Below are 538,322 nucleotides of genomic sequence, written 5' to 3' on the forward strand. Positions count from 1 at the left end.
TCCTATCTCTCTGTCCTCTCCTGTCCTATTTCTTTTCTGAAAGGTCAAAATAATACCCAGCATCTTCATAAAACTTTTCCTGATGATTTCAAACAATTTGTGTTTGCAGTGGTATACATCTAATCTCCAGGCCCCCAAGCAAAATTTCACAAAGAAGACCTCCTCCAGGTTTTTCATCCAAAGAAAAAAGTGCTACCCTGCCATGCAGCCTGTAGCACTCATGTTTTGCAGGATCACTTCAAGCACTGCAGGGCTGCTGGAGCTGCACCTTTCTTTGGTTTCATTAACAAGAATGTTCACACTTCAACCTAAACATTTAAAATAACACCCACACAATGTGTTTAGGGTCTAGTTAATTATTAAGTCTCTGAGCTTGAATTATTCAAGCAAAATTGATTGGGTTCAACCTTCTTCTTTCTCTTTGTGCTTTTTTTTTTTAATAAAAATAATAAGTTCTCCCCTTTACTCTCTCTAAATAATGTGGAAAAGGTTATTAAGTAACCATCAGTACCCTGGACTGTGGGTGGTACCCAAGTGCTAACAGAATATGTAGAGAGAAAACTGGCAGCAGGACTCTTTTGTTACAAAAACATATCTGTATCTCATATACTTCCACTGTTAATTAGCATTTATTGAGACAACGTGTTATAGGTTCTCTTTTAAACTCTTCTTTAGAGTTATTTACAAGTTGGATAAGTAGGTATCTTAGAGTCAGCTCTATGGTGTAAAAGCAGAAGGAATTGCTTCTTTCTTTGCTACCCCACCTCATGGTCAACTGAAAGTGTTAAAATGTCTTGGCTTCACCATTAAAAACCATGTTGCTTAAGAATATGTGTTGACCTGAGAACATGTTCATAATATATTGCTAAGTGAAAACAGGAGGCTATAAAACTGGCTTCTATTATGCATCATTTTATTAAAATACATAGGAAAGAGACTTGAAAAATAAACACCAAAATATTATTATCTGTGTTAGGATTAAACTTTTCTTTTTGCTTTTCTATTACTTTTAAAATTAGCCAATACACACACACATAAAGATGTCATGGCTATAAATGATCCATCTTTTGTCTGAATCTATGTAAGTATCACGTGTCAAGAGCTTACTGGAAATAATGTTGTCTCCTTATATAAGCCATGCAAGTGTAGATTTCACAAGAGTCACAATATTTTGTGAATGACAGAAACTTGAATAATTAACCTTAGCCTTCATTTTCAGACTTCATTTCTAGACCTTCATTTCTAGCTCTTCCTCAGCTTCCATATTAGTAAGATGTGAAAAATTGTGGCAATTGTAGGCATTAACATAGAAAACATAACTGCCTCACGGGTGTAGGAAGGGAATATAAAATAACTATTTTGGAGAAAGATTATAAAGGAGATGGCAGTTTTGAGAGGAAATGACAGAAATGCAGTGACCCAGTTTAGTGATACATTTAAATGTGGGATCTTCCATGAGAATTTTGTAGAGCGCTCTCCTAAAGTCAAGATTCAAAAAAACCCCGGAAGGCCCTAAATGGCCTTACCTATCGAATGACTTGCCTTTGCTGCCCAGTTTCTGCGTTGTGCCATTGGGCTACGTGTGTGCGCGCGCGCATGCGAGCACGCACAGGGGATGGAGTTTTGGTGAGAGTGGCGAACTGTCTTGACTCCCCTTCATTGGTTGAATCCCCTGTAGGTGGTAACCTAGGCTGGGGATAAAGGCAGCAGCTGGACTAGTTCCGGAGGAGAATACGTAGGGAAACTTTTGGGAATAGATTTGGAGAGTTCTGTTCTTCTCGCACACACACTCAGGACTTGGAGGGTAGCGCGTACATGTCTGTCATTGTATTTGCCCCGGTAAATGACACAAGAAGTGGTGTAATTGGACACCCAGGAAATTACTTTGGAGTGGTTGAGAACTGAATTTGGGGGGCGGGTAGAGAGCAGGTAAGAGGCGGTGAGAAAAGCACATTTACAGATCTGTTGGAAGCCTAAAGCCGTTTGCTTCTGGGCCCCCTTAGCAAACGTGCCAGTCGGGTGGTGCCTTCGAGGACCAGGAGGAAACCCCGCTTTGCGATCCCTACGAGAAGCCTCGAGGAACCGGGAACAGCGGCGAGGAGGTGGCGCAGTTCCCAACCCGCGCCTGGGTCCTCCCGCCTCCATACCGTCCGCCACCACCGCCGCCGCGGCCTCCCTCAGTCCTCCCGTATCCCTGCATTCCACGTTGCGGCAGCCGCAGCCTCTCCGGCCGAAGCGTCCCCACCCTCCCCTCCGGGTGGTGCAGCCGCCGCGCCCCCGGCCCCCACCCGCGCGCCCCCCAAGGCCTGGCTTCGGCTCTGCGGGGCCGCATAACCGGACCTCGACGCGCCGGCTGGGTTCGGGCGGGGGCGGGGCGGGGGCGGGGAAGGGAGAGGGCGGGTGCGCGCGTGTCGGGGGGCGGGGGCCGCCATATTGGATCCTGACTCGTCGGTGAGCCTCCGCCTGCGTGCGGCGGGGCCTGGAGCAGCCTCGCGGAGCCCAGGGCGCGAGCGCGAGAGGACGGGGAAGGAGGGGGAGGGGTAGAGGGAAAGGAAGGGAGTGGTTGCGAGCCGGGCTGCGGCAGCCTCTGGTCTCCTCACCAGCGGCACCAACCCCTCCTCCTGCGCCTCGGCCGCTCCCCTCTTTGCGGGGGAAAGATGCCCTTAACCCAGGGGTGTGAAGAAGGGGGAGAACTAGCTGCCGGAGCTACCCGCGCCGTCGCCGCCGCAGTTGCTGCCGTCCGTGTCCTTTGAATCCAGAAAAGCACCCCCTCGCCAGGGCGTCGGGAGTGTGGGCGGGCGGGCGAGCGGGCGGGCGGCCGCGGTGCGGGTGTGGGGGAGACCGGGCTCTGCGCCCGGCGCGGCCCAGGCCGGCGGCCCAGCGACCACCGACATGGAGCGGGCTCAGGCGGCCGAGTAGCCGCCGCTCCCGGAGCCGGGGGCGAGTGCCGCCCGCAGCCAGTCAGGCCCCTGGGAGAAGAGGGGAGAAAAATGAAGAGTTTTCATCGGAATCCGTTGGAAATAGGACTAACTGCAAAGCCTTAAAAAGAAGGACCTCGGGAGGAGAAAGGGAAAGCCTCCTCCGGGGAAGGCTTGGCGTGCTCCGAGTCGAGGGGCTGCTTCAGGGACCTCGCCCCCTCCCTTTCCCTCCGGAGAAATTGCCGCTGATGCGTTATCCAAGTGGTGGTTGGGAGGATTTGCAGCAGAATTTTTGGTTTTCCCTCCCCCTTATATACATTCTGGTTTTTTCCTTCCTTTTCGATTTTCCTTCTGCTTGGGAAGTGAATTGCTGATGCAGATCGGACTTAATTCATTAATGATGCAACTGGATTCGTTTCAGGATTATGTTGCACGAGTTGAATTTTGAATGAAGGAGAAGAGTTGTTTTTTTGTTTTTTTTTTAAAGAAGTGTTGACTCTTTGGTTCTCAGTACTTTTTAATTATTTTATTTAAATATACGATTTAATTGTATTATTCTTTTAAAAATGTTTTAAATATATTTTATGGTAACTTTCCCTCAAAATATATGTATATGTGTGAAATAGAAGACGCTTCAGTTAAGTGAGGTTACTGGTGTGTTGGATGTTGAATTCAGCACCGGCATTGCATGACAGTTGTTTGAATAACAAGTGGTTTATTTTTAAAACCACACCTTTTAAAATTTAGGTTCAAATAATCATAGTCAAAATCGGTTTAGTAATTGAAAGAAAAACCAGCAGAAGTTGAAGCAAACATGTCTGGAGAAGTGCGTTTGAGGCAGTTGGAGCAGTTTATTTTGGATGGGCCCGCTCAGACCAATGGGCAGTGCTTCAGTGTTGAAACGTTACTGGATATCCTCATCTGCCTTTATGATGAATGCAATAATTCTCCATTGAGAAGAGAGAAGAACATTCTTGAATACCTAGAATGGGGTAAGTTTGTATGTAAAATAACTCTTTAGCTAGCCATTATGGTTTAATTGTTATAGAGAGTTATGATAAACTCTCTGTAATGAGTATATAAATATATATTGTGTGTACGCAACATATATTATGTATTTAAATACATTATACATAATGTATTTAAATATATATACAATAAAAGAGTAGACACCGATTATTCAAGGTTTTTTTTGTAGTTTTCAGTAAATATTTTCCCAAGAGTAAAAGCATGCTACTCAGTTGTTGCCTAGATTTTTTTTTTTTAAACATCTTTATTGGAGTATAATTGCTTTACAATGGTGTTAATTTCTGCTGTATAACAAAGTGAATCAGCTATATATATACATATATACCCATATCTCTTCCCTCTTGCGTCTCCCTCCCTCCCACCCTCCCTATCCCACCCCTCTAGTGTTGCCTAGATTTAATGTGGAACTTATGAGGAAGAACTTATGTTTTTTGGTCAGCAGTAAGAGATTTTGAATAATTCTGTGATGGGCAAAAATGGATTATTGCTCGCTTTGCCGAGAGCGTGGTGGTATAACAGGCATTCAATTGAAAGATATTTATTAGTGGAAACATTCCTTCCCAGGCTTTGGAAATCACTCTGGAAATGGGAGGAGATATTAAAATATCTTAGGTCAACAGGAACTTGAAGGTGGTCATCAGTGGGTTTTATCACATCTCTATATAGTACAAGCAAAGGAAATTACTAAACACGGACTTGCCAAAAATTGTCATGTTTGTAAGATGACATAAATAGTTTAAGAATTTTGTGATAGTATTTGGTAGAGAATGTTTGGGAGCAGCTCCTGCCTGCCTGAGAGTTAGATTTACTCTAAATTTAATTCAAACCTAAACTGGCTAAATTTTTGTCTTCATTCTCCTAAATATAGGTGTGATTTAGAAGAGCTAGGTAGTGGAGTAGATCAGTGATGAGAGCAAATGCTCCATGTGACCTTCAAGCTTGAAGGCTTGGCTTAAGTTCTGTTTCCGATGTTACATGTGAGCAAGTTCCAACATCCACCAGTTCACTGTGGGAAGAGTACACATCATCACATATCATACTGTGTATAGTACATGTCAGTGTACCTGTATTGGTACATTGACTTTTGAAGGATATTAGCTAAAGAAGTTATTTTGTACCTTTGGAATACCAATATTTGAGTTTGTTGGCAAGTTTTTATACTAAAATGTCTTTGTTTCCAAGTAAATCTTTATTTTTCTGAAGTAAGAGTCAATTGGTGATTATTTCGTGTTTTTCACTTGAAATTTATTAAAAATTCGTTTGTCAGGTAAATCACTTATTCAAGATTGCCTACACATAATAACTTTAATTATTCAATTTCTCAGTATCAGAAGTTTTCTAGCAACTTCATGTCATAAGGGTTAAAAAAAATATATATATATGAAATGTGAATAGAATAATTTTTAAAAACAGATTACTAGACTCATACTGGGAATGTAAGAATTCTAAATGATCTTTCAAGAGACTGCTCTCTTAAGAATGAGACGGTTTTGACTTTGGTACTGGATTTGTGAATATATGTCCTTTATTTTTATGTGTAGAGTAAAATATTTTATAAAGCATGTGTAGTTTTACACCTCATGTTTAATAAATTTAGAAAATTTTTAGTTTTTTTTTAAGATTTAAAGAAAAGATTTTGATACTTTTAGAGTTTCAGTTCTTGAATTATGGTTTCATAGCGATTCTCTAGTCTATGATTATGATTGTCATTTTAACATCTATTATTTCTCATCTGCAAAATGATGGGAGAACTCTTCGTATGTGCCAGTTGTAAATGTAATTTAAAAATATGATTAAAAACTATATCCTCAATTACCTTTTGGTGATTAAGAATTTACATTTATGTTATGAGATATTTTTCTGTATTATTGGAATAATTTATATATATTTTCCACTAAATATGTTTTCTTGGATCTTGCTTCTTATATCTGTATTAAAAAATACCTTGTTTGTATATATATAATTTAAGCCAAATAAGCCAAAAGTCAAATAAGTGTTTGGCCAAATACATTTTATTTTTATTAGCAGATTTTAAATAATTTCAAGCAAGGGACTTTTCACAATTTTAAAGTAAATTAGGTTTTAGTAGTATCCTTCATATTTTGTCTTTTAGAAGTCTGGTGTGATGTAACAAAAATATACATTCTCTTAAGTAAACTCCTGTTGTGTTTCTCAGTAATAAAGAAGGAGAGACTAGAATTTTTAGGCAGTCATTTTGTAGGCTTTGGGACTAGGCAGTGTCTGTTAAGTCTTAGGCGTTTTTAAGTTGGAGTGTGAGGTCTTGAAAGTGGGAGTTACCAACCATAGAAGTTTGGGTAAGGAGGAAGAAAAGAAGGAATTGAAAAAGCTGTCAAGAAGTGCATCATGAGTAGTAGTATTTACTATCTTTAAGTTATATGAGAATTTAGGTTATTTAAGAATGCCAGTCTCCTCATTTAATTATTGAAATAGATCAGCTATTCTCGTACGAATTGATTACTACATTTTGGGGAAATGTCTTATTGGATTCTCACTACCTAACATTATATAAAAAACAAGTTAGATTAAGGAAGTTTCCAGATAGTGAATTGACCTCAATTTAATATTTTAAATATTATTTTTTTGGTCTGTGATGGAAATTGGAAGGAATTATTTGTTGGGGTTAAATTTGGTAATTTAGATTTGCCTTAAATGATACAATTTTTAGTTTGAGTTTTAAAAGACCCAATATTTGCAACAGAAGAGCTGTAGTAGTTAAATACTAGTACAGGATGTATATTTGTTTGGCTGTCTATATGAATGGAAGTGTCATCTAGATATGCCTTATTTTTATGCTGATGATACTTTTAAAAATGGAGTCAGCAAGATTCTGACTTGCTTCATTTACATCAATTTCACTTTATTCCTAGTTATAGCCCATTTCACTTTTATATTGATACAGTTAATGTTTCGCTCATTACAGTGTCATGACAGTAAGAAAACTGACAATTCAAAGTTAGATTTTTTTTTTTTTTTTTTTGATAGCACTCCTTGCATTTGGTGCTAATGGCTTGAGGGAGGAAACAAGTAGAGCTCTAGAGAGGAAGAGGGGATTAAGTCACTGAGCAATAGAGCAAGGGGATAAAGAGTGCCTTAAGGCCATAGATCACTTTTAAATTTAATAAGATTATTATTTTTATTAAATTATTAAATATTATTATATTTTCCTGTTATATACAACAAGCTTTGAAAGATTATGTTTTGGCCTTGTTTTTTAAGTAGTTGAAATGGTTATGGTTTGTATGTTTTGTTTATACAATAATAGTTTTGATATCAGTAGTGTGACTCTAGAGTTAAGTTACAGTAGAGCTGTAGAAGTAAAAATAACTTTTACATTATAAGCTAATCTGCTAGTAATGACTAAATGAATATGTTATTCATTGAATTGGTTATCTTCTACTTTGAAATGGAAAATCAGAATTTTAGGGAGTTCTTAACCAAGTTACTTAAAAAATAGGCATAAGATAATATTACTCAATACAAAAAAAGAAATGCAGAACTATCTGTATGTGGCCAACTGTATTTTGATGCTTTCTGAATCTTGGACTTTATAACATTTCATTTAAATTATCCTTAAACAACAGTAATTTTGTAGTTTATTCAGTGTATACACACACACACAATAGTCTGAATGACTAATAAACTTGTTACTAGAGTACATCAGCAGGTACTGTGGTTTAAACTTTTCATTTTATTAGAGTAGTTTTAAAGCTTATTCATGCTTTTGATATGTGGGTCATTTAAGTGAGATGATTATGGCTTGATTAGAAGAATCTGAATCTTTTCTTTGTTCTTCACTTATGTTGTTCCTCGTTGTTAGCTTTTCCTGAGTAGAATTTATTAATCATACCAAATTACCAAAAAGTTCATTTAATACACATGATTACGTTTATTTTTATTTAAGTCCTCAATTAAGATCATCATAAATGTCACCAGAAATGTAGGTTGGGCATTTGTTTCCTTTATACTAGTCACCTAATAATCTAGTCTCTTCTAAGAGTGATAGTAAGTACAATTATTTGATCTAACACAATGCTGGTATATGATAGAAGCATGCAATAAGTGATGGCTATTATTTTTCCATTTCCATTCTGTTTCTCTCTTTTTTAAAGGATGTACTGCTCCATGAGTGTGAACAGGTTTGTCAGGAATAACACTAATAATTTTAGGAACTTATTTATTTCATATGGAAATGTAAGGCATACCTTAACATAGCACTGTAAAAACACGTAGCATAATGTGTTGGAAATTTTATGAAATGTTCCATAATTCCTGGGACTTGGTTAATATTAGATAGTAAGCCCAGGCTATTTTAGGGTAAAAGAACTGAACTTGTTACAAATTAATATTTTATTCTACTACTCTTCTATGGTAGTCAAAAAAAATTCTTCCAAACCCTTTTCTATTCATGTACACTTATTGCCAGTATATTGTATATATTGCTCATTGTTTTTCATCCTATTGGTTTTGTTAGGTTTTAGAATCAATTTACTAAGTCCAACCAGCATTTAAAAAATTAAATATACTAGAATAGAAAATATCAAGTACATCATGTGTTGAAAGAATAAATATTGTTATACAGAACTCTTGTGTTTTCTTACATTTCTTACCGAAGATTGGAAGCAGAAGAGTTTGAATTCTAGTGTAGATGACGCTAAAACATGTTCACTGTTTAACAGTGAAAAAATTATAGACCTAGTTCCCTTTTTCAAAAAGCACACATGATTAAATTAGGGACAGACTGAAGAATTTAAAGAAAAGGAGTTTAGGTAGGGACAGGATACTTGGAAGGAGGGAGGGAGAATGGGAGAGAGGAGAAGTGAGAAAATGAGCATGAATATACTGTTTTCCTGGGTTGCTACTTTAGTCTGATTTGTGAATAATTGAGTATTTTTAATTTAGAAGAACTTAATGGACAGGGGAATTCACTCGATTTTGTTTTTGATGGTTCATTTCCTTTTTTTTTTTTTTTTTGACATTTTTCCTTTTCTGACTTTGGGCTCCTGGATGTTGACTTCCATTAACTGTAAAAGTTGTGTAACTTGTCAAACATGAGGGATATGACCTATAGACATTGGTTGTAGTTTTTTGTTTATGCCTTCCCATTACTCCAGATGAATGTTAGAGTAGATGCAGGTGAGAAGGATCTGCTAGTTCCATAGATTTTCTCATCCCTTGTTACTCATGAAACTTCCAGTGGGGGTGACTTCAAGTTTTCAGTAGCTAAGGTGAAGAATTGCTCAACAGCTTTGCTGTATCTTGAGTCAAGAAGTTCTTTCCATAAAGATTTTTTCTTTTTTTTTGAAATGACCCACACTATAAGTATAGGTCATCCCAGACATGAATGACTGTCTTTTGTTGTCACTCCCTATAAAACTCCTTTCCAGATCCAGGGGATTTCCTTTTTTCCCCTTTGATGCTGATCAGAGTAACAGGTTTGCTCTTCCCAGCTAGTTGCTCTGTACTTCCTCTCTACAGTGTCCACTTTTTCCAATTAGTAGCTGTTAGCCTCTATTGGCTAACACCTCTCCCCCAATTCTAGTGCTTCTTTATCTGCTGCTATAGGAGAGTAGCACTTCGGCTTTCATTGGTTAACAGGAGGCTCAGAGACCTGGCTCTCCACTTTCCAATCTCACTATTTGCCCCTTAATTCTTCCTCATAGGAACGATGGTTCATTTTTGGGTTAGGGTTTCTTTAGCCCCCTCCCTAGTTTCAAAATGTGTTCTGGAAATACATGGGATATTAATAGGTGCTTTGGGGGGGGGGTTGTGTGGGTGAATAAATTTGGGAAACTTTTACACAGAATTAAACATTAAAAATATTGTGGGTTATCCTAGAATTTATAATGTTTTGAGGAAGACGGATGGCAACCAGTGTTCCATGGAACACCCTTTGGGAAATGCTCTTTCAGTAGGAGGTCATGGTGTCCCTTGTGTCTTCAGGGTTAGAAAGAGATAATTGTGAGGGAAAGTTTGGAACACTGTGTGGTTTGGAGAGAAAATCCAAATCTGAGTAAGTTAGGTTTTACTTAGTGGTTGTGGACTTTCAATTGTCTTCTGTGTGATAGTCACAGATAAACTTAATCATGGTGGAGTAGCACATGTGTGAGGCTGGTGAACATTTGCGTCCAGGAAAAGCACCCTATAAAGTAGAATGAAATTAGATATAATAATGAACCAGTGCTATTAGCCTCTAAAGTCCTTGAAATTACTGACAAGTCTCTGTTTATGACCTTTTCTTGCTCTAATTAAACTTGCTTTTCAAGTATAGGCATTCACAACAAATTCAGAAATTCTCACCTTATCTTTTGCAGCTTTAGTTACTATAATTGTAACATGTTGCAAAACTATTGTTTGTGAAATAATGTTATTCATTACTTTGTGATATTTCAGAGGAAAAGATCATGGACATGCAATTTTACAATTCATTGTAGTGTTAAGTATTGTTTTTTCTAAGGTTACAATGTTTTTTGCTAAGCTGTTGGTTTCAGATTTTTGGATTAGTGTGGGAACTTTACTATTATTTGTATTTGTGAAACTATGGGTTTCAAGTGCCAGCACCTATTTATGTAGAGCATAAAGAAACCAGAATATACAATACTTTTATTAAAGAGGAAACCATATATAATTGGTGCTGTTTCAATACTATGTGAGCAATTAGAACTCTGTGATTACCATAAACTTCTACTCTGAGTATTAAGGTGGCAGATAATCATACTAGAGGATAATTTGACTCGATTTTAAAGATAAATAGCTTATAGCATAAATTAATTAGTCTTTTTTCTCTCTCTTCTGACATACATTTATTGTTCTCTTTAATTCTTCCCCATCAACACTATTCCTCTCACCCCCAATCTAATTATGCTTGAAAATACTACTTATGTGGATGAAAACAATCTTTTAAAAATACCTGTGAATTAGTTCAGTCGTGCAATCATTTATTAAATTTTGGTTTTATTTCAGATTGCTTACACATCACTGTAGGCTTAATCTATGAAAAAAAGAAAACATGTTCTAGTCAGTTTGCTCTATTCATAGTGATAAAGCTTAATTAAATTTACTTAGAGTTTCCATGGTGAAGATCTACAAGTGGAATACCTCAACCTGAAATATTTCTGTTCTAAACCTATAATACTAGAAAAGAGTAGGGGCTTTGGGTTCAGACTGACTCCCTTGATCATTGGCTGCGTGATTTAAGCAAGTTACTTAACCTAAGTCTGTTTTAACATCAGTGAAATTGGCATAATAGTAATAGCTTATTTTTCCAAAAGGTTGAAAGTTGGTTTAGGATTTTCTTTTTCTGGTGATTTATAGTTGCATTTTGTTGGCTTTTTTCTCATTCTGGTTTTTTTTCGTTTGTTTGTTTCCCAAAAATGATAAGAAGGTTTATTCAGGGAGATACACACTCCATAGACAGAGTGTGGGCCATCTCAGAAGGCAAGAGGCTTCTCATTCTGTTTTTGAAGTTTCTTACTGGCCTTATGATAAAGGAAGATAAAGTGCTATTTTTTGGTAAAGTTTAATTGAAGTGTATAGTTGTACTAATACAGGGATGTAAATAACTTTATTTCACTGTTAACAAACATACTCATAGCTTACTGATAATATTTTATTGAATTATATTGGCATCGGAGATGTCTTTCCCTGTGTGACTATGCAAACAGCATCTTATTCCTTCTTTCAGGATATTTTGCATTGGAACATTTTGTTGTTATTAACTGAACTTTTTTTTTATTAATTTTTATTGGAGTATAGTTGCTTTACAATGTTGTGTAGTTCTGAACTGTTTTTCAGTAAATATTAAGCCCATGCCTATTCTTTTCATCACCAACAGCAAATATTGTGAAATGGCTAGTTATGATTTATTTTTATACTTATGTAGCTCCAACCTGCAAATCAGTGGTGGAATTCTAGACCTCAACTCAGAAGATTAAAATAATCATGAAAAATTATTGATATGTCATTCAGTTAGGAATTTTCGTGGACTAAAGATTATGTAGCACCCATAAATGCATGTTGTAGACTGACAGTAAATATGAAGAAAATCCGCAGTATACCCTAGTGTTTCCTAAACTATGTTTCAATAGATATAAATGAAGATTTTGAAAATTAAGAGTTCAGTGTATATGTAAGATTGGGAAATAGTAGTTATTGCATTCCTCTTTGTATATTACAAAGCACATTATCATAGTAACACTTTTTAAAAGTTCTGTGGTACATAAACCTCTTTAACTTTGTTTTACCTAGAATTTGCCTAAGTCATTTGACTTTGGAACCCTTTTTATGAGGATAGCTGGCAGAGTTTGGGAAGTGCTGGCATACGCTAGGAATCCATAGGCAGTGTCAGAGCTTTTAAATTATATTTCAGAAAGTGGTTACTGAATTCTTCTATCACACTGTATTTTGAATATTATCACAGTTCACATCCAACTCCAAAGGCAGAGGTTTGAATGACTTGCCTTTATCCTTTTCGTGTTTAATGTTTTTTTAGCACTTCTGTTTGCATCACCTAGAAGGCAGTTCGGCAGTATGTACTAGGTTAATGTGGAGTTCTGCATTGGGTAAGTATGTGTTTATAGACAAAGAACAATAAAACTTGATACATGCCTTTGAGTTTATATTTATGTGTGTAGTTCGTGGTTTGCAAAGATGCTCCTGCTAACCTAGTGACTTTTTTGTTTTCAGTAGCAGTTGATCATTTTTTTAATCCAGTTATTTCTCTAACCGTTGTGCTGGTATAGAATTTGGGAGACAGACTGTCATGGCTGTGAAATAGAACAATGCTAATTCATTTTATGAGAGGTTTTTTTTGTCAAAGCAATGTTGTCCTGCTGCAACCAGAATCCCATCCTTAAATACCTGGTTTACTGGAAGTGGCTAACGCCCCAAGTTGACTCAGATATTACTAAAAGTAGTCACGCACTTACTTAGAAGTGTTCTGTCCTGAGATTTAAAAAAATATTTGTTTGAAAAGATTAGGAAAAACCGGCAGTGGCTAGAGCCCCAGTTTGTGATTGTATTGCTAGCTAATTATGGCCTTGCCCCGACCAAAAATCATAACTAAGGAACATTTAAAAACAGACCAAAAGCTCAGGTATGTGGTGCAGCCGACATATTGATATGATATCGTAAAGCTTCTCCATCTTCTGTACTTATAAAGATTTTCCTAGAGTTTATGGTTAAAACCATAATAATTTTTCCAAGTCTAGTGTGATTTCCATTTCTGCCTTTTTCCTGCATGCCTTTGTAACGTGTCACCCCATTTCTGACTGATGCGTGCTAAGTTGACAGTTTTTTCCAGGCGTTCCTTGCTGTGTTACATTGCTGTAAATTGTGATTAAGTGTGATCATACTTGTTTCTTTTACCTGTGTTCCTGTGGTAACCCCAATTAATTACAGCAGCTCTTGAGTTATCCTGGTACTGTTCAACCTCTGTGTGCATCTGCTCAGTTGACTTGTCTATGTTAAATGTATCTAAATGGATTACATTCCTGGGTCTTATTGACCTTATTAATCATGCTTTTTGTTTCTCCTTTAAAAGCTAAGTAACTTATAATCTCAGTATTACATGTGCACCTAACCTGAAAATATTGGGAATCCTACATATTCAAGGGCCTTTGTTTAGTAGAACTTTTAAAAAACGGTTACAACTTGGATCATGTCAACATCTTGCTTATTATCCTACAGTGACTACTGATAGCTTTCAGGATGACATTGAAACTCCTTAGCATGGCATATGGATATGGTCCTTGTCTATTTTTCTAATCTTTTTATTATTTAAAAAAATAATTTAAAAAAATTTGAAACAATCTGAAATGTACAGAAAAATTGCAAGTGTAGTACAATATTTTCCCCTCTGAACCATTGGAGAGTAAATTGCCGACTTGATACCCTAATCCTCAAATATGTTTGTGTGTATTTTGTAACATTCTTTTGCATAACCACAATGCAACTATTAAAATTAAGAAATTAACACTGATACATTAGTATCATCTAATCCTTAGACCTCATTCAAATTTTGTTAGTTGTCCTGATAATACCTCTATAGCAAAAGGATTCAGTTTAGAATCACATGTTGCATTTGGATGTCATGCCTTCTAGTGTCAGTCAGTCTGGACTAGGGCTTCAGATTTTCCTCAGTTTTCATGACTGACACTTTTGAAGATTGCCAGCTGGTTATTTTGCAGCATGAATTATTTTGCAGCATTTGAAGTAAACCCTAAATTTGGGTTTGTTTCCTCATGATAATACATCTTTGGCAAGAATATCCCAGAAGTGATGCCATGCAGCTCTTTAATGTGGATATCCTTTTCATTCAGCTCAGCCTTCAACACCCTACTCTGATCCACGATGCCTTCTGTTCCCCCATTCCTACTTTGATCTATTCCTCCTAATGGCATATATATGGTATATGTGTATGTATATATGCATATATGTATATATATAAATATATAATTTTGTTTATATTTATTTCCCATTCTCATCTTAAAGGATTTTTTAAAGTTATTCAAAAATTATATATATATAGTACAGCAGAAACTAACACAGCATTGTAAATGAACTGTACTTCATTACAAAAATTTATATATAGTAAAGTTCATTCATTTTGGTATATATCCTATGAGTTTTGACAAATGTAGACCAGTACCATAGTCAAGATACAAAGCAGTTCCATTATCCCCCAAATTCTCTTGTGCTGCCCTTTTGTACCACACTCACCTTTTTCCTCCAGCTATAATGAAGTGTTGACTCTTCTACTAATCAGATCTTTTACTTGATTATTCTTTAACTGTTCCATGGATTTCTTTCTTCATTGATGTATCCTGCTTTATTTCAGAAGGGGTTTCTTATAAGTAGTGATTCATAGTCCCGTCCCTTAGCAGTTGATAATCTATAAATAAGTATTTTATGGGGTGAAGGTAAGGAGAAGAGGGTGCTACTGTTTAAAGGAATAAGATAAAATGCAAATAGTCTCCAATTTTTAAAGGTAAAATTTTCTTACATTAAGTCTGTGTATAACCTTATTTGCAACAATGTCCAGCATAGTCTGGTGATGATGAATTGAACACACAAATGAGTTTCATTCTCTTCTGCAGCCCCACTAAAACTATGGTAAAGGAATTTTTAAGAAGTCTTAAATCTTCAAGGATGAGAAAAACACGGGAGGATACTGTGAAATTTTGGAAGCTGAAAAAGCAGGTAGATGGGTGATAACTGCTGACTTAGCAGATCTGAGAAAGTCAAGTCTTAAGTCAGTAATAGTGTAAGCTAGGACCTATCCCCTTTACTTGGCAGAATGCTCAAAAGTCTTAGAAATTGGTATTGTCAGGAATCTGTGAAAGTTGAGGTACAGGTGGAGCTAAAATGTGGAGGACTGATTGAATTGTTGTATAAGCAGTAGGAACTCTAGAGCCCTTCCCCTCCTACATGCTAGCTGGCTCCTGTCTTCTCTCCCCAAACAAAGACTGAATGTCTATTTTCGGTAGGACAGAGGTTCTCTTGTGTTGAGTGATGTTAGGCATAGTTTAGGATGGGCATTTCATATTGAAAACAGGAGAGTAAATAAATGTTTATATACTTTTGCTTGGCTCACAGAGTGTTGGCAACTAGGCCTTTATCACGAAGATAGGAGATTAGAAAAGTCTTCTCTGGAGAATCTGACCAGCCCAAGAAGAAAGATACAGATACATCAGAGATTCCTCAGTAAAGGGCTCAGGTAATCACACTTCAGTGCAGTTCATTATCAGTGGGCTTCACCCAAAGGTTCAGAGCTTCAGAGCATCTTTCCATTTTCTCATTCCAAATATAAAACCAGGGATTGTCAGATATCTGAAGAAAGCCTGTAATAAATAAGATACAGCTTCAAACAAACAAAAAACAGAGGAAAAAAAGCACCTTACATGAAACAGACTCTGCAGAGAAAGCATGACTTCAGAAACAAAAAACTATCATTAATATTCTCACAGATAAGAACCATGAAGTAAGTCAGGATGTCATAAAAAGGAACAGTGAAAAAAATGAAAATGTAAGAATGAAAAAAATAAAAAATGTGATAGCTAAAATTAAAACCTCAGTACACGAACTGGAAGGTAAAACAAAGAATTTCTCAGAAAATACAGCAGAAACCACAAAGGGATAGAAGAGAGGAGATTAAAAAGAAGAACATTGGAGGACCAATTTAAGAGGTCTGATTAATAATCTGAATAATAGGAATTCCAATAGGGAGAACAGAGGGGAGGAACCCAATGAAATCATTCAAGAAAATGTTCTGTAATTGAAGGACACGCGTTTCTAGATAAAGAGTCCCCACCAAATACCAGCACAAGGGGTGGAAATAGATTCATACCAAGATTTACAACCAATTCATTGTGGAATTTGCAGATCTCTGGGGACAAAGAACAGACTCAAAAAGTTTCCAAAGAGAAAATACAAAGGATCAGGAATCAGAAAGGCTTTGGACTTCTCAGCAGCAACACTGGAAGCTAGAAGACAATGTTAGTATTTTGAAGGAAAATGATTTCCGAATTGGAATTCTATAACCATCCAAATTCTCAGTCAAGTGTGAAGGTGGGATAAGGACAGTTTAAGACCTGCAAGTCTTCAAAAAATTTTTACCTTCTGCAACCTCTGGACTCCCAATAGGGTAACCCACCATCCAGGTTTACCTGGGACTAGGGAATTTCTTAGTATATAGACTTGTGCTGAAACCAGGAGAGCCATAGGCAAACTGTGATGAGTTGGATGCTCTAGCCCCAACTAAACAAGAGAGTAAATTAAGATGAGATAATATAAGATATCTCCTAGTAGGAGATCCAGTACAGGGGGGAGAAGAAAGGATTTCCTAAGATGATGGTGAAGAGAGAATACAGAATGATTGGTTTGCACCAAACATAGAGGTCAATCAGCCCAGATAAGAGGCAGCGCAGAAATCTCCCCGAGAGACTTCTTTAAATCTGATGCGAATGAACATCTTGAGAGGAGATTTAGAAATTTGGGGAGAGTCTGGGTTTGCTTGGAAAGTGAAGCAAATGAGAAAGCAGTGATTATGAAAAATAAAAATTTGTGTAGGAAAGGAAAATAATAATTTACATGGTTACAGTAGTGGAACCAGTGAATATTGAGTTAACTAAAATTATGCTATAACTATATTGGGAGGATGGTATAGGAAGGAAAAGGTTTTTGGTGAGGGTGATGGTACTTAACTGGGGCCTGGTGTTTTTCTTGAACCTTAATTGGCAATTGAATCTGTGTTTGTGAATAATAAACATTAAAACTTAAAAAATAGTATTAGTTTTTGAAGAATTATGAAGTCCCTATTCCTTTAATCCTTCCTCATTGATCCATTTTCAAACTTTTTTCCAAGTCTTTAAATGAGGAGCTGAAAACTGGATACAGTAAATAGAAGATTTAAAATTTATCAGTTAAAATTTATCTTTGAGCAGATCAGTCTTTTTTTCTTCTTTAGTGATTGCTCTGTTCTTATAGATGGCAATTTATAAATAGTCTTTATTTATCATAGGAAAAGGTAGTTTGTTCTTGAAAAAGCTATGTAGGGTAAATTCTATGTAATTACATTAATGATAAACAGATCCTTCTAAAGTTACATAAGGCACACACATAATACTCAGTGTTTATGGAATTGAACACACAACAAAGAACTCTTAACAGAGCAATAAAGACAAACTAAATTACACAAATGTTATGAATGATGGATGAAATTAGCACTTCTATAAACTAGTAAGCGACCAGGTACTGTGAGAGCAGACATCAGAACACTTGTCAGATACACAGCTGCAGGGTAGCTCTGTTTAACAGTACTCAGCCGCTCTTGAGTCTTCTGAAATCCGTGTTGGACCTTGTAAATGCAAGGAAATGCCTCATATTAAATGAGATTCTTCTTGTAATTTTAATATCTCACAGAAAATTTTTTGAAGCCTAAATAATTGAGCTGTCCTTTTCATTTCTGTTTTAGGGCTGAGTTAAGAGAAGCTTGTTTCAGGGAGTTGCTGAGCAGTAGGACTAAGTGGAAAACTGGTCAGCTTTCTAACTACCCCTGGTCAGGTTTTCAGGGAATGATTTCATTATTTAATTTGAACATTAGGATACATATTGAAAAACACACGCTAAAACAAATTATTATTGAATTGCTGCAGTGGTCTGAATGTTGGTGTCCCTCCAAAATTTATATGTTAAAATCTGAACCCCCCAAAGATGATGGCATTAGGAGGTGAGGCCTTTGGCAGGTGCTTAGGCCATGAGGATGGAACCTTCATGAACGGGATTATTAGTGCCTTTATAAAAGAGGCCCCAGAGAGCTTGTGAGCCATTCCACCATGTGAGGACACAGAAAGCAACCATGCTGGCACCTTGGTGTTGAAGTTCTGACTTCCAGAATTGTAAGAAATAAATTTCTGTTGTTATAAGCCACCCAATCTGTGGTATTTTATTATAGCAGCCCAAATGACTAAACGATTTTGCAATACTTTGTTTCCTTGCATTAGAGATTATTCTCCTGATTTTTTTGCTGACTGCACTACTGTTGTTCAAGGTCATTTTTATTTTATTTTCCAGATTGTTGGTAACTTATTTTGTTGGTGATTGTATACTTAAAAAATTCTGTTAGTGTTGCATTTCATCTAAAAGGGAAAAAGAAAACATTAAAAATAGTAAAGCCATAAATTAAAATTTATATCTTAAATTGATGATCATTTTTTAGTTTCTAGATTTAATGCCTTTACTTAGAATCAAAAGAATTTAAAGTAGATATAACTAGAGTTCCTAGAGAGCAACTTCCATAGTTTAAAATAGCTACTTAGGGTTAGAATGAAATATTTATGATAATCTAGTATGTTTTGTTTTCAATTAGGTATGCTACTAAAAAATACAACTTTAACCATCCCATTTAAAAAAAAGAAAGAGGTAAAAGGAAGTGATGTAATATAGCTAGTATTTGAAAATGATAAAGGAATTTTCCCCCTAGCAGTAGTAATATTTCCTTTACAGCAGTATCTAATTTACATTTCAATTCTGAAATCTACAAAGATAATTTTTGTAAGATTATATAGTATTTTTAAAAGAAATTTATTTTATTTATTTATTTATTTTTGGCTGTGTTGGGTCTTCATTGCTGTGCGCGGGCTTTCTCTAGTTGCGGCGACCTGGGGCTACTCTTCGTTGCGGTGCGCAGGCTTCTCATTGCGGTGGTTTCTCTTGTTGTGGAGCACGGGCTGTAGGCGTGCGGGCTCAGTAGTTGTGGCACGTGGGCTCCGGAGTGCAGGCTCAGTAGTTGTGGCACATGGGCTTAGTTGCTCCGCGGCATGTGGGATCTTCCTGGACCAGGGCTCAAACCCGTGTTCCCTGCATTGGCTGGTGGATTCTCAAACACTGTGCCACCAGGGAAGCCCCAGGACTATATAGTTTTTGAAATAGAAATTATTTAGATTTTAAAAAGCCCCAATTGTTTAGTGTTTATTAACACTAAGAATTTTCAGGTAAAGTTGTTTTAACTAATTTTTTTTTCTAAAATTCTCTGCATGTGACTCAAATTGTATTGGAGTCTGAATTTCTTGTTTTGAAAATTTGGAATGCTTTATGGAGAAATACCAAGAAAATGTTTAGTTGTTTACTACTGTCCTTTCACAGAAGGACTTTCACTATATTTGTTTCACTTGATTTATATTTCTTTTACTTTAAAGGTTGTCCATTTGTAGAAGATACTAGCCTCCAGAATGTAAAGAGTTGTACATATTTGATTCTCTTCTATCATATTGGATATGGAGTTTTATAGATAACCAATGTGTTTAGCTCGGCTTAGTTTTGACTATTTTTCCTTTGAGTTTTTAGGCTAGAGCAGAAATGGCTATACAAATGCCCATTATCTAGTTTATTCACGTGTTTAGACAAATTATTTAAACAAGTACTATTTTCTTTAGGTTGTTACTACAAAAAAATAATACAAGATGAGTGAACACAATTATAGTGGTTGAATTTCTGGTGCTATTTGGTCATAATTTAACTTATGGTTATTTTGTGTTTGTGTATATGTGTTGGATGTGCTCTAAATACTCCTTGTTACCAGTGCCTTGGAAATATATATGAGTTTGGAATCATGGTACAACTCTGGGGAGGGAAGGACCCTTGAAAATTGCAGCTGCCTGAAATTCTTACTTACTACACATGAGTGTGTGTGTGTGTGTGTGTGTGTGTGTGTGTGTATTTGTGTATTTGTTTGTCCTGAGATGGATGGAAAACAGTAATCCCTCTGGTTTCCCCCATTTCCCTGTCTCCGTTCTTATTATTTAAGGTGCTTTTTTTTTTTTGTGGCAAAACATATACAACAAAATTTGCCATTTTAACAATTTTTAAGTATTTAATTCAGTGACATTAATTATGTTTACAGTGTTTTGCATCCACCACTACTGTCTATTTTTAAAACTTTTTCATCACCCCAAACAGAAATTCTGTACCCATAAAGCAATAACTTTCCATTCTCTTCTCCCCTCAGCTCCTGGTAACCTGCAGTCTATTCCTTCTCTGTGAATTTGCCTATTCTAGATATTTCATGAAAGTGTAATCATATAATTTTTACCCTTTTGTATCTGGCTTATTTTACTTAACATAATGTTTTTAAGGTTCATCCTTTTTGTAGCCTATAGCAGAGTTTCATTTATCTTTAAGACCGAATAATATACCATTGTATATATATATACCACATTGTTTATCCATCCATCTTTTGGCAAACATTTGGGTCATTTCCACGTTTTGGCTATTATGAATAATACTGCATCAAACTTTGGTGTACAGGTATCTGTTTGATTCTTTGGGGTATGTACCCATTAGTGGAATTTCTGGGTCATACAGTAATTCTGTGTTTAACTTTCTTGAGGAACTGCCAAACCATTTTCCAAAGCAGCTGTACCATTGTACGGTCCTACCAGCAATGTACTAAGGTTCCAGTTTCTCTGTATTTTTGTCAACACTTGGCATTTTACGTTTTTTCATTGTATCTATCCTATTACCTGTGAAATGGTAGCTCACTGTAGTTTTAATTTGCATTTCCCTAAAGATTAGCGACTTGAGTATCTTTTCATGTACTTATTGGCCATTTGCATATCTTCTTTGGGTAAATGTCTATTCAAGTGGTTTGTCCATTTTTTTAAATCGGGTTGTTTGTTTTTTTGTTGTTGAGTTGTAAGAGTTCTTTATGTATTCTGGATATTAATCTCTTATCAGATATATGATTTGCAAACATTTTCTCCCATTCTGTGGGTTGCCTTTTTACTCTGTTGATAATTGTCTTTTGATGGACAAATTTTTTTTGTTTTCAGAAAGTCCAGTTTGTTTATTTTTTCTTTTGTTTCCTGTGCCTGTGGTGCCATATCTAAGAAGCCATTGCCAAGTCCAGTATCATTTACATTTAGGATGGATAAACAACAAGGCTCTACTGTATAGCACAGGGAACTATATACAGTCTCCTGGGATAAACCATAATGGAAAAGAATATAAAAAAAAGAATGAAAAAAAAAGATTTTGCCGTATGTTACCTTCTAAGAGTTTTATGGTTCAGCTCTTATGTTTAAGTTGTTGATCCATTTGGAGTTAATTTTTGTATATGGTTTGAAATAGAGGTCTAACTTCATTTTTTTGCATGTGGAAATCCAATTATCCCAGCATAATTCGTTGAAGAGGTTATTCTTTCTACACTGAATGGACTTACCATCCTATTCAAAAATCAATTGACCATAAATATATGGGTTTATTTCTGGACTTTCAGTTGTATTCCATTGATCTTTATGTCTGTTCTTAGGCCAGTACCAAACAGCCTTGATTACTGTAGCTTTGTAGTAAGTTTTGAAATTGGGACATGTGAGTCCTCCAACTTTGTTCTTCTTTTTCAAGATTATTTTGACTAGTCTGGGCCCCTTGCATTTCCATATGAATTTGAGGATTGGCTTTTCCATTTCTATAAAAAATGGGAAAAAAATGTTGGAGTCTTGATACGGCCCCCCCTTTTTTAAAGTTTTTTTGATGTGGACCATTTTAAAATTTATTTATTTATTTATTTATGGCTGTGTTGGGGCTTCGTTTCTGTGCGAGGGCTTTCTCTAGTTGTGGCAAGTGGGGGCCACTCCTCATCGCGGTGCGCGGGCCTCTCACTATTGCGGCCTCTCTTGTTGCGGAGCACAGGCTTCAGACGCGCAGGCTCAATAATTGGGGCTCACGGGCCCAGTTGCTCCGCGGCATGTGGGATCTTCCCAGACCAGGGCTCGAACCCGTGTCCCCTGCATTGGCAGGCAGATTCTCAACCACTGCGCCACCAGGGAAGCCCACGGCCCCCCTTTTGTATTAACAAAATTCAGTTGACCTTATTTTCTAGTTTTCTTTGCAGTTAGGTGTGGACACGTGACTAGTTTTGGCCATTAGATGTAAGTGGAAGGTGATATGTTTTATCAGAAGCTTCATTAAAAGGTGAGCTTTCTCCACTTATTCTTATTCCCTTCTGCTACACAGAACACATATCATGTGATGTCTTCAGAGGTTGGACCTTAAGGATGGGGACATGAGGGCCATGCTCCAAGGATGGCATAGTGGTGAGCTGAAAACATCCTGGATCCTTTGACAACTTTATCAGACTGCCTTATCAGCCTTGGACTGTTTACCTTCAGACTTCTTTTGTTTGTTAAAGAAATACGTTTTTATTTTGTTTAAGCTGAGAATTTGAGTTTTTTGTTAGATAGAACTGAACTTAATCTTTTTTTTTAAATAAATTATGTATTTTTATTTATTTATTTTTGGCTGCTTTGGGTCATGATTACTGTGCGCGGGCTTTCTCTAGTTGTGGCGAGTGGGGGCTATTCTTCGTTGCGGTGCGCGGGCTTCTCATTGCAGTGGCCTCTCTTGTTGCGGAGCGTGGGCTCTAGGCGCACGGGCTTCGGTAGTTGTGGCACATGGGCTCAGTAGTTGTGGCTCATGGGCTCCAGGGCACAGGCTCAGTAGTTGTGGCACACGGGCTTAGTTACTTCACGGCATGTGGGATCTTCCTGGACCAGGGCTCAAACCTGTGTCCCCTGCACTGGCAGACAGATTCCCAACCACTGTGCCACCAGGGAAGCCCCTGAACTTAATCTTAATTGATATACTTTTCCAATTATTAATTTGGTTATCCCTTCTTTGTGTGCAGTGTGTGAAGAGAGTGAGGAATAGAATACATTGAATAGAATATATTGCTAGAATTGCTGGAACTGTACTTAATTAAAAAATTTTGTATCTATATATATACAGAATTTGTATATATGTTTTGTGAATTTCACTATAAAATTATTTTTTCTTAATATATAATATTATGTTCTTAAATGACCTCTACAATTTTTTAAAAAGTAGAAAAAAATTTTGCCACTATAACATGGTAGCTTTTCTCATTTTTATACCTTCCTATTGAGTATTTTTTTTTAATGTATACATTAGTTTTCTACATAGGAACACTTTTGGTATATTTATACTCTGCTTTTTTCACTAACATGGTAAGTGATAGTGCATATTAATGAACCTCTTTGTTCCTCAGTTTCTTCATCTCTAAAAATGGGGATATGGATGGACCTAGAGTCTGTCATACAGAGTGAAGTAAGTCAGAAAGAGAAAAACAAATACCATATGCTAACACATATATATGGAATCTAAAAAAAAAAAAATGGTTATGAAGAACCTAGGGGCAGGACAGGAATAAAGACACACGTAGAGAATGGATTTAAGGACATGGGGAGGGGGAAGGGTAAGCTGGGACGAAGTGAGAGAGTGGCATGGACTTATATATACTACCAAATGTAAAATAGATAGCTAGTGGGAAGAAGCTGCATAGCACAGGGAGATCAGCTCAGTGCTTTGTGACCACCTAAGGGGTGGGATAGGGAAGGTTGGAGGGAGACGCAAGAGGGAGGAGATATAGGGATATATGTATATGTATAGCTGATTCACTTTGTTATAAAGCAGAAACTAACCATTGTAAAGCAATTACACTCCAATAAAGATGTTAAAAAAAAATAAAAATGGGGATAGTTATTATACATACTTCACAGGGTTGTGAGGATTAAATAAAATACTGCGCATGAGGTGCTAAACCAGCGCCTGGCACATAGTAAGCCCTCAATAAGTATTAGTTATCTTTATTATTAATATTGTATTAACCTCTTTTTCTGTATTATTGTATATAGAATGTATTCTATATTATTTCTATATTATTGTGTTTTTATAATGACCATTTTCAAAGTCAACTAAATAGATATACCATTATTTATTGGACATTGAAATGTAGTTTCAATATTTGTCACTTCCAATTTTTTTGCTATTATAAATAATGCTGTTATAAACTGATCTATGTTTAAATGTGATTTTATTACAAGCTAGAGCCATTTTTTTTTTTATTCAAGCAAAGTCAAAAAAATTATAATCATCCTCATCAGTTCACTCAGTCCCATGTAATTAATTTTTTTTCATCTTGATCTTTTGTTAGCACTTTTATGAATTCATCAGTTTTCCATTAGAGTTCTGAAAATGCTTATTCATTCAGTTCAGCAGTATAGTCAATTACCAGAAACCTGTACTTGTCAGAGTCTTTTCCATGAATTCCTTGAAGATGAAACCCTTTTATAGGAACATTTTTGCAAAAGCATCAGAGTACACCCAAAACTGTCTGTAAATGACAAAAGACTTAAAAATGACCATGGTTAAAGATTTGATGAAAGTTCATAATAATGCAATTGACAAGGAAATTTAGTTATTTCTGAGATATACATTTTAAAGTAATAACTAGAATTATGACTTATAACATTATACCAGAACATATAAGATTTTTAGGAATATCATGTAATGTCTGAAACATTTATATTAACATATTTCCATACAAATAACCCAAAGAAAGTTTAGTATTAGTTTTTTTTTTTAAGTTTTGAATTTTATTTTCTTTATTTTTTTATACAGCAGGTTCTTATTAGTCATCAGTTTTATACACATCAGTGTATACATGTCAATCCTAATCTCCCAATTCAGCACACCACCATCCCCAGCCCGCCCCGGGCTTTCCCCCCTTGGTGTCCATACATTTGTTCTCTACATCTGTCAACTTCTGCCCTGCAAACCGGTTCATCTGTACCATTTTTCTAGGTTCCACATACATGTGTTAATATATGATATTTGTTTTTCTCTTTCTGACTTACTTCACTCTGTATGACAGTCTCTAGATCCATCCACGTCTCAACAAATGACTCAATTTCGTTCCTTTTTATGGCGGAGTAATATTCCATTGTATATATATACCACAACTTCTTTATCCATTCGTCTGTCAATGGACATTTAGGTTGCTTCCGTGATCTGGCTATTGTAAATAGTGCTGCAGTGAACATTGAGGTGCATGTGTCTTTTTGAATTATGGTTTTCTCTGGGTATATACCCAGTAGTGGGATTGCTGGATCATATGGTAATTCTATTTTTAGCTTTTTAAGGAACCTCCATACTGTTCTCCATAGTGGCTGTATCAATTTACATTCCCACCAACAGTGCAAGAGGGTTCCCTTTTCTCCACACCCTCTCCAGCATTTGTTGTTTGTAGATTTTCTGATGATGCCCATTCTAACTGGTGTGAGGTAATACCTCATTGTAGTTTTGATTTGCATTTCTCTAATAATTAGTGATGTTGAGCATCTTTTCATGTGCTTCTTGGCCATCTGTATGTCTTCTTTGGAGAAATGTCTGTTTAGGTCTTCAGCCCACTTTTGGATTGGGTTGTTTGTTTCTTTAATATTGAGCTGCATGAGCTGTTTATATATTTTGGAGATTAATCCTTTGTCCATTGATTCGTTTGCAAATATTTTCTCCCATTCTGATGGTTGTCTTTTCGTCTTGTTTATGGTTTCCTTTGCTGTGCAAAAGCTTTTAAGTTTCACTAGGTCCCATTTGTTTATTTTTGTTTTTATTTCCATTATTCTAGGAGGTGGATCAAGAAAGATCTTGCTGTGATTTATGTCAAAGAGTGTTCTTCCTGTGTTTTCCTCTAAGAGTTTTATAGTGTCCGGTCTTACATTTAGGTCTTGAATCCATTTTGAGTTTATTTTTGTGTATGGTGTTAGGGAGTGTTCTAATTTCATTCTTTTGCATGTAGCTGTCCAGTTTTCCCAGCACCACTTACTGAAGAGACTGTCTTTTCTCCATTATGTATCCTTGCCTCCTTTGTCATAGATTAGTTGACCATAGGTGCGTGGGTTTATCTCTGGGCTTTCTATCTTGTTCCATTGATCTATGTTTCTGTTTTAGTGCCAGTACCATTTGTCTTGATTACTGTAGCTTTGTAGTATAGTCTGAAATCAGGGAGTCTGATTGCTCCAGCTCTGTTTTTTTCCCTCAAGACTACTTTGACTATTCGGGGTCTCTTGTGTCTCCATATAAATTTTAAGATTTTTTGTTCTAGTTCCATAAAAAATGCCATTGGTAATTTGATAGGGATTGCATTGAATCTGTAGATTGATTTGGGTAGTATAGTCATTTTCACAATATTGATTCTTGCAATCCAAGAACATGGTATATCTCTCCATCTGTTGGTATCATCTTTAATTTCTTTCATCAGTGTCTTATAGTTTTCTGCATACAGGTCTTTTGTCTCCCTAGGTAGGTTTATTCGTAGGTATTTTATTCTTTCTGTTGCAATGGTAAATGGGAGTGTTACCTTAATTTCTCTTTCAGATTTTTCATCATTAGTGTATAGGAATGGAAGAGATTTCTATGCATTAATTTTGTATCCTGCAACTGTACCAAATTCATTGATTAGCTCTAGTAGTTTTCTGGTGGCATTTTTAGGATTCTCTATGTATGGTATCATGTCATCTGCAAACAGTGACAGTTTTACTTCTCCTTTTCCAATTTGTATTCCTTTTATTTCTTTTTCTTCTCTGATTGCCGTGGCTAGGATTTCCAAAACTATCTTGAAAAATAGTGGTGAGAGTGGACATCCTTGTCCTGTTCCTGATCTTAGAGGAAATGCTTTCAGTTTTTCACCATTGAGAGTGATGTTTGCTGTGGGTTTGTCGTATACGGCCTTTATTATATTGAGGTAGGTTCCCACTATGCCCACTTTCTGGAGAGTTTTTATCATAAATGGGTGTTGAATTTTGTGAAAAGCTTTTTCTGCATCTATTGAGATGATCATACGGTTTTTATTCTTCAGTTTGTTAATATGGTGTATCACATTAATTGATTTGCATATATTGAAGAATCCTTGCATCCCTGGGATAAATCCCACTTGATCATGGTGTATGATCCTTTTAATGTGTTGTTGGATTCTGTTTGCTAGTATTTTGCTGAGGGTTTTTACATCTATATTTATCAGTGATATTGGTCTGTAATTTTCTTCTTTTGTAGTATCCTTGTCTGATTATGGTATCAGGGTGATGGTGGCCTCATAGAATGAGTTTGGGAGTGTTCCTTCCTCTGCAATTTTTTGGAAGAGTTTGAGAAGGATGGGTGTTAGCTCTTCTCTAAATGTTTGATAGAATTCACCTGTGAAGCCATCTGGTCCTGGACTTTTGTTTGTTGGAACATTTTTAATCACAGTTTCAATTTCATTACTTTTGATTGCTCTGTTCATGTTTTCTATTTCTTTCTGGTTCAGTCTTGGAAGGTTATACCTTTCTAAGAATTTGTCCATTTCTTCCAGGTTGTCCATTTTATTGGCGTAGAGGTGCTTGTAGTAGTCTCTTAGGATGATTTGTATTTCTGCAGTGTCTGTTGTAACTTCTCCTTTTTCATTTCTAATTTTATTGATTTGAGTCCTCTCCCTCTTTTTCTTGATTAGTCTGGCTAATGGTTTATCAGTTTTGTTTATCTTCTCAAGGAAGCAGCTTTTATTTTTATTGATCTTTGCTATTGTTTTCTTTGTTTCTATTTCATTTATTTCTGCTCTGATCTTTATGATTTCTTTCATTCTGCTAACTTTAGGTTTTGTTTGTTTTTCTTTCCCTAGTTGCTTTAGGTGTAAGGTTAGATTGTTTATTTGAGAGTTTGCATGTTTCTTGAGGTAGGCTTGTATAGGTATAAACTTCCCTCTTAGAACTGCTTTGCTGCATCCCATAGGTTTTGGATTGTCGTGTTTTCATTGTCATTTGTCTGTAGGTATTTTTTTATTTCCTCTTTGATTTCTTCAGTGATCTCTTGGTTATTTAGTAACGTATTGTTTAGCCTCCATGTGTTTGTCCTTTTTACGTTTTTTTCCCTGTAATTCATTTCTAATCTTATAGCGTTGTGGTCAGAAAAGATAGTTGATACGATTTCAATTTTCTTGAATTTACTGAGGCTTGATTTGTGACCCAAGATGTGATCTATCCTGGAGAATGTTCCGTGCGCACTTGAGAAGAACGTGTAATCTGCTGTTTTTGGATGGAATGTCCTATAAATATCAATTAAATCTATCTGATCTATTGTGTCATTTAAAGCTTCTGTTTCCTTATTTATTTTCATTTTGGATGATCTGTCCATTGGTGTAAGTGAGGTGTTAAAGTCCCCCACTATTTTTGTGTTACTGTCAATTTCCTCTTTTATAGCTGTTAGCAGTTGCCTTATGTGTTGTGGTGCTCCTATGTTGGGTGCATATATATTTATAATTGTTATATCTTCCTCTTAGATTGATCCCTTGATCATTATGTAGTGTCCTTCCTTGTCTCTTGTAACAGTGTTTATTTTAAATTCTATTTCATCTGATATGAGTATTGCTACTCCAGCTTTCTTTTGATTTCCATTTGCATGGAATATCTTTTTCCATCCCCTCACTTTCAGTCTGAATGTGTCCCTAAGTCTGAAGTGGGTCTCTTGTAGACAGCATATATATGGGTCTTGTTTTTGTATCTATTCAGCAAGGGTGTGTCTTTTCATTGGAGCATTTAATCCATTCACGTTTAAGGTAATTATCGATATGTATGTTCCTATGACCATTTTCTTAATTGTTTTCGGTTTGTTTTTGCAGGTCCTTTTCTTCTCTTGTGTTTCCCACTTAGAGAAGTTCCTTTAGCATTTGTTGTAGAGCTGGTTTGGTGGTGCTGAATTCTCTTAGCTTTTGCTTGTCTGTAAAGCTTTTGATTTCTCCATCGAACCTGAATGAGATCCTTGCCAGGTAGAGTAATCTTGTTTGTAGGTTCTTCCCTTTCATCACTTTAAGTATATCATGCCACTCCCTTCTGGCTTGTAGAGTTTCTGCTGAGAAATCAGCTGTTAACCTTATGGGAGTTCCCTTGTAAGTTATTTGTCATTTTTCCCTTGTTGCTTTCAATAATTTTTCTTTGTCTTTAATTTTTTGCCAATTTGATTACTGTGTGTCTCAGCGTGTTTCTCCCTGGTTTTATCCTGTATGGGACTCGCTGCGCTTCCTGGACTTGGGTGGCTATTTCCTTTCCCATGTTATGGAAGTTTTCGACTATAATCTCTTGAAGTGTTTTCTCTGGTCCTTTCTCTCTCTCTTGTCCTTCTGGGACCCCCAGAATGCGAATGTTGTTGCGTTTCATGTTGTCCCAGAGGTCTCTTAGGCTGTCTTCATTTCGTTTCATTCTTTTTTCTCTATTCTGTTCTGCAGCAGTGAATTCCACCATTCTGTCTTCCAGGTCACTTATCCGTTCTTCTGCCTCAGTTATTCTGCTATTGATTCCTTCTAGTGTAGTTTTCATTTCAGTTATTGTATTGTTTATCTTTGTTTGTTCTTTAATTGTTCTAGGTCTTTGTTAAACATTGCTTGCATCTTCTCGATCTTTGCCTCCATTATTTTTCTGAGGTCCTGGATCATCTTCACTATCATTATTCTGAATTCTTTTTCTGGAACATTGCCTATCTCCACTTCATTTAGTTGTTTTTCTGGGGTTTTTTCTTGTTCCTTCATCTGGTACATAGCCCTCTGCCTTTTCATCTCGTCTATCTTTCTGTGAATGTGGTTTTTGTTCCACAGGCTGAAGGATTGTAGTTCTTCTTGCTTCTGCTGTCTGCCCTCTGGTGGATGAGGCTATCTAAGAGGCTTGTGTAAGTTTCCTGATGGGAGGGACTGGTGGTGGGTAGAGCTGGGTGTTGCTCTGGTGGGCAGAGCTCAGTAAAACTTTAATAGGCTTCTCTGCTGATGGGTGGGGCTGGGTTCCCTCCCTGTTGGTTGTTTGGCCTGAGGCAACCCAACACTGGAGCCTACCTGGGCTCTTTGGTGGGGCTAATGGCAGACTGTGGGAGGGCTTACGCCAAGGAGTACTTCCCAGAACTTCTGCCAGTGTCCTTGTCCCCACGGTGAGCCACAGCCACCCCTGCCTCTGCAGGAGACCCTCCAACACTAGCAGGTAAGTCTGGTTCAGTCTCCTCTGGGGTCACTGCTCCTTCCCCTGGGTCCCAATGCACACACTGCTTTGTGTGCTTTGCCCTCCAAGAGTGGAGTCTCTGTTTCCCCCAGTCCTGTCGAAGTCCTGCAGTCAAATCCCACTAGCCTTCAAAGTCTGATTCTCTAGGAATTCCTCCTCCCATTGCCAGACCCCCAGGTTGGGAAGCCTGACGTGGGGCTCAGAACCTTCACTCCAGTGGGTAGACTTCTGTGGTATAAGTGTTCGCCAGTCTGTGAGTCACCCACCCAGCAGTTATGGGATTTGATTTTACTGTGATTGCGCCCCTCCTACCATCTCACTGTGGCTTCTCCTTTGTCTTTGGATGTGGGGTATCTTTTTTGGTTAGTTCCAGTGTTTTCCTGTCGATGATTGTCCAGCAGCTAGTTGTGATTCTGGTGTTCTCACAGGAGTGAGTGAGAGCACATTCTTCTACTCCATAGGGCCATTTTTAAAATAAACATTTGACCCTGATTTTATAAGGAAATAGTGAAAAGAATATGAAGTAGATTTTTAAAAAAAAATTTCTTTGTCATAATAGCCTTGTATATCAGTCTCATGGCCATAGGGAATACAGCTGTCTTTCACAATAAATGACATTATTTTTTGATTGTGAAGCCAGTTCTGATAGCACATTTGTTGTAAGTTCTGTGAACTGGTAGATTGTTTGTTTGAATTCCTTTTCTGTGATAATTTTTAGAAATTGTAAACAATTAAGGATGAAAAGGTGATTATAAATATAGTGTAGTCACTATCTTGCAGCACATATAAGTATTTATTTGATAAATGAAAAAAATGGTGAATGAACAATGGAATAAATAGGCAATAAAATTAAAATTATTTTAATACAGTTAAATCTCAACATTGAGTCAAGTGTTTTGATGAAGAAAAACACTTCCAAAACCTCTACTTAAAAGCAATTCTATAGAAATTAGGAAAGAAAGAGAATATGACAAGGAGGGCAATTTAAATATCAAATGTTTTAATCCCCTTTCAGGTAAAGTTTTAACGAATTCAGAATTTTGATTAGTGGAAAGTAATAAGATTATGAGCAGATTATCTTAATACTTGTTGAATTTTCACTACATCTTCTAGGTAATAGAGAAAGAGTTATTTCATTTTATTTAATTTTATATTTTGGCCTCCCGCAGGGCATGCGGGATCTTACTAGTTCCCCGGCCAGGGATCGAACCCGTGCCCCCTGCTTGGAAGCGCTGAGTCTTAATCACTGGACTTCCAGGGAAGTCCTGAGAAAGAGTATTTTAATTCAGTGAACTTTATTGATGACTCATTTGTTAATAAAAATATTTTCAAAAATACTTGTTTTACTCCCATTCTGTCTAAAAATAATTGGAATAAGATCTTTTTCATAATAATTATATCTTTCATCTCTCAGGATAAAATATGGAAATGCTTGTGTCTCTAAATAGAGATATATATAATTAGTGAAATGTAGGTTTCACTTGAGATTTAAAAAATTACCTTAAACTTCATATTTCTTCTTTTAAACAGTGATACTTTAAAAATTATTATTCAATATAATAGATTGGTTGTAGACCGTAGGCCTGTTTATTATTTTCAAACTTTTTCTTTAAACTTGAATTTTGTGAGCATTTGTACTTTATTTCTTGAATTCATGATTCTGTAGCAGAAACAGGTAAGATTTCTGATGGTACAAGTTCTTCAGTGGTTGGGAAGAAAACCAAAATGATAGTACAGTAACAAGAAAAGATTGTTGATTACACATTAAAAATGGAGGGTTGATAGTGTGCTTTTGGCTATAAGTAACTGAAAATCTAATGCAAATTGGTTTAAATAATAAAGAAAGTTTTACTTGCTAACCTGTCAAGAGCAAAGGCAGGGTAAGATTTTGGTTTGGTGGCTTAACAGTGCTATCAAACATCCATGTTCTGCCAGCCTCACTGCTGCTGTAGTGTAGGCTTCTCTTAACACTTTTCCCTCAAGACTGTAGGATGGCACTGGAGCAACTTGATTCCTTGTTTAAGTGGGAGGAGAGAGATACAGACAGAGAGAACTGGCTTTCTGTAGCCGTCTCAAGAGGAACAAGCCTGCCTTTCATAGAAACACGCCAAAATCTCCCCTCCAGTTTAGTAGCCAGAATGAGGTTTCATGTCTATTCTTGAACTAGTCATTATGTTGGTGAGATTATTCAGGGTACATGGGCTATGTGAAGGAAGTGTAGATAACTTAATATTAGGATTCTATTTAGGAAGAGGGAATGGATTCTGGGTAAATCACAAACAGTCTCTACTACATTTGGCATTGTGGTTTTACAATCTATTTATAGCATTTTCATTAGGAATTATTAGTGCTACAGTAAAGTTTTATGGTGTCCTTTACCTTTTCCCTGACCACCTCTAAGTAATGCCTTCTCTAATGTGTGGGTTTGATTTAAGGATTCTGAGCCAGCGCTGCTGTATAGAAGGGAGAAAAGGATGCATTGTAGATATGTACAATTAAATTTTAATTTAAAAATTGCAGACGATCAAAAAAATATTGCAGATGGTCATTAAAATGATACTTTTCTCAGCCATGCCCTCCTTTGTTGGCTTATCCCTCTCTGAATGCCTATAAAATTTGTTTATGGTGCTTGTTTGGCAACCAATATGAATAATCTTAGATTATTAATTATCTTTTTATATATGTCACACCAAGGATCAGCTCTCATTGTATCTCTAACAAAAATAAAATCCAGTGTATCTTTATTGTTAGTGATATCTGTAGAAAGTGTGGTTAGGAGAAGGTCTGTTTAAAGTTAATTCATAAATATTTATTGTGCACAATAAACATTATGTATATAATGGAGTGTGGGAACAATAAAGATGAACAGCATGTGGTTCCTGCCCTGAAGGAATTAAACAATGTAAATATATTAAAGGAGGCATGGGAGAGATTACTTTTGATTAGGAGAGTAGGGAGTGGAAAAGGATCAATTATGGAGGTGACATTTGAGTTGATCCTTAAGAAGATAGCATTTTGTGAATTTGAGATAGGAGGAGGGCATTTTAGATGGAAGGGAACAGTGGAACTAGAGTGTGGAGGTGGGAAAGCTCAAAGGCATGTGCTTTGGAGCAGAGTGAGGGAATAATGGGAAATATATGATAGTTGGAATGGTGAGTTGGGGCCATTTGAGAAGGCTTACTACATAATTTGAATTTGACTCTAGACAGTAGGAAGCCATTAAATATGTATTAGTTTTTAAAGCCAGGAGTCTTGGAAATTGCTTTCTACCAAAGCATAAGTAGCCTTAGATTTGTAGTCTTTTGTTATGATAGAATGATTTTGGAGTTCACCCATTAATTCATTTTAACAAATATTTATTGCTTATCCAGTATGTGGTAGGTATAAGTTTATACAGATCCAGCAGTGACCAGGGCAGGCAGGGTCTCTGCTATCATGGAACATATATCATAATTTGTGGGGGGGGAATTCAGGAAATAAACATGTAAATAAATAGGATTACTTTAGATATTGTTAAGGGCTCTAAAGAAAATAAAAGAGTTAGCCATGACAGAGAGTGTTTTGGGTGGTAATTTAGATTGTTAGTCATGGGATGACCCATGTTTTTGCCCTGGGCAACCAGATGAATAACAATAGCTAATATTGTTATTTACTGTGTGCCAGGTACTGTCTAAGCAGTTTTCATGGATTATCTAATAATAATCATCATAACCTTATGAAGAATAGAAGGTAGAATTATTCTTATTTTATATATGAGTAGACTGAGGTACAGGTCTCAATAGCTAACAAGTGGTGGTGTCAAGATCCAAACCATTTAATCTGATTTTAGAGCACACACTCTTTATCACAACTACTCATTTCTACTACTGTAACTGAGATAGAATTATATGATGAGAGGACTGAATCAAGAATTCTGTTTTGGCCACATTTGGGATAGTAAGCAGTTGATATGTTAGTATGGAGATATATAGTTATTTGGGAGGTTAGAACTGGAGATATAAACTTCAGATTCATCAGCTTATAGGTGAAGCAGTAGGACTAGGTGAGAGTCCTTAACATGTGTAGATAAGAAAGAGGAAAAGACTAAGGGCTGACTCTTGAGGCATCCAAAATTTAGAGCTTGAACGGTAGAGGAACCAGAAATGGAGAGTGGCTGGTGAGGTAGAAGAAACCAGGAGAACGTGTTGTCAGGAAGCCAAAAGAAAAGTTTCAGAAGAAAGGAATATCACATGTGGTGAATGTGGCTAAGATGCAGGCAAAAGTCTAAGTCAAGTCAGATGAAAAGAAAATGGGAGCAAAGTGGAAGCCACGTATATATAGAGAGACAGTTTTTTACAGAGGTTTCACTGTGGTGGGGAGCAAAGAATTTTGGTGGTAGTTAGAGGGGGACATGGAATTAGGGAGTGTTTTTAAGCGTGGGGGAAAACTATGGTTGATAAAAGTGATCCAGTGAAGAGAAAGAAATTTATGGTATAGGAAAGAGGGAACATAAATATAGAGATTGGTCTTTGATTGAAGCAGGGCACTTTTTTGGTTTTTTTATAGTAGAGAGGCAGAGGACAAGGGTACAGATACAGGGTTGTGGGAAGATAAAGGAGTTCACTTCTGATTGCTCCTATTATTTCATTAATATTTAAGACAAAGTAATCAGCTGAGAGTGTTGGGAGGTAATGGGATTATTGGAAATTTAATGAGAGAGGAGATGTGTGTGTCAGGGTCCCCAAGACTACCCCCAAGTTACGTGCTTCACTAGCAGGACTCACAGAACTCAGCATGTAGTCATACTCATGGTTAGTATTTATTATTACGAAAAGCTACAAAGCAAAATCAGCAAAGGGAAAGAGCTCATGGGGCAAAGGCAGAGGAAACCAAACAGAAGCTTCCAAGAATCCTCTCCCATTGGTCACACAAGATGCGTTTAATCCCTTCAGCAGTGAATTGTGACATCACGTGTGAAGTGTTGTCTACCAGTGAAGCTCATTAAAAACTTAATGCCCAAGATTTTCCCTGGAGCCTGGTCACATAGGCTCCCTCTGCCTAGCACAGATCAAAATTCCAGACACCCAGAACAGCAAGCATTCAGCATAAGCCATATTGTTTACACAGTTTAGGTACACTGAGCCACTTAATCCTATCAGGATTGAGGGGACACTTCTCAAATCTGAGTTCCCAGACTCCAGGCAAGGGCCAACCTTGCAAGCAGGTCTTTCTAAGAATAGCAGCCTTAGGCCTGCAATGCCATCTTTTTTCTGCACAATATGAAATAGTGATTTTGGAGGGTAGGAGAGTGACCATCATAAGGAGAGGTATTGAAATTGTCAGGAATGTTATGTTCACATGACATGTGTGGTGATGAGTTTATCAGCTAGTAGGATTGTGATTTTTTTCCCCTGAAGCTACGTCCAGCTGCTCAGAAGCAGGCCATGTTGTAGTTTTAACTAAGGTGTGCCAAAATAATTTGACTTGTGCAAAAATGGCATTGCTCCTTTTTCGCATCAGTCTGAGACAGAGACAAAGGTGGAGTTTCTTGGATTTTATTCTCAATTGATTATTCCATAGTAAATCCTAAATAAATGATCCTCCCCCTAGTGACAGGAGCTTGTAGGACTCACAGAAGATAGAATTTGTAAGAAATAACCTGGCTATCTTCAGGAAAAGAAGAGCACCAGATCCTGAAAATCCTTCATTGTGACTTTTTATGGGGTCCCTTTACCTGGTTTGGTTTTGGGCCAGTTATTTCAGGGTTAGCTGGATGTAGTTTGGATCTGTTATTTCAAGGGCAGATAGATGGAACCAAAAGTGTAAATTTTGGTTTGTTTTTCATAGGTCTGTGTGGCTATTGAACAACTACTTAAGATGTAAAGTCCTCAAAAGAAATGGTTCTTAACTTAGGGTATACATCCAAATAAATTGTGTGGTTTTTTCAAAATATGTATGATTTTAACTCACTTCCAGAGATTATGATTCAGTTAACTCAGGATGCAGGAAATGGTTTGTGAATTTTTAAAATGTTTCCCTGTTGATTCTAATGTGCGCTTCTGATTAAGAATCACAGCTCCAGACTAGAGAATGTCAGCTTAATGTTTATAAAGTTTGGATCCTCCATTAATACTGTGGAGGCGGGCTTCCCTGGTGGCGCAGTGGTTGAGAATCTGCCTGCTAATGCAGGGGACACGGGTTCGAGCCCTGGTCTGGGAAGGTCCCACATGCCGCGGAGCAACTGGGCCCGTGAGCCACAATTACTGAGCCTGCGCGTCTGGAGCCTGTGCTCAGCAACGTGAGAGGCCCCCCGCTTGCCGCAACTAGAGAAAGCCCTCGCACAGAAACGAAGATCCAACACAGCCAAAAATAAAAGTAAATAAATAAATTAATTTAAAAAAAAATACTGTGGAGGCAGTTTGTTTTGCTCCCTGATTTATGCAAGAAACCAGAAGAATTTTGTCATGTTGGGCCATGTGTCTGGCTGGATAGACTGGAGAGCATTGATTGTTTGGACCATGTTTCTCCACCTGGAGGTGCATGCCAGGGAATTGAATCCTTTGGTCAGCCTGCCTAGAACTAAGTGGATTTCTAATAGTTGGGGGAACTTTGGATTCTAGCAAGAGAGAAACTCAACCAAATGTTGCCCTGAGGTCTAGGCTCAGGGACCAATTTAGTATTTCTTTAGGAATCATAGATTGAGAAAATAAGTACACTATCTTAAATGCTATTAAATTCAGGCATGCTCCTGAAAGTGATGGTGAGTGAAAGAATTGATAATTACTTGTTTGACCTTAGGTTTAAACTTACAGATTTAAGTGGGCTGGAAAACTAACCAGTATTTGTAACACTTTTTATGAGATATTGTATTCTAAATTTCAAATTAATTATTTGGAAATAAATATCTGGATTATGACTAGTTCATAACTTGTGAACTGCTTGAACTTCAGTTTTTCATTTTGAAAATAAAATGTAGAAAAGTAAATAAATCATTAATTTTTTAAGGAAATAATCCTTATAACATTTTTAGTTATAAAATATTAAGATATACTGTTAAATACCTATCAGACCACACCATTGTATCTGATATGGCAAGAGAAAGCATTAATTACTGTATATTAATTTCCTGTTAAGAAGAAAGAGTTTATGGACTGTTCATTAGTTACTTAAAATAAGCTAGTAAAGCACTTTGAAAGTAAATGTACTACAAACATTTTCATCAGACATAGATCTTCCTTTTTGGTTCTTAGATACATTTGCTATTATTTTTTAATGCAGAAAGACTGGCAAGTAAGACAACCAACACTGCAAGAGGGTTCCCTTTTCTCCGCACCCTCTCCAGCATTTGTTGTTTGTAGATTTTCTGATGATGCCCATTCTAATTGGTGTGAGGTGATACCTCATTGTAGTTTTGATTTGCATTTCTCTAATAATTAGTGATGTTGAGCATCTTTTCATGTGCTTCTTGGCCATCTGTATGTCTTCTTTGGAGAAATGTCTGTTTAGGTCTTCAGCCCACTTTTGGATTGGGTTGTTTGTTTCTTTAATATTGAGCTGCATGAGCTGTTTATATATTTTGGAGATTAATCCTTTGTCCATTGATTCATTTGCAAATATTTTCTCCCATTCTGAGGGTTGTCTTTTTGTCTTGTTTATGGTTTCCTTTGCTGTGCAAAAGCTTTTACGTTTCATTAGGTCCCATTTGTTAATTTTTGTTTTTATTTCCATTACTCTAGGAGGTGGATCAAGAAAGATCTTGCTGTGATTTATGTCAAAGAGTGTTCTTCCTATGTTTTCCTCTAAGAGTTTTATAGTGTCCGGTCTTACATTTAGGTCTCGAATCCATTTTGTGTTTATTTTTGTGTATGGTGTTAGGGAGTGTTCTAATTTCATTCTTTTGCATGTAGCTGTCCAGTTTTCCCAGCACCACTTATTGAAGAGACTGTCTTTTCTCCATTGTATATCCTTGCCTCCTTTGTCATAGATTAGTTGACCGTAGATGCGTAGGTTTATCTCTGGGCTTTCTATCTTGTTCCATTGATCTATGTTTCTGTTTTTGTGCCAGTACCATATTGTTTTGATTACTGTAGCTTTGTAGTATAGTCTGAAGTCAGGGAGTCTGATTCCTCCTGCTCTGCTTTTTTTCCCCTCAAGACTGCTTTGGCTATTCGGGGTCTTTTGCGTCTCCATACAAATTTTAAGATTTTTTGTTCTAGTTCTGTAAAAAATGCCATTGGTAATTTGATAGGGATTGCATTGAATCTGTAGATTGCTTTGGGTAGTATAGTCTCTTTCACAATATTGATTCTTGCAATCCAAGAACATGGTATATCTCTCCATCTGTTGGTAACATCTTTAATTTCTTTCATCAGTGTCTTATAGTTTTCTGCATACAGGTCTTTTGTCTCCCTAGGTACGTTTATTCCTAGGTATTTTATTCTTTTTGTTGCAATGGTAAATGGAAGTGTTACCTTAATTTCTCTTTCAGATTTTTCATCATTAGTGTATAGGAATGCAGGGGATTTCTGTGCATTAATTTTGTATCCTGCAACTTTACCAAATTCATTGATTAGCTCTAGTAGTTTTCTGGTGGCATTTTTAGGATTCTCTATGTATAGTATCATGTCATCTGCAAACAGTGACAGTTTTACTTCTTCTTTTCCAATTTGTATTCCTTTTATTTCTTTTTCTTCTCTGATTGCCGTGGCTAGGATTTCCAAAACTATGTTGAAAAATAGTGGTGAGAGTGGACATCCTTGTCTTGTTCCTGATCTTAGAGGAAATGCTTTCAGTTTTTCACCATTGAGAGTGATGTTTGCTGTGGGTTTGTCGTATATGGCCTTTATTATGTTGAGGTAGGTTCCCACTATGCCCACTTTCTGGAGAGTTTTTATCATAAATGGGTGTTGAATTTTGTGAAAAGCTTTTTCTGCATCTATTGAGATGATCATATGGTTTTTATTCTTCAGTTTGTTAATATGGTGTATCACATTGATTGATTTGCATATATTGAAGAATCCTTGCATCCCTGGGATAAATCCCACTTGATCATGGTGTATGATCCTTTTAATGTGTTGTTGGATTCTGTTTGCTAGTATTTTGTTGAGGATTTTTGCATCTACATTCATCAGTGATACTGGTCTGTAATTTTCTTTTTTTGTTGTATCTTTGTCTGGTTTTGGTACCAGGGTGATGGTGGCCTCATAGAATGAGTTTGGGAGTATTCCTTCCTTTGCAATTGTTTGGAAGAGTTTGAGAAGGATGGGTGTTAGCTCTTCTCTAAATGTTTGATAGAATTCACCTGTGAAGCCATCTGGTCCTGGACTTTTGTTGGAAGATTTTTAGTCACAGTTTCAACTTCATTACTTGTGATTGGTCTGTTCATATTTTCTATTTCTTCCTGGTTCAGTCTTGGAAGGGTATACCTTTCTAAGAATTTGTCCATTTCTTCCAGGTTGTCCATTTTATTGGCATAGAGTTGCTTGTAGTAGTCTCTTAGGGTGCTTTGTATTTCTGCGGTGTCTGTTGTAACTTCTCTTTTTCATTTCTAATTTTATTGATTTGAATCCTCTCCCTCTTTTTCTTGATGAGTCTGGCTAATGGTTTATCAATTTTGTTTATCTTCTCAAAGAACCAGCTTTTAGTTTTATTGATTTTTGCTGTTGTTTTCTTTGTTTCTATTTCATTTATTTCTGCTCTGATCTTTATGATATCTTTCCTTCTGCTCACCTTAGGTTTTGTTTGTTTTTCTTTCCCTAGTTGCTTTAGGTGTAAGGTTAGATTGTTTACTTGAGATTTTTCTTGTTTCTTTAGGTTGGCTTGTATAGCTATAAACTTCCCTCTTAGAACTGCTTTTGCTGCATCCCATAGGTTTTGGATTGTCGTGTTTTCATTGTCATTTGTCTCTAGGTATTTTTTGATTTCCTCTTTGATTTTTTCAGTGATCTCTTGGTTATTTAGTAGCGTATTGTTTATCCTCCATGTGTTTGTGTTTTTTACGTTTTTTTCCCTGTAATTCATTTCTGATCTCATAGCGTTGTGGTCAGAAAAGATGCTTGATATGATTTCAATTTTCTTAAATTTACTGAGGCTTGATTTGTGACCCAAGATGTGATCTATCCTGGAGAATGCTCTGTGCGCACTTGAGAAGAAAGTGTAATCTGCTGTTTTTGGATGGAATGTCCTATAAATATCAATTAAATCTATCTGGTCTATTGTGTCATTTAAAGCTTCTGTTTCCTTATTTATTTTCATTTTGGATAATCTGTCCGTTGGTGTAAGTGAGATGTTAAAGTCCCCCACTATTATTGTGTTACTGTCGATTTCCTCTTTTATAGCTGTTAGCAGTTGCCTTATGTGTTGTGGTGCTCCTATGTTGGGTGCATATATACTTATAATTGTTATATCTTCCTCTTGGATTGATCCCTTGATCATTATGTAGTGTCCTTCCTTGTCTCTTGTAACAGTGTTTATTTTAAATTCTATTTCATCTGATATGAGTATTGCTACTCCAGCTTTCTTTTGATTTCCATTTGCATGGAATATCTTTTTCCATCCCCTCACTTTCAGTCTGTATGTGTCCCTAGGTCTGAAGTGGGTCTCTTGTAGACAGCATATATATGGGTCTTGTTTTTGTATCCATTCAGCAAGCCTGTGTCTTTTCGTTGGAGCATTTAATCCATTCACGTTTAAGGTAATATCGATATGTATGTTCCTATGACCATTTTCTTAATTGTTTTCGGTTTGTTTTTGTAGGTCCTTTTCTTCTGTTGTGTTTCCCACTTAGAGAAGTTCCTTTAGCATTTGTTGTAGAGCTGGTTTGGTGGTGCTGAATTCTCTCAACTTTTGCTTGTCTGTAAAGCTTTTGATTTGTCCTTTGAATCTGAATGAGATCCTTGCCGGGCGGAGTAATCTTGGTTGTAGGTTCTTCCCTTTCATCACTTTAAGTATATCATGCCACTCCCTTCTGGCTTGTAGAGTTTCTGCTGAGAAATCAGCTGTTAGCGTTATGGGAGTTCCCTTATAAGTTATTTGTCGTTTTTCCCTTGCTGCTTTCAATAATTTTTCTTTGTCTTTAATTTTTTGCCAATTTGATTACTGTGTGTCTCGGCATGTTTCTCCTTGGGTTTATCCTGTATGGGACTCGCTGCACTTTCTGGACTTGGGTGACTATTTCCTTTCCCATGTTATGGCTGTTTTTGACTATAATCTCTTGAAGTATTTTCTCTGGTCCTTTCTCTCTCTTTTGTCCTTCTGGGACCCCTATAATGCGAATGTTGTTGCATTTCATGTTGTCCCAGAGGTCTCTTAGACTGTCTTCATTTCTTTTCATTCTTTTTTCTTTATTCTGTTCTGCAGCAGTGAATTCCACCATTCTGTCTTCCAGGTCACTTATCCGTTCTTCTGCCTCAGTTATTCTGCTATTGATTCCTTCTAGTGTAATTTTCATTTCAGTTGTTGTATTGTTCATGTCTGTTTGTTTGCTCTTTAATTGTTCTAGGTCTTTGTTAAACATTGCTTGCATCTTCTCGATCTTTGCCTCCATTCTTTTTCCGAGGTCCTGGATCATCTTCACTATCATTATTCTGAATTCTTTTTCTGGAAGGTTGCCAATCTCCACTGCATTTAGTTGTTTTTCTGGGGTTTTATCTTGTTCCTTCATCTGGTACATAGCCCTCTGCCTTTTCATCTTGTCTGTCTTTTTTAAAAATTATTTATTTTTTTATTTAGTTTTGGCTGTGGTAGGTCTTCGTTTCTGTGTGAGGGCTTTCTCTTGTTGTGGCGAGCAGGGGCCACTCTTCATCGCGGTGCGCGGGGCTCTCACTGTCGCGGGTCTCTTGTTGCGGAGCACAGGCTCCAGACGCGCAGGCTTATTAATTGTGGCTCACGGGCCTAGTTGCTCCATGGCATGTGGGATCTTCCCAGACCAGGGGTTGAACCCGTGTCCCCTGCATTGGCAGGCAGACTCCCAATCACTGCGCCATCAGGGAAACCCTTGTCTGTCTTTTCGTGAATGTTGTTTTTGTTCCACAGGCTGCAGGATTGTAGTTCTTGCTCTTTCTCTCCTTTTATAGTAGGGGATGTGTCCTGCCCAGGATTACTTGTGAGGTCCTGCCATGTCCAGAGCAGAAGTTCAGGTTTTCTGAGTCTCGGTAGTACTCTGTCCCACTCCTCTTCCTTGCCTCAGGCTTTGTCATCAAACTCTCAGTTGTAGGAGTTGGGAGCAGTTGTAAGGCTGTAGCTCTGGGTAGGGGGTGCTCAGAGACATACTGCTGCTCGGTGCTCAGGGCAGGACCTCCACGTCCCACTACGTCTGCTTCAGGGCAGGCATGGAGTATCTGCCACAGTAAACTCACCAGCTACAGGTGGGCAAGCCTGTGTGCTCTGGGCTGCTTTTAGGAGCCCTGGGATTGCTGCTTCTGAGGGCTTCATGTCTAGTGGGCCGTGGGATCCAAGACAGGACCCTGGCTTAGAATTGCCCTTGCTGGGATGAGGTTGGTGGCCCTTTGCTGGCTGACTGCCTCTGTCCCACAGCTTGGGAAACTCAGCCTGCTGACACCCTTAAGAGCTGTGTTCTGAGAAGCCTTGGAATTCCCCAGGCATGTCTGGGGTGTCAGAAGTAGGGACAGAAAAAAAAAGGCTGAGGGTCTAGGGCTCTGAACCTACTACCCCAGTGTGGTTTTGGGTAAAACCAGAGCAGCCAATCAGAAAAAAGAATTCTAATAATGAAAAGAACTTTTAAATGTGTATAATGGTTATTAACTTGAGAGAATGTGGGAGTAATTCTCCCCCTGTTGTCAACTCCAGAATGAGGGAAAGAATTTGATGGCTATCACCCTTTTAATGTGAAAGGAAAATTAAGAAATGTAATGTTAAAATTTTTGAAAGTACAAAAAAAAAAAAAAAAAAAAAAAAAATTCCACAAGGACTCAGAGGCAAAGAATATACAAATCAATTTTCACTGCAAAGTAAAGGAGCTGTTACAGTGGAGGATTACTGGACTGAATGTCAATACTATGACATAGTATGAGTGTGTTTCATGTTTGGTAATTGCAATCATTGTTGCTTTTGTTGTGGTCATCCATGTACAATGCTTGGTGTCAGTCGATTTATCTCTTGTAAAAATAAAATACAATGTGTGTGTGAAAAAAAAAAAAAAAAAAAGACAACTGAATAGAAAAATAAGCAGGCAATTCACATAAGGGAATGTACAAATTGTCAATAAACATAAGATGCTCAAAAACAAAAAAAAAACAAAAACAAAAACAAAAAAAAATTTTTGAAAGTACAGGGAACCATATTCTCTGTGATTTCAAGTATGTCAAAATAGAAACATGGAAAAAATAAACATGTTTGCTCAGAAACAAAAACAAACAAACAAAAAATTAAACGAAAAAATTTTTTCTTTTAATTGCAGCATTAGAGAGGTTTTAATAGGGCACCAGACTGACTTTCTTAGTTTGGTTTGGGCCTAGATTCTCATATGACTCAGCATTTTCTCTGCTCACACATGACATAGTATTTGGGAGTCTGGAGGACTGGAATTTGGGAGAATGTGGTGAGGGGGGAGGCAACAGGCCTGTCACTGTATCTGGACTATGGAACAGGCGCTAGACAGTTGCTGATGGAGTGTTGGCCTCCAGTAGCAGCAGTTGTGTCCCAGGGCACCTCAGAGGCAGTTTTGGCCCTGAGAAAGGGTTCTGACACCCTGAACTGCTGTACTGGGATCCCTGGCTGGCAAGCTTACCTTAGAGTGAGGAGGAGAGGGAGAGGGCTAAGAAAATGATTCCTATCAGTAGCCAAAATAACCCTCCTCACATACTGCAGATGATCCCTGTTAGAAAACAAAGCCTCCAGCATGGAGTCCTTTTTAAAGATACCATCATTCACTTACACCTGAGAGTCAATTAAAATCAGATTAAAACATTTTGTTAAAATACAAATTGTCAATTTCACTTAAAATTATCTATTAAAGCTCAGGATTATGATACTCTAGTATAGTAGTCTTCAAACTGAGGTAGCTGTACCACTGGTTCATGAAGGCACCCCAAGGGTATGTGGGTACATATAGTTTAATGGGAGTCAAATTCCAGATCCTCAACTTCCCTAAGTATTCTTTTCTAAAATCCATCTGTTTGAGAACACTATGAAGCCTGTTTTCTTTTTCCACTCCCATTTTATAATTGCTCATCTTCCGCTTTATAAGATAAAGGCATACTTCTTGTTTCAAATCTATGGTTCGTGCTTTAGCTTGTGAAAATCTCTTGGGTGCAAAACAAAAGGGACTATTTGAGAATGCATAGCTCCCAAGGGAGGGCAAAACAAAAAGCTCTATAAAAAGTATTGAGGCAGGTGTTTTATTTCACTAGCTTACAAACTAGTGACGAAGCTCTATCAGTCATCCATAATCTTTCTGAAAACTCTGAAGCAAAATGGGTGATATTGGGCTATGTAATAACACACTCATTTGAGTTAAAAATTAAAGTCAGACCTTTTCTAACAAAATAAGTCTTATTTTATAGATTGGTTTGATAGTGAGGCTTGGCTTTGCCAATTATATGGTGGACATTTCCCATAAATTTTCATAAATTCCAGGTTTTAATAGAATTCTATTTAAAGCATATATGCAGTATGAAATGTACTGGAAATTACATCATTTACAACTGTTAAACCTATAATTATTTGAGCTATAATTTAAAACTGTTGAAAGGAGCATGTTGTTTTTCAAAACCTTTGTAGAGATAGTATGTGAACAAAAATAATTTCATGACCACTGCTGGGGTGTTGTGGGAAAATCCTGGGTTTTAGAGTCATTCTGAGTACCCTAGCTTTGGATCTTGTCCTTGGCAATATGCCTTTAGAAGTTGACTTAAAAACTGCTTAAGAGTTTTATCCAATGTATCTATTCCTAATTTTCTAAAAGGTTTTAAGTTTTTTGTTATTTTAATAAAGATTGGTATTGCATTTTATTATTTTTTTGTGTTTGTTGAGATAATCATTTGATTTTTCATCTTTATTCCATTGATGTGGTGATAAACATTAAGTTTGAATATTGAATCAATCTGGCATTCCTTCATTAAACCCAACTTAGTTGTGATGTATAACATATATTTTTGGATTTGATTTACTAGTGCTTTGATTATCTTTTTTTGCATTGTGTACACAAGAGGGATTCTTTTCTTATGATGTCTGTGTAAAGTTTTGACATCAACATTATGCTGGCCTCACAAAACACATTGAAAAGTACTCCTTCATGTAATGCTGGTGCCATTACTACCTTAGATATTTGAAAGTTTGGAAGAATTCAATGACAAATCTATCTCATCCTGGAGTTTTCTTTCCAGAGAGATTTTAAAGTAGGGATTCAGTTTCTTTATTAGATGTAGGATTATTCAAGTTTCCTATTATTTCTTGTGTCATTTGACAAGTTGAAGTTTTTAGGAATTTGCCCACTTAATGTTAATTTTAAAATTTATTGGCATAAACTTGTTCGAAATGATGATTTTCTGGTTACTCTCTTAAGATCAGTAATTGTGTACATTTTTTTCATTGTAATATTGCTTATTTACGTCTTCTCTTTCCTTGGTCTCTTTTTAGAGATCTTGTGAAAAGATCTTGTCAGTCTTGTGAAAGAACCAATTTTTTCTAATGTTGATTTTCCCTATTTTCTATTAATCTGTACTCTCATCTGTATTATTTTCTTTCATTTACTTTTGTTATTTTCCCCATCTTTTAAAGTTCTTTGATTAGCCTATTAATCCTCAGCATTCTTCTTTTCTAATATAAATTTTAAGGCTTTAGATTTCTAAGTACCACTGTAGGTACATCCCACACATTTTGATATGTTGTCTTTTTATTATTCCATGTTAAATGCTTTCTAATTTCCTATTTCTGTTTTCTTCTTTGAACTATGAGTTGTTTAGAGGTGTGTTTTAATTTCCAAATGCTTTAAAAAAAAGTTATTATTTTTAAAAATTTCCAACTTATTTCCATCGTGGCCTAGTATTTGTTCCATGTATATAAATGTTCCACATGTTTTTCAAAATAATGTTTCTCCTGCAGTTGTTGTATGTGTCCAGTAGACCCAGCTTGTTATTTAGATTTTCAGATTTTTTTCTGCTTCACCTATAAATTATTGTGTATTAAAGTTATCTATCTTGATGGGGTATTTTCCAATTTTTCCATGTAACTCTCTCAGTTTTTGCTGATGATATACTTTGAGTAATACTAGATTAATTAAGTGTTGAAATGTAGAATTATTTTATTTTCATGATGATTTGTACCTTTTATGTAATGACAATCATTATCTTTAGTTAGGATTTTTGCCCTACAGTTCCTCTTTTTTTCCCTTATTATAAATAATGTGGCTTTATTTTGGTTATTTATGTGGTTTGTTTTTCCATCCTTTTATTTTCATTCTTTCTGTATTGTGTTTTGATGTTTTTTGGAAAAGCATCTGACTGGATTTTTCTCTCTCAGTGTGAAATCTTTGTATTTTGACTGTAACAGGCCACTTACATTTATTGTAAATATAGAATTATTTGGATTTATTTCTACCATTTTTTTCCTTTTTAAAAAAACTTTTAACATATTTATTTTTTCATATGTTCTCACTATCTTTTGGATTAATTCAGTTTATTTTCCTGAATCAATTTTCCCCTCTACTTGTTTGATTGACAAACATTCCATTTCTTTTCCTTTAGAGGTTACCCAATTGCAACTTAACACATGTAAGTTATCAAACTGTGAAGTTAATCACTGTCTTTTATGCTTCTCCCAAGGATGCTCTCCTGTGATTCCTAGTCTCTATTTCTTTTAATTGAGAGAGAGAGAGAATCTAATTGAGATAGCTTGGATCAGGTGTTTCCTTCTGGATCATAGCCATTGTAAGGAGTTGGGGAGGGGGAGGGTTTAGTAGAGATATGGCCACTAGGTTCTTCTCTTTTACCCCTTACCACCCCTCCTTTCCCTTCCCTGTACCATATATTACTGTCTCTTATCTGCCATTCAGGAGATATCTACTACAGAATTGCTGCAAATCCAAATATATCTAATTCTATATACTTTCTGTAAGACTTTTTTTTTCCTCACAAATTCACAGTTTGGGGAAGTGTGGGGAAATCTCTTCTTCCTCCTCCTCTTCCTCCTTCTCCCCCTTCTCTTTCCCCTCCTTATCCTTTCCCTTCTCTCCCTTCTCCCTACTTCCCCTTCCTTTTTTTTTTGGTATATGTGAATATTTGAAACCTATCAAAGTCAGTCCCCCCCCCCCCCCCCCCAGTTGATCATCTCTCCATGGTTGTGCTGTTTCAGAAGGCTTGGGTCATTTATGTCTTTTTCCTTGGTCTGTCCCTTCTTTTCCATTAGTGCTTATCTGCTTGAGAATGCCTAGGAAACTTTGAATGTGACATAGGTGTTCCTATACAAATAAATGACACCTGTGTGTCTCACACTCAAAGATTTTAGCAGGCAAAGACGTTCTTCTGAAGTCTCCACTGGCTATCATTCTTTGCATTTTAACTTGAGCTCCTTACCATTTTTATCAATCATCTTATAGCCACGTCTTGCCTTTTTGATGTTTTCATCTTATCTGTTTATAAAATACTTACCTTACCTTGCCAGTACCTTTGGGTTAATAAATAGTCTCCATAAAGAAACTGAGAATTAGGTTAAGAAACTTATCCAGTATTACATAGCTATTCAATTACAGTCAGGTTTGGAACTCAGGATCCAAACTGTGAAGACAGAGCTCTTAATTATTTGATATATTTGATTTAAGGCTTTTTAAATGTATGTTTTAAAATCAAGTTATTAAAAAAAAATTACCTACCATTTGCCCCATTTTGTATTATGAAGTTCTTTTTCTCTAACTACATTGCAAGAGCTCTTTGAATTTTAGGAATAGCAACCCTTTGACCTTCACAGTTTACAGGTATTTTCCTTGTTTGTAATATAATTTTCTTTTAAATTTATTCAGAGAATTAAAAAATCTGTAACTTTTAGATAAGCAACAAGGATATATTATATAGCACATGGAATTATAGCCATTATCTTGTAATAACTTACAATGGAGTATAATATGCAAAAATACTGAATCACTATGCTGTACACCTGAAACTAATATAATATTGTAAATCAACTATACTTCAATTAAAAATGTAACTTTAAAATTTTGTTAAATCTTTCTATCTTTTCCTTTAGAGTTTTTGCTTTTGGCATATGATTAGAAAAGTTCTTCCTCATCCCAAGAACATAAAAATGTCCTATTCTAATACATTTATGGTATACATAGGTTGTTTTTTAGATAATCTACCTATATTTAGACTGATACTTTTTTTAAAATAAATTTATTTTATTTATTTATTTTTGGCTTCGTTGGGTCTTCGTTGCTGCGCACGGGCTTTCTCTAGTTGCAACGAGTGGGGGCTCCTCTTCATTGCATTGCACGGGCTTCTCATTGCGGTGGCTTCTCTTGCTGCAGAGCACGGGCTCTAGGTGTGCTGGCTTCAGTAGTTGTAGCACGTGGGCTCAGTAGTTGCAGCTCACAGGCTCCAGAGCACAGGCTCAGCAGCTATGGCACATGGGCCCAGCTGCTCCAAGGCATGTGGGATCTTCCCGGACCAGGGCTCTAACCCACGTCCCCTGCATTGGCAGGAGGACTCCCAACCACTATGCCGCCAGGGAAGCCCCTAAACTGATACTTTTTAAATACATTTTTAATAGCTGGTAAAGCAAGACCCTTCATATTTCTTTTTAAATGTTTTAAAAATAGGTAAAAAATATAAACAAAGTGGCCAAACTATTTGTTTTTATTACTTTTGTCATATTTTAAACATATGGAATAATTTAAAAACACCATTTTATAATAGTGTTCTCACCAGCTGAGTGGAAATAAATTTATATAATGTCTATATTTATTTTCTCTTTTTTGGGATTTACTTCCCATAAAACTGTTATATAAAATTTCCTGTGAACCTATTATTTACTTATGCATTATTAATAGTGGTGATAACTGAAGATATTTGAAAGAAGTATGTGATGAGAGTAAATTGTTACTATGGGAAGACTAAGTAACTAGTCATTTCTAGCACAGTGGCTGGTACTGAACAGGAACTCAATAAAGAATTAAATGTAGAATTAAATGATTAATGAAGACATTTTGTTGGTGAATTTATGAGACTCAACCTTATAGAACTGATCAAATTAGGGATGCTAATATATTTGCTAGCCTTACTTATAGGAGGCAAAGTAGGTGAATTTAGAATGCTAGTTTAGTGATTTACAATAAAGAATATGTCTATCGAGCATTGGAGTTAGTTGTGTCAGCCCCACTGGTGCTTTTTTTTTCTTGCAGAAAATATTTTATTAGAAGTTTGCCTGAAGAATGGAGTTGGAATAAGGATAGTTACTCTAATGGATTTAAGTTCTGATAGCCCATGGCAGGAATGACATGTCAAGTGGATTAATATTTTGTTCATTTGTCAGCATCCCCATCTACTGTGCATGAAGGACTACTACTTAGGTTTCTCACTCACAGATATTCTCTCCTGATCAATATCATCCTCCTGGACACATTCTTTCTTTAGTTATATGATTGTTTTACCATCAGATTGTGCTCTTAGGAGCAATTATTTTAAAAAATATACATGTTATATTGGGTTGGCCAAAAAGTTTGTTCGAGTTTTTCCATAATCCCGAACTAACTTTTTGCCCAACCCAATACATGAACACAGGTTTATTTAAACCATTCAAACAATATATAAGTATAATTAGCATTTATTGAGCTTTTATATACATGAAATATCATGTTAAGTATTTTATTTTTTATTTAACTGTGAAACAACACAACAACAGCATGGAAGTACTGTATACCAATGTTCCCAGCAGCATTATTCACAATAACCCAAGTGTTCATTAACTGATGAATAGATAAAAGAATGTCACACACACACACACACACACACACACACACACGCAATGGAGTATGATTCAGCCCTAAAAAGGAATGAAGTTATGATACATGCTACAACATGGATGACCCTTGAAAACATTATGCTAAGTGAAATAAGCCACATATTGTATGGTTCCACTTACATGTGGTACCTAGAACAGGCAAATCAGAGAGAAATAAAGTAGATTATAGAGTTTACCAGGGACTGGGGCAAAAGGGGAATGGGGAACAATTGCTTAATAGTTGCAGAGTTTCTGTTTGGGGTGATGAAAAAGTTTTGGAAATAGAAAGCAGTTATGGTTGTACAACATTGTGAATATAATTAATGCCAGTGATGTACCCTCAAAAGTGGTTAAAATGACATATTTTACATTATATATATTTACCACAAAATAAAACTGAAAAAACAACCAACCTGTTGACTTAGGTTCTATTATTTCCATTTTGCAATGAGGTTCAGAAAAGATAGGTAACTAGTATGAGATCGTATAGCTAATAAGTGACACACCCTAACCTTGAACTCAGGTCTGTCTGACCTCAGAGTCCATATTTTTAACCAAATGTTTCTCTGCTTTCAGTAGTAAAGGTGAAAGTCCCTCCTTTTCTGTGCCCTATGTCTATTCTCTTTCACAGAAGTTCTCTGTATTAATTGTTTGGCCTATATCCTTTTAGACTCTTTTCCTGTGCATTCATTTAGGTATATGTGTGCAAATAACTGAACTTATTTCTGTTTCATTGTTTTGTTGGTCCAGGGTTCAGGAAGCTATGACACCGTTGGGCAAATCTGGCTCACCACCTGTTTTTATTTTAAAGAAATATTTTGTAAGGAAAGAAAGATTTTGTAAAGAAAGATGTTTTTAAATCTGTGCAATAAGTTCACCCTGTCTAGTTCCTAGTTGCTTCTAGTGTGTCATAGGAAGTAGAATTCATTGATGCTGGGAATGTGGAAAATGACATTCTCAGGCTATCGTATGGCTTAAAAGGCTGATTTTTTTTATCAGGTGATATTTTCTGTGATGACATGTAATTTGGTTTAATATGTCTACATACTTAATAGCTTTTAGAACATGATTTCTTTTTTTAAATTTATTTTTTTGTATTTATATTTTCTTTTTTCTTAGGTGGGAGAATTTTATTTTTTTGTGTGTGTTTTTTTTTTTTAACATCTTTATTGGAGTATAATTGCTTTACAATGGTGGGTTAGTTTCTGCTTTATAGCAAAGTGAATCAGCTATACATATATTTAAATATCCCCATATCTCCTCCCTCTTGTGTCTCCCTCCCACCCTCCCTATCCCACCCCTCTAGGTGGTCACAAAGCACTGAGCTGATCTCCCTGTGCTATGCGGCTGCTTTCTACTAGCTATCTGTTTTACATTTGGTAGTATATATAAGTCCATGCTACTCTCTCACTTCGTCCCAGCTTACCCTTCCCCCTCCCCATGTCCTCAAGTCCATTCTCTACGTCTGCGTCTTTATTCCTGTCCTGCCCCTAGGTTCTTCATAACCATTTTAAAAATTTTTTTAGATTCCATAAATATGTGTCAGCATATGGTATTTGTTTTTCTCTTTCTGACTTACTTCACTCTGTATGACAGACTCTAGGTCCATCCACCTCACTACAAATAACCCAATTTCGTTTCTTTTTATGGCTGAGTAATATTCCATTGTATGTATGTGCCACATCTTCTTTATCCATTCATCTGTCCGTGGACACTTATGTTGCTTCTGTGTCCTGGCTATTGTAAATAGAGCTGCAATGAACATTGTAGTACATGACTCTTTTTGAATTATGGTTTTCTCAGGGTATATGCCCAGTAGTGGGATTGCTGTGTCGTATGGTAGTTCTATTCTTTTTTTTTTAATTAATTTTTATTGGAGTATAGTTGCTTTACAATGTTGTGCTAGCTTCTACTGCACAGCAAAATGAATCAGCCATACATATACATATATCCCCTCCCTTTTGGGTTTCCCTCCCATTTAGGACACCACAGTGCATTAAGTAGAGTTCCCTGTGCTATACAGTAGGTTATCATTATTTATCTGTTTTATACATAGTACTGTATATATGTCAATCCCAATCTCCCAATTCCTCCCACCCCACCCCTTTCCCCCTTGGTATCCATACATTTGTAGAACATTATTTCTTAATCTAGGATTATGAAGTTATCTAGTAATCTTTCTGTATGATATATAAAATTTGAGGTATATGTGCTTTTTTGGGGGGAGGAGTTCATAGCCTTATACCGTATTCTTGAAGTAGTCTGTGATCTCTCTGTAAACTCCCCGTTTTTTTTGAGTTATTGATTCAGAGGTTTTTTTTTTTTTTTCAGTAAGGTTTGAGTAGTTAAAAACAGTATATAGAGAAGTAAATTGGTGATTTAAATTCATTATTTTATCATATATGCACATGTTACTATTTAAAATAACATTAAATTTCAATGACTATACCTTTAATTTCGTGACTTTTTTTGGTAGATTTTCATATCTGTTTGTTTTATCATTTATATTCTATCTCTTAGTCATCATTACCCACTTATTTTATGGTGTTTTTTAGATTGTACTATTCTCTTGAGTTCTTGGGGGTACTAATGTTCCTGTTTGTTTCGATTGCCTACTTTACACTATGGTGGACTATTTCCTCATGTGGTTTAAATTTTTAGATTGTGAGCTCACTTTTGACTTGGGTACATTTTTCTGGGTTGAGTTCTATTCTCTCTGAGTGCTTTGCTCTGTGGGGTTGGGACTAGATTTAATACTAATTTCTTGGTTGAGGATTCCTTTGCCACATGAGCAGTATAAATTCAGACTCCAAACTGTCACATGCTCTCCCATTACATTACCCCCCACTCCATCCTGGGCTGCTCACCTAAACCAAGAGTCAGAATTTTTGTTATTCCCTTATGTGGAGAAAGGGTCCTGGGTCTTGATCTTAATCAGGACTATTGATTCCATTCTTCTCCCCCTCTTAGGTCACCAGCAATACCCACATGTTTCCTGTGGATCTGTTAGCGACTGTGCCCAGGACCAATATTATGCTTTTTGCAGCATCTGCTCCTGTGTTTTGATTGGACTTCTTTCTTTATTTCTGGCTCTTGGGAATTTCCCCATGTCTCTCTCTCTCTGTTTTTTGAGTTTGAATGTATATTTAAAATTTCTCATGGGTGTGTCTTATTCAGCATTTCTGTGGGTTTGTTGCATGGTTTTATGTGTGTGGATCCCTGTTACCTTTGCCTATTAAGGTGCCAAAACCATAAACACATATGGACTATTTGGAAACTTCTTTCAGTAATCAATTATTTAAAAAATTGAAAAATACTCTGTCAAAGATACTATTTTATGGGCTTAAAAATGAATAACACAATGCTACACTTGTCCTCCTGTCATTGCTAAAAATCTCAGACACATACCACTTGTAGTTTTATTCTTTGTACAGGTGATTAGTATATAGTTGCAGTATATTTCATAATCTACTATATATTAATTTAAAAGTACACTGTATATTTTATTTGTAAAATATAGACATAAAACCTGATAAAATTGATAAAAGTTTAATGTGACTTCAGTAACTATTCTTTTGTCATGGCTCCCTCATATTTCTCTTCCTCCCTCCCTTCTGCATGGATTTTCTCCCTGCCTTAGTTTTGGTCCCTGATTCTCATGTTCCTCCACTGCAGATTAGTATCAGCATCCATAGTGGAAGGACATGCAGTAGAAAGGATAAGGGAGAGGACAGATGGAAGGATGGACGCCCACTGGAGAAACCTGAGAGGAAAGGGAGGAAGCAGAATCATGGGTGAAGGGAAGGTTAAAATCTCTTGCTCCAGTACTCACTGTTGTCTTCTAGGCCTCTTTATGCCTTCAGGCTCTGTCTTTGTTTTTATTCTTCATCTTCTCACTTTCCACTTTCTTTTTCTATTGGAACCACTAACTAGGTTCCTTTCTCAAGCCATGGCAGCTAATATTACCAGTGGTTTTAAACCAGCAGGCTGTTCCCATGAGGCCTCGACAGTAGCTGTTGGGAGGAGGCAGGCTGGAGGGGAGGACTGAAGGAGACTCCATGTTTAGATCTTGGGCTACATTCAGCAGGGAAAAGGGTATGCCTTGCAAGGTACACCTGGCATTTCATATTGAAACTTTGAATTCTTTTTACTTTAGAATCATTCATTCATTTACCCATTCATTTATCAGTGTACAGTGAACCAGGCAGTGTGTGAGTGGCTCAGATAGAAATATGCTTTCTTTCCAGGTTCAAAGAGATTTTTTTTAAACTTAGAATTATTTCATATTTGATTTCTGAAATTCCAGTATCTGTGTTAATTTCAAAACTTTTGGGAAGAAAGAGGCATGTTATATTGGAAAGGCTTTGGAGCCTGACAGATCAGAGCTTCAATCCTATTAGTGCCACTTATTAATAATCTTCAGAATTTATTTTACCTTTCTGAACCTATTTTCTTTTCTGTAAAATGGGAATAATACTACTTGTCATTCATCTCTGCTTCTCTTCATGCATGTGCTTTGTATCTTTCTGCAGAACTAGTTTTCTCCCCAGCTTTTAGCCTTGTGGTAGAACGCTTACCCCAATAACTACTGAGTTTTTATGTTAATTCTTATAACCACCTGCAGAGACTAAGTCTTTCTGAGTTCAGTTGTAAATTATTTGTTCCACAGCTTTGGTCAGTTTTCTACGCTGGATCACTTTACTCTGACCTGTGAAGTGTGGCCCCACAGTATATACTTAACTTTCCCCTGAGATTCTAGGGGAGATTTTCAGAGAAAGGAGAGCGAGGTGGCGTGGCACAGGCTTCAGAAAGTATGTGCCACAAGTGAAAGCACTGAACTGGACAGCACTAAAGAAAGTCAACGTATTGTTATCATTAGATGGTGTAGTGCTTTGTGAAAGGTCACTGAATATAGCATTTATTCAGTATAGACATAGCCATTGTTTAGCATTACAACAGACTGGATTGGGCCCTTATATTGCCTTGATTTTTGTCAAGGGCAGTAGTGTAGTGATTATTAATTCTTTGAATTATTGTAATGAATACAGAGTTTTGCAACTAGTCTTATATATCCAAAATTATTTAAATTACACTGAGTGCCTGAAATGGCCTTTTGGTAGATGGAATTCATGATTTTTTTCTTACATATCTTTGTATAAAGCATTTTTGGGGACTTCCCTGGTGGTGCAGTGGTTAAGAATCTGCCTGCCAATGCAGGGGACATGGGTTCGAGCCCTGGTCCGGGAAGATCCCACATGCCGCAGAGCAACTAAGCCCATGCACCACAACCACTGAGCCTGTGAGCCACAACTACTGAGCCTGCGTGCCACAACTACTGAAGCCCATGTGCCTAGAGCCTGTGCTCTGCAACAAAGAGAAGCCCCCCACTCGCTGCGACTAGAGAAAGCCTGGGCACATCAACAAAGACCCAACGCAGCCATAAATAAATAAATAAATAAAGCATTTTTGTTAGATAGTGCTAATGAACTTTTGGCAGTAAGTTGAGTGTATAATCAATTTTTTCAAATGCAATATAGAAATAAATGTTCCAGTAGTTGAAATTGTGAATCATCTCGTTCTATTTCATGATTTCATTTAATATCTGACCCTCAGCTCTAATAATGTGTTAGGGCATCTTTTCAACGTCTCAGACATTGTGAATGGAGTGCTCAGTAATAAATTGTATAGCTTTTAACTTTGTTTTGGTTCATTTTCTTTGTACTATTTGAGTATCGTAATATGACAAGATACCTATATACCCCTCTATAGATTTAATAGTTACTGTTGCTTATTTGGACCACAGATTATAATAATAGGTATAATATACCTTAAGTGTTAGCTGTGCAGCAACTTTTTTTTGGACTTCTGCTTTATCCTTGGGAGGAACTTGAAGTATGTATTAATAATACCTTTGTTTTGTGATCCTGAGATATAGTAGAAATCAAAGCTCCTTTTAAGTATTGGAGATTGATGTTATAATTTATTTGAATTATAGTTATTCTCCCATTTTCAGTTCTAATAAGGCCTTTATGTATCAACCCATTGCTGCATTGTCTCTATGGACCCCCACTTGGGCCCCAGTCTGGTCAAAGCCCCCTGCCTCCGTGGGGGTGCGGTGGGGGGAGATTCTTTTCCCGTGAGGATTTACACAGCCAACAACCAAACCAATGCTGAGACTGAAACAGCACAAGCTTTATTCAATGGCCAGAGAATGGAGAAGCAGGAACTTGGTTCGCAAATCAGTTTCTTTTAGGGGGAGCAGTCAAGGGAAGATTTTTAAACGTAGGGTTAATGAGGGGGAGGCACATGCATTGGTTTTATTGGAATAGGCAGGGTTCTTCTTGGAACTGGGATGCCACCTCCTTTTCTTCCTTCTATGGTCCAGTACTTCCTGTCATGGCTGTTGGTGGGTGTGTCATTTAGCATGCTAATGTATTACAGTGAACGTATAATGAGGCTCACGGTCTACTGGAGGTCAGGTCTCCCACCATCTTGGGTTTCACCAGTTCTAACCAGATCTGGTGGCCACTTGTTTTTCTCTTCTGGTGGTTTCCTGTAAGACAAAGATAACACTTCTCCCCAGCTTAGATTCTCTCAAGGAAGGGGGAGAGTTAGAGTCTGGGAGTAACAGCCATGGTAAGAAACCCATCTTGTCAAACTGTGTGTGTGTGTGTATGTGTGTGTGTATGTGTGTGTTAAGGTTTCTTCCTTAAAAGCTTTATTGAGATATAATTCACAGAGTAAACAATTCACTCATTTGAAGTATGCAATTCAGTGGTATTATCTTTCTGTTTTATCTTATTAATTTAAAAGAGTTGTGGTAAAGTACAGTTGACAATGTGGAGATTAAGGGCGCTGACCCCTGCACAGTGGAAAATCCACCTATAACTTTATAGTGGGCCATCTGCATCTGCGATTCTGCATCAGAGGTTCAGAACCAACTGCAGATAGTGTAGTACTGCAGTATGTATTTATTGAAAAAAATCCGCTTGTAAGTGGCCCCTTGCAGTTCAAACCCATGTTGTTCAAGGGCCAACTGTATGTAATACAAAATTGCCATTTTAACCGTACAATTTATTGGCATTAATTACATTCACAATGTTGTGCAGCCATCACCACTGTCTATTTCTAAAACTTTTTCATCACCCCAAAGAGAAATTCTATAACCATTATGCAATGACTCCCCATTTTCCACCCTCCCTCCAGCACCTGGTAACCTTTAATCTATTTTCTATCTCTATGAATTTGCCTGTTCTAGATATTTCATATAAGGTGAGTCAAACAAGAATTGCCTTTTTATGTCTGGCTTATTTCTTTTAGCATAATGTTTGCAAGATTCATCCATGTATCAGAATTTTATTTCTTTTTTAGGTTGAACTATTGTTGTATGTATATACCACATTTTGTTTATCCATTCATCTGTTGATGGACCTTTGGCTATTGTGAATAATGCTGTAATAAACATTGGTGTACAGGGATCTATTGGAATCCCTTTTTTCAGTTCCTTTGGATATATATCTAAAAATAGAACTGCTGGGTCGTAAGGTAAATCTATGTTTAGTTTTTTGAGGAACTGCCAAACTTTTCCAAAATAGCTTTTTACATTCATACATAAAAAGTATTTTACATTCCCACCAGTAATGTATGAGGGTTCCAGTTTCTCTAAATCCTTGTCAACACTTGTTATTTTCTGTTTTGTGAAATTTACTTATTAATTTATTATTATTATTGTTATTATTATTTATAGCTATCCTAGAGGGTGTGAAGTGATATCTCATTGTGGTTTTGGTTTGCATTTCCCTAATTATTGGTGTTTAGATGTTTAGTAACTTTTCATGTGCTTTTTGGCTATTTGTATATCTTTGGAGAAATATTTAAACAAACCTTTGCCCATTTTTTAATGGGGCTGTTTTTTAATTGTTGAGTTATAGGAGTTCTTTATATGTTCTAGTATTAATTCTTTTTCAAATATATGATTTGCAAATATTTTTCACCATTCTGTAGGTTTTTAAATTTCTCTCTTAATACTAACCTTTGATGTACAAAAGTTTTAAATTTTGATGAATCCAGTTTATTTATTTTTTTCTTTTATTGCCTGTGCTTTTTGTGTCATATCCAAGAAATTGTTGCCATATCCAATGCCATGAAGATTTTCCCCTATGTTTTCTTCTACAAGTATTTATAGTTTTAACTTTTAAGTTGAGATCTTTGATGCACTTTGAGTTAATTTTTGTATTTGGTATAAAATAAGGATCTATGTTCATTCTTATGTATATAGATATCTTGACTCCTTACCTGTACATACTTCGGCATCTGTTTTCTCAGAAATGAAAGCATTCTCTTAGATATCTCCACAGTACAATTATTAATTTAGCAAATTTAACCCTGATACAATATTATATAATACACATTTAATATTGAAATTTCACCAGTTATCCCAATAATATCCTTTATAGCAATGTTTATTTTTTATTTTTGGCTACGCGTTCCAATCCATTATTACACATTGCATTTAGTTTTTATTTTATTTTATTTATTTATTTTTTGGCCATGCTGTGTGGCTTGTGAGATCTTAGTTCTGCAACCAGGGGTCGAACCCGCACCCTTGGCAGTGAAAGGGCGGAGTCCTAACCACTGGATCGCCAGGGAATTCTGCACTTAGTTTTAATGTTTCTTTAGAATCTTTTAATCTGGAGCAGTTCTTTAGACATTTTTTTATCTTTCAGTGTCCTTGTTGTGTCTTGAAACTTGTCATACCACAGGCCTGTTATTTTATAGATTGTTCCTCAATTTAAGTTTGTCTGATTATTTCCTTGTGTTTAGAGTCAAGTTATCTGTGTTTGGCAGATGTGTAGTTGTAAGTGATATTAATTAATTAATTAATTTAACTTTTTTCCTCCTTATATTTTTGTTTTCTTCCTTCTACTTTGATTTTATTCTCTTGGTCTGACCTTAACATATTTGACATCTTAATTTTCAGCCTTCCTTCTTTCCCAGTATAAATATTGAGGGCTTCCCCCCCAGTTATATTCTAGAAGTTTTGATATGTAATATTTTTATTATTAAGTAGTTCTGAATATTTTCTAATTACCTTATTAATTTCTTCTTCAAAATTATTGTTGGATTTCAGAGCTTATGGGATTTCCTCTGGTCTTTCTGTTCTTGATTTCTAATTGCATTAATTGCATAGTACTCACAGAATTTTATTTTTGTGTTCCCAATGCTTTGAATTTTGTTGGAGGTAGTTTTATGTCTTGCATATTATAAAAATTTGTAGAGATTCAGTGTGTGTTTGAAAATTAATTCTTCAACTCTTAGGTGGAGTGTTACATGTATGCCACTCAATACACTAAAAAAATTGTTTGTTTTTTGGTCTGCTTGAGCTATGAGTTACTGAGAGAGACAGTAAAATCTCCCTTTAGGAAAGTGAGTTTGTTTCTTCTTCTATGTCTGTCAACTTGGCTTTACACATTTGGAGGTTATGTTGTTGGGTGTATACATGTTTAGACTTATTATGTCCTGGTTAATTTCAGCTGGGTTTTTTTTTTTTAATCATTATGTATGACTCCTTTTAATTTCTATTCCACTAATGCCTCCCCACCCAATACCTCTTTCATCTAATATCAATATGGCTATATTGATTTTTTGGGGGGTGAGAGCTGAGGGTTAATATTAGCCTGTATTTACTTTTTTTGAAATTTTATGTAAATTCAGGTAAGAATCTACTAAAACAGAAGAGAAAACTCCACAGAATTTTAGAAAGGATAAACAAATCTAAATAATGTATATTTGGAAAAATAGTTGTAAAATATGCAAACTTTCCAGCAATATTAGTAAAGAAAAATAATGAAAATAGACCTAAATATATAATGTTAGTAACTAAAAAGGGATCAAACCTATTCATATAGTAGAGTTTTATAAAGAAATGAATATTATGTCACCCTATTCAATAAATTTGAAAATTTCAATGCAATGTATAATTTCTTAGAAAAATATAATTAATACAGTTGTCACAGGTAGAAATAGAAAAATGAAAATGACAGTGTGAAAGAAGTGAAATATTAAAAATCCAACAAAATGACACGTGTAAGATGTTTCATTAGCAAGTTTTAGCAGACCTTATAGTCATAGTCTCCTTTATTGTCTTCTAAAACGTTTGTAGTTTTGTTTTTCACATTGAGATCTTTAAAAAACCTGGAATTATTTTATTTTAGAGAAAAGAAAAGGAGAGGAAGCTACTCAACATAGTTAATGAGGTTGGTTTATTATTGGTACCAAACCAAATGAAGATAGTACAGAAAAAATATAATTGTAAACCAGAATTGTTTATAAACACAAATGTAAGATTCCTAAGTAAAATCAAAGCAAAGCAATTTCATCTATATATTTAAAAATTACGTTATAACCAAGTAACGTTTATCTCAAGGTATACAAAGATGTATCAGCTTCTAAAATCTTTTTAAGTAAAATGTCATGTTAAGAGAATGAAAAAGAAAACCAAATCTTGTCCACAGAGGTTGTAACTAACAGTCCTACCAGTTATGTATGAGAATACCTGTTATTCATACTCCGGCAAACACTTGGTGGTTTCAGGTTTTTTATTTTTGGCATATTTGGTTGTTAAATAATAGAATATTACCAGTAAGTTTATTTGCATTTCTCTCATTTCTTGTAACGTGAGCATAATTTTCTGTGTATAAGTCTGTTTTAAACACACTGAAAATTTAAAATGGGAGAGTGACACTTATTGCATAATTTGTTTACTTGAGGACAGGGACTATTTTATTTATCTTTGTACTTCTAACATCTTATAAAATGCTTGGCATATAGTGGGTATTTAAAGATACTTTTTGAGTGAATTGAATAAATAATTAGTAATCTGTGAGCCTTCTGAAGAAATTTGTGACTTAACTCATTTTTGAATGTCTGAAAATAGAATAATTTTGCTATGTCAAAGAAATGGGATTTTTACTAGCAGGTTCCAGGAAGTAAAGAATGGACAGGATTATTCTTTTAGTTTATGTTAATACCACAGGCTCCCATAATGTGTGGATAGCTGATAAAATCCTTAATCCTAATTATGCATGATTTAACAGTATTCATTTGCTTGGTGCTTTCAGGGTGTATACTATTGCATGGAAAGATAATATCATTTATTTTTTGACATATTGTTATCCTTTGTACCTTACTAAAAGATTGTTTCAACAATCATTTGCTTACCTGAATTGTATTTCAGTTACTCTAATTTTAAAAAAGTTTCTTTTCCTGCTTTACGGTGGTGTTTTAGAGGATTGAAGTACCTAGATTTCTAACCTTTTAGATAAGTAGGATGTTACCCAGAGGAAGGTATACACAGAATTATTCTTTAAGAATAAACATAGTTGTCTGTGCTGAAATGCTGTTTGGATTTAGGGTCAGAATGAGACAAAGATGTAGAACATACCCTCTATTTGGATTAAGGTATTTGGAAATCTTGAGGGGGTCAGGGTAATAAAAAGTGAAGTAAAAGAAATAAAGAACTGTTAAGTGTAATGTTGTAGGCTGCTTTGTGATATTTTCCAGCTCTAGCTAACAACTAGACTAGCACTCTTCTCACACTGGCTGGCTCCACATCTTTATTTTTAATTTACACATTCTTTGTGTACTATTCTTAACCAAGTATTTCTGATATGCTTGTGTAGAAGCTGGGAAAGGGAGGGACACTAGTCTCAAGATGATTTCACTATTCCTTGCCATTCCCTTATAACCCACCTATACCTTTGTAAATAGTCTATTTGTAAATAAGCCTTCCTCAGATTGGGATAATTTATTTCCTGTTAGGACCCTGACTGATTCCCAGTTGCCACAGTCTCACCGTTTGTCCAGTCCAGTTTGTTCAAAACCAAGATGTCTTGGTCATTTTATCAAAATGTTCACTTCCTGGCTGCCATGGTTTTACATCTTCTCTCTCTTACAGTATGAGATCCTTTATACCTTTATTCAAATTTGATCTGTTTCTTTGATCATCTTTTCTGTTGTGTGAATTCCAAATAGAGATTCAATCTCTATTTCCTTTCCTTATAATCTAAAACACCAATGCAGAAATCTCTAATAGACTGGGTTTTGCAATGTGGAATACCCCTCTTTTCTTAAAGTATCAGTAGTTAGGGCTAAATACCTTTAGACCAAAGCAAGTGGTAAGGCCTGCTGTGTCTCTTTCCCTTTCTTTTTTTTTTTTTTTTTTTTTTTTTTTTTTTTTTTTTTTTTTTTTTTTTTTTTTTTTAGAAATTTCATGTAATGTCTGAAACATTTATATTAACATATTTCCATACATATTTCCATACTCTCTTTCCCTTTCTAATGCTCAAATGCATACCTCTGATCTTCCACACTCTCGTGCATGGTAGGAAGGAGAAGAGAGCTGTACCCATATACAGTGACCGTTTAATTGTATTAACTCCTTTTTGTGTGAGAATAAGGAGGGACATGAGGGGAGGAAAGGAGACAGGTCCAAATTTCTCTTAGAGGCAGCTGAACATGTAATTGGTTTTATAATTTTTTTAAAAATAATATGTTCCCTATAATTAATAGAATAATGTCTGAGTTCCTTGCATGGCATCCAAGGCCATTTACATTTTCCATTTTCTAGCCCTGATTTCTTTGTATTTCTTATAATTCTATAACAACAATGGATTATTTACCATTATCACCCAAGTTCACTTTCTTGCCTCTCTTCATTTGCTTATATTGCTCCCTCTGTTGGGAATATTTATAGTACATTGCAAACAGGCAAATTAGCAAAAGTCTACTTAGTCCTCAAGGTCCAGATCCAATGTTAGTTCCTCTGTGAAACATTAGTGTTCTTACAAGAGAATTAGGGTTCCATTTTCACTGATCCTGAAGCACTTTGTATTTATCTCTATTAGAAACTTTTATCACATTACTATGTTATATGTGTGTGTATACTGTATCTATTTCTGAAGACTGAGAAGTTCTTGAATGAAGGTACCATATTGTAATTATATTTGTTTTAAACTCCAGTAATTGCCACCATACTTTGTATAATGTCAACTCTTGCTAAAGGCATGTTAAAAATGATCAATAAATGAATGAGTGTGACAAATATTAATTTACTTGGTGGGGATTGCTGAATTTCTCTCTGGTGCCAAGAAATTTGCTTTTACTTCTTGGACCTTTGTGCTAAAATATGTGTCTAGCATTGAGTTAGAATACACGGAATGTATAAAATGAGAATAAATTGGTCTCATTTGTACATCACTAGTACTTTGCATTGTTTGGTGTTTAAAAATATGTTTCTCACCAAAAATATAATTCATATATAAGAAATAAACATCATATGAAAATTAAATCTATTTCTTCTCAATATAGTTTGATGAGACTATTAAATACTTTGGCTTAATCCTTAATCCTTATTTTCATTTTTATTGTTTAAGTAAGAAATATCATTATTTATATCTAATTTATATCACAGTTCATTAAGTAATTGATGTTGCCTTTTTGTTTCAGCTAAACCATTTACTTCTAAAGTGAAACAGATGCGATTACATAGAGAAGACTTTGAAATATTAAAGGTGATTGGTCGAGGGGCTTTTGGAGAGGTAAGAGATAAAGATTTTATAGAAGATCTGATAATTGTTTTGCAAGCTATTTTATACAGTCTGTGAGAGAATTTAACTGAAATATTATTTACTTGGTGTTGTAATTGATATCATTGATCAGAAATCATTAAACTTCTGAATGAAGTCTTTCTACATGGAATTTTTTTCCAAGATATTTCTATTTTTCATATGTCATTGAAGTTTGAGTATGTTTCTGTACACTCTTCTGTTCCATTGGTCTGTTTGTCTCTCACTGCCTTAAATTACTTTAGTTTAAAAAGTCTTGATATCTGGTAGTGTGTATACTCTAACTTCCTCCCTCTTCTCCTCTGTTCTTGGCCCTTTATATTTTCATATAATTTTAGAATAAGTGTTTCAGTTTTTACTTACTCTTAAAAATCCACATCCACACCCAGCACCCACACATCTGCTGGAATTTTGATTAGGATTGCACTGAAACTAGAGATTACTTTGTAGATAATTGACATCTTAACAATATTGAGTCAGCCAATCCATGAACATGGTATATTCCTCCATTTATTTAGGGCTTTATAAATTTAACCCACTAATTATTTGTAGTTTCCATTCAGTAGAGTGGATTTATACATCTTTCAGCAGATTTATTCCTAGGTATGTGATATTCTTTATGTTATTTTAATTAGAATTATTGGTTAAGTTTCATTTTCTAATTGTTTTTGCTAGTAGCTAGACACAATTGAATTCTGTTTATTGACCTCATACCCAGCAACCTCACTAATTTTACTTTTAAAATCATGAATTGTGTTGGATTTTAATAAAATGCTTTATCAGCATCTTTTGAGACACTCATGGCTTTTCTCCTTTACTCTGTTAATGTGTTGAGTTACACTGGTTTATTTCCAATGTGAAACTAACCTTGCATTTCTAAAATAAGCCAACTTTGTTGGGATGTATTATCCTTTTAATTTACCTTTGGACTCAGTTTGCTATTTGTGTGTGTTGTGTGTGTTTTGGATCTTTGAAAGAAATTGGCATGTAATTTTCCTACTTATCACATCCTGATCAGATTTTGGTATCTTGGTTATTCTGGCCTCATAAAAAGAGGAGGTATTTCCTTTTTTACTGTTCTTTAGAGGAGTTTGAGAAGATTGTTATTATTTCTTTCGTATATGCTTAGAAGATTTCACTGGTGAAGCCATTTGAGCCTGGAGGTTCCTAGAGAGAGAGTTTTAAATTATATATTTAATTTTTTAAATTGAAATTGAACTATTTGGATATTTTGTATAGATGTATCAGTTTTGCTAGGTTCATACATGTCATCTGATTTTTCATATTTATTACTATATTGGTCGTTTGCACTTCTCATTTTTTTCATTTGTTACGCTTAGCAGTTTATCAATTCTGTTATTTTTTCAATGAATTAACTTTTGCCTTTTGTATTTTTCTATGGTAGATTTGTTTTCTGTTTCATTAATTTCTGCTTTTATATTTTAATGTTCTTTTCTCCCTTTGGTTTCAACTTGCTATTCTTTTTCTAACTTTTTGAGTTAGATGCTTAGAGCATTGATTTCTAGATCTTTTCAAATGTGCTATACTTTTTCCTCTAAGCAGCTTTAGCTATAGCAAAATTTTGATATGTCATATTTTCATTATAGATTTCCTCAAAATACAATGTGATTTCCGATGTGATTTTAAATTTCTGTCATGGTTGTTCTTGATCTATGATTTTAGAAGTTTATCGCTCCATCTCTAATTATTTGGAAGGTTTTTAGTTATATTTCTGTTTTTGAGTTAGAATGTAATTCCAGAGCAGTCAGAGAATATACACTGTGTGATTTCAAGTCTTTGAAATTTGCTGTGCAGTGTTCTGTAAATATCATTTAGGTAAAAGACATTAATCTTATTTAAATCTTCCATATCCTTAACTGTTTTCTCTGCGTGGTATTTCATTTCCTGAGAGAGGATTTGCTTATTTCTTTCTTATTTTATTTTTTTCAGTTTTCACTGATAACAAATATCAAGTTATTATATCTCCCTAGTGATTAACTCTTTTATCATGATGTAATGATCCTTATTATCTCTAAGTAATGCTTTTTGAGTTAAACTTTACTTAATCTGATGTTAGTAGAATGATTCTAGCTCTTTTTATTAGTCTTCTGCATTAAATATCTTGCTCCACCCTTTTAGTTTCAGCTATTACTTTATATGTTTAGTGTTAAATAGAATATAGTTTTTATTTTTTGATCTAGTCTGATAATGTCTTATCTTTAATTGGAGTGTAGTCAGTTGACATTTAATGTAATTATATTACATATTACTATTTGTTTTCTGTTCGTCTTTCCATTCTGTATTATGTTTCTCTCAATTCTTGGATTAACTGAGTATTTTAAATTATTCTTTCCCCCTTCTATTCATTTCTGAGTTGTACCTTCTTTTATTGGTTTCCCTAGAGATTGCCACTTGTATTCTTGGTAAATTTGTATTTTGCCAGTTCCCATTTACCCAAATTTACCTTTCATTGTCATTAGCTCTACATATATTTGAAACCCCAAAAGATACGATTATAGTGTCCCTATTCATTTTAGATTTACCCATGTATTTACATTTTTTCTTACTCTTCACATTCACATACTTATTTATATTCATATACTTGTCTTTGATATAATTTTCCTTTTGACTTAAAAATTCCCTTTAGTATTTTGCCAAGTCTGCTGAGATAAATTATCTGCGTTTTTTGTCTGAAAATACATTTATTTTGAGGTCTTAACAAAATTGTCTTATATACACACATAGCTTAATGGATTTGTACATTTGCATGAACTTCTGTAACTATTATGCAGATCAAGATAGGCTCCCATTGCCCCCTCTATGTGGATAACCACCTTCTCATTAACCATCTATTCTGACTTCTATAATTATAGATTTATTGTGCCTGTTTTTGAATGCTATATTAGTGGAATTATATAATATATATTCTTTTGTTTCTACCTTCTTTTGCTCAGTATTCTGCTTGTGTGATTCATTTTTGTTTTTCATTGGTTCACAGTGTTGCTCTATATGAATATACCACAAGTATTTTATCCATACTAGTGTTGGTAGGTATTCAAGTTTGTAGTTTTTGGCCACTGTTAATAATGTTGTTATGAACATTCATGTACATGTCTTTTGGGAGATAGAAGCACTCATCTGTGTTTGATATAACCCTAGTGGAATTTCTGGGTTGCATGTTAAGCTTATTTAGTTTTAGTTGGTAGTGCCAAATAATATCCCAATTGGTTGTCAATTTGTACTCTGACCAACAGTGTATTAAGGTCCCAGTTGCTTCACAACCACACCAATACTTGGGTCATTTTTTAAACTTTGGACATTTTTTGGTGGATGAGTAGTGGTATGGGATTGTGATTTCATTTTGCATTTCCTAATAACTCTTAAAGTTGAGCCCATTTTCATATTACTTCATATAACTTGGATATCCTTTTTCATAAGTGCGCATTTTGGGATTGGGGGAGTGGGAGCAGGTGGGTAGGTTGTCTGACTTACTGGTATATTCTGGATACAAGTCCTTTGTTGGAAGTGTGTGTGTGTGTGTGTGTGTGTGTGTGTGTGTGTATTAAACAAAATGTCTTCCTGTCTGTGGCTTGGCTTTTCCCTCTCTGTATAGATCTTTTATTGAAGAGAAGATCTTAGTTTTGGTGAAATACATTTAATTAAGCTTTTCTTTATGATTAGTGCTTTTTTGTGTTCGTTAAAAAAGTTATTTTCTACCCTGAAGGTCATGAAGATATTTTCCTCTGAAAAATCTTTCATTTAGGTCTATGATCCGTCTGGTATTATTTTGTGTTTTGTGAGGTATAGATCAAGGTTCATTTTATTCTTTGTGGGTTTCTCAGCATTTATTTAAAGACTACTTTTTCTACATTTGATTGCAAAGGAACTTCCACTGTGAATCAGGTGACCCTATATGTGTTACTTTTATTAATTTTTAATAGTTTTTAATGTAGAATTCTTGTTCATGTTTCATTAAATTTATTTATCAGTCTTTGATGTTTGTGGATGAGCCTGTAAATGATATTTTTAGATTTCATTTTGTAACTATGTTGCTAGACTAGAAATACAATTAATTTTTGTGTATTGATCTTGTATTTAAGCATCTTGATATATTAACTTATTAATTCTAGTTTATAAATTAAAAAAATTTTCATGTACACAATCATACCATTTCCAAATAATGACAGCTTTTTTTCTTTCTTTTGTTATACTTGTTATTTCTTTTTCCTATATTATTACAACAGAGAATTTCTTCCTTAAAATATTAAATTCAGTTGTTGAAAATCAATTTTTTTCTGGTTTGTGATTTCAGGGGTAAGTATGAAGTTTGCAACAGCTTTTAAAAAAAAATTGTTACTCTTTTTTTAGGTTAAGGAAGTTACTCTTTTTTAGGTAAAGGAAGTTTTCCTTTTAGTCCTAGTCTGTTGAGAGCTTTTATCATGCATTAGAGTTTACTTTTATCAAAAGCTTTTTTATATCTATTTTGATGATATGATTTGATCTCTGTATTTAGTTAATGTGGAAATAATATTGATTAATTTTTACATATATAAATATTGGATTACTATATAAATCCAGTTGTTCCTTATGTATTCTTTTAGTATATTGTTGGTTTTGATTTGCTAATATTTTGTTTACCATTTTTTTTTGTTATGTGCATGAAAAAGATTGACCTTTATTTTACCTATCTTTTAATTTCCTTATATTTTTAAAATGTTATGCTTAGCTCATAAGACAATTTGGGAAGTATTCACGCTTTCTCAATTTTCTGAGTTTGAGAATATTATTTCCTTATATGTTTGGAAAAATTCTCTATTTTGTTATTTGTTTACATCTTTTGAGGTAAATTGTATATATGTTGAAATACACCAATTGTAATGTACAGTTCCATGAGTTTTGACAAATGGATTCACCCTTATCAAGATACAGAACATTTCCATCACCCTAAGAAGTTCCCTTTCCTGTTACTTCCCCATAACTTCCATCAAGTGGCAACCACTGTTCTAAATTTTAACTATGGATTAGTTTTGGCCGTTTGAAAATTTCATATAAATGGAAATCATACCATATGTACTCTTTTGTGTCTGGCTTCCTTTGCTCAGAATAATGTCTGTGAGATCCATTCTTGTGATCAAATGTAGTAATACTTTTTATTGCTGATTAGTAAGCTATATACCACTATCCTTCTATTGATGAACATTTGGATTGTTTCTCATTTTTGGCTGTTAGGATTAAAACTGATGTGAATATTCTTGTACAAGTTTTTATGGAAATATGTTTTCATTTTCCTTGGATAAATACCTAGGAGTGGAACTGCTATGTTAAGTGGTAGGTGCATATTTAAGTTTAAAAGAAACTGGCACATTTTTTCCAGTGGGGTTGTACCATTTTATATTCCCACCAGTTCCATGTTCTCACCAATATTTTTTTGTTAGTCTTTTAAATTTCAGTCATTCTAATGGGTGTGTAATAGTATCTCATGGTCTTAAATTGCATTGTTATGTGGATTTGTGGTATATATCAACATAATGATGGGTTTTTGTATGCTTATTCACCATTCTTATATCTTCCTTTGTGAAGTATACGTTCAGATATTTTGCTCATTAAAAAAAATGAGGTATTTGTGTCATCATTGAGTTGTAAGAATTCTTTATATTTTATATTTATAAATGTCTTTTGTCAGATGTATGTTTTGTCAATATTTTCTCAAAGGCTGCATAGCTTGCCTGTTAATTTTCTTAAAAATGTCTTCTGATGAGCAGAAGTTTTAAATTTTGATGGTTTAATTTTATCAATTTTTTCTCTTATGGTTATTATTTTCCGTGTTCTTTGTAAGAAATTCTTATTTATATCTAGGTCACAGATATTTACCTATGATTTTTTCCTAAAACCTTTATAGTTTTAGCTCTTATGTTTAGATTGGTGATTCATTTCAAATTAATTCATGTATGACGTGAGATAGGGATCGAGGTTCATTTTTTTCCATATGGATATCCAGTTGTTTCAGCACAATTTGTTGAAAAGGCTGTTTCTCCTCTATTGAATTACTTCAGTACCTTTGTCAAAAAAATCAGTTGACCATATAAATGTTGATCTACTTCTGCTCTTTCTATTCTATTTCACTGATATCTGTGTCTGTTCTCATCTCAGTACCACACAATCTTGATTCTGTAGCTTTATACTGTAGAGTTGAGAGTGTGTAATGAAGTCTGAGTGTAAGTCCTTCTTTGTTCTTTTGCAAAATTGTCTTAACTATTTGGAGACTTTTGCATTATTATATAAATTTTAGAATCACTGTGTCAGTTTCCATAAAAGCCTAGTGGTATTGAAATTGAGTTTGCATTCAGTTTATAGATCAATTTTGTGAGGACTGACATCTTAACAATCTTGAGTCTACTAGTTAGTCCATGAACAAGACATTTTTCTTTGTCTTTTAAGATCTATTTTAATTTTTCTCAAAAATTTTTTGTAATTTTAGTGTACAGGTCTTGTTCATAATTTGTTAAATTTATTGCTAAATTTTTAATGTTTCTTGATGCTATGGTAAATGATATTTAAAATTTTATATTTCAAATAGTATGCTGTTAGTATGTAGATACACCACTCTTTTTTTTTTAACATCTTTATTGGAGTATAACTGCTTTACAGTGGTTTGTTAGTTTCTGCTGTATAACAGAGTAAATCAGCTATACGTGTACATATATCCCCATATCCCCTCCCTCTTGCATCTCCCTCCCACCATCCCTATCCCACCCCTCTAGGTGGTCACAAAGCACTGAGCTGATCTCCCTGTGCTATGTACACCATTCATTTTTGAATCTGACTTTATTTTCTAAATTCATTTATTATTTTTTAAATAGTTTTTTGTTGTTTTGGTTGCTACTTTCTTAGTTGTTCTGTGTAAACAATCATATTGTCTGAGAATAAGACAATCATATTGTCCTTTTCACTTTCCAGACTTTATACGTTCTATTTCTTTATGTTGACTTATTATACTAATTTGGACCTCTAATACATTGTTGAATAGGTGTCATGAGGGTATATATCCTTACTTTATTCCTGAATTCAGGGAGAAAGGATTTAGTGTTTGACTAGTAAGTATGATGTTAATTGTAGGTGTTTTTGAGGGAACCCTTTATCTGATTGAAGAAGTTGTCTTCTTTTTTTTTTTTTAATTTTAAAAATCTACTCAAAATTTAATTCAAAGAAAAAATCAAAACCACAGTTTATACCAGGAATTTCAGAAAAGAGCAATACCTATTATGCTTCATACAAAAACATGCTACCAAAACTGCATATTTCATTGATTCATTACATTACAAAAAGAATGAAAATAAATTATTGAAGGCAGTTAATTCAAAATGAAAAAAGAAACCACAACATGGTTTGCTGAGAATTTAATAATCATATGGATTTGCTCTTTTATTCTGTAAATTTGGTGGACTACTTTGATTGACTTTTTAAATAGGCTTTGTGTTTTAGAGCAGTTTTATGTCCACAGCAAAACTGAGTGCAAAGTACACAGAGTTCTGTGTATCCATTGACCTTGCACATGTGCAGCCTCTCCCACTATCAACCTACCACACAAGGGTGATATATTTGTTACAACTGATGGATCTACATTGACACATCATCAGCTAAAGTCTGTAGTTTACATTAGGGTTCACTGTTGGTGTTGTATTACATATTGTGTGGGTTTGGACAAATGTACAGTTACCCCTATCCACCATTTTAGTATTATACATAATAGTTTCACTGCCTTAAAAATCCTCTGTGCTTTGCCAATCGATCCCTTCTTTCCCCTCACCTCTGGCCACCACTGATCTTTTTCCTGTCTCCATAGTTTTGCCTTTTCCTGAATGTCATAGAGTTGAAATCATACAGTAATGTACCCTTTTCAGATTGGCTTATTCCACGTGATAATGGGCATTTTGTTTCCTTCATGTCTTTTTATTGCTTTTACCACTGAATAATATTTCATTGTTTGAATGTACCACTGCTTATTTACCCATTCACCTACTGAAGGACATCTTTGTTTTCTTCCAAGTTTTGGCAATTATGAATAAAGCTGCTGTAAACATTCATGTGCAGGTTGATGTGATGTGTGGACATCAGTTTTCAATTCATTTGCATAAATACCAAGGAGCAGAATTGCTGGATCGTATGGTAAGAGCATGATTTAACTTTTGTAAGAAACCAACAAACTCTCTTCCAAAGTGGCTGTACCATTTTGCATTCCCACCGGCAGTGAATGAGAGTTCCTGTTGCTCCACATCCTCACCAGCATGTAGGAGTTGTCAGTATTTTGAATTTTGGCCATTCTATTAGGCGTGTAGTGATATCTCATGGTTGTTTTAACTTGCAGTTCCCTAGATGATGTTGAGCATCTTTTCATATGCTTATTTGCCATCTGTATATCCTCTTTGGTAAGGTGTATATTAGATCTTTAACTCATGTTTTAATGGAATGGTTTGTTTCCTTATTGTTGAATTTTAAGAGTTTTTTTTTCGTATATTTTAGATAACAGTCCTTTGTCAGATATGTCTTTATCAGATATGTCAATTATTTCTTTCATGAATTATGCCTTTGGTGTTATATAGATTGATTTTCAAATATTAAACTAATCCCTGGGATAAACTCCATTTGGTCATGACTTACTATCCTTTTGAGATATGGCTCTATTCAGTTCCTTAATATTTTAACTGTTTTCATATCTATATTCATAGGGAATGTTGACCTATAATTTTCTTTTTTTTATCATGTCTGTGTCAAATATTGACATCAGGGTTGTGCTGGACTTATAAAATGAATTGGGGAGTGTTTACTCTTTTTCAGAAAAAAACTTGTGTATATTTATTTTTATTTATTTATTTATTTCCTTAAATGCTTGAAAAATTTAGCAGTGATGCCATCTGGACTTGGGTTTTTCTTTGTGGGGCATTTAATCCTACTAATTTAACTTCTTGGTGGTTATAGAGCTATTAAGATTTTCTATTTCATCTTTTGTCAGCTTCAGTAAGTTTTGTGTTTCATGGAATTTGTGTATTTCATTTAAGTTTTCAAATGTATAAAGTTGTTCATAATATCTCTGTTATTTTTTTGATGTCTGTGGAATACAAGGTGATATTCTCTTTCATTGTGGATATTTATAATTTATGTTTTATTTCTCTTGATCAGTCACGTAGAGGTTTTTCAGTGTTGTTAATTATTGAACAAAGCTACTTTGGCTTTGTGAATTGTCTATATTTTTGTCTTCTTTTTACTTAAAATTTTTTTTTAAAAGTTAAGTAGTTTTTAAATCTTTGTTATTTCCTTCCTTCTATCAATACTTCCTCGGATTTAATTTATTCATGTTCTTCTAGCTTCTCAAGGTAGAAACTTAGATCTTTGAGACAACTGGGTAGCCAATTGGAAAAGTCCATTTGTGGATCCAATTAAAATTCATACCATATATTAGGAGAAAGTACAAATGTATCAAATGTTCAAGTATAAAAAATAAAATAGGGACTTCCCTGGTGGTCCAGTGAATAAGACTGCATGCTCCGAATGCAGGGGGCCTGGGTTCGATCCCTGGTCGGGGAACTAGATCCTGCATGCTGCAACTAAGATCCTGTGTGCCGCATCTAAGACCCAGTGCAGCCAAAATTAAAAAAAAAAAAAAAATAAAATAAATAAATAAATAAATGCAACACAAGTACCCATCAATGGATTGACTAAGTTATGGTCTATGTAATGCTGTGTAGCTGCAATAAAGAAAAAGTTCACTGTACTTCTGTGGAGAAATCTCCAGGATACATTGTAAAGTGAAAAAATCAGATGCAGGGGAATATATTGGGTTGGCCAAAAAGTTTGTTGGGGTTTTTCTGTAACATCCCCAATGAACTTTTTGGCCAACCTGATATATAGTACGCTATCTTTTGTTAAAAAGAGGTAGAAATATTATGATTCTTACTTGTATTTTCATAAAGTAACATTTTAAAGGGACAAGAGGGAATGGGGTACATGTAGAGTGTGAGTGACACTTCTAAGTGGAAACCTTTTTATTTTGTTTTGACTTCTGAAACATGTAAGTGTATCATCTATTTTAAAAATCATTAAAAAATTCTTCCAGGTTGGGATGTATTAATTTGCATGTTCTGTGAATCATTTAAGGAAGAAGCAATTCTAAGTTTAAACTTCCTCAGATAATAGAAAAAGAGGGACCACTGCCCAACTCATTTTATGAGGCTAGAATAATCTTGTTTCTAAAATCTAACTGTATGTTGAGTGAAGGAGGCAACATAAGGAAAAAATGCATATGATTTGATTTTATCACAAAAGTCAGGGTAATGGTTATCTCTAGTGGGAAGGTGGAAGTTGTGGTCAGGTGTGGCACATGGGGGGTTTTAGCGTTGCTCCAGTGTTCTATTTCTTGATCTCAGTTTTAGTTGTATTTTGTTCAGTTTATAATTGTGTTTAACTCTACCTTTGTTTTATTTTCTTTACCTATGTTCTAATCAATTACAAGTGTTATAAATTAATGAAAGCTGCTATAGTAATCGTGGAATACATGTTCATCTAACAAATTAGCTTTAAAATATATAAAGTAACAACTGATAGAATGTGCATAGGGGAATACAAGAACTTTCAACAGTTGAAGATAGAGCTTTTAACCCTCCTCAGAAATTGGCAAGTTAAGCAGATGAAAAAAATCGAGACTTAGAAGTGTTTATTTTTTGAAGGTGGAACTTTTTAATGGCATAATTATTCCATTCTGTGTTAAAACATTTGGTAGAGCAGTGATTTTAAAAATTGATAAAAACTGGTTTCTCCCAAACTAGTTTCACCAAGGAAATTAGAGGTCAGTTAAATCTGTACCTAGTGGGGACCACCTAGTTTTGTTTTAAGCTATTTCTATTGGGATTTATACCCTGCAACTAGCACAGCAGTTCTGGCCAGTGTTAGAATTGTTCATACTATGATCAGCCCAGGTTCACTGCAAATAAAGCTTCTGGTAAAAAAAAAAAAAAAAAAAAAAAATCATGCTACAGAAAAGAACAGAGAGGGTATGCAACACTGGAAATTCAACAGATTTAGGGACCACAGGAAAAAGTGGCTTTCTTCATTTAAAGGGCTGTCTACCATTTCTCCTCTTAACTTTTTCCAAACCTAAAAAATAACTACTTGGGAAGATGTGGTGAATATATGTGGGAATTTAAATCCTTGTTAGGAATTCAGTTTTTCCTTTAAACCCTTCACGTTCTCACTCAGTTTTGCTCCCTGGAGATGTTGGTTGGGGAAGGTTTGGAGGTTGGTTGTAGCAGGCTTTGGAGCAGCAGACACTATGTAGAACTAGTCTCTGTGAAAGTTCTTATTAGGAAATTTAAAGGGTGCTCTGCCTTGTCAGCAGTAAGGATCAGTCCACTGATGAGGCTGAGATGTAGCCAGGGTTTGGAGTTATTTTCTGTGTAAGAGAGCTCTTTTTAACCCAGAAAGGATCAATTCAAATCGTATACACAGGTTTGGCCTAGTCTAGTCTTGTCATAGCCACCGTCTAAACTCTTCAGTCCTATCTGAACTGAAAAAAATAAAAGGAATTTCCACCCTCATATCCAACTTAACCCAACCTACCATATTAAAAGCAAAAACAAAAACAGTTTGTGCAGGGCTGGCTGGATAAGCCGCAGTAGGCTTAACTTTTTTTCTGGTATTGATCAGTACATGAGATTCTGTCCACTATCTCTGATTTGATTCCACCGTAGTCCTTTTCTTAGAGAATTTGAAGAAGAAATTGTCACTCTGCTCAGTTTTCTAGAGTTGACAGCCAGCCATTAGGGGGTGGCATTCTCTACTCTCCAGTCCAGGATGCAGATGGTGTGGCCTCCCTTCATTTCATTTGTGACACGCAGGAAGTTGGCATACACAGGGAAGGTTCCCTCTCCTGGGCCATTCTTGTAAACATCAGCTGTGATCTTCAGGGACATTGTAGAAACTGCAGCTGTAGTGCTTGTTATCTTTGTAGGAAGGAGTATAGCCAGGCTCACAGTCTTGCTGCACTTGGGAGTGTCTCTTCACCTCCATCACCTGGTAGCTGAGAGCCATTGAAATGGTGCTCACATTGTGGGATGGAATAGGGCCTACAGCCTACATGGGTGTCATAGAGGCCACCAGAGACCTTTCTTGGTCCAGAAATTCCAGGCTTTACAGGGAAAGCCCCCATACAGCCATCCCCATACTTCGCAGTAGATGAGCAGGTTTTCAGCAGGCATCTCTGTGGGGGCATTCCTATTGGTGTCAATACAGATCTGATCAGAAATGGTTTTTATGGCCCCAAATGCCCAGGAAGAAACACAGGACTGTTGGTAATGTCTTTTTTAATGTTTAGACAGTTTAGCCACTATTCCTCGGTAGCAAAATGTTTTTGGCGTATCTATTTTCTTAGCAAACTGTACTCTCTGAGGCAGCTTGGATCTATCCAGGAAATGCTTAAAAAGCCCATTCAGTGCATATCCCCATTATGGAGGCTGAACAGTTCATCTGCAGGGGTTCAAAATAAGGTCTGCTTGGGATACTGGGCAGCACCATCAGGCAGAAAAGGATGGCTAGGGCCCACCACACTTTGGCATCTGGATCCTGGATTTAATGAAGTTGTGGAGACCCTAAGCCTGCAGTTGCCACGTCTAATCTCAGTATCTGGTGTCTGGAACCCGAGTCCACCATGTTGCCACTTGGACAAGATATAAAATATTTTAATGACATGATTGTCATGCTGAACCTAATAGCTATATATAGAATTCTCCATCTAGCAGAGAATTACACATTTTTTTCTAGCACATACAGATCCTTCTTAAAATTTACATGTTCTAGGCCACAAAAGGTGCTTCAGTAGCTTCCAAAAAATCATCATTATGCAGACCATAATCTCTGGCCTTAATAAAATACAATAAATATCAGTCAGATAGCTAAAAATGACCCAAATGTTTGCACACTTACAAGCATAGATCATAAGAGAAATTATAAAATTATTGGATATTAATGGAAATGCTGCACTTCAAAGTTTGTGAGATACTTAAAGTGAGATTTATAACTTATAATATATTTACCAGGAAGTAAGAAACTTTGGTAATTGCTATGGGCTGAAATGTGTTTCCTTCCCCACCCCTTAAAAAAAAATGGATATACTGAAGTCCTATCCTCCAGTACTTCAAACTGTGACCGTAATTTGGAAATAGTGTCTTTACAGAGTTAAGTTAAAATGAGGTCAGTAGGGTAGGCCCTAGTCTAATATAATTGGTGTCTTTATAAGAAGGGGAAATTTGGACATAGGCATGGACAGAGGGAAGGTGACATAGAGACATAGGGGAGAAGTTGTCCATCTCCAGCCAGAGAGAGAGGCCTGGAACAGATCATTCCTTCACGACTCTCAGAAGGAACCAATCCTGCTGATACCTTGATGTTGGACTTCTAGTCTACTGAACTGTGAGAACAAATAAATTTCTGTTGTTTGAGCCACCCAGTCGGTGATACTTCAGTACAGCAGCCCTAGCAAACTAATACAGTAACTAATGAGACAAATATTAATTCAGAAGTTGGAAAAAGAACTATAGAGTAAACAAAAAGGAAAGAAATAATAAGGCCAGAAATCTGTTAGAGAGTATATATTATCAAAACCCAAAATTAGTTCTTTAAAAAAGTTAATATATTTAAAAATTGTTGGGTACATGATTTGTGCAATTTCAGAAAAAGCATAAATTTAATATACATCTATTAAGAAATAATAAAAGATAATGTCTTTAATTTGATGAAGGATATGTGCCAAAAACCTAAAGCAGACATTAATGGAAAAACTTTACATGCATTCCATTTAAGATCAGGAATAAGACAAAGATGGTTAACAGTGTTTTTTATGTTACTGGAGTTCCTGGCCAGTGCATTAAGAAAATAAATAGAAATGAATTAATGGGATTGGAAGAGAAGAGATAAATCTGTAAGTGTTTATAGATCACCTATATAAAAATCTGTAGGGGAAATAGACAAACTATGTGTATTAATAAGATAATTTAGTATTTCTTAAATAAAAGATTGTTTTCTAAAAATCAGAATTCCTTTGTACTCAAAATAATTAGCTAGAAGAGATGATATAAGATACCATTCAGAATAATAAAAGAAAAATCAAGTTTCTAGAATTTAATCTGACAAGTAATACACAAGATCTACATGGAGAAAATTCTAAAACTCTTATTAAAATGTATGATAAAAAGACCTGAAAAACAAATATACCATGTTCAGATATGGACCAAAATATTTCTGAAGATGTCAATTCTCCTTAAATTAATCTGTAAGTTTTGTGGAATGCCAGTCAAAATTCAGCGGAATATTTTGAGAAATTTGACATACTAAATAATTTGCATAGAACTTCTGATTCTAACACACTTGTTTATATCATACCAAATCTTCTGCTGAAAACAACTAGAAAACCTTGATTAAAATATAAACTCATCTATTTGAAGGCATAAGAGCTATGAAATCATTAAGGACTCAAGGGGCTAAGAGTCACAGAAATAGGTTTTTTGAGAGGTGAACCCCCAACATTCAGCTTTACCTTTCTCTTAGAGGCAGTTGTCTAGAGGCAGAGAAGTTAAAGACAACTTTCAGAAATCTCACAGGTAAGGGAAACAAAAATTGGAGTTCAGTTCTCAATAAAGAGGAGGGCTCTGTTAAATATCTCAGGTAGTTAATTGGAACCCCTGAAAGGCTACACCATTTGGTGTAAGGACAAATGGAAACAGGCCAGCCCTCACAAAACTCAACTCAGTTCTAATCAAATCAGTCCCAGATTGGATTAAGGTAATCAGTGTAGTAGAAATGAAACCTACAGTGATTTAAATTAAAACTTGATAGTTTTCACAGCAAACTGAAGAGAAGATTGGTGAACTGGAAAACAGGTCAGTAGGAAATACCTAGGCTGAAGCATGGAGAGGAAAAAAAATGGAAGGAAAGTTTAAAAATAAGTTAGGATTCATATTAGGCATAGTAAAAAAAATTAACATGTATGTATTTATATTTCCAGAAGGAGATAAAAGAGAGAAAATGGGACAAAAACAACGTTTGAAGAGAATGATGGCCGAGAATTTTTCAGAGCTAACTAAAAACATAAATCCATACATAGATTCAAGAATTCTGTTGACTCCATGACAGGATAAATACATCTAGGCACATAATACATCCAGCCATGTAATTGTAAAACTTCTGAAAACCATAGATAAAGATACAATTTTAATAGTAGTTAGAGGAAAGGGACTTGTAACTTCCAATAAACAATGAGAAGACAATTCACCTTTTAACAGAAATGATGGAAGTTGAAGATAATAGAAAATGGCATCTTAAAAGTGCTGAAAGAAGGAAACTTGTCATCTATGATTCTATACCCAGCAAATATTTTTTAAAAATGAAGGCAAAAGAATGAAGTTGGATTTTACCTCACACCATATAAAAAATTAACTCAAAACAGATCATAGACTTAAATGTAAGAGCTAAACCTGTGATACTCCTAGAAGGAAACATAGATGTAAACTTTTTTGACCTTGGTTTGGGCAGTAGTTTCTTAAATATATCACAATCACCAAATTACAAGCACCAAAGAAAAAAGAGACAAATTAGGTTTCATCAAAATTAAAAACTTCTGTTCTTCCAAATAACACTGTCAAGAAATTGAGGAGACATTTCACAGAATGGGAGAAAATATTTGCAAGTTGTATATCTGATAAGGGTCTATTGTCCTGAAATATATAAAGAATATTTATAACTCAACAATAAGAACACAAATTGACAACTAAAAAATTGACAACTGATTTCAATAGAAATTTCTCCAAAGAAGATATATAAATAACCAATAAGCACATGAAAAGGTGCTCAACATCATTAGTCATTAGGGAAATACAAGTCAAAACGACAATGAGATACCACTTCTCACCCACTAAGATGAATATAATTAAAAGACAGTAATAAGTGTTTGCAAGAATGTAGAAAGATTGGAACTCTCGTGCATTGCTGGTGGGAATGTAAAATGGTACAACTGCTTTGACAAACACCATTTAGTTCAGCAATTCTATTCCTAGATACATGCCCAAGAGAATTGAAAACACATGTAAATGCAAAACCTTGTACATGAACTTTCATAGTAGCCTTAGTCATATTAGCGAAGGAAACAGTCCAAATGCCCATCAGGTGATGAATGGATAAACAATTGTGGTATGTCCTTATAATGAGATATTATTCAGCCACACAGGGAATCAAGTACCGATATATGCTACAACATGGATGAACCTTGAAAGCATGTTAAGTGAAATTAATCAGACATAAAAGGACATGTATGACTCAATTTATATGAAATACCCAGAATAGGCAAATCCAAAAAGACAAAGTAGATTAGTGGTTGTCAGGAGGTGGTGGGAGGGGGGAGTGAGGCATGCTTACTTCTGGGTGTGGGGGTTCTTTTTGGGGTGATAGATGTATTCTGGCATTAGATAGAGGTGATGACTGTACAACTTGGTGAACATATTGAAAACCAGTGATTTATACACTTTAAAGGGTGAATTTTTATGGTATTTGAGTTATGTCTCAATAAAATTCTTTTAAATGAAGGTAAAATGAAGACAAAGAAAAATTGAGAATCTGTTTTTAGACAAAGAAAAAACTGAGAATCTGTCATCAGGAGACTTAAACTAAAGAAAATCCTAAAGGAAATCTTAACAGGCAGAAAGAAAATACTCCCAGATGAAGCACAGAAATGTAGGAAGGAACACAGAGCTTTGGAAAGGATAAATGTCTTTTGATGACTATATAAAACAATAACAGTATTGTCTTGTAGGATATGTTAAGTATGTAGGCTTAGATTACATAACAACAATAGTACAATGAGTCGGAAATTGGGAAATTAATGTGTTCCAAATCTATTCATTGTCTGGAGGTGGTAAGAATACTAATTTAATACATTGATATTATAAGATGTAATCTTTAGGACAGCCATTTAAAGAAAAGTAGTATAGTGTATAATTAATAAGCTATAGAGGTAGAAAAATCAAGTGATGGAAAATAAAAAAGAATATTGAGCAGATAGGATAAATAAGAAAAGTTAATACACCTAAACATTTAAGCAATTATACAAAATATAAATGGAGTAAATAATCCAAGTAAAAGAAAAAGATTGTTCACTTAGATAAAGAAGTAAAACTCAGGAATATCTGTTTAGAAGAGATATGTCTTTAATATAAGAATATAGAAAAGGTACAAATTTTTAAAAGTTACAAATGAAAAACAAAGTGATGTGGCTACTCCAAAATCAGACAAAGTAGACTTTAAGTCAAGAAGTATTTCTCCATCTAACCACATATAAAGAAAGAAATGCCGTATGTTAACAGATTCATGTGTCAGGAAAATATACATATACCCATTGAACTGTTTTACTCACAACACTGAAAACAAATGTGTGGTTTTTCTTTTTCTCATACCAACCAGTTCTCCAACTCTGGGCACCATCTGGGCATCCGACAGTTCAGTTGAATTCTGATATTATCTGCCTGGGGTTAGCATGAGATCCGACAAGACTGCCCCTACTTCAGAAACCATTTGCAAGTCCCAGGCCACCCGTACTTCTGACCAACCAGCTATAAATTAAGGGCTCCTATAACTCCTTCCTCAAGTTCAGTAATTTGCTAGGAGGACTCATAGAACTCAGGAAATATACTTAATATATTTTTTATTAATATATAAGTTTCAGGTGTACAACATTCTAGCTTGACATCTGTATACGCTACAGAGTAATTACCCCCCAAAAGTCTCATTACCGTCTGTCACCATACAATTGACCCCTTCACCACTTTTGCCTACCCCACCAACCCCCTTTGCCTCTGGTAACCACTGATCTTTTCTGTGTATTGATGTTTGTTTTTCTTTTGTTCTGTTTGTTTTGTTTTTTTAGATTCCACGTATGAGTGAAATCATACAGTATTTGTCTTTTTCCTTCTGACTTATTTCACTTAGCATAGTACCCTCTAGAGTCATCCGTGTTGTTGCACATAGCAAGATTTTATTCTTTTCTTATGGCTGAGTAGTATTCCATTGTATATACATACCCCATCTTTATCTATTCATCCATTGATGTACACTTAAGTTGTCCATATCTTGGATATTGTAAATAATGTTGCAGTGAGCATTGGGGTGCATAGATCTTTTTGATTTAGTGTTTTTATATTCTTTGGCTAAATACCCAGAAGTGGAATAGCTGGATCACATGGTAGTTCTATCCTTAACTTTTCAAACAGTCTTCACACTGTTTTCCATAGTGGCTGCACCAGTTGGTTTTTCTTTTTCTCGTACCAACCAGTGGTATGACACAGTGTTGGGAAAACTGGACAGCCATGTGCAAAAGCATAAAATGAGACCACCAAATTTACAATCCCACCAACAGTGTGCGAGTGTTCTCTTTTCTCCACATTCTTTCCAACACTTTCTATTTTTTGTCTTTTTTTTTTTTTAAAGAGCACAACTAGAAGCAACCTTTATTTTTTTATTTTTATTTTTATTTTTTATTAATTAATTTATTTTTATTTTTGGCTGTTTTGGGTCTTTGTTTCTGTGCGAGGGCTTTCTCTAGTTGTGGCAAGCGGGGGCCACTCTTCATCGCGGTGCGTGGGCCTTTCACTATCGCGGCCTCTCCTGTTGCGGAGCACAGGCTCCAGACACGCAGGCTCAGTAATTGTGGCTCACGGGTCCAGTTGCTCCACGGCATGTGGGATCTTCCCAGACCAGGGCTCGAACCCGTGTCCCCTGCATTGGCAGGCAGATTCCCAACCACTGCGCCACCAGGGAAGCCCTTTTGTCTTTTTTATGATAGCCATTATGATAGGTGTGAAGTAATATCTCATTGCAGTTTTGACTTGCATTTCCTTAATAATTAGTGATGTTGAACATCTTTTCATGTGTCTGTTGGCCATCTGTATGTCTTCTTTGGAAAAATGTCTATTCAGCTTCTCTGCTCATTTTTAAAATGGGTTCTTTGGGTTTTTGTTGTTGTGATTGAGTTATATGAGTTCTTTATATATTTTAGATATTACCTCCTTATCAGACACAAAAGATTTGCAAATACACTCTCCCACTCAGTAGGTTGCCTTTTCGATTTGGTGATGGTTCCCTTTGCTGTGCAGAAACTTTTTAGTTTGATGTACTCCCATTTGGTTATTTTTGCTATTGTTTCCCTTGCCTTGGAGTCAGATCCACAAAAACGTTGCTAAGGCTGATTTCAGTGAGGTTACTGCCTATGTTTTCTTCTAGGAATTTTATGGTTTCAAGTCTTACATTCAATTCTTTAATCTATTTTGAGTTAGTTTTTGTGTATGATGTAAGATGGTGGTCTAATTTTATTCTTTTGCACACAGCTGTCCAGTTTTCCCAACACCATTTATTGAAGAGGTTGTCCTTTCTCCATTGTATATGTTCTTTGCTCCTTTGTTGTGAATTAATTACCCATATATGTGTGGGTTTATTTCTGGGTTTAGTTCTTTTCCACTGAGCTCTGTGTCTGTTTTTGTGTCAACACCATACGTTTTGATAACTATAGCTTTGTAGTATAGTTTGAAACCAGGAAGCATGATACCTCCAGCTTTTTTTTTTTTAACATCTTTATTGGAGTATAATTGCTTTACAATGGTGTGTTAGTTTCTGCTTTATAACAAAGTGAATCAGTTATACATATACATATATCCCCATATCTCTTCCCTCTTGCACCTCCCTCCCTCCCACCCTCCCTATCCCACCCCTCGAAGTGGTCACAGAGCACCGAGCTGATCTCCCTGTGCTATGCAGCTGCTTCCCACTAGCTATCTATTTTACATTTGGTAGTGTATATATGTCCGTGCCACTCTCTCACTTTGTCCCAGCTTACCCTTCCCCCTCCCCATATCCTCAAGTCCATTCTCTAGTAGGTCTGCGTCTTTATTCCCATCTTGCCCCTAGGTTCTTCATGACCATTTTTGTGTGTGTTTTTTAGATTCCATATATATGTGTTAGAATACGGTATTTGTTTTTCTCTTTCTGACTTACTTCACTCTGTATGACAGACCCTAGGTCCATCCACCTCACTACAAATAACTCAATTTCGTTTCTTTTTATGGCTGAGTAATATTCCATTGTATATATGTGCCACATCTTCTTTATCCATTCATCTGTTGATGGACACTTAGGTTGCTTCCATGTCCTGGCTATTGTAAATAGAACTGCAATGAGCATTGTGGTATATGACTCTTTTTGAATTATGGTTTTCTCAGGGTATATGCCAGCTTTGTTTTTTTCAAGATTGTTTTGGGTGTTCCAGATCTTTTGTTGTTCCATACAAATCTTAGAATTATTTGTTCTGGTTCTGTGAAATATGCCATTGTAATTTTGATAGGGATTGCATTGAATCTGTAGATTGCTTTGGGTAGTATGGACATTTTAACAATACTAATTCTTACAGTCCATGAGCACTGAATAGCTTTTTATTTATTAGTATCTTCTTCAGTTTCTTTCATCAGTGTCTTATAGTTTTTAGTGTACAGGTCTTTCACCTCCTTGGTTAAATTTATTCCTAGGTATTCTTTTGATGCAGTGGTAAATGGGATTGTTTTCTTAATTTCTCTTTCTTATAGTTCTCTTTTAGTGTATAGAAATGCCATGGATTTCTGTGTATTGATTTTGTATCCTGCAACTTAGCTTAATTCATTTATTAGTTTTTTGATGGAGTCTTTAGGGTTTTCTATATATAGGGTTTTCTATATATATATTTGCACTTCTGCAAATAGTGCCAGTTTCACTTCTTTCCAATTTTGAGTCCTTTTATTTCTTTTTCTTGTCTGATTGCTGTGGCTAGGATTTCCAATGCTGTGTTGAATAGAAATGGTGAGAGTGGGCATCCTTGTCTTGTTCCTGTTAGAGGAAAAGCTTTCAGCTTTTCACCGTTGAATTGTATGATGTGGGTTTGTCATATGTTGCCTTTATTATGTTGAGGTACATTCCCTCTGTGCATACTTGTTGAGAGTTTTTATCATAAATAAATGTTGAATAATATCAAATGCTTTTTCTGCATTTATTGAGATGATTATATGATTTTTATCCTTTATTTTGTCAATGTGGTGTGTCACATTGTTTGATTTTCAGATGTTGAACCATCCTTGCATCCCTGGGATAAATCCCACTTGTTCATGGTGTATGATCCTTCTAATGTATTGTTGAATTCAGTTTGCTAATATTTTATTGAGAATTTTACATCTGTGTTAATCATGGATATTGGCCTATAATTTTTTCTTTCCTTCCTCCCTCCCTCCCTCCCTTTCTTTCTTTCTCTCTCTCTCTCTCCCTCCCTTCCTCACTCCCTCCCAACCTCCCTCCCTCCTTCCATCCCTTCCTTCCTTCCTGTCCTTGTCTGGTTCTGTATCAGGGTAATGCTGGCTTCATTAAAAGTGTTTGGAAGCATTCCCTCCTCTTCAGTTTTTTGGAAGAGTTTTAGAAAAATAGGCATTAACTGTTCTTTGAACGTTTGGAATAATTCACCAGTCAATTGGTTTAGTTCTGGATTTTTGTTTATTGGGAGTTTTTTGATTACTGATTCAATTTTGTTACTAGTAATCGGTCTAGTCAGATTTTCTTTTTTTAAAATTTTCAGTCTTGGTAGATTATATATTTCTGGAAATTTATCTCTTTTTTCTAGGTTGTCCAGTTTGTTGGTGTATATGTGTTCCTAATGTTCTCTTATGATCCTTTGTATTTCTGTGGTATCAGTTTTAACTTACCTCTTTCATTTCTGATTTTATGTTTTTGAGCCCTCTTTTTTCCTTGGTTAGTCTAGCTAGAGGCTTATTGATTTTTTTTTTTTTTTTTTGTCTTTTCAAAGAACCAGCTCTTGGTTTCATTGAGCTCTTCTATTGTTTTTTTAATCTCAGTTTTATTTATTCGTTTTCTTATATTTAGTATTTCCTTCCTTCTACTAACTTTGGGCTTTGTTTGTTCTGTTTTTTTTTTCCCCTAGTTCCTTTAGGTGTAAAATTAGATTGTTTATTTGAGATTTTTTTTTTATCTCTTGAGACAGGCCTGTATTGCTATGAACTTCCCTCTTATGACTGCTTTTGCTTCATCCCATAGATTTTGGTACATTTTATTTGTGTTTTCATTTGTCCCTAGGTATTTTTTGATTTCTCCTTTGATTTCTTCAATGACCCATTGGCTGTTCAGTAGCATTTTGTTTAATCTCCATGTTTTTTTTTTCAATTTTCTTCTTGTAATTGATGTCTAGTTTCATACCATTGTGGTCAGAAAAGACACTTGATATGATTTCAGTTTTTTTTTTTGAATTTATTGAGACTTGTTTTGTGGCTTAACATGTGATCTATGCATGTGAGAGAGAATGTTACATGTACACTTGAGGAGAATGTGTATTCTGCTGCTTTTGGATGGTGTATTCTCTATATATCTATTAACTCTATCTGGTATAATGTATCATTTAAGACCAGTGTTTCCTCACTGAATTTTCTGTCTAGATGATATGTCCATTGCTGTAAGTGGGGTGTTAAAGTCCCCTACTATTATTGTATTGCTTTCACTTTTTCCCCCTTAGGTCCATTAATATTTGCTTTATATATTTTTCATGCTCCTATGTTGGGTGCATATATATCTATAAATGTTATGTCTTCTTGGTGGATTGAACCCTTTATCATTATGTAGTGCCCTTGTCTTTTATAAGTCTTTGTTTTAAAGTCTATTTTGTCTGATATGAATATAGCTACACCACCTCTTTCCATTTCCATTTGCATGGAATATAGTTTTCTATCCCTTCACATACAGTCTGTGTGTATTCTTACTTTTGAATTGAGTCTCTTGTAGGCAGCATGTAGATGGGTCTTCTTTTTATCCATTCAGCCACTGTGTATGATTTTTGATTTGTGAATTTAGTCCATTTGCATTTAAATTAATTATTGATTGGTATTTACTTATTGCCATTTTGTTAGTGGTTTTCTGGCTGTTTTTGTAGCTCCTCTCTGTTCTTTCTTGTTCTCTTTCTCTCTTGTTTGCTGGCTTTTTCTGGGGTTATATTTAGATTCCTTTCTCATTTTCTTTTCTATGTTTACTATAAGTTTGTGTGTGTGTGTGTGTGTGTGGTTACTATGAGGTTCACATACAGCATCTTAAGTATACAGTAATCTTTTTTAAGTTGATAGTAACTTTTTTGAAAGTTTTAAATGATTACTCCTCTGTCATCTTTTTTATTTTTGATAACACCTTTTCCATGTTTTAATATTATGCTTTCCTTAACTAATCACTGTATTTTTAATTTTACTATTTTGTCTTTTAACCTTCATACTTGCTTTGTAAGTGACTTATCCACTACCTTTACTATATATTTACCTTTTCCCTTTTGTATGTTTTCTTATTATTAATTAGTGTCTTTTCTTTTCAGCTTAAAGAAGTCACTTTAGCATTTCTTGTATGGCTGATGTAGTGGTGATGAACTCCACTCTTGCTGAGTTCTGAATGATAACCTTGATGGCTAGAGAATTCTTGATTGGAATTTTTTTTTTTCTTTTAGCACTTGAGTAAGTCATGCTACTCCCTGTGGCCTGTAAAATTTCTACTGAAAAATCTGCTTATAGCTTCATGGGGTTTCCCTTGTATGTAATAGGTTGTTTTTTTCTTTATGCTTTTAAGATTCTCTCTTTACCCTTAACTTTTATCATTTTAATTATAATGTGTGTCACTGTGGTTCTCTTTGGGTTCATCTTATTTGGAACTCTCTGGGCTTCCTCAACTTGTATGTCTGCTTCCTTCCCCAGATAGAGTTTTCAGCCATTATTTCTTTTCTTTTTTTTTAAAATTTATTTATTGTATTTATTTTTTGGCTGTGTTGGGTCTTCGTTGCTGTGTGCGGGCTTTCTCTAGTTGCATCGAGTGGGGGCTCCTCTTTGTTGCGGTGCTTGGGCTTCTCATTGAGGTGGCTTCTCTTGTTGTGGAGCACGGGCTCTAGGCACACGGGCTTCAGTAGTTGTGGCACGCAGGCTCAGTAGTTGTGGCTCGCGGGCTCTAGAGTGCAGGCTCAGTAGTTGTGGCGCGTGGGCTTAGTTGCTCCGCGGCATGTGGGATCTTCCCGGACCAGGGCTCGAACCTGTGTCCCCTGCATTAGCAGGCGGATTCTTAACCACTGCACCACCAGGGAAGCCCCAGCCATTATTTCTTAAAATAATTGTTCTGGCCCTTTCTTTCTCTCTTCTCCTTCTGGGACCCCTATAATGCAAATGTTATTCACCTTGATGTTGTTCCAGAGGTCCCTTCAATTTTTAAATTCAATCTTCAATTTTTAATTTTTTTTTTTTTTTTTTTTTTTTTTTTTTTCAATTTTTAATTTTTATCTTCAATTTTTAAATTCTTTTTTCATTTTGCTGCTCTGTCTGGGTCATTTCCATTGCTTTGTCTTCAATTTTTAAATTCTTTTTTCATTTTGCTGCTCTGTCTGGGTCATTTCCATTGCTTTGTCTCAGCTCACTGATTCATTCTTCTACTTCATCCAGTCTGATTTTGAGCCCCTCAAGTATTTTTTCAGTTTAGTTATAACTTCTTTTTGGTACTTTCTTATATTTTCTATCTCTTTGTTTTTGGTTTGTTTTGTTTTGGTTTTGGTTTTTTTTGGCTGCACGGTTTGTGGGATTTTAGTTCCCTGACCAGGGATTGAACCCGGGCCCTGGCAGTAAAAGTACCAAGTCCTAACCACTGGACTGCCGGGGAATTCCCTCTATCTCTTTGTTGATGTCCTCACTGTGTTCTTTCTTCTCCCAGGTTCAGTGAGCCATCTTTACAGCATTACTTCTAACTGTTGTGTAAATTGCTTATCTCTGTTTCATTAAGGCCTTTCTCTGGAGATTTGTCTTGTTCTTTAGTTTGGAACATATTTTTATGCCTCATTTGCCTATGTTTGTCTTCACGTATTGGGCAAAACAGCTACTCTTCCAATTTCGAAAGAGTGGTCTTGTGTAGGAGATGACCCATGAGGCCCAGAAGTGCCATTTCCCTTGGCTATCAGTGCTAGGCACTCAAGGGATGGCACTCGTGTGGGGTGCATGTCCCTGATGGCTGTGGCAGAGCTGTGGCTGCTCTGCAGGGAGGGCAGGGTGTGTTGCACTTGCCTGGCTCAGCTGCTGCATAGGGTGGGCTGGGTGCAGGGTGCTCGTCCAGCCCTGCTGTAGCGTGGCTGGTGTGTGTGGTAAGTGGGGGTTCAGGGTGCTCACCTGACCAGGTTGTGGCATGACGTAGGTAGAGCATCCCTCCTGGTGCTAACAGGCTAGAGGGAGGACACCAAAAATGGCATTCATCAGCTCTGTCATAAGCAAGTTAGAATGTTATTGCAAAGCTTGCCAGTGCTTCTGTCCCCACAGAATGTTCCAACTGGCTCATGTCTCGCTGGCAGTTACTTTAAGATTAGTAAGTGGGTCTCCCTTGCTTATGGTGTAGGTGCTTTCCAAACCATTCCTTTTGCACTGGATCTCAGGGTGAGTGGGTCTGTATGTGACCCCTTTAATAGTGGGTTCTCCCTTCCCTTTGATTCTGTGGTTCTCCTGGATTTAATTCCCATTTATGTGCTAAATCAGATGTTTTGCGGGGGGGGGGTCACCTTTCCTGTGCCAGACCCAAGGGTTGGGGTACCTCATGTAGTGCTCAATACCTTCACTCCTTGAGGAAGAGTTCTGTATTTTTGGAATCCCTGCTAACTGTGGGTAACTGCTCCTGGGCTGGTGTCCCAAGTAAAACCATGTCTCTGCCTCTCCTGCCCCTCTCCATGTGTCTCTTTTATCTTTTGTTGCCAAGGTGTTGTTCATCTAGTTCTCAGGTCCTTTTCAGAGGAAAACGTCTCCTTATGTAGCTGCATATTTGTTGTGTTAATGGGAGGAGGTGAGTTCAGGGTCTTCCTATGCCGCCATCTTTATCTTCTCCCAGAAGTTTACTTGATATTACTGGTTTATTGTAACAGATACAACTCAGGAACAGCCAAATGGAAGAGGTGTATAGAGTAAGGTATGGAAGGAGAGGTATGGAGCTTCCATGCCCTTTCTGAGTGTGCCACTGTTCCAGCACCTTGATGTGTTCAGCAACCTGGAAGCTCCAAGAAGCCCTTCAATTAGGGGTTTTTATGGAGATTTCATTACATAGGCATTATTGATGAAATTGTTGGCCATTAACAACTCAATCTCTAGCCTCTCTCCCCTTCTCTGCATGTTGAGGGTGGGGCTGAAAGTCACAAGATTCTAATAATGGAGTAGTCTTTCTGGCAACCATCCCCCCACGCTGAACTATCTAGGGCCACTACTCATCTCCTTAACATACAAAAGAATATTATAACTCCACAAATTCAAAGGGTTTTAGGAATTGTGTGCCAGGATCTAGGGACAAAGGCAAAATATTTATTTTTATTATACTACATCCATTATAACTTTGTATTGTCTAATTGACAGTTTTTATGTATATAGAGCAAAAATGGACAGAACTAAAAGGATAGACATATCAATTTCATAGTAGGAAATTTTAACACTGTTTTCATAGCTGATAGAAGTAGACAAAAATCAGTAAGGAATAAAAGATGTGAACAACAATTAACAGACAACTTAATTGACATAGTATACTATGCTCAACAGCTGATGAACACATGGAACATTTACCATTTATTAGTATGTCAAGATGCAGTAGATTTTTTTGTATATGGACCTTGTATCCTGTGACCATTTTAAATCCATTTATTAGTCTTAGGAGATATTTTTTACATGTATGGCTCCCTGTTAGATTATCTATGTGTGCTGTCTAGTCTTTATTTCCTGTTCCTACCTGCTTTACAGTTACCAACATGAAAATTCAATCTCCAGAGTTTGGCAGAAACCTTCATGGTGAAAGCCAGCTATGTTTGCTTGTTTTTTAGTATTCTTAGATGCACTTAGTTTTGATGCTATACCAGTTTCTAGTTCTGAAATATGTTTAAAATGTGATTTTAATAGTTTTTCATATTTACTATGTTTAGAAAGCTCATTCAAAGTATCTAATCTTATATACCACCAAAAATAGAAGTGTTTATTTTTCTATATGAATTTTAGACGCAACTTGTCTACTTTAAAAAAGTGTTATTTTCATTGGGATAATGTTAAATTTACAGATTAATTAAAGGAGAATTGATACCCAGTCTTCTTTGGGATTACAATATGATTTATAATTTTTGAGAAGAAAGATGGGCAGTTTTCCTAAACTTTTGGCTCATTTACTAGGTATTTTTTCTTCTGTTGCTGTTGTTGGGATAGTTTACTACCATTATATTCTGATTTTCTTTCTTGGAAAATATGAAAGCTATTATTTTATATATACTAGTTCTTTAATATTACTTCGGTTACCAGCTGCCTTACCAAAGTACCTTGTGGTTTCTGATAGTTTCCTTTTCATTTATTATTTTATTCCTTTTAAAGTATACAATTATATCTTCTGGCAAAAATGCAAACATTTGGAATATACACTGACAGTTTCTTTATGAGCTCTCTTTAGTCTTTGAGTTTATTAATTTTGAGCTTTAACTCCCTATGTCATTGCTCTTACCTGTGCCTTAATTTTCTTCTGTAACATAATTTGGGCTATGGTTTCTCCATTCTTGTCTCTATCTAATCCCATTTTATTCATCCTAGATTTCAGGAATTCTTTAAAATATCTGATTCGTTGATGTTATTCTTCTTATTTTCCAGTGTTGTAATTTTATTCCTTTGAACAATATATATTTTCTGTAATTTCATGAGATTGAGAGTGAGAGAGAAGTAAATGAGTGTCCCTCGTTTACCATCTCAAAACCGTCTTTAAATACTAACAAAAAGAAAACATCAACAAAAGTCAGTGTACCTGGCTCTTGTGCTTCAGTAATTGAATATTTCTTGACTGGTCTGCACAGCTGAGGTTCTTTATACTACTTAAGTGTTTCCGTCCGTTGAGAATCCCAATCTTCCCTGTTCTGCGTCTACATACCTTTCATGAATGTCTCTAGTCCCTGTACTCTAGAATCCTGGATGTTTTTGATACTGTTTATTTCTGGGCTGTAAGACGTTGCATCCATGTAAGGACATAAGGTTCCAGTTACTCTGTTCTCTTTGCCTCTGGGTTTTAACCAGTATGTTGGAGCCAGATCAGGTTCAGTGTTATCAGGATCTGCTGTTAAAAAAGATTAAGGAACTTGGAGCCAAGCTGGAGACTTCCCACTACCTTCCCTCAAATGTAAACCTTTGTTCCCCACTTTGGATCTCAAAATAGACAAAAATTATGTATATCCAGCTAGCTGAATTGAGGTTTCCAGTCAGCCTTAGAAACTCATTTGCTAGTGGAACAGAGTCATATTAAGATACGGGCTTCTAGGCTGATTGCTAGAGGACAAGTCTTGAGTCTTAATCCACTTGTTAATCGTGGACAGAAGTGAAGGAGAATTACTCCTTTGTTTTTCAACACTTGTCTCTTGAGTCTAATAGAGAGGGTAGAACCTTTCTTGCTTTAAAGATAGACTATTTTTATTCACTCCAAATTTGAACTCTAGGAATAAAAAAGCAGCAGGATAAGTTTTACAGAAATGGGAAGTAGAGCAGAGTGAATTTGCCCAGGCACTCACCTTTTATTGATACAGTTCCTGCAGATACTTTGAAATGACTCATGCATTATATTTAAGGCCAATATTAATGGATATTGTGTTTTCAGAGAAAGTGGAGGTCATCTCGGCCTAACAAAATATATTTTGTTACTACTGTTGCTTCTTTAAAATCATTACATATTTGCAAATGAGTGAAAGAATTGATGGCAGAATGCAATCAGTGAAAGAACTGAATGGGAAAATGAAATCAGTAGCTTAATGAGTTTATAAAAATGGGAGTGAAGATGTAAGATACTTTTATCTTTCTAATGGGGAAGGTGAGAACCTTGTACAACTTCTTCCTAGCACTTATACTTTTAACTTTTAAATTCCTTATTTCTGTGTTTAATGTTTGTCTTCACCAATAGACTCTTAGTGAAGGCAAGGACTAAATTTCTTTATTCATTATACTCAGTACTTAGCACAATACTTTTAAATATAATAATTTTCCTTATTGGAGATTAAAAACAGAAAAATGAAGTTCTTTTTTTCTTTCATGCTTCTTTATTTTGACTAATGAAAAAAATACTTATTAATTATATACTATAATCCAAACATGTTCCATACCCTTGATTAGGATCACAGTCTAATCTACAAGAGGGAAAGGTACCCAGCATTGAGATCTACTTCTGTAATTTTGGGGGCATTTCTTTCCAATTTTATTTCTATTCATAGGTAATAAAATTGGGATAGTTTTATAAACATTGATATCTAACCAGCTTTTCTAACCAAATATTTTAAGTCTTTTCCCCATATGTTGAAACATTTCTTTTAAACCTGATTTCTAATGGCTCCATTGAAGTCCATTATGTGGAAGCTCTGTAATTTAGTTAACAATAATGTTAAGCTGGAATGTATGCTCCAAGAATATAGGAATTTTTTCCCTGTCAGTTCACTGCAATTCCCCAGCACCTACAACAGTGTCTAGTACATAGTAGGTGCTTAATACATAAAAAATGAATGAAATATTTAGGTTGTTCTATTTTTTCTATATTAGAAATAATGCTCTCCAAAGCATTTTTGTACAAAAGGCTTTCACTGTATTTCAGATGCTTTTCTAAATAATTACTTCTAGAAGAAACTTCTAGAAGAGGACCTTGCTGGTTGAAATGATATGGACAAACATGATTTCAGAGTCATTTTCTCTATGAAATAATGTTATCTGTGGCTTTCTTTTTTTTTTTCACACTTCAGTTTTATAAATTTTCTATAATAATAGTCTAAAAGAATCAAAATAGTTATTTTTTTCTTTTAAGTGCATTTCTTTTATTCAGGGAGCAGTTAGTGATCTTGTGCCTGGAATATAGGGTTTTTGTTGTTGGTAGTGAAAGAAGAGGATTGAAAGTTTTCTTGGGCAGATGCAGTGAATGATTTGGTATGCTAGTCTAAGGAACGTTATTTCACAGGAATGGGAGTCCTATCAAATGTTAATAAGCAGAGTAGTGATAGAATCAGAATGATAAGAAAGATAATACTGATAGTGTAGAGGAAGGATTTGGTAGAGAAGAGACCAGAGAGAGGGAGATGCTGGATTTCTCACTCTCTAGCCTCCACGTCATTCAATTAATCATTGATTTTTTTTATCCTAAGTATTTCTTGAATTTCTTCCTGTCTTCCTTAGTTAGGTCCTCAGTATCTTTCACCTCAGCTACTGCTGTAACCTTCTCATTTCTTTCCCTGCCTCAGAACCATTCTCCACAGAGCTATTAAAGTTATGTAGCTACAACCAAATATGAAGAATGGTTCCCTATTATCTACATTTTAAGGTTCTAGTTGATTAGCGTGGCATACAAACTCTTCCATTATTTGGATCCTTCACTTTGATTTCTAGCTATTCCCTGCTGTGACGAAAACCTTTCCTAAGAAAGAAAACTGCTTATTATCCCTGATTGTCTTCAGCCCTCTCCCCCGCACAGATAGCACTTGCTTCTGTGCCTTGCTCATGCTGCCCCCATTTCCCAAAATATTCCCTCTCTCCAGTCAGACCCCCCTTGGTCCCCTTTTTCTGGGGCTCACTGTGTAAGACTCATATGTCAATAACCTCTTCCAAGAAATGTTAACATAGATATTCACGGATTACATACCTCCCTCCTTTCTCCTGCCTTTTGGCTTAGGAATCTCTCTTCTGTGCTTTTTATAGGACCTTGTTGTTACCTTTCCTTTCATGTTGTACTATAATTATCTGTTTAGTTATGTTTCCCACACTGGACTGTGAGATTTTTGAGAGCAAGGGCTCTTTTATTTCTTTGTATTCTCAGCAGTTAGCGTAATGTCTGACATATAGTAAGGTGGTCAAAAAGGAACCTATTGTCATTTTTCAGATGAAATAATGAGGGCTTGAACTAGGCCAGTGGGCAAGAAGGATGGGTGGGATAGACAGACTGTTAAAGAAGTCACTTTGGATGTCAGTGATAAGTTAAAGGTAGAAATCATGGATGACTGAGGTATGCAACCTGAGTAAATGAGTTTAACGTGCAGCTTTTTGACTTCTTAAATTTGAAATATTTGCTGAACATTCTAGAGAGATGACTAATAGGTAACTAGAAGTATGGGTCTACCTATTAGGAGATAAGGATTTAGGAGTCATCAGCGTAGAGATATTAATTAGGGCATATGGAATAGATAATACAGGTCAGGAAGGAGAGGAAATATAAAAAAAGTGGAGTAGAGATCCTTGGGGAAAATCATTTAATAGGTTACAGAAAAAAGAATAAGTAGGGAAGTATATTGATTGTCAGTGATGTCCAATAATGAAGAGAGGTTGAAACAGATGAGAGTTGAGAACAATGTATTTTATTTGGAATTTGGAAGGTCATTATTGATCTTTGAGAGAGTAATTTCAGTCCAGTAGAGGGAAATAGCAACTAGATTGAAATAGGTGATTGAAAGAGGCTGAGAAACAAATGATGAACAAGTGGAAAAAGCAAGCATATAGTACTCTTTACAAATGTGCTTTATGGAGAAATGATACCTTGTGGAAAAAGGGATGTGATACCACTTTCTTGAGGGGAAGGTAGGATGGCAATAAAGTTTTTGTTTTACGTTTTGTTTTTGGATGGGAGCTGGTCATGGAAAAGTTTATCAATTGGTGTTCAGGAGCCATAAGAAAGAAGGCTTGAAGTCCAGAAATAAATCTTTAATGGAACAAGGGAAAGAAGAAAAAGAAGGGGAGAGTCTGGCGTTAAGATCTCAGATGATACTGTTATCCTTGCAAGTGGTGGGGACACTTCTTCCTTGGGCTCAAAAGGAAAAGAAGTAGGGAGAAGTAGAAATATAGAAACATTTAAAGGTGGTATGAGGGAATGTGAAGGATCTATTTTCTGTGAAGTAGGCTACCAGGTCATTAATTGCAGGGTAAGGTTTGGATAGGTCAGGGATAGGATAGATGGTGGTGGCAGGGTGGCACAGGTTATTTTACAAGATTGGTAAAGGACAAGGGATTAATGGTGAGGCTGCAGATGGATTTAGGGCTCAGTTGAGATTGAACTATGGAAAAAAATAAAGCAATAATATAAATGCTTAAATAATATGTGTATTTGTTTATATATTTTTTTCCATAAAAGGGACTGAAGAAAAGGACAGGGCCCTGGAGAATTGCTTATAGTTACTCATTAGGATTAAGTGAGGCAGATAGTTAAGGACAGTGATATTTGCTCTATAGTCCTAATGCTTGGAAGAATTGAAGAATGAGTGCAGGGTCGGGAGTGGGCTGCTGCAGACAGCAGTCTGGCTGTCAGTGGACTGAGAATAAGTCCTGCCTGGTCATAGGCCAGTGTGATCCAGAGTCAATTCAGAGTATTTAATGCATGGCTGATAATATTTGAGATTTAGTATGAGAAGGTGCCTTCCTTCCTTTTCTTTTCTTTTCTCTTCTCCTTCCTTCCTTCCTTTCTCTCTCTCTTCCTTTCTTCCTTCCTTTCTTCCTTCCTTCCTTTCTTTCTTTCTTTCGTTCGTTCTTTCTTTCTTTCTTTCTTTTCTTTCTTTCTTTCCTTCTTTCTTCCTTCCTTCCTTCCTTCCTTTTTTTCTTTCTTTCCTCCCTCCCTCCCTTCCCTCCTCTCCTCCCTCCCTTCCCTCCTTCCCACCTCCCTCTCTCCCTTCCTTCCTTCCTTTCTCCCTCTCCTTGCTCTGTATGTATATCAATTAAAGTATGTAAAATAAAAGCAACAAATAGATTGTAGATAATTTACTCTATTTTAAGACACAGTGAATTTTGTACAGAAAAGTAGTATTGGCTGGATTATGAGCTCTTACTGCTTAGTTATTCATTCCTGGTTAAAATATCTCTGGTGGCCTTACATACCCTGTAGTAGTTATCAACTAATAGATTTCAAAAGGCAAAGACAGCCCTAAAGAGATAATTTTTTTTTCTCCAAAGTATTTTGTCTTCTATCAGGAATTTGTCATTAGGTATTATACAGACCCAGTGGATAGGTTCATCTCTGGCATGGATATCTGACAGAAACGGCATTTCTCTCAATTATGCTTTTTCGTTAAACAAAACAAAACAAAATGACTCTGAAAATGAAAGCATAATTTATGTACCTCCTATAAGAAATGCGTAAATTATGGGAAATAATAAAGGAGCAAGATATAATTGAAAATCAACAGCTCTACGAGTTAAGAACCTTCTCTCTACGACTCAATTGTTGTCAATTACTGCTTAACTTAACGCTGGGTTTTCCTTTTTGCTTTCAGGAAAACCTTTAACTTACGCCCTGGGTGTTGCCTGTCCACAGTTTCCTGGTGGCTCACCGCTTCTGCCTGCTCCAGCCTTGCTCCGGCAGCTTCAAGGCTTCTGGGCTTCAGAGCTTGTTGTGAAAGCTTGCTGCTTTGGCCTGCTACCCCTGCTTCAGGTGTCAAAAGCTTTTAATTAGCTTGCTTCCTCTAATTACCATAACTAGGCCCTAATGTGTCTGCATAACCTAGTCTTAGGGTCTGAAAGGAGAATTATTTTTAGCCACTCATTCTTCCTTAAAAACTCTGTACCCTGGCTCTCCTGGGAGTCAAGGGAGAGTGAAAGAAGTTTGAAGTTATATTGCATGATTCACCTTTGATAGCCTCTGTATATGGGCTAGTCTTCAGTACATAGGGGCACACTGGCATGGGCATACTATATTTTTATAGCCGGTGTCTGCTCTAATTGGTCAATGCCCATGCCGTACCAATTTCTAAATATTTTGACTATCACTACTATATATATAAGTTACAACTCCATAGAGAGGATACCTCTAGCTGGTTTAGTGAACACTTTGTAGTGTTTTTAGTTTGCTTGTTAAAGAGACTCAGTATTTTTTTATTAAATATTTTGAATACAGACTGATCACTAACAGAACAGTTTATAAAAAACAAATACAGTGATTTCCATACAGATGAACAATGATCACCATTAACATGGCAATAGGAATCAAGACTATAGGCATGATGAATGGGAAGATCTCTTCAAGAACCTGGAGAACTATTCAGTACTCATAGCAGTAAATAACTCTAGCTCTGTCATCAGGTAGTGAGGACTGTAGAACCTACTTCAGAGCGGTGTAGGAATTGATTTTGGCAGTATATGCATTGTGCTCAGCCCAGTGCCAGTCACAGTAAGCTTTCTATAAATGAGTGTTTTTGTTTATTATTATTAATGATAAGTGATGGTAGACATTACACAGCAGAGATAAAAAGGAGACAAAGACACGGAGCAATAAATAGTGAACAGTAACAATACACAAAAGATAATAAAAGCTAAGTTGTGAAGTTGAGACTTTAAAAGCCATACATAATTGTTAAGAGAGCAATGTGAGCTGGAATAATCTGGTACACACTTAAACCTTAAGATACAGAATTGTATCTCTTTTATCATAATGCCTTATTTTTGAGTTTCAGTATCAATTTAGTAGTGTACTTGAAGCTGAGCATATTGATGCCTTTCAACTTTCTATGTATATACACTCATATAGATTACAAATCACTCGTGATTTATTCAGTAAATATTTATTGCATACCTATTGATTCCCAAGCACTGGGCACATACTAGTGAACAAATGAGAAAAAGATAATACCCACCCACATAGAGCTCATGTTCTAGTGAGTGAGGCAAACAGTAAGCAAAATACATAAATAGAATATACAGTTTGTTAAGTAAAAAGAGCTAAGGGGAAAAGGAAGCAAAGACATGGGATAGAAAGTGTGAAAGGGCAGAATGACATTTTAGGGAGGGAGTGAGAGAGCAAACCATGTAGCTATAGGGGGGAAAGACCATTTGAGACCTACAGAACAATAAGTGCAGAAACACTAAGTTGAGATTGAACAAGGTGACCAGTATGTTTGGAGAGAGTGATCTAGGAGGAGAGAAATATGAGATCTGGGAGACCACGATATGTTGGACCATGCTACTTAGGAGTTATAGCAAGGACTTTGACTTTTACATGGAGAGAGATCAGAAACTGAAGTTTTGGAGCAGAGTGTCATGATCTGAGCTAGTTTAAACAGAATCACTGTGGCTGATGTTTTGAGAACAGATTTTGGGCCGTGAGAGCAGAAGTAGAGAGGCTAGGTAGGATAGTCCAGGCAAGACATCATGGTAGATGGGAATGGTATGGACTAGAGGAGGAGGTATGGCAAATTCTGGATATATTGAATGTAGACTAGATTTGTAGGACTGCATGCCAGCTGCTTCTTGGATATTGAAATTCTGTTTAATATAGTATGATCATTCCTAAGTTATATGATGTATCTATAAGTCATGATTCTTAAATCGTGTTTAAGAACTCATTCATTTACATTTGTCACCTACTGATTTTTCTGTAGCGTTTGCAGTTTTTCTAACATCATAGTGCTTTTAATATGCTGTCTTTAAAGACAGCTCTATATTTGGTGTTTTTAAAAACATGTCTTTGTTCTGTATTAAATTTATCATCTTCCCATCCATACTAAGTGTACTTTTCATTTTGATCAAATTATATAAGAAAGGACATTTTAACATACTAACCTCTTATATGTCAGTTAGCTGTGGTTCTTGAAAATCTAGAACCTGAAGTTAGATTTCTAGGAGAATCTTCTTCTCCTTCTTCTTCTTCTTCTTCTTCTTCTCCTTCTCCTCCCCCTCGTCCTCCCCCTCGTCCTCCCCCTCGTCCTCCCCCTTCTCCTCCCCCTCCTCCTCCCCCTCCTCCTCCTTCTTCTTTATGAAATGAACGTGAAAATGATCTGTAGTGTTAAAGGAGAAAAGCAAGATCAGTTTTATTTTATCACTTCATCAACTTCATATTCTTGTCTCATCATGTCATCAATTTGATAATTTAAGAATATTTTCTGAACTGACTTTTAAAAAAATTGAAGTATAGCTGATTTACAATGTTGTGTTGGTTTCTGGTGTACAGCAAAGTGATACAGACACATATTTTTCATATTCTTTTCCATTATGGTTTATTACAGGATATTGAATGCAGTTCCCTGTGCTATACAGTAGGACCTTGTTGTTTATTTTATATATAGTAGTTTGTATCTGCTAATCCCAAACTCCTAATTTATCCCTCCCTCACCCCGTTTCCCCTTTGGTGAACTGACATTTTTATTTCACCACATCCCACCTCATTCCAGAAGAGTTTTTAGGCAGCTCATGAAACTGTTGTAAGATAGCTTTGAGAATGTTTTTCACCCTGCAGCAGCATGGCATTCCTGATTATCACATAGATGTGTAGTATGGGTCTCATTTTGGCCATTATCAGCCACACTATAAATACCTCAGTAATTAGTGGTCATTTCATGATCAGGATGAGGTATGGTATTCCATACTATCCCACCCCATGCTTCAAATTTTATATGTTCTGTACAGAAAATGTAGAAAGGGGAATAGAAATCATATCCCCTAGAAATACCTGATTTTTAAAATGTTTTGATGCCTGTCTTTCTCAGAATAAATATGGCATAGAAATGTATAGCTATATACTTTATGTTTATATGTAAAAAAATTAATTTTAGTGTACAAATTTTAATAAACTTCTTTTAAACAATATATTGTGAACTTTCCCTATTAAATAGTATTCTTTAACATTTTCAAGAATATTAATAATTTTCTATTGTTTGTGATATATTCAGTCACTTTCACCTTTCAGAATATTTAAGTTATTTACAATATTTTACTGTTGGAAAGCACGCGTAAATATTGTGGCTTAGTTTTTATTTGTGTATATATGTGTTTATTTGAGGATATTTCTAACTATATTTCTATGTTGATGTATGTGTCATGGGTATAAATTTATGAAGTTGGAAGTTGAAGAGATCAAGCTTCTTATTTCCTAGTTACAGAAATTGAAGAAATTAGGATGTATAACGTCTACCACATATTAGTGATAGAGTAAACAACAGTTGAGAGATTGGGCTATAATGTGCTTAGTGCAATGCTTGACACATAATAATAGCTATTGCTTATTGAACACCTATTAAGTGCCAGACCCTGTTTTAATATTTTATACTTGTGTATAACCCGAGTCTGGCTGTAGAGTCCATGCTATCACCACTACCCTGAACAGCCACAATAAGTGCTAGCTCAGTGTTTGAGTGTTCAGTAAGTGCTAGCTTATTTCTGCTGCACAGCTCTATAATCCAGAGGTGGTTTTGGTTCCAATATTATTTGGATTTTAGAAAGGTAATTTAATACATACACTCTATTTTATATAACAGTCCTATTGGGGTTTTGAGCAGAACCTCATAAACAAATGCATTGGTGTTTCTGCAGTGAAGCATGTTTATCTTTACACTGAGATTAAAAAGAAAACAAAACTCCCCCAAAACTATGCTTAGCCTGATGTCAGTATATGTTGCCAAATGAGTTGTGAAAACCATTTGGCTTTTAGAATTGCAGGTAAGGGATTGTGGACCTTCATAAAACTCTTAGAAGAGTAACTGGCATTTAGGACACACTCAATATGTGTTGGTGAATACTGCTGCTACGATACTGGTTATCATCAGATACTTATATACTCAAATGCATAGAAAATTCGTGAATCACACAGTGCTGGGAGGAGTTCTTTTCACACCACATGACCTGAGAAGGACAAATCTAAGTGTTGGAGTCTTTCAGCCATTCTTCCCTAAATCAGAATAAGAGAGGGCTTAAGTGATGGCCGTCCTTATCTCTTCCCTGTCTTAAATGCAGGCATGTCTAGCTCTATGCTCCTGTCCTTCCGTCTGTTTGTGCTCCCAGTTGTGCAGCATATGATTTGAGTCTACAGAATAGTGAAACTTGCGTTTTCAGACTTTCAGAGATCCTAGTGAAAAAATGTTTCAAGTTTTTCCTCGCTCTTTATCATAGCACTCCCCACCCCCCCCACCCCCGCCTTTTTTTGTGGTGAGAACATTTAGATCTACTTTCTAGCAACTTCCAAGTATATAATACAATACTGTTAACTGTAGTCACCATACTGTACATTAGACCCCCAGAACTTACTCATCTCTCATCTTATAACTGGAAATTTGTACCCTTTGACCAACATCTCCCCGTTTCCCTCAACTCCCAGCCCCTTTCACCACCTTTCTAGAATTAGAATTCTAGAAATAGAATTTTCTGTTTCTGTGAGTTCACCTTTTTCAGATTTCCCATAGAAGTGAGATCATACAGTTTTTGTCTTTCTGTTTCTGGCTTATTTCACTTAGTATAATGTCCTCTAGGTTCACCCATGTTGTCACAAAAGCAAGATTTCCTTCTTTTTTATGGCTGAATAACATTCCGTTTTCTTTATCCATTCACCTGTCATTGGGTATTTAGGTTGTTTCTATATCTTGTACAGCCCCTTTTCTTTAAACATGAACCAACTGATCCGTCATTTCTGCAGATATGACCAGTTATGACTAAAGACTAAAGTGACTGCATATGAATTTGAGATATTTCTTCTTCCTTCCCACCATTTTAATTGATGAGAAACTGTAATCACAGTCATTAGTATAACCATTTATGACAATTACCAAGATGTATTCTAGTTTAGATAATATTATAGTATTATACACTGATTTTAATTATATAGTCATATTATTGTTATTGCACTCTGATCCAAAAATAAATTTATTAAGTGCCCCTGATATGTACATTTGCTATTAAGATTTAAAAAATTTTGGACTTGAGTTTAAACCTATTCTCTATGCTTAGAACTATCCTTTTGAACTGTTTGAAGATATGTTGTATATAGTTTGTTTTCTCCTTCTGCACATTAGAGTAGTATTTGTCTTCTCCCTACTCCACCCACCCCCAGTAACTGGAAACAGCCTTTGTCTCCTCTTATGTAGTTCAGTCTCTGCTCTATAGCATCCCAAGTGAGCTGCAAGGGCCCTTTGAGGTTATCTAGTCAAACTGAGGGAGAGAAGTAGAAACAGAAATGTAATCAGTTTGTTGAGAGTGAAAATAGGGGATTACTTATTTGTATTTGACAGTTTTTTGAGCCATAACTAAAATACAAAATACAGAAATATCTGTTCCTTTTTTTGTTGGAAAGGTATGTGTGAAGTCTACAATTTGTAGAGATGTTAGCCTTAATTGATCTTCAGGTTGTGTGTGTGTGCGCACGTTGGGGGTTGTGGTATAGTGTGTAAGAATATGTGGCATGTCAGTTTATGTCATACTGTTTGATCCCTATGGAACATGTTTGTTTTGGCAGCTGGTTTTCCCTGTAGCATCGTGTTGGAATTTGGCATGCAGTGCTTAAGCTCTAGTTATTTCATTTGGTACATTTTGGTCAATTTCTTAGTGATAGTAGATATTGAGTTTAAATTCCAGAGCAGAAAACTTGAAAACAAGAATATAATATACAATCACCAACCGACACCATGTTCAAAAACACAGTTGTTTGTTTGGCACATGTTCACTAATGTAACTTTTTCAACTGACAATATTATTTGATTTAGGATCTTAGAATTTGAATTGCATAGAAATCTGATAATTTTGGTATTTATTTTTTTTTACAGAGAGGAAAAAGGAAAATGGATGACTGAAAAAAGTATTATTTGTCACATTTTAAAAGTTGTATTTCCTTTCCTAGGTTGCTGTAGTGAAACTAAAAAATGCAGATAAAGTATTTGCCATGAAAATATTGAATAAATGGGAAATGCTGAAAAGAGCTGAGGTAAGATTCTAATTATTGGAATATTTAAATAATATTTTAGAAATATTTTTAGAGAAAAATAAAATTATAGAGAGCCAATAGGTCTTTAAGTATCATTTAGTAACCTTTTATCTACGATGGCATTATTTTTTAAGGCCTAAGAGACAAATTCAATAATTCACAATTATGATATAGTTATGATGAATGTTACATTTGTGATGCTATTTTAATATTATCTGAAAACCAAATGGAAACCCTTAGAATGTCAGGCTTAGACACTTATGTTAAAAGGATGTGTGGAAACCAGTTTCTTTTATAGGAAGAAATTTTGTAGTGATTGACATCCAATTTGATATAACTTGTTTATATTATTTATCTGCATTCTGCTATAAGCAAATTCAGCAGGAATTTTGAATATGGCCTGTAAGAATTCTGTTTATTGCTGACTGTGCAGTTAAATTTATGTTTTGTTTTATATTATTAAAAATGGGAGTAAAATCTGCTGTTGCAAGAGTTGTCAGCATTTTAATCTTGGTGCTAGATTTGAGGGAAAGACTGGAATGATGTTGAAAATATCTAATAGCCGATATGTATGTCAAACCTGACATTACACATAAATTTGGGGAGTGGTTCTGGAGGTCTCCTGCTGTTCTGGGTTATAGTGAGTTGCTCAGTGAGGTAGGGCATTCAGAGGCCTCAGGGAAGCAGAACTTACCGGTGTGGAAGTATTTTAATATTTTAACTTACAGAAGGATTATACTGCTGAGTAGGCTGAGTGTTAGCTCTAGAGGGTAGTAAGATTCATAAGAGGATAATGATAAATTAGCCCTTAGAAATCTTTCTGTATATACCAGTACTTGTAGCAACCTGAAAAACAGCAAAATAGGGAAAAGCAAAAATGGTTCCCATGATGTTGGATACATACTGTGGTAGTGAAAGTAAATATTTCAATATTTCTTTCTTTTAGAAAATTTGAAGAAATAACAAAACACAAAGAAGAAACTAATAATCACTTGTATTCCATCACTTAGAATTAATAACATTTTGGGCAAGTTTTGCTTTCAGTCTTTTTTTTCTACTTGCCTACTGAAAAAAACTGCACACATGAAATTACAGATATATTCTTTGTAAAACAAATAATAGCACATTACAGATAAAGCTAAAGTACTCTTTGACTATACCCCGCCCAAGTCCAGCCCCTCTTTACCTCCCAGAGGTAATTACAGAGGTAATAAAATCATGTTTAAAAGTGTATCTGGAAAGTTTTATGTCACTCTCTGACATATGTGCCAGTGCCCGTTATATTCAATAACTTCAATGTTTACTTTTGTATTTCCCTAAAACTGAATTGCCTTACTGTCACTGGTCATATTTTCCACAATATGTTTCCATAATAAACACTGAGATTGAGTTTAGTATGCAGTCTGTTTATTAGGGGGTGCTTTTGAAATTGACATTGACAGATGGGAAAGGAGGTGAAATATGTTTTGTCAGGGAGAAGTCAAGCTGCCCCTTCAGCCTCTGTTGATCCAACAGGGATCCGTGGAGCAGAAATGGTCCTTCAGAGTTGTCCTGCCTTGGGCCAAATGGTTGACCTTTATGCACTTGCCTCAGTTAGTTAGTCATTGGATACGGGCTGCCTCCAGAAGGACATGGCCTTGGACTAGTAGGCTTTCGGTGGCTGAGGCAAAGCCTGGAGGGGCTGACAGCATTGCCAGCAGTTGGAACAATAAGTCTTATTATTAACAATTAGTAAAGAATTATGTTCTAATTGTTTCGCAGAACTCATAATTGTAGTGGTTTAGTGTTCCAGGGTTAGAACTTTTAAAAAATTTAATTAAAGTTTGTACTTACTTTTTATGATGTTGGATATGTTGGGGAAGAATTTTTTTTTTTAACATCTTTATTGGAGTATAATTGCTTTACAATGGTGTATTAGTTTCTGCTTTATAACAAAGTGAATCAGTTATACATATACATATGTCCCCATATCTCTTCCCTCTTGCATCTCCCTCCCTCCCACCCTCCCTATCCCACCCCTCTATGTGGTCACAAAGCACCGATCTCCCTGTGCTATGCGGCTGCTTCCCACTAGCTATCTATTTTACGTTTGGTAGTGTATGTATGTTGGGGAAGAATTTTGAAAAGAAAGAGTAACTGGTTTAACTTTCATTACTCACTGGAGGAAGTGGCAAAATTGAAGATAAAACAGGAATAATTAAAAATTAAATATTATTTTGTTGAATTAAAAGTCATTAATATGTTCTGTTTCTGGGGCAAGATGGAATAGATGTGCTTCTTCCTATCTTTCCCATTAAGTACAGCTAAAGACCATGGACATTACATATAAAACAGATATACAAAGACTCTGAAAGGCAGAGAGAATGTGGAACAGCTAGGGGCCTTGGGACCCAAGGAATGTCACTCATTCCTTGAGGTCAGTATTATTCTGATGGAATAACCAGATAAGGACCATACAAAGAAAGTTAAAGATCAATATGCCTCATGAACATAGATGCAAATATCCTTAAGAAAATATTAGCAAATAGAGTTCAGCAATATATAAAACAAATCATACACCATGACCAAGTGGGGTTTATTTGAGGGATACAAGGCTGGTTCAGTATTTGAAAGGAACTTGCCTCAAACTATTTGAAACTTTCATTTTTCAGGAAGAAATTCTACATTGAAACTTTTAAAAAGGAATTCATTTTAAAGTAGGATGGAATTATACTTCTGTGCTTGAATTGTCAAATCCTTTTTTAAAAAAACATTAAAAAGAAACCCATTCTGATCATTGCTTATCTAATTTTGGAAAACTGGTCCTACCAGTGATGCTTAATGAATTACAAATGAGCAGCAAAATTTCTTACTTTTTAAATCTGTGTATTGTTGATACTTTAGAACACTATTCAGAGATTTACCTCCAACCTGTTTGTCATATTTATTTCTATTTAAGGTATGTAACAGATATATAATTAGTGGGACATGGATTATTTGAAGATACTAGGAAATTTGTCTCTTTCTATACCTGGCAGATAGATAATTAGTAAATCTTATAGTTACAAAGATTAATATCTCTAAAGGGTCATCATTTACAAACTTTGTTAGTATGTCAACAATCCCTTAAGTTAACTTCTCCTAATCTATTCTATGAATTTTACTTTCACTTCAAATTTATTCACCTCTTATTGATTTCACTCATATAGGAGATGTCTTACTCATTTCGTTGAAAGATGCAGTATAGTTTACAGAAATGCTCTCCATCTCAAGAGTCAAACCTTTCCAAGGCTCAGTTATCTTATTTATTAAATAAAGATAATTGTCTCTATACCATAAGTGGAGGAATAATATATCTTAGTTTAACTGTGATAGTACTGGTTTATGCCTATTGTCTTATTTTTGTTATTGCTGTTAGCCCTGTTTTATTATTTTTATACATGTATGTGCCAGTAGTAGTAGCAGCAGTAGTTAATAGTAGTAATGAATTGAGGTCATTAGATTGGAACTGCCTCTACTTCCTGATCTGCTAGTATAGTAAAAAAAGAAAATGTAAGCACTCTAGAAAATAACAAGTAAAAAAATGAAAGCTTTTTTTCCCCGTCCCTCAGATGTCCAGTCTTTCTGTTCAAAGTAAATCATTATTAAGAGTTTCTTATTTATCCTTAATAGAAAATTTTACTATACTGGAATCATATTAAAAGGCTGATTTTTTTCACAGTGCTTTTATCACTTAATAATATATATTGGATTTTTCCATTTCCATATTTATACATTTACCTAATTCTTTTTTTTAAAAAATAAAGTATTTATTTTTTATTTTATTTTTGGCTGCGTTGGGTTCTTGTTGCTGCGTGCGGACTTTTCTCTAGTTGTGGTGAGCAGGGGTTACTCTTCGTTGCAGTGCGCAGGCTTCTCATTGCAGTGGCTTCTCTTGTTGTGGAGCACGGGCTCTAGGCACGTGGGCTTCAGTAGTTGTGGCTCATGGGCATGGTTGCTCCCCGGCATGTGGGATCTTCCCGGACCAGGGCTCGAACCCGTGTCGCCTGCATTGGCAGGCGGATTCTTAACCACTGCGCCACCAGGGAAGCCCTACCTGATTCTTTTTAATAGTTTCATTATACTGAATGGATATATTGTTTAGTAGGATGATTTTTTTTTTAAACGTTGATGGGCATTTAGATTATTTCCACCTTTTTATTATTTTTATTTGGTTATTTCACCAAATCTAACTATGTGTGTTTAGCAAAGAGAAATTTCAAAACAAGAGAGAAAATAGTGCATCAGAACTAGTCACGCCACCTAAGAAGTATATGCAATGTAACATAGAAATAGAAAGGGCTGGGCTTCCCTGGTGGCGCAGTGGTTGAGAGTCTGCCTGCCAATGCAGGGCACACGGGTTCGGGCCCTGGTCTGGGAAGATCCCACACGCTGCGGGGAAACTGGGCCGGTGAGCCACAACTGCTGAGCCTGCGCGTCTGGAGTTTTGCTCCGCAGCAAGAGAGGCCGCGATAGTGAGAGGCCCGCGCACCGCGATGAAGAGTGGCCCCCGCTCGCCGCAACTAGAGAAAGCCCTCGCACAGAAACAAAGACCCAACACAGCCAAAAGTAAATATAAATAAATTAATTAATTAAAAAAAATAAAATAGAAAGGGCTGTGAAATACTGTTAATCAGAGATATTGCTGTTGGCTACCCTTAGGTACTCCAGGTTGTGTATGCTGAGGTTGAAGGGATTTTAAGGATAATTTTTACGCTAAGGGATTTTCACGTCCTGCTGACTCTAGAATTTATCCACTCCCCAGATTAAATTCCTCAGTAGTGGAACTCCTGGGTTGTGTGGGACGGGTATACCTTTAAACTTCGATAGCTATTGCCAAATTGTCTTCTAAAAAAAGTTGGATCAGTATATCTTTGCACTCATAGTATGTAAACATGTCTGTTTTCTCACACATTTGCCAATTATGGATGTTATCAAATGATTTATGTGACGTGTCTCATGTTTGATTTGGTCACCAAATATATATTAATGTGGAGATTTAAAAGTAAATTGATGCTTTGGTGTGTAAGAGCTGATATTTGAAGTTCTTGCATTTTGCAATTTAAAATTCCACTTGTTTATTTTTTAAAAATAAAAAAAAAACTTGACTTTTTTCCCCTCAAACATTAGCTTAGAGAGAATGATTCAATTATTATTTGAAAGTCTTTTTTTGTGGTAATACTTCATGGGTGAGATAAGTCTTTATTACTTATAAATTAGAAGCCAAAGTAGATATATCATGAATGGATTTTCTCATTTTAACATGTGATTTCCAAGTATTTGGGCAATTTGGATATTCTGTATAAGAATGTTGATCTGATGATCAAGGCTCAGTTATCTTATTTATTAAATAAAGATAATTGTCTCTATACCATAAGTGGAGGAATAATATATCTTAGTTTAACTGTGATAGTACTGGTTTATGTATATTTAGGGTGTGACTAGTCAGGGTGTGTCTCAGGGAGACTTTGGATCTAGGGAAGAGAATCATGTGACAGTTTTGCAGAATTATTATCATTTCTATATGGTCTGTATTAACTTCTGTTTCAGCATAGGTATTCCTTTTCTTCTTTCTTTTTAACCAATAACCCATTAAGGATAAAATTTAAACAGTATATAACTGAATATTAACAATGTAAAACTGCACAACACTCAAAACCATCACTGTGCAAGCAGAATGTTTGGCTGAATAGAAACTGAGTGACAGAATCTGAAGAAGCTGTATGGTCTCCAGTAACCTCTCCTTTGTGATGATTGCATTCTTAGAGACTCAAATATTCTTTTTTTTAAGGGAGGATTTAAAAAAAATCTTACTTAGTTTTTTCAAAAATGTAATTGAAATGGACATTATTAAATGTCTTTATATTGAATCCTTGGTATACATGAATCATGATTGGGTTAATATTGATCTAGAACAGGGTTTTTCAGCAGTGGCACTTACGACGTTTGAGGCCAGGTAATTCCATCTGGGGGCTGTCCTATTCATTGTAGGATGTGAAGCAGCATCCCTGGCCTCTTCCCACTAGATGCTGGTAGCATTACCCCTCACCCCTCCTCAGCTGTGACAACCAACTGAGGACAGTGTGATATACTGAAGCAAAAAAGGAGACTATGCTTCACATCTAAACTAAGTATCTGAGGCATTAATAGGAATAGTCTATAATACCTAAGTATGTATGGATAAAATCATATGATGTCTGAGATTTGCTTCAAAAAAATCCTCTGTGTATATACATATGTGTGAGTGTTTGCATGTATGTGCGTGGAGGAAGGGTGGTGGTAAGTGGGTGAGAGTGTAGATGAAGTAAGATTGAACAATAAAATAATTGTTGAAATTGGTTGATGGGTACATTGGGGGCAGGGGATTATTTTACTGCTTTCTCTTGTATATGTTTAAAATTTTATATTATAGTTTATATTTTATGTTTTTAAAAATTAATTTATTTTTTCACTACATAGTTTAGAATAGATTAGAATCTACTAAAGTTAATCTGTTCTGTTGACAGGTAGTCTTTGGAGCTTTATTTAGTTTGGAGTCATTATTTAGTTTGGAGTCATCAGTCAGTCACATTTCCAGATTCTAGCTGGAAGTGTCTTTACAATTTCAGATAGTTGTCCTGGTAAGATAAAGCCAGGAGAAAGGAGTCTCCTAGGCTTGACAGACTTCACCACCTCTCTAAAATGTTAGCAGCAAACCATAATTTCAGGTCAGTTAAAGTCTAAAACATAAGTTAGTTGTATGTCAAGTGATTCTATTTTCCCCCTAAAGTGAACGAAAGCATAATATTGTAGATTTTAATAGTTGAATTGACAGGTAAAACTGCCCATTCATTTGGTTTAAGCTTTATTTGTTTTTAAAATTTTCCTTGGTGATGCTGTTTAATAAATGGCTTTGGAAATTCTATTGCATCAAATAAAATTTATGGAAATATGTGGAAAAAAATTAAGGTACGTAATTAGGGTAAATCAAGTAATGCTAATTGTTTTGTATATCATGGCTGTTGAATTTATCTTGTGGGAAATAAATTATTAGGCACCTGCTATGTGTAGAATACTGTATGATGGTTTTTCAGTGTGTATGGAATGTGGTACAGCCATTAAGAAAAATTAGGTCTCTATGTACTGGTGTGGAAAGCTGTTCAGATATATTATTACTTGAAAAAAAACGACTTACGGAGCACTGTGATCTCATTTGTGTAAAGGAAGAAAAGATAGGGGAGATGGGATGCCATATGAATATAGTGTGTGTGTGTGTGTGTGTGTGTGTGTGTGTGTGTGTGTGTGTGTGTTTATATGCTTATGTGTATACAGAAATTTTCTGAGAAGAAATTCAGCTGAGTTATTGGTAGTAACCTCTGGACATAACAGGTGGACAGTGAAACTATCAGGGTGTGACTCAGGGAGACTTTTAATTTCTGCTGTACCTTTCAGTTCTTTTTGGCATAGCAGCTTTTTAATTAAAAATTTAAAGATATATTATAGAATTATAAAGTATCATATAAATTATTTTTTATTTTTAGCCACACATTTCTAAGGTTCTCCAGGATATATCTTTATAATAGTGGAAATATATCCTCAGAATAAATTAAAACTTTTATAAATCAGTAAGAAAAAGACAATTCATTAGAGAAAATGGGCAAAGGGAGTTTTTCAAAGAGAAAACTCAGATGTCCAATAAGCATATGTAAAATTATTTATTTACAGGGAACTCTACTCGATGCTCTGTGGTGACCTAAATGGGAAGGAAATCCAAAAAAGAGGGGATATATGTATACATATAGCTGATGCACTTTGCTGTACAGTAGAAACTAACACAACATTGTAAAGCAACTATACTCCAATAAAAATTAATTACAAAATATGAGTGCAACAAAAAAAGATTTATTTGCACCTGTAATTAGGAATATGTTAATTAAAAGAATGATGAGATATTATTTCACACCCATCATATTGACACACACTTAAAAGTTTAACAATGCCAAGTGTAGTTGAGGATGTGGGGAAAAGGGGAGATTTCATACACTGGGGTGAGGGTAGTAACTGGTATACCACTTAGGAAACAAAATTGGCTGAATCTGGTAAAGCTGAAAACGCTTAAAACTAGTATTTCTGTTTCCAGGTGTATACTGTAGGGAAACTCTTGCAAGTCCCCTACAACGAACGAGTTCCGTTCCCTAGAGTGCGTTCGTAAGTCCAACCTGTTTGTAAGTCCAACAAAGTTAGCCTAGGTGTCCAACTAACACAGTCGGCTATATAGTACTGTACTGTAATAGGTATATAATACTTTTCACACAAATATTACATAAAAAGCAAACACAAAAAATAAAACATTTTTAATCTTACAGTACAGTACCTTGAAAAGTACAGTAGTACAGTACGACAGCTGGCATACAGGGGCTGGCATCAACTGAACAGGCAAGAAGAGTTACTGACTGGAGGAGGGAGAGGAGGTGGGAGATGGTAGGGCTGAAGGATCATCAGCAATAGGAGACGGAGGGCAAGCTGCAATTTCACTCACGCCTGACGTTGATGGCACAGGTTCTGGTTCCTTGCTGGATTCAATTCTATCTACCCTCTTGAAAAAACGATCCAGTGACGTCTGAGTAGTACTGTACCAGCTACATCACCGCTGCTTTTACACTTGCTTCCAGACATCCTGGGCTTGAAATAAAAATACTGTACTACTGTACTCTATACAGTGCTGTACAGTAAAGTATACACAAAAGCACAACCACTTGTAGAGGATGCTGCATGTGGCAACATATGCCAGACAGGTGAACTAACTTACGTGATTGGACATGCCAACACACGTTCACATCTTTGAAAGTTCACAATTTGAAGGTTCGTATGTAGGGGACTTACTGTACATTTGTACAAATATATTCATTGCAGCATTGAAATAACGCAAAATTGGGTGATTTTCATGATTGGGGGGTTACATAAATAAATTCTGCTGTATTCATACAATGGAATACCACAGCAATTAAAAGGTAAACAGCCATTATTGAGTAAAAAGGGATCTCGTTGCAAAGGGATAGATGAAATTACACTATTCATGGAAGTTTTCAAAACACAAAACAATTCTATTGTTTTTGGACACATACATGTGTAATAAAGCATGTGATGGGAAGAATATATACTAACTTCAGATTATTCATTTTCTCAGAGGGAGAAAGGACAGGAATGCTCTAGGAATAAGAAGGCTACAACTTGTATCATATTTTCTTAATAACAAAAAGATCAGAAGTAAATGTGACAAAATGTTGACATTTATATTATCTAGATGGTAGATTGGACCATGGCTGTTAAATAATTCTGTGTATTTTTCTGGTTTTTTTGAACTACAACAGTATTTTTAAATATAAAATACTTTTAAGTGAACTGTTCCAGTTGTTCAATTTCTGAGGGTTCTTTGAAACTTGACTTATTGGAAAGTCATATAATATTAGATGTATTCCCTTTTCAGAACGGAAAGTGTAATAAATATTTTAAGCAATTGTTTGCATAATATATTTCCTAGTTTTACATGAAGTATTCTTCATCTAAAAAAATGTTTTTTTCCTTTTCAGACAGCGTGTTTTCGTGAAGAAAGGGATGTGTTAGTGAATGGAGACAATAAATGGATTACAACTTTGCATTATGCTTTCCAAGATGACAATAACTTAGTAAGAATCTTTTTATATGTCTCTATATCCTTATTAATTTTTTATTGGCAGAATTTAGCATTATTTTCTCTTAAGCATTATTTAAATGTAAATGTTATTTAGAAAACCACTGAATTTTGGAGTATAAGTTGTTTATTTTGATATGTGATTTCTTTCCCTGGGTAATTCAATACCGTTCCATTGGAATTTTTTGTGTTTTTTCATAAATACGTCAAAACTAAATCCAAACAGATTTACATTCTATAAAAGGTGGTCAGGATTTTTTTCCATGATTTTCTCAAGGTATCTTATTTGTAGTATTCTATTACTATTTAGAATTTTACATATTTTTTGAAGTTGTCATGTGTTACTTTAAGTAGAGCCATATTTAATATCTAGGCTGTGTCTTAATTTTATATGAGCATCATGAACCACTTGACAAAAGAAGTTAGGAAAGAGCTTGGAGGAAAATCAAACTGTTAGAAGCACTACCAATTGAAGATTGAAGAGATGAACAAGTAAATAGGAAAACAGGTGATATCTGTCACAGTAGTGTGTACAACTCCTTGGTCTGTTATTCCGAGCTCTTCATTTTCTGACCCCAGTTGTTATTTCAAGGTTTATTTTTTAGCGTACATGTGTTGAGTTCCTGCTTTGTGCCAGCTACTACTACTATGTACTGGGATGTAAACATTAAGAAGACATTTTTCATTAAGTTGATAGATATTTATTGGACATGTGCTGTGTGCTAGGCATTGTTCTTTAGATTCTAGAGACTCAGTAGTGAACAAGACAGACAAAGGATCTCTTTTCTTATTCTTACATTCTTGTGAGGGGAACCAGACAAGGAATTCACAGTCAAGTAAATAATATTTTCACATTGTTTCGTATAAGAAAAATATAACATTTATTCAAAGGTATGAAGTCAAGAAGGGCTCTTCTAAGGCAAATGTACATTGGCTAAAACAAGAAGGGAGAAGAGGCGGAGATGGCTTGGTGAGCATGGAGATTTGAAGCCACCTGTTATGTTCCGCTTGATGCAGGATAGAAAAAGAGGCTTGGGGATGAGGGAGGAGAGATGAGAGAGTCACATAATATAGCACCTTATACGTTATGGTAAGGAAATTAGACTTTTACAGTTATGAGTTTCAAAAACAAATATTTTTTTGATCATGGAACTCTACTGTGTGTGTTTTGTAAAATGACATTATATCTGAAAGTCTATACAATGAAGCATATAGAAACGCAACTGCCCTGACTGATCTCTTAGCTTCCTCCTTCCACTTTCCTTCATGCTTTCTCAGGGTTCTTTCACAGAGCAAGTTTGGAAGCTGCTATTTTAGGACTGTAGAAAGGTTTGTGGCAGGAAAGGACTGAGATGGTTTGAGGGATGAAAGGAAGGCTAGTGTGATTATGATAAGGAGGGGAGAGAGGTGTAAAATGAGGCTTCCAGAGTGTAGGCCATGCAGAAGAGTTCAAATTTTATTCTAATTTCCAGGAGGGTTTTAAGGATAGTGTGATAATCAGTTTTATATTTTATATAGAACATCCTAGCAGCAGTGTTAAAGATGGATTTCAGGGGGCAAAACTAGAGCGACTAATTAGGAGACAATATTCAGGTGACAGATAATGAGGGATTGAATAAAGGTGACAGTGGAAGGGGATGGTTTCAGGTACTATTTAAGAAGTAAAATAATTAGAACTTGTTGTGTTTGAGTGAGTGTCAGTGGAGGAGAGAGGAGTCAGAATGATTCCCAGCTTTCTGGTGTCTGACTTGTGGGATTCAGTGGTTGGTAGGTGATGAATTGAGTTGGGGAATATAGGAGGAAGAGAAAATTTAAAGTAGGTGGGAAGATGATTAGTTTAATTTGATATATGTTGGGTTTGAATTGTCATGTGATCCATTTAATGGGTTAGATATGTAAGTCTGGTGTTTCTGAGGGTGTCTTGGAGTTCTTATAGATCAGATTTTGGCAAATTGTGGCCTGCAGCTCAAATCTGGCTCGCCACCTATTTTCGTACAGCCAGCAAGCTAAGAATTGTTTTTATATTTTTAAGTAGTTGGAAAAAATCAAAAGAAGAGTATTTTATGACATGTGAATATTATATAAAGTTCAAATTTCAGTGTTCATAAAGTTTTATTGACACACAGCCATGCCCATTGATTTATGTATTATCTATGGCTGCTTTGTGGCAGAGTTGACTAGTTGTGATGGAGATTGGCACTGTGACAGAGGGTAACACGCTATATGTGTTACTCATTGCTTTGCGCTGAGTCAGACTACAAAGTGCAGTGACATTTATAACTTGATAGCCTTTCAATTTATAACTTGATAGCATTTCAAGTGCTATATCATGACGTTTTATTATTTTTAAAATTAACAGTGCATATGCCTCATGTCAAAGTAAGAAAAGTAGACTTTTCAGTATCATGCTTTTAAGGCACAGTAGAGCGTGGATTATTTTGTTAATGAATTAAGTTACGGCATAGTGTTTATTGCACAACTACACTTCACTTGTACTAATAGAATACAATAAATGTCTACATTGCCAAACTGAGCACTCATCACAAAATTCCTAACTCACAGGAAAGCAGCAGTCAGAAAAGTTAGAAAATTTAAAACAATATCTTATCACAGCAGAATTTTTTCACAAAATAAAAAATGAAAATGAGGCTGCAACTGTAGTAAGTTCCTGAGTGGCTCATTTACTAGCCAAGCAAGGAAAGCCATTTAACAATCTTGAGTTAATTAAATCATGTTTGATTTCAGCAGCCAAAGAAATGTGTCCACAGAAAATAAACTTGTCTAAGACTATTAGCCTTTTGGTGAGAACAGTTGCTTCAAGAATCCAGGACAGTGGGAGCAGCATCAATGGTGGATTTTAAAAACAGGGAAATAATCATTTCCTGTCACATTGAGAGGGTTTCTTTGACTCTTGAGTTGAAAGATGGTGCTGATTCTGCTCAGTCCTTGTTACTTGAGGAGTCAGTGTTTGAATTTGAAATAGCTGAGGAGTTAGCCTCTATGAATATCTTGTGTGGAATCATTACAGTCATATTATTTTCAAAGAAGTTGAGAAAACACTGATTTGGTACAACCTGAATTGGAATCTGCTAAAACATATTACAATTGAGAGTGGTAAAAATATGTATGAGCAGGAAAAGGCTTATTTCAACAGATTTACAAATCATATGAAAATATTAGTTGCTTAAAGCATGTAGATGTTGTCTTATTAATCAGCAGGTAGTTTGCAGCAAATATTTGAATCTATCATGTGTTGAACCAGTAGTATCAACGTTGCGCTTCATTCAGTTTTTTGGAAACAACTATTATCATTTCCATGGATTTTTATCAGAAATCAAAGTTAAACATTCTTGCTGTACCATACAGCCATTCACTGGTTTTGCAGTGGTAACGTTTTATTGCGATATTTTGAACAAAGGACCGATTGAAATATTTCTGAACAAAAAACCCCACCCTCAACCATTATTATGAAGTATTGAAAAGGCCTGGAAATTAGCTTTTCCTGTAGACTTGATATGTTTTAAAAATAAATTTAAAATAAAATTACAAGGCAAAACAACACTTATATGCAAAACTATGCTATGGTGAAGTCATTTTGACAACTGACATTGTTTGAATCACAAGTAATGTCAAGCTGCTGTATCTACTTCCCATGCTGTCAAAAGTAAAAAGGAGTGAGATCTCCATTTCCACATAGATTTGCAGCCGATAGATCTTTTGAGCTCAAACTACAGTTTTAGCAGCAATTTTTGGAACTTGATGCAAGTGCAAAGCAAATGTTTGTAGTTCAACATCCATTTAACTGGGCAGTTGAGAACTTCCACCTAAATTTCAGTTAGAAGTGGTTAATCCGCAGTAATGACATACTTATACACAAGAATCAGGAGAAAATTTTAATAGCATTCTATAAATGCATTTCAAGTAGAGGAATATGCTCAATCAAAATTACATACTCATGAACTGATATGAGTATTTGGCAGTACCTGTCTTTGTGAATAGAGTTTCACAGATGAAATATGTAGAATCTCAGTACAGAGGCAGATTTACATTTGCAGTAGGTTTTTGATGATAGGGAATACTAACTTTGAGCCCAGTTAAGCAAACTGTTCTATTCCCCTCTCCCCACAAAAGAATTACATTTTCTCATTCGTAGTACATGTTACAAAAATTGTATTCACTTATCATTATTATATTTTGCATTTTGCTAATGAAATGTGTGGAAATTTGTTCTCTCTCTTATTATATATGTACCTATATAATATCCTTGATTTTGCCTCTTGGCCTGCCAAGCCTAAAGTATTTACTCTCTGGTCCTTTACAGGAAAACTTGGCCAACGCCTTTTGTAGGTAACAGTGAATACAAGGAGTAAATGAGAATCACTGAGCAGTGCTTGTAAAATGAGAAAACAAGTTTGCCTAGAGAAGTTGGAGATAGGGCACCCCAAGAAGTAGAAAACTAGTGGAAATGGTCAGAGCAAGAAAGAGAATCAAAATACTGCACCGTGGAAACTGAAAGGAGAGTTGGTAGAGAAAACCATTAATAGTGTTAAATATAGTATAGTGGTAAATAAAAAGATATGACTGGAAATATTGTGCCTGCCCAAATTCTCTGTTTCAGCCTCAGTGGAGGGAATACCCTCCATTCTTGAGCATTCTCTGTATTCGTTTACTTTTTGTCTTTGTTTTTATTGTCCATGATATCTTTCATACTAGTGCCACTCCTTCCTCTTCCTTCCACTAGTCCTGTTGAAGTCTAGCTAATACTTTAGAATTGTACTCAAATTCTGCATCTTAACAGTATTTCCAGAATTCCCAATTTGAATTAATCTTTATTTCATTTTAGCTTTACATTTTTTAGTACTGCTGTTATATGATTAACCTATGTATGTATACATCTTTGATTTTTTTGGTATAACTTAAAAAATTTTTAAATAGATGACATGAACCCTGCTATCTTTAGCTAAAATATAATTAGAGGTTAATGTAACTTAATAGCCGTGAAGTTTATCTGATTTCAGGCCAGGTTCAGGTGTTCAAACAGGGTCATTACTTGTCTTTGTACCCCGTACATGCTTCCAGAGTATAAAAGTGTTTTTCAAACTTCAAATTGTGAGTCATAAAATCAATTTAGTAGGTTGCACCAGCATTTAAGAAATTAAATAGACTAGAAAATGACAGAGTTCAAATAGTAAGAGTAAATATTGTTTCATGACATTTCTTTTATAATGGTTACTGAATAATCATATAAACCATATTATTTTTGTGGGTTATAGTCAGAATTGTTTAAAAGTCATAACATAGAGCTTTGCACATCTTAGTTGCTCAGTTGTTAAATTGAATGGAATATTTGACTTGAATTTACCATACTTATATGAAATTTTAGGGATGAATGTATCAGTACAAATATAATCTGCATAGATTTGTCAGCAAAATTAAGAGTAAATCAAACACATGCCAATTATTTGCTTAGCAAAATTATAACAGTTTATCATGATGACTTTTCAGATGTTTTTGGATAAGGACTAAAATCCACTATGACAATGAATTCTATGGTAGATATATATAACACTGTATATTTATGGATTGCTTAAAAATCTACATTTTGCTATAAGTATAGAAATATATATAGATACAGAAATAAAATGTCCAAATGCCAAATTTTATATAGCAAAATTTTGCCTAATTTTCCATGAATAAATGCCTGACTTATCATTCGCTCTCCTCTGAGTTATTTAGTCTTATCTCTGCTCTTTGCATTTGAGATTAGGATTAATATTTCTTTTTCAAAGACATTTCTAAGAAATTGTGTGTATATATCAGCCATTAATTATATTAGAATTAAAATTCCACAATAACTGGAGGAGGACTGAAATACTCTAGTAGTCAGCTCTCCTGTAAACTGCCAGTTTTTCTTTAGTTTAGGGAAACCTTCATGGTATATTAGTCTCAAGAGTCAGAAGTCCTAAATTGTCTTGTTATCATCAAAGATTTTCTTTTGAATATTCATGAAATATAAGAAAATAAAATCATTTAAAAACGTTGACAAACCTTGTTTTAGATACCCAAAAAGAAATTTTATTATACATAGTTATTTTCCAAAATAACTTTTAACCCTAGTAGCCCTAAAGCAGTCAAATAAGTAACATGATTTACAGAGCTATACAATTCAAGGAAGCTGTGGTAAATAATTTGACTTTCATTTGTAATATGCTCAAATATCACTATAGCCAGTTTATGAAAAAATATATGGTCATAGCATATGTGCATTTTATTTGTTTAGGAAGAACTTGCATAATTTAATGAATGATATTAAGATGTGATTAGAACATTTTTTCCTTAAGAAAAACTCATTAAATACAAACCTACTTAGTCGCATCTATATGGACACATAAACTTCTTATCACTTAGATATCATTTAGAATATTACAAATCAATGAAAATTTCTTTTTTCCTCACATTTTCTTATTCACTGTTTCCTATTATTTTATGTTTGAGGAAGAAAAAAAAACAGATAGGAAAATATTTAAAGCAAAAATTTTGCTTTTTGAATTAGCATTTGTAAACTGATTAGAGGATGAAAGATATTTAAATATTAAATTGTAATTAGTCGTATGAACTTTAAATTCTTTACAGGAATCCAGTTTGTGCTGGAGATAGAAATTATTAGAAAGGTATTTTTGTAAGAGTGAAAAAAAAAGGGCTAGGAGGGATAAATAAAAGGTGGGGCTCTAAGGATTGACTATTAATCTCTTCATGTGACAGCAAGATGACTAAAGGAGTTTGGTATTCTCCGTAAGAAGACTTCTAAAAGCATATCTGTTCTGTGAAATGTTTTTTCTCTGGACACAACCTATTTATTGTATGTTTTCACATGCTTTAGCATTCTTTCCTTGGAATGTAGTTCCTTAAAAAGCACAAACTTTGAATTAGAGATTTTTTAGAAATTCAGAGTTGAAAATTTTCTGATGTGTATATCTACACCTAGAGATCTGTGTATTTTGGAGGGATACAAGATTTCTGAAGACTCAGCCTGTATCCTTAATTTCTTATTTGTTATTCTGGTGCTTAGCACATACTCTTTTATGTCATGGATATTGTCAGCTTTTTTACTGAACACTGATTTTCTTTAATTTGAGTAAGAAGGAAACTGATCAAAGATCAAGAACTCTGAGTTCTGGCTTTCCTACTCTTTAATGTAATGTTTGGGCAAATCATTTATCTTTATTGTCTCTTACTACATAGCCATAAAGCAGGAATAACAGTTATGATCCCTATCTCCAGTATAGGGACATTATACAAATATTCCTGCACCCTCATTCTATAACTCCTACTTCCTGGAGAAAATGAAAGCCATTGGTCACTCAAGCATGAACTTTCTTAACTTTCTGTGCTCTGACCTCAGCATTTCCTTTCATCCTTCCCCCGTATACAAATTTATCCATATTTGGGCCTGTTCTTATTTTTTTTCTCAATGTGGTTGAGGTATATCTTTATATTTAGGATTATTCCTATCAACCTTTCCCTTTGACTCCATCACCTTTGGCCTTTTGCAGAACTTTACTCCATTGGTCAACTTTGATTTGACTAGATCTTTTCCTCTCTACAATACAGAGATCTATATACATTAAAAAGTTAATAGTCCTTACCTTCATCTTTCATTTCACCCTCTTGAGGTAACTAATGTTAACTTTGCTGTATCCTTTCATTTTTTACGCTTTGTATAATTGTATGTTTGTGTGTGTATGTATATTTTCTTCCTTTTTATAAAAATGGGATTACAAAGTATATATTACTCTGCAGCTTGCTGTTGCTTAAAATATCTCATGGGCATGTATATTTAATTTTTCTTTTGGGCAACAGTATCATATTTCATAGAATGGATATGTTGAATGGATCCATTTAACAGTTTTCTTGTTGATCTCTATTCATATTTTCTTATTTGTTCCAGTTATCAACAGTGCTGTCCAGTAAACATACTTGCCCATATGCCTTACACATTGGAGCTTTTATTTTAATTGACTATATTCCTAAGAGTGGAAATGCTAGATCAAGGGGTATGCACCTTTTAAAATTCAGTAGATACTGTGAAATTACTTTCCCAAATAGTTGCAGTTTATCACCTTCCAAAAAAGCAGTGTTGTTTTAAGTCACTTTCTCCAAAACATAATGATCATTTTGCTAATCTAATTGGTGAAAGATATCTCTTTGTTGCTTTGGTTTTGACTAGGTATTGGGTTTGCCAACAAGTTCATTCAGTTTTAAGTAAAAATAAAAGACATTTTTCACTTTCACGAAGAACTTTACGGAACAATGTAGTCACTAACCGAACGAGTTTGTTGGCCAGCCCAATATTAATTGGCTAATTGTGTTTCCTCTCATGTGAGGAAATAGCCTGTTAATAGCCTCAACCTAGTTTTGTTGGATTGCTTGCCCTCTTCTTAACAACTGATAGGACCTCTTTATGTTAGGATTATTATCTCCTTGACATGTCTTATGAATATTGCCTCTCAGTCTATGGTTTTCTTAAACTGGTTTAAAGACGCTTTTGCCATATTGAGTAATATTTTAAAGGTAGTCTATAAGTAAGAACTTGTCCTGATGGATATTAAATTTTACTAATTAGTCAATGAGAACAATATGATATTGATATAGAAATAGACAACTGTAGCAGAATAGAGTGCCCAGGAGCAGATCCAAGTGTATTAGCGTCTTAAAATACAATGAGGGGGCATTTCAATTAAACTGGGGGAAAGAATGGAATATTTAACTACTTGTTTTAGATAATTGACTCTCTGTATATAAGAAAATAGCCTTCATACCTTGTATAAAAATAAATTTCAGACAAATGAATGAATGAACCTGATTAAAAGGTCGGGTTCTATTCCTTTAAGAGCCTGCAGCAATACCCTCTTCTTATCCCTGTCAAAGATTTATATTACACTGAAATTGCCCATTAATTTGTGTTTTCTTCTTCATTAGATTGTAAATACCATGAAGGCAAGAATTATGTCTAATTTATTGTAGTATCTCCATTGCATAAGTATATTGTTAGCAATAGTAGGTTCTTATATATAAATATCTGTGGAATTAGTAAATGAATTTATTTGTCCCTTTCTTGTTCTGGATTCTATTTTCCATTCCCAAGAAAATTATCTACAGAATAAAATATATTAAATATAAATAATAAAATATATTAAGACTTTGGTCTTAAACTTGTAGTAGTAATATAGTCGAGAGGCCAGGAGCCTGGGTTAGGATTGTTGGTAGTGGGTAGGGATAGAAGTAGATGGACTTCACAGAGATTTAGTAGGGGGTAGACTCAACAAGACCTTGATGATTTAGTTGAATGTTGTAGTGAACAAAGGAAAAAACATAAAAGAATGACTTAGAGACTTCATTGAGGTATGTTATAGAGGAAAAGGGGCTTTTTTCCTATGTGAGGTTATTACTTGTTTGCCTTTCTGGATGCATGTTTGTCTCCCTAACACTAAAATCCTATTGCAAGTATAGTTCATTTTCAACTCATTGCTTTTCTCTTGAGAATCTTCTTTTGTGTTTTCTGCTTCTTGCTTCTCCCAGTTGCTGAATTCTGTCTTAACTACAGCTACTTTACCTCTGAGGACAAGGTGGGGAAAGAATGTGAGTAGGCAAAGCCAGAGCATTGTTTAGCAGGCAGCAGGAAAGGAAAACTAGGAATATTTATGTATTCATAATTTTTTATTCTATCTCAAGGACGTTTGTTTACTGTAGAAGAGGTTCAGTGAGGCACACTGAAAGGTTGGAAGTGAAGGGGTCCATGGGTTTATTAAGGGAAACACATAGCAGTATGTGGATGAAAGTAGAAGATAGATGATGACTCAAGGAGCCTAAGTTTTAAATGGTGACCGTGGGTGGCAAAAATGTTGAGATGATTATTTTTTAGCAGTTTATTGATAGATGGTGTACTCAGACCTTAGGAGTCTGGTATGGCAAGAAAGTACGCTTTCAAGAGAGGAAAGCCTTTGATGTAGAAGCCTTTGATCTCTTTATCCTCTGTTTGGTACCAAAAAAATTCCTGATTGGGACCTAGTAAATGTTTATTGAAGAAATGAGTTATGTTATATGACTTTCTATATATAAATATTAGATTACAGTTTTAATAGTAGACTTGTTTTTTTGTTTGAAAACTTTCTGTGTTTGCTACTATACTCAAAGTACTTCTTTTTAAAGTAAGAGCTGTGGATTTCTTCTCTACATCCATTGCCAATTCTAGCAACATGTTTATGTTAACAAAATTTTATTACATTAAATTATTTTGTTCTAATCTTCTTGACAGAGACTGTTAAACATTAGGCCTAGTAAATATAGCAAGTAAACCATAGACAAGGATTTGAAATACATTGTTGCCCTAACTTTCAAGGATTTGAAACATGAAATAAGTTTCTTTTGTTTACAAAATTGCCCATGCTTGTAGTTCTAATGTATAGTAATAAGAGTGTGAATTTTCTCAAGACTCTTTAACTCTTTTTTTTAAAAATTATTTAATTATTTAATTATTTATTTATGGCTGTGTTGGGTCTTCGTTTCTGTGCGAGGGCTTTCTCTAGTTGCGGCAAGCGGGGGCCACTCTTCATCGCGGTGCACGGGCTTCTCATTATCGCGGCCTCTCTTGTTGCAGAGCACAGGCTCCAGATGCGCAGGCTCAGTAATCGTGGCTCACGGGCCTAGTTGCTCCGCGGCATGTGGGATCTTCCCAGACCAGGGCTCGAACCCTTGTCCCCTGCGTTGGCAGGCAGATTCTCAACCACTGCGCCACCAGAGATGCCCAAGACTCTTTAGCTCTTAATGTCAATAAGATATTACTTGGTAATATCCTTGAAATAATAACTCCATTCTATAATAAAATCACCTGAACTTTAAGACATTATAACTGACATTCTAAATATATTCTATTTACTGACCATCATGCTAAGTGCTATACTCTGAAGAAGGTATCATTATTGTAGTTATATAGATGAGAAAGTAAAGTACCAAAGAAATTAAGTAATTTTTCAAAAGCCACTTATAACCCATAGTCAGAATTTGAATACAGGTCTCTCTGACTACAAAGTCCATCTTTCCACTATATCTAGTCTTCACGCACTGTATGACATGACATGACATGACATAACATAATATACACATGTATATGTAATACATATTTATAAAGCAATCCAGAAAATAACAAAAAGCTATGACATAGTCTGTAATCTAACAACCCAGAGATAATCGCTGTCAATATTTTGGTGTATACTCCTTGTTTTTTCTTTTTTGGTATACACACACTGTAAAGGAACACTCTGTTGTTTTTATTTACACTACACACAGTACTCTCTGCACAGTACTTCACTTCTGACATTAGATGTGTGGGTTTTCCACACATAAAGCAATTCTCCCACACTAGCTGGGTGTCCTATAATTTAACTCAATTCTGATACTATCTAACTGGAGATAGCATCAGATCTCACAGGTTGAGGGTTCAGTCCTGCAAGATGGCCCCCCATACTCCCCAGTCCAAAGTCCATGTTGTTACTTGTGCTTCTGACCTACAGGCTATAGATCAGAGATTTCCACCACCCCCTCCTCTGATTCAGTTGCTTTTCTAGAGCAGCTCACAGAACTCAGGAACAGCCCAATGAAAGAGATGTGTAGGGCAGGTGTGAGGAAAGGGGCACGGAGCTTCATGCCCTCTCCAAGAATGTACCACTCTCCCAGCACCTCCACTTGTTTGCCAACCTGGGCACTATCTAAACCCCATGCTGGTTTTTTATGAAGGCTTCATTACTTAAGCATGATTGATTAAATAATTGGCCATTGATTTTTTTGTTTTAATTGAAGTGTAGTTGATTTACAATGTTGTGTTAGTTTCTGGTGTACAGCAAAGTGATTCAGTTATACATATATATATACATATTCTTTTCTATTATGATTTATTATAGAATATTGGGTATAGTTCTCTGTGCTGTACAGTAGGACCTTGTTGTTTATCTATTTTATGTATAGTATTTTGTATCTGCTAATCCCAAACTCATAAGTTATCCTTCTCCCACCCCCTTTCCCCTTTGGTAACTATAAGTTTGTTTTCTATGTCTGTGAGTCTGTTTCTGTTTTGAACATAAGTTCATTTGTGTTGCATTTTAGATTCTACATATAAGTGATATCTTGTGGTATTTGTCTTTCTTTTTCTGACTTACTTCACTTAGTATGATAATCTCTAGGTCCATCCATGTTGCTGCAAATGACATTATTTTATTCTTTTTTATGGCTTAGTGGTATTCCATTGTGTATATATACCACATCTTCTTTATCCATTCATCTGTCAGTGGACATTTAGGTTGCTTCCATGTCTTGGCTATTGTAAATAGTGCTGCAATGAACATTGGGGTACATGTATCTTTTTGAATTAGAGTTTTCTCCAGATATAAGCCCAGGAGTGGGATTGTTGGATCATATGGCCGTTGATGATTGATTCAACTTCCAGTCCCTTTCCCTGGAGGTCGGGGGTTGGGGGGTGAGGCTGTGAGACTGAAAGTTCCAATACCCTAATCTTGGTTGGTTCCCTGGCAACCAGCTGCCATCCTTAGGTTTCCTAGGGGTTTTCCAAAAGTCACCTCATGAACATAAACTTAGGTGTGGTTGAAAGGGACTTGTTATAAATAACAAAAGACACCTATATCTTGTCATTTAGGAAATTCCAATGGTTTTAAGGAACTCTCTGTTCTATTCCAAAAAATACATATTTATTATAAATCACAGTATCACACACACATACCCATAAGAGTCCCTATCTAAAATTAGTTGGCTTCTGTTTATGTATACTTAAGAAAAGTCCATTCTGATAGTTGCACAGTATCAGAAATGGGAAGAGAAACGTATGGTGAGAATTGCTGTATATTTTATATACCAGTGGCTTCCAAATGCTGATCCAAGTGCTGGTCATAATAAAGTTGTAATTGGTTCAAGATGAAATAAGGAAAATGTAGTGAGATGAAGATGAATTTATTCAACGTAAATGACTGTCTTATTCTGAGTTTTAAAAATTTATTTGGAAAATTTAAATGTTTATTCTTCTATGAAATGTTGGTAAAACTGTGGTCTGTTGTTGTAGTTGATGATGATGTTACTTTTCCATATTTTTACTTTGCAAAAAACAACAAGAAAGCAATGTTAATCCTATATTGTTTCCTGCCTCAGTTTTTAGAAGATTTATTAACTGCTTTATGAAATTTTCAAGACTTATAAGTGACTGCTGCTGATCATCTTACCCAGCTCCTTGTTAATTAACAACAAAAGTATTTGATCCAGTGCTATTTGACCTTGGTTTACATTAGATACATTGTTTTTTCACCCTTATTTATTGAGTACATTTTATTTTTCATTCTCAGTACCTGGTTATGGATTATTATGTTGGTGGGGATTTGCTTACTCTACTAAGCAAATTTGAAGATAGATTGCCTGAAGATATGGCTCGATTTTACTTGGCTGAGATGGTGATAGCAATTGATTCAGTTCATCAACTGCATTATGTACACAGGTGAGTAAGATGCAGTGAAGGAGAGGATTGTATAAATGTCAAAAGAGATGTTTCTGTAAGAAAGTGGTGATTTTGATGGCCATGGAATAATTTCTTCTTTGTAAACTGTTTGACAGGTATAATGATTTATTTAAAAAATTTCCTACAAATGTGTTATTTTGTATACCGTTTAAGATGGAATGAAGGAAATGCAGGCCATCTACAAAATGATTTTTGTGTAGGTTTGTACTTATGCCTGTTGACACATATTAAAAATCTCTGTGTATGTAAACATCTCATAATAATTTATGTGTAGTAAAAAATGTTAAAACTTATTGAATGGTTTAAAAGGCAGTCTCACATTTTAAAAAGAAAGAAAGTAGGAAATATTCACAAAGTTATTGGTGAATTAATCACTCAAATGAGCAAATCTTTGCGTTGTGCAAAATGTGAGAAAGCGTAAAGAGACGCTAAGGAGAAGCAGGGAAAGGGAAGGGATCCTGGCATGTTGGAAAGAAACAACCATTTTCTAAGACCATAGTTTGCATGCATCAGAGTCATATGGAGGGCTGTTAAAACTCCAGAGTTTCTGATTGAGTAGGTTGGATGGGTCTGGGGACTTGGCATCTCTAACACCTTCCCAGGTGATGCTGCTGCTCCTGCCCCTGCTGGTCTAGTGACCTCACTTGTGATAACTTAGGCTCCAAGACAGCAATGGCTGTTTCTTTTTGCGTTGTGGGTAATGAGAGTAATCTCTGTGAAGAGCAAGAATGTTGGAAGAAGAAAACTTTTCTGTTCCAGAGTTTGTTTTTTTTAAGATTTGGGTATCTTATGCTGATTGATTTAATTAGTAGTGAAGTTTTAGGACATTATTAAAAGAAGAATATTTTGGTTAAAATATTTTGTATTTTTCAGATCTCAGTTTGACTTTTCCTCTTCACATGCTTTTCTCTGTCGATATCTGATAGTCACAAATTTTCTTGAAAGCAAAAACATGAACATACTTTGAAAACTGTAAAGCACAATGCAGTTTTTAAGATGGTATTGTTGTCTCAAGAGTGAATTATTTGGATGAGAAACCAACGTGCTGTTTTGTTGCTTAAGCAGTAAGCCAAGATCCTAGCTGAGGACTGTCATTTAAAAAATCACTTCATTGAACATTTAAAGAATGCTAGTCTTAGACTCGTGAAGTTTAGAGAAACCTTACTCAGTTCACATCTAAATTCGCAACAAGGACTGATTATTTCTGAAAATAATTCATCTAGATTAGAGATAGTAAATATGAGGTATTTCTGTTACCCTCCCTTCTGCCAGGCTGTGACAAATATTCTTAACTGATCACAGGACTCCTTCCCACTGACTATATATGCAGTCTTATAATTCTTCTCAAGACAGCATTCTGGGTAACAACTATCTTTCCGATATTGAAATGTGGATTGTAATCCATTTCAGCCCTGAGTGCTGCTTGAGTACCTCTAATTTTACAAGGTACTTAATGTTAAATGAATCCTATTTATTCCATTGTTGGACAGCTCCAATGTTATAGAATTTTACTTTATGTTAAGCTGAATTTCTTTTTCTCTTAATCATTGGTCTACTTTTGCCTTCAGAGCCACATATAATAATCTAGTTTATCTTATAGTCATCATGCCTTCTGAAGTCATCTCTTCTTTAGGTTAAACATCTATACATTTATAGTGTCTCTTATCAAAACTGACATACACATTTTCTCTCCCACTGTCTCACACACGTGTACACACACACACATACACACACACACACACACACACACACACATGCTCTTAGCCTGTGACCACTCCCACACCTCTTCTCCCTCCCTTCTTGTCTTTCCTTTTGCCTGTCAGTGGACATGTTCTGATGCATCGATGCGCTTCTTAAAATGTGATTCCCATTTTCTGGATAGAATATTTTCAGCAAATGCTTTACTGAGGAAATATTTATTGAGTCCTCTTTTATAAATAGCATTGTGCTAAACTATGTGAAATTTTAAGTAAGTATAGCATACAGTCCTGACACTGAAGATGCTTCCAGTCTGTGTGGGGACACAAAACACAAGACATAAATAAAAATTTTGTTTAGAGTAGTGAAGATTTTTTTGAAGATAAAAACAAGCTTATTTTAAAGTGTATATGGAAAGGCAACAACTAAAGTAGCTAAAATGATTTTGAAAAAGGAGAATAAATTAGGAAGAATCACTCTACCTGATATTAAGACTTACTATATCACTATCTTAAGCTTAAGCAAGACTCTGGTAATGGTGGAGGAATAAACGCATAGATCACTAGACAAAATAGAGGACCCAGACAGAGACTAACACAAATAACTCCCAATTGATTTTGACAAAGTTGCAAAAGCAGTTCAGTGGAGGAAATATAGTCTTCAACAATCGGGCTAGAATAATAGGCAAAAAAACCAAACTTCCCCAAACCTCACACAAATACAAAAAAATAATTCAAAATGGATCATTGGTTTAAATGTATGGTGTAAAAGTATAAAAGTTTTAGAAGAAAACATTGGAGAACATCTTCTGGACTTTGGGTTTGGTAAGGAGTTTTTAGATATGACACCAAAAACATGGTCCCTGAAACAAAAACTAGTGAAGTGGACTTCATCAAAATTAAAAACGTGTTCTACATAAGATTCTGGTAAGAAGATAAAAAGGCAAGCTATAGAAGGGGAGAAAATATTTGCAAACCGCATATCTGACGAAGGCCTTATATGTAGAATATGTTAAAAATACCTCTCAAAACAAAATTTAAAAATCTTGAACAATCCAATTATAAAATGGGCAAAAGACATGAACGGACATTTCACCCAAGGGGAGACAGAGATGTCAACTAAGCACATGAAAAGATGTTCAACATCATTAGCCATTAGAAAAATGCAGATTAAAACTACAATGAGATATCAAAGAGAAGGTATTAGAATAGCTAAAATAAAAAGTAGTGATACTACTAAATGCTGATATGCAGAGAAAGTAGATCTCTCACACATTGTTGATAAGAATGTGTACAGCTACTCTGGAAAACAGTGTGAAAGTTAAAAAAAAAATTAAACATGTACTTACTATGTGACCCAGCAATTACATTTTAAGGTATTTCTCCCAGAAAAATTAAAACTTATATTCACAGAAGAACCTGTACATGAATGTTCATAGCAGCTTTATTTGTAATAGCAAAATGCTGGAAACAGCCTAGATGCCCTTCAGTGGGTGATGGTTGAACAAACTCTGGTATATCCATGTAATGGATTATTACTCAACAATAAAAAGGAATGAATTACTGATGCATGCAGCAACCTGGATGGACCTTAAGGGCATTATGCTTAGTGAAAAGAACTAAAACTCAAAATGTTACATATTGTATGATTCCATTTATGTAACATTCTTGAAATACCAAAACTACAGAGATAGAGGACAGATTAATGGTTTCCAGGGGAGAGGGACAGGGAAGAGTGTGGAGAGTGAGAGGGAATATAAAAAGGCAACATGAGGGAATTCCCTAGTGGTCCAGTGCTTAAGACACCACGCTTCCACTGCAGGGGACATGGGTTCGATCCCTGGTCAAGGAACTAAGAACCCACATGCTGTGCTGCGTGGCCAAAAAGGCAGCAAGAGGGAGTTCTTTTTTGTGGTGGTGGAACAGTTGTGTATCTTGATTGTGGTAGTAGTTACACAAATCTGTGAGTGGGAAAAAATTGCATGGAACTACATACACATACACGAAGGTTGAAACAAAGGATGGAAACTGACTAAGGTCTATAATCTAACATTAATGTACAGGTGTCAGTTTCCTCATTTTACTATTGTGCTACAGCTATAATATGTTATAGGGAGTAAGGGGGGAGCTGGGTAGAAGGGTACGTGGGGTTCATTGTACTGTTTTTGCAATTTGCTTTGAGTCTGCAATAATTTCAAAATAATAAGATTTTAAGGAAAAAAGGAATTTGATTACTTGCTCTTCTGAAGTCTGGAAACCAAACCCAAGAAATTCTTTATGTTACATATGCAATTCTTATAAACTTTGGTGAACTCCTCAAGATTGACAGATTTGCTTAGGCTCCTGGCCTGCCAGGAAGTGGTTTTTCTTACCGCCGGTAAGGCTGGTACCTGTAATTCAAGTATGTGGGTGCCATTAACATATAGATGATACGCAAGTCATGGGATAAGCTGAGTTCACTCTGTGAAACAGAGTCAGTATTGAAGAGGATCCAGGACTGAGCCCTGAAGAGCTCCAGTTTTTGGAGACTGGGTGGAGTAGGAATAGTCAAGGAAGCAAACTAAGAAGGAACAGCCAGAGGTTAGGAGGAAAATAATTAGAGTGTAGATAAGGTGGCTTATGGGAAATAAAAGTAAATCATCTTTCCCTTTATATTTAATTACATTAATGTCCTAGGTGACACATTTCAAGCAAACATTTAATAATCTCTTTTTCCTGTGGATATTTCTATCCCGGGTGTTGGAGGTGGCAGTGGGGGCAGCTGTAAGATATCCCTTGCTTTTATGTTAAGTAATATAATATGCTCTTTACTTTCAATTTATTGTCTTTTGAAAGAAGATGTTTAACAAAATACTTATGCTTCATAGTGTGCCCAACTTGGACAAATTTTTAATTTTGTAAATTCATTCATCATGAAAGTTTTGTTCAATCAGTACTGTTTTCCCAGTGTTCTAGCTACTTTCTTGGGTGAGACAACAGAAATGAAAGAAATACCCCCTCATTTTGAGAAGTTATGTGGATAAATTTAACTGTAATAATAGAGAGCAATTAAATGATGAGAAAACCAGGTTAAAAAAAGTAGTAAAGTTGTATACTAAACATTGTGGAGATGTAAAATAAAAGAATAAATAAGTTAGGCGAACAAGTGAATCAGGAAGACCTCTTGGAAAAAGCCATGTATGTCATAGGAAGAAGACATTTCAAGAGATTGAATTAGCTTAACTAAGAAAGGAGAACCAAAGTAAACACGATACACAGAGAATGACCATTAAGGTTCAGAAGTAATATATTATCATTATTTTAATGTTAAAGGTAGCACTTGAATACTTAGAAAAATACAACACAGGTTACTCTTGAACAATGTGGGAGTTAGGATGCCGACACTCATGCAGTTGAAAATCCACCTATAACTTTATAGTCTGCCCTCTGTATCCTTAGTTCCACCCTTATCCTTGGTTCCGCTATATTTGAGGTTCCTCCATCTGTAATATTTACTATTTTAAAAAGGTCATGTGTAAGTAGACCCACCCAGTTCAAACCAAATGTTGTTCAAGGGTCAACTGTATCAAAAAATATCAGCATTATAAAAGCATGTCCGTTTTTCCCTATGCTTTTAACAAAATGGTTTTTTCCCCCCTGCATTTATTGAAATGCTATTTTGGCAGTCATAAAATATCTTCTTTTCAGTCATCTCTCAATTCAGATTTTAGACTTTGCCATAGGTGCAGTTTAATTTTCACCTTAAAGTTTGAAATGCCAGCATTTCCATTTTTTATTTGCTGAATAAGCAGTTTGCATTTTCAGGGTATGTCCTCTCTTTTCAATCATTTATTTGCTTATATGCAAAATTTGTGAATAGAGGTTATTTCTAACAACTACACAGCATCATTGGGTGTATCTGACTCAGGTTGATTAAAGTGTGTGCCAAATACTGGGTTATGGTAAAGTAAGCCCTAATTATAGGTTGAAAAAAAACCCAACTTATTTCTAAATAAATATGCTAAAACTAAACTCAGCAGTAGACTTTGTGTTCAAGTTGTCAGCTACAACTTCAAAAATGCTAATAATGAAAGACACACAGTCCCACTAGAACAACAATCTGATTGATCTAATTACAAATATTGTGTTTGATTTTCTTGCGGTTTAGTTTCAGATGACAAAAATGGAAAGATTAGGACTCTTATGGTGTTTTTCAGTACCATGTAGATACTCTACATAGATAATCAAAATGTCACCTGCTGATACCCTGTGTCCTTCAGGGACTAAGCCCTTACCTTGATTTCTGTTTCTAGTGTAGTTTTCTATAACACCATTTTAAGAGTACTGCACATTTTGCCTCCAAACTAGAAGTACCTTGCTAGAAACTACTTTGATTGAGAAGGGAAGGTCTTTGATGGTTGGCAGATTGTTCTGTTACAAACATCAATGATATTATAAAGTATACAACACTTTAAGGTTGTATACTTCTAGAGAGAATTAGATATGTGTACATAATCTGCAGAGATAATTTCCTTTATTATGGAGCACTTATCATTTTGCAAAAGGAAAAAAATTCTTTTAAGTTCTTAGTGAAAATAGGTATCCATATAGACAGATCATGGTAGACTAAACTTTTAAAGCAGTTTAAAAAAATGGAGAATTCCCTCTCCATTTTAAACCCTTCAAAGGCAATTTAAAAAAATGATATAAAAATCACAAACTTTTGTTGGCTCTACTCATAATTGCACTAGATATTATCTTTGATAATTAACATTTGAAATCATTGTTGTATTGCTGCTTCATATGATTTTTTTTCCAAACTTTTTTCACCCTTAGGAAAGAATGATCTCCGTTTTTTTGTATAACTTGCCAGTGGTATTCAGGGGATCTTTGTAAAAATTGCTGTGAGATTAAATTTATAAATAATCTTCTTTAACAGCTTTATTGAGATATAAATCACATATCATACTAGTCAGTCTTTTAAAGTGTACAGTGGTTTTTACTATATTCACAGGTAAGTGCAACTATCTCCTCAGTCCATTTTTATATTTAAAAATTTCTTTAATTGAAGTGTAGTTGATTTACAATATTATATTAGTTTCATGTGTACAAAATAGTGATTCAAAGTTTTTATAGATTATACTCTATTTGTGGTTATTATAAAATATTGGCTGTAGTCCCTGTGCTGTACAATATATCCTTGTAGTTTATTTATTTTATACATAGTAGTTTGTATCTCTTAATCCCCTACCCCTATCTTACCCCCCACCTCCACTGGTAACTACTAGTGTGTTCTCTATATCTGTGAGTCTGTTTCTTTTTTGTTATATTCATTCATTTATTTTTTAGATTCCACATATAAGTGATAACATACAGTATCTGTCTTTCTCTGTCTGACTTATTTCACTAAGCACGATACACTCCAGGTCATCCATGTTGTTGCAAATGGCAAAATTTCACTCTTTTTAATGGCTGAATAGTATTCCATTGTGTGTGTGTGTGTGTGTGTGTGTGTGTATACCACATCTTTATCCATTCATCTGTTGATAGACAATTAGGTTGTGTCTGTATTTTGGCTATTGTAAATAATGCTGCTGTGAACATCGGGGTGCATGTATCTTTTCAAATTAGTGTTTTTGTTTTCTTCAGATACATACCCAGGCATGGACTTGCTGGATTATAGGATAGTTCTATTTTTAGCTTTTTGAGGAACATCCACACTGTTTTCCACAGTGGCTGTACCAGTTTACATTCCCGCCAACAGTGTATGAGGGTTCCCTTTTCTCCACATCCTTGCCAACATGTGTTATTTGTGGTCTTTTTGATGTTATCCATCCTGATAGGTGTGAGGTGATTATTTCATTGTGGTTTTAATTTGCATTTCTCTGCTGATTAATTATGTTGAGCATCTCTTTTGTGCCTGTTGGCCATCTGTATGTCTTCTTTGGAAAAATGTGTATTTGGGTCTTATGCCCCCTTTTAAATTGGGTTGTTTGTTTTCTTGATATTGAGTTGCATGAGCTGTTTATATATTTTGGATATTAACCCCTTATTGCTCATATCAGTTTTGGTGAAATATTTTCTCCCATTCAGTAGGTTGTCTTTCCATTCTGTCAAATTTCCTTTGCTGTGCAAATGCTTTTAAATCTAATTAGATCCCATTTGTTTATTTTTGCTTTTATTGCCTTTGCCTTTTGTGTTTCCATACAAATTTTAAGTTGTTCTAGTTCTGTGAAAAATGCCATGGGTATGTTGATAGTGATTGCATTGAATCTGTAGATTGGCTTGCATAGTATGGTCATTTTTACGATATTCTTCCACTCCATGAATACAGTATATCTTTCCATCTGTTTGTGTTGTCTTCAGTTTCTTTCGTCAGTATCTTATAGTTTTCTGAGTACAGGTCTTTTACTGCCTTAGTTAGGTTTATTCCCAGGTATTTTATTCTTCTGATGAGATTGTAAATGGGATTGTTTCCTTAATTTCTCTTTCTGACAGTTTGTTGTTAGTGTATGGAAATGCAACAGATTTCTGTAAATTAATTTTGTATCCTGCAACTTTACCAAATTCATTGATGAACTCTAGTAGTTTCTTGGTGGTGTTTTTAGGATTTTCTATGTACAGTATCATGTCATCTGCAAAAAGTGACAGTTTTACTTCTTCCCTTCCAATTCAAATCCTTTTTATTTCTTTTTCTTGTCTGATTGCTGTGGCTAGGACTTCTAATATTATATTGAGTAAAAATGGCAAGAGTGGGCATCCTTGTCATGTTCGTGATCTTACGGGAAATGCTTTCAGCTTTTCACCACTGAGTATGATGTTAGCTGTGGACCTATCATATATGGCCTTTATTATGTTGAGGCATATTCCCTCTGTGCCCTCTTTGTGGAGAGTTTTTATTATAAATCAGTGTTGAATTTTGTCAAAAGCTTTTTCTGCATCTATTGAGCTCATCATATGATTTTTGTTCTTCAATTTGTTAATGTGGTATATCACTTTGATTTGCAGATATTGGACCATCCTTGCATCCCTGCGATAAAACCCACTTGACCATGGTATATGATCCTTTTAATGTGTTGCTGGATATGATTAACTAATATTTTGTTGGGAATTTTTATGTCTATGTTCATCAGTGACATTGGCCTGTAGTTTTCTTTTTTTGTGATATTGTTGTCTGGTTTTAGTGTCAGGATGATGCTGGGCCTGTAGGATGTAGAGGAAGTCTTCCTTCCTCTTCAGTATTTTGGAATAATTTGAGAAGTGCAGGTGTTAACTCTTCTTTAAATATTTGGTAGAATTCACGTGTGAAGACATCTGGTCCTGGACTTTTGTTTGTTGGGAATAAAGAGTTCATTTTGTTTGTTGAGAGAAAGAGTTCATCCTTGAACTCTTTCTTGGGAAGGTTGCCTGTCTACACTTTGCTTAATTCGTCTGGCATTTTATCTTGTTTCTTCATTTGGAACATGTTCCTCTGTCACCTCAATTTGCCTAATTTGCTGTCTTTGTTTCTATGTATCTGGGAGGTTAGTTATATTTCCCAACCTTGGAGAAGTGGCCTTCTGTAGGAGATGTCCTATTTGACTCCCCTTTGGTCACCAGAGCTATATGCTGTAGGGGTGCCCCTATGTGGGCTGTGTGGATCCTTCTGTTGTGGTGGGCTGAATACTGTGGATGGTCTTGTAGGCATGGTTGGTGGGGTCAGGTCACAAGGCAGCTGGCTGTAGAACTCCAGGGGGCCCCAGGGCTAGTGCTGGCTCGTTGGGTGGGGTCTGGGTCTAGGCAATTCCAGAGCTGTTGCTCACCCACTGGTAGGTGGAGCCAGGTCCTGGGGTTAATGCTGGCCCACTGGTGGGCCGAGCTGGGTCCTGGGGTCTGGCAGCAGAGCTAGAGGTACCACAGCTGGTGTCGGACTGCTGTGGGTGGGGCTGGCTCCTGATGCAGCTGGCTGTGGGGTACAGGGTGTCCCAAAGCTTGTGTCAGCCTGCTAGTGAGTAGGACTGGATCCTGGGGCTAATAAGCTAGAGGGAGGATTCCAAAATGGTGCTTGCCAGCACTAGTGTCCACGTGGTAGAATGGAGCTCCCCAAATTGGCTGCTGCCAGTGTCTAGGTCCCCAGAGTGAAGTTTCAGTCACTTCCTGCCTCTCCAGGAGACTCTCCAAGATCAGCAGGTAGGTCTGACCCAGGCTCCTTTCAGATTACTGCTTCTGCCCTGGGTCCTGGAGAATGTGAGATTTTGTGTGTGCCCTTTAAGAATAGAATCTGTATTTCCCACAGCCCTCTGGTCTCCCAAAAGTAAGACCCACTGGCCTTCAAGGCTAAACATTCTGGGGGCTCCTCTTCCCAATACGGGACTCCTGGGCTCAGGAGCCCAATGAGGGGCTCAGACCCCTCGCTCCTTGGGGAGAACCTCTGCAATTGTAATTACCCTCCCGTTTGTGTGTCAGCCACCCTGAGATACGGGTCTTTGCTATACTATGACTCCGCCTCTCCTACCCGACTCATTGTGGTTCCTTCTTTATATCTTTAGTTGTAGTGATCTTTTCTGGTAGGTTCCAGTTTTGCATCAATAGTTGTTCTATAAATAGTTGTAATTTTGATTTGCCCATGAGAGGAGGTGAGCTCAGGGTCTTCCTACTCCACCATCTTGGGAACTCTGTCCACCTCAGCCCACTTTAAACCATTTTCGTCACTTCAAAAAGAAACCCCAGGGGCTTCCCTGGTGGCACAGTGGTTAAGAATCCACCTGCCAAAAAAAAAAAAAAAAAAAAAAAAAGAATCCACCTGCCAATGCAGGGGACATGGGTTTGAGCCCTGGTCCGGGAAGATCCCACATGCCGTGGAGCAACTAAGCCTGTGCACGACAACTACTGAGCCTGCGCTCTAGAGCCCATGAGCCACAGCTACTGAAGCCCGCATGCCTAGAGCCAGTGCTCTGCAACAACAGAAGCCACAGCAATGAGAAGCCTGCTCACTGCAACGAAGAGTAGCTCCTGCTCACCACAACTAGAGAAAGCCTGTGTGCAGCAATGAAGACCCAACACAGCCAAAAAATAAATAAATAAGTAAATAAATAAATAAATTCTTAAAAAAAAAAAAAAGAAACCCCATACCTTTAAGTTCTCACCTCCATGTTCCCCTATTTCCCCAGCCCTAAGCAACCATTAATCTACTTTCTATCTGCATAGATTTGCCTGTTCTGGACATTTAATATAAATGAAATCATATAACATGTCTTGTTTGACTGCCTTATTTCACTTAGCTTAGTATTTTTGAGGTTCAGTTGTGTTGTCTCAACCAGGTTGACTGTCTCTTAAAACTAAAACGCTAACATTTTCCAGAGATTTTTGATAGAACTCAGAGTGTACATGACATAACATCACAGTGCACACGATACAACCCCAAATTAATCTATCAGGAAATTATGATTCAGTCTCAAGAGAAAAAATAGTTGACTTATCCACCTGAAGAGTCATTAGGACTAAGAATTATCAGACAAAACCTTTAAAGAAGGACTTACTTTAAATATACTCCACAAAGTAAAGGAAAACACGTTTGAAATGAATGAATGATGGAAAATCTCTGCAATGAAATAGATAATATAAAAGAACCAATGGGACTTACAGAGCAGAAAAATACAGTATCTCTAATAAAAATTCACTGAGTGGTTTCAATATCAAAAGGAGGTTTATAGGAAAAAGTCAGTGAAATTGAATATAGATCAGTGGAAGTATCCTATGAAGAACAGAGATGAAAAGATTGAAAAAATAAAGGTGAATAAAAAGATCTATCATATATATAATTGGAGTCCCAGAAAGAGAGCAGGGAGGGAACAGAAGTTTAGGAACAGCCCTAAACTTCTCAACTTTGGAGAAATACATGAATTTATAGAATCAACAATTGCAGCACCAAAACAATATAAATTCAAAGAAAATCACACTTAGCACCTTATAATCAATTAATAGAAAGGATAATGAAGTAGCCTTGAAAGCATCTATAGAGCTAAAAGACATGAGTTTTCATATCTAAAGGGTCCACTATAGTCAACCCAATTATGGGATATAGACTCACTCAAGGCACATCACTTTCCTGAGGATGGTACGGATGAACTAATGTAAACAAATATATATATGCAAATGAACTAATATAAAGAATATGTGTAATGAATGATCACTTTGTAATTTGTTACATGCTTTGTTAAGGTATAGGATAGTGTACATTATCAAATTACTTATTTATTTTTATATTTGCCTCATTTTTCCACTAGAGGAAGGCAGAGACTGTGATGTTTTCATCTAATGTATTCAGTGGATATATATATATATTTTTTTTTTTTAGAAATTCACGTTCTTTTATTTATTTATTTATTTATTTATTTATTTATTTATGACTGTGCTGAGTCTTCGTTTCTGTGCGAGGGCTTTCTCTAGTTGCGGCAAGTGGGGACCACTCTTCATCGCGGTGCGCGGGCCTCTCACCATCGCGGCCTCTCTTGTTGCGGAGCACAGGCTCCAGACGCGCAGGCTCAGTAATTGTGGCTCACGGGCCCAGTTGCTCCGTGGCATGTGGGATCTTCCCAGACCAGGGCTCGAACCCGTGTCCCCTGCATTGGCAGGCAGATTCTCAACCACTGCGCCACCAGGGAAGCCCCAGTGGATATATTTTATTATGTATCTCTGGAGGTTTTCTTCCTCTAGACAGGGAACCTTGTGTTTTTTTCAAGGTCTTCTTACTGGGTTATGGGTTAATAGGTTGCTGCAACATAGCATTCCCATTGTCAAGTCATATTTTAGGAACAGTTACTGTTGCATCTATTATTTAGACTACACATAGGCTTAAAAAAGAGTTACATCATTTATTGTGTAGTGCCCACTGGGTTGTATTTCCTCATAGTGTAGTTATGTATCTAGTCATTTAATTTATTCCTTTCTTTCTCACCTCATTCCATAATGGATTTAGGTAGTTTAAAATGCATACAATAAAACACTGGCAAAATATAGGTACGAGTAAAGAATCATGAGATAGAACTTGCAATTAAAAGTAAAGAACCTAAACCAGGAAAAAATAACTAATGAGCAGAAGTTGTCATTATGTTTTCATATTTTTCATGCTTACCTTTAGTTGTTTTACTTGGTATAGCTTATTCATGTAAAAATGCTCACATTTTAGATCAGACAAGGATCCTAAGGTCTCAGGCACCCTAACTTTTTGTTGGATAGAATCTGTCTCTGAAGGCAAATTAGGTCGGTTTTGTGGAATGTAATGGAGTATGTGTGCTTTGCTGTGTTTGTTTTAAACATTAAGTACTGGCTTAAATAAATTCTTAGGATGGAAAGTATGTTTTCTGAAGTATTCTCTCCTTACCCTAGTCCAAAAATAAAAGGCAAAAAATAATTCACTTGTTATTCATGGATTTCCTCATAACTCGTACTTTTTCCTCATGGAATTTATTCAATATTCAAGATTTATGATTACAGTTTTTATTAACCTCATCTACTTAATGTTAGTACTGTTTTATATAATATGGTTAACTCTTGGGTAAAGTGTACTGATGCATTACAGGAAATGGATCCAACCTATTTTAATAGAAGTGGTTGAGGGAAATAACACAGAATTCAATTCTAAAGAGTTTTTTATCCCTTATCCCATAAGATTTTATGAAGGATAGGTATGTGCTCAGCCTCCACAAGGCCTTCAGGCAGATCGCGTCTCTTTAAGCTTGGATTTGTGGTATGATTTGTCTGTTATTCTCTTGGTATATGTAAAATCATTACACTTTTACAATGAGATAGAAAAACTTTGAAGCCTGACTCTAAGATAAAACTCCCTTCAGTCCCCCACAGTCCTGAGTCTCATTTGAAAACTAGAATTTTTTTTTTTTTATTTTATTTATTTATTTTTGGCTGTGTTGGGTCTTCGTTTCTGTGCGAGGGCTTTCTCTTGCTGCGGTGAGCGGGGGCTACTCTTCATTGCGGTGCGCGGGCCTCTCACTGTCGCGGCCCCTCTTGTTGCGGAGCACAGGCTCCAGACGCGCAGGCTCAGTAGTTGTGGCTCATGGGCCTAGTTGCTCCGCGGCATGTGGGATCCTCCCAGACCAGGGCTCGAACCCGTGTCCCGTGCATTGGCAGGCGGATTCTCAACCACTGCGCCACCAGGGAAGCCCTGAAAACTAGAATTTTTGATGCTGCTAATGGAGGAGGTATTTGTATAATATCTTGAAATTACTAAAGAATAGATAATTTTATAGTTAGAAATTGTCAAACTAGAGTTGTAGGTGAAGTTGGGATGTGCACCGTTACAGGGATCGTTTTATATAAAGATAGTCATCATATTACAGTGCATTTGGCATTTCAGTAACTGCAAGGAATTTGGGCCAACTTCACAGTTAAAAGGAACAGTCTCAAAAGACTACCCTTACTTCTGGCACCAATTACAGGTTCGGGGGCATCCCCAAAACCACTTTTAGTTTTAATAATTTGCGAGAAGGACTCAACAGGACTCACTGAAAGCTGTTCTACCTCCAGTTACAGTTTATTACATGGAAAGGGTACAGATTAAAATCACCTAAGAGAAGATGTGCACAAGGCAGATTTCAGGAGAAGTACGAAACCCAGAGCTTCTCTCCTGTTCTCCTTGTGAAATTAGGGCAGCTTTACTTTCCCGGCATCCATGAGACAGTACGAATGGAGTATTGCCAACCGAGGAAACTCACCTGAGCGTTTGGTTTCCAGAGTTTTGGGAGTTGCTCAGTCACATACTGCCTACAGGACTGATCTTCAGTCTCCAGCCCTTCCCTGAGGTTGGGATGATCCCTTTAGTTTCCAGTCCCTTTCGGAGATAAAACTGATACTACATGGCCCAAATAAATTATATCCATCATAGATTACATTGTCAATCTGTTTGGTGGCTCAAGGCCCCAAAGATACTCCTATTAGGCATGATATTCCAAGAACCTAGAGATCACCTCCCAGCAGCTGCAGCAAAGGCCAGACCTCTCATTGGGTAAGATTAGTTCTTCACTGTACAGGCCACTTCCTGGCCTTTAGCCAAGGCTCTCTTACAACAAAATGATAATTTTTTTTTGGTATTACATTTAGTGTAGCATTTATAGGATGGACACAGCAATAATATCATAGTGAATATGTCTGTCATTTGGAGGAGTCCAGTGTTGGGTAGGGATAAATTTAAAGAAACCACTAATTCATCTTATAAGGCCATTACATACATTCTCATATTTTTGTACTACTATTTTAATTGCTTGTTTTTCCCCTTTGATCTATTGTTATTTGTACCATATGATAAACTTGTGCAGAACTGTTTAGCATAGAGACTAAGCTGATGGTTAACGAAATCTAGTTCTTCCTCCGGCTGACCATTTTATTAGATCCTGAGGAGGCTTTAACTAAATCTCCCAGTACATTTAATTATTAATATCACTATTATCAAAAGGCCTGTTCACATAATGTGGTTGAATCTTATCAGCAAGGCCAGTGTTAACACCATATGGCAGTGTGGGGAGTCAGAAGATGCTGGCATGTTACCCGTGTCCCACCGACTCATCAGCCATCTAGTCCATCATCATTTCATATGACTACATTGTCTCCCAGAGTGATGCCACTCAGGTGCGCAGAATTCCATTTGATCATGCCAGGTTCCGAAGGCAGGCAGTTGTTTCAGCAACATACGGCTTCACCCATTCTGGTATTTGGTGTAACTGAGCTAAGAGACAATATCATATCTTTTTTGAATTTTTGAATTTTATTTTATTTATTTTTTTATACAGCAGGTTCATTAGTTATCCATTTTATACATATTAGTGTATATATGTCAATCCCAATCTCCCAAGACAATATCATATCTTGCTCTGAGCCTCTCACAGAGCATCAATATAATAATAGTGAATTTCCCTTATTGCATAACCCATTTATTCATTCTTTTATCCTTAGCTGTTACTTTTCCTTCTCTCTATTTGTCACTTAGTTTTGCCCAAACTTTTGGTCCTTTGGAAAGAATGTTAGGTTTGGCCACTGTGCTGGTCCAAATTGACAGCAGCAATACTAGTGTAGCAAGTGCCTCCATCTCAATGCATTGATGCAGTGTAGGGTTGCACAGATACAGAAATAGTGGGCTATCTCAACCACCAAGCAATCCAGCAGTATTCCTTGCCAGCCTTGGTTTTACTAGATGGAATGATGGCACGACTCACCCTATCAGGCCCTTAGGAGTACTGACATTAAGGTTTAAAGGCTAGAATTCCTTCTTAGGAATTATCCTTGCTTCTGGCACCTACAGTTGGAGCCCTGGTTCTGGGACTCTGCATCTGGTAGGGAGGTGAGGCGAGAAGGGAAGAACTATATAGTCATAACGGCATCCTCCCTCACTTCCTTTTTCCTTAGGGAAGTGAAGTATTACAAATTTACTTGTTATATGTTACTGGTGAAATAATTTTCTTTTAGTCATGATTTAGAGGTCCTTCTCATCACTAAGGGTGCTTTTCTTTTTTGCCTTGAAATTTACTTTGCATGTAAAATACAAGTATCCCAGGCTTTAGTAGCCATATTCCTGTGAATTTCTTTCATCTTGTTTATATTCTTTTCATTTTGAGCATCTCTTTAGTATGTGGCAATTAGTTGTTTTACTTGCTGATCCAGAAAAATCTGTGACTCATTAATGATTATGTGCTTTAATTACTTGTTTCAAGAGATGTGTTAACTTTTACAATATGGTATTGTATTTATCAAAAAAAGTCAAGTGAATAAGTATAAATTTTGAAACAAATAGATTCCAATGAAGACAGAAGTGCCTGCATAACATAACAGTATATAAATACATTTTAAAGTAATTTCATATTGTTATGGTAGTACCGTCTGAGAATTATTTGAAGAATCTTCAGAAGGATGCAAAATATGTCTGATCATTTTCTTGCAAGTTGGTGGCTGATTTCATTATGAAACAGAACATGCTGGGTTTTGGTTCAAATGGTCTCACTTCTGCTTCATGGTATCTAAAACCAATGCAGAGTTCTGATAGGTGTTAAATGAACTTTGTGGAACACCATGAAATGTTGAAGGAACCATTACGTTATCAATAAATATGACTGTATTGTGTATATATAATATAAAAATCACAGTATCAAGTCATATATTTATTGAAAAGAAAAATCTATTAAACTATTCATGATTATTCATTAGCATTTCTTATATAATTATATGATATTTTAAAATAGATAAGTTTTACCCATTAACTAACTATTTCCCCCCTATTTCTCATTATTTAATTTTAGCCGTAGAAATGCCTTGGTTAATCTCAGATATATATTTGATAACCCTAGCACCAAGTACAATCTGTGGTACATAGTATTCAATTGTTAGTTGATTAATTAATTAATAGAAACTGTAGAATAACATCAGTTAGGTAAGTGCTAAGCATAAATAAGCCTTGATTCAGAGTGCTAGTACATGAGGAGGTTTTAAGGAATATTCTACTTGTTATGGAATGAGGATATGTGTCCCCCCCGCCGCCCCCCCCCCCCCCCCCCCAGTTCATATGTTGAAGCTCTTAATCCCCAGTGTGCCTTTAGGAAGTAATTAGGTTAGATGATGTCATTATGATAGGGTCCTCATGATGGGATTCGTGCCCTTATAAAAGGAGACAGCAGAGAGGGCGCACAGGCGCCCTCTCCCTCTCCCTCTCTCCCCCTCCTTCTCTCCCTCTCCTTCTCTCTCTCTCTCTCTCTCTCTGAACACACCAAGGAAAGGCCATGTGAAGACACAACTAGAGGACAGACATCTGCAAGCCAGGAAAATAGTCCTAACTACAAGCCAAACCCTGCTGGACCTTGATCTTGGACATCCCAGCCTCTAGCACTGTGAGAAAATAAATTTCTGTTGTTTAAGCCACCCAGTTTATGGTATTTGTCATGGTAGCCCAAGCTGACTTAGACATTACCGTAGGAAAGAAAGGCAGTTTTTATAGAGCTTTAGCAAGATAGGTCTGGTGGAGGGAATATAGGGATAGACACCTTGTTTTATTGTGCTTTGCTTTATTACACATCAAAGATACTGAGCTCTTTACAAATTGAAGGTTATGGCAACCTTGCATTGTAAGATAATGGTTAGCATTTTTAAGTAATAAAGCATTTTTAAATTCAGATATGTACATTGTTTTTTTTAGATGTAATGCTATTGCACACTCACTAGACTTTTATATGCACTGGGAAACCAGAAAAATTCATGTGACTTCCTTTATTGTGATATCAGCTTTATTGAAGTGGTCCGGAACCTAACCTGCAGTATTTCTGAGGTGTGCCTGTAGTGTCAAAGGCGGTTCTCAGAAGAGAAGGCAATTATTCTTGCAGTTTAGGCCAACTGGGATTTATCCAGAGGAGCGGAGGCAAAGATCATGGGCAAAAGGGAATGTGAGAAACGACTGGGCTGAGAAGGACAAGGTCATAGGCGGTCCACTGATGAAAATCAGATACTATTGACTGGTACACAGTTTTAGAAGGTTTTTCTCTTTAGTGATATACTGTTTAAGTAAATATAAATATGTGTTAAAGAGATTATGTTAATGTATAACAAGACAATGAGGAGCAGAAGATAATAAGCCCATAAATTTTCTCAAGGTAATTTTTTGAGGCGGGCTTTAAAAAAAAGAAACTTTTTATTTTGAAATCATTTTAAATTCACAGGAAATTACAGACAGTACAAAAAGATCTCATGTACCCGTTACCCAGTTTCCCCCATTGTTACATCTTACCCCACTCGTAGTAGGACTTTTTCTTTCAGTGACAGTGGGTAGTAGTTTAGTCTACATTTCATCATCCCTGGACTTTCTGCTCTTTTCTTCTTTTTCCCATAGTCTCTTTCCCAGGTCTTCCTTTCCACATGCACTCTAGAGTTTGATCTGCTGGATTTGAATATTTATTTCTATAATTAGAAGTGATTTTAATTTTGTGGTAGACTTTCTTTGAGTTACACTGTAGGTGTGGGTTGTCAGTTTTACTTGTTTCCTCTTGTGGATTGTATCTAGATGGTTTTTTGAAGGATATGTAAAAGATCAGGATTTGGGCAGCCACTGTTGGGAAAGATAAGTTTGAGAAAAGTTTATTGACAGAACGTTATGAATAACTTTTTTTAATTGTAAGATGAGCTTCAAATTAATGTTCCTATTAAAAATTCAAATGTATGACTAACAGAAAGGCAGTTTGTGACTTAATTTTCCAGTGTGGGTTTTCTCTTCTTTATTACTGATATAATATGTATTTGACAAAATTAAGATATACTTTTTTTTTTTAAAGGAACCATTTTGAGATATGTCAGAGCACACGGTTCTTTTTTTTTTTTTAATTTTATTTATTTATGGCTGTATTGGGTCTTCGTTTCTGTGCAAGGGCTTTCTCTAGTTGCGGCAAGCGGGGGCCACTCTTCATCGCGGTGCGCGGGCCTCTCACTATTGTGGCCTCTCTTGTTGCGGAGCACAGGCTCCAGACGCGCAAGCTCAGTAATTGTGGCTCACGGGCCCAGCTGCTCCGCGGCACGTGGGATCTTCCCAGACCAGGGCTCGAACCCGTGTCCTCTGCATTGGCAGGCAGATTCTCAACCTCTGCGCCACCAGGGAAGCTCCTAAGATATACTTTTAATAAACATTTTAGTTGGAAAATTATAATACTATATGCTGATTTTCTTCTGTATGGGTATATAAAGAGGAGGAGTAGGAAGACCAGAAAATAAAAGCATTCTATTGTGAGAGCCTACTTCCCCAACCTGTATAAATGATGAAAAGGAACCAAATCGGAGACATTGACGTGAGGTTGATGGAAGGAGAGATACGTGTCCTAAATTAGTATTCTCAGTAACCAATCCCTATGCAGTATTCTGATTTGTGGTGTCTGGACTGGGGCCGAGGTACATATAGTTAAATAACCTCTACAGTTGATTTTGCTGTCCAGCCAGTGTTGAAAACTACTGCTTTGAAGGTTAACTAATGTTCTTTTATCCACATTTTACTATTATAGGAATAATAATTATAATAGTCATGCTCTGGTACTGATATATTCTACTGAAGTATTAAAGTAAAAATGACCTATAGAATATTGCCCTTTCAGTGTGGTCATTGTTTTGGGATGCTTTTTTAGTCTTAATGTTGTAAATAAAAATATGTATCATTATAAATATTAATTTTGACTTAGTTTTAAATAATGTTGTTCCTTTTAAGTCAAATGTTTTAAGTCAGATGTTCCTTTTAAGTCAAATAATGCTTTTCCTTGGGGACAAGGAAAACTGCAGATTACAGAAACTTTAATTCATGATAAGTGGTACAATTCATATTCAAATTAGGAAGAAACTTGAATAATACTTTTTTACAGTGATAATGTAGAGATTTTTATCTCTTCTAAACATTTCTGTCTCTTTCTTAGTTTTCATGGATTGTCAAGGTTGGAACTAATGTTTTGCCCGAATTTCCCTTTCACTTCCTTTATTGACAATACTTGGTATCTGGTTGGCTGGCTGCCGCCTTATTTGCAAGATGTCACTGACTCAGAGTGGTTCTGAACACCAGATGTTATTTTGCTTCTTATGTCAGAAAATGGAATTTGCCAGCCCATTGTTCCATTTATCCATTGCCATGCAACACATTGTATTTTCCAGAAACAGGGACTGAGACAGAATGGATGTATAATGCAAGATGTACTAAGGATTAACACCTTTGGGGGCGGAGCTGGAGGAAGCAGGGTTAGGCAGAGGGAGAAGTCAGTTTGCACTGCAGGCCAAAGCCTCAGCCAGCCGCACTAGGAGTTCTGGAAAGTCTATAGCCCATCAGAATTGTTACTCATTTAGTTAAATTGGCTGAGTCTTTATAGTTCCCTGTAAATTATTCAGTGGATATAGGTTGCCCAAGAAAGACAGGCCTTTTGGGGAAGAAGCTCTCTGTAACTTTAAAGCAGCTGAGAACTGAGTCTCAGGGAAGGACAGCATTAGGGGAATGGGAAGTATGCCTTCGGAAAAAGAGGAATCAGGAAAGAAGACTGAGAAGAATTGGTCTTAGTTGAGAAAATAGAGGAGAAAATGGTATAGTTGGGAGAATAATCAGCATTGTCAGATGTCACAGAGAAATCATTATAGGATTCAAACTGAAAAGATTCTACTGGATTTGGCAATTAAAAGGTTATTTGTCATCTTAGAATATTTTCTGCATATGAATGGGAATGGGAATGGGGAAGCCACAAAAATTTTTAAGAACTTCTTTTAAGCACTCAAATTTCTTTTAAAATTTGATGATACATTTCAGTGGTAATGTAAGAATAAAGACTTGCATTTTCTTGGGCAGATATAATAATGATAGATAACTTTATAACTATGACTTTACTTGAAAAGGTTTTGTTACTTACAGATTGTTAAACCTTTTCTTCTGTATGTAGCCTTCAAATTGCCAAAATCATGGTTCAATTATCAAATTATTTGTAGAGAGAATAGATAGGTGTTCACCTGCTTTTCTTTGATCCTGGCTCTTCTAGATGACAGAAAAGAACCTCTTGGGTTTGAGGGTACTGTCAGTTATGTAAGTGTAACCATCTTTCTATCATTTTACACTTGGGATCTCTTTCCATTCCTCTACTCCAGTGAGAACATTCTTATGAAGTAGTTAAGAGCATTTGTGACTCATATGATGGATATTGGTCAGCAGATGTATCCACACCTCCCCTGACATTTGTGGGGATTTGAACCTGCAGCTTCTGTTTCGCTTCGCCCACACTTCAAAAACCTAAAGTGCAAAAAGAACCAGGCCTATTCCTGTATATGTTAGGCCCAATTCAGATCATATTTTGTATACTTTCTCCCAGACATTTTTAGATTAGATTTAGATGAAAATGGCAGACAATCTTAAAGGAGAAAGGAAACCACAGAAGATCAAGCTGTAGTCTTTGGTTGAAAAAGGAGGAAGGGACATGTTTTCCTTTGTTTGAGGTGGTTAAGTGTGTGGACTTACATACGTTTTAGGCCTTCCTTGTGCCCGGTAATTTAGGTCATACTTAATGTCAGCTAGATAGAAAAGTCATTATTTCTTTCTTATGAATTCTTTAAGTTCTACCTCATATCTGCATTATACTTTGTCTCTCCCCCCCAAAAATAAAACAAACATAAATATTTTCAAACCTAACAGATGATTAAGGAATAGCTCATAGTTCATATACTCCTGAGGTTTTATTTATTTATTTATTTATTTATTTTTATTTTTATTTTTTTAGCGCTATCTTTTTTTTTTTTTTTAAGATTTATTTATTGATTAGTTGATTGATTGCTATGTTGGGTCTTCGTTTCTGTGCTAGGGCTTTCTCCAGTTGCGGCAAGCGGGGGCCACTCTTCATCGCGGTGCGCGGGCCTCTCACTATCGCGGCCTCTGTTGTTGCGGAGCACAGGCTCCAGACGCGCAGGCTCAGCAGTTGTGGCTCACGGGCCTAGTTGCTCCGCGGCATGTGGGATCTTCCCAGACCAGGGCTCGAACCCGTGTCCCCTTTATTAGCAGGCAGATTCTCAACCACTGCGCCACCAAGGAAGCCCCTGAGGTTTTATTAATTCAGAAGATTAGGAGAGTTTCCATCAAATCAAATAGAGACCATTTTAGAAACAGAGAGACTTCTTTTTCAGCCATGGAATAAACTTGGTATGTGGAATGACTCATTAGGCAACGTATTACATGAAATGTGTAATTGTATTCCCTGTTGGGCAAGCAGAGACCAATTTGTATTATCTTTATAACATTATCATATTTATCTATGATCTTGATACCCATTAATTATTTTCACTGAACAATATTGCTGACTGCAGATGATCATAGTGGCTTAGTCAAAACATTTTCATATTCTTGAATTAAATGACTCAGACATTATATACATGTATTTTGGGGTTTTTTAAATATTTTTTTTGAGGTGGACCATTTATAAATTTTAGACATATAATATATGCATTTTAGAATTTTTTTTGTTTTTTTTAATCAAGAAGAGTTGTTGAATTTAGTAAATACTTTTTTTTAATAAAATAAGAATAGGTAGATGCTTCCTTAACATGCTGTATGTGCGTGTATCTTTACCTCAAAAGTCAGCATCATGCTAAATAGATAACTTACTAAAGTCAAAACAAGACAAAGATGTTCATTGTCACCAATATTATTTTACATTGTAGTGGAAATACTAGCCAGTAAGGCAAAAGAAAAAAATTGAAAGTGTAAGAATAGTAACATTTATAGATGGTATTAATAGATGATATTATTTTATACCTGGAAAATCAAAGAGAATTAACCTAAAAACTACTACAAATGGCAAGAAAGTTCAAGAAGGATATCAAGAGCTTTTGTTGTCTAATTAATTGAGTAAATATTTATTGCATACTACACTGTGTCAGGCTCTTTTCCAGGTGCTGGGAATCTCGTAGAGAACAAAATTCCTATCTTTGTGGAATTTATAATGTAGAAAGGAACAATAATTATAAAGAGATATAGTAGAAGAAAAAAGACTCTAGGTATGGTATCTAAAAATATGGAATACTTAGGGATATATTTATTAAGAAATATATAGCATATTAACATAAATATACAGTGAGGAAGACAATCCGTACCAGATATTAAAATATCTGTATTTAATAATTAAAAGTATATTACCACGGTGTGTAAAGACAGACTAATGGAACCGAATTGAAAGTCTTATAGTAGATCCAAATACTTACAAGGGTTAACATCTGGTGAAGGTTGTGTCTTAAATAAGAGGTTCGATGAATGGTGTGTGGGAAAAATAAAATTGGATCATACCTTCCAAGGTGTACCAGGAAGAATTCCAAACGGATTAAACATTGAATCATATGCAGTCATGATCATAGCAAAGAGTATGGTTTCTGGAGCCAGACTGCCTGAGTTTAAATCCTGATTCCAATCACTATGTGACCTTGAGCATTAACTGTGTGGCTTAGCTTCCTCATCTCTAAAGGGGGAAAATAATTGTACCTACCTTGCAGTGTTGTTGTGAACATTAAATAAGTAAAGCACATAAAGTATTTAGAACGCTGCATGGAAATTAGAAAGTACTAAATAAGCATTAGGTGTTATTTTTTATCAAGATATAAGAAAAGATACAAAGAAATAGTGTTAGGAATTTAACTATATATTGTAGATTAAACAAATAATAATAGAATACAGTGAACAACTGTATTCCAATAAATTTGAAAATGTGTATGAAATGTATATTAGAAAACATAAATGACTATAACTTACTCAAGAAGAAATAGAAATTATCTCAATAAACTAAGAATGTTTAAAAAAACTGAGTCTGTAATGGAAAGTTCTCCCTCCACAAGACTGCAGTCTCATGTTTTTTAAAGGTACTTCTTGTCTTCACCCCTTTTATTTTTATAAATTGAAATACATATGATAAAGTCCACAAGTGTTAAATGTGCAGTGATGATTTTTGACAATGTATATACCTGTGTAACCACCATCCCAAATCAAGATGTAGAATGTTTCCATCACTCTAAAAGTTTCCTTGTGCACTTTTCCAGTTAGCATCTTCTATCCCTCCATCACCAGTTGTTTTGGTTTCTGTCACCATAGCTTAGTTTTACCTGTTCTGGAACTTCTTATAAATGGAATCATACGTCATATATTTTTTTTGTCTGATGTCTTTTGATCAACAAAGTTTTTGAGATTCATTGAGTTTGATGTAGTATCAACGGTATCAACAGATCTTTCCTTATTGCTGAGTAGTCTTCCACTGTGTAAATATGTGACAGTTTATCCACCCACCTGCTGATGGTCATTTGAGTTTTTTCCAGTTTTGAGCTGTTACGAATATAGCTGCTATGAACAGTTTTTTACCCACATGGCTTTATAGATGAGTTCTCTTTTATTTTTAAGAAAGGAATAATTGGGGACTTCCCTGGTGGTCCAGTGGTTAAGAATCCGTGCTTCCACTGCAGAGGGCATGGGTTTGATCCCTGGCCAGGGAACTAAGATCCCGCATGCCGCGTGGTGCAGCCAAAAAAAAAGAAAGGAATAATTGAATTCTGTATAAATTTCTTTTGAAATTTTGATAAGTCATTTATCTCACTTTATGAAGATAGTAAAACCTTAACAACGAAACTTGACAAGGGTAGTACAAGAAGAGAATGTTATATAGCACAATATCACTTATGAATATAAAAATAAAAGTTTTTTTTAAAACTTTTAATTAATTATTTTAGGCTGCATATGGTCTTAGTTGCGGCACATGGGATCTTCATTGCAGCATGCGGGATCTTTTGTTGTGGCGCGTGGGCTTCTCTCTAGTTGTGGCATGCGGGTTTTTCTCTCTCTAGTTGTGGTGCTCATGCTTCAGAGCGTGTGGGCTTTGTAGTTTGCGACACGCGGGCTCTCTAGTTGAGGTGCGTGGGTTCAGTAGTTGTGGTGCGTGGGCTTAGTTGCCCCGTGGCAACTTAGTTCTCCAACCAGGGATCGAACCCACATCCCCTGCATTGGAAGGCGGATTCTTTACCACTGGACCACCAGAGAAGTCCCTAAAAATAAACGTTTTTAAAAATCAAATTCAGCAGTATATATATTATATATTATGAGTGCTAAGACAAACATATTTTTCAATTTAATTTTTCTGAAATTTTTAAATAAATGGCTTCTAAAATTATAGTAGTCAATTTATTCTCTCTTTTAGTGGCACATGCCATAATGGTGCATCTTTACAATCAGTGGAGTTTTAGATTCAGTGATAGATGGCACATTAAAAAAAAAAGTATGGCCATGTAGGTTTTATTCCAGGATGCAAGGGAGTTTCAACATTATAAAATCTATTAGAGTAATACACTGTATTAATAGGTTAAAAGAGAAAAATAAACTCAATACCAAAAATGACAACGAAATTGAATATCCACTCCTGATACTTTTAGCAATTTGGGAGGAGAAGGTAATTCTCCTAATATTGAGTTTCTACTGGAAATCTAAACCAAAGATCACACTTAATGGTGAAATATGGGAAACATTCCCATGAAAATTGGAAGCAAAATGAGAATGTTTCTATGAAGAAAATCCTATTCACAATAGCAACAAAACTGTAAGGTATCCAAGACTGTCAATAGCAAAAGATGTGTAAGCTCTCTGTGGAAAAATATTGAATATTACTGAAGGACATAAAAGAAGACTCATAACTAATATATAAGGTATTTATATACATTAATTAAGATATGTGTCTATAATGTTAATTAACTTGATACATGGATGGGAAGAGTCATATTGCAAAGATATAATTTCTCTTCAGATTAATCTGTAAAGTCATTGTGATTCCCATCAAAATCTCAGTATGTTTTATGGAACATATTAAGCTAATTCTAGCATTTATCTGGAAGAGCCATGGCAATTTAAAAACATGGTCTACTGGTATAGAGAGGTCATTATAGAGCTCTCATAATTAAGACAGTAGTCTAGGTATAGGTATATAGATAGGGTGACCATACCTCTGTTTGCCTGTGACAGTTCCAGTTCATGCCTATTGTCCTGGGTTCCACGAAAGGCTCCCTTTCGTTCTAAAGATTTTTGATTAAAATTGCATGGGAAGTCCTGAAACAGATCCACTTGATTTATGACCGAGGTGCTATTAGAAATCAGTAGTGAAAGGATGTCATTCAATAAATGGTATTGGGACAGAAAGAAATATAGTGTGGTCTTTATCTTACACCACACACAAAAATTAATTCCAGGGAGATTAAAGACTTGAAATGAAAAGTAAAACTTTAAAACTTTTAAAAGAAAATATAGGACACTATCCTTATGAGCCCTGGAAGGAGAGGATAAGGGAGATTTCTTAGGACAAAAAATGCAAATTTTGAGAGTAGAATGATGGTTGACAGGAGCTGGGGGTATGGGAAATAGGGAGAAGTTGGTCAAAGGGTACAAATTTTAGGTTATAAGATGAAGAAGGTCTGAGGAGCTAATGTATAGCATGGTGATTATAGTTGATAATATTGTATTACTGAGAAAGTAGAATGGAAGTGTTGGCACCAAAAAAAAAAAAAAAAAAAAAGTAAACGTGAGATGAGATGATGGATATATTAACTCAGTGGTGGGGATCCTTTCACGATGTGATGTATATCAGATTAATCATCATGTTGTACTTTAAATATATTACAACTTTATTTGTCAATTACACCTCAGTAAAGCTGAAAAAAGTGAAAAAAGACAAAAAATACAAATTATAAATTATAAGACTACATTTAGCATTAAGCAATGTTTTTACGAGTAAGAAAGACACTATAAACAATGTGGAAAAACAAGCCCACATGCTGAGAGAAGAGATTTGTAACACATGTACTTAAATCTGAGGAAACGAAATTCCTGAAGATTAACCAAAAACAAACAGCACACACACAGTATAAAAAAATGTCACGGGATTTTAACTGGAATTTTACCGAAGAGGAATCTAAGATGACCATTGATCATGTAAAAAAGAGTCTTAACCTTAGTAGTAATCCTGCTAGTAAAGTTGAAGATGTACATGTCTTTTATCATAGCAATTCCACTTCTAGATAGCCTAGGGAAATGTTCCCATATGAGTACAAGGAGGTATTTGTAAAAATATTCATTTTGGAATTTTGTGTACTAGCAAAATAAAAATCTAAAACAATCTAAAATTGTTGGAAGCAATCTAAATTCCATAATCAGGAGCATTGATAGATAAATTGGATCTGTGAAAATATTCCATATAGCATTTAAATTAATGAACTAGAACAATATGTATCAACATGGATAAATTTTAGAAACATAACATTAGAATAAAACCAAGTTGCAAAAGACTACACACAGTTTGGTATCAATTATAAAGTTTAAAGACATTCAGAAAAATATATAGTCTTATGGTTGCATGTATAGGTACTAATAATATAAAATATGCATGATATAGTAAACACCAAATTCAGGATTGTGGTTGCTAACCTCTGGGGAGTGGAGGAAGGGGGTGATATCAGGAAGGGTAATGAGATACTTGGGGAGTGGCAGTATTATCTATAATGTCTTGTTAAATATTTTACATTTTATTAATTATTTGTTACAAGTGTATAAATACAATTTATTTCTCTTATTAAGTTTTAATATTTCCTGTTTTTTACATAGCCAAAAATATTATTGATGTTTATAAATCCTGTCTTTGTAATTCCTTTAGTCTCCTTTAAAATCTGAGAATTCTACCAGTAGCAGTTATGTGTAATGACTATACAGTTTAATATTTTTAAAAATAAAGAATAAAATACAGTTTTCCCCTCATCTAAAAATGGTCTAGGTAATTTCTAAGGTTCCTTCCAGCACTAAAGTGTACTTCTTTGATGTTTCTGAACAAGAGAAAAATCTTTTCTTAATATAGCATTTCTGAGAGTTGAGATTATAAATTCAAATATGGAGGACTATGAAGACAATTTCCTATGCAGGCTGTTGTTTTCAATCTATCTATCTGCCTGTCTGTATTAAGCAATCATCTATCATCTATAACAGGGGTCAGCAAACTTTTTCTATAAAGGGCCAGATAGGAAATATTTTAGGCTTTGAAGGCTATAGTCTGTCAGAACTATTCAACTCTGCCTTTTTAGTGGGTTAGCTGCCACAAAGGTTTGCAACACTTTTTATTATTCAGATGTAAAAATAAACACAAAAACTGGCATGATTTAGTTTGTTATTAGTTAGATTTGGATATCTTACAAGCCTTTGACTTAACATCTGTAAATAGCTTTATATAATATAGATCACTATTAAGTAGTGTTTCAGTTGTTTTCCGAATAAGCTTTGTGAAGCAATTCTTTTTGTGTTGTCATGACCTGCAGTAATTGAAAATTTATTTATTTACATTTATGTTCAGGCTCTAGGAAGTATATTTTTCCCTGTTCAGTTTCATGGGCTAGAAGGTAGTATGTTTTGTGGGTATCAGGTAATTACGGCTCTTCTCTGTATGCAGAAAGTAGGCCTACCATGGCCACATTGGAATCTGTGCAAATCTAAAGGAAGAATGGTAAGATTTAACCTGAATGAAAATTACCACAGTACTTTTTATCTCCAGAACACTGAAATTGCATGTGTTTAAAAAAGTTTTAATATGAATCAGAGCTAGGATTTGAACCCATGAAGAAATAGTCTAAAGAAATATATGTTCTTAGATTATTAATTTTAAAAGAAGTGGAGATTTTCAGACAAAATGGTTATCTTACCAAGTAACTGATTATGTTTATTTTTCCCAACTAAAAATTGAATGCATCTGTTTTTTTCAGGGACATCAAACCTGACAATATATTGATGGATATGAATGGACATATTCGGTTAGCAGATTTTGGTTCATGTCTGAAGCTGATGGAAGATGGAACGGTAAATAAAGATAAATCTTCAACTGTTTTACCCACAGACATCTCCCCTACTACTTGTCTTCTTTATCTGTTTTAGAAGCCATCTATTTATATTATCTATCAAACATCCTTCCATCCATTTGTCTTTCTATGCTCTACTTCCCTCCACTTAGGCATACTTTCTCATAAAAGGGCTTGTCTATAAAGTCATATACCATTTTCAACTGCTTATATTAATGATCTTAAGATTTATACACTATACCTTTTATGAGACTCATGTTTGTTCCTTTTTTAGCTGAACTGTTTATTATTGTACTTGAGATATTTACATAGTTCTGGAGGAGTGAAGAAAATAAATCCCGCATGGAAAAAGAAAATGTGACTTCTTCACTTTCATTTCTTTTCTCTTTCTTTACTAGTTGTCTGGTTTTCCTGAGAGACAGTGTTCAACAAGTGAATGCTTTTATCAGAAAGTCCTCTAGGCTGATTCAGTTTTATGTTACCATTTACTTTAGTTCTGCTAACCCTAGACCCCTCGGTTATATTCTCTCACTTACTTAAAAGTTTATATTCTCTCACTTACTAAAAAGTATTCCCTGTTTGTTATTGTTGTTGTTATTGTTGTAGTATTTACCTCAATTTCCTGGTTGTATAGCATACATCCAAATATATATCATTTTAATTGGCAGAAACTTTTTGGAGAGTAATTTAGTATAATACATTGCAAAAGCCATGAACATGTCACATTATACTGGACCAGAAATTTGACTTCTGAAAATTTATCCTAAGGAGATAACTTTTTTTAAAAGGATTATATGACTTCTGCCTCTGGCCATGATGGAGGGAGTAATTGATACCAAATTGTTCTTTCACTGTAAATAACTGTAAAACTGGATTTGAAACAACTGTTTTTAGGCTGTGGACAACAGGCAACACAAGACTGTTACCTCTGAGAGAAGTTAATTCACGAGTTATGCCTCACCATTTCCCAGGATTGGGACAGTTTGCTGACTCTGATGCAGAAAGCTAGAGTTAAAGCAGAGTTTAACCGTCTTACAGAGCTGAGGAGGAAGAGATCAGAGTTGGGTTAGCTGAGGCAGCTGGAATCTGCAGGGCTTACCATTGGAAAGGAGGGAGTTGTGCATAGAGAGGGCCTAAAATATCCATATGGGGCTATCTCATGATGGTTGGTCTGTACATATGTCATACAGTTGTCCCTTGGTATCTGTGGGGGATTGGTTCCAGGACTCCCCCCCCCGCCCCATGGATAGTAAAATCTGCAGATGCTCAAGTCCCTTATATAAAATGATGTAGTATTTTCATATAACCTATGCACATCCTCCTGTATACTTTGTATCATCTCTAGATTACTTACAATACCTAATACAATGTAAATGCTATATAAATAGTTGTAAATACAATGTAAATGCTATGTAAATAGTTGCCAGCGTGTGACAGATTCAAGTTTTGCTTTCTGGAATTTTCTGGAAGATTTTTTAAAAAATATTTTTGATCCATGATTGGTTGAATCTGCAAATGTGGAACCAGCAGATATGGAGGGACAACTGTATAAGAACATATGAGAATTACCAAAGAGTAGATGCTATCCATTTGAAAATTGAGCAGATTACTCGAAATCAAGCAGCGCTGGAGAAGACACAGTGCTAGGGGACATTGGAATATCGGCTAGTTAAGATGTTTGTAACATGTAAGACTTACTGTAAGCCTATCTAACAGCCTAAAACCAAGTCCTGATAAGATCAACGGAGTGTGAAAGTGGTCCTCCAAATAAAGGGGTTGAGATGAATCTTAGGTTTTCTATAAATTGCCTTTAAAGGGTATAACTGTAAGCCAACCCATGTTCAAGGAGATCAGTTAGTATTCTTTTATCTGCTTAAAGGAGAATTTAATATTCTTCAGAGGAAGGTAATAGAATTCATACTGTCCACAATGCTTTATTGACAGTGGCCAGCATTCAGTCAAAAATCACTAGACCAAACAAAAATAGAGGGTAGGGTAAGTGATTGTGATACAGAATTTAAAAATAAAAGTAGTCACTAAGAACCTGGCTAGCAGAGATGTTGGAGTTGCCAGACAGAGACTTAATGAAACTATCATATATATGTTTAAAGAATCAAAGGAAGATAATAGTCTTAAAGATTACACAGATAAGGAATCTCTGCAGAAAAATAAATCAAACAGATCTTTTAGAACTTGAAAATTATAGTAATAGAAATAAAAAATCCACAGGAAGAGGTTAACAGTAGATTAGAAATGAGAGAAAAAAGAGCCAGTGAATTTGAAGACAGATTAATAGAGATTAAACAGTCTGAAGAACAGAGAGAAGAAGATTGAAACAAAATCATTATAGGCTCAGATATCCATACAGTTAGAATCGTAGTAAAAGTGTGATAGTAACAGAAAACATTTGTAAGAATTGATGGCTCAAACTTTACCAAATGTGATGAAAAACACAGATATAAAATCCTAGCATATCTCAAGGTGATAAAAGGAACCACACCTGGCTACATCACAATTAAACTGCTGAAAATTAAAGATAAAGAAAAAAAATTGAAAGCAGCCAGAAGAAAAAACACTTTACACACTGTGGAAAAAGGGTAAAAATAACCACTGAACTCTCATCAGAAATCATGGAATGATATCTTTAAAGTGCTGAAAGAAAAAAAAGTCTGTAAATCAAGAATTCTATATCAAACAAAAATATTCTTCAAAAATGAAGGTGAATTAAAGACATTTTCAGGTAGATGAAAGAGGCCTAGATGCTAAAGAATGTCCTTCACACCAAAGGAAATTACACCATTTGGATACTTAGCTATATGATAAAGAATATCAGATATGATAAATAAGATTTACAGGATAAAGGAAAAAGATTATATTAATCTTTCTTTTTAAATTTACATAAAAGGTGTCTGACTATTAAAAGCGAAAATAATATTGTAATGTGAGGCTTGTGACATAGGTAGAAGTAATAGATGTGACAATAGTCATACAAACAATGTAAGACCGGTGTATGTAATTATTCTGCTCTAAGATAACGGCATGTGTTTGAAGTATATAGTGGGAAGTGGATAGTGCCAGGTATGACATGAGAGGGAGAGAAATAGCATGGTGGTCTAAGTTGAGAAAACACAGATGAAAGTCAGGTAGGCTGTGGTATCAGAAAGTTGTGGTCCACAATTCCGGAAAAGAGAGAGCTACACTGAGAAAGAATTCCAGGGGAAGAGGTAGTGTTTCCTCAGTCCTGCATGTTATAAGCCCCTTAAAGCTGGGGCTCCTGCTGTGGAGTCTGGTGTTGAGTCCTCCAAGTCCCTGTGCATTCCAGAATGCACTGAGTACTGTTTCTATCTATATGAGTTGCCCCTGATCAGATTTATTCCTAAAATTCTAGTGTGTCTTCCTAGTCATTCATTTTTTATTAATGATCTCAAATAATTTTCCTGGACATAATAGCATGTTGGTCCTCCATTTAGAAAATTATAATGAAGAAACCTTCTTTTTTCTTTATTTTTTATGTGATGTATACATATTTTAGGAAGACATCAGAAAAAACAGCATTCCTTTGTCCTGGTTCTTTCCCACCTCCAACTGTCTTTTTCTGCAGGCAGACACATAAAAATCTTTTAGCTCTTTCTTCCGTTGTTTCTTCTACTTATGTATTTTTTATTGTTTTATTCATGCTACTGCCTCTTGTTATTTAGTTTTAGATATTATCTATTAATTTCCTACCATGGAAGATGAGGATACAGGTCTTTTATACCCGTCTCAACCAACCCTTACACTTTCTCTTTATCTTCCCAGTGTTGTAATTATCACATAATCTTTCATTAAATCCTGTTCAGTTTTTTAATAATTATATAAATATTATTCATAGCTGTGCCATATTATTTATTTTAATTACCTTTCTTTTCTTGGACAGCTCTTTGTTCTCCCTGAAGTAAGTGACCCCTTTACTTTGCTTAGTTTTTCTGTATAATTCTCACTAGTTTATCCCCAGACTCTCTACCACGCATTAAGAAATTGAGCAATTCCTTTCCCTCTTAGATACAGTAAATAACTTAGTGGCTCCTTTGTCTGGAGGCGTGCATACTCTCATTCTAGTCTAGACTGTCCTATAGGCCTACTGGAGATAGGCCTATCTCCTATCTCCAGTTCTCTGATGAGAACTGTCATCCTAGACATACCTTTCCTTATCATCATGGAATTTATGTGTCGCTCTCTAGTATTGGATCCTCTGTTTCCTGGATCCATGTCTGTCTTTCTTCTCATTTGGTGGTAGCTGCCTGAGAAAGGTTCCAGGGGAAGTAAATATTTCATAATCTTGCATGTCTGAAAAATGCCTTCATTTCTTCTCTCATACTTGGTTGATAATTTATCTAGACTGGACATGGTATGATGGATTTGAACTTATTTTTCTCCTAGAATTTAGAAGACATTGCATTGTCTTCTAATGTACTGTTGTGACATCTGATGCCATCCTAATTTTCAGTACTTCTGTTATAACCTTCGTCCCTTATTTGGACGCTTTTAGGATGTTCTGTTTATTTCCGGTGTTCTGAAATGTTGTGATTATATAACTTTGTGTGGATCATTATTTATTATCTGGGCAGTTGCTTTAATTTTAACCTTTCCCAAAGTTTGTGACTTTCCAAATTAAGTTTCAACTTGCTTTTTGGGTCTCACGTCTGAGTTAAAATTATACCATCTTAATCACTATACCTTTGTAAGAAGTCAGTTTCTGTGAGGGGGTGTCCTGCTGTCATTCCTTTTCTGTCTCTAAAATTGTTTTGGCTATTCTTGGCCATTTGTTTTTCCATATGATTGTTAGGGTTATATTATTAGTTTATATACATACAGACAGACATATACAAACACCCTTTCACATATACAAGCTTGTAGACCTGCACTGAATTTAGAGATTAATTTTGGGAAAATTTTTGTCTATAACATGAAGTCTTCCCATCTGTGAATATGGTACCTCCATTGTTTTAGGTTTTCTCTTATGTCTGTTAATGAAGTTTTATAATAATGTTCAGGTAAAGGTAAATCCATTACCTTTGTTAGATTTGTTCCTAGGCACTTCATGGATTTTTTTTTTTTTTTTGGCTATTATAAATGGATAACTTTTAAAAATTTGCATTTTAATAGCTTGTTGCTCTTCTTTAGGACCACAGTTGATTTTTGCATATTCATCTTGAAACTAGCAAGCTCACTAAATTTTTTTATTAGTTCAAAATAATTTGTAGATTCTATGTGTATATGTATATTTTTCTATATAGACAATCTTATAATCTGCAGATAATGACACAGCCTTGTGTTTTGTCCTTTCCAGTCCTTACACTGTTATTTTGCTATATTTTTTCTCATCATGCAGTCAGTGACCTTAAACACAATATTAAATTGGTGTAGTAATTGGGAGCTTCTTTGCCTTTTTCCTGACTTTATTGGTGTTTTTTCTGTAGTTTCAAATTAAGTATGATGTTTGCTGTAAGCTGTTGGTATATATTCTTCATCAGATTAAGGAAATTTCTATTTCTGATTACCAAGAGTTTGTTATGGTTTTTAATACTGTGTAATCAAGTGATTTTTCTGCATCCATTGAGATAATACCAGGGTGTTTTTCCTTCAGTCTGTTAATATGATGAATGGCATAGATTGTCCAATGTTAAATCATCCATTCTTTGGATATAAACATAACTTTATCATCAAGTTGTATTGATATAGTTGAACAAACTGCTAGATTGACCATGTTAAAATTCTATATTGAATTGTTACCTAAGATTCATACCTGACATTGATCATATCTGAGATTGCAGTATAATTTTCCTTCTCAAATTTTTCTTACCTGTCTTGTTTTGTATTTAGGTTATTTTAGCCTTATAAAATAAACAGGGGAGCCATATCCCCTGCCCTTACCCATTTGGGGTCTAGAACAGTTATATAATACTGGGGTTATCTGTTTCTTATATAATTGGTAGAACTCACTTTTAAATCACCTTTGCTTTGGTGAGGTTTTGTTTTCTTCTGTTTTATTGTGTTTGTTTTCCAGGTAGATTTTATACTATTGATTCAAATTTTTTAATGGTTATAGGTCTCTTTGGTTTTCTATTTCTTCCTGAGTCAGTTTTGGTAAGTTATATTTTTTTCTATGAAAATTATCTATTTTCTCTGAGTTTTCAATTTTATTGGTATAAAGTTGTTCAGATTGCACTCTTTCTAGTTTTAAAATCTCTGTTACATGTGTAGTTTTGCCCTTTTTTCATTCCTAATGTTGTTTATTTGTGCTTTACTTTTCTTCATAAGTTTTGACATAGAGGATTTTACTAAATATTCTCCAGCTTTAGTTAGAACTCTTCTGTGGACCATTAATTATTTAGACATGTGCCTTTTAGTATTCATAGTGTTATGTTTACTTATTTGGTTGTTTATAGAAAGTTTTCTTTTACTGGAGAGTGGATCTATTTGTTATCAGTTTTTTAGCATTTGTCAAGATTGCTTTTAATTTTGTAACAGGCCAATTGTTATAACTGTTACATGTTTGTTTGAAAATAATACATTTTTTTCTAACTTTTGGGTACAGGTTTCTATATATGTCCGTAAGATTAAAGTTGTTAACTTTGTTGTTCAAAATTTTAATATTCTTACCAGTTTTATTTCTTTCTGATCTATTATTTATTATTTAAAAGTCCTTATGATGTTGAATTTATTGATTTTCCCTTGAACTTTTCAATGTTTTCACAACTCTTTTGTAGCTATGTTGTTAGTTACGTATTATTCAGAATTGCTCTTCCAGGGTATTTTCTAATTATGTTAATAAATCTTTAAAAATCATAATAATCATCTTGGCATTAGAATCTAATTTGACTGATATTAATACAGCTACCTTAACCTTCTTTTGTTTAACATATGCCTGGTATATCTTTTCCATCCTTTTATTTTTAACCTTTCTTTGTCTTTATGTTTAGGTGCATTAAGCAGATTATTGCTGATTTTTAAAAAATTTCTTCATTTTGGTTTTATTTGTCATCTAGTGTGATGACTCTGTCTTTTGATAGGTGAATTTAATCCATTTATGAATTTCATTATTAATATGTTTGTATTTATTTCTAGTATATTGTCTTGTACTATTTGCTCTAGGTTTTGCTTGTTTGTTTGCATGCATGCTTCTTCCCCACACCCCATTTCTTCTCTGCCTTCTATTGGCTGGGTCAAATGTATTTTTATTTCTTTTTTTCTTTACTTCTTCGGAAGTTATACATTCTATTTCAAATATTTTAATGTTTATCTTAAAAACTTTAGCATTTATCCTTTATGTAAAGTCTAGAGTCAGTTTCTCCACCATATTCCTAATCAAAGAAAAAAACTTAATTTGTCTTATACCATATATAAAAATTAACTCAAAATAGATCAAAAACCTAAATGTAAGAGCTAAAACTATAAAACTCTTGGAAGAAAACATAGTGGGCAGGGGGAGAAGTTTTATGACTTTTATTTGACAGTGATTTCTTGGATGTGACACCAAACAATAGGCAACAAAAGAAAAAATAGACAAATTGGACTACATCATCATTAAAAATTTCTGTGCATCAAAGGACACAGTTATCTTAGTGAGAAGGTAGCCTATGGAATGGGAGAAAATAGTTGTAAATCTATGTCTGATAAGAGGTTGCTATCCAGAATATATAAAGAACTCCTACAACTCAATAACAAACTAACAACCCAATTCAAAATAAGCAAAGGACTTGAAATGACATTTCTTCTAAGAAGATATACGAGTGGCCAGCAAGTACATGACAAGATGCTCAGCATCACTAGTCATCAGGGAAACACACATCTAAACCATAATGAGACACTACCTCACACCTATTAGGATAGCTACTATAAAAAAAAATAAGTTTTGGCAAAGATGTGGGAAAATTGGAATCCTTGTGTAGTGTTGATGGAGATGTAAAAAGCTGTAGCCACTGTGGAAAACAGAATGGCAATTCTTCAAAAAACTAAAAATAGAATTACCATATGATCCAGCAGTTCCGCTTCTGGGTACATGCTCCACAGAATTTAAAGCAGGGTCTCAAAGAGATATTTGTTCAACCATGTTCATTGCACGATTATTCACAAAAGTCAAGGGTTGTAAGCAACTCAGGTGTCCATCGTTGGATGAATGGATAACAAAAAATGTGGTATATACATACATTGGAATATTATTCAGCCTTAAAATTCTGATACATGCTACAGCATGGATAGACCTTCTTAAAAACATGCCAAGTGGTATAAGCCAGACACAAAAGAACAAATATTGTACGATTTCACTTACATGAAGTATCTAGAGTAGTCAAGTTCATGGAAAGTATAGTGGTGGTTGCCAGGGCCTGGGAGGAGGAGGGAATAGGGGAATTATTGTCTAATAGATTTTCAGTTTTGCAAGATGAAAAGAGTTTTAGAGATGGGGGTAATGGTTGCACAACAATGTAAATGTACTTAATGCCACTGAACTGTACACTTAGAAATGGTTATAATGGTAAATTTTATATTATGGGTGTTTTACCACAATTGAAAATAATAATTAAAAAGTAAATAAAAATTAGAAAACCAAGGAACCTAGAACATTGTAATCCTAATTGCTCCCTCAGTGACATGTTGTTTTCTAGTATTTTAGTTCCATCTTATTTTTCAACCTTCAAGTAGTTGTTCCTTCCTCATCCTCCGTCTCCTTTTTCTGTTGCTCCTGCTCCTCCTCCTCATCTTACTCTTTGTTGTCCTATTTCTCCTTCTCTCTGTCATTATTTTATCCAGTTAACAACCATTTAGATGTATGTTAAAGTTTACTAATATCTTTGTTCATAATTGCTTCTAGTGTCACATTCTTCCATCTGGGTTATATTTCTTGATTCTGAAGTATATCCTTTAGTACTTTTGTTCAACTGAAAGGGCTGCAAGTGGTAGTTCACTCAATCTTTGTACGAAAATATCTTTATTTAACCCTCATTCCCGTATTATAATTTAGGTAGGTAGGGAATATAATATTGACAGTTATTTTGTCTCATCACTTTGAAAATACAATTCCATTTTCTTCTGACTGCTGTGTTAGTATTAATAATTCAGCTGTCAGTCTAATTGTCATTCCTTGGTAGAAAAATCTCTCATTATCCTCTAATGTTTTTAAGATCTCTTGCCTTTGGTGCTCTGCATTTGTAACTACAGTGTGTATAGTAGTGGATCCGATTTCATTTATTTTTTCATATCTTTTATTTCAATGACTGCTTTTTTCCATTTCTAGGACCTCTCTTTAATTTTTTTCATCTTTGTCTTAGGTTTTTGATTTTTTAATATGCCTAATAATTTTAAGCATACTTATTTCATGAAGTGGAACTGATAATTGTTAGAGGTCTAATTGTTTGGATTTCTGACTTTTGCTTGTAATAGAATGTTTCCTCATTTTGTTATATTATTGGATTGTGAGCTCATCTTCAATGGCCTTTTATATGTAAGAATTATATGTGGCCAAGTTTGAGCATGTGTCCTCCAGGGTAGTTTTGAATTTGTTATGCCAGGCTTTCTAGGGGCACCTAACCTGGTGCCAGTATTTTTGCCAGTTTCTTGGCTTGAGAACTTCTGAACCACAGAAACCCTGTGACTTAGAATTCCAAATGGTGGGACTATGTGATCTAAAGTTATGAATTTCTAAAGGAGGAAATATTTTCACATATCAGTCACAGTCAAGATAGACAAAATGTCTTAATCTTTCTCTGCTGAGTGGCAGGTTTTTATAATTCACCTTTTCCTTACAATATACCTTTTAGGATAAAGGTTATATGGGGCAGCCTCTCACTTCAAACCTCCTATAAATTCAAGGTCTTTCCTTTTGTCCTTATGTATATGTTAAAAGCCAAGTACCTAGAAAATGAAAACCAATATTTCTCCAACTGCACTCCTGCTTTAATGTTTATCGCCCTGGTTCTCAATCATTTCTTGATTACTGGGCCCCTGAGACTGTCTCTTTATTTAAAGGCTCATTTATGTATTTATAAAAATGATTGTTATATTTTATCTAGTACTTTTAAGAGTTTATAGTAGAAGAGTTTTCAAGTTACTTAATCTCAGTGTTGCCAAGGAGGAAGTCTGTTCTAACGATTATTAAGAATGGTAATTTAGTCTAGAAGACTCAGAGTATTAACCATTATTTTATCTCGAGAATGTTCATTTCTTGATATGTTCTCTTAAAACATATAAAGAACCAATTTTCTTTTACTTTGGAATACGTTACAAAACATGTGCCCAGGATCTTTTTTAGCTTTGTTTTCTAATTTACATCCACCTTGCCATAATTGTATGCCCAGCTCTTTTTCTCTGTTGGGACTTTATTTTTTGAAGGATATATTTTTTTCCCTTTTATAATTTTTTTAAATAGATAAGTAGTTTGCGAGACATTGTTAACATTTATTTCCTTAGGTTTTCATTAAGGTGTTTTAAAATAATATCCAGTCTGCTCATAGTGTTAGCCAGACTTTTTTGTTTTTCCCCCTCATTAATTGTAAAATTTTCACAGTTCCATTTTTCATATGTAAGTGTTGGATGGATAATATCAATAATAAGAATGTTCTAAAATATATATTCAATTTGTGGTTAGTGGCTGTGGTGTTCAAATCATATTGTTACCCTAAATGTAGTCAATTAAGTAACAGCTATAATCAACATTCTATAGTGTTAAAAAATCTGGAGAACTTGTTGGTGTGGTGCTTATATAAATTTTAACTTATATGGGCAAGGAGGCTAAATTCAGATAATGACAAAGTTGTAGTTGTTATGAAATAATGCTACTGTGTTTTTAAGTAAATGTAAACATTTCTAATTTAAAATTATTATTTGTTTCTAATATATTATGGTAGATTACTAAAAATGTGAATTTCTTCAGGTACAGTCCTCAGTGGCTGTTGGAACTCCAGATTATATCTCTCCTGAAATCCTTCAAGCCATGGAAGATGGAAAAGGCAGATATGGACCTGAGTGTGACTGGTGGTCCTTGGGGGTCTGTATGTATGAAATGCTTTATGGAGAAACACCATTTTATGCAGAATCTCTGGTGGAAACATATGGAAAAATCATGAATCACAAAGTTAGTATATTTTACTAATTTTCAAATTAATGTGGTAAATAATACATATAATATTTAATAAAATTAAAATGTGATATTTAAAAAGAAAATTATTTTCCAAAACCAATAAACAATCTAATTTCTATGCTAATAAGGGACATGACAAACAAGAGTAATCAAGATCCATAAATTATGCATAAAATTTTTAGTTTTCACCTTCTCCTGTATTTCTTTAGAGGTGCTAATAAGTAGAAAATTAAATGTTCTCTTCAGTAGAATAACAAAGATCATAAGCAGATAATTTATATCATTACTACTATAGTATAAGTATAATCATGACTAGAATACATTTAAAATTCTCAATCTTAATAGTAATAACTAAAATGCAAATTAAAATAAGAATGGCATCCTTTTCCTCCCCCTGTCAAATTGGCAAAGATGAAAAGAAAAGTAGTACTTGTTACTGTAAATAATCCAGTGAGGTGGACATTGTTAGACATTGTTGATAGGAATGTGAATTGATATAATCTGTCTGTCAAGAAGTTTATAAGTATGCATCGACAGCCTTAAAAAAAAATGGTTAAAACATTTGGTTGAGTAACTTCAGTTCTAGGCATCTACCCTAAGGAAAATATTCGTAGAACAAGGATATATGTACAAGGATACCTATCCTAGTATTACTTATGATCACCAAACATTGGAAACAGTCCAGATGCAGAGCAGGAAAGAATGAATAAACTTTAATCCATTTAGTACCAAGTGAAATAGATTGTACAAGAAGAGGAAGAGTCTGATTATCAATCTCAGAACATTGTGAGCAATTGCAAAAACCTAGAATATGAATAGGAATATCCCATAAAGGGAGTGACAGTCTGTTCTTTTTAATTTGTTCTGGTGATACAATTATGATTAATTGCTACACATATATATAAATCAGTCTTACAGAGTCTATGCTTTTCTACCTGGCTGCAAAGATAATCTGCTAAATAGTTATGAAGAGTTGAAAGACAAGAAATAGCGACAAAGTTGTAAATAGCATGTAAAGCATTTCAGATAGAAATCATTGTACTATAACATGGTTGTTAAGAGCACAGATTCTGGAATCAGACAGTTTCAGTTCAAATCAGTTTATTACCATTTATTAGTTGTGTGACCTCAAGCAAATTGCTTGAACTGTTTCTTTGTTTCCTCTTCTATAAAATTAGAGTAATAGGAGTATCTACCTTATACAGTTGCTCTGAGGATTAAATGAGCTAAAGGAGTAATGCACTTCCAGTAGTGTAAAGTATGTATTACATTCTTTAAAAATGTTCCATACTATTAATCATTAATATGTGACTTATATGAACATTATCAATCATATACACTATTGAAATATTGAGTCACATTCTATTACATTTAATGAATTCATTTTGACAGCATTTAAGGTGTTTAAGCATTTAACTTATTCTTTCTATAGTGCATCTATGACTAAGTCACATATGAAATGAAAAGTTCTTTTAGGAAAATTATCCTTTTAAATTTATTCCTGCATCTCTTTTAGTATCAGTACTTTGTACCATATATTCTTATTATTTTAAAAAAATTTTTATTGGAGTATGCTTGCTTTACAATGTTGTGTTAGTTTCTGCTGTAGGACAATGTACCATATATATTTATTAGATATTTTTAAAAGAAAATATATTTTTAAGAAAGTAAATGCTAACATCAACCTACTTAGTAAATTGAATAGTGATTTATATTTTGTTTCTGTTATTCTCTGTTTAGGAGAGGTTTCAGTTTCCAGCTCAAGTGGCTGATGTCTCTGAAAATGCTAAGGATCTTATTCGAAGGCTCATTTGTAGCAGAGAACATCGACTTGGTCAAAATGGAATAGAAGACTTTAAGAAACACCCATTTTTCAGTGGAATTGATTGGGATAATATTCGAAACTGTGAAGCACCTTACATTCCAGAAGTTAGTAGCCCAACAGATACATCAAATTTTGATGTGGATGATGATTGTTTAAAGAATTCCGTGAGTATGACATTGTAAAGAAGTTCTGTCCTTCTGCTTTTCTTTTTCTTTTTTTTGTAAATATGGTTATAAAGTAATTTTATAGACCACCTTACCAATTATCAAACAGTTATCGTGGCTTCCAGTATTTACTCTCTAAATCAAGAAATTAGGAGAGTTTACTGAGGTGAACATAGTTATTCATGACTAGGAGCTAAATTAAAATTCAAAGATTTACTTCTTAGATTAGTTATGCCATTAGGTTTCTTAAGAAGAGGACAAATTAGATGCTTTAAAAAGTGGACTTCATGATGGCAGAGTGAAGACATTGGCAAATCTCTCCTTAAAAACCACCATGAAACTGGGCAAAATTGTCAAAAACAACCATTTCAGGGCTTAATAAATCAACCCAAGGTAAATAAATTGAGAAGCATTTATTCATGAAATACTGTTGAACTTTGGTTAAAAACAGCCCTCCCAGCTTTTCCCTCAGCTTAATGGGGACAGTAGAACTGCTAGCATGGAGCTGCTTGTAAAAACCAGCAGCTTTGCTGACAGAGGGAGCTGACTTGATTGTAGAGCTAAATACCTATGCCCAGTGGTGTTGCCACTAAAAATAGCAAACTTGGTAGGAAATGAATGGGGAGAGAACATCTATAGCCTTATTAGCCTAAAGTTATGGCTCTGTTTGCGGCAGGTGGCTGACCAGTGGATTAGCCAAATAGTCTTCCATTTTTACCAAAGCAGGCCAGCATAGTTTGTCAACCTCTGCTCTAAACCATTAGATTATATTAAATTAAAATTTAGGGAAATAACAATTTTTTTTGTTTTTTGTCTTTTTAGCCGTCTTAATTTTTAAAAAATTTTTATTGGAGTACAGTTGATTTACAAGGTTGTGTTAGTTTCTGCTATATAGCAAAGTGAATCAGTTATACAAATACATGTATCCACTCTTTTTTAGATTCTTTTCCCATATAGGTCATTACAGAGTATTGAGAAGTGTTCCCTCTGCTATACAGTAGGTCCTTAGCCTTCTTATTTTGAACTTTCATTTTTATTCAGTTATTTTATTTCTTATGGGTTTAATTCTGCACTAAGAATTTACTTTTCACTGTTCAGTAAGTACCATATTCAAGACAGATAAGAACTTCTCTTATACTTTCCTTACTGAACCTCACAAGAAAGAATTAAATGGAGTTTCCTCATCAGTTTTTTTATTACAAGAATTACATTTACTGTTAACAGGAATTGTGAGTCATTCCAAATTAAGTACACAGTAAAGTTGATTCTGACTATTTGCTGTAGTTATGTTCAGTAAAGTTGCTGCAAATACTGTATTAGTGAATCCTGAACCATTGCTCCTAGGGGAAATACACAGTCAGGTTCCTGTGAGCCTCTGGTCACAATGTTTTCATCAACCAATCAGTACAGTACATCAGCCAAACATTACCTTGTTTGATGTGTGTTTCTATTTAAAGACACATTATTTAACATATATTGTCAATTCATTGATGTCAAACTCATGGCCAACAGCCCTGTGACTCATGCTGGAATGAAGCGTGTCTAACACACACATTTTTTTTGTAAGGCACATTACAGCCTTCTTGTTGGGGCACAATAGATGGCATCTCAGCCCTACTCTTGGAGGCCATTTTAGATAGCAAAATCACCTGTAAAAAACACAAAAATGAGAAAAATGTGGCACAGGTAGACATTGAAAAAAACCATTTGTTTACAGTATGAGAGCTGAAACAAGAAGGCAGGTGTCTCCTTGTTCAACTCCAGCTGGGAACGTGTGTGTAGGGCAACTCAAATTTGTCTTTGCTCTGCAAGTGTCTGCAAATGACTACAAAAGTATTTGTGAATATTAATTTTGGGCTACAAATAAATTTTAGCGACTAGGCAAATTTGCAGATATGGAATACGTGAATAATGATTGTACTCTCAATATCTGTCAGACTTTAAATCTTTCTTTTCATTTTATTAGAATTCTACAATAGCAATATTTATGGTCTAAATTTTTTATCACTAAATGTCTGTACCAAACTTAGCAGTGTTTCTAAATTGATCAGTCACCTATTTACTATTGACAGGTAATATTTATAGCGCAGCCTGCAGTTTATAGTTATTCATTTCTTACCAGATGTTTTTTCCTCCTTTAGGAAACGATGCCCCCACCAACACATACTGCATTTTCTGGTCACCATCTGCCATTTGTTGGTTTTACATATACTAGTAGCTGGTAAGTTTGAAAGGTTAACATGATTTGGATGATTTAAATCAAATTAAAAATGAATTGAGGTTTTAAAAAGTATAATGCATAAGAGAGCCTTGTAAAAATTTTTTAAGAAAAAGGGTGAAGCTACTGCTGGAAAAAGTTAGACATTACAAAGTGAATAGAACATATAAGAATCTTAACTCATTTTGGAGGACAAATAGAGAGCTCAGAATCTAACTCTTAGCAATGGGGCAGGAATTAGAAGAGTCCCATGCTATTGAATAAATATTTTCTAGGTGTCAAGCATCAGAACTTTCAACCCATTGATCTTAGCATTCTTTTCACTGACCCTCATTCCACTCTTATCTTCTCCTTCCTCCTTACCTTTCCTTAAATATCATTGAGAATGACTATAGTCACTCCTTGGGTGCCCCCTCAATTCCTTGACCGTCTGTCATTCTGTAACACTGGTTTTGCTAGTTAACATTCATTATTACAGTTCCGTTTTCTGCCTATACCTGTGCAGTTCAAAGTGTCTAGAGAAAAATATCTGTCCATTCTTACTGCTCTCACTTTGAGTTCATGATTACCAACCTCAGGTGCCACTGACTGCTGCCCGGCAAATATACTGTGTTACCCTAGTGTATTCACTCTTCCACTCTCCTAGGTAACTATTTCATACTTTATACTTTTCCAATAAAACCCCTGTCATACTTAGTCTCACCTGATGATCTTGCTTCCTCTTTCACAGAGAGGTTGAAGCGATCAGCAGACAACTTCCCCAAGTTCCCATCACCACATTTACCACCTTCATACCGCTGGACCCATATAGTCTTCTTTTTATGGATGACGGTGTGATCTCCCTAGCTAAGCCGCATCCCTTCTGTCCCCTCTTACCTACTCTAGTGCATTGCTGTTACATCATAAATTTTTCCCTTTCTGTGTCATTTGCATAACAGATCATTTCCATCGGCTCACAAACATGCAGTTTTTTCTCCCATCTTAAAGCAAGATATAAAAACTGTTAATCTAACTTTCTTTACCTGCTACCAATCATTTTTCTGCTCTTCATTGTAGGAGAGTTACTTCAAATTCTTGTCTGTACTTTGTCCATTTTTCTCATACTCTTCTTTCTTGGCACCACTCCAGTCAGGTTTGTGCTCCCATCACTTCATGCAAACTGCTTTTATCCATGTCACCACTGACCTCCATGTTGCTAAATTTAGCAATCATTTCTCGGTCCTAGTTTGACTTATTTGCCTAGTCTCATCTCATTTGTCCTGGTTCCTTCCCATTAAAACACTTTCTTCTTTTAGCTTCCAGAGCACTTGCCTCGTTTCTCCTTACCTTTTTGGCCACCCCTTCTCATTCTCCACATTCCTGCTTATCTCCCTGTATCCTATTGCTTCATCTTTGGATCTTTTTTTGTTTATACTCTGGTGCTCTGGTATTATTTGCTGATGACTCCTAAATGTGTATTTTCAGCTGAGGCCTCTCTCCTCACTTCTACTTAAAATCTCTCTTAATCACCTATTTCAGATGTTGGTAACATCATTTCTTATATTTCTCTGAACCTATCTGAGTGATCCTGCTAAAAGATAAGTCAAGAGTATGTCACTCCCCTGTTCAGGACCAGTTCTCACTGCCCCCAGCTCCAGTGGCTTCATATCTTAACTCCAAAGTTCTTATAGGGCCCTACAAGACTGGCTCACTTTATCTTTCTGATTCTATTTCCTACTACTCTTCCCCTTGCTCACTTCACAGCCACACAGGTCTCCTTTCTGGCCCGTGAACATGCCAGACATACTCTTGTCTCAGGGCTTTTGCACTTCTTTTTAAAATTTATTTTATTGAAGTATAGTTGATAGGGCTTTCGTACTTGTATTTCATCTGCCGGGAATGCTCTTTCCTCTCATATTTCCTTGGCAGGTCCCCTTATTCCTTCTGGACTTATTCAGAGTTACTTTCTGAGTGATGACTTTCCTGACCACTTTATCTACATTTTTTATTTACTCCGCTTTAATACTTCATTTCCCCCTTTCCTGCTTTATGTTTTCTCCTTAGCATATAACACTGTCTAATGTATTGAATATTTTACTTGTTTGTTTATTTTTGTCTCTGCCACTGGAATATAAAACTTGCTCCATGGGCAAGTGTTGTGCATTTTGCTCACTGCTGAATGTCCAGCACTTCAAATGTTTTTAATGAAATTGTATTGAATTAAAGAAAGCATTTCACTTAAAAGTTTTTTTAATTGACGTATATAGTTTACATACAATATAAGTTACAGGTGTACAATATAGTGATTCACAATTTTTAAAGGTTATACTCCATTTATCGTTATTATAAGATATTGGCTATATTCTTTGTGTTGAACAGTATATCCTTGTAGCTTATGAAGGCATTTCACTTTTGAATTCCAAAGAGGACCCTGGTTGGTGCTTTTGACTACTGTTTCACTTAGGTGGTCACATTGTTTAAAGCTACCAATAACCCTTCAGTTATAATTTTTATAATTTGTGGTTATTAAAATAAATTCAAGACAATTTGGGCTATTTAAGTTTTCATTTTCAAAAATGCTTCTAAAAGGTTGTTTATGGTGATTTTGCAAAAAAATATGTTTTGTAATCACTCCAGATGGCTAGCTATAACTAGATGTTCAAATGATGTTTTAAATGAACAATTTCAAAAGGTTATCTTTTTCTCTTCAAACTTATTGTTTCAGTGTAAACCCACGTTTTTTTCCCCTTTTTTTCAGTGCTCTGTCTGATCGGAGCTGTTTAAGAGTTACAGCTGGTCCCGCTCCACTGGATCTCGATGTTAATGTTCAGAGGACTCTAGATAACAACTTAGCAACCGAAGCTTATGAAAGAAGAATTAAACGCCTTGAACAGGAAAAACTTGAACTTAGTAGAAAGCTTCAAGGTAAATATATTTTAAAGATAATATTTTCCCTTTTCGTATTGGACTCACAGTGTAGGTACTATTTATTATAAGTGGTTGTTTTATCTTGAAAAGAAATTTTTTATTAAATGGAAAAAAGCAAGTTGTAGACATTTATACAGAAAACAGTATAATGCCATTTATGTAAACTCATACAATTAACAGTAAACAGCAAAATAGCATTTGTTTCCCACAGGTATATATGTATGTATATAAAAATGTGGGAATAAATACCTCTGGGAGAGGAAAATAGAACTACTAAGAAAAATGGAACCCTTCTTATCCTACTGCACTTTATATGATTCCCTGCCATATTTTCTCAATTCTCACCTGTATTATTGCAATAGCTTCCTAACTGATTTCCCTGCCTTACCTCGTCCCACCCCCCACCCCTTCCCACTTTCCTGTTTTATTTTCTCCAAAAAATGTTATATACAATGTATTTTACTTATATACAATGGTTGCAATCATGTTTATACATTATATACAACATATACATTCCTTTAGTGAATGAAGGAATGTGTCTATAATCAGGAAACTTGTAACTCTTTTTTTTAAAATTAATTAATTAATTAATTATTTTGGCTGCGTTGGTTCTTCGTTGCTGCACGCAGGCTTTCTCTAGTTGCGGCAAGCGGGGGCTACTCTTCGTTGCGGTGTGTGGGCTTCTCATTGCAGTGGCTTCTCTTGTTGCGGAGCACGGGCTCTAGGTGTGTGGGCTTCAGTAGCTGTGGCACGTGGGCTCAGTAGTGGTGGCTTGTGGGCTCTAGAGCGCAGGCTCAGTAGTTGTGGCTCACAGGCTTAGTTGTTCCGTGGCATGTGAGATCATCCCGGACCAGGGCTCTAACCCATGTCCCCTGCATTGGCAGGTGGATTCTTAACCACTGGCCACCAGGGAAGCCCTGTATAATCCTTTCAATGTGTTCTTTAATTTGGTTTGCTAATATTTTGCTGAAAATTTTTACATCTATATTCATCAGGGATATTGGTTAATGCTGACCCTTGAACAACACAGGGGTTAGAGGCACAAGCCCCGTGAAGTCAAAAATCTGCATATAACTTTACAGTCATTCCTCTGAAACCATGGTTTTGCATCTGCTGACTCAACCACTGGGGATCATGTAGTATTGTAATACACATTTACTGAAAAAAATTCGTGTATAAATGGACCTGTGCAGTTCAAAACGTGTTGTTCAAGGGTCAACTTGAACAACAAGTTGTTTTCTTGTAGTCAAGTAGTTTTCTTGTGGTCTCCTTATCTGGTTTTGGTATCAAGGTAATGGTGGCCTCATAGAATGAGTTTAGAAGTGTTCCCTTCTCCTCAATATTTTGGAAAAGTTTGAGGAGGATTGGTGTTAATTATTCTTTAAATGATTGGTAGAATTTACCAGTGAAGCCATCTGGTCCTGGGGTTTTCTTTGTTGGGAGGTTTCTGATTATTGACTCAATCTCTTTACTCATTATTGGTCTGTTCAGATTTTCTAATTCCTCCTGATTCAATCTTGATAGGTTGTGTTCCTAGAAATGTGTTAGTTTCTTCTAGGTTATGTAATTTCTTGGCATACAGTTGTCCATAGTAGTCTCTTATGAGCATCTATATTTCTACAGCATCACTTGTAATGTCTCCCCTTTCATTTCTAATTTTATTTATTTGAGTCTTCTCTCTTTGTTTCTTAGTCTAGATGTTTTGTCACTTTTGTCTTTTCAAAAAAACAGCTTAGTTTTGTTGATCCTTTCTGTAGTTTTTCTTGTCTCTATTTCATTCATTTCTGCCCTGAACTTTGTTATTTCCTTCCTTCTGCTAACTTTGGGCTTAATTTGTTCTTCTTTTTTTAGTTCCTTGAAGTGTAAGTTTAGGTTATTGGAGATATTTTTAATTTCTTAATAGATGCATTTATTGCTGTAAACTTTCCTCTCAGAACTGCTTTTGCTGCATCCCACAAATTTGATATGTCATATTTCCATCTTAATTTGAGATAACTTTTTCTCTTTTGATTTCTTCTTTCACCCATTGGTTGTTCAGAAGTATGTTGTTTAACTTCCACATATTTGTAGATCTTCTCACTTTCCTCTCTTTACCGATTTCTACTTTCATACCATTGTGGCCAGAAAAGGTAGTTGGTATGATTTCAATATTATGTTTGTAAAGATATGTTTGTGTCCTGTCATATGATCTATCCTGGGGAATGTTCTGTGTGCACTTGAGCAGAATGTGTATTCTGCTGCTGCTGGAAGGAATGTTCTGTATATGTCTGCTAAATCTGTTTGTTCTAAAGATGGTTCAATTCCAATACTTCCTTATTGATTTTATGGCTGTACAGTTTATCCATTGCTGTTAGTGGCATATTGATGTCCCCTACTATTATTCTGTTGTTGTCTATTTCTCTCTTAGGGTTTCCTAGTATTTGCTTAATATATTTCGGTGCTCGGTTGTTTGGAGCATATATATTAACAATTGTTATATCTTCTTGATTTATTGACCCCTTTATCATTATATATAATGACCTTCTTTGTCTCTTGTTACTGTTTTTGGCTTGAGTATATTTTGTCTGATATAAGTATAGCCACGCCCACTTTGTTTTGTTTCTGCTTGGAATATCATCCTCCATCCCTTCACTTTGAGCTTACCTGTCTTTAGAGCTGAAATGAGTCTCCTGTAGGCAGCATATAGTTGGAACTTGATTTGTTTTTTTCATCCACTCTGTGCCTTTTGATTGGTGAATTCAATCCATTTACATTTAGGGTGGTTATTTGTATGTAAGGACTTACTATTGCCATTGGTCTTTTGCCTTCTGGTTATTTTGTATCTCCATTGTTTTTTTTTTTTTTTTCCTTCTTTTTGTTGTCTACCTTTGTAAGTTGATGATTTTCCATGGTGATTTGCTCATTGTCCCCTTGTTTATGTCTCATGTCTCTCCTTTAGATTTTTGCTTTGTCTTTACCATGAGGTTTACATAAAATATCTAATTGATAAAATAGTCCTTTTTCTGCCTATAGCAACTTATCTTCATTCACCTATAAAGGTTTCATCCTTTTATATCTCCTTTTAGATTTTTGATGTCACAGATGATCGCTTTTTATGCTGTGAATTTGCTACCAAATTGTAGTACAGTAATTTTTAATGCTCTTTTTCTTTAACATTTATGCTATAATTGTTTAACACACTATTGTAAAATACAGTTACAATTTTCTAACTCTGACTGTCTATTTATCACCTTAATCAGAGTTTTGTGTACTTTCAACTTTTTGTTTCAGCTTGAAGAGCTCCTTTCAGCATTTCTTGTAAGACAGGTCTAGTGGTGGTGAACTCCCTCAGCTTTTATTTATCTGGAAAAGCCTTTATTTCTCCTTCATATCTGAAGAATAACTTTGCCAGATAGAGTATTCTTGGCTGGCAACTTTTATCTTTCAATACTTTGAGTATGTTATTCCACACTCTCCTGGCCTATAGAGTTTCTGCTGAGAAATCTGCTTATCGCCTAATGGGGATTCCTTTGTAGGATACTTTCTTTTCTTCCCTGGTTGCCTTTAAAATTCTTTCTTTAGCATTGACTTTTTTTTTTAATTGGAGTATAGTTGCTTTACAATGTTGTGTTAGTTTCCGCTGTACTTGTGACAGTTTCATCATAATGTGTGCTGGAAAAGGTTTTTTTTGCATTGAGATAGCAAGGTGTTCTATTAGCTTCAAAGATGTGTATGTCCATTTTTTTCCCCAGGTTTGGGAAGTTCTCAGCTATTATTTCATTAAATAAACTCTCTGTCCCTTTCTCCCTCTCTTCTCCTTCTGGTATACCCATTATTCTTATTTTGGCTTTTTAAATGGAGTCTGATAGCTCTTGTAGGGTTTCTTCACTTAAAAAAAAAAAAAGAAAACTTAGTTCTCTCTCCTCTTCCACCTGAATCATTTCTAAATTCCTTTCCTCCATATGGCTTGTTCTTTCTTCCATCTGATCTGTTCTATTTCCAGTGCTTTCTAATGCACTATTCATATCACTTATTGAATTCTTCAGCTTCAGAATTTTTGTTTTGTTCTTTTTTTATAATTTCAATCTCTTTGGTAAAGTGCTCTTTCTGTTCATTAATTTTATTCCTGAGTTCATTGAGTTGCCTTTCTGAGTTTTCTTGTAGCTTGTTGAATTTCTTCATAACAACTGTCTTGAATTCTTTATCAATCTTTATCAGTTAGATTGCAGTATTCTGTGACTTTGAGTTGGTTGCCTAGAGAATTGTCATTTTTTTGGGATACTGTGTTACCATGATTTTTCATAGTGTTTCATGAACTGTGCCTCTGCCATCACATTTGAAGTAGCAAACACCTTTCTTATTTAGGTAAGGCTTTACTTTGACTCTAAGTTCAGCAGCTTGGCAATCAGAAGCCTTTCTTTTGTTTTCCAGAAGGTGGCGCTATAGCGCAAATTTTGGGTTTCTCTTAGCAGAGATGACCCTCCACTAAAGTTTGGAGTGTGTGCATGGTAAAAGCGGTTGACAGAGTCTAGGAGGTGTATGCTTAGTACCTGGGGCTTTTTAGTGGAGGAGTCCAGAAATCTGTGGACAGACAGCAGGAAATGCGCATTCCTTCATTTCTCTTTGTCTGCCTTCTTTCCTTCCTACCCTTGCCCCACCCACCCTCAGAAATCCAGGTATTGCTGAAAAGCAACAGGGTCCCTCCAGCTGCAGCCCTCACAGCCTTCACAGCCCAGCACTTTCACTCATCGCTTTCACTTTCTACCTCCTCTGCTAGAGAGGTCACTGTTGCCGGTACCTTGGATCTGCAGCCTCCTCTGAGGTCCAGTCTACCCACTTTTGGATACACATATGGATGTATCTCTGGTGTCCTGGTGTGCTGTGCAGAAGCAATTTTGTTCAGTTATGGATGTCCAATTAGTTGTAAATCGAAGGGAGAGGAAAAAGGAATGACCCATAGGGGCATGATACTGATGTCACTCAGTTTTGATTTTTAAATGGTGATACGCATACGGTAAAGTGTGCAAGTACTCTACTTTAAATTGTAAGCCCCGTAAATGTTTATATTAGTGTACTTTTATGTAACCTGCACCCCAATCAGTATATAGAACATTTCTAGCATAGGGTAAGGTTCCATCATGCTCCTTCCCAGTTTGTAGCTTACAACTCTGAAGTAAACACTATCCTAAATTTTTTCAGCATTAATTAATTTTACCTTTGAACTTCATATAAATGGTTTCATACAGTATGTTCTCATTTGTATCTTTTTTTAATAACATGGTTTTCCATGTATAAATATCAATAGTTCCTTTTTTTTAATTTTATTTTTTTTAATTTATTATTTATTTATTATTTTTATTTTTGGCTGTGTTGGGTCTTCGTTTCTGTGCGAGGGCTTTCTCCAGTTGCAGCAAGTGGGGGCCACTCTTCATCCCAGCATGCGGGCCTCTCACTATCGCAGCCTCTCTTGTTGCGGAGCACAGGCTCCAGATGCGCAGGCTCAGTAGTTGTGGTTCACGGGCCCAGTTGCTCCACGGCATGTGGGATCCTCCCAGACCAGGGCTCGAACCCGTGTCCCCTGCATTGGCAGGCAGATTCTCAACCACTGTGCCACCAGGGAAGCCCCCTAGTTCCTTTTTTTTTAAACTGCTGTTTAGTTTTACATTGTATACAAATACTAAAAAAATTTATCCAATGTCTGAATTTGTTCTGACTTTTATTTAAAAAGATACAACAGATTGGGTGGCTTATAAACAACAGAAATTTATTTCTCCCAGTTCTGGAGGCTGGAAGTCCAAGATCAAAGTGCCAACATGGTCAAGTGAGGATTCATAGCCAGCGCCTTCTTGCTGTGTCCTCACCTGGTGGAAAGGGCTAGGGATCCCTGTGGGTTTTCTTTTATAAGGCATTAATCCCATTCATGAGGGCTCCGCCCTTATAACTGTAACTTAAACACCTCCCAAGACCTCGCCTCCTAATAACATCATCTTTGGGGTCAGAATTTCAACATATGAATTTGGTGGGGGACACAGGTATTCAGACCGTATCATCTAAGCTGTTGTTGTTGAACATTTATTTCCAGATATAGACTACTGTAAACATAGCTTCTGTGAATATTGTTATATATTTCTCTTGATGGTCATATCTACTTATTTCTCTTGGATATCTACCTAGGAGTAGGATTTATGGGTCATGGGATAGCGTATTTTCAGCTTTAGAAAATATTGCCAAAGAGTTTTCAAAAGTGATTGCATCAATAGTTTCACTAATAATGTATGAGTTTCACTTGCTATATATTCCCATCAGAACTTGATATTGTCAGCTTTTTAAATTTTAGCCATTCTGGTATTTGTATAGTGGAGTTTTGCTATGATTTTAAATTTATATTTCTCTAATAAGTAATATTTACTGTTCATTTGGATATTCAGTCTTCTGTAGATTCTTGGCCTTTTTTCTCATTAGGTCTTCACATGTCTTTTAAATCATTTTTATTTTTCCACTTCACAAACAATATAAGACCCTTATAACAGCGCTTTAGGTTGTTGTTGTTTTATAGTTTACCTCTATCTGTGTTGTAAACCTTTCAATACACTTATTTTATTCTTGCTTTAAATATTTATTACTCATTAATTTTTAAAATATCTTTTTATTTACCCACATATTTACTCTTTTTGTGTTCTTTATTTCTTTCTAGTGATCCATGTATCCATCCAGAATCATTTTTCTTTAGTCTGCAAAACTTCCTTTAGTGTTTCTTGTGATTGTGTGTATTATAACTAAATCTCTCCGTTTTTGTTTGCCTGAGATGTCTTTATTTTGCCTTCATCTTTGAAGAATATTTGCTGGGTTAGAATTCTAGCTTGGCAGTTTTTTCTTTCAGTGCCCTATAGATATTATTTCATTGTTTTCTGACTTCCATCATCTTTGAGAAGCCAGCCAGCTATTAATCTTGGTCTCTTGAATGTATCTTTTCTTCCTCCCCTCTGGTTGCTTTTAAGTATTTCTCCTTAACTTCACTTTCAAACAGTTTGGCTATGATCTACCTGGGTGTAGTTTTCTTTGTATTAATGTAAAATCCTGTTGGGGATTTACTGAGCTTCTGAAATCTTGATTGATATCTTTCATCAATTTTGGAAAGTTCTAAGCATAATCTCTGTAGATATTTCTTTTGCCCCATTCACTATCTCTTCTTCTTCTGGGACTCCAATTACATATGTCTTAGACTGTGTCCCACATTCATTTTATGTTCAGTCCTGCTTCTTCCATTCTTAGGTTTTTTTGTGCTTAATTTGGATATTCTCTACTCACTTGCCTTCAGGTTCATTTGTCTTGTCGTCTGCTGCATCTGTTCTGATGTTAAGCCCATTCAATGAGTCTTAATTTCAAATATTGTCTCTTTTAGTTCAGGAATAATCATTTGATTCATTCTTATAGTTTTCAGTTCTGCATTGAAATTTCCCACTGTTTTGTCTTTTTTCCCCTATGTTTTCTTTAACATATTGATAATATTTATTTTAAAGTCTTGTCGGCTAATTATAACACCTGAACCATCTGCATGTGTCTCTATTTCTGTTTTTTCTTCTGATTATTGATCACACCTTCCTGCTTTTCTAAATGTCTCAATTTTTGTTGTATGACAAATATCATGAATAAAAATAACATAGAGAATGATGTTATTATGTTATTTTCACTTCAGAGAGGGTTTTCCCTTTTTTTTTGTCCAATCAGGAATTGAACTAGGACAAGGCTGGGTTGCAGTTTTAATTAGATTCAGCCTACTTCTGGTTTGAAGTGTCATGAAGGAAAACTAGCTGGAACCTGGTTTGGACTTACTCTATTAACTGTGAGAGATTTATTCTGACCTTCAGACTCTTACCCCATGCCACTTTCAAATTTGGCAAATGTTTAGATGGACCATGTGTTTGAAATAGGCTCTTTTCCTCAAGCAAGACTTTGTCTCTGAAATACTTCAATACTGTAGGAGATTTTGGTCTGACTTTTAGAAGCTCCTTAACTTCCCATGCAGTCTCCAGATACAGCAAATATACCATGAGGAAAATACCACCGCATATTTAGGGATCCTGAAGTTTCCCAATTGTTGCACCAGCCCACCCATTCTCCAGAATTTGTCATTTTTTTTCCAGCGTACTATCCCTCAATTCATGTGCTCACAGAATTGGATAAGATTCTGAGGTAAGAGGCAGCTGTCATGGTCTTTTCATCTCACAATGGCTCATCCCTCTCTGGTTTATTTTACTTAGTTCTCTTTGCTTTCCCAGATACATGGATGTTTGTAAAAATAAGTTTTTTTCAAATTATATAGTGTATTTTTACTTTTTGCAACAGGGGTGATAGAGCAATGACCTGTTACTTCTTACTTCATCCTATTCTGAATGAGAAGTTCCTATGTCCCATGTTTTTTTGATGTTTTAAATTCTTTAACCTGTTCTTAGAGAGTGTCATTACATACAGTTGGTGTCATTTGCCCAAAACAAACCCAGAAAATATTAGATCGTTGCCTTTTGGTACTAACACCTGTTTCATTTCATACAATGGCATAGGTGAACATTTAAGCTGATTCATCTATTTGTTAGCTACTTGTTGAGCGCCAGTTAGGCAGGAATTGTTCTGCACATGACTGGGGATATAATAATGAACAGAAAAAGAAAAAAATACCTGCCCTCTCAATGCTCACATTCCACTTTGAGGAAACAGATGATAAATCAAATACAAAGCAGGGTCATCAGCTGAGAATAAGGAAGGTAGAGAATGTATTAGTTTTGGGGGATATTTTTGGTTTTTTTTCCCTATTAGATTTTTGACAAGAAAAAGAGAAGATGTGAAATGGTAAGTTTAGAGAAGAGAGAAGAGTGAATGGACTAGGGAAATATTTTAGGATTGCCAGTGTTGATTGAAAAAAAAAATGCACAATGTGTGAGTTGTGAGTCAAGTTTTACTTGGGGTAAAATGAGAACTATAGCCCGGGAGACAGTATTTCAGATAGCTCTGAGAATCTCCTCCGAAGAGGTAGGGGGGAAGGTATTATATATGATTTTAGTGAAGGGGGGTACGTGCAGTGAAGCACACACTTTGGCAGAGGCTTGCTGCTAGTCACAAGGAGCAGATGTGATGGTTAATGATTTTAGTGCTTTTCTAGATGTGAGAAGATGCAAGAATTGGGCTCATAAAATTTTGTCCTGAAAATATCTGTCCTGAAAATTATCTGAAGACCTGCTCTGCCAGTTTTTCCCAGAGCACAGAGTGCCTCATTCTTGATCTCCACCCTGATCTCCTCTCAGGGGGTGTTGAAGGTCAGCGGCTGCTAGAGGCAGATGGCAAGTGCCAGTTTTTAGTTGGCATCAGGCATCGCCAAACTATTTAGACATGAATTTTGAATGGTTGGGCTTTCTTCTGTCACTTTCAGCTATTAAGGTGAAAGCACAGAGTAGAAGGAGAGTAGGATTTAGGTAAGACTGGGGCCTTCTAGCCTAAGTACAGTGGAAGAGAGAAGAGCAAAGAAATCCAAGGTGTGTATGCAAAGCAGTAGTAGTGATGGACCAAGGAATCTAACCTGGATGAATAAGGAAGAAAAGAGAAAAGGAAATAGTGTTAGGAACAGTGGATTGGCACTCTTGGTGGGGATGAAAAATTACTGAAGTGGTCCCTAGAGTAAGTTAAACTGTAAATATAAGAGATAGAGAGTATTTACTTGAAATCAAGATGTTGGAGGCTACATAGTTATTAATAATGACAGCCTGTACAGTAGCATTTCTCAGTAGGTGAACTGCAAGCATTTGGGACAGGGTAATTCTTTGATGTGAGAGACTGTTTCACATTCTGTAAGATACTGAGCTTACTTGGTCCCCAGACAGTAAAAGTCCATAGCAGTCTCCTAGGAGCCCACCCCAACCTCCGTTCCCCACCTCCCCACCCCCGCACACATACACATTTCTAAGTAAGGTCAGAGCCACAGGTCTAGGGCATGACCAGTAGATTTGGTGGTTGTGCTGGAGAGACGTCTACCAGCTAGGTTGTTTTAGGCGGCAAGTAATCGAATTCTTAAATAATACAGCTTTCTTACCTCACTTAAGAAATCAGAAGTTCACAGTTTCCGTGCTCTTATCAGGGTTAGCTTCTCTGTGATTTTCTTGGCTTTTCCCTCATGATTCCACATTACTATCAAAGTTCCAGACTTCATGACTTCACACATCCAAAGACCAAAAGAAAAAAGGAAGTTTCATTTCCTTTCATACATGTCTCACTTAATGGGACCTCTCAAGGTGACATCCATTCTAACTAGGTCACGTACCTAATTCTTAACCAGTCCTGGCAATGTAGAATGAGATCGGCATGACTGATGGAAGCCGTCTTCCTTTTGGCTGAGCCTACCTTGCCTAAGCACACTGTAGCCTGATACCTGAATTTGGTGCACAAGCAGGAAGAGATGGGTAGCTGCTGGGTAAACAGCCTCAACAGGGTCTGCATAGGAGGTTTGTGTGCCTGTGAAGCCAGCTGGATAGATCGTCTCTTTTGTTGTTAAAGTCACTAAGAATAATAATACAAAGAGTTGTAATGGAAGGAAGGGCAGTGGATAACTGTAATAAACAGGTAATGGGTTATACGGTAGGTCCTTGTTGGTTACCCATTTTAAATATAGCAGTGGGTACATATCCGTCCCAAACTGTATTACACGGGGAACTCTGCCTCATATTCTGTAGAAATCTAACTGGGAAAAGAATTTGAAAAAGAATACATACATGTATATGTATAACTGAATCACTTTGTTGTACACCTGAAACTAATACAACGTTGTTAATGAACTATACTCCAATATAAAATAAAAAGTTAAAAAAAAAAAAGCCAAGTAATGGGCATTTTAGCAGACGTGAGATTTATAGGGAGGACAGAGGTGACAAAGAGGAGCAAGGATACCTATCCCACCTCCATACCCTGCAGTGTGTGGGGTGTAGAAGGAAAAAAGCTACTAATGTCCAGTGGATATTTTTATTCTCCCCATTTTCTACTCCCAACTTAGATGTCTTTAAAAAAAAGGATATTCTTTTAAGAATAATAAATACAGAAAGTACCAGTTTTCAACATGTTTTGAACCCAAAGAAAAAGAAAATGTGTAAGAAATACTTTTTGGATGTAGAAGATCATGATTGAATGCACAATATGGTATATCTTACATCTTTAATTCAAATTAACAAATATTTATTGACCACCATGCATATGAATATCATGATACTGTTCTCTGTACAGATGATGAAGGTAAGTTAGAAAATCTCCATCCTCTGAAGGTCACAGTCCCTTGGAGTTTTAAATATATATATAAATAATATAAATATAAGTTATGTAAAGCAATATATAAATAATATTAGTAATCTAAAGCAGTCAGTAATGATTTGTACTAACAAAAAATTATGGTGAGGTAGAGATTTACTATTTGGGGTCCCTCTATAAGCTAGCAGAGTAACTGTTTTAGGACCATTTCTTTTTTTTCCACATCTTTTAATGGTATCTGGGAATGAGCTTCACTAGATTTAATGTTTCTTTAGTACCTTGCATCTTCTAATTAGAACCACAAGTTAAATGAATAATCCCTATTTTAACTAAGTTGATGAGCCAAGTCATCAATAGGTGGGCCTCAATGTTCATATATAAAATTTGGAAGGCCAGCACTTATACATATTCTATATTAACATCTCTAAACCTCTCTTCATACACCAGACTGTTTTTCATACATCATCTGACATACGTTTTTGGGTTATCACATGATGGCATTTTTTTTTTTAATTTTATTATTATTTATTTATTTATTTATTATTTTTGGCTGTGTTGGGTCTTCGTTTCTGTGCGAGGGCTTTCTCTAGTTGCGGCAAGCGGGGGCCACTCTTCATCGCGGTGCGCGGGCCTCTCACTATCGCGGCCTCTCTTGTTGCGGAGCACAGGCTCCAGACGCGCAGGCTCAGTAGTTGTGGCTCACGGGCCTAGTTGCTCCGCGGCATGTGGGATCTTCCCAGACCAGGGCTCGAACCCGTGTCCCCTGCATCGGCAGGCAGATTCTCAACCACTGCGCCACCAGGGAAGCCCACATGATGGCATTTTATGCTAGGATGGAATGGGGCTGAATAGTTGACTCACTGGCAGAATGTACCAACAGTATTTAAAACTGAAAACCTCACATATTAGAAGGTAGACTGTTTCCTACATATAATTTTAACAACATGCAGTGGAGTTTTGTGGTTTAATTTTAATGTGTTTACATGCTTTTTGTCAGTAGGTATATGCTTCGATCAGTACAATTAAATAAGGATTTCTCTAGAAAGAAATATATTGCTCTTAGTTTTTAAAATTTAAGAATATGAGCATATTTTTCATTCTTTCTTTTATTCTTTTTTTTTTTTAAAGAGTCAACACAGACTGTCCAGGCTCTGCAGTATTCAACTGCTGATGGTCCACTAACAGCAAGTAAAGATTTAGAAATAAAAAACTTAAAAGAAGAAATTGAAAAACTAAGGAAACAACTAAGAGGTAAATTTCTGTGATTCATTACTAATTCTGTTTAGTAGATATTTTAAAATGTTTTATTCACGCACGAAACATTTATTGAGTACCTGTTATGTGTTACATGATGTGAGCTATGTGCCAGTGAGGGAAAAGCAAATAAGAATGGTTCTGCTCTCAAGGAGCTCATGTTTTGGTCTTGGAAAAAGATAAACAAATAGTTTTTTGCAGTACATGTGAAAAGGCCAAAAGAAAAATAAACATAGGTACATAGAGAGTACACAGGAGGAGCACTTAACCCAGAATTAAGTGAAAAAAGGTGACTTTTTGGAGGACCTATTCATTTGGGATATTTGTCTGGCAAAGCATTTATATGAGTAGTTCATTTCTCAGTGTAGGTTAATTAAAATTAATTTTGACAATTGTTGATATGCCTATTATATCCATTCATTCATTTATGCCATTCATTCAACAAATATTTATTGAGTAGCTACTATGTACTAGGTGTTGTTTTATGCTCTTGGGATGCAGTACTAAACAAAATGATAAAAATCTTTGTCCTTGCTGGGGTGGAGGGCAAACAACAGACATTAAACAATAACTATGTAACTTTTTAAATGATACAGTATGTTAGAAGGTGATAAGTGCTTAAAAATAGAACAGAATATGGAGAATGGGTCAAAAGTGTAATGAGGTGTTTCGTAATTTTAAATAGGGTGATCCATGTGAGAAAAATATTGAAGGAGTTAAGGGGCCTAGCCATGCAGTTAAATGGGAAACACATGCTACAAGCAGACGGATCAGCCAGTGCAAAGGCCCTACTGTCAAAATGTGCCTCGTGAGTTCAAATAAAACATAGAAGGACAGCAAGGCTAGAGCAGAAGGAGCAAGCAGGTGGAATGGATGGACATGCGGGTAGAGAAATCAACAGGTGGAGAGGGCTCATTGCCTGCTCAGTGGAGTCCTACTGACTGTTAGGTCTTTGGTTTGTTCTGTGAGTGAAATGGGAGCCTTCTGCAGGGTTTAGAGGCATCACATGGTCTCAGTAAGTGTAAGGGGAGAGAGAGAGAGAAGGTACTATTTTAGCTAGAATAGTGAGACCTCTCTAGAAAAGTAGTTTTAGGCCAAAATAAGTGAAGAAAAGAAGGATCTGACCCAGTGTCTTTTACAAAAAGGATTATTTAAAATGCAATATTAAGACACCTGGAGATTTTAAATTTGAGCATAATTTATGCCGTTCTATTTTTTTAAGTGGCTGTCCTCCTAATAAACATCTCTTTGTCAAATTTCTGGAGCTTTATCTTTTTAAAACTAGGTTAGATTAGGAATATGATAAGTAGAATCATTTACTTTGCTTTGATATCAACACTAAAACATTATCAGTGGCACTGAATGCATTTGAGTTTTTTGGCACTGAAAAAGCAGTGAGACACAAGACACAACTAGGATGTTTAGTGATCCATATCACTTCAAAGAGGTGATATGGATTTGGAAAAACCTATTTACATAAGTCTATCTCACTTATATGTTCTAGGAGGGATTTTTGGTTTTTTGTTTTGTTTGTTTGTTTTTAAGATTCCTTGGGATTTTCTGTGCTGACCATCATGCATCTGCAAATAGGAACAATTTTCTTTTGCCCTTTCTGATCTGAATGTTTTGGGTTTTTTTCCCCTTATTTCACGGGCTAGAACTTGCAGCACTTTGTTGAAGAAGAGTGTTGAGAACAGACATCCTGGTTTTCTTTCCTATCTTAGGGGGAAAGTATTAAGTCTTTCACCTTTAATTGTAATATTAGCTGTAGGCCTTTTATAGATACTCTCATATCAATTTAGAAGCTCTCCTCTATTTCTGTGTTTCTAAGGGTTTTATCATGAATGGGTTTGAATTTTGTCAAATATTTTTTCTGCACTGATTGATATGAACATGTGTGTTTTTTTTTTTTTTTTCTTTAGTTAACCTGTTAATATGGTGGATTAAATTGGTTGATTTTGAAATATTGAATCATTGGAATATGAACATCCCTGGTCATGGTGTATAATTATTTTTATATATTAATTCTATTTCCACTGTTTTGTTCAGGAATTTTCAATCTGTATACATGAGAGATACTGGTCTTTGTTGTATTTTTCTTTTTTTTTTTTGTATTGCCTTTGTCTGGGTTTTTAGTTTGTTTTCTGTTTTTTTAATGAGATATGATTGACACGTAACATTATCTTAGTTTCAGGTGTACAACATAATGATTCAATATTTGTATATATTGTGAAATAGTCACCTTAGTAAGATTAGTTAACTTCCATCACCACATATAGTCATAAATTCTTTTTTCTCGTGATGAGGACTTGTAAGATCTATTCTCTTAGCAACTTTCAAATATACAATACAGTATTATTAACTGTAATAATAGCACCACGTTGTACATTACATCCCCAGTATTTATTTATTATATAACTGGAAGTTTGTACCTTTTGACCATCTTTCCTCCTTTAACCCACCCTGCACCCCTGTCTCTTGCAACCACCAATCTTTTCTATATCTGTGAGTTCAGTTTGTTGTTATTGTTGTTTTTGTTTTAGATTCCACATGTAAGTGAGATCTTACTGTATTTGTCTTTCTCTTTCTGATTTATTTCACTTAGCACAGTGCCCTCAAGGTCCAATCCATATTGTCACATATGGCAAGATTTATTTTTGTGGCTGAAAAGTACTCTATTGTATATATACAATTCCAGAAGTGGAATTGCTGGATCATATGGTAGTTCTATTTTTAATTTTTTGAGGACTCTCCATACTGTTTTCCATAGTAGCTGCACCAATTTACGTTCTCACTAATAGTACACAAGGGTTCCCTTTTTACCACATCTTTGCCAACACTTTTTATTTCTTACCTTCTGGATGAAAACCATATTAACAGGTACGAGATAATGTTTCATTGTGGTTTTGATTTACATTTCCTTGATAATTAGTGATGTTGAGCACCTTTTCATGTTGGCCGTTTATATGTCTTCTTTAGAAAAATGTCTATTCAGCTCCTCTGCCCATTTTTTGATAGGATTGTTTGTTTCTTTGCCATTGAGTTTATGAGTTCTTTGTATATTTTCTCTATCAACTTGTTGACCTTAAAAGTAAAAGTCAGTTATTTTACCAGAAAAAATGGGTTTATTTGAGAATTGCAGTTTGGGACAAGCAAGCCATGGCAAAAATCATAGGCAAGTTTAAAAAGTGAGGAACATTTTATAGAGAAAAATGAAGTTGGGAAAGGTTGTTTTGAATGAAAGCCCTTTGGAGAAAAGTGAGAGTTCAGGGTGAAGATGGTTTCTCATTGGCTTAGTTCCTGGGGTAGTTGATTTCTTATAGGAGATGTGATGTACTGTCTTTCCTGTTGGGGCCTGTAATTGATGATTCCGTTCTTGGTGTCTGTAATTGACAGTTCTTCCTGTAATTGATGAAGAGAGATACTGTGTGAGAGTTCCCCCTTCTGGCCTCCCAACTCCATTTTAGTGAGACTTCCCTTTATTAACTTTCACAAACACCTTGTCAAATATTTGATTTGCAAACACTTTCTCCCTTTCCATATGTTGCTTTCTAATTTTGTTTATGGTTTCCTCTGCTGTGCAGAAGCTTTTTAGTTTGATGTAATCCCATTTGTTGATTTTTGCTTTTGGCTGTGGTATCAGTGTAATGCTGGCCTCATAAAATGAGTTTGAGAGTATTCCCTTTTTTATTTTTTGAAAGAGTTTGAGAAGGAGTGATATAAATATCCTTATTCTTTTTTTAGTTGCTTGAAGTGTAAAGTTAGGTGTCTGAGGTTGTTTTTCTTTGTTTGTTTTGTTTTTTTACAGTAGGTGTTTATTGCCATGAACTTCCTTCTTAGAACTGCTTTTGCTGCATTCCAAAAGTTTGGGTATATTTTTTCCATTTTCATTTGTTTCAAGATTTTTTGAAATTTCTCTTTTAATTTCTTTTTGACCTGCTGGTTACTAATGTGATAATTTCCACATCTCTGTGAAATTTTCCAGTCTTTCCCTTTATTGGTTTCTAGTGTTATACCTTTGTGGTTGGAAAAGATCCTTGGTATGATTTCATTCTTTCTAAATTTGTTAAGACTTGTTTGGTAACCTAACTTGATGTATCCTGAAGAATGTTCCATGTGTGTTTGAGAAGAATGTATATTGTGCTGCTGTTGGATGGAATGTTTTGTATATATCTATTAGATCCATCTGGTCTAAAGTATAGGTTATGTCCAATGTTTCCTTATCAATTTTCTGTCTAGATAATGTATCCATTGTTGAAAGTAGAATATTGAAGTCCCTTACTATTATTGTGTTGTTGTCTATTTCTCCCTTCAGATATGTTGTATTTGCTGAATATATTTCGGCGCTACAGTGTTGGGGTCATAAAAATTTTTAACTGTTATGTCCTCTTGATGAATTGACCCCTTTATTATTATATAATAAACTTTTTTTGTCTCTTGTTATTATTTTTGACTTAACCTCTCTTTTGTCTGATAAAAGTGTAGCTACCCTTATTCTGTTTTGGATTCCATTTGTATGGAATATCTTTTTCCATCCCTTAATTTTAAGCCTATGTGTGTCCTTAAAGCTGAAGTGAGTCTCATAGGCAGCATGTAATTGGGTATTGTTTTTTTAATCCATTCAGCCACTTGAGGTCTTTATTGGAAAATTTAATCCATTTATATTTAAAATAATTATTGAGTAGGTATGGATTTACTAATGTCGTCTTATTAATTGTTTTCTGGCTGTTTTACAGTTCCTTTGTTCCTTTCTTCCTCTCTTACTGACTTCATTTGTGAATTGATGATTTTCCATAGTGGTGCTTTGATTTCCTTCTCTTTCGTGTATCTACTGAAGGTTTTTGCTTTGTGGTTACTGTGAGGCATACATAAAATATCTTATAACAGTCTATTTTATGTTGATGACAATTGTTTATTCTTCCTGTTTATTATATAATTGTTTCAATTATTTCCTCTTCAGATGTTTTAGAAGCACATCAGACAAGGTTATAGTGTTTCCTTAAACCATGAAGTATAATTTAGAAAGCTTAAGGGGGGAAAAAATCTATTCTATTTACCCATATTTTTACATGATGCTCTTTCTTCCTTCCTGATATTACTGAGTTCCTTGTTTTGTTGTTTGCTTTGTGTTTAGAGAACTTACTTTAGCCATTTTTAAAAGGTAGGTCTGCTACCAACAAATTCTCTTCATTTTTCTTCATCTGAGAATGTCCTGATTTTCCCTTTATTCCTAAAGAATATTTTTGCGGGGCATAGGGGCCTGGATTGATAGTTCTTTTGTTTTAGCATCTGAAAAATACTGTGCTGCTTCCTTTAAGTCTTCATGTTTTCTGAGGTGAAATTCACTGCTATTCTGAGTATTTTTTCCCTTACGCAAGAAGTTGTTTTTCTCTGGCTGCTTGCAAGTTTTTTCTTTAGTATTCTGATGTTTAATGGTATGTTTTGGCATGGATTTCTTTGGGTTTATTCTGTTTGGTGTTTGTTCATCTTCTTGAATCTGTAGGTCTATGTGTCTTGCCATATTTCGGAATTATTTTAGACCCTATTTTTCTAAGTACTTTTACAGACCTGCCTACTTTCTTTTCTCCTTCTGGGACTCTGATGATGCGAGTGTAAGATCTTTTGTAAATCATCACACAAGTCCCTGAGGCTCTGTTCATTTTTGTTTCCATTCTGTTTTTTCTTTCCTGTTATTCAGATTGGTTAATTTCTACTGTTAGACCTTCCAGTTCACAGATCCCTCTGATCCCTCCTTTGTGCTGCTGAATCTATCTACCAATATTTTTATTTTATTAATTTATAAAATTCCCATTTTCTTCTTCATTAATCTTCCATTTCTTTGCTGAGACTTTCTGTATCTTTGCTCAGGTCTTCTATTTATTCATTTGTTTCAGATATGTTTATAATTGCTCATTGAAGCATTTTTATTACACTGTGTTAATATCTTGTCAGATTATTCTGACATCTCTGTTATTTTGGTGTCAGCATCTATTGATTTTCTTTTCTCATTCAAGTTGAGATTTTTCTCGTTCTTGGTAGGATGAGTGATGTTTGATGAATGACTCTGGATCTTATTTAAACCTTCCATTTTAGCTGGCTTTTCCTGACACCATTCCAGCAGTGGGAAGGGGATTGCCATCTCCTTACTGCCAGGTTGAGGTAGAAATCCAGTTTCCCCACTTGACCTTCCTTGACACCCAAGGAAGGGCTCCTTGTTATTCTTGGAAGGGAATGGGAGTTCCAGCCCCCTGACTGGTTTCCACTGACACTGTGGTAGAGGTGGCCTTCTTACTGCTGGGCAATGGTGAAAGTTCTTACTCTTTTCTGATACCACCCCAGTGGGGAGAAGGGGGAGATCCTCATTAATGCTGGGTGGAGATGGAAGTCCTGGTTCCCCATGTGGTCTCCACTGACACTGTGTGTGGGAAGGGGCTTGTTACCAGCCAAGGGGGTTGAAAATCCTGGCCCCCCTTCTCTAATTACCCTCGTGGTGTGTTTGGGCACTTCATTAAAACCTCATGTGATTGGAAATCTAGTTCCTCACTTGTCTTTCGCTGACACAGGTGGTCATCGGGCCACAATGTTTTCTGTGGTGTTTAACTTGAGCAGAATGGTTATTTTCTAAAACTTTTCTGTCTTGCTAGTTTGCCCCCTTCTTGGTTCTTTGGCTAGAAAGAGTAGCCTTTTGTTCAGGCTTTTGTTTTCTGCTTCTGTTGGCATTTCTGGGTTGCTGGCTTCTTCAGCTCTAAGTCTGTGAAATAAGAACCAAAAAGAAAACCCAGGGAACTTAACACTGTGTAGTTTCAATGTTCCTGACACACTGTGTCAGGTTCCATTGTCCCTGGCCAGTCATCCTTTTTCTCTCCAATTTCAGACTTCTTAGTTTATTTTACATATAACGTCCAGCTTTTAAAATATATATCTGATCACATCACAGCTTCAACATACATACTTAAATGTTTTCAGAGGATCCCCGTTGCCTCTGGGATAAAATTAAAATTTCTCAATTCTGATTACAGGGTCCTTCATTATCTTGCATGTGTTTTCCTCTCTAGATTTGTCTTTTGTTATTACTCCCTCACCCACTGATCCCAGCCATGGTGAACTACTTTTAGTTTCACCTAATCACCTCCAGGTTTTTCACATATTTGGTTGTTGTTTTTTTATGTAGTCTTCTTTTTCTTCACCCCCATTTCATTCATTTTTTTCATCCATCCATCTGTCCATCCATCCATCCATCCATCTAAACATCTATTCGTTTCTTTCTTTCTTTCTGCTTGTTTGTTTGCTGGAAATACTCTTCACCTGGTAAATTTCTACTCCTCTATAAAACTTTTCACCACTGACACATTTTTAAAATTGCTTTACTTCCCTCGCCTTACCACTAGACTATAAGCTCCTTGAAAACAAGGACTTTGAGTATTTTATTCATTGAAATATCGAAGTGCCTATAATGATGCTTGGCACATAAAAACCCCTAAATCAATATTTGTTGATGAATGAGTGAATGAATGACTAAATGAAACCTCACTCTTGGAAATCTCTGACCACTTCCTAATGTATCTTCCTACGTTATGTCTTTACAGGCAATTCCCAACACGCTCACATCTCTTACATACAAATAAATGGTCCCTGGCATCACCCTAATTGGGGAGATTGATTACCATTAAATTACTGGTTGAAATGCCCTTCCTTTACTTTATTCCTACCTTCTCCCTAAAGTCAGTGCTTATAGGATTACTCTACTCATTATTTTTTATCCTTTCCCAGAGGTGGAATAGAATCAGTGAAAATAATGTTGTAAGAAAGGCTGTATCCCTCTTTTTAGTATTCTTCCTTCCCAAGCACTGTTTTCTTGATCATGTGTTAGTCCCAGTGATACTCTAGATTTTATTCCATCTCCTCAATATCATTCATTAATTCATTTTTAATCTTTTTTATTGTGGTAAAAAATACATAATATAAAAATGATCATTTTAACCATTTTAAAATGTACAGTTCAGTGACATTAAGCACATTCACAATGCTGTGCAATCCTCTCCACCATCCATCTCCACTTTACCCATTAAACAATAACTCCTATTCCTCCCCCCCACTAGCCACTGGCATCCACCATTCTACTTTCTGTTTCTTAGAATTTGACTACTCTAGGAACCTCATATAAATGGAATCATAAAATATTTGTCCTTTTGTGACTGACTTCTTTCGCTTAGTGTAGTGTATTCAAGGTTCATCCATGTTATAGCATGTGTCAGAATTTCCTACCTTAATACAATATTCCTCAGTATGTATATACCATATTTTGTTTATCCATTTATTTATAAATGGACTCTTGGGTTGCTTCCACCTTTTGTTTATTGTGAATAAAACTGCTATGAACATGACTGTACAAATACCTGTTCAAGTCCCTGCTTTCTCTTCTTTTGGGTATATAATAAGAAGTAATTCTTGGGGCCTCCCTGGTGGCGCAGTGGTTGAGAGTCCGCCTGCCAATGCAGGGGACGCGGGTTCGAGCCCTGGTCTGGGAAGATCCCACATGCCGCGGAGCAGCTAGGCCCGTGAGCCACAATTACTGAGCCCGCGCGTCTGGAGCCTGTGCTCCGGAACAAGAGAGGCCACGACAGTGACAGGCCCGCGCATCGCGATGAAGAGTGGCCCCCGCTTGCCACAACTGGAGAAAGCCCTCGCACAGAAACGAAGACCCAACACAGCCATAAATAAATAAATTAATTTAAAAAAAAATTAAAAAAAAAAAGTAGTAATTCTTATAAGAAGTAATAAGAAGGAATTCCTGAATTATATGTTAATTCTGTGTTTAATTTTTTAGGAATTGCCATACAGTGCCTCATGGGTTATGGTTTGCACCTCTGTGTACTGTCTGTGTCTCTCCAACTCTACACTGAAACCACCCTTTCTCTGTCTCCCTCTGTCCCCTTTCTCTCTCTTTCTGTCTCTGTCTCTTTCCCTCTCACACACACACAAACACACACACAATACTGTCCTACAGTATGTAAGTAAAGGAGAAAAATAGTGAATGGAGGGGAAGATAATAGGGGAATCTGTTTTCCTTCATCATGGTTAGAAGTAAAATCTCTTCACATCAGAAGAGTTATGGATTATTTGAGAAATAAGACCATAATGGAAAAGCTGTGACACTGCTCTTGTGTATCAGAGAGAGAGGTGCTTTGATTGTTCTGTCAACCACCTTCTGACTCCAGCCTCAGTCCCTCTGCAGTTTATCAGTGTTCCGCTGTGAGTGCCACTTTAGTCACGCCCTTCTCTTAATTCCTATATCATCCATATAACGTGCCACACAATTTGTATTTGATTTTCTGCTTTATGATTTAAAGAGTGTTACTCTTGTCTTCCTATCTCCTTCAAGACAGAGACCGTATTTTGTATTTCTCTTATATACCACACAGTGCAAAGAAAATTCCTGTGTATTGTGCCCTCATTAAATCCTTATTACTAACAGATTGAGTTTGAGGATTCTACTAGCAGCAGTGAGTTAAGAACCATTTTGTTGCTATGAGCTAACCTCACTTCCCTAGTACTGCTTTTCTATTTAATCACTAAAATAGTTTTTAATAACTTCATCTAAATGTTTTGGCTAGTCATGTTGTCATATATTTAATAGATATTTTTGATAGTCTTTGAGGATTTCTTTCAAAATTTTAATCGAATTTACTATTTGTTGTAGTGAATGTGAAAGCTCTTCTACCTGAGCCATTTTATAGTAGTTGGCCAAAGTTCAATACATTCTGAATTTTTCTTGATTTGGGGTTTTTATCTTTGGGGGGTACAAAATTCTGTGTATTCCAAATTACAAGTGCTATACTTTTCTCCATATTAGAGGGTTTTATAAGTAATTGGCTGGGTTTGTCTTCTCCAACTTCTTTATCCAGTACATTTCCTCATGTACTTCTCATAATTTACCTGTTGTTGTTGTCTAAATGAATATTTTGAGTTTTTGAGGCATTTTTAAAGTATCTGAAATATGAGTCATGAAAATCTGACACGTATTTTGTATTATCTACTTAACAATTCCATGGCAAAGCTGCCAACATGAAATGGCTGGGATAAAACTAAAATTTAACCTATATTGAAATAAAACAATAAAAACATCTTTAAAGACTGTTGAAGCTATCACATTTAATACATTTTGCTGTAAACTTTATATGATGCAGACATTTTATGAAATATTGACACTTTTTTTGTTTCTAACAGAGCAGTTTAGATAAATGGATGACTCAATAATCTGCAAAAAATTTTAACATGCTAGGGAAGAACTTTTCAAAGTAGAAGAAAGGAAGTGAGCATTCTCAGAAGGCATTACTAAATGTGCCATGTTACTACTCTAGATTGATATACCTTAACCATAAAATTTGATTAAAATGACCCCAGAAATGACAGAAGTCAGCTGTGTCACATACTAAATTTTGACTCCAAGTTATTAGAAATAACAAACTAAATTATACCTACTTTATAAATCATTGAAATCGTAAAAGTGCTGAAAAGTTAAAATAACAACAAGAAAAATTTAAACTTATTTTAAAGAAATTAGTATAAACAGAAATATTCCCACATGAAATGCTGAAATTTGAGAAAATGATAAAATGTAATTTTCTGAATATAAGACTGAATACCCTGTGATCCTTAAGATTAAACATCCATTGATATGTTTTATTGTTCTTCAAGGAAAACACTTAATACATACTATTAAGACAAAATGAAAACTAATCAAATGCAACTTTGCAGATATTTTCAAAATTGCTAAAAACTAATACCTAAGATAAATAAGCTTTTAATAAATCTATAAGTTTAGGGCACTGAATATTAGTAAATTATTTTATTTAAGGAATCTAGAACCAGTTAGTGTGTAATACATGGATACATTTAAGTTACTTCTTGACTACAGGACTTGTCTATACAAATGAAATGCTCTTTTCAATAGAACTAACGTATTATAAACACTTCTTCATTTATTGAAAGCATCACACTCAGCAGTGTGCAGTGCTCTGTGCATTTGTTCCCAGCCTTTAATTTGAGAATGAGCCACCTGAGGATCTTGTTAAAATATAGATTCTGATTCATTAGGTCTGGGGTGGGGCCTGAGATTCTGCATTTCTGACAAGCTCCCAGGATGCTAATGCTACTTCTCTGGGGATGACACTCAGAGTAACAAGGCTGTAAGGAATAGAAAATATCCAGAACAAAATTAACAATGAATGTGTTTAGATTTCTCTGTTTTCACTGGCTTCAATTCTTTAATTTGCTAATTTACTTTTGATGCCAGGGATATTTCATATCAATTTATTAAATTTTATTTAAGCATATGTTAAGATTAATTATTTTATTTTATAATAACTCTTCTGAACTTATAATGTTAAACATCGTTTAATTACATTACTTTTTAAGTTGGAGAGGTTGATGTAAGACTGGCGGGCTGTAGTTAGCTCTGATACTCATTTAGCAATGTGACCTTAGGCAAGTTACTCAACTCCCTGAGCCTATTTCAAATATTTGCTTTTAGAAATCAGAGTTTATTCTTCAAATCACTACTAGTGAAACCAGGCGGGGTGATCTGGAACCACAACGTTAGAAGTAAAACCATCATACAATAATTTGAGTAATATCAGCAGAAGAATGCTAACTAACAATAGAGGAAAACTTATCTATTTCGTTTGATTGGTCGTGTTCTTTTTTGTTAGTTTTAAGTTTTTAATTGGTTCTGAAGATACTGCTTTTTGGAATGATGGTCCTTTTTTTTCTAATAGATATGAAGGCATTTTTGCACATAAGTTCTGTGCAAAAACTTTGCACTTAAAATTTGTTCTTCATCCTGGCATTACCTATTCACCATCTTTACAGTGAACTGATAAGCACCTAATTTTCATGAGTCAGTGGCATGTGGTGTTGATAAGCTGAATACCAATTTCAAAATACTTTATTTTTTAAAATTTAGTTGCTTTAAACCTTGGTTTTCAGTATTTATTTTTATGCAAATAGTAAAAGAAACATTGTTTCCTGTTTTTAGAATCAAGTCACTTGGAACAGCAACTTGAAGAAGCTAATTCTGTGAGGCGAGAACTAGATGATGCTTTTAGACAAATCAAGGCTTATGAAAAACAAATCAAAACATTACAACAAGAAAGGGAAGAATTAAATAAGGTAAAAGTACATAGATAGATTGTTAAAGCCTTTTCTGAATTCTTAATCTTGTTTAATTTGTATATTGAAAGCATTCATAAGGAATTACAATAATATACGGTATACTTTGTCTGTAAAAAGATGGTTTAAAAATTTAAGAATTATTTTGGTGTATGACATTTGATGAATGGCTAGTTATGAAGAAACTTCTAAATTTTCGAGGCTTCAAAGTTCAGAATCTTTTGTTCTTTTGGAGTGTTAATAATCAAAGGACTTGATTGAAAGTAAATGTTATTGAAAAAGAAATATTATGAAGAAGTGAGAGAATAGTAAAAATCTGTTTATTGTCTATGGAAAAATGAAAAATACAGGCATATTTTCATCGTGACTTGCTAATGTGAACATTCTTTAAAGATTATGATAGAAAATTTCTTTAATTCTTTAATCATTTTTTTAGATGTCAGTTTATCTTTCAAAGCATGGATGAATAAGCTGAAGTTACTTTCATAAGAACTTTGTGAACATGTAAATATTACTATAAACATCAACAAAATTAATTAATAGCTAGGACACAGTAACACAGTCCAATAGGATATATAATATTCGAGCACTAGAGAAAAATACTTTACTTAAGTGATATGCTGTGTGTACTTTGCATTTCATTAACAAATTTTAGAATGTTGGAATTAATACTATCCAATGCAAAAAAGAAATGAGTGGTTTATGGCATAGTATAAATTGTATTCAATGGTGTTGTATATAATTCATTAATAAAACAGATGAAGTCCTTCTGGGGAAGACTTATAAGTCTTGCTGCCCATAAAGAAATGGAGGTAATTAAAAATAAAACAAATAACCTTTTGCCGATGAAGCTAATCAAAAAGATTAACAGAGAAAGCTATGAAGGTCAAAGTGAATTAGATTAGTATATTTTTACTTTTTTCTTGATGTGCTTTCAAGCAGTGTTTTGTATAGATTCATTTATATTCATGGTCAATTTAATAATATTTGGAATTTGTAACAGAGGTCCTATTTGTTTTAATAATATTATATTAATGGTTACTGTTATGTATTTAAAGGTAGGATTACTCAAACAAACTTGGTTAACATAATAAGGATGAGCATCTGATATCTAGATTTATAGTAACAGGTACTTGGCCAATTTTTAATAAGTTTTAATATTAAAAATCCTTTCAGTATATTTTGAGAAGAGGGTAGTGCTGAAATGAAACACATCATATTGATAAAGAATTTTAAATGATTTGCCTGATATCCTACAGGCAGCAGATATTCTTTTTAAGATTCTTTTCATTTGATGCATATAAAAAATAAATGTAACATTATATAAGTTTTGACGCAAATAATAAAATGAACCTAACATCCAACTTAAGAAATAGAGCATTACCTATTTTGTGACATAGCCCTGGGTAGTCATTTCCTATTCCTTTCTCATCACTTCCCCGACAATAGTAATCACTGTTCTGAATTTTATGTTAATCATTCCCTTACTTAAAAAATTTTTATCACATATTAGTGTATCTCTAAACAGTATACTAGTGTTAGCTTTTTTTGAGCTTTGTAAAATGGTATATGCAATCTTTTGCAATTTGCTTTTTTCACTCAAGATTGTTTCTAAGATTCGTCTATATAGCTGTTGCTCATTCATTTAGTTGCTATAAAATACACCATTATGTCAACACCCACAATTTGCTTATCTAATTTTTTGTTTGCTGACATTTAGGTTGCTTATAATTAATAGCTACTATAAATGATGCTGCTGTGATCATTCTTGAACATATATCCAGACACAAACACGAATAGAATAATTGGGTCATACGCAATAGAAATACTGTATTTTTTATGATGATGTCAAAGCATTTTCCACTGCTTGTACCAATTTATGCTCCTACCGGTAGTGTACAGGAGTTTTTATATTCAACAGTACTTCATATTACTAGATATATTATTTTTGGCCAACCTAATCTAAGTTGACATTTGAGGTCTAAAATGATGTTTTAGTATGGTCTTAATCTGCATTCTCTAATTACTAATGAGGCTGAGTATCCTCACACATGTCCATTTATCATTTATCTTTCTTCTTTTGTGAAATACTTCTTAATATACTTTATACATTTTTCTGTTGGGTTGTTTGTCTTTTCCTTATTGGTTTGTAAGAATTTTCTGGACATGCTAATCTTTTATCGATTATGTATGTTACAGATATCTCCCAGCTAGTGGCTTGTCTTTTCATTTTGTTTATGGGAGCTTTTGACTAACAAAAGTTTTTAGTCTTAATGTAGTCAAATTCATCAGTCTACATTTTTATGATTATTGCATTTGCTGGCTTATGTAAGAAATCTGAGGTAAAAAACAATTCTCCTAAATTTTTATCTTGAAGTTTTTAAGTTTGGTTTTCATATTTAAATTTTTAATGCATCAGAAAATTATTTTTGTGTATCATATGAAATAAGGATCCAATTTCACTTTTTCCCATATGGCTAGCCAGTTGTTCATTTACTAAATAGGCCCTCCTTCCCTTAGTGATGTGCAGTGTCACCTCTGTCAGATATTAAATTTCCACTTATGCATGGGTCTATATCTCAACTCTCTATTCCTTGAAAACTGTGATGGGATTTTGATTAAAATTGCATTAAATCCATAGAGCAATTTCAGGAGAATTGACATCATTATAACATTGAGTCTTTATATTCTTATCCATGTTTATTAATATCATTCTAAATGCACACAAGATTTCAAGAGCAAGGAAAGATTATTACGATTTACATTCAGAAAAGCAAAACAAAACAAAAACCACGTGGCTTTCCTGTATGCCCCTTCTTACCCTTTAGGGCAACACAATGAGAGCTGGTTGGATAAAACCATACACATATGGAGACTGTATGGTAGAGAAAGAGCCCTGAAATAGTGAATCAGGGTGTTTACAGAGAGGAGAGAGGCAGATGCTTCCTGCTTCCCCTCTATCTCTACCCACCTTTCTGCGGGTCTCCCTGGAAACCTAAAGAGAAGGATCTAAGACCCTTCGGAATATAAATAAGTCACTCCGGTGGAAAGATGTGTCCAAGTCTCCAGCTCTATAAAGAGATTATCTCCTTGGTACAGGCTCTTATCTCTCTCTCCAACCCTCCTTGAAATGTAAACACAAAAGTCCAGGAGTTAAATCTCTTTGGAGTTTTCTCACTACGTATCTAAATTAGTCATAAATTACTTTACAAGGCTTGCTTTTAACCCATGTTCCAAGTTTCAGTAAAATTTGCTTAGAAAGGCCTAACTGTACAAAAACATAAAATTATTTTCTCTGCAGTCCCACAGTCTTTTTATCCACAAACATGGTATATCTCTCTGTATCTTTAAAGTGTTTTAAAATGTTTCTCCATAAAATTCTATACAGGTCTTGTTTGCCTTTCCTTTAATTTATGATTGTAAGTTTTCATATTTTAAATGATACCTTTAAAATTATACTTTCTTACTGATTCTGTTTTAGCAACATTGCTAAACTCTTATTAATTGTAATAATATATTTGAGATTCTTTAAGGTTTTATGAAATGACAGGTTTTTTTCTTTGTCTTTTGATTTTTTTTTTTTTTTTTTTTACTTTTCTTTCTTTCCTTGTCTTACTGTATAAGCTAGGACCTCAAATACAACATTCAATAGAAGTGATGATAGCAGGCATCCTTATCTTATTCCTGATTTCTAAGAAAATAATAATGTTTTCTGTAAGTTTTAGGTAAATACTTTTTATCAGGTTAAGAAAATTATCTTCTATTCCTATTTTGCTAATCGTTTTTATTAAAAACGGGTATTGACTTTATTAAATGTGCTTTTTTTGCACAGTATTGCAAAAAATTTCTAGAAATTTGTTAATATCTATTGATGGAATTATGTGATTGTTCTCCTTTAATAAATTGGTTTGGGGCTTCTGTGGTGGCACAGTGGTTAAGAATCCGCCTGCCAATGCAGAGGACACGGGTTCGAGCCCTGGCCCGGGAAGATCCCACATGCCGCGGAGCAACTAAGCCCGTGTGCCACAACTGCTGAGCCTGTGCTCTAGAGCCCGTGAGCCACAACTACTGAAGCCTAGAGCCTAGAGCCCATGCTCCGCAACAAGAGAAGCCACCGCAATGAGAAGCCCACGCACCTCCAATGAAGAGTAGCCCCCGCTCGCCTCAACTAGAGAAAGCCCACGCCCAGCAACAAAGACCCAACTCAGCCAAAAATAAATAAAAATAAATTGGTTTGATGACTTACATTTATAAACTTTTTCTAACGTTAAACCGTTTTTACTTTTCTGAGTTAAAACTGAATTGCCCATGTATTGTCTCCTAAATATTAATATGATAATATAGGTAACAGTTACGTTGCATCTGTTCTAATAGTACTGCTTTAAGGGCTTTACATTTATTAGCTCATTTACTCTTTTAAAGAACCCTGTGATTTACGTATTAGTAAGTAGTAGCAGCAGCAGCGGCAGCAGCAGCGGTAGTAGTAGTGTTTTTATTTTATAAATGGTGAGATCCCACACAGAGAAGTTAGGTACATTTGCTCAAGATCATAGGGCTAGAAAGTGGGGGAACTGGAATTTCAACACAGGGAGTTGAGTTCCAGAGTTCATGTTTACCCACTTCAGATATCACTGACCTGATTTGCTAATGTCTTTGGGTTTTTTAAGGATTTTTTATTTGTTTTCTTCAATGAGATTGGCTTTTTCTTTTGTTTTCCTCTTTCTGGACTTTTTCTTTCTCTCTTTTTTTTTTTTTTTCCTTTGGTATCAAGATTATACTGGTCTTATAGAGTTAGCTGAGTAGCACTGCCTCTTTTTCTGTTCTCTAGAAAAGTTTGTATAAGAAGAATGTTTTGTTCCTCGAAACACATTGGAGGAATCATCTGTAAAACCATCTGAGTCTGGAGACTTTTTCCGACTGGGGGGATGGGGAATTTTTGTTAGCTATTGGTTTAGTTACTTTAATTGTTATAGGACTATTTAGGCATTCTATTTCTTCTTGAAACAGTTTTGCTAAATTTATTTTTATAGGAATTTGTTCATTAAGTTGAAAAATTTGTTGGCATAAAATTTTTCATTGCATCCTTTTACCTTTTTTGATTTCTCCTAGATTTGTAGTTATAACCTCTCCTTCTTTCTTCATATTATTTCTTTGTGCATTTATTCTTGTTCCCTTGTTTGACCTCACCAGATATTTAGTGAGATCAAAGAACAAGCTTTTGGCTTTGTTGATCTTCATTATTCTCATGTTTCCTTTTCATTAATTTATGTTCTTTATTATCATCATATCATATTGGGGGAAGCGGTTAATGCATTGTTCTCTCTAACTTTTTAGGTGGAATTTCACTGAATTTCAACTTTTCTTTAGTTTCAGTATAAGTATTTCAGGCTCTAAATTTCCCCCTGTGTATATACAATACCTTTTTACTGCATCCCCAAGTTTTAGTCTTTACTAAACATTTTTATTGTTTTGTGTATTTAAAATTTTTTTGGTTCTAAATATTTTAATACCCTTTATGATTTTTCTCCTTGATCTGTGAGTTATTATGGAATTTAGCCTTATTATCTTTTATTTCTATCTTAATGGTAATATTATTAAAGAACTTGATCTGTATGATATCTGTTCTTTGAAATCTTCTGAGAATTACTGCATGATCTAGACCTTTTCATTTTTAAATATTCAATATATGCTTAAGAAGAATGTGTTTCCCAATGTTGGATGCAAGCTTCTAAATATACATGAAGGTTATTAATTGAGCTTTTCAAATCTTCTTTATAGTCACTATTTTTTTAACTGCTTGGTTTATCTATTAATGATTGAGAAATTGGATTTTCTCATGATGATGTATTCACCAGTTTTTCTGTGAAGTTCTAGCGATTTTTTTTTTCTAATATATTTTGAGTCTATCTTATGGAATGCACAAAAATTTAGAGTGGAATTTCTTTCTAGTGAATAGAATTTTATCATTGCTATAATAATGCTTTTTCTATTTAAGTCTAGATTTTGTTTCATAATTTGGTATAACAAACTGCATTTAACTGGTGAACTTATTCCTTTTGTACTTATTTTGATTACTAATCTATATGGACATGTTTCTACCACTTTTTGTTTTCTGTTTGTCATGCATTTTCTATGCTTATCTTTATCTGCTTTCTCACTCTTTCTTTTTCTAAATGGAGTATAGTTGATTTACAATGTTGTATTACTTAGTGCTGTACAGCAAAGTGAATCAGTTATACGTATCCCCATATCTACTCTTTTTTAGATTCTTTTCCCATATAGGTCATTAGAGAGCATTGACCAGAGTTCCCTGTGCTATACAGTAGGTCCTTATTAGTTTTCTGTTTTATGTATAGTAGTGTGTGTATGTCAGTCCCAGTCTCCCACTTATCCCTCCCCACTTCCCCGCTGGTAACCATAAGATTGTTTTCTACATCTGTAACTCTGTTTCTGTTTTGTAACTAAGTGCATTTGTACCATTGTTTCAGATTCCACATATAAGCAATATCATATGACATGTCCTTCTCTGTCTGACTTACTTCGCTTAGTATGACAGTCTCTGGGTCCAACCATGTTGCTACAAATGGCATTATTTCATTCTTTTTATGGCTGAGTTTGCTCTTTTTTTTAATTGTGGCAAAATATATATAACATAAAATTTACTACCCTAATCATTTTTATGTTTATAATTGAGTAGTGTAAGGTACATCACATTGTTGTGAAACCAATCTCCAGAATTCTTTTCATCTTGAAAATTTTTTTCTTGATTTTTAATCGAGGTTTTTGTTTTCTTGTTCTCATTTTGCTCACTACTCATTCTAGCAGTTTCTAGTAGTATTGAATTTTTTGTATATTTAACAAAGTCTAAATTTAATATCTTTTTTTAAAATTCAATATTGGGTTGGCCAAAAAGTGCCTTCGGTTTTTAAGTAAAAATAAAAGAGTTATTTTTCATTTTCACCAAGAACTTAATTGAACAACGTATTGACCCTTTTATCCCACTACCTTCTGCCATTTTTCAGGCAACTTCATAATTCCATCTTCCCAAAACTTTTTATCTTTTTGAGCAAAGAACTGTTCCAGGTGCCTTTTACAGTCTTCCAGGGAACTGAAATTTTTTCCATTAAGAGAATTTTGTGAGGACTGAAATAAATGGAAATCTGAAGGTGCAATGTCTGGTGAATACGGCAGATGAATTAGACTTCCCAGCCAAGCTGTAACAGTTTTTGCCTGGTCATCAAAGAAGCATGTGGTCTTGTGTTACCCTGATGGAAGGTTATGCGGTTTCTGTTGACTAATTCCGGATGTTTTTCGTTGAGTGCTGCTTTCAATTGGTCTAATGGGAGCAGTACTTGTTGGAATTAATTGTTTGGTTTTCCGGAAGGAGCTCGTAATAGAGGACTCCCTTCCAATCCCACCATATACACAACATCACCTTCTTTGGATGAAGCCCATTCTTTGGTGTGGTTGGTGGTGGTTCGTGTCACTTGCCCCACGATCTCTTCTTTTCCACATTGTTGTACAGCATCCACTTTTCATCGCTCATCGCAATTTGCTTTAAAAACGGTATGTTTTCATTATGTTTAAGCAGAGAATCGCATGCAGAAATACGGTCAAGAAGGTTTTTTTTGCTTAACTTATGTGGAACCCAAACATCAAAGCAATTCACATAACCAAGCTGGTGCAAATGATTTTCAACGCTTGATTTGGATATTTTGAGTATGTCGGCTATCTCTCATGTGGTATAAGATTGATTGTTCTCAATTAATGTCTCAATTTGATCACTATCAACTTCAACTGTTCTACCTGACTGTGGAACATCGTCCAGCAAGAAATCTCCAGCATGAAACCTCGCAAACCACTTTTGACACGTTCAATCAATCACAGCACCTTCTCCATACACTGCACAAATCTTTCTTTTGTGTTTCAGTTGAGTTTTTACCTTTCTTGAAATAATAAAGCATAATATGCTGAAAATGTTGCTTTTTTCTTCCATCTTCAGTATTAAAATGGCTACACAAAAATTCACCAGTTTTGATAAGTTTTTTTTTTAACTGTATACTGTTACGACAGGCGTCACAAGAAAATCTAACAAAATTGTTTGGAATGAAGTTAAAGACAACTAAGCGCTACTAGAGCCATCTTACGGGAAAAACCGAATGAACCTTTTGGCCAACCTAGTATCTTAAACTGTTGCTCCCAAACACTTTGAGGACCTTTAACTCTATTGCTTCTTCCCAACTACTGTGCTTTTTTGGACCAATATGTTAGTTATGTCCTTTTTGTTTACTGTACAAATGAGACAATAATACAGTCTTATACACAAGTTTGCTTACATTCATATTTGTGTTTACCAATTTCTTAGCCCTCCACTTCTCTTTCATTAGACCTTCCTTCTAAAATCATTTTTCATTTTCCTGAAATAAATATTTAGAGGTTCCTTTAAGTTCAGATCTGGTTGTGGTAAGCTCTGTCAATTTGTGTTTGTATGAATCTCATTATTTTTTAGCCTCATACTTCAAAAGTAATTTTTCTGTGTGTACAATTTTAATTATTATCTCTTTAAAAATATGTCCTCCTGTTACTATTGTTACTTCTTAGATTTCTGCTCTAATTATCTTATTGTTTCCTTTTTGAGGATGGGGAATAGGTGATTTGTGTTTTTTCCCCTCTGACTTCTTTTTTTTTTTAATTTTTATTTAATGTTATATATTTTATTTTTTAGTTTCTGGGTTTGAGTTTCTTCATATTTTTCTTCATAAAGGTAGAGCTTTCTATATTGGTGGATTCATGTTTTTAATGTTAATACTTACGTTTTTTCATTTCTAAATGCTCTATACAATGTTTTGTAAACAGTTTTTCGTAGTCTTTTTGCCTCATCATTTTAAATAGTCTTTTGTCATTTTCCTATTTTTATGATTTCCTTTTATTCAAACATTACATGTATAGCAATCTTATCAGTATCTGATAGTTCTAATATCCAGATACCATTGGGGTTTATTTTTATTGTTTATAATGTTTGCTTGTGGTTGTTTGTCCTTTGGGTGTTTGGGAAATCTATGGTTGTGAGCTCGTATTTGTATGCTCTTAAAAAAAAAAAACAAAAAAACATAGATATCATTGAGACTCTTTTCCTCAAAGAAGGTTTGCATTTCCTTTTGCTGGGAGGCAGATGGTTCTACTGACCCAAGTCTACTTCAGCTCCTTCTAAGTTTCTCACTTTAATTAGCTTTTCTCTTTGCTGCTGGCCCAAGAGTTAGTCTCCACATCAAATATAACCCTTGTTTTTATCATTTGTAATCATTTGATATAATTTTTTAAAATCTCACAGATATCCATTAAATTTCACAAAATCTTTGTCTTTACCATTGTATCTTGTATTCCTATACCTTTATTTATTTATTTATTTATTTATTGAAAGTAAGGTACTGGAAGGTTAAATCAGTTGTTCCTTTGCAGTTAGCATGTTAGCATAAGGAATTGAGAATATGGACAGAGCACCGTGCTCCTAGTATCTGTTCAAAAGTAGTTCATTTCTTTTAATTTTGTTCTGAGGTGAATAATTTTGGCTCTTCTTGACTTCATGATAAATATTTTGATGGCCAAATTTGGTCCCTCGGTTGCAGAATTGGTAACTTATATTCTTTTTACAAAACTGTAGGAACTAGTCCAGGCTAGTGAGCGATTAAAAAACCAATCCAAAGAGCTGAAAGACGCACACTGTCAGAGGAAACTGGCCATGCAGGAATTCATGGAGATCAATGAGCGGCTAACAGAATTGCACACCCAAAAACAGAAACTTGCTCGCCATGTCCGAGATAAGGAAGAAGAGGTGGACCTGGTGATGCAAAAAGTTGAAAGCTTAAGGCAAGAACTGCGCAGAACAGAAAGAGCCAAAAAAGAGGTTAGTAGTCAGGCAAATTTGTAGTGCCCATGGGGTAGTGATTAAAGCTGCTTTTTCAGACTAGTGAAATAATATATATTTCATTCTTTAATTTTTGGAAAGTTTTTTCTTTTTAGTTTGGTAATATGATTTAATATGAATTTCAACATTTGAGTTATCTATCTATTGCAAGGTAAATTCCCCTGGGGAAACATTTTATTGGAGAAACAATTATAACCATGAAATCTGCTTTTTTCATTTTATTTTAAAGCTGGAAGTTCGTACAGAAGCTGTAGCTGCTGAAGCATCTAAAGACAGGAAATTGCGCGAACAGAGCGAGCACTATTCTAAGCAACTGGAAAATGAATTAGAGGGACTGAAGGTATCGTTTGATTTCATATTTATGAAGTTGAATTAATTTTCTCCTCTTTCTGCTTAACAGGACTATGTTATGTTCTCTTTTTGGTGTAGAGTAAAAACTAGCTATCCTTCAAACATAGTATTCTTAATTCTCATTCTTATCAATAGGAAGCTGGTGTAGACTTCTTAATCACGCTGTAAGGAAAGGGAAGGCTGTATTTAGTGGGGAGAAGAAATCTTTCAGGAAGGAGTTAAACTATTTATGAAGGGCTGCATACCTTGACAAGATAGATTGGTAATCTCATGGGAGGCATGGTTAGATGTCCAGATCCTCTGTCTTGTTAAGTGACTTAGGAGAGGCTCAGAGGTAGCTTTGCAGATACTTCGGTTAAGTGGGATGAGATGATAATTGGCCTGGGTTTAACCATCTCAGCAGAAGTGCTTAGCAAGGGAAATCTTTGTGCCAGCTCTAGAGTTGGACTATCTGGTTTTAAAGCCTAGCCTCATCAGTTACCAGCTGTGTAATGCTGGACAAAACATTTAATCTCTTTGGACCTTAATTTCTCATTTGTAAAACCCTATCTCATTGGTTTCATGTAAGGAGTACATGTACATGTATGTAAGCTGCCGTATCGTAAGTGGTCAGTAACTATTAGCTATAATAATAATATTATATATGTCAAAGTGAGAGAATTAGGATTAATTGATGTCGTATTTCTATAACACTAAATTATAATCTGAATATGATATCTGCCTTTTCTTGACTCTACCCTTTGCATATCCCGATTCCTCTGCATTGTCTGCCAGCCACCACCTCCACACGCTCCTTGTGTGCCTAGTCTAGTATCTTATTCATCCAGCAAATATAAGAATGAAGTCGAATGTCATCTCAGGAAGTCTAAATATTCCTTATTCTCTGCTGCTATATAATTTTGTTAATAACTTTACAATAGCTCTTATTGTAATTATTTATTCACAAAATGTCTCCCCACCTAAACTGTGACTTAGCTTATTGAGAACATAGACTGGTATATTATTTGTTTTGTTTTGATTAATCATGATTGCACAGTCTTGGTTAGCTTTCCAAAATAGAGATGTTTCTTCTATAAATAATCTATGCTTCTAGAGCAGGATTAGTGTATAGAAGTCATTACATTACCGTCTCAAATAACTTTCAGTCAGGGACTACTTTGTTTCCAGCACTATCTTAGGTGATTTTGGTAAACAAAAGAATCACAAAGTGCAAACTGGAGGAAATCTTAGAGATTATTTGCATTTGAGGAAAGCAAAACTCAGATGAGTTTAGGATTTTATAGTCTTAAATGATAGAGTACAATTTAAACCCAGGTTTTCTAATTCTCAGTACCATTCTGTCCACTAGTTTGATTTTTATTTTCTTCTGTAACAAACACTGCTCATTGAAAACTTGAGTCACATGTGTTTACCTACATATTAGACACTCATAATCTCTTGCATCATTTACAGATTTGGGAAATTTGGGATAATAATAAAACTACCCAATAAATTAGTTAATGCATTTAAAATGCTTAGCCCATGGCCTGGCACAAAGTAAAGGCTCAATAACTGTTAGCTATTAATTATTATTATCGTACTATCATTTCTTTAGGATATTTTCTAAAAGTGGAATTTCTTGATTTAAAGGTATACACATGTAAATTTTGAAACTTATTTTGGCCCCTTTAAAAGGTTGTAGGAATCTTTACTTCATTAAGAATACTCTTCAATAGAATTGAAGAGAAAAAAAGTTCTTGAATATAAGTTAGAAACTTTAATACCCCACTTCCGAAAATGTATAGAACATATAGACAGAAGATAAATAAGCATATAGATGTCTTGATCAACAATATAACCAACTAGAACTAACAGATACATATATAGAACCCTCCACCCAACAACAGCAGAATACATATTCTTCTCAAGTGCAATTGATACATTCTCCAGAATAGACCAGATGTTAGACCACAAAATAAATCTCAATAAATGTAAAAAGATTGAGATCACACAAAGTATCTACTCCAATCACAATGGAATGAAGCTAGAAATCAATAGCATAAGGAAAACTGGAATGCTAAAAAAAATGTGGAAATGAAATAAGACAGTCTTAACCGATCAGTGGGTCAATGAAGAAATCACAAGGCAAATTAGAAAATACCTATAGATTAATCAAATGAAAATACTACATGGGATGCAATGGAGGCAGTGCTCAGAGACAAATTTATAGCTGTCAATGCCTATATTAAAAGGGAAGAAAGATCTCAAATCAGTAACCTAACTTTATATCTTACAGAACTAGAAAAAAGGAGCAAAGGAAACAAAGCTAGCAGATGGAAGGAAATAATAAGGATTAGAGCAGTGTTCAATCAAATGAGAACAGAATAATAATAATAAAGGGAATGAAACCAAAGTTGATTCTTTGAGAGATCAACAAAATGGACAAACCTTTAGCTAGACTGACAGAGAGAGGGAGGAAGGGAAGAAACAAATAACTAACATCAGAAATGAAAGTGGATATTAATACCTATCATCAGAAAGCAAAAGGATTATAAAAGAATACTATAAACAACTCTATACCAACAAAATAAATAATCTAGATGAAATGGACAGATCAAGAAGCACACACATTACCTAAATGCAAGACAAAATAGAAAGTCTCAACAGACTTACAACAGGCAAAGAGATTGAATGGGTAATAAGAAACCTCCTGACAAAGAAAAGCCCAGGACCGGATGGCTTCACTAGTGAACTGAACCAAACTTTTAAGGAAGAATTAACACCAATTCCTCTTAAACTCTTCCACAGAACACAAGAATAGGGAACACTTCCTAACTCATTCCATAAGGCCAGCATTGCCGTAATACCAAAGCCATATGAATAATATCACAAGAAAAGGAAATTACAGACCAGTATTCCTAACGAATATAGACGTATGAATTCTTAACAAAACACCAGCAAACCAAATCCAAAGCCATATTAAAAGGATTATAAACCATGGCAAAGTGGGGTTTATCCCAGGAATGCAAGGGTGGTTGAATGTAAGAAAATAAATCAATGTAATACATCACATTAAAAGAACCAAAGGGAGGGGGGAACCACATGATCATCTTAATTGATACACGTAAGTCATTTCACAAAATTCAACATCCTTTCATGATAAAAACTCTCAGAAAACTAGGAATAGAAGGGAATATACTCAACATGATCAAAGGCATTTATGAAAAACCCATAGCTAACATCATACTCAATGGTGAATGACTGAAAATTTTTTCCCTGAGTTTAGGAATGAGACAAGGATGCCCATTTTCACCACTGCAATTAACATTATGCTGGCAGTTCTAGCCAAAGGAATTAGATAAGAAAAGGAAATAGAAGGCATCCAAACTGGAAAAGAAGAAGTAAAACTATCTCTATTTGCAGATCACAGGATCCTATATTTAAACACTCCAAAGAATGCTACCAGTTTCCAATCCAGTATATAAGAACTTCAGAAGTCACCACTTTGTTCTAACAACAAGTAAAAAGCTGAACAAATTGAAAAATCAACAACTCTTCTTAGATCTGTAAGGGAAGTAATATCACAGAACCAACTGCTGTCCTCCAGACTGGAGAGAGTGACAGGCAAATAGAGAGAATCACAACTTATGAGATCAGGAACCCTTGTAGGAAATCAGTACCAGTGTAGGGAGACCTGAACTGTTATTGAAAAATTGCTAGAGGCTCAGTGTGGACAAGTTTGAGAGATAAAAACTCCAGGGGAGCCTCGTCATTGGGGAGCCCTGAGAGTTTCATCAGTTTTACATCCTGGAGCTCTACCAGGTTTTCACAGTGAATATCAGAGAAAAATCCCCTTGTACTAACAATAGGAGTAACAATTTTGAATTCTTCAATTTTGATTCTTCAACCAGAATCTAACTTGCTGGGGTTTTATCAGACCTAACTGACTTGAGGGAAGGGAAATATTCAGCCCCAGCCCACTCTAGTCACCCTGTCAAAACAGGTAAGTGGGGGAGAAAAACTGACAAGGTTGTCTTAAGTTCACAGTCCAGAAGCACAGGCTCAGTAACATACTGATATCCAATCTTAGGACTATAGAACGCTTCCCCTCCCCCCACAGCTTGCGACCACATTACTAATAGCTTATTTACAGCAGTTCCTTTTACCCAGTACATCATGTTCACCTGTCAACCAAAAATTACAAGACATACTGAAAGGCAAAAAACACAGAATAGAGCAAACATCACAACCAGACTCAGGGATGTTGAAATTATCAGGCCAGGAATTGAAAACAACTGTGATTGATATGCTAAGGACTTTAATGAAAAAGTAGAAAGCATGGAAAAATAAATGGGCAATGTAAGCAGAGAGATGTAAATTCTAAGAAAGAACCAAAAAGAAATGCTAGACATGAAAAATATTGTAACAGAATGAAGAATGCCCTTTATGAGCTTATTAGTACACTGGATACAGCTGAAGAAAGAATCTCTGAGCTTGAGGATATCAAAATAGGACTGCCCAAACTGAAAAGCAAAGAGAAAAAAGTGAAAAAACAGAAAAGAATATCCAAGTATTGTGGAACATTTACAAAAGTTGTACCATACGTATAATGGGAACACTAAAAGGTGAACAGAGAAAGGAACAGAAGAACCGTTTGAAACAATAATGACTGAAAATTTCCCCCAAATTAATGTCAGACACTAAACCACAGATCCAGGAAGCTCAAAGAACACCAAACAGGATAAATACCCAAAAAATTACACCTAGACATGCCATTTTCAAACTATAGATAAAGATAAAAATCCTGAAAGCAGTCAGAGGTAAAAAAATACCTTACCTGTAGAAAACATAAGGTAAGAATTACATTTGACTTTTCCTCAGACCCATGCAAACAAGAAGAGAGTGGAGTGAAATATTTAAAGTGTTGAGAAAAAAAACCTACCCACCTAGAATTTTGTACTTTGAGAAATTATCTTTCAAAAGTGAAGGAGAAATAAAGACTTTCTGAGACAAAGATTTGAGGGAATTTGTTGCCAGTAAACCTGCCATGCAAGAAATGTTAAAAGAAGTTCTCCAGAGAGAAGGAAAATGATATAGGTCAGAAACTCAGATCTACATAAAGAAAGAAAGAGCATCAGAGAAGGAATACATGAAGGTAAAATAAATAAAAGCTTTTATTTTTCTTATTCTTAATCTAATAGATGAAATGTTCAAAATAATAGCAACAATGTATTCAATTATACTTATATATATGCTTATGTCTGATTACATGTATATATAAATATGCTTATGTATGCTTATGTATAACTGAAATGAATGACAGCAATTATACAAGGGATAGGAGGCAGGAATTAGGATTATTTCATTTTATGGTACTTGCACTATTCATGAAGTGGTAGAGTGTTATTTGAAACTGGACTTGGATTGGTTATAAATGGGTATTGCAAACTGTAGAATGGCCACTTAAAAAAGGAGTTCAACTGATATGCTCAGAATGGGGAGAAAATTGGATCATATAAAATGCTTAATTAAAACCACAAAAGACAGGGACTTCCCTGGCAGTTCTGTGGTGGAGACTCTGTGCTTCAAATGCAGGGGGCATGGGTTCAATCCCTGGTCAGGGACTGAGATCCCGCATGCCGCACGGCGTGGCCAAAAACAAGGGGAAAAAAACCCCGCAAAAGACAGAAAAGGTATGGAAGACAAAAATAGATACAAAGAAAGGAGCAATAAATAGAAAGCAGTAGCAAATATAATAGATATTAATCAAAAAACATCAACAATCATTTAGGATGTCAATGGTCTTAAGTATACCAATTACAAAACAGATTATGTCAGGTTGGATCAAAAAACAGTATCTAACTATATGTTGTCTAAAAAGCCCACTTTAGGTGTAGAGGCACATATAGTTGTTCCTCAGTATCCATGGGGCGTTGGTTCCATGCCCTCTCCGCACCCCATGGATACCAAAATCTGCACATGCTCAATTCCCTTATATAAAATGGTGTAGTACAGTCAGCCCTCCGTATCCATGGATGCAGAATTTGTGGATACAGACGCCAAGTGTCTAGATTAAGAGTACAGGCATACCTTGTTTTATTGTGCTTTGCTGTATTGTACTTTGCAGATATTACAAATTGAAGGTTTGTGGCAACCTGCATCAAGCAAGTCTGTCAGCACCATTTTTCCAATAGCGTTTGTTCACTTCATGATTTTATGTCACATTTTGGTAATTCTCACAGTATTTCAAATTTCTTCATTATTATATTTGTTGTGGTGATCTGTGATTATTGATCTTTGATGTTACTATTGCAAGAAGATTGCAACTCGCTAAAGGCTCAGATGATGGTTAGCATTTTTAGCAATAAAGTATTTTTAAAATTAAGGTGTGTACATTTTTTTAGACATAACGCTATTGCACAGTTAATAAACTGAGTATAGTGTGAATACAACCTTTATATGCACTGGGAAATCAAAAAATTCATGTGACGCACCTTATTGCAATATTTGCCTTTTTGCAGTAGTCTGGAACTGAACCCACAATATCCCCAAGGTATGCCTGTAAGTGGATGGAGAAAGATATCCCATGATAACACTAATCAAAAGAAAGTGGAAGTAGCTATATTCATTTCAGACAGGGTGGAATTTGGAGTAAGGAAAGTTTTTGGAAATAAAGAAGGGCATTGCTGTTCACCAAGAAGATGTAGCATACTTAATGTGTATGCGTGTAACAACATAGCATCAAAATGCATGAGGCAAAAACTGACAGAAGTGCAGAGAAAAAGAGATGAATTCGCTGTCATACTTGGGAACTTCAGCACCCCTTTATCAGAAATGGACAGATCCAGCAGGCAAAAAAATCAGTAAGGACATAGTTGAACTCAACATCCATCATCAATCAAATGGATGTAAGGACATCTATATACTGCTTCACCCAACAACAGCAGAATACACATTCTTCTCAAGCTTACATGGAACATCCACCAAGATAGACCACATTCTGGGCCATAAAACAAACCTTAAGAAATCCTTAACAAATTTAAAAGAACAGGAATCATACATTGTCTGCTCTCAGACCACAGTGGAATTAGACTAGATGTCAGTAACAAAAAGATAGCTGGAAATTCCAAAATACTTGGAATTAAGGCACCACCCTTATAAAAAACACATGAGCCAAAGAAAATGTCTCATGAGAAACTTAAAAATATTTTGAACTAAATGAAAATGAAAACACAAATTGTCAAAATTTGTCAGATACAGTGAAAGCAGTGCTTAGAGGGAAACTTGTGGCATTGAATGCATATATTAGAAAAGAAGAAAGATCTAAGATTAATCATTTTAGCTTCCACCTTAGAATACTAGAAAGAGAAGAGCAAATGAAATCTAAAGTAAACAGAAGAAAAATAATAAAAATTAGAGCAGAAATCCATCCAATTGAAAACAGGAAACCAGTAGAGAAAAATCATTGAAACCAAAGCTTATTCTTTAAAATGATCAATGAAATCGATAAGCCTCTATCCAGGCTAATGAAGAAAAAAAGGGGTCCCTTTATCTATTTTTGAAAGAAATCATATTCACAAGTTTTCTAGTATGAAACTGTTCTTACATTCTGGTAATCAGTTGCTCGTATAAATAACTGAATTTCAATACAGCAGTGGATTTCAAATGTTAACTTTTTATTAACAATTTTTACTGTTAAATGTATCAATATATTGAGATGAGTCTGGTTTTATTATTTGGTGTTTTGATCAGGTTTTGTTTCAGGCTTATCTTAATTTTATATAAAGTAGAGTAAAGCTTTCTTTTTTTCTCTGTGCTCATAGAAATAAACTCTTCCTTGAAATCTGAAAAAATTCTCTTGTAACACATCCTTTGTTACTACATAGTAGCTTCTCAGTGCTTTATTTTATTGTTGATTTGAGACAATTTGGTCACTTACATTTTTCCAGTAAAAATGTCTTTCAAACAGATTTTCAAACTTACAAGTTTGAATACCTTATATAAATTTAATAATTCCCTTGGAAACTTGAAAAGAAGGGGAATTACCTATCAATATAGTTTATATTATTTCATATATTTATAATTACCTTCACACTATAATTCTTTTAAAATTTTTCTTCTCTTTTCTGTGGTAAATATTTTTGCACAGAATATGCTTAATCTGTGTTTTGCCTGCTGTACTCTCTGCTATATCTTTAAACCTTTGATTGTAAAATAAAACACAAATACAAAGAAAAGAGAGACAGGATGCTACTAATATCAGAAATGAAAGACAGGACATCAGTATGCAACCCATGTACATGAAAAGGCTAATAAAGGAATACTATGAACAATTAATTCTTTGCCTACAAATTTGATAACCTAGATGAAATGGACCAATTCCTTCAAAGACACAGCTCCCATAACTAACCAAGGAGAAATAAATAATCTGAAACGGCTCTGTCTGTTAAAGAAATTGAATCAATAATTAATAATCTTCCAGAACAGAAAGCACCAGGCCCAGATGTATTCACTGGTGAATTCTACCAGACATTTAAGGAAGAAATCATGACAATTCTCTACAGTTGCTTTCAGAAGATAGAAATAGAGGAAATACTTCTTAACTCATTCTATGATGCAAGAATTATGCTAATACCAAAACCAGACAAAGACGTTACAAGAAAAGAATGCTACAGACCAATGTAGAAAGCCTCATAGACATAGGTGCAAAAGTCCTCAAAAAATATTAACAAATTGAATCCAACAATATATAAAAAGAATTATACACCACAACCAAATGGGATTTCATCCCATGTACACAAGGCTGGTTCAGCATTTGGAAGTCAATTAATGTAATGCATCATTGATGTGATAAAAAGCACATGATTGTATCAGTAGATACAGAAAAAGCATCTGACAAACTCTAATACTCATTCATGATAAAAACTCAGTAAACTAGGAATAGAGGGGAACTTCCTCAACTTGATAAAGAATACCTATCAAAAAACCTAAAGTAACATCATACTTAATGGCGAGAATCTTGAAGCTTTTTCATTCGGATCAAGAACAAAGCAAGGATTTTTCCTCTCACTACTGCTTTTCAACCTCATGCTGTATGTCTTAGCTAATGCAACAAGACAAGAAAACAAAAAAGAAGTATACAGATTGGGAAAGATGACATAAAATTGTCTTGGTTAGCAGATGATATGATTGTCTATGTAGAGAATCAAAAAAATTAACAAAAAAACTCCTGGAACTAGTAAGGCATTTATAGCAAGGTTGCAGGTACAAGATTAATACACAAAAGTCAGTCACTTTGGTTGGTATGGTCAGTCATACCAACCATGAATAAGTGGAATTTGAAATTTAAAACTCAGTACTATTAACATTAGCACCCACAAAAATGACATATTGAAGTATAAATATACCAAAATATGCATAAGATCTGTATGGGGGAAACTATAAAACTCTGATGAAAGAAATCAAAGAAGAACTAAGTATATGGAGAGACATTCCATGTTCATGGATAGGAAGACTCCGTACTAGGTATCTTATGTCAGTTCTTCCCATCTTCAACTACAGATTTAATGCAGTACAAGTCAGAATTGCAGCAACTTCTTTTATGGGTATCAACAAACTAAGCCTAAAGTTTATATGGAGAGGCAAAGACCCGAATAGCCAACACAACAGTGAAGGAAAAAAACATAGCTGGAATACTGACTTCAAGACTTATATAAAACTGCAACAATCAAGACAGTATGGTATTGGCAAGAGACTATACAGATAAATCATCTTTGACAAAGCAAAGACAATACAATGGAGCAAAGATGTACTTTTTAACAAATAGTGTTAGAAGAACTAGACATCAATGCAAAAAAAAAAGAAAATTGAATCTAGACACAGAACTTACACCCTTCACAAAAATTAACTCAAAATGGATCACAGACCTAGATGTAAAACACAAAACTATTAACACTCCTAGACGATAACGTAGGAGAAACCTAGATAATCTTTGGTATGGTGATGACTTTTTACTTTCAGCACCAAAGGCACAGTCCATGAAATAAAGAATTACTATGCTAGATCTCACTGAAATTGAAATTTTCTGGACTATGAAAGTCACGGCCAAGAATGAAAAGACGAGGCACAGACTGCAGGAAAATGCAGACATATCTGATACAAAACTGTTATCCAAATATTCAAAGAATTCTTAAAACTCAATAAGAAAACAAACAACCGCAGGGTTGCACGATCAACATATAGTAATTAGTTGTGTTCCTTATGTCAGCAATGAGCAATCCACAATGAAATTAAGAAAGCAATTATAGTTACAATAGCATCTAAAAGAATGCCTTGGAATAAAATTAACCAAGAATGTTGTGCACTGAAAATTATAAAACATTGCTGAAAGAAATTAAAGGTTACCTAAAATAAAGAAAAGATATCCCATGTTTATGAATAAGAAGACTTAGTATGGTTCAGATGTAGTTTTACCAAAAGTGATGTACAGGTTCAATTTGATCCCTATTATCAACAGCCCCTTTTGCAGAAATGGAAAATATGAGCCTCAAATTCATGTGGAATTGCCCCAAATAGCCAAAAAGCTTGAAAAAGAAGGCCAAAGTTAGAAGACCCACACTTCCCAATTTCAAAACTTATTACAAAATCACAGTAATAAAAAAATATGACACTGGCATAAGAATATAGACCACTGGGAGAGAATTAAGAGTCCAGAAATAAACTCATGTATCTATAGCCACAATTGATTTTTGACATAGGTACACATAAGTACTAAATCTGTTCAGTATGGAAAGAATAGTTCCTTCAACTCATGTGCCAGACAGCTGGATTTCTGCATGCAAACAAATGAATTTGGACCCCTACCTTACACCATATTAAAAAATTAACTCAAAATGGATCAACAACTTACATGTAAGAGCTACAACCATAAAACTCTTAGAAGAAAACATTGGGGTAAATCTTCATGACCTTGGGTTTGGAAGTAGATTCTTAAGTCACAGAAAGCATAAGCAACAAAACAAAAAATGGATAAATTAGACTTCATCTTAATAAAAACTTATTTGTATTGCATCAAAGGACATTTTTAAGAAAATGAAAAGATAACCTAAAGAATGGAAGAAATCATTTGTAAATCAAATATCTGATAAGGGTTTGATATCCAGAATTTATAACGAACTCCTACAACTTAACAGAAAAGATAAACTGCCCAATCAAAAAATGGGCAATCACTTGCATACACATTTCTCCAAAGAAGATATATCAGTAGCCAATAAGCACATGAAAAGATGTTCAGCATCATTAATTATTAGGGAAATGAAGTTAAAACCACAAGATACCACTTCATACCTTCTAAGATGGCTAAAATTAAAAACAAAAGCAAAATAAGTGCTCGCAGGAATATGAAAACAATTGGTGATTCCTCAATAAAAGTAAACGTAGAATTACCATATGACTGAGTAATTCAACTCCTAGTTATATACCCAAAAGAATTGTAAGCAGGGACTTCAAACAGACTCTTGTACACCAGTGTTCATTAAAACATTAGTAAAATGGCCAAAAAGGTATAAACCACCCAAGTGTTCATCAACAGATAAACAAAATGTGGCAAGTACATATCATGGAATATTATTCAACCATAAATGGGGTGAAGTTCTGATACATCCTGCAACATGGATGAATATTGAGAACATTATGCTAAGTGAAAGAAGCTAGACAAAAGGCGACAAATATTATATGATTCTACTTATATGAGATATCTAGAATAGGCAAATTCATTGAGATAGAAAGTGGAATAGAGATTACCAGGGGCAGGGTAGAGGGGGTAATGGGGTGTTTATTCCTTAATGGTTACAGAATTCTCTTTGAGAAGATGAAAAAGTTTTAGAAATTACAGTGTTGATGGTTGCACAACATTGTGAATGTAATACCACTGAATTGTACATTTAAAATGGTTAAAATGGCAATTTTTTGTTATATATGTTTTACCACTTTAAAACAATTAATGTAGTATACCAAAAACTACTGAATTGTTCACTTTAAATGGGTCAATAGTATGATATGTGAATTATATCTTGTAAAGCTGTTTTTTTGGTTAATATTTTATTTTTTAAACATTAATACAGCTATCATTTCTTGTCTGGATAAATATGTAATGTTCTGTCTGGTTTTCCTGGGCTTTTTTTCCCCCTAGTTGAAAAAAATTTGTTCTTCATATTGTAGTCAGAATAGTAGTTTTAAAGTCTTTTAGTTTTGTGCTTAAAATCCTTTCATGATACCACTTTGCTTTTCAGAAGAGGCTCAAACTTTGTAACATAGCTTTTACCTTATGAGGTCCTTGCTGTTCGAGATTTTAACTTACTATTTGGGTTTTCCTGCTCATACATCAGGTTTTCTCTAGTATCTAGACTTTTGTACATGTTGCCAGCAATATTCTACGCAGGTCTCAATTTAGATATAACTTGCTGTGGGTATCTTTCCTTCCATGGTGCTTCCTTCCACTGGGCCCTCTCCTCCCTGTTAGATATACCTCCCCTCTCCCCTATTGACTTTACTTGAGAAAGGCTGTTTTTTAAAAAAAAGTACTTTCCAATTGTTGCGATCATATACCACAGGAGTTTTTTTACCCCGTTGTATTAGTTTGCTAGGGCAGTTGTTACAAATACCCACAAACTGGGTGGCTTAAAAAACAGGAATTTATTGTCTCAATTATGGCAGTAGAAATCTGAAATCAAGGTGTTTGCAGAGTTGGCTTCTGATGGTTTGCTGGCAGTGTTTAGCGTTCCTTGGTTTGTAGATGTATCACCCTGATTTCTGCTTTAATCTTCATATGATGTTCTCAATGTGTGCGTGATTCTGTGTCTAAATTTCTTCTATTTATAAGGATACAGTCATATTGGATTAGGGCCTACACTGATGACCTCATTTTAAGTTGATTACCTCTGTGAAGACCCTATTTTTATTTTCATTTTTTTCAGGCTTTTTGAAGTACAAATGACAATTTAAAATTGTATGTATTTAAGATGTAAAACCTGATATTTGGATATATGTATACATCGTGAAATGTTTACCACAATCAAGCTAATTAACGTGTCTATCACCTCAGTTACCTCCTTCCTTCTACCTTCCCCATCTCCCTCCCTACCTCTCTCCCTTCCTTCCTTCCTTCCTTTTTTTTTTGGCTAAGAATACTTAAGATCCACTCTCTTAGCAAATTTCCAGTATGCAGTACAGTATTGTTAACTGCAGTTATCCTGCTTCACATTAGATCTCTAGAATTTATTTATCCTACATATCTGAAATTTGTGCCTTTTGACCAACATTTCCCCATTTCCCCTACCCCCTCAGCCCTTCGCAACCACTGTTCTACTCTCTGCTTCTAAGAGTTTGACTTTTTTAGATTCCACACATAAGTCAGATCATGCAGTATTTAAAGCCCTAGTTCTAAGTATGGTCACATTCTGAGGTACTGGTGTTTAGTACTTCAACGTATGAATTTTGGAGGGACACAAGTCAACCCTTAACCCTTATGTTTCACTTGAGAGTGTGATATAAGCTTTTTCTCTGTTTCATTATTATGTGATTGTCACAAACATAATTTTAATGATTATAGAAGAATATCCACTTAGCCAGTTTCCTACTGTTAAATACACTTGGCCCTTCATAGCCGCAGTTTCCATGTCTGTAGATACAGAGAGCCCATTGTTTGGGGTGGTGTGGGGGAGAAAATTCCAGAAGGCAAAATGCGAACTTGCCATGCCCTGGCAACTTATACATAGCATTTGTAGGTGATTTAAAGTATTTGAGAGTACGTTATATGCAAATACTACTCCATTTTATATATGGGACTTGAGCGACTGTAGATTTTGGTAATGGAGGGTGGACAGACCTGGAACCAATCCCCCCAAGCTGACTGTATTTATTTTTCACTTTTGCAGTATAATAATTACCATGGACCCTTTTATGCACTTCTTTTAGAACAGATACCTGGAAATGAAGTGGTCAGATCATTTTTAAGGCACTTGATACATGCCACAAATTTTTGCAAGTATGAGAGGCATTTCTTGCTTTCTTAGTAGATCATTTATTAATCATATTTTCTCTTTGTGAATTATCTCTTTAAGTCATTTGCCCATTTAATTTTGTAGTCTTAATGTTTTTCTTATCAATTCTTATAAAGTCTTTGCATAGTAAAATTTGTACTGTTTATCTTCTCTGCAACTGTTTTACCAATTTATCATTTGCCCTTTAATTTTGGTCTTGTTTCTTTTTCAAATTATAGATGATTTGTTTTTATTTTCCTCAATAGTTCTTCTATTGCTTCGAAGCTTGGCTTGTCCTTCTTTTTTCAGAGTTTGCTAAATATGTAATTCTGCTTTTTCCTGGATGTTTCTATTGGGTTTAAAGATATTTAGTTCTAATCCATCTGGAGTTTGTTTTGCTAAATGGTATGATGTGAGAATCATTCTTTTCTTTAATTGCTAGCTTGTGGTTTCAATTCCATTAATTAATCACTGCTTTCCTCAGTGATTGACAGTATCTCACATATCGAATTAAATTATTTTGGGGTGGAGATCTATTACACTGATACTTTATTAAAGATTTATCGTAGGGACTTCCCTGGTGGCGCAGTGGTTAAGAATCCACCTGCCAGCGCAGGGAACACGGGTTTGATCCCTGGTCCGGGAAGATCCCACATGCCGTGGAGCAACTAAGCCTGTGCACCACAACTACTGAGCCTGCGCTCTAGAGCTCGTGAGCCATAACTACCGAGCTCACGTGCCACAACTAGTGAAGCCCGTGTGCCTAGAGCCTGTGCTCCACAACAAGAGAAGCCACTGCAATGAGAAGCATGTGCACCACAACAAAGAGTAACCCCTGCTCGCTGCAACTAGAGAAAGCCCGCATGCAGCAACGAAGACCCAAGGCAGCCAAAATTAAATAAATAAAAATAAATAAATTTATAAAAGAAAAAAAGTCCACCTGCCACTGCAGGGGACACGGGTTTGATCCTTGGTCTGGGAAGATCACACATGCCACGGAGCAACTAAGCCCGTGTGCCACGACTACTGAGCCCACGCACCACAACTACTGAAGCCCACGTGCTGCAACTGCTGAGGCTGTGTGCTGCAACTGCTGAAGCCCACGCGCCTAGAGCCTGTGCTCTGCAACAAGAGAAGCCACCACAATGAGAAGCCTGAGCACCGCAATGAAGAGTAGACCCCACTCCCTGCAACTAGAGAAAGCCCGCGTGCAGCAACAAAGACCCGATGCAGACAAAAAATTTTTTTAAAAAATTGATAGTACATGTTAACATCTGAAAAGAACATTACCCTCTCTCCTTCTTTACTCTTTGTGCTTTTTCAGGATTTTCTTTGGTATTTTTACCAGTTTATTTTTGCGTGTGTGCTAGAACATTTGTCTCCATCTCTCACCCAGTATTACCTCCCACATTTAAAATTTTTAAATTAAATTTACAGGGAAGATAATTTAAGAAACATTGAATATATGTACATTCAATCTTCCCTTTCAAGTACTTGGTATTTTTCTATATTGTCTTCTTTAAATCTTTTATAGAGACTTGTAGTTTTTTCATATAATTCAAACAAATTATTCACTGTTGTTATTACTTGTGTGTGTATTAGTTGCTGGTGATTTTTGTTGGATCTATTAAAAACAAATGAAAATTTTTTATTATTAACAATGAAAATTTTTACTATGATTGCTTATTCTACTGTCTAGAAGTACTGTTTGATTTATATTTATCTAATATGCAGTTGTTTTACTCAGCTTTATCAATTCCAACACTTTTCAGTGGATTTATTTGCATTTTCTGAGTGAACAGTTTATTAAGTGGAAATGATCATGATTTTCACCTATTCATGTTTTGTAACTATGTCACATGTTACTTAGAATATCTAAAATCTAATATTAAATAAGAGAGATAATGGAAGACATCCTTTTTGTTGTTATTATTCCTGGATGTATCTGGTGTTTCACTAGAAAGTATTATTTTGTCTGATAGCTTGAAAGAGGTTATTTCTTAAGAGAATTACTGAACTCTTTTTTTTTTTTTGTGGGACTTGGGGTAGTATTTTGGAATTGGTATTAGATTTTATCAAATACTTTTGGGCAGGGGTACTTACAGAGATTATCACATGGAGTTAATTTAATTTTTGCACAGTTATTAATGTTTGCTAATATTAAATTACCTTCAATACCTGTAATAAAACTTATTGTTTTGCAGTAGATTGTTCTTTTTTACCTATGGTTTAATTTTGTTTCTCAGCGTTTTATTTGGCTTTTTTACGTTCTTCTCAATTAGTGACATGAGTCTATAACTTTTTTTGGTGGTATCTTTGTGAGGTTTTGATTTCAAGGTAATTTTTGCTTGAAACTTCTAGTACATCTACTGCTATCCCAACAGACAAACTATACTAAAGTGAATAGCAAACTAAAAGTGTGCTTTAGGTGATTAGAAAAATGAAGAGTAGTATGGTAAGTGGTTAGTGCTGCAGATGTTGATTTAGGCACCATTTTCATGGAGTTGCATAAGAGCAACAACATGACTTGACATGGCTCTTCCCAGTTTCCGCCGAGCTCTGCATGTCAGGCTGACTCAGAAACCACTGGAAAATCTGGGTCCTGCTTATGGTAGGCACTTCATAAGCAGTTTTGAGTAAATGGTTAACATTACAGTGACTATCCCAGAAACATTTCTCAGGCCCACGTTGATGCCTATTTTTTATTTTTTTTTAAATTATAGACCTCAACTGTGAAAAGCTAGCATAGTTTTCTTTGGACTTTAAATCAAGGACTGTTACCAGTTTTCCTGCCCTTAATACTGACTTCAAAAAAGGATACAGTGTCCTCCAGATCTTGATTCCTTGTTGTCACTAAACATAAGCTTATAGGTTCTTTGAGTTTTAAAAGTTTTATTGTGGATCACCTGGGAAAATAGCATGTAACAAAGTAATAGAAAAGTTACTCAGGAAATCTTATAGTCATAACCTCTGTATGCTTCTGTTTACCTGAGCTGCTACCTGGAAGAACCTTTGGACATTACATTTTCCTTTCTCACTGATACCAAGAGTATATTTCAACCTCATTTCTAAAAAGATGTCTTTCAACCAAATTTCCCCTCTTAAAGCCCTACCTAAATGTGAAGAGATGTATCATTTTTTTCTAGAATAGATACAAAGATGTTAGATTAGACCTTTGTCATTTCTCCCCGGACCACTGCAGAAGCCTTCTTTCTCCCTTTTCTTTTTGTGCATTCTAGCTCTAGCACTCCTCCCCCAAGTTAATCTTTTAAAGATACAAATGTATTTATAACCTTTTATTAGTTCCACATCAGAAATAGGATGCAGTTAGATTTTTCCTTCACTCCATACACCAACAATATTATATATAAATTAGATATTTAAATGTAAAACAAATAATTATATAAGTACCAGCAGAAAATACAGATAAATATTTAATCTTGGTGTGAAGAAGACTGTAAAATACAGCAATAAAGGAATACACACATAGAAAAATATTGGCAAAAAAAAAAAAAAAGAAAAATATTGGCAACATATGGCAGGCAAAAGGTTAATAGCCTGAATAAAGAAAGTATTATTTTTATGTAATAATATACAAAAATAATATTCAGTTATATGAACAGTTCTTTATATTGTAGAAAGAGTTATTAGTTAATATTTTATTATTCTTACAGATTAACTAATCTTTTATTATTACTTCTATAGCAAAAACAAATTAGTTACTCACCAGGAGTATGCAGCATAGAACATCAGCAAGAAATAACCAAACTAAAGACTGATTTGGAAAAGAAAAGTATCTTTTATGAAGAAGAATTGTCCAAGAGAGAAGGAATACATGCAAATGAAATTAAAAATCTGAAGAAAGAACTACATGATTCAGAAGGCCAGCAACTTGCTCTCAACAAAGAAATTATGATTTTGAAAGACAAATTGGAAAAAAACAGGAGAGAGAGGTAAGAATCAAGTTATTTACTCCTCTAATAATTATTTATTGAATACCTGTTCGGTGTCCAGGACTGGAGATATATGGCAGTAAACATATTCCAGTTCTCAAGAAGACCAAAGTCAAGATTGGTAAACAGAAAATTATATTACAGCATCATAGGAAAGCAAATGGGATAAGTATAGGAACACCCGTAGAAGAGGCACAAAAGATAACTTTAGTGTGTCTAGGTTTTTTGGACAAAATTATTTCTGAGTTAAGACCAAAGATATACGAAATATATAGCTGTGGAAGAGTGTCCAGGCAAAGGTTAGCAGAATTTGCCAAGATCTAGAGGAAAAGGGTAGCATGGCACATTCAGAAAATGAAAGCTGTTCATTATGGTGGAAGCATAAAAAGAAAGATGAGTGGTGAGAAATGAGACTAGAAAGGAAAACAGTTGTAAGACCACTGAAGGAAAATTACATGATTATATCAATATTTACATTTTTGAAAGACCACTTTTGCTACTGTTTAGAGAATGGATTGGAAGGAGCAGACTGCAGATAGTAATCTAGCCATGAGAGATGAGGTGGCTGGACCTTAGATACGATAGTGAAGATGGAGAGAAGTTTATGGATTCAGAAGGTCTACCGAGAAGACAGAACCTGGATGACATGATAACCAGATATGAGAAAGTAGAAGCAGGAGAAATTATCAGTGATACTCAAGTTTCTAGGCTTTAGGTAACTGAATGTATGTTATTGTCATTCTCAACTTATATTGGAAGGCTAAGTTTAATTCAGTTTGGTCTGTTCGTTCAGCAAAAATTTTTAGAACCTGCTATGTGAAAGCACTGCTGTAGGCCCTGGAGGCATAACAGTGAACAGATAAAAATTCTCTCTCCTTATGGAGCTTTCCTTTAATTATGGTGAAAGACTATAAGCAAAATGTAAATGAAAGAAGTAAAATACAGAATATATAGGTAATGATATAGGATAGGTAATATATAGGTAATGATAAATTCTAAGAACAAAAAATAAGGCAGTGGATGGGGGCTATGAAGCATTAAGGGGGAAAATTAAATTTTAAATATACATATATATATGAATGAAATAACCAGGGAAAATTATACTGAGAAGGTGATTTCTCAGTAAGGACTGAAGAAAGTGGGGGAGATATCTATACAGATGTATGAGAAGAACATTTTACATGAGGAACAAGAAGTCTGTTAAAAAAAATAATGGGGGCTTCCCTGGTGGTGCAGTGGTTGAGAATCTGCCTGCCAATGCAGGGGACATGGGTTCGGGCCCTGGTCTGGGAAGATCCCACATGCCGCTGAGCAGCTGGGCCCGTGAGCCACAATTACTGAGCCTGCGCGTCTGGAGCCTGTGCTCCGCAACAAGAGAGACCGCGATAGTGAGAGGCCCACGCATCGCGATGAAGAGTGGCCCCCGCTTGCCACAACTAGAGAAAGCCCTCGCACAGAAACAAAGACCCAACACAGCCATAAATAAATAAATAAATAAAATTAAAAAAAAAAACAAAAACACATCCTCCATAGACCAGAATGTTTTAAAAAATAAATAAATAAATAATGGGAAGACAAAACTATGGAGATAGTAAAACGATCAGTGGTTGCAAGGATTGGGAGGAGGATGGGATGAATAGGCAGGGTACAGAGGATTTCTAGGGCTTTGAAACTACTCTGTATGAAACTGTGATAGGGGATATATGTCATTATACAACCTAATGTAAATTGTGACGTTTTAGTGATAATGATGTGTCAAATGTAGGTTCATCAATAGTAACCAATGCACCACTCTGAGTATATGGGCAATCTCTGTATTTTCCTCTCAGTATTGCTATGAACCTAAAACCTTTCTAAAAAATAAAGTCTATTAAAATAATAATACTAAAAAAGAGGCCAATGTGGATGAAGCAGATTTAAGGGGAGAGAATAGTGAGAGGTACATATGAGAGGTAATGGGGGCCAGATCGTGTAAGGCTTTGTAAGTCATGTTCAGTGACTTACAATTTTTTACTCTCAGTAAAACCACGGCAGGGCAGCATTGCAGGATTTTGAGTGGAAAACGGACAAATACTGACTTGTGTTTTAACAGGATTATTCTGACTACTAGATTAAGAAAAGTCTGAACTAGATAAGAGAAAAAGCAGCGAAACCATTTAGAAGGCTGTTGCAATCATCCAGGCAAAAGATAATGGTGGATTGGGCCTAGGGTGGTGGCAGAATTGGCTGTGAAAAATGTTCGAATTCCAGTTTCTTTAAAAGGTAAAAATAATGATATTTGCTGATAGACTAGATATGGGGTAAGAAAGAAAGAGGAAAAATCAAGGATGATGCTACAGTTTTTGGCCTTAGCAATTATGAGAATATAGTTACCATTTAGAGAGGAAAACTACAGAAGTAGCATTTTGGGGATGGGAATATCAGGAGCTCATTTTAAACAAATTATGTTTGAGGTGCTTTTTAGGCATCCAGGTAGAAATGTCAAGTAGGTCATCATACAGACTAGTCTGGATTTCAGGGCTAGAGATAAAATCCTGGGAGTATTTATCATTCACATGATATTTAAAGGGGTGAGACTATATGAGATCACTTAGTGAATGAATACAGATGGAAAAGAAGTCCTAGGACTGCAACCTGGAGCACTCCAATCTTTAGAAGTTTGGAAATGAGGAAGGAACAGCAAAGTGGAGAGAGAAAGAGTGGTAAGAATGATAGGAAGATGACCAGGCAAATTTGGTGTGCAAATTTGGTGTCCAAATTTGGTGTTATGATGAATGCATATCAAATCTGTCTACATGTTAAATTAGATGAGGTCTAAATCAAATAAGATGAGGACCATGTAATTGATAGTTGAGTTTAACAATATGAATGTCATTGGTGACTTTGATGAGAACAATTTCAGTGGAACAGTAGTGGGCAGAAACCCCATAATGGATCCAAAGACTTGAAGGAGAGCAATTGTAAGAGCAAGCATATAATAAAAGCAACGAGATAATAACTGGAGGAGAAATTTATCTCAAAAATAACACCATGCTTGTAATCTGATAGAAAGTACCAGTAGATGATTCAGGACAGAGAGGAGAAAAGTGTACTTGAGCAGGCGCATAAGCAAAGAGCAACCTTAGCTACATTTTTCTCCTGTAGTAAGAGAAGAATAAGTAGAGTGTATGATCGCAGGGGAAGGTACGTGGGGTGTTGGGAACTTGTTTTTCTGTTGTTAGGGTCGGGCATGTTGAATTTGAGGTGCTTGGGAGACGACTTTGGGGAGATATCAAGTCAGCAATTTGAAGCCCAGAAAAGCTTCAGATGTAGATTCAGAGTTTGTCAGCATAATGGATGATAATTGAAATAGGTGGTATAATGGATGAGAGAGCTCAGGGAAAATGTGTAAAAAAAAAAAAAAGTTGAGCACCTGTGACAGAATACCTGGGAGCATTGGCATTTACGCAGAGGAAAGAGGGGGTGGGGGGCTCACAAAGACAGCTGAACAGTCTAAATGTAGGCTGAAAATCAAGAAAGTGGGTATCACTGAAGCCAAGGGAGGACAACATTTCAAGAGGGAGGGAATGGACAACACTGTCAAAGGTAGCCAGTAGATTGGATAAAATAACAGTTGGGACAATAATGAGTTTTGGGACAACAGTTTTTTTGAGGTGGTGGCAGCAGAAGTCAGATTTTGGCACAGGGAGGAAAATTTAGGCAGTGAGGAAGTGGATACGGCAAACTCTCAAGATTTCAGGGTGGTTGCCAGTGAACGGGAAGACAAGGAAAGTGGAGAATGAAGTGTGACGTAGAGTTTAGGGAAGAGTTTGTTTATTTTGTTTCAGTATGAGAGAGACTTAAGTTTTGTTTAATGCTAATAGGAAAAAACAAAAATGGTTGTATATAGAAATTTTACTCAATTTATTCATATACTTATTTTTCTGAAAGGATGCTTCTTTGTAATTTTTTGTATTTTTTTCATTGTTGTTTGGAGTTGCTTCTGAATCAAGAAAGATTCCTAAACATAACTAAATTTCACATTTTGATTATAGATAAGAAGGAAAGGGACACATTTGTTTGGACACAGGATGGTTATTTTCCTAGAAGTTATCATTTAAATTATAATTTAATTTATATTCAATAATTTAGTGAGAAAGGGATTTTTAAGATTATATTTTTAAAATCAGCCATTACTTATGTCGTTTATTGACTTGGAAGCAATCATAAAATTACCCAGAACTGCTTCACATTGAAATTCATTTGCTGCTAACTAACATCCTCCATCATACTGCTGTAGAGATAAGCCTCTTTATTTGCACTTCAACTCAGTATTCAAAAACTGATTCCCCTTTCTCCCTTAGGAGATTTTTGTTGTTGTTTCTTTTTTTTTTTTTTTTTGTCTTTTTGTCTTTTAAGGCACTGTTTTTTATTTTCTCAATGATATAAGGTGCTTTACAAGTATGAACAATAACCTGCTACACTTTAATGTTTTGTATCCTTTCCATTGATTTCTTTAAATCTGGAATGTTATTCCCTGTGTGGCATCTGTTTTCTAATGTAGAAAAAATAACTTATCAAGCACTAAATTCTACTCTAAGGATACTAAATTTATCAATTTATTCCACTTTTGAAATGATAGCCCAAAATCCACCTGATAGATGCTCATTTGGCACGTTCTTCTCAATTCTGGTCGCTAAACTACATCCTGAGTTAGGATGAAAATAATGCAGCTTTCAGGCTTTGAAATGACTACATTGATATTGCCAAAAGGGTCATGAGGTTGTCTGCGCAGGACAATGTTTTCCATCACTTACAGAGTTACATTTGGCATGTCAAGAAGAGAGGACATAATCCCACAGCTGCAGACATTTAAAATAAAAGAAGACAGCCACCAGGATTCGTGCAGAATATTTTAAATATTCCCGTTGAGCAAAATGATTTAACTGATTTTTCTTCAAGGCCAATGCTCCTATATGCATCCTCTGAAAAATTAAAGATCCTAGAACAGCGTCTTCCATGTGGGACATCTTGAAAGATAATATTTTGGTTTCAGTGAGTTACACAGCAGGTCTTGTTAATTTAGCGAGTCTGTTCACAGTGTGGTGGTTTCATTCTTTAGATTTGCAGAGTTTATAGAGAAAGAAAATTACAGCCTGCACACCCAAGACAAGGACAATTCCTCCAATGAAACCGGCTGCATCAAAGGTAGACTTCCGCGCAGGTAGTGAAGTCGGAGTTAAAGTGGTATCAGTTGTACCTGATGTAGTAGCTGTGGTGGAAGCTGTAGAAGAGGAAGGCAGAGTTGTGGTTTTAGCTGTAGAATTGGTTGGCAATGGTGTGGCAGTGGACGCAGGACAGAATTCTGTGCTGTTCACCACCTTGCAATCACGAACTGTTGAATTATCTGAACAGTAGCCTTTACCTTTGCATTTTATCCAAAAGCAGGTAGTGTTAGCAGCATTAGCATCAAAACAGGAAACCCCGTTGTTGCAGCTTTCACAGATTTCTGGTGCTGGAGTGGTGCCCGGCGGAGCGGCGGCGGCACCGGGGTTTGTCCTGGTGGTAGCCGGTAAAGCCGAGGGTGGAGTCACGTTCGGGGGCCAGCGTAGTGTTCTGAGCCGCGCCCGTCACAAAGAGCTCGGCCAGGCAGCCGGCGGCCAAAAGCAGCGGGCGGGGCAGCGCCAGTATCGCGGCCTCCGCGCTGGCCTTTTGAGCCCGTCCGTCCCTCTGTCCCCTGCGGCGCCGCCTCCCAGACTCCTCCCTTTGGAGGTTTTTGAAAAGTTCGTTAGAACTGTGTTTACCCCTAAGGGTGAATCAGTTCTGTCCGTTAGAACTATAGTTTTAAATAAGTTTTATAATATTGTATGTATGTTTGTATGTGTAGATAGGTAGGTACGTAGGGAAGAAGGGAAGAAGGAAGGCAGGAGTAACGGAAGGATGGACTGAGTGTGTTGAGAGAACTGTTGGAAACGTAAGTTGAATTTTCTATGCAATCTAGAGCTGAGTGTAAGCAATTGTATTGCGGTCCCTATACCCTCCTTTTTCCCTAGCTTCCTCATTTTCCCATGCTTTCTACCATATATACAACTGAATAAGGTGAGCATAATCAGGATGTCTTCCTCAGATTTTCAAATGAAGAACAAAATAGATATTATTAAGCAGACAGATCTATCTATTAATTAAAAGGAAATGATTGTGACTTCCTAATTTTAAGGGAAATGTTTGGGATTTGGAGCAATTGAGATATAAGTGGCTTTTCAGAATAAGGCATATGATACAATAGCCAATCTGGGATACCATTATTTTACCTTTAATTCAATTCCTTTCTTTCCTTTTATATTTTGCATTGTATTAGTCAAAGTGAAAGGGAAGAATTTGAAAATGAGTTCACACAACAGTATGAACGAGAAAAAGTGTTATTAATGGAAGAAAATAAAAAACTGACAAGTGAGCTTGATAAGGTGAGTGATTTAATCTCATTGATATTCATTGATACGTGCTAGATGTTCAGCACTATCATAGAAATTATAGATATAATTTTATATTTGGTGTACATTTTTAAATTTAATATTCCTCCTAAACACAAGGATTGCTTCTGTGTACAGGCAATTTTTCATTTTACCAATCTGTACAGGAGTCTTCTTGGAGAGAGGACTTGGCTTACCTCGTCTTATTCTTTGTCCCATTTATTTTTTGAGCCCCTGTTCTTTATTTCACTTTCCATCTCTCTTTTACTATTAATCACTTACTTTGTCATGGCTAAGTTAAGGCCCGTCTTTGGCAAGAACAGGAACAATTAAGCCAAACTAGAGAAATTTTGACAGTTCTGATGTCATATTCATGATAGAGAACTGATAATAGCTAGAAGTAATACCATTGGTAGTTAAGAAGCCAAAGAAACCAACTCTGCCTATAAACTCTACAGCTTGAATAAAGAGCTGAACCATAGGTTAAACCTAGATTAAAACAGCTAGATTTATGAACAAAATTGTAAATACTTAAAGGAATCTTTTTCCATTTAGTATCTCAGATTTCTTGAACTGACATCATTCTGCATTTCTTGTCCCAGTTGTTAACAGCTGTAAAAATCCTAATATTAATCAGCAGTTTTAATAGTTTTACTTACTTTTAAGTAATAAGGTTTGGATAATTGTGCTTTGTAATGAGTTCAAGGATTTTCCTGCAGTAAAAGTATTATGTTCAATTAATAGTCATTTCAGTAACACATTGAAAGACAATGGCTAAATAGTCATAAAAGAGAGACTTTTCATTCATTCTATCTCAATTTTCCATTGTGTTCTATATTTCTTTTTATTTCTGTCACTATTTTCCCAATGATTATTCAGTTTTCTAAGCATTTAAAAATGATTTTGCTTGTTTGGTTGCAAACTACTTGAGAAAGAACTCTGTTAGTTTATTTTGTAATTACAAAGCGGATGCACACAAACACTGTGGAAAGTGGCCAAATAGTAAGTAGTATAAATTAGTTTTTAAACTATGAATACTGTATGAACATTATTGTATAACTCTTAGTTATTTCCACTAAAATAAAACTAACAGTATTTAAACTTTATCCAAATAGGTCACATAATTGTTATTTAATGGGCTTAAACAATATGACTATGAAATTAAACATCATTTCTGTCTACCAGACAGAATTTTAAGATTCTGTTAAGAGTTACCTTGAGGTAAGAAATATAATTAAACTCTAGAAGGCCACTTCAGGTAGAGTTTATAAGCAAATTACCTAGTAAAAGATGGTATTATAGTTTAAGAAAAATTGAATTGTGATATAATCAAATCGAATGTAGATCAAATCTTGTATTCACACCTTGGTTTCATTTCTTTATTAACCATAAAGTTCTGGCAAGTTTACCAGAAATACATCTTTAGAAATAATTTTTAAATAATACTCTTTTGATTTTGATGAGATCTGAAGGATAAAAATAAAAGCCTATCTCCTAATTTTATAAAAAATAGAATATTACCTTGTCTTGCTAAATTGAAGATGTGGTAAAGGATGTGAACAGAACTTTGAGAGCAAATCATATGGTTGGCAAGTATTCAGTGAGAAATGATAACAAGGAAATGTTTATTTCTGGAGAAATAGGGGAGGGTCTGGGTCTTCTTCCGTTTGAACCTCTTCTCTATTTTTGCTCCTTGTATTCAGCTTTACTTCTCTGTCAGTCCACCTAACTGCACATCTTCACTGTTTCTTTCCATTTACTCATTTTTTGGTTTGGTTGAATTGGGTATTTTCCCCAAGAGGGATAACCAAAGAATACCTTTGCCATTGCTACAACAACTGTTCCATTGGGAACCTGCTTGAAGAGAACCGAATTCCTTCTCAACAGAACTTCAGATATAGAAACCAAAAAGCAATTAGTATGTTAATTTTGAAACTTATATAACTAATAGATTCTCATAGTCAGATTTTTTAACTTCAAAAATAAAAATTAAAAAGGAAGTAGAAAAAAGTTTGTTGATATTTTCAGAAGTCTGTATTCAAAGTTTCTATTAAAGGTAACTTATTGCAAGTAAAATTAGCCATATATGCCAAGGAGTAGAAGTAAATGGTTTCCAGTAAGAAAATATTATCATTTGTGTCTTGTTTTTAAATAATTATTTTACATAAAAGCAAAATGACACAAAATATGGAAAATATTCAACATAAAAGTTACCTATGATTTCATCAACACGAAACAACTATCTTACTTTTATATGTTCCTTTTCAGGTTTGGTTGTATATGTATTATTACATAATTTCAGTCATATATACATTTTATTTTCTAATCTGCTGTTTCATTTAAAACATGAGCATTTTTCCATATTCCTATGTAGTCTTATAATTATCATAAGCCAGATATGTCAATTTACAAATAGTAAAACCTTCTCATTCCCAAACATGCAAAATGAAGTAATACTTAGGTAGAATTTACTTTGTGCAGGCCCTCTCCTGAGTTACTTTATATAAACCATATAATTCTCACAATAACTCTGTGAGGTATACCCTATTGTTCCTACCATTTTACAGATGAGGAAATTGAGGCAAAGGGAGATTAAGCTACTCTCGTAATCTCAAAACTAGGGAGTGGCAGGATGGGATTGGAACACAGGTAGTCTGGCTCCAGAGCCCGGTGCTTTTATTCAGTAAGAATGAAAAGATTAACTTTTCCTGACAAATACTAAACACATCTATTTAAGACTCCTTTTAACCACTGTAACATGACAGTGCAAAAATCTGTATTTCCTCCCCTTCTTGCAAATCTCCAGCTGAAACCCCAATCACAGATTAATTGGAAGTCAAAAGCAGTGGTGATCAGAAAAGGATGTGTTGTAGGAATTAGTGAAGACACTGCATCTGCAAAAAACATTCTCCAAAATAGCTTGTAGACTTCTGGCTATGCTAACATGAAGAGATTGATGAATCCGCTCAAGAAAAAAAAAGTTTCAAAGTGGACACAGTTTTTGAAAACAGTCATTTCAGAGCTCCCAGAGTTAACCAAAGGAAGACAACTACAAAACATTACTGAGATAAATTAAGGAATATCTAAACAAATGGAGAGATATACTGCATATTGTTAGGACTGCAGTTCTCTCCTAATAGATCTATCTATGGATTTGGGGAAATCACTATCAAAATTTTGGTAGGCTTTTTTGTTAGAATTGGCAAGCCTATCCTTAAATTTATATGGGAATACAGACGATCTACAGTAGCAAAAATATTTGGCGGGGGTGGGGAGGCAAGGTGTACAAAAGTTGGAGGATTTACACTACAGAATTTTGAAACTTACTGTAAATCTTTAGTAATCAAAAGATGGTAACATTGGCATAATGGAAAAGAGTAGAGAGTCCAAAAATAAGACATCATATTTATGGTTGATTGATTTTCAGCAAAAGTGCCAAGGCAATTCAGTGGGAAAAAGACAATCTTTTCAACAAATGGTGCTGGAATCATTGGATATCTATGTGTAAAAAATTAACTTAGATCCTTACCTCATAGCATATACAATTAATTCAAAGTGGATCATAAACTGAAATATAAGAGGTAAGCATAGGAGAAAATCTTTGTGATTTGGGGTTAGTCAAAGATTTTGTAGATATGACACAGAGCACAACCCTTGATAGAAAAATAATTATAAATTGGACCTCGTCAAAATTTAAAGACAACATTAAGAAAATGAAAAGACATATATAGATGAAAAGATTTTCAAGTAATTTATCTGATAAAAGACTTACATTTGCAATGTCTAAAGAACTCTTAAAGCTCAGTAATAAGAAATAATACAAACAACCCAATGGAAAAAAACGGGGGAAAAATTGAAAAGACATTTCATGAAAGAAGATATATGAATAACAAATAAGCACGTGAAAAGATGTTCACTATCATTAGTCATTAGGAACAATGCAAGTTAAACCATGGTAACATACTGTTGTACAGGCTCAAGAGTTAATTAATCAATCAGTAACCATACCAGCTGTTGGCAAGGATATGGAGGAACTGAAACTCCTACACTGCTTGTAGAAGTGGAAGATGGTATAACTACTTCAGAAAACAGTTTTGAAATTTCTCATAAAGTTAAGCATACACTTACCCTATAACTTGGGAATTCAGAAGAATTAAAAACATAGTCCCTTTAGAAACTTGTATATGAATGTTCATAGCATCATTATTCATAATAGCAAATAACTGGAAATAATACAAATGTTCATCAAGTAGTGAACAGATAAATAAAGTGTACTAATATCCATGTAATAGAATACTACCCTGCTATAAAAAGGAGTTAGTTCCTGATATGTGCAACACTGTGGTTGAACCTCAATAATACGATAAGTGAAAAAAGCCTGATACAAAAAACTATATATTGTATGATTTCACTGATATTACGTTTCTAGAAAAGGCAAAACTATAGACACAGAAAATAGATCAGTGATGCCTAGAACTCATGGTGGAAGCCAGGATTGACTGCAAACCAGCTTGAGGGAAATTTCTCAGGTATTGGAAGTATTCCCAAACCAGATAGTGGTGATTATTGCACAAATGTTTAAATTTACTAAAAATCATCAAACCATAAGTGTTATAATGAGTGAATTTTATAGTATGTAAATTATACCTTAATAAACCTATAAAAAGAAAATAGCTGGTAAAATACATTTTTAGAGGTAAATAGCACACCCTGGAGTACAAAATGTAAATTCCTTGTTCTCAATAGGCAGATAGCGATGTGCATTGGTAGTGACAGGTTCTCTGACCCTTTTTCTTTCTCAGAAGACCATGAGGTTGAGGATAGGATTAAATGGGGAATGCATAAAGTCATTTGTCTTTCGGCAGAGGGGAAGAAATGAAACTTTGCATTGTGACTTTTGCAAAAACTGCCTATCTCCCATGGAAGTACAGGTTAAAAACACACACCAGAAAAACCCTGGGTCATTAGGAGAATTCCAGATGAACTTAGATTAGGGAGTTGGCAAAACTTGTACATTTCTTCTAGTTTGTCCAATTTATTGGCAGAGAAAATTACAGGCCAATATCTTTGATAAATATAGATGCAAAAATCCTCAACAAAATATTAGGAAACCGAATCCAACAACCATAAAAAGGATCATACACCATGAGCAAGCTGGATTCATCCCAGGGTTACATGGATGGTTCAACATATGCAAATCAGTCTGTGTGATAAACCACATCAACATAAGAAAAGACAAAAACTACATGATCATCTCAATAGATGCAGAAAAAGCATTTGATAAAACTCAACATCCATTCATGATAAAAACTCTTTCCAAAGTGGGTATAGCGGGAACATATCTCAGCATATAAAAGCTATTTATGGCAAACCCATAGCCAACATAATACTCAAAGGTGAAAAGCTGAAAGCCTTTCTGCTAAAATCTGGAACAAGACAAGGATGCCCACTCTTACCACTTCTGTTCAACATAGTATTAGAAATCCTAGCCACAGCAGTCAGACAAGAAAAAGAAAGAAAAGGTATCCAAATTGGAAGGGAAGAGGTAAAGTTGTCATTGTATGCAGATGACATGATACCATATATAAGAAACCCTAAAGACTCCACACAGAAACTACTAGAACTGGTAAACGAATTCAGCAAGGTAGCAGGATACAAGATTAACATACAGAAATCAGTTACATTTCTTTACACTAACAATGAAATCTCAGAAAGGGAAAGCGAAAAGACAATCCCTTTTAAAATCGCATCAATAAAAAATCAAACAAACACACTTAGGAATAAACCTGACCAAGGAGGTGAGAGACTTATATGCCAAGAACTATAAAACATTGATAAAGGAAATTGAAAATGATTCAAAGAAATGGAAAGATATCCCATGCTCTTAGATTGGAAGAATTAATATTGTTAAAATGGCCATACTACCCAAAATAGTCTACAGATTTAATGTGATCTCTGTCAAATTACCCATGTCATTTTTTACAGAACTAGAACAAATATTCCTAAAATTTATATGGAACCACAACAAAAAAACAAAAAACAGAATTGCCAAAGCAATCCTGAGGAAAAAGAACAAAGCTGGAGACATAATCCTCTCAGACTTCAGACAATACTACAAAGTACAGTAATCAAAACAGCTTGGTATTGGCTGACAAAAACAGACCTATGGATCAGTGGAACAGAATAGAGAGCCCAGAGATAAACCGACACACACCTATGGTCAATTAATCTTCGACAAGGGAGGCAAGAATATACAATGGAGAAAAGACAGTCTCTTCAGCAAGTAGTGTTGGGAGAGCTGGACAGCTGCATATCAAACAATGAAGTTAAAACACTCCCTCACACCATACACAAAAATAAACTCAGAATGGCTTGAAGACTTAAATATTAAGACATGATACCATAAATCTCCTAGAAGAGAACATAGGCAAAACATTCTCTGATGTAAATCATAGCTCTAGTTTCTTATGTCAGACCCAGGAAGAGCCACAGTTTCAGTAAGAGACCAAGGACAGAATCCAATGTCCCAGCTTGAAAGCAAGTCAGGCAGGAGGCGTTCCCTCTTACTAAGGTCAGCCTTTTTTTCTATTCAGGCGTTCAACTGATTGAATGGGAACCATCCACATTAGGAAGGTAATCTGCTTTATTTAGTCAATCAATTCAAATGTTAATCTCACCCAGAGACACCTTCAAAGACACAACCAGAATGTTTGACCAAATGTCTAGGCACCCTGTGACCCCATCAAGTTGACTCATAAATTTAACCATCACATGGCCCCTCATCTTCACAAACCTATAAATAATTCTTGTAGGAAAAATTCATCTCCTTCAAGCTGAGTAATCAAAAAGAAAACTAACACAATATCTCTACAAATATATCAGAAAGGAAGAAAGGAATAGTAATAACTAATAGCAGATTGAGACCATTTATCAGAAAAATGTAGCCATGAAATAAAAATTATATGCAAATATTTTATCATGAACTTTTAAAAACTAAATAAACAAGAATTTTTGCTTCTGTGACAGATTAGGTTACATCATACCTACCACCTCACCAAGAGGAGCTATAAAGCTGGACTTAAAAAAAATGTTTTTAATACTGTAGCAATACTGCCTGGAAGTATTCATCTGCAGGAAGGCACTGGAGGGATAAGAAGGCAGCCGAGACTTTACTGACCCAAATCCTTTAGAAAGGAGTAGTACAGAGAGATGAGCCCAGCATTCAGTGCCAGTTTTCCTCTTGAGGCATTTGCTGATATGAAAGCTGTAGCAGAGAATCCAGGAAGTTGAGCGCAATATTCCACAGTATCACAAGTTTAGAGAGAAAAACTGAATATCAATGCCCACAAGGTGCAGGATCCTTGGTAATCAATTCAAGCTTTCAACTGAACTCATCGAAAAGGCTACATTTTAGAAATAAGGGTGAACCAGAGAGAGATGAGCCTTCTCAGTGACTGAAACCCAGCCTCTAAGTAATTGAATCCCTGATCTAATTGCCTACCAGAAGTAAAAGTAAACAGTCTCTGGAGGAAGATATTATATAGAGCCTCAAATTATCTCTAAAATTTTCATACGCTATATGTGGCATGCAGTAAGAAATTACAGTGCATACCAAGAGACACAACCAAAGAAAACCAAGACATAAAAGTATAACAGCAAAAACAAAGTAAGAAACTAATAAATGAGAAGAAAACCAGGCAGTCAGTATAAACAGACCCACACAATTCTGAGTGTTGGAATTTTCTTAATTGAACTTTAAAATAACTGTATGATATATTCAAGAAAATAAACATGATGAAGAATTTCAGCAGACAACTGGAATCTATACAAAACAGTCAAAGAAATCTTTAGAAGTGAAAAATAAAATAAATGAAAAATCCAACAGAAAATTTTAACAGTAGATTGGAAAGAACCAAAGAAAGGAAGGGGTAAATAAAAAACTTTCCATACTAAAGTCTGGATATAGATCTAAAAGGACAGAAAAACAGGGACTTCCCTGGTGGTCCAGTGGTAGAGAATCTGCCTTACAATGCAGGGGATGCTGGTTCGATCCCTGGTCAGGGAACTAAGATCCCATGTGCCGTGGGGCAACTACGCCTGCATGCCACAACTACTGAGCTTGCATACCTCAACTAGAGCCCATGTGCCGCAAACTACAGAGCCCATGTGCTCTGGAACCCACGCACCACAACTACACAGCCCATGTGCCCTGGAGCCTGTGTGCCACAACTAGAGAAGACAAAACCCTCACGCCACAACTAGAGAGCCTGTGCACCACAACAGAGATCCCGCGTACCGCGACCAAGACCAGACACAACCAAAAATAAATTAAATAAATAAATAAATAATACATGTTAAAAGATATATTAAGAAAAAAGGACAGAAGTACATAAAAAGAGGCTGTGAGACATAGGGGACATGATGAAAAGATCTGACATACAAATGTTTGCTTTCCCAGAAGAAGAGGAGAAAGACTGTGGTAGAAGCAATATTTGCAGAGTTAATGGCCCATAATTTTCCAAAACCTATGAGAAATATTTAGCCACAAATTCAAGATGTGCCACAAACCCTAAAGGTGATAAATAGAAATTCAATCCCTTAGGCACATTATAGAAAAATTGCTAAAAACCAACAACAAAAGAAAATCCTAGAAGCAGCCAGAGAAGAAAGACACATTGTATTCAAAGGAGCAAAAGCTAAACTTAAAGCTGTCTTTCCAACAGAAAAAATGGAACCCAGAATAAAAAGGAATGACATCTTTTAAAGTGCTGAAGGAAAATAACTGCCAATCTAAAAAATTATATACAGCAAAAAGTGTCTTTCAAAAATGAAGGCAAAAATTCAGACTGTAGAGAACTCTGCAGGACAAACAACATACTTTCTTCAACAAATAAATTACAAGAAAAATTAAAGTGTAGGAGGGGAACTGCTATGTACTAGATGTTTGTGTCCCTCCAAAGTTCAGATGTTGACACCTAGTACTATTTGGAGGTATAGGCTTTGGGAGATGATTAGGTCATGAAGGTAGAGCCTTCATGAATAGGATTAGTGCTCTTATAAAAGAGACCCCACAGAGCTCCCTCCTCCCACGACCATCTAGAAACCAGGAAGTGGGCCCTTGCCAGACACTGAATCTGCTGGCGCCTTGATCTTGGACTTCCCAGCATCCAGAACTGTCAGAAATAAATGTTTCTTGTTTAAGCCACTCAGACTGTGATATTCCACTACAGCAGCCCAAATGGAGTAATCTGGAGCCTATAAGTAAAAAAGACTTAACAGATAGAGCAACCATTAAGTTAACGTTTATTTGTTGGTATGATTCAATTTAACAGACTGTTAAGTCTTTTGATGTTTTGAGACAACTGGAAATTTGAACAATTACTAGCTATGTGATAAAGTAAGGAAACTTGTTACATTTGTTTAAATATGATAATGATATTGTGGTTATATGTAAAAAGAGAGCCTTATTTTCTAGAGATATACACAGAAATATATATGGATAAAATTATATGATGTCTGGTATTTGCTGCAGAATAATACCGGAGGAAAGGGTAAGAAGACAGGAGTACAAATGAAATAAGATTGACATTGAGGTGATAATTGTTGAAGTTAGTGATGATGGGCTCATGGGAATTCACTTATACTCTTCTGTTCATTTTTGTATATGCTTGAAATTATAAGTTTTTTTAAAAAGAGGATGACATAGAGATATTTTCAGACAAAAAAATGAGAGATGTTGTTACCAACAGAACTGGGGAGTTCTTCAGGCAAATGGAGAATGTTCACAGATGGAACCAATTCAACATGGGGAGTATGGGAAAAGCAAAGGCAGAAGGAGAATTCAGAGTACTTGATGTTTCCAAATTCAGTGACCAGAGGGTGCATAATAATAGGAAGTCAGAAAGACAAGCATTTTTGAGTTATCAGATTTAACAAGAGGCATCTGAGCACCTTGAATTCCTGTTCCTAAAAGTCACACGTCTTTAAGTACCTTAAAACTGCCTTTCAGCTTACCACTTTGTATGAGAACTTAAGTACATGCAATCAGCAGTTAGAAGAAGAGGTAAAAGATCTAGCAGACAAGAAGGAGTCAGTTGCACACTGGGAAGCTCAAATCACAGAAATAATTCAGTGGTGAGTACTCTCTTAAATCTGTTTTTGTGGGTAGTTTTTGGCCATATAGTCAAGTTGGTATGAATTCCAGGAGGAATATTTATTACTGGTCTGTGCTTCTATGTTGTCTGTTATTTTCCTCTTTTCTCTAACTCCATCAAATATTCCATATCAGCTTTTACACAGTTTCATTAGAAGCTGATATTTCTTTCTAAGAAAAGAAAATGTTATTGTCTCCTAAGATAGTTGGTCCTTAAAGAACTGAAGAAACTCATTCACTAGCTATGGATGTTCCTTTCTAAGATCAAAATTGCTGTATTTGTGATGACTTTAAGAAACAGAAAGCCTGGAGAATATTTTACAAGCTGAAGATGTGCTTTCACCTTTTTTGTAATTATAACAGACTAATTTACACACGGCATTTTGAAAACATTAAATGGTTACAGTTTAGTTTTATCAACTGTTCTTTAAGCCCCTAGGATTTAATTTGGGATAACTGCCTTAGTAACTTTCATATTAATTAACTCAAATGATTGTTCTGGTATTTGTAAAAATTTGTATATTTTTATAATACTTGAAGAAAGTAGAATCCAACAGGGACTTTATTTTCTAATGCAAATAGCCTAACTTTTTATATTTACTTTTTTAACTTTCTGACTCTTTTTTAGCACGTTATTGAGGTTTTATTTATATAAACAACTACTGGTTTCTTCAGATATCTATAGACCAATAATTTGGTGAGAATGTTAGTTTATCATGCTCTTATTTTTGTTCTCTAAGCATTTTTTCCTACTTAGACCAGCTTAATACCCTCCTTCTTAAATGAAATCATAAGTGAATAAACACTGCCTTTTTAAGTAATCTTACCCAAATGACTCAAGTATTTTGATATTGACTTAACTATAGAGCTCTTATGTTAACTCAGCTTTAGCTTATGAATGTGACTGTTGAGTGCATATCTGAAGGAAAATGCCCAAATTGTGGAAATAGGGTTGTGTTCCAAATAGTACAGTTAATGGTTCATTAATATTTAATTGAGATCCTTGTCATAAACTCTACATTTCCAAAGCAAAATCATTTTAATCTTTAGCCGTGCTTATAATATCAAACATTATGAGTTTTCATTTGTAACTCCATTATTATGTAATCAAATTTGTAATAAGATGTTAGAGAAAATGACTTTAAAGAAGACAAAACTGATTTGGCCAAAGCCTGAGATCCTAGACCACTGATCTTTTCAAGTGATTGCATGATGGGTTCAGATGGAATGGGAAGTGGTTCTAGTAAAGAAGCTTTAAATATGGACTATCTGGAAAGGCTTAGTAGAAAGGATGAAGATGAAAATTTTTGTGTGATACTACAAAGCACTCTTTTTACACATTTCACATTCAAGTGAAATATGCAGAAGAAATCAGGAATACAATGAATTCACTTTGCATTAAAGCTATTATTTAGAAATGGACTAATATATTAGATAATGAATTATTAAATACCTAATAGGCTAAAAGTAAAAGATATACTCACTGTTCTCAGAGTTCTCACCTATTTGAAAGTTATATCTCTGAGATATTCTGTGCAAGCTTATAAAGGTCAGAAGTCTCAGGCTATTCCTGGTTTTTTAATCTGGTATATTAAAAAATGAAGTAATGCCAAAACAAGGTTTTGGAAGCTTGTGCTATGCAGTGTTTTAAATGTTTCCATTGGCCAAATTAACAGTTTTAAAATAAAACAAACACTGCTGTGTATAAGACTTCATTTGAATGCATTTCTAATGGCCCTGTTACTCTGCTCCCTCTGCCTTTTCCTATGAAATACCTCTTTCATGTGAAAGAAAACCTTTTAGGTCAAGGAGACCTTGTTGCTCACACTGTATTGGAACAGGGACCTTTCTTCTCACCATTGACTCATCAGAAGACTTCACTCTTTCTCTTTGACATGGTACTACAAAAAGAGGTTGAAGTAATAGGCTGGTCCATAAGATTCATTTTTTAGATGTATCTCCTCACATATAATGCATTCTTCTGGTATAATAGGAGATAGAAAACTCTGTAAAATAGAGTACTTTGCCTTCAAGTACTAGCTTATAGTGTAACATTTAAAAGTTTAAAAACTAATGTGATCAGAGCTGGATATAAGTAACAAGACTTAAATGTAAATTGTCTTATGTACTGTACAAATACTGATTTTTCTATATGAGTATAGAGGAGAATTACTTCAGACTGGGTGCTAGAGAAAGTTGGGGGTCATCAGTGGAACTAGAATGCATTTTCTGAAAACACTGAGTTCAATAAAGAGTGCTACTATTCCTATAAAAGAATAGTAGGAAATAAGACCAATAAAGTTATTGCAGCACAATTAACATGAATACTGGGTAAGAATCAGAACTTCATTTATTTATAAGAAGAAGGAGAAGGCTTTTGTGCAAAGGGTTATGGAATTGACTGAGGTGATGCATTAGGAAGGTAACTCTTCATAGTGGTGTTCAGCATGAAATAGAAGGAAATTTGGGGGAAGCTGAACAAATGGAGAAGACATTATGGAAGAAGGATCTATAGGACTTAATTAATTATAAATGAAGGGCAAGAGATGAGGAGGAATTAGTATTTCTGAAACTCTGTGTTGGAGAGATGAAGAAAATGGTGATATCATTGAAGTAAGAAAAGTCAGGAGAAGGAACCAGCTTTGGGGAGGATGATATAATCAGTTTTAGTTGTTCTTTTGTTTGTTGGTGAGTCTGAGATCATTCTGAGATATCTGAGTGGAGATTTCCAATATGCTTTAGAAAAGATGACTTAAAGGTTAGGATTAGAAATATAAATTTGGGAATTTAATCTCTAGTAAATAAGGCCATTGAAGTTGTTGGGTTTTATAATAGAAAGAAGGATAATGATGAGGGTGATAATAGTAGAAGACAGAGGAAACAGCTGTGTAAGACAATGAGGAAAATGTTTTAATAATCAGGAAAGGGTTTCAATAGTGAAACTTTTATTTTCCTTTGTTTAAATTCATTCACATTATTTGAAACACTCCTCATTCATTAATTTTCATTCCTGTGTAGTAATAGTTTACAGTGATTAAAAAATAGTATGTTGTAGGCATTAGGCTGAAAATTCACATGTTTTCTCATTTAGTTATCACAACAGTCCTATGAGGTAGGTATTATTATTATTCCCATCTTATAACTGAGATAACAGAGAGTTAGAGGGGGTAAATGACTTATCCAAAGACACACAACTGCTAAACAGTGAGCTAGGATTTGAACCTAGTTCTATATGACTGAAGAATCAAGTTCTTTTTTTTTTTTTTAATTAATTAATTAATTAATTTATTTATTTATTTATTTATTTATGGCTGTGTTGGGTCTTCGTTTCTGTGCGAGGGCTTTCTCTAGTTGCGGCAAGCGGGGGCCACTCTTCATCGCGGTGCGCAGGCCTCTCACTGTCGCGGCCTCTCTTGTTGCGGAGCACAGGCTCCAGACGCGCAGGCTCAGCAATTGTGGCTCACGGGCCTAGTCGCTCCATGGCATGTGGGATCTTCCCAGATCAGGGCTCGAACCCATGTCCCCTGCATTGGCAGGCAGATTCTCAACCACTGCGCCACCAGGGAAGCCCAAGAATCAAGTTCTTAATCACTCTACTGCATGTGTCCTGACTCCCAAACTTTTTTTTTAGTTTTCATTTTATGTTGGAGTATAGTTGATTAACAATGTTGTGTTAGTCTCAAGTGTACAGCAAAGTGATTCAGTTATACATATATATGTATCTATTCTTTTTCAAATTCTTTTCCCATTTAGGTTATTACAGAATATTTAGCAGAGTTCCCTGTGCTATACAGTAGGTCCTTGTTGGTTATCTATTTTAATTATAGCAGTGTCCCAAACTCCCAATCTATCCCTCCCCCGACCCTTCTCCCGTGGTAAGCATAAGTTCGCTAAGTCTGTGCTGACTCCTACACTTTTTAAGGACCATGTCTTATATGTCTTCATCAATCTTCCTAATATGCCTACATAATAATCAGTATTTAGTAAATATTTCTTGATTATTTTGACTTAGCCAAAGAAAAGATGAGAGACTTGCCTCTAAAACCGGTTTTTTTTTTTTTAAACGTCTTTATTGGAGTATAATTGCTTTACAATGGTGTGTTAGTTTCTGCTTTATAACAAAGTGAATCAGTTATACATTTACATATGTCCCCATATCTCTTCCCTCTTGCGTCTCCCTCCCTCCCACCCTCCCTATCCCACCCCTCTAGGTGGACACAAAGCACCGAGCTGATCTCCCTGTGCTATGCGGCTGCTTCCCACTAGCTATCTATTTAACATTTGGTAGTGGTATGTCCATGCCACTCTCTCACTTTGTCCCAGCCTACCCTTCGCCCTCCCCGTATCCTCAACTCCATTCTCTAGTAGGTCTGTGTCTTTATTCCCATCTTGCCCCTAGGTTCTTCATGACCATTTTTTTTTTTTTTAGATTCCATATATATGTGTTAGCATACAGTATTTGTTTTTCTCTGTCTGACTTACTTCACTCCATATGACAAACTCTAGGTCCATCCACCTCACTACAAATAACTCAATTTCGTTTCTTTTTATGGCTGAGTAATATTCCATTGTATATATGTACCACATCTTCTTTATCCATTCATCTGTTGATGGACACTTAGGTTGCTTCCATGTCCTGGCTATTGTAAATAGGGCTGCGATGAACATTTTGGTACATGGCTCTTTTTGAATTATGGTTTTCTCAAGGTATATGCCCAGTAGTGGGATTGCTGGGTCGTATGCTAGTTCTATTTTTAGTTTTATAAGGAACCTCCATACTGTTCTCCATAGTGGCTGTATCGATTTACCTTCCCACCAACAGTGCAAGAGAGTTCCCTTTTCTCCGCACCCTCTCCAGCATTTATTGTTTGTAGATTTTTTGATGATGGCCATTCTGACCGGTGTGAGATGATATCGCATTGTAGTTTTGATTTGCATTTCTCTAATGATTAATGATGTTGAGCATTCTTTCATGTGTTTTTTGGCAATCTGTATATCTTCTTTGGAGAAATGTCTATTTAAGTCTTCTGCCCATTTTTGGATTGGGTGGTTTTTTTGATATTGAGCTGCATGAGCTGCTTGTAAATTTTGGAGATTAATCCTTTGTCAGTGGCTTCATTTGCAAATATTTTCTCCCATTCTGAGGGTTGTCTTTTGGTCTTGTTTATGGTTTCCTTTGCTGTGCAAAAGCTTTTAAGTTTCATTAGGTCCCATTTGTTTATTTTTGTTTTTATTTCCATTTCTCTAGGAGCTGGGTCCAAAAGGATCTTGCTGTGATTTATAGCATAGAGTGTTCTGCCTATGTTTTCCTCTAAGAGTTTGATACTGTCTGGCCTTACATTTAGGTCTCTAATCCATTTTGAGTGTATTTTTATGTATGGTGTTAGGGAGTGTTCTAATTTCATTCTATTACATGTAGCTGTCCAGTTTTCCCAGCACCACTTACTGAAGAGGCTGTCTTTTCTCCATTGTATACTCTTGCCTCCTTTATCAAAGATAAGGTGACCATATGTGTGTGGGTTTATCTCTGGGCTTTCTATCCTGTTCCATTGATCTATATTTCTCTTTTTGTGCCAGTACCAAACTGTCTTGATTACTGTAGCTTTGTAGTATAGTCTGGAGTCAGGGAGCCTGATTCCTCCAGCTCCGTTTTTCTTTCTCAAGATTGCTTTGGCTATTTGGGGTCTTTTGTGTTTCCATACAAATTGTGAAATTTTTTGTTCTAGTTCTGTGAAAAATGCCAGTGGTAGTGTGATAGGGATTGCATTGAATCTGTAGATTGCTTTGGGTAGTATAGTCATTTTCATAATGTTGATTCTTCCAACCCAACAACATGGTATATCTCTCCATCTATTTGTATCATCTTTAATTTCTTTCATCAGTGTCCTATAATTTTCTGCATACAGGTCTTTTGTCTCCTTAGGTAAGTTTATTCCTAGGTATTTTCTTCTTTTTGTTGCAATCGTACATGGGAGTGTTTCCTTAATTTCTCTTTCAGATTTTTCATCATTAGTGTATAGGAATGCAACAGATTTCTGTGCATTAATTTTGTATCCTGCTACTTTACCAAATTCATTGATTAGCTCTAGTAGTTTTCTGGTAGCATCTTTAGGATTCTCAATGTATACTATCATGTCATCTGCAAACAGTGACAGCTTTACTTCTTTTCCGATTTGGATTCCTTTTATTTCTTTTTCTTCTCTGATTGCTGTGGCTAAAACTTGCAAAATTCTGTTGAATAATAATGGTGAGAGTGGGCAACCTTGTCTTGTTCCTGATCTTAGAGGAAATGGTTTCAGTTTTTCACCATTGAGGATGATGTTGGCTGTGGGTTTGTCATATATGGCCTTTATTATGTTGAGGAAAGTTCCCTCTATGCCTACTTTCTGGAGGGTTTTTATCGTAAATGTTTGTTGAATTTTGCCGAAAGCTTTCTCTGCATCTATTGAGATGATCATATTGTTTTTCTCGTTCAGTTTGTTAATATGGTGTAGCACATTGATTGATTTGCGTATATTGAAGAATCCTTGCATTCCTGGGATAAACCCCACTTGATCATGGTGTATGATCCTTTTAATGTGCTGTTGGATTCTGTTTGCTAGTATTTTGTTGAGGATTTTTGCATCTATGTTCATCAGTGATATTGGCCTGTAGTTTTCTTTCTTTGTGACATCTTTGTCTGGTTTTGGTATCAGGGTGATGGTGGCCTCATAGAATGAGTTTGGGAGTGTTCCTCCCTCTGCTATATTTTGGAAGAGTTTGAGAAGGATCGGTGTTAGCTCTTCTCTAAATGTTTGATAGAATTCGCCTGTGAAGCCATCTGGTCCTGGGCTTTTGTTCGTTGGAAGGTTTTTAATCACAGTTTCAATTTCAGTGCTTGTGATTAGTCTGTTTATATTTTATATTTCTTCCTGGTTCAGTCTCCGAAGGTTGTGCATTTCTAAGAATATGTCCATTTCTTCCAGGTTCTCCATTTTATTGACATATAGTCACTTGTAGTAATCTCTCATGATCCTTTGTATTTCTGCAGTGTCAGTTGTTACTTCTCCTTTTTCATTTTGAATTCTATTCATTTGAGTCATCTCCCTTTTTTTCTTGATGAGTCTGGCTAATGGTTTATCAATTTTGTTTATCTTCTCGAAGAACCAGCTTGTAGTTTACTGATCTTTGCTATCATTTCCTTCATTTCTTTTTCATTTATTTCAGATCTGATATTTATGATTTCTTTCCTTCTGCTAACTTTGGGGGTTTTTTTGTTCTTCTTTCTCTAATGCTTTAGGTGTAAGGTTAGGATGTTTGTTTGAGGTGTTTCTTGTTTCTTAAGATAGGATTGTATTTCTATAAACTTCCCTCTTAGAACTGCTTTTGCTGCATCCCATAGGTTTTGTGTCATCGTGTTTTCATTGTCATTTGCTTTTAGGTATTTTTTGATTTCTTCTTTGATTTCTTCAGTGATCTCTTGGTTATTAAGTAGTGTATTGTTTAGCCTCCATGTGTTTGTATTTTTTACAGATTTTTTCCTGTAATTGATATCTAGTCTCATAGCATTGTGGTTGGAAAAGATACTTGATATGATTTCAATTTTCTTAAATTTACCAAGGCTTGGTTTCTGACCCAAGATATGATCTATCCTGGAGAATGTTCCATGAGCACTTGTTGGTTTTGGATGGAATGTCCTATAAATATCAATTAAGTCCATCTTGTTTAGTGTATCATTTAAAGCTTGTGTTTCCTTATTTATTTTCATTTTGGATGATCTGTCCATGGGTGAAAGTGGGGTGTTAAAGTCCCCTACTATGATTGTGTTACTGTTGATTTCCCCTTTTATGGCTGTTAGTATTTGCATTATGTATTGAGGTGCTGCTATGTTGGAATAGTCTTCATTTTAAAGTCTATTTTGTCTGATATGAGAATTGCTACTCCAGCTTTCTTTTGATTTCCATTTGCATGGAATATCTTTTTCCATCCCTTCACTTTCAGTCTGTATGTGTCCCTAGGTCTGAAGTGGGTCTGTTGTAGACAGCATATATATGGGTCTTGTTTTTGTATCCATTTAGCCAGTCTGTGTCTTTCGGTTGGAGCATTTAATCCATTTACATTTAAGGTAATTATCGATATGTATGTTCCTATTACCATTTTCTTAATTGTTTTGGGTTTGTTATTGTAGGTCTTTTCCTTCTCTTCTGTTTCCTGCCTAGAGAAGTTCCTTTAGCGTTTGCTGGAAAGCTGGTTTGGTGGTGCTGAATTCTCTTAGCTTTTGCTTGTCTGTAAAGCTTTTAATTTCTCTGTCAAATCTGAATGAGATCCTTGCTGTGTAGAGTAATCTTGGTTGTAGGTTTTTCTCCTTCATCACTTTAAATATGTCCTGCCACTCCCTTCTGGCTTGCAGAGTTTCTGCTGAAAGATCAGCTGTTAACCTTATGGGGATTTCCTTGTGTGTTATTTGTTGTTTTTCCCTTGCTGCTTTTAATATTTTTTCTGTGTATTTAATTTTTGATAGTTTGATTAATATGTGTCTTGGTGTGTTTCTCCTTGCATTTATCTTGTATGGGACTCTCTGTGCTTCCTCGACTTGATTAACTATTTCCTTTCCCAGATTAGGGACGTTTTCAACTATAATCTCTTCAAATATTTTCTCAGTCCCTTTTTTTTCTCTTCTTCTTCTGGGACCCCTGTAATTCGAATGTTGGTGCATTTAATGTTGTCCCAGAGGTCTCTGAGACTGTCCTCAATTCTTTTCATTCTTTTTTCTTTATTCTGCTCTGCAGTAGTTATTTCCACTATTTTATCTTCCAGGTCACTTACCGTTCTTCTGCCTCAGTTATTCTGCTATTGATCCCTTCTAGAGAATTTTTAATTTCATTTATTGTGTTGTTCATCACTGTTTTTTTGTTCTTTAGTTCTTCTAAGTCCTTGTTAACCGTTTCTTGTATTTTCTCCATTCTATTTCCAAGATTTTGGATCATCTTTACTATCATTATTCTGAATTCTTTTACAGGTAGACTGCCTATTTCCTCTTCATTTGTTAGGTCTGGTGGGTTTTTGCCTTGCTCCTTCATCTGCGGTGTGTTTCTCTGTCTTCTCATTTTGCTTAACTTACTGTGTTTGGGGTCTCCTTTTCGCAGGCTGCAGGTTCGTAGTTCCCCTTGTTTTTGGTGTCTGTCCCCAGTGGCTAAGGTTGGTTCTGTGGGTTGTGTAGGCTTCCTGATGGAGGGGACTAGTGCTTGTGTTCTGGTGGATGAGGCTGGATCTTGTCTTTCTGGTGGGCAGGTCCACATCTGGTGGTGTGTTTTGGGGTGTCTGTGGCCTTATTATGATTTTAGGCAGCCTCTCTGCTAATGGATGGGGTTGTGTTCCTGTCTTGCTAGTTGTTTGTCATAGGGTGTCCAGCACTGTAGCTTGCTGGTCGTTGAGTGGAGCTGGGTCTTGGCGTTGAGATGGAGATCTCTGGGAGATTTTCGCCGTTTGATATTACGTGGAGCAGGGAGGTCTCTTGTGGACCAGTGTCCTGAACTTGGCTCTCCCACCTCAAAGGCACAGCCCTGACGCCTGGCTGGAGCACCAAGAGCCTGTCTTCCACATGGCTCAGAGTAAAAGGGAGAAAAAAAAGAAAGAAAGAAAGAAGATAAAATAAAATAAAATAAAGTTATTAAAGTAAAAAATAAAAATAATTATTAAAAAAAATTTTTTAAGGTAGTAAAAAAAAGAAAGAAAGAAGAGAGCAACCAAACCAAAAAACAAATCCACCAATGATAACAAGTGCTAAACCCTATGCTAAAAAAAAAAAAAAGACAGAACCCTAGGACAAATGGTAAAAGCAAAGCTATACAGACAAAATCACACACAGAAGCATACACATACACATTCACAAAAAGAGAAAAAGGGAAAAAATATATATATATCGTTGCTCCCGAAGTCCACCTCTTCAATTTGGGATGATTCATTGTCTATGCAGGTATTCCAAAGATGCAGGGTACATCAAGTTGATTGTGGAGATATAATCCGCTGCTCCTGAGGCTGCTGGGAGAGATTTCCCTTTCTCTTCTTTGTTCACACAGCTCCTGGGGTTCAGCTTTGGATTGGACCCACATCTGCGTGTAGGTCACCTGAGGGCGTCTGTTCTTTGCTCAGACAGGACGGGGTTAAAGGAGCAGCTGATTCGGTGGCTCTGGCTCACTCAGGCCGCGGGGAGGGAGGGGTACGGATGTGCGGCGAGCCTGCGGCGGCAGAGGCTGGCATGGCGTTGCACCAGCCTGAGGCGTGCCGTGCGTTCTCCCAGGGAAGTTGTCCCTGGATCACGGGACCCTGGCAGTGGCGGGCTGCACAGGCTCCCGGGAGGGGCGGTGTGGACAGTGCCCTGTGCTTGCACACAGGCTTTTTGGTGGCGGCAGCAGCAGCCTTAGCGTCTCATGCCCGTCTCTGGGGTCCGCGCTGACAGCCGTGGCTCGCTCCCGTCTCTGGAGCTCCTTTAAGCGGTGCTCTTAATCCCCTCTCCTCACACACCAGGAAACAAAGAGGCAAGAAAAAGTCTCTTGCCTGTTCGGCAGCTCCCGACCTTTTCCCGGACTCCCTCCCAGCTAGCCATGGCGCACTAGCCCCTTCAGGCTGTGTTCACGCAGCCAACCCCAGTCCCCTCCCTGGGATCTGACCTCCGGAGCCCGAGCCTCAGCTCCCAGCCACCGCACGTCCCAGCGGGTGAGCAGACAAGCCTCGGGCTGGTGAGTGCTGCTCGGCGCCGATCCTCTGTGCGGGAATTTCTCTGCTTTGCCCTCCGCACCCCTGTGGCCGTGCTCTCCTCCGCGGCTCCGAAGCTTCCCCCCTCCGCCCCCCGCAGTCTCAGCCCGCGAAGGGGCTGCCTAGTGTGTGGAAACCTTTCCTCCTTCACAGCTCCCTCCCACTGGTGCAGGTCCCGTCCCTATTCTTTTGTCTCTGTGTTTTCTTTTTTCTTTTGCCCTACCCAGGTACGTGGGGAGTTTCTTGCCTTTTGGGAGGTCTGAGGTCTTCTGCTAGCGTTCGGTAGGTGTTCTGTAGGAGTTGTTTCACATGTAGATGTATTTCTGATGTATCTGTGGGGAGGAAGGTGATCTCCACGTCTTACTCTTCCGCCATCTTGAAGCTCCTCCTAAAACTGTTTAAAAGAAAAAAAGTTAAGAGAATGAGTAGTGTAAGCTTAACCAGATGGCCTAGAAGGAAGCGGCAAGAGATGGTGTTGGGGCTGGGGAAAGTGCAATGTTTTTAAGATTTAGGTTGGAAGTAGACAATGATTATGAAAAGGAATTGTTGTGCAAGACCTAGGGCCTAGTGGAACTTAAATGGCATTAGCGTGTAGTTGACCGAGTCTTTTTTTTTTCTTTTTTCATCACCCTTCCCATCAGTAATTTTTTGTAGCCAGGAAAAATAGACATAGGTTTAATCAAAAGTTGAGAATTAGTGGAAGACCACTGTGGTAAGGGAATATGAATGTATTCAAGATGTAAATAAACAGCAAAGTTAGAAGGTATTGTTTTTTATATAATATTTCAAACAACATTATAGCAATTTACATGAAGTTATTTGATTTCCAAAGTGAATAAAACACACTGGATTTCATAGGTTCCTGGAAATGTGCATAAGCCAAGATCTCTGAGCTATGATAGATACTAAACCAGCACTGGCTGAGGCCTATTAGCCTGGTTAAATGGTAGTATAGTTTTCTTAATTGCTACTCTGTGAGTGTCTTTAGAGGAAAATAAAAAATGTCTTTGGAGGAAAAACAATCTTCCCCCATCTATATTTATTCTTTTTGTTATAGATTAGGTGATTAAATTAAAAGATTGTGGTCACTTGTGGTGTCGAAAGTTAAAGAATTTTAGAAGGAAACAGCATCCAAGTACACAAACTTTCTTAATATTTTCTTAAGCCACTTTAAAAGGCTATGAACATATATACATGTATGTAGAGCCTACAAATATGTTACTATCACTAGAGTGGGCAACTTCTTAACAGTGATTTTATTTGCTCCTTTATTCTTTTGATTGTCCTCCAAAGCACTTTCCCATCTGAGAGAAGAAGGGATCAAACCCCTTTTAAAGGGCCTCTTTAAGATGTAGATATGGAGTGATATGTAGGTAGACAAATGAATTTAACTCCTCAGGAGTTTAAATTGTAACAGATGCTGAATCAAGCCTCAAGATTTAAACTTGTCTGCTGTATGCATCACAGATACATATTGATTTACCTGAAATATACTTTCCTCATGGCTATTCAATGACCTGAATTTTATTGAATAGAATTTGAAAACATTTCTCTCTAAAATCATATAATTACATCAGCAAGATAGCCTTAAAATAGTAAATAGAAACTGAGTTTCGGGAATTCCTGGCTGTCCAGTGTTTAGGACTCCACGCTTCCACTGCTTACACTGCTGGGGGCCCTGGTTTGATCCCTGGTCCGGGAACTAAGATCCCACGTGCCTTGGGGCGCTGCCGGGGCAGGGCGGGGGCGGGGGGGTGTAGAAACTGAGTTTCAGTAGACTTTAATCTTTTCTCTTTTTATATCATTGACCACTTTAGAAAACAAAAGAGCTTTATTACAACACAGAATTTTTTTTTTTTACAGAATATTATACTTTAAACTTTCTAAATTTAGTGTACTTCAGTTTTAAGAAGGGTGTATTGTGTTTTCATTAGATAAAAAATGGAATCTAATTAATAAGAAATCTTATTCTTTAGAAGTCATGTGAGTGTATGTGTGTGTGTGTGTGTGTATGTTTAATGTTAGATTAAAAGAGTATTAATTCCGTGGCTCAAGGGTGAGTTTTACTGATTTATCAGATATGTATAATTTGGACCTTCCTAAACGTGGCCACCTTTATCTGTAAATAACTGAACAGTTCAGTAAACCATTTCCCACTTTTTGACAGATAGTAGTACTGTGGTAGACCTTTAAAAGAAGATATTAAGAACATCTTCAAATTTCTGTCACTTTTCACTTATTTCTTTATGATGCTTTAAAATAATATATATCTCACTGAAGTTTTCTATTTTACTTTGGTACTTGATCTCTGTCTTTATTTGCATATATTCTAGGGTCAGTGATGAAAAGGATGCACGAGGATATCTTCAGGCCTTAGCTTCTAAAATGACTGAAGAATTGGAAGCTTTAAGAAACTCCAGCTTGGGTACCCGAGCAACAGTAAGCTCTGCCATTTAGCAAGCAGGCTTATTATATTAGTCGGTGGGAAGGCTCAGAAAACACTGTAATAAATCTGAGTGCTTACATCAGTTTGTCTAGGCTTTGCCTACTGTAAAGATTTTCATGAGAAATCATTCAATGTTTTTCCAGTTTAGGAAATTATAATACATAGCTGCTTAACTATAATTTGTGTGGCTAGCCATTAATGGTAATAACCATAAAAAATAAATGCATTTATAATGTGAGTCTACAGTTATTTCTGAATTTAATGAAAAATAGTATGTTTTCACAAGTAATAGTTCTCTTTAATTCTTTAATTAGGGAAAGGTAGTTCTTTTAAGTAGTTTCCAAATTCACTTATATTACTAAATTTAAATGTTAAAAATAAAATCGAATGGAGCTAAAACCTCAGTCATATTATTTCATAGGATATGCCCTGGAAAATGCGTCGTTTTGCAAAACTGGATATGTCAGCTAGACTGGAGTTGCAGTCAGCTCTGGATGCAGAAATAAGAGCTAAGCAGGCCATCCAAGAAGAGCTGAATAAAGTTAAAGCGTCTAACATCATAACAGAACGGTAAGACTGAATAATATAGTCCCACTAGAGTGATTTCTAATTTGGTCCAAAAGTATCTGGAGAGAAGTTACACGTTTAGTTTCCTACCTACCCCTTTTTTTTTTTAAGTGATGACCAGAAAAAAACTATGACTATTTGAAAATGAATTGATGATTTTAGGCCTTGTGTGCAGTGATGCAATTTTAATGCAGCTTTGTTTCTATCTGACTTGTCCTTAAAGTGGAATTAATAGTACTAATTAATATTCTGTTATTTACTTATCCCCTTATTTGTAAAATTCACTCTCAAATTTTATTCTGTTAAATCCAAAATAATCTTTTGTTCAAGAATAGCACATTAGTCTAAAATTGCAGCATAGAGTCAGAACAAAATATAGTCATCTGAAAATTCTGGCCTCTACCATAGATTTTTTTACACATGAAGTTTCGAGTGATGGTAAATTTCATAAAGGTAGAATATACTTAAATTATCCTTTCTTTCATGTTATGTATTAAAAAAAGTGTATCGCCCACAGGTCCAGGACAGTTAGCTAATGGATACATTCCCTCCATTCTTACCACAACAGTAGAATAAATCATACTCAGAATAAATAAATGATAAAAGGAAACTCGTAATTAGATTGGTTCAAGAATAAGTTATAGAGGAATAAGGTGATACAGAGGGACAGTAGAAAGTTCATGTTACAAATCAAAATATAAATAGAAAAATCCATTTGGTGCTCAGAATACTAAATGTTGCAAAGGCATTCAGTCATGAAAAGAAATACAGTCCCATAAATGCGGTTTTTAATGGTATGAAGCACCCCAGTTGAATTATAAATTCTTGCTATGAATTATCCAATCATAAATTAATTATGCTTTACTGAAATGTGCTAGTGTAACATTGAAAATGGAAAAAAATTGTTTTTGGATAATATGAATTGATCCCAACGTAAAGAACTGCTAAATGTCATTCTCTGTATCGTAATTTGGAATAAATGTGATCTTTCTGCTTATGCTTAGGACATATAAATTTACACATTTGTTCATAAATCAGGAATGTGAGTCAAACTGAAAATTATATATTTAGTCACTTTCATGGTTCTCTACGAAAGAAGTCTAACAGAATTCTAAAATTAACCTTTGATTTTGTGACATTTTTTAATTTAATAATGTAGCTCAGAGCCAGCAACTTTTCTATAAAAGGAAAGATAATAAATACTTTAGGGCTTGTAAACCATATAGTTTCTGTCTGCTCAACTCTGCTGTTGAGTACAAAAGCAACCACAGACAGCATATAAATGAATGAGCCTGACTGTGTTCCAGTAAATCTTTATTTACGCAAGAGTAGATGACAGGCTAGGTTTGTCCTTCCTGCAGTAGTTTTCAGTTCCCTACATTATCATGACTGACATTTAAACCAATTAAGTTCAACTACATACATGATGGCTCACTAACCAACAATATAAATAATGACATTTTTCCTTTTTTTCCCTTAAGTAAACTAAAAGATTCAGAGAAGAAGAACTTGGAACTACTATCAGAAATTGAACAACTGATAAAGGACACTGAAGAGCTTAGATCTGAAAAGGGTATGGGAATGTGTTTTGCATCAACGAGGACTTAATGTTCTGTCATGAATGCATTTTATTATATAAGAATCAGCCTATTGTGTAGGCAGGAGAATTGTTCACATACACAATTCTGGCACTCATTTATAGATGTATGTGTATATGGCGCACACACACACACACGCACATATTTGGTAGACAAGTCTCCTGAGTCATTTTGTTTTACTTGATACACGTTGTTTAAAGATTTCTTAACAGAAAACTCACTTTGCCATAAATTTGACTGTTTTTTCAGGACCATGGACTATATCATGAACAATATTTTTGTGATTGGAAAAACTTGTTTTTATCATATACTTTATACTATTCTCAAATGTTATAGGGGATTCACTCTCAGGGTAGTTGACGAAATAATGTATGAAATAACTAAAGATTAACCTAATCCAGTATTAGAAAGGCAATTCAATGACAAAGAATTATTTGGGCATTTCGGTGTCTTCTTCCATGTTTGATACTCAAATTGTTTGCCCTGTGGGATTTTCCAGGATTTATTCCCATTTTCTTGAAAACATTACTTGAGCATTTTTTCATTAATGTAAAAAGTAACTCAGAGTGCTTGGTAGCTTTATGACGTGAACTTCAACGTTCTTTCCATAACATGGGCATTAAGAATGTGAAGATTTAATTTTTTAAAATTCAGGATGTTATTATCTTAATGAAAGGATCTCTTATATATAGCTGTTAGAAATTCATTTTCCTGACAGTATTCCTGACTGAATACTGAACTAGTTAATTGGCTCTATGTTGTACTTATGTGCCGCCTTATCATTTCCCTGTCCTATGACACACAGTGACGTAAAGCTGGTTGGGTCTCCGCATCTGCTTTTAAAATTGTGGAGGAAAGAGGGTAATCACACAAAGGAGTTAACATGAAAAAGCCATTAAAAGTAGTAGATGTTCAATAAATTTTTGTTGATTGAATTTCCTAGTGAACAAGAAGGAAGGAAGGAACCCAGAAAAAGTGAATTAGGAACTCAGATTAGGAGTACAAAGCATCATGCTAAAATGAGAATCAAGCTTAATTTTCATGTATGAAGAGTGGAAGGAGCTGCATGATTTAGTGAGCAGAGCAAAAAGAATATATAAGACATGGAGGACCTGTGGCCCTAAAGGCAATTTATATAGAAAAGAGACCACTGAAGAGTATGACTTACTGTAACACACCAGTTGGCATTGATTGCATCATTTTAAAGTAGATTTAAACTTGCAAAAGAAGAAATCGTTTATCCCATTGCAGACTAACCTATGGGTATGGCTTTTTATTTGGAATTTGAACGTTGCAGAATAATAAAATTTCACTATATGTTGTAAGATAATAGTCTACTTAAATAATACAATGTAATGTTTATATAATGAGGACAAGGATTTTGTTTTCCTGCTTTATTTATTATTATATATCCAGTATCTAGACAGGGTTTGGCAAATAAAAGGCTTTCAATAAATATTCATTGATGGAATGAATTTCTGAACATACTGCCTTATCTGGCAACTATGGTATACTATTAGAGAGTCATTCAAAAAGCACATAATTTGTTATCAGTTGATATCAGTTCCTTAAAAGATATGGAGATCAAAAATGTGTTTTGGTTGTTTCTCCTTTTCCTCCCTAGTATTTATCATTATGTGTATCTTAAGAATTAATTTGGAAATCATGTATTTAAAGTTAATGCCATAGCCAAGAGGTATGCGTGAAATTTTTTTAATTTGTCTGAGAAAAGCTAGGGTTTGGAGTCCTCATTCTCCAACCCTAGTTTTTCCCAGATAAAATTTTTTAATTTCATGCAATTTTTGTCAATAAAACAGTAAATGTAATCAGATTGAGGCCTTAGCAAAAGTTTTTTCATAATTAAATAAGTTTGTGGTATCACTGCATTTTTTAATAAAAGATTATTTATATTAATATGTACTATATGCTTGATGAGAGTATTTCAAAAAGGAAACCTTGTTTGGTGATAAATTACCTTAGAAAAATCAGGCATAACGAGGGTTCTATTTTAAAAATTTTCTCAAGAGTACCAAAACATTTAATGTGCTTCTTACAGTGTACTGTATAGGAAAAGAAATTCAGGAACTCAAGTAAGTCAAGAAACAAGTATTTCATGGAGTCTGATGTAATTTAACTATTGAGTGATATTCCAAAAAAAACTAATGTATTTTAGTTTTTTAAGTATGTGAAGTTAATGATATTAATTGGTTTTAAAAATACAGTAGTTTGCGAGCAGCTTTTTAATAGATTCAGACAGGAAAGGTTATCCATGAAAATTAGTCTTAATTGTTCTAGTTTTAAAAAAAGTTGCTGCTGTCTTCTAGGTATAGAGCACCAAGACTCACAGCATTCTTTCTTGGCATTTTTGAATACGCCTACCGATGCTCTGGATCAATTTGAAGTAAGTATTAAACTTTTCATATATCCTCTGCAGTCAATTTAAAATTTACTTTGTGATTTAAAATTTATTTGCAATAAAACTTTTATTGCATCCCATATAAGAGGACCTAGAATCTTATATAAACAAAAACGTATTAGGAAAGGAATATGTTCTGCAATGTTATGGAAACTTTAATCATAAACTCTTCTTGTGTTTAAGAAAAATCTAAGAAAGAGCTAAATAAGAGGGTCGTTGATAAGATTTAAAAGAAATTTCATCTCTTTCCCTGAGGAACAGTAAGTGCAGAACAAATCCTAACTTTAAATAATTTTGACACTTTTCTTTTTTCTCCAAAGCATAGAGCCACAGTAAAAAACAAGTGAAAATATCAGAGCTCACAATAGGGCAATGCTGGTTCTAGTTCCAAATCAATTCAGTTTTTTAGAAGTATACCAAAAGAATGCTTTCTGTTAAAAGTATTACATAGAGTTTATTTGGCACACTCCATTATAATGAAATAGTGATTATGTGACTCTGTCGTTCTTTGGTACTTAAATTCTTTGCTAGAAAAAAAAATTAAGATATGAAGTATATTTTTATGTCAGAAAATTTAAGTTAGTGATTATATCTTAATCAACAAATAATCGTATGTCTCTGTGCAAGGCACTGTTCTAGGTGCTGGAGATACAGTAGTGACCAAATTGACGAAGTCCTGCCCCTCAAGAAGCTTACATTCTAGCAGGAACAATTAGAGGCAGAGATTCTGTTGCTTACTTTTAGTTGTTACCTTCTGGAGTGCTTCCATTTAATTTGATTATTAATGAGCTTCAGCTTAATACATTTTGAGCACAGTATATGAATTGTATTTCATTCTTTTGGGAAAGGAAAAAAGAATCACACTTTAAAAAGTAATTAATGAATTTCTAAGTTTCTTGAGAAACAATGACAGTGACTGCTTTTCTCATTTATTTATTTGAATTAATGTCATTTGCCTTTCAATTGTTTTACAAAATTTTTGATTTGTTATTTGTTCTTATTAAATTGCTTCATCCATATTTTCTATTTTTTTATTGCTGTATTCGTTAAATAGGATTCCTTTTCTTCTTCCTCATCTTCACTGATTGATTTTTTGGATGACGTAAGTCTTTGATTTTCAAACCAATGCATCCTTCAGTAAAAGAGATCAGTGAATTGATATGAAGAATTTACCTAGTAATGCAGTCAGTTTTAGAAATATCAGACTTGATAATTTGTGAGCCAAAATGTGCTTCTTTCTTACTTTAAATACAATGAAGAGTTATCATTATTAAATATAATAAAGTAAAAATGTACTTTTAAAAATGTGTTGTCCCTCAGAGAATCTCTATAGTTCCATTCTTTGCAACAATTCTGAAGACTGGAATGCTTATTTGATTATTGTCACTATAGCTATATAGATATAAATAATTGCTCCTTTTTGTTTTTCATGGCAATTTCTATTTCACATTCCCCTTTTCTTTTCAGCACTTTACTATTTAGTTTATATGTTAGTTAAAAGTAAACCTCTGGTGGTATAATCAGAACAAGTGACACGTTTTATTAACTCTTCCAGTAGATTTTATCATAACACAATAATTGAGTACAGATCAATTTTTAATGCTGACAGAATTTCTCTTCTAATGTAAAAAATGATTTTAGTTAATAGATGCACTATATTCACTATAAATTGACTGCATTATCATTTTCTCTCTTAAATTAATTGTATAGATTTAATAATTTAGAAGTTCCTAATGTATAGTGTTCCTCTCTTTACAGAAATACCTGACATATACGTTCTCTCTAATCCACATTAAATGGCACAATAATTCTTGTTGTAAAGCATTGTATTATCCTGTTGAACATTCTATCTTTACAGAAATTTGGAAATAAAATGGGTTCAAATGCAAATATTGTGCATATAACTATTTTTAAACCAGGGGAAATTCTTTAAATGTTTTATTTTTTGTGTTTTGTTAAATATAATTCTGATATTGAGGAGAGTATTAAGCATAATTTTCTACTAAAGAAAACTCCTGATCTATATTTTTAAGTGATTTTTTATTTCTTTGAAATATTTATACCAAAGTGTGCACCTTTCCATTCTAAATGGAAACTATTTTATTATTCTTGAGACAAATAATTAAACTAGGTAATTCTGCAGTGTGATAAAAAGAGAACTCTTGATGTACAATAATATTTGATGTTATAATCTGATGTATATTTTACTATTCTAAAATACTCAGTATGGTATTTCCATACAGATAACATTCACCTTAAAAAGAATGGGAAGGAAGTTTGAACAAATATTTTAATTGTCCTTTCTCCTAGAAGACCATTTTCATTTTTCTTTCTAATAAACTCTTCTCTACATCCCTTTTTCTCCCACAAAAATCTTTGAATGTACAACACAGGAGTAGTATGTATTTTGGTAAATAGGTTAGCTCTTCTCAGCAGAAGCACATCTCAGCCCACTCCTATCTCATCTCTGCTCTCATATGCTGTCTTCTGCCACCATCCAGCTGTAGTGTCTGTTTCCCACTTTTACTTTTCCTCCAGAAGTACCCTTTCTTACCCTTCACCCACTATTACCCAGCATAGATACAGTTCAGACATACATGTAAATTGTAAAGTAGCACAGAGGAACTCCTATTATAAAGTAAACCGAAACTAAGTTCACAAAGGCTGCTGAATCTTTATGATTCAGGCTCCACGCTCTTCAAGGGCGTGGTTTTTCTCTCATTTGCTTCCTAAGCACTTTCCTCTCAATTTATTGCTTAAGCACTTAAGTTGATTCAAATCCTGCCTCTGCCACTTCCTAGGTATATAATTAGGAGCAAGTTATCTAACCTTTCTATGCACTGGTTTGCTCATCAGACAAACAAGGATAATAATAGTATTAATCTCATAAGGTTGTTTGAGAATTTAAAGAAACAGCGTATGTAATACCCTCAATAATATTGGTTATTATTTCCTTACTCTTAATAGACCAGTGCCCCTCCATTGCTGTGTTCTCTTTAGCTTCCTTTCTTGTCCACAAGTTCAATTTCACTTAAGTACTTTCTTAGCTCTTCACCACTCAGCCTTCCACTTACCACCAATGTGCATCACTATACTTTCCTCCTGTTGAATCACATTACCACTGGAAATGATTTTTACGTGTCAGGGCAAAGGCCAGCAGTAACCTCCCATTTAAAAAACTATTTTGTATTCTTAATTCATATTTTATGGCATAGACCTCTTATTTCTCTTCCTACTTTGTAACTGTGACCACCCTTCCCAGCATTATCATCCGTTTCACCTTCAAAGTCATAATAGAATGTTGTTTTGAATCATGGTATTCAATCTTTGGCATGCTTGGGTTCAGCATCCAAGATGTTTTGTATAAAACTCAAGTTCTGTAGCTTCCTTTCTCTTAGGCATGTGGATTCTTAAGGATTAAAATAAATCTTGATTGTTCTTTGTGCCCAAACTAGTTACGTTGTTGTGCATGAGGTTTAAAATATGCGACTGCGCTCTATACTAAGTAGACTCTGTCTCTTAATTAATCCATAGGACACATCCTCTGCTCATTCTTTTCTGTTTTCTATCTCATTGGTATAGAAAAGAAAAAGATTATGTTGAATTGCAGTGGAATTTGTAGGTATAGGAGGGAATTGAATTGCAGTGGAATTGAATTGCAGTGGAATTTGTAGGTGTAGGAGGGAATAAGGTTAGTTTTAAGCCAAATTGCACAAATGAAGTTTTCTTTTGTGTCCACACATCATTGACCTTCTCCATCTGCCCCCAGTAACCTAGTGCCCTCATACTGCCCTCCAATTCTTCAGAGCTTTATCACCAGTGCCGCCCCTCCCCCAAAATTACCTTCTAGTTTTTTCCTTAACCCTCCCACACAGGCCTATTAAAACTATAATTCTTTTACTTAAACAGTACACCTAATCACTCTCCTACCTCTAATTTTTCCTCAGTATGTTTTGCCTGTTATTCAAAATTCGGATGAATGCTAGGATTTGGGGCAATATGGGAAGACATTTGGAACAAGATGCTTTCCTTTTAAGTTACACTGTTTAGACAGCTCTTGACAGAAGAGAAAGAGTATATGTAACACCAGTCCCTCCTTCCCTCTGACTCAGGCACAGCAGAATACATTCTCAACATTCTGTTTCTGTAACTCAGCGTTTGGAGTTTTCTACCTGTAGAATAATAGACTTTTCAAGGAGAAGAGAACCGTAGAAAATCTTTAGTCCAGTGGTTTCAGTAATTATTTACCACAGCACTCCCACTAGTAGATAGGTTACTCTCCCATTAGTGAGAGTGACTTTTTAGAATTCTCAGTCTTTGGAGTAATAGGGAAGTGTTGACAAAAGGGTTACATGGCATTCTTTAGGGCAGATAAAAGGGGGGGGGTGAGTTAATTTTGAAAGAAACTGAGACCATTTTGATTAGTGGTCCCTTGGGTAAGGCACTCCCATGTGAGTTATTGAGATAGCAGTCGAACAGATACCAGGATCCCTTCTGCTGTGGAAATTATTTCCTCTTTTACCCTCATCTTTCTTCTCAACCCCACGTGCCCAATCCTAGACTGCCTGTGATACTGCATATTAGGCCCAGCGTCATCCTGCAGGTTGCAGGTGGGGGGAGGAAATGGAGCTCAGCAGCTTAGGTTTTCCCCCATCTGTTCCCTTCATTCCCATGATAGCAGATCCAGGGATCATCAGACTAAGCTTACAGGGACCTCCCATTCTGTTCAGTTCATTTTCTCCTTCTCAAGTGAACCCCCAAAATGCTTGACTTGACTATATTCAAGGAATACTAGTTATAGTTATATAAATGAATGAGTTGCTGTTTATATTTGATAAACGTATTGTCATATATATGAAACACATGCTAGGTAAGTTTTGAGTTTTATTAAATTACAGTTCTGTACTCTGTTCATTTAGCCTAAGTTCACAAAAATGGAATTTGCCCATTCATCTGGCAAATGCGAATGTATCAGCTTGCTTTTTGGAGGTTGTCTTACTCTAGTGTACTGAGGAAAAGAGTAAATCAAGGAATGAAAGTTCTAGAATATAAAGGTCAGACATAAAGGAATAGAGATAGTACCTTTAGTCCAACTGTCCAGTACTCCTAGTATCGTGTTCTTTTCTTGCATTCTGGCATATTAAGAGAAGAGTAGCCTGGGAGCATTGGCAAGCTGAGTTCTACTCTTGCTTTTGGCCTCATATAGAAGCTTACTAAGATGTCCCAAAATATTTAATTTCAGTCCTGGCTCCTAGATTCCTTCATTTATGTCTTGCCTTTAACATTGTTCTCCCTCCTAGGTTCTTTCATATTCTGTCATAACCAATCATAGAAATCTGGGCTTGGCAGCATAGGTTTAGCTGTATCTGGGAAAAGTCGATCACACGTGAGAATCAATGGAAGACAAATTTCTAAAACATGCGTTGTAAAGAGTTTTTAATCCTATGACCAAAGCTAGGCCTAGATCCTTCTGAGAAATTATGACATTTCTATAATTTCCTCCTTTAATACTTGTTTTTTAAAACTTCCACATGTTAAGCACAACCTGACTTGAAACTCTCACATTTCAGAAGATTGGCATATACAATTCTTCTCTAGTTTAGGTAGTATGTTATATTGTATATTATATATCATATATTATATCAATAATATATTTGGGTAACTAGAGGAAAGAACCATGACTACATAGTCTTTTACCTCTTCGGTATTTTATTAAATAAGACCTCTGGCATTCATTAACTGAACCTTAAAATCTATTAGCCAAATTCTGCGTCCACAAGATAAATTACTTCTTTTGGTTTCTGCTTACCGTGCTTACCTTCCATAATCAGCCTTAAAGTTCTGGTGGCAATTTATAGACCTAGATATAAAAAGGTATATGATTGCATATTAAGAAAATGTACTGGTTTCCAGTGCTTGCTATGAAATCAGTTTCAGTGTTTATAGAAAACCGTGGTATGTGTGGGTATGTATAAGAGTGTGTGTGTTTTCCTCTAATGACACCATCAGGAAAGTGTAATTTGCTCTTTTCTATTGAAAATATAAACATGGTCTGATTTCTAGGCAGCCACCTGGAGAAGAACATTATTACAATGGTGATTTAGTATCACTGTTAGCTTAGTGATACTAAATGCCAGCTTAGAAAACTTATTGTCCTTCATATGTAAAGATAGTTTTGAGAGACATTCTGACTTGTTTTGGGTATAGTGGTAATATAGTTTATTTTGAGCTATTCCTGCTCTTTCTCATGGTTTTAACATACTCTAGACTTTAGGAGGATGGATAGCCAAAAACTAAGGGCTTCTCTATGTTAAATATTTTACCACTTTTTACATGTGTGGTACTCTGCTGTGCACAGTGGTAGATGCTAAGATAAATCAGACTTAGAAGTAGACCTCAAAATGCTTATCTTCTTATTAGAAAAAAATACACAGTTAATGTATTATGTGAAGTAGAAAATGATAAATGCCATAAGAAATATTTAGGTTAAATATTGTAGAATTTCAGAAGGATTCATTCAATATTTACGCAGAATTTTAAAATTTACAAGCTTTATGCTAAGCATAATACAGTATTTCCGGCCCTTAAGGATCTGAGTCTGATGGAAAAGACAAACATCTAAATAATTATAACACCAATGGGAGCAGTACAATAATAAAAGATATGGACTGCATATCATGGGAATATAAAGGAGATATTATGGAGCTTAGATTTAATCAGTCCTATATGTAATAGTTATGAAAAGGCTTAACAGAGGAGAAAGGTGACCAGTTTCCTTTTGGACAAGTTAAGTTTGAGGTGCCTGAGGGACATCCATGTGGAAATGTCCAGCAGATAGTTTTCTAGATGAGTCAGAAGGTTAAGGAAAAGGAGTGAACTAGCAGTAGAAATTTGGGAATGATCAACGTAGTTGAAAATAGATTGAGATCTCCCAGGGAGAGATCGTAGCAAGAGAAAAGCAGTAAGTCAGAACAGAAACCTGGGATCTCTCACACTGAGAAGGGTGTGGAGGAATAGGACTCCACGTAAGAGAAGGAGGAGCCATGGTCACAGGGGATGACTCAGGAAAGTGTCGTGTCACGAAAACTAAGGGAGTACAGAGTTTTAAGAGGGAGTGGTCAGCAGCCTCAGGTACAGCCGGAGATACCTGGTACCGTAGGACAAACAGGAGATACTGATCTTATCAGCATTTCATTAGGGCGATCAAAGCAGAAGCCAAGTTGTACAGTATTGAGAAGTGAATTGAGAGGCTAGGAAGTAGAGACAGTGATAGTATACCATTCTGAGAAATCTGACTGAGAAGGTTTGAATCCTAACTCTACCACTTAACCAGTTTTGTGACCTGTTGCAAGTTAATCTGTTTTCTTCATGTTTAAAATTGGGATCATAATACCGACCTTATATTAATCCTTCTATGAGGATTTAAAAAGTTAATATATGTAAAGTACTTTGAAAAGTACGTGTATATATTTTACATATGATAAAAGTTAGCTATTATCATTATTAAGGAAGAGAAGGGAGAGTTAAATGTTAGAGGAAGGGTTGAGGGTTGAGTTACTTAATGTTTTGTGGTTTGGTTTGGGGGAGTGTGGAGGGAGACAGATACTTCCTGTTAATCACTGAAGGAATATAACCAGGCTTGAACCTGAGACTTTAGCCTCCACCGTAATGGAAGACTGACTGGACTAAGAAGAACCTGTTGAGAAATCTGCATACTTTCTAATCCTGGTTTGCTATTAACTCTTTGGGACACAGTGTTTAAGTCACCTTCCATCCCAATTTCCTACAGGACGAAATAATAGTTCCTGTGTACCAATCTGTCAGAGCTGTTGTACAAGTAAAACTGATCATCTTCAGTGATGTTTCTTATCCTTGAGGTTTTCTCTGAAATCTTCTGTAACTCCTATAGACTCAGTTTATAAATTCCCTCCTCTAGGTCCCCATAAAAATCTTGTACATCCCTTTTCCAGGTTCCCATACAAACTTCGTACATGCCCTTATTATAGCATTTGTCACATTGTTGATGGCATGATGTCTCCCCCACCAGTCTGTGAACTGCCATACCCGCTTTATCTTTTAAGTACCTGACATATTGTAAACACTTAGTAAATGTCAGGTTGAATTGAATATAGGAAATTGCCTGAGTAGAGATGGTATATATTTGTGAAACTCTATTACTTGAGCATCCCAAATTTCAAAAACTTGAAAAATATTTCTATATAATTATCTACTTATTGTTACTTTTTCTGAATTACTTAATTCTTTAATGTCAGAAAGGTGAAGATCCCTCTTTTGATTAAGCCTAATGTCTAGTCAGGATGGACAATATTGTTGAAGTAACTTTTTGTTTCAATTCAACATCAGTAGTTCTGAAGGCCTAATTTACCTCTTATCATTGAAAAGAGTCATCTTTGAAAAGAGCAAGAATTTGGTAGATAAACGTCCGAAGCAAGACTAGTTAATTAAATATTTTGTTAAATGCTTACTAGCACTAAATCAGAGTTATTTAGACCTTTTTGTGCTCCCATTTCAAGTTGCCACTACCGACCTTTCCAGAAAGGAAATTGGCCATAGCTTGATGGAGCATTATTTGGTGGGTGACTGTTTGTGCAAGGTCTAGTGAAAAACTTTATTACCACTCTTAGACCTAGCCTGAGGAACTGTTTCTTTACTTTCCTGTCTTCCAGTTTTTCCTGAAAATACATGTACTTTCAACCTATCAAAAATGTGTCTTTATATGTATGTTTATATACTTTGTCTGTTAATACAGTATTAGTCATTGAGAGTCACGTGTGTAAATATTTGTAACGTAGTATTCTCCTTTCTTTGTTGAAGCGCTCTCCATCCTGTACTCCAGCTAGCAAAGGCAGACGTGTAAGAGACTATTGCACTTGTGTGCCCGTCCGATGCCCTCTACCCCTATCTCTTATCCTTTTTGCCTGTGGTTGCAGTACATGCTACTGTTTTCGTGATGTATTATTACATTTATTGCATGCTTTGTGCTGCTGCTCCTGCTATTGCTACTCTGCTTTTCTGTACTTTCTTTTTTTTTTTTTTCTTTTTTGGCTTTGGCCGCAAAGCTTTAGGAATGTTCATATAAATTTCTGTAACCAAACTACTAAAATTATAAGGTATCTTTTTTATTTTGATTGGGTAAAAGAGTGATCCTAAAGTATGCTTTCTAAGTTGGTCACATACAAAGTAAATGAGTTTCTAAATAATCTGATGTAAGCAATTATGTGGAGATTCTTAGAAATTTTAATTACGTAGAAAGAAAGCTTGATAATTCATATTATGCAAAATTCAAAAAAGATTTGGGATAAGGTATAGATCTTACTGATGATAATTTTATGTAAATCAGTTCTGGAGAAACCTTTGATAGATTTTTTAAGGTAGTTCTAAGTTATATTCCTAAATATCTTGTATTTAGAGTTTCGAGGCAATGATGTTGGTAAGAAATCATTTATATTCTAAGATATTTCCAAGATTTAAAAAAAATTTTAGCATTCCTTATACATGTATTGATAACAAGCTATAAACATCTTCCTATGCTAAGGCTAGTTCAGTGTTTCTCAATCTGAAATGGGCCAGACACTACCTCTCTACCTCTATCCTGCAAGATTCTGATGTGCCCAGAGTGGGGAATCTGTTTGTGAAAAGGTCTCAAATTTTTCGAAAGCAGCCTCCACCCAAACACCAATATACACACATTCAAACTCACTAGTTGAGAAGCTAGCTGACACTGTTTGCTCTGGTTTTCATATACAATGTAAATAACAACATTAAAAAGGAAAATCTGTGATAGATACAAATTTAAAATTTCTACTTGTTGGCTTCATGATCATTGGTATTGATCAACACCTTAAATCCAGAATTTCAGACTGGGAAAGTTCTAAATCAGGGAATTATCTGCTTTATGGAAGGCATGGTAAGCAATAGAGTGACCCACTGCTTCCTGTACTCTTATCTTTCTGGTGTGATGGAGGGTTGATTGTAAAATGAACGCGATTAACCCTAATATAGCCCATGTTTTCAAACTACTGTTTAACAATGAATAAGCGGTTTCAGATACCAGTGGTATGGCCAGTAGAACTTCAACTTCAACTGATATCTCATTAATTAATGAAGTTTATGAAAAGATTGCTGGTCAACTGACTTCTTGATTATTTTGACATTTGTACAGAGTTAAAACCATTGGGTATTTGGATTTATCCAATCTGAATATACGTTCATTGGTATCATATAACCTCTAAAAGGGAAGACCAAGATGTTGTGTGCCCCGTTATATTAGGTTCAAATCATTAGCCTGTGGATTGACGACATTTTTATCTGTTTGCTTTTCAACAAATTTATCATTCAGAGAGATTTTGTTTTTCTGGTTAAATTTATCATAGATTAGTTATGTCTCTTACCTTGTAGACTTCTGGGGGCTTTGACCACCCAGAACATTTCTGTGAGTCTTTAAATAGGAAAAAAATTTTGAGGGAAATAGCTGTTATAAGACCCCTGCTATTTAGTCTACATTTTTATTCTATAGGATATAAATAAGTCACACTTAACCAGAGCCTAATGACTTATAATTACATATGATTTTTTTAAATGCAGATGTGATAGGCTTGGTAATTTGCTTTCCAGGCTTCCTTTAATTTTTCCTTTATTGAGTATTTGACAGATAAGAAGTCAGCCACTTAAAAGTGGTAATGTCTGTGAGGGAGATAACTGAAGAATTACCAATTATTCAACAGTTAAATAGAAACATAGAATAGTGAGGAACCTTAATAGTCCCTGGGAACATCCATGAAAACAGTAGGGCACAAATAGTTACCATTCCTAACAGTGACCTTGAATCTAACAGTGGCATACAATTTTATGTTACATACTGTGTTTTTAGACAAGAACTGTACAATACTTTCATAAATTTAAAATTCTCTGAATGAAATATCGTATAAATGAGGTATATATTTGTATTTCCCATGTGCTCTAAAGCCTCATTTACAATTTAAATAATGCTCTTTTTAAGTGGCGTTATTTAATTAATCATAGTGTAAGAAAGATTTGTTATTAATGTCATGATTAATGTCTGAATACAGATGGTTATGGAAAGGTTAATAGTGTTTTCATTAATAGTGAGAAACACTGAGTATCTATTAGATTATTCTAATAGATTAGATTATCTGTTAGATTATTCAGAATTTAAAGCAGAAATTGTAAATAGCCAACATGTGGCTGGACTTTCTTTTGTGTTTTCTTAGAACATGTGTAAATTCTCCAGAGTAGATATTCAAATCAATAAATTGAAAATAACTTAAGGAGAAATTTTCATAAAGAGAAACAAGTTACATTATTTGTAACTAGTAAGATTACATTTACTAGTCATAACTAACCTTCAGTAATTTATTATTTGTTTTAGAATGATAAAATATATTTACTGTTGTCCAAATGACATAGACAATGTCCAATACTGTTTTTAATCATAAGAACAATTAACAGAGATAACGATATCACTAAAAGCTTGAGTTATAAAGTGTATCTGAATATTAAAAAATTGGATTACCTGCCACTTTGTTTCTAAAATACTCCCAGCTACAGGATAAAGAAAATTGATGAAAACTGGATTTTTTCTGTTAACTTCGAGTTTTTTATTTACCAGTACAAAACAACATGTTAGATGTAAGCTATTTTTTAATCTATATCAAATTCGTATCAAGTGTTGGTATCTTTTTATTTGAAAACCAGGTTTCTTATATGAATGTTTTGCTATTTGTACTTGTTCAAATCTATAATTATTTTTGGAGTAGAAAAGACCTGTTGATACATGTTCAAGATAAGTAGTTTTTGATCCTTTTGTTATTTATAAGAAGGCCAAAGTGCATAATTTGAGAAATTCTTGATTAGTGGGTCATCTAAAAATCAGATGTGAGCCAAGGTGGAAAACAACTTTTCTATTTTATAATACCATACTGCTCTAAAAATACATTTTGTGGTTTATTCATTAGAGAAGTCCTAATAGATTCAGGAAACATTATGGACTTTTTACATGACAGTGTTATGCATTATGGACAATACACTGAGATTCAGTTTTTCTGCTTTTATTTTCCCAAGCAGTAGAGCAGTAAGTAAATCTGACATTAGAGTAGATGTTTCTAATACCTATTCATCGGAATAACTCCTTAAAGTATGTTTACTTAGAAAAAGACTCAGTTAATCAAAAAACAGAAAAAAAATCACATTTACATGAAGAGGTTTCTTATTTTTCTCAGTAGATGGCAGCTTATAAATATTGAGTGAATTGCTTATACTATTCAGTTAAGATTTGTTTCCAAGCTCTTCCTTTGGATTATATCAAAATATACTGTCCAATTAATATTAGCTATTGTTCCTTATTATTTTCCCTATTTTATTATTCTTTCTATAATCATAAACCCAGTTATGAATTAAGATATCACTGCTATTGATGTATATCATATTTATTAGCTTTTCTTGCATTATTAATTCAAGTCATTGCTTACATTTAATGCGGTAATTTTTTTTATAATACAAAGAATTTTTAACTTCCTTGGCTTTAATATAATATTAGTGATTATATTTGTTTCAAAGGTAAAAGTAACTAATATGCTATTAATCAGTTGCTTTGCTGTCATTTTTATATCTGAATCATTGCCAATTATCAAAATTAATTTTAGGCTATCTGTATATCCTGGCATATAGTCATTGAGTATTCTGAAAGTTTAGTAAAATTAATTGCTTTTTAGTAACTAGAATTACAAATTAATTATAAACGCATTGGTAAGCATGTAATTATTGATAAAATTAATAACATCTTGAAAACCATAGTCGTGTTGGGGTTAACACTTTGATGAAGAGAATATGTAAGTGATATTGTATTTTTCTTGTTACTGGTAACCTCTGTTGAGATACTGTTTACACTGGTAGTAGTCCAGAAAGGAAATGAAATATTAAAATCTATTAATCTAATCAGCTATTAGCTTCTACTAGAGTCTTTTAAAAGACCTGGGAAGTTTTTTTAAAGTTTGATATTCAAGACTTTTTTGCCATGAGTTTATTCATCTTTACCAAACTTTTGTGTCCTTGTCTTTATGAGAAACACACTTGGAAAATAAAGTGGTAATTTTTAAACTTCATTTATACATGCATGGTTTTTTTTAAAATCACAGCATCATTGTAAATGGCATAGTTCAACTCTTTAATAAGGTCAGTTAATGCCATCTCAAAATATTATTTCAATATTTCTTACTTTGAATTTTGTTAAACAAAATTGTCTTGATTTTGTTTAATCTCTGGAATTTATTTTTACTTTAAGAGCATAAAGCTCCAAAAAGCTAGTGTGGAAATTTTCATTATTCTATTGTACTATAATTAGGATGGGTTATTTTTAAAATTTAAGGGTTTTCCACTTCTGAAAAGCCAGTTTTAACCTCCTTCAGCTAAGAAAATCATTTTAAAATCTGCTCTCATTTCTATTGTTTTCTTTCATTTTATTGATGAGTTAAAATTTTTTAGGAGAAAAAGGTTTATAATGCTAGTAATTCTTCAGAAGGGCCAAGAGGTATGTGCTAAAAGCCTCAGTCATTCCTTAAGAGTCACTGATTTGTGTAATCACAGATTAAACTGTGATAGTGTTTTTTTTCTTGGCCAATATCAAACTGCCATAATGTCACATTTTCATAGGGTCATGAAACATGCTAGTAAATGTTTTAATGATCAACTTGATTTTTAGGTTTGACAATTTTCATGACGTGAACCCCCGCTTTCGAGCACATATTGGCAAAATGGCTTAAAGTGGTATATTCTAATTTCAGCACAGGAAAGTATATAAAACAGTGTGTTCAACTTCTGTCAGTATGTGTCCCCCATATGGCACAAAGAGCAAGCCTGCTTTAAAATTTCAGCCAGTACTATTGGGAACAGCAATGTCTTGCCTTTCTCATTTTTGAAGAATTTTTAAAGTAATTGGACCCAGGGCTACAAAGCCACTATATTAGTTATATTAAATTTGCTCCTCTCAGAAAATTGAGAATCACTGTCTTATTTTAAAATCTGCTTCAAGTAAAATGGAACCAAATTGTTTCTGAATTCTCTTTATCCCCTTTTTTAAACACTGCACTATCCTTCACACAGGAACTTCTGATTTTATGTCTTTTAATTAATCTATGGGCTAAAGGCTTTTGTGTGACAGGTCAGACGTTAAATTTTCTTAAAATAATCCAATTTTTTTACAAGTAGCAAATCCTCTATTTGGACACTTCTTTAAAACTTTATGAGATCATTAACTCTTGATTATTTGAGTCAGTTTTAAAATTCTTATTAGTGTAAAATTTATCAGTATTGCTTATCAGTTCCATTTTAATAGAACCTACTCCCCCAAGGACTTTTTAATTCAGCTTGCAATTAATATAAACTTAGGGAAACCAGAAGTCGATTTTTAGAAAATAAAAGACATTTTGCCTTATTCCCAACCTAGGGTCATATTTCAGGTTAACAATTTGAACTGATAACCTTCTCCATGGCTGTCCCTCAGTAAAATTGTGAACTCGGTAAAATTTGTCTGGAATCCCATTTTCTTCTTTCTTTTACTCTCCTGTTCCTGAGCAAAGTTCATTGTCAGTCTCCATGGTCACTAAATTGCTTTGACTATCTCTACTGTGGAGTTGCCTTGGTACAACCAAAGGAGTACTGAATTTGGAGTCAAGAGATGAGATTCAGGCCTGGCTCTCCCACCTCATAAGGCATACTAGTTTTATGAAATTATCCACATCACACACACAGAGCTGACATACAGCTGGGATGCATCGGTTCAATGGTTCAGTTTTTAAAATCTGAAATACTCTCCTAGCTGTTAGTACGTAGCTGCTACTCCAGGTCCCCCAGATGCCCTTACTGAGATCCTTACTGTCCCCGTTTCTCCTGAACCCAGTAGCTAAAGGTTTAAGGCCCAGCTGCCGGCCATCTTAGTCGGTCACACCAAAGTCCTGCCTTGCAGTTTGCCAGAATACCTGCCCATGCCCACCACCAAGGGAGGCCACAGGTGGGCACCAGCAGAGGGCTACTCCAGTATTTGCCAGCCCACTAGCCAGTCCCTAAAATAGTAACCATAATAATAATAGAGAAAGAATTTTTTTAAAAACCTTTTTAGTACATGTTTAAAATCCTTAAGCTGATTACTCTTTTTATTGATTTGTAAATCAGTAAGTGCTGGTTTACAATAAATGCTGACCTAAGCATTGTTCTTGCTGCACAACGTATTTGAAACAAATTCCCTAACCTTCCCAAGTTGTCTTCATTGCCTTTCATTTAAAAAACCCAATCCTGGTAATTTTGAAAACTGCTGAACTGAATATATATCATTGATCGGTGTGTTCCATAGGATCTTTTATGCTAAATTTTAACCCAAAGCATCTTCAGTTTCTAAAGATACTTGACTTGGTTAGAAGGGTGCGACTGAGTATAAGTGCCAGTATTTCTACTGCTGCAAAATAAAAAGAGAATTTAATTTAGTGACAAAGCTGATAGGTTTGTTTCTTTTACTTTCAACTAATGCATTGTAGAGGACCAAATTTCATTCTAATCAAGGACAAACTTATTTGTAATCTGCAGTACATATTTCTATTAAGTACTCTGTATTTATTTCACATGTATGATTTATTTTGTGGAATACAAATAAAGAACATACAGTAGCTTGAAATAAGAGATCAGTGGTGAAGATTGGAGCATTTTGTTAACTATTGTTATCTTGACCTTTGTTTAAAGCTAGTGGTTATGCTTTTGTATAATGACACATCCCTAATGTGAATATTCAAACTAAAGTTTGTTATTCTCCTTTCTCCAGTATGTTATCGTGATCATGCCTTACAGAAATTTACTAAGAGCTGCACACTGTTTAAAAGTGATTTCTTGGGTTTTTGTTTTTCCTGACTTATTTTCCTAGACTGATCCCGTTGAGAACACATATGTACGGAATCCGAACGTCAAGTTTTACATCCAGTCAAGTTCCACATCTCCTTCCACATCTAGTGAAGCTGAGCCAGTTAAGGTGCCTCACTGGAGCAGTCTTGCTCCCCAACTTTTCACTTGTGTCAGGAAAGAGGGACTTGCAAAAACAAGTGAAATCTGACTCTCTTCTTTTAATCGAATGTATTGTGTAATAAGTCACAGTATATTGAAGACCATTACATTTGACTGATAATATAGATAGGATTATAAAACTGAAGTAAAAAATGGTCCCCCCAAATTCAACCCAAAATAGACAGAAATTTTATTTAATTTTAAAGTAGTCTTTATCTTAAGTAGAGAGCTATATAGAAAAGAGGACAGAGTTGTGTGAATTTTGGAATTATCAGATAAAAACTCTGTGGACACATGGCAGTGTCAGGTGCCATTCTCATATTTTAATTCTTCTAGTCAATCTAATAAGGTATGACATAACTGTTACTTCATAAGTAGAGATTAAAATTGCCACTGCTGGCAACTGAATAGTTTATTCTAACTGTTAATCAGCAATAGGCATCCAACCTTTTAATATTTAAATCATGCCTTTTAATAGTGCAAAAACAGTGTTGTGTTTGCACCTTATGTAAGTAAATGGTTTTAAACAGCCAACTGATCAACTTTCTCAACAAGTCAGAAGGATGTATTATTCCTCAGTTAATGCTATCCTGCCTCAGATGCAGTTCTGGTTATTTACTCAAGCTTTACAATTCTGACATGGCTCCCTTGTTTCCCATTTGGTCATCAGACAGAGCTGTGTCTAGTTTTCTGATAGAAGCAGATAGTCCCATTTTGAAAGCTGTCTGAAGTGAAGTTTGAGTTGTAGTCAGATTCTGACTTGGTTTTTTCCAACCCTGTGATAGACTACTTGGTTAAGTTGATGATACCCTCTGATTTTAGATTTTCATTGTTTTAATATTTTGAGTGTATGCATTTTTATTTTAATGTTAAAATATTTAAAGCATACAGAAAATAATATTATAAACACCCACATAACCACCATCCACAGATTTAACATATGTGAACATTTTGCCCCAAAATTTGTATTAAAAAGAAAGAAAATATTCCAGACAGTTGAAATAACCTTCCCTATACCATTCCCCCTCTCCCTTCCCAGACATATCTAAATACCCTGAAATTGACATACTCCCTTTCTTCCTTACTTTTACATGTTTATTTCATTTGTAGCCATAAACAATACATAATAGTGTTTGTTGTATATTTAAATTTTACACAAAGGTTATCTGCATCTTATACAGATACATGTCTACTTAGTTCATTCATTATAACTGTTGCATAATATTTCATTGTATGAATATACCACAACTATTTATCCATTCTCCTGTTGTTGGATATTTAGGTTGTTTCCAGTTTTTTGTTATTACAGTCATTGCTGAAGTGAACATCCTAATAGCTATCTGCTTTTGCAAATGTGCAGAGTTTGTTTAGCATATATACCTAGAAGTGGAATTATTGGGTTGTGTGGAATATGCATTTTCAGCTTTAACTAGATCTTGTCAAATTATTTTCCACAGTGGTTGGACCCGTTTTCACTCCCACCAGCAGTGTGTGTGTGAGTGAATTCCCTATTTCCCCACATCCTTCCAACCCTTGGTACTGTCAGACATTAACTTTTGTCTATTTGATGGGTATAGAGTGGCATTTTTGTTTTAATTTGCATTTCTCTGATCTCAAGTGTTATTCAACATCTTTTTATATGTTTATTGACCATTGATGATTTGCCTGTTCATGTCTTTTTGTCTGTTGTTCTATTGAATTATTTTTCCACTTGTTTTGTAATTGTTCTTTATATATTCTGGATACTAATTCCTAGCTGGCTATATGCATTGCAAATATCTTCTTCCAGTCTGTGGCTTATTTTAAAATTTTATTTGTCGTATCTTTTTGTCTTGCAACAGTTTTTATTTTAAAGTAGTCATATTTGTCAGTCTTTTGTGACTTCTGCTTTTTATGTCTTTCTAAAACAGTTCTTCTCTATGCAGCAGTTATAAAGATTTTCTTCCATATTTTCTTCTAAAAGTTTTTAAATTTTGCTTTTACGTGTTTAGGACTTTAATCCAACTAAAATTTGTTGTTATGTATTATGAGAAATGGAGTTCTAATCTAATGTTTTTCTTGTATGAACCACCAACTCTCCTATATTTCCCCCATTGATGTGTAAATCTATCTCTGCTTTATATAAATGGGTCTGTTTGGGGATTCTCTATTCTCTTTCATTGTTCTTTTTGTCTGGGATTCTCTATTCTCTTTCATTGTTCTTTTTGTCTATTCCTGTGCCAACATCACATTGTCTTAATTATTGTAGCCTTCAAATAATTCCTGATACCTGGTATGATCAGCCACTCCCACATACCTTGTTCTTCTTCCTTTACTTCTTGACCCTTTAGTTTTTACATATGATTTTTAGGTTCAGCTTGTAGGTTCCATGTAAAGCTTTTGATTGGATTTGAATTTATAGATTATCTGAGGAGAACTGATCTCTTTGTGATATTGGGCCTTTCCGTCTATGAACATGATTTAGATATTTTTTTATATCCTTCAATAAAGTTTCATTATTTTCTTCCCGAATGTACACCAAATTGCTTGTTAGATTTGTTCCTAGGAACCTTAAATTTTTATTGCTATGGTGAATGGGATCTCTTTAAAATATGTTTCCTAAATTAGGCATTGCTGGTCTTTATGAATTGTGATGATCTTGGATTCAGCACCCCTACTTCACCCCTTTTAATTCTAAAAACTTCTCTTGGACTTTCTTGGTAAATTCTAGTGACAATTTTGTTTCCTATGAATTGTTCTTTATTAACTTTCATAAAGGTTTTGTATTCATCTCTTTTATTTCATATTTATTTTTTTAATGTTAAATTATAAATTGGGTTTAATACTTTTTTCAAGCTATTTAAAAGTAAATTAAATTTAAATTAGAACTAAACTCACAGTTAAGTTGAAAACTCTGAGAAGCCCATCTAAATTCCATTTTAAGGCTATCATGTGTATCAGATATTTGGCTTTTGGAGGTTATATAGTAACAAAGGCAAAGAGGGACCATCCATTTTTGTCTTAATATTTTAGAATATTCTGTAACTTTACACAAAGCTAGCTTTTTCCTCTTGCTTGCTTGCTTGCTTAGCATCCTAAAAGGAAGTCATTCTTCGTGTATTTTTTTTACACTTTGCTAATAAGTGATGTCTCTTTTTTTCCACAATATCATCCAGTAAAATCACTGGTTCCTTTCATTCAAAGAAATATCTTACAGTAATATGCCATAAAATAAAGATATGGCAAGTAATTAAATTTCTGTCAGTTCTGAATTCCAGTAATATTAAATAATCTAACTCCCTTCTTAGAAATGATTTTCTTCACAAAAATCCCACTAATCAATCAATCCATCAATCAATCAATCTCTATATCTCGCATGCGCTCTCTCGCTCTTTCTCTCTACACACATACACACAAATCCACAGAATTGTATTCCATATATGTAATATGCATTCTGTATATAGAAGTCAAAGGAGTTAAAAGAATCTTCTAAATATTTTGATTATAAATCTTGCTTAAAAACTTTCAGATACTTTATACAATTAATATGGCATTTTCAGTTGAACTTGAAAATTAATATCCTCATTTTTATGTAGGCTACATGCTATGACTTTCTTGTGTTCTTCTGCAGATTCTCTTTTACAAGTTATTTATTTTTAAATTTCCAGACTGAAATAATTTTTATAAATTGAACAAATATTTTATTTGTAGATATTGCAGGCAGAAATTTAAATTATCAACACTAAGAATTTTAGCTTCATTGAGATAATTTTTCCTTATTGCTGTTTTGTTTGGCTGTGTTTACTTTTATTTTTAGTGATGTTTGATATATATGGAGTGTTTTATGACATTTATTTCCTCTTTTCCCCTGGATTCAGACTGTAGACTATACTCCACTTCCAGTTCACACACCAACCTTAAGGAAAAAGGGATGCCCTGGTTCAACTGGCTTTCCACCTAAGGTATTCAATCTAGTTATAAGCATTGTATGTTGTGAAAAAAAAAAAAAAGAAAGAAAGAGAATGGATTTCTTCTGCTTTTTTATGTGCCATGATTTTTACTATTAGATTCCTCAAAATTATAAACATAAAAGCTGGGAAAGAGAATAAATTCTGTATGAATGGAAATAATCACCACTAAGAAAGGTAGGACAAACATGCAAAGTTTGTTTTGTTTTACTTCCATCTTCTTAAATTCAGTGTTTTGAAGTCTGTTACAGCAAGGAGTAGTGCTTGGACTATGTACTGTAAGGAAGGCATTAAGTTGAGGCCACTTGGGGAAGAATCTAAAATTGAGCTTAATAAACCACTTAGAAAGAGAAATGTTTAGAGAAAAATTCAGGTCATTTTTTTTTTTTCATTCCATTCAACATGACCATGTCCAAAGTATTGTATATGGTAGAACATGAAGATTTAGTTGCTTATCTCAAACTCCTACAAAGGAATTCTAGAAATTGGAACTCTCCATCCACTGAACGTAAACTTCGGGTAAACCCCAGAATGAGAGACAGATTGATGGATCTGAAAAACTAATAAAATATACCAAAGTATAACTGGTATAAAAAAAAGCAACAAACTGAATAATCTATGCTAGATAAATTTTGAGGCTAGACAGAGCATGAATTTAAAATAAGCATAATAAATATGTTCAAAGAGGTAAGAAAGGAAGTAAGTTGGCAACATGGGTCAGGATAAGGTACTTATAAAGAAAAATAATTTCCAGGTGCTTGACATGAAAATATAACTGCTAAAATAAAGAACTCAAGTAACTGGCTTTAATAGCAGAATGAGCAAACTGGATGTAGCAGAAAAACAAGTTGTGAGATGGAAGATGAGGTGGAAAATATGAAAGTTAAGCTATAAGACAGAAATAGTGTCTATCTATATAGTAGGACTTTCAAAAGAAAAGAAAAAATAGAGAGATGGAAATACTTAAAGAAATAATGACCTAATATTTCCCAGAAATAAAGATGGAAATCCTTATACTGAAATACATTATTATATGCTAAAAAGAGTAGGTAAGAAAACATTCACACTTGGACACATTATAGCAAAATTTAAGGATATCATAGATCAAGAGAAAATTCTAAAAACTTTCAAAGAGAAAGCAGATTATCTAAACAAAAGTCAAATTGATATTGGTCTTCTCAACAGCAACGAGATGCAAGAAGACAAGAAGTATGTTCAAAGTGTTGAAAAAAAAGAACTCTGAACCCTAAAATTCGTTCTGCTGATAGAAGTAAATAGCTAACAGGGTTAAAGGAAATTGCCCCTAGGAAGGACGACTTGGGGCAAACGGGTACTTCTGTTTTTGTTATAAGGATTGTGATACTGTTTACTCTTAAAACTATATACATGTATTAATTTGATTTTAAAAATTAAACATACATACATAGGAGAAAGTGTAGAATTGCTTTGTGACTAGGTAATGAAAATAAGATCTCAAATCACAATCATAAGGTGAAAATATTGATGGACTTTACTACATTAAAATTAAAGATCTTTGTACATTGAAAACATTGTTAATAGGTGGTTAATAAGTGATGACAGACTAGTAGAGGATATTTGCAGTGTTTAACACCAGTAAGGGATTCATTTCTAGAACACAGTATATAAGAAACTCCTGTAACTGCATGTGAAAAAGATTAGGAATCCAGTTGAAAATCTGGCAAATAATATAAGTAATTCCCATAAAAGGAAATCCTGATGGTCAGCAAGCATGTGAAGAAATGTCCAACCTTATTTATAATTGGTGAAATTAAAAATTAAAATAATTTAATAATTTTAAAATTAATACTACTTTATACTCACCAGATTGTCAAAAAATAAGTAAGGTAGCATCAAGGATGTGAAGAAACACGCAGCTTCACACACAGCTAGTGGAATTTTAAACAGGCACAACCATTCTGGAGAACAACCTGGCTACTAGAGTAGACATATACCACATAACCCAACAATCTCATTCCTTCAGAAAAATTTTTATGCAGATCCATTAGGCAACATGACAGAGATGCTTACTGCTGCATATGGTAACAGGGAGTTGGAAATAGAAGAAAGATAGGTAAAATGTGGTTGATGTGTAACAAAATCACATTTATATAAATTAGCAACACTCAAAAATATCTAACTCATAAGGCTGTGTGCATATCCAAGGACCTGTGTAGATCACATTAGATTGGGTGACAGATTTCATGGGGAAGGATGGGGAGTAGATCATCAAGGATGAATTAAAAATAAAATAAGGCTAAATACAAGACCAATGTCAAAGATCTTAGTCCTTATGCTCTTTTCTAGGAGTTTTATGGACTCAGGTCCATGTTCAATCCTTACTCCATCCTTACTTTTGAGTTGATTTTTATGAGTGGTTTAAGATAGGGGTCCAGTTTAATAAATAAATAAATAAATAAATAAATAAATAAATAAGGTCAAACAAAATTAGAGGGGCCTCCACGAAGCTCTGGTGATAATATTTCATGGACTGAATATTAACTCAATTTTGTACACCTATTGTTCCTCCCCAAAAAATAAAATAAAATTTACTTCATGTTTTTTAAAAGATGAAGGATTGAATCTATAATTATCTCAAAGTAAAAGTGTTTAAAAGGGAAAAAGGTTATTTAAAAAAAACTTTTAATAAAGGTTTGCTTGAGATAAAGACTCCTTTACTTGTCATTTATAGTGTAGAATCCTAATTATGTACAACTACTAATTTGTAAGTTCTCAAAAAGGGTTGGTTCTACTTTGTTCTCACATCTTTTATTAAAAGTATTTTACCTTCTCCACTGAGTAGCTTGAAGTCTGCAACACTGACAAAATTGGAATAGAAAAGAACCCTTCTTTCTATCAACTTCTTTAAATTTCGAGGTTATAGTTAATTCTCATTTCATTCCAAATTATCACATAATCTAAAATTAATTTGAGTTCATGCTTTAGGTTTAATGCCTCTTTTACTAATCATTTTTTTCTCCTCCTCCAACTACCTTTTGTGGAAGTATTAGAAATCAGGTATTAACCAGGAGACAAGAAGGGGGATCTTAGAAAGATCCAGAAGCCAAGTGGTCTAGATCCTAGGGCTGAATTTACCTATCTTTTTGTTACTATTCATCTTCCCCCACCCCGCACCAGAAAGAAAGAAAACCAAAAGCCTATTGTGTGTTGCCTAAAGTTTGATGCTCTCAGAATCATGTTATTTATGTTATATATTATACTGTTCTTAGTTGGGATTAGTAAAACATGGACCATTAATCTTCAGTAGTGAATCACGCCCACCTCCTAGAATTTAACCAGCACCTGCCAGTTGGTCATTTAAAATCAATGCTTTGGTAAAACATTGTTTATCTTTCCTACTATTGCATACTTAGTTAAAATTATGACATCCTGAGCAGATCTCTGGGGAAAAAGTATATAATAAATATGTTTTGTAAGCAATTTTTAGATATTGCGATGTAATACTATTAAATTTGTCATGGGCATGGTTATTTTATTGCTGTCATTTCAGACATGTCTTCTTATCTTTTAGAAGAAGAAAAAAAGAACAGTTACTTACCTCAAGCCATTGACTAATTCTTTCATTGTAATAGAAGCCTTTAGAACCAATCAGTAACAAATTTTGCATTATTGCATTAATGTATTTTGAACAATTGAAAAAGTTAGCACTAGAAAATTTACTCTCATAGTTCCTGAAAGTTAAAAAAACTAAGAGTAAAAATTAGTATACAGGAGAAACGTTGAGCAAAATTTTATGTGATGTTAACAAATCAGGTATTTTTATCACAGGCATGGAGGCCTCTAGTCTTGACCTAACTGTGTCTTATGCAGTCTGGTGTTTTGGGTTTTTTTTTTGGATCATATTTTTCAGTTACATGTTTTTAAGTTATCGAACTCTGAAAGATGGCAGAATCAGATCCAGGCTTGAATTTTAACTCTACCAATAACTGTCTATTCATGACTAATTTATTTAATCTCTCTGAGTTTCAGTGTCTTCATCTATATAAAGAAATAATACCTGTCTTCCCAGAGGCATTGTCTCCATTAAATGAGATGATTGAGAATTACTGGCACAACGTCTGCACCTTGGTTGTTGCTCAGTCCACATACAGCAATTATAGAGCCAGTAGAAAGATAGTCTGTACCCTACTTAGAATAAAGTCAACCCAGTGCGGCTTTGAAACTGACCAAAGGTTCTGAGGAACTTCTAGAATAGAATGGTTTGAGGTTGGACCAGAGCTCATGACTGCTCTAAATTTGAGAATCTCATTCCATTCCAGGACCCTAATATAAAAAGATGATGTACTTTTCTACGCTTGATTTTTTTTAAATTTCTTTTGTTATATGTAAATATATCCCAGTTGAGAAGAGCAAAATTTATTTTTAACTTAAATTTTAAAGCTTTGAATATTCTCTTTAGTTTTTTGTTAATATGGTAAACTTCAACTGAAATAATACTACTTTAAAACTGTTTTCCATCAGTATCCACACATTACCAGAATACAGGATAAAGTTTTTACTAGTTTAAATCAATCACACATATAAAAAAGAAATAATTAGCCAAATTTGTTTTCAGAATATGTTTTATAAATATGTTTATATTTATAACATACATATGTAAATATGTTTTGAATGCTTACTCTGTGCCAGCACTGTTCAAAAGGCTTTGTTTATATTAATGCTCATTTAACCACCCCATGAAGTAGATATTATTACTGATTCTATTTTATAGAATAAAGAAAGTGAGACACAGAGGAGTTAAGTAATTTGTTCCTAAATTCACACAGCAGAGTGATAGAACAGTGGCTACAATTCATTCATTATTAAAACATGCTAAGAGTTCATTTGGAGAGGAAAGAAGTGTTCTAGAGAGCTGAAATCTACATTGGCGTACCACCATACAGATCAGCAAAGACTTAGAGAAGAACTTTAACTGCTGGGTTTTCAGTCTGTCTCTGGAATAATATATGTGTATTTATATCTGCTCAAGTGTAATACTGCCTGCTTCCAAGGGAGGAAACATGTTTGTTAAGCATGTTACTTGTTCGTGGTCCCAGAAAATCAAATACATGATTTTTAGTAGGGACAAGAATTTTAAATTACTGTTTGTTCTTCGTAAGAAGGTATAAAAGCATATTAAATTTCTTTATTTGTATAGGTATAAATATGCAAAATTTCACCTAATGCATTGCCAAAGAATTTACAAAAATCCTGAATTCAAAATTCATGAGCAAAAAAATGCTAGTTTATTTTATAACTTTTCAAACGGCATTCAAGAGCAATTGATTATCATTTAACTTCTTATATTATTTTTAGCATAATCCAGCTCAATATTGCCTAATAAAAATATTTAAAGAGCATTAATTATAGAAAGATGTGGTGAGAAATGAAAAGAATTCATTCTACACCTAATTAGAAAACATTCTAGCAGCTGGTGTGGTTCACAGAGATTCATATTATGGAAGTCCTTTAAATCAACAATGTGTATGTTTTTACCAATTTGTTTTGCAGCGCAAGACTCATCAGTTTTTTGTCAAATCTTTTACTACTCCTACCAAATGTCATCAGTGTACCTCCTTGATGGTGGGCTTGATAAGACAAGGCTGTTCCTGTGAAGGTAAGAACTAAATGGTAAGAAAATGTGACTAATTTAGAGTCCTGACATTTACTCCCTGAATTGTAATCAAATAGCTTTATTCTCTTTAAAAAGTATATAAATGTTTATTTATTTAACTTAATCATTTGCTTTTCTTTGGATAATAAACTGAACACCTTGCTAAAGTCTGTTGAATATTGGAAACTAGACAGATGGTCCCTAGAAACATTTTCCAGGGGAGCTATATTTAAATATGTTTCATTCATCTTTGTTTCATCATTCAGGAGAATTTGTGGTCCCCAAAACCCATTAACCTGTATGACAAAATATGTGAAAGTTATTCTTGAATCTATTCATTTAATTTTACTCTTGTTTAATTTATTAGAGAAATTATTATTAATAAGTAGACAATGAAGTATCTTTTCACAAATATTAAATGTTGGCTACTATGCCTCAAAAGATATTTTATTCCTAGTGTTAGTAGCAGAGGTTTTTCCCTACCATTCATTGATCCATCCATCACATGCTCGCAGAATGCCTGCTCTGTGCTTCTAGGCGCTGGGGATCAGTGTTCTACTGTTTGGCTAGTTCTCACAACCCAAGTGGAAGATCCTGATTGCATTATCTTAACTAGTCTCTTAGATGCATGGGTTTAGAGCCAAAGGAAATGGGCAGGCTTTAAAAGTAGAGATTTGAGAGTTCTGAATGTGTGAAGTGATGAATATGAATGATGTTTTCCAGGAAACACATGTAGAGTAAAAAGAGAACAAGTATGAGGACAGAGCCTTGGGAAACATAGTTAAGGGGAGGTTAAAGGTAAAGATAACAAAGTAATCTGAGAAGGAATAGCCTCTGTCATTGACTAGGGAGGTGTGTCTGAACCCAATGGAGAGAATTTGCTTTGTCTCATTGTGAAACTTAGCCAGTACTTATAAATGTGATTTTTTTAATCTGTTTATCAGAAAGAATCCTGGCAGCTACTTGGCTTTAGGTCTCTTGTCATTTTTTATGAACCAGAATCATTTGCAGTTCCATAGTAGGAATTTTTGAGATCTTCCCAATTCTCTTCCCTTCTAAGGGTCTCCTGCCATGAAATTGGGCCTTTTCTTCAGACTGACTCTTTGCCGCCTACCAGCCTACCCTATAAAGCTGTGGGGACACATTGGACTATGCTCAGGCTTTCATAAGTGTTGTATAATGTGGTTATAACCTCTAAAGATTCCTGTCATTTTAATTCTTCTTGGTTGAAATTAGATCCAGTATAGGACAATTATCTTATTGTTTCCATTGCCCGTTGGAAGAGAGATTTTTGCTTATTAAAGCAAATTGTAACTTGTTAGACACTCTACTTAGAAGTGAATGAGTTGTCTTACAGAAGATGAATCGTTTTTGACAGTCAGTACTAGTCCCTCTTGCCTCTCTGCTGGGTTTGTATCCATTTGTGATATACAATCCATTTTCCCACGTGTATGTGTTCCCATGATGGTATCCCTTCAGTTCCTCTTTTATTCCTTCCCAGATATTCTCCAGGATCCCCCTGAGAGTAGGAATTGTCTAAATAGATATTCTTAGTCTGTAACCCCTCCCAACAAGCTTGTTGGTTTTAAATATTGTAACCTTTAATTCTCAACCAACCAAGTCTCAGTGGAAGAGAGTTTATTTTTATTTATCATTTTGTCTTAGAATCTCAAGTTCATCATTTAAGTATCAAGAGGTATCATGGCAATACTCTTGGTAGTTACGTATGCAGGCTCTGAGCAAGACGGCCTGGGTTTGAATTCCAGCAATGCCACTTATGAGTTCTGTGACCCAGGGCCAGTCATATGTAAATGGGGATAATCTTACCTCTCTTAGATTATTACAGAAAAAATTAAAAACACTCAATAAAGTTAACTAATAAAGTTATCTTAGTAGTAATTTAAGTATATACAATAATATCAGTAACTCCTAAAATTTAAATTATACCTTCTTAATCATTGAACAATTTAAATTTCAAAAAGAGGGATTGGTAAAATTTGCCAGATATTGAAAAGATGTCAGGTAATTTAACATCCATCAGTGACTCTTGCAAGAGAGACTTCAGGTCAGATACCAAATTGCAGTGAGATGAAGAGTTAAAGAAAACTCCAGAAGCTACTCTTTTAAGAATTCAGTTTAAAACATTTGTTTTATTTGCAAGGTTAGATTTTTTTTCCATCTATTTGCTTCTCATTTTGATCACTAGTGTTAACACAGAACAGTAATATTACATATTACAGTAATAAAAAAGTATTTACTATTTCTCATTGAAATTCTTATTGGTGAGCAAATGAATCAGCTCCCCAAATGACAAAAATACTGTCAAGTTGTTTAAAATAAAATCAGAGGTAAGCATTCATTTAACATGGCACTTTGCATGTAATGAGTGCTCAGTGAATTTTCTCTTTGTAAAAACGAATTTTTATTGAACACTGTTTCTTTTTTCCCCTCCAAAAGTGTGTGGATTTTCATGTCACATAACTTGTGTAAACAAAGCTCCAACTGCTTGTCCAGTTCCTCCTGAACAGACAAAAGGTCCCCTGGGTATAGATCCACAGAAAGGAATAGGAACAGCATATGAAGGGCATGTCAGGGTAAGTATGATTAGGTTGGGTTTAGATTAATCTTTTAAGGCTAATTAATGAATGAAAGAAAATCACCTTACAAACACAGTCCTTGACAGAAAATTAGGTGAATAAAATTCATCTAACAGTTTTACTTCATTCACAGTAATGATCTGAAAACAAAAACCTAGCTTTCGCTCAGAATAAATTCCAAAATGTCTCATAATTTTCTGTACTGTCCCTGTATTGTAATGAACAGATGTTGCAATCTCCATAAAGGGGTCTTTGGCTCTTCATCTTGCTGGAGGGTTGGCATATGCTTATGAAGCAGGAGATATTGTCAAGACATAATCTTACTTGTAATCTTGAATAATATTTAAAGTGTAAGCTGCTTTTCATCCTACTACCAAATTTGGCTTTTATGCTACTTAGAAATCCATGAATGTTATTGTAATGAATTGCTAGAGAAAATTAAAATGGTACCATTAAAGTTTTTTTCAGAATATAATGTCAATCAGTGTTTGAAGAATGTGTTATCACACTTTCCCATGTTATTAATGATATATGTGTACCATCTGCTACTTTACCAAACACAGTGGCAGACTTACAACACGTGTACACTGTCGTTAGGTTTTCATCATGCAGTTACATATGTAATTAAAGGGGCTCTAACTGACATTTCAGTTTAGGTTGTTTTGTCTGTTTGTTTGCATGTCTAAGATCCCTAAGCCAGCTGGAGTGAAGAAAGGATGGCAAAGAGCACTGGCTGTAGTTTGTGATTTCAAACTCTTTCTGTACGATATTGCTGAAGGAAAAGCCTCTCAGCCCAGTGTTGTAGTCAGCCAGGTGATTGACATGAGGTAAGTTTGCGAAGGTGAAAATATTTGTATCTTTGCAACATAGGAATGAAAAGCATGTGATTTTTCTTCTAATTGCATTGCCATGTTTTTATTTAAATCTAATTTCATGTTAATTTTCTCATTTACTAATATTGCAATCGTAACATAATTACAAATATGAAATAAGGTGTAGTTATAGAACAGGTTGATGTGTGTTGGGTCAGGGAGAAGAAGCTAATGTTTGAAACCAAAAGACCAGTTTAAAGGTTGCTGGGGTTCTGGAGTCTCATGTGTGTAATGTTCATATCATCACCTAAAGTAAAGGCTTAGGTACAATTCCAATGTGAGGAAAGGAAATAAAAATCTCAAAATCGGACAGGCTCTTGGAATATAAAATGAATCAGTGAACATTTAAGTAAGTATATCTCTTGAATGTTTCTAGTTTCATTTTTCAGAATCTTCCCCTGCCCCTTGGGGTGCTCTGCTTACCCTCTTCTTGTGACTCTCTTAACGCTCTCCCTCAGTGATCTTATTGACTGCCATAGCTTCAGCCATCTCTGTGTTGACGACTCCCGGACATATGTCTCCAGTCCAGGTCTTTCTCCAGTGCTCAAAACTAGAATTTGTAGCTCTGGCTCACATTGGCATTTCATACCAGCATTTCAAACACATTATCTTCCCCACAAATATGGAATATAAAGGAACAGATGCAAGAAATACTAGCATATCAGTACGGAAAATTTGACAGAACCTCCTAAGGGACCAATTACAGAAAGGTAGGGAGAAGAATCAAAGATAAAACTAAGATGTCAAGTCTTCAAGACCAAGAGAATGATGGTACCAATAACCAAATTAAGGAAGTCACAAGGAATAAATTATTGTGGAGGAAATCTGTTTTAGGTGTTGAAGGAACAGTAAAATGTCAGATGAGCTGTGTTGAAGGCACTTGAGATGTATTATGAGAGGAAAGAGGGTGCAGTCTGCTGGAGATGCTGCAGACCTACCGGGGTTCGAATCCATATGTACTTACTGGCCTTTTGACTCCGAGTAAGCCAGAAATGATTTCTAACTCTTGTATAATGTGGCACTGTTAAATTACACTTGATAAATTACTTTTGGCACTATCAATTACAAAGGGAGAAAATTAAAAAATTTTAAAAATTTAATTTGGATATTTTGTGCAATTAAATTTTAAGGATTGCTTCATATGTGTTATTTGGATACACGCCTAAAACCACACACACATACCCACATACACTGACTTGTACTGTTTCCATTGACTTTTAACTTTTCCTTCAGGGATGAAGAATTTTCTGTGAGTTCAGTCTTGGCTTCTGATGTTATTCATGCAAGTCGAAAAGACATACCCTGTATATTTAGAGTAAGTATGTGTGCTGTAATTTGATCACTGAATTATTCGCTTTTCATGAGTATACGTTTTGCCTTTCTATATAGATCACAAACTTATTTGGAATAGAACCAAATCTTATAGACAATTTGTGCTAAGTAAATATTTAATTAGTAAAAGACCAATAGAAAGCATGAATAGGGCTTCCCTGGTGGCGCAGCAGTTAAGAATCCTCCTGCCAGTGCAGGGGACACGGGTTCGAGCCCTGGTCCAGGAAGATCCTACATGCCACGTAGCAACATAGCCTGTGTGCCACAACTACTGAGCCTGCACTCTAGAGCCCGTGAGCCACAACTACTGAGCCCATGTGCCACAACTACTGAAGTCCGCGCGCCTAGAGCCTGTGCTCCACAACAAGAGAAGCCCCCGCAATGAGAAGCCTGTGCACCGCAATGAAGCGTAACCCCGGCTCGCTGCAACTAGAGAAAGCCTGCGCGCAGCAATGAAGACCCAACACAGCCAAAAATAAAATAAATTTAAAAAAAAAAGAAAGAAAGCATGAATATATGGCTTCTAAAATAGATTCCCTCTTGGATAATATTTTTGAGTCACAATTCAATTTTCAGATAACCACTACAACATGAAAAAATGAATAAGCATGAGATTTCTCAATTTTTTAAAAAATAGAAGTTTCTTTAAGATCTCATTTAAAAAGTTAGTATGTTTCAGTTCTATTGCTTTGTAATAACCACTCCAAAACTTAGTGGCTTAAGCCAACAGTGATTTATTTTTCACCATTCTGTGGGTCAGTTCTTCAGGTATAAAGTTCTGGTGTCAACTGGGGTCTCTCATGTGACTGCATTCAGCTCATTTGGAGCAGGAATATCCAAAATGACCTTACTCTCACATCTGGGGCCTTGGTGCTGGCTGTTCGCCTTGGTACTTGGCTGTTCACTGGGCCACCTCAGTTCTCTGTATGAACTCTCCCCACGTGGTCTCTAATCATCCACTAGTCTGGCTGAGCTCTCCGTGACCGACTTCCAAGAGAGCAGAGGAAGCTGCCAGGCCTTTTAAGGACTAGGCTCAAAACAGGCATAATAACCCCTCTCCATTCTGTTGGCCAAAGCAAGTCATGAGGTCAGTCCGGATTTAAGAGAAGGGGAAATAGACTGCATTTCTTGATAAGAAGAGTGGGATTCCATAGAAGAATTGTTGGTAGCCATCTTTGGAGGCTGTCTAATACAGGGCCATCTCGAGTTGGTGAATTAAGGTAATAGAGGTTAATAAAAAGGACTGTTGCCTTAATGGTATGCCTATATGCTTTGTATTTGTCTATGAATCTTGTATATGAGGAAGGTCAGACAAAGACCATACTTAGTCTTTCAGTTCCTAGACCAACAACTATTCTCTCACCAGTACCAAGGGAGCCTACAGAGGCCCACTTATCTTAACTGATTCTAATTGTGGGATTTTATTGTCACTGCTGCTTAAATTACTTCTTTTTTTTTTTTTTTTTTTATATTAATTTATTTATTTAGCTGCGCCGTGTGTTAGTTGCAGCACGGGGGGCTTTTAGCTGCACCATGTGGGATCTAGTTCCCTGATCAGGGATCGAACCCAGGCCCCCTGCACTGGGCGTGTGGAGTCCCAGCCACTGGACCACCAGGGAAGTCCCAAATTACTTTTAGTAAAGGATCCATATATACATAATTTAATTCTGTTCTGATTATAGTGTCATTGTATAATTATAACCCTTCATTTAAATACTAGCTCAAGTGATCTGGTCTTCCCTGAGATGAGTTATTGTTATGAAGTAACAGAGAATCTTAAGTACTTCTGAGTATTTTTGACTTTTTTAAAACAAGTTGAAAATCAGTATAGTGTAGTGCTCACAAGCGTGGACACAGGATTCCAGTCTAGTTGTGTGTCCTTGGAGAAATTAATTTCTCTGCATCACAGTTTTTTTCATATATAAAATCAATATAATAACAATACCTACCTTGTAAAGATGTTGATGGAGTTAAATGAGTTAATACTTACAAAGTGCTTTGATCTGTGCCCAGTGCCCAGTAATTACTCAATAAAAATGTCAGTTGCTGTTGTTATATGACTGTGTGTAATGGATTTTTTAGTGATAGTATTCTGGCACTTTGCAGCAAAGAAAATACAAATGACACTAACATTTAGAATGGTATCTTCTACCTTTGTCATGAATTATAATGCTAAAACTATTCTTCTGATTATGAATAGCTAAACTCTGTTAAAGTTATCACTTAATGAATGCTCATTTTGTTGGCTAGTGCTAAGCAAACTAGCATCCGTATAAAACTGGCTTAAAAGGTATCTGTTTGCTGATATCATGAATTTTGATTAAATTGTTCTAGGTCACAGCTTCCCAGCTCTCAGCGTCTAATAACAAATGTTCAATCCTGATGCTAGCAGATAGTGAGAATGAGAAGAGTAAATGGGTGGGAGTGCTGAGTGAATTGCACAAGATTTTGAAGAAAAACAAATTCAGAGACCGCTCAGTGTATGTTCCCAAAGAGGCTTATGACAGCACTCTTCCCCTCATTAAAACGACCCAGGCAGCTGCAATCATAGGTATGAATTCATAACATTTATCTTGTTATAATTGTTTACTAATATACCCTGTCAGCAGGGACTGGTTTTCATCTAGGAATCCCGGTGTCTAACATGGTATTTGTTATATCACAGATGCTCAGTAAATGTTTATTGAATAAATGAGACCATATTAGAACTTTCTTTTTCAGTAAACAAGAATAAATACACTTTTCAAATGTGTTTTCTTCTGAAAAAGCAACAATGCTAAAGATTAACCTATTAACGAATCGATTTTCCGCTTGTGTGACTTAGGAAAAGTTGTTTAAAACATAAGCTGTTTCATAAAGCATCAGTTTCCTATGTAAAATGTAGGTACTAATTACCTTGCAGAGGGTTACTGTGAAGTTTAAATAAGACGGAATGTGTAACACAGAGTGCTCCATATATAATATGCCCTCAAAAATGGCAGCTTTTCTGTCTGGAGGTTTCAATTTTCACCATATTCTTACGTACACTGCCCACTCTTTTGTTACTTTCTAGTAAATAATGAAAAGTTTGATGAGTAGGGTTCAAATGCCTTTCACAATTTTTCCCTCCCCAAACAAGAAATGGAACTGGACACAGGGTGCTAACAAACTAGGGGGTTTTTTCTTTCACCTTTTATTGAATAAACATTTATATCTTTTTATAAGCATTGATATAAATTATTTTCTAATGATTGTTCTATTAAAAAAAGACACGAGATAATATTTACCACAGTAATCCGAAAGGAAATTTAATAGTGCAAATTGTTATTGCTATTTTTTAATTACTTATTTTATTTATTTGGTTTTTTGTACCAAATTTCTTTTGTTATCTGTTTTATTCTATGAATTTACATAGTTTCTACCTAATAAAAATACTTCATATTTATGTCTTATATAGATCATGAAAGAATAGCTTTGGGGAATGAAGAAGGGTTATTTGTTGTGCATGTCACCAAAGATGGTAAGAGAAAATTATTTTGGAGAAAATATTATTGATAAGAGTATTCTAACCTACAGATTCTGAATTCTAAAAAGAGCAGGATTTGCTCTTATTTATTCTGTAATTGAAATTTTCCAGGCCTAATTGGATACGTTTATAAGTCAAAAGATAATTTTTTAATTTTTATAATCCATCTGAGTTCTAAAACTTCCATGTGCATTATCTTTCTTGTGTCATTTTATTTACAGTTCTGCTGTATGAACTCAGATTGCATTTCTAAAGATGGTACATGAAAGAAAAATGCAACTTGATTTTTTTCATAGTTCTAACAGTACTAGAAGCGGTAACAGTCATTAAAATGTGTTTGTTGTTGGGGTCTTTTATCCCACAGTTTAACACAACAGATTTCTTTTTAGGGAGAGATTAAATACTGGGTGAAATAAAAAGGAACCCATTTAACTTAGCATTCTTGAATACAGTGTTCTAAGTTCTGTCTTTATATCAAGTTAGATCATGGGAAAACAATGCATTTAAACTTCATTAATTTGTTACCCAAAGAAATACCTTTAGTGAAACATGAGTTACTCAGTTTTTAAAAATAGTAACCCCGTGGTAAACTTCCCTAGGATTTGGTGAGAGTAAAGAGGTTTTTCTTAAAGATCTGGCATGCTTTATCACATAGGAACGCTTTGCCTTGGCTGCCAGAAATCTCAGTGCTAAATTTAATACCTTACTATAGATAGGTTAAATTATCTTATAATGGGTGTAATTATCTTCACCTTTCTCCATATGATTTCTGATCTCTCATTTTTTCTGTGTGTGTATCTATGTCTTTATTATAAGTTGACATATTCTTTTGAGTATAGTTGGGATATAATTAATAGGTAAACAAAACATTTTGCAGTTGATTTATTATTGTTTCTTTGCATAGAAATTATTAGAGTTGGTGACAATAAGAAGATTCATCAGATTGAACTCATTCCAAATGATCAACTTGTTGCTGTGATCTCAGGACGAAATCGTCATGTACGACTTTTTCCTATGTCAGCTTTGGATGGGCGAGAGACTGATTTTTATAAATTGGCAGAAACTAAAGGGTGTCAAACCATAACTTCTGGAAAAGTACGTCATGGAGCGCTTACATGCCTGTGTGTGGCTATGAAAAGGCAGATCCTCTGTTATGAACTATTTCAGAGCAAGACCCGTCACAGAAAATTTAAGGAAATTCAAGTCCCATGTAATGTCCAGTGGATGGCAATCTTCAGTGAACAACTCTGTGTGGGATTCCAGTCTGGATTTCTAAGATACCCCCTGAATGGAGAAGGAAGTCCATACAGTATGCTCCATTCAAATGACCATACACTCTCATTTATTGCACATCAACCAATGGATGCCATCTGTGCAGTTGAAATCTCCAGTAAAGAATATCTGCTGTGTTTTAACAGCATTGGGATATATACTGACTGTCAGGGCCGAAGATCTAGACAACAGGAATTGATGTGGCCAGCAAATCCTTCCTCTTGTTGTAAGATTCTCTTACTTTTCGCTGTCTTATCTTGCTGTTTCTTTCTTTTTCCTGCTACTTCATCTCCTTAAGGGTATTCATTGTTAATAACAGGTTGTTTTTTAAGTCATCTTTGAGGTTTTTCCTAAGCATCAAGTATGTTTTATTTAAAGTAACTAACCATATGTCGTTAAGACCTAGGCCAACAGGGTCAACATTAACAGGAACATAATTAAAGCTAATCTTCCTATGCAATATTTTACTTAGATAGATTTTTAACACATATTATTGTATTTTGAAATAACCCTAAGGAGGTATCTTCATGGTCCCCCCAAATACAGTGCTTGTGAGCACTAATAGCTCATAGGACTTATTCTAGAGAAGTGGTTACCTAGTGAATTATTTAATCAGTTATGTGAAGGTATAATGTAGCATTTGAAAAGTGTTATTCACTTTTACATTTTTATCTAGGTAGGTAGATACTTTCAAGAAACATTAAGATATTAATAAATTACTGAATACTTATTATGTGTCATTTTACTGTAAGAGATATAACATTGAGCAAAATAGACAGCCTTACCCTCACAGAGCATGAATGCAGTAGAATGGATTCCTGACAAAACAAGTTGCAGTAGAATATAAGTGCTCTGATAGCAGAAGTACAGGCATGTAGGAGGAATATCTAATCCAACACATTTTGTTTTTAGTGGAAGATACTTTGAGCATGTTTAAATGCCGAAGGGAAATAGTCACTAGGGAGCCAGGGAAAGGTTGATGACTATATGATAAATACAGGAAATAGAGTAAGATCCCCAAGAGGCCAAAAAGGATGGAAGTCAGAATATAGGGGAAAGGATTTGGAACAGGAGGAGTAAAACCTCTTTCACTGCAACAAGATAGGAGGAATGGTGGGTATGAGTATAGTCAAGTTTAAAAGTTCAATATAAGAAAGTTTAGGAGAGCCATATATATTTATTACAGAAAAATTAGAAAATCTAGATAAAAAGAACAAAAGAAAAATACTTCTACCTACCCAGACTTAAATATTCTTGATGTTTTGTTTCTTCTGAAATTTATACTCTTATCTATGACATCATATTTAGAATGAATACTAGTCAGAAAATAATTCAAAGTATTATGTGAATTGTACAGTGTTAATTGGAATTAGAATAAGAATTAGAATATCTGGCTTTTATGAATAGCTCTGCCAAAAATTTAATTCATGACCTTAGCTTAGGTAAATCATGTAATCTTTCTTTGCTTGTGTCACCATTTATTGATGTTCATTCTTTCAGTAAGTATATATTGAGTATCTCCTGTGCCAGATGCTTTATCATACTTTCATAAATGTGACCATAACTCTTACCTGAAGATTTCTCTACTTCGTAAGTTGTTTCACTGTCAAGAGCTTAACTACTTTAGGAATCAGTTATTTAAAGTGTAATGAAATTCCTTTATAGAACTAGTATGGGGCAAGGGAATAATATACCCTTGGTGTTAACAGGCTCCTTCTGTGTTATAATGGCCTTAAAACCTCTTCATTTATGATTTATGGGGTTTTTAACTTCAAAAAGGTATTGATGTGGCTACTATATGCTAACAATAGGATTTTGGTGGGATTCCACTCTACAGTTCTTTAGCATAGATCTTTCCAAATGTTTTGGGTTTAGCAGTTAAAAGTAACCAGCCAGCTCTTCTCTCCTTCCCATCTCCCAGGTTACAATGCACCGTATCTCTCAGTGTATAGTGAAAATGCAGTTGATATCTTTGATGTGAACTCCATGGAATGGATTCAGACTCTCCCACTCAAAAAGGTAATTTAACATTAAAAAATGGGCTAAGTGAACAAATGATTATAAGTGAAACACTAATATGAATATTTAGCTATTTTTCACTAGTTTAGCATTTTCTGTCACATATAATAACATAATTGGTAATCTGGGACTTAGCTAAGAGTAGAAAACAAGAAAAATCAAGCTGGTTAATTTTACAGGTAGCTCAGCACCATATTATTTTTATTACATTTTGTTTCACTATATAACGTATGATTATTATAATAATGAACAACTAGAATATATTCTCCAACTTGAAAGGTCAGTGTTATCTTCCACTTTAGTTTAAGGAGCTCTGAAGGAGTATATTATTTGTAATTTTACTGTTTTTCACATAATGGTATGCAATTTTAATCCTGTGAGGACAAATTTCATGGGCTAGAAAAGTGATTAAAATTAGAACCAATGCTCTGTATAAGCATCTCATGATTAAAAAATAAGGGTTTCACACATTCCTAATAAAATATAATATTTTCCTTTAACATTTCCCTATGATATATAAAGAGAATTTTTACCATTAATAGAATGGCTGTTTTGCAAAAATGAAGAATAATAGTTTCATGTAAGTATATGCAGCGTGTGTCATTAGTTGCAGGGCAGGGTTTAGAGGAATAGGTAAAAGAAAGTAACCAAGATCTTATTTCAAAATCTGACCCAATTTTAAACCATAACAGCAGTGGGAAAAGCTCTTGTAAATACTGCCAAATTTTATAAAACAACTAAATATGGTCCTCGAGTTTATAAATTCGGGCTGGTTACAATTAGTTTTCCCTTTTATGTTTATCATGTGAATTTTGAAGTATATATAAAAGAATATATGATCTTTATGAAGCATAATAATAAACTGATCACTTATGAACTCACCTCCTAACTTAAGAGCCAGAACATTACCAATTTTACTGAATCTACTTGTGTATTTTTCCCTTATCCTGAGTATTGTGTTTATCATTCCCTTGCTTTTCTTAAAATACAGAATTTTTTGTATATTTAAATATTTCTAAACAATATATTGTTCAGTTTTGCTTGTGTTTGAGATAATAAAATTTTATGTTGTATATCATCTTTTGCCTTGCTATCTTCATGTATTTACTGTTTCTAAGATTCATCCATGTTACATGTACTATATATATATGTACACACACATATATATATTTCATTGCTTTTCACTACTGTAAAATATTCTGTTGGGTGAATAGATCACAATTTATTTGTCTGATTAGCAGACATGTGAATTATTTCCCAGCTTTCTGCTATTATGAACGTTGCTGTAGAAGTCATATATGTCTTCAGGTGTGTATGTGCAGGAGTTTCTTTTAAGTCATATGGCTAGGAACGAAATTGATGGGACATGGAGAATGCATGTGTTCAACTTTACAAGATAGTGTCAAATTATTTTCCAACGTAATTGTACCAGTTGACACTCCCATCATCAGTATATAAGAGTTCTTAATGACCCATGCCGTTGTCAGAATTCATAATTTTATAACCATTTATTTATGGTTATAAAGTGATATCTCATTGAAGTGTTCACTTGCATGTCCCCAATTAACAGTGTTGCTGATAATCTTTCGTATGTTTATTCATCGTTCATATTTCCTCTTCTGTGAAATACCTGGTCATGTTTTTTGCTCATTTTCCTGTTTGGTTGGTCATCTTTTGATTTATTGAAATTATTCATATATTGTAGATACTGGTTTAGTGATGGGTGTGGTGAATCTTTTCCCTGTTTGTGACCTGTTAATTTTTATAGTGTATTTTGTGAACGTTTGCTGTTATTGCTTGAAAATTCATTGTTATAAAGTGTAATGTAATATCATTCTTATCCTTTTTACGTTTATCTTTCTTTTCTTAAGAAGCTCTTTCCTACCTCAAGGTCATAAAGATAGGATCTTTATTTTCTTTCAAAAGTTTGAAAGTTTTGCCTACTGTGTTTATGTCTCTATTCCATTTAGAATTGATTTTTTGTGTATGGTGTGAAGTAGGGATTCAGTTTCATTTGTTCCATATAGATACCCAGTTGCTCCATCACCATTTATTGACAGTCTCTCCTTTCCCCAGTGATGTACAATTTCATCTCTGTCATGTGTGTACATTTAGTTCAAATAAGATTCATAAGGTATCTGTATGAATATCTTAGTGTCATCGTCTGGTACTAATGGCTTTAAAAAGTCAAATTTAAGGTTTAAATGTATTTCTGCTTTTCTTTTTTTGCCCACAATATTCTTCCTTTAAAATGTTATCATTATAACTGTGTTTGTTCAAGTTAGATAATTTTATACCTTTCTAGTCAGAATTGTTGATTTCCTTCCTGAAGAGGAAGGATAAATTAAAGGTCTTAATAGTGTGTGCTTTATAAATATCTCAAAAGTTTTATGATTTAATTTTTGAATTTTGTTGAAATACTAATTTTATTTTTTATTATTTTAGGTTCGACCCTTAAACAGTGAAGGATCATTAAATCTTTTAGGGTTGGAGACGATTAGATTAATATATTTCAAAAATAAGATGGCAGGTAAGAAAATACACATTAGTAGGAGAGCTTCATAGAAGTATTCTCACTAATCTGACTGCTGAAGAAAATAAGTGGCAGAGCCACTTAAACTCAGGTGTATCTTACTCCAAAGTCTGTGAAGTTGACCACTATCAACTTCAATACAACTTCAATACATACTATCAATATATTGAGATAAACTACTAGACAAAAAGTCGTTCTGTTCAGGCTCACATAGCTGTATAGGCAAAATATTTGATTCTGACCTACCTTGTTATTTTTCTGTGGAGTACTGAGGTAAACAGAAAAAGTATAACTGAATATATCTTCTGTACTTTTAATACTGTAGAACCTAGCCAAAATTTGTAGCACTAAAATTATGAAAACTCATCCAGAGTTCCGTTTTGGGACTATTGGAATACATCTTCTGCCAATGCATAGGGCTTAGAACTTTTGAAGTGCTAATGACAACATGGGCAACAGAAGCAGGGACAAGAGGAAAGTCACCAGAGGGCCCAGAGTCAGGAGAGGGAATGGGAACCTGGGTGCTATGGACAGGACAAGGGCAGCATCCAAAGTAGTGAAGTGAGTCCTGGCCAGGGAGACTGCACACATCTAATTAGGTTGATTGCCAGAGAGTGCCTCTGAACAGTTAAAATCTCACTTTTAACAGATATTATTATAATGATATAAGTTATTCTCATGTCTTAGCAACAAATTTCTCCGTAACAGAGGTATTCATAAATTTATGATCTTTTCTGGTGGATCTAGTTAATGAAGATGTAATTATGGTACATTATGTATTTAGAATAATAATTTGACTTAAATGTAAGTAAAAACATTGGCATTAAGAAAACACATTAAAATGTTTATAATAGTTATCTCTGGGTAGTAGGATTATTATATTCCTTAATGCTTTTCTTTTTTCCCCCATATTCTTCCAATAAATTTGTATAGTCTATCCAAAAAAAAATACCGTCAAAAGTTTGTCATTTTTGTTTTGTTTGTTTTTAAGTACTAAGATACAGACAAATTTCTTGGCTTCAGATTTGATGCTCTGGTATATCCTCTTGGCACTGGAGGCTTCTTGGTATACAGACTGGTGACTGTAGGAAAAGTCCTATGCTAAGAGGATATTGCAGTATGACTTGAGAAAGGATATTCAGGGATTAGACAAGATTAAATCCACCCTCTTCTCACTGTATGTAAGGATTGTAGAATGTGTCCATAACCCAATTTGTCTCTATAGGATAAAACCTATTCCAACTCATCTTTTTTTATGCTCTCATCTTTCTACTCTAGGCTAGGAGTAAAGGTGGAGCTTGGAGAAGGAAGACCTGACAAAATTTCAACATAGTTGTCTTATCCTTTGAAAAGGAAAGGAAATCCTATTTCCTGTCTTATCCTTTGAAAAGGAAAGGAAATTCTATTTCTCTGTCTTGTCTGTTTCTCTTTCATCTCTCAGGAGCCCAAAGTGCTCTTGCAGTCCGCTGGCTGTCCAGAATCTCCCGTTGCCACTGCAACTCACCAAGATCTGCTTCACCCTCATAATTCTCAAATTCCAACTCTCAAATTCTCATCTACTTTTAAAATTTTATCCTTTTAACATTTGCTGTTAGGAAAGCAATCTGATAAAGCTATTATTATGATACAAGGAGAATGTTGCTTTTTTTTTTTACTAATCATCTTGCTTTGGCTTGCCTTACAGGCTCCTTTGGCTTCTTCCTACTACATTTTTCTCACTTTAACTTTTTGGGTGTTATAAACGTCTAAAGATTGGCTTTTCTCTTTTTCCTTACCTTATTTAGAGAATGGAATTCATCATGTTGTATGGATACAGTTGTCTGTTTTAGAGGATGTTTACCATATCCCAGCATGTTTTGGGAGCCCATGACTAAGAGTTTTGTTTACTTCTAGGTATTAAAATTGAGATAGGTGGGCATTAGGTGACTAGGTGTACATAATTAAGTATCCCCTGAAGATTAGAAGAGTAGAAATAGCAATAAGATTCTTACTTTTAGTAAAGGAAGCCAGAGTAAACACAATTCCTTTCCTGTACTCCACATCTTGCAAATTGGATCTACAAAGGACATGTTTTAATATATAAAAAAAATTTTAACTTATCATTTTCATGGATAATTTACCATTTATGCCTGATGACTGTGCAGGTCAACAATAAGAGCTTTTTAACACCCTAAGCCATTGAAACCAATACTGGGAAGGAGGGAGAAGATGGTGTAGAGATATTGGGGGTGGGGTGGCCAAAGTGATAGGACACCAAAGCAACTACATTTTCCTTTTTTTCTTCTAGTAAAATTGTACCATTTTATGTTTATAATCAAATAAAAGTGAAAATATACTCTGTAAGCTATATTTAATTTCAGCATATATTTGTTTACATATATTTCGTTGAAAATTATTACTTATGTACTATGATTTATCAACACAACTTTAAAAAATCAGAATTGCATATACTTGTATAATTGATTGATGTTTGTACTGTCTTAGAGATTAATGGATGAAAAGCATCTTAGCACTTTAAAGAACATCATTGTTCTTTGTTTTTTTGTTTTTTTTTAACAGAAGGGGATGAACTGGTAGTTCCTGAAACATCAGATAATAGTCGGAAACAAATGGTTAGAAATATTAACAATAAGAGGCGTTATTCCTTCAGAGTTCCAGAAGAGGAAAGGATGCAACAAAGGAGGTAGATATTTAATTCATACTCATCTAAAGATGCCTATAGCATCAGAAGGACTATTTGGTAATAATACTGTATTTGATTTGGAAGGAAAATTTGATCTCTGAAAGTCTGTCGTCATCATCTATGGTGTTAAAAACTGCAATAATGAATGTATTTCTCAGTGTAATTTTAACTAATACTTTCCCAATTGTGAGTGTGTACTAGATTAAAGTACCATATTTTGATTCATTTCTCTATGTATATGGAATAGTTACAATTTTTAGAATGTGGGCTTTTATAAACATAGAACATACCTGTGCAGATTAACTATTCTCATGACCAAACAGAAATAGGCTTGTAGTATTTCCAGTTACATATAAAAACATTTCTAATATATTAGCAATTATTTAAGAAGATGTCCATAAAATGTTCAGAATTATCTGTAAAATAGAGTAGAGCTTCTTTGATATTTAAACACTAAAATAACCCTCTCTGTTTTCCCACCAAAAATCATAAGATCTTTTTTAAAATGTAAAACAAAATCTTCTAAGTAAATGTTTAACTTAGTATATTCTATTATTTTAATTCTATCCTTATTAACATGATTTCACCGTTTATTTTTATGAAACGTAATTTTTCTCTAAAAGTGTCTAGATTGGTCATGGAATAAAAGCGTTTAAACAGGTGTTTTCTCTTACAGGGAGATGCTGCGAGATCCAGAAATGAGAAATAAATTAATTTCCAACCCAACTAATTTTAACCACATAGCACACATGGGTCCGGGAGATGGAATACAGATTCTAAAAGACCTGCCCATGGTAAGAGAAATGAAGAGTGAATGTGAATATAAATGGGGTTAAGACTAAGTTGGAGGGGGGAGGGGGTGGATACATGTGAATGTGTGTGCGCCCTTAAATACATACAAGACTTAAAAAGACATATTAGTATAATGAGGAAATGTTTATCTCAGTATATCACAATATATGTAAGATGCATAATGACATAGCTGATGAGAAAAACATAAAATATAGATGTGTATCAAAAACCAAACATACCAAGTTCTTATTTAGTTGAATACCCTATATACTTCTCTCATACCTAGATTTACTATTGTTGGAGAAATCAACCACCAGATTTGGAGACATTCTATACCAAGATTCAGAACTTTGTTACCAAATTACTAAAATTTCACTAAGTTTTAGCAATTCAACACAGATATTTGCCCCCCAAAGAACATTAGCTTGATCATTAACGGTCACACCTCTCATCTGATTATGAAATAAATCTTTTTCCTCTGCCCATTACAGACGTGTTGCCTAGTCAGTCTTATATTTTAAAAAAAGTACAACATAGGAAAACTGTTGTGTGGTTTGTTTTTTTTTTAACAACATGAAGATTGGATTCTTGGACCTAATATATTGAGATTAAGAACATTAGTGGAATTAGCTAATTATCCAAGCTCTGTAACATTTCAGTATCATGGTACTCTCAACAAACTATTGAAACTTTAACATGACTCTTTTGATAGGTGGTGATAGCATCTAGATTTTGCACAGAATTTTAGGCATGATTTAAATGCTATGACAGTTTGGGAGGTGATATGTAAATCTCGACCCAAAGCTCTTTCTGAGGCAGTCTGTGTTAATTACCCACATTACTTAACTCTACTGTGATAGAAGATATAGACATGTATCACTGACAGAAAAAATAATAGGTAATACAGTTTGTACAGTCAAGTTTTTTTAATAAAAATGTTAAGCTCTTAAAGGTAGTTTTTGCATTTCTTTCATAGGAGGAACAAAAAAATCTGCACTAATTTGAGCCTGAGTTCCGCATTATAAATGTCTCAATTGACCAGTTGCCCTGTTTAGGAATGGATGTGATGTTCTTACTGTCATTGTTTTTTCATCATCATCAAGATATTATTATACAATTATAGTACCATTACTTCCTTTCAAATCATTCACAATAGTCAGTTAACCTTTTGAAATGGGGATTTTTATGAGCCGTGCTAGGTAGCTATAAATAAAGTATGCAAAAAGATTACAGCCAATCTTGATATAGTAATTCAAACGAAGTAAGAAATTTAAGGCTGAGCATAAATATTAAGCTGAAAATATTGAGAGTAAATAAAGGCTGAGTTTACATAGTTAACTGTTACACTTATCTATCATATCTAAAAGCTATATACTACTTTTTCAGCTTTTGCCTGGGAACGAGAGTTCAGATTTTTCTCCATTCTTTTCCCGTTCTGAACATTTACTTAAGTCCTCAGTCTGCTTTTCCTTTATTCTCAGAAGTAAATGGAGCAGAGCCACGCAGTCCAAAAGCTTCTGTCATGTTTCCTTACAGAAGCTACAAGGTCAAGTACAAAGTACCTTAGGAGAGAGAATTTTTTAATGGTGATAAACAGTTGAAATGTGAATATATGTATAGCTTATATTTGATAGATCAATGTGAAAATTTTTGAAATTTAGTTAGCAAATAGTTTTTCAACATCTGCTATGTAGGTAGCATTATGGAGGGATAGAGGCATACAAATTTCAAATACATCCATATGTTGCAAAGCAACATATCAGCAAATACAAAATTATTTCAGTAGTGAACAAGGTTTTAATGGGTATTATGCTTTTAAAATTAAACTTTCTCTCACACTTGCTTCATTCTGGTGTACAAAAAAAGAACAGTATGGTTTCCCTCTCATATATTCCAATAACACAGCAAGAAGAATTATGGAAAATTTTTCTATAAATTCTGTTATATCCCACAGTATGTTCCTTAAGGAGAAATAGTTTTAGGATTTAATAAAATGTTCCTCTGCTTGACCAGGTGAAAAATCAGTTTGCTAATGTTCCAGAATGTTTTTCAGACCTTCATTCACAGTAAGACTTGGTCTTTCTACACCCTGAATAAGCACACTGAAGCAAAATGTGAAATTTCAAGCATTGTAAGAACTTTCATATCCCAGCATCCCTCCTTTTTCTCCCTTCACCCTCCCACCACTTAAAGTAAACGAAATCTCTATTTTGTCGTTGTTGTTGTTCAGAATAAGGTCCATTCTTAATTACTGGGCAAAACAAGTTCAGATAGCATTTCCCAAAGATTCAACATCGATCTGACCCCATGACACAGGGCCTCCTGTGCTGGCTACTTATTCCCATTAGACCTCTTGATTTTTAGTATTAGTGTCACTGATTTTGTTAACCCATGACTGCCTTGCTGGTTCTTTTTGTAATTAACACAAGTGACTTTTTACCCTAGAGGTGCAATCCAGTTTTTTTTTTTTTTTTTTTTTTTTTTTAATTTATTTATTTATTTTTGGCTGTGCTGGGTCTTCGGTTCGTGCGAGGGCTTTCTCCAGTTGCGGCAAGTGGGGGCCACTCTTCATCGCGGTGCGGGGACCGCTCTTCATCGCGATGCGCGGGCCTTTCACTATCGTGGCCCCTCCCGTTGCGGGGCACAGGCTCCAGACGCGCAGGCTCAGTAGCCGTGGCTCACGGGCCCAGCCGCTCCACGGCATGTGGGATCTTCCCAGACCAGGGCTCGAACCCGTGTCCCCTGCATTAGCAGGCAGATTCTCAACCACTGCGCCACCAGGGAAGCCCGCAATCCAGTTTTTAATGTTCCTTTCATTCCTTTCATGTTTTGTTATCACATAAGCACTTTTGAATGCCCAGGAAAAGAAGTTGGTGTAAATTTTTGAAACCTGTTCACCTGTACATGTAGTATTGTAGCAAAGATGTTATGTGTCTGAACTCCTGTTCTTTATTTTCACCTGACTTTCTTCCTTTCACTAGCAAAGAACATAAAAGCTGGGGTTTGTCATAGGCATCCATTTAATCACTTAACAAATATTTTTTGATATATTGTCATGCCAGAACTGTACCTACCTTGGAGTAGACACTGGTAAACAACACAGTAATATGCATGTCTGAAAAGAAAATAATACACATGTCTGTACCTCTGTGTGTGTGTGTATATGTGTGTGTGTGTATACATGTATTAAAAAGCTTGTGATATTTTAATATAGTCTCAGATTTTAGTATGTTCTTTCCACTGTAATTTTCTATATTTAATGAACTATTTCCAAAAATAAAGATGAATTTAATTCATCTAACGTTAACATGTATAAGAAGCACTTTCAAATACCAAAGCCATGATGTTGTCATTCGTGCAAAGAGCATGTACCCCAGAAATTTTTATGTTTAACTTATTCAAATCAGTATTGCCTTTCTCTGAAATACTTACAAGCTTAGAGAGTTTATTGAATGTCTTTGGGAGCTTATTCTGTTTCCTTTGTACCAAAATGATGCTGAAAAGGGTTGTTTGCCTCATGAATGTGGAAAAGATAGTAAGGGTAAGGAGTCATTTTTTTCTTTTATCTCCTATATCAGATGTGATATAGGAAATCTTTCATATGTGTCTTAGTGAGCCAAGAGAATATAAGCAATTAATATAAAACAGCATATGTGTCTTACAAATACATACTGTAGTAGTTTCCTTGAATCCTTTTTGTCATTTACCTTTTTTCATAAGTGGATACTTGTAATAAAGAATAGATTTGTCTCTAGTTGAATGCAAGAGTAATATTTTACCTCTAAAAGATTTATTTTTTTGAGCACATAAAATTTCTCCTAGCCTTTTACCCATTCCTAAAATTGTTAACAAATAAAATTTCAAGCTCGGTGACCTTTTAGACTTTTATGAAGTAATTTTACTTCTTAAAGTTACATTTATATCAATAGTTTTATCTTTTTGAAAAGAACCTTAGAAAGTACTGGTTTCACTCACATCTCTACCTTTCTTTTAAGCTTCCCTAATTTACCAGATTTTTTTTTTTTAACAAAGAAAGCTCATCTCAACTCATGAGAATATCAGTCAGCATGTCTCCGGGAAGTCATTCAGCCTGTCTCTAATGAAGAGATGGTAGGATGTTTTCCTGAAACACAGTTGTTCTCAGAAACTGAACTTAGAAAGTTCCCATTAGAGAAGGTGACTGGGTGCTGAGTGACAGTTCCCAAATGTTCACAAGTTATTTTAACATGAAAAACTAGAGCCCTTGTTTTCAAAAACTTTCTTCTATGTCTTTAGTATTACATTATTTCATTTTTTTAAAATACACCTGAACATTGAAGAGAAGGTTGTTCTCTTGTTAAAAACAAACATGTTCTTTGGGTGTCTAAGTGGAGATAAGCTTGGGCTACTTAAAGGTAAACCAATAATTGGTATATTCCACAGTTACTATTTCTGTTACAGGAAGATAAGATCAGTAAAAGCAAACACAGGTCAAGTCTATAAATACCAGGAAATGGTTTTAGTTTCTAAAGGAACAGTTTCATAACGCTTTTGGTGAGAGACTGGTTGTAGGTTCACTTGTTCTTTTCTTTAATTATTTCTCGCTTTTTCTATCCCTAATGTTCTTGGTAGATTTTTGCCATGTTTTGATTCTATCACATAGGAAAATACTGAACTAAATTTTGAAAATCTACTTGTATCTCTGAAAGTCCAGTTTCTACTCAGCTTGATAGTAATAAGAGAGAATAAGTTTATGAGGCAAATGATTTTTTGCAAATCAGCTCTTTAGGTAACTGGCAAGAGGATTACAAAATTTAACTTTCTAAGGCCGAAAAGTATTTCATTATGGATTCAATTCTTGATGTGAGATACTTACTTCATTTTTTCTACATGCATGTTGTCTGAAATGTCACATATATCCAGTGAATCCATTTTCATTACCTCATTACCTTTTTCTTCTTTCTGTTGTTTTTGATAGCCGGGTTTCCCTTATCCATCCCCTCATCATCACTCCGGTCTGATCTCCTCTCCGATCAACTTTGAGCACATCTATCACATGACTGTTAATTCTGCTGAAAAATTTCTCTCTCCTGATTCCATAAACCCTGAATATTCCCCGTCTCTACGCTCTGTCCCCGGTACACCAAGCTTTATGACTCTGAGGGTATGAACAGCTGAGTTAGGTGTTAACTTGTACTAACCATGTGCGGATCTCTGCCTGGCTTCATACGTAACACCGCCAAGGGGGTACATTCTGTGAACGTTTCCCTTTGGCCTGTTTCTCTGTTGCCAAACTTCTGTTCTTCCTCTTCCTCCTCTTCTGTCTTGGAGTTCTACTTTTTTCTTCTTTTGAGGAAAAAGATGAGGATTTGGGAAGATTTCAGTTTTATTTCTAAAACCGTATTGGAGGTTTTTCTATGTCTAATAAAACATCATCCCATCATGATATTTTTCATTACGGATACCATAAGAAATAGCCCCTGAAAAAAAAAAAAAGAAAGAAAGAAATAGCCCCTGAGTAAGTCTTTATTCTATTAAAAACAAACAAAAAAGGGATCTAGAATTTCTGAATTCTGTATTGCTCGTTACCCTAAAACCAGTTCAGTTCAGAGAAATTTTTTATATTTAGTGAAGTTAAAGTCTACAGAAGGGCCTGTCCAAAGGCCTTTTATCTACAATAAACCCCTTCTTGAAAAGCTCACAATTCTCAAAATTATAAAGTATAATAGTACCAGTGAATAACAGGAAAAATTACCAAAAGAAAGTAGTCTTTCTAATCTTTGAGTTGCTGATGCACCTTTAATTCCAGCCAGGATCCAAGATAAGAGAAGTAAATCAACTAGAGAAAAAAGCACAGAGTGCGCTGCATTCTGAAGGACCGTGGTACCTGCCACTGGGTCCTTCCACGCAGCCTTGCATCTTTGTAACTAGTGTCTCTGCAGTGGGATGGAGAGCAAGTGGCCATTCAAGCTGAATATCCATACATCTGTCAAGAAATATGTACTGACTTCAAGGGAGCATTTTCTCAAGTTTGTTTTGCAGATAATAAAATATTTAGATTGTATCATGCAAACGCATTTCCTCTGGCTTAGAAAATAATAGCATCCATTTTTTTATTTGTGTATTTAGTAAAGTAATTTTCCAATAAGAAAATTACCTGTAGGGTGAGAAGTTTATTTTTGTATTTTTGTTTGCATTCTAAATTGTGATGTTTTAAATGTCATTGTTATTGACATTAAACTATAATGTCATTTAAGTGTCTTATTTCACAAGATAAGATTACTTATGATAAACTAAGCTTCAATTTGCTTGGTAACAGATTTCAGGTAGTGGATTCTAGGGGAAGTTGTATAAACTAACCAGTCAAGAATTTTTGATATAAAAGATTGTGGGAATGTTGCTTAAGTTAGTCTTCTATAAATAGAAACACTACGATTGGTGGAAGTTTTACCCTAATCTTAAGCATATTTGTGCAGGAAAAGGACCATCAGCTTAGGTTTCACATTACTTCATAATGAAGTTGAACTTCAGCTGAATGAATGATAAACTGTTGGGTTTGGGTTTTGTGTGGTTTTTTTTTTTCCCCCCCAGAACATATCTTCTGTGTATCATTCGTTTATTACCTCAACATTCAGTGTTACTAAACCACTGGTATTTTTATAGGCTTAATTTTTGCCATTTTTTTCTAGGGTAGGTTTGTTTTATAGAAAAGGACGACACAAAGGTACCTTAAGGTTAATAGCAAAAACAATAAAAATGTAAAGGTTTAAACTGATATCCCCATCTCTCTTGAACTTGACTCTGCTGCATTGTATGCCTGTCATCGGCATCTCGCAGGGTTGCTCCTATGAGTGGCTGTTGAAATGCTAGCACTGTTTTCTGTTTTAAATTTTTTTATTTTCTTAGAGAAAAAAAGGTAAAGTGTTTGCTTTAAACAAATAACACAGTAAGAATTACATGGGCTTTGCAAATTTGATATATGAACCAAAATGGCAATGGTTGAATTTAGAGCCAGCCAGCCAGCCAAATCTCAATATGTGTGATTCTTTAAAATGTATGATTTGGAGTTTTTCAAGATATATTAGTGCATGTTTTCCAAGAGATGTTAGTGGATGTTTGCTAGCTGTGGCCCTGCATTAGTTGTGTTGCCATAACCTTCTCTCAGGTACCAGCCCTGACACCCCTTCTGGTCTGAAAAGGTTAGGGCCATCGAGGAGACCGTGTTCAGACAGCTGGTCCTACGCACCACCTCTCTAGGTGTGTGTGACTTCCAGAGTACTCTATGGCTCATTTTCCTCCCTTGGACACCAACATTATTCAATATTAGATGGGAAACTTCTCACACCAACACTCCCAAGTTAAATGACTTCACCCAGGCTGTGATTGTTAACAAGCGTCATATTTATGACTCGTGGTGCTGCCGTCTTTCTGTGAGGCAGGAATCTCATATGTAGCAAAAGCTTTGTTTCAGTTATCTGCAGAGGTCCATGTAATTCTACATTTCACTGTCACTTCTAACCATGTAACCTTCACTTACTGCACTCACAACAACAAGAACAAAATTGTTATCTGTTGGTAAGTATTTCAGTAAGTATAAAGATAAGCACTTATCCTTGGTTGGGGTGAGGGTTACCTCTGTTAGGGCTTTAGCACTTTTGCGGGCGGGGAGGATTATATAATGTTTCTTGTTCTGTATCACTCTGGTCAAGACAACTTTATTTCTTGAAATTAGGGTGAAAAATAGACATCTCTGTAGAGAATCAGTTTCACTCTGGATGAAGAGTTTTTCTTTCTCTTTTGCTTTTAGAACCCTCGGCCTCAGGAAAGTCGGACAGCATTCAGTGGCTCGGTCAGTATTCCATCTATCACCAAATCCCGCCCTGAACCTGGTCGCTCCATGAGTGCCAGCAGCGGCCTGTCAGCAAGTAAGTGGCCCCGGCTGCAGGGAGCATTTCCATAGCAAGGGAGCAGCCGTGCGTCATCGGTGGCCAGTGTCTCAGGCCTGGCTGGGTAACGCCTAGTAGGCACAAGTGCAGCTGTTACGAAAACAGTCATAGATCCTTTTAGAAGGTACAGTCCATGTGGGAGACAGACAAACAGCACTACAAATTGTGATGATAACATGCCCCGAAGGAAATAAACAGGGGACAGAAATAGAGAGTAACAGGCAGTAGCTGTTGAGGATGAATTCACACTTAGAATAATTAGCAAGGTCACGTGCCCGCCCCGGGGGTGAAGTCACATTGACTCATGTTTGAGTAACTGAAAGGAGGCACAGTGGCTACCTGGTAGTGGGCAGGGAGTGACAAAGAGTACAGCTCAAGAGGTAGGCAAGGGTCAGATCAAGCAGGGACTTGGGGACCAACGCAAGACATTTTTTATTTTTTAAAAAACACAGTGGGAAACCTCCGAAGAGTTTTAAGTAGGCAAGGACCATTAGGGCAAGACTGTTCTTGGCCAACAGCTGCTTCTCTGTCACTTTCTCCGAAGTAACCTGGTATTGGCTTCGATCAGAGAGAGCGGGGCGAGTGCGCCCGAGCAAACGCAGGCCCAGGGTGGACCCGGGGTAATGCTAACGTAGCCTCCCTCACCTCCCTGCAGCTGAGCTCTGAGAAGAACAGACGGTAGTAACTCCAGCTCACAGTTCAGAGTTTTTCAGGCAGAAGCGTATTCGTTGCCTTGTATTCTTGAATGGGAGACATTCGAGTCAGGCCTCCCGGTGCAGACTGAGTGTCCTCCTTCACTCACTGTTCATGCTGAGGACGCCAGTGTCAGCACCCGCCTTGTGCCCAGCTCTTGGTTTTAGGCTCTGGCAACACAGAAGTGAAGGGTGCTGGAATACCATTTGTTCTCTTGCTGTGGAACAAATTACCCCAAAATTTAGAAGCGTAAAAGAGCAAAAGTCTATTATCTCTCACAGTTTCTGAGGGTCAGGGATCTGGGAGCTTAGCTGGATGGTCCTGGCTCAGGGCCTCTCAGGAAGCTGCGGTCAAGCTGTCTGCCGGGGCTGCCATCAACTCCGAGCTCAACTGGGACTAGAGAAGCCACTTCCCAGCTCACTCACATGGTTGTTGGCAGGCCTCTGTTCCTCACCACCGTGGACCTGAGTGCCCTGGTGACATGGCCGCTGGCTTCCCACAGAGCAAGTGACCTGAGACAGAGAGACCGAGCAGCGGTCTCAGAAGGGACATGCCATCGCTTCTGCAGTCTGCTGGTGATCACACAGACCACCCCTGGGACCATGGGAGGACCCCGCCCCGGGCCTGCAAACCAAGGACAGGCGCCTGCTGCAGAGACTGGCTGCAGACGTACAGAGCGCGTGCAAGGAGTTTTCAGTCGACAGGCAGAAGTTGAAGTGTCCATCTTGTGACTTACTTGTTGTCATCTCCCAAAGTCATCTCTAAGCAGTGTGTAGCCTAGATTACAATGAAAATATCTAGCCAGTTGGAAAAATGGCAACCATTTTATGAATTATCTTTTTACTAATGGTAGCTCGATAAGATAACAGATTTAATATAACTAACCAGAAGCTATCAACACTTGAGATGCAAAGAAAGTATCACAATATTAATAGTTAAGTTCATAATCCCTTACCCAAAACTCTTGGGGCCAGATACCTGTTTTCAGAATTCAGATTTTTTTTTTTTTTATTTTAGAAGGGAATCTACCATATATTATATTACATTCCTAGCAAGATCTAAGACAGCACCTACAAACATATTAATACTTATACAGCAAAATTTATGACTAGTCATACTATGAATATATAAATAAATGTACTCTTTTTAAGTGAAGTCTGTAATCAGCCTCCAGTCAGTTCAGATTAAGTCTGCCACCACATGAATTTACATCAAACGTACGAAAAAAGTTTTGGTTTTCAGGGCTTTTGGATTTGTGGAATTGCAGGTGAGGATAGGACCTGTAATGCAGAGATTTAAAGGGCTGAGTGGCCATCTCCTTAGGAGCGCTGAAGTGAGGGTCCACTGTCATTGCTGACAATATGCAAGCTACAGACTGGAGCCAGCTCCAAATCCCTGTCAAGGCCTTTAATGCAATAATCAGGCGTGGCCTTCTTGAGATTCTTAGTACCAAGCTGTTTGTATAGAGATTAAGAGGAAGACCAGCCCAGGAATTCCAAGGGGCATCTGCCATTTAGAGTGCTTCTTGCTGGCTTCAAGAGTAGCCCAGCTCACGTAAAGAATTTCCAGAAGGACAGCCTGCCAAGAGAGACACAAGAAGAAACGGGGTTCCATGTTGTCAACCTCCAGAACCAGAAGCACAGGCTCTTCCAGGGCCAGACTTGCAATGGCTTCCTGACTGAAGTCAAATTAACACAGAGCTTTCCACTGTGACTCTACCCGCTCCTGTCAGTGACACGCTCACTGGGGAGCCTGCAGACTCTCCTAGAGGTCATGTAGAGTTACACACCGTCACCCCAAGAGATCTGGGGCCCAACCCCCTGAATCACCATCTAGAACTCTTTGGAAGAGACCCTGCCTGAGTTGGAACCACAGTTTTCAGATTGTCCCCCTTTGCTGTTCAATCAAAACAGCCCATCTCAATTTTTTAAGATTAGGGTGGTTGAGTGTAATTTTTCTCTGAAAGGAACATTCCCAAAGTTAAAAAAAAAAGAAAAGAAAAGAAAAAGTGTAAATCACAGAGGTGGATTAAGTTCTCTATTCTATAAACGATCACTAGGACGGAGGAAAAGAGCCCAGTAAGTGCATACTAAGCTCTGGGCAGCCCCCTCACACACCTTCCGTCTTACATTTCATTCTCCGTGTATTGAGTGCTCAGTTCCCACAAAAATCCCGGAAGGTAGAATTTATTTTCTTATTTACAAATGAAGAAAACTGAGACTTAGATAAAATAACTTGCTTAAGGTCACACAGGTTAGTAAGCAGAGCAGCAGAGCTCTCTGGCAGTTTGGGTTTTTTATTCAGAGCGACAAAATTTTAAAAATAGTAACTTACATTAGAGCTTTTGTTAAATTGAGCACTAAACTAGACATGGAATTGAAAGAGAAATCATAAAAAGTGATTTATGCCTTCAATTAGGTTGTAATCTAAGGAGACATAAGATCCACAGCAAAAAAGTAAAGAGTACATAGCCAAAGAAACACATCAACAAATGAAAATCAGTATATGTCTGGTGACAGATGCCTTAGAAACTGGATGGAGTGTTGGAAGTAAGATTAAGTCAGTGGTTCTCAGCCTGAGATGCATTCTAGAATCATCAGAAGGGCTTTTAAAAGTTAAGTCAGAAATTCTGTTATCATTGGTCTGGGATGGGGCCCAGGCACTGGTGTTTTTAAAGCTCCATAATATAATAGGCAGCATACAACCAGTGTTGGTAACGTCTGCAATAAGTAAATTATGGTGACACAGCTGAGGGGCTCAGGAAACAAACCGAAACTAGAAGGAAGCTGGGGGAGATCACCAAGGACAGGGCTTCAGCAGGCAGGCTTCACAGTCTATACCTAGTAGTTGTGCTAAAACCTCAACGCGGTCTCGCAGTCTTTTTTGACCAGTGATCTTAATATTGCAGCTCAGCAAGATTAAAACATTTTTCAGTAAAAACTAAAGAATAGTAGGGAATGCTAAGAGTTTTAAACAGGTACTCACAATACCCCAATATTTCTAAGATTTTTTTGGTCATCCTTTTTCTTCCTCTGAATGGTGCCCGTCCTCCTTTGATGTACCCCAACTCTAAGATCAAAATAGAGTGTGATTTTAAAGAAACTCACCTCATTTTTGTATCTCAGGCTTTTTGCCCTGTGGGATGAAAATGCTTCTCTTCTGTTCCTTTGTGTTTTTTATGAAAATTCTCTACAAGTTAAGTGACAGTTATGCATCATCAGGAGGCATGGTCTTCATTTCTGGGAACCGTTCTGTTCTGCTTCATCGTTTAGCATGTGTGTTTTGAGCACCTGCTGCATACCCGGTCCTGCACCGGGTCCTGCAGAGGCAGAGACCGTCCTTCTGTTCAGAGAATAGCAGGCACATAATTACAACATAAGATCCAAATGCTCTGAAAGAGGTGATAAGAAGTGCTGTAGGAGCTCCAGGGAGTGGGAAGGAAAACTCACTAAGGCAGTAGCGCGTGGGTGGAGACTGGAGGATTGATTCTGTGGAATCGTCTCGCAAGCAGGGCAGCCTGGGCACGGCCAGTGCGAGCAGGGGCCAGCGGCCCGGTGAGTGCTGCCCGCTCACCCAGCAGCCCTGGCGGCTGGGCTCCGAGGTGGGCTTGGGTGTCAGGGTAACGCAGCTGGACTCACGGCCCATCATGAAGGCCTCTAAGCGGGAGGGTGACCCCAGGGCAGCGGGAAGGATGGCTCGTCACCTCAGCAGTCTGTGCGCTTTCTAGAGGATCGTCCCCTTCTGCACGTATAAAGTTTCACCTGAACGATGTGCTGTAGGGTCATCCGCACAGAACGGCAGTGCATTAAAGAGAGAATTCTCCGGAGGAAGCTCCAGTGCAAAGCGGCAGCCCATGCCCTCCCCGTCAGAGGGCTCGCTGTCCTCGGGAGGCCTGGACCAGGGAAGTGACGCCCCGGCGGGGGACTACGACGCAGAGGTGAGTACCGCGTGGGCAGCACCTCTGTCTGGGGACAGGGGTTTGGAGAAGTCCTGAACGAGGACAGGCGAGTGCGTTTCCCAAAGCCGGCCCACCGCCTTGAGCCTGGCCTCCGCTGCCGCAGGGATCAGCCACTCACCGCAGCGGGGGTGGCGGAGCCAGTCACTTGGGTCGCAAACTGCAGTCTCCCTGGAGGTGTTCAGACTTCTCATAGCTTTTGTATGAAAACGGCCTACATTTCTAAAGACCTGCAGAAGGGACTGAGCGTTTGTTATATTCTGTGCCTCTTACTCAGCTCAGAAACGGGGCTTTCTACTGGCAGGAGAAAAGTCACGTCACTTCATTGGCCAGGGTGGCTGGAGGGGACCCGTGGTGGCCTGAGCCCCTCCCGCCCCTCTGCCGCTCCCTGACGTCTTCCTCTTGGCCTCACAGGACTCTGATTCTCCGAGGCATTCCACAGCTTCCAACAGTTCCAACCTGAGCAGCCCTCCCAGCCCGGTGTCGCCCCGGAAGACCAAGAGCCTCTCCCTGGAGAGCGCCGACCGCGGGAGCTGGGACCCGTGAGTGGCCTCCGCTCTCAGACCAGACGCCGGCAGCGGCCGCTCTGGGCTCCCCTCCGCTCACTCACCCTGTGCTCTCACTGTCATCCCCCCCTCCCCACCCCTGCCTGGAAGCGCCAGGGCCGCAGCAGCAGCAGGCGGGGACTCAGGAATTCTGCATCTGGGACTCGCGGCCACGCCCCCTCGACTGAACAGCGACAGCCGTAAAGGCAGACTTTCATTGAGCAGCTCAGATTAATACCGATTTCATTTCATACACTTAGCGTTGCTTTCCAGAATATTTCACCCCTCCCCTGAAAGGTAGCTTAAGTAGGCAGATTACACAAATGTAAGCGATAAGAATAAGATTAGACAGCCATTGTTCTCACAGCAGAGTCCCGTTGTAGCCCTGAGACAGCACGTGGGGCTCTCGCCAGTGGGCCCCGGGCACGCCAAGCCCCTTCAGCACCACAGTGAATGTCGACCTGATCGTTGCCAGTAAATCCCTGTTCACTAAAACAATGCATATTTTACTACAAAATAGAGTTTAACTAAATACACAAATGTAGAGCTTAAATACTGACTGTATATAATAAAAAGCATCTTGTGTTCAACAAAAGATGGATGCATATATGAGACAGAGATCACTTAATTTAAAGAAATGTGTTGTTTCTCGTCTGTTTTCCACCTGAGATATTAAAGGGTAGAACGGCCTCCAGCTGACGTTCACAGAGGGCGAGGGAGAGGCGTGGGAATTCCCCTTAGCGCCATTCCTCACACTGGCCGCAGCCACCTGGGAGCTTCAGGGAACGTTCCAAGGCTTTGGTTTCATCGGTTTGGAGTGTGACCTGGAAACCAGACTTTTAACATTTGAAGCCTCTTCAGCAGCATCATTAAAAGGCATATTTACTTCTATCCAAGACATTTCTTTTTCTAGCAGTAGAATTTGAACCACACTTCTCATGTATTACTATATTTTGGTGTCTTCTGCTGATGAATGTAGAAATGCATTTTGTCACCTTCTGGATCCCTTCCACCTGAAAGGACACAAGGAATGTCATAGTTTCTGAAGGTCCATAAAAGGGTTCAAGAAAGTGCTTTTTCTCCTTGGCTAATCCCCTTACTCCCTGAGTGGCAGCGAGGCGTCTGGGCCCCGGCTGCGGCGGCTTCTCTGGGGGCGGGGGGAGGTGTGTTTTGAGGGGGTGTGGGCTTCCTCAGATAAGCCTGGGAAAGGGGTTTAGTTACCAAATAAGGTAAAACCTCAAATGCAAGGACTTGACCAGCCTTAACCAAATACTCTTTCCCGCACCCAGTGGGAAATGGACGCGCTCAGCCCGGGCGCGGGCAGGAAGTCAGCCCGCGTGGTCATCTTGGCTGCTTAAGCTTTTCCTCCCCCAGTTGCTGTATTGTGGTATTAGTCACATTTCCATTTGGATTCCCGCTGTTTTAATTACCACAAGGAAATGAGATGCAGGACCAGGACTTCATGTCTCCAGAGTCATTTCACCAGTTAAGCACATGAGTAGAGAAAGGGATAGAAATAAAAATATTTCATGGAAGTAAAGAGAATCTGCCTCTCTTTTACTTTTTAATCTAAATTTCTCTGAGAAATAGAAACAGATTTTCTGCTCTCTTCTTTACAATTCAGCTGAAATGGAAGGATTTTCCTGCCGTTGCTTGTCTGAATTGCAGTGTTTGAGCACTGTCGTTTCACCCCGGCCCCGATTTCACATCTTTCTCCTCAGCAGCAGCTGTGCCGGCCTTCCCACCACAAGCCACAGGGAGCTATACCATTTCCACTGATGCCACTCTCTGGAGCAGGTTACTGAGGTTCAGTGAGGGAAGAAAGGATCCTGTTTGGGGATTATATTATAAAATGTTACAATAGAGAATTTTAAAATAATAACAGCTTTGACATATGAACTTGGTGCTTGCTCAGATTTGATTGTGTTTTACTTTGTATGGGCATAAATTACTGCACAATTCTAGCCTTCTAAATCCTTTGCTTTTGGAAAAGAAGTGTCATGTAAAAATATTTTTGTGCATTCAGATAGCAAGAGTCAGACCTTGAGTCTGGCTATTGCCAGGACTCCGGTAGCTCCTTAAGCTTGACACTTCTCGGGAGAGGAGGGAACCGGCCAGCCAGGGGCTGAGTGCACGTGGCCCGCTCTCCTCCAGACCCTCCCTCCCCCTGCTTTCCTTTCCCCTCGCCTCTTCCTGCCTCCCTTTTCTCCCCTGAGGAGGCAGACCAGGCTGAGATTCACGGGACTCCACACTAAGCCATTAGTTTATAGCTTTGACAACTAAGTTTCTGCTGCCTGTAGGTGCTTATTTTTAAAAGATGCTTTTAGGATCAAAATATAACCGTACCTGAAGTCTGGGCTCCACTACGTTGAGTCATACCCTGCAGCCCCCCAACAGGGCAGGTAAGAGAAGGGCTTGTCTTGGCCGCTGGGCTCACTGGGAGGTGTAATATTAACCCAGTGGATTATACGCCAGTAATCTGAAATGGTCTTACCAGTAGTGAGAGAGCAGTCCCAAATATGATTAGCTTCCAATAGTAGAACTTTGGGGGAGAAACACTGCCAAGGGTAGTAGTTTGGGAGGTATTTTGCCAAGATAATGATCATTCTGCTGGGCCTATCCCCATTCTTAAATATGAAGCAGTTACCTTCAGAAGCTTCTTGAGAATGGTTTGGAAAGATGGGGAATGGGTTCTAGAGAAACAGAAAACGTAATGATCATCGAAAGGGATCACTGAAAGATCATGGAACAGATGTGATGTTGCTGTCTGAAGTTATCCTTTGTTTTCGTGCAGGACATTCAAAGAATGTATATGGCAGCAGGAACTCATTTCTCTTCTCAGTAGAAAGTAAAAATAAGTGAAGAGGCATTTCTGGCATAGTCTAGATGTGTTGGTATTTGGTGCTATCTTTGTTCAGCCAATTTGTTGTCTACTCTTGAATTCTGACTACTTTAATCTGCTTGTGCTTTGGGTGTATAAAATTACATATATGCATATATATATATATATATATATATATATATATATATATATATATTTCTTTTTGCCAAAAACAAAAGCCTTCCTCCTTGTCAAATGATTGCTAAAGCAGATTTCACTTCTTTAGTTATGTGTGTACACACACACACACACACACCCACACACACACCCATACCTACACTGAGTGATTTATCTTCTTTCCCAGGGAGCACAGTTTTAAGGCTATGAAATACAATGAAAAAGGGTCCATCTACTGAGTTTTCCAAGCAATTCTTGTACCCAGGTTTCGGGGAAGAATCTGAAATTCCTGTTATGTTTACAGCAACAATCTGTCATTCCCCAGCTGGCTCTCAGCCTCTCTCTCTCTCTCTGCCTTCCATATGGTTAGAATCATGTCATTTTGCTACTCAGTGGCCGCATCTGCTTCTGTGAAAGACCAGTTGCATTTATGTGGACTCTCAGGTATCATTAAAGAAAAGCCAGAGGAGGGGTGAGTGGACATCCCTAACCCCCAGGTACAGCAGGGCCGTTTGCTGGCCTTTGGCCACGAACACTGTAGTCTCCCAGCTGAACAGAGCTTTGTAAAGCTCAGCATCCACTCTCTGGACAGAGGGGCATTCTCGGCAGCGGCCAGCCTTCGCCACTGCCCTGGTCCGCTGGGCTGAACAGGGAAGTAACTGGGCGCCTCGCTCCCCACCTCTCGGTGGCCCCGTCCCCGCATTCGTTAGAGAAGCCACATGGCATTTCGTTGGGCCCATCTTAAAACCTTTCCTTGTGATGACTTCATTCTGCAAGTCCAGCGTTCTCTGCTGAGTCCTGCTCCACAAGAGGGCCTCGCTTCAGCTGGTCTCTTGTTTCAGCTCAGGCCGGTAGGTAGGCCGGTGCTCCTCTCCCTTCCCAGGGACAACCGTTACACACAGAAACCATTGCATTTATGGGGGGAAATTGATGAAAACAAGTCAACCTTGAAATTTCATGAAAACAAAATGACCTGCCTTTTTATTTGATAGTGTAATACCATTTGTTTTATAAATTTTTTAGGGTTTTTTTTTCTCATTGTAATATTATTGTACAGTTTTGCATGGCCTGGGTGTAATCATTTTTTTGTTTAGAATATAATGCTGACAAATAAGTGTGTATGGAAGGGGAAAAGATACTGCTTTGGCCTCTTATCACTCCTTATTTCATTTTGTTTGGTTTTATCCCCTCATTGTCTTAGGGAACTTTATGAGATTCTCTGCTACCAAACAATGGTGTGGATTCTTTTGCACAGAAATATTTAAGGTGGGACAGTCAAAATATAACAGAAGACGCCTCACCGATATTTTACGTTGGTATCACTTAATATTAACCAGACTCTGATGTATTGCAATAAAACAGGGAACTGTTCGAATTGAGTATTTTGTCTTCTTTTCCCTGATTAAAAAGTCTGAGGAACGGAGGAAAGGTGACTGACTCTTTTCGTCTCGTTTGACCCCAATTTCTGCCAGCCCCTCTCCTCATCCGGCTTCCTCGTTACACTAGAAGGACGTGGGGTTAGTTTAATCTAGGACTTTCTTAGTTCCTTCCATAGCTCAGGTGGCATAGTGTTCCATTCTCTTCAAGCCTTCAACTCCCCTCTTCTGGTCAAAACTTCCCTGGTATTGGCTCAGTGTGCAAGGCCAGGCCGTGCCCTCGTTTGTGGGCGGCGCTGCTGTATGCCGTTGCCAGCAGGGAGCCCACTGCACTGAGGGCCCGCCCCCAGCCACACTTCCCTGCCGGTGCCACCGCTGACTAAACGGGGCAGCTGTTTGATCTTCCGTCTTCCTCCTGCAGAGAAGCAGCGGACACTTCCCATGACTTGTGCTGCAGCTCTTGAGTTAGAATGACACAGCTGGGGAGACCCAGGCAAGGCCTTTCTTAACAAAGGAAATCTTAAATTGGCTTCAGCTAAATAATTGTCCTGAGACCCCCTCCCTGTTCCATTTCACGTAGCACAAGCGCCACCTTGGACAGTACCGTGAAAACGTCACTTACGAAAACAGGCAGTGGTTTGGCCCAGGGGCCATAGTTTGCTAGCCTTTGGCTTGTAGTAGAGTGAGCATGGACGTCCGGCCAGCTCACCATAACCTCTGAGCCTCAGTTTCCTCATCTATAAAAATGCCCACTTTGAGTGTCCCAGGGGTTGTTCATGCGTAACTAGAATACGTACATCCTTTCTTTGAAAGGGCTGTGGAAGCTCCGACCGCAGATGGGCGCGTGGTGCTGGGCTCAGGGCTAAACCTCAAGGGCCCCCCAGCGGCTGTCATGGAGACCACCTCGGCCTCTGCATCCTGTCCCGGAGTCCAGCGTGTCTGTTGCCGTCAATCACAAACCGCAGAAAGGAATTTTCCTTTAAGAACCCAAAACTCTGAGGATGCATCTGGGACCACTGCCATCTCTCCGCGTTATTTCACCATCTGACGCACCTTTCAAGGTGTTCGCAGTCCGTTAGAAGGGCCCCCGCCTGAACGTTCAAGACGCCCCTGGGACCGAGGAATGAAGTTTGCCCCGGGAAAGTGCTCCTCAGCCGCGCCTGAACCCTGAAGTGGGTGTCACTGCCACTCAAGCCAGGCCCTCGCCCTGCGGGCTGGTGTCGACCTTTTCCCGCGGTTGCCAGCACCGCGTCATACAGCCTCTGGGGCAGCTGTGGCTTCTCCGCCTCTGCGCCGTGGGGCCTGGGAAGCTGCTGCGGCAGGGACCTGGCAGCTGTGCCGTCCCCTCCCCGCACCCTTTCTCCGACGAGGAATATGGGCTGAGCCTTCCAGGTTCAGGTACCAAGAGCCTCACGCTGGGAACAGGGGCAAACCTTGCAGAAGCGCCTGGAGGCGGGAAAGGGTGTGACGCTGACCTCGGGCCCCTCACCATCAGCTCAGAATCCTTTACAAGTGAAAGAATTAATCCACAGTGCTAGGATTTTTTTTTTTAATTGAAACAAGTAAATCAGACAATTACAAGAATTGTACAGAGGTTAACAGCCTGAAACGACCCCTTGGGTCCAAGCAGGTGACACGTGCACGTCATCTTCCACAAAAGGCCCAGGCGCCGGAGCGGGAAGAAGGGCCCACACACACCCAGAGAGCATGTGGCTTTCTCTCCCCTTCTGCGGCTCCTGCCCCTCCCCACAGGAGGCAGCAGTTCTCTGGAAACCTCTGCTTGTCAAGAAAAGCCTCTAGGAACCAGCCAGAAGCAGGTGTGGGTGGGCCTCGCTTGGTGAAGTAGTGCTTGTTGGCACTGCTCAGATCAGCACTTCTCCCACGTGCAGATCCAAGCCGGAGAGGAAAAGGCAGAAAACACAAATCTCATTCTAGAAACACATACACACACACAAACCTTGTATTACACACTCCATAAAATCCAAAAAGGCTTTTCTGTTTCGTTTTTGGGTTTTTCTTGGTGGCAGGGAGTCAAAAGGAGAACTCTCATCTTCTGGTTACCATTCACATTAGCAAAAAGCCCTGTTACAAAAAGGAAAAGGAAATAAAATCGTCTTTTTATCGAGAGTCATTTCAGAGGATGCATAAACAATAAGCAGATTCTGCCAGACAGCAGTGGGGCTGCATTTCCGTGCTGGCGCCTCTCACCCCACACCCACTCAGCGATGAGAACCGTGTATAAGTGCTGGCCACGGGCTCTGAGCAGCGCGGCCCCCTCTCACTGGGTGAAGTTTAAACGGAGCGTGGGTACCACCGGCTTCCTACTAGTTTCAGCGGCAGGACGACGGAGGGTCCCGCCTAGCGGCCGGGCCCGCGGCTACTGCTGCTCGGCCTGCCTCCTGCAGTAGTTGCTGTAGGCCTCCTCGAACATGGCCTTGCAGGGGAACCGGGCCTTCAGCTTAGAGCAGATGAGGAAGGAGCCCCCCATCTTCCTGTGCAGCGAGTAGGTCTCCTCGGGCGGCGGGACAAGCCGGTGCTTCAGCATGATGGGGATCAGGCTGTGGATCTTCTCGGTGGTGCTCTGGGTGCCAAAGTCAAAGGGCTCCTCCGAGGCAAAGGCCTCCCCCAGGGTAAGGATGGCGTCCAAGTGGGCATCTTCCATGGCCTGGAGGGAGGCGAATGGAGGTGAGATCGAAGAGCCCTCACCAGCCCAGGGCTCCATCACGGGGCCTGGGCTGAGTGCTCCCCGAGGAGTGGGCCAGGTAGGTGAGTGTTTCAACCAGACTGAAGAACGGGGCCAGGAGAACATCATTAATGTGTGAACTGGGCTCGGTGTAAGAAGAAAGGAAGTGGCGGGGTCTGCGGCTGAATGCAGGGTGTGACCCTGCCTGGGGGCACGCGAATTCAAAGCTTTTACAAAACACCTGTCATTCCAAAAAGAACAGTCTGTAGGCCTGAGCTGACCTGAGCCTCTGCACTCCTCGTAGGTGGCAGACCTGAGACCACCTGTGTGTCTGCAACCCTTCCCCACTGTCATCAGGAGAGGAAGGTGCTGCTTTCTGAGTGGGTTCTGGGTGACAGGAACACAGATGCTCGCCCCTTCATGTAGAGGGCTGCTACGATTACTTCCAGCGCTCCCCTCACCCTTTCCCCGCTGAGGCCTGAGCGAGTGAGGGCTGCGCTTTGCCATCCCATCTGCCCACCCGGGCCCCGAGCGCCAACACGATGAGCCCAGTGCCTGGGATCTCGAATGGGCTGCAGTGGGGCGTAAAACAAGAGCTTGGTGACCAGTCCCCCGGCATTCTGAGGCCCTCAGCCCAGGGGCTGGGGTGGGGCCGGCCCAGGGGCCCTGTGGAGACCCTCGAGAGCAGCTGTCACTTCTGATCTCATGCATTTGTAAACTGAGATTCCCTTCAGGTTTCAAGGGAAAAGCAGTCCATGGCTCACCCTCCCCACACACACTGAAGTCGGCCTGGGGCTGAGTCTGGCTCAGCAGGCCTTGTGCGTCTCCAGAGTCACGGGGGGCTCACCTTGACCTCGTAGCCGGTGAGGAACTTCATCTCGATGGACTTCTTCAGCACGGCCTCCCTGTCCCGGTTAGCAGCAGCCCTGATGATCTGGGCGGAGGTGCAGAGGGGACCGTGGGCAGCACACAGAGGGGGAGCTCCTGAGGGTCCAGGGAGCCAGCACCTGCCCCGCCCCACACAGGCCAGCTGCCGGCCCACCCACCTTTCCCCTTTACTCCCCTGAGCCCGAGGCAGCTGCGGCCTCATCCACGGGCACCAAACGCTGCAGACAGGCAGGGACATGAGGACGGAAGCCCGCCCGCCCGTCCCCGAGTCCCAAGCATCCCATCTGAGCCTCAGGAGAACACGGGCCAAGGCCAAGCCCTGCCTCCACCCCTACCTGGATGTAGAGGTCCGTGAAGGATCTGTCATATTCCCGAGTTGCCCCGAAGTCCAGAAGAGCCACCTGGGAACGGGCGATACCGGGTAGGCTTTGCCCCAGTGGAGCACGGGTTGGGGAGACAGGGCGGCGGGGGGCCGAGACCCCCAGATCTCGGACCCTGCTCCAGCGGAGCTCAGGCTCCCCATGGGAGCCCCACTGGGCGCTCACCTTGTGCTGCTGCGGGTCATAAAAGAAGTTGGAACAGTTGGGGTCTGTCTGCATGAAGTGGAACTCGAACAGCTCCCTCAGGCACAGGACCAGGATGCTGTGGCAGATCTGGGGGCCGGGTGGGTCCTCGTCACCAGCGCCGGGCCACCCAGTGGCCCCTGGATCTGGGCCGGGGAAGCCTGACTCCCATTTCCCTCCCCATCTTCCACCCCATCCTGCCTCATGCCCAGAGCTGACTTTGAGGCCAAGCGTACCACCAGGTGGGGAAACGCAGCAGCCCTCCTGCCCGCTCTGCCCCACAGGGGGGCCTCGGGGCTCCAGGGCCACCCTGTGGCCCACCTCATTCCGGATCTCCTGGCTCAGCCCCTCGGCCTGGTCCAGCGGGAAGCCGGACACCAGCTCCGTGGTCAGCACATGGGGGCTGCACAGCTCGTCCACAATCTCGGGCACGTAGAAGAAGGGGTGGTCCTTCAGCAGCTCCCTGGCAGGGGTGGGTGGGAGGTGACACCCGGGCCTCCTTGATCCCCCTCCCCGACCAACGCCCTGGGGTGACACACAGGACAGCAAGGGGCTGAGCCCCCCAGGCGGAGGGCCATGCCCCAAGCTGGGCGGGACACGGCTCCGGCCTCAGGCCCCAACCCCAGCCATCGCCCCTCAGAGCCGGGGGGGCCTTCAGCCCAAGACGGGCTATCCGAAGCCGCCCCTTCTGTCTCCCCAGCGGGAGCAACAGGCAAGGGCCCGAGGCTGGAGCCGCACCTGAACCTGCGGGCACAGGCGGCCTCTCGCTGGCAGTCACACTCGAGGGCCAGCTCCCGCCTCAGCACGTCGATCAGGTGCTCAGGGAACAGGCCTGGGCCAGGGAGGACGGTGTCAGGGGGACTGGGGGCTCCCCGGGAGGCCCCCCGGGGTCCCCAGAGCCCGCCCACAAGCCTGCCCTTGCCCAGCGGCAGCCTCAGACCTTCTGGAAGCATGTTGCTCATGTTCAGCACGGCCATGAGGTTGTTGACGTCACTGCTGATGCTCTGGGCCACGCCGGGGTACTGCGGGGGACAGAGGGGAGTCAGGCAGACAGACACAGCAGGGCCCCGCGGGGCCCCCGCCCTCCTGGCACCCACCAGCTGCCCAGCTGTGTCCCTCCCGGACCCCGCACCTCCGCGAGGCAGAGCCAAGACCCCCCAGTGCTGCCGTGACCCCCGGGCCCACCACGACCCTGTTCTCCACTGCCGACCGCTCCCTCCCCCATCCCCATCCCTGGGCTCAGGCCCCAGACAGACAGTCACTTGTCCCCAGTCCCTGCACCCCCCCAAACCAAGCATGCTGGGAGGCTGTCCTCCCTCCTACAGTCACTCACTCAGCAAATACTTCTCAGCACCCACCGCTGACCAAGTGCCGGGACAGAAGTGAAGAGACACAGGCCCTGCCCTGGGCACGGGGACACACAGGGGACGTAGGGTGCAGAGGCCCCTCACTGCAGGGCCCGGCTTGGCCCTGTGCAGCCCCTGAGGGCACCGAGCCCACACCCCGGGTGCCCACCTGGATCTTCATGGCCACCTCGCGGCCGCCCTTCATGCGGGCCAGGTGCACCTGCCCGATCGAGGCGGCTGCAAAGGGCCGCTCCTCAAAGTACTCCAGCTTGTCCCGCCAGTTGGGGCCCAGGTCGCTGTTGAGAGTTTTCTGGAGGGGGAGGCCAGGGAGGGGCCGTGAGCACAGCCGGGGACACCCTGAGGGGCCCTCCCCCTACCCCTCCCGCAGGGCTGCCAGCACCCGGACCCTGAGCCGCACCGGCCTCACCATCATCTGCTTCAGTGGCATGAAGTCTGCACTCTGCCTGACCCGCTCGAAGATCTTGGCCAGATGGGGGTTGATGAAGGCGTCGTCTGGAAGGCAGCAGAGCATTCAGAGAGCGGAAGGCTGACCCCTCGGAAGGAGGGCGCACAGGCCACCTCGATCACCCCTGCCCAGCGAGGTCTCCTGGGAGGAGGCCGAGGTGCCGCTCTGCCCTTCAAACGCTGAACCCCAGGTTCAGAGAAGATGAGGCACAGGCCCAATGCCACACAGCAGGCCCAGCCTCGGATTCTCCCTGCTCCCACAGGGCGTTTCCCCACTGGCACACAGACCCCTGATACTGCGGACCAAGGCTCCAGAGGGGACGCAGGGACACTGACCCGTGCACACTCCTGGCCCACCTCGGCCAACAACCAAATCCGAGACCCCCGCAGCCCGGCCCACGGCACCCCTCCCCGCCCGGGCGCTGGGTGCATCTGTGCAGGCCGGGCCCTGCCGACGGCGTGCGGGGCGGCGTGTGCCGGGGCCTCTGAACGCACCCAGGCACCTGAGGAGGTGGATTCCTTAGAAAGAGCAGGCACGGCTTTTTATGATTATAAAAGAAACACATTTAGGGAATAAAGCGTATTAACTGTTTAAAATACCCATAATCTACATACAGAGAACTACCATTCTCTTTTTTCGTTTTGACCCTTTCCTATGCGTTTTTCCCTGACTGCAGTCACGCTGCCTGGAGACGCTCTGGCCGACTCCCCTCCTGAAGCCGTTTCTCACGAGCACTTCCCACGTCGCTGAATAGCTTTCGGAAATACTCTGTAATGCACACAGAAGCTTCAACACGCAGCTCACTAGCCGGACAGCGGCTGACTTCAGTTGGTTTGAGACCAGAAAGAATCCTTCGATGAAGCCGCTCCTGCAGAGCCCTGACCGCATCTCTGAGGCTCTCCGTCCTAGAGGCGGGGCTCACGCACGGAAGGGCTTCCGAGGGGCGCGTGCCGCTCGCTCGGGAGTCCGCACAGGCACAGGCAGTGCCTGCCCCCACCTGCCTGGGTGGTTATGCCTGTCCTGCACCTGGCCAGTTCAGTGAGTCCATCTGACTGCTTGTGGGGGGCACTGGCTGTGCTCCCACTCAGGACACCAGCCCCTCGGGTGCTCCTCCCTGGGAGGCACCATCAGAAGCCCCGAGGGCCCCCCAAACCCCAGCTCTGCTCTGGGGGCTGCAATGAGCCAGCCTCCGGCTCAGCCGCTGCCGCCTCCCCCCGCCTTCCTTCCTCGGGGCCACACAGCCCAGGCCCCAGCGTCACGCCACCGCAGGCCCGTGAGCTCCCTCAACAGCACCCTCGGACCACCACGCAGGGGCGCCGGGGGGCGTCAGCTGGACTCTCCCCAACTTTTGAGACGCCAGGACCTCTGGACATGTCAAAACACTCAGAGAGAAACCAGAAAAACAACCGTGGGCTCCTATTTAAGACGCTGTTTTTCAACATCCCAGGTGGGTTAACAGCCAGGCTTCAAGCAAGAGAAGCCCGTGGGCAGGAAACCTCCCACCCCTTCCCAGTGGGGCCAAGTGCGGCGCCCCCCACTGCTCGCCCCCCAGCTCCCCTCCCCACGCTGCCTCACCGCCCAGGCCGCGCAGCCGCACTCACCCTGGACGCTCAGCATCTGGCCCAGCTTGAGCGCCGCCCCGCGCACCTTGCACAGCGTCCGCACGATGCGCTCCGCATTGGCCTCTGACAGGAAGGGGCTGGAATCCAGCACGGCCTTCTTCCCTGCAGAGGAGCAAAGTCACCATGGCCTCCCTCAGGCGGGGCTGCTGGGCCTGGGATCCCCCAGAGGCCCCTCCGCCCGCCCCTGGTTGTGGGTCTTGGCAAACCACTGGTTCTCCCAGTAAAAACAGGGACAATAACAAGAGGTAAGGGTTTCACACGTTTTAAATGAGATGCAGTAAAGTCCCAGCACAGAGCTGGACACAAAGGGCTCAGTCAACGTCTTTCCTCCCGGGGGTCCACAAAACCGGCAATGCAACTTTAACCCACATTTCACACCCACCTCCCAGATGCCGAGGAAGGCCCTCCGGGGCCACCCAGGTCTCCCCGGGCCCACCTGAACACCCTCCCAACACACACACACACACACACAGGCTTGCCCACGGGGCCTCTCCCTCCGTATCAGCCCCTGCCAAGTCCCTGTCCCTCGCCCCTCAGTGTCCTGGACAAAGGTCACCAGCACCCCTGGAGTCTCTGCACAGTCACCTGCGGCCACTGGCTGCAGTGAGAGCGCAGTCCTCGAGGGAGGGGAGCTCAGGGTCAAGGACAGCCTCACCGGGCTGGTGCCAGCTGGCCCGGGGAGAACGCACAGGGACCTCAGGTGTGCAGATGACCTCCATTCAGCACAGTCGGGGGTGGGAGGGTGGAGGGTGGTGACTCAAGGTGATGAGGAGGGGGTGACCCGGTGACAGTCAGTGCTTTTCCTGCCCTCTGTCCTGTGAGCCCAGTTAGATCAGGAACCCCCGAGGGCTGCCCCCCACAGAGCCTGGCACTTTCCTCAGCCTGCATCACCACGGGCCTGGCCCAGCGCTCAGAGTGGGTCTGAGGTGGGTCCCCAAGGGGGGAACACGGGAGGTGGCCGTCATGCCACTGCCCTCCGTCCGGGGCCGTGTCCCGCATGGCCTCTGATATACCAGGGTGGGTGGGCTGCAGGAGGATGTGGAGGATGCCCTCCACACCTGAGGGCAGCTGTTAGGCCTGCGCGGGGTTAGGCTCACCCCAGGGCCCCGGACAGCAGGACAGGGTCCCGGGAAGGGGGGAGATCTCAGCTCCACAGGAAGAAGCCCAGCTGCCGGGGGTCAAGAAAGCTGTAGCCCCGGGGCAGGACCACTCCAGGGTGTCTAGGCCAAGAAGGGTGCCCAGATCACCCCTCACCTCGGGCAGCAGCAGGGACAGGCGGCCCTCTATGTCCGCTCTGCCCTCCCCAGCCCCTGGGCCCTGTGGGCCAGGACCTGGGCCTGTGTCCCTGAGGAGAGGTGGGCGGGGCACAGACGCTGGGAGAGAAGGCCACGGCCCAGGCGGGAGGAGGGAGATCTTCTCCCCTAGGGACACGGCAGGCCCGGGAGACAGCAGCGCCCCTGAGATCCAGGGACGGCGCCCGGCCCTCTTGCGCTTTCCAGGCAGCGCTCCTCACGGCTGGCCAGTCTCCACAGGCTGGAGTCTGGGCCCCTGCCCGGGCAAGGCTGGTTCTGAACACAACCCGGGGGGAGCCGGGGGTGCCCAAGGGCGTGGTGGGTGGGCCCCCCCTCAGGAGAGGCTCCCTGGGGAGGCCTGGGCCAGGCTGGTCGGTGCCCTCCAGGCCCAGGGGTTCCCGGGCCTGCTCAGGAAGCTAGGGCACGTCCCTCTGGGCCTGAGCCCCACATCCTGCTCTTGGGCCAGTGGTACTAGGCCCCTTGACCCCCAACAAGGGCCACCGCCTCCCTGGCAAAGGACACCAGCTGTAACCTTGGGGCCAGTATAGCTTCTTTCCTGCTTGGACGGGGCAGGACGGAGGGCAGCCAGTTTTGGGGGGGATGATGGGAGAGGTTGTGCCTGGGGAACGCTGGCTTCTCACTTCCCAGTCTCAGCACCAACACTAAAAATACCCTCCCTAATCCTCTCTGTTCTCCGGTCCCTTCCAAGGACACACACATACTCAGGGGCCTGGAGGACAGGCTAGCGCCTTCTCCGCGGAGGCCCCTCATCCCCTCGAGAGGGTTCTGCAGGTGAAGCGGGGCCATCCAGGTGGCTGGCAGGCCCCACTTCGGGGCCCCCAGGCTGTAACTAGGGCCTCAGGGACCACAGCACAGCAGGCCAGTGGGGATCACTCAGGGTCCCCAGGGAAGGGGGGAGGAGGTGTCAAGTACCGGAATGAACTGATGTCCCTGAATGGGCGAGGGGCAGGGGGCACTCAGCCCAGAACTTCAAGTAAACTTTGAGAAATCCACCAAGCAGATGGCTCTAGCAGGGCTGCTCTCAACAGCCCCCAGGACCCCGCTGAAGGGAAAGCGCCCTGCACCTGCCTAGCCGCCTCCCCCCAACACCGGGACAAGCCTGGGGGAGGGGACCAGGTAGGAGGTGGGTGGAGCCTCCAGCTGCCCCCTGACCCATCATCAGAGCGTCATAAGCACCCCAGGTTTCAGAGCAGCCAGTCTGCAGAATGTTCTCCATGGAGTACCGCCCACAGCTGGCCACCCAGACAAGGGGGAACTGAGCGTTCTGACCTGACCCCGGGCTGACCCTGGGAGGAAGGGGACAGAGGAGTCATGATCTTCACCTCAGAGACAAAGCGTCTGAAGCTGGAGAGGTAATGGCCACCCCAGGTCACGAGATGGGGGAATGGGGGGCCCCATGGGGTCTGTTCCAGCAGCTCCCATGCCCCTTGACCACAGCCAAACGGGGAGCCCTGGGCACCTGACCTGGCCAGACCTGGGGTCCCAGCAGCTCTGCAGAGCAGAGGCAGAGGCAGGGCCAAACCTGAGGCTCCTATCAGAAGAGGGAAGGTGTGCGGGCCCGGAGGAACCAGGACGGCTGGGTGAGCCAACGTGGGCCGGGACAGGAACAGAAGAGCCTTCAGGCCTCAAACTCCAGGGCTGCCATTCACACGGAACACAAGATGAAAGATGCCCCTGGAGGCCAACCCTCGGGGAACGCAGGTGGGAGCTGGGAGCTGGCAGGCCCAACTCTCAGGGCCCACACTGCCCTCCCCATCAAGGGCCCAGCTCACCTGAGGGGTCCTCAGGGCGGAGGCTCTTCTTGGCGACCTCGGCCAGGGCCCCGAAGCCCAGACCCACGGCCAGACCTGCAAGGAGGAGGTTGAGGGCTCTGGGCATTCGCTCGGGGGCTGCCCACTGCCCTCCACCCACGAGGCCCAGAGCAGCCCCGCACAGACACCTGCCTCGCTCCCCTGGGGAGTGCCCCCTGCCCCTGGGGACCTTCGCTGACACTCCAGACATCTTGAAAAGGGAGGGGATAAAAAGGTAGGAGATACACAGCTGTTGTTTTCAGAGAAGACCTGGCTCAAGGTTGGTGCTTTCGGTGGAAAAGCCTCCTCCACCGCCACCTCCATCACCTTCGCTACAGGCTCACGCGACAAACACACACACCCCAAAACAACGTACGACGGGGAAACGCATTGGGGGAGACGCAGCACAAATGGAATGTGGACCAGGAATGGTTGCAGGCCAAGGACATCCTGACAACACTGGGCATCCCCTTGGGATGCAGCCGCCCACTTCACAGTCTGTGTGAAGAGCCTCCAATACTCTAGAATTCTCTAATCCAGTTCACTGAAGCTGCAAGGAGAGGCATTACCACTGCAAGATAAAGCAGTCATTGGTGGGAACTGGAACATTTTGCAAAAGCCATGGGGACTCCCAGGAGCTCAGGCTACAGCCCTCACTTGCGGGGGAAGGCCCCACAGGCACTGACAGTGGTCTAAGGACAATGGGGTACCAGGCCCCCCTTTGAAATCAAGGTTTATTAACATCTCATTGGTCCAGAGGTTGGAAGTGGATGATCCCTACTGTCTAGGAGAGGCCTGAGGAGCCCAGCAGGTGCCACTAAGTGCACACAGAAAGCCCAGGAGCCTGGCTCAGGGCCTATTTCCTCTACTTTAAATACAGTTCCAGCTGGCTTGGGGGGCGGGAGCACACTAGCCGAGAGAGTGGAAAACACTTGGAGGAGCACGCTGACCACAGCAGGAGGAACAGCAAAGACCCAGGGAAGATACCAAAGATGCCCTGAGACCAGCGGGCCTTGGCAAGCACAGCCCTGGGGGGCTGGGAGTCTCACCCCGGGCAAGGAAACCTGCACATGCTTCTACATTTTCCAAATTTTCTACAATGATTATGTATTACTTTTATGAAAATTATTATTGAAGCTACTGAAAAAGTTATTTAATGAAAAATAAATTTTAAAAATCATAAGAAGATAATCCAATTTTTAAAAATGTTTTTGCAGTACATTTTACACACCATTAGACAACCGTGCACCCTCTGCTTTGCCGGCTGTAACGGTAGCTCCTGCCTCATGGGTCAGTGTGAGGATTAAACAGCTGAATAAGAGTGAAGCACCCCCAGTAGGGCTGGGCATAAGGCAACACTATTCAGGTGTTCGCTATTACTGTCCTTTCTCCTATTCAAAGGGCTAGACCAGTGCTGCCCAAAAAATATAATGCCAGCCGCATATATAATTTTAAATTTTCTAGGGGCTATGTTAAAAAAGGCAAAAAGAAGCATGTGAAAGGAATTCTGATCATATATTTTACTTAGCCCAGTGTATCCAAAATATTATCAATTCAACAAGTACTCAATATACACATCGTTAGAAAGATGTTACTTTTTTTTTTTTTTGTACTAAGTCTTCAAAATCCAATGTGCGTTTCATCCTCGAAGCATGTCTCAGCTTGGACCAGCCGCGTTTCAAGTGCTCAACACCCCATGTTGCTGGTGGGTCAGCACAAGGGCAGCATAAGACAAGTTCTGGCGACCAGAACAGAGGCCACGGTCATCTGGAAATGCCCCCAAAGACACCCTGGTGCGTTGGGATGGAGCTGCCACGGCCTGTTTCCCTCTGACACCCCAACCCAGCCCCGGAGGACACTGGGCACAGAGCTGCGTCCCCGGTCAAACAGTGACTCCCCTCCGCTCACCCCCCTCTACCCCGCTCAGCACACTGTCCAACTCAGCAAACTAATGGCAACAGCAACGCTAACCTTCAAACTGCAGCGACCTTCACCAATGCCTCTCTGCCTCTAGATTTTTCTCTGCCTACATCAAGTCCAAAGACAAGCCTACAAAAGAGGCAGACGTGTCCAAGGTGACCCGGGTGGGCCACTGCGAGCAGACGCCGAGCGCCCTTCTCTGCAGGGCCCCCAGCTGGGCCCCCTCACACGCTCTGCCAACCTCTTCTCTGGCCCATTCTGGGCTGCTGGGCAGAGCCAAAGCTCTCCAAGGCCAAGGACCTGTCACTGAACACCGAATCACGGAGGGAACATTCCACAAAGCAGGCCGCAGGCTCCTTCTGTGGCCCTGCGAGCTCCCTCAGGACCTGCCCGGTGCCAGGCCCGAGGAGGTGCCAACTGACAGGCTCCCCACCGCGGCCCCGGAGGCGAGAGCAGCCCCGCCAGCCCACCAGCCCTGACCTCAGGAGCTCCTGGCCCTCCCGCCATCCCCAACCTGGCTGACCTGAAAGGATTCTCAGGACCTTGCAGAGAGAGAAGGGCAGAGCCCAGCCAGGCTCTTCCTTCTCCCGGAGCTGGGTGGCACCTGCAGGCAGCTCCGGGAAGATCAGCGGCTCTGCCTCGGATTCCCCGTGTTGGTGAGGACAGCCCGAGCCCATGCTCGCTCACTCTCCGGTGTCACCTGAGGCCGTCCACTCCACCTCAGCCCCCCAGCCCTGAGGACCGCGCCTGTCCAAGTTCTGATCCACAGGCAGGCCCGGCCCGGCCCGCACGGATGTCCCAGAGGAGACCAGCCGCAGAACCGGCTCCACGGCCCCATGGCCCCCGTCAGCAGCCTGGCCGCCATCCTAGCCGGTGAGAAGGCGCCAGCCCTTTCCAAGAAAGTTCCTGACATTTCTCTCACAAACGGAGATTTTGCAGGCAAGAAACGCAGTGGGAGTGCGGAGCAGCAAGGAGCAGGGTCTCCCCAAGGGGGTGGGAGCGCTTTGGGCCGCTTCCCAGGCTGTGGGACTGATCAGGGAGCCCAGGCCCCTGGCCCAGCTCCTTCCTCCCCGAAGTCCCTCTGCGGGTCCTCAGAGCCAAATGAGTGCCCCCTGAGCAGCATTGGCCTTCTGCCCACACAGACACAGAGGTTAAGAAAAAAAGGAAATAAAAACCTTCTAACAAACAGCACCGTCTGTGAGGAGGCTTAGTGAGGGGTGCCTAACCTGCCAGAACCCCCAGGCATGTTTACAGAGCAAGGCTGGACGGAGGTCCTCTGCAGCAGCAAGGGCCAAATCTGAGGGTAAAACAGCTTCACTCACACAGTACCACCCACGTGCCAGGCACTGTTCTCAGGCCTCCCTTTTTCAACACGTCCAACAATCCTTCTGATCTGATAAGACAAAGTCCACACAAAAAAGGCAGCGGACAAGGCTATTTCCTTCTCTTCAAGGTGTTCCTGAACCCTTAGTAATTCCACCCTCTCTTCCATCACCTGCATCCTCCACGCTGTGCCAGCACCAGGCGCCGGGAAGAAGAGGGGGCCTGGGAGGGGGCTGCAACCCATGGCATCGCAGGAAGGCGAATAGGAAGGAGCGGTGGAGGAAGTTCCCTATAGAGTGTTCTCCTCGGTTCTCAGAACTAGGCCAGAGTGGGGCGGGGGGGAAGACCTGACCGCCCCTCTGCTGGTTCAGGGGAGATGGGACGAATTCAGGGGCGACAGGCTCAGACTGCCATCTGTATGATACAGGCCTCCTCAGCCCTGGTCCCAGGACCGTCACAAATGCACATATGGGCCTGGGTGACTGGCAACTGTGGCTCAGCTTCCTCATCTGTAACTGGAGATTATAACTGCCCTAATCTCCTTCACAGAGGCTCTAAGCGACAAAAAATAGACAAAAGAGTCCCTTTTAAAGTATACTCCTGGAAAAAGTAGAAACTATGCTCCCTCACCCCTGCCAAGGGCACAAACTGCTCTTGGACCTACAGGGCATCTGTCTTGCTGCCTCAGAGAGCACCGGAGGAGCGCTGGCTGCTTAGAGCGACAGCAAGTGTGCAGCGTGTACCCTCAGGAAGTCAGGCACGTAGTGCTCAACTCCTTTTGGTAAGTTTTCTCTAGTGCCTACTTTATCTGTTGGTCTCATTTCTATAATCGTCCAGTTCTCCCTCATTTCATAGGTGCAGAGGAGATGATAAGACATCTCCTCTGAACCTATATTACTGAAGCACAAATGAAAAATATAGAAAAGAGTTGAGGAGACACACAGGACAGAAGGGAAAAATCTAACATATGTGTAACTGGAATCCCAGAAGGAGAGGAGAAAGAGAACAGGGCAGAAACAATAATTGAAGAAATGACCAGAATTTTCCAAAATTGATGAAAAGACATCAAGCACAGATTTACGAAGCTCTGTAATCCCAAGCAGGATAAAAACAAAGTAAATCATACCCAAGCATGTCACAGCCACACTGCTGGAAAACAAAAGCAAAAGGAAAATTTTAAAAGCAGAGGACAAAATACAAATTACTTACAAAGGAGCAGCAATAAAACGAATAGTTAAGTTTTCAACAGAAACAATGGAAGTTAAGAAGACAACTGAGGGACTTCTCTGGTGGTCCAGTGGTTAAGACTTTGCACTTCCATTGCAGTGGGCGCGGGTTCAATCCCTGGTCAGGGAACTAAGATCCCACATGCCACATGGTGCGGCCAAAAAACAAAAACAAAACAAAACAAAATAAAAAAAAGAAGACAATGGAATAATATTGCTAAAGTGTCCAAAAGAATTAATTTTGAACATGGAGTATTATACCCAGCCAAAATACCTTCTAAAACAAAAGTGTAATAAAGACATTTACACACAAATAAAAACAGAGAATTAATGATTACCACTCTGCACTACAAAAAAGAGAAAAGGTAGTTCTTCAGAGAAGAGGAAAATTACCCCAAAAGTAATTCTAATATAAAAATGAAGGGAGAAAGAAGCACAAAAAGGGTAAATATGTGGCTAATCTAAACTCATATGGGCTATACAAAGAAATAACATCTTGTGAGGTTTAACATATCTTAATAATTTAGTATATAATATAAAATGTGTAGAAACAAAATACATATCCACATTAACATACACACACACACACACAAAGAAGGGATTTAAACTGTTCTGAAGTGCTAGCATTACTGGGGAAGCAGTAAAAATAATCACTTCTATTACATTGTAGTAAGTCAAGAATGTATGCTGTAATCTCAAGTGAAACCACTAAAAGTATAGTAGGATAATAACACACAAACTAATAAAGAGAAAACATGTACAATAAAAAATTTGATTAATTCAAAAGAAGGCAAGGCAAGTGGGGAGAGGGAAGGGGGAAGGGGAAGAAAGGGGTAGGGAATTAAGAGGTACAAACTACTATGTATAAAATAAATAAGCTACAAGGATATATAGTACAGCACAGGGAATATAGCCAATACTTTATAATAGCTACAAATGGAATCTAACCTTTAAAAATCGTGAATCCCTATGTTGTACACTTGAAACTTACATAGTATTATACGTCAACTATACCTCAATTAAAAAAAAGGTAAAAATTTGTAAAAAGAAGGTAAGACAGAAGAGAAAAAAGGGAACAGAATGGATGGGTCAAACAGTAAACAAAGACTAAGACAGTAAGTATAAACCACAATACACCAGCAACTCTATTAAATGTAAATGAACCTAATACTCACATTATAAGAGTAAGATTAAAGCACAATACACCAGCAACTCTATTAAATGTAAATGAACCTAATACTCACATTATAAGAGTAAGATTAATGTCTGTACCTAAATCACAGGAAAAGAAAATATATATATGCTGCTTACAAAACACATACCTTAAATATAAGGATACAAAAGTTTGAAAGGAGAAGGAAAGAAAAAGATATACAATGCAAACATTGACCACCCCCCCGCCAAAAAAAAGCTGGAAAACAGCTATACTAATATCAGACAATGTAGACTTTCATAGAGATGAGAGGTAAGACATAATAATAAAGGAGTCAATCCCCAGGAGGATATAAGAATTCTAAATCTGTAAGCAACCAATAACACAGCTTCAAAACGTTAAAGCAAAAATTGACAGAACTAAGAGGTAGGTAAATCCATGATCATAGCATAAGACTTTTAAATGTCTCTTTTGATAGCTGATACAATAAACATACCATCTAGAAAAATGGTATAGATGATCTTATTTGCAAAGCAGAAATAGAGACACAGATGTAGAGAACAAATGTATGGATGCCAAGGGGGAAGAGGTGGGGTGGGAGGAATTGGGAGACTGGGAGTGACACCTATACTTTATTGTTACTATGTGTAAAATAGACAACTGATGGGAACATACTATAGCACAGGGAAATCTACCTAATGCACTGTGGTAACCTAAATGGGAGGGAAGTCCAAAACGGAGGGGATATCTGTGTGTGTATGGCTGATTCATTTTGTTGTGCAATGGAGGCTAACACAACATTGTAAAGCAACCATACTCCAACAAAAATTAATTTAAAAAAGAATTTTAAAAAGAATTTTAAAAAAAGAACAAAAGAATAAACATACCAAAAAAATCATTAAAAGATCTGATTAACGTGAGTAACAAACTAGACTAGACAGATAGATAAACTGCACCTGACAATGCCAGAATTCTTTTCAGATACACATGGAACATTTACCAAAATATTCCCATTGGAGTCAATGGCAAGACCCCTATTTCACAGAAAGGCAAACCAAGGCAAGACCCAAGGCCATAGGAAGCAGGGCCGGAATTATAACCCAAATCTTATGATGACCTAAAGCCCAGTTCTGACCCCAAATCCAATATCTGATGCTATCTTTCATTTCATTCTCCAACAAAATCTAATATCCACAGATCACCATGCCCACAGCATCAGAGCCATAATGTCCCACAACCAAATTAGACCTAGAGTTCCTGCGCCATCTCGGCATCAGAATGAGCCACCCAAATGGAAAGCCCCTGCCTTCTGCCTCTATATAGCTGAATACCTGCTGCTGACCTTCCCAAATACAATCCTACCCCTCTGAGATCTAGAGCAATCCTTTTCTCTCATACCTGCAGTGTAACAACTTCCTAAAGTCTGTTAGTCTACACCTCAAAAACATCTCACCCTCATGAGGGGAAGAAAGGCCAGAAGCATTTTCTAGGAGAAGAAAGTAGAGCAGTGTTACTTCCAACTGTTTAGATAATGACCCACCAGTAAGCCATATACTTCACAATGCAATGAAGAACATACATCAATAGTATATTTAGATCTCTGAAACAGAAATATTTTTGCAACATGTGCCGTTCTAAGGATCTATGATACTAATTCTGATCCTTTTTTATTCAATTCCATTCTATTTAATTTGTTTTTTTTTAAATGAACGCATGTCAAAGATTTTATTTAATTTATTAAGGGAACCAGTATGTTACAACTTATTTAAATTTATTTATTTATTTATGGCTGTGCTGGGTCTTTGTTTCTATGCGAGGGCTTTCTCTAGTTATGGCAAGCGGGGGCCACTCTTCATCGCGGTGCGCGGGCCTCTCACTCTCGCGGCCTCTCTTGTTGCGGAGCACAGGCTACAGACGCGCAGGCTCAGCAGTTGTGGCTCACGGGCCCATTCGCTCCATGGCATGTGGGATCTTCCCAGACCAGGGCTCGAACCCATGTCCCCGGCATTGGCAGCCAGACCCTCAACCACTGCGCCACCAGGGAAGCCCCTAATTTGTTCTTTAAATGCTGGTCCTGACCCACTAAACTGATTTCACACTCACTAAAGGGTCATAAACCCCAGTTTGAAAACCTCTGGATAGGGTAGAAGGCCCAGAATTCACCTCTGGGGCCAGAATTGCACGTTCTTTCCAGACCTGGCTCCTCTTTGCTCCCATCCTGCCACCTCTAATCCTGAAACATGAGCTGCCAACTGCTTGGGCAACGTGTGCAGCTCCGAATCACAGCTGTGAGCAAATCTCCAGCACAGACTCTGAATGGCGGCTCCAGGCATCAGGCAGCTGTCAGCAAGGGCTCAAGAGGCTCCTGATGGTGCAAAGCCCCTACAAAGACCAGGGTCTCTCCTCACCCCAACCCTAGCTCCCTCTGGCAGCCCACGTCCCCCACGCCCTGAGGGGAGCCCTGTACCCTGGTTTTAATGAAGTTGACTTTTTGTCCTACACACCTTCCTATACAACCGCTTTCACTTCAGTCTGCTTTCCTTAACCCACCACCCAAAAAGGCCTGACTCTTGCCTGCTTCACCAGGACTTCCATCAAATACTAATTGGCCATCACGACCTTCATCCTGACCACTTTTCCCAAACAGGTCCTCCACTACCCCACCCCGGCAAAGACTCACGAGAGAGGCTTACACCCATTCTAAAATACATCAGTCAAACTAAGCCTTACGGGGACAGAGCTCTGTGGTGAGCCCTGGTCTGCAGAGAGGGGAGGAGGATTACAGGTTACAGAGAAAGACTAACTACAAAGTAAGAAGAGAACAGTTCCTGCCCTCAAATTAATGGGGGAGAGAACAGAATCTCCATCTAATACTTTAAGAATAATAAATGTCCCCACTAATAGCCACTGAGCAAAGCAGGGAAAGTGCCATGTCTTCTGGGGAATAAGGACCACTGGAAGCCACCAGAGCAGCAACCCAAACCCACTCTGGTAGTGGCACCCCAGGGAGTTACAATGTTCTATGAGGAGCTGCTTAAAACGCTCATCCATTAAAATGAAATGAAGCAATAATTTTGTGCTAAAACTCAGATGACACTGTATGCTAGATTCCTGAAAAGCTAAGTAGCAGCAGATGCCACATTTTAAGATAACAATTATGGAAGAAAACCTCAGAGTTGAGAAAATTCTATCCAATTAACCTAGTTTGCTCTGCACCTAAGGAAGACAGCCAGCCTTCCTTCAATGTTAGAACCCACGCATCAGGCCAGCTTGCAGAGGACCAGGTTATCAGGGAGCACAGAGCCACTCCTGAACAAGGAGTAAGATGGGGTTTCCAGAAGAGAAGAGGCAGCCGGGGAGAGCAGCGTGCCTGATGTACGGCCTGTGGGAGGGGAGACGTACAAACCAGCAAAGCAAAAGGCAGGTGGGTAAAGGCTCAGACATGTGAGAGCGGGCTCGTGACTAGTCAGCACTGGCACCAACGTGAACCAGTCAACGAGACCACTGTTACACAGAGCCTCGCAAATAAGCACTGGCCCCAGGTGAGTACGTGAATCAAGTGGCCAGGGCTGTTACTTTCATTAGCTGTATTGTCTGGAGAACCTACTGAGGATAAGCGGGCTTTAGAGAAGTCACTCCATCGTCAAGTAGAACCATAGCAAAGGATGGCACTTTCCACAGCAACATCTTGGTCGGATATGACAATACAATGTCATAAAAGCAGAGACAACTGCTGTAAACCTTCACTATAAAATGATCCTCCAACTTGGACGAAGAGAGCACAGGGGTACTGGACACAATGGCTATGCAAACCCCTAAAGAAAAGAACAAAGTCACAACTCCTCAGCACACTAAAATGGACGACAGCAGCTCAGGGCCACGGCACCTCGTTATCATTCCACTGATGCCCGCAGGCCCGTAGGAATCCAGCAAACGGGTCCCCAAATGGCTGGGCAAAAACCACTGGGTCCAGGAGCCAAAGAGCCCCACTGTCCCCCCTCCTCCCTGCAGGGGCCTCCAAAGGCCTGAGTGAAAAGCTGATGCTGCAGACGCTGCCCCCCAGAGAAGCAAAACCACAGCTCACAGCGTGGAATCAGCTACACACCGACCCCCAGGGGTGAGCTGAGGCAGAGACTGAATCGCCCACCCACGGAAAACATCCCGGAACAGTTAACACAGGAGCTACCATCCTCCCCAGGGCACCCCTGGGTCGCCAGCCTCCCTGCCGCACACAGGCCCCACGGTGGCCCCAGCCCCACTCACCGGGACTGGCACCTCACCTCCAAAGTTGGCCAACCGCCCAATCCGCGTGACTGGCACCTTCCGCTCGCGAGCCCGCTCGCTGAGCTAGAGGGCGAAAAGAAAGAGACCTCCAGGGATCAGTGAACAGGGACAGGACCAACCTTCAGGGGTTCACGCCGCCTCCCGCACGCCCTCTCCACCCGCAAAGGCAGCAGCTCCGCCCAGCAGCACACCCCTCCCAGAGGAGGCCCCCGTGAGCCTGACATTCCAGGCCATGGCACCCGAAGAACATCCCCGAAGAGGGGGCCTGACCCCAGCAGCCCTGAGCGAAGCGCCCCAGCCCCACTCGGGGGCCTCCTGCACGCACCATCTGCTTGTGCGGCTTGCTCTCGGGGCGGGCCTTGGCCTGCCGGGCCTTCTCAATGTCCTCAGCCGTCAGGCCCCCCACGGGGGACTGGTCCTGGTGGTAGAAACTTCGCCGCAGGCCCGTGGCAGAGGATGGGTCTCTGGGGTCTGCAAAGAGCCTCCCGTTCACCCTGCCCGTAGGGGAGGCGGCCTGGCCCCGGAGCCCGCCTTCCCTAAAGGGTCCGCTGGCAACATAGGCAGGAGCTGGGCCCTGGCTGCGGGCGTGATCCCAGGGCGGAGGGGACTGATCGGGGGAGGAGGCCGCAGACAACTCCTCGGAGGCGCCCTCGGCCCTCGGCCCTGAGAAGTGGAATTCTGCTTGCGGGTCGTCAAAGCTCTGGGCATAAGACTCTTCATGCTTCTCCTGACCCTGCAGGGAACAAACACCAACGTGAGAGAAGCAAGAGGCCAGCCAGGAGCCCCTCCCTGTGTGCATCCCCTTCTGGCCAGGACAGCACACCGGCGCGTCCCACCCTCTGACCCTCTGGAGGGCCCTACCATGTCACCCCCGTGGCCCGTGGCCAGTTCCGGAGGTGAGCAGCAGCCCAGGAGCCAGGAGGCCCGGGCTCCAGCCCTGCTCCTGCCAGGGCTCTGCCGCGTGGGCCCAGGCAAGCCGGCCGCCCATGGTCCCTGAGCACCCGCTGGGTGCCCCGCCCAGACCAGGTCCCTGAGCACCCGCTGGGTGCCCCGCCCAGACCAGGTCCCTGAGCACCCGCTGGGTGCCCCGCCCAGACCAGGTCCCTGAGCACCTGCTGGGTGCCCCGCCCAGACCAGGTGAGCGACCACTCTCCCGGCGGCAAGCTCCTCACCTGTAAATCCAGGCTAAAGAGAGGCTACCAGGGCTTTGGGGAAGGTGAACCAGGGCAAAAGATGGGGAAAGCTTTGAGAAGTAAGAGGACAGCCGAAGACCAGAGGAGGCGAGCGCAGCACACAGGGAGGGCCGCCCTGCCTCTCCAGGCCAGCGCCTTGCTGCAGACGCGGCTCCCGAGGGGCTCTCACCAGAGGGCTTGTCACTTCCAGGACCTGGCCTGGCTCTTCCAGGAGCAGGGGGGACAGGACAGGAGAGGAGGGGGAGAAAACACCATGTTTCCCCTGTAACAGTCGCCGAGACCTGAGCTTCAGGCCCAGGTTCTTTCCACTTTTGAACCCCTAGCGACCTGGAGAGAGTTCCTGACCCCTCTCTGCCACTTCCTCATCCGAAAAGAGGGCTCCCCGCAGTCACAGAGTTACGCGGGGCACAGACGGGGCCAGGGGAACAGGGCCGAGAAGGCTATAATTAGAACAGCACTGACTCCTGAAGGGAGGTCAGGGACCTGGATTCCCCGATTCCACTGAAATGGCCTCAGTGCGTGGAGTGCTGCCTGTAGGTTCTGCAGAAACAGCAGGAGACCCCAAAGCCTTCTCACTCTCAGCTCTGCAAGACACTGTGGGATCTAAGCAGATAAGACTTGCCCTCCAGAGAAAGGAACGAGACAGGCTGTTGCTCTCATCTCATAAGCGGCAAACGGAGGCCGAGAGAGCTGAAATAATCTGGTAAAGGCCCACCAGGCAGCCAACGGCGGAGCAGGTATCCCAAGCCAAGGCCTGCCCCGCGGGCCGCCCCGAGGCCGCCTGACAGCACCTGCCTCGGAGCAGAAATGAATTGTGTTTGGAATCAAGGGGCACCTGTCAAGATGGCCAGGGAAGCCCTGGAATGAAGGGGTCTGGGACAGGGTCCGAGAGCCACGTAACTCCTGTAGCTCCCACACTGGCCGCGGGCTCACCACTCCTTCTGCCCCACTACTCCAGCGCTGGCCGCCGGCCCTGCGTTACCATAAGCTGTTTATGTGGCAGCCAAGGGGCCTCAGTGTCTCAATGGGACCGGACTCAGTAAGTGTCTGCTGAATGAATACGCGAACAAATCCCTTGAGGAGCTAGAGAGAGAGAGGTTTCTGGAGCACCTGGCCCTCCGTCCCCTCACAGACAGGGGAGGAACCCACCTCTGAGTGTGCAGGGAGAGAATGGGAGCGCACTGGAGACCCTCGCCCTGCTCGGCGCCTCCTTCGCGGTGGGGGACCGCCACTCCCTCCCACCTCCGAGGGGCTGTCCCAGGGCGTGGCCCTGCCTCTTCCAAGGACCGGGGCCAGGCCTGCCCGAGGGGAGCACAGGGGTGAGCGGGGAGCCTGGGTTCCCTCTCACCCTTCAGGGAGGCCTGCCCAGGCCTAGCGTGCTCCTCTCTCCTGGGCGGCCCCAGGGTGCTGGGCAACCTCACTTCCTGGATGCTCCACAGGCAAACACCCAACAGGAAGGCGATGGCTCCTCACTAGCGAAGGCACCAAATGAGGCTGCCAGGGCACAGCCCAGCCTCAGCAGAGAGAGGGCGGGTGGGGAGTCTGAGACTGGGAAGAGGACACAGGATTCCGGTCCTGTCAATCAGTAATCGCATCAAACTGCTTAGTCTCAGTTTCCCCATCTGAGAAAGGGGGGCAAGCACTTGGGTCTGCACCCCTCCCAGGACAGCGGTGAGGCTTGTAAGAGATCACAGGTGTGAACACCTCTGCAAGTTGAAGGTATCTGTGTAGAGAGAGAGACACAGTATCGCCACTGGACCCTTAGAGAGCATGAGGGGAGAGCTGGGAATCCTAACTCTGAGAATGACCAGAGGCCGGCGGGCTGGGATGTCCCACAGCCTGGAGGAGCGTGCGTGTCCTTGTCCAGAAGGTCAGAGCAGAAATGGGAGGAGTGCGGCAGCAGGGCACCCTTGCAGCACAGCTCCCAACATACACATGCCCAGGCACACACATGCGTGCGCACGGCGCACGCGCACACTCGCGCCCCCTCCCCATGCCCTCAGACTGTCAGGAACAGGGGTGGGGACCATGCAGGTGATGACACGGTGGATGGCACTCTGCTGCAGCAGGCCATGTTGACAACCACGGCTCCAGCACTCGTTTTTGCTTAAAACCCTCCCCTTGGATGCTGAAACGTCAAGGCCCCCTCCCGCTGGCACCCACCCCCACTGCCAACTGGCCTCCTTACCTGCACCTGCCCCAAGACCATGCCGATCTGCTCTGCGGCCGTGGACTGCAGGGCCTTGGCCGCCATAATGAGCTCCCTGCCGAGGCCCAGGTGCTGCAGGTGGGTCTCCACGGCCGCCTGGGTCAGCTTGGCAAGGCCTTTGACCACCATGATGGTGTCCCCCAACATGGCAGCCATCCTTCAGGGCTGGAAGAGAGTGGGCCAAGTCAGGGTCGGGGCTCCACGCCTCACACAGGGTCGCACTCACACAGGCCACCTCTACCCCAAACTCTGGCTGTTTGGTTTTTCCACTGACCTCCCCTTCTGATCCAGGTTGACTGAGAGAAAAGAGAGGAAGGGCCCAGGGCTCAAGGTAAACTGAGTGACTCCCCACACTGCAGGGCGCCGATCAGAAAGAGAGAGTCCGTGGAGTCAGGGCTGTGCGCCCGACCATGTTTCCTCACCTGGGCCTCACAGCCACCCCGTGGCACAGACAAGTAAAGGGATTTGCCCAAAGTCTCTCAGCCACCAAGTGGCAGAACCAGGACTTGAATCTGGGTGTCCTGATTTAGTCCAGAGTTCTTCCCTCTGGACCAAAACCGTAGGTTGGGGAAGGAATGACACAGGAGGGAAGGGGGCAAGGCACAACCTCTGAAAGAATAACATAGCCCAAGGACATGACATAAACTGATTAGAACCAAATGGGCCCAAGATGGCAGAGAAGTCAACTTCCACTACACCTTGAGCCTCAGTATACGCTCACTGTAACACACCAGCAAGCTAAATGACACATCCACAGGCGCCACGACAGTTCCAAGGCCGACCATAAGGATGAAAGAGTGGGCCGTGGCCCAATTCCTCGAAATCCGCGCCCCTTCCCAAAATAGCTGGAATACTCCTCCCACTCGTTAGCCTATGAAATTACCCACCCCTATAAAAACTGACAACGCCATACCCTGGTGCCTTTCTCACCTTCCGAGATGGCCCACACTCTGTCTGTGGAGTGTGTTTCTCTCTAAATAAATCCACTTCTTACCTATCATTTTGTCTCTCACTGAATTCTTCCTGCCATGAGACAGCAAGAACCTGAGCTTCGGAGCCTGAACCAAGATGGAGTAGAAGGACGTGCGCTCACTCCCTCTTGTGAGAACACCAGAATCACAACTAGATGCTGGACAATCATCGACAGGAAGACACTGGAACTCACCAAGAAAGATACCCCACATCCAAAGACAAAGGAGAAGCCACAATGAGACGGTAGGAGGGGTACAATCACAGTAAAATCAAATCCCGTAACTGCTGGGTGGGTGACTCACAGACTGGAGAACACTTATACCACAGAAGTCCACCCACTGGAGTGAAGGTTCTGAGCCACACATCAGGCTTCCCAACCTGGGGGTCCAGCAACGGGAGGAGGAATTCCTAGAGAATCAGACTTTGAAGCCTAGTGGGATTTGATGCAGGACTCTGACAGGACTGGGGGAAACAGAGACTCCACTCTTGGAGGGCGCACACAAAGTAGTGTGCACATCGGGACCCAGGGGAAGGAGCAGTGACCCCAGGGGAGACTGAACCAGACCTGCCTGCTAGTGCTGGGGGTTCTCCTGCAGAGGCGGGGGGTGGCTGTGGCTCACCGTGGGGACAAGGACACTGGCAGCAGAAGTTCTGGGAAGTACTCCTTGGCCTGAGTCCTCTCAGAGTCGGCCATTAGCTCCACCAAAGAGCCCAGGTAGGCTCCAGTGTTGGGTTGCCTCAGGCCAAACAACCAACAGGGAGGGAACCCAGCCCCACCCATCAGCAGTCAAGCTGATTAAAGTTTTACTGAGCTCTGCCCACCAGAGCAACAGTCAGCTCTACCCACCACCAGTCCCTCCCATCAGGAAACTTGCATAAGCCTCTTAGATAGCCTCATCCACCAGAGGGGAGACAGCAGAAGCAAGAAGAATTACAATCCTGTAGCCTGTGGAACAAAAACCACATTCACAGAAAGAGAGACAAGATGAAAAGGCAGAGGGCTATGTACCAGATGAAGGAACAAGATAAAACCCCAGAAAAACAACTAAATGAAGTGGAAATAGGCCACCTTCCAGAAAAAGAATTCAGAATAATGATAGTGAAGATGATCCAGGACCTCGGAAAAAGAATGGAGGCAAAGATCGAGAAAAAGCAAGAAATGTTTAACAAAGACCTAGAAGAATTAAAGAACAAACAAACAGAGATGACCAATACAATAACTGAAATGAAAACTACACTAGAAGGAATCAATAGCAGAATAACTGAGGCAGAAGAACGGATAAGTGACCTGGAAGACAGAATGATGGAATTCACTGCTGCGGAACAGAATAAAGAAAAAAGAATGAAAAGAAATGAAGAAAGCCTAAGAGACCTCTGGAACAACATTAAACGCAACAACATTCACATTATAGGGGTCCCAGAAGGAGAAGAGAGAGAGAAAGGACCAGAGAAAATATTTCAAGAGATTATAGTCGAAAACTTCCCTAACATGGGAAAGGAAATAGCCACCCAAGTCCAGGAAGCGCAGAGTCCCATACAGGATAAACCCAAGGAGAAACACGCTGAGACACATAGTAATCAAATTGGCAAAAATTAAAGACAAAGAAAAATTATTGAAAGCAGCAAGGGAAAAACGACAAATAACATACAAGGGAACTCCCATAAGGTTAACAGCTGATTTCTCAGCAGAAACTCTACAAGCCAGAAGGGAGTGGCATGATATACTTAAAGTGATGAAAGGGAAGAACCTACAACCAAGATTACTCTACCCTGCAAGGATCTCATTCAGATTCGATGGAGAAATCAAAAGTTTTACAGACAAGCAAAAGCTAAGAGAATTCAGTACCACCAAACCAGCTCTACAACAAATGCTAAAGGAACTTCTCTAAGTGGGAAACACAACAGAAGAAAAGGACCTACAAACACAAACCCAAAACAATTAAGAAAATGGTAATAGGAACATACATATTAATAGTCACCTTAAATGTGAATGGATTAAATGCTCCAACCAAAAGACACAGGCTTGCTGAATGGATACAAAAACAAGACCCATATATATGCTGTCTACAAGAGACCCACTTCAGACCTAGGGACACATACAGACTGAAAGTGAGGGGATGGAAAAAGATATTCCATGCAAATGGATATCAAAAGAAAGCTGGAGTAGCAATACTTGTATCAGATAAAATAGACTTTAAAATAAAGAATGTTACAAGAGACAAGGAAGGACACTACATAATGATCAAGGGATCAATCCAAGAAGAAGATATAACAATTATAAATATATATGCACCCAACATAGGAGCACCTCAATACATAAGGCAACTGCTAACAGCTGTAAAACAGGAAATTGACAGTAACACAATAATAGTGGGGGACTTGAACACCTCACTTACACCAATGGACAGATCATCCAGACAGAAAATTAATAAGGAAACACAAGCTTTAAATGACACAACAGACCAGATAGATTTAATTGATATTTATAGGACATTCCATCCCAAAACAGCAGATTACACTTTCTTCTCAAGTGTGCACGGAACATGCTCCAGGATACATCACATCTTGGGTCACAAATCAAGCCTCAGTAAATTTAAGAAAATTGAAATCATATCAAGCATCTTTTCTGACCACAACGCTATGAGATTAGAAATGATTTACAAGGGGAAAAACATAAAAAACACAAACACATGGAGGCTAAACAATACGTTACTAAATAACCAAGACATCACTGAAGAAATCAAAGAGAAAATCAAAAAATACCTAGAGACAAATGACAATGAAAACACGACAATCCAAAACCTATGGGATGCAGCAAAAGCAGTTCTAAGAGGGAAGTTTATAGCTATACAAGCCTACCTCAAGAAACCAGCAAAATCTCAAATAAATAATCTAACCTTACACCTAAAGGAACTAGAGAAAGAAGAACAAACAAAACCTAAAGTTAGCAGGAGGAAAGAAATCATAAAGATCAGAGCAGAAATAAATGAAATAGAAACAAAGAAAACAACAGCAAAAATCAATAAAACTAAAAGCTGGTTCTTTGAGAAGATAAACAAAATTGATAAACCGTTAGCCAGACTCATCAAGAAAAAAGAGAGAGATGACTCAAATCAATAAAATTAGAAATGAAAAAGGAGACGCTACAACAGACACCGCAGAAATACAAAGCATCTTAAGAGACTACTACAAGCAACTCTATGCCAATAAAATGGACAACCTGGAAGAAATGGACACATTTTTAGAAAGGTATAACCTTCCAAGACTGAACCAGGAAGAAACAGAAAATATGAACAGACCAATCACAAGTAAGGAAATTGAAACTGTGATTAAAAATCTTCCAACAAACAAAAGTCCAGGACCAGATGGCTTCACAGGTGAATTCTATCAAACATTGAGAGAAGAGCTAACACCTATCCTTCTCAAACTCTTCCAAAAAATTGAGGAGGAAGGAACACTCTCAAACTCATTCTATGAGGCCACCATCACCCTGATACCAAAACCAGACAAAGATACTATAAAAAAAAGAAAATTACAGACCAATATCACTGATGAATATAGATGCAAAAATCCTCCACAAAATACTAGCAAACAGAATCCAACAACACATTAAAAGGATCATACACCATGATCAAGTGGGATTTATCCCAGGGATGCAAAGATTCTTCAATATACGCAGATCAATCAATGTGATACACCATATTAACAAATTGAAGGAGAAAAATCATATGATCATCTCAATAGATGCAGAAAAAGCTTTTGACAAAATTCAACACCCATTTATGATAAAAACTCTCCAGAAAGTGGGCACAGAGGGAACCTACCTCAACATAATAAAGGCCATATATGACAAACCCACAGCAAACATCATTCTCAATGGTGAAAAACTGAAAGCATATAAAAATGGGAGTGAAGATGTAAGATACTTTTATCTTTCTAATGGGGAAGGTGAGAACCTTGTACAACTTCTTCCTAGCACTTATACTTTTAACTTTTAAATTCCTTATTTCTGTGTTTAATGTTTGTCTTCACCAATAGACTCTTAGTGAAGGCAAGGACTAAATTTCTTTATTCATTATACTCAGTACTTAGCACAATACTTTTAAATATAATAATTTTCCTTATTGGAGATTAAAAACAGAAAAAGGAAGTTCTTTTTTTCTTTCATGCTTCTTTATTTTGACTAATGAAAAAAATACTTATTAATTATATACTATAATCCAAACATGTTCCATACCCTTGATTAGGATCACAGTCTAATCTACAAGAGGGAAAGGTACCCAGCATTGAGATCTACTTCTGTAATTTTGGGGGCATTTCTTTCCAATTTTATTTCTATTCATAGGTAATAAAATTGGGATAGTTTTATAAACATTGATATCTAACCAGCTTTTCTAACCAAATATTTTAAGTCTTTTCCCCATATGTTGAAACATTTCTTTTAAACCTGATTTCTAATGGCTCCATTGAAGTCCATTATGTGGAAGCTCTGTAATTTAGTTAACAATAATGTTAAGCTGGAATGTATGCTCCATGAATATAGGAATTTTTTCCCTGTCAGTTCACTGCAATTCCCCAGCACCTACAACAGTGTCTAGTACATAGTAGGTGCTTAATACATAAAAAATGAATGAAATATTTAGGTTGTTCTATTTTTTCTATATTAGAAATAATGCTCTCCAAAGCATTTTTGTACAAAATGCTTTCACTGTATTTCAGATGCTTTTCTAAATAATTACTTCTAGAAGAAACTTCTAGAAGAGGACCTTGCTGGTTGAAATGATATGGACAAACATGATTTCAGAGTCATTTTCTCTATGAAATAATGTTATCTGTGGCTTTCTTTTTTTTTTTTTCACACTTCAGTTTTATAAATTTTCTATAATAATATTCTAAAAGAATCAAAATAGTTATTTTTTTTCTTTTAAGTGCATTTCTTTTATTCAGGGAGCAGTTAGTGATCTTGTGCCTGGAATATAGGGTTTTTGTTGTTGGTAGTGAAAGAAGAGGATTGAAAGTTTTCTTGGGCAGATGCAGTGAATGATTTGGTATGCTATTCTAAGGAACGTTATTTCACAGGAATGGGAGTCCTATCAAATGTTAATAAGCAGAGTAGTGATAGAATCAGAATGATAAGAAAGATAATACTGATAGTGTAGAGGAAGGATTTGGTAGAGAAGAGACCAGAGGGAGGGAGATGCTGGATTTCTCACTCTCTAGCCTCCACGTCATTCAATTAATCATTGATTTTTTTTATCCTAAGTATTTCTTGAATTTCTTCCTGTCTTCCTTAGTTAGGTCCTCAGTATCTTTCACCTCAGCTACTGCTGTAACCTTCTCATTTCTTTCCCTGCCTCAGAACCATTCTCCACAGAGCTATTAAAGTTATGTAGCTACAACCAAATATGAAGAATGGTTCCCTATTATCTACATTTTAAGGTTCTAGTTGATTAGCGTGGCATACAAACTCTTCCATTATTTGGATCCTTCACTTTGATTTCTAGCTATTCCCTGCTGTGACGAAAACCTTTCCTAAGAAAGAAAACTGCTTATTATCCCTGATTGTCTTCAGCCCTCTCCCCCGCACAGATAGCACTTGCTTCTGTGCCTTGCTCATGCTGCCCCCATTTCCCAAAATACAAAATATTCCCTCTCTCCAGTCAGACCCCCCTAGGTCCCCTTTTTCTGGGGCTCACTGTGTAAGACTCATATGTCAATAACCTCTTCCAAGAAATGTTAACATAGATATTCACGGATTACATACCTCCCTCCTTTCTCCTGCCTTTTGGCTTAGGAATCTCTCTTCTGTGCTTTTTATAGGACCTTGTTGTTACCTTTCCTTTCATGTTGTACTATAATTATCTGTTTAGTTATGTTTCCCACACTGGACTGTGAGATTTTTGAGAGCAAGGGCTCTTTTATTTCTTTGTATTCTCAGCAGTTAGCGTAATGTCTGACATATAGTAAGGTGGTCAAAAAGGAACCTATTGTCATTTTTCAGATGAAATAATGAGGGCTTGAACTAGGCCAGTGGGCAAGAAGGATGGGTGGGATAGACAGACTGTTAAAGAAGTCACTTTGGATGTCAGTGATAAGTTAAAGGTAGAAATCATGGATGACTGAGGTATGCAACCTGAGTAAATGAGTTTAACGTGCAGCTTTTTGACTTCTTAAATTTGAAATATTTGCTGAACATTCTAGAGAGATGACTAATAGGTAACTAGAAGTATGGGTCTACCTATTAGGAGATAAGGATTTAGGAGTCATCAGCGTAGAGATATTAATTAGGGCATATGGAATAGATAATACAGGTCAGGAAGGAGAGGAGATATAAAAAAAGTGGAGTAGAGATCCTTGGGGAAAATCATTTAATAGGTTACAGAAAAAAGAATAAGTAGGGAAGTATATTGATTGTCAGTGATGTCCAATAATGAAGAGAGGTTGAAACAGATGAGAGTTGAGAACAATGTATTTTATTTGGAATTTGGAAGGTCATTATTGATCTTTGAGAGAGTAATTTCAGTCCAGTAGAGGGAAATAGCAACTAGATTGAAATAGGTGATTGAAAGAGGCTGAGAAACAAATGATGAACAAGTGGAAAAAGCAAGCATATAGTACTCTTTACAAATGTGCTTTATGGAGAAATGATACCTTGTGGAAAAAGGGATGTGATACCACTTTCTTGAGGGGAAGGTAGGATGGCAATAAAGTTTTTGTTTTATGTTTTGTTTTTGGATGGGAGATGGTCGTGGAAAAGTTTATCAATTGGTGTTCAGGAGCCATAAGAAAGAAGGCTTGAAGTCCAGAAATAAATCTTTAATGGAACAAGGGAAAGAAGAAAAGGAAGGGGAGAGTCTGGCGTTAAGATCTCAGATGATACTGTTATCCTTGCAAGTGGTGGGGACACTTCTTCCTTGGGCTCAAAAGGAAAAGAAGTAGGGAGAAGTAGAAATATAGAAACATTTAAAGGTGGTATGAGGGAATGTGAAGGATCTATTTTCTGTGAAGTAGGCTACCAGGTCATTAATTGCAGGGTAAGGTTTGGATAGGTCAGGGATAGGATAGATGGTGGTGGCAGGGGGGCACAGGTTATTTTACAAGATTGGTACAGGACAAAGGATTAATGGTGAGGCTGCAGATGGATTTAGGGCTCAGTTGAGATTGAACTATGGAAAAAAATAAAGCAATAATATAAATACTTAAATAATATGTGTATTTGTTTATATATTTTTTTCCATAAAAGGGACTGAAGAAAAGGACAGGGCCCTGGAGAATTGCTTATAGTTACTCATTAGGATTAAGTGAGGCAGATAGTTAAGGACAGTGATATTTGCTCTATAGTCCTAATGCTTGGAAGAATTGAAGAATGAGTGCAGGGTCGGGAGTGGGCTGCTGCAGACAGCAGTCTGGCTGTCAGTGGACTGAGAATAAGTCCTGCCTGGTCATAGGCCAGTGTGATCCAGAGTCAATTCAGAGTATTTAATGCATGGCTGATAATATTTGAGATTTAGTATGAGAAGGTGCCTTCCTTCCTTTTCTTTTCTTTTCTCTTCTCCTTCCTTCCTTCCTTTCTCTCTCTCTTCCTTTCTTCCTTCCTTTCTTCCTTCCTTTCTTTCTTTCTTTCTTTCGTTCGTTCTTTCTTTCTTTCTTTTCTTTCTTTCTTTCCTTCTTTCTTCCTTCCTTCCTTCCTTCCTTTTTTTCTTTCTTTCCTCCCTCCCTCCCTTCCCTCCTTGTCTCCTCCCTCCCTTCCCTCCTTCCCACCTCCCTCCCTCCCTTCCTTCCTTCCTTTCTCCCTCTCCTTGCTCTGTATGTATATCAATTAAAGTATGTAAAATAAAAGCAACAAATAGATTGTAGATAATTTACTCTATTTTAAGACACAGTGAATTTTGTACAGAAAAGTAGTATTGGCTGGATTATGAGCTCTTACTGCTTAGTTATTCATTCCTGGTTAAAATATCTCTGGTGGCCTTACATACCCTGTAGTAGTTATCAACTAATAGATTTCAAAAGGCAAAGACAGCCCTAAAGAGATAATTTTTTTTCTCCAAAGTATTTTGTCTTCTATCAGGAATTTGTCATTAGGTATTATACAGACCCAGTGGATAGGTTCATCTCTGGCATGGATATCTGACAGAAACGGCATTTCTCTCAATTATGCTTTTTCGTTAAACAAAACAAAACAAAATGACTCTGAAAATGAAAGCATAATTTATGTACCTCCTATAAGAAATGCGTAAATTATGGGAAATAATAAAGGAGCAAGATATAATTGAAAATCAACAGCTCTACGAGTTAAGAACCTTCTCTCTACGACTCAATTGTTGTCAGTTACTGCTTAACTTAACGCTGGGTTTTCCTTTTTGCTTTCAGGAAAACCTTTAACTTACGCCCTGGGTGTTGCCTGTCCACAGTTTCCTGGTGGCTCACCACTTCTGCCTGCTCCAGCCTTGCTCCGGCAGCTTCAAGGCTTCTGGGCTTCAGAGCTTGTTGTGAAAGCTTGCTGCTTTGGCCTGCTACCCCTGCTTCAGGTGTCAAAAGCTTTTAATTAGCTTGCTTCCTCTAATTACCATAACTAGGCCCTAATGTGTCTGCATAACCTAGTCTTAGGGTCTGAAAGGAGAATTATTTTTAGCCATTCATTCTTCCTTAAAAACTCTGTACCCTGGCTCTCCTGGGAGTCAAGGGAGAGTGAAAGAAGTTTGAAGTTATATTGCATGATTCACCTTTGATAGCCTCTGTATATGGGCTAGTCTTCAGTACATAGGGGCACACTGGCATGGGCATACTATATTTTTATAGCCGGTGTCTGCTCTAATTGGTCAATGCCCATGCCGTACCAATTTCTAAATATTTTGACTATCACTACTATATATATAAGTTACAACTCCATAGAGAGGATACCTCTAGCTGGTTTAGTGAACACTTTGTAGTGTTTTTAGTTTGCTTGTTAAAGAGACTCAGTATTTTTTTATTAAATATTTTGAATGCAGACTGATCACTAACAGAACAGTTTATAAAAAACAAATACAGTGATTTCCATACAGATGAACAATGATCACCATTAACATGGCAATAGGAATCAAGACTATAGGCATGATGAGTGGGAAGATCTCTTCAAGAACCTGGAGAACTATTCAGTACTCATAGCAGTAAATAATTCTAGCTCTGTCATCAGGTAGTGAGGACTGTAGAACCTACTTCAGAGCGGTGTAGGAATTGATTTTGGCAGTATATGCATTGTGCTCAGCCCAGTGCCAGTCACAGTAAGCTGTCTATAAATGAGTGTTTTTGTTTATTATTATTAATGATAAGTGATGGTAGACATTACACAGCAGAGATAAAAAGGAGACAAAGACACGGAGCAATAAATAGTGAACAGTAACAATACACAAAAGATAATAAAAGCTAAGTTGTGAAGTTGAGACTTTAAAAGCCATACATAATTGTTAAGAGAGCAACGTGAGCTGGAATAATCTGGTACACACTTAAACCTTAAGATACAGAATTGTATCTCTTTTATCATAATGCCTTATTTTTGAGTTTCAGTATCAATTTAGTAGTGTACTTGAAGCTGAGGATATTGATGCCTTTCAACTTTCTATGTATATACACTCATATAGATTACAAATCACTCGTGATTTATTCAGTAAATATTTATTGCATACCTATTGATTCCCAAGCACTGGGCACATACTAGTGAACAAATGAGAAAAAGATAATACCCACCCACATAGAGCTTATGTTCTAGTGAGTGAGGCAAACAGTAAGCAAAATACATAAATAGAATATACAGTTTGTTAAGTAAAAAGAGCTAAGGGGAAAAGGAAGCAAAGACATGGGATAGAAAGTGTGGAAGGGCAGAATGACATTTTAGGGAGGGAGTGAGAGAGCAAACCATGTAGCTATAGGGGGGAAAGACCATTTGAGACCTACAGAATAATAAGTGCAGAAACACTAAGTTGAGATTGAACAAGGTGACCAGTATGTTTGGAGAGAGTGATCTAGGAGGAGAGTAATATGAGATCTGGGAGACCACGATATGTTGGACCATGCTACTTAGGAGTTATAGCAAGGACTTTGACTTTTACATGGAGAGAGATCAGAAACTGAAGTTTTGGAGCAGAGTGTCATGATCTGAGCTAGTTTAAACAGAATCACTGTGGCTGATGTTTTGAGAACAGATTTTGGGCCGTGAGAGCAGAAGTAGAGAGGCTAGGTAGGATAGTCCAGGCAAGACATCATGGTAGATGGGAATGGTATGGACTAGAGGAGGAGGTATGGCAAATTCTGGATATATTGAATGTAGACTAGATTTGTAGGACTGCATGCCAGCTGCTTCTTGGATATTGAAATTCTGTTTAATATAGTATGATCATTCCTAAGTTATATGTTGTATCTATAAGTCATGATTCTTAAATCGTGTTTAAGAACTCATTCATTTACATTTGTCACCTACTGATTTTTCTGTAGCGTTTGCGGTTTTTCTAACATCATAGTGCTTTTAATATGCTGTCTTTAAAGACAGCTCTATATTTGGTGTTTTTAAAAACATGTCTTTGTTCTGTATTAAATTTATCATCTTCCCATCCATACTAAGTGTACTTTTCATTTTGATCAAATTATATAAGAAAGGACATTTTAACATACTAACCTCTTATATGTCAGTTAGCTGTGGTTCTTGAAAATCTAGAACCTGAAGTTAGATTTCTAGGAGAATCTTCTTCTCCTTCTTCTTCTTCTTCTTCTTCTTCTTCTTCTCCTTCTCCTCCCCCTCGTCCTCCCCCTCGTCCTCCCCCTCCTCCTCCTTCTTCTTTATGAAATGAACGTGAAAATGATCTGTAGTGTTAAAGGAGAAAAGCAAGATCAGTTTTATTTTATCACTTCATCAACTTCATATTCTTGTCTCATCATGTCATCAATTTGATAATTTAAGAATATTTTCTGAACTGACTTTTAAAAAAATTGAAGTATAGCTGATTTACAATGTTGTGTTGGTTTCTGGTGTACAGCAAAGTGATACAGACACATATTTTTCATATTCTTTTCCATTATGGTTTATTACAGGATATTGAATGCAGTTCCCTGTGCTATACAGTAGGACCTTGTTGTTTATTTTATATATAGTAGTTTGTATCTGCTAATCCCAAACTCCTAATTTATCCCTCCCTCACCCCGTTTCCCCTTTGGTGAACTGACATTTTTATTTCACCACATCCCACCTCATTCCAGAAGAGTTTTTAGGCAGCTCATGAAACTGTTGTAAGATAGCTTTGAGAATGTTTTTCACCCTGCAGCAGCATGGCATTCCTGATTATCACATAGATGTGTAGTATGGGTCTCATTTTGGCCATTATCAGCCACACTATAAATACCTCAGTAATTAGTGGTCATTTCATGATCAGGATGAGGTATGGTATTCCATACTATCCCACCCCATGCTTCAAATTTTATATGTTCTGTACAGAAAATGTAGAAAGGGGAATAGAAATCATATCCCCTAGAAATACCTGATTTTTAAAATGTTTTGATGCCTGTCTTTCTCAGAATAATTTATAATAATAATAATAATAATTTCTTTAGTATTCTGATGTTTAATGGTGTGTTTTGGCATGGATTTCTTTCGGTTTATTCTGTTTGGTGTTTGTTCATCTTCTTGAATCTGTAGGACTATGTGTCTTGCCATATTTCGGAATTATTTTAGACCCTATTTTTCTAAGTACTTTTACAGACCTGCCTACTTTCTTTTCTCCTTCTGGGACTCTGATGATGCGAGTGTAAGATCTTTTGTAAATCATCACACAAGTCCCTGAGGCTCTGTTCATTTTTGTTTCCATTCTGTTTTTTCTTTCCTGTTATTCAGATTGGTTAATTTCTACTGTTAGACCTTCCAGTTCACAGATCCCTCTGATCCCTCCTTTGTGCTGCTGAATCTATCTACCAATATTTTTATTTTATTAATTTATAAAATTCCCATTTTCTTCTTCATTAATCTTCCATTTCTTTGCTGAGACTTTCTGTATCTTTGCTCAGGTCTTCTATTTATTCATTTGTTTCAGATATGTTTATAATTGCTCATTGAAGCATTTTTATTACACTGTGTTAATATCTTGTCAGATTATTCTGACATCTCTGTTATTTTGGTGTCAGCATCTATTGATTTTCTTTTCTCATTCAAGTTGAGATTTTTCTAGTTCTTGGTAGGATGAGTGATGTTTGATGAATGACTCTGGATCTTATTTAAACCTTCCATTTTAGCTGGCTTTTCCTGACACCATTCCAGCAGTGGGAAGGGGATTGCCATCTCCTTACTGCCAGGTTGAGGTAGAAATCCAGTTTCCCCACTTGACCTTCCTTGACACCCAAGGAAGGGCTCCTTGTTATTCTTGGAAGGGAATGGGAGTTCCAGCCCCCTGACTGGTTTCCACTGACACTGTGGTAGAGGTGGCCTTCTTACTGCTGGGCAATGGTGAAAGTTCTTACTCTTTTCTGATACCACCCCAGTGGGGAGAAGGGGGAGATCCTCATTAATGCTGGGTGGAGATGGAAGTCCTGGTTCCCCATGTGGTCTCCACTGACACTGTGTGTGGGAAGGGGCTTGTTACCAGCCAAGGGGGTTGAAAATCCTGGCCCCCCTTCTCTAATTACCCTCGTGGTGTGTTTGGGCACTTCATTAAAACCTCATGTGATTGGAAATCTAGTTCCTCACTTGTCTTTCGCTGACACAGGTGGTCATCGGGCCACAATGTTTTCTGTGGTGTTTAACTTGAGCAGAATGTTTATTTTCTAAAACTTTTCTGTCTTGCTAGTTTGCCCCCTTCTTGGTTCTTTGGCTAGAAAGAGTAGCCTTTTGTTCAGGCTTTTGTTTTCTGCTTCTGTTGGCATTTCTGGGTTGCTGGCTTCTTCAGCTCTAAGTCTGTGAAATAAGAACCAAAAAGAAAACCCAGGGAACTTAACACTGTGTAGTTTCAATGTTCCTGACACACTGTGTCAGGTTCCATTGTCCCTGGCCAGTCATCCTTTTTCTCTCCAATTTCAGACTTCTTAGTTTATTTTACATATAACGTCCAGCTTTGAAAATATAAATCTGATCACATCACAGCTTCAACATACATACTTAAATGTTTTCAGAGGATCCCCGTTGCCTCTGGGATAAAATTAAAATTTCTCAATTCTGATTACAGGGTCCTTCATTATCTTGCATGTGTTTTCCTCTCTAGGTTTGTCTTTTGTTATTACTCCCTCACCCACTGATCCCAGCCATGGTGAACTACTTTTAGTTTCACCTAATCACCTCCAGGTTTTTCACATATTTGGTTGTTGTTTTTTTATGTAGTCTTCTTTTTCTTCACCCCCATTTCATTCATTTTTTTCATCCATCCATCTGTCCATCCATCCGTCCATCCATCCATCCATCTAAACATCTATTTGTTTCTTTCTTTCTTTCTGCTTGTTTGTTTGCTGGAAACACTCTTCACCTGGTAAATTTCTACTCCTCTATAAAACTTTTCACCACTGACACATTTTTAAAATTGCTTTACTTCCCTCGCCTTACCACTAGACTATAAGCTCCTTGAAAACAGGGACTTTGAGTATTTTATTCATTGAAATATCGAAGTGCCTATAATGATGCTTGGCACATAAAAACCCCTAAATCAATATTTGTTGATGAATGAGTGAATGAATGACTAAATGAAACCTCACTCTTGGAAATCTCTGACCACTTCCTAATGTATCTTCCTACGTTGTGTCTTTACAGGCAATTCCCAACACGCTCACATCTCTTACATACAAATAAATGGTCCCTGGCATCACCCTAATTGGGGAGATTGATTACCATTAAATTACTGGTTGAAATGCCCTTCCTTTACTTTATTCCTACCTTCTCCCTAAAGTCAGTGCTTATAGGATTACTCTACTCGTTATTTTTTATCATTTCCCAGAGGTGGAATAGAATCAGTGAAAATAATGTTGTAAGAAAGGCTGTATCCCTCTTTTTAGTATTCTTCCTTCCCAAGCACTGTTTTCTTGATCATGTGTTAGTCCCAGTGATACTCTAGATTTTATTCCATCTCCTCAATATCATTCATTAATTCATTTTTAATCTTTTTTATTGTGGTAAAAAATACATAATATAAAAATGATCATTTTAACCATTTTAAAATGTACAGTTCAGTGACATTAAGCACATTCACAATGCTGTGCAATGATCTCCACCATCCATCTCCACTTTACCCATTAAACAATAACTCCTATTCCTCCCACCCACTAGCCACTGGCATCCACCATTCTACTTTCTGTTTCTTAGAATTTGACTACTCTAGGAACCTCATATAAATGGAATCATAAAATATTTGTCCTTTTGTGACTGACTTATTTCGCTTAGTGTAGTGTATTCAAGGTTCATCCATGTTATAGCATGTGTCAGAATTTCCTACCTTAATACAATATTCCTCAGTATGTATATACCATATTTTGTTTATCCATTTATTTATAAATGGACTCTTGGGTTGCTTCCACCTTTTGTTTATTGTGAATAAAACTGCTATGAACATGACTGTACAAATACCTGTTCAAGTCCCTGCTTTCTCTTCTTTTGGGTATATAATAAGAAGTAATTCTTGGGGCCTCCCTGGTGGCGCAGTGGTTGAGAGTCCGCCTGCCAATGCAGGGGACGCAGGTTCGAGCCCTGGTCTGGGAAGATCCCACATGCCGCGGAGCAGCTAGGCCCGTGCGCCACAATTACTGAGCCCGCGCGTCTGGAGCCTGTGCTCCGCAACAAGAGAGGCCGCGACAGTGACAGGCCCGCGCATCGCGATGAAGAGTGGCCCCTGCTTGCCACAACTGGAGAAAGCCCTCGCACAGAAACGAAGACCCAACACAGCCATAAATAAATAAATTAATTTAAAAAAAAAAATTAAAAAAAAAAAGAAGTAATACTTATAAGAAGTAATAAGAAGGAATTCCTGAATTATATGGTAATTCTGTGTTTAATTTTTTAGGAATTGCCTTACAGTGCCTCAAGGGTTATGGTTTGCACCTCTGTGTACTGTCTGTGTCTCTCCAACTCTACACTGAAACCACCCTTTCTCTGTCTCCCTCTGTCCCCTTTCTCTCTCTTTCTGTCTCTGTCTCTTTCCCTCTCACACACACACAAACACACACACAATACTGTCCTACAGTATGTAAGTAAAGGAGAAAAATAGTGAATGGAGGGGAAGATAATAGGGGAATCTGTTTTCCTTCATCATGGTTAGAAGTAAAATCTCTTCACATCAGAAGAGTTATGGATTATTTGAGAAATAAGACCATAATGGAAAAGCTGTGACACTGCTCTTGTGTATCAGAGAGAGAGGTGCTTTGATTGTTCTGTCAACCACCTTCTGACTCCAGCCTCAGTCCCTCTGCAGTTTATCAGTGTTCCGCTGTGAGTGCCACTTTAGTCACGCCCTTCTCTTAATTCCTATATCATCCATATAACCTGCCACACAATTTGTATTTGATTTTCTGCTTTATGATTTAAAGAGTGTTACTCTTGTCTTCCTATCTCCTTCAAGACAGAGACCGTATTTTGTATTTCTCTTATATACCACACAGTGCAAAGAAAATTCCTGTGTATTGTGCCCTCATTAAATCCTTATTACTAACAGATTGAGTTTGAGGATTCTACTAGCAGCAGTGAGTTAAGAACCATTTTGTTGCTATGAGCTAACCTCACTTCCCTAGTACTGCTTTTCTATTTAATCACTAAAATAGTTTTTAATAACTTCATCTAAATGTTTTGGCTAGTCATGTTGTCATATATTTAATAGATATTTTTGATAGTCTTTGAGGATTTCTTTCAAAATTTTAATCGAATTTACTATTTGTTGTAGTGAATGTGAAAGCTCTTCTACCTGAGCCATTTTATAGTAGTTGGCCAAAGTTCAATACATTCTGAATTTTTCTTGATTTGGGGTTTTTATCTTTGGGGGATACAAAATTCTGTGTATTCCAAATTACAAGTGCTATACTTTTCTCCATATTAGAGGGTTTTATAAGTAATTGGCTGGGTTTGTTTTATCCAGTACATTTCCTCATGTACTTCTCATAATTTACCTGTTGTTGTTGTCTAAATGAATATTTTGAGTCTTTTAGGCATTTTTAAAGTATCTGAAATATGAGTCATGAAAATCTGACACGTATTTTGTATTATCTACTTAACAATTCCATGGCAAAGCTGCCAACATGAAATGGCTGGGATAAAACTAAAATTTAACCTATATTGAAATAAAACAATAAAAACATCTTTAAAGACTGTTGAAGCTATCACATTTAATACATTTTGCTGTAAACTTTATATGATGCAGACATTTTATGAAATATTGACACTTTTTTTGTTTCTAACAGAGCAGTTTAGATAAATGGATGACTCAATAATCTGCAAAAAATTTTAACATGCTAGGGAAGAACTTTTCAAAGTAGAAGAAAGGAAGTGAGCATTCTCAGAAGGCATTACTAAATGTGCCATGTTACTACTCTAGATTGATATACCTTAACCATAAAATTTGATTAAAATGACCCCAGAAATGACAGAAGTCAGCTGTGTCACATACTAAATTTTGACTCCAAGTTATTAGAAATAACAAACTAAATTATACCTACTTTATAAATCATTGAAATCGTAAAAGTGCTGAAAAGTTAAAATAACAACAAAAAAAATTTAAACATGTTTAAAAGAAATTAGTATAAACAGAAATATTCCCACATGAAATGCTGAAATTTGAGAAAATGATAAAATGTAATTTTCTGAATATAAGACTGAATACCCTGTGATCCTTAAGATTAAACATCCATTGATATGTTTTATTGTTCTTCAAGGAAAACACTTAATACATACTATTAAGACGAAATGAAAACTAATCAAATGCAACTTTGCAGATATTTTCAAAATTGCTAAAAACTAATACCTAAGATAAATAAGCTTTTAATAAATCTATAAGTTTAGGGCACTGAATATTAGTAAATTATTTTATTTAAGGAATCTAGAACCAGTTAGTGTGTAATACATGGATACATTTAAGTTACTTCTTGACTACAGGACTTGTCTATACAAATGAAATGCTCTTTTCAATAGAACTAACGTATTATAAACACTTCTTCATTTATTGAAAGCATCACACTCAGCAGTGTGCAGTGCTCTGTGCATTTGTTCCCAGCCTTTAATTTGAGAATGAGCCACCTGAGGATCTTGTTAAAATATAGATTCTGATTCATTAGGTCTGGGGTGGGGCCTGAGATTCTGCATTTCTGACAAGCTCCCAGGATGCTAATGCTACTTCTCTGGGGATGACACTCAGAGTAACAAGGCTGTAAGGAATAGAAAATATCCAGAACAAAATTAACAATGAATGTGTTTAGATTTCTCTGTTTTCACTGGCTTCAATTCTTTAATTTGCTAATTTACTTTTGATGCCAGGGATATTTCATATCAATTTATTAAATTTTATTTAAGCATATGTTAAGATTAATTATTTTATTTTATAATAACTCTTCTGAACTTATAATGTTAAACATCGTTTAATTACATTACTTTTTAAGTTGGAGAGGTTGATGTAAGACTGGCGGGCTGTAGTTAGCTCTGATACTCATTTAGCAATGTGACCTTAGGCAAGTTACTCAACTCCCTGAGCCTATTTCAAATATTTGCTTTTAGAAATCAGAGTTTATTCTTCAAATCACCACTAGTGAAACCAGGCGGGGTGATCTGGAACCACAACGTTAGAAGTAAAACCATCATACAATAATTTGAGTAATATCAGCAGAAGAATGCTAACTAACAATAGAGGAAAACTTATCTATTTCGTTTGATTGGTCGTGTTCTTTTTTGTTAGTTTTAAGTTTTTAATTGGTTCTGAAGATACTGCTTTTTGGAATGATGGTCCTTTTTTTTCTAATAGATATGAAGGCATTTTTGCACATAAGTTCTGTGCAAAAACTTTGCACTTAAAATTTGTTCTTCATCCTGGCATTACCTATTCACCATCTTTACAGTGAACTGATAAGCACCTAATTTTCATGAGTCAGTGGCATGTGGTGTTGATAAGCTGAATACCAATTTCAAAATACTTTATTTTTTAAAATTTAGTTGCTTTAAACCTTGGTTTTCAGTATTTATTTTTATGCAAATAGTAAAAGAAACATTGTTTCCTGTTTTTAGAATCAAGTCACTTGGAACAGCAACTTGAAGAAGCTAATTCTGTGAGGCGAGAACTAGATGATGCTTTTAGACAAATCAAGGCTTATGAAAAACAAATCAAAACATTACAACAAGAAAGGGAAGAATTAAATAAGGTAAAAGTACATAGATAGATTGTTAAAGCCTTTTCTGAATTCTTAATCTTGTTTAATTTGTATATTGAAAGCATTCATAAGGAATTACAATAATATACGGTATACTTTGTCTGTAAAAAGATGGTTTAAAAATTTAAGAATTATTTTGGTGTATGACATTTGATGAATGGCTAGTTATGAAGAAACTTCTAAATTTTCGAGGCTTCAAAGTTCAGAATCTTTTGTTCTTTTGGAGTGTTAATAATCAAAGGACTTGATTGAAAGTAAATGTTATTGAAAAAGAAATATTATGAAGAAGTGAGAGAATAGTAAAAATCTGTTTATTGTCTATGGAAAAATGAAAACTACAGGCATATTTTCATCGTGACTTGCTAATGTGAACATTCTTTAAAGATTATGATAGAAAATTTCTTTAATTCTTTAATCATTTTTTTAGATGTCAGTTTATCTTTCAAAGCATGGATGAATAAGCTGAAGTTACTTTCATAAGAACTTTGTGAACATGTAACTATTACTATAAACATCAACAAAATTAATTAATAGCTAGGACACAGTAACACAGTCCAATAGGATATATAATATTCGAGCACTAGAGAAAAATACTTTACTTAAGTGATATGCTGTGTGTACTTTGCATTTCATTAACAAATTTTAGAATGTTGGAATTAATACTATCCAATGCAAAAAAGAAATGAGTGGTTTATGGCATAGTATAAATTGTATTCAATGGTGTTGTATATAATTCATTAATAAAACAGATGAAGTCCTTCTGGGGAAGACTTATAAGTCTTGCTGCCCATAAAGAAATGGAGGTAATTAAAAATAAAACAAATAACCTTTTGCTGATGAAGCTAATCAAAAAGATTAACAGAGAAAGCTATGAAGGTCAAAGTGAATTAGATTAGTATATTTTTACTTTTTTCTTGATGTGCTTTCAAGCAGTGTTTTGTATAGATTCATTTATATTCATGGTCAATTTAATAATATTTGGAATTTGTAACAGAGGTCCTATTTGTTTTAATAATATTATATTAATGGTTACTGTTATGTATTTAAAGGTAGGATTACTCAAACAAACTTGGTTAACATAATAAGGATGAGCATCTGATATCTAGATTTATAGTAACAGGTACTTGGCCAATTTTTAATAAGTTTTAATATTAAAAATCCTTTCAGTATATTTTGAGAAGAGGGTAGTGCTGAAATGAAACACATCATATTGATAAAGAATTTTAAATGATTTGCCTGATATCCTACAGGCAGCAGATATTCTTTTTAAGATTCTTTTCATTTGATGCATATAAAAAGTAAATGTAACATTATATAAGTTTTGACGCAAATAATAAAATGAACCTAACATCCAACTTAAGAAATAGAGCATTACCTATTTTGTGACATAGCCCTGGGTAGTCATTTCCTATTCCTTTCTCATCACTTCCCCAACAATAGTAATCACTGTTCTGAATTTTATGTTAATCATTCCCTTACTTAAAAAATTTTTATCACATATTAGTGTATCTCTAAACAGTATACTAGTGTTAGCTTTTTTTGAGCTTTGTAAAATGGTATATGCAATCTTTTGCAATTTGCTTTTTTCACTCAAGATTGTTTCTAAGATTCGTCTATATAGCCGTTGCTCATTCATTTAGTTGCTATAAAATACACCATTATGTCAACACTCACAATTTGCTTATCTAATTTTTTGTTTGCTGACATTTAGGTTGCTTATAATTAATAGCTACTATAAATGATGCTGCTGTGATCATTCTTGAACATATATCCAGACACAAACACGAATAGAATAATTGGGTCATACGCAATAGAAATACTGTATTTTTTATGATGATGTCAAAGCATTTTCCACTGCTTGTACCAATTTATGCTCCTACCGGTAGTGTACAGGAGTTTTTATATTCAACAGTACTTCATATTACTAGATATATTATTTTTGGCCAACCTAATCTAAGTTGACATTTGAGGTCTAAAATGATGTTTTAGTATGGTCTTAATCTGCATTCTCTAATTACTAATGAGGCTGAGTATCCTCACACATGTCCATTTATCATTTATCTTTCTTCTTTTGTGAAATACTTCTTAATATACTTTATACATTTTTCTGTTGGGTTGTTTGTCTTTTCCTTATTGGTTTGTAAGAATTTTCTGGACATGCTAATCTTTTATCGATTATGTATGTTACAGATATCTCCCAGCTAGTGGCTTGTCTTTTCATTTTGTTTATGGGAGCTTTTGACTAACAAAAGTTTTTAGTCTTAATGTAGTCAAATTCATCAGTCTACATTTTTATGATTATTGCATTTGCTGGCTTATGTAAGAAATCTGAGGTAAAAAACAATTCTCCTAAATTTTTATCTTGAAGTTTTTAAGTTTGGTTTTCATATTTAAATTTTTAATGCATCAGAAAATTATTTTTGTGTATCATATGAAATAAGGATCCAATTTCACTTTTTCCCATATGGCTAGCCAGTTGTTCATTTACTAAATAGGCCCTCCTTCCCTTAGTGATGTGCAGTGTCACCTCTGTCAGATATTAAATTTCCACTTATGCATGGGTCTATATCTCAACTCTCTATTCCTTGAAAACTGTGATGGGATTTTGATTAAAATTGCATTAAATCCATAGAGCAATTTCAGGAGAATTGACATCATTATAACATTGAGTCTTTATATTCTTATCCATGTTTATTAATATCATTCTAAATGCACACAAGATTTCAAGAGCAAGGAAAGATTATTACGATTTACATTCAGAAAAGCAAAACAAAACAAAAACCACGTGGCTTTCCTGTATGCCCCTTCTTACCCTTTAGGGCAACACAATGAGAGCTGGTTGGATAAAACCATACACATATGGAGACTGTATGGTAGAGAAAGAGCCCTGAAATAGTGAATCAGGGTGTTTACAGAGAGGAGAGAGGCAGATGCTTCCTGCTTCCCCTCTATCTCTACCCACCTTTCTGCGGGTCTCCCTGGAAACCTAAAGAGAAGGATCTAAGACCCTTCGGAATATAAATAAGTCACTCCGGTGGAAAGATGTGTCCAAGTCTCCAGCTCTATAAAGAGATTATCTCCTTGGTACAGGCTCTTATCTCTCTCTCCAACCCTCCTTGAAATGTAAACACAAAAGTCCAGGAGTTAAATCTCTTTGGAGTTTTCTCACTACGTATCTAAATTAGTCATAAATTACTTTACAAGGCTTGCTTTTAACCCATGTTCCAAGTTTCAGTAAAATTTGCTTAGAAAGGCCTAACTGTACAAAAACATAAAATTATTTTCCCTGCAGTCCCACAGTCTTTTTATCCACAAACATGGTATATCTCTCTGTATCTTTAAAGTATTTTAAAATGTTTCTCCATAAAATTCTATACAGGTCTTGTTTGCCTTTCCTTTAATTTATGATTGTAAGTTTTCATATTTTAAATGATACCTTTAAAATTATGCTTTCTTACTGATTCTGTTTTAGCAACATTGCTAAACTCTTATTAATTGTAATAATATATTTGAGATTCTTTAAGGTTTTATGAAATGACAGGTTTTTTTCTTTGTCTTTTGATTTTATTTTTTTTTTTTTTACTTTTCTTTCTTTCCTTGTCTTACTGTATAAGCTAGGACCTCAAATACAACATTCAATAGAAGTGATGATAGCAGGCATCCTTATCTTATTCCTGATTTCTAAGAAAATAATAATGTTTTCTGTAAGTTTTAGGTAAATACTTTTTATCAGGTTAAGAAAATTATCTTCTATTCCTATTTTGCTAATCGTTTTTATTAAAAATGGGTATTGACTTTATTAAATGTGCTTTTTTGGCACAGTATTGCAAAAAATTTCTAGAAATTTGTTAATATCTATTGATGGAATTATGTGATTGTTCTCCTTTAATAAATTGGTTTGGGGCTTCTGTGGTGGCACAGTGGTTAAGAATCCTCCTGCCAATGCAGAGGACACGGGTTCGAGCCCTGGCCCGGGAAGATCCCACATGCCGCGGAGCAACTAAGCCCGTGCGCCACAACTGCTGAGCCTGTGCTCTAGAGCCCGTGAGCCACAACTACTGAAGCCTAGAGCCTAGAGCCCATGCTCCGCAACAAGAGAAGCCACCTCAATGAGAAGCCCACGCACCTCAATGAAGAGTAGCCCCCGCTCGCCTCAACTAGAGAAAGCCCACGCCCAGCAACAAAGACCCAACTCAGCCAAAAATAAATAAAAATAAATTGGTTTGATGACTTACATTTATAAACTTTTCCTAACGTTAAACCGTTTTTACTTTTCTGAGTTAAAACTGAATTGCCCATGTATTGTCTCCTAAATATTAATATGATAATATAGGTAACAGTTACGTTGCATCTGTTCTAATAGTACTGCTTTAAGTGCTTTACATTTATTAGCTCATTTAATCTTTTAAAGAACCCTGTGATTTACGTATTAGTAGTAGCAGCAGCGGCGGCAGCAGCAGCGGTAGTAGTAGTGTTTTTATTTTATAAATGGTGAGATCCCACACAGAGAAGTTAGGTACATTTGCTCAAGATCATAGGGCTAGAAAGTGGGGGAACTGGAATTTCAACACAGGGAGTTGAGTTCCAGAGTTCATGTTTACCCACTTCAGATATCACTGACCTGATTTGCTAATGTCTTTGGGTTTTTTAAGGATTTTTTATTTGTTTTCTTCAATGAGATTGGCTTTTTCTTTTTTTTTCCTCTTTCTGGACTTTTTCTTTCTCTCTTTTTTTTTTTTTTTCCTTTGGTATCAAGATTATACTGGTCTTATAGAGTTAGCTGAGTAGCACTGCCTCTTTTTCTGTTCTCTAGAAAAGTTTGTATAAGAAGAATGTTTTGTTCCTCGAAACACATTGGAGGAATCATCTGTAAAACCATCTGAGTCTGGAGACTTTTTCCGACTGGGGGGATGGGGAATTTTTGTTAGCTATTGATTTAGTTACTTTAATTGTTATAGGACTATTTAGGCATTCTATTTCTTCTTGAAACAGTTTTGCTAAATTTATTTTTATAGGAATTTGCTCATTAAGTTGAAAAATTTGTTGGCATAAAATTTTTCATTGCATCCTTTTACCTTTTTTGATTTCTCCTAGATTTGTAGTTATAACCTCTCCTTCTTTCTTCATATTATTTCTTTGTGCATTTATTCTTGTTCCCTTGTTTGACCTCACCAGATATTTAGTGAGATCAAAGAACAAGCTTTTGGCTTTGTTGATCTTCATTATTCTCATGTTTCCTTTTCATTAATTTATGTTCTTTATTATCATCATATCATATTGGGGGAAGCGGTTAATGCATTGTTCTCTCTAACTTTTTAGGTGGAATTTCACTGAATTTCAACTTTTCTTTAGTTTCAGTATAAGTATTTCAGGCTCTAAATTTCCCCCTGTGTATATACAATACCTTTTTACTGCATCCCCAAGTTTTAGTCTTTACTAAACATTTTTATTGTTTTGTGTATTTAAAATTTTTTTGGTTCTAAATATTTTAATACCCTTTATGATTTTTCTCCTTGATCTGTGAGTTATTATGGAATTTAGCCTTATTATCTTTTATTTCTATCTTAATGGTAATATTATTAAAGAACTTGATCTGTATGATATCTGTTCTTTGAAATCTTCTGAGAATTACTGCATGATCTAGACCTTTTCATTTTTAAATATTCAATATATGCTTAAGAAGAATGTGTTTCCCAATGTTGGATGCAAGCTTCTAAATATACATGAAGGTTATTAATTGAGCTTTTCAAATCTTCTTTATAGTCACTATTTTTTTAACTGCTTGGTTTATCTATTAATGATTGAGAAATTGGATTTTCTCATGATGATGTATTCACCAGTTTTTCTGTGAAGTTCTAGCGATTTTTTTTTTCTAATATATTTTGAGTCTATCTTATGGAATTTACAAAAATTTAGAGTGGAATTTCTTTCTAGTGAATAGAATTTTATCATTGCTATAATAATGCTTTTTCTATTTAAGTCTAGATTTTGTTTCATAATTTGGTATAACAAACTGCATTTAACTGGTGAACTTATTCCTTTTGTACTTATTTTGATTACTAATCTATATGGACATGTTTCTACCACTTTTTGTTTTCTGTTTGTCATGCATTTTCTATGCTTATCTTTATCTGCTTTCTCACTCTTTCTTTTTTTCTAAATGGAGTATAGTTGATTTACAATGTTGTATTACTTAGTGCTGTACAGCAAAGTGAATCAGTTATACGTATCCCCATATCCACTCTTTTTTAGATTCTTTTCCCATATAGGTCATTAGAGAGCATTGACCAGAGTTCCCTGTGCTATACAGTAGGTCCTTATTAGTTTTCTGTTTTATGTATAGTAGTGTGTGTATGTCAGTCCCAGTCTCCCACTTATCCCTCCCCACTTCCCCGCTGGTAACCATAAGATTGTTTTCTACATCTGTAACTCTGTTTCTGTTTTGTAACTAAGTGCATTGGTACCATTGTTTTAGATTCCACATATAAGCAATATCATATGACATGTCCTTCTCTGTCTGACTTACTTCGCTTAGTATGACAGTCTCTGGGTCCAACCATGTTGCTACAAATGGCATTATTTCATTCTTTTTATGGCTGAGTTTGCTCTTTTTTTTAATTGTGGCAAAATATATATAACATAAAATTTACTACCCTAATCATTTTTATGTTTATAATTGAGTAGTGTAAGGTACATCACATTGTTGTGAAACCAATCTCCAGAATTCTTTTCATCTTGAAAATTTTTTTCTTGATTTTTAATCGAGGTTTTTGTTTTCTTGTTCTCATTTTGCTCACTACTCATTCTAGCAGTTTCTAGTAGTATTGAATTTTTTGTATATTTAACAAAGTCTAAATTTAATATCTTTTTTTAAAATTTAATATTGGGTTGGCCAAAAAGTGCCTTCGGTTTTTAAGTAAAAATAAAAGAGTTAGTTTTCATTTTCACCAAGAACTTAATTGAACAACGTATTGACCCTTTTATCCCACTACCTTCTGCCATTTTTCAGGCAACTTCATAATTCCATCTTCCCAAAACTTTTTATCTTTTTGAGCAAAGAACTCTTCCAGGTGCCTTTTACAGTCTTCCAGGGAACTGAAATTTTTTCCATTAAGAGAATTTTGTGAGGACTGAAATAAATGGAAATCTGAAGGTGCAATGTCTGGTGAATACGGCAGATGAATTAGACTTCCCAGCCAAGCTGTAACAGTTTTTGCCTGGTCATCAAAGAAACATGTGGTCTTGTGTTACCCTGATGGAAGGTTATGCGGTTTCTGTTGACTAATTCCGGATGTTTTTCGTTGAGTGCTGCTTTCAATTGGTCTAATGGGAGCAGTACTTGTTGGAATTAATTGTTTGGTTTTCCGGAAGGAGCTCGTAATAGAGGACTCCCTTCCAATCCCACCATATACACAACATCACCTTCTTTGGATGAAGCCCATTCTTTGGTGTGGTTGGTGGTGGTTCGTGTCACTTGCCCCACGATCTCTTCTTTTCCACATTGTTGTACAGCATCCACTTTTCATCGCTCATCGCAATTTGCTTTAAAAACGGTATGTTTTCATTATGTTTAAGCAGAGAATCGCATGCAGAAATACGGTCAAGAAGGTTTTTTTTGCTTAACTTATGTGGAACCCAAACATCAAAGCAATTCACATAACCAAGCTGGTGCAAATGATTTTCAACGCTTGATTTGGATATTTTGAGTATGTCGGCTATCTGTCATGTGGTATAACATTGATTGTTCTCAATTAATGTCTCAATTTGATCACTATCAACTTCAGCTGTTCTACCTGACTGTGGAACATCGTCCAGCAAGAAATCTCCAGCATGAAACCTCGCAAACCACTTTTGACACGTTCAATCAATCACAGCACCTTCTCCATACACTGCACAAATCTTTCTTTTGTGTTTCAGTTGAGTTTTTACCTTTCTTGAAATAATAAAGCATAATATGCTGAAAATGTTGCTTTTTTCTTCCATCTTCAGTATTAAAATGGCTACACAAAAATTCACCAGTTTTGATAAGTTTTTTTTTAACTGTATACTGTTATGACAGGTGTCACAAGAAAATCTAACAAGATTGTTTGGAATGAAGTTAAAGACAACTAAGCGCTACTAGAGCCATCTTACGGGAAAAACCGAATGAACCTTTTGGCCAACCTAGTATCTTAAACTGTTGCTCCCAAACACTTTGAGGACCTTTAACTCTATTGCTTCTTCCCAACTACTGTGCTTTTTTGGACCAATATGTTAGTTATGTCCTTTTTGTTTACTGTACAAATGAGACAATAATACAGTCTTATACACAAGTTTGCTTACATTCATATTTGTGTTTACCAATTTCTTAGCCCTCCACTTCTCTTTCATTAGACCTTCCTTCTAAGATCATTTTTCATTTTCCTGAAATAAATATTTAGAGGTTCCTTTAAGTTCAGATCTGGTTGTGGTAAGCTCTGTCAATTTGTGTTTGTATGAATCTCATTATTTTTTAGCCTCATACTTCAAAAGTAATTTTTCTGTGTGTACAATTTTAATTATTATCTCTTTAAAAATATGTCCTCCTGTTACTATTGTTACTTCTTAGATTTCTGCTCTAATTATCTTATTTTTTCCTTTTTGAGGATGGGGAATAGGTGATTTGTGTTTTTTTCCCCTCTGACTTCTTTTTTTTTTTAATTTTTATTTAATGTTATATATTTTATTTTTTAGTTTCTGGGTTTGAGTTTCTTCATATTTTTCTTCATAAAGGTAGAGCTTTCTATATTGGTGGATTCATGTTTTTAATGTTAATACTTACGTTTTTTCATTTCTAAATGCTCTATACAATGTTTTGTAAACAGTTTTTCGTAGTCTTTTTGCCTCATCATTTTAAATAGTCTTTTGTCATTTTCCTATTTTTATGATTTCCTTTTATTCAAACATTACATGTATAGCAATCTTATCAGTATCTGATAGTTCTAATATCCAGATACCATTGGGGTTTATTTTTATTGTTTATAATGTTTGCTTGTGGTTGTTTGTCCTTTGGGTGTTTGGGAAATCTATGGTTGTGAGCTCGTATTTGTATGCTCTTAAAAAAAAAACAAAAAACATAGATATCATTGAGACTCTTTTCCTCAAAGAAGGTTTGCATTTCCTTTTGCTGGGAGGCAGATGGTTCTACTGACCCAAGTCTACTTCAGCTCTTTCTAAGTTTCTCACTTTAATTAGCTTTTCTCTTTGCTGCTGGCCCAAGAGTTAGTCTCCACATCAAATATAACCCTTGTTTTTATCATTTGTAATTGTGGTGGCCCCCAAGCTGTAAGCTTATTCAGCTTTCTGCTTTGCGGAGAACTGCTTGTCTCTTTCTTGGTATGCACTCCTGACGCTGCGGTATTGAGCGTAAAAAAGGAAAATGGCTTGCGGCCAGTTTCGTTCCAGGTGCCTGCTCTGGATCTAAGAGCCCCTGGTTGTTCCCCAGAAGAAGGACGTGCTGCCCTGAGGGGGAAGTCTGTATCTCCAAAGAATGGCCCATAAGGCATGCTGACGCATAGATAGTGATGCATAGATAGTGATGCATAGATAGTGATGCATAGATAGTGACACATAGATAGTGGCGCATAGATAATGGTGCATAGATAGTGGCGACAGAATTATGTGGAAATACAAGGTTTGCTGATTTGTTGTCTGGTATTCGTTCCGTACTAAACCTATATATACATTCATGCTCTTTGAATAAACTAGCCTTGCAACCATCAGTTGTCTTGGCCCTTCTGACCCCATACTGGTGCTTTTCAGTTCCTTACCCCTCACCTCCAGGAACTTCTAGCTTTCTGCAGCCGGTCTGCGGCATGTAATCATTTGATATAATTTTTTAAAATCTCACAGATATCCATTAAATTTCACAAAATCTTTGTCTTTACCATTGTATCTTGTATTCCTATACCTTTATTTATTTATTTATTTATTTATTGAAAGTAAGGTACTGGAAGGTTAAATCAGTTGTTCCTTTGCAGTTAGCATGTTAGCATAAGGAATTGAGAATATGGACAGAGCACCGTGTTCCTAGTATCTGTTCAAAAGTAGTTCATTTCTTTTAATTTTGTTCTGAGGTGAATAATTTTGGCTCTTCTTGACTTCATGATAAATATTTTGATGGCCAAATTTGGTCCCTAGGTTGCAGAATTGGTAACTTATATTCTTTTTACAAAACTGTAGGAACTAGTCCAGGCTAGTGAGCGATTAAAAAACCAATCCAAAGAGCTGAAAGACGCACACTGTCAGAGGAAACTGGCCATGCAGGAATTCATGGAGATCAATGAGCGGCTAACAGAATTGCACACCCAAAAACAGAAACTTGCTCGCCATGTCCGAGATAAGGAAGAAGAGGTGGACCTGGTGATGCAAAAAGTTGAAAGCTTAAGGCAAGAACTGCGCAGAACAGAAAGAGCCAAAAAAGAGGTTAGTAGTCAGGCAAATTTGTAGTGCCCATGGGGTAGTGATTAAAGCTGCTTTTTCAGACTAGTGAAATAATATATATTTCATTCTTTAATTTTTGAAAAGTTTTTTCTTTTTAGTTTGGTAATATGATTTAATATGAATTTCAACATTTGAGTTATCTATCTATTGCAAGGTAAATTCCCCTGGGGAAACATTTTATTGGAGAAACAATTATAACCATGAAATCTGCTTTTTTCATTTTATTTTAAAGCTGGAAGTTCGTACAGAAGCTGTAGCTGCTGAAGCATCTAAAGACAGGAAATTGCGCGAACAGAGCGAGCACTATTCTAAGCAACTGGAAAATGAATTAGAGGGACTGAAGGTATCGTTTGATTTCATATTTATGAAGTTGAATTAATTTTCTCCTCTTTCTGCTTAACAGGACTATGTTATGTTCTCTTTTTGGTGTAGAGTAAAAACTAGCTATCCTTCAAACATAGTATTCTTAATTCTCATTCTTATCAATAGGAAGCTGGTGTAGACTTCTTAATCACGCTGTAAGGAAAGGGAAGGCTGTATTTAGTGGGGAGAAGAAATCTTTCAGGAAGGAGTTAAACTATTTATGAAGGGCTGCATACCTTGACAAGATAGATTGGTAATCTCATGGGAGGCATGGTTAGATGTCCAGATCCTCTGTCTTGTTAAGTGACTTAGGAGAGGCTCAGAGGTAGCTTTGCAGATACTTCGGTTAAGTGGGATGAGATGATAATTGGCCTGGGTTTAACCATCTCAGCAGAAGTGCTTAGCAAGGGAAATCTTTGTGCCAACTCTAGAGTTGGACTATCTGGTTTTAAAGCCTAGCCTCATCAGTTACCAGCTGTGTAATGCTGGACAAAACATTTAATCTCTTTGGACCTTAATTTCTCATTTGTAAAACCCTATCTCATTGGTTTCATGTAAGGAGTACATGTATATGTATGTAAGCTGCCGTATCGTAAGTGGTCAGTAACTATTAGCTATAATAATAATATTATATATGTCAAAGTGAGAGAATTAGGATTAATTGATGTCGTATTTCTATAACACTAAATTATAATCTGAATATGATATCTGCCTTTTCTTGACTCTACCCTTTGCATATCCCGATTCCTCTGCATTGTCTGCCAGCCACCACCTCCACACGCTCCTTGTGTGCCTAGTCTAGTATCTTATTCATCCAGCAAATATAAGAATGAAGTCGAATGTCATCTCAGGAAGTCGAAATATTCCTTATTCTCTGCTGCTATATAATTTTGTTAATAACTTTACAATAGCTCTTATTATAATTATTTATTCACAAAATGTCTCCCCACCTAAACTGTGACTTAGCTTATTGAGAACATAGACTGGTATATTATTTGTTTTGTTTTGATTAATCATGATTGCACAGTCTTGGTTAGCTTTCCAAAATAGAGATGTTTCTTCTATAAATAATCTATGCTTCTAGAGCAGGATTAGTGTATAGAAGTCATTACATTACCGTCTCAAATAACTTTCAGTCAGGGACTACTTTGTTTCCAGCACTATCTTAGGTGATTTTGGTAAACAAAAGAATCACAAAGTGCAAACTGGAGGAAATCTTAGAGATTATTTGCATTTGAGGAAAGCAAAACTCAGATGAGTTTAGGATTTTATAGTCTTAAATGATAGAGTACAATTTAAACCCAGGTTTTCTAATTCTCAGTACCATTCTGTCCACTAGTTTGATTTTTATTTTCTTCTGTAACAAACACTGCTCATTGAAAACTTGAGTCACATGTGTTTACCTACATATTAGACACTCACAATCTCTTGCATCATTTACAGATTTGGGAAATTTGGGATAATAATAAAACTACCCAATAAATTAGTTAATGCATTTAAAATGCTTAGCCCATGGCCTGGCACAAAGTAAAGGCTCAATAACTGTTAGCTATTATTATTATCGTACTATCATTTCTTTAGGATATTTTCTAAAAGTGGAATTTCTTGATTTAAAGGTATACACATGTAAATTTTGAAACTTATTTTGGCCCCTTTAAAAGGTTGTAGGAATCTTTACTTCATTAAGAATACTCTTCAATAGAATTGAAGAGAAAAAAAGTTCTTGAATATAAGTTAGAAACTTTAATACCCCACTTCCGAAAATGTATAGAACATATAGACAGAAGATAAATAAGCATATAGATGTCTTGATCAACAATATAACCAACTAGAACTAACAGATACATATATAGAACCCTCCACCCAACAACAGCAGAATACATATTCTTCTCAAGTGCAATTGATACATTCTCCAGAATAAACCAGATGTTAGACCACAAAATAAATCTCAATAAATGTAAAAAGATTGAGATCACACAAAGTATCTACTCCAATCACAATGGAATGAAGCTAGAAATCAATAGCATAAGGAAAACTGGAATGCTAAAAAAAATGTGGAAATGAAATAAGACACTCTTAACCGATCAGTGGGTCAATGAAGAAATCACAAGGCAAATTAGAAAATACCTATAGATTAATCAAATGAAAATACTACATGGGATGCAATGGAGGCAGTGCTCAGAGACAAATTTATAGCTGTCAATGCCTATATTAAAAGGGAAGAAAGATCTCAAATCAGTAACCTAACTTTATATCTTACAGAACTAGAAAAAAGGAGCAAAGGAAACAAAGCTAGCAGATGGAAGGAAATAATAAGGATTAGAGCAGTGTTCAATCAAATGAGAACAGAATAATAATAATAAAGGGAATGAAACCAAAGTTGATTCTTTGAGAGATCAACAAAATGGACAAACCTTTAGCTAGACTGACAGAGAGAGGGAGGAAGGGAAGAAACAAATAACTAACATCAGAAATGAAAGTGGATATTAATACCTATCATCAGAAAGCAAAAGGATTATAAAAGAATACTATAAACAACTCTATACCAACAAAATAAATAATCTAGATGAAATGGACAGATCAAGAAGCACACACATTACCTAAATGCAAGACAAAATAGAAAGTCTCAACAGACTTACAACAGGCAAAGAGATTGAATGGGTAATAAGAAACCTCCTGACAAAGAAAAGCCCAGGACCGGATGGCTTCACTAGTGAACTGAACCAAATTTTTAAGGAAGAATTAACACCAATTCCTCTTAAACTCTTCCACAGAATACAAGAATAGGGAACACTTCCTAACTCATTCCATAAGGCCAGCATTGCCGTAATACCAAAGCCATATGAATAATATCACAAGAAAAGGAAATTACAGACCAGTATTCCTAACGAATATAGACGTATGAATTCTTAACAAAACACCAGCAAACCAAATCCAAAGCCATATTAAAAGGATTATAAACCATGGCAAAGTGGGGTTTATCCCAGGAATGCAAGGGTGGTTGAATGTAAGAAAATAAATCAATGTAATACATCACATTAAAAGAACCAAAGGGAGGGGGGAACCACATGATCATCTTAATTGATACACATAAGTCATTTCACAAAATTCAACATCCTTTCATGATAAAAACTCTCAGAAAACTAGGAATAGAAGGGAATATACTCAACATGATCAAAGGCATTTATGAAAAACCCATCGCTAACATCATACTCAATGGTGAATGACTGAAAATTTTTTCCCTGAGTTTAGGAATGAGACAAGGATGCCCATTTTCACCACTGCAATTAACATTATGCTGGCAGTTCTAGCCAAAGGAATTAGATAAGAAAAGGAAATAGAAGGCATCCAAACTGGAAAAGAAGAAGTAAAACTATCTCTATTTGCAGATCACAGGATCCTATATTTAAACACTCCAAAGAATGCTACCAGTTTCCAATCCAGTATATAAGAACTTCAGAAGTCACCACTTTGTTCTAACAACAAGTAAAAAGCTGAACAAATTGAAAAATCAACAACTCTTCTTAGATCTGTAAGGGAAGTAATATCACAGAACCAACTGCTGTCCTCCAGACTGGAGAGAGTGACAGGCAAATAGAGAGAATCACAACTTATGAGATCAGGAACCCTTGTAGGAAATCAGTACCAGTGTAGGGAGACCTGAACTGTTATTGAAAAATTGCTAGAGGCTCAGTGTGGACAAGTTTGAGAGATAAAAACTCCAGGGGAGCCTCGTCATTGGGGAGCCCTGAGAGTTTCATCAGTTTTACATCCTGGAGCTCTACCAGCTTTTCACAGTGAATATCAGAGAAAAATCCCCTTGTACTAACAATAGGAGTAACAATTTTGAATTCTTCAATTTTGATTCTTCAACCAGAATCTAACTTGCTGGGGTTTTATCAGACCTAACTGACTTGAGGGAAGGGAAATATTCAGCCCCAGCCCACTCTAGTCACCCTGTCAAAACAGGTAAGTGGGGGAGAAAAACTGACAAGGTTGTCTTAAGTTCACAGTCCAGAAGCACAGGCTCAGTAACATACTGATATCCAATCTTAGGACTATAGAACGCTTCCCCTCCCCCCACAGCTTGCGACCACGTTACTAATAGCTTATTTACAGCAGTTCCTTTTACCCAGTACATCATGTTCACCTGTCAACCAAAAATTACAAGACATACTGAAAGGCAAAAAACACAGAATAGAGCAAACATCACAACCAGACTCAGGGATGTTGAAATTATCAGGCCAGGAATTGAAAACAACTGTGATTGATATCCTAAGGACTTTAATGAAAAAGTAGAAAGCATGGAAAAATAAATGGGCAATGTAAGCAGAGAGATGTAAATTCTAAGAAAGAACCAAAAAGAAATGCTAGACATGAAAAATATTGTAACAGAATGAAGAATGCCCTTTATGAGCTTATTAGTACACTGGATACAGCTGAAGAAAGAATCTCTGAGCTTGAGGATATCAAAATAGGACTGCCCAAACTGAAAAGCAAAGAGAAAAAAGTGAAAAAACAGAAAAGAATATCCAAGTATTGTGGAACATTTACAAAAGTTGTACCATACGTATAATGGGAACACTAAAAGGTGAACAGAGAAAGGAACAGAAGAACCGTTTGAAACAATAATGACTGAAAATTTCCCCCAAATTAATGTCAGACACTAAACCACAGATCCAGGAAGCTCAAAGAACACCAAACAGGATAAATACCCAAAAAATTACACCTAGACATGCCATTTTCAAACTATAGATAAAGATAAAAATCCTGAAAGCAGTCAGAGGTAAAAAAATACCTTACCTGTAGAAAACATAAGGTAAGAATTACATTTGACTTTTCCTCAGACCCATGCAAACAAGAAGAGAGTGGAGTGAAATATTTAAAGTGTTGAGAAAAAAAACCTACCCACCTAGAATTTTGTACTTTGAGAAATTATCTTTCAAAAGTGAAGGAGAAATAAAGACTTTCTGAGACAAAGATTTGAGGGAATTTGTTGCCAGTAAACCTGCCATGCAAGAAATGTTAAAAGAAGTTCTCCAGAGAGAAGGAAAATGATACAGGTCAGAAACTCAGATCTACATAAAGAAAGAAAGAGCATCAGAGAAGGAATACATGAAGGTAAAATAAATAAAAGCTTTTATTTTTCTTATTCTTAATCTAATAGATGAAATGTTCAAAATAATAGCAACAATGTATTCAATTATACTTATATATATGCTTATGTCTGATTACATGTATATATAAATATGCTTATGTATGCTTATGTATAACTGAAATGAATGACAGCAATTATACAAGGGATAGGAGGCAGGAATTAGGATTATTTCATTTTATGGTACTTGCACTATTCATGAAGTGGTAGAGTGTTATTTGAAACTGGACTTGGATTGGTTATAAATGGGTATTGCAAGCTGTAGAATGGCCACTTAAAAAAGGAGTTCAACTGATATGCTCAGAATGGGGAGAAAATTGGATCATATAAAATGCTTAATTAAAACCACAAAAGACAGGGACTTCCCTGGCAGTTCTGTGGTTGAGACTCTGTGCTTCAAATGCAGGGGGCATGGGTTCAATCCCTGGTCAGGGACTGAGATCCCGCATGCCGCACGGCGTGGCCAAAAACAAGGGGAAAAAAACCCCGCAAAAGACAGAAAAGGTATGGAAGACAAAATAGATACAAAGAAAGGAGCAATAAATAGAAAGCAGTAGCAAATATAATAGATATTAATCAAAAAACATCAACAATCATTTAGGATGTCAATGGTCTTAAGTATACCAATTACAAAACAGATTATGTCAGGTTGGATCAAAAAACAGTATGTAACTATATGTTGTCTAAAAAGCCCACTTTAGGTGTAGAGGCACATATAGTTGTTCCTCAGTATCCATGGGGCGTTGGTTCCATGCCCTCTCCGCACCCCATGGATACCAAAATCTGCACATGCTCAATTCCCTTATATAAAATGGTGTAGTACAGTCAGCCCTCCGTATCCATGGATGCAGAATTTGTGGATACAGACGCCCAGTGTCTAGATTAAGAGTACAGGCATACCTTGTTTTATTGTGCTTTGCTGTATTGTACTTTGCAGATATTACAAATTGAAGGTTTGTGGCAACCTGCATCAAGCAAGTCTGTCAGCACCATTTTTCCAATAGCGTTTGTTCACTTCATGATTTTATGTCACATTTTGGTAATTCTCACAGTATTTCAAATTTCTTCATTATTATATTTGTTGTGGTGATCTGTGATTATTGATCTTTGATGTTACTATTGCAAGAAGATTGCAACTCGCTAAAGGCTCAGATGATGGTTAGCATTTTTAGCAATAAAGTATTTTTAAAATTAAGGTGTGTACATTTTTTTAGACATAACGCTATTGCACAGTTAATAAACTGAGTATAGTGTGAATACAACCTTTATATGCACTGGGAAATCAAAAAATTCATGTGACGCACCTTATTGCAATATTCGCCTTTTTGCAGTAGTCTGGAACTGAACCCACAATATCCCCAAGGTATGCCTGTAAGTGGATGGAGAAAGATATCCCATGATAACACTAATCAAAAGAAAGTGGAAGTAGCTATATTCATTTCAGACAGGGTGGAATTTGGAGTAAGGAAAGTTTTTGGAAATAAAGAAGGGCATTGCTGTTCACCAAGAAGATGTAGCATACTTAATGTGTATGCATGTAACAACATAGCATCAAAATGCATGAGGCAAAAACTGACAGAAGTGCAGAGAAAAAGAGATGAATTCACTGTCATACTTGGGAACTTCAGCACCCCTTTATCAGAAATGGACAGATCCAGCAGGCAAAAAAATCAGTAAGGACATAGTTGAACTCAACATCCATCATCAATCAAATGGATGTAAGGACATCTATATACTGCTTCACCCAACAACAGCAGAATACACATTCTTCTCAAGCTTACATGGAACATCCACCAAGATAGACCACATTCTGGGCCATAAAACAAACCTTAAGAAATCCTTAACAAATTTAAAAAAACAGGAATCATACATTGTCTGCTCTCAGACCATAGTGGAATTAGACTAGATGTCAGTAACAAAAAGATAGCTGGAAATTCCAAAATACTTGGAATTAAGGCACCACCCTTATAAAAAACACATGAGCCAAAGAAAATGTCTCATGAGAAACTTAAAAATATTTTGAACTAAATGAAAATGAAAACACAAATTGTCAAAATTTGTCAGATACAGTGAAAGCAGTGCTTAGAGGGAAACTTGTGGCATTGAATGCATATATTAGAAAAGAAGAAAGATCTAAGATTAATCATTTTAGCTTCCACCTTAGAATACTAGAAAGAGAAGAGCAAATGAAATCTAAAGTAAACAGAAGAAAAATAATAAAAATTAGAGCAGAAATCCATCCAATTGAAAACAGGAAACCAGTAGAGAAAAATCATTGAAACCAAAGCTTATTCTTTAAAAAGATCAATGAAATCGATAAGCCTCTATCCAGGCTAATTAAGAAAAAAAGGGGTCCCTTTATCTATTTTTGAAAGAAATCATATTCACAAGTTTTCTAGTATGAAACTGTTCTTACATTCTGGTAATCAGTTGCTCATATAAATAACTGAATTTCAATACAGCAGTGGATTTCAAATGTTAACTTTTTATTAACAATTTTTACTGTTAAATGTATCAATATATTGAGATGAGTCTGGTTTTATTATTTGGTGTTTTGATCAGGTTTTGTTTCAGGCTTATCTTAATTTTATATAAAGTAGAGTAAAACTTTCTTTTTTTCTCTGTGCTCATAGAAATAAACTCTTCCTTGAAATCTGAAAAAATTCTCTTGTAACACATCCCTTGTTACTACATAGTAGCTTCTCAGTGCTTTATTTTATTGTTGATTTGAGACAATTTGGTCACTTATATTTTTCCAGTAAAAATGTCTTTCAAACAGATTTTCAAACTTACAAGTTTGAATACCTTATATAAATTTAATAATTCCCTTGGAAACTTGAAAAGAAGGGGAATTACCTATCAATATAGTTTATATTATTTCATATATTTATAATTACCTTCACACTATAATTCTTTTAAAATTTTTCTTCTCTTTTCTGTGGTAAATATTTTTGCACAGAATATGCTTAATCTGTGTTTTGCCTGCTGTACTCTCTGCTATATCTTTAAACCTTTGATTGTAAAATAAAACACAAATACAAAGAAAAGAGAGACAGGATGCTACTAATATCAGAAATGAAAGACAGGACATCAGTGTGCAACCCATGTACATGAAAAGGCTAATAAAGGAATACTATGAACAATTAATTCTTTGCCTACAAATTTGATAACCTAGATGAAATGGACCAATTCCTTCAAAGACACAGCTCCCATAACTAACCAAGGAGAAATAAATAATCTGAAACGGCTCTGTCTGTTAAAGAAATTGAATCAATAATTAATAATCTTCCAGAACAGAAAGCACCAGGCCCAGATGTATTCACTGGTGAATTCTACCAGACATTTAAGGAAGAAATCATGACAATTCTCTACAGTTGCTTTCAGAAGATAGAAATAGAGGAAATACTTCTTAACTCATTCTATGATGCAAGAATTATGCTAATACCAAAACCAGACAAAGACGTTACAAGAAAAGAATGCTACAGACCAATGTAGAAGGCCTCATAGACATAGGTGCAAAAGTCCTCAAAAAATATTAACAAATTGAATCCAACAATATATAAAAAGAATTATACACCACAACCAAATGGGATTTCATCCCATGTACACAAGGCTGGTTCAGCATTTGGAAGTCAATTAATGTAATGCATCATTGATGTGATAAAAAGCACATGATTGTATCAGTAGATACAGAAAAAGCATCTGACAAACTCTAATACTCATTCATGATAAAAACTCAGTAAACTAGGAATAGAGGGGAACTTCCTCAACTTGATAAAGAATACCTATCAAAAAACCTAAAGTAACATCATACTTAATGGCGAGAATCTTGAAGCTTTTTCATTCAGATCAAGAACAAAGCAAGGATTTTTCCTCTCACTACTGCTTTTCAACCTCATGCTGTATGTCTTAGCTAATGCAACAAGACAAGAAAACAAAAAAGAAGTATACAGATTGGGAAAGATGACATAAAATTGTCTTGGTTAGCAGATGATATGATTGTCTATGTAGAGAATCAAAAAAATTAACAAAAAAACTCCTGGAACTAGTAAGGCATTTATAGCAAGGTTGCAGGTACAAGATTAATACACAAAAGTCAGTCACTTTGGTTGGTATGGTCAGTCATACCAACCATGAATAAGTGGAATTTGAAATTTAAACCTCAGTACTCTTAACATTAGCACCCACAAAAATGACATATTGAAGTATAAATATACCAAAATATGCATAAGATCTGTATGGGGGAAACTATAAAACTCTGACGAAAGAAATCAAAGAAGAACTAAGTATATGGAGAGACATTCCATGTTCATGGATAGGAAGACTCCGTACTAGGTATCTTATGTCAGTTCTTCCCATCTTCAACTACAGATTTAATGCAGTACAAGTCAGAATTGCAGCAACTTCTTTTATGGGTATCAACAAACTAAGCCTAAAGTTTATATGGAGAGGCAAAGACCCGAATAGCCAACACAACAGTGAAGGAAAAAAACATAGCTGGAATACTGACTTCAAGACTTATATAAAACTGCAACAATCAAGACAGTATGGTATTGGCAAGAGACTATACAGATAAATCATCTTTGACAAAGCAAAGACAATACAATGGAGCAAAGATGTACTTTTTAACAAATAGTGTTAGAAGAACTAGACATCAATGCAAAAAAAAAAGAAAATTGAATCTAGACACAGAACTTACACCCTTCACAAAAATTAACTCAAAATGGATCACAGACCTAGATGTAAAACACAAAACTATTAACACTCCTAGACGATAACGTAGGAGAAACCTAGATAATCTTTGGTATGGTGATGACTTTTTACTTTCAGCACCAAAGGCACAGTCCATGAAATAAAGAATTACTATGCTAGATCTCACTGAAATTGAAATTTTCTGGACTATGAAAGTCACGGCCAAGAATGAAAAGACGAGGCACAGACTGCAGGAAAATGCAGACATATCTGATACAAAACTGTTATCCAAATATTCAAAGAATTCTTAAAACTCAATAAGAAAACAAACAACCGCAGGGTTGCACGATCAACATATAGTAATTAGTTGTGTTCCTTATGTCAGCAATGAGCAATCCACAATGAAATTAAGAAAGCAATTATAGTTACAATAGCATCTAAAAGAATGCCTTGGAATAAAATTAACCAAGAATGTTGTGCACTGAAAATTATAAAACATTGCTGAAAGAAATTAAAGGTTACCTAAAATAAAGAAAAGATATCCCATGTTTATGAATAAGAAGACTTAGTATGGTTCAGATGTAGTTTTACCAAAAGTGATGTACAGGTTCAATTTGATCCCTATTATCAACAGCCCCTTTTGCAGAAATGGAAAATATGAGCCTCAAATTCATGTGGAATTGCCCCAAATAGCCAAAAAGCTTGAAAAAGAAGGCCAAAGTTAGAAGACCCACACTTCCCAATTTCAAAACTTATTACAAAATCACAGTAATAAAAAAATATGACACTGGCATAAGAATATAGACCACTGGGAGAGAATTAAGAGTCCAGAAATAAACTCATGTATCTATAGCCACAATTGATTTTTGACATAGGTACACATAAGTACTAAATCTGTTCAGTATGGAAAGAATAGTTCCTTCAACTCATGTGCCAGACAGCTGGATTTCTGCATGCAAACAAATGAATTTGGACCCCTACCTTACACCATATTAAAAAATTAACTCAAAATGGATCAACAACTTACATGTAAGAGCTACAACCATAAAACTCTTAGAAGAAAACATTGGGGTAAATCTTCATGACCTTGGGTTTGGAAGTAGATTCTTAAGTCACAGAAAGCATAAGCAACAAAACAAAAAATGGATAAATTAGACTTCATCTTAATAAAAACTTATTTGTATTGCATCAAAGGACATTTTTAAGAAAATGAAAAGATAACCTAAAGAATGGAAGAAATCATTTGTAAATCAAATATCTGATAAGGGTTTGATATCCAGAATTTATAACGAACTCCTACAACTTAACAGAAAAGATAAACTGCCCAATCAAAAAATGGGCAATCACTTGCATACACATTTCTCCAAAGAAGATATATCAGTAGCCAATAAGCACATGAAAAGATGTTCAGCATCATTAATTATTAGGGAAATGAAGTTAAAACCACAAGATACCACTTCATACCTTCTAAGATGGCTAAAATTAAAAACAAAAGCAAAATAAGTGCTCGCAGGAATATGAAAACAATTGGTGATTCCTCAATAAAAGTAAACGTAGAATTACCATATGACTGAGTAATTCAACTCCTAGTTATATACCCAAAAGAATTGTAAGCAGGGACTTCAAACAGACTCTTGTACACCAGTGTTCATTAAAACATTAGTAAAATGGCCAAAAAGGTATAAACCACCCAAGTGTTCATCAACAGATAAACAAAATGTGGCAAGTACATATCATGGAATATTATTCAACCATAAATGGGGTGAAGTTCTGATACATCCTGCAACATGGATGAATATTGAGAACATTATGCTAAGTGAAAGAAGCTAGACAAAAGGCGACAAATATTATATGATTCTACTTATATGAGATATCTAGAATAGGCAAATTCATTGAGATAGAAAGTGGAATAGAGATTACCAGGGGCAGGGTAGAGGGGGTAATGGGGTGTTTATTCCTTAATGGTTACAGAATTCTCTTTGAGAAGATGAAAAAGTTTTAGAAATTACAGTGTTGATGGTTGCACAACATTGTGAATGTAATACCACTGAATTGTACATTTAAAATGGTTAAAATGGCAATTTTTTGTTATATATGTTTTACCACTTTAAAACAATTAATGTAGTATACCAAAAACTACTGAATTGTTCACTTTAAATGGGTCAATAGTATGATATGTGAATTATATCTTGTAAAGCTGTTTTTTTGGTTAATATTTTATTTTTTAAACATTAATACAGCTATCATTTCTTGTCTGGATAAATATGTAATGTTCTGTCTGGTTTTCCTGGGCTTTTTTTCCCCCTAGTTGAAAAAAATTTGTTCTTCATATTGTAGTCAGAATAGTAGTTTTAAAGTCTTTTAGTTTTGTGCTTAAAATCCTTTCATGATACCACTTTGCTTTTCAGAAGAGGCTCAAACTTTGTAACATAGCTTTTACCTTATGAGGTCCTTGCTGTTCGAGATTTTAACTTACTATTTGGGTTTTCCTGCTCATACATCAGGTTTTCTCTAGTATCTAGACTTTTGTACATGTTGCCAGCAATATTCTACGCAGGTCTCAATTTAGATATAACTTGCTGTGGGTATCTTTCCTTCCATGGTGCTTCCTTCCACTGGGCCCTCTCCTCCCTGTTAGATATACCTCCCCTCTCCCCTATTGACTTTACTTGAGAAAGGCTGTTTTTTAAAAAAAAGTACTTTCCAATTGTTGCGATCATATACCACAGGAGTTTTTTTACCCCGTTGTATTAGTTTGCTAGGGCAGTTGTTACAAATACCCACAAACTGGGTGGCTTAAAAAACAGGAATTTATTGTCTCAATTATGGCAGTAGAAATCTGAAATCAAGGTGTTTGCAGAGTTGGCTTCTGATGGTTTGCTGGCAGTGTTTAGCGTTCCTTGGTTTGTAGATGTATCACCCTGATTTCTGCTTTAATCTTCATATGATGTTCTCAATGTGTGCGTGATTCTGTGTCTAAATTTCTTCTATTTATAAGGATACAGTCATATTGGATTAGGGCCTACACTGATGACCTCATTTTAAGTTGATTACCTCTGTGAAGACCCTATTTTTATTTTCATTTTTTTCAGGCTTTTTGAAGTACAAATGACAATTTAAAATTGTATGTATTTAAGATGTAAAACCTGATATTTAGATATATGTATACATCGTGAAATGTTTACCACAATCAAGCTAATTAACGTGTCTATCACCTCAGTTACCTCCTTCCTTCTACCTTCCCCATCTCCCTCCCTACCTCTCTCCCTTCCTTCCTTCCTTCCTTTTTTTTTTTGGCTAAGAATACTTAAGATCCACTCTCTTAGCAAATTTCCAGTATGCAGTACAGTATTGTTAACTGTAGTTATCCTGCTTCACATTAGATCTCTAGAATTTATTTATCCTACATATCTGAAATTTGTGCCTTTTGACCAACATTTCCCCATTTCCCCTACCCCCTCAGCCCTTCGCAACCACTGTTCTACTCTCTGCTTCTAAGAGTTTGACTTTTTTAGATTCCACACATAAGTCAGATCATGCAGTATTTAAAGCCCTAGTTCTAAGTATGGTCACATTCTGAGGTACTGGTGTTTAGTACTTCAACGTATGAATTTTGGAGGGACACAAGTCAACCCTTAACCCTTATGTTTCACTTGAGAGTGTGATATAAGCTTTTTCTCTGTTTCATTATTATGTGATTGTCACAAACATAATTTTAATGATTATAGAAGAATATCCACTTAGCCAGTTTCCTACTGTTAAATACACTTGGCCCTTCATAGCCGCAGTTTCCATGTCTGTAGATACAGAGAGCCCATTGTTTGGGGTGGTGTGGGGGAGAAAATTCCAGAAGGCAAAATGCGAACTTGCCATGCCCTGGCAACTTATACATAGCATTTGTAGGTGATTTAAAGTATTTGAGAGTACGTTATATGCAAATACTACTCCATTTTATATATGGGACTTGAGCGACTGTAGATTTTGGTAATGGAGGGTGGACAGACCTGGAACCAATCCCCCCAAGCTGACTGTATTTATTTTTCACTTTTGCAGTATAATAATTACCATGGACCCTTTTATGCACTTCTTTTAGAACAGATACCTGGAAATGAAGTGGTCAGATCATTTTTAAGGCACTTGATACATGCCACAAATTTTTGCAAGTATGAGAGGCATTTCTTGCTTTCTTAGTAGATCATTTATTAATCATGTTTTCTCTTTGTGAATTATCTCTTTAAGTCATTTGCCCATTTAATTTTGTAGTCTTAATGTTTTTCTTATCAATTCTTATAAAGTCTTTGCATAGTAAAAATTGTACTGTTTATCTTCTCTGCAACTGTTTTACCAATTTATCATTTGCCCTTTAATTTTGGTCTTGTTTCTTTTTCAAATTATAGATGATTTGTTTTTATTTTCCTCAATAGTTCTTCTATTGCTTCGAAGCTTGGCTTGTCCTTCTTTTTTCAGAGTTTGCTAAATATGTAATTCTGCTTTTTCCTGGATGTTTCTATTGGGTTTAAAGATATTTAGTTCTAATCCATTTGGAGTTTGTTTTGCTAAATGGTATGATGTGAGAATCATTCTTTTCTTTAATTGCTAGCTTGTGGTTTCAATTCCATTAATTAATCACTGCTTTCCTCAGTGATTGACAGTATCTCACATATCGAATTAAATTATTTTGGGGTGGAGATCTATTACACTGATACTTTATTAAAGATTTATCGTAGGGACTTCCCTGGTGGCGCAGTGGTTAAGAATCCACCTGCCAGCGCAGGGAACACGTGTTTGATCCCTGGTCCGGGAAGATCCCACATGCCGTGGAGCAACTAAGCCTGTGCACCACAACTACTGAGCCTGCGCTCTAGAGCTCGTGAGCCATAACTACCGAGCTCACGTGCCACAACTAGTGAAGCCCGTCTGCCTAGAGCCTGTGCTCCACAACAAGAGAAGCCACTGCAATGAGAAGCACGTGCACCACAACAAAGAGTAACCCCTGCTCGCTGCAACTAGAGAAAGCCCACATGCAGCAACGAAGACCCAAGGCAGCCAAAATTAAATAAATAAAAATAAATAAATTTATAAAAGAAAAAAAGTCCACCTGCCACTGCAGGGGACACGGGTTTGATCCTTGGTCTGGGAAGATCACACATGCCACGGAGCAACTAAGCCCGTGCGCCACGACTACTGAGCCCACGCGCCACAACTACTGAAGCCCACGTGCTGCAACTGCTGAGGCTGTGTGTTGCAACTGCTGAAGCCCACGCGCCTAGAGCCTGTGCTCTGCAACAAGAGAAGCCACCACAATGAGAAGCCTGAGCACTGCAATGAAGAGTAGACCCCACTCCCTGCAACTAGAGAAAGCCCGCGTGCAGCAACAAAGACCCGATGCAGACAAAAAATTTTTTTTAAAAAATTGATAGTACATGTTAACATCTGAAAAGAACATTACCCTCTCTCCTTCTTTACTCTTTGTGCTTTTTCAGGATTTTCTTTGGTATTTTTACCAGTTTATTTTTGCCTGTGTGCTAGAACATTTGTCTCCATCTCTCACCCAGTATTACCTCCCACATTTAAAATTTTTAAATTAAATTTACAGGGAAGATAATTTAAGAAACATTGAATATATGTACATTCAATCTTCCCTTTCAAGTACTTGGTATTTTTCTATATTGTCTTCTTTAAATCTTTTATAGAGACTTGTAGTTTTTTCATATAATTCAAACAAATTATTCACTGTTGTTATTACTTGTGTGTGTATTAGTTGCTGGTGATTTTTGTTGGATCTATTAAAAACAAATGAAAATTTTTTATTATTAACAATGAAAATTTTTACTATGATTGCTTATTCTACTGTCTAGAAGTACTGTTTGATTTATATTTATCTAATATGCAGTTGTTTTACTCAGCTTTATCAATTCCAACACTTTTCAGTGGATTTATTTGCATTTTCTGAGTGAACAGTTTATTAAGTGGAAATGATCATGATTTTCACCTATTCATGTTTTGTAACTATGTCACATGTTACTTAGAATATCTAAAATCTAATATTAAATAAGAGAGATAATGGAAGACATCCTTTTTGTTGTTATTATTCCTGGATGTATCTGGTGTTTCACTAGAAAGTATTATTTTGTCTGATAGCTTGAAAGAGGTTATTTCTTAAGAGAATTACTGAACTCTTTTTTTTTTTTTTGTGGGACTTGGGGTAGTATTTTGGAATTGGTATTAGATTTTATCAAATACTTTTGGGCAGGGGTACTTACAGAGATTATCACATGGAGTTAATTTAATTTTTGCACAGTTATTAATGTTTGCTAATATTAAATTACCTTCAATACCTGTAATAAAACTTATTGTTTTGCAGTAGATTGTTCTTTTTTACCTATGGTTTAATTTTGTTTCTCAGCGTTTTATTTGGCTTTTTTACGTTCTTCTCAATTAGTGACATGAGTCTGTAACTTTTTTTGGTGGTATCTTTGTGAGGTTTTGATTTCAAGGTAATTTTTGCTTGAAACTTCTAGTACATCTACTGCTATCCCAACAGACAAACTATACTAAAGTGAATAGCAAACTAAAAGTGTGCTTTAGGTGATTAGAAAAATGAAGAGTAGTATGGTAAGTGGTTAGTGCTGCAGATGTTGATTTAGGCACCATTTTCATGGAGTTGCATAAGAGCAACAACATGACTTGACATGGCTCTTCCCAGTTTCCGCCGAGCTTTGCATGTCAGGCTGACTCAGAAACCACTGGAAAATCTGGGTCCTGCTTATGGTAGGCACTTCATAAGCAGTTTTGAGTAAATGGTTAACATTACAGTGACTATCCCAGAAACATTTCTCAGGCCCACGTTGATGCCTATTTTTTATTTTTTTTTAAATTATAGACCTCAAATGTGAAAAACTAGCATAGTTTTCTTTGGACTTTAAATCAAGGACTGTTACCAGTTTTCCTGCCCTTAATACTGACTTCAAAAAAGGATACAGTGTCCTCCAGATCTTGATTCCTTGTTGTCACTAAACATAAGCTTATAGGTTCTTTGAGTTTTAAAAGTTTTATTGTGGATCACCTGGGAAAATAGCATGTAACAAAGTAATAGAAAAGTTACTCAGGAAATCTTATAGTCATAACCTCTGTATGCTTCTGTTTACCTGAGCTGCTACCTGGAAGAACCTTTGGACATTACATTTTCCTTTCTCACTGATACCAAGAGTATATTTCAACCTCATTTCTAAAAAGATGTCTTTCAACCAAATTTCCCCTCTTAAAGCCCTACCTAAATGTGAAGAGATGTATCATTTTTTTCTAGAATAGATACAAAGATGTTAGATTAGACCTTTGTCATTTCTCCCCGGACCACTGCAGAAGCCTTCTTCCTCCCTTTTCTTTTTGTGCATTCTAGCTCTAGCACTCCTCCCCCAAGTTAATCTTTTAAAGATACAAATGTATTTATAACCTTTTATTAGTTCCACATCAGAAATAGGATGCAGTTAGATTTTTCCTTCACTCCATACACCAACAATATTATATATAAATTAGATATTTAAATGTAAAACAAATAATTATATAAGTACCAGCAGAAAATACAGATAAATATTTAATCTTGGTGTGAAGAAGACTGTAAAATACAGCAATAAAGGAATACACACTTAGAAAAATATTGGCAAAAAAAAAAAAAAAGAAAAATATTGGCAACATATGGCAGGCAAAAGGTTAATAGCCTGAATAAAGAAAGTATTATTTTTATGTAATAATATACAAAAATAATATTCAGTTATATGAACAGTTCTTTATATTGTAGAAAGAGTTATTAGTTAATATTTTATTATTCTTACAGATTAACTAATCTTTTATTATTACTTCTATAGCAAAAACAAATTAGTTACTCACCAGGAGTATGCAGCATAGAACATCAGCAAGAAATAACCAAACTAAAGACTGATTTGGAAAAGAAAAGTATCTTTTATGAAGAAGAATTGTCCAAGAGAGAAGGAATACATGCAAATGAAATTAAAAATCTGAAGAAAGAACTGCATGATTCAGAAGGCCAGCAACTTGCTCTCAACAAAGAAATTATGATTTTGAAAGACAAATTGGAAAAAAACAGGAGAGAGAGGTAAGAATCAAGTTATTTACTCCTCTAATAATTATTTATTGAATACCTGTTCGGTGTCCAGGACTGGAGATATATGGCAATAAACATATTCCAGTTCTCAAGAAGACCAAAGTCAAGATTGGTAAACAGAAAATTATATTACAGCATCATAGGAAAGCAAATGGGATAAGTATAGGAACACCCGTAGAAGAGGCACAAAAGATAACTTTAGTGTGTCTAGGTTTTTTGGACAAAATTATTTCTGAGTTAAGACCAAAGATATACGAAATATATAGCTGTGGAAGAGTGTCCAGGCAAAGGTTAGCAGAATTTGCCAAGATCTAGAGGAAAAGGGTAGCATGGCACATTCAGAAAATGAAAGCTGTTCATTATGGTGGAAGCATAAAAAGAAAGATGAGTGGTGAGAAATGAGACTAGAAAGGAAAACAGTTGTAAGACCACTGAAGGAAAATTACATGATTATATCAATATTTACATTTTTGAAAGACCACTTTTGCTACTGTTTAGAGAATGGATTGGAAGGAGCAGACTGCAGATAGTAATCTAGCCATGAGAGATGAGGTGGCTGGACCTTAGATACGATAGTGAAGATGGAGAGAAGTTTATGGATTCAGAAGGTCTACCGAGAAGACAGAACCTGGATGACATGATAACCAGATATGAGAAATTAGAAGCAGGAGAAATTATCAGTGATACTCAAGTTTCTAGGCTTTAGGTAACTGAATGTATGTTATTGTCATTCTCAACTTATATTGGAAGGCTAAGTTTAATTCAGTTTGGTCTGTTCGTTCAGCAAAAATTTTTAGAACCTGCTCTGTGAAAGCACTGCTGTAGGCCCTGGAGGCATAACAGTGAACAGATAAAAATTCTCTCTCCTTATGGAGCTTTCCTTTAATTATGGTGAAAGACTATAAGCAAAATGTAAATGAAAGAAGTAAAATACAGAATATATAGGTAATGATATAGGATAGGTAATATATAGGTAATGATAAATTCTAAGAACAAAAAATAAGGCAGTGGATGGGGGCTATGAAGCATTAAGGGGGAAAATTAAATTTTAAATATACATATATATATGAATGAAATAACCAGGGAAAATTATACTGAGAAGGTGATTTCTCAGTAAGGACTGAAGAAAGTGGGGGAGATATCTATACAGATGTATGAGAAGAACATTTTACATGAGGAACAAGAAGTCTGTTAAAAAAAATAATGGGGCTTCCCTGGTGGTGCAGTGGTTGAGAATCTGCCTGCCAATGCAGGGGACATGGGTTCGGGCCCTGGTCTGGGAAGATCCCACATGCCGCTGAGCAGCTGGGCCCGTGAGCCACAATTACTGAGCCTGCGCGTCTGGAGCCTGTGCTCCGCAACAAGAGAGACCGCGATAGTGAGAGGCCCACGCATCGCGATGAAGAGTGGCCCCCGCTTGCCACAACTAGAGAAAGCCCTCGCACAGAAACAAAGACCCAACACAGCCATAAATAAATAAATAAATAAAATTAAAAAAAAAAACAAAAACACATCCTCCATAGACCAGAATGTTTTAAAAAATAAATAAATAAATAATGGGAAGACAAAACTATGGAGATAGTAAAACGATCAGTGGTTGCAAGGATTGGGAGGAGGATGGGATGAATAGGCCGGGTACAGAGGATTTCTAGGGCAGTGAAACTACTCTGTATGAAACTGTGATAGGGGATATATGTCATTATACAACCTAATGTAAATTGTGACGTTTTAGTGATAATGATGTGTCAAATGTAGGTTCATCAATAGTAACCAATGCACCACTCTGAGTATATGCGCAATCTCTGTATTTTCCTCTCAGTATTGCTATGAACCTAAAACCTTTCTAAAAAATAAAGTCTATTAAAATAATAATACTAAAAAAGAGGCCAATGTGGATGAAGCAGATTTAAGGGGAGAGAATAGTGAGAGGTACATATGAGAGGTAATGGGGGCCAGATCGTGTAAGGCTTTGTAAGTCATGTTCAGTGACTTACAATTTTTTACTCTCAGTAAAACCACGGCAGGGCAGCATTGCAGGATTTTGAGTGGAAAACGGACAAATACTGACTTGTGTTTTAACAGGATTATTCTGACTACTAGATTAAGAAAAGTCTGAACTAGATAAGAGAAAAAGCAGTGAAACCATTTAGAAGGCTGTTGCAATCATCCAGGCAAAAGATAATGGTGGATTGGGCCTAGGGTGGTGGCAGAATTGGCTGTGAAAAATGTTCGAATTCCAGTTTCTTTAAAAGGTAAAAATAATGATATTTGCTGATAGACTAGATATGGGGTAAGAAAGAAAGAGGAAAAATCAAGGATGATGCTACAGTTTTTGGCCTTAGCAATTATGAGAATATAGTTACCATTTAGAGAGGAAAACTACAGAAGAAGCATTTTGGGGATGGGAATATCAGGAGCTCATTTTAAACAAATTATGTTTGAGGTGCTTTTTAGGCATCCAGGTAGAAATGTCAAGTAGGTCATCATACAGACTAGTCTGGATTTCAGGGCTAGAGATAAAATCCTGGGAGTATTTATCATTCACATGATATTTAAAGGGGTGAGACTATATGAGATCACTTAGTGAATGAATACAGATGGAAAAGAAGTCCTAGGACTGCAACCTGGAGCACTCCACTCTTTAGAAGTTTGGAAATGAGGAAGGAACAGCAAAGTGGAGAGAGAAAGAGTGGTAAGAATGATAGGAAGATGACCAGGCAAATTTGGTGTGCAAATTTGGTGTCCAAATTTGGTGTTATGATGAATGCATATCAAATCTGTCTACATGTTAAATTAGATGAGGTCTAAATCAAATAAGATGAGGACCATGTAATTGATAGTTGAGTTTAACAATATGAATGTCATTGGTGACTTTGATGAGAACAATTTCAGTGGAACAGTAGTGGGCAGAAACCCCATAATGGATCCAAAGACTTGAAGGAGAGCAATTGTAAGAGCAAGCATATAATAAAAGCAACGAGATAATAACTGGAGGAGAAATTTATCTCAAAAATAACACCATGCTTGTAATCTGATAGAAAGTACCAGTAGATGATTCAAGACAGAGAGGAGAAAAGTGTACTTGAGCAGGCGCATAAGCAAAGAGCAACCTTAGCTACATTTTTCTCCTGTAGTAAGAGAAGAATAAGTAGAGTGTATGATCGCAGGGGAAGGTACGTGGGGTGTTGGGAACTTGTTTTTCTGTTGTTAGGGTCGGGCATGTTGAATTTGAGGTGCTTGGGAGACGACTTTGGGGAGATATCAAGTCAGCAATTTGAAGCCCAGAAAAGCTTCAGATGTAGATTCAGAGTTTGTCAGCATAATGGATGATAATTGAAATAGGTGGTATAATGGATGAGAGAGCTCAGGGAAAATGTGTAAAAAAAAAAAAAAGTTGAGCACCTGTGACAGAATACCTGGGAGCATTGGCATTTACGCAGAGGAAAGAGGGGGTGGGGGGCTCACAAAGACAGCTGAACAGTCTAAATGTAGGCTGAAAATCAAGAAAGTGGGTATCACTGAAGCCAAGGGAGGACAACATTTCAAGAGGGAGGGAATGGACAACACTGTCAAAGGTAGCCAGTAGATTGGATAAAATAACAGTTGGGACAATAATGAGTTTTGGGACAACAGTTTTTTTGAGGTGGTGGCAGCAGAAGTCAGATTTTGGCACAGGGAGGAAAATTTAGGCAGTGAGGAAGTGGATACGGCAAACTCTCAAGATTTCAGGGTGGTTGCCAGTGAACGGGAAGACAAGGAAAGTGGAGAATGAAGTGTGACGTAGAGTTTAGGGAAGAGTTTGTTTATTTTGTTTCAGTATGAGAGAGACTTAAGTTTTGTTTAATGCTAATAGGAAAAAACAAAAATGGTTGTATATAGAAATTTTACTCAATTTATTCATATACTTATTTTTCTGAAAGGATGCTTCTTTGTAATTTTTTGTATTTTTTTCATTGTTGTTTGTTGTTTGGAGTTGCTTCTGAATCAAGAAAGATTCCTAAACATAACTAAATTTCACATTTTGATTATAGATAAGAAGGAAAGGGACACATTTGTTTGGACACAGGAGGGTTATTTTCCTAGAAGTTATCATTTAAATTATAATTTAATTTATATTCAATAATTTAGTGAGAAAGGGATTTTTAAGATTATATTTTTAAAATCAGCCACTACTTATGTCGTTTATTGACTTGGAAGCAATCATAAAATTACCCAGAACTGCTTCACATTGAAATTCATTTGCTGCTAACTAACATCCTCCATCATACTGCTGTAGAGATAAGCCTCTTTATTTGCACTTCAACTCAGTATTCAAAAACTGATTCCCCTTTCTCCCTTAGGAGATTTTTGTTGTTGTTTCTTTTTTTTTTTTTTTTGTCTTTTTGTCTTTTAAGGCACTGTTTTTTATTTTCTCAATGATATAAGGTGCTTTACAAGTATGAACAATAACCTGCTACACTTTAATGTTTTGTATCCTTTCCATTGATTTCTTTAAATCTGGAATGTAATTCCCTGTGTGGCATCTGTTTTCTAATGTAGAAAAAATAACTTATCAAGCACTAAATTCTACTCTAAGGATACTAAATTTATCAATTTATTCCACTTTTGAAATGATAGCCCAAAATCCACCTGATAGATGCTCATTTGGCACGTTCTTCTCAATTCTGGTCGCTAAACTACATCCTGAGTTAGGATGAAAAGAATGCAGCTTTCAGGCTTTGAAACGACTACATTGATATTGCCAAAAGGGTCATGAGGTTGTCTGCGCAGGACAATGTTTTCCATCACTTACAGAGTTACATTTGGCATGTCAAGAAGAGAGGACATAATCCCACAGCTGCAGACATTTAAAATAAAAGAAGACAGCCACCAGGATTCGTGCAGAATATTTTAAATATTCCCGTTGAGCAAAATGATTTAACTGATTTTTCTTCAAGGCCAATGCTCCTATATGCATCCTCTGAAAAATTAAAGATCCTAGAACAGCGTCTTCCATGTGGGACATCTTGAAAGATAATATTTTGGTTTCAGTGAGTTACACAGCAGGTCTTGTTAATCTAGCGAGTCTGTTCACAGTGTGGTGGTTTCATTCTTTAGATTTGCAGAGTTTATAGAGAAAGAAAATTACAGCCTGCACACCCAAGACAAGGACAATTCCTCCAATGAAACTGGCTGCATCAAAGGTAGACTTCCGCGCAGGTTGTGAAGTCGGAGTTAAAGTGGTATCAGTTGTACCTGATGTAGTAGCTGTGGTGGAAGCTGTAGAAGAGGAAGGCAGAGTTGTGGTTTTAGCTGTAGAATTGGTTGGCAATGGTGTGGCAGTGGACGCAGGACAGAATTCTGTGCTGTTCACCACCTTGCAATCACGAACTGTTGAATTATCTGAACAGTAGCCTTTACCTTTGCATTTTATCCAAAAGCAGGTAGTGTTAGCAGCATTAGCATCAAAACAGGAAACCCCGTTGTTGCAGCTTTCACAGATTTCTGGTGCTGGAGTGGTGCCCGGCGGAGCGGCGGCGGCACCGGGGTTTGTCCTGGTGGTAGCCGGTAAAGCCGAGGGTGGAGTCACGTTCGGGGGCCAGCGTAGTGTTCTGAGCCGCGCCCGTCACAAAGAGCTCGGCCAGGCAGCCGGCGGCCAAAAGCAGCGGGCGGGGCAGCGCCAGTATCGCGGCCTCCGCGCTGGCCTTTTGAGCCCGTCCGTCCCTCTGTCCCCTGCGGCGCCGCCTCCCAGACTCCTCCCTTTGGAGGTTTTTGAAAAGTTCGTTAGAACTGTGTTTACCCCTAAGGGTGAATCAGTTCTGTCCGTTAGAACTATAGTTTTAAATAAGTTTTATAATATTGTATGTATGTTTGTATGTGTAGATAGGTAGGTACGTAGGGAAGAAGGGAAGAAGGAAGGCAGGAGTAACGGAAGGACGGGCTGAGTGTGTTGAGAGAACTGTTGGAAATGTAAGTTGAATTTTCTATGCAATCTAGAGCTGAGTGTAAGCAATTGTATTGCGGTCCCTATACCCTCCTTTTTCCCTAGCTTCCTCATTTTCCCATGCTTTCTACCATATATACAACTGAATAAGGTGAGCATAATCAGGATGTCTTCCTCAGATTTTCAAATGAAGAACAAAATAGATATTATTAAGCAGACAGATCTATCTATTAATTAAAAGGAAATGATTGTGACTTCCTAATTTTAAGGGAAATGTTTGGGATTTGGAGCAATTGAGATATAAGTGGCTTTTCAGAATAAGGCATATGATACAATAGCCAATCTGGGATACCATTATTTTACCTTTAATTCAATTCCTTTCTTTCCTTTTATATTTTGCATTGTATTAGTCAAAGTGAAAGGGAAGAATTTGAAAATGAGTTCACACAACAGTATGAACGAGAAAAAGTGTTATTAATGGAAGAAAATAAAAAACTGACAAGTGAGCTTGATAAGGTGAGTGATTTAATCTCATTGATATTCATTGATACGTGCTAGATGTTCAGCACTATCATAGAAATTATAGATATAATTTTATATTTGGTGTACCTTTTTAAATTTAATATTCCTCCTAAACACAAGGATTGCTTCTGTGTACAGGCAATTTTTCATTTTACCAATCTGTACAGGAGTCTTCTTGGAGAGAGGACTTGGCTTACCTCGTCTTATTCTTTGTCCCATTTATTTTTTGAGCCCCTGTTCTTTATTTCACTTTCCATCTCTCTTTTACTATTAATCACTTACTTTGTCATGGCTAAGTTAAGGCCCGTCTTTGGCAAGAACAGGAACAATTAAGCCAAACTAGAGAAATTTTGACAGTTCTGATGTCATATTCATGATAGAGAACTGATAATAGCTAGAAGTAATACCATTGGTAGTTAAGAAGCCAAAGAAACCAACTCTGCCTATAAACTCTACAGCTTGAATAAAGAGCTGAACCATAGGTTAAACCTAGATTAAAACAGCTAGATTTATGAACAAAATTGTAAATACTTAAAGGAATCTTTTTCCATTTAGTATCTCAGATTTCTTGAACTGACATCATTCTGCATTTCTTGTCCCAGTTGTTAACAGCTGTAAAAATCCTAATATTAATCAGCAGTTTTAATAGTTTTACTTACTTTTAAGTAATAAGGTTTGGATAATTGTGCTTTGTAATGAGTTCAAGGATTTTCCTGCAGTAAAAGTATTATGTTCAATTAATAGTCATTTCAGTAACACATTGAAAGACAATGGCTAAATAGTCATAAAAGAGAGACTTTTCATTCATTCTATCTCAATTTTCCATTGTGTTCTATATTTCTTTTTATTTCTGTCACTATTTTCCCAATGATTATTCAGTTTTCTAAGCATTTAAAAATGATTTTGCTTGTTTGGTTGCAAACTACTTGAGAAAGAACTCTGTTAGTTTATTTTGTAATTACAAAGCGGATGCACACAAACACTGTGGAAAGTGGCCAAATAGTAAGTAGTATAAATTAGTTTTTAAACTATGAATACTGTATGAACATTATTGTATAACTCTTAGTTATTTCCACTAAAATACAACTAACAGTATTTAAACTTTATCCAAATAGGTCACATAATTGTTATTTAACGGGCTTAAACAATATGACTATGAAATTAAACATCATTTCTGTCTACCAGACAGAATTTTAAGATTCTGTTAAGAGTTACCTTGAGGTAAGAAATATAATTAAACTCTAGAAGGCCACTTCATGTAGAGTTTATAAGCAAATTACCTAGTAAAAGATGGTATTATAGTTTAAGAAAAATTGAATTGTGATATAATCAAATCGAATGTAGATCAAATCTTGTCTTCACACCTTGGTTTCATTTCATTATTAACCATAAAGTTCTGGCAAGTTTACCAGAAATACATCTTTCGAAATAATTTTTAAATAATACTCTTTTGATTTTGATGAGATCTGAAGGATAAAAATAAAAGCCTATCTCCTAATTTTATAAAAAATAGAATATTACCTTGTCTTGCTAAATTGAAGATGTGGTAAAGGATGTGAACAGAACTTTGAGAGCAAATCATATGGTTGGCAAGTATTCAGTGAGAAATGATAACAAGGAAATGTTTATTTCTGGAGAAATAGGGGAGGGTCTGGGTCTTCTTCCATTTGAACCTCTTCTCTATTTTTGCTCCTTGTATTCAGCTTTACTTCTCTGTCAGTCCACCTAACTGCACATCTTCACTGTTTCTTTCCATTTACTCATTTTTTGGTTTGGTTGAATTGGGTATTTTCCCCAAGAGGGATAACCAAAGAATACCTTTGCCATTGCTACAACAACTGTTCCATTGGGAACCTGCTTGAAGAGAACCGAATTCCTTCTCAACAGAACTTCAGATATAGAAACCAAAAAGCAATTAGTATGTTAATTTTGAAACTTATATAACTAATAGATTCTCATAGTCAGATTTTTTAACTTCAAAAATAAAAATTAAAAAGGAAGTAGAAAAAAGTTTGTTGATATTTTCAGAAGTCTGTATTCAAAGTTTCTATTAAAGGTAACTTATTGCAAGTAAAATTAGCCATATATGCCAAGGAGTAGAAGTAAATGGTTTCCAGTAAGAAAATATTATCATTTGTGTCTTGTTTTTAGATAATTATTTTACATAAAAGCAAAATGACACAAAATATGGAAAATATTCAACATAAAAGTTACCTATGATTTCATCAACACGAAACAACTATCTTACTTTTATATGTTCCTTTTCAGGTTTGGTTGTATATGTATTATTACATAATTTCAGTCATATATACATTTTATTTTCTAATCTGCTGTTTCATTTAAAACATGAGCATTTTTCCATATTCCTATGTAGTCTTATAATTATCATAAGCCAGATACGTCAATTTACAAATAGTAAAACCTTCTCATTCCCAAACATGCAAAATGAAGTAATACTTAGGTAGAATTTACTTTGTGCAGGCCCTCTCCTGAGTTACTTTATATAAACCATATAATTCTCACAATAACTCTGTGAGGTATACCCTATTGTTCCTACCATTTTACAGATGAGGAAATTGAGGCAAAGGGAGATTAAGCTACTCTCGTAATCTCAAAACTAGGGAGTGGCAGGATGGGATTGGAACACAGGTAGTCTGGCTCCAGAGCCCGGTGCTTTTATTCAGTAAGAATGAAAAGATTAACTTTTCCTGACAAATACTAAACACATCTATTTAAGACTCCTTTTAACCACTGTAACATGACAGTGCAAAAATCTGTATTTCCTCCTCTTCTTGCAAATCTCCAGCTGAAACCCCAATCACAGATTAATTGGAAGTCAAAAGCAGTGGTGATCAGAAAAGGATGTGTTGTAGGAATTAGTGAAGACACTGCATCTGCAAAAAACACATTCTCCAAAATAGCTTGTAGACTTCTGGCTATGCTAACATGAAGAGATTGATGAATCCGCTCAAGAAAAAAAAAGTTTCAAAGTGGACACAGTTTTTGAAAACAGTCATTTCAGAGCTCCCAGAGTTAACCAAAGGAAGACAACTACAAAACATTACTGAGATAAATTAAGGAATATCTAAACAAATGGAGAGATATACTGCATATTGTTAGGACTGCAGTTCTCTCCTAATAGATCTATCTATGGATTTGGGGAAATCACTATCAAAATTTTGGTAGGCTTTTTTGTTAGAATTGGCAAGCCTATCCTTAAATTTATATGGGAATACAGACGATCTACAGTAGCAAAAATATTTGGCGGGGGTGGGGAGGCAAGGTGTACAAAAGTTGGAGGATTTACACTACAGAATTTTGAAACACTGTAAATCTTTAGTAATCAAAAGATGGTAACATTGGCATAATGGAAAAGAGTAGAGAGTCCAAAAATAAGACATCATATTTATGGTTGATTGATTTTCAGCAAAAGTGCCAAGGCAATTCAGTGGGAAAAAGACAATCTTTTCAACAAATGGTGCTGGAATCATTGGATATCTATGTGTAAAAAATTAACTTAGATCCTTACCTCATAGCATATACAATTAATTCAAAGTGGATCATAAACTGAAATATAAGAGGTAAGCATAGGAGAAAAATCTTTGTGATTTGGGGTTAGTCAAAGATTTTGTAGATATGACACAGAGCACAACCCTTGATAGAAAAATAATTATAAATTGGACCTCGTCAAAATTTAAAGACAACATTAAGAAAATGAAAAGACATATATAGATGAAAAGATTTTCAAGTAATTTATCTGATAAAAGACTTACATTTGCAATGTCTAAAGAACTCTTAAAGCTCAGTAATAAGAAATAATACAAACAACCCAATGGAAAAAAACGGGGGAAAAATTGAAAAGACATTTCATGAAAGAAGATATATGAATAACAAATAAGCACGTGAAAAGATGTTCACTATCATTAGTCATTAGGAACAATGCAAGTTAAACCATGGTGACATACTGTTGTACAGGCTCAAGAGTTAATTAATCAATCAGTGACCGTACCAGCTGTTGGCAAGGATATGGAGGAACTGAAACTCCTACACTGCTTGTAGAAGTGGAAGATGGTATAACTACTTCAGAAAACAGTTTTGAAATTTCTCAAAAAGTTAAGCATACACTTACCCTATAACTTGGAAATTCAGAAGAATTAAAAACATAGTCCCTTTAGAAACTTGTATATGAATGTTCATAGCATCATTATTCATAATAGCAAATAACTGGAAATAATACAAATGTTCATCAAGTAGTGAACAGATAAATAAAGTGTACTAATATCCATGTAATAGAATACTACCCTGCTATAAAAAGGAGTTAGTTCCTGATATGTGCAACACTGTGGTTGAACCTCAATAATACGATAAGTGAAAAAAGCCTGATACAAAAAACTATATATTGTATGATTTCACTGATATTACGTTTCTAGAAAAGGCAAAACTATAGACACAGAAAATAGATCAGTGATGCCTAGAACTCATGGTGGAAGCCAGGATTGACTGCAAACCAGCTTGAGGGAAATTTCTCAGGTATTGGAAGTATTCCCAAACCAGATAGTGGTGATTATTGCACAAATGTTTAAATTTACTAAAAATCATCAAACCATAAGTGTTATAATGAGTGAATTTTATAGTATGTAAATTATACCTTAATAAACCTATAAAAAGAAAATAGCTGGTAAAATACATTTTTAGAGGTAAATAGCACACCCTGGAGTACAAAATGTAAATTCCTTGTTCTCAATAGGCAGATAGCGATGTGCATTGGTAGTGACAGTTTCTCTGACCCTTTTTCTTTCTCAGAAGACCATGAGATTGAGGATAGGATTAAATGGGGAATGCATAAAGTCATTTGTCTTTCGGCAGAGGGGAAGAAATGAAACTTTGCATTGTGACTTTTGCAAAAACTGCCTATCTCCCATGGAAGTACAGGTTAAAAACACACACCAGAAAAACCCTGGGTCATTAGGAGAATTCCAGATGAACTTAGATTAGGGAGTTGGCAAAACTTGTACATTTCTTCTAGTTTGTCCAATTTATTGGCAGAGGAAATTACAGGCCAATATCTTTGATAAATATAGATGCAAAAATCCTCAACAAAATATTAGGAAACCGAATCCAACAACCATAAAAAGGATCATACACCATGATCAAGCTGGATTCATCCCAGGGTTACATGGATGGTTCAACATATGCAAATCAGTCTGTGTGATAAACCACATCAACATAAGAAAAGACAAAAACTACATGATGATCTCAATAGATGCAGAAAAAGCATTTGATAAAACTCAACATCCATTCATGATAAAAACTCTTTCCAAAGTGGGTATAGAGGGAACATATCTCAGCATATAAAAGCTATTTATGGCAAACCCATAGCCAACATAATACTCAAAGGTGAAAAGCTGAAAGCCTTTCTGCTAAAATCTGGAACAAGACAAGGATGCCCACTCTTACCACTTCTGTTCAACATAGTATTAGAAATCCTAGCCACAGCAGTCAGACAAGAAAAAGAAAGAAAAGGTATCCAAATTGGAAGGGAAGAGGTAAAGTTGTCATTGTATGCAGATGACATGATACCATATATAAGAAACCCTAAAGACTCCACACAGAAACTACTAGAACTGGTAAACGAATTCAGCAAGGTAGCAGGATACAAGATTAACATACAGAAATCAGTTACATTTCTTTACACTAACAATGAAATCTCAGAAAGGGAAAGTGAAAAGACAATCCCTTTTAAAATCGCATCAATAAAAAATCAAACAAACACACTTAGGAATAAACCTGACCAAGGAGGTGAGAGACTTATATGCCAAGAACTATAAAACATTGATAAAGGAAATTGAAAATGATTCAAAGAAATGGAAAGATATCCCATGCTCTTAGATTGGAAGAATTAATATTGTTAAAATGGCCATACTACCCAAAATAGTCTACAGATTTAATGTGATCTCTGTCAAATTACCCATGTCATTTTTTACAGAACTAGAACAAATATTCCTAAAATTTATATGGAACCACAACAAAAACCAAAAAACAGAATTGCCAAAGCAATCCTGAGGAAAAAGAACAAAGCTGGAGACATAATCCTCTCAGACTTCAGACAATACTACAAAGTACAGTAATCAAAACAGCTTGGTATTGGCTGACAAAAACAGACCTATGGATCAGTGGAACAGAATAGAGAGCCCAGAGATAAACCGACACACACCTATGGTCAATTAATCTTCGACAAGGGAGGCAAGAATATACAATGGAGAAAAGACAGTCTCTTCAGCAAGTAGTGTTGGGAGAGCTGGACAGCTGCATATCAAACAATGAAGTTAAAACACTCCCTCACACCATACACAAAAATAAACTCAGAATGGCTTGAAGACTTAAATATTAAGACATGATACCATAAATCTCCTAGAAGAGAACATAGGCAAAACATTCTCTGATGTAAATCATAGCACTAGTTTCTTATGTCAGACCCAGGAAGAGCCACTGTTTCAGTAAGAGACCAAGGACAGAATCCAATGTCCCAGCTTGAAAGCAAGTCAGGCAGGAGGCATTCCCTCTTACTAAGGTCAGCCTTTTTTTCTATTCAGGCGTTCAACTGATTGAATGGGAACCATCCACATTAGGAAGGTAATCTGCTTTATTTAGTCAATCAATTCAAATGTTAATCTCACCCAGAGACACCTTCAAAGACACAACCAGAATGTTTGACCAAATGTCTAGGCACCCTGTGACCCCATCAAGTTGACTCATAAATTTAACCATCACATGGCCCCTCATCTTCACAAACCTATAAATAATTCTTGTAGGAAAAATTCATCTCCTTCAAGCTGAGTAATCGAAAAGAAAACTAACACAATATCTCTACAAATATATCAGAAAGGAAGAAAGGAATAGTAATAACTAATAGCAGATTGAGACCATTTATCAGAAAAATGTAGCCATGAAATAAAAATTATATGCAAATATTTTATCATGAACTTTTAACAACTAAATAAACAAGAATTTTTGCTCCTGTGACAGATTAGGTTACATCATACCTACCACCTCACCAAGAGGAGCTATAAAGCTGGACTTAAAAAAAATGTTTTTAATACTGTAGCAATACTGCCTGGAAGTATTCATCTGCAGGAAGGCACTGGAGAGATAAGAAGGCAGCCGAGACTTTACTGACCCAAATCCTTTAGAAAGGAGTAGTACAGAGAGATGAGCCCAGCATTCAGTGCCAGTTTTCCTCTTGAGGCATTTGCTGATATGAAAGCTGTAGCAGAGAATCCAGGAAGTTGAGCGCAATATTCCACAGTATCACAAGTTTAGAGAGAAAAACTGAATATCAATGCCCACAAGGTGCAGGATCCTTGGTAATCAATTCAAGCTTTCAACTGAACTCATCGAAAAGGCTACATTTTAGAAATAAGGGTGAACCAGAGAGAGATGAGCCTTCTCAGTGACTGAAACCCAGCCTCTAAGTAATTGAATCCCTGATCTAATTGCCTACCAGAAGTAAAAGTAAACAGTCTCTGGAGGAAGATATTATATAGAGCCTCAAATTATCTCTAAAATTTTCATACGCTATATGTGGCATGCAGTAAGAAATTACAGTGCATACCAAGAGACACAGCCAAAGAAAACCAAGACATAAAAGTATAACAGCAAAAACAAAGTAAGAAACTAATAAATGAGAAGAAAACCAGGCAGTCAGTATAAACAGACCCACACAATTCTGAGTGTTGGAATTTTCTTAATTGAACTTTAAAATAACTGTATGATATATTCAAGACAATAAACATGATGAAGAATTTCAGCAGACAACTGGAATCTATACAAAACAGTCAAAGAAATCTTTAGAAGTGAAAAATAAAATAAATGAAAAATCCAACAGAAAATTTTAACAGTAGATTGGAAAGAACCAAAGAAAGGAAGGGGTAAATAAAAAACTTTCCATACTAAAGTCTGGATATAGATCTAAAAGGACAGAAATACAGGGACTTCCCTGGTGGTCCAGTGGTAGAGAATCTGCCTTACAATGCAGGGGATGCTGGTTCGATCCCTGGTCAGGGAACTAAGATCCCATGTGCCGTGGGGCAACTAAGCCTGCATGCCACAACTACTGAGCTTGCATACCTCAACTAGAGCCCATGTGCCGCAAACTACAGAGCCCATGTGCTCTGGAACCCACGCACCACAACTACACAGCCCATGTGCCCTGGAGCCTGCGTGCCACAACTAGAGAAGACAAAACCCTCACGCCACAACTAGAGAGCCTGTGCACCACAAGAGAGATCCCGCGTACCGCGACCAAGACCAGACACAACCAAAAATAAATTAAATAAATAAATAAATAATAAATGTTAAAAGATATATTAAGAAAAAAGGACAGAAGTACATAAAAAGAGGATGTGAGACATAGGGGACATGATGAAAAGATCTGACATACAAATGTTTGCTTTCCCAGAAGAAGAGGAGAAAGACTGTGGTAGAAGCAATATTTGCAGAGTTAATGGCCCATAATTTTCCAAAACCTATGAGAAATATTTAGCCACAAATTCAAGATGTGCCACAAACCCTAAAGGTGATAAATAGAAATTCAATCCCTTAGGCACATTATAGAAAAATTGCTAAAAACCAACAACAAAAGAAAATCCTAGAAGCAGCCAGAGAAGAAAGACACATTGTATTCAAAGGAGCAAAAGCTAAACTTAAAGCTGTCTTTCCAACAGAAAAAAATGGAACCCAGAATAAAAAGGAATGACATCTTTTAAAGTGCTGAAGGAAAATAACTGCCAATCTAAAAAATTATATACAGCAAAAAGTGTCTTTCAAAAATGAAGGCAAAAATTCAGACTGTAGAGAACTCTGCAGGACAAACAACATACTTTCTTCAACAAATAAATTACAAGAAAAATTAAAGTGTTGGAGGGGAACTGCTATGTACTAGATGTTTGTGTCCCTCCAAAGTTCAGATGTTGACACCTAGTACTATTTGGAGGTATAGCCTTTGGGAGATGATTAGGTCATGAAGGTAGAGCCTTCATGAATAGGATTAGTGCTCTTATAAAAGAGACCCCACAGAGCTCCCTCCTCCCACGACCATCTAGAAACCAGGAAGTGGGCCCTTGCCAGACACTGAATCTGCTGGCGCCTTGATCTTGGACTTCCCAGCATCCAGAACTGTCAGAAATAAATGTTTCTTGTTTAAGCCACTCAGACTGTGATATTCCACTACAGCAGCCCAAATGGAGTAATCTGGAGCCTATAAGTAAAAAAGACTTAACAGATAGAGCAACCATTAAGTTACGTTTATTTGTTGGTATGATTCAATTTAACAGACTGTTAAGTCTTTTGATGTTTTGAGACAACTGGAAATTTGAACAATTACTAGCTATGTGATAAAGTAAGGAAACTTGTTACATTTGTTTAAATATGATAATGATATTGTGGTTATATGTAAAAAGAGAGCCTTATTTTCTAGAGAGATACACAGAAATATATATGGATAAAATTATATGATGTCTGGTATTTGCTGCAGAATAATACCGGAGGAAAGGGTAAGAAGACAGGAGTACAAATGAAATAAGATTGACATTGAGGTGATAATTGTTGAAGTTAGTGATGATGGGCTCATGGGAATTCACTTATACTCTTCTGTTCATTTTTGTATATGCTTGAAATTATAAGTTTTTTTAAAAAGAGGATGACATAGAGATATTTTCAGACAAAAAAATGAGAGATGTTGTTACCAACAGAACTGGGGAGTTCTTCAGGCAAATGGAGAATGTTCACAGATGGAACCAATTCAACATGGGGAGTATGGGAAAAGCAAAGGCAGAAGGAGAATTCAGAGTACTTGATGTTTCCAAATTCAGTGACCAGAGGGTGCATAATAATAGGAAATCAGAAAGACAAGCATTTTTGAGTTATCAGATTTAACAAGAGGCATCTGAGCACCTTGAATTCCTGTTCCTAAAAGTCACACGTCTTTAAGTACCTTAAAACTGCCTTTCAGCTTACCACTTTGTATGAGAACTTAAGTACGTGCAATCAGCAGTTAGAAGAAGAGGTAAAAGATCTAGCAGACAAGAAGGAGTCAGTTGCACACTGGGAAGCTCAAATCACAGAAATAATTCAGTGGTGAGTACTCTCTTAAATCTGTTTTTGTGGGTAGTTTTTGGCCATATAGTCAAGTTGGTATGAATTCCAGGAGGAATATTTATTACTGGTCTGTGCTTCTATGTTGTCTGTTATTTTCCTCTTTTCTCTAACTCCATCAAATATTCCATATCAGCTTTTACACAGTTTCATTAGAAGCTGATATTTCTTTCTAAGAAAAGAAAATGTTATTGTCTCCTAAGATAGTTGGTCCTTAAAGAACTGAAGAAACTCATTCACTAGCTATGGATGTTCCTTTCTAAGATCAAAATTGCTGTATTTGTGATGACTTTAAGAAACAGAAAGCCTGGAGAATATTTTACAAGCTGAAGATGTGCTTTCACCTTTTTTGTAATTATAACAGACTAATTTACACACGGCATTTTGAAAACATTAAATGGTTACAGTTTAGTTTTATCAACTGTTCTTTAAGCCCCTAGGATTTAATTTGGGATAACTGCCTTAGTAACTTTCATATTAATTAACTCAAATGATTGTTCTGGTATTTGTAAAAATTTGTATATTTTTATAATACTTGAAGAAAGTAGAATCCAACAGGGACTTTATTTTCTAATGCAAATAGCCTAACTTTTTATATTTACTTTTTTAACTTTCTGACTCTTTTTTAGCACGTTATTGAGGTTTTATTTATATAAACAACTACTGGTTTCTTCAGATATCTATAGACCAATAATTTGGTGAGAATGTTAGTTTATCATGCTCTTATTTTTGTTCTCTAAGCATTTTTTCCTACTTAGACCAGCTTAATACCCTCCTTCTTAAATGAAATCATAAGTGAATAAACACTGCCTTTTTAAGTAATCTTACCCAAATGACTCAAGTATTTTGATATTGACTTAACTATAGAGCTCTTATGTTAACTCAGCTTTAGCTTATGAATGTGACTGTTGAGTGCATATCTGAAGGAAAATGCCCAAATTGTGGAAATAGGGTTGTGTTCCAAATAGTACAGTTAATGGTTCATTAATATTTAATTGAGATCCTTGTCATAAACTCTACATTTCCAAAGCAAAATCATTTTAATCTTTAGCCGTGCTTATAATATCAAACATTATGAGTTTTCATTTGTAACTCCATTATTATGTAATCAAATTTGTAATAAGATGTTAAAGAAAATGACTTTAAAGAAGACAAAACTGATTTGGCCAAAGCCTGAGATCCTAGACCACTGATCTTTTCAAGTGATTGCATGATGGGTTCAGATGGAATGGGAAGTGGTTCTAGTAAAGAAGCTTTAAATATGGACTATCTGGAAAGGCTTAGTAGAAAGGATGAAGATGAAAATTTTTGTGTGATACTACAAAGCACTCTTTTTACACATTTCACATTCAAGTGAAATATGCAGAAGAAATCAGGAATACAATGAATTCACTTTGCATTAAAGCTATTATTTAGAAATGGACTAATATATTAGATAATGAATTATTAAATACCTAATAGGCTAAAAGTAAAAGATATACTCACTGTTCTCAGAGTTCTCACCTATTTGAAAGTTATATCTCTGAGATATTCTGTGCAAGCTTATAAAGGTCAGAAGTCTCAGGCTATTCCTGGTTTTTTAATCTGGTATATTAAAAAATGAAGTAATGCCAAAACAAGGTTTTGGAAGCTTGTGCTATGCAGTGTTTTAAATGTTTCCATTGGCCAAATTAACAGTTTTAAAATAAAACAAACACTGCTGTGTATAAGACTTCATTTGAATGCATTTCTAATGGCCCTGTTACTCTGCTCCCTCTGCCTTTTCCTATGAAATACCTCTTTCATGTGAAAGAAAACCTTTTAGGTCAAGGAGACCTTGTTGCTCACACTGTATTGGAACAGGGACCTTTCTTCTCACCATTGACTCATCAGAAGACTTCACTCTTTCTCTTTGACATGGTACTACAAAAAGAGGTTGAAGTAATAGGCTGGTCCATAAGATTCATTTTTTAGATGTATCTCCTCACATATAATGCATTCTTCTGGTATAATAGGAGATAGAAAACTCTGTAAAATAGAGTACTTTGCCTTCAAGTACTAGCTTATAGTGTAACATTTAAAAGTTTAAAAACTAATGTGATCAGAGCTGGATATAAGTAACAAGACTTAAATGTAAATTGTCTTATGTATTGTACAAATACTGATTTTTCTATATGAGTATAGAGGAGAATTACTTCAGACTGGGTGCTAGAGAAAGTTGGGGGTCATCAGTGGAACTAGAATGCATTTTCTGAAAACACTGAGTTCAATAAAGAGTGCTACTATTCCTATAAAAGAATAGTAGGAAATAAGACCAATAAAGTTATTGCAGCACAATTAACATGAATACTGGGTAAGAATCAGAACTTCATTTATTTATAAGAAGAAGGAGAAGGCTTTTGTGCAAAGGGTTATGGAATTGACTGAGGTGATGCATTAGGAAGGTAACTCTTCATAGTAGTGTTCAGCATGAAATAGAAGGAAATTTGGGGGAAGCTGAACAAATGGAGAAGACATTATGGAAGAAGGATCTATAGGACTTCATTAATTATAAATGAAGGGCAAGAGATGAGGAGGAATTAGTATTTCTGAAACTCTGTGTTGGAGAGATGAAGAAAATGGTGATATCATTGAAGTAAGAAAAGTCAGGAGAAGGAACCAGCTTTGGGGAGGATGATATAATCAATTTTAGTTGTTCTTTTGTTTGTTGGTGAGTCTGAGATCATTCTGAGATATCTGAGTGGAGATTTCCAATATGCTTTAGAAAAGATGACTTAAAGGTTAGGATTAGAAATATAAATTTGGGAATTTAATCTCTAGTAAATAAGGCCATTGAAGTTGTTGGGTTTTATAATAGAAAGAAGGATAATGATGAGGGTGATAATAGTAGAAGACAGAGGAAACAGCTGTGTAAGACAATGAGGAAAATGTTTTAATAATCAGGAAAGGGTTTCAATAGTGAAACTTTTATTTTCCTTTGTTTAAATTCATTCACATTATTTGAAACACTCCTCATTCATTAATTTTCATTCCTGTGTAGTAATAGTTTACAGTGATTAAAAAATAGTATGTTGTAGGCATTAGGCTGAAAATTCACATGTTTTCTCATTTAGTTATCACAACAGTCCTATGAGGTAGGTATTATTATTATTCCCATCTTATAACTGAGATAACAGAGAGTTAGAGGGGGTAAATGACTTATCCAAAGACACACAACTGCTAAACAGTGAGCTAGGATTTGAACCTAGTTCTATATGACTGAAGAATCAAGTTCTTTTTTTTTTTAAATTAATTAATTAATTAATTAATTTATTTATTTATTTATTTATTTATGGCTGTGTTGGGTCTTCGTTTCTGTGCGAGGGCTTTCTCTAGTTGCGGCAAGCGGGGGCCACTCTTCATCGCGGTGCGCAGGCCTCTCACTGTCGCGGCCTCTCTTGTTGCGGAGCACAGGCTCCAGACGCGCAGGCTCAGCAATTGTGGCTCACGGGCCTAGTCGCTCCATGGCATGTGGGATCTTCCCAGATCAGGGCTCGAACCCATGTCCCCTGCATTGGCAGGCAGATTCTCAACCACTGCGCCACCAGGGAAGCCCAAGAATCAAGTTCTTAATCACTCTACTGCATGTGTCCTGACTCCCAAACTTTTTTTTTAGTTTTCATTTTATGTTGGAGTATAGTTGATTAACAATGTTGTGTTAGTCTCAAGTGTACAGCAAAGTGATTCAGTTATACATATATATGTATCTATTCTTTTTCAAATTCTTTTCCCATTTCGGTTATTACAGAATATTTAGCAGAGTTCCCTGTGCTATACAGTAGGTCCTTGTTGGTTATCTATTTTAATTATAGCAGTGTCCCAAACTCCCAATCTATCCCTCCCCCGACCCTTCTCCCGTGGTAAGCATAAGTTCACTAAGTCTGTGCTGACTCCTACACTTTTTAAGGACCATGTCTTATATGTCTTCATCAATCTTCCTAATATGCCTACATAATAATCAGTATTTAGTAAATATTTCTTGATTATTTTGACTTAGCCAAAGAAAAGATGAGAGACTTGCCTCTAAAACCGTTTTTTTTTTTTTAAACGTCTTTATTGGAGTATAATTGCTTTACAATGGTGTGTTAGTTTCTGCTTTATAACAAAGTGAATCAGTTATACATTTACATATGTCCCCATATCTCTTCCCTCTTGCCTCTCCCTCCCTCCCACCCTCCCTATCCCACCCCTCTAGGTGGACACAAAGCACCGAGCTGATCTCCCTGTGCTATGCGGCTGCTTCCCACTAGCTATCTATTTAACGTTTGGTAGTGGTATGTCCATGCCACTCTCTAACTTTGTCCCAGCTTACCCTTCGCCCTCCCCGTATCCTCAACTCCATTCTCTAGTAGGTCTGTGTCTTTATTCCCATCTTGCCCCTAGGTTCTTCATGACCATTTTTTTTTTTTTAGATTCCATATATATGTGTTAGCATACAGTATTTGTTTTTCTCTGTCTGACTTACTTCACTCCATATGACAAACTCTAGGTCCATCCACCTCACTACAAATAACTCAATTTCATTTCTTTTTATGGCTGAGTAATATTCCATTGTATATATGTACCACATCTTCTTTATCCATTCATCTGTTGATGGACACTTAGGTTGCTTCCATGTCCTGGCTATTGTAAATACAGCTGCGATGAACATTTTGGTACATGGCTCTTTTTGAATTATGGTTTTCTCAAGGTATATGCCCAGTAGTGGGATTGCTGGGTCGTATGGTAGTTCTATTTTTAGTTTTATAAGGAACCTCCATACTGTTCTCCATAGTGGCTGTATCGATTTACATTCCCACCAACAGTGCAAGAGAGTTCCCTTTTCTCCGCACCCTCTCCAGCATTTATTGTTTGTAGATTTTTTGATGATGGCCATTCTGACCGGTGTGAGATGATATCGCATTGTAGTTTTGATTTGCATTTCTCTAATGATTAATGATGTTGAGCATTCTTTCATGTGATTTTTGGCAATCTGTATATCTTCTTTGGAGAAATGTCTATTTAAGTCTTCTGCCCATTTTTGGATTGGGTGGTTTTTTTGATATTGAGCTGCATGAGCTGCTTGTAAATTTTGGAGATTAATCCTTTGTCAGTGGCTTCATTTGCAAATATTTTCTCCCATTCTGAGGGTTGTCTTTTTGTCTTGTTTATGGTTTCCTTTGCTGTGCAAAAGCTTTTAAGTTTCATTAGGTCCCATTTGTTTATTTTTGTTTTTATTTCCATTTCTCTAGGAGCTGGGTCCAAAAGGATCTTGCTGTGATTTATAGCATAGAGTGTTCTGCCTATGTTTTCCTCTAAGAGTTTGATACTGTCTGGCCTTACATTTAGGTCTTTAATCCATTTTGAGTGTATTTTTATGTATGGTGTTAGGGAGTGTTCTAATTTCATTCTATTACATGTAGCTGTCCAGTTTTCCCAGCACCACTTACTGAAGAGGCTGTCTTTTCTCCATTGTATACTCTTGCCTCCTTTATCAAAGATAAGGTGACCATATGTGTGTGGGTTTATCTCTGGGCTTTCTATCCTGTTCCATTGATCTATATTTCTCTTTTTGTGCCAGTACCAAACTGTCTTGATTACTGTAGCTTTGTAGTATAGTCTGGAGTCAGGGAGCCTGATTCCTCCAGCTCCGTTTTTCTTTCTCAAGATTGCTTTGGCTATTTGGGGTCTTTTGTGTTTCCATACAAATTGTGAAATTTTTTGTTCTAGTTCTGTGAAAAATGCCAGTGGTAGTGTGATAGGGATTGCATTGAATCTGTAGATTGCTTTGGGTAGTATAGTCATTTTCATAATGTTGATTCTTCCAACCCAACAACATGGTATATCTCTCCATCTATTTGTATCATCTTTAATTTCTTTCATCAGTGTCCTATAATTTTCTGCATACAGGTCTTTTGTCTCCTTAGGTAAGTTTATTCCTAGGTATTTTCTTCTTTTTGTTGCAATCGTACATGGGAGTGTTTCCTTAATTTCTCTTTCAGATTTTTCATCATTAGTGTATAGGAATGCAAGAGATTTCTGTGCATTAATTTTGTATCCTGCTACTTTACCAAATTCATTGATTAGCTCTAGTAGTTTTCTGGTAGCATCTTTAGGATTCTCAATGTATACTATCATGTCATCTGCAAACAGTGACAGCTTTACTTCTTTTCCGATTTGGATTCCTTTTATTTCTTTTTCTTCTCTGATTGCTGTGGCTAAAACTTGCAAAATTCTGTTGAATAATAATGGTGAGAGTGGGCAACCTTGTCTTGTTCCTGATCTTAGAGGAAATGGTTTCAGTTTTTCACCATTGAGGATGATGTTGGCTGTGGGTTTGTCATATATGGCCTTTATTATGTTGAGGAAAGTTCCCTCTATGCCTACTTTCTGGAGGGTTTTTATCATAAATGTTTGTTGAATTTTGCCGAAAGCTTTCTCTGCATCTATTGAGATGATCATATTGTTTTTCTCGTTCAGTTTGTTAATATGGTGTAGCACATTGATTGATTTGCGTATATTGAAGAATCCTTGCATTCCTGGGATAAACCCCACTTGATCATGGTGTATGATCCTTTTAATGTGCTGTTGGATTCTGTTTGCTAGTATTTTGTTGAGGATTTTTGCATCTATGTTCATCAGTGATATTGGCCTGTAGTTTTCTTTCTTTGTGACATCTTTGTCTGGTTTTGGTATCAGGGTGATGGTGGCCTCATAGAATGAGTTTGGGAGTGTTCCTCCCTCTGCTATATTTTGGAAGAGTTTGAGAAGGATCGGTGTTAGCTCTTCTCTAAATGTTTGATAGAATTCGCCTGTGAAGCCATCTGGTCCTGGGCTTTTGTTCGTTGGAAGGTTTTTAATCACAGTTTCAATTTCAGTGCTTGTGATTAGTCTGTTTATATTTTATATTTCTTCCTGGTTCAGTCTCCGAAGGTTGTGCATTTCTAAGAATATGTCCATTTCTTCCAGGTTCTCCATTTTATTGACATATAGTCACTTGTAGTAATCTCTCATGATCCTTTGTATTTCTGCAGTGTCAGTTGTTACTTCTCCTTTTTCATTTTGAATTCTATTCATTTGAGTCGTCTCCCTTTTTTTCTTGATGAGTCTGGCTAATGGTTTATCAATTTTGTTTATCTTCTCGAAGAACCAGCTTGTAGTTTTACTGATCTTTGCTATCATTTCCTTCATTTCTTTTTCATTTATTTCAGATCTGATATTTATGATTTCTTTCCTTCTGCTAACTTTGGGGGTTTTTTTGTTCTTCTTTCTCTAATGCTTTAGGTGTAAGGTTAGGATGTTTGTTTGAGGTGTTTCTTGTTTCTTAAGATAGGATTGTATTTCTATAAACTTCCCTCTTAGAACTGCTTTTGCTGCATCCCATAGGTTTTGTGTCATCGTGTTTTCATTGTCATTTGTTTTTAGGTATTTTTTGATTTCTTCTTTGATTTCTTCAGTGATCTCTTGGTTATTAAGTAGTGTATTGTTTAGCCTCCATGTGTTTGTATTTTTTACAGATTTTTTCTGTAATTGATATCTAGTCTCATAGCATTGTGGTTGGAAAAGATACTTGATATGATTTCAATTTTCTTAAATTTACCAAGGCTTGGTTTCTGACCCAAGATATGATCTATCCTGGAGAATGTTCCATGAGCACTTGTTGGTTTTGGATGGAATGTCCTATAAATATCAATTAAGTCCATCTTCTTTAGTGTATCATTTAAAGCTTGTGTTTCCTTATTTATTTTCATTTTGGATGATCTGTCCATGGGTGAAAGTGGGGTGTTAAAGTCCCCTACTATGATTGTGTTACTGTTGATTTCCCCTTTTATGGCTGTTAGTATTTGCATTATGTATTGAGGTGCTGCTATGTTGGAATAGTCTTCATTTTAAAGTCTATTTTGCCTGATATGAGAATTGCTACTCCAGCTTTCTTTTGATTTCCATTTGCATGGAATATCTTTTTCCATCCCTTCACTTTCAGTCTGTATGTGTCCCTAGGTCTGAAGTGGGTCTGTTGTAGACAGCATATATATGGGTCTTGTTTTTGTATCCATTTAGCCAGTCTGTGTCTTTCGGTTGGAGCATTTAATCCATTTACATTTAAGGTAATTATCGATATGTATGTTCCTATTACCATTTTCTTAATTGTTTTGGGTTTGTTATTGTAGGTCTTTTCCTTCTCTTCTGTTTCCTGCCTAGAGAAGTTCCTTTAGCGTTTGCTGGAAAGCTGGTTTGGTGGTGCTGAATTCTCTTAGCTTTTGCTTGTCTGTAAAGCTTTTAATTTCTCTGTCAAATCTGAATGAGATCCTTGCTGTGTAGAGTAATCTTGGTTGTAGGTTTTTCTCCTTCATCACTTTAAATATGTCCTGCCACTCCCTTCTGGCTTGCAGAGTTTCTGCTGAAAGATCAGCTGTTAACCTTATGGGGATTTCCTTGTGTGTTATTTGTTGTTTTTCCCTTGCTGCTTTTAATATTTTTTCTGTGTATTTAATTTTTGATAGTTTGATTAATATGTGTCTTGGTGTGTTTCTCCTTGCATTTATCCTGTATGGGACTCTCTGTGCTTCCTCGACTTGATTAACTATTTCCTTTCCCAGATTAGGGACGTTTTCAACTATAATCTCTTCAAATATTTTCTCAGTCCCTTTTTTTTCTCTTCTTCTTCTGGGACCCCTATAATTCGAATGTTGGTGCATTTAATGTTGTCCCAGAGGTCTCTGAGACTGTCCTCAATTCTTTTCATTCTTTTTTCTTTATTCTGCTCTGCAGTAGTTATTTCCACTATTTTATCTTCCAGGTCACTTACCGTTCTTCTGCCTCAGTTATTCTGCTATTGATCCCTTCTAGAGAATTTTTAATTTCATTTATTGTGTTGTTCATCACTGTTTTTTTGTTCTTTAGTTCTTCTAAGTCCTTGTTAACCGTTTCTTGTATTTTCTCCATTCTATTTCCAAGATTTTGGATCATCTTTACTATCATTATTCTGAATTCTTTTACAGGTAGACTGCCTATTTCCTCTTCATTTGTTAGGTCTGGTGGGTTTTTGCCTTGCTCCTTCATCTGCGGTGTGTTTCTCTGTCTTCTCATTTTGCTTAACTTACTGTGTTTGGGGTCTCCTTTTCGCAGGCTGCAGGTTCGTAGTTCCCCTTGTTTTTGGTGTCTGTCCCCAGTGGCTAAGGTTGGTTCTGTGGGTTGTGTAGGCTTCCTGATGGAGGGGACTAGTGCTTGTGTTCTGGTGGATGAGGCTGGATCTTGTCTTTCTGGTGGGCAGGTCCACATCTGGTGGTGTGTTTTGGGGTGTCTGTGGCCTTATTATGATTTTAGGCAGCCTCTCTGCTAATGGATGGGGTTGTGTTCCTGTCTTGCTAGTTGTTTGTCATAGGGTGTCCAGCACTGTAGCTTGCTGGTCGTTGAGTGGAGCTGGGTCTTGGCGTTGAGATGGAGATCTCTGGGAGATTTTCACCGTTTGATATTACGTGGAGCAGGGAGGTCTCTTGTGGACCAGTGTCCTGAACTTGGCTCTCCCACCTCAAAGGCACAGCCCTGACGCCTGGCTGGAGCACCAAGAGCCTGTCTTCCACATGGCTCAGAGTAAAAGGGAGAAAAAAAAGAAAGAAAGAAAGAAGATAAAATAAAATAAAATAAAGTTATTAAAGTAAAAAATAAAAATAATTATTAAAAAAAATTTTTTAAGGTAGTAAAAAAAAGAAAGAAAGAAGAGAGCAACCAAACCAAAAAACAAATCCACCAATGATAACAAGTGCTAAACCCTATGCTAAAAAAAAAAAAAAAGACAGAACCCTAGGACAAATGGTAAAAGCAAAGCTATACAGACAAAATCACACACAGAAGCATACACATACACATTCACAAAAAGAGAAAAAGGGAAAAAATATATATATATCGTTGCTCCCGAAGTCCACCTCTTCAATTTGGGATGATTCATTGTCTATTCAGGTATTCCACAGATGCAGGGTACATCAAGTTGATTGTGGAGATATAATCCGCTGCTCCTGAGGCTGCTGGGAGAGATTTCCCTTTCTCTTCTTTGTTCACACAGCTCCTGGGGTTCAGCTTTGGATTGGACCCACATCTGCGTGTAGGTCACCTGAGGGCGTCTGTTCTTTGCTCAGACAGGACGGGGTTAAAGGAGCAGCTGATTCGGTGGCTCTGGCTCACTCAGGCCGCGGGGAGGGAGGGGTACGGATGTGCGGCGAGCCTGCGGCGGCAGAGGCTGGCATGGCATTGCACCAGCCTGAGGCGTGCCGTGCGTTCTCCCAGGGAAGTTGTCCCTGGATCACGGGACCCTGGCAGTGGCGGGCTGCACAGGCTCCCGGGAGGGGCGGTGTGGACAGTGCCCTGTGCTTGCACACAGGCTTTTTGGTGGCGGCAGCAGCAGCCTTAGCGTCTCATGCCCGTCTCTGCGGTCCGCGCTGACAGCCATGGCTCACTCCCATCTCTGGAGCTCCTTTAAGCGGTGCTCTTAATCCCCTCTCCTCACACACCAGGAAACAAAGAGGCAAGAAAAAGTCTCTTGCCTGTTCGGCAGCTCCCGACCTTTTCCCGGACTCCCTCCCAGCTAGCCATGGCGCACTAGCCCCTTCAGGCTGTGTTCACGCAGCCAACCCCAGTCCCCTCCCTGGGATCTGACCTCCGGAGCCCGAGCCTCAGCTCCCAGCCACCGCACGTCCCAGCGGGTGAGCAGACAAGCCTCGGGCTGGTGAGTGCTGCTCGGCGCCGAGCCTCTGTGCGGGAATTTCTCTGCTTTGCCCTCCGCACCCCTGTGGCCGTGCTCTCCTCCGCGGCTCCGAAGCTTCCCCCCTCCGCCCCCCGCAGTCTCAGCCCGCGAAGGGGCTGCCTAGTGTGTGGAAACCTTTCCTCCTTCACAGCTCCCTCCCACTGGTGCAGGTCCCGTCCCTATTCTTTTGTCTCTGTTTTTTCTTTTTTCTTTTGCCCTACCCAGGTACGTGGGGAGTTTCTTGCCTTTTGGGAGGTCTGAGGTCTTCTGCTAGCGTTCGGTAGGTGTTCTGTAGGAGTTGTTTCACATGTAGATGTATTTCTGATGTATCTGTGGGGAGGAAGGTGATCTCCACGTCTTACTCTTCCGCCATCTTGAAGCTCCTCCTAAAACTGTTTAAAAGAAAAAAAGTTAAGAGAATGAGTAGTGTAAGCTTAACCAGATGGCCTAGAAGGAAGCGGCAAGAGATGGTGTTGGGGCTGGGGAAAGTGCAATGTTTTTAAGATTTAGGTTGGAAGTAGACAATGATTATGAAAAGGAATTGTTGTGCAAGACCTAGGGCCTAGTGGAACTTAAATGGCATTAGGGTGTAGTTGACCGAGTCTTTTTTTTTTCTTTTTTCATCACCCTTCCCATCAGTAATTTTTTGTAGCCAGGAAAAATAGACATAGGTTTAATCAAAAGTTGAGAATTAGTGGAAGACCACTGTGGTAAGGGAATATGAATGTATTCAAGATGTAAATAAACAGCAAAGTTAGAAGGTATTGTTTTTTATATAATATTTCAAACAACATTATAGCAATTTACATGAAGTTATTTGATTTCCAAAGTGAATAAAACACACTGGATTTCATAGGTTCCTGGAAATGTGCATAAGCCAAGATCTCTGAGCTATGATAGATACTAAACCAGCACTGGCTGAGGCCTATTAGCCTGGTTAAATGGTAGTATAGTTTTCTTAATTGCTACTCTGTGAGTGTCTTTAGAGGAAAATAAAAAATGTCTTTGGAGGAAAAACAATCTTCCCCCATCTATATTTATTCTTTTTGTTATAGATTAGGTGATTAAATTAAAAGATTGTGGTCACTTGTGGTGTCGAAAGTTAAAGAATTTTAGAAGGAAACAGCATCCAAGTACACAAACTTTCTTAATATTTTCTTAAGCCACTTTAAAAGGCTATGAACATATATACATGTATGTAGAGCCTACAAATATGTTACTATCACTAGAGTGGGCAACTTCTTAACAGTGATTTTATTTGCTCCTTTATTCTTTTGATTGTCCTCCAAAGCACTTTCCCATCTGAGAGAAGAAGGGATCAAACCCCTTTTAAAGGGCCTCTTTAAGATGTAGATATGGAGTGATATGTAGGTAGACAAATGAATTTAACTCCTCAGGAGTTTAAATTGTAACAGATGCTGAATCAAGCCTCAAGATTTAAACTTGTCTGCTGTATGCATCACAGATACATATTGATTTACCTGAAATATACTTTCCTCATGGCTATTCAATGACCTGAATTTTATTGAATAGAATTTGAAAACATTTCTCTCTAAAATCATATAATTACATCAGCAAGATAGCCTTAAAATAGTAAATAGAAACTGAGTTTCGGGAATTCCCTGGCTGTCCAGTGTTTAGGACTCCACGCTTCCCCTGCTTACACTGCTGGGGGCCCTGGTTTGATCCCTGGTCCGGGAACTAAGATCCCACGTGCCTTGGGGCACTGCCGGGGCAGGGCGGGGGCGGGGGGGGGGTGTAGAAACTGAGTTTCAGTAGACTTTAATCTTTTCTCTTTGTTATATCATTGAACACTTTAGAAAACAAGAGAGCTTTATTACAACACAGAATTTTTTTTTTTACAGAATATTATACTTTAAACTTTCTAAATTTAGTGTACTTCAGTTTTAAGAAGGGTGTATTGTGTTTTCATTAGATAAAAAATGGAATCTAATTAATAAGAAATCTTATTCTTTAGAAGTCATGTGAGTGTATGTGTGTGTGTGTGTGTGTGTGTATGTTTAATATTAGATTAAAAGAGTATTAATTCCGTGGCTCAAGGGTGAGTTTTACTGATTTATCAGATATGTATAATTTGGACCTTCCTAAACGTGGCCACCTTTATCTGTAAATAACTGAACAGTTCAGTAAACCATTTCCCACTTTTTGACAGATAGTAGTACTGTGGTAGACCTTTAAAAGAAGATATTAAGAACAGCTTCAAATTTCTGTCACTTTTCACTTATTTCTTTATGATGCTTTAAAATAATATATATCTCACTGAAGTTTTCTATTTTACTTTGGTACTTGATCTCTGTCTTTATTTGCATATATTCTAGGGTCAGTGATGAAAAGGATGCACGAGGATATCTTCAGGCCTTAGCTTCTAAAATGACTGAAGAATTGGAAGCTTTAAGAAACTCCAGCTTGGGTACCCGAGCAACAGTAAGCTCTGCCATTTAGCAAGCAGGCTTATTATATTAGTCGGTGGGAAGGCTCAGAAAACACTGTAATAAATCTGAGTGCTTACATCAGTTTGTCTAGGCTTTGCCTACTGTAAAGATTTTCATGAGAAATCATTCAATGTTTTTCCAGTTTAGGAAATTATAATACATAGCTGCTTAACTATAATTTGTGTGGCTAGCCATTAATGGTAATAACCATAAAAAATAAATGCATTTATAATGTGAGTCTACAGTTATTTCTGAATTTAATGAAAAATAATATATTTTCACAAGTAATAGTTCTCTTTAATTCTTTAATTAGGGAAAGATAGTTCTTTTAAGTAGTTTCCAAATTCACTTATATTACTAAATTTAAATGTTAAAAATAAAATCGAATGGAGCTAAAACCTCAGTCATATTATTTCATAGGATATGGCCTGGAAAATGCGTCGTTTTGCAAAACTGGATATGTCAGCTAGACTGGAGTTGCAGTCAGCTCTGGATGCAGAAATAAGAGCTAAGCAGGCCATCCAAGAAGAGCTGAATAAAGTTAAAGCGTCTAACATCATAACAGAACGGTAAGACTGAATAATATAGTCCCACTAGAGTGATTTCTAATTTGGTCCAAAAGTATCTGGAGAGAAGTTACACGTTTAGTTTCCTACCTACCCCTTTTTTTTTTTAAGTGATGACCAGAAAAAAACTATGAATATTTGAAAATGAATTGATGATTTTAGGCCTTGTGTGCAGTGATGCAATTTTAATACAGCTTTGTTTCTATCTGACTTGTCCTTAAAGTGGAATTAATAGTACTAATTAATATTCTGTTATTTACTTATCCCCTTATTTGTAAAATTCACTCTCAAATTTTATTCTGTTAAATCCAAAATAATCTTTTGTTCAAGAATAGCACATTAGTCTAAAATTGCAGCATAGAGTCAGAACAAAATATAGTCATCTGAAAATTCTGGCCTCTACCATAGATTTTTTTACACATGAAGTTTCGAGTGATGGTAAATTTCATAAAGGTAGAATTTACTTAAATTATCCTTTCTTTCATGTTATGTATTAAAAAAAGTGTATCGCCCACAGGTCCAGGTCAGTTAGCTAATGGATACATTCCCTCCATTCTTACCACAACAGTAGAGTAAATCATACTCAGAATAAATAAATGATAAAAGGAAACTCGTAATTAGATTGGTTCAAGAATAAGTTATAGAGGATTAAGGTGATACAGAGGGACAGTAGAAAGTTCATGTTACAAATCAAAATATAAATAGAAAAATCCATTTGGTGCTCAGAATACTAAATGTTGCAAAGGCATTCAGTCATGAAAAGAAATACAGTCCCATAAATGCGGTTTTTAATGGTATGAAGCACCCCAGTTGAATTATAAATTCTTGCTATGAATTATCCAATCATAAATTAATTATGCTTTACTGAAATGTGCTAGTGTAACATTGAAAATGGAAAAAAATTGTTTTTGGATAATATGAATTGATCCCAACGTAAAGAACTGCTAAATGTCATTCTCTGTATCGTAATTTGGAATAAATGTGATCTTTCTGCTTATGCTTAGGACATATAAATTTACACATTTGTTCATAAATCAGGAATGTGAGTCAAACTGAAAATTATATATTTAGTCACTTTCATGGTTCTCTATGAAAGAAGTCTAACAGAATTCTAAAATTAACCTTTGATTTTATGACATTTTTTAATTTAATAATGTAGCTCAGAGCCAGCAACTTTTCTATAAAAGGAAAGATAATAAATACTTTAGGGCTTGTAAACCATATAGTTTCTGTCTGCTCAACTCTGCTGTTGAGTACAAAAGCAGCCACAGACAGCATATAAATGAATGAGCCTGACTGTGTTCCAGTAAATCTTTATTTACGCAAGAGTAGATGACAGGCTAGGTTTGTCCTTCCTGCAGTAGTTTTCAGTTCCCTACATTATCATGACTGACATTTAAACCAATTAAGTTCAACTACATACATGATGGCTCACTAACCAACAATATAAATAATGACATTTTTCCTTTTTTTCCCTTAAGTAAACTAAAAGATTCAGAGAAGAAGAACTTGGAACTACTATCAGAAATTGAACAACTGATAAAGGACACTGAAGAGCTTAGATCTGAAAAGGGTATGGGAATGTGTTTTGCATCAACGAGGACTTAATGTTCTGTCATGAATGCATTTTATTATATAAGAATCAGCCTATTGTGTAGGCAGGAGAATTGTTCACATACACAATTCTGGCACTCATTTATAGATGTATGTGTATATGGCGCACACACACACACACGCACATATTTGGTAGACAAGTCTCCTGAGTCATTTTGTTTTACTTGATACACGTTGTTTAAAGATTTCTTAACAGAAAACTCACTTTGCCATAAATTTGACTGTTTTTTCAGGACCATGGACTATATCATGAACAATATTTTTGTGATTGGAAAAACTTGTTTTTATCATATACTTTATACTATTCTCAAATGTTATAGGGGATTCACTCTCAGGGTAGTTGACGAAATAATGTATGAAATAACTAAAGATTAACCTAATCCAGTATTAGAAAGGCAATTCAATGACAAAGAATTATTTGGGCATTTCGGTGTCTTCTTCCATGTTTGATACTCAAATTGTTTGCCCTGTGGGATTTTCCAGGATTTATTCCCATTTTCTTGAAAACATTACTTGAGCATTTTTTCATTAATGTAAAAAGTAACTCAGAGTGCTTGGTAGCTTTATGACGTGAACTTCAACGTTCTTTCCATAACATGGGCATTAAGAATGTGAAGATTTAATTTTTTAAAATTCAGGATGTTATTATCTTAATGAAAGGATCTCTTATATATAGCTGTTAGAAATTCATTTTCCTGACAGTATTCCTGACTGAATACTGAACTAGTTAATTGGCTCTATGTTGTACTTATGTGCCGCCTTATCATTTCCCTGTCCTGTGACACACAGCGACGTAAAGCTGGTTGGGTCTCCGCATCTGCTTTTAAAATTGTGGAGGAAAGAGGGTAATCACACAAAGGAGTTAACATGAAAAAGCCATTAAAAGTAGTAGATGTTCAATAAATTTTTGTTGATTGAGTTTCCTAGTGAACAAGAAGGAAGGAAGGAACCCAGAAAAAGTGAATTAGGAACTCAGATTAGGAGTACAAAGCATCATGCTAAAATGAGAATCAAGCTTAATTTTCATGTATGAAGAGTGGAAGGAGCTGCATGATTTAGTGAGCAGAGCAAAAAGAATATATAAGACATGGAGGACCTGTGGCCCTAAAGGCAATTTATATAGAAAAGAGACCAGTGAAGAGTATGACTTACTGTAACACACCAGTTGGCATTGATTGCATCATTTTAAAGTAGATTTAAACTTGCAAAAGAAGAAATCGTTTATCCCATTGCAGACTAACCTATGGGTATGGCTTTTTATTTGGAATTTGAACGTTGCAGAATAATAAAATTTCACTATATGTTGTAAGATAATAGTCTACTTAAATAATACAATGTAATGTTTATATAATGAGGACAAGGATTTTGTTTTCCTGCTTTATTTATTATTATATATCCAGTATCTAGACAGGGTTTGGCAAATAAAAGGCTTTCAATAAATATTCATTGATGGAATGAATTTCTGAACATACTGCCTTATCTGGCAACTATGGTATACTATTAGAGAGTCATTCCAAAAGCACATAATTTGTTATCAGTTGATATCAGTTCCTTAAAAGATATGGAGATCAAAAATGTGTTTTGGTTGTTTCTCCTTTTCCTCCCTAGTATTTATCATTATGTGTATGTTAAGAATTAATTTGGAAATCATGTATTTAAAGTTAATGCCATAGCCAAGAGGTATGCGTGAAATTTTTTTAATTTGTCTGAGAAAAGCTAGGGTTTGGAGTCCTCATTCTCCAACCCTAGTTTTTCCCAGACAAAAATTTTTTAATTTCATGCAATTTTTGTCAATAAAACAGTAAATGAAATCAGATTGAGGCCTTAGCAAAAGTTTTTTCATAATTAAATAAGTTTGTGGTATCACTGCATTTTTTAATAAAAGATTATTTATATTAATATATACTATATGCTTGATGAGAGTATTTCAAAAAGGAAACCTTGTTTGGTGATAAATTACCTTAGAAAAATCAGGCATAACGAGGGTTCTATTTTAAAAATTTTCTCAAGAGTACCAAAACATTTAATGTGCTTCTTACAGTGTACTGTATAGGAAAAGAAATTCAGGAACTCAAGTAAGTCAAGAAACAAGTATTTCATGGAGTCTGATGTAATTTAACTATTGAGTGATATTCCAAGAAACACTAATGTATTTTAGTTTTTTAAGTATGTGGAGTTAGTGATATTAATTGGTTTTAAAATACAGTAGTTTGCGAGCAGCTTTTTAATAGATTCAGACAGGAAAGGTTATCCATGAAAATTAGTCTTAATTGTTCTAGTTTTAAAAAAAGTTGCTGCTGTCTTCTAGGTATAGAGCACCAAGACTCACAGCATTCTTTCTTGGCATTTTTGAATACGCCTACCGATGCTCTGGATCAATTTGAAGTAAGTATTAAACTTTTCATATATCCTCTGCAGTCAATTTAAAATTTACTTTGTGATTTAAAATTTATTTGCAATAAAACTTTTATTGCATCCCATATAAGAGGACCTAGAATCTTATATACACAAAAACGTATTAGGAAAGGAATATGTTCTGCAATGTTATGGAAACTTTAATCATAAACTCTTCTTGTGTTTAAGAAAAATCTAAGAAAGAGCTAAATAAGAGGGTCGTTGATAAGATTTAAAAGAAATTTCATCTCTTTCCCTGAGGAACAGTAAGTGCAGAACAAATCCTAACTTTAAATAATTTTGACACTTTTCTTTTTTCTCCAAAGCATAGAGCCACAGTAAAAAAACAAGTGAAAATATCAGAGCTCACAATAGGGCAATGCTGGTTCTAGTTCCAAATCAATTCAGTTTTTTAGAAGTATACCAAAAGAATGCTTTCTGTTAAAAGTATTACATAGAGTTTATTTGGCACACTCCATTATAATGAAATAGTGATTATGTGACTCTGTCGTTCTTTGGTACTTAAATTCTTTGCTAGAAAAAAAAATTAAGATATGAAGTATATTTTTATGTCAGAAAATTTAAGTTAGTGATTATATCTTAATCAACAAATAATCGTATGTCTCTGTGCAAGGCACTGTTCTAGGTGCTGGAGATACAGTAGTGACCAAATTGACGAAGTCCTGCCCCTCAAGAAGCTTACATTCTAGCAGGAACAATTAGAGGCAGAGATTCTGTTGCTTACTTTTAGTTGTTACCTTCTGGAGTGCTTCCATTTAATTTGATTATTAATGAGCTTCAGCTTAATACATTTTGAGCACAGTATATGAATTGTATTTCATTCTTTTGGGAAAGGAAAAAAGAATCACACTTTAAAAAGTAATTAATGAAATTCTACGTTTCTTGAGAAACAATGACAGTGACTGCTTTTCTCATTTATTTATTTGAATTAATGTCATTTGCCTTTCAATTGTTTTACAAAATTTTTGATTTATTATTTGTTCTTATTAAATTGCTTCATCCATATTTTCTATTTTTTTATTGCTGTATTCGTTAAATAGGATTCCTTTTCTTCTTCCTCATCTTCACTGATTGATTTTTTGGATGACGTAAGTCTTTGATTTTCAAACCAATGCATCCTTCAGTAAAAGAGATCAGTGAATTGATATGAAGAATTTACCTAGTAATGCAGTCAGTTTTAGAAATATCACACTTGATAATTTGCGAGCCAAAACGTGCTTCTTTCTTACTTTAAATACAATGAAGAGTTATCATTATTAAATATAATAAAGTAAAAATGTACTTTTAAAAATGTGTTGTCCATCAGAGAATCTCTATAGTTCCATTCTTTGCAACAATTCTGAAGACTGGAATGCTTATTTGATTATTGTCACTATAGCTATATAGATATAAATAATTGCTCCTTTTTGTTTTTCATGGCAATTTCTATTTCACATTCCCCTTTTCTTTTCAGCACTTTACTATTTAGTTTATATGTTAGTTAAAAGTAAACCTCTGGTGGTATAATCAGAACAAGTGACACGTTTTATTAACTCTTCCAGTAGATTTTATCATAACACAATAATTGAGTACAGATCAATTTTTAATGCTGACAGAATTTCTCTTCTAATGTAAAAAATGATTTTAGTTAATAGATGCACTATATTCACTATAAATTGACTGCATTATCATTTTCTCTCTTAAATTAATTGTATAGATTTAATAATTTAGAAGTTCCTAATGTATAGTGTTCCTCTCTTTACAGAAATACCTGACATATACGTTCTCTCTAATCCACATTAAATGGCACAATAATTCTTGTTGTAAAGCATTGTATTATCCTGTTGAACATTCTATCTTTACAGAAATTTGGAAATAAAATGGGTTCAAATGCAAATATTGTGCATATAACTATTTTTAAACCAGGGGAAATTCTTTAAATGTTTTATTTTTTGTGTTTTGTTAAATATAATTCTTATATTGAGGAGAGTATTAAGCATAATTTTCTACTAAAGAAAACTCCTGATCTATATTTTTAAGTGATTTTTTATTTCTTTGAAATATTTATACCAAAGTGTGCACCTTTCCATTCTAAATGGAAACTATTTTATTATTCTTGAGACAAATAATTAAACTAGGTAATTCTGCAGTGTGATAAAAAGAGAACTCTTGATGTACAATAATATTTGATGTTATAATCTGATGTATATTTTACTATTCTAAAATACTCAGTATGGTATTTCCATACAGATAACATTCACCTTAAAAAGAATGGGAAGGAAGTTTGAACAAATATTTTAATTGTCCTTTCTCCTAGAAGACCATTTTCATTTTTCTTTCTAATAAACTCTTCTCTACATCCCTTTTTCTCCCACAAAAATCTTTGAATGTACAACACAGGAGTAGTATGTATTTTGGTAAATAGGTTAGCTCTTCTCAGCAGAAGCACATCTCAGCCCACTCCTATCTCATCTCTGCTCTCATATGCTGTCTTCTGCCACCATCCAGCTGTAGTGTCTGTTTCCCACTTTTACTTTTCCTCCAGAAGTACCCTTTCTTACCCTTCACCCACTATTACCCAGCATAGATACAGTTCAGACATACATGTAAATTGTAAAGTAGCACAGAGGAACTCCTATTATAAAGTAAACCGAAACTAAGTTCACAAAGGCTGCTGAATCTTTATGATTCAGGCTCCACGCTCTTCAAGGGCGTGGTTTTTCTCTCATTTGCTTCCTAAGCACTTTCCTCTCAATTTATTGCTTAAGCACTTAAGTTGATTCAAATCCTGCCTCTGCCACTTCCTAGGTATATAATTAGGAGCAAGTTATCTAACCTTTCTATGCACTGGTTTGTTCATCAGACAAACAAGGATAATAATAGTATTAATCTCATAAGGTTGTTTGAGAATTTAAAGAAACAGCGTATGTAATACCCTCAATAATATTGGTTATTATTTCCTTACTCTTAATAGACCAGTGCCCCTCCATTGCTGTGTTCTCTTTAGCTTCCTTTCTTGTCCACAAGTTCAATTTCACTTAAGTACTTTCTTAGCTCTTCACCACTCAGCCTTCCACTTACCACCAATGTGCATCACTATACTTTCCTCCTGTTGAATCACATTACCACTGGAAATGATTTTTACGTGTCAGGGCAAAGGCCAGCAGTAACCTCCCATTTAAAAAACTATTTTGTATTCTTAATTCATATTTTATGGCATAGACCTCTTATTTCTCTTCCTACTTTGTAACTGTGACCACCCTTCCCAGCATTATCATCCGTTTCACCTTCAAAGTCATAATAGAATGTTGTTTTGAATCATGGTATTCAATCTTTGGCATGCTTGGGTTCAGCATCCAAGATGTTTTGTATAAAACTCAAGTTCTGTAGCTTCCTTTCTCTTAGGCATGTGGATTCTTAAGGATTGAAATAAATCTTGATTGTTCTTTGTGCCCAAACTAGTTACGTTGTTGTGCATGAGGTTTAAAATATGCGACTGCGCTCTATACTAAGTAGACTCTGTCTCTTAATTAATCCATAGGACACATCCTCTGCTCATTCTTTTCTGTTTTCTATCTCATTGGTATAGAAAAGAAAAAGATTATGTTGAATTGCAGTGGAATTTGTAGGTATAGGAGGGAATTGAATTGCAGTGGAATTGAATTGCAGTGGAATTTGTAGGTGTAGGAGGGAATAAGGTTAGTTTTAAGCCAAATTGCACAAATGAAGTTTTCTTTTGTGTCCACACATCATTGACCTTCTCCATCTGCCCCCAGTAACCTAGTGCCCTCATACTGCCCTCCAATTCTTCAGAGCTTTATCACCAGTGCCGCCCCTCCCCCAAAATTACCTTCTAGTTTTTTCCTTAACCCTCCCACACAGGCCTATTAAAACTATAATTCTTTTACTTAAACAGTACACCTAATCACTCTCCTACCTCTAATTTTTCCTCAGTATGTTTTGCCTGTTATTCAAAATTCGGATGAATGCTAGGATTTGGGGCAATATGGGAAGACATTTGGAACAAGATGCTTTCCTTTTAAGTTACACTGTTTAGACAGCTCTTGACAGAAGAGAAAGAGTATATGTAACACCAGTCCCTCCTTCCCTCTGACTCAGGCACAGCAGAATACATTCTCAACATTCTGTTTCTGTAACTCAGCGTTTGGAGTTTTCTACCTGTAGAATAATAGACTTTTCAAGGAGAAGAGAACCGTAGAAAATCTTTAGTCCAGTGGTTTCAGTAATTATTTACCACAGCACTCCCACTGGTAGATAGGTTACTCTCCCATTAGTGAGAGTGACTTTTTAGAATTCTCAGTCTTTGGAGTAATAGGGAAGTGTTGACAAAAGGGTTACATGGCATTCTTTAGGGCAGATAAAAGGCGGGGGGGTGAGTTAATTTTGAAAGAAACTGAGACCATTTTGATTAGTGGTCCCTTGGGTAAGGCACTCCCATGTGAGTTATTGAGATAGCAGTCGAACAGATACCAGGATCCCTTCTGCTGTGGAAATTATTTCCTCTTTTACCCTCATCTTTCTTCTCAACCCCACGTGCCCAATCCTAGACTGCCTGTGATACTGCATATTAGGCCCAGCGTCGTCCTGCAGGTTGCAGGTGGGGGGAGGAAATGGAGCTCAGCAGCTTAGGTTTTCCCCCATCTGTTCCCTTCATTCCCATGATAGCAGATCCAGGGATCATCAGACTAAGCTTACAGGAACCTCCCATTCTGTTCAGTTCATTTTCTCCTTCTCAAGTGAACCCCCAAAATGCTTGACTTGACTATATTCAAGGAATACTAGTTATAGTTATATAAATGAATGAGTTGCTGTTTATATTTGATAAACGTATTGTCATATATATGAAACACATGCTAGGTAAGTTTTGAGTTTTATTAAATTACAGTTCTGTACTCTGTTCATTGAGCCTAAGTTCACAGAAATGGAATTTGCCCATTCATCTGGCAAATGCGAATGTATCAGCTTGCTTTTTGGAGGTTGTCTTACTCTAGTGTACTGAGGAAAAGAGTAAATCAAGGAATGAAAGCTCTAGAATATAAAGGTCAGACATAAAGGAATAGAGATAGTACCTTTAGTCCAACTGTCCAGTACTCCTAGTATCGTGTTCTTTTCTTGCATTCTGGCATATTAAGAGAAGAGTAGCCTGGGAGCATTGGCAAGCTGAGTTCTACTCTTGCTTTTGGCCTCATATAGAAGCTTACTAAGATGTCCCAAAATATTTAATTTCAGTCCTGGCTCCTAGATTCCTTCATTTGTGTCTTGCCTTTAACATTGTTCTCCCTCCTAGGTTCTTTCATATTCTGTCCTAACCAATCATAGAAATCTGGGCTTGGCAGCATAGGTTTAGCTGTATCTGGGAAAAGTTGATCACACGTGAGAATCAATGGAAGACAAATTTCTAAAACATGCGTTGTAAAGAGTTTTTAATCCTATGACCAAAGCTAGGCCTAGATCCTTCTGAGAAATTATGACATTTCTATAATTTCCTCCTTTAATACTTGTTTTTTAAAACTTCCACATGTTAAGCACAACCTGACTTGAAACTCTCACATTTCAGAAGATTGGCATATACAATTCTTCTCTAGTTTAGGTAGTATGTTATATTGTATATTATATATCATATATTACATCAATAATATATTTGGGTAACTAGAGAAAAGAACCATGACTACATAGTCTTTTACCTCTTCGGTATTTTATTAAATAAGACCTCTGGCATTCATTAACTGAACCTTAAAATCTATTAGCCAAATTCTGCGTCCACAAGATAAATTACTTCTTTTGGTTTCTGCTTACCGTGCTTACCTTCCATAATCAGCCTTAAAGTTCTGGTGGCAATTTATAGACCTAGATATAAAAAGGTATATGATTGCATATTAAGAAAATGTACTGGTTTCCAGTGCTTGCTATGAAATCAGTTTCAGTGTTTATAGAAAACCGTGGTATGTGTGGGTATGTATAAGAGTGTGTGTGTTTTCCTCTAATGACACCATCAGGAAAGTGTAATTTGCTCTTTTCTATTGAAAATATAAACATGGTCTGATTTCTAGGTAGCCACCTGGAGAAGAACATTATTACAATGGTGATTTAGTATCACTGTTAGCTTAGTGATACTAAATGCCAGCTTAGAAAACTTATTGTCCTTCATATGTAAAGATAGTTTTGAGAGACATTCTGACTTGTTTTGGGTATAGTGGTAATATAGTTTATTTTGAGCTATTCCTGCTCTTTCTCATGGTTTTAACATACTCTAGACTTTAGGAGGATGGATAGCCAAAAACTAAGGGCTTCTCTATGTTAAATATTTTACCACTTTTTACATGTGTGGTACTCTGCTGTGCACAGTGGTAGATGCTAAGATAAATCAGACTTAGAAGTAGACCTCAAAATGCTTATCTTCTTATTAGAAAAAAATACACAGTTAATGTATTATGTGAAGTAGAAAATGATAAATGCCATAAGAAATATTTAGGTTAAATATTGTAGAATTTCAGAAGGATTCATTCAATATTTATGCAGAATTTTAAAATTTACAAGCTTTATGCTAAGCATAATACAGTATTTCCGGCCCTTAAGGATCTGAGTCTGATGGAAAAGACAAACATCTAAATAATTATAACACCAATGGGAGCAGTACAATAAAAAAAGATATGGACTGCATATCATGGGAATATAAAGGAGATATTATGGAGCTTAGATTTAATCAGTCCTATATGTAATAGTTATGAAAAGGCTTAACAGAGGAGAAAGGTGACCAGTTTCCTTTTGGACAAGTTAAGTTTGAGGTGCCTGAGGGACATCCATGTGGAAATGTCCAGCAGATAGTTTTCTAGATGAGTCAGAAGGTTAAGGAAAAGGAGTGAACTAGCAGTAGAAATTTGGGAATGATCAACGTAGTTGAAAATAGATTGAGATCTCCCAGGGAGAGATCGTAGCAAGAGAAAAGCAGTAAGTCAGAACAGAAACCTGGGATCTCTCACACTGAGAAGGGTGTGGAGGAATAGGACTCCACGTAAGAGAAGGAGGAGCCATGGTCACAGGGGATGACTCAGGAAAGTGTCGTGTCACGAAAACTAAGGGAGTACAGAGTTTTAAGAGGGAGTGGTCAGCAGCCTCAGGTACAGCCGGAGATACCTGGTACCGTAGGACAAACAGGAGATACTGATCTTATCAGCATTTCATTAGGGCGATCAAAGCAGAAGCCAAGTTGTACAGTATTGAGAAGTGAATTGAGAGGCTAGGAAGTAGAGACAGTGATAGTATACCATTCTGAGAAATCTGACTGAGAAGGTTTGAATCCTAACTCTACCACTTAACCAGTTTTGTGACCTGTTGCAAGTTAATCTGTTTTCTTCATGTTTAAAATTGGGATCATAATACCGACCTTATATTAATCCTTCTATGAGGATTTAAAAAGTTAATATATGTAAAGTACTTTGAAAAGTACGTGTATATATTTTACATATGATAAAAGTTAGCTATTATCATTATTAAGGAAGAGAAGGGAGAGTTAAATGTTAGAGGAAGGGTTGAGGGTTGAGTTACTTAATGTTTGGTTGTTTGGTTTGGGGGAGTGTGGAGGGAGACAGATACTTCCTGTTAATCACTGAAGGAATATAACCAGGTTTGAACCTGAGACTTTAGCCTCCACCGTAATGGAAGACTGACTGGACTAAGAAGAACCTGTTGAGAAATCTGCAGACTTTCTAATCCTGGTTTGCTATTAACTCTTTGGGACACAGTGTTTAAGTCACCTTCCATCCCAGTTTCCTACAGGAAGAAATAATAGTTCCTGTGTACCAATCTGTCAGAGCTGTTGTACAAGTAAAACTGATCATCTTCAGTGATGTTTCTTATCCTTGAGGTTTTCTCTGAAATCTTCTGTAACTCCTATAGACTCAGTTTATAAATTCCCTCCTCTAGGTCCCCATAAAAATCTTGTACATCCCTTTTCCAGGTTCCCATACAAACTTCGTACATGCCCTTAGTATAGCATTTGTCACATTGTTGATGGCATGATGTCTCCCCCACCAGTCTGTGAACTGCCATACCCGCTTTATCTTTTAAGTACCTGACATATTGTAAACACTTAGTAAATGTCAGGTTGAATTGAATATAGGAAATTGCCTGAGTAGAGATGGTATATATTTGTGAAACTCTATTACTTGAGCATCCCAAATTTCAAAAACTTGAAAAATATTTCTATATAATTATCTACTTATTGTTACTTTTTCTGAATTACTTAATTCTTTAATGTCAGAAAGGTGAAGATCCCTCTTTTGATTAAGCCTAATGTCTAGTCAGGATGGACAATATTGTTGAAGTAACTTTTTGTTTCAATTCAACATCAGTAGTTCTGAAGGCCTAATTTACCTCTTATCATTGAAAAGAGTCATCTTTGAAAAGAGCAAGAATTTGGTAGATAAACGTCCGAAGCAAGACTAGTTAATTAAATATTTTGTTAAATGCTTACTAGCACTAAATCAGAGTTATTTAGACCTTTTTGTGCTCCCATTTCAAGTTGCCACTACCGACCTTTCCAGAAAGGAAATTGGCCATAGCTTGATGGAGCATTATTTGGTGGGTGACTGTTTGTGCAAGGTCTAGTGAAAAACTTTATTACCACTCTTAGACCTAGCCTGAGGAACTGTTTCTTTACTTTCCTGTCTTCCAGTTTTTCCTGAAAATACATGTACTTTCAACCTATCAAAAATGTGTCTTTATATGTATGTTTATATACTTTGTCTGTTAATACAGTATTAGTCATTGAGAGTCACGTGTGTAAATATTTGTAACGTAGTATTCTCCTTTCTTTGTTGAAGCGCTCTCCATCCTGTACTCCAGCTAGCAAAGGCAGACGTGTAAGAGACTATTGCACTTGTGTGCCCGTCCGATGCCCTCTACCCCTATCTCTTATCCTTTTTGCCTGTGGTTGCAGTACATGCTACTGTTTTCGTGATGTATTATTACATTTATTGCATGCTTTGTGCTGCTGCTCCTGCTATTGCTACTCTGCTTTTCTGTACTTTCTTTTTTTTTTTTTTTTTTCTTTTTTGGCTTTGGCCGCAAAGCTTTAGGAATGTTCATATAAATTTCTGTAACCAAGCTACTAAAATTATAAGGTATCTTTTTTATTTTGATTGGGTAAAAGAGTGATCCTAAAGTATGCTTTCTAAGTTGGTCACATACAAAGTAAATGAGTTTCTAAATAATCTGATGTAAGCAATTATGTGGAGATTCTTAGAAATTTTAATTACGTAGAAAGAAAGCTTGATAATTCATATTATGCAAAATTCAAAAAAGATTTGGGATAAGGTATAGATCTTACTGATGATAATTTTATGTAAATCAGTTCTGGAGAAACCTTTGATAGATTTTTTAAGGTAGTTCTAAGTTATATTCCTAAATATCTTGTATTTAGAGTTTCGAGGCAATGATGTTGGTAAGAAATCATTTATATTCTAAGATATTTCCAAGATTTAAAAAAAATTTTAGCATTCCTTATACATGTATTGATAACAAGCTATAAACATCTTCCTATGCTAAGGCTAGTTCAGTGTTTCTCAATCTGAAATGGGCCAGACACTACCTCTCTACCTCTATCCTGCAAGATTCTGATGTGCCCAGAGTGGGGAATCTGTTTGTGAAAAGGTCTCAAATGTTTCGAAAGCAGCCTCCACCCAAACACCAATATACACACATTCAAACTCACTAGTTGAGAAGCTAGCTGACACTGTTTGCTCTGGTTTTCATATACAATGTAAATAACAACATTAAAAAGGAAAATCTGTGATAGATACAAATTTAAAATTTCTACTTGTTGGCTTCATGATCATTGGTATTGATCAACACCTTAAATCCAAAATTTCAGACTGGGAAAGTTCTAAATCAGGGAATTATCTGATTGGTTTATGGAAGGCATGGTAAGCAATAGAGTGACCCACTGCTTCCTGTACTCTTATCTTTCTGGTGTGATGGAGGGTTGATTGTAAAATGAACGCGATTAACCCTAATATAGCCCATGTTTTCAAACTACTGTTTAACAATGAATAAGCAGTTTCAGATACCAGTGGTATGGCCAGTAGAACTTCAACTTCAACTGATATCTCATTAATTAATGAAGTTTATGAAAAGATTGCTGGTCAACTGACTTCTTGATTATTTTGACATTTGTACAGAGTTAAAACCATTGGGTATTTGGATTTATCCAATCTGAATATATGTTCATTGGTATCATATAACCTCTAAAAGGGAAGACCAAGATGTTGTGTGCCCCGTTATATTAGGTTCAAATCATTAGCCTGTGGATTGACGACATTTTTATCTGTTTGCTTTTCAACAAATTTATCATTCAGAGAGATTTTGTTTTTCTGGTTAAATTTATCATAGATTAGTTATGTCTCTTACCTTGTAGACTTCTGGGGGCTTTGACCACCCAGAACATTTCTGTGAGTCTTTAAATAGGAAAAAATTTTGAGGGAAATAGCTGTTATAAGACCCCTGCTATTTAGTCTACATTTTTATTCTATAGGATATAAATAAGTCACACTTAACCAGAGCCTAATGACTTATCATTACATATGATTTTTTTAAATGCAGATGTGATAGGCTTGGTAATTTGCTTTCCAGGCTTCCTTTAATTTTTCCTTTATTGAGTATTTGACAGATAAGAAGTCAGCCACTTAAAAGTGGTAATGTCTGTGAGGGAGATAACTGAAGAATTACCAATTATTCAACAGTTAAATCGAAACATAGAATAGTGAGGAACCTTAATAGTCCCTGGGAACATCCATGAAAACAGTAGGGCACAAATAGTTACCATTCCTAACAGTGACCTTGAATCTAACAGTGGCATACAATTTTATGTTACATACTGTGTTTTTAGACAAGAAATGTACAATACTTTCATAAATTTAAAATTCTCTGAATGAAATATCGTATAAATGAGGTATATATTTCTATTTCCCATGTGCTCTAAAGCCTCATTTACAATTTAAATAATGCTCTTTTTAAGTGGCGTTATTTAATTAATCATAGTGTAAGAAAGATTTGTTATTAATGTCATGATTAATGTCTGAATACAGATGGTTATGGAAAGGTTAATAGTGTTTTCATTAATAGTGAGAAACACTGAGTATCTATTAGATTATTCTAATAGATTAGATTATCTGTTAGATTATTCAGAATTTAAAGCAGAAATTGTAAATAGCCAACATGTGGCTGGACTTTCTTTTGTGTTTTCTTAGAACATGTGTAAATTCTCCAGAGTAGATATTCAAATCAATAAATTGAAAATAACTTAAGGAGAAATTTTCATAAAGAGAAACAAGTTATATTATTTGTAACTAGTAAGATTACATTTACTAGTCATAACTAACCTTCAGTAATTTATTATTTGTTTTAGAATGATAAAATATATTTACTGTTGTCCAAATGACATAGACAATGTCCAATACTGTTTTTAATCATAAGAACAATTAACAGAGATAACGATATCACTAAAAGCTTGAGTTATAAAGTGTATCTGAATATTAAAAAATTGGATTACCTGCCACTTTGTTTCTAAAATACTCCCAGCTACAGGATAAAGAAAATTGATGAAAACTGGATTTTTTCTGTTAACTTCGAGTTTTTTATTTACCAGTACAAAACAACATGTTAGATGTAAGCTATTTTTTAATCTATATCAAATTCGTATCAAGTGTTGGTATCTTTTTATTTGAAAACCAGGTTTCTTATATGAATGTTTTGCTATTTGTACTTGTTCAAATCTATAATTATTTTTGGAGTAGAAAAGACCTGTTGATACATGTTCAAGATAAGTAGTTTTTGATCCTTTTGTTATTTATAAGAAGGCCATAGTGCATAATTTGAGAAATTCTTGATTAGTGGGTCATCTAAAAATCAGATGTGAGCCAAGGTGGAAAACAACTTTTCTATTTTATAATACCATACTGCTCTAAAAATACATTTTGTGGTTTATTCATTAGAGAAGTCCTAATAGATTCAGGAAACATTATGGACTTTTTACATGACAGTGTTATGCATTATGGACAATACACTGAGATTCAGTTTTTCTGCTTTTATTTTCCCAAGCAGTAGAGCAGTAAGTAAAACTGACATTAGAGTAGATGTTTCTAATACCTATTCATCGGAATAACTCCTTAAAGTATGTTTACTTAGAAAAAGACTCAGTTAATCAAAAAACAGAAAAAAAATCACATTTACATGAAGAGGTTTCTTATTTTTCTCAGTAGATGGCAGCTTATAAATATTGAGTGAATTGCTTATACTATTCAGTTAAGATTTGTTTCCAAGCTCTTCCTTTGGATTATATCAAAATATACTGTCCAATTAATATTAGCTATTGTTCCTTATTATTTTCCCTATTTTATTATTCTTTCTATAATCATAAACCCAGTTATGAATTAAGATATCACTGCTATTGATGTATATCATATTTATTAGCTTTTCTTGCATTATTAATTCAAGTCATTGCTTACATTTAATGCTGTAATTTTTTTTATAATACAAAGAATTTTTAACTTCCTTGGCTTTAATATAATATTAGTGATTATATTTGTTTCAAAGGTAAAAGTAGCTAATATGCTATTAATCAGTTGCTTTGCTGTCATTTTTATATCTGAATCATTGCCAATTATCAAAATTAATTTTAGGCTATCTGTATATCCTGGCATATAGTCATTGAGTATTCTGAAAGTTTAGTAAAATTAATTGCTTTTTAGTAACTAGAATTACAAATTAATTATAAACGCATTGGTAAGCATGTAATTACAGATAAAATTAATAACATCTTGAAAACCATAGTCGTGTTGGGGTTAACACTTTGATGAAGAGAATATGTAAGTGATATTGTATTTTTCTTGTTACTGGTAACCTCTTTTGAGATATTGTTTACACTGGTAGTAGTCCAGAAAGGAAATGAAATATTAAAATCTATTAATCTAATCAGCTATTAGCTTCTACTAGAGTCTTTCAAAAGACCTGGGAAGTTTTTTTAAAGTTTGATACTCAAGACTTTTTTGCCATGAGTTTATTCATCTTTACCAAACTTTTGTGTCCTTGTCTTTATGAGAAACACACTTGGAAAATAAAGTGGTAATTTTTAAACTTCATTTATACATGCATGGTTTTTTTTTAAATCACAGCATCATTGTAAATGGCATAGTTCAACTCTTTAATAAGGTCAGTTAATGCCATCTCAAAATATTATTTCAATATTTCTTACTTTGAATTTTGTTAAACAAAATTGTCTTGATTTTGTTTAATCTCTGGAATTTATTTTTACTTTAAGAGCATAAAGCTCCAAAAAGCTAGTGTGGAAATTTTCATTATTCTATTGTACTATAATTAGGATGGGTTATTTTTAAAATTTAAGGGTTTTCCACTTCTGAAAAGCCAGTTTTAACCTCCTTCAGCTAAGAAAATCATTTTAAAATCTGCTCTCATTTCTATTGTTTTCTTTCATTTTATTGATGAGTTAAAATTTTTTAGGAGAAAAAGGTTTATAATGCTAGTAATTCTTCAGAAGGGCCAAGAGGTATGTGCTAAAAGCCTCAGTCATTCCTTAAGAGTCACTGATGTGTGTAATCACAGATTAAACTGTGATAGTGTTTTTTTTCTTGGCCAATATCAAACTGCCATAAAGTCACATTTTCATAGGGTCATGAAACATGCTAGTAAATGTTTTAATGATCAACTTGATTTTTAGGTTTGACAATTTTCATGACGTGAACCCCCGCTTTCGAGCACATATTGGCAAAATGGCTTAAAGTGGTATATTCTAATTTCAGCACAGGAAAGTATATAAAACAGTGTGTTCAACTTCTGTCAGTATGTGTCCCCCATATGGCACAAAGAGCAAGCCTGCTTTAAAATTTCAGCCAGTACTATTGGGAACAGCAATGTCTTGCCTTTCTCATTTTTGAAGAATTTTTAAAGTAATTGGACCCAGGGCTACAAAGCCACTATATTAGTTATATTAAATTTGCTCCTCTCAGAAAATTGAGAATCACTGTCTTATTTTAAAATCTGCTTCAAGTAAAATGGAACCAAATTGTTTCTGAATTCTCTTTATCACCTTTTTTAAACACTGCACTATCCTTCACACAGGAACTTCTGATTTTATGTCTTTTAATTAATCTATGGGCTAAAGGCTTTTGTGTGACAGGTCAGAACGTTAAATTTTCTTAAAATAATCCAATTTTTTTACAAGTAGCAAATCCTCTATTTGGACACTTCTTTAAAACTTTATGAGATCATTAACTCTTGATTATTTGAGTCAGTTTTAAAATTCTTATTAGTGTAAAATTTATCAGTATTGCTTATCAGTTCCATTTTAATAGAACCTACTCCCCCATGGACTTTTTAATTCAGCTTGCAATTAATATAAACTTAGGGAAACCAGAAGTCGATTTTTAGAAAATAAAAGACATTTTGCCTTATTCCCAACCGAGGGTCATATTTCAGGTTAACAATTTGAACTGATAACCTTCTCCATGGCTGTCCCTCAGTAAAATTGTGAACTCGGTAAAATTTGTCTGGAATCCCATTTTCTTTCTTTCTTTTACTCTCCTGTTCCTGAGCAAAGTTCATTGTCAGTCTCCATGGTCACTAAATTGCTTTGACTATCTCTACTGTGGAGTTGCCTTGGTACAACCAAAGGAGTACTGAATTTGGAGTCAAGAGATGAGATTCAGGCCTGGCTCTCCCACCTCATAAGGCATACTAGTTTTATGAAATTATCCACATCACACACACAGAGCTGACATACAGCTGGGATGCATCGGTTCAATGGTTCAGTTTTTAAAATCTGAAATACTCTCCTAGCTGTTAGTACGTAGCTGCTACTCCAGGTCCCCCAGATGCCCTTACTGAGATCCTTACTGTCCCCGTTTCTCCTGAACCCAGTAGCTAAAGGTTTAAGGCCCAGCTGCCGGCCATCTTAGTCGGTCACACCAAAGTCCTGCCTTGCAGTTTGCCAGAATACCTGCCCATGCCCACCACCAAGGGAGGCCACAGGTGGGCACCAGCAGAGGGCTACTCCAGTATTTGCCAGCCCACTAGCCAGTCCCTAAAATAGTAACCATAATAATAATAGAGAAAGAATTTTTTTAAAAACCTTTTTAGTACATGTTTAAAATCCTTAAGCTGATTACTCTTTTTATTGATTTGTAAATCAGTAAGTGCTGATTTACAATAAATGCTGACCTGAGCATTGTTCTTGCTGCACAACGTATTTGAAACAAATTCCCTAACCTTCCCAAGTTGTCTTCATTGCCTTTCATTTAAAAAACCCAATCCTGGTAATTTTGAAAACTGCTGAACTGAATATATATCATTGATCGGTGTGTTCCATAGGATCTTTTATGCTAAATTTTAACCCAAAGCATCTTCAGTTTCTAAAGATACTTGACTTGGTTAGAAGGGTGCGACTGAGTATAAGTGCCAGTATTTCTACTGCTGCAAAATAAAAAGAGAATTTAATTTAGTGACAAAGCTGATAGGTTTGTTTCTTTTACTTTCAACTAATGCATTGTAGAGGACCAAATTTCATTCTAATCAAGGACAAACTTATTTGTAATCTGCAGTGCATATTTCTATTAAGTACTCTGCATTTATTTCACATGTATGATTTATTTTGTGGAATACAAATAAAGAACATACAGTAGCTTGAAGTAAGAGATCAGTGGTGAAGATTGGAGCATTTTGTTAACTATTGTTATCTTGACCTTTGTTTAAAGCTAGTGGTTATGCTTTTGTATAATGACACATCCCTAATGTGAATATTCAAACTAAAGTTTGTTATTCTCCTTTCTCCAGTATGTTATCGTGATCATGCCTTACAGAAATTTACTAAGAGCTGCACACTGTTTAAAAGTGATTTCTTGGGTTTTTGTTTTTCCTGACTTATTTTCCTAGACTGATCCCGTTGAGAACACATATGTACGGAATCCGAACGTCAAGTTTTACATCCAGTCAAGTTCCACATCTTCCACATCTAGTGAAGCTGAGCCAGTTAAGGTGCCTCACTGGAGCAGTCTTGCTCCCCAACTTTTCACTTGTGTCAGGAAAGAGGGACTTGCAAAAACAAGTGAAATCTGACTCTCTTCTTTTAATCGAATGTATTGTGTAATAAGTCACAGTATATTGAAGACCATTACATTTGACTGATAATATAGATAGGATTATAAAACTGAAGTAAAAAATGGTCCCCCCAAATTCAACCCAAAATAGACAGAAATTTTATTTAATTTTAAAGTAGTCTTTATCTTAAGTAGAGCGCTACATAGAAAAGAGGACAGAGTTGTGTGAATTTTGGAATTATCAGATAAAAACTCTGTGGACACATGGCAGTGTCAGGTGCCATTCTCATATTTTAATTCTTCTAGTCAATCTAATAAGGTATGACATAACTGTTACTTCATAAGTAGAGCTTAAAATTGCCACTGCTGGCAACTGAATAGTTTATTCTAACTGTTAATCGGCAATAGGCATCCAACCTTTTAATATTTAAATCATGCCTTTTAATAGTGCAAAAACAGTGTTGTGTTTGCACCTTATGTAAGTAAATGGTTTTAAACAGCCAACTGATCAACTTTCTCAACAAGTCAGAAGGATGTATTATTCCTCAGTTAATGCTATCCTGCCTCAGATGCAGTTCTGGTTATTTACTCAAGCTTTACAATTCTGACATGGCTCCCTTGTTTCCCATTTGGTCATCAGACAGAGCTGTGTCTAGTTTTCTGATAGAAGCAGATAGTCCCATTTTGAAAGCTGTCTGAAGTGAAGTTTGAGTTGTAGTCAGATTCTGACTTGGTTTTTTCCAACCCTGTGATAGACTACTTGGTTAAGTTGATGATACCCTCTGATTTTAGATTTTCATTGTTTTAATATTTTGAGTGTATGCATTTTTATTTTAATGTTAAAATATTTAAAGCATACAGAAAATAATATTATAAACACCCACATAACCACCATCCACAGATTTAACATATGTGAACATTTTGCCCCAAAATTTGTATTAAAAAGAAAGAAAATATTCCAGACAGTTGAAATAACCTTCCCTATACCATTCCCCCTCTCCCTTCCCAGACATATCTAAATACCCTGAAACTGACATACTCCCTTTCTTCCTTACTTTTACATGTTTATTTCATTTGTAGCCATAAACAATACATAATAGTGTTTGTTGTATATTTAAATTTTACACAAAGGTTATCTGCATCTTATACAGATACATGTCTACTTAGTTCATTCATTATAACTGTTGCATAATATTTCATTGTATGAATATACCACAACTATTTATCCATTCTCCTGTTGTTGGATATTTAGGTTGTTTCCAGTTTTTTGTTATTACAGTCATTGCTGAAGTGAACATCCTAATAGCTCTCTGCTTTTGCAAATGTGCAGAGTTTGTTCAGCATATATACCTAGAAGTGGAATTATTGGGTTGTGTGGAATATGCATTTTCAGCTTTAACTAGATCTTGTCAAATTATTTTCCACAGTGGTTGGACCCGTTTTCACTCCCACCAGCAGTGTGTGTGTGAGTGAATTCCCTATTTCCCCACATCCTTCCAACCCTTGGTACTGTCAGACATTAACTTTTGTCTATTTGATGGGTATAGAGTGGCATTTTTGTTTTAATTTGCAGTTCTCTGATCTCAAGTGTTATTCAACATCTTTTTATATGTTTATTGACCATCGATGATTTGCCTGTTCATGTCTTTTTGTCTGTTGTTCTACTGAATTATTTTTCCACTTGTTTTGTAATTGTTCTTTATATATTCTGGATACTAATTCCTAGCTGGCTATATGCATTGCAAATATTTTCTTCCAGTCTGTGGCTTATTTTAAAATTTTATTTGTCGTATCTTTTTTGTCTTGCAACAGTTTTTATTTTAAAGTAGTCATATTTGTCAGTCTTTTGTGACTTCTGCTTTTTATGTCTTTCTAAAACAGTTCTTCTCTATGCAGCAGTTATAAAGATTTTCTTCCATATTTTCTTCTAAAAGTTTTTAAATTTTGCTTTTACATGTTTAGGACTTTAATCCAACTAAAATTTGTTGTTATGTATTATGAGAAATGGAGTTCTAATCTAATGTTTTTCTTGTATGAACCACCAACTCTCCTATATTTCCCCCATTGATGTGTAAATCTATCTCTGCTTTATATAAATGGGTCTGTTTGGGGATTCTCTATTCTCTTTCATTGTTCTTTTTGTCTATTCCTGTGCCAGCATCACATTGTCTTAATTATTGTAGCCTTCAAATAATTCCTGATACCTGGTATGATCAGCCACTCCCACATACCTTGTTCTTCTTCCTTTACTTCTTGACCCTTTAGTTTTTACATATGATTTTTAGGTTCAGCTTGTAGGTTCCATGTAAAGCTTTTTTTTTTTTTTTTTTTTTTATTTATTTATTTATTTATTTTTGGCTGTGTTGGGTCTTCGGTTCGTGCGAGGGCTTTCTCCAGTTGCGGCAAGCGGGGGCCACTCTTCATCGCGGTGCGGGGACCGCTCTTCATCGCGGTGCGCGGGCCTTTCACTATCGCGGCCCCTCCCGTTGCGGGGCACAGGCTCCAGACGCGCAGGCTCAGCAGTTGTGGCTCACGGGCCCAGCCACTCCGTGGCATGTGGGATCTTCCCAGACCAGGGCTCGAACCCGTGTCCCCTGCATTAGCAGGCAGACTCCCAACCACTGCGCCACCAGGGAAGCCCTAAAGCTTTTGATTGGATTTGAATTTATAGATTATCTGAGGAGAACTGATCTCTTTGTGATATTGGGCCTTTCCGTCTATGAACATTATTTAGATTTTTTTTATATCCTTCAATAAAGTTTCATTATTTTCTTCCCGAATGTACACCAAATTGCTTGTTAGATTTGTTCCTAGGAACCTTAAATTTTTATTGCTATGGTGAATGGGATCTCTTTAAAATATGTTTCCTAAATTAGGCATTGCTGGTCTTTATGAATTGTGATGATCTTGGATTCAGCACCCCTACTTCACCCCTTTTAATTCTAAAAACTTCTCTTGGACTTTCTATGTAAATTCTAGTGACAATTTTGTTTCCTATGAATTGTTCTTTATTAACTTTCATAAAGGTTTTGTATTCATCTCTTTTATTTCATATTTATTTTTTTTAATGTTAAATTATAAATTGGGTTTAATACTTTTTTCAAGCTATTTAAAAGTAAATTAAATTTAAATTAGAACTAAACTCACAGTTAAGTTGAAAACTCTGAGAAGCCCATCTAAATTCCATTTTAAGGCTATCATGTGTATCAGATATTTGGCTTTTGGAGGTTATATAGTAACAAAGGCAAAGAGGGACCATCCATTTTTCTCTTAATATTTTAGAATATTCTGTAACTTTACACAAAGCTAGCTTTTTCCTCTTGCTCGCTTGCTTGCTTAGCATCCTAAAAGGAAGTCATTCTTCGTGTATTTTTTTTACACTTTGCTAATAAGTGATGTCTCTTTTTTTCCACAATAACATCCAGTAAAATCACTGGTTCCTTTCATTCAAAGAAATATCTTACAGTAACATGCCATAAAATAAAGATATGGCAAGTAATTAAATTTCTGTCAGTTCTGAATTCCAGTAATATTAAATAATCTAACTCCCTTCTTAGAAATGATTTTCTTCACAAAAATCCCACTAATCAATCAATCCATCAATCAATCAATCTCTATATCTCGCATGCGCTCTCTCGCTCTTTCTCTCTACACACATACACACAAATCCACAGAATTGTATTCCATATATGTAATATGCATTCTGTATATAGAAGTCAAAGGAGTTAAAAGAATCTTCTAAATATTTTGATTATAAATCTTGCTTAAAAACTTTCAGATACTTTATACAATTAATATGGCATTTTCAGTTGAACTTGAAAATTAATATCCTCATTTTTATGTAGGCTACATGCTATGACTTTCTTGTGTTCTTCTGCAGATTCTCTTTTACAAGTTATTTATTCTTAAATTTCCAGACTGAAATAATTTTTATAAATTGAACAAATATTTTATTTGTAGATATTGCAGGCAGAAATTTAAATTATCAACACTAAGAATTTTAGCTTCATTGAGATAATTTTTCCTTATTGCTGTTTTGTTTGGCTGTATTTACTTTTATTTTTAGTGATGTTTGATATATATGGAGTGTTTTATGACATTTATTTCCTCTTTTCCCCTGGATTCAGACTGTAGACTATACTCCACTTCCAGTTCACACACCAACCTTAAGGAAAAAGGGATGCCCTGGTTCAACTGGCTTTCCACCTAAGGTATTCAATCTAGTTATAAGCATTGTATGTTGTGAAAAAAAAAAAAGAAAGAAAGAGAATGGATTTCTTCTGCTTTTTTATGTGCCATGATTTTTACTATTAGATTCCTCAAAATTATAAACATAAAAGCTGGGAAAGAGAATAAATTCTGTATGAATGGAAATAATCACCACTAAGAAAGGTAGGACAAACATGCAAAGTTTGTTTTGTTTTACTTCCATCTTCTTAAATTCAGTGTTTTGAAGTCTGTTACAGCAAGGAGTAGTGCTTGGAGTATGTACTGTAAGGAAGGCATTAAGTTGAGGCCACTTGTGGAAGAATCTAAAATTGAGCTTAATAAACCACTTAGAGAAATGTTTAGAGAAAAATTCAGGTCATTTTTTTTTTTTCATTCCATTCAACATGACCATGTCCAAAGTATTGTATACGGTAGAACATGAAGATTTAGTTGCTTATCTCAAACTCCTACAAAGGAATTCTAGAAATTGGAACTCTCCATCCACTGAACGTAAACTTCGGGTAAACCCCAGAATGAGAGACAGATTGATGGATCTGAAAAACTAATAAAATATACCAAAGTATAACTGGTATAAAAAAAAGCAACAAACTGAATAATCTATGCTAGATAAATTTTGAGGCTAGACAGAGCATGAATTTAAAATAAGCATAATAAATATGTTCAAAGAGGTAAGAAAGGAAGTAAGTTGGCAACATGGGTCAGGATAAGGTACTTATAAAGAAAAATAATTTCCAGGTGCTTGACATGAAAATATAACTGCTAAAATAAAGAACTCAAGTAACTGGCTTTAATAGCAGAATGAGCAAACTGGATGTAGCAGAAAAACAAGTTGTGAGATGGAAGATGAGGTGGAAAATATGAAAGTTAAGCTATAAGACAGAAATAGTGTCTATCTATATAGTAGGACTTTCAAAAGAAAAGAAAAAATAGAGAGATGGAAATACTTAAAGAAATAATGACCTAATATTTCCCAGCAATAAAGATGGAAATCCTTATACTGAAATACATTATTATGTGCTAAAAAGAGTAGGTAAGAAAACATTCACACTTGGACACATTATAGCAAAATTTAAGGATATCATAGATCAAGAGAAAATTCTAAAAACTTTCAAAGAGAAAGCAGATTATCTAAACAAAAGTCAAATTGATATTGGTCTTCTCAACAGCAACGAGATGCAAGAAGACAAGAAGTATGTTCAAAGTGTTGAAAAAAAAGAACTCTGAACCCTAAAATTCGTTCTGCTGATAGAAGTAAATAGCTAACAGGGTTAAAGGAAATTGCCCCTAGGAAGGACGACTTGGGGCAAACGGGTACTTCTGTTTTTGTTATAAGGATTGTGATACTGTTTACTCTTAAAACTATATACATGTATTAATTTGATTTTAAAAATTAAACATACATACATAGGAGAAAGTGTAGAATTGCTTTGTGACTAGGTAATGAAAATAAGATCTCAAATCACAATCATAAGGTGAAAATATTGATGGACTTTACTACATTAAAATTAAAGATCTTTGTACATTGAAAACATTGTTAATAGGTGGTTAATAAGTGATGACAGACTAGTAGAGGATATTTGCAGTGTTTAACACCAGTAAGGGATTCATTTCTAGAACACAGTATATAAGAAACTCCTGTAACTGCATGTGAAAAAGATTAGAAATCCAGTTGAAAATCTGGCAAATAATATAAGAAATTCCCATAAAAGGAAATCCTGATGGTCAGCAAGCATGTGAAGAAATGTCCAACCTTATTTATAATTGGTGAAATTAAAAATTAAAATAATTTAATAATTTTAAAATTAATACTACTTTATACTCACCAGATTGTCAAAAAATAAGTAAGGTAGCATCAAGGATGTGAAGAAACACGCAGCTTCGCACACAGCTAGTGGAATTTTAAACAGGCACAACCATTCTGGAGAACAACCTGGCTACTAGAGTAGACATATACCACATAACCCAACAATCTCATTCCTTCAGAAAAATTTTTATGCAGATCCATTAGGCAACATGACAGAGATGCTTACTGCTGCATATGGTAACAGGGAGTTGGAAATAGAAGAAAGATAGGTAAAATATGGTTGATGTGTAACAAAATCACATTTATATAAATTAGCAACACTCAAAAATATCTAACTCATAAGGCTGTGTACATATCCAAGGACCTGTGTAGATCACATTAGATTGGGTGACAGATTTCATGGGGAAGGATGGGGAGTAGATCATCAAGGATGAATTAAAAATAAAATAAGGCTAAATACAAGACCAATGTCAAAGATCTTAGTCCTTATGCTCTTTTCTAGGAGTTTTATGGACTCAGGTCCATGTTCAATCCTTACTCCATCCTTACTTTTGAGTTGATTTTTATGAGTGGTTTAAGATAGGGGTCCAGTTTAATAAATAAATAAATAAATAAATAAATAAATAAATAAATAGATAAATAAATAAGGTCAAACAAAATTAGAGGGGCCTCCACGAAGCTCTGGTGATAATATTTCATGGACTGAATATTAACTCAATTTTGTACACCTATTGTTCCTCCCCAAAAAATAAAATAAAATTTACTTCATGTTTTTTAAAAGATGAAGGATTGAATCTATAATTATCTCAAAGTAAAAGTGTTTAAAAGGGAAAAAGGTTATTTAAAAAAAACTTTTAATAAAGGTTTGCTTGAGATAAAGACTCCTTTACTTGTCATTTATAGTGTAGAATCCTAATTATGTACAACTACTAATTTGTAAGTTCTCAAAAAGGGTTGGTTCTACTTTGTTCTCACATCTTTTATTAAAAGTATTTTACCTTCTCCACTGAGTAGCTTGAAGTCTGCAACACTGACAAAATTGGAATAGAAAAGAACCCTTCTTTCTATCAACTTCTTTAAATTTCGAGGTTATAGTTAATTCTCATTTTATTCCAAATTATCACATAATCTAAAATTAATTTGAGTTCATGCTTTAGGTTTAATGCCTCTTTTACTAATCATTTTTTTCTCCTCCTCCAACTACCTTTTGTGGAAGTATTAGAAATCAGGTATTGACCAGGAGACAAGAAGGGGGATCTTAGAAAGATCCAGAAGCCAAGTGGTCTAGATCCTAGGGCTGAATTTACCTATCTTTTTGTTACTATTCATCTTCCCCCACCCCGCACCAGAAAGAGAGAAAACCAGAAGCCTATTGTGTGTTGCCTAAAGTTTGATGCTCTCAGAATCATGTTATTTATGTTATATATTATACTGTTCTTAGTTGGGATTAGTAAAACATGGACCATTAATCTTCAGTAGTGAATCACGCCCACCTCCTAGAATTTAACCGGCACCTGCCAGTTGGTCATTTAAAATCAATGCTTTGGTAAAACATTGTTTATCTTTCCTACTATTGCATACTTAGTTAAAATTATGACATCCTGAGCAGATCTCTGGGGAAAAAGTATATAATAAATATGTTTTGTAAGCAATTTTTAGATATTGTGATGTAATACTATTAAATTTGTCATGGGCATGGTTATTTTATTACTGTCATTTCAGACATGTCTTCTTATCTTTTAGAAGAAGAAAAAAAGAACAGTTACTTACCTCAAGCCATTGACTAATTCTTTCATTGTAATAGAAGCCTTTAGAACCAATCAGTAACAAATTTTGCATTATTGCATTAATGTATTTTGAACAATTGAAAAAGTTAGCACTAGAAAATTTACTCTCATAGTTCCTGAAAGTTAAAAAAACTAAGAGTAAAAATTAGTATACAGGAGAAATGTTGAGCAAAATTTTATGTGATGTTAACAAATCAGGTATTTTTATCACAGGCATGGAGGCCTCTAGTCTTGACCTAACTGTGTCTTATGCAGTCTGGTGTTTTGGGTTTTTTTTTTGGATCATATTTTTCAGTTACATGTTTTTAAGTTATCGAACTCTGAAAGATGGCAGAATCAGATCCAGGCTTGAATTTTAACTCTACCAATAACTGTCTATTCATGACTAATTTATTTAATCTCTCTGAGTTTCAGTTTCTTCATCTATATAAAGAAATAATACCTGTCTTCCCAGAGGCATTGTCTCCATTAAATGAGATGATTGAGAATTACTGGCACAACGTCTGCACCTTGGTTGTTGCTCAGTCCACATACAGCAATTATAGAGCCAGTAGAAAGATAGTCTGTACCCTACTTAGAATAAAGTCAGCCCAGTGCGGCTTTGAAACTGACCAAAGGTTCTGAGGAACTTCTAGAATAGAATGGTTTGAGGTTGGACCAGAGCTCATGACTGCTCTAAATTTGAGAATCTCATTCCATTCCAGGACCCTAATATAAAAAGATGATGTACTTTTCTACGCTTGATTTTTTTTTAATTTCTTTTGTTATATGTAAATATATCCCAGTTGAGAAGAGCAAAATTTATTTTTAACTTAAATTTTAAAGCTTTGAATATTCTCTTTAGTTTTTTGTTAATATGGTAAACTTCAACTGAAATAATACTACTTTAAAACTGTTTTCCATCAGTATTCACACATTACCAGAATACAGGATAAAGTTTTTACTAGTTTAAATCAATCACACATATAAAAAAGAAATAATTAGCCAAATTTGTTTTCAGAATATGTTTTATAAATATGTTTATATTTATAACATACATATGTAAATATGTTTTGAATGCTTACTCTGTGCCAGCGCTGTTCAAAAGGCTTTGTTTATATTAATGCTCATTTAACCACCCCATGAAGTAGATATTATTACTGATTCTATTTTATAGAATAAAGAAAGTGAGACACAGAGGAGTTAAGTAATTTGTTCCTAAATTCACACAGCAGAGTGATAGAACAGTGGCTACAATTCATTATTAAAACATGCTAAGAGTTCATTTGGAGAGGAAAGAAGTGTTCTAGAGAGCTGAAATCTACATTGGCGTACCACCATACAGATCAGCAAAGACTTAGAGAAGAACTTTAACTGCTGGGTTTTCAGTCTGTCTCTGGAATAATATATGTGTATTTATATCTGCTCAAGTGTAATACTGCCTGCTTCCAAGGGAGGAAACATGTTTGTTAAGCATGTTACTTGTTCGTGGTCCCAGAAAATCAAATACATGATTTTTAGTAGGGACAAGAATTTTAAATTACTGTTTGTTCTTCGTAAGAAGGTATAAAAGCATATTAAATTTCTTTATTTGTATAGGTATAAATATGCAAAATTTCACCTAATGCATTGCCAAAGAATTTACAAAAATCCTGAGTTCAAAATTCATGAGCAAAAAAATGCTAGTTTATTTTATAACTTTTCAAACGGCATTCAAGAGCAATTGATTATCATTTAACTTCTTATATTATTTTTAGCATAATCCAGCTCAATATTGCCTAATAAAAATATTTAAAGAGCATTAATTATAGAAAGATGTGGTGAGAAATGAAAAGAATTCATTCTACACCTAATTAGAAAACATTCTAGCAGCTGGTGTGGTTCACAGAGATTCATATTATGGAAGTCCTTTAAATCAACAATGTGTATGTTTTTATCAATTTGTTTTGCAGCGCAAGACTCATCAGTTTTTTGTCAAATCTTTTACTACTCCTACCAAATGTCATCAGTGTACCTCCTTGATGGTGGGCTTGATAAGACAAGGCTGTTCCTGTGAAGGTAAGAATTAAATGGTAAGAAAATGTGACTAATTTAGAGTCCTGACATTTACTCCCTGAATTGTAATCAAATAGCTTTATTCTCTTTAAAAAGTATATAAATGTTTATTTATTTAACTTAATCATTTGCTTTTCTTTGGATAATACACTGAACACCTTGCTAAAGTCTGTTGAATATTGGAAACTAGACAGATGGTCCCTAGAAACATTTTCCAGGGGAGCTATATTTAAATATGTTTCATTCATCTTTGTTTCATCATTCAGGAGAATTTGTGGTCCCCAAAACCCATTAACCTGTATGACAAAATATGTGAAAGTTATTCTTGAATCTATTCATTTAATTTTACTCTTGTTTAATTTATTAGAGAAATTATTATTAATAAGTAGACAATGAAGTATCTTTTCACAAATATTAAATGTCGGCTACTATGCCTCAAAAGATATTTTATTCCTAGTGTTAGTAGCAGAGGTTTTTCCCTACCATTCATTGATCCATCCATCACATGCTCGCAGAATGCCTGCTCTGTGCTTCTAGGCGCTGGGGATCAGTGTTCTACTGTTTGGCTAGTTCTCACAACCCAAGTGGAAGATCCTGATTGCATTATCTTAACTAGTCTCTTAGATGCATGGGTTTAGAGCCAAAGGAAATGGGCAGGCTTTAAAAGTAGAGATTTGAGAGTTCTGAATGTGTGAAGTGATGAATATGAATGATGTTTTCCAGGAAACACATGTAGAGTAAAAAGAGAACAAGTATGAGGACAGAGCCTTGGGAAACATAGTTAAGGGGAGGTTAAAGGTAAAGATAACAAAGTAATCTGAGAAGGAATAGCCTCTGTCATTGACTAGGGAGGTGTGTCTGAACCCAACGGAGAGAATTTGCTTTGTCTCATTGTGAAACTTAGCCAGTACTTATAAATGTGATTTTTTTAATCTGTTTATCAGAAAGAATCCTGGCAGCTACTTGGCTTTAGGTCTCTTCTCATTTTTTATGAACCAGAATCATTTGCAGTTCCACAGTAGGAATTTTTGAGATCTTCCCAATTCTCTTCCCTTCTAAGGGTCTCCTGCCATGAAATTGGGCCTTTTCTTCAGACTGACTCTTTGCAGCCTACCAGCCTACCCTATAAAGCTGTGGGGACACATTGGACTATGCTCAGGCTTTCATAAGTGTTGTATAATGTGGTTATAACCTCTAAAGATTCCTGTCATTTTAATTCTTCTTGGTTGAAATTAGAGCCAGTATAGGACAATTATCTTATTGTTTCCATTGCCCGTTGGAAGAGAGATTTTTGCTTATTAAAGCAAATTGTAACTTGTTAGACACTCTACTTAGAAGTGAATGAGTTGTCTTACAGAAGATGAATCGTTTTTGACAGTCAGTACTAGTCCCTCTTGCCTCTCTGCTGGGTTTGTATCCATTTGTGATATACAATCCATTTTCCCACGTGTATGTGTTCCCATGATGGTATCCCTTCAGTTCCTCTTTTATTCCTTCCCAGATATTCTCCAGGATCCCCCTGAGAGTAGGAATTGTCTAAATAGATATTCTTAGTCTGTAACCCCTCCCAACAAGCTTGTTGGTTTTAAATATTGTAACCTTTAATTCTCAACCAACCAAGTCTCAGTGGAAGAGAGTTTATTTTTATTTATCATTTTGTCTTAGAATCTCAAGTTCATCATTTAAGTATCAAGAGGTATCATGGCAATACTCTTGGTAGTTACGTATGCAGGCTCTGAGCAAGACTGCCTGGGTTTGAATTCCAGCAATGCCACTTACGAGTTCTGTGACCCAGGGCCAGTCATATGTAAATGGGGATAATCTTACCTCTCTTAGATTATTACAGAAAAAATTAAAAACACTCAATAAAGTTAACTACTATTATTATCTTAGTAGTAATTTAAGTATATACAATAATATCAGTAACTCCTAAAATTTAAATTATACCTTCTTAACCATTGAACAATTTAAATTTCAAAAAGAGGGATTGGTAAAATTTGCCAGATATTGAAAAGATGTCAGGTAATTTAACATCCATCAGTGACTCTTGCAAGAGAGACTTCAGGTCAGATACCAAATTGCAGTGAGATGAAGAGTTAAAGAAAACTCCAGAAGCTACTCTTTTAAGAATTCAGTTTAAAACATTTGTTTTATTTGCAAGGTTAGATTTTTTTTCCATCTATTTGCTTCTCATTTTGATCACTAGTGTTAACACAGAACAGTAATATTACATATTACAGTAATAAAAAAGTATTTACTATTTCTCATTGAAATTCTTATTGGTGAGCAAATGAATCAGCTCCCCAAATGACAAAAATACTGTCAAGTTGTTTAAAATAAAATCAGAGGTAAGCATTCATTTAACATGGCACTTTGCATGTAATGAGTGCTCAGTGAATTTTCTCTTTGTAAAAACGAATTTTTATTGAACACTGTTTCTTTTTTCCCCTCCAAAAGTGTGTGGATTTTCATGTCACATAACTTGTGTAAACAAAGCTCCAACTGCTTGTCCAGTTCCTCCTGAACAGACAAAAGGTCCCCTGGGTATAGATCCACAGAAAGGAATAGGAACAGCATATGAAGGGCATGTCAGGGTAAGTATGATTAGGTTGGGTTTAGATTAATCTTTTAAGGCTAATTAATGAATGAAAGAAAATCACCTTACAAACACAGTCCTTGACAGAAAATTAGGTGAATAAAATTCATCTAACAGTTTTACTTCATTCACAGTAATGATCTGAAAACAAAAACCTAGCTTTCGCTCAGAATAAATTCCAAAATGTCTCATAATTTTCTGTACTGTCCCTGTATTGTAATGAACAGATGTTGCAATCTCCATAAAGGGGTCTTTGGCTCTTCATCTTGCTGGAGGGTTGGCATATGCTTATGAAGCAGGAGATATTGTCAAGACATAATCTTACTTGTAATCTTGAATAATATTTAAAGTGTAAGCTGCTTTTCATCCTACTACCAAATTTGGCTTTTATGCTACTTAGAAATCCATGAATGTTATTGTAATGAATTGCTAGAGAAAATTAAAATGGTACCATTAAAGTTTTTTTCAGAATATAATGTCAATCAGTGTTTGAAGAATGTGTTATCACACTTTCCCATGTTATTAATGATATATGTGTACCATCTGCTACTTTACCAAACACAGTGGCAGACTTACAACACGTGTACACTGTCGTTAGGTTTCCATCATGCAGTTACATATGTAATTAAAGGGGCTCTAACTGACATTTCAGTTTAGGTTGTTTTGTCTGTTTGTTTGCATGTCTAAGATCCCTAAGCCAGCTGGAGTGAAGAAAGGATGGCAAAGAGCACTGGCTGTAGTTTGTGATTTCAAACTCTTTCTGTACGATATTGCTGAAGGAAAAGCCTCTCAGCCCAGGGTTGTAGTCAGCCAGGTGATTGACATGAGGTAAGTTTGCGAAGGTGAAAATATTTGTATCTTTGCAACATAGGAATGAAAAGCATGTGATTTTTCTTCTAATTGCATTGCCATGTTTTTATTTAAATCTAATTTCATGTTAATTTTCTCATTTACTAATATTGCAATCGTAACATAATTACAAATATGAAATAAGGTGTAGTTATAGAACAGGTTGATGTGTGTTGGGTCAGGGAGAAGAAGCTAATGTTTGAAACCAAAAGACCAGTTTAAAGGTTGCTGGGGTTCTGGAGTCTCATGTGTGTAATGTTCATATCATCACCTAAAGTAAAGGCTTAGGTACAATTCCAATGTGAGGAAAGGAAATAAAAATCTCAAAATCGGACAGGCTCTTGGAATATAAAATGAATCAGTGAACATTTAAGTAAGTATATCTCTTGAATGTTTCTAGTTTCATTTTTCAGAATCTTCCCCTGCCCCTTGGGCTGCTCTGCTTACCCTCTTCTTGTGACTCTCTTAACGCTCTCCCTCAGTGATCTTATTGACTGCCATAGCTTCAGCCATGTCTGTGTTGACGACTCCCGGACATATGTCTCCAGTCCAGGTCTTTCTCCAGTGCTCAAAACTAGAGTTTCTAGCTCTGGCTCACATTGGCATTTCATACCAGCATTTCAAACACATTATCTTCCCCACAAATATGGAATATAAAGGAACAGATGCAAGAAATACTAGCATATCAGTAAGGAAAATTTGACAGAACCTCCTAAGGGACCAATTACAGAAAGGTAGGGAGAAGAATCAAAGATAAAACTAAGATGTCAAGTCTTCAAGACCAAGAGAATGATGGTACCAATAACCAAATTAAGGAAGTCACAAGGAATAAATTATTGTGGAGGAAATCTGTTTTAGGTGTTGAAGGAACAGGAAAATGTCAGATGAGCTGTGTTGAAGGCACTTGAGATGTATTATGAGAGGAAAGAGGGCGCAGTCTGCTGGAGATGCTGCAGACCTACCGGGGTTCGAATCCATATGTACTTACTGGCCTTTTGACTCCGAGTAAGCCAGAAATGATTTCTAACTCTTGTATAATGTGGCACTGTTAAATTACACTTGATAAATTACTTTTGGCACTATCAATTACAAAGGGAGAAAATTAAAAAAATTTAAAAATTTAATTTGGATATTTTGTGCAATTAAATTTTAAGGATTGCTTCATATGTGTTATTTGGATACACGCCTAAAATCACACACACATACCCACATACACTGACTTGTACTGTTTCCATTGACTTTTAACTTTTCCTTCAGGGATGAAGAATTTTCTGTGAGTTCAGTCTTGGCTTCTGATGTTATTCATGCAAGTCGAAAAGACATACCCTGTATATTTAGAGTAAGTATGTGTGCTGTAATTTGATCACTGAATTATTCGCTTTTCATGAGTATACGTTTTGCCTTTCTATATAGATCACAAACTTATTTGGAATAGAACCAAATCTTATAGACAATTTGTGCTAAGTAAATATTTAATTAGTAAAAGACCAATAGAAAGCATGAATAGGGCTTCCCTGGTGGCGCAGCAGTTAAGAATCCTCCTGCCAGTGCAGGGGACACGGGTTCGAGCCCTGGTCCAGGAAGATCCTACATGCCACGTAGCAACATAGCCTGTGTGCCACAACTACTGAGCCTGCACTCTAGAGCCCGTGAGCCACAACTACTGAGCCCATGTGCCACAACTACTGAAGTCCGCGCGCCTAGAGCCTGTGCTCCACAACAAGAGAAGCCCCCGCGATGAGAAGCCTGTGCACCGCAATGAAGCGTAACCCCGGCTCGCTGCAACTAGAGAAAGCCTGCGCGCAGCAATGAAGACCCAACACAGCCAAAAATAAAATAAATTTAAAAAAAAAAGAAAGAAAGCATGAATATATGGCTTCTAAAATAGATTCCCTCTTGGATAATATTTTTGAGTCACAATTCAATTTTCAGATAAGCACTACAACATGAAAAAATGAATAAGCATGGGATTTCTCAATTTTTTAAAAAATAGAAGTTTCTTTAAGATCTCATTTAAAAAGTTAGTATGTTTCAGTTCTATTGCTTTGTAATAACCACTCCAAAACTTAGTGGCTTAAGCCAACAGTGATTTATTTTTCACCATTCTGTGGGTCAGTGCTTCAGGTATAAAGTTCTGGTGTCAACTGGGGTCTCTCATGTGACTGCATTCAGCTCATTTGGAGCAGGAATATCCAAAATGACCTTACTCTCACATCTGGGGCCTTGGTGCTGGCTGTTCGCCTTGGTACTTGGCTGTTCACTGGGCCACCTCAGTTCTCTGTATGAACTCTCCCCACGTGGTCTCTAATCATCCACTAGTCTGGCTGAGCTCTCCGTGACCGACTTCCAAGAGAGCAGAGGAAGCTGCCAGGCCTTTTAAGGACTAGGCTCAAAACAGGCATAATAACCCCTCTCCATTCTGTTGGCCAAAGCAAGTCATGAGGTCAGCCCGGATTTAAGAGAAGGGGAAATAGACTGCATTTCTTGATAAGAAGAGTGGGATTCCATAGAAGAATTGTTGGTAGCCATCTTTGGAGGCTGTCTAATACAGGGCCATCTCGAGTTGGTGAATTAAGGTAATAGAGGTTAATAAAAAGGACTGTTGCCTTAATGGTATGCCTATATGCTTTGTATTTGTCTATGAATCTTGTATATGAGGAAGGTCAGACAAAGACCATACTTAGTCTTTCAGTTCCTAGACCAACAACTATTCTCTCACCAGTACCAAGGGAGCCTACAGAGGCCCACTTATCTTAACTGATTCTAATTGTGGGATTTTATTGTCACTGCTGCTTAAATTACTTTTTTTTTTTTTTTTTTTAATATTAATTTATTTATTTAGCTGCGCCGTGTGTTAGTTGCAGCATGGGGGGCTTTTAGCTGCAGCATGTGGGATCTAGTTCCCTGATCAGGGATCGAACCCAGGCCCCCTGCACTGGGCGTGTGGAGTCCCAGCCACTGGACCACCAGGGAAGTCCCAAATTACTTTTAATAAAGGATCCATATATACATAATTTAATTCTGTTCTGATTATAGTGTCATTGTATAATTATAAACCTTCATTTAAATACTAGCTCAAGTGATCTGGTCTTCCCTGAGATGAGTTATTGTTATGAAGTAACAGAGAATCTTAAGTACTTCTGAGTATTTTTGACTTTTTTAAAACAAGTTGAAAATCAGTATAGTGTAGTGCTCACAAGCGTGGACACAGGATTCCAGTCTAGTTGTGTGTCCTTGGAGAAATTAATTTCTCTGCATCACAGTTTTTTTCATATATAAAATCAATATAATAACAATACCTACCTTGTAAAGATGTTGATAGAGTTAAATGAGTTAATACTTACAAAGTGCTTTGATCTGTGCCCAGTGCCCAGTAATTACTCAATAAATGTCAGTTGCTGTTGTTATATGACTGTGGGTAATGGATTTTTTAGTGATAGTATTCTGGCACTTTGCAGCAAAGAAAATACAAATGACACTAACATTTAGAATGGTATCTTCTACCTTTGTCATGAATTATAATGCTAAAACTATTCTTCTGATTATGAATAGCTAAACTCTGTTAAAGTTATCACTTAATGAATGCTCATTTTGTTGGCTAGTGCTAAGCAAACTAGCATCCGTATAAAACTGGCTTAAAAGGTATCTGTTTGCTGATATCATGAATTTTGATTAAATTGTTCTAGGTCACAGCTTCCCAGCTCTCAGCGTCTAATAACAAATGTTCAATCCTGATGCTAGCAGATAGTGAGAATGAGAAGAGTAAATGGGTGGGAGTGCTGAGTGAATTGCACAAGATTTTGAAGAAAAACAAATTCAGAGACCGCTCAGTGTATGTTCCCAAAGAGGCTTATGACAGCACTCTTCCCCTCATTAAAACGACCCAGGCAGCTGCAATCATAGGTATGAATTCATAACATTTATCTTGTTATAATTGTTTACTAATATACCTTGTCAGCAGGGACTGGTTTTCATCTAGGAATCCCGGTGTCTAACATGGTATTTGTTATATCACAGATGCTCAGTAAATGTTTATTGAATAAATGAGACCATATTAGAACTTTCTTTTTCAGTAAACAAGAATAAATACACTTTTCAAATGTGTTTTCTTCTGAAAAAGCAACAATGCTAAAGATTAACCTATTAACGAATCGATTTTCCGCTTGTGTGACTTAGGAAAAGTTGTTTAAAACATAAGCTGTTTCATAAAGCATCAGTTTCCTATGTAAAATGTAGGTACTAATTACCTTGCAGAGGGTTACTGTGAAGTTTAAATAAGATGGAATGTGTAACACAGAGTGCTCCATATATAATATGGCCTCAAAAATGGCAGCTTTTCTGTCTGGAGGTTTCAATTTTCACCATATTCTTACGTACACTGCCCACTCTTTTGTTACTTTCTAGTAAATAATGAAAAGTTTGATGAGTAGGGTTCAAATGCCTTTCACAATTTTTCCCTCCCCAAACAAGAAATGGAACTGGACACAGGGTGCTAACAAACTAGGGGGTTTTTTCTTTCACCTTTTATTGAATAAACATTTATATCTTTTTATAAGCATTGATATAAATTATTTTCTAATGATTGTTCTATTAAAAAAAGACACGAGGTAATATTTACCACGGTAATCCGAAAGGAAATTTAATAGTGCAAATTGTTATTGCTATTTTTTAATTACTTATTTTATTTATTTGGTTTTTTGTACCAAATTTCTTTTGTTATCTGTTTTATTCTATGAGTTTACATAGTTTCTACCTAATAAAAATACTTCATATTTATGTCTTATATAGATCATGAAAGAATAGCTTTGGGGAATGAAGAAGGGTTATTTGTTGTGCATGTCACCAAAGATGGTAAGAGAAAATTATTTTGGAGAAAATATTATTGATAGAGTATTCTAACCTACAGATTCTGAATTCTAAAAAGAGCAGGATTTGCTCTTATTTATTCTGTAATTGAAATTTTCCAGGCCTAATTGGATATGTTTATAAGTCAAAAGATAATTTTTTAATTTTTATAATCCATCTGAGTTCTAAAACTTCCATGTACATTATCTTTCTTGTGTCATTTTATTTACAGTTCTGCTGTATGAACTCAGATTGCATTTCTAAAGATGGTACATGAAAGAAAAATGCAACTTGATTTTTTTCATAGTTCTAACAGTACTAGAAGCGGTAACAGTCATTAAAATGTGTTTGTTGTTGGGGTCTTTTATCCCACAGTTTAACACAACAGATTTCTTTTTAGGGAGAGATTAAATACTGGGTGAAATAAAAAGGAACCCATTTAACTTAGCGTTCTTGAATACAGTGTTCTAAGTTCTGTCTTTATATCAAGTTAGATCATGGGAAAACAATGCATTTAAACTTCATTAATTTGTTACCCAAAGAAATACCTTTAGTGAAACATGAGTTACTCAGTTTTTAAAAATAGTAACCCCGTGGTAAACTTCCCTAGGATTTGGTGAGAGTAAAGAGGTTTTTCTTAAAGATCTGGCATGCTTTATCACATAGGAACTCTTTGCCTTGGCTGCCAGAAATCTCAGTGCTAAATTTAATACCTTACTATAGATAGGTTAAATTATCTTATAATGGGTGTAATTATCTTCACCTTTCTCCATATGATTTCTGATCTCTCATTTTTTTCTGTGTGTGTATCTATGTCTTTATTATAAGTTGACATATTCTTTTGAGTATAGTTGGGATATAATTAATAGGTAAACAAAACATTTTGCAGTTGATTTATTATTGTTTCTTTGCATAGAAATTATTAGAGTTGGTGACAATAAGAAGATTCATCAGATTGAACTCATTCCAAATGATCAACTTGTTGCTGTGATCTCAGGACGAAATCGTCATGTACGACTTTTTCCTATGTCAGCTTTGGATGGGCGAGAGACTGATTTTTATAAATTGGCAGAAACTAAAGGGTGTCAAACCATAACTTCTGGAAAAGTACGTCATGGAGCGCTTACATGCCTGTGTGTGGCTATGAAAAGGCAGATCCTCTGTTATGAACTATTTCAGAGCAAGACCCGTCACAGAAAATTTAAGGAAATTCAAGTCCCATGTAATGTCCAGTGGATGGCAATCTTCAGTGAACAACTCTGTGTGGGATTCCAGTCTGGATTTCTAAGATACCCCCTGAATGGAGAAGGAAGTCCATACAGTATGCTCCATTCAAATGACCATACACTCTCATTTATTGCACATCAACCAATGGATGCCATCTGTGCAGTTGAAATCTCCAGTAAAGAATATCTGCTGTGTTTTAACAGCATTGGGATATATACTGACTGTCAGGGCCGAAGATCTAGACAACAGGAATTGATGTGGCCAGCAAATCCTTCCTCTTGTTGTAAGATTCTCTTACTTTTCGCTGTCTTATCTTGCTGTTTCTTTCTTTTTCCTGCTACTTCATCTCCTTAAGGGTATTCATTGTTAATAACAGGTTGTTTTTTAAGTCATCTTTGAGGTTTTTCCTAAGCATCAAGTATGTTTTATGTAAAGTAACTAACCATATGTAGTTAAGACCTAGGCCAACAGGGTCAACATTAACAGGAACATAATTAAAGCTAATCTTCCTATGCAATATTTTACTTAGATAGATTTTTAACACATATTATTGTATTTTGAAATAACCCTAAGGAGGTATCTTCATGGTCCCCCCAAATACAGTGCTTGTGAGCACTAATAGCTCATAGGACTTATTCTAGAGAAGTGGTTACCTAGTGAATTATTTAATCAGTTATGTGAAGGTATAATGTAGCATTTGAAAAGTGTTATTCACTTTTACATTTTTATCTAGGTAGGTAGATACTTTCAAGAAACATTAAGATATTAATAAATTACTGAATACTTATTATGTGTCATTTTACTGTAAGAGATATAACATTGAGCAAAATAGACAGCCTTACCCTCACAGAGCATGAATGCAGTAGAATGGATTCCTGACAAAACAAGTTGCAGTAGAATATAAGTGCTCTGATAGCAGAAGTACTGGCATGTAGGAGGAATATCTAACCCAACACATTTTGTTTTTAGTGGAAGATACTTTGAGCATGTTTAAATGCCGAAGGGAAATAGTCACTAGGGAGCCAGGGAAAGGTTGATGACTATATGATAAATACAGGAAATAGAGTAAGATCCCCAAGAGGCCAAAAAGGATGGAAGTCAGAATATAGGGGAAAGGATTTGGAACAGGAGGAGTAAAACCTCTTTCACTGCAACAAGATAGGAGGAATGATGGGTATGAGTATAGTCAAGTTTAAAAGTTCAATATAAGAAAGTTTAGGAGAGCCATATATATTTATTACAGAAAAATTAGAAAATCTAGATAAAAAGAACAAAAGAAAAATACTTCTACCTACCCAGACTTAACTATTCTTGATGTTTTGTTTCTTCTGAAATTTATACTCTTATCTATGACATCATATTTAGAATGAATACTAGTCAGAAAATAATTCAAAGTATTATGTGAATTGTACAGTGTTAATTGGAATTAGAATAAGAATTAGAATATCTGGCTTTTATGAATAGCTCTGCCAAAAATTTAATTCATGACCTTAGCTTAGGTAAATCATGTAATCTTTCTTTGCTTGTGTCACCATTTATTGATGTTCATTCTTTCAGTAAGTATATATTGAGTATCTCCTGTGCCAGATGCTTTATCATACTTTCATAAATGTGACCATAACTCTTACCTGAAGATTTCTCTACTTCGTAAGTTGTTTCACTGTCAAGAGCTTAACTACTTTAGGAATCAGTTATTTAAAGTGTAATGAAATTCCTTTATAGAACTAGTATGGGGCAAGGGAATAATATACCCTTGGTGTCAACAGGCTCCTTCTGTGTTATAATGGCCTTAAAACCTCTTCATTTATGATTTATGGGGTTTTTAACTTCAAAAAGGTATTGATGTGGCTACTATATGCTAACAATAGGATTTTGGTGGGATTCCACTCTACAGTTCTTTAGCATAGATCTTTCCAAATGTTTTGGGTTTAGCAGTTAAAAGTAACCAGCCAGCTCTTCTCTCCTTCCCATCTCCCAGGTTACAATGCACCGTATCTCTCAGTGTATAGTGAAAATGCCGTTGATATCTTTGATGTGAACTCCATGGAATGGATTCAGACTCTCCCACTCAAAAAGGTAATTTAACATTAAAAAATGGGCTAAGTGAACAAATGATTATAAGTGAAACACTAATATGAATATTTAGCTATTTTTCACTAGTTTAGCATTTTCTGTCACATATAATAACATAATTGGTAATCTGGGACTTAGCTAAGAGTAGAAAAAAAGAAAAATCAAGCTGGTTAATTTTACAGGTAGCTCAGCACCATATTATTTTTATTACATTTTGTTTCACTATATAACGTATGATTATTATAATAATGAACAACTAGAATATATTCTCCAACTTGAAAGGTCAGTGTTATCTTCCACTTTAGTTTAAGGAGCTCTGAAGGAGTATATTATTTGTAATTTTACTGTTTTTCACATAATGGTATGCAATTTTAATCCTGTGAGGACAAATTTCATGGGCTAGAAAAGTGATTAAAATTAGAACCAATGCTCTGTATAAGCATCTCATGATTAAAAAATAAGGGTTTCACACATTCCTAATAAAATATAATATTTTCCTTTAACATTTCCCTATGATATATAAAGAGAATTTTTACCATTAATAGAATGGCTGTTTTGCAAAAATGAAGAATAATAGTTTCATGTAAGTATATGCAGCGTGTGTCATTAGTTGCAGGGCAGGGTTTAGAGGAATAGGTAAAAGAAAGTAACCGAGATCTTATTTCAAAATCTGACCCAATTTTAAACCATAACAGCAGTGGGAAAAGCTCTTGTAAATACTGCCAAATTTTATAAAACAACTAAATATGGTCCTCGAGTTTATAAATTCGGGCTGGTTACAATTAGTTTTCCCTTTTATGTTTATCATGTGAATTTTGAAGTATATATAAAAGGATATATGATCTTTATGAAGCATAATAATAAACTGATCACTTATGAACTCACCTCCTAACTTAAGAGCCAGAACATTACCAATTTTACTGAATCTACTTGTGTATTTTTCCCTTATCCTGAGTATTGTGTTTATCATTCCCTTGCTTTTCTTAAAATACAGAATTTTTTGTATATTTAAATATTTCTAAACAATATATTGTTCAGTTTTGCTTGTGTTTGAGATAATAAAATTTTATGTTGTATATCATCTTTTGCCTTGCTATCTTCATGTATTTACTGTTTCTAAGATTCATCCATGTTACATGTACTATATATATATGTACACACACATATATATATTTCATTGCTTTTCACTACTGTAAAATATTCTGTTGGGTGAATAGATCACAATTTATTTGTCTGATTAGCAGACATGTGAATTATTTCCCAGCTTTCTGCTATTATGAACGTTGCTGTAGAAGTCATATATGTCTTCAGGTGTGTATGTGCAGGAGTTTCTTTTAAGTCATATGGCTAGGAACGAAATTGATGGGACATGGAGAATGCATGTGTTCAACTTTACAAGGTAGTGTCAAATTATTTTCCAACGTAATTGTACCAGTTGACACTCCCATCATCAGTATATAAGAGTTCTTAATGACCCATGCCGTTGTCAGAATTCATAATTTTATAACCATTTATTTATGGTTATAAAGTGATATCTCATTGAAGTGTTCACTTGCATGTCCCCAATTAACAGTGTTGCTGATAATCTTTCGTATGCTTATTCATCGTTCATATTTCCTCTTCTGTGAAATACCTGGTCATGTTTTTTGCTCATTTTCCTGTTTGGTTGGTCATCTTTTGATTTATTGAAATTATTCATATATTGTAGATACTGGTTTAGTGATGGGTGTGGTGAATCTTTTCCCTGTTTGTGACCTGTTAATTTTTATAGTGTATTTTGTGAACGTTTGCTGTTATTGCTTGAAAATTCATTGTTATAAAGTGTAATGTAATATCATTCTTATCCTTTTTACGTTTATCTTTCTTTTCTTAAGAAGCTCTTTCCTACCTCAAGGTCATAAAGATAGGATCTTTATTTTCTTTCAAAAGTTTGAAAGTTTTGCCTACTGTGTTTATGTCTCTATTCCATTTAGAATTGATTTTTTGTGTATGGTGTGAAGTAGGGATTCAGTTTCATTTGTTCCATATAGATACCCAGTTGCTCCATCACCATTTATTGACAGTCTCTCCTTTCCCCAGTGATGTACAATTTCATCTCTGTCATGTGTGTACATTTAGTTCAAATAAGATTCATAAGGTATCTGTATGAATATCTAAGTATCATCGTCTGGTACTAATGGCTTTAAAAAGTCAAATTTAAGGTTTAAATGTATTTCTGCTTTTCTTTTTTTGCCCAGAATATTCTTCCTTTAAAATGTTATCATTATAACTGTGTTTGTTCAAGTTAGATAATTTTATACCTTTCTAGTCAGAATTGTTGATTTCCTTCCTGAAGAGGAAGGATAAATTAAAGGTCTTAATCGTGTGTGCTTTATAAATATCTCAAAAGTTTTATGATTTAATTTTTGAATTTTGTTGAAATACTAATTTTATTTTTTATTATTTTAGGTTCGACCCTTAAACAGTGAAGGATCATTAAATCTTTTAGGGTTGGAGACGATTAGATTAACATATTTCAAAAATAAGATGGCAGGTAAGAAAATACACATTAGTAGGAGAGCTTCATAGAAGTATTCTCACTAATCTGACTGCTGAAGAAAATAAGTGGCAGAGCCACTTAAACTCAGGTGTATCTTACTCCAAAGTCTGTGAAGTTGACCACTATCAACTTCAATACAACTTCAATACATACTATCAATATATTGAGATAAACTACTAGACAAAAAGTCGTTCTGTTCAGGCTCACATAGCTGTATAGGCAAAATATTTGATTCTGACCTACCTTGTTATTTTTCTGTGGAGTACTGAGGTAAACAGAAAAAGTATAACTGAATATATCTTCTGTACTTTTAATACTGTAGAACCTAGCCAAAATTTGTAGCACTAAAATTATGAAAACTCATCCAGAGTTCCGTTTTGGGACTATTGGAATACATCTTCTGCCAATGCATAGGGCTTAGAACTTTTGAAGTGCTAATGACAACATGGGCAACAGAAGCAGGGACAAGAGGAAAGTCACCAGAGGGCCCAGAGTCAGGAGAGGGAATGGGAACCTGGGTGCTATGGACAGGACAAGGGCAGCACCCAAAGTAGTGAAGTGAGTCCTGGCCAGGGAGACTGCACACATCTAATTAGGTTGATTGCCAGAGAGTGCCTCTGAACAGTTAAAATCTCACTTTTAACAGATATTATTATAATGATATAAGTTATTCTCATGTCTTAGCAACAAATTTCTCCGTAACAGAGGTATTCATAAATTTATGATCTTTTCTGGTGGATCTAGTTAATGAAGATGTAATTATGGTACATTATGTATTTAGAATAATAATTTGACTTAAATGTAAGTAAAAACATTGGCATTAAGAAAACACATTAAAATGTTTATAATAGTTATCTCTGGGTAGTAGGATTATTATATTCCTTAATGCTTTTCTTTTTTCCCCCATATTCTTCCAATAAATTTGTATAGTCTATCCAAAAAAAAATACCGTCAAAAGTTTGTCATTTTTGTTTTGTTTGTTTTTAAGTACTAAGATACACACAAATTTCTTGGCTTCAGATTTGATGCTCTGGTATATCCTCTTGGCACTGGAGGCTTCTTGGTATACAGACTGGTGACTGTAGGAAAAGTCCTATGCTAAGAGGATATTGCAGTATGACTTGAGAAAGGATATTCAGGGATTAGACAAGATTAAATCCACCCTCTTCTCACTGTATGTAAGGATTGTAGAATGTGTCCATAACCCAATTTGTCTCTATAGGATAAAACCTATTCCAACTCATCTTTTTTTATGCTCTCATCTTTCTACTCTAGGCTAGGAGTAAAGGTGGAGCTTGGAGAAGGAAGACCTGACAAAATTTCAACATAGTTGTCTTATCCTTTGAAAAGGAAAGGAAATCCTATTTCCTGTCTTATCCTTTGAAAAGGAAAGGAAATTCTATTTCTCTGTCTTGTCTGTTTCTCTTTCATCTCTCAGGAGCCCAAAGTGCTCTTGCAGTCCGCTGGCTGTCCAGAATCTCCCGTTGCCACTGCAACTCACCAAGATCTGCTTCACCCTCATAATTCTCAAATTCCAACTCTCAAATTCTCATCTACTTTTAAAATTTTATCCTTTTAACATTTGCTGTTAGGAAAGCAATCTGATAAAGCTATTATTATGATACAAGGAGAATGTTGCTTTTTTTTTTTACTAATCATCTTGCTTTGGCTTGCCTTACAGGCTCCTTTGGCTTCTTCCTACTACATTTTTCTCACTTTAACTTTTTGGGTGTTATAAACGTCTAAAGATTGGCTTTTCTCTTTTTCCTTACCTTATTTAGAGAATGGAATTCATCATGTTGTATGGATACAGTTGTCTGTTTTAGAGGATGTTTACCATATCCCAGCATGTTTTGGGAGCCCATGACTAAGAGTTTTGTTTACTTCTAGGTATTAAGATTGAGATAGGTGGGCATTAGGTGACTAGGTGTACATAATTAAGTATCCCCTGAAGATTAGAAGAGTAGAAATAGCAATAAGATTCTTACTTTTAGTAAAGGAAGCCAGAGTAAACACAATTCCTTTCCTGTACTCCACATCTTGCAAATTGGATCTACAAAGGACATGTTTTAATATATAAAAAAAATTTTAACTTATCATTTTCATGGATAATTTACCATTTATGCCTGATGACTGTGCAGGTCAACAATAAGAGCTTTTTAACACCCTAAGCCATTGAAACCAATACTGGGAAGGAGGGAGAAGATGGTGTAGAGATATTGGGGGTGGGGTGGCCAAAGTGATAGGACACCAAAGCAACTACATTTTCCTTTTTTTCTTCTAGTAAAATTGTACCATTTTATGTTTATAATCAAATAAAAGTGAAAATATACTCTGTAAGCTATATTTAATTTCAGCATATATTTGTTTACATATATTTCGTTGAAAATTATTACTTATGTACTATGATTTATCAACACAACTTTAAAAAATCAGAATTGCATATACTTGTATAATTGATTGATGTTTGTACTGTCTTAGAGATTAATGGATGAAAAGCATCTTAGCACTTTAAAGAACATCATTGTTCTTTGTTTTTTTGTTTTTTTTTAACAGAAGGGGATGAACTGGTAGTTCCTGAAACATCAGATAATAGTCGGAAACAAATGGTTAGAAATATTAACAATAAGAGGCGTTATTCCTTCAGAGTTCCAGAAGAGGAAAGGATGCAACAAAGGAGGTAGATATTTAATTCATACTCATCTAAAGATGCCTATAGCATCAGAAGGACTATTTGGTAATAATACTGTATTTGATTTGGAAGGAAAATTTGATCTCTGAAAGTCTGTCGTCATCATCTATGGTGTTAAAAACTGCAATAATGAATGTATTTCTCAGTGTAATTTTAACTAATACTTTCCCAATTGTGAGTGTGTACTAGATTAAAGTACCATATTTTGATTCATTTCTCTATGTATATGGAATAGTTACAATTTTTAGAATGTGGGCTTTTATAAACATAGAACATACCTGTGCAGATTAACTATTCTCATGACCAAACAGAAATAGGCTTGTAGTATTTCCAGTTACATATAAAAACATTTCTAATATATTAGCAATTATTTAAGAAGATGTCCATAAAATGTTCAGAATTATCTGTAAAATAGAGTAGAGCTTCTTTGATATTTAAACACTAAAATAACCCTCTCTGTTTTCCCACCAAAAATCATAAGATCTTTTTTAAAATGTAAAACAAAATCTTCTAAGTAAATGTTTAACTTAGTATATTCTATTATTTTAATTCTATCCTTATTAACATGATTTCACCGTTTATTTTTATGAAACGTAATTTTTCTCTAAAAGTGTCTAGATTGGTCATGGAATAAAAGCGTTTAAACAGGTGTTTTCTCTTACAGGGAGATGCTGCGAGATCCAGAAATGAGAAATAAATTAATTTCCAACCCAACTAATTTTAACCACATAGCACACATGGGTCCGGGAGATGGAATACAGATTCTAAAAGACCTGCCCATGGTAAGAGAAATGAAGAGTGAATGTGAATATAAATGGGGTTAAGACTAAGTTGGAGGGGGGAGGGGGTGGATACATGTGAATGTGTGTGCGCCCTTAAATACATACAAGACTTAAAAAGACATATTAGTATAATGAGGAAATGTTTATCTCAGTATATCACAATATATGTAAGATGCATAATGACATAGCTGATGAGAAAAACATAAAATATAGATGTGTATCAAAAACCAAACATACCAAGTTCTTATTTAGTTGAATACCCTATATACTTCTCTCATACCTAGATTTACTATTGTTGGAGAAATCAACCACCAGATTTGGAGACATTCTATACCAAGATTCAGAACTTTGTTACCAAATTACTAAAATTTCACTAAGTTTTAGCAATTCAACACAGATATTTGCCCCCCAAAGAACATTAGCTTGATCATTAACGGTCACACCTCTCATCTGATTATGAAATAAATCTTTTTCCTCTGCCCATTACAGACGTGTTGCCTAGTCAGTCTTATATTTTAAAAAAAGTACAACATAGGAAAACTGTTGTGTGGTTTGTTTTTTTTTTAACAACATGAAGATTGGATTCTTGGACCTAATATATTGAGATTAAGAACATTAGTGGAATTAGCTAATTATCCAAGCTCTGTAACATTTCAGTATCATGGTACTCTCAACAAACTATTGAAACTTTAACATGACTCTTTTGATAGGTGGTGATAGCATCTAGATTTTGCACAGAATTTTAGGCATGATTTAAATGCTATGACAGTTTGGGAGGTGATATGTAAATCTCGACCCAAAGCTCTTTCTGAGGCAGTCTGTGTTAATTACCCACATTACTTAACTCTACTGTGATAGAAGATATAGACATGTATCACTGACAGAAAAAATAATAGGTAATACAGTTTGTACAGTCAAGTTTTTTTAATAAAAATGTTAAGCTCTTAAAGGTAGTTTTTGCATTTCTTTCATAGGAGGAACAAAAAAATCTGCACTAATTTGAGCCTGAGTTCCGCATTATAAATGTCTCAATTGACCAGTTGCCCTGTTTAGGAATGGATGTGATGTTCTTACTGTCATTGTTTTTTCATCATCATCAAGATATTATTATACGATTATAGTACCATTACTTCCTTTCAAATCATTCACAATAGTCAGTTAACCTTTTGAAATGGGGATTTTTATGAGCCGTGCTAGGTAGCTATAAATAAAGTATGCAAAAAGATTACAGCCAATCTTGATATAGTAATTCAAACGAAGTAAGAAATTTAAGGCTGAGCATAAATATTAAGCTGAAAATATTGAGAGTAAATAAAGGCTGAGTTTACATAGTTAACTGTTACACTTATCTATCATATCTAAAAGCTATATACTACTTTTTCAGCTTTTGCCTGGGAACGAGAGTTCAGATTTTTCTCCATTCTTTTCCCGTTCTGAACATTTACTTAAGTCCTCAGTCTGCTTTTCCTTTATTCTCAGAAGTAAATGGAGCAGAGCCACGCAGTCCAAAAGCTTCTGTCATGTTTCCTTACAGAAGCTACAAGGTCAAGTACAAAGTACCTTAGGAGAGAGAATTTTTTAATGGTGATAAACAGTTGAAATGTGAATATATGTATAGCTTATATTTGATAGATCAATGTGAAAATTTTTGAAATTTAGTTAGCAAATAGTTTTTCAACATCTGCTATGTAGGTAGCATTATGGAGGGATAGAGGCATACAAATTTCAAATACATCCATATGTTGCAAAGCAACATATCAGCAAATACAAAATTATTTCAGTAGTGAACAAGGTTTTAATGGGTATTATGCTTTTAAAATTAAACTTTCTCTCACACTTGCTTCATTCTGGTGTACAAAAAAAGAACAGTATGGTTTCCCTCTCATATATTCCAATAACACAGCAAGAAGAATTATGGAAAATTTTTCTATAAATTCTGTTATATCCCACAGTATGTTCCTTAAGGAGAAATAGTTTTAGGATTTAATAAAATGTTCCTCTGCTTGACCAGGTGAAAAATCAGTTTGCTAATGTTCCAGAATGTTTTTCAGACCTTCATTCACAGTAAGACTTTTTCTTTCTACACCCTGAATAAGCACACTGAAGCAAAATGTGAAATTTCAAGCATTGTAAGAACTTTCATATCCCAGCATCCCTCCTTTTTCTCCCTTCACCCTCCCACCACTTAAAGTAAACGAAATCTCTATTTTGTCGTTGTTGTTGTTCAGAATAAGGTCCATTCTTAATTACTGGGCAAAACAAGTTCAGATAGCATTTCCCAAAGATTCAACATCGATCTGACCCCATGACACAGGGCCTCCTGTGCTGGCTACTTATTCCCATTAGACCTCTTGATTTTTAGTATTAGTGTCACTGATTTTGTTAACCCATGACTGCCTTGCTGGTTCTTTTTGTAATTAACACAAGTGACTTTTTACCCTAGAGGTGCAATCCAGTTTTTTTTTTTTTTTTTTTTTTTTTTTTTAATTTATTTATTTATTTTTGGCTGTGCTGGGTCTTCGGTTCGTGCGAGGGCTTTCTCCAGTTGCGGCAAGTGGGGGCCACTCTTCATCGCGGTGCGGGGACCGCTCTTCATCGCGATGCGCGGGCCTTTCACTATCGTGGCCCCTCCCGTTGCGGGGCACAGGCTCCAGACGCGCAGGCTCAGTAGCCGTGGCTCACGGGCCCAGCCGCTCCACGGCATGTGGGATCTTCCCAGACCAGGGCTCGAACCCGTGTCCCCTGCATTAGCAGGCAGATTCTCAACCACTGCGCCACCAGGGAAGCCCGCAATCCAGTTTTTAATGTTCCTTTCATTCCTTTCATGTTTTGTTATCACATAAGCACTTTTGAATGCCCAGGAAAAGAAGTTGGTGTAAATTTTTGAAACCTGTTCACCTGTACATGTAGTATTGTAGCAAAGATGTTATGTGTCTGAACTCCTGTTCTTTATTTTCACCTGACTTTCTTCCTTTCACTAGCAAAGAACATAAAAGCTGGGGTTTGTCATAGGCATCCATTTAATCACTTAACAAATATTTTTTGATATATTGTCATGCCAGAACTGTACCTACCTTGGAGTAGACACTGGTAAACAACACAGTAATATGCATGTCTGAAAAGAAAATAATACACATGTCTGTACCTCTGTGTGTGTGTGTATATGTGTGTGTGTGTATACATGTATTAAAAAGCTTGTGATATTTTAATATAGTCTCAGATTTTAGTATGTTCTTTCCACTGTAATTTTCTATATTTAATGAACTATTTCCAAAAATAAAGATGAATTTAATTCATCTAACGTTAACATGTATAAGAAGCACTTTCAAATACCAAAGCCATGATGTTGTCATTCGTGCAAAGAGCATGTACCCCAGAAATTTTTATGTTTAACTTATTCAAATCAGTATTGCCTTTCTCTGAAATACTTACAAGCTTAGAGAGTTTATTGAATGTCTTTGGGAGCTTATTCTGTTTCCTTTGTACCAAAATGATGCTGAAAAGGGTTGTTTGCCTCATGAATGTGGAAAAGATAGTAAGGGTAAGGAGTCATTTTTTTCTTTTATCTCCTATATCAGATGTGATATAGGAAATCTTTCATATGTGTCTTAGTGAGCCAAGAGAATATAAGCAATTAATATAAAACAGCATATGTGTCTTACAAATACATACTGTAGTAGTTTCCTTGAATCCTTTTTGTCATTTACCTTTTTTCATAAGTGGATACTTGTAATAAAGAATAGATTTGTCTCTAGTTGAATGCAAGAGTAATATTTTACCTCTAAAAGATTTATTTTTTTGAGCACATAAAATTTCTCCTAGCCTTTTACCCATTCCTAAAATTGTTAACAAATAAAATTTCAAGCTCGGTGACCTTTTAGACTTTTATGAAGTAATTTTACTTCTTAAAGTTACATTTATATCAATAGTTTTATCTTTTTGAAAAGAACCTTAGAAAGTACTGGTTTCACTCACATCTCTACCTTTCTTTTAAGCTTCCCTAATTTACCAGATTTTTTTTTTTTAACAAAGAAAGCTCATCTCAACTCATGAGAATATCAGTCAGCATGTCTCCGGGAAGTCATTCAGCCTGTCTCTAATGAAGAGATGGTAGGATGTTTTCCTGAAACACAGTTGTTCTCAGAAACTGAACTTAGAAAGTTCCCATTAGAGAAGGTGACTGGGTGCTGAGTGACAGTTCCCAAATGTTCACAAGTTATTTTAACATGAAAAACTAGAGCCCTTGTTTTCAAAAACTTTCTTCTATGTCTTTAGTATTACATTATTTCATTTTTTAAAAATACACCTGAACATTGAAGAGAAGGTTGTTCTCTTGTTAAAAACAAACATGTTCTTTGGGTGTCTAAGTGGAGATAAGCTTGGGCTACTTAAAGGTAAACCAATAATTGGTATATTCCACAGTTACTATTTCTGTTACAGGAAGATAAGATCAGTAAAAGCAAACACAGGTCAAGTCTATAAATACCAGGAAATGGTTTTAGTTTCTAAAGGAACAGTTTCATAACGCTTTTGGTGAGAGACTGGTTGTAGGTTCACTTGTTCTTTTCTTTAATTATTTCTCGCTTTTTCTATCCCTAATGTTCTTGGTAGATTTTTGCCATGTTTTGATTCTATCACATAGGAAAATACTGAACTAAATTTTGAAAATCTACTTGTATCTCTGAAAGTCCAGTTTCTACTCAGCTTGATAGTAATAAGAGAGAATAAGTTTATGAGGCAAATGATTTTTTGCAAATCAGCTCTTTAGGTAACTGGCAAGAGGATTACAAAATTTAACTTTCTAAGGCCTAAAAGTATTTCATTATGGATTCAATTCTTGATGTGAGATACTTACTTCATTTTTTCTACATGCATGTTGTCTGAAATGTCACATATATCCAGTGAATCCATTTTCATTACCTCATTACCTTTTTCTTCTTTCTGTTGTTTTTGATAGCCGGGTTTCCCTTATCCATCCCCTCATCATCACTCCGGTCTGATCTCCTCTCCGATCAACTTTGAGCACATCTATCACATGACTGTTAATTCTGCTGAAAAATTTCTCTCTCCTGATTCCATAAACCCTGAATATTCCCCGTCTCTACGCTCTGTCCCCGGTACACCAAGCTTTATGACTCTGAGGGTATGAACAGCTGAGTTAGGTGTTAACTTGTACTAACCATGTGCGGATCTCTGCCTGGCTTCATACGTAACACCGCCAAGGGGGTACATTCTGTGAACGTTTCCCTTTGGCCTGTTTCTCTGTTGCCAAACTTCTGTTCTTCCTCTTCCTCCTCTTCTGTCTTGGAGTTCTACTTTTTTCTTCTTTTGAGGAAAAAGATGAGGATTTGGGAAGATTTCAGTTTTATTTCTAAAACCGTATTGGAGGTTTTTCTATGTCTAATAAAACATCATCCCATCATGATATTTTTCATTACGGATACCATAAGAAATAGCCCCTGAAAAAAAAAAAAAGAAAGAAAGAAATAGCCCCTGAGTAAGTCTTTATTCTATTAAAAACAAACAAAAAAGGGATCTAGAATTTCTGAATTCTGTATTGCTCGTTACCCTAAAACCAGTTCAGTTCAGAGAAATTTTTTATATTTAGTGAAGTTAAAGTCTACAGAAGGGCCTGTCCAAAGGCCTTTTATCTACAATAAACCCCTTCTTGAAAAGCTCACAATTCTCAAAATTATAAAGTATAATAGTACCAGTGAATAACAGGAAAAATTACCAAAAGAAAGTAGTCTTTCTAATCTTTGAGTTGCTGATGCACCTTTAATTCCAGCCAGGATCCAAGATAAGAGAAGTAAATCAACTAGAGAAAAAAGCACAGAGTGCGCTGCATTCTGAAGGACCGTGGTACCTGCCACTGGGTCCTTCCACGCAGCCTTGCATCTTTGTAACTAGTGTCTCTGCAGTGGGATGGAGAGCAAGTGGCCATTCAAGCTGAATATCCATACATCTGTCAAGAAATATGTACTGACTTCAAGGGAGCATTTTCTCAAGTTTGTTTTGCAGATAATAAAATATTTAGATTGTATCATGCAAACGCATTTCCTCTGGCTTAGAAAATAATAGCATCCATTTTTTTATTTGTGTATTTAGTAAAGTAATTTTCCAATAAGAAAATTACCTGTAGGGTGAGAAGTTTATTTTTGTATTTTTGTTTGCATTCTAAATTGTGATGTTTTAAATGTCATTGTTATTGACATTAAACTATAATGTCATTTAAGTGTCTTATTTCACAAGATAAGATTACTTATGATAAACTAAGCTTCAATTTGCTTGGTAACAGATTTCAGGTAGTGGATTCTAGGGGAAGTTGTATAAACTAACCAGTCAAGAATTTTTGATATAAAAGATTGTGGGAATGTTGCTTAAGTTAGTCTTCTATAAATAGAAACACTACGATTGGTGGAAGTTTTACCCTAATCTTAAGCATATTTGTGCAGGAAAAGGACCATCAGCTTAGGTTTCACATTACTTCATAATGAAGTTGAACTTCAGCTGAATGAATGATAAACTGTTGGGTTTGGGTTTTGTGTGGTTTTTTTTTTTCCCCCCCAGAACATATCTTCTGTGTATCATTCGTTTATTACCTCAACATTCAGTGTTACTAAACCACTGGTATTTTTATAGGCTTAATTTTTGCCATTTTTTTCTAGGGTAGGTTTGTTTTATAGAAAAGGACGACACAAAGGTACCTTAAGGTTAATAGCAAAAACAATAAAAATGTAAAGGTTTAAACTGATATCCCCATCTCTCTTGAACTTGACTCTGCTGCATTGTATGCCTGTCATCGGCATCTCGCAGGGTTGCTCCTATGAGTGGCTGTTGAAATGCTAGCACTGTTTTCTGTTTTAAATTTTTTTATTTTCTTAGAGAAAAAAAGGTAAAGTGTTTGCTTTAAACAAATAACACAGTAAGAATTACATGGGCTTTGCAAATTTGATATATGAACCAAAATGGCAATGGTTGAATTTAGAGCCAGCCAGCCAGCCAAATCTCAATATGTGTGATTCTTTAAAATGTATGATTTGGAGTTTTTCAAGATATATTAGTGCATGTTTTCCAAGAGATGTTAGTGGATGTTTGCTAGCTGTGGCCCTGCATTAGTTGTGTTGCCATAACCTTCTCTCAGGTACCAGCCCTGACACCCCTTCTGGTCTGAAAAGGTTAGGGCCATCGAGGAGACCGTGTTCAGACAGCTGGTCCTACGCACCACCTCTCTAGGTGTGTGTGACTTCCAGAGTACTCTATGGCTCATTTTCCTCCCTTGGACACCAACATTATTCAATATTAGATGGGAAACTTCTCACACCAACACTCCCAAGTTAAATGACTTCACCCAGGCTGTGATTGTTAACAAGCGTCATATTTATGACTCGTGGTGCTGCCGTCTTTCTGTGAGGCAGGAATCTCATATGTAGCAAAAGCTTTGTTTCAGTTATCTGCAGAGGTCCATGTAATTCTACATTTCACTGTCACTTCTAACCATGTAACCTTCACTTACTGCACTCACAACAACAAGAACAAAATTGTTATCTGTTGGTAAGTATTTCAGTAAGTATAAAGATAAGCACTTATCCTTGGTTGGGGTGAGGGTTACCTCTGTTAGGGCTTTAGCACTTTTGCGGGCGGGGAGGATTATATAATGTTTCTTGTTCTGTATCACTCTGGTCAAGACAACTTTATTTCTTGAAATTAGGGTGAAAAATAGACATCTCTGTAGAGAATCAGTTTCACTCTGGATGAAGAGTTTTTCTTTCTCTTTTGCTTTTAGAACCCTCGGCCTCAGGAAAGTCGGACAGCATTCAGTGGCTCGGTCAGTATTCCATCTGTCACCAAATCCCGCCCTGAACCTGGTCGCTCCATGAGTGCCAGCAGCGGCCTGTCAGCAAGTAAGTGGCCCCGGCTGCAGGGAGCATTTCCATAGCAAGGGAGCAGCCGTGCGTCATCGGTGGCCAGTGTCTCAGGCCTGGCTGGGTAACGCCTAGTAGGCACAAGTGCAGCTGTTACGAAAACAGTCATAGATCCTTTTAGAAGGTACAGTCCATGTGGGAGACAGACAAACAGCACTACAAATTGTGATGATAACATGCCCCGAAGGAAATAAACAGGGGACAGAAATAGAGAGTAACAGGCAGTAGCTGTTGAGGATGAATTCACACTTAGAATAATTAGCAAGGTCACGTGCCCGCCCCGGGGGTGAAGTCACATTGACTCATGTTTGAGTAACTGAAAGGAGGCACAGTGGCTACCTGGTAGTGGGCAGGGAGTGACAAAGAGTACAGCTCAAGAGGTAGGCAAGGGTCAGATCAAGCAGGGACTTGGGGACCAACGCAAGACATTTTTTATTTTTTAAAAAACACAGTGGGAAACCTCCGAAGAGTTTTAAGTAGGCAAGGACCATTAGGGCAAGACTGTTCTTGGCCAACAGCTGCTTCTCTGTCACTTTCTCAGAAGTAACCTGGTATTGGCTTCGATCAGAGAGAACGGGGCGAGTGCGCCCGAGCAAACGCAGGCCCAGGGTGGACCCGGGGTAATGCTAACGTAGCCTCCCTCACCTCCCTGCAGCTGAGCTCTGAGAAGAACAGACGGTAGTAACTCCAGCTCACAGTTCAGAGTTTTTCAGGCAGAAGCGTATTCGTTGCCTTGTATTCTTGAATGGGAGACATTCGAGTCAGGCCTCCCGGTGCAGACTGAGTGTCCTCCTTCACTCACTGTTCATGCTGAGGACGCCAGTGTCAGCACCCGCCTTGTGCCCAGCTCTTGGTTTTAGGCTCTGGCAACACAGAAGTGAAGGGTGCTGGAATACCATTTGTTCTCTTGCTGTGGAACAAATTACCCCAAAATTTAGAAGCGTAAAAGAGCAAAAGTCTATTATCTCTCACAGTTTCTGAGGGTCAGGGATCTGGGAGCTTAGCTGGATGGTCCTGGCTCAGGGCCTCTCAGGAAGCTGCGGTCAAGCTGTCTGCCGGGGCTGCCATCAACTCCGAGCTCAACTGGGACTAGAGAAGCCACTTCCCAGCTCACTCACATGGTTGTTGGCAGGCCTCTGTTCCTCACCACCGTGGACCTGAGTGCCCTGGTGACATGGCCGCTGGCTTCCCACAGAGCAAGTGACCTGAGACAGAGAGACCGAGCAGCGGTCTCAGAAGGGACATGCCATCGCTTCTGCAGTCTGCTGGTGATCACACAGACCACCCCTGGGACCATGGGAGGACCCCGCCCCGGGCCTGCAAACCAAGGACAGGCGCCTGCTGCAGAGACTGGCTGCAGACGTACAGAGCGCGTGCAAGGAGTTTTCAGTCGACAGGCAGAAGTTGAAGTGTCCATCTTGTGACTTACTTGTTGTCATCTCCCAAAGTCATCTCTAAGCAGTGTGTAGCCTAGATTACAATGAAAATATCTAGCCAGTTGGAAAAATGGCAACCATTTTATGAATTATCTTTTTACTAATGGTAGCTCGATAAGATAACAGATTTAATATAACTAACCAGAAGCTATCAACACTTGAGATGCAAAGAAAGTATCACAATATTAATAGTTAAGTTCATAATCCCTTACCCAAAACTCTTGGGGCCAGATACCTGTTTTCAGAATTCAGATTTTTTTTTTTTTTATTTTAGAAGGGAATCTACCATATATTATATTACATTCCTAGCAAGATCTAAGACAGCACCTACAAACATATTAATACTTATACAGCAAAATTTATGACTAGTCATACTATGAATATATAAATAAATGTACTCTTTTTAAGTGAAGTCTGTAATCAGCCTCCAGTCAGTTCAGATTAAGTCTGCCACCACATGAATTTACATCAAACGTACGAAAAAAGTTTTGGTTTTCAGGGCTTTTGGATTTGTGGAATTGCAGGTGAGGATAGGACCTGTAATGCAGAGATTTAAAGGGCTGAGTGGCCATCTCCTTAGGAGCGCTGAAGTGAGGGTCCACTGTCATTGCTGACAATATGCAAGCTACAGACTGGAGCCAGCTCCAAATCCCTGTCAAGGCCTTTAATGCAATAATCAGGCGTGGCCTTCTTGAGATTCTTAGTACCAAGCTGTCTGTATAGAGATTAAGAGGAAGACCAGCCCAGGAATTCCAAGGGGCATCTGCCATTTAGAGTGCTTCTTGCTGGCTTCAAGAGTAGCCCAGCTCACGTAAAGAATTTCCAGAAGGACAGCCTGCCAAGAGAGACACAAGAAGAAACGGGGTTCCATGTTGTCAACCTCCAGAACCAGAAGCACAGGCTCTTCCAGGGCCAGACTTGCAATGGCTTCCTGACTGAAGTCAAATTAACACAGAGCTTTCCACTGTGACTCTACCCGCTCCTGTCAGTGACACGCTCACTGGGGAGCCTGCAGACTCTCCTAGAGGTCATGTAGAGTTACACACCGTCACCCCAAGAGATCTGGGGCCCAACCCCCTGAATCACCATCTAGAACTCTTTGGAAGAGACCCTGCCTGAGTTGGAACCACAGTTTTCAGATTGTCCCCCTTTGCTGTTCAATCAAAACAGCCCATCTCAATTTTTTAAGATTAGGGTGGTTGAGTGTAATTTTTCTCTGAAAGGAACATTCCCAAAGTTAAAAAAAAAAGAAAAGAAAAGAAAAAGTGTAAATCACAGAGGTGGATTAAGTTCTCTATTCTATAAACGATCACTAGGACGGAGGAAAAGAGCCCAGTAAGTGCATACTAAGCTCTGGGCAGCCCCCTCACACACCTTCCGTCTTACATTTCATTCTCCGTGTATTGAGTGCTCAGTTCCCACAAAAATCCCGGAAGGTAGAATTTATTTTCTTATTTACAAATGAAGAAAACTGAGACTTAGATAAAATAACTTGCTTAAGGTCACACAGGTTAGTAAGCAGAGCAGCAGAGCTCTCTGGCAGTTTGGGTTTTTTATTCAGAGCGACAAAATTTTAAAAATAGTAACTTACATTAGAGCTTTTGTTAAATTGAGCACTAAACTAGACATGGAATTGAAAGAGAAATCATAAAAAGTGATTTATGCCTTCAATTAGGTTGTAATCTAAGGAGACATAAGATCCACAGCAAAAAAGTAAAGAGTACATAGCCAAAGAAACACATCAACAAATGAAAATCAGTATATGTCTGGTGACAGATGCCTTAGAAACTGGATGGAGTGTTGGAAGTAAGATTAAGTCAGTGGTTCTCAGCCTGAGATGCATTCTAGAATCATCAGAAGGGCTTTTAAAAGTTAAGTCAGAAATTCTGTTATCATTGGTCTGGGATGGGGCCCAGGCACTGGTGTTTTTAAAGCTCCATAATATAATAGGCAGCATACAACCAGTGTTGGTAACGTCTGCAATAAGTAAATTATGGTGACACAGCTGAGGGGCTCAGGAAACAAACCGAAACTAGAAGGAAGCTGGGGGAGATCACCAAGGACAGGGCTTCAGCAGGCAGGCTTCACAGTCTATACCTAGTAGTTGTGCTAAAACCTCAACGCGGTCTCGCAGTCTTTTTTGACCAGTGATCTTAATATTGCAGCTCAGCAAGATTAAAACATTTTTCAGTAAAAACTAAAGAATAGTAGGGAATGCTAAGAGTTTTAAACAGGTACTCACAATACCCCAATATTTCTAAGATTTTTTTGGTCATCCTTTTTCTTCCTCTGAATGGTGCCCGTCCTCCTTTGATGTACCCCAACTCTAAGATCAAAATAGAGTGTGATTTTAAAGAAACTCACCTCATTTTTGTATCTCAGGCTTTTTGCCCTGTGGGATGAAAATGCTTCTCTTCTGTTCCTTTGTGTTTTTTATGAAAATTCTCTACAAGTTAAGTGACAGTTATGCATCATCAGGAGGCATGGTCTTCATTTCTGGGAACCGTTCTGTTCTGCTTCATCGTTTAGCATGTGTGTTTTGAGCACCTGCTGCATACCCGGTCCTGCACCGGGTCCTGCAGAGGCAGAGACCGTCCTTCTGTTCAGAGAATAGCAGGCACATAATTACAACATAAGATCCAAATGCTCTGAAAGAGGTGATAAGAAGTGCTGTAGGAGCTCCAGGGAGTGGGAAGGAAAACTCACTAAGGCAGTAGCGCGTGGGTGGAGACTGGAGGATTGATTCTGTGGAATCGTCTCGCAAGCAGGGCAGCCTGGGCACGGCCAGTGCGAGCAGGGGCCAGCGGCCCGGTGAGTGCTGCCCGCTCACCCAGCAGCCCTGGCGGCTGGGCTCCGAGGTGGGCTTGGGTGTCAGGGTAACGCAGCTGGACTCACGGCCCATCATGAAGGCCTCTAAGCGGGAGGGTGACCCCAGGGCAGCGGGAAGGATGGCTCGTCACCTCAGCAGTCTGTGCGCTTTCTAGAGGATCGTCCCCTTCTGCACGTATAAAGTTTCACCTGAACGATGTGCTGTAGGGTCATCCGCACAGAACGGCAGTGCATTAAAGAGAGAATTCTCCGGAGGAAGCTCCAGTGCAAAGCGGCAGCCCATGCCCTCCCCGTCAGAGGGCTCGCTGTCCTCGGGAGGCCTGGACCAGGGAAGTGACGCCCCGGCGGGGGACTACGACGCAGAGGTGAGTACCGCGTGGGCAGCACCTCTGTCTGGGGACAGGGGTTTGGAGAAGTCCTGAACGAGGACAGGCGAGTGCGTTTCCCAAAGCCGGCCCACCGCCTTGAGCCTGGCCTCCGCTGCCGCAGGGATCAGCCACTCACCGCAGCGGGGGTGGCGGAGCCAGTCACTTGGGTCGCAAACTGCAGTCTCCCTGGAGGTGTTCAGACTTCTCATAGCTTTTGTATGAAAACGGCCTACATTTCTAAAGACCTGCAGAAGGGACTGAGCGTTTGTTATATTCTGTGCCTCTTACTCAGCTCAGAAACGGGGCTTTCTACTGGCAGGAGAAAAGTCACGTCACTTCATTGGCCAGGGTGGCTGGAGGGGACCCGTGGTGGCCTGAGCCCCTCCCGCCCCTCTGCCGCTCCCTGACGTCTTCCTCTTGGCCTCACAGGACTCTGATTCTCCGAGGCATTCCACAGCTTCCAACAGTTCCAACCTGAGCAGCCCTCCCAGCCCGGTGTCGCCCCGGAAGACCAAGAGCCTCTCCCTGGAGAGCGCCGACCGCGGGAGCTGGGACCCGTGAGTGGCCTCCGCTCTCAGACCAGACGCCGGCAGCGGCCGCTCTGGGCTCCCCTCCGCTCACTCACCCTGTGCTCTCACTGTCATCCCCCCCTCCCCACCCCTGCCTGGAAGCGCCAGGGCCGCAGCAGCAGCAGGCGGGGACTCAGGAATTCTGCATCTGGGACTCGCGGCCACGCCCCCTCGACTGAACAGCGACAGCCGTAAAGGCAGACTTTCATTGAGCAGCTCAGATTAATACCGATTTCATTTCATACACTTAGCGTTGCTTTCCAGAATATTTCACCCCTCCCCTGAAAGGTAGCTTAAGTAGGCAGATTACACAAATGTAAGCGATAAGAATAAGATTAGACAGCCATTGTTCTCACAGCAGAGTCCCGTTGTAGCCCTGAGACAGCACGTGGGGCTCTCGCCAGTGGGCCCCGGGCACGCCAAGCCCCTTCAGCACCACAGTGAATGTCGACCTGATCGTTGCCAGTAAATCCCTGTTCACTAAAACAATGCATATTTTACTACAAAATAGAGTTTAACTAAATACACAAATGTAGAGCTTAAATACTGACTGTATATAATAAAAAGCATCTTGTATTCAACAAAAGATGGATGCATATATGAGACAGAGATCACTTAATTTAAAGAAATGTGTTGTTTCTCGTCTGTTTTCCACCTGAGATATTAAAGGGTAGAACGGCCTCCAGCTGACGTTCACAGAGGGCGAGGGAGAGGCGTGGGAATTCCCCTTAGCGCCATTCCTCACACTGGCCGCAGCCACCTGGGAGCTTCAGGGAACGTTCCAAGGCTTTGGTTTCATCGGTTTGGAGTGTGACCTGGAAACCAGACTTTTAACATTTGAAGCCTCTTCAGCAGCATCATTAAAAGGCATATTTACTTCTATCCAAGACATTTCTTTTTCTAGCAGTAGAATTTGAACCACACTTCTCATGTATTACTATATTTTGGTGTCTTCTGCTGATGAATGTAGAAATGCATTTTGTCACCTTCTGGATCCCTTCCACCTGAAAGGACACAAGGAATGTCATAGTTTCTGAAGGTCCATAAAAGGGTTCAAGAAAGTGCTTTTTCTCCTTGGCTAAGCCCCTTACTCCCTGAGTGGCAGCGAGGCGTCTGGGCCCCGGCTGCGGCGGCTTCTCTGGGGGCGGGGGGAGGTGTGTTTTGAGGGGGTGTGGGCTTCCTCAGATAAGCCTGGGAAAGGGGTTTAGTTACCAAATAAGGTAAAACCTCAAATGCAAGGACTTGACCAGCCTTAACCAAATACTCTTTCCCGCACCCAGTGGGAAATGGACGCGCTCAGCCCGGGCGCGGGCAGGAAGTCAGCCCGCGTGGTCATCTTGGCTGCTTAAGCTTTTCCTCCCCCAGTTGCTGTATTGTGGTATTAGTCACATTTCCATTTGGATTCCCGCTGTTTTAATTACCACAAGGAAATGAGATGCAGGACCAGGACTTCATGTCTCCAGAGTCATTTCACCAGTTAAGCACATGAGTAGAGAAAGGGATAAAAATAAAAATATTTCATGGAAGTAAAGAGAATCTGCCTCTCTTTTACTTTTTAATCTAAATTTCTCTGAGAAATAGAAACAGATTTTCTGCTCTCTTCTTTACAATTCAGCTGAAATGGAAGGATTTTCCTGCCGTTGCTTGTCTGAATTGCAGTGTTTGAGCGCTGTCGTTTCACCCCGGCCCCGATTTCACATCTTTCTCCTCAGCAGCAGCTGTGCCGGCCTTCCCACCACAAGCCACAGGGAGCTATACCATTTCCACTGATGCCACTCTCTGGAGCAGGTTACTGAGGTTCAGTGAGGGAAGAAAGGATCCTGTTTGGGGATTATATTATAAAATGTTACAATAGAGAATTTTAAAATAATAACAGCTTTGACATTTGAACTTGGTGCTTGCTCAGATTTGATTGTGTTTTACTTTGTATGGGCATAAATTACTGCACAATTCTAGCCTTCTAAATCCTTTGCTTTTGGAAAAGAAGTGTCATGTAAAAATATTTTTGTGCATTCAGATAGCAAGAGTCAGACCTTGAGTCTGGCTATTGCCAGGACTCCGGTAGCTCCTTAAGCTTGACACTTCTCGGGAGAGGAGGGAACCGGCCAGCCAGGTGCTGAGTGCACGTGGCCCGCTCTCCTCCAGACCCTCCCTCCCCCTGCTTTCCTTTCCCCTCGCCTCTTCCTGCCTCCCTTTTCTCCCCTGAGGAGGCAGACCAGGCTGAGATTCACGGGACTCCACACTAAGCCATTAGTTTATAGCTTTGACAACTAAGTTTCGGCTGCCTGTAGGTGCTTATTTTTAAAAGATGCTTTTAGGATCAAAATATAACCGTACCTGAAGTCTGGGCTCCACTACGTTGAGTCATACCCTGCAGCCCCCCAACAGGGCAGGTAAGAGAAGGGCTTGTCTTGGCCGCTGGGCTCACTGGGAGGTGTAATATTCACCCAGTGGATTATACGCCAGTAATCTGAAATGGTCTTACCAGTAGTGAGAGAGCAGTCCCAAATATGATTAGCTTCCAATAGTAGAACTTTGGGGGAGAAACACTGCCAAGGGTAGTAGTTTGGGAGGTATTTTGCCAAGATAATGATCATTCTGCTGGGCCTATCCCCATTCTTAAATATGAAGCAGTTACCTTCAGAAGCTTCTTGAGAATGGTTTGGAAAGATGGGGAATGGGTTCTAGAGAAACAGAAAACGTAATGATCATCGAAAGGGATCACTGAAAGATCATGGAACAGATGTGATGTTGCTGTCTGAAGTTATCCTTTGTTTTCGTGCAGGACATTCAAAGAATGTATATGGCAGCAGGAACTCATTTCTCTTCTCAGTAGAAAGTAAAAAAAAGTGAAGAGGCATTTCTGGCATAGTCTAGATGTGTTGGTATTTGGTGCTATCTTTGTTCAGCCAATTTGTTGTCTACTCTTGAATTCTGACTACTTTAATCTGCTTGTGCTTTGGGTGTATAAAATTACATATATGCATATATATATATATATATATATATATATATATATATATATTTCTTTTTGCCAAAAACAAAAGCCTTCCTCCTTGTCAAATGATTGCTAAAGCAGATTTCACTTCTTTAGTTATGTGTGTACACACACACACACACACCCACACACACACACACACCCATACCTACACTGAGTGATTTATCTTCTTTCCCAGGGAGCACAGTTTTAAGGCTATGAAATACAATGAAAAAGGGTCCATCTACTGAGTTTTCCAAGCAATTCTTGTACCCAGGTTTCAGGGAAGAATCTGAAATTCCTGTTATGTTTACAGCAACAATCTGTCATTCCCCAGCTGGCTCTCAGCCTCTCTCTCTCTCTCTGCCTTCCATATGGTTAGAATCATGTCATTTTGCTACTCAGTGGCCGCATCTGCTTCTGTGAAAGACCAGTTGCATTTATGTGGACTCTCAGGTATCATTAAAGAAAAGCCAGAGGAGGGGTGAGTGGACATCCCTAACCCCCAGGTACAGCAGGGCCGTTTGCTGGCCTTTGGCCACGAACACTGTAGTCTCCCAGCTGAACAGAGCTTTGTAAAGCTCAGCATCCACTCTCTGGACAGAGGGGCATTCTCGGCAGCGGCCAGCCTTCGCCACTGCCCTGGTCCGCTGGGCTGAACAGGGAAGTAACTGGGCGCCTCGCTCCCCACCTCTCGGTGGCCCCGTCCCCGCATTCGTTAGAGAAGCCACATGGCATTTCGTTGGGCCCATCTTAAAACCTTTCCTTGTGATGACTTCATTCTGCAAGTCCAGCGTTCTCTGCTGAGTCCTGCTCCACAAGAGGGCCTCGCTTCAGCTGGTCTCTTGTTTCAGCTCAGGCCGGTAGGCCGGCGCTCCTCTCCCTTCCCAGGGACAACCGTTACACACAGAAACCATTGCATTTATGGGGGGAAATTGATGAAAACAAGTCAACCTTGAAATTTCATGAAAACAAAATGACCTGCCTTTTTATTTGATAGTGTAATACCATTTGTTTTATAAATTTTTTAGGGTTTTTTTTTTTCTCATTGTAATATTATTGTACAGTTTTGCATGGCCTGGGTGTAATCATTTTTTTGTTTAGAATATAATGCTGACAAATAAGTGTGTATGGAAGGGGAAAAGATACTGCGTTGGCCTCTTATCACTCCTTATTTCATTTTGTTTGGTTTTATCCCCTCATTGTCTTAGGGAACTTTATGAGATTCTCTGCTACCAAACAATGGTGTGGATTCTTTTGCACAGAAATATTTAAGGTGGGACAGTCAAAATATAACAGAAGACGCCTCACCGATATTTTACATTGGCATCACTTAATATTAACCAGACTCTGATGTATTGCAATAAAACAGGGAACTGTTCGAATTGAGTATTTTGTCTTCTTTTCCCTGATTAAAAAGTCTGAGGAACGGAGGAAAGGTGACTGACTCTTTTCGTCTCGTTTGACCCCAATTTCTGCCAGCCCCTCTCCTCATCCGGCTTCCTCGTTACACTAGAAGGACGTGGGGTTAGTTTAATCTAGGACTTTCTTAGTTCCTTCCATAGCTCAGGTGGCATAGTGTTCCATTCTCTTCAAGCCTTCAACTCCCCTCTTCTGGTCAAAACTTCCCTGGTATTGGCTCAGTGTGCAAGGCCAGGCCGTGCCCTCGTTTGTGGGCGGCGCTGCTGTATGCCGTTGCCAGCAGGGAGCCCACTGCACTGAGGGCCCGCCCCCAGCCACACTTCCCTGCCGGTGCCACCGCTGACTAAACGGGGCAGCTGTTTGATCTTCCGTCTTCCTCCTGCAGAGAAGCAGCGGACACTTCCCACGACTTGTGCTGCAGCTCTTGAGTTAGAATGACACAGCTGCGGAGACCCAGGCAAGGCCTTTCTTAACAAAGGAAATCTTAAATTGGCTTCAGCTAAATAATTGTCCTGAGACCCCCTCCCTGTTCCATTTCACGTAGCACAAGCGCCACCTTGGACAGTACCGTGAAAACGTCACTTACGAAAACAGGCAGTGGTTTGGCCCAGGGGCCATAGTTTGCTAGCCTTTGGCTTGTAGTAGAGTGAGCATGGACGTCCGGCCAGCTCACCATAACCTCTGAGCCTCAGTTTCCTCATCTATAAAAATGCCCACTTTGAGTGTCCCAGGGGTTGTTCATGCGTAACTAGAATACGTACATCCTTTCTTTGAAAGGGCTGTGGAAGCTCCGACCGCAGATGGGCGCGTGGTGCTGGGCTCAGGGCTAAACCTCAAGGGCCCCCCAGCGGCTGTCATGGAGACCACCTCGGCCTCTGCATCCTGTCCCGGAGTCCAGCGTGTCTGTTGCCGTCAATCCCAAACCGCAGAAAGGAATTTTCCTTTAAGAACCCAAAACTCTGAGGATGCATCTGGGACCACTGCCATCTCTCCGCGTTATTTCACCATCTGACGCACCTTTCAAGGTGTTCGCAGCAGTCCGTTCGAAGGGCCCCCGCCTGAACGTTCAAGACGCCCCCGGGACCGAGGAATGAAGTTTGCCCCGGGAAAGTGCTCCTCAGCCGCGCCTGAACCCTGAAGTGGGTGTCACTGCCACTCAAGCCAGGCCCTCGCCCTGCGGGCTGGTGTCGACCTTTTCCCGCGGTTGCCAGCACCGCGTCATACAGCCTCTGGGGCAGCTGTGGCTTCTCCGCCTCTGCGCCGTGGGGCCTGGGAAGCTGCTGCGGCAGGGACCTGGCAGCTGTGCCGTCCCCTCCCCGCACCCTTTCTCCGACGAGGAATATGGGCTGAGCCTTCCAGGTTCAGGTACCAAGAGCCTCACACTGGGAACAGGGGTAAACCTTGCAGAAGCGTCTGGAGGCGGGAAAGGGTGTGACGCTGACCTCGAGCCCCTCACTCACCATCAGCTCAGAATCCTTTACAAGTGAAAGAATTAATCCACGGTGCTAGGATTTTTTTTTTTTTTAATTGAAACAAGTAAATCAGACAATTACAAGAATTGTACAGAGGTTAACAGCCTGAAACGACCCCTTGGGTCCAAGCAGGTGACACGTGCATGTCATCTTCCACAAAAGGCCCAGGCGCCGGAGCGGGAAGAAGGGCCCACACACACCCAGAGAGCATGTGGCTTTCTCTCCCCTTCTGCGGCTCCTGCCCCTCCCCACAGGAGGCAGCAGTTCTCTGGAAACCTCTGCTTGTCAAGAAAAGCCTCTAGGAACCAGCCAGAAGCAGGTGTGGGTGGGCCTCGCTTGGTGAAGTAGTGCTTGTTGGCACTGCTCAGATCAGCACTTCTCCCACGTGCAGATCCAAGCCGGACAGGAAAAGGCAGAAAACACAAATCTCATTCTAGAAACACACACACACAAACCTTGTATTACACACTCCATAAAATCCAAAAAGGCTTTTCTGTTTCGTTTTTGGGTTTTTTTTGGTGGCAGGGAGTCAAAAGGAGAACTCTCATCTTCTGGTTACCATGCACATTAGCAAAAAGCCCTGTTACAAAAAGGAAAAGGAAATAAAATCGTCTTTTTATCGAGAGTCATTTCAGAGGATGCATAAACAATAAGCAGATTCTGCCAGACAGCAGTGGGGCTGCATTTCCGTGCCGGCGCCTCTCACCCCACACCCACTCAGCGATGAGAACCGTGTATAAGTGCTGGCCACGGGCTCTGAGCAGCGCGGCCCCCTCTCACTGGGTGAAGTTTAAACGGAGCGTGGGTACCACCGGCTTCCTACTAGTTTCAGCGGCAGGACGACGGAGGGTCCCGCCTAGCGGCCGGGCCCGCGGCTACTGCTGCTCGGCCTGCCTCCTGCAGTAGTTGCTGTAGGCCTCCTCGAACATAGCCTTGCAGGGGAACCGGGCCTTCAGCTTGGAGCAGATGAGGAAGGAGCCCCCCATCTTCCTGTGCAGCGAGTAGGTCTCCTCGGGCGGCGGGACAAGCCGGTGCTTCAGCATGATGGGGATCAGGCTGTGGATCTTCTCGGTGGTGCTCTGGGTGCCAAAGTCAAAGGGCTCCTCCGAGGCAAAGGTCTCCCCCAGGGTAAGGATGGCGTCCAAGTGGGCATCTTCCATGGCCTGGAGGGAGGCGAATGGAGGTGAGATCGAAGAGCCCTCACCAGCCCAGGGCTCCATCATGGGGCCTGGGCTGAGTGCTCCCCGAGGAGTGGGCCAGGTAGGTGAGTGTTTCAACCAGACTGAAGAACGGGGCCAGGAGAACATCATTAATGTGTGAACTGGGCTCGGTGTAAGAAGAAAGGAAGTGGCCGGGTCTGCAGCCGAATGCAGGGTGTGACCCTGCCTGGGGGCACGCGAATTCAAAGCTTTTACAAAACACCTGTCATTCCAAAAAGAACAGTCTGTAGGCCTGAGCTGACCTGAGCCTCTGCACTCCTCGTAGGTGGCAGACCTGAGACCACCTGTGTGTCTGCAACCCTTCCCCACTGTCATCAGGAGAGGAAGGTGCTGCTTTCTGAGTGGGTTCTGGGTGACAGGAACACAGATGCTCGCCCCTTCATGTAGAGGGCTGCTACGATTACTTCCAGCGCTCCCCTCACCCTTTCCCCGCTGAGGCCTGAGCGAGTGAGGGCTGCGCTTTGCCATCCCATCTGCCCACCCGGGCCCCGAGCGCCAACACGATGAGCCCAGTGCCTGGGATCTCGAATGGGCTGCAGTGGGGCGTAAAACAAGAGCTTGGTGACCAGTCCCCCGGCATTCTGAGGCCCTCAGCCCAGGGGCTGGGGTGGGGCCGGCCCAGGGGCCCTGTGGAGACCCTCGAGAGCAGCTGTCACTTCTGATCTCATGCATTTGTAAACTGAGATTCCCTTCAGGTTTCAAGGGAAAAGCAGTCCATGGCTCACCCTCCCCACACACACTGAAGTCGGCCTGGGGCTGAGTCTGGCTCAGCAGGCCTTGTGCGTCTCCAGAGTCACGGGGGGCTCACCTTGACCTCGTAGCCGGTGAGGAACTTCATCTCGATGGACTTCTTCAGCACGGCCTCCCTGTCCCGGTTAGCAGCAGCCCTGATGATCTGGGCGGAGGTGCAGAGGGGACCGTGGGCAGCACACAGAGGGGGAGCTCCTGAGGGTCCAGGGAGCCAGCACCTGCCCCGCCCCACACAGGCCAGCTGCCGGCCCACCCACCTTTCCCCTTTACTCCCCTGAGCCCGAGGCAGCTGCGGCCTCATCCACGGGCACCAAACGCTGCAGACAGGCAGGGACATGAGGACGGAAGCCCGCCCGCCCGTCCCCGAGTCCCAAGCATCCCATCTGAGCCTCAGGAGAACACGGGCCAAGGCCAAGCCCTGCCTCCACCCCTACCTGGATGTAGAGGTCCGTGAAGGATCTGTCATATTCCCGAGTTGCCCCGAAGTCCAGAAGAGCCACCTGGGAACGGGCGATACCGGGTAGGCTTTGCCCCAGTGGAGCACGGGTTGGGGGGACAGGGCGGCGGGGGGCCGAGACCCCCAGATCTCGGACCCTGCTCCAGCGGAGCTCAGGCTCCCCATGGGAGCCCCACTGGGCGCTCACCTTGTGCTGCTGCGGGTCATAAAAGAAGTTGGAACAGTTGGGGTCTGTCTGCATGAAGTGGAACTCGAACAGCTCCCTCAGGCACAGGACCAGGATGCTGTGGCAGATCTGGGGGCCGGGTGGGTCCTCGTCACCAGCGCCGGGCCACCCAGTGGCCCCTGGATCTGGGCCGGGGAAGCCTGACTCCCATTTCCCTCCCCATCTTCCACCCCATCCTGCCTCATGCCCAGAGCTGACTTTGAGGCCAAGCGTACCACCAGGTGGGGAAACGCAGCAGCCCTCCTGCCCGCTCTGCCCCACAGGGGGGCCTCGGGGCTCCAGGGCCACCCTGTGACCCACCTCATTCCGGATCTCCTGGCTCAGCCCCTCGGCCTGGTCCAGGGCGAAGCCGGACACCAGCTCCGTGGTCAGCACATGGGGGCTGCAGAGCTCGTCCACAATCTCGGGCACGTAGAAGAAGGGGTGGTCCTTCAGCAGCTCCCTGGCAGGGGTGGGTGGGAGGTGACACCCGGGCCTCCTTGATCCCCCACCCCGACCAACGCCCTGGGGCGACACACAGGACAGCAAGGGGCTGAGCCCCCCAGGCGGAGGGCCATGCCCCAAGCTGGGCGGGACACGGCTCCGGCCTCAGGCCCCAACCCCAGCCATCGCCCCTCAGAGCCGGGGGGGCCTTCAGCCCAAGACGGGCTATCCGAAGCCGCCCCTTCTGTCTCCCCAGCGGGAGCAACAGGCAAGGGCCCGAGGCTGGAGCCGCACCTGAACCTGCGGGCACAGGCGGCCTCTCGCTGGTAGTCACACTCGAGGGCCAGCTCCCGCCTCAGCACGTCGATCAGGTGCTCAGGGAACAGGCCTGGGCCAGGGAGGACGGTGTCAGGGGGACTGGGGGCTCCCCGGGAGGCCCCCCGGGGTCCCCAGAGCCCGCCCACAAACCTGCCCTTGCCCAGCGGCAGCCTCAGACCTTCTGGAAGCATGTTGCTCATGTTCAGCACGGCCATGAGGTTGTTGACGTCACTGCTGATGCTCTGGGCCACGCCGGGGTACTGTGGGGGACAGAGGGGAGTCAGGCAGACAGACACAGCAGGGCCCCGCGGGGCCCCCGCCCTCCTGCCACCCACCAGCTGCCCAGCTGTGTCCCTCCGGACCCCGCACCTCCGCGAGGCAGAGCCAAGACCCCCCAGTGCTGCCGTGACCCCCGGGCCCACCACGACCCTGTTCTCCACTGCCGACCGCTCCCTCCCCCATCCCCATCCCTGGGCTCAGGCCCCAGACAGACAGTCACTTGTCCCCAGTCCCTGCACCCCCCCAAACCAAGCATGCTGGGAGGCTGTCCTCCCTCCTACAGTCACTCACTCAGCAAATACTTCTCAGCACCCACCGCTGACCAAGTGCCGGGACAGAAGTGAAGAGACACAGGCCCTGCCCTGGGCACGGGGACACACAGGGGACGTAGGGTGCAGAGGCCCCTCACTGCAGGGCCCGGCTTGGCCCTGTGCAGCCCCTGAGGGCACCGAGCCCACACCCCGGGTGCCCACCTGGATCTTCATGGCCACCTCGCGGCCGCCCTTCATGCGGGCCAGGTGCACCTGCCCGATCGAGGCGGCTGCAAAGGGCCGCTCCTCAAAGTACTCCAGCTTGTCCCGCCAGTTGGGGCCCAGGTCGCTGTTGAGAGTTTTCTGGAGGGGGAGGCCAGGGAGGGGCCGTGAGCACAGCCGGGGACACCCTGAGGGGCCCTCCCCCTACCCCTCCCGCAGGGCTGCCAGCACCCGGACCCTGAGCCGCACCGGCCTCACCATCATCTGCTTCAGTGGCATGAAGTCTGCACTCTGCCTGACCCGCTCGAAGATCTTGGCCAGATGGGGGTTGATGAAGGCGTCGTCTGGAAGGCAGCAGAGCATTCAGAGAGCGGAAGGCTGACCCCTCGGAAGGAGGGCGCACAGGCCACCTCGATCACCCCTGCCCAGCGAGGTCTCCTGGGAGGAGGCCGAGGTGCCGCTCTGCCCTTCAAACGCTGAACCCCAGGTTCAGAGAAGATGAGGCACAGGCCCAATGCCACACAGCAGGCCCAGCCTCGGATTCTCCCTGCTCCCACAGGGCGTTTCCCCACTGGCACACAGACCCCTGATACTGCGGACCAAGGCTCCAGAGGGGACGCAGGGACACTGACCCGTGCACACTCCTGGCCCACCTCGGCCAACAACCAAATCCGAGACCCCCGCAGCCCGGCCCACGGCACCCCTCCCCGCCCGGGCGCTGGGTGCATCTGTGCAGGCCGGGCCCTGCCGACGGCGTGCGGGGCGGCGTGTGCCGGGGCCTCTGAACGCACCCAGGCACCTGAGGAGGTGGATTCCTTAGAAAGAGCAGGCACGGCTTTTTATGATTATAAAAGAAACACATTTAGGGAATAAAGCGTATTAACTGTTTAAAATACCCATAATCTACATACAGAGAACTACCATTCTCTTTTTTCGTTTTGACCCTTTCCTATGCGTTTTTCCCTGACTGCAGTCACGCTGCCTGGAGACGCTCTGGCCGACTCCCCTCCTGAAGCCGTTTCTCACGAGCACTTCCCACGTCGCTGAATAGCTTTCGGAAATACTCTGTAATGCACACAGAAGCTTCAACACGCAGCTCACTAGCCGGACAGCGGCTGACTTCAGTTGGTTTGAGACCAGAAAGAATCCTTCGATGAAGCCGCTCCTGCAGAGCCCTGACCGCATCTCTGAGGCTCTCCGTCCTAGAGGCGGGGCTCACGCACGGAAGGGCTTCCGAGGGGCGCGTGCCGCTCGCTCGGGAGTCCGCACAGGCACAGGCAGTGCCTGCCCCCACCTGCCTGGGTGGTTATTCCTGTCCTGCACCTGGCCAGTTCAGTGAGTCCATCTGACTGCTTGTGGGGGGCACTGGCTGTGCTCCCACTCAGGACACCAGCCCCTCGGGTGCTCCTCCCTGGGAGGCACCATCAGAAGCCCCGAGGGCCCCCCAAACCCCAGCTCTGCTCTGGGGGCTGCAATGAGCCAGCCTCCGGCTCAGCCGCTGCCGCCTCCCCCCGCCTTCCTTCCTCGGGGCCACACAGCCCAGGCCCCAGCGTCACGCCACCGCAGGCCCGTGAGCTCCCTCAACAGCACCCTCGGACCACCACGCAGGGGCGCCGGGGGGCGTCAGCTGGACTCTCCCCAACTTTTGAGACGCCAGGACCTCTGGACATGTCAAAACACTCAGAAAGAAACCAGAAAAACAACCGTGGGCTCCTATTTAAGACGCTGTTTTTCAACATCCCAGGTGGGTTAACAGCCAGGCTTCAAGCAAGAGAAGCCCGTGGGCAGGAAACCTCCCACCCCTTCCCAGTGGGGCCAAGTGCGGCGCCCCCCACTGCTCGCCCCCCAGCTCCCCTCCCCACGCTGCCTCACCGCCCAGGCCGCGCAGCCGCACTCACCCTGGACGCTCAGCCCAGCTCCCCTCCCCACGCTGCCTCACCGCCCCCAGCCCGCGCAGCCGCACTCACCCTGGACGCTCAGCCCAGCTCCCCTCCCCACGCTGCCTCACCGCCCCCAGCCCGCGCAGCCGCACTCACCCTGGATGCTCAGCATCTGGCCCAGCTTGAGCGCCGCCCCGCGCACCTTGCACAGCGTCCGCACGATGCGCTCCGCGTTGGCCTCTGACAGGAAGGGGCTGGAATCCAGCACGGCCTTCTTCCCTGCAGAGGAGCAAAGTCACCATGGCCTCCCTCAGGCGGGGCTGCTGGGCCTGGGATCCCCCAGAGGCCCCTCCGCCCGCCCCTGGTTGTGGGTCTTGGCAAACCACTGGTTCTCCCAGTAAAAACAGGGACAATAACAAGAGGTCAGGGTTTCACACGTTTTAAATGAGATGCAGTAAAGTCCCAGCACAGAGCTTGACACAAAGGGCTCAGTCAACGTCTTTCCTCCCGGGGGTCCACAAAACCGGCAATGCAACTTTAACCCACATTTCACACCCACCTCCCAGATGCCGAGGAAGGCCCTCCGGGGCCACCCAGGTCTCCCCGGGCCCACCTGAACACCCTCCCAACACACACACACACACACACACACACAGGCTCGCCCACGGGGCCTCTCCCTCCGTATCAGCCCCTGCCAAGTCCCTGTCCCTCGCCCCTCAGTGTCCTGGACAAAGGTCACCAGCACCCCTGGAGTCTCTGCACAGTCACTTGCGGCCACTGGCTGCAGTGAGAGCGCAGTCCTCGAGGGAGGGGAGCTCAGGGTCAAGGACAGCCTCACCGGGCTGGTGCCAGCTGGCCCGGGGAGAACGCACAGGGACCTCAGGTGTGCAGATGACCTCCATTCAGCACAGTCGGGGGTGGGAGGGTGGAGGGTGGTGACTCAAGGTGATGAGGAGGGGGTGACCCGGTGACAGTCGGTGCTTTTCCTGCCCTCTGTCCTGTGAGCCCAGTTAGATCAGGAACCCCCGAGGGCTGCCCCCCACAGAGCCTGGCACTTTCCTCAGCCTGCATCACCACGGGCCTGGCCCAGCGCTCAGAGTGGGTCTGAGGTGGGTCCCCAAGGGGGGGAACACGGGTGGTGGCCGTCATGCCACTGCCCTCCGTCCGGGGCCGTGTCCCGCGTGGCCTCTGATATACCAGGGTGGGTGGGCTGCAGGAGGATGTGGAGGATGCCCTCCACACCTGAGGGCAGCTGTTAGGCCTGCGCGGGGTTAGGCTCACCCCAGGGCCCCGGACAGCAGGACAGGGTCCCGGGAAGGGGGGAGATCTCAGCTCCACAGGAAGAAGCCCAGCTGCCGGGGGTCAAGAAAGCTGTAGCCCCGGGGCAGGACCACTCCAGGGTGTCTAGGCCAAGAAGGGTGCCCAGATCACCCCTCACCTCGGGCAGCAGCAGGGACAGGCGGCCCTCTATGTCCGCTCTGCCCTCCCCAGCCCCTGGGCCCTGTGGGCCAGGACCTGGGCCTGTGTCCCTGAGGAGAGGTGGGCGGGGCACAGACGCTGGGAGAGAAGGCCACGGCCCAGGCGGGAGGAGGGAGATCTTCTCCCCTAGGGACACGGCAGGCCCGGGAGACAGCAGCGCCCCTGAGATCCAGGGACGGCGCCCGGCCCTCTTGCGCTTTCCAGGCAGCGCTCCTCACGGCTGGCCAGTCTCCACAGGCTGGAGTCTGGGCCCCTGCCCGGGCAAGGCTGGTTCTGAACACAACCCGGGGGGAGCCGGGGGTGCCCAAGGGCGTGGTGGGCGGGCCCCCCCTCAGGAGAGGCTCCCTGGGGAGGCCTGGGCCAGGCTGGTCGGTGCCCTCCAGGCCCAGGGGTTCCCGGGCCTGCTCAGGAAGCTAGGGCACGTCCCTCTGGGCCTGAGCCCCACATCCTGCTCTTGGGCCAGTGGTACTAGGCCCCTTGACCCCCAACAAGGGCCACCGCCTCCCTGGCAAAGGACACCAGCTGTAACCTTGGGGCCAGTATAGCTTCTTTCCTGCTTGGACGGGGCAGGACGGAGGGCAGCCAGTTTTGGGGGGGACGATGGGAGAGGTTGTGCCTGGGGAACGCTGGCTTCTCACTTCCCAGTCTCAGCACCAACACTAAAAATACCCTCCCTAATCCTCTCTGTTCTCCGGTCCCTTCCAAGGACACACACATACTCAGGGGCCTGGAGGACAGGCTAGCGCCTTCTCCGCGGAGGCCCCTCATCCCCTCGAGAGGGTTCTGCAGGTGAAGCGGGGCCATCCAGGTGGCTGGCAGGCCCCACTTCGGGGCCCCCAGGCTGTAACTAGGGCCTCAGGGACCACAGCACAGCAGGCCAGTGGGGATCACTCAGGGTCCCCAGGGAAGGGGGGAGGAGGTGTCAAGTACCGGAATGAACTGATGTCCCTGAATGGGCGAGGGGCAGGGGGCACTCAGCCCAGAACTTCAAGTAAACTTTGAGAAATCCACCAAGCAGATGGCTCTAGCAGGGCTGCTCTCAACAGCCCCCAGGACCCCGCTGAAGGGAAAGCGCCCTGCACCTGCCTAGCCGCCTCCCCCCAACACCGGGACAAGCCTGGGGGAGGGGACCAGGTAGGAGATGGGTGGAGCCTCCAGCTGCCCCCTGACCCATCATCAGAGCGTCATAAGCACCCCAGGTTTCAGAGCAGCCAGTCTGCAGAATGTTCTCCATGGAGTACCGCCCACAGCTGGCCACCCAGACAAGGGGGAACTGAGCGTTCTGACCTGACCCCGGGCTGACCCTGGGAGGAGGGGGACAGAGGAGTCATGATCTTCACCTCAGAGACAAAGCGTCTGAAGCTGGAGAGGTAATGGCCACCCCAGGTCACGAGATGGGGGAATGGGGGGCCCCATGGGGTCTGTTCCAGCAGCTCCCATGCCCCTTGACCACAGCCAAACGGGGAGCCCTGGGCACCTGACCTGGCCAGACCTGGGGTCCCAGCAGCTCTGCAGAGCAGAGGCAGAGGCAGGGCCAGACCTGAGGCTCCTATCAGAAGAGGGAAGGTGTGCGGGCCCGGAGGAACCAGGACGGCTGGGTGAGCCAACGTGGGCCGGGACAGGAACAGAAGAGCCTTCAGGCCTCAAACTCCAGGGCTGCCATTCACACGGAACACAAGATGAAAGATGCCCCTGGAGGCCAACCCTCGGGGAACGCAGGTGGGAGCTGGGAGCTGGCAGGCCCAACTCTCAGGGCCCACCCTGCCCTCCCCATCAAGGGCCCAGCTCACCTGAGGGGTCCTCAGGGCGGAGGCTCTTCTTGGCGACCTCGGCCAGGGCCCCGAAGCCCAGACCCACGGCCAGACCTGCAAGGAGGAGGTTGAGGGCTCTGGGCATTCGCTCGGGGGCTGCCCACTGCCCTCCACCCACGAGGCCCAGAGCAGCCCCGCACAGACACCTGCCTCGCTCCCCTGGGGAGTGCCCCCTGCCCCTGGGGACCTTCGCTGACACTCCAGACATCTTGAAAAGGGAGGGGATAAAAAGGTAGGAGATACACAGCTGTTGTTTTCAGAGAAGACCTGGCTCAAGGTTGGTGCTTTCGGTGGAAAAGCCTCCTCCACCGCCACCTCCATCACCTTCGCTACAGGCTCACGCGACAAACACACACCCCAAAACAACGTACGACGGGGAAACGCATTGGGGGGGACGCAGCACAAATGGAATGTGGACCAGGAATGGTTGCAGGCCAAGGACATCCTGACAACACTGGGCATCCCCTTGGGATGCAGCCGCCCACTTCACAGTCTGTGTGAAGAGCCTCCAATACTCTAGAATTCTCTAATCCAGTTCACTGAAGCTGCAAGGAGAGGCATTACCACTGCAAGATAAAGCAGTCATTGGTGGGAACTGGAACATTTTGCAAAAGCCATGGGGACTCCCAGGAGCTCAGGCTACAGCCCTCACTTGCGGGGGAAGGCCCCACAGGCACTGACAGTGGTCTAAGGACAATGGGGTACCAGGCCCCCCTTTGAAATCAAGGTTTATTAACATCTCATTGGTCCAGAGGTTGGAAGTGGATGATCCCTACTGTCTAGGAGAGGCCTGAGGAGCCCAGCAGGTGCCACTAAGTGCACACAGAAAGCCCAGGAGCCTGGCTCAGGGCCTATTTCCTCTACTTTAAATACAGTTCCAGCTGGCTTGGGGGGCGGGAGCACACTAGCCGAGAGTGTAGAACACTTGGAGGAGCACGCTGACCACAGCAGGAGGAACAGCAAAGACCCAGGGAAGATACCAAAGATGCCCTGAGACCAGCGGGCCTTGGCAAGCACAGCCCTGGGGGGCTGGGAGTCTCACCCCGGGCAAGGAAACCTGCACATGCTTCTACATTTTCCAAATTTTCTACAATGATTATGTATTACTTTTATGAAAATTATTATTGAATCTACTGAAAAAGTTATTTAATGAAAAATAAATTTTAAAAATCATAAGAAGATAATCCAATATTTAAAAATGTTTTTGCAGTACATTTTACACACCGTTAGACAACCGTGCACCCTCTGCTTTGCCAGCTGTAACGGTAGCTCCTGCCTCATGGGTCAGTGTGAGGATTAAACAGCTGAATAAGAGTGAAGCACCCCCAGTAGGGCTGGGCATAAGGCAACACTATTCAGGTGTTCGCTATTACTGTCCTTTCTCCTATTCAAAGGGCTAGACCAGTGCTGCCCAAAAAATATAATGCCAGCCGCATATATAATTTTAAATTTTCTAGGGGCTATGTTAAAAAAGGCAAAAAGAAGCATGTGAAAGGAATTCTGATCATATATTTTACTTAGCCCAGTGTATCCAAAATATTATCAATTCAACAAGTACTCAATATACACATCCTTAGAAAGATGTTACTTTTTTTTTTTTTTTGTACTAAGTCTTCAAAATCCAATGTGCGTTTCATCCTCGAAGCATGTCTCAGCTTGGACCAGCCGCGTTTCAAGTGCTCAACACCCCATGTTGCTGGTGGGTCAGCACAAGGGCAGCATAAGGCAAGTTCTGGCGACCAGAACAGAGGCCACGGTCATCTGGAAATGCCCCCAAGGACACCCTGGTGCGTTGGGATGGAGCTGCCACGGCCTGTTTCCCTCTGACACCCCAACCCAGCCCCGGAGGACACTGGGCACAGAGCTGCGTCCCCGGTCAAACAGTGACTCCCCTCCGCTCACCCCCTTCTACCCCGCTCAGCACACTGTCCGACTCAGCAAACTAATGGCAACAGCAACGCTAACCTTCAAACTGCAGCGACCTTCACCAATGCCTCTCTGCCTCTAGATTTTTCTCTGCCTACATCAAGTCCAAAGACAAGCCTACAAAAGAGTCAGACGTGTCCAAGGTGACCCGGGTGGGCCACTGCGAGCAGACGCCGAGCGCCCTTCTCTGCAGGGCCCCCAGCTGGGCCCCCTCACACGCTCTGCCAACCTCTTCTCTGGCCCATTCTGGGCTGCTGGGCAGAGCCAAAGCTCTCCAAGGCCAAGGACCTGTCACTGAACACCGAATCACGGAGGGAACATTCCACAAAGCAGGCCGCAGGCTCCTTCTGTGGCCCTGCGAGCTCCCTCAGGACCTGCCCGGTGCCAGGCCCGAGGAGGTGCCAACTGACAGGCTCCCCACCGCGGCCCCGGAGGCGAGAGCAGCCCCGCCAGCCCACCAGCCCTGACCTCAGGAGCTCCTGGCCCTCCCGCCATCCCCAACCTGGCTGACCTGAAAGGATTCTCAGGACCTTGCAGAGAGAGAAGGGCAGAGCCCAGCCAGGCTCTTCCTTCTCCCGGAGCTGGGTGGCACCTGCAGGCAGCTCCGGGAAGATCAGCGGCTCTGCCTCGGATTCCCCGTGTTGGTGAGGACAGCCCGAGCCCATGCTCGCTCACTCTCCGGTGTCACCTGAGGCCGTCCACTCCACCTCAGCCCCCCAGCCCTGAGGACCGCGCCTGTCCAAGTTCTGATCCACAGGCAGGCCCGGCCCGGCCCGCACGGATGTCCCAGAGGAGACCAGCCGCAGAACCGGCTCCACGGCCCCATGGCCCCCGTCAGCAGCCTGGCCGCCATCCTAGCCGGTGAGAAGGCGCCAGCCCTTTCCAAGAAAGTTCCTGACATTTCTCTCACAAACGGAGATTTTGCAGGCAAGAAACGCAGTGGGAGTGCGGAGCAGCAAGGAGCAGGGTCTCCCCAAGGGGGTGGGAGCGCTTTGGGCCGCTTCCCAGGCTGTGGGACTGATCAGGGAGCCCAGGCCCCTGGCCCAGCTCCTTCCTCCCCGAAGTCCCTCTGCGGGTCCTCAGAGCCAAATGAGTGCCCCCTGAGCAGCACTGGCCTTCTGCCCACACAGACACAGAGGTTAAGAAAAAAAGGAAATAAAAACCTTCTAACAAACAGCACCGTCTGTGAGGAGGCTTAGTGAGGGGTGCCTAACCTGCCAGAACCCCCAGGCATGTTTACAGAGCAAGGCTGGACGGAGGTCCTCTGCAGCAGCAAGGGCCAAATCTGAGGGTAAAACAGCTTCACTCACACAGTACCACCCACGTGCCAGGCACTGTTCTCAGGCCTCCCTTTTTCAACACGTCCAACAATCCTTCTGATCTGATAAGACAAAGTCCACACAAAAAAGGCAGCGGACAAGGCTATTTCCTTCTCTTCAAGGTGTTCCTGAACCCTTAGTAATTCCACCCTCTCTTCCATCACCTGCATCCTCCACGCTGTGCCAGCACCAGGCGCCGGGAAGAAGAGGGGGCCTGGGAGGGGGCTGCAACCCATGGCATCGCAGGAAGGCGAATAGGAAGGAGCGGTGGAGGAAGTTCCCTGTAGAGTGGTCTCCTCGGTTCTCAGAACTAGGCCAGAGTGGGGCGGGGGGGAAGACCTGACCGCCCCTCTGCTGGTTCAGGGGAGATGGGACGAATTCAGGGGCGACAGGCTCAGACTGCCATCTGTATGATACAGGCCTCCTCAGCCCTGGTCCCAGGACCGTCACAAATGCACATATGGGCCTGGGTGACTGGCAACTGTGGCTCAGCTTCCTCATCTGTAACTGGAGATTATAACTGCCCTAATCTCCTTCACAGAGGCTCTAAGCGACAAAAAATAGACAAAAGAGTCCCTTTTAAAGTATACTCCTGGAAAAAGTAGAAACCATGCTCCCTCACCCCTGCCAAGGGCACAAACTGCTCTTGGACCTACAGGGCATCTGTCTTGCTGCCTCAGAGAGCACCGGAGGAGCGCTGGCTGCTTAGAGTGACAGCAAGTGTGCAGCGTGTACCCTCAGGAAGTCAGGCACGTAGTGCTCAACTCCTTTTGGTAAGTTTTCTCTAGTGCCTACTTTATCTGTTGGTCTCATTTCTATAATCGTCCAGTTCTCCCTCATTTCATAGGTGCAGAGGAGATGATAAGACATCTCCTCTGAACCTATATTACTGAAGCACAAATGAAAAATATAGAAAAGAGTTGAGGAGACACACAGGACAGAAGGGAAAAATCTAACATATGTGTAACTGGAATCCCAGAAGGAGAGGAGAAAGAGAACAGGGCAGAAACAATAATTGAAGAAATGACCAGAATTTTCCAAAATTGATGAAAAGACATCAAGCACAGATTTACGAAGCTCTGTAATCCCAAGCAGGATAAAAACAAAGTAAATCATACCCAAGCATGTCACAGCCACACTGCTGGAAAACAAAAGCAAAAGGAAAATTTTAAAAGCAGAGGACAAAATACAAATTACTTACAAAGGAGCAGCAATAAAACGAATAGCTAAGTTTTCAACAGAAACAATGGAAGTTAAGAAGACAACTGAGGGACTTCTCTGGTGGTCCAGTGGTTAAGACTTTGCGCTTCCATTGCAGTGGGCGCGGGTTCAATCCCTGGTCAGGGAACTAAGATCCCACATGCCACATGGTGCGGCCAAAAACAAAAACAAAACAAAACAAAAAAAAGAAGACAATGGAATAATATTGCTAAAGTGTCCAAAAGAATTAATTTTGAACATGGAGTATTATACCCAGCCAAAATACCTTCTAAAACAAAAGTGTAATAAAGACATTTACACACAAATAAAAACAGAGAATTAATGATTACCACCTCTGCACTACAAAAAAGAGAAAAGGTAGTTCTTCAGAGATGAGGAAAATTACCCCAAAAGTAATTCTAATATAAAAATGAAGGGAGAAAGAAGCACAAAAAGGGTAAATATGTGGCTAATCTAAACTCATATGGGCTATACAAAGAAATAACATCTTGTGAGGTTTAACATATCTCAATAATTTAGTATATAATATAAAGTGTGTAGAAACAAAATACATATCCACATTAACATACACACACACACACACACACACAAAGAAGGGATTTAAACTGTTCTGAAGTGCTAGCATTACTGGGGAAGTAGTAAAAATAATCACTTCTATTACATTGTAGTAAGTCAAGAATGTATGCTGTAATCTCAAGTGAAACCACTAAAAGTATAGTAGGATAATAACACACAAACTAATAAAGAGAAAACATGTACAATAAAAAATTTGATTAATTCAAAAGAAGGCAAGGCAAGTGGGGAGAGGGAAGGGGGAAGGGGAAGAAAGGGGTAGGGAATTAAGAGGTACAAACTACTATGTATAAAATAAATAAGCTACAAGGATATATAGTACAGCACAGGGAATATAGCCAATATTTTATAATAGCTACAAATGGAATCTAACCTTTAAAAATCGTGAATCCCTATGTTGTACACTTGAAACTTACATAGTATTATACGTCAACTATACCTCAATTTAAAAAAAGGTAAAAAATTTTAAAAAGAAGGTAAGACAGAAGAGAAAAAAGGGAACAGAATGGATGGGTCAAACAGTAAACAAAGACTAAGACAGTAAGTATAAACCACAATACACCAGCAACTCTATTAAATGTAAATGAACCTAATACTCACATTATAAGAGTAAGATTAATGTCTGTACCTAAATCACAGGAAAAGAAAATATATATATGCTGCTTACAAAACACATACCTTAAATATAAGGATACAAAAGTTTGAAAGGAGAAGGAAAGAAAAAGATATACAATGCAAACATTGACCACCCCCCCGCCAAAAAAAGGCTGGAAAACAGCTATACTAATATCAGACAATGTAGACTTTCATAGAGATGAGAGGTAAGACATAATAATAAAGGAGTCAATCCCCAGGAGGATATAAGAATTCTAAATCTGTAAGCAACCAATAACACAGCTTCAAAACGTTAAAGCAAAAATTGACAGAACTAAGAGGTAGGTAAATCCATGATCATAGCATAAGACTTTTAAATGTCTCTTTTGATAGCTGATACAATAAACATACCATCTAGAAAAATGGTATAGATGATCTTATTTGCAAAGCAGAAATAGAGACACAGATGTAGAGAACAAATGTATGGATGCCAAGGGGGAAGAGGTGGGGTGGGAGGAATTGGGAGACTGGGAGTGACACCTATACTTTATTGTTACTATGTGTAAAATAGACAACTGATGGGAACATACTATAGCACAGGGAAATCTACCTAATGCACTGTGGTAACCTAAATGGGAGGGAAGTCCAAAACAGAGGGGATATCTGTGTGTGTATGGCTGATTCATTTTGTTGTGCAATGGAGGCTAACACAACATTGTAAAGCAACCATACTCCAACAAAAATTAATTTAAAAAAGAATTTTAAAAAGAATTTTAAAAAAAGAACAAAAGAATAAACATACCAAAAAAATCATTAAAAGATCTGATTAACGTGAGTAACAAACTAGACTAGACAGATAGATAAACTGCACCTGACAATGCCAGAATTCTTTGCAGATACACATGGAACATTTACCAAAATATTCCCATTGGAGTCAATGGCAAGACCCCTATTTCACAGAAAGGCAAACCAAGGCAAGACCCAAGGCCATAGGAAGCAGGGCCGGAATTATAACCCAAATCTTATGATGACCTAAAGCCCAGTTCTGACCCCAAATCCAATATCTGATGCTATCTTTCATTTCATTCTCCAACAAAATCTAATATCCACAGATCACCATGCCCACAGCATCAGAGCCATAATGTCCCACAGCCAAATTAGACCTAGAGTTCCTGCGCCATCTCGGCATCAGAATGAGCCACCCAAATGGAAAGCCCCTGCCTTCTGCCTCTATATAGCTGAATACCTGCTGCTGACCTTCCCAAATACAATCCTACCCCTCTGAGATCTAGAGCAATCCTTTTCTCTCATACCTGCAGTGTAACAACTTCCTAAAGTCTGTTAGTCTACACCTCAAAAACATCTCACCCTCATGAGGGGAAGAAAGGCCAGAAGTATTTTCTAGGAGAAGAAAGTAGAGCAGTGTTACTTCCAACTGTTTAGATAATGACCCACCAGTAAGCCATATACTTCACAATGCAATGAAGAACATACATCAATAGTATATTTAGATCTCTGAAACAGAAATATTTTTGCAACATGTGCCATTCTAAGGATCTATGATACTAATTCTGATCCTTTTTTATTCAATTCCATTCTATTTAATTTGTTTTTTTTTTAAATGAACGCATGTCAAAGATTTTATTTAATTTATTAAGGGAACCAGTATGTTACAACTTATTTAAATTTATTTATTTATTTATGGCTGTGCTGGGTCTTTGTTTCTGTGCGAGGGCTTTCTCTAGTTACGGCAAGCGGGGGCCACTCTTCATCGCGGTGTGCGGGCCTCTCACTCTCGCGGCCTCTCTTGTTGCGGAGCACAGGCTACAGACGCGCAGGCTCAGTAGTTGTGGCTCACGGGCCCATTCGCTCCATGGCATGTGGGATCTTCCCAGACCAGGGCTCGAACCCATGTCCCCTGCATTGGCAGGCAGATTCTCAACCACTGCGCCACCAGGGAAGCCCCTAATTTGTTCTTTAAATGCTGGTCCTGACCCACTAAACTGATTTCACACTCACTAAAGGGTCATAAACCCCAGTTTGAAAACCTCTGGATAGGGTAGAAGGCCCAGAATTCACCTCTGGGGCCAGAATTGCACGTTCTTTCCAGACCTGGCTCCTCTTTGCTCCCATCCTGCCACCTCTAATCCTGAAACATGAGCTGCCAACTGCTTGGGCAACGTGTGCAGCTCCGAATCACAGCTGTGAGCAAATCTCCAGCACAGACTCTGAAGGGCGGCTCCAGGCATCAGGCAGCTGTCAGCAAGGGCTCAAGAGGCTCCTGATGGTGCAAAGCCCCTACAAAGACCAGGGTCTCTCCTCACCCCAACCCCAGCTCCCTCTGGCAGCCCACATCCCCCACGCCCTGAGGGGAGCCCTGTACCCTGGTTTTAATGAAGTTGACTTTTTGTCCTACACACCTTCCTATACAACCGCTTTCACTTCAGTCTGCTTTCCTTAACCCACCACCCAAAAAGGCCTGACTCTTGCCTGCTTCACCAGGACTTCCATCAAATACTAATTGGCCATCACGACCTTCATCCTGACCACTTTTCCCAAACAGGTCCTCCACTACCCCACCCCGGCAAAGACTCACGAGAGAGGCTTACACCCATTCTAAAATACATCAGTCAAACTAAGCCTTACAGGGACAGAGCTCTGTTGTGAGCCCTGGTCTGCAGTGAGGGGAGGAGGATTACAGGTTACAGAGAAAGACTAACTACAAAGTAAGAAGAGAACAGTTCCTGCCCTCAAACTAATGGGGGAGAGAACAGAATCTCCATCTAATACTTTAAGAATAATAAATGTCCCCACTAATAGCCACTGAGCAAAGCAGGGAAAGTGCCATGTCTTCTGGGGAATAAGGACCACTGGAAGCCACCAGAGCAGCAACCCAAACCCACTCTGGTAGTGGCACCCCAGGGAGTTACAATGTTCTATGAGGAACTGCTTAAAACGCTCATCCATTAAAATGAAATGAAGCAATAATTTTGTGCTAAAACTCAGATGACACTGTATGCTAGATTCCTGAAAAGCTAAGTAGCAGCAGATGCCACATTTTAAGATAACAATTATGGAAGAAAACCTCAGAGTTGAGAAAATTCTATCCAATTAACCTAGTTTGCTCTGCACCTAAGGAAGACAGCCAGCCTTCCTTCAATGTTAGAACCCACACATCAGGCCAGCTTGCAGAGGACCAGGTTATCAGGGAGCACAGAGCCACTCCTGAACAAGGAGTAAGATGGGGTTTCCAGAAGAGAAGAGGCAGCCGGGGAGAGCAGCGTGCCTGATGTACGGCCTGTGGGAGGGGAGACGTACAAACCAGCAAAGCAAAAGGCAGGTGGGTAAAGGCTCAGACACGTGAGAGCGGGCTCTCGTGACTAGTCAGCACTGGCACCAACGTGAACCAGTCAACGAGACCACTGTTACACAGAGCCTCGCAAATAAGCACTGGCCCCAGGTGGGTACGTGAATCAAGTGGCCAGGGCTGTTACTTTCATTAGCTGTATTGTCTGGAGAACCTACTGAGGATAAGCGGGCTTTAGAGAAGTCACTCCATCTTCAAGTAGAACCATAGCAAAGGATGGCACTTTCCACAGGAACATCTTGGTCGGATATGACAATACAATGTCATAAAAGCAGAGACAACTGCTGTAAACCTTCACTATAAAATGATCCTCCAACTTGGACGAAGAGAGCACAGGGGTACTGGACACAATGGCTATGCAAACCCCTAAAGAAAAGAACAAACTCACAACTCCTCAGCACACTAAAATGGACGACAGCAGCTCAGGGCCACGGCACCTCGTTATCATTCCACTGATGCCCGCAGGCCCGTAGGAATCCAGCAAACGGGTCCCCAAATGGCTGGGCAAAAACCACTGGGTCCAGGAGCCAAAGAGCCCCACTGTCCCACCTCCTCCCTGCAGGGGCCTCCAAAGGCCTGAGTGAAAAGCTGATGCTGCAGACGCTGCCCCCCAGAGAAGCAAAACCACAGCTCACAGCGTGGAATCAGCTACGCACCGACCCCCAGGGGTGAGCTGAGGCAGAGACTGAATCGCCCACCCACGGAAAACATCCCGGAACAGCTAACACAGGAGCTACCATCCTCCCCAGGGCACCCCTGGGTCGCCAGCCTCCCTGCCACACACAGGCCCCACGGTGGCCCCCGCCCCACTCACCGGGACTGGCACCTCACCTCCAAAGTTGGCCAACCGCCCAATCCGCGTGACTGGCACCTTCCGCTCGCGAGCCCGCTCGCTGAGCTAGAGGGCGAAAAGAAAGAGACCTCCAGGGATCAGTGAACAGGGACAGGACCAACCTTCAGGGGTTCACGCCGCCCCCCGCACGCCCTCTCCACCCGCAAAGGCAGCAGCTCCGCCCAGCAGCACACCCCTCCCAGAGGAGGCCCCCGTGAGCCTGACATTCCAGGCCACGGCACCCGAAGAACGTCCCCGAAGAGGGGGCCTGACCCCAGCAGCACTGAGCGAAGCGCCCCAGCCCCACTCGGGGGCCTCCTGCACGCACCATCTGCTTGTGCGGCTTGCTCTCGGGGCGAGCCTTGGCCTGCCGGGCCTTCTCAATGTCCTCAGCCGTCAGGCCCCCCACGGGGGACTGGTCCTGGTGGTAGAACCTTCGCCGCAGGCCCGTGGCAGAGGATGGGTCTCTGGGGTCTGCAAAGAGCCTCCCGTTCACCCTGCCCGTAGGGGAGGCGGCCTGGCCCCGGAGCCCGCCTTCCCTAAAGGGTCCGCTGGCAACATAGGCAGGAGCTGGGCCCTGGCTGCGGGCGTGATCCCAGGGCGGAGGGGACTGATCGGGGGAGGAGGCCGCAGACAACTCCTCGGAGGCGCCCTCGGCCCTCGGCCCTGAGAAGTGGAATTCTGCTTGCGGGTCGTCAAAGCTCTGGGCATAAGACTCTTCATGCTTCTCCTGACCCTGCAGGGAACAAACACCAACGTGAGAGAAGCAAGAGGCCAGCCAGGAGCCCCTCCCTGTGTGCATCCCCTTCTGGCCAGGACAGCACACCGGCGCGTCCCACCCTCTGACCCTCTGGAGGGCCCTACCATGTCACCCCCGTGGCCCGTGGCCAGTTCCGGAGGTGAGCAGCAGCCCAGGAGCCAGGAGGCCCGGGCTCCAGCCCTGCTCCTGCCAGGGCTCTGCCGCGGGGGCCCAGGCAAGCCGGCCACCCATGGTCCCTGAGCACCCGCTGGGTGCCCGGCCCAGACCAGGTCCCTGAGCACCCGCTGGGTGCCCCGCCCAGACCAGGTCCCTGAGCACCTGCTGGGTGCCCCGCCCAGACCAGGTGAGCGACCACTCTCCCGGCGGCAAGCTCCTCACCTGTAAATCCAGGCTAAAGAGAGGCTACCAGGGCTTTGGGGAAGGTGAACCAGGGCAAAAGATGGGGAAAGCTTTGAGAAGTAAGAGGACAGCCGAAGACCAGAGGAGGCGAGCGCAGCACACAGGGAGGGCCGCCCTGCCTCTCCAGGCCAGCGCCTTGCTGCAGACGCGGCTCCCGAGGGGCTCTCACCAGAGGGCTTGTCACTTCCAGGACCTGGCCTGGCTCTTCCAGGAGCAGGGGGGACAGGACAGGAGAGGAGGGGGAGAAAACACCATGTTTCCCCTGTAACAGTCGCCGAGACCTGAGCTTCAGGCCCAGGTTCTTTCCACTTTTGAACCCCTAGCGACCTGGAGAGAGTTCCTGACCCCTCTCTGCCACTTCCTCATCCGAAAAGAGGGCTCCCCGCAGTCACAGAGTTACGCGGGGCACAGACGGGGCCAGGGGAACAGGGCCGAGAAGGCTATAATTAGAACAGCACTGACTCCTGAAGGGAGGTCAGGGACCTGGATTCCCCGATTCCACTGAAATGGCCTCAGTGCGTGGAGTGCTGCCTGTAGGTTCTGCAGAAACAGCAGGAGACCCCAAAGCCTTCTCACTCTCAGCTCTGCAAGACACTGTGGGATCTAAGCAGATAAGACTTGCCCTCCAGAGAAAGGAACGAGACAGGCTGTTGCTCTCATCTCATAAGCGGCAAAGGGAGGCCGAGAGAGCTGAAATAATCTGGTAAAGGCCCACCAGGCAGCCAACGGCGGAGCAGGTATCCCAAGCCAAGGCCTGCCCCGCGGGCCGCCCCGAGGCCGCCTGACAGCACCTGCCTCGGAGCAGAAATGAATTGTGTTTGGAATCAAGGGGCACCTGTCAAGATGGCCAGGGAAGCCCTGGAATGAAGGGGTCTGGGACAGGGTCCGAGAGCCACGTAACTCCTGTAGCTCCCACACTGGCCGCGGGCTCACCACTCCTTCTGCCCCACTACTCCAGCGCTGGCCGCCGGCCCTGCGTTACCATAAGCTGTTTATGTGGCAGCCAAGGGGCCTCAGTGTCTCAATGGGACCGGACTCAGTAAGTGTCTGCTGAATGAATACGCGAACAAATCCCTTGAGGAGCTAGAGAGAGAGAGGTTTCTGGAGCACCTGGCCCTCCGTCCCCTCACAGACAGGGGAGGAACCCACCTCTGAGTGTGCAGGGAGAGAATGGGAGCGCACTGGAGACCCTCGCCCTGCTCGGCGCCTCCTTCGCGGTGGGGGACCGCCACTCCCTCCCACCTCCGAGGGGCTGTCCCAGGGCGTGGCCCTGCCTCTTCCAAGGACCGGGGCCAGGCCTGCCCGAGGGGAGCACAGGGGTGAGCGGGGAGCCTGGGTTCCCTCTCACCCTTCAGGGAGGCCTGCCCAGGCCTAGCGTGCTCCTCTCTCCTGGGCGGCCCCAGGGTGCTGGGCAACCTCACTTCCTGGATGCTCCACAGGCAAACACCCAACAGGAAGGCGATGGCTCCTCACTAGCGAAGGCACCAAATGAGGCTGCCAGGGCACAGCCCAGCCTCAGCAGAGAGAGGGCGGGTGGGGAGTCTGAGACTGGGAAGAGGACACAGGATTCCGGTCCTGTCAATCAGTAATCGCATCAAACTGCTTAGTCTCAGTTTCCCCATCTGAGAAAGGGGGGCAAGCACTTGGGTCTGCACCCCTCCCAGGACAGCGGTGAGGCTTGTAAGAGATCACAGGTGTGAACACCTCTGCAAGTTGAAGGTATCTGTGTAGAGAGAGAGACACAGTATCGCCACTGGACCCTTAGAGAGCATGAGGGGAGAGCTGGGAATCCTAACTCTGAGAATGACCAGAGGCCGGCGGGCTGGGATGTCCCACAGCCTGGAGGAGCGTGCGTGTCCTTGTCCAGAAGGTCAGAGCAGAAATGGGAGGAGTGCGGCAGCAGGGCACCCTTGCAGCACAGCTCCCAACATACACATGCCCAGGCACACACATGCGTGCGCACGGCGCACGCGCACACTCGCGCCCCCTCCCCATGCCCTCAGACTGTCAGGAACAGGGGTGGGGACCATGCAGGTGATGACACGGTGGATGGCACTCTGCTGCAGCAGGCCATGTTGACAACCACGGCTCCAGCACTCGTTTTTGCTTAAAACCCTCCCCTTGGATGCTGAAACGTCAAGGCCCCCTCCCGCTGGCACCCACCCCCACTGCCAACTGGCCTCCTTACCTGCACCTGCCCCAAGACCATGCCGATCTGCTCTGCGGCCGTGGACTGCAGGGCCTTGGCCGCCATAATGAGCTCCCTGCCGAGGCCCAGGTGCTGCAGGTGGGTCTCCACGGCCGCCTGGGTCAGCTTGGCAAGGCCTTTGACCACCATGATGGTGTCCCCCAACATGGCAGCCATCCTTCAGGGCTGGAAGAGAGTGGGCCAAGTCAGGGTCGGGGCTCCACGCCTCACACAGGGTCGCACTCACACAGGCCACCTCTACCCCAAACTCTGGCTGTTTGGTTTTTCCACTGACCTCCCCTTCTGATCCAGGTTGACTGAGAGAAAAGAGAGGAAGGGCCCAGGGCTCAAGGTAAACTGAGTGACTCCCCACACTGCAGGGCGCCGATCAGAAAGAGAGAGTCCGTGGAGTCAGGGCTGTGCGCCCGACCATGTTTCCTCACCTGGGCCTCACAGCCACCCCGTGGCACAGACAAGTAAAGGGATTTGCCCAAAGTCTCTCAGCCACCAAGTGGCAGAACCAGGACTTGAATCTGGGTGTCCTGATTTAGTCCAGAGTTCTTCCCTCTGGACCAAAACCGTAGGTTGGGGAAGGAATGACACAGGAGGGAAGGGGGCAAGGCACAACCTCTGAAAGAATAACATAGCCCAAGGACATGACATAAACTGATTAGAACCAAATGGGCCCAAGATGGCAGAGAAGTCAACTTCCACTACACCTTGAGCCTCAGTATACGCTCACTGTAACACACCAGCAAGCTAAATGACACATCCACAGGCGCCACGACAGTTCCAAGGCCGACCATAAGGATGAAAGAGTGGGCCGTGGCCCAATTCCTCGAAATCCGCGCCCCTTCCCAAAATAGCTGGAATACTCCTCCCACTCGTTAGCCTATGAAATTACCCACCCCTATAAAAACTGACAACGCCATACCCTGGTGCCTTTCTCACCTTCCGAGATGGCCCACACTCTGTCTGTGGAGTGTGTTTCTCTCTAAATAAATCCACTTCTTACCTATCATTTTGTCTCTCACTGAATTCTTCCTGCCATGAGACAGCAAGAACCTGAGCTTCGGAGCCTGAACCAAGATGGAGTAGAAGGACGTGCGCTCACTCCCTCTTGTGAGAACACCAGAATCACAACTAGATGCTGGACAATCATCGACAGGAAGACACTGGAACTCACCAAGAAAGATACCCCACATCCAAAGACAAAGGAGAAGCCACAATGAGACGGTAGGAGGGGTACAATCACAGTAAAATCAAATCCCGTAACTGCTGGGTGGGTGACTCACAGACTGGAGAACACTTATACCACAGAAGTCCACCCACTGGAGTGAAGGTTCTGAGCCACACATCAGGCTTCCCAACCTGGGGGTCCAGCAACGGGAGGAGGAATTCCTAGAGAATCAGACTTTGAAGCCTAGTGGGATTTGATGCAGGACTCTGACAGGACTGGGGGAAACAGAGACTCCACTCTTGGAGGGCGCACACAAAGTAGTGTGCACATCGGGACCCAGGGGAAGGAGCAGTGACCCCAGGGGAGACTGAACCAGACCTGCCTGCTAGTGCTGGGGGTTCTCCTGCAGAGGCGGGGGGTGGCTGTGGCTCACCGTGGGGACAAGGACACTGGCAGCAGAAGTTCTGGGAAGTACTCCTTGGCCTGAGTCCTCTCAGAGTCGGCCATTAGCTCCACCAAAGAGCCCAGGTAGGCTCCAGTGTTGGGTTGCCTCAGGCCAAACAACCAACAGGGAGGGAACCCAGCCCCACCCATCAGCAGTCAAGCTGATTAAAGTTTTACTGAGCTCTGCCCACCAGAGCAACAGTCAGCTCTACCCACCACCAGTCCCTCCCATCAGGAAACTTGCATAAGCCTCTTAGATAGCCTCATCCACCAGAGGGGAGACAGCAGAAGCAAGAAGAATTACAATCCTGTAGCCTGTGGAACAAAAACCACATTCACAGAAAGAGAGACAAGATGAAAAGGCAGAGGGCTATGTACCAGATGAAGGAACAAGATAAAACCCCAGAAAAACAACTAAATGAAGTGGAAATAGGCCACCTTCCAGAAAAAGAATTCAGAATAATGATAGTGAAGATGATCCAGGACCTCGGAAAAAGAATGGAGGCAAAGATCGAGAAAAAGCAAGAAATGTTTAACAAAGACCTAGAAGAATTAAAGAACAAACAAACAGAGATGACCAATACAATAACTGAAATGAAAACTACACTAGAAGGAATCAATAGCAGAATAACTGAGGCAGAAGAACGGATAAGTGACCTGGAAGACAGAATGATGGAATTCACTGCTGCGGAACAGAATAAAGAAAAAAGAATGAAAAGAAATGAAGAAAGCCTAAGAGACCTCTGGAACAACATTAAACGCAACAACATTCACATTATAGGGGTCCCAGAAGGAGAAGAGAGAGAGAAAGGACCAGAGAAAATATTTCAAGAGATTATAGTCGAAAACTTCCCTAACATGGGAAAGGAAATAGCCACCCAAGTCCAGGAAGCGCAGAGTCCCATACAGGATAAACCCAAGGAGAAACACGCTGAGACACATAGTAATCAAATTGGCAAAAATTAAAGACAAAGAAAAATTATTGAAAGCAGCAAGGGAAAAACGACAAATAACATACAAGGGAACTCCCATAAGGTTAACAGCTGATTTCTCAGCAGAAACTCTACAAGCCAGAAGGGAGTGGCATGATATACTTAAAGTGATGAAAGGGAAGACCCTACAACCAAGATTACTCTACCCTGCAAGGATCTCATTCAGATTCGATGGAGAAATCAAAAGTTTTACAGACAAGCAAAAGCTAAGAGAATTCAGTACCACCAAACCAGCTCTACAACAAATGCTAAAGGAACTTCTCTAAGTGGGAAACACAACAGAAGAAAAGGACCTACAAACACAAACCCAAAACAATTAAGAAAATGGTAATAGGAAGATACATATTAATAATCACCTTAAATGTGAATGGATTAAATGCTCCAACCAAAAGACACAGGCTTGCTGAATGGATACAAAAACAAGACCCATATATATGCTGTCTACAAGAGACCCACTTCAGACCTAGGGACACATACAGACTGAAAGTGAGGGGATGGAAAAAGATATTCCATGCAAATGGATATCAAAAGAAAGCTGGAGTAGCAATACTCGTATCGGATAAAATAGACTTTAAAATAAAGAATGTTACAAGAGACAAGGAAGGACACTACATAATGATCAAGGGATCAATCCAAGAAGAAGATATAACAATTATAAATATATATGCACCCAACATAGGAGCACCTCAATACATAAGGCAACTGCTAACAGCTGTAAAACAGGAAATTGACAGTAACACAATAATAGTGGGGGACTTGAACACCTCACTTACACCAATGGACAGATCATCCAGACAGAAAATTAATAAGGAAACACAAGCTTTAAATGACACAACAGACCAGATAGATTTAATTGATATTTATAGGACATTCCATCCCAAAACAGCAGATTACACTTTCTTCTCAAGTGTGCACGGAACATGCTCCAGGATACATCACATCTTGGGTCACAAATCAAGCCTCAGTAAATTTAAGAAAATTGAAATCATATCAAGCATCTTTTCTGACCACAACGCTATGAGATTAGAAATGATTTACAAGGGGAAAAACATAAAAAACACAAACACATGGAGGCTAAACAATACGTTACTAAATAACCAAGACATCACTGAAGAAATCAAAGAGAAAATCAAAAAATACCTAGAGACAAATGACAATGAAAACACGACAATCCAAAACCTATGGGATGCAGCAAAAGCAGTTCTAAGAGGGAAGTTTATAGCTATACAAGCCTACCTCAAGAAACCAGCAAAATCTCAAATAAATAATCTAACCTTACACCTAAAGGAACTAGAGAAAGAAGAACAAACAAAACCTAAAGTTAGCAGGAGGAAAGAAATCATAAAGATCAGAGCAGAAATAAATGAAATAGAAACAAAGAAAACAACAGCAAAAATCAATAAAACTAAAAGCTGGTTCTTTGAGAAGATAAACAAAATTGATAAACCGTTAGCCAGACTCATCAAGAAAAAAGAGAGAGATGACTCAAATCAATAAAATTAGAAATGAAAAAGGAGACGCTACAACAGACACCGCAGAAATACAAAGCATCTTAAGAGACTACTACAAGCAACTCTATGCCAATAAAATGGACAACCTGGAAGAAATGGACACATTTTTAGAAAGGTATAACCTTCCAAGACTGAACCAGGAAGAAACAGAAAATATGAACAGACCAATCACAAGTAAGGAAATTGAAACTGTGATTAAAAATCTTCCAACAAACAAAAGTCCAGGACCAGATGGCTTCACAGGTGAATTCTATCAAACATTGAGAGAAGAGCTAACACCTATCCTTCTCAAACTCTTCCAAAAAATTGAGGAGGAAGGAACACTCTCAAACTCATTCTATGAGGCCACCATCACCCTGATACCAAAACCAGACAAAGATACTATAAAAAAAAGAAAATTACAGACCAATATCACTGATGAATATAGATGCAAAAATCCTCCACAAAATACTAGCAAACAGAATCCAACAACACATTAAAAGGATCATACACCATGATCAAGTGGGATTTATCCCAGGGATGCAAAGATTCTTCAATATACGCAGATCAATCAATGTGATACACCATATTAACAAATTGAAGGAGAAAAATCATATGATCATCTCAATAGATGCAGAAAAAGCTTTTGACAAAATTCAACACCCATTTATGATAAAAACTCTCCAGAAAGTGGGCACAGAGGGAACCTACCTCAACATAATAAAGGCCATATATGACAAACCCACAGCAAACATCATTCTCAATGGTGAAAAACTGAAAGCATATAAAAATGGGAGTGAAGATGTAAGATACTTTTATCTTTCTAATGGGGAAGGTGAGAACCTTGTACAACTTCTTCCTAGCACTTATACTTTTAACTTTTAAATTCCTTATTTCTGTGTTTAATGTTTGTCTTCACCAATAGACTCTTAGTGAAGGCAAGGACTAAATTTCTTTATTCATTATACTCAGTACTTAGCACAATACTTTTAAATATAATAATTTTCCTTATTGGAGATTAAAAACAGAAAAAGGAAGTTCTTTTTTTCTTTCATGCTTCTTTATTTTGACTAATGAAAAAAATACTTATTAATTATATACTATAATCCAAACATGTTCCATACCCTTGATTAGGATCACAGTCTAATCTACAAGAGGGAAAGGTACCCAGCATTGAGATCTACTTCTGTAATTTTGGGGGCATTTCTTTCCAATTTTATTTCTATTCATAGGTAATAAAATTGGGATAGTTTTATAAACATTGATATCTAACCAGCTTTTCTAACCAAATATTTTAAGTCTTTTCCCCATATGTTGAAACATTTCTTTTAAACCTGATTTCTAATGGCTCCATTGAAGTCCATTATGTGGAAGCTCTGTAATTTAGTTAACAATAATGTTAAGCTGGAATGTATGCTCCATGAATATAGGAATTTTTTCCCTGTCAGTTCACTGCAATTCCCCAGCACCTACAACAGTGTCTAGTACATAGTAGGTGCTTAATACATAAAAAATGAATGAAATATTTAGGTTGTTCTATTTTTTCTATATTAGAAATAATGCTCTCCAAAGCATTTTTGTACAAAATGCTTTCACTGTATTTCAGATGCTTTTCTAAATAATTACTTCTAGAAGAAACTTCTAGAAGAGGACCTTGCTGGTTGAAATGATATGGACAAACATGATTTCAGAGTCATTTTCTCTATGAAATAATGTTATCTGTGGCTTTCTTTTTTTTTTTTTCACACTTCAGTTTTATAAATTTTCTATAATAATATTCTAAAAGAATCAAAATAGTTATTTTTTTTCTTTTAAGTGCATTTCTTTTATTCAGGGAGCAGTTAGTGATCTTGTGCCTGGAATATAGGGTTTTTGTTGTTGGTAGTGAAAGAAGAGGATTGAAAGTTTTCTTGGGCAGATGCAGTGAATGATTTGGTATGCTATTCTAAGGAACGTTATTTCACAGGAATGGGAGTCCTATCAAATGTTAATAAGCAGAGTAGTGATAGAATCAGAATGATAAGAAAGATAATACTGATAGTGTAGAGGAAGGATTTGGTAGAGAAGAGACCAGAGGGAGGGAGATGCTGGATTTCTCACTCTCTAGCCTCCACGTCATTCAATTAATCATTGATTTTTTTTATCCTAAGTATTTCTTGAATTTCTTCCTGTCTTCCTTAGTTAGGTCCTCAGTATCTTTCACCTCAGCTACTGCTGTAACCTTCTCATTTCTTTCCCTGCCTCAGAACCATTCTCCACAGAGCTATTAAAGTTATGTAGCTACAACCAAATATGAAGAATGGTTCCCTATTATCTACATTTTAAGGTTCTAGTTGATTAGCGTGGCATACAAACTCTTCCATTATTTGGATCCTTCACTTTGATTTCTAGCTATTCCCTGCTGTGACGAAAACCTTTCCTAAGAAAGAAAACTGCTTATTATCCCTGATTGTCTTCAGCCCTCTCCCCCGCACAGATAGCACTTGCTTCTGTGCCTTGCTCATGCTGCCCCCATTTCCCAAAATACAAAATATTCCCTCTCTCCAGTCAGACCCCCCTAGGTCCCCTTTTTCTGGGGCTCACTGTGTAAGACTCATATGTCAATAACCTCTTCCAAGAAATGTTAACATAGATATTCACGGATTACATACCTCCCTCCTTTCTCCTGCCTTTTGGCTTAGGAATCTCTCTTCTGTGCTTTTTATAGGACCTTGTTGTTACCTTTCCTTTCATGTTGTACTATAATTATCTGTTTAGTTATGTTTCCCACACTGGACTGTGAGATTTTTGAGAGCAAGGGCTCTTTTATTTCTTTGTATTCTCAGCAGTTAGTGTAATGTCTGACATATAGTAAGGTGGTCAAAAAGGAACCTATTGTCATTTTTCAGATGAAATAATGAGGGCTTGAACTAGGCCAGTGGGCAAGAAGGATGGGTGGGATAGACAGACTGTTAAAGAAGTCACTTTGGATGTCAGTGATAAGTTAAAGGTAGAAATCATGGATGACTGAGGTATGCAACCTGAGTAAATGAGTTTAACGTGCAGGTTTTTGACTTCTTAAATTTGAAATATTTGCTGAACATTCTAGAGAGATGACTAATAGGTAACTAGAAGTATGGGTCTACCTATTAGGAGATAAGGATTTAGGAGTCATCAGCGTAGAGATATTAATTAGGGCATATGGAATAGATAATACAGGTCAGGAAGGAGAGGAGATATAAAAAAAGTGGAGTAGAGATCCTTGGGGAAAATCATTTAATAGGTTACAGAAAAAAGAATAAGTAGGGAAGTATATTGATTGTCAGTGATGTCCAATAATGAAGAGAGGTTGAAACAGATGAGAGTTGAGAACAATGTATTTTATTTGGAATTTGGAAGGTCATTATTGATCTTTGAGAGAGTAATTTCAGTCCAGTAGAGGGAAATAGCAACTAGATTGAAATAGGTGATTGAAAGAGGCTGAGAAACAAATGATGAACAAGTGGAAAAAGCAAGCATATAGTACTCTTTACAAATGTGCTTTATGGAGAAATGATACCTTGTGGAAAAAGGGATGTGATACCACTTTCTTGAGGGGAAGGTAGGATGGCAATAAAGTTTTTGTTTTATGTTTTGTTTTTGGATGGGAGATGGTCGTGGAAAAGTTTATCAATTGGTGTTCAGGAGCCATAAGAAAGAAGGCTTGAAGTCCAGAAATAAATCTTTAATGGAACAAGGGAAAGAAGAAAAGGAAGGGGAGAGTCTGGCGTTAAGATCTCAGATGATACTGTTATCCTTGCAAGTGGTGGGGACACTTCTTCCTTGGGCTCAAAAGGAAAAGAAGTAGGGAGAAGTAGAAATATAGAAACATTTAAAGGTGGTATGAGGGAATGTGAAGGATCTATTTTCTGTGAAGTAGGCTACCAGGTCATTAATTGCAGGGTAAGGTTTGGATAGGTCAGGGATAGGATAGATGGTGGTGGCAGGGGGGCACAGGTTATTTTACAAGATTGGTACAGGACAAAGGATTAATGGTGAGGCTGCAGATGGATTTAGGGCTCAGTTGAGATTGAACTATGGAAAAAAATAAAGCAATAATATAAATACTTAAATAATATGTGTATTTGTTTATATATTTTTTTCCATAAAAGGGACTGAAGAAAAGGACAGGGCCCTGGAGAATTGCTTATAGTTACTCATTAGGATTAAGTGAGGCAGATAGTTAAGGACAGTGATATTTGCTCTATAGTCCTAATGCTTGGAAGAATTGAAGAATGAGTGCAGGGTCGGGAGTGGGCTGCTGCAGACAGCAGTCTGGCTGTCAGTGGACTGAGAATAAGTCCTGCCTGGTCATAGGCCAGTGTGATCCAGAGTCAATTCAGAGTATTTAATGCATGGCTGATAATATTTGAGATTTAGTATGAGAAGGTGCCTTCCTTCCTTTTCTTTTCTTTTCTCTTCTCCTTCCTTCCTTCCTTTCTCTCTCTCTTCCTTTCTTCCTTCCTTTCTTCCTTCCTTTCTTTCTTTCTTTCTTTCGTTCGTTCTTTCTTTCTTTCTTTTCTTTCTTTCTTTCCTTCTTTCTTCCTTCCTTCCTTCCTTCCTTTTTTTCTTTCTTTCCTCCCTCCCTCCCTTCCCTCCTTGTCTCCTCCCTCCCTTCCCTCCTTCCCACCTCCCTCCCTCCCTTCCTTCCTTCCTTTCTCCCTCTCCTTGCTCTGTATGTATATCAATTAAAGTATGTAAAATAAAAGCAACAAATAGATTGTAGATAATTTACTCTATTTTAAGACACAGTGAATTTTGTACAGAAAAGTAGTATTGGCTGGATTATGAGCTCTTACTGCTTAGTTATTCATTCCTGGTTAAAATATCTCTGGTGGCCTTACATACCCTGTAGTAGTTATCAACTAATAGATTTCAAAAGGCAAAGACAGCCCTAAAGAGATAATTTTTTTTTCTCCAAAGTATTTTGTCTTCTATCAGGAATTTGTCATTAGGTATTATACAGACCCAGTGGATAGGTTCATCTCTGGCATGGATATCTGACAGAAACGGCATTTCTCTCAATTATGCTTTTTCGTTAAACAAAACAAAACAAAATGACTCTGAAAATGAAAGCATAATTTATGTACCTCCTATAAGAAATGCGTAAATTATGGGAAATAATAAAGGAGCAAGATATAATTGAAAATCAACAGCTCTACGAGTTAAGAACCTTCTCTCTACGACTCAATTGTTGTCAGTTACTGCTTAACTTAACGCTGGGTTTTCCTTTTTGCTTTCAGGAAAACCTTTAACTTACGCCCTGGGTGTTGCCTGTCCACAGTTTCCTGGTGGCTCACCGCTTCTGCCTGCTCCAGCCTTGCTCCGGCAGCTTCAAGGCTTCTGGGCTTCAGAGCTTGTTGTGAAAGCTTGCTGCTTTGGCCTGCTACCCCTGCTTCAGGTGTCAAAAGCTTTTAATTAGCTTGCTTCCTCTAATTACCATAACTAGGCCCTAATGTGTCTGCATAACCTAGTCTTAGGGTCTGAAAGGAGAATTATTTTTAGCCATTCATTCTTCCTTAAAAACTCTGTACCCTGGCTCTCCTGGGAGTCAAGGGAGAGTGAAAGAAGTTTGAAGTTATATTGCATGATTCACCTTTGATAGCCTCTGTATATGGGCTAGTCTTCAGTACATAGGGGCACACTGGCATGGGCATACTATATTTTTATAGCCGGTGTCTGCTCTAATTGGTCAATGCCCATGCCGTACCAATTTCTAAATATTTTGACTATCACTACTATATATATAAGTTACAACTCCATAGAGAGGATACCTCTAGCTGGTTTAGTGAACACTTTGTAGTGTTTTTAGTTTGCTTGTTAAAGAGACTCAGTATTTTTTTATTAAATATTTTGAATGCAGACTGATCACTAACAGAACAGTTTATAAAAAACAAATACAGTGATTTCCATACAGATGAACAATGATCACCATTAACATGGCAATAGGAATCAAGACTATAGGCATGATGAGTGGGAAGATCTCTTCAAGAACCTGGAGAACTATTCAGTACTCATAGCAGTAAATAATTCTAGCTCTGTCATCAGGTAGTGAGGACTGTAGAACCTACTTCAGAGCGGTGTAGGAATTGATTTTGGCAGTATATGCATTGTGCTCAGCCCAGTGCCAGTCACAGTAAGCTGTCTATAAATGAGTGTTTTTGTTTATTATTATTAATGATAAGTGATGGTAGACATTACACAGCAGAGATAAAAAGGAGACAAAGACACGGAGCAATAAATAGTGAACAGTAACAATACACAAAAGATAATAAAAGCTAAGTTGTGAAGTTGAGACTTTAAAAGCCATACATAATTGTTAAGAGAGCAACGTGAGCTGGAATAATCTGGTACACACTTAAACCTTAAGATACAGAATTGTATCTCTTTTATCATAATGCCTTATTTTTGAGTTTCAGTATCAATTTAGTAGTGTACTTGAAGCTGAGGATATTGATGCCTTTCAACTTTCTATGTATATACACTCATATAGATTACAAATCACTCGTGATTTATTCAGTAAATATTTATTGCATACCTATTGATTCCCAAGCACTGGGCACATACTAGTGAACAAATGAGAAAAAGATAATACCCACCCACATAGAGCTTATGTTCTAGTGAGTGAGGCAAACAGTAAGCAAAATACATAAATAGAATATACAGTTTGTTAAGTAAAAAGAGCTAAGGGGAAAAGGAAGCAAAGACATGGGATAGAAAGTGTGGAAGGGCAGAATGACATTTTAGGGAGGGAGTGAGAGAGCAAACCATGTAGCTATAGGGGGGAAAGACCATTTGAGACCTACAGAATAATAAGTGCAGAAACACTAAGTTGAGATTGAACAAGGTGACCAGTATGTTTGGAGAGAGTGATCTAGGAGGAGAGTAATATGAGATCTGGGAGACCACGATATGTTGGACCATGCTACTTAGGAGTTATAGCAAGGACTTTGACTTTTACATGGAGAGAGATCAGAAACTGAAGTTTTGGAGCAGAGTGTCATGATCTGAGCTAGTTTAAACAGAATCACTGTGGCTGATGTTTTGAGAACAGATTTTGGGCCGTGAGAGCAGAAGTAAAGAGGCTAGGTAGGATAGTCCAGGCAAGACATCATGGTAGATGGGAATGGTATGGACTAGAGGAGGAGGTATGGCAAATTCTGGATATATTGAATGTAGACTAGATTTGTAGGACTGCATGCCAGCTGCTTCTTGGATATTGAAATTCTGTTTAATATAGTATGATCATTCCTAAGTTATATGTTGTATCTATAAGTCATGATTCTTAAATCGTGTTTAAGAACTCATTCATTTACATTTGTCACCTACTGATTTTTCTGTAGCGTTTGCGGTTTTTCTAACATCATAGTGCTTTTAATATGCTGTCTTTAAAGACAGCTCTATATTTGGTGTTTTTAAAAACATGTCTTTGTTCTGTATTAAATTTATCATCTTCCCATCCATACTAAGTGTACTTTTCATTTTGATCAAATTATATAAGAAAGGACATTTTAACATACTAACCTCTTATATGTCAGTTAGCTGTGGTTCTTGAAAATCTAGAACCTGAAGTTAGATTTCTAGGAGAATCTTCTTCTCCTTCTTCTTCTTCTTCTTCTTCTTCTTCTTCTTCTCCTTCTCCTCCCCCTCGTCCTCCCCCTCGTCCTCCCCCTCCTCCTCCTTCTTCTTTATGAAATGAACGTGAAAATGATCTGTAGTGTTAAAGGAGAAAAGCAAGATCAGTTTTATTTTATCACTTCATCAACTTCATATTCTTGTCTCATCATGTCATCAATTTGATAATTTAAGAATATTTTCTGAACTGACTTTTAAAAAAATTGAAGTATAGCTGATTTACAATGTTGTGTTGGTTTCTGGTGTACAGCAAAGTGATACAGACACATATTTTTCATATTCTTTTCCATTATGGTTTATTACAGGATATTGAATGCAGTTCCCTGTGCTATACAGTAGGACCTTGTTGTTTATTTTATATATAGTAGTTTGTATCTGCTAATCCCAAACTCCTAATTTATCCCTCCCTCACCCCGTTTCCCCTTTGGTGAACTGACATTTTTATTTCACCACATCCCACCTCATTCCAGAAGAGTTTTTAGGCAGCTCATGAAACTGTTGTAAGATAGCTTTGAGAATGTTTTTCACCCTGCAGCAGCATGGCATTCCTGATTATCACATAGATGTGTAGTATGGGTCTCATTTTGGCCATTATCAGCCACACTATAAATACCTCAGTAATTAGTGGTCATTTCATGATCAGGATGAGGTATGGTATTCCATACTATCCCACCCCATGCTTCAAATTTTATATGTTCTGTACAGAAAATGTAGAAAGGGGAATAGAAATCATATCCCCTAGAAATACCTGATTTTTAAAATGTTTTGATGCCTGTCTTTCTCAGAATAATTTATAATAATAATAATAATAATTTCTTTAGTATTCTGATGTTTAATGGTGTGTTTTGGCATGGATTTCTTTGGGTTTATTCTGTTTGGTGTTTGTTCATCTTCTTGAATCTGTAGGTCTATGTGTCTTGCCATATTTCGGAATTATTTTAGACCCTATTTTTCTAAGTACTTTTACAGACCTGCCTACTTTCTTTTCTCCTTCTGGGACTCTGATGATGCGAGTGTAAGATCTTTTGTAAATCATCACACAAGTCCCTGAGGCTCTGTTCATTTTTGTTTCCATTCTGTTTTTTCTTTCCTGTTATTCAGATTGGTTAATTTCTACTGTTAGACCTTCCAGTTCACAGATCCCTCTGATCCCTCCTTTGTGCTGCTGAATCTATCTACCAATATTTTTATTTTATTAATTTATAAAATTCCCATTTTCTTCTTCATTAATCTTCCATTTCTTTGCTGAGACTTTCTGTATCTTTGCTCAGGTCTTCTATTTATTCATTTGTTTCAGATATGTTTATAATTGCTCATTGAAGCATTTTTATTACACTGTGTTAATATCTTGTCAGATTATTCTGACATCTCTGTTATTTTGGTGTCAGCATCTATTGATTTTCTTTTCTCATTCAAGTTGAGATTTTTCTAGTTCTTGGTAGGATGAGTGATGTTTGATGAATGACTCTGGATCTTATTTAAACCTTCCATTTTAGCTGGCTTTTCCTGACACCATTCCAGCAGTGGGAAGGGGATTGCCATCTCCTTACTGCCAGGTTGAGGTAGAAATCCAGTTTCCCCACTTGACCTTCCTTGACACCCAAGGAAGGGCTCCTTGTTATTCTTGGAAGGAAATGGGAGTTCCAGCCCCCTGACTGGTTTCCACTGACACTGTGGTAGAGGTGGCCTTCTTACTGCTGGGCAATGGTGAAAGTTCTTACTCTTTTCTGATACCACCCCAGTGGGGAGAAGGGGGAGATCCTCATTAATGCTGGGTGGAGATGGAAGTCCTGGTTCCCCATGTGGTCTCCACTGACACTGTGTGTGGGAAGGGGCTTGTTACCAGCCAAGGGGGTTGAAAGTCCTGGCCCCCCTTCTCTAATTACCCTCGTGGTGTGTTTGGGCACTTCATTAAAACCTCATGTGATTGGAAATCTAGTTCCTCACTTGTCTTTCGCTGACACAGGTGGTCATCGGGCCACAATGTTTTCTGTGGTGTTTAACTTGAGCAGAATGGTTATTTTCTAAAACTTTTCTGTCTTGCTAGTTTGCCCCCTTCTTGGTTCTTTGGCTAGAAAGAGTAGCCTTTTGTTCAGGCTTTTGTTTTCTGCTTCTGTTGGCATTTCTGGGTTGCTGGCTTCTTCAGCTCTAAGTCTGTGAAATAAGAACCAAAAAGAAAACCCAGGGAACTTAACACTGTGTAGTTTCAATGTTCCTGACACACTGTGTCAGGTTCCATTGTCCCTGGCCAGTCATCCTTTTTCTCTCCAATTTCAGACTTCTTAGTTTATTTTACATATAACGTCCAGCTTTGAAAATATAAATCTGATCACATCACAGCTTCAACATACATACTTAAATGTTTTCAGAGGATCCCCGTTGCCTCTGGGATAAAATTAAAATTTCTCAATTCTGATTACAGGGTCCTTCATTATCTTGCATGTGTTTTCCTCTCTAGGTTTGTCTTTTGTTATTACTCCCTCACCCACTGATCCCAGACATGGTGAACTACTTTTAGTTTCACCTAATCACCTCCAGGTTTTCACATATTTGGTTGTTGTTTTTTTATGTAGTCTTCTTTTTCTTCACCCCCATTTCATTCATTTTTTTCATCCATCCATCTGTCCATCCATCCGTCCATCCATCCATCCATCTAAACATCTATTTGTTTCTTTCTTTCTTTCTGCTTGTTTGTTTGCTGGAAACACTCTTCACCTGGTAAATTTCTACTCCTCTATAAAACTTTTCACCACTGACACATTTTTAAAATTGCTTTACTTCCCTCGCCTTACCACTAGACTATAAGCTCCTTGAAAACAGGGACTTTGAGTATTTTATTCATTGAAATATCGAAGTGCCTATAATGATGCTTGGCACATAAAAACCCCTAAATCAATATTTGTTGATGAATGAGTGAATGAATGACTAAATGAAACCTCACTCTTGGAAATCTCTGACCACTTCCTAATGTATCTTCCTACGTTGTGTCTTTACAGGCAATTCCCAACACGCTCACATCTCTTACATACAAATAAATGGTCCCTGGCATCACCCTAATTGGGGAGATTGATTACCATTAAATTACTGGTTGAAATGCCCTTCCTTTACTTTATTCCTACCTTCTCCCTAAAGTCAGTGCTTATAGGATTACTCTACTCGTTATTTTTTATCATTTCCCAGAGGTGGAATAGAATCAGTGAAAATAATGTTGTAAGAAAGGCTGTATCCCTCTTTTTAGTATTCTTCCTTCCCAAGCACTGTTTTCTTGATCATGTGTTAGTCCCAGTGATACTCTAGATTTTATTCCATCTCCTCAATATCATTCATTAATTCATTTTTAATCTTTTTTATTGTGGTAAAAAATACATAATATAAAAATGATCATTTTAACCATTTTAAAATGTACAGTTCAGTGACATTAAGCACATTCACAATGCTGTGCAATCCTCTCCACCATCCATCTCCACTTTACCCATTAAACAATAACTCCTATTCCTCCCCCCCACTAGCCACTGGCATCCACCATTCTACTTTCTGTTTCTTAGAATTTGACTACTCTAGGAACCTCATATAAATGGAATCATAAAATATTTGTCCTTTTGTGACTGACTTCTTTCGCTTAGTGTAGTGTATTCAAGGTTCATCCATGTTATAGCATGTGTCAGAATTTCCTACCTTAATACAATATTCCTCAGTATGTATATACCATATTTTGTTTATCCATTTATTTATAAATGGACTCTTGGGTTGCTTCCACCTTTTGTTTATTGTGAATAAAACTGCTATGAACATGACTGTACAAATACCTGTTCAAGTCCCTGCTTTCTCTTCTTTTGGGTATATAATAAGAAGTAATTCTTGGGGCCTCCCTGGTGGCGCAGTGGTTGAGAGTCCGCCTGCCAATGCAGGGGACGCGGGTTCGAGCCCTGGTCTGGGAAGATCCCACATGCCACGGAGCAGCTAGGCCCGTGAGCCACAATTACTGAGCCCGCGCGTCTGGAGCCTGTGCTCCGCAACAAGAGAGGCTGCGACAGTGACAGGCCCGTGCATCGCGATGAAGAGTGACTCCCGCTTGCCACAACTGGAGAAAGCCCTCGCACAGAAACGAAGACCCAACACAGCCATAAATAAATAAATTAATTTTAAAAAAAAAATTAAAAAAAAAAAAAAGAAGTAATTCTTATAAGAAGTAATAAGAAGGAATTCCTGAATTATATGGTAATTCTGTGTTTAAATTTTTAGGAATTGCCGTACAGTGCCTCAAGGGTTATGGTTTGCACCTCTGTGTACTGTCTGTGTCTCTCCAACTCTACACTGAAACCACCCTTTCTCTGTCTCCCTCTGTCCCCTTTCTCTCTCTTTCTGTCTCTGTCTCTTTCCCTCTCACACACACACAAACACACACACAATACTGTCCTACAGTATGTAAGTAAAGGAGAAAAATAGTGAATGGAGGGGAAGATAATAGGGGAATCTGTTTTCCTTCATCATGGTTAGAAGTAAAATCTCTTCACATCAGAAGAGTTATGGATTATTTGAGAAATAAGACCATAATGGAAAAGCTGTGACACTGCTCTTGTGTATCAGAGAGAGAGGTGCTTTGATTGTTCTGTCAACCACCTTCTGACTCCAGCCTCAGTCCCTCTGCAGTTTATCAGTGTTCCGCTGTGAGTGCCACTTTAGTCACGCCCTTCTCTTAATTCCTATATCATCCGTATAACCTGCCACACAATTTGTATTTGATTTTCTGCTTTATGATTTAAAGAGTGTTACTCTTGTCTTCCTATCTCCTTCAAGACAGAGACCGTATTTTGTATTTCTCTTATATACCACACAGTGCAAAGAAAATTCCTGTGTATTGTGCCCTCATTAAATCCTTATTACTAACAGATTGAGTTTGAGGATTCTACTAGCAGCAGTGAGTTAAGAACCATTTTGTTGCTATGAGCTAACCTCACTTCCCTAGTACTGCTTTTCTATTTAATCACTAAAATAGTTTTTAATAACTTCATCTAAATGTTTTGGCTAGTCATGTTGTCATATATTTAATAGATATTTTTGATAGTCTTTGAGGATTTCTTTCAAAATTTTAATCGAATTTACTATTTGTTGTAGTGAATGTGAAAGCTCTTCTACCTGAGCCATTTTATAGTAGTTGGCCAAAGTTCAATACATTCTGAATTTTTCTTGATTTGGGGTGTTTATCTTTGGGGGATACAAAATTCTGTGTATTCCAAATTACAAGTGCTATACTTTTCTCCATATTAGAGGGTTTTATAAGTAATTGGCTGGGTTTGTCTTCTCCAACTTCTTTATCCAGTACATTTCCTCATGTACTTCTCATAATTTACCTGTTGTTGTTGTCTAAATGAATATTTTGAGTTTTTGAGGCATTTTTAAAGTATCTGAAATATGAGTCATGAAAATCTGACATGTATTTTGTATTATCTACTTAACAACTCCATGGCAAAGCTGCCAACATGAAATGGCTGGGATAAAACTAAAATTTAACCTATATTGAAATAAAACAATAAAAACATCTTTAAAGACTGTTGAAGCTATCACATTTAATACATTTTGCTGTAAACTTTATATGATGCAGACATTTTATGAAATATTGACACTTTTTTTGTTTCTAACAGAGCAGTTTAGATAAATGGATGACTCAATAATCTGCAAAAAATTTTAACATGCTAGGGAAGAACTTTTCAAAGTAGAAGAAAGGAAGTGAGCATTCTCAGAAGGCATTACTAAATGTGCCATGTTACTACTCTAGATTGATATACCTTAACCATAAAATTTGATTAAAATGACCCCAGAAATGACAGAAGTCAGCTGTGTCACATACTAAATTTTGACTCCAAGTTATTAGAAATAACAAACTAAATTATACCTACTTTATAAATCATTGAAATCGTAAAAGTGCTGAAAAGTTAAAATAACAACAAAAAAAATTTAAACATGTTTAAAAGAAATTAGTATAAACAGAAATATTCCCACATGAAATGCTGAAATTTGAGAAAATGATAAAATGTAATTTTCTGAATATAAGACTGAATACCCTGTGATCCTTAAGATTAAACATCCATTGATATGTTTTATTGTTCTTCAAGGAAAACACTTAATACATACTATTAAGACGAAATGAAAACTAATCAAATGCAACTTTGCAGATATTTTCAAAATTGCTAAAAACTAATACCTAAGATAAATAAGCTTTTAATAAATCTATAAGTTTAGGGCACTGAATATTAGTAAATTATTTTATTTAAGGAATCTAGAACCAGTTAGTGTGTAATACATGGATACATTTAAGTTACTTCTTGACTACAGGACTTGTCTATACAAATGAAATGCTCTTTTCAATAGAACTAACGTATTATAAACACTTCTTCATTTATTGAAAGCATCACACTCAGCAGTGTGCAGTGCTCTGTGCATTTGTTCCCAGCCTTTAATTTGAGAATGAGCCACCTGAGGATCTTGTTAAAATATAGATTCTGATTCATTAGGTCTGGGGTGGGGCCTGAGATTCTGCATTTCTGACAAGCTCCCAGGATGCTAATGCTACTTCTCTGGGGATGACACTCAGAGTAACAAGGCTGTAAGGAATAGAAAATATCCAGAACAAAATTAACAATGAATGTGTTTAGATTTCTCTGTTTTCACTGGCTTCAATTCTTTAATTTGCTAATTTACTTTTGATGCCAGGGATATTTCATATCAATTTATTAAATTTTATTTAAGCATATGTTAAGATTAATTATTTTATTTTATAATAACTCTTCTGAACTTATAATGTTAAACATCGTTTAATTACATTACTTTTTAAGTTGGAGAGGTTGATGTAAGACTGGCGGGCTGTAGTTAGCTCTGATACTCATTTAGCAATGTGACCTTAGGCAAGTTACTCAACTCCCTGAGCCTATTTCAAATATTTGCTTTTAGAAATCAGAGTTTATTCTTCAAATCACCACTAGTGAAACCAGGCGGGGTGATCTGGAACCACAACGTTAGAAGTAAAACCATCATACAATAATTTGAGTAATATCAGCAGAAGAATGCTAACTAACAATAGAGGAAAACTTATCTATTTCGTTTGATTGGTCGTGTTCTTTTTTGTTAGTTTTAAGTTTTTAATTGGTTCTGAAGATACTGCTTTTTGGAATGATGGTCCTTTTTTTTCTAATAGATATGAAGGCATTTTTGCACATAAGTTCTGTGCAAAAACTTTGCACTTAAAATTTGTTCTTCATCCTGGCATTACCTATTCACCATCTTTACAGTGAACTGATAAGCACCTAATTTTCATGAGTCAGTGGCATGTGGTGTTGATAAGCTGAATACCAATTTCAAAATACTTTATTTTTTAAAATTTAGTTGCTTTAAACCTTGGTTTTCAGTATTTATTTTTATGCAAATAGTAAAAGAAACATTGTTTCCTGTTTTTAGAATCAAGTCACTTGGAACAGCAACTTGAAGAAGCTAATTCTGTGAGGCGAGAACTAGATGATGCTTTTAGACAAATCAAGGCTTATGAAAAACAAATCAAAACATTACAACAAGAAAGGGAAGAATTAAATAAGGTAAAAGTACATAGATTGTTAAAGCCTTTTCTGAATTCTTAATCTTGTTTAATTTGTATATTGAAAGCATTCATAAGGAATTACAATAATATACGGTATACTTTGTCTGTAAAAAGATGGTTTAAAAATTTAAGAATTATTTTGGTGTATGACATTTGATGAATGGCTAGTTATGAAGAAACTTCTAAATTTTCGAGGCTTCAAAGTTCAGAATCTTTTGTTCTTTTGGAGTGTTAATAATCAAAGGACTTGATTGAAAGTAAATGTTATTGAAAAAGAAATATTATGAAGAAGTGAGAGAATAGTAAAAATCTGTTTATTGTCTATGGAAAAATGAAAACTACAGGCATATTTTCATCGTGACTTGCTAATGTGAACATTCTTTAAAGATTATGATAGAAAATTTCTTTAATTCTTTAATCATTTTTTTAGATGTCAGTTTATCTTTCAAAGCATGGATGAATAAGCTGAAGTTACTTTCATAAGAACTTTGTGAACATGTAACTATTACTATAAACATCAACAAAATTAATTAATAGCTAGGACACAGTAACACAGTCCAATAGGATATATAATATTCGAGCACTAGAGAAAAATACTTTACTTAAGTGATATGCTGTGTGTACTTTGCATTTCATTAACAAATTTTAGAATGTTGGAATTAATACTATCCAATGCAAAAAAGAAATGAGTGGTTTATGGCATAGTATAAATTGTATTCAATGGTGTTGTATATAATTCATTAATAAAACAGATGAAGTCCTTCTGGGGAAGACTTATAAGTCTTGCTGCCCATAAAGAAATGGAGGTAATTAAAAATAAAACAAATAACCTTTTGCTGATGAAGCTAATCAAAAAGATTAACAGAGAAAGCTATGAAGGTCAAAGTGAATTAGATTAGTATATTTTTACTTTTTTCTTGATGTGCTTTCAAGCAGTGTTTTGTATAGATTCATTTATATTCATGGTCAATTTAATAATATTTGGAATTTGTAACAGAGGTCCTATTTGTTTTAATAATATTATATTAATGGTTACTGTTATGTATTTAAAGGTAGGATTACTCAAACAAACTTGGTTAACATAATAAGGATGAGCATCTGATATCTAGATTTATAGTAACAGGTACTTGGCCAATTTTTAATAAGTTTTAATATTAAAAATCCTTTCAGTATATTTTGAGAAGAGGGTAGTGCTGAAATGAAACACATCATATTGATAAAGAATTTTAAATGATTTGCCTGATATCCTACAGGCAGCAGATATTCTTTTTAAGATTCTTTTCATTTGATGCATATAAAAAGTAAATGTAACATTATATAAGTTTTGACGCAAATAATAAAATGAACCTAACATCCAACTTAAGAAATAGAGCATTACCTATTTTGTGACATAGCCCTGGGTAGTCATTTCCTATTCCTTTCTCATCACTTCCCCGACAATAGTAATCACTGTTCTGAATTTTATGTTAATCATTCCCTTACTTAAAAAATTTTTATCACATATTAGTGTATCTCTAAACAGTATACTAGTGTTAGCTTTTTTTGAGCTTTGTAAAATGGTATATGCAATCTTTTGCAATTTGCTTTTTTCACTCAAGATTGTTTCTAAGATTCGTCTATATAGCTGTTGCTCATTCATTTAGTTGCTATAAAATACACCATTATGTCAACACTCACAATTTGCTTATCTAATTTTTTGTTTGCTGACATTTAGGTTGCTTATAATTAATAGCTACTATAAATGATGCTGCTGTGATCATTCTTGAACATATATCCAGACACAAACACGAATAGAATAATTGGTTCATACGCAATAGAAATACTGTATTTTTTATGATGATGTCAAAGCATTTTCCACTGCTTGTACCAATTTATGCTCCTACCGGTAGTGTACAGGAGTTTTTATATTCAACAGTACTTCATATTACTAGATATATTATTTTTGGCCAACCTAATCTAAGTTGACATTTGAGGTCTAAAATGATGTTTTAGTATGGTCTTAATCTGCATTCTCTAATTACTAATGAGGCTGAGTATCCTCACACATGTCCATTTATCATTTATCTTTCTTCTTTTGTGAAATACTTCTTAATATACTTTATACATTTTTCTGTTGGGTTGTTTGTCTTTTCCTTATTGGTTTGTAAGAATTTTCTGGACATGCTAATCTTTTATCGATTATGTATGTTACAGATATCTCCCAGCTAGTGGCTTGTCTTTTCATTTTGTTTATGGGAGCTTTTGACTAACAAAAGTTTTTAGTCTTAATGTAGTCAAATTCATCAGTCTACATTTTTATGATTATTGCATTTGCTGGCTTATGTAAGAAATCTGAGGTAAAAAACAATTCTCCTAAATTTTTATCTTGAAGTTTTTAAGTTTGGTTTTCATATTTAAATTTTTAATGCATCAGAAATTTATTTTTGTGTATCATATGAAATAAGGATCCAATTTCACTTTTTCCCATATGGCTAGCCAGTTGTTCATTTACTAAATAGGCCCTCCTTCCCTTAGTGATGTGCAGTGTCACCTCTGTCAGATATTAAATTTCCACTTATGCATGGGTCTATATCTCAACTCTCTATTCCTTGAAAACTGTGATGGGATTTTGATTAAAATTGCATTAAATCCATAGAGCAATTTCAGGAGAATTGACATCATTATAACATTGAGTCTTTATATTCTTATCCATGTTTATTAATATCATTCTAAATGCACACAAGATTTCAAGAGCAAGGAAAGATTATTACGATTTACATTCAGAAAAGCAAAACAAAACAAAAACCACGTGGCTTTCCTGTATGCCCCTTCTTACCCTTTAGGGCAACACAATGAGAGCTGGTTGGATAAAACCATACACATATGGAGACTGTATGGTAGAGAAAGAGCCCTGAAATAGTGAATCAGGGTGTTTACAGAGAGGAGAGAGGCAGATGCTTCCTGCTTCCCCTCTATCTCTACCCACCTTTCTGCGGGTCTCCCTGGAAACCTAAAGAGAAGGATCTAAGACCCTTCGGAATATAAATAAGTCACTCCGGTGGAAAGATGTGTCCAAGTCTCCAGCTCTATAAAGAGATTATCTCCTTGGTACAGGCTCTTATCTCTCTCTCCAACCCTCCTTGAAATGTAAACACAAAAGTCCAGGAGTTAAATCTCTTTGGAGTTTTCTCACTACGTATCTAAATTAGTCATAAATTACTTTACAAGGCTTGCTTTTAACCCATGTTCCAAGTTTCAGTAAAATTTGCTTAGAAAGGCCTAACTGTACAAAAACATAAAATTATTTTCCCTGCAGTCCCACAGTCTTTTTATCCACAAACATGGTATATCTCTCTGTATCTTTAAAGTATTTTAAAATGTTTCTCCATAAAATTCTATACAGGTCTTGTTTGCCTTTCCTTTAATTTATGATTGTAAGTTTTCATATTTTAAATGATACCTTTAAAATTATGCTTTCTTACTGATTCTGTTTTAGCAACATTGCTAAACTCTTATTAATTGTAATAATATATTTGAGATTCTTTAAGGTTTTATGAAATGACAGGTTTTTTTCTTTGTCTTTTGATTTTTTTTTTTTTTTTTTTACTTTTCTTTCTTTCCTTGTCTTACTGTATAAGCTAGGACCTCAAATACAACATTCAATAGAAGTGATGATAGCAGGCATCCTTATCTTATTCCTGATTTCTAAGAAAATAATAATGTTTTCTGTAAGTTTTAGGTAAATACTTTTTATCAGGTTAAGAAAATTATCTTCTATTCCTATTTTGCTAATCGTTTTTATTAAAAATGGGTATTGACTTTATTCAATGTGCTTTTTTGGCACAGTATTGCAAAAAATTTCTAGAAATTTGTTAATATCTATTGATGGAATTATGTGATTGTTCTCCTTTAATAAATTGGTTTGGGGTTTCTGTGGTGGCACAGTGGTTAAGAATCCTCCTGCCAATGCAGAGGACACGGGTTCGAGCCCTGGCCCGGGAAGATCCCACATGCCGCGGAGCAACTAAGCCCGTGCGCCACAACTGCTGAGCCTGTGCTCTAGAGCCCGTGAGCCACAACTACTGAAGCCTAGAGCCTAGAGCCCATGCTCCGCAACAAGAGAAGCCACCGCAATGAGAAGCCCACGCACCTCAATGAAGAGTAGCCCCCGCTCGCCTCAACTAGAGAAAGCCCACGCCCAGCAACAAAGACCCAACTCAGCCAAAAATAAATAAAAATAAATTGGTTTGATGACTTACATTTATAAACTTTTCCTAACGTTAAACCGTTTTTACTTTTCTGAGTTAAAACTGAATTGCCCATGTATTGTCTCCTAAATATTAATATGATAATATAGGTAACAGTTACGTTGCATCTGTTCTAATAGTACTGCTTTAAGTGCTTTACATTTATTAGCTCATTTAATCTTTTAAAGAACCCTGTGATTTACGTATTAGTAGTAGCAGCAGCGGCGGGAGCAGCAGCGGTAGTAGTAGTGTTTTTATTTTATAAATGGTGAGATCCCACACAGAGAAGTTAGGTACATTTGCTCAAGATCATAGGGCTAGAAAGTGGGGGAACTGGAATTTCAACACAGGGAGTTGAGTTCCAGAGTTCATGTTTACCCACTTCAGATATCACTGACCTGATTTGCTAATGTCTTTGGGTTTTTTAAGGATTTTTTATTTGTTTTCTTCAATGAGATTGGCTTTTTCTTTTTTTTTCCTCTTTCTGGACTTTTTCTTTCTCTCTTTTTTTTTTTTTTTCCTTTGGTATCAAGATTATACTGGTCTTATAGAGTTAGCTGAGTAGCACTGCCTCTTTTTCTGTTCTCTAGAAAAGTTTGTATAAGAAGAATGTTTTGTTCCTCGAAACACATTGGAGGAATCATCTGTAAAACCATCTGAGTCTGGAGACTTTTTCCGACTGGGGGGATGGGGAATTTTTGTTAGCTATTGATTTAGTTACTTTAATTGTTATAGGACTATTTAGGCATTCTATTTCTTCTTGAAACAGTTTTGCTAAATTTATTTTTATAGGAATTTGTTCATTAAGTTGAAAAATTTGTTGGCATAAAATTTTTCATTGCATCCTTTTACCTTTTTTGATTTCTCCTAGATTTGTAGTTATAACCTCTCCTTCTTTCTTCATATTATTTCTTTGTGCATTTATTCTTGTTCCCTTGTTTGACCTCACCAGATATTTAG

At 37.6% G+C, this 538,322-nt stretch overlaps 4 protein-coding genes, 1 non-coding gene and 2 pseudogenes across 17 annotated transcripts; 2 read left to right on the plus strand and 5 right to left on the minus strand.

Annotated features, from left to right (window-relative positions):
- Window positions 1-2,832: 2,832 nt before the first annotated feature.
- LOC132375919 (serine/threonine-protein kinase MRCK alpha) lies at window positions 2,833-322,258 on the plus strand. Of its 13 annotated transcripts, XM_059941356.1 has the most exons (40): window positions 2,833-3,910; window positions 63,761-63,852; window positions 103,585-103,668; window positions 113,256-113,351; window positions 126,760-126,908; window positions 155,885-155,978; window positions 166,887-167,087; window positions 168,834-169,082; window positions 171,224-171,303; window positions 174,038-174,204; window positions 186,598-186,720; window positions 198,761-198,894; window positions 208,556-208,798; window positions 209,049-209,159; window positions 226,894-227,141; window positions 233,479-233,584; window positions 243,600-243,724; window positions 256,811-256,916; window positions 257,345-257,493; window positions 258,972-259,063; window positions 261,413-261,489; window positions 262,559-262,606; window positions 270,340-270,378; window positions 277,451-277,555; window positions 281,445-281,528; window positions 287,064-287,169; window positions 289,624-289,760; window positions 290,451-290,590; window positions 291,869-291,950; window positions 294,302-294,518; window positions 295,404-295,466; window positions 296,377-296,970; window positions 298,666-298,763; window positions 301,209-301,293; window positions 303,856-303,979; window positions 304,656-304,773; window positions 309,729-309,914; window positions 312,558-312,675; window positions 317,169-317,326; window positions 317,759-322,258. In XM_059941356.1, exons 1-40 carry the CDS (start codon window positions 3,733-3,735, stop codon window positions 317,888-317,890), a joined length of 5,538 nt encoding a protein of 1,845 aa, XP_059797339.1. In that variant the 5' UTR covers window positions 2,833-3,732; the 3' UTR covers window positions 317,891-322,258. The 13 variants fall into 13 exon arrangements, with proteins under 13 accessions (XP_059797339.1, XP_059797227.1, XP_059797245.1 ...); XM_059941244.1 differs by lacking the exon at window positions 262,559-262,606; XM_059941262.1 differs by lacking the exons at window positions 270,340-270,378; window positions 277,451-277,555.
- On the minus strand, window positions 75,551-91,584 carry LOC132347388 (cathepsin B-like; annotated as a pseudogene).
- On the minus strand, window positions 88,591-88,662 carry TRNAK-UUU (transfer RNA lysine (anticodon UUU)). Its single transcript has one exon. It is a non-coding gene; the product is annotated as a tRNA-Lys (tRNA).
- Window positions 322,259-323,798: 1,540 nt separating the features above from the next.
- Window positions 323,799-346,405, minus strand: LOC132375959 (atypical kinase COQ8A, mitochondrial-like). The gene is made up of 14 exons (XM_059941365.1): window positions 346,222-346,405; window positions 343,166-343,573; window positions 342,837-342,903; window positions 332,917-332,991; window positions 329,811-329,933; window positions 328,171-328,256; window positions 327,913-328,053; window positions 327,338-327,419; window positions 327,136-327,229; window positions 326,719-326,860; window positions 326,380-326,487; window positions 326,170-326,235; window positions 325,794-325,880; window positions 323,799-324,928 (listed from the first exon to the last, which is right to left on the minus strand). Exons 1-14 carry the CDS (start codon window positions 346,396-346,398, stop codon window positions 324,641-324,643), a joined length of 1,944 nt encoding a protein of 647 aa, XP_059797348.1. The 5' UTR covers window positions 346,399-346,405; the 3' UTR covers window positions 323,799-324,640.
- Window positions 346,406-357,457: 11,052 nt separating this feature from the next.
- Window positions 357,458-485,985, plus strand: LOC132372632 (serine/threonine-protein kinase MRCK alpha-like). The gene is made up of 30 exons (XM_059934747.1): window positions 357,458-357,473; window positions 365,414-365,547; window positions 375,757-375,999; window positions 376,250-376,360; window positions 394,093-394,340; window positions 400,683-400,788; window positions 410,804-410,928; window positions 424,024-424,129; window positions 424,558-424,706; window positions 426,185-426,276; window positions 428,626-428,702; window positions 429,773-429,820; window positions 437,555-437,593; window positions 444,675-444,776; window positions 448,966-449,049; window positions 454,591-454,696; window positions 457,151-457,287; window positions 457,978-458,117; window positions 459,396-459,477; window positions 461,825-462,041; window positions 462,927-462,989; window positions 463,900-464,493; window positions 466,189-466,286; window positions 468,732-468,816; window positions 471,379-471,502; window positions 472,179-472,296; window positions 477,254-477,439; window positions 480,083-480,200; window positions 484,694-484,851; window positions 485,284-485,985. The coding sequence occupies exons 1-30, from the start codon at window positions 357,458-357,460 to the stop codon at window positions 485,413-485,415; spliced, it is 4,038 nt and encodes a 1,345-aa protein (XP_059790730.1). The 3' UTR covers window positions 485,416-485,985.
- LOC132347394 (sialomucin core protein 24-like) lies at window positions 399,385-400,386 on the minus strand (annotated as a pseudogene).
- Window positions 485,986-491,342: 5,357 nt separating the features above from the next.
- LOC132375967 (atypical kinase COQ8A, mitochondrial-like) lies at window positions 491,343-513,973 on the minus strand. Its single transcript, XM_059941376.1, has 14 exons — window positions 513,790-513,973; window positions 510,771-511,178; window positions 510,442-510,508; window positions 500,590-500,664; window positions 497,477-497,599; window positions 495,699-495,784; window positions 495,441-495,581; window positions 494,867-494,948; window positions 494,665-494,758; window positions 494,248-494,389; window positions 493,909-494,016; window positions 493,699-493,764; window positions 493,323-493,409; window positions 491,343-492,457 (listed from the first exon to the last, which is right to left on the minus strand). The coding sequence occupies exons 1-14, from the start codon at window positions 513,964-513,966 to the stop codon at window positions 492,170-492,172; spliced, it is 1,944 nt and encodes a 647-aa protein (XP_059797359.1). The 5' UTR covers window positions 513,967-513,973; the 3' UTR covers window positions 491,343-492,169.
- Window positions 513,974-538,322: the final 24,349 nt, after the last annotated feature.

Source organism: Balaenoptera ricei, chromosome 1 (genome assembly GCF_028023285.1).
Source record: "Balaenoptera ricei isolate mBalRic1 chromosome 1, mBalRic1.hap2, whole genome shotgun sequence".
NCBI lineage: Eukaryota > Metazoa > Chordata > Mammalia > Artiodactyla > Balaenopteridae > Balaenoptera > Balaenoptera ricei.

Coding starts and splice junctions, on each gene's coding strand:
- LOC132375959 (XM_059941365.1), bottom strand. CDS start 346,398: ATGGCTGCCATGTTGGGGGACACCATCATGGTGGTCAAAGGCCTTGCC. Junction 329,934..332,916: donor CCGCCCTGAGGACCCCTCAG/GTGAGCTGGGCC, acceptor GCTCCTCTGCAG/GGAAGAAGGCCGTGCTGGAT. Junction 328,257..329,810: donor CCAGATGCTGAGCGTCCAGG/GTGAGTGCGGCT, acceptor GCTGCCTTCCAG/ACGACGCCTTCATCAACCCC.
- LOC132375919 (XM_059941356.1), top strand. CDS start 3,733: ATGTCTGGAGAAGTGCGTTTGAGGCAGTTGGAGCAGTTTATTTTGGAT. Junction 233,585..243,599: donor TGACAAGTGAGCTTGATAAG/GTGAGTGATTTA, acceptor ACTGCCTTTCAG/CTTACCACTTTGTATGAGAA. Junction 243,725..256,810: donor ATCACAGAAATAATTCAGTG/GTGAGTACTCTC, acceptor CATATATTCTAG/GGTCAGTGATGAAAAGGATG.
- LOC132372632 (XM_059934747.1), top strand. Junction 471,503..472,178: donor GAAAGGATGCAACAAAGGAG/GTAGATATTTAA, acceptor TTTCTCTTACAG/GGAGATGCTGCGAGATCCAG. Junction 477,440..480,082: donor CAAGCTTTATGACTCTGAGG/GTATGAACAGCT, acceptor TTTTGCTTTTAG/AACCCTCGGCCTCAGGAAAG.
- LOC132375967 (XM_059941376.1), bottom strand. CDS start 513,966: ATGGCTGCCATGTTGGGGGACACCATCATGGTGGTCAAAGGCCTTGCC. Junction 511,179..513,789: donor TGGTCTTGGGGCAGGTGCAG/GTAAGGAGGCCA, acceptor TGTTCCCTGCAG/GGTCAGGAGAAGCATGAAGA. Junction 494,759..494,866: donor GAGCAACATGCTTCCAGAAG/GTCTGAGGCTGC, acceptor TCCCTGGCCCAG/GCCTGTTCCCTGAGCACCTG.